The sequence below is a fragment of the Neolamprologus multifasciatus genome, chromosome 9, assembly GCF_963576455.1.
Source record: "Neolamprologus multifasciatus chromosome 9, fNeoMul1.2, whole genome shotgun sequence".
In the NCBI taxonomy this organism is placed as follows: Eukaryota; Metazoa; Chordata; class Actinopteri; order Cichliformes; family Cichlidae; genus Neolamprologus; species Neolamprologus multifasciatus.
Genome location: NC_140447.1, coordinates 13,507,940 through 14,062,285, shown reverse-complemented (window position 1 = coordinate 14,062,285; position 554,346 = coordinate 13,507,940). Strand labels below are relative to the sequence as shown.

Sequence of the window (554,346 nt, the reverse complement as noted above, 5' to 3'; positions counted from 1 at the left end):
GCCCTGGGGCGCACTGACAGAGGCGAGGCTGCCAGACACTGGCCCTCTGACCACCACCAGGTGGCAAACATGGGGTTAGTATCTTGCCCAAGGATATTTGGCAGCCTGGGATCGAACCACCGACCTTCTGATTAGTGGCTGACTACCTGAGCTACAACCACCTCTATAGTCAACATCGTTTCACCAGTAGATACAGCATCCCTCCTCTGCACATGTTCAGACTATCTCATCTCTAAATCTGTCCATTGTTTCGGATGGGTGACCTCAGGTAAACTCATCCACCTTCATTATCATTCCTCTGTTCCTTGCAGCTTTATGGTTCCAAATATCTCCCTCCGGCTCTCACAGTTTCTGTCTTGTTTCTTCTGATTTCCATTCCTCTTATCTCCAGATCACATCTTCTCTCCGTGTCGCTAGGCTCCATCTTGCCTACCACACCTCACCACTGTCGTGCTGTCCTAACAAATGTACGGCACCAGCCTCACATACTTCCCTGCCACTGCTGACTTCCTCATGCAGTGCCACAGTTCCTCTTGGCACCCTCTAAAAAGGGATGAAATTCAGGACTGTGCACAGGTTACATCTAGCAAATATTAAAGTGAGAGCAAAACAAACAAAAAAAGAACCCAAACGTGATATCAAAAGATCTGACTAAATCTCTGCTGAAACATGTATTAATATTTTTATATGCTGTTTTATAATAAGAAATGTAGAATGTAGAATAGTTAATTTGTTAATTGATATGAATATTGATAAAATATATTTTTCAGAGTTTGCAAAAGATGGTCTGCAACATTTCTGGGTCAAAAAAGGTGGAACAATGCAATAAATGTTGGAAAAACTCAGATAACACATTTGCAGCATATTTATTTTCATAATTCTTTAGGTTTATTAGGTTACCAAAAACTATTTCTGATACAAACCTGTGAACCATTCATCCGCCGGGGTTCAGAATAATGGAACTGTTGCTCGTTTATCAGGTAAGTAACAGATTATTTAAACTCACAGAGACAATGACAATTTTGAAACAGCATTGTGCAACCAGTTATACTCAGCTTTGCAAATACATTAATGTGTCTGATGTCTCTGAGCCATTCTTCGTTGTTATTATAGTCTGGAGCTGCCTCTTTTATTTTGAAAGAAACACCGGATTCAACATACATCCGCTGCTCAGGACTGCCAGACTTAATCCCATGCGCATGCGTGACACATCACGAGACGCAAAATCTGCGGGGATGACTGTTAATGTAGTTGAAAAAAAGGAAATCCACTACCCAAAATGCACTAGCATCTAGGATATACCAGGCGGGGAATAAGAAAAGTGACACCATGCGTGAATGCACCCTGCGATAATTGTCAGGTTTAAGAAATAGAAGCAGAGGAACAGATTGTGTAAACATAACAGGTAGCAACTGAATATTTTGGGATTTAGTGAGAGAGCTGATGAGTTCAAGTATGTTTTGGTGAAGACGGGACCGCGGATTCGGCCCTCACGCGGGCGTCTAAGCTAACTGTCGTGTTAGCTGTGATGTTTTCAGAAGTGAGCTAAGCCCACATAACCGATTGGTGTTGACACCGTGCCTTTTAAACGAAAATGTCTAGCTTTAACTTTGGTTCGGGAACTCTTGGGTCCACCAACACAGGTGGAGGATTCGCATTTGGGGCCGCAACCAGGTAACGACAAATTTTAGATAGCCCACTTAGCTAACGCTAGCATAACCAGAGGTATCTTGGCGTTAGCAGATACGGCTTGCGAGTTTCAAAGTCAGTGCTGTGTACGTTGTTTTCCCGAGCTATTCATCAATGTCGGGTTATAGATGAGCATTTTGATTAGATACATTTGTAAACTCTGTTATAATTTGAAACTTTGCACATGCACGGACTGCAGAGTGAACTCTTGCAAATTGCGGGCTGCCAAGAGAAGTGTTTGAAGTGACAAGTAAGCTATAGTAGTTGTAGTTACTTTCTTTTTAAAGAGGGAAATTAGTTCATTACTGGTAATAATGTGATTGGGATTACCATCCATCTGTAAAGCACTTATCACCATTTAGGTTTTCTATATAGAAATTTAAGACCCTGTGTATTTTCTTCGACAAAATCCTAGTTGTTAATCTGTGTGTACTGTAACCATAACACAATGTCAATCTTTTATTAGTTTGAAACTTGGCAGATATTGTAGAAGAATGTATGGGCCTAAACATATTACTTTTTTTCTTTGAAAGTGCTCCTGCGGCCAATACCGGTGGCTTTTCTTTTGGTACACCTTTGGGTACAGCAAGTGCAACCCCCAGTACCAGCACCAGCACCCCGTCTCTTGGCCTAGGAGGCAGTCTTTTTGCTCAGAAACCTGCTGGAGGATTTTCCTTCAACACACCTGCCTCAAGTAAGAATGCAAAATAATAAAGAAATAAAAGTATTTGTGATATTTCTGCCAGCTGCCCATCTTATGTTGGGACCTTGTGTTATTTCAGGTGCTGCTGCGCCCACTACAGGCCTCACATTAGGTATGTTTGGCGTTCTCTGGGGTATTTTTAAGTTGAAGTGCTTTTGAACAACAGGTAATAATTGTGATTTTTTTATTTTTTATTTTTAATAAACAATTACTTTCTCTCAGGTGCCCCAGCCAGTACAGCTGCCACCACTGGCTTTAGCTTGGCTTTCAACAAGCCCACAGCCTCAGCTACGCCGTTCTCCCTCACAGCTACTAGCACCTCTTCGACAGCCGCTGCTGGGACAGGCTTGACGTTTGGCTCTGTCCTGACCTCCACTGCTCCACAGCAGCCTACAGCCACTGGCTTTGCCCTCGGTCTCGGCGGCGCTACAACCACCACCACGGCAGCCTTAACAGGTCCATCACTAGGCAGCAGTCTCTTCTCCAGCACTGGGCCTACAGGTGAGAGGCAAACTGTCAGCTTTACAGAGCTGATGTGTTAAATACATGGCCAAGTGGGAGTACAGTGACTGCTTTGAATTACAGAGTGTTCGTTTTAATTAGTTGTCACAGTTCTATAAACTGTATGATTATTTCTTGCCGCAGGTCTGAGTCAGACTACTCTTGGTGCAGGAGGCGGGTTATCGTTCGGTTCTCTGCTGGCAACCTCGACAGCGGCATCAGCAGCTCCTGCTCCGAGTATTGGCCTGGGTGGAGTCGACTTCAGCACTTCCTCTGAGAATAAGAGCGACACATCGTCTGGAGCCAATGCGCAGTACGTCCTGCTGACCAACATGGTCCTTTACTGTCTTATGGAATATGTCTAACAAAAGAGTCTGCACTGTTATGCAAAGAAGAAAAACTTTACTGAGAGACAATGAGTGTCTCACTCTGCTGTTAATGTTTAGCACCGACTATCCTTTCTGTTCTAATGATGAAAAACACTTTTTCTCACCCTCAGGGACAGCAAAGCTCTAAAAGATGAGAACCTGCCCCCAGTTATTTGTCAGGATGTTGAAAATTTTCAGTAAGTATCATTGTGTGATTTATTTTATTTTATTTTATTTTATTTTTTAAAATCGGGTGTTTAGTAGGTTGAATGCAGCAGTATGACCCAACCCAAATTTTATCTGATGAGGTCTCTAGGAGTTTCCATTCTGTGTAAAATCCCAGATGCATACATATAGTTTGAGTAGTAGCACTTTGAAAGCATATTTTGATAGTTTGCAATATCTATTAGAGAGCTTTTATGTCATCTACAAGTGATTTCCTTCTTTTCTTAATTCTTTTGCAGAAAATTTGTGAAAGAGCAAAAACAAGTTCAGGAGGATATAAGCAGAATGTCATCAAAGGCCATTTCTAAAGTCCAAGATGACATCAAGAGCCTCAAACAGCTTCTGTCCGTCAGCGCCAGCGGTCTGCAGCGCCAAGCTTTGGCCATCGACAAACTGAAACTGGAGACGGCACAGGTAAAAACGGTGTACTTATGTTGACACAGGTGTCTATTTCTGATGCACATTTTTTGTCATTAAAAAGTCAGTAAATCAGAAACTTGCATTCCAAACTCCTAGTGGATACACAATATATAGTGTATGCAGTGTTGCTAAATATATAAGTCAGGAAGTTCAGTATCAGTGCTCATTTCCCAAAGCATCTGTAGATGTACCTAAAATAAACAGAATTATTTTAAATCGGACTTCAGATGAACTTAATATGTGGGTTAACCTTTCCTGTTCCTTATACCTCACAAACTAAAAATATGAAAAAGTTTCCCTTGGAAATCTCAAAGATTTCTTTTTCTAGATGTTTGACTTTCCTCTTTCCTTTGTTGCTAAGGAGTTGAAAAATGCTGACATAGCACTTCGTACACAAAAGACCCCCCCTGGACTTCAGCACGAGAATACAGCTCCATCAGAGTAAGTAAGCTATTGGATGAAAGTCAGAAAGTAAATCCAAGGTCAATGTGTGCTATTGCAGTCCTTTAGTTCTCATAGACTCTGTTTCAAATGACTCTATTTCATTTTAATATCATAGGACAGCAATAAAAAAAAATACACTTGGCCAGTGGATGTTTTTGTCAAAAAGCTTCTCTTAATAGTTGATTCAAAAGGTTAATAATGAGCATTGCTTAATGTACTGAGATTTAAAATATGTGTCCCTTTTGTGTGTAGTTATTTCCATAGCCTGGTAGAGCAATTCGAGGTGCAGCTTCAGCAGTACCGGCAGCAGATAGAGGAGCTGGAGAACCACCTGACAACCCAAAGCAGCGGCTCTCACATCACTCCTCAGGGTGAGAACACATTTGTCTGGCTGTTAACATAATTCTGGTCATGTTAAAGTTCGATTTGATCACAGTGTTACATGTTTCATTAACAAACAGGCTACAGATGTGTTTGCATTCAAGATGAAGAGAAAAGAGACCGTTTCTGGTTCTTTTCTTTTCTGTAACCCACCCCGTTTTATTAAAATACATCAAATATTTATGCAGACATTTTTTATGCTTTTGTTTACAGATCTGACCTTGGCCATGCAGAAGTTGTACCAAACATTTGTCGCACAGGCCGCCCAGCTCCAGTCTGTCCATGAGAATGTCAAGGTCAGTTTATTCCCTCCTGCTTTTAAATATAATAATAATAATAAAAAGATCCTCATTCGCATTGTTTGAAATTTAGTGTAATAATGTATAGGACTGGGTGACGAGGCAGTTGTAGCGTTTTCATTTAACGTGTCTTTCTCTCTGGTGTCTTGTGGTATAGATTTTGAAGCATCAGTACCTCTCCTACCGCAGAGCCTTCCTGGAAGACTCCACGGATGTGTTTGAGTCCAAACGGGTGTCTAACAGGAAATGGCAGAGCACGCCGCGAGTCACTACTGGGCCTGCTCCGTTCTCCAGTGTGCCCAATGCTGCAGCTGTGGCCATGGCAGCCACATTGACCCAGCAACAGCAGCCAACTCCAGGTCTGACTGCCTACAAGTTCTAGCAAGTTTCTCCTTTGTTAGGAGACTGAAGGAGAGGAAGGAGAATCAATAATAAAAGCAAGTTGTGGAGAAGACAGGATCAGTGTGCTTTTAACATATTTTGGTAGCAAATAACTCAAAAGGTGAGAGAGGATGATTAAAAGTACAAAAGTAACAGCAGCCTTATCTGATGTTAAGGTATCTGTGCTTTCTGTAGTGAATGAAAAGAGGCTAGAAAGGAAGAAATGAGAGAAATCTGTTGCTTAACTTTAACAGGAGACATTTGTGCTGCCTTACCGTCTTGTCTCTGACTCTCAGTACAAGGGTTGGAAACAGTTTATTTTATGCACCTTACAATTCAAGAGTGAGGACATTAAATAGATGGCCCCAGTGCAAAATGAAGACCAAATCCCTTCTGTTAATTTCTCTCCTCCTCCGTGTGCCCTCTCTAATGGGATACCAGAGCAGCTTTATGGCTGATATCACTGGGGAAATTGCACAGTGGTGGAAAAAGTCAAGCAATCTCATTTTGAATCTGGAAACTTCTAAACCTCAGTTTTGGGTTTTGTTTTAGAAATGCTAAAAGTGAGCCTAGTACTCAGTTGAGGTCGTTGTGTAATGAAGTTAGGATAATTAATGCACTTGCTGTGAATTTTGTGGTTTCTGAATGATTAGTCCAGGTAGTGGTGCATCTTTAGATTTCTGTCACGTCAGTCTGGGTGTTGAGTTGGTGTACGTCTATGGTAATGTAGCCCCAGCTATCTTAAATCCGAATGATATCTCAGACGTGTGGGAAACACCAGTTAATCTGACACCGAATCAACGTGCTCCTCTCTGAATATACAGGGTAGTAAAATAAGAAGATAATATATTAAAGTTGTCATCCCCACCGTTCCTTCAAGCACACAGCTTCTGTTGCCCAAGGTCTTACAAGTAAAAAGTCTAGTTTAGACACAGATATTCACTTTAGAGAAACCATGCTCTAAATAACCTTAACCTACTGACATTTACAGTTTGACTGTCATGCTGATTGTTAAGTTCTTTCTACTCTTTGGCAGTAACAAAAAAAAATACTATTAAGTATGTTGTATTAGGCATAAATACACAAATTGTGGCAGATGATTTGGCATTTTTGTAGGAGCTTATATCCTAAAATATCTAAATGAGCCTCTTATATTGAGCAGCCAACATAACCTTAAGAATATTTACTGCAACATCTCTGAGATGTTCAACATTTTAGCCATTTGGTTTGAGTTGTAAGCCATTTTTACTGGCACATCAGGGTACCTGCATACAACCAACACACTAAGCTATATATTAGCATGCTTTTGCTGTCTCTTTATTGACGTAACTTCAAAGGTTTTAAAGCAATTGTTTTGAGGTTGGTGGGATGTAAAGGCAGGTTGGTTTAAAAATGTTAGTCTGATCTCTACTCATTTGACAAAGCTCATGAGATGTGCTTTGACTGTTATCAGATCTGCTGCCCACCAGATGTTTGCTAATTTTTCCATTTTTAATGAATATTTCACATAGTTTTGAACACTTATTTGGGTATGCAGATGGAGTTGTATGTTAACACCTAAACTAATTAACTATGTGCCAAGTAGGTATGGGACTATTTAACTAATCCATTCCTTAGCCACTGTTTACTGAAAAAGAAAAAATAACAACTTAACACACAAGCCACAATAGTTATTATTGTGTGGTTGAAGTGCACACCACCTCGGTGCCTGCTTAAGATTTTTTTAAATTAAATTAAAAATCAAATAATTTTTTTTGATCACTTGTTCATTTTATCCATTTGTGCTCTGGGTATGCTAGCTATCCAACAAGGCTGTAGTATACGAGTTTAACATGGGTCGGGTTTGTAAATTATTTTTGGCTAGGGTAATTGATTGCTTTATTTAGCAAAACTCCCACCTTTTCTGCTAAGCCTAATTGCAGGCTAGTGTATTTATTTATATATTTATTTTTTCTGCTTAAAGGTGACCTGTTTAGATTCATTTAGTTGTTGCATATTAAACATGTTGAAAGTTTCAAAATGAGTTTAGTGTACAAGTAATCCCAGCAAACCAAACACTCAGCCTTCAGAACTCTAAATGCAAGTTTTCTAATATTTTTTTTTTCTTGCCTCATGACACTGTTTGGATTGCATTTATATAGCGCTTTTCTAGGCACCCAAAGCGCTTTACAATCCCACTATTCATTCACTCTCACATTCACACACTGAATAACAAAGGATTGTCATTATTATGGTTATAGTAGCCCCACCCACCTGCTTTTCACAGCTTCTTTTTGCAAGGGGCAGCCAATCAGAAGAAAGTTGACTGAAGAGAGAGGAGCTAAAACAGGTTTGTTTCAGTCAGTGGATGAACTGAGGGGACGCGAGTCATGCAAACCTAATAGAACCCAAGGATTAAAAAAGTAGAGCTCGAAATATAATAGGTCAACCTTAAACTTGGGTCATTATTGAAATGGCATGTTGGAGAGTGATCAGTATCACAGCATTTAAAGATGCAGTGGGCTGGAGTGTTTGTTGTTTTTTTGTTTTGTTTTTTTTGGTAGATTCACATCAGACCTGTACACATGCCAGATGAGAATGGGCCTACACTGTTCAGATTTCTGTCTCCATGGATGTTGGGTTAAGGTACCAAAAGACTCAGGACTGAAAATAACTCTGAAATGTACTTTTTTTCTAGTGGAACTAAGGCTGAGAACGGTGAAAAGCCCCGGTCACTTACTGGCCTAAATGAAGCAGTGTTCTCAGTGTGTTTGTGTTGTGAACAAGGAGCTGAGGTTGGTCTTTTATGTGGACAGATCATTTGGATAATGAATTGTCAGCAGTGACAGTAAGTGTGTACATTATCTCACTGTTCAATACTTTGATATATTTGGCTGGTTTGGTTTTAATAAAGGCCATACCACTGTAACTTGATGAAAGTGATTTCACTTAAGGGCTACTGTCAGTGCAACACGGCTGGATCATTTCACATAGAGTTCATTTCAGAGAAAATGTGGAGCTAAAGAGCTGTTCACAAGTTGTGATTTCAGGTATTTTATCCAAGGCGATGGTATGTTGTACAGACATTTGCTTCTCAATTCTGTAAAAAGTCTACTTTTCTTGTTGGTTTAACTGTTTGGTAGTTCAGAAGAGAACAATTTGTTGCTGCTCACACTGGTCCATAAGTACCAGTGAGATACATTAGTGCCAAAAGAAACTGGTCTGTATGGCCACATTGTGTGTCTTGATTGTATAGGGGAGTTTATTTTCCCACCATTTTTCTCATCTGAGGATACAGCGTTGCTTGTTGTAGGTAGCGCTGCGAGCTCAGCAGTATTGGCACTCAGAGGAATAAAGATTGGAAAACTGCCGTTGAACATGTCGCGATACAAACAGGAATTCATTGAGCTCACTTCCAGTAATCATCGGCATAGTGCTGCTGATTACGGTGGTGTATGGGTAAAAATAACAACCTAAATGATTAATTGCTAATGAAAACACTGCTGCTTTTGGACAGTCCAGTCCTCTTATCAAACGCTAGGTTTTTGTTTGTTTTTGTAAGATTTAAAGGAAGTCCTTTAAATGGAAGTCCACACTCATCCAGAATTTGACATTCTGTGCAGTTTTGCTCACACTTTAAAATATCGTCTTCCACCTCTACAGTCTCACTTGGCACAATAAAGACTATTAAATAATGTAATAATTATTGGTCTGTCAAAGTTGTTTTGACTTTGAAGGTAATTGTGGATATTAAGCCACTCTAATACTCTCTAGTAGGTATCTTCTCACTGTCAGTAACGTGTATGCAAATGCTGTATTTTCATGAGTGCTAATATAACAGCTGTTCCCATTTACCTCTTCTTTTTTCCTATTATAAAAGAAGTGAAGGAATTAATGTGACTTTTTATTTATTTATTTTTTAAATGGTAGGTAGATTACCAGTGTCACAATTTGCCTACATGAACCTGAGATGCTCAGTAATGAATCTGAAGTATACCTTTTGGTATCTTTGTTTTTCTGTGTGTTAAGCTTGAGCACAACAGTTCACAATAATGGGCCTGATTAGTTGACTGTTTGAATGTTGCTATTATCTCCAAAACATTTCCATATTCTTTGTCATTTATAGTGTTTAGTATTTTGTTTGTTTTTTTTCCCCTGTTAGTGGCGTTCAGGAGGCATGACTATTACAGGGTGTTTGGAACCAGTAGAATTTACTGTTAGTTATCTGAAATTAGACAAAAAAAATCAATCTCTTACAGGTTTTAGCTTGTCATCTCTCTCTAAAGTCAGACTCAATCCAACAAAGACAGATTTGTAGCTTGTAGTAATTCACAATGAAGCTTTTGTTTTCAAAAATCGGTGTAAAATTATTTAAACGAACGTAACAAAGGTCCTTCAGTTTATGTTGGACGCATGACTCAAAACTTGACCACACTGTCTTTCACAGGCAAACTGTACCAAATCACTGATTTTCTTTGTTTTGACCAGTTTACACTGAAAGGCAGCCATGAATGCCGTTTTCACATTTCTTATTGAATTCTCCAGTGCTTTTACCTGTAACTGTGTGTTTTAATCTTATATATCCAATGCCTGTTGATACAGTATATTTAATCTATGGATATGTTGTGCCTTTTAAAGCTATATTCAGTAATTGTGTGATGCATTTTTAAAAAGTTTTTTTTTTTTTTTAAATTTTAGGTATGCTAGTTCATTCACTCTCAGAAATCTTGAATTTGGAAACTTGTCAAATGCAGTAGCACTTAGCAATTAACAGCCAATTTTTGTTCCAAACTGTTTGTTTGTGTTTTATGTAAGTGGAATTGCATATTTAATTGAAAATAAATTGGTTTTTAAACAAAGAAACGCTTGTCCTTGTTTCTTTTTCACTGAACTTGTTTTAAGAATGGAGACTAATTGAAAACCTCCCAAATTTGATAAGATAAAAGTGAACGCTTAAAGAAAACAAGACAAGTTTCTGAGTGAAAGAACTAGCAGTGCTTCCTTTTCTCCTCCCAGCTTGCCAGCAGTGATAAATGCACTGCTGATTAGCTGGAATATTATAGTTGAAAGCCTTTATAGCAGGATAGTACATATTCATATGTACTTTGTGAAAGCCTGATCCATTGCCTAATTATTGTCATTATATTTCAGCTCATGTGAGGTTGCAGTTAATTAGATGCTGTAGTCTTTTGATGCCCCTGTCGGTGCAGTATTAGATCAGATTATCATATTTTATTTGAATCAACTGCAGGAATTGTTTCTAAAGCTAAAATAAAGCTGTCAGCGTGACAGCAGTGCAGTTTACTTTGTGTTTTTTTTTTGTCTCACACAAAAGAAGAGTAAAAGCCTGTGCTCTCTCTTTGTGCCTTAGGGACCCAGGCACCTCTGGGGGCAGGGTTTGGAAACCCCTTTGCCTCAGCATTGGGCACTAGCTTGGGCTCTTCTACCCTGGGAGGTATTACCTCTGCTTTTTTTTTATTTATTTTTTTATTTTTTAAATGAATATTCCCTGTTTTCTCATGTGTTTCATTTTTGGCTAGACCCCTGCATACTTTGCCATTTCCCCTAATGTTACCTGGTGGTTAAATCAAAGTGGCTTTTTAAAGAAAATGTATTTGAGTTTGGTTGTATGACAGACTAAGCAGCTGGTGTGTATGTGTCTGACAGAGTGGTGCAGTCAGAGCTTAGCTGTTTCTCTTTTCTGCTCTGCCTTTTGCGAGGAGTCAAGTGCGTTCACACCACACACAAAAACTGCAATACTATCGTACAGTTGTTACCTGGTAAACAGTTTCACTCAGCTGTCATGGTGAAACGCTGTGGTGTTAAAATATGGGCATGTCAAATTGCAAATCCACTTGAGAGTGTGGAAGCAAGTGGTCTGAGCGCACTCAAAAGTATTGTGTGTTTTCTCGTAGTTTGGGTATTCGGTGAAATCTGCCGTTTTTCTTCCTTTGGCCTTTGCTTTGCGGTGTAGTGCACTGTGAGTCCTGTTTGATTCTGCAGTATTCGGTCAGAAGTTATGCCAAGTGTGGTGCTCTGTGGATTAGTTTATGGCTTTTTTTTTTTTTTTCCTTTTTGCTTGCTTTTGTCTGCTAATGCCTGCCAGTGTGTAACTCCTGAGGCGCTTGTTGTTTTTGTATCTAGTCTAGGCTGTGTGCTTAGACCAGTCTGACTTCCATGTCACTCTCTCCCGCAGGTTTTGGTGGTGGGCCAGGATTTGGTGGGGTGGGGACTGGGGGGTCTTCTTTTGCCTTCTCTTCCACCAGTAAGCCCACAGGAGGCAGTCTGAGTGCAGGTACAATACATGCTGTATATAGCACCTTAACACCTGGGCCACCAAACATGATGGCAACAAAGAATAAAGGCTCAGCTCGCTAAGTGTATAAAGTTTGGAAAGGGTCTAAGCTGTAACTGTGTCTCATTAGTAATGTAAATGGCACTGCAACAAGTTTAGTATATCCATATTTTAAAGTTATAATGAACGTCCCAGCAGTGGGTAAATACAGTTATATGTGTATGTGTATATATGTTTGTGTGTGTTGGCACTTTAGAATCTTGGGGGTTTTAAGCTAGGATGGCAAAATCCTTATAAAAAACCTCTGAATTTCATTTGAACTTCCTTTTTCTGACACCAGATTTTCTAAATCCTCATGTTATTCATGTTTTTATCTTTTTATTTTTCTCGTATTTGACTGTTTTTTGTTTTTTGTTCCTTGTCTTGCTTTACTAGGTTTTGGTAGCACCAACAGCTCAGGCTTCAACTTCAGCAACCCTGGCATCAACCCCTCTGCCGGCCTGACGTTTGGCGTGTCTAACCCACCTCCTGGAGGCTTTGCCACAGCAGCACCCTTACTTCAGTTGAAGAAGCCCCCAGCTGGTAACAAAAGGGGCAAGAGATAGAAGCGGGAAATGATAAACGCATGTTACTGAGCAGCTGACCAGCTATGGGTTTGTAGCAAGTACAGCTTGATCTCCCAAAAGCATAGAAGACAATGCTAAAATGACCATTATCCAACCAAAACGGAGGAAATACGCTATTCTGCATTGTCCAGTCTTCTACATGCATTTCTTTTTAATTTACCCACATTCACGTTTTCCTGTTGGATCCAACTCTGCAGAGGGATTAGACTACAGAAATTAGAACTAAAGTCCACGAGTGACTCTGTTTTTAGCAGTGATTACTTTTGCCTTTGGTAAAGAAGGGAGGACCCAAATCAATACAGTAGGCAGCGGCATGTAAAGACAGGATAAAATAGCATTTATATCATTTTGAGCATGGATTTAGCTCATTTGCATTGCTTCAGAATGTTTTTCTTTCTGCACACTTTGGTCTGTGGTGCTACAATGCTTTTGGGATTGTTGGCTCACTTGCAAATTGCTCAGTTACTGGTGAGAAATTGCTTAAGCCAGAACATTTTATAAGACAACGTTTTTTCCGTTTGTTTTTTTTAATGCTTTGAAATGGTTCTGCTGTGCTCCACAAACTGTCAATCACAGAAATGCACTCGAGCGCTTCCCAAACGATCACGTGGCCCAAGGTTCGTCCAGGAAACGATCAGATAAGATTTATGGAGCAATGTTTGTGGCAGAGTTCCCGTCTGAAGTATCAAAGGAGTGTAATATTACATCCTAGATAGTTTTATAGGCTCCGGAGCGTCCAGGGTTGTTTTGTTTTGTTTTTTTTGTTTTTTTTGAGAAGCACAGTTTTATTTTTATATCAAGTAGAGAAAGATGTGAGATTTGAGAGGTAAAAGTGGACTAGAACCTTGAGCTGGTCCATTATCTAGCTCATGTAACCTGTGTGTTTTTTGTTTTTGTTTTTGTTTTTCTTTTGCTACTCCATCCTCATTAATTACTTTTAGACACATTATGGTTTTTGGTGTTTTGCCCCCGTGTACTGTTGCAAGAACTTGAGATTCGAAACTCTGTGCTCTTTGTATTACATGACTTCATTAGATGTTAAGTTGGTTGAATTTGAAAGGGATTTCATATGCATATTGTACCTGCTCAGTTTCTACATGTGCTAGAACAAATCTGCACTTTCCAGTGTATGTGACCTGACGGTGATTGTGTGAATGTGCATGTGTTTCTGTCACACAAGTGTGAAATTGTCTCTCTGGTCTGATCATATATTTCCTTTGAGTACTGGGGCTGGTTGGGGGTCAGATATTCTGTTTTTTTTGTTTGTTTGTTTGTTTTTTAAATTGTCCATGTTGTTGTTATTATTTTCTAATCACAGTCTGTGGAATCCTGTATTTTCTAGAAGCTGTTTAATAATAAAATCTCCAATATTAAGTTTTGCCTGTTTGTGGCATCACTTCAATAAATGTGTGTTGACACAGGAAAAACTCTGTCATCAATATGTTGTGTGTCACATGCTTTGCAGCAGCTCTTCCTGCATCTGATATATTTTCAAGTCATCACACGAAGCTAAGTTAACCCAGACTGTTTGTGACAACATAATTGTACTATGAAGCTTTCAAGGCTGTAAGCCATGTAATGCCAAAGTTTGGGAAGTTGCCCTAAAATTAGCATTTTCACACTAACTTCTATTGTTCCTTTAAAAAACAAGCACAGTCTAGGTTACAGATTCCTTATAATGTAGGCAGGACCTAAGAGGCCTTCTGAGGGTACATCAGTCTCTCTAAACTCAAAACTAATGTGTTTGTTCTTTTTCAGTGTTACTTTGGTGTTCCACTTTTCTGTCTAAAGTTAAATTTTATCTTAATAAAAATATTAAAGCCAGTGACCAGTTTCAAAAGAAAGTTTATGTTTAAAGTTTTGAGACTGTAATAAAACCCATAAAGATTCCTCTAAACACATATCTGATTAAATGTATAGTTTATTCAATTTGACCGACAGGTTTTAGCGTTCCTAACATGAGGGAAAAGGTATTTTCCCAATGATCAGTTAGTCTTACTACAATAAACTTAGGTGAGGGACCACAGTATGCTATTTGAACACTGATCTCTGCTGAAAATGCCCTTTTGTATATCTGTGTAAATATTCCATTAAGAGTTCTAAATTATGATGAATGATTCATTTGTTCCTTACAGCAGGGGGGTGTCTAGAAGGGGAGCAAAGGGGCCTGCATCCTGAAATATGATTGGCTGCCCCATCAAAGTCACTGTATTAGAAATATTAGTACTGTACTGTCTTATAGTGCCCCAAACCATTATACAGCATAGAACGGGCCACTAGTGCTACTGATTCTAGCTCTTATTTAAGTAAAAAGTTTTGAAAGTGGTGTTTTGTGCACCAGTCTTTTTTCACTGGAGGAATATTTCTGACTGAGTATTGAGATTTATGTCGGTGTTCTCCATGGGTGTCATGTTATTTTCGTCAGACAGATAATGCTGCCTCCACATGAACAGAATCAACTTTCTGGGATTTCCTTAGCTGGATGATTGAGCATGTACCAGGAACAGTCTATAGTGTTTTCAGCAGAAGGGGCGGTAGTGCTCTTCTGGTGGGGTTTCTAATACCACAGAAGAAGAAGAAGAAGAAGAAGCCGTTGCTATGCGACGACGCTACAACACTCCCATGAACTGCTAGGCATAAATAACCATTACTTAGACTAGCAACTCATATTTCAGGGGCGTCTTCCGGTGATTTTCTGTTCATCAGTCCAGGTAACAGGCTACAGTTTTTAAAGCAAGTACCATAACGTGGATTAATACCAGTGAATATGCTATAATTATGTAGTTGAACAAAGGAGAGGGACAATTGGGAGAAAATGTTTCGTGGACTAGAAATTAGTATTCATTTATTAAGTTGAATCGGTAAAATAACGGTACCAGATGAGAGTGTATATGCAAATTTTAAACTTACTTCTTTGAAACACACTGTGTTCATAATCATATGTCTATATTCCTGTCAAACTCCTATGGAAAAATTTGAAGCACCAGAATGCAGTCTTTATATTAATGATGTTTTTTTGTCAGTGCCGGTGATTTTTAGTGTCGTTTTTAATTTTCTATTGATTTCTATTTCCTTTCAACTAATTGGACATTATTGCATTGTTTATATTACAGCCATGCCTCTTCCAGACACATTCTACTGTGCCCAGCAAATTAACATCCCTCCCGAGCTGCCAGACATCCTTAAAGACTTTACTAAGGCAGCCATCCGAACACAGCCCAAGGATTTGTTGCAGTGGTCTACAGCGTAAGTCTTAATGTCTGTCAATGAAGGTTCAGGTTAAGAGTAGAGATATGTGTGATTGTGTTTTATTCCAGTTTAATTCTCACAAACAGGAGCATAAACCATGTCTCCAGGCTACATCACTGTAGGAAAAGGCAGGCCCCTTTCACCTGTGCGTGTCTTATCTTTGCATTGACTAGCTGTAATTAGATCCCAAGGGCTTTCATGCTAGTGCAGCAGTTAAACTATCTTACTGTCTCGAATAAAGAAAAACCATGCTAAAAGCACTCGATGATATGGAAATATTCAATTTATTTTATTTTACCTTTTATTTCCTACCTCTAAGGACTCTCAGCATCCTCTTATTTTTTATTGACCAATGTAGCTTGGCTTTGTTTATAGCAATAGACAATAAAGTGAGTCATACAGTGAAGCAAAAAAACGAATCGAGTGCCTCCTGGGTGATGAGATGTTTGTGTTATTAAAGTAATACTTGGCTCTGTTCCCTTTCAGAGATCCTGAAAGTCAATAAATGCATGGAAAGTTATAATTTTTCTTTTCTAATAATGAAGTGAAATATACCACAGCATGCCTGGAAAACCTCTCACAAAGAAAAGCAAAAAAAACCCCAAAACAATTTACTCAGCTGATGGTGTCCATGATAAATCGTTTAACATCATTTAACACACTCTTTTTTTTATTGCTTTATTTGAATGGTATACTTAGGAAGCTTGGGGGCAGATGAATTTCAGAGAATGGTGATGCTAAACACAGTGTTTAAGAATTCTTTGCTAATTATTATGACTGTGTCCTCTTCCAGATACTTCAGTGCTCTGTCTAAAGGAGAGTGTCTGCCTGTTAAGGACAGGCTGGAATTAAATGTTGCCACCCAGAAGACGGACACTGGGCTGACTCCAGGTCTTCTGAAGATCCTCCACAAACAGGTAGTTTCTCAACAGCAGGCTCGTAACCTGTAGAAGTTGTCGCACAAATAAAATTTTTATTCTCACTGCATTTACTTTATCACATATTTGCGTTTTGTCATTTACTGTTTTGCTTTTATGGGTATAATTATAACTTCCATTGAGTTTAATGTCCAACTTTGATTACTCTTCTATTCTTTTATGCATGTTTTTATGTGTGTGTCTCCATATTGCAGTGATGTTCCCGTGTGGGTCATTAAAGTTTCATATTGTTTTAAATCCATTTTATCTCACCTGGGCTGTTTGCTGGCATCTCAGTGTGGCGGATTCATTAAAAGAAATGAATAATTAATATTTCCTTAAAAGCTAGCACTTAAGCAGCAGCATTAATCTTGTGAGAGTGCTGCTCTTTTGCTGTCTCGAGTTATTCATTTTGTAACATTTTAAACTGCATCGATAGTAGAAAGTCTGAAAGAAATCCAGAAAATCTGTATGCAAAACAAATGCAGATCTGTGCCATTATTTGAGAGATTATTATTAGTGTTTATATCCTGTTCAAATCGACTTTTTATTTGGATTACTGTGCATCAGTATTTGCGATTATTTATGCCCTGGCTGTCCACATATAAAAGTCTAGAGAAAAAAGGGATTGTAAGTAAATAGAGCCACCAGATTCTCCATATCCAACCTTGTTGTTTATTTGTGGAAATAGGTCTCATTTCAGATTTTATCTAGAAAGTGAATAACTAGATTTTCTTCCACCTAAAGTCTCCTAACCCCCCATTTTTTATCATCAAATCATAGCTATCGCCCAAGAAAACCTGTAGCAAAGAGGAACTGCAGGCGAAGTGGAAGGGCCTGTGTCTACCTGTGGCTCAGCTGGAGACCCTGCTGTCGCTGGGCAGCTTTGGCTCAGATATCGACTGGATGGACTTTTTTGCCCTGGGCTGCAGCGCTCTTGGAGGGGTGAGGTGTTCACAATCCTGGCTATAAATGCAAATACAACTTTATATGCTTCTTCCTTTGAGCCTTAAAAACCTGGTGCGAGGCCAAGCACAGCTGGAGATCCTCCAGCAGCACACTCTAGTCTCCAGGTGTTAATGTTAGATCCAGGAATTTGCAATGCAGTCTCCATCATCGGGGTCCCCTGGCTCCAAAAAAGAGTGACTGGATAAATCCTTTAGCAACTACTTGAATCTTCGCTTCGCTGTTAAGCCAATGATTTTTTTTAGATTCAGATAGAGCAGTAGTGACAGATCAAAGAGAATTTATTTAAGCATGAAGAACTTTACAGAAGATAAGTTGGTGTCTAGGAAAGCAAATGCAGCTAAGCATTAACAGCATTATGTGCTCAGTGTTAGTAATTTGGGTAACATTCTACTCCTGTTTTCAAGGCTCTTGAACACTTTAACCACACGAGGGCACTCTTATGCTACTTAGATTTAGCTGTCTGAGTTACAGTGTGTGCATGCAAGTATATTTGCAGTGTGTCTTGCTTAAATGGGATGCGACAGCAAACTAATTCTTTGTTTTTGTGGCAACACACATCCTCAGACTCTTATCAGTTCACTTAAGTTTGCCTGTGAGATCCTAACAGAGGATGAGACGGGTGGTGCCGCAAAGATCCCGTTCGACACCTTTGTCAGGCTCTACACTTACCTGGCTCAGCTAGACAGGGACGTGCCACAGGAACACATTGACAACTTCCTCAGCAGTCTGCAGTCACAAGTGTAGGTGTCATTTTCTCCTCAGATGTATAGCTGTCAGTCACACCACAAGCATAATGGGTGTAGTAGTGGACAATTTAGCTATTTTGTATGCATAACTATTTTTTTTTTCACACAGCGTAATTAGTTTCCCAGTTTGAATTATTTCTTCAGCCCGAGCTAAAAAAAGAAGAAGTTTTGTTTGTTTAAAAAAAATATTTTACTCTTTTGTATTTCAGTCATAACTCTGGATGTGCTAAGCAGTATTTTAACTCTGTTGGCCCAACATTTCTGCCAGTCAGTGTCAGTTGGCTCAGAAGCACAGACAGTTTAAGCGCTAAGCCATTTCCCACTAGCCTCAGATAATGTTGTGAGATTGTGATGTTCAGTGTTGTGAAAATCCCTATGCTGCTGAGTGGAGCTGTTGCACTGATTTGCTGGTTTCTCTGCCCGACAGCAACAAGCAGAACGGCATGATTCAGGTTTCCAACTTCTACCCCAGCAGGAAGGGAGGGAAGCAGTGGCAGAAAGCAGTGGAAGAAAGAAGTTAGAAATAGGAATAAGGAAATGATGGCACCCAATTAATAAATGGAGCAGCTAACGCTTCGTCAAGCACAGCTGTTTTTCCAAAAAGAAATTGGTCCCATTAATTGTTGGCATCAGCCACTGTGGCCGATTATTCATCAGTGTCCGGCTGAATCAAGCCGCTATTATGAGTCGGGTTGGATTTAATGAGCAGCAATAGAAGCACAAAGCTGCCATGCTCAAACTGTCAGGTAGGGCGTGTGTGTATGCTTTTTATTTCCCATTCCCGTATGACTCGGCTAGTGAAGTTCATTTATCATGCACGCTGCCTATCAGCTTGCAGCCTCGCCACATTTGGCCTCTCTGCTCGCATCTGCATTTCACCCAGCAGACCAAAAAAAAAAGGAAGTCAAATAGATAAGCGCCTACGCCACAAGAGTGTGATTTTCAGCTTGCGTTAGAGACTTGTGTTATATTAACTCCTCTGTGCGGTACTGTAAACAAACACAGGCACATTTCAACACCAGTGACAGTGACAGTGTGAAAGGTCCAGAGGTCCAGAGATACAGTATGACTGTTATTAACATATTTGCCTCTCATACAAACACACACAAAACTGCTACGTTGGAGGTATTTCAACAGACAGCACAACAAACGGGATCAGAGAAAATTCCGTTTTCAGACACTTTTGGCATTTGGTCACAGGGGTGGAGGATACACGCACACACAGATACTGTAGCTTACCCCTTCCAGGATTGCAACTGTGGTCAAGTCAAAGAAGACTGGAAGACAGATAGAGCCCCCGCTAACTCGATAACTGCAGGCTCTCCGCCCATATGACACAGCAGAGAAAGAATTTTGTCAGGGCTTCCAGCAGTGATCTTTTTGTGCAACGCCCACGTTAGAACTGAGTAAATGAGCGCGCTGAAAATAACTCAGTATTAACTGTAATCTGCTCATAATGCTTTTATATTTGGAAAGGTTCCTATTTGTATTGATAGCTTTTATGTCTGGGTGAAGTCTGAAGCAGAGATAACTCTGGTATCAAAGATGCAGGCAGCGCATAATTTGTCTTCATTAAATAACACAACATTCAGAAGCCATGCGTGAGGATGTGGATCGCCCAGCTGGAATTACAAGGTTAAATAGGACGAGATTTTTAGCTGTACTTATATTGTATTAAAAGAGGTATATAAATTGACAAGTAGAAAACATAAACACTGATTTGAACTTGGTTTCCTGTGGATCTTTTTTTTCCAGGAACCGATGAACATCTTTTGATAAGGAAATCAGGAAGTTTTTGATTCTGTGCAGGGTTTTCTCATATACAGGAATTTGCGGCAACCCCACACGTTTTATGCATAGCCAGAGGAAATATAACAGTTCCCTTTTTAACTACTTATTAGGGATTCATTCACCATTACATAGTGGGCATTACTGTGTATCAGTTGCACAGAAATAATTTAAAAAAACCCCAATTATTTTTCAAAATACAGACTAGCCTTGACTGATCATTTTTTATAAAGATTATAAAAACGCCCCATTTTGAAACCGGAAAAACCCTGCGGGGCTATATATGTAGTTTTTTTCTTTTCTCAAAAAAGTACATGTTTGTGAGCTGGTACTTTCCAGTGATCTAGGAATTACCGTTAATGCTGTTACTGCTTACAATAAAACACTATGTTGAAAGCTCAGTTGTGTATTTATTTAGTCTGCAAGCAAGCACTATTGCTTGCATGAGTGTTAGGGGCTTCTATTTGAAAGCCTTTTGATCTAGTGAATTATTATGTCGTTGTTAATTGGATTTAGATACTCTGGTAATGTTGCTACAGTAAAACAGCAAAGCAGTAAAAACATGTCTTTCACCCTGTGCACATAATTCTTCGAGATTTACAAAATCCAAGCCTCGTGACAGCAAATTACAAAGAGCAGCATCCTGTTGACTTAAATCAAACTAAACCTGGCAAAGCTGGCAAACTGCATGTGTTTTGAGACACAACATGTTCTTGTTCTTTAGAAAAATGTCTGTCTTGTCAGTCACACCTGTCTTGGTTGACAGTTCTAGTTAAGTAAAAATACAATCCACCAAGAATGCTGTGGCCTCAACACAGAGAAGCATTACTATCCTCCTCCTTATCATCATTAGTTTATTTATTGAAAACATGTTGAGGGATAGCCATAGAGGTGCTGAGGTACACAGTAAGGTGCAGAAGTAAATCTATGGAGCAGCAAAAGAAGAATAGATTGTAAATCACTGTATATGTAAATACCTACTGTTTAAATGCAACACATTATATGCTCCTCACAAAGCATTCCTTGGATATGCTCAAATTTCTCTCCAATAAAAACTTCTTTTTAGGGGCATCTTGCACTATAATAGTCAGGCTTACAGTTACAGATGCTGTGTGCCCCCTTTGTTTTAGGATGTTAGAACATGGAAAAACATGATGTAATTGCAAAGATGTCAGTGGTTTAGGAATCTCAGCTTTAGGGTGGACCTTGTTGCGCAGCCTTTACTGTTTCTCCAACTTTTGCTCACAACATCACATCTCCAGGGACGTGACAAATGTTGCAGGGCAGTGCGAAGGGGGGAAAAAAGGCAGTAGAAGAGAGAGCAGACACAAAGGCTTCATTCTACAGTGACTCTGTTGTGTAAGAGATTTCAGGGTAAGGATAAGGGAAAACATATTTCTAGCTGTTTTCTGAAGTTGCAGAATTTATCGTTCTGTGAGCTGTATTGTTGAACTGGGTTGAGCTAGACTCCACTTTGGGAGCATGAGAGCATTGTTGGTTTGAAAGATTTATGGGTAGGTTTTATCAGTCGGTTAGAAAATCTAGATAAGTAATCTGTGATGACTGGAGATGTTTGTATAAATTGTTTTGCCGTACATGCATATATATGAATGAAATGAATTTAATTGACATGTAACATATTTAATGTGTGTATATTACAGGGAACTGCAACATGGGATGATAAAGCCACTGGACTTTATCTGCTGGGACGATGTGGCTTCAGCTCCATAACAAACCATGCACACCGAAGCTGGAGGTTTAACAGTGGAGGTGGATTCGAATCCTAAAAGGATTGTGCATCATGTGCTGATATATCAAAAATAAGGAAATGATCTGGAAATACTGTCTACATTGTAAATGCTAAAAACAGAAATATGGCGTATACGACTGGGGTGTATGCTCACCGCCATCTTTAAGATGGGCACCTGTCAATCAAGCAAAGACCCGCAAAGCATTTTCTCTTTGAGCCTCATTATCTTCCTAATGGAACAGTGATCTTAAAATCCCCACTGTGACACATATCAGCAGGTGTGAATTTAATTATTGAGACTTAAACTCATTCAAAAAAAAATACTGTAATTACTTTTTGCATTTTGAGAGAGGACCTCGGGGTGAGGGGTGGGGGTGCTTCATCAGATTCTGGGATTTATTGCAGCCATTATCATGCAGCCGTTGGAGGACCAGCATTTTATACAGCTTGATAAGTCCCTTGTACAGTAGCATTACCTACATGATTATGCACAGTCATTAGTTGCTCTGCAAGACGGCCAAAAAGAAAATACGCCCTTTTCACTTTGAAGATTTTATATATCAGGACTTCTTAAAAATTATCTGATCCTTACCAGATTCTAAAATGATTTAATGAGACGAAGGATGAGCAACATCACGTGAAATATTACAGTTTCATTATTTGATTAATGAAAATCAATGTGTGTGAAAAACTAAGTAAACTGTGTGATTCTGCAGCTGCCTGAAGTGATAGTTTTTTGTGTGACTTTATCAGTCTCTCACATCACTGTGAAGGGATTTTGCTGTTGTACTCCTTCCATTAACTGGGGTTTTCTTGCATTTATTTATGCACAGCTCTATTAAGGTCCCACCACAGTGTTTCAGTCACGTTGAGGTCCAGACTTTGACAGCACCTTGATTCTTTTCTTTTTCAGCCATTCAGTTGTAGATTATTAGCTGGTGTGTTTGGTTTCATTGTTCTGTTGCACGACTCGATTTAGGCAAAGCTTTAGCTGTTGGACAACAGCCTCACATTTGACTCTAGAACACTTTGGTATACAGAAGACTTCACGGTCATCTCAATGACTGGAAGGTGTCCAGGTCCAAGACTGCAAAACAATTCCAAATCATCACCCCTGTGCTTTACAGTTAGTATGAGGTGTTTGTGCTCATATGCTGTGTTTGGTGTCTAAAATTAGATTGCCAAGGATGCCAACACTGTCACTAAAACCTGCCACAAATATTGTCAGACAGAGTCAATCTGTTGGCATACGGTCTGTTAATTGTATGCAGTTCACATATATGTTCCCATCTACATAGACAGAAATTCACATTTAACTATTATAACCTTCCTGTTTTTTGGGATACAGTATAACCAACCTCTTCGAGTTGTTGTTATTGACAAAGACGCATTCAGACTGATGGAAACATGCTGGCAATCTGTCTGCATTTATTAATTAGACAGCATAATCTCAGAGTGGTTGCAGTTCAGGGTCAGACTGGGACTGTTTGCAGAGAGGTTGCCTCCTATCAGGTGAAATGAGTCCTCTGGGGTGAGTTGCCTGCTCTTGGAAAGATTACATCTACCTTGTTTTCCACTTGTGAATAATTTTTCTTACTGCAGAATGATGGACCAGATTATTTGGAGATCACCCCACAACCAATCCCAGATGGCCATCAAGAATTGGTAATCTAAGGTCTTTGCTGATGTCTTTCCTCCTTAACACACACTTAAATGCTACAGACTAGTACTAACAGCTGCTGATGATCAGTTGATCAAGTGCATTGGATTAACAGCACCTTGCTGCTACTTACTGTCTTAATTCCAATATTATGTAAGTTTGCACTTGTTTGTAGTTTTTACACACACTGTTTTTGCCATACTTTTTATTGAATAAATAATAACCCAGTGTAATGCTTCACGTGTTGTTGCCTAGTGGAGGATGTATACTTGAATCCTTAAAACTGAAAGACAATTTTTAAAGATTTTTTTTTAATTAATCTATTTACAAGCCTGATTTTGTCTTTGGTCTGACATCATGCTACCAATACGTAACACTGATTGGTACAGCCTGTATTTGGGAGGGTTTTTTTTAAACACATGAATACACAGCACTTAATTAAGGGCCTCTAGTGATTGATTAAAATTAGCTAATTACCACTTGTAGACTATTGAATTTTTTCCCCCCTACTTAACATTCTACAAAAGCTTTCTCTCACCATGGATTTAAGTGTCGCCCTCAGCTTCTGAGTGCTGGTAGTGTTTTGTGCCCTGGCTTCATTAACTTATTAGGCAAGAATATCAAGAGGTTCTAATCAATCTATTAATATTCACCACGTTAGGGTCAGTGCTATAAAGAGAAAAAAAAAATTTCCAACCTATTCTCAGACAGAAACAATCCTTTAAAAGCCTGTCATAAACACTTAATTTAAGTCACACTTTCAGTTCATTACACACATGCATGCACCTAACAGTTCAGTGCTTGTGCACATACAGGGCTCATAGTAGATCATTGTGAGGGACTCCTGCTATGTGCCAAACAGGGGAGCATCGTGGGTGTTTTGGCTGCTTGAGGTTTTCAGGGGAAAAATGAATGACTGAAAGAGGAAAAGCATACAGGAGCCTGTGTAAACATACAAGCAACAGCAAGGTCATTTTATTTTCTTGCAGAAAAATTCAAGAAAACTGTAAGTTTTCACATACAGTGGGATGCAAAAGTTTGGGCAACAGTCATTATTTTCCTGTATAAATCACTGGTTGTTACAATAAAAAATGTCAGTTAAATATGTCATATAGGAGACACACACAGTGATATTTGAGAAGTGAAATGAAGTTTATTGGATTTACAGAAAGTGTGCAATAATGTTTAAACAAAATCAGGCAGCCGCATAAATTTGGGCACCACAAAAAAAGAAATGAAATTAATATTTAGTAGATCCGCCTTTTGCAGAAATTCCAGCCTCTAAACACTTCCTGTAGGTCGTAGGAGATGGCCATTCCAGAACATTGTACTTGTTCCTCTGCATGAATGCCTTAGTGGATTTTGAGCAGTGTTTCGGGTCGTTGTCTTGTTGAAAGATCCAGCCCCGGCGCAGCTTCAGCTTTGTCACTGATTCCTGGACATTGGTCTCCAGAATCTGCTGATACTGAGTGGAATCCATGTGTCCCTCAACTTTGACAAGATTCCCAGTCCCTGCACTGGCCACACAGCCCCACAGCATGATGGAACCACCACCATATTTTACTGTAGGTAGCAGATGTTTTTCTTGGAATGCTGTGTTCTTTTTCCTCCATGTATAACGCCCCTTGTTATGCCCAAATAACTCAATCGTAGTTTCATCAGTCCACAGCACCTTATTCCAGAATGAAGCTGGCTTGTCCAAATGTGCTTTAGCATACCTCAAGCGGCTCTGTTTGTGCTGTGGGCGGAGAAAGGGCTTCCTCTGCATCACTCTCGCATACAGCATCTCCTTGTGTAGAGTGCGTCGAATGGTTGAATAATGCACAGTGACTCCATCTGCTGTAGATGATGTTGTAGGTCTTTGGTGCTGGTCTGTGGGTTGACTCTGACTGTTCTCACCATTCGTCGCTTCTGTCTATCCGAGATTTTTCTTGGTCTGCCACTTCGAGCCTTAACTTGAACTGAGCCTGTGGTCTTCCATTTTTTTCAATATGTTCCTAACTGTGGAAACAGGCAGCTTAAATCTCTGAGACAGCTTTCTGTATCCTTCCCCTAAACCATGATGGTGAACAGTCTTTGTCTTCAGGTCATTTGAGAGTTGTTTTGAGACCCCCATGTTGCTACTCTTCAGAGAAAATTAAAAGAGGAGGGAAACTTACAATTGACCCCCTTAAATGCTCTTTCTCATTATTGGATTCACCTATGTATGTAGGTCAGGGGTCAATTTGAGTTCCAATAATTAGTTCTAAAGGTTTTGGAATCAATAAAATGGCAACAGTGCCCAAATTTATGCACCTGGCTGATTTTGTTTAAACAATTATTGCACACTTTCTGTAAATCCAATAAACTTTATTTCACTTCTCAAATATCCCTGTGTGTGTGTAAATATGATGTATTTAACTGACACTTTTTAATTTAACAACCAACAATTTATACAGGAAAATAATGACTATTAACAAGGTTGCATCCCACTGTACACGCGTCTTATCGGAAAATGCCTTTTTACATGAAGAATATTCCATGGTAATGCTTTTTTTTAAAAAAGTAATATTACTCTGCTTATAGGTTAAGACATATTTCAAACACATGCCGTGAGGACATTTTGGTTTTATTTTAGAATTACAGCTATTTGTATACACAACTCCCCATTATCAGAGGCTCAAAAGTGACTGTTTGACTGCTTGAAGTCTAGAACCCACAGATACAACCAAATGATGTTTCCTTGCTGTCAGAAACTGCCTGCTTGTGGATCACACTGTCTTCAGTAAGTAAAAAGCCGGCTCTGCAAACCGCAAGTATTTCCACTCATGAAAGCATCTTTTGACTGAAGACTTTGACAGTGATAGTCTTACCTCCTCAACAGTGTTCTCGACTAGATGTGAAAGAAACCAACAAAGTAATTCAGAGTCCGTCCACTTTAATCGTTTTCTGTGGTCTTTCAGGCCACTAAAGATTTTGCTATCTCTCTCATATGTTTATTTGGGTTTTGCAGCCTAATGATGGCCACCCTCACTTGCATCAGCATCTCACCATACCACAAAACTACTTGTCAGTGAACTGTTCAGTTGCTTATAAGCCTCTGAAAATGATGACTGCATAAAAAACGGCTTCATGAATTTGAGCTGAAAGTCAGCACTTCAGTCACATCTTGATTTTTTGATTTAGAAATTGGTTGAGGAGGTGTACGCAGAAAAAACGACAAACATTGTGTCATTATCCAAAAACGTATGGACCCAAATGTATTCAGTGGATCGAGGACTCAGTAAGACACTCACACTTTCATGAAATCCACACATTATCAGAAGTCCTTAGGTCATCTGTTAGAGAAAATGTGATTTGTCTTCTGAGCCAAGGTTGAGCCAAAGCTGTGCATGTGAAGCATGTGATGTGCAATAAACACGACGTGATATAAATATGACTACAAGCAGTGATGAGGCATTGACCTGATTCATACTTAATTCTGTGCTGTATTTAATAAAAGTCGCTTAAATTACACTTGCCACCTTACTGAAGGTGGTTCAACATACATATTTTCATGGCGATTTAATAAGTTCAATCACTTTGTCAATTTTCCATTCCGTGCAATAGTGAACAAAGTCTGATTTGCAACGAGGCTGTTCTCAGTTATCAGGCAGAATCCTGCACCGTGGGATGCTGTAGGACATATACAGAGTGTATGTCTGCAAATGTAAAGTGTCCTTACTGAAACTTAAATTTCCCAACAGCTGTGTTTCTGTCCCAGGCCTTGATGATAAAATGTCCCTTTGAAAGAGATAAAGAGTTTGTATCCTAAATTATCACCCTTGTTAATGTACCCTTCCATTTTGAATGAGAAGAATGAGAAGAGTGTCACTGTGGGGATTTGCATGTCGTAGCAGGTTATTTGATTTTATAATACAGTTTTCTAACCATCATTTATATATCATGATAGAAAACAAACACAGGAAATAAAGCTGAATAATGATAACAACAACAACAACAACAATAATATAAGGCAAACTGTTTCGCATAAGAACTTGTAATATCATGCCATCTATGAATCCCTGCACTTTAATGGGCTCTAGTTATTGAGTTTAATCCCCTGAAAGACCAGTTTAGTGCCAAGCAATACTAGCCAATTTCTTTTTTACTAAAGGAAAATTGTTGCTTTCACGGGAGCTTTATTCTGCTGAACATTGCACTGAATAGCACTACTACAGCTGAGGGATGGATCAAAATGTAAGACTGGAACAGAATCCAACTTGAAGTATTAACACTCAATTGCCTGTTGGTTTGCTCTGCTTAGCTAAAAGGATTGTGGTCCGACACCACAGGCCTGTGATAAAGCCTCCCTTGTGACAGTTATAACTGTTGAGCTGTGGTTATTTCAGCTGTGTCTGGACTTCCCTTTATAGTTAGTTTCTCTCTTTGCATTACACTGCAACTGCATTACAATAAGAGGTAGTTCTAATATTTTGTTCACACCCTTTTTTTATAAATGAGAGTAGACTAGATATTTGGGAATATTGTAGGAGAAGCAGGTGAAAAGAGAAGTAAAAGAGTCTGTTCCTACTATCTGCCCCCCCCCCCCCCCCCCCCCCCCCGTTTTACGTCATGTGCTTTATTCTGTATTCAGTTCAATTTAAAATACTATATAGGGATAAAAATCTGCTAAATTGATAGCTAGGACTATCCACTTTGTGTGCATTTGTGCGTGTGTAACAGGCTGACTGCATGTAGAAGTGATATGTGTTTCAGATTAACAAAGAAACAATTAATAACAATACAATGGAACTGCAGAATAGCAATGACAGCACAGTTGTATCAGTGTTGTCATGCGTTGCACTGGTTGTCTCTTGTCATGCATAAACAAATGTTGCTGATTTTATAGCAATCACACGTTTGTTTCCCAAGGAGATGTTGCACTTTAGTCTTGAAGTTTGAAGGAGGCCGTGGTGCAGATCCATGACACACTGGAGAGATGACATCTCTTGGCTGGCTGCATAAGCTGGTAGAGGTACCTGGAGGGCAGAAGGTCTGGGCTTGCTTGCTTAGGCTGCTGCCTCCAAGACATGGATGGATGGAAGCTTACAGTCGGGAGTGACCAGTTAGCTAGGTTGGTAATTTCAAGCTTTGAAAAGAAGATTCGGCTTAGATTGGCATATAAGACCCACTTATCCCAACACAAACGGAACCAACACACCCTGTCATTGACATAAGCTGTTACCTCCTCCATCCTATAAATCTCTAGCGTAATTTCCCACCATAATGACAAAGTCGGTATATCTTGCAAGGACCATTTCTTAGTTATACCTTTCTTACTTGTCTGTGAAGGTTGCAACAAGTAAAGCTTTTAACAGACATGTATCCTTTTTAGACCAATTCTGCGGTATACATCCAAAAAAGATTGTCTTCATGTCCAAAGGAAATGTACAGTCAAAAATGCCTTGTAGTGTACCATGAATGTCTTTCCAGTAGGTCCGTAGCAAAGAACAATCCCACATAACATGGGTGTGATGTGCTCGTTGGTGTCCACAGTTTCTCCAGCACACAGGAGGATTCGCATCATAATGAGCCTTTTGACACGGAGTAATAAAGAACCTTATCATAGACTTCCATCCAAATTCCCTCCAGCTGCTGGAGGAAGTACTCCTCCATTGCCGTTCCCACATCTGAGACCATTCCTCCCTTGAAACACACACCCCTCCCTCCTTTTCCCATAACATCTTCACATAGTCAGTTGAGTGGGGAAGCTTATTTATAAGAAAATTATACAAAAAGGAAATGAGTCTTGTATCGACATCCCCACTATACGCTTGTCTAAACAGAGTTACCAATTCCACATTAGTGTTTGACATCACACCGATTGTTGTCTTTATATAATGTCTTATTTTCAAGTATCGATAAAAATCCTGATTTTCTAGATTGTATTTCTGTTTCAGTGTGTCAAAACTAATTAAGTTAACTAATTAATTAAACCTTGTCAATACATTCTCGAATGTTCGAATCCATCAAGACAGCTTGTATTGGAGAGGAAAACATGCTCTCCTCAATAGTCTTCCATTGTGCTTGGTAGCTTGTATCACACCAATCGACCACAGTCTTCAGCTGAGCAGCCCGAAAATATTTTTTTAGTGACCTCCCGCCTTCTTATGTAGTTGTAAAGTTTTAAAACAAACCCCCATATAAACCGCAATATTATTTTATCCCATTCGTTGAGCTTACATTTGTTCTAATGTCTTCATAGGTGCTGCTTTGTTGCACAGAGTGTGGCTCTTTCCTAACCTGTCATCTTTAGAGATCCAGTTTTGTCTTTGTTGGCCAGTCTCTATGAACTGCTACTTATATAAACAAACTGGTACATATATATTGGATGTCTTCTCTATTTCAGCATTCAAAGTGTTTTCTTATGCCAAGCCTCATTCACACATGCACACAAGCATTTCTTTCTATGCTGAAGCACTTTTAACGTAAGTTGCTCTCCAATAGACACATCAGGGGAAGCGCAGGGTTCAGTATCTTGCCTTGAAGAGCCGGGGATTAAACCTCTGACCTTCTTACTGGTAGAATATCTGCTCTGTGCTTTATGTGTGTTTTGGTCTTGTATGTCACTGTGCTCAGACAGTCAGATTCCCACCATGCACTGACTGTTTTGAGCCAAAAACCAGTGGGGTTTGTTTTTGTCCAGCAGGTAATGGAATTTTTCTTGTTCTTTTTACATAAGTTTCAGGGAAATTGTGTGAAATTGTTGTTTTTTCCCTTTCTCTTAATATAGCAAGTTTTTGTAATTATAATGTTGCAATGTCACTTTTAGGCCTCTCCCAATAAGTTTCCACAATTGTGAGCTGACTTGGTTTGAAATCTATGAAAATTAGTTGGTGAATCTGTGAAATGACATCAAATAAAAAGGGGAAATAAAAAAGGCTGCAGCTTCACCATAGATCTAAACTAACTCGAAGCTGGAGGTGAGGCATTCGAGTCTGTGATCTATTGCTCTGGTGTCTTTGAGTCCTCTGCTGCCTGAGCAGAAAGTGAAATTTCACAGATATATATCTCTGAAAGTGCTAACAGTGACTGATACCCACACAGCAGCAGAGTGATAGAGATGGATGAGCCATGGGAGAGCAGAGCTCTCAGCTGGGCGTAGATGAAGGTATAATAATAATAGGGACACACTGGGACTGTTATGCACTCGATTCTTTTCCAAAGCAGATGATGTCAGCAAATTGATGTTATTGTTACTGAGAGAAAAAAGGATACTACACTAGAGAGAATATCTTAGAATTTGAGTTTAAGACAAAATTCCCAGAAATCCTGCCTTTGAGTGTAAAGTCGAAGGAAACAGTCATCAGAATCAAGCAGAGGTCAGATGTAGAGAACTAGCGCAGACAGTGTGAGCTGAAATTGCTTCTGCAACATCATCTATGTGAGGTTTTCAGAACTTTTAAATCTTTTTACCCAACCACAATGGTGACACCACATATGTAATGATAGATGGGATTAGTGTTACACTAAGTGATTTTTTTGGTAAGGTTTTGCTTATTTTTACATAAAAGGTTTCTGTGTTGAGCCCACACAGTCAGTAGTTTTGCTTTGCCCAGAGCTGAACGATATGTATTTTCCTTCCAAATTAGTGTGAAGTTTCCATGAGATGAAAGCGGTTACTCAAAAGCGCAGACACAAGCCCGTAGTTTAGTACCGAGTAATGAAGGCCAATCTAAGTCTCTATTATCTAGACTGACTCATGGAAATAAGAAAGAGTGACATATATATATATAGAGAGAGAGGTGGCTGAGGATTTAAAAAAAAAAGAAAAGAAAGAAAGACATTATCTCTGACTTGTAGAAAATATGATCATTAAAATTGTAGCCCTTCTTTTAAATGCAGTCTGCATAACATCAGGGGCTTCTTCAGTGTTTGCTGGATTAACTAGATGCATGTCAGATACAATCTCATATTTACTTCAATCTTTTTAGTATTGCACTTAAAAGTCCAGAATTGAATACTAACTATGCTAATTCCCAAACATAGTCAAAAATCCCTATATTATCCATATTATTATACTATTCTAGGAATATTGTTTCCTATAGGGCTACAACCAGCAGTATAATCCAACACACACACACACACACAGAGTGAGAGAGAGAGAGAGAGAGAGAGGTCCCAGTCACCTCTAATCGGATTAGGCGACTGTAGGTTAACATTGCTGCTGCCTCTCTCCGCCCTAGGTGGGACGTCCCTGTGTGCTGCACTTGTAGTCCGTTTTTTCCCCTTTTTTTTCGCTGTAGCAACACTTTTTGAAAGTACCCAAATTGTATCTGTCTCCGGGTACCCTCGAGCCGGATAACTCATAACGAAAACACAACGTGGTTTCGTTTTGAGGACGCACTCCGTACTTGCTTACTTCGCAGGACTTTTTTATGGCTCACAAATCTCCAAACTGAGAAGTGGGGTAATTATTTAATTAGAATGAGGAAACGAATCAAGTGTTTTATGTGATTTGGGCTCTCGAAGGCGATTTCACGGACTTTCCCCGCGCGTTAGTTTACTTGTTGTCGTGGAAAGACAGCCAGTCTGGATGCTCGCGCGCCCTGTGCCAAGCTGCGCTCCACCCCGCGGACGGTGCCCTAGGCTCGGGGGTTAGATGGTGCTGATCACGGACGACAGGGATGGAGGAGGCGCCTCGTCGGTCCGAGTCAGACAGCTCCAGCTCCAGCAGCAGCAGCAAAAAGTCGGGGGAGACATCCGCCAAGTTCACCCGACCATAACTGAGGAGCCTCTGTCCCACTATGTGGACGAGGAGTCCCTGGGCTCGTGTGAGGAGGACACAGAGGATGGAAGTGAGGACGACCATGACGAGTTCGAAGAAGTTGACTTTGAGGACCTGGATGATTGTCGGAGCATCGCGTCGGACGACTCCTTCTATCCACCGGATGATGTGTTCGCGGACTCGGAGCGCTCCCCGTCTCCGGAAAGCCCGGAGCCGCTGTCTTTTTTCCAGGCGTGCTGCACCAACAACGCGGCCATAGTCCGGATAATGATCCGGCATGGTGTGAAGGAGGAGGACGTCAAGGAGACTGACAGGAATAACAGGGTATGAAGCACACAACAGAAACTCCGAGTAACTTCACACACGTGGCTTTAGATCACCTCCACAGTGACACCAAGAGTTGTTGTATGAAAACGTGCATCTCGAAACAGTTTCACAAGGTTTATGTTTGGAGTTCCCAGTTATATCTAACAGTATCTTAGGTCCATTCTTTGTGCAACACATGCAGTCAAAGATTCTCAGACTGAAATAATTAAATCCGAGCTTTCTGGCTTACTCACCTATTTTCAATGTTTGGGAAAGTTTGACCTCTACAACTTGTAATGTATGTCATATGGAAGTCAGTGTAGCTTACATTAGTGTCTCTGTAGTTCTGTGACTTGGGCCTACATGCAGTTTACTTCTGACAGCTGTTTTTGCACTTTTCCTCTGCTTTGTTTATTTTCATAATGAGCTCACACCTTTATCTGATAGGCCTTTCTGAAAGGCCTCTATGTGTGAGTTTGTGTGTGTGTGCGTGTGTGCGATGACAGATCTCAGTTTATGAGGAGCTAGAATGCTCAGGCGCTTTAAAAAACACTGAAGGCTCTTGTGATTTTTGAGGAAACACACCACTCCTTTCTGTGCGTGTGGTCATGCAGGCGTATTTATGTGTACAGGCCTGTGAAACAGAAAGTGCTTTTAAGGTTTTATGTATCAGGGCTTCATAACAAAAATCATCTGGTCTTTAGCAGTCTTTAAGCAAATATAGCGTCAGATGAAGATGTTATAGATTGTTTATATTTATTTATCAAAAACTTAGCCAAATGCAGAAGCAAAGTGTGAAAAACTAAGTACACCCCAGAGTAACTGGTAATATCAAATTTCCAGCTATGGCTTGAAGAAATAGTTTTTCTGTGTGACCTTATCAGTCTCTCAAATCACTGTAAAGGAGTTTTTCTCCACTCTTCTTTACAACATTGCTTTGGTTCATTGAGGTTTGCAGGCATTCATTTGTGTGCAGCTTTTATAAGTTACACTAGTGTCTCTAGGTCTGGACTGGGCCACTGCAACACCTTGATTCTTTTCTTTTCAGCTGTGCTGTTGCAGATTTGCTGCTGTGCTTGGGATCGTTGCCCCTTGCATGACCCAATTTCCGCCAAGCTTTAGCTGTCGGACACTCGGCCTCAGATTTGAATCTAGAGAACTTTGGTGTACAGAGTTAGCCCTGACTGCTAGATGTCGAGAACCTGTGGCTGCAAAACAAACCCAAATTATCACACCTCCCCCTGTGTGGTTGACAGTTGACATGTGGCGTGACACACTATGTTTGGTCCTCAAATGTAGCACTCTTCATTATGGTCAAACATCTCCACTTTGGTCTTATCCGTCCGAAGTCTTAAATAAGTCCCAAACCTAAGCTGTGCTGGCATTTCTTTTTAGAGTAAAAAGGGGCTTTCTGCTGGCAACCTTTCCAAACAAGTTGTAATTGTTCAGTCTTTTCCTAATTGCATTGCCATTTAACATGCTAATTGTAGCTGTGCTTTTATAGAGGTGTTCACACGTGCTAAGGATCAGTTAATCAAGTGGATTTGATAAGCAGGACCGAGTGTTGACATGTGCTCTGAATTTACATAACAGATGTAAGGATGCACCTAGTTTTTCATGAACTGCTTTTGTATTTTGGCTGACAAAGTGTAATATGTCATATTTTGATGTACTATGGAGGTTATATTTACCTGATTTTACGACCTGCTAAGGACCAGATGATTTTTTTTATTGTGTCCTGAAGGAGGGTGCACTTTCTTTTTCACATGACAGTGAACGACTATTACTTCAAATGTATTAACTTATATTTTATGTGGATACATTTTGTATGAGCCTGTGAGTAAACGTATTATATATATCAATGAGATGAGAGTCTGAACCAGGATGCATTTTAAAACCATAAAGTTCAGAATAGGATTGGATCTATTTCCGTTACAGCTGGCTGCATTTCAAATATGTCTTATAGAATTAAGCGCTAGCATAAACCAAATTATATGTCAGTTAATTATGTGAACCAGATTGTCCTCTTCAGTGGTTTTGATCAATGATCCTAATAAACTAAAATGAATGTTAGTTTTCATCTATTTGCAGTGGAATCAATCTGCATCGCTTCAGTCCTGCCAAACAGCTGCAGCCCAGGGCAAAGAGATAAATCCACAGTGATGGCATGCTATACTTGTATTCATTCATCAGGACATTTCAATAATTGTAATTGAGCTGGCCTTCAGTGTGGGGTAAGGCAGCACATGTCAGTCATCATTGTCTTTGTGGCTTTACTTAGTGAAAGTTGGAGAATCGCTTTAGCCCAGTGCCAAGCAGCACACATGCCTAGATCTTTACACAAGGAAAAAAGCCAAATATATAAGCATAGTTTTCTATTGTTTGCAGCTAGTTTAAGCTGAGAGGATGAAGTTTCACAGCACTGTAGATTCAGAGAAGGAGCGCTTTTGTGGTCTTATATCACAAATCTGCTTCTTTGACCTACAGGCCAACCCCATCTGTCGCTTCTTACATTTCACCTCCCTCTTTTCTAAACATCTGTCTCTCACCATCTCCTACCCCTCCTTATTTCTCTGCATTTACATAGTGCATCCAGTCATGAGAACATGAAAAGGACTCCTTGTGACCTGAACATATGTGTATGTTATAAAGTATATAACAGGGAAAAGGTCAAAGGTCCTCAAGGCACTTTGAAACGGAAGACACATGCTCGCATTTAGTGTGTGTTTGAGTGTAGCTGCAGTGAGATATGTCGGAAAAAAGACTTCCAGATCACTAGGATGTGTGGTTGTGCATGTACCATTAGCTTTGTCGTGCCCTGTGACCTTGGGGATATGCACATACTCAGAGACACAATACAGGTTAGGTAACACATCTACTGGAAACACATCCTGACACAGATGTCAGCGTCTTAATATAGCTTCATCAAGTGGCATGTAAAACAAAGACGGTTGTTACATCCCTGGCCTAGTCTGAGTACAACATACACACCACTTCCTCTGTCACTAATCATCAGTTTAAAAGGAAATTTATTATCGAAAGATTCTTAATCTATACCATCAAAAGGACTGTGGTAAAGTTTACGTCCAAATATGTTAAAAAGATGGTAGATTATAGTTATCTAGCGTCCAGAAGTAGTTTAAGTACAGAGAGCTTAGAACAGGGGTGGGCAATCTCAGTCCACGAGGGCCGGTGTCCCTGCAGGTTTTAGATGTGTCCTCGAACCAACACAGCGGATTTAAATGGCTAAATTAGCTCCTCAACATGTCCTGAAGTTCTCCAGAGGCCTGGTAACGAACTAATCATGTGATTCAGGTGTGTTGACCCAAGGTGAGATCTAAAACCTGCAGGGACACCGGCCCTCGTGGACTGAGATTGCCCTCCCCTGGCTTAGAATCACTGAAGCACAGACACATCAGGCCAATATGAAAAGACCAGGTTTTAGTAATAACCTGAAGACTGTTTTTTTCAAAACTTGATAAGCTCCGTAGACGCATGTATGAGTGTATGTTGCCTAGTTTAGTCACTAGGTCCTAGGTCATCACTAGGTCAGGTCCTTTCCTCTGGTCCCCTCCAAAAGGAAAGCTAAGCTAGAGCAGCGGTCCCCAACCCCCGGACCGGTCCGTGTGTCGTTTGGTACTGGGCCTTGAGAGTTGAGGCTCAGGTGTAAAATTTATGGTTTTTGGGGGGTTTTATGATTAACTCGGTTTCCCTGGGTTTTTTCCCGTGTTGTAGTTGTGTGTCTTATTTTGAAATAAATATTTGCTCGTTACCATAGCGACCAGAGAGTATGAAGGGGCAGAGAGGAGGATGTTACTTTCAATGTTGTTGCCGCATTTCAGGAGGACGCTGCTAAGTTACACAATTACACAATTAATTTGCGTTTATTATTGTCTTGGTCGTATCATTTTATTTTGTTGTATTTATCCACGACACCTTAAAGGGCGGTCTGTGAAAATAAGATTAAGATTAAGATAACCTTTATTTGTCCCACACGTGGAAAATTTGTTACGGGTAAAATATTGTCGGACATTAAACTGGTCCGTGGCGCAAAAAAAGTTGTGGACCACCGAGTACAAAGTCTGCTGCAGACTTGCAGCCCAGAAACTGTGAGAGATTCTGTGTTGTGCAAACAGGTACTTCTGCAGCATGGATGTTTTCCAGTGAAACGATTAAAAACCAGAGTGTAGTTAAAAGAGAAAGAGAACAAAAGTTTCATATGGCCCCTCAGGAATTCAAGGGGAATTTGACAACATTGATTCACTGAACACTTGAAGCCTCCACTTTTAGTCAAATGTTTTGTGGAATTATGAGAATAACTTGTGAAGGTTATGAGAAGGCTTATCCTCTAAAGGATATTTTTCTTCAGAAAAGCTGCTGTCATAAAACAATTAACTTTTGATGCCCGTTTTTCATTTCCCAGCATGTTTAGGAGGCCTTCTTAGTTCTTGTGAAAACTCACATTTGGTGTCAACACAGGTTTTGGAAAGCAATAAAACTGTATTTTCTGCTGCCAAGTGCACATATTGAAACTTAATTAAATGTCTGCATTCTGAATTTAGGAATAAACATAATGACAAGTATGTGTGTTTAATGTGTATCCAGTTTTCCAGTGATATGATTGCCGCACACTATATCAAAATCTCCATGCTCTCATTGCGACTTTGTGGCTGACGTGATGGATTAAATGTCAACAAATTATCGTCATTCTCATGTTAAAAGTAAAAGAATACTAGAAAAATTTGCATTTCCTGCGAAAATGCAGTGTGGATGCTTTAAAGCTGAAGCTGTCTGCAAAAACTAGCTGAAAAAGCTGAAAAGTTGCAGAAATTGTAAAAACTTTGCAGAAGCAAAGGAACTTTGCTAAAAAGTAATAACTTAGCAGAACTGCAATATCTTAGAGGAAACATAATACTTGGCAGAAATACAATAGCATAGCAGAACTTGGCAGAAATATTGTAACTTACCAGAAACACGATAACTTCTCAAATATACAAGAATTTAGGAGAAATAGTATAAGATAACAGAAAGAATATATTTAGCCAAAAATACTTAAACATTACAGAAACACTATGATTTAGAAAAATAGTACAACATAGCAGAAATACTGTGATTTACCAGAGAAACTGTGATCAAATATGAATATTGTAATTTTAAATTAATACTATGTTTTAGCACAAATACTATAATTTGACAGAAATACTATCATTTGGCAGAAATACTATGTTTCAGCACAAATACTCTGGTTTAGCACAAATATTATAACATAGCAGAAATACAATTATATAGCAGAAATGCTATATTTAGAAAGAGAAATATAATATAGTAGAAATAATATGATTTAGCAGAAATACTGTAATCAGCACATATACTGTAACATGACAGAAATTCCTCCACTTAGTAGTAATACTATAACATAACACAAATGTTATGATTTGGCACAAAAACCATGATTTGGCAAAAATACTATGATTTAGCAGAAATACTATGATTGAGCAGTACTACTACCAGTACTAAGTACTAAGATGTAGTAAAAGTACTTTGATTTAACAGAAATACAATTATGGAGGAGTAATACTTTAAAATGGGAGAAATATTGATACACACACACATACACAGAGCCTAAAGGGAACAGTATTTGTGCCATGGAGTGTTAACAAGAATGTGAGGTCCATATTAGAAAAGCTGGTAAAATCATAAAAAAGTTTGCAGAATTGTAATAAATGATGAATATGAATTACTGGTCTGTGATAGTGTATTAATTTGTAGGGAAAAAAACATGTTGACCAATGTGGGATTGAACCCACGACCTTTTGGTTAAAGACCCGTGTCATTACCAACTGCGCCACTGGGAAAGAGAGCGGGCGCCTGGAAGACAGGGTCATGAGCAGTCAGAATTAGATCGCGGTGAGAGGCGCGCTGAGTTACAAAACGTCGTGTAACTCAAAAACTAGGTGGACTAGAAACATAATTCTTGTACTGGGTGAATCAGCGGACTTTGGTGTACTTTGACTGCGATTTTTATTGCTCTTTGTACAACCGTTGCTGAGATATGACGAGAGAAGAAACGGCAGACCTCAGATATGATTGGCTGGCTGGGAAGCCGTGCAGGCCCTGATATGTCAATTTCAGGGCTAAGTGTCTCAGTCCTCACAGAGGATTGGCTGCCTGGGGACCTGGCAGTAATATATAGAAATAGTATGATTAAGCAGAAATACTATAAAAAGCAGAAATACTATAATTTTACAGAAATACTATAATTTAGCACAAATACTATATTGTCACGGGGGTGTGGGGAAGGAGGACCCAGGCGCAGTGCTCTGTGTATAAACAGTGCGTTTATTTACAGTGTGTGGAAATAACAACAAATTCCCGTGCTTTCCCCAGACTCCCGTGTTGTGTCTTCTCCCACTGTTTGTGCTCTCCGCTCCCGTGTCTCAGCTATCCCCGTGCTGGCTGCTGTCTGGCACTCCACCCCTCTCCTCTGGACACAATAGAAGCAGCCGTCAGGACACATACAATCGCGGGCATATACACACACACTAACCAAGCACAACTGGATGACTGACGTGGAGTCTCACGCAATGATCCCGCGTCGGTGGGAGCTCCAAGACTCTCTTAAGTAGCCAGAACCAAAACAAGCAAAAACAACAAACAACAAACCCTCCCAGGTCACAGTCCCAAAGTCAGACCGCGCATCCCGCAGCGGCGCATCCCGCTCGCCGATCTCCCCCGGCTGCGGCGCGGGCTCCTCCCGCTCGCCGAGGTCCCCCGGCTGCGGCGCGGGCTCCACTCGCTCGCCGAGCTCCGGCGCGGGCTCCACCTGCTCGCCGAGCTCCGGCGCGGGCTCCACCTGCTCGCCGAGCAGCGGCGCGGGCTCCTTTGGCAGCGGCGCTGGCTTCTCCTGCTCGCCGGGCAGCGGCGCTGGCTCCACCGGCTCGCTGAGCTCCTCCGGCAGCAGCGCTGGCTCCACCGGCTCGCTGAGCTCCTCCGGCAGCGGCGCTGGCTCCACCGGCTCGCCGAGCAACTGCTCGGGCATGCGAGCTCCACTGGCTCGCCGAGCTTCTGCTCGGGCAGTGCGAGCTCCACCGGCTCGCCGAGCTCCTGCTCGGGCAGTGCGAGCTCCTCCTGCTCGCCGAGCTCCTGCTCGGGCAGTGCGAGCTCCTCCGGCTCGCCAAGCTCCTGCTCGGGCAGGGCAGGTCCGGGTGGCGACGTAGCAGCCGGTGAAGAAGATGGCAGAAGGGTGACTGCAGGCGGTGAGATGACGGCGGTGCCACAGCTGCAGATGTTGAAGCAGCGAGTGGTGTGGAGACCTCTGACCGAGGTGATGTTACCTGCGCTGTCGGCTCGTCCACTGCAGACACAAAACCAGATGGGGAGGGAAATGGAAAATTGTCCGTACTACTCACCACAGCCGACTCTTGAGAAGTTCGTGGATTAGGCTGCGGTGAGGAAAGCCGGTGGAGCGAACGTCGTTTCCGTGTAGACGTCGGGGCCGGCATCTCAGGCTGTGAATCCACCAGCGGTCCGGGCCGGTGAGCAGCCTGAGGAGGAGAGTGGAGGTGGAGGGTGGAAAGCAGGAAGTCCAGGACAACTGGATTGAGGGAGTCCACCAGCCAGGGGAATTTAACAAGTGTCTCCACATATGTACAAGCATAGAGCAAACGGGGAAGCAACACCAAAAATATATAGTAATACATATAACTAGTACATAACTGCTCAGGGATCCTGGGTTGCTCAGACCCAGAACCCTGACATATATTAAGCACAAATCCTATAAAAAGCAGAAATACTATAATTTAGCAGAAATACTATATTAAGCACAAATCGTATAAAAAGCAGAAATACTATAAAAAGCAGAAATACTATAATTTAGCAGAAACACTATAAAAAGCAGAAATAGTATAATGTAGCAGAAATACTATAATTTAGCAGAAATACTATATTAAGCACAAATCCTATATTAAGCACAATTCGTATAAAAAGCAGAAATACTATAAAAAGCAGAAATACTATAATTTAGCAGAAACACTATAAAAAGCAGAAATAGTATAATGTAGCAGAAATACTATAATTTAGCAGAAATACTATATTAACCAGAAATACTATAAAAAGCAGAAATACCTTAAAAAGCAGAAATACTATAATTTAGCAGAAATACTATATTAAGCACAAATCCTATATTAAGCACAATTCGTATAAAAAGCAGAAATACTATAAAAAGCAGAAATACTATAATTTAGCAGAAACACTATAAAAAGCAGAAATAGTATAATGTAGCAGAAATACTATAATTAAGCAGAAATACTATATTAAGCACAAATACTATAAAAAGCAGAACTACTATATTAAGCACAAATCCTATAAAAAGCAGAAATACTATCATTTAGCAGAAATACTATAAAAAGCAGAAATACTATCATTTAGAAATACTATAACACACACAGAAAGAGAGAGAAGCCAGTTTTTAGGTCAGTCAAGCAGCCTGGGAGCTGCTAAATTTGAATCCACCAATCAGAGAGGCTGTGTACTTTTTTCCCGCCAAAACAGGTGCAGCCGTTTTTACACACGCAGCAGAGAGGCAGGATTTTTGCAGTCTATTTCTCATAGTGAGGACTAAACTCAAACAAATGACCATAATTTCCTAACCGTAGGGGCTAGAACGATCATTCTTACACCGTTTTGTTCAGCAGAGATGGGGGAATCTTCAAGTGTTGACAATTTATCATTAAAATATGAATTATTAAAGATATTTGACTTCTAATGCACCATAACTGAGTAGAGGCGAAGCAAAAACTGCCTTGACTTGCCCTCAAACAACGCTTTCTAACTCTAAATCTATTTGGAGTATCGATATCATTCTTTCACCGTAAGAGACAGCAGGCTTTGGTGAACAACCATGGAAATTTTCAGGTCTTTGTGGAAATCTATCAAAAAGATATGACGAGAGAAAAAAGTGGCTCATTTCCAGAGTTTGAAATCTGAAGAAATCTGAGCGAAGGACAAATTTCCTACCCTCAAACAAGTCTAACTCATCTCAGAACGGTAATAGGTGAGAAAATAATTCTTGAATTGTGAGCGTCAGGAGTGTCTGAAGATATACTGGGACAAGCCTCATGTCTTAACGTCGCTTCGTTAGGGAGATATGACGATTCGAATATGCCTCTCATTACAGAAATCAAGCGGTGATTTTGAACAAACTCTCCATTGACTTTCTATGGAGAGTTTTCAGACTTTGTGTTGGTCTGAGGAGATTTGCCAAAATTCTATAAATCCCACAACAATGATAATGACATTTTCTGAAAGCCAGCAAAAATACCTATGTTTTGATGTATAATTTGTGGAAGTTGAGTGAAAATTGAGCAAGTAGCAAGAAGTTGTTCGGACATGAAGAGAAGACTGCGAAACCTTCAGTGCCTCACTTAGAACCAACTGCATAGCAACCATAACAACCCATGTATTTTGTGAAAAATCACAATTTTGCAACTCAAAACTTTAAGAGGGATAAAAATAAAATGGTAAAAGATTTGAAAAAGCTGATTTATAGCTGAATAGCCCAATAATTTGAGAACATTTTAAAGTTTGAATGGTTGTTCTAAGTGAAAGTATGAGGAAGTAGTTAAGTTTCAAAAACAAGCAAGTTTTAGCAGAATTGCGGAAGTTTTCCATTCATTTCAATGGGACAAATTAAAGGAAAAAAGCTTAATATTTTAAAAAGTATAATAGCAAAAAATAGCAAAAGTCATAGCCGGAATTAGCAGAAATAGCAGAATAGTTTAAAATTTGAATGGTGAAAATCGGCTGAAAATTGTGGAAGTAGTTAAGTGCCAAAAAACGTACAAAAATTGGCAACTAGAATAATAAAGTATAAAGAATAAAGAGAAACAGGAAAACAATAGTGTGGATGCCTTAAAGCATCCACACAAATATGGTTATGGTAAACATCAGTGGTAATTCTTCTAGCGTTCAGGTATCAGCTCTGTCCTCAAAGCCCATCTGACCCTGTTTACTACACTGTGTGTTACCCTCGCAATCAATTGGGTAATTTGTCATGCTCATATGTGCACTCAGTAAACACGCACAGAATCCTATCAACCTGATTTATACACAGATCAAATATAATAATTTCAAATTTCCAAATAGATTGCGGTCCGTTGACAAACCAGGACAGATACGGTATGTTTCATCTGCTGAGAGAGCCAGCAAAGTCGCCCAACAGAAAAAACAGCTGACCAACACACGTATCGACCAACAGGCCGGCAGGCAGATAGACTAAATGAAGCATAGTCAGATAGAGACAGAAATGTGGCACTGCAGATGGTAGCGAGCTCGACGCTGCTAGCAAATACTGATGAGTGGAAAAATCAAAGCGACAGTCATACACATCTGATTTGATACAGTTGTGTGAACGCTCAGCTGCAGACAGAAAGACATTTAACAGGGGTGATATTGACAGAAACATGGCCTGGTATGTCTGTGTCCGTGGTGTGTCTGACGGATGTGAATGAGGGTGGTCTTTAGCGTGCGGCTCATGTGTACTGAGGTTTCCTGTAAAATTAAAAATGAATTAAATGTTTTCATTTTGATTTATTCACATGTGGTTTGCACAGGCTGCAGACATGCAGGCTGTCTGCTACAGTTAGGCTTCCGTAAGCGCAGAAAGTAGTCAGAATAGTTCGCTGAAGAAGACGGCATGTGTTTGGACATCCACCTTTACGTCACTCCAGGGTAAAGACCAATACAACCGGAAAGAGCTGTTTTTTAGCAAATTTCTAATTGGAAACATGTTTTCCTATTTATATTGATATGTATTAAGTAAGGCTTTTATTTGAGTGCCAACTTTTCCACCACTGCAGAGTGATCGAAATCACAGGACACAGCGGCCGTTCTTTGGATTATCAACACTTTTTCACTACGTACAAACTATGCAGCTCCAAAATTAATAACTGGCTGCTTACAAAGATGCAGTTTCTCTTTTCTTTGAGGACCAGCATAAATCAAAAAACGTATCCACGGTGACGATAACGTGGTACTACTGCAAACATATTTATTGTGTATCAAGGAATTTTTAAGGTTACACTGGGTATTGCATCGTATTGTGTCATCTTCTTTTGAACCAGTCTTTGGAGTGTTGCCACATTAACTGCAGATACATGGGTATGTTTCTCCCTCCCCCCCTGTCTCCGTGTCTTTCTGACTGATAAGGCTAAGCCTTTCTATTCCTAGCACTGGATATTCCTCAGATTACTTAGTGTGTTAGTGTGTGGTCATCTAAGTCCAGGCAGTCCAGTGTATGTGTGTATGAGTGCCCGCTCATCAGAATACACATTATAGTCTTGATTGCAAGATGCAAGTTTTAAATCGAGTGATGCTAGAATTCTTCAGCCTAATCTTGTTAAGACCTGTGCACGCATTTGATCAACATGGTCTCTGCTGAAAATTCATTTATTTATGTTTTATTATATAAGAGCACCCTGTTTGACCTAATAATTTCAGCAGCTGATGATATTTTTGAAAGATGTTTTTAGCTAGCTTCTATTATTTTCCGAATGGAACATAAACCTGACACCATTCGTGCTCCAACATGTTAATGCTATGAAGTGATGGATGACTTTTATTGACTTTCTACTAAACCTACTTTGGAACATCTTTCAGTTTCGACTGTGCACAGGAGAACATAACAGTAAATAGTAACATTTGGCATTAGTTAAGACATTTTCAATGCATTCAATGCAATTACTTTACTTGAAAAGAAAAGGTCAGTATGAGAATGAGTGATATCACAGGGGACAGTGAGGACACGTGTCGATGTCCATCAGCAACCGGTCTGCAACTTCATTTGCCCTAAAGACAAATACCCAATCCCCCTGAGAATTCTCGTTAATTCTCGTCCGTCACTGGAAGTGATTGATTGAATTATTGATTATAAAGATGCAAACCTATGCTTTTGATCACATTCTTTTTTTTTCTCATGATGGAGATTTTCCCGTTTCCTATCATTATTTGCCCATTTATGACAATCGAGGAGGGGGAGGTTGGTCTGATACTGGTATACAGCCTATATATCTGTATGTTGCTGTGCTCCATCATTGTCAGCAGCTACCATTAACGTGCATTAAATCACTGATTGCAGTAGTGTGTATGACAGGAACGTAACAAGTACGTCGGGCGGTTGGGATAAATAAAGAAGCTTGTATGTGTTTATATCTGTGTGTGACAAAGGTTCGCAAGGAAAACAAAAACAAAGTCAGACGATTTAGATTGCTCGAGACATGCTGCAGGGCGTGCTGCTAAGGTACATCACATCACAACCGGAGGGCTGCCAAGAATGTGTGTTTGCGTATGTGAGAAAGCGTGAGAGACACAGACAAGGTCTACGTGAGAGTGTCTAAGCAGGGGGAACTATTTGAAGCTGTGCCAGTGTAAGTGAACCTCTCTGAGACAGTCCAGTAGTTACTCTGCAGGACCTTTGTCAGCTGTTTTTCTCAGATGTGCCAAAATTAGTGCGACTGTGTCTCCAACTGACTTGTTTTAGTTCACAGTTCAGTGTTTAATACGGCTAAGGTCCATGTCCTGTAAAATCTGAGGGATAATTGAACCTCTCTTCAACCTCAACCAAAAGCTTGTCTCCTATATTTTAATAGGAATCTCAGTGTCCAGTGTGATGGGTCTGATTCACATAAATAAAGCCGATGTTTAAGCAATCCTACCCGCACTGTGACAAAAAGCTATAATTAAATGATTTATCAAAACATTATATTTATTGGGTACAAAGACATACGGTTGAAGCCTATTAATTCAGAGATAATTGAAACACTCCACGACTTAAAAAACAAAACACTGTGATTTTTCTTGAGGTTTTTCTGTTTTGACTATAATTACCAGCCTATGAATATGCATAAATTTGAGAGGTTCATATAAATCTTCGTGCCTTATCCGTACCGATCTTCATTTGTTTTTATATTTAAGATTTCATACTGAGATTACTTTCGATTGCATTCGTGCCAGAGCTGAAAAGATTAATTAGGGGAATAACACCGTGTGCTTGGAAACCAAGATTAAAAACGTATTGTGCCAAAAAGGTGCAAAGCATCAGGCTGGTCTGTCATAAAGAGAACACCACATTTTAAAAGAAATTGAGTGTGAAAGGCAATAGTATAGGGTTGCCTTGACGATGTGTAGTATAAGTTGAGATATACGAGTCTCTGTGGTCAACTTGACCTCATTTTATTTTAGCACAGTTGACAAAGTACTACAGTATTACTCAGTGTATAAACCTGTAGCAGAATACATGTGCAACGTGCAGCTGAACTGCTTGCTTGACAAGGAGTAGGTCTGACTTGTTCTTTTTAGCACTCCTGGCTTTAATACAGCATATTTAGATAGTTTATTTAGATTTAAAGTCTGGGTAGGGTCTGGTAACTTGTTAAGTAATGAACATGTTGTTTGCCTGTCAGCTCCAAATTCAGAATTCAGAGAATGCCCCCTTTGTTTCTTCTCCTTGCTCATCTGGATTGCCTATAATCAGGCTACACGGATTTCTAGTTGCGCACAATTTTTTTTTATTTCTTCTTCTTACTCAACAAACTTGTTGTTAGCTGACAGCTGTGGCACCCAGTGTGGTCTTGTGCTGCTATAGTCCAGCTCCTTCAAGGTTTCATCTGTTGTGCGTTCTGAGATGTGTTTATTTGTGTTACTGTTGCATTCTTATAATTATATTTGTAAGCTGGCTTATGAGAAGAAGTCTTGTCATTTTCCTCTGACCTCTGGCGTCAACAAGGCATTTTGGCCCAGAGAACTGGCTCTCGTGAGATATTTTCTTTTTTTGGATCATTCTTTGTAAGCGCTGAAGGTGGGTGTGCAGGAAAATCCCAGTTTATCAGCAGTTTCTGAAACACTCAGACCAGCCCATCTGGCACCAACAACAACCTTTCTTCCCCATTCTGATGCTTGGTTTGAACTTCAGAATGTCGACTTCACCGTATTCGCATGCCTAAGTGTGCTGAGTTGCTGCCCAGTGATTGCCTGATTAGATATTTGTATGAGAAGTTGAATAAATGTAACTAATGAAGTGTCATATATGTTGTATATAATATTAGTAGATTTATTTATTATTTTATATTCAGCATCTGTCTGTCTGCCTATCTGGCTACATATAAAGTATTGCCTGTATATCTGTGAAGATACATCACCTGAGAACGCAGAGTTCCTGAATTCTGCTCAGTCAACTTGTTTGTCTTGGCTAAGGAAGTGTGCACCTTCCAGAAAGTACACAACTTTTGCTAGAGTTTTCCAGTGTCAAACACTCACCAGGCCTCATAGAGTTTCACCCACAGACTAACCTTTACACATTTGTCCACACACATATAAAAGAGCACCTATTCTGGCAGAAAAATATATCCAACATAAAGTACACAGCAACATCAGACAGGAAGATAGCTTTTTTGAGTTTAAGGTTTCTCTGCGAAAACACAACAGATGTCATGTTTAATCACAGTTATTAGTTTTGGGAACTGCACACAGGTCCACTGGTCTTGTGGATTTTTACCGGCGCTGCCTTGATGGCATTTTTCTGCAGACTGCTGCGTATATGTCAGCACTTTATTGCAGTTTTGCTTCACTTTTTCTTTCACCTTAGCGATTTTGCTGATTCTAACCATATATATCTCTCTCCCTTCTCTTTTTCTTTTAACTGTTCTATCTCTTTTTCCTGCCCTGTCACTTTTTCGTCTCAGATAGGACTACTGGTTGCGTGCTACCAAGGTTACGTGGATGTCGTCATAGCGCTGTCTCAGTGTCCGTACCTAGATGTCAACTGGCAGGACAGCGAGGGAAACACGGCTCTGATCACTGCTGCGCAAGCAGGTAACACATAACCATATAATCACAGCTCGCAGTAGTCAAATACACACACTGACAGGCTGATTCACAGTCTTGCTAGACTCTTACATGAACAGAAACAAATACTGTACACACACACACACACACGATATGCTGATACAGATGAACGCACATATGAGCACCAGAAAAACACAAGTTTGAACTGGCTCTATGCACTGACTATGTTGTTTGACCAGTCGTATGATATCAATGTTTTCCATCCAAAATATTGTTAGCAAGTGTGAATGCATGATGGGAAACTGATTTTCAAGGCATTTTCATATAGTGTTGTAGCAGGACTGCTCATTTTACTCATTTACTTTAAGTAGAGACTGTAAATAGAAGATGGATGAAGCCACCATGACACCCAGTGGTTTTTAAACTATGATTCTGAAGCCTCTAAAGTTTGGCATTTTTGTCAACGCCTATCCTAATTTTTTGGTGCCATGAGTAGCCATATTTGCATGAGAGGTTGTAGTGTTTTCAGCACATTAGTTTTAGTTAATGCTAGCCATCTAGGTAGGAAAGAGGCATCCCTGCACCAAGGCAAGAGGTCAGCAAACTGCGGCTCAGCTCCCAAGCCACGGGTTAGAATTAGGGTTAACCATAACCCTATTAACCCTTTAAAGCCGGTCAGAGTGGGCACGCTCCGTTTTGCATAACTATTTTTAAATCCCGGTAGCACTGCAACCACATAAGCTAGCGCAATAATTATTTTTGCATATGAAACCGGAGGAGTTTTACTTACATCTTATGCCATCAGCTTGTCCTAGGTCACAGTTTCCTTCCACATATAGCTTTGCAAAAACTGCATAAAAAGCACTTGCAGCAACAAAAACATAATATTCCAGAAACACGCTTTGCCGATCCGATCAGCGGTTTGTAACACTTCCTACGTCCATCAGCGCGAACTATCGCATGTCCGCCATGACCTGCCCGAAACTGGAAGTGATGTCATTTTGTGGAAATGTAGTTTTTTACCATCAGGGCCTCATGAGCCTATACTGGTGTTTTTAAAAGTTATGTTTGACTTCATGACTTTCTGTGTCGTTTCTGGGATGCTTAGGACTCATATTGCACTGCTGGAAATAGTTTATTTTCATGCATATGCTGTTTTTTGTTTTTTTGCAAATTTGCATTATAATATTTATTTTCGTTTTTCCTGCAGTATATAAAAATTGGTGTATTTCAAAAATAAAACTATGAAGACACTCGAAATAAATTTCCTGTGGTGGGAAACTATTTTGTGCAACTTTTCTGTATTTACAGTTTTGAGGGTTAAGCCTCTTAAATTTCTCTAACTAGAAATATATGTTAAAAAAACAAAAACGATTTTCAATTTTTTTGTAGTTTATTGCACTTTTTCCAATTTATGTAATTACTATGCACTTAATGCATACATATTATTAAAATTTGGACTATAATGGTTGTATTGATGTATATCAACTTGAAATGCTCCCAAAAATGGCTCCACAGCATGTAAAAGTATAATATAAGCTCTGGCAGACTTGGTTCTATGGTAGGTCTTAAAGGGTTAATACATATACAATATGTATTAATTTGTCCTCTTTCAGTTATATCTGTAATCTGCCCCCCTGTCCCTGTCACCTTCGTTTCCTTCTCTTTTCCTCCCATTGTTGGGTAGGAGGAGCTAAAATGGCTCTTTTGATATTGAAGGCTACCGACCTACTTAGACTGTACCAGATGCAGATACCTGCATCACTAGTAACATACATATTAATACTTGACACATTTAGCAGTTTTACATCAAATGCCCCTCCTAATGCCAAAGGGAGCTGTGTCTCTGGCTGAATCGAACCAGTAAACTTTTACTTGCAGACTGAAATGCCTAGCTAGTGACCAGGTTGTAATTCTGTATCTGCTGTAAAGACATTTTAATGCAGAAGTCTTTAGGAATTGCCTCGGTTTTATAGCCAGCCTCGAGTGGCCATTGCAGGATCTGCAGTATTTAGCACCTCTGTCTGACCAACAGTAACTATTTTCCGTCTCTCTGTTACTCTAGGCCACATAACAATCACCAACTATCTGCTGAACTACTACTCTGGGTTGGATATAGAGAGAAGAAACTGTCACGGCTTCACCGCCCTAATGAAAGCCGCCATGCAGGGCAGGGTGGAGTGCGTGCGCTCGCTCATGTTGGCAGGTAAGAAAATGCGTGTAATTATATTAAATGCACGAAACTCTGTAGCAGTGCAATACTTGGAATGGGTTAGATTATAACTGCAGAAAATGTTATTTTCAGAAATTTGGTGGACAGATGGACAATTTGAATGCGTAGACAGTAATTTATTTATTTATTTTTTAGTCATGACTAGGATTCATGTTGAGGTTTGATGCCAAAGCATAACAGCAGGAGGTTTAAATGTCAGGATGGATTTAATTTCAACGTATTCTTTTCTCCAAATAATGGACTTCTTACGCATTTACACAAATCTGCTAACTGACCCTGTGAGAGTGCTGAGTACACAAGTTGCAGTGAGCATAGCGAGACAGCTTTTAGCCACAAACTCACTCTGTCCCCACCTTGTTGTATTTGAGCTTATATGCTTGTGTATCCACAAATTAAACTTTTTCCTGTCTTCTTTGTGTCTATCAGGAGCTGCCCTGAATGCAAAAGACTTTGGCCGCCAACTGACTGCCAGGGAGTGGGCCTTGTTTACAGGCCGTTATGAAACTGCATGGGTGATGGCGCGCTTAATAGAACGGCCTTGTCCACACCAGTACTGTGATACATACAGGTACAATTCACAGCTAGCTGTCTAAGATGAGCAAGTCCTTGTTTATGACGGCATTTTCTAAACGGATTTCCAAGAGAAGAAAAAATTGCCGACCCTTTGTTGAATTTACTGCCCTGCTCACTTGTTATCTTTACATGGAGTTATGAAAAGACTGTGTGCAATTATGAGGTACCTGCTGTCCTCCTTTTCTTTGCAACCTCTCCACAAAAGCAGCTTTCTGAGCTTTCTGTTTACATCCTCTCGGCCTGATAGCAGGCTATGTAGCAAATAAATAATTGTGACTCTGCTTCAGATTATGTAGCCATCATTAGTGTTTCTAGACAAGCCTTGCTTGAGAAAGGTCAGTGCAAGTTACCACTGACTCATTAAAAAGAACAGAACATACAATATTACACATTCAACACAAAAAACACAACACAAATGCCTTTTCAGCCAAGTTCTGCTGGTCTCGGAGAGTTTTCGTCTCTCGGTGCATGAGCTGATATCAGTATTGCTCTCCCAGTCTAGAGTGGCGCCCGCTGGCATCACTGGTGGCCAAAACCCAGGAGCCACGCGGCTGTTTGAAACGCTTGTCGGACACCATGCGCAACATCTTCAACATCGCAAATGTCACCAACCCGGAGGACGAAGGCGCCATCGACCACATGGTTTCTATTACGACTGGCATTAGGAGCCCTTTCATCGCTGTGGCATGCCGCACAGTGAGTGACTAAGCTCTAGAATTTATTTATTTTATTTATTGATTTATTTGTTAATCCTCTTCAGCCTTCCTCACAACAAGTATTTCTCAATCACAGCCTCAGCTGAGGTATTGAATGAGTATAAACACTCTGTAGTAAGGTTGCTCTCTGTGTTATTCAATGATGTGTGCTTATACTCGGCAAGCTTTGAGATACCAAAACTGTTTTTCTTATCTTCAGATGAAGCCAAATGTTTTTGAACAATATGAAAACAATCTTCCACAGACTTGGCTTTTGAAATCATAAAGTCAAATGGTAAAGTTATTTTGTCACCGTATAGTATAAAACTTGTGCTTATATGTTAATGATCATATTATGGTAATAACACTTAAAATGTAGCACTGATTTATCATTTATTATATCAACCAATTCTGTGATTTCCCTTAGGATTAGTTTATAATAATTAAAGGAAATGATTAACACCAGCCTTATCCGCTAAGAAGGTTATTCGTGTGAGATTAACTGTCTGCAATACCGAAAACAAAGGCATGATTGACATACAGAGTCACCAGTATTGCTGCTGCAATGCTGCTGATATTAGTACCAATCAGACACTGCTGGTTTTGTTTCAGGTGTGTCCTGACAGTCCTCCGGGTGTGGGCAAACGGCGCTATGCGGTCCCAGAGATCATTCGCCAGCAGCGCGCCAAGGAGCTTCGCTCCATCAACCCTGACAGGGTGGACAGCCATCTCAGACTCTTTGAGAACTCTCGCGTGACTCTGGTGACCAAGAACTCAGCAGGTCGCCGGGCCAGCCTTCAGGCTCAGAGCCTGGTGCCTCGGCACAGGAGGTCCAGCTTGGGTTTGGTGTCTTATAACCAAGTCATGGAGCTACGGAGAACCAGCTTGTTGCCCATGCACATGGTGCTGAGGAGGAGCAGTGTGAGGCCAGGCTTCACCATACCCAAGGTGAGAGTGTCCAAGGCCCCACCGTCCACTTATGAGCCGGCACAGGTTCGGAAGAAGAGCAGCTCCAAAGATGGAGGGGGGAACTTTCTGCAGGTTCCAAAGTGGCGATACAAGGAGCTAAAGGAAGAAAGGAAAAAAGCAGAGGAAGCAGAGAGAAAGAGGCTGGAGGCTGCAACGAAGAGACATATTGCTACTGGGAAAAGGAAATAATATCATTACCTCAGAGGATATCGTGTACACTAAATCCCCCACCCCCCTCCAAACAACAAAAAAAACATACGGGCCAAGGTGTCCGACAGATCTGGCGTTTATGGTTTTCAGCTTTACACAGTTAGGTGCACAGGGTGAGCTCAGAATTACCAGCAGTGTTTGGATGCTGACCAACCTCTTTAAAAACGGCTGTCTCTATAGCGACAGCGTTAGAAGTGCACAACGCTGACGTCAAACAGCGAATACCCAGGGGATTTGATACTTGAAATGTTTTTAAGCTAATTTATTTTTCATATTTATTGCTTTTTAACGGATGGCCGGGCCTATATTTTGTTATGCCTTGGGTGCTCATTACGCCGGTGTTTTTGTAGTACGTTGCACTGTGTTGAAGCAGAAGACAATAGCACACACTCTGAAACTGAAACCTACTGCAGAACAAAATGTGTTAATCAAAAGCAGTTTATTAAAAATTATATCTTTTAAGTCATTCGGTGAGGAGTAATAATGATCTCGTCATTACTGGCTGAGAAAGCAAAGCAAGATTTGTAATGAATCTCGTGACGTCTGCCTGACAATATTTTAGATGCTTTCTTCTTTTGCTTTACAGTGACAAACCCTGAATGTATTTAACGTATATATTTTATATATAGAGAGAGAAATTTAAATGCTTTTGATGACATTTTTTTCAATTAAGGGTGAAGACTGAAATGTATAGCTTTTGAATCTGACAGGTTGGGAAGAAATTTTTAGATTACTTCCTGCACATTTACCCTTCATAACCCAATTAACCCTTTAAAGCCAAGTGTATCATGTTTATTATATATCATGTTTATCAGTGCGATATCCATCCATTCGCTTCCGCTTATCCTTTTCAGGGTCGCGGGGGGTGCTGGAGCCTATCCCAGCTGTCATAGGGTGAGAGGCGGGGTACACCCTGGACAGGTCGCCAGTCTGTTGCAGGGCTAACACACAGGGACAGACGACCATTCGCACTCACATTCACACCTATGGGCAATTTAGATTTTTCATTTAAACTATCCCCACAAAGTGCATGTCTTTGGACTGGGGGAGGAAGCCAGAATAAGATAAATCGCAGCAAAAAATTTCTGCACTTCACCTACTTCAAAGGTGCATGGAGAGGATAAAAGAATTTACAAAGCAGGAACTCCAGCAACACTTGAGGAAGAAGAACAACTTCAAGCCAAAATGCGTTGGTCTATTATTAAAGTTGTTCTTCTTCCTCAAGTGTTGCTGGAGTTCCTGCTTTGAGGAAGCCAGAATACCCAGGGAGAACCCACGCAAACTCCACACAGAAAGCCCCTGCTGGCCTGATGGTGGAATTGAACTCATGACCTTCTTGCTGTGAGGCAACAGTGCTAACCACTGTGCCACCCTCAGTGTGGTACCCCCCCCCCCCCCCCCCAAAAAAAACCCGTACATAAATTGCACATTTTTAAAGTAATGTAAATTGCAAAAAAAATAAAAACAATGCCTGATGTAGCAATTATGTGCAAATTAATGTATACATGTATTTTTTATTCAATCAGAAACTAAACAGTCAGTTAAAAAAAATTCTTTTCTGGTAATTATTTCATGGTCCAGGCTTTAAAGGGGTAACACAGATCATAGCTTAACTTCACGTAGTGACTGGGAATGAGTCGTGTGCACAAGGTGTGGATGTTGTGAATGAAATAAAGTTTCCACTAACAGTGACCGTGGACTCAATTAACCTAGCCTTATTGATGATTTATAAATGCCTCAGCCATGTAGTGCTAGAAAAATAATCTCAGTCTTCTTTTTGATCTCCATAGCATTTTTAGGGGCTCCGCTCAAGGGAAGAAAAACAACAAAACACTACATGCAAGTTTTGACATACAAAGGAGAGCCTGAAGTGATGATGTGTAACATGTGGCCACTCTGATCATAAAAACAGCCAACCCATTATAGAGCAGAGAGGTCAGTTTCCTGCTATGGCATTAAAACAGTGAAAATAATGGGGTGAAAAATAACCGTGATTTAAACCCACAGAGCCATGGGGAGCGCAGTGATATAACATTGTCTGGAATTTCAAGAGCACAATTTCACGCTCCTAACTCCTCGTGGCGATTGGGGCTTAAGTGCTATCCAAGAGTGTGTGTCTAATATACATGGTGATGAGTTGCTAAGGGGTTACAAGGGCACTGCACAGCCAAATCGTTTCTTCAAATAAACTTCATTGACTTCAGAGTGGCAATCTGCTTAGATACTGCCCAGAGGAAATAATTTGAACATGACAAAAGAGGAGCGAGCTGCACATTTACTTGAACTCTACACTTCAGAAACTCTAAGTGGCTCCAGGATTAGCATATTTAACATTAACATGTTTTATATGAAAATGGATTTTTGCTGGCAGAGCCGTTTGCAGTTTGTCACAAGTCAACCGAGGTTAACTTTCCATGAATAAAAGCCAAATTCATTTACATTAGACTTTTGTGTTTGTCTTTTGTCAGTCAACTTTTTTAAAGGTTTCTGTGGAATAACAGAATGCAGTTTTTAGAGTCATTACAGGCTTATGTCTCTGTGCCGTTACAGCTTGTTCACAAATCCCATTTTCACACAAACAGAAAGCTCTGTGTGAGTGTGTGGTGAAGGGAAAGGACAAAACCTATTAGCCCTGAATGAATCAGATCATATTTAGGTCATGGTTGTAGTTCAAACAGCTGTTGGCTAAGATTGTAACCTGGGATTATGAAGAGCCACAGGCTTGGTCAGCACCACCCCTACCCCACGACCCAAATCTCTCACAGAAATTTTAGAAGAGTCAAAATAAGCAGCGCACCGTCCACTGGTGGTGTGACAGTTATTATGTCATGCTGCGATGCTATAGGCTGGGATTGAGACAGGGTGACCTGATTCCGCGTTGGCACTGAATGAGAGCTTCTTCCAATCCTGTGAATTTGATGGGGAATCCTCAGCGGGGGCCCTCTGCTGGTTGGTTCTGGTATAACACGTGAGGCTTTTAAGTTGAAAAGACTTAAAAAAAGACCCTTTCTAAAAGGTATAAAAACATTTGAGCTGGTTGGATTTTTTTTTGTTGTCTTTATTAAATCTCAGGAAGTGGTCCTGCTGTGGGCATCCTCCTTAAAATTGATACCAGTGCTTTTATTTTGAATGTGTGCTTGTATGCTTTCCCCACTGCAAGCAATATGAGTGACTTCTGTCAAATAATAACATAAAAAATAAAGAAGAAAGAAAAACATGGTATGCAATAAAACATGTTAATGACATGAATTGAAATGATAAAAGTGTGAACAAGTTTGAAATTTTAATCAGATCTGAGGCCTTATTATAAACAAAAGTTCAAAAAATATTATCATTATATTCACAATTCTTTCAAATTTAGCACAACCACATATAATCAGTGACACAACTGGTAGAGTTAGAGGAATATAGTCATTTCTTTAAAAAAAAAAAAGTATTCTGAAATGACAGCGAGATGCAGTCAGGGGTAAAGTAACGTCTTCTCAAAGAACGCCATTCTGAAAAGCTGAAAAGCGATTAATAAATGATAAAGTCTCACAGTCCAATCAGCATCAGAACTATCGACAATGTGAGATCCTAAAGCGGCCTCACTCTTAAAAGTAAGAAAAACTTTACAGGGAGCAACTTTCTTTCGTAAAAGACAGCCATTTTTCCCCAGGAGTTTTGATAACACCAAACTTGACACAAAGCACTAAGCTACACTTTCTGTCAGACATTTCCAGCAGCGATACTTGAGAAAATGGGTTGGTTTAACAGAAAATCCCACTGATGTACAGTAGGACTCATGGTGTCTCACAAGGCTTAGAATGGAAAGGAAATGGGACAGAGAAGAGCTTGCAGTTTGTTTTTTTTTCTTAAAGTGGAGCCAAAATGTCACCGTAATTTGGCCATTTCAACCATTCTGCCTTATCATTACCAGTGACCGTGCACAAAGTCCAAAAAAACGTTCTGACCAGGCTGATAAATATCTTTTGCTCTCTGTATCACCTGTGGTCTGAGTAAACCATCGTACTAAAGCAAGGTTTTTGAGGCGGCTCTGTCGCAGTAATGACGGGCCTCATCCAGCTCAAGTCTCCTTTAATATTCCTGAGAGCCACATGGCCAGCAGCTGGTAGTGTAAACTTTGGACTGATATCATAAAGTGATTCTAAATGAGAATGAGTTGGTGCTGAGGCCAAACAGTGACTTAACAACAACCTTGTAGCCTGCTGAAGGAGTCAGACAAGACAGGTGACCTATTTTACCTGCTGATACGCAACTACAAGAAGTCATTTTGGATATCTCTCCTAACAGGGAGGCCAGTGGCTTCTTACTGGGCAGCGACAGGAACAGACCTGAAGCAATTAACGAGTGAACAGCTCAACTCTTTCTCCTTAAAAATGGCATTTGACCACCTCCATCGAACCATAGAGATGTGGTTCGATGATTACTAGAATAGTTTCCAACAGCAGCTGCATAGGCAAAGACTAACCCGTCTATTCTCTGATGCAAACCCAGACATGTTGTTCTATAAGCATGCCTGAAATATGACAGAAACTGCTCTTCAGGGGACCTTTCAACAGGGTAAAGAGTTAAGAAAGTACGTCACTCCAAAGACTCTCCACTACATCAGAAAAGGTGATATAGGAAAACCAATTTTGCTTAAAATCAAGACTTTTCCCCTGTGCAGATTTACTGCAGTATATCTCTCACAACAATCTTTAGCCTAACCGTTGACCTATTGTTCACTGGATAGACTAGCAATCAACATTTTTATCCTGGCAAAAACAAGTATTTAAGAATAAATTATCATCTCAGTTTTATCCTCCCACAGACAAAAAATTCAGAGCCTGGTACTATAATACATTTTGAGCAGTGTCTCACTTACGTTCTGTTCTCCCAGTCAGTCTAATAAGGCATGGCAGGGAATGAGAGGCCTGCCACACCGAGAAAACTATATACAACCAAGGAGAGTGGGGGAGACTGTGTCTGCTTTAATGGGGAGTTTCAGCCTGCTGACTGAGACTCGTACCAAGTAAGCCTGCAATGGCTGGTTTATTGGGCTAACATAAGCTGACAGAACACCTGATTGCAGATGCTTGTGTAAAGATGGATTACATGCACTAACACCTGGTGCACAGTGTGTGTGTGTGCTTGTGTGATGAAGGGAAAACAGCAGATAGCTCTTGGAGAGATGCTTCGGTCTCATTTCAAAACACCACCTGAGCCCTAATCCCTCAGCGCATGGTGCTAATTCACCATGGGACGCCCAAATGCTCTAGGTGGGGTACAGCACACAATCCACACAATCCATCAAGTGGGACTAGTCTGAACTTTTTCAGAGTGCAAAATATTAGATCATTTCCCATAAAGAACCACAAAGGTTTATTTTTCCCCCTGTCCCCATCATTCACAAATATGTTTAAATAAAGACAAACTGAAAAGTTGTTTTTCAAGATAGTCTATATCTTTATTTACTATGACAACCATACCTAATGCCTAAGTCCACTCAATTACTTTTTACAATTTGAACAATTCAAGAAAAGAAAAATACTGAGAAGAAAAAAAATTGAATTAAATTAACAGAGGAAATCACTTCTTCTTCTTGGCAACATCATTTTCTTTGTTTCTTTCCTGGAAACCTGAACATTAGTGTTGCAACAAATAACACTAGAGCACAAGTGGGTTTTAAGGAAAAGGGTGTTGTGTGTTTGTGTGTGTCTGTGTGTATTAAAGCATATCACTCTCGGGAAACCCAATCTGGAGTTTCGGGAGGTTGTACACATTTCTGACACGCGTTGAGCCACGTAACGACAAACGCGCTGCATCTTCGTTGTACGCCGATAAACAGTTGCGTGGTGGAAATGTCTTTGCTTCGACGCTTCTTGTATGGAATGTATAAAATGCTCTTTTTTGTTACACCTGTGCTGTTCTCCTTTAATGTTCCCATTTTCACCTTCATCTGACAGTTTAATGCCTCGCTCTTTGCCCGACTGCTTCTCTGTAATGCTTTGTTCACCTTATAATTAAGTCCCTTGTGATATCTGGGCTAATGTTACTGCAGTCACAGAGCATCCCGCAGCCGGTGCTACTCTATAAGTTTCGTTACATATTTCGCTGCACTTTCATTCTGCAACAAATAAACATGAGACCGATGAGCCTGCGCATCTTCAAAATCTCAGCGACGAGGCACCAATGGTAGAGTTTTACTGTGAACAGGTTACGTTTGCGGGAAACGATAAATACCGATACAGCTGAGGCTGATAACAACTGTGAGGGACTCCTTTCTGTTAAATAAAGGTAAGAACGGTCACACTGGGAGGAAACGGTGATAAAAGCTCAACAGATTCGACTGTGGCTCAGAAGCTTCGTCAGCATTTTGACTGATGACATCAAGCATAAACAAAAAGATTGTTGGGTAATGGCATCACTACAGCAAACATTTCTGTAATATTTAAATATATTCAAAAATTTCAAATGAAGGCCAATCAAACATCACATCGCTTATTCTTTTAGACATTTCTACCATTAATATATAATATGGTTGACAAGGTCAAATCGAATGCAATTCAGCACTTATGCGCTAATGATTGGTTATTGCTGTCATGTAATTTGCTAGTCGTACTTTCTCTTGTCAAAGCTGCTGAATTATACACTCAAAAGCTGCTTTCTGTGAGGTTTTTTTTTGGTTTGGAGGGTTGATAAACAGGGATCCACCTCCTGAATTGTTGATTGGTTCTTTTGTGAAGATCAAAGGATCCTATCGTGGGCTTGGTTGGGTTAAAAAGGCTGATTGATAGGTTGCTGTGATTAACTGGATGCTGTTAAAGTTCCCCAAACAGACTCAGATCTGAGATCGGTTTCTCTGTTTATACTTGATTTTTTGTTTTTGAGAAGAGAGAAGAGAAGAGAACAATTCAAGAAGACTTCACCGGTTTACATCACCTTAAGACTTATTCAAGTGGAAAATAATCCTTCAAAAGGAGAGAACCCCAAAGTGCAAAGCTACTAGAGCGGCACCAATGCAGCAGTGGTATTAAAAGTGGGACTTGCACTGAAGCGTTACTGACTTCAGGTGTCTCGTTACTGACTAATTTCTCAAAATGTATGATTACTCTTTTTATTTAGAGGAGATCTGTGCCTGGTGGGGAACTGTCTTCATCCTATCTGTTCCATTTGGAAGGCCGGCTGGTGGAGTTAGTAGCTTGGTGGCTTGGTTGTAGATTGGTGCCTGGCTCACTTGCGGGGTTGATGGATGTGCTGGTTGATGTGCTGGGCAGGGGGAAGCTTGGGGACACCAGGCAGGGGCTTGTTGTGGGCCACCTGGGCAGCAGCTGGGGTGAAGTCCTTATCACCCTAAACGTAAAACAGTAAATAAAAAAAACAGCAAATGAGGACAAAGTTGAACCAAAAAGAAAAGCTAAGCCACAAGGCTAGTAAAGTAAGCAGGATAAAACAACATATACAATCTAAAGAAGACTGAAAAAAATGTGTGTGTATAGAACTCTGTTCATAACCAGGTTTGTGTACTTTATCCCTGTGTGAAATAATACAGTATGTGGACCTTTAAATCCTTTCCCACTGATCCCCCTGAAGATGCATGACAAGTACAGTATGGAGCACTCATCTGCTCTCCAGGTTTAATCTATTATTCCAAGAAAAATGCACATAAATAGCCTTGCTTCCTCTAAATCGGATCAAGTCACGGAATTTTAATCAGCAACTTAGAGGAGAATCACAGTTGGATTTCGTCCTCCTTTTGTTGTTATCCTCACTCCTTACTTCTCTATCTCTGCCAGCGTTTCGTTTCTCGCTCAGTTTGTCCCGTTTCTTCTACCTGCTCCATCTGCTGTTGCCTTCTCTTTGTGCTTTGCTCTCTGAGCAATAAAACTGCACTTGCACACAGGCATGAGTGTGAATAGGAGATTTTATATACTGTACAGTTATATAGGTTGATGGTGGCTGGTGAGCTTGATTAAAGCTGTAAAACTAAGCGCTCAAAGTAAGAATGAAAAGCACATACAGTCCACTGCTGTGTGCGTGACTGACTGGATTACTGGCCATTTGAATTCTTGCATCTGAAATCTTTGAGTTTATATAAGCTGGAAATTTGCTGATGCCTTCTCGTTCATCCAGATGTTACCATATGTGAGTGTTACGCCATCATAAAAATAACAGCATAACACATGGTTCCTTGACAGCCTCATTTCTTAGGATGTCCACATGGATGGACTTATATAACCCTTTTAATCAACCCTCTGCAAACAAACACAGCCTGTCTTTCTGAGCTTCTTGCTGAACTTTACTCACCCACCCCATCCTCGCCTGACCCTAATCCATTCTGCTTAATGTGTTGGGGGGTTTTTTTTCACCGCGCGTGTGGCTGTGCACTGGTTTTCCAGCAAGCTGGTGTTTGTGTGTAGGTGGGGCACACAAACAAAGTGTGCATGTGTGTACTTCTTTTATTTAAAGAAAATTCCAGAGTTGACTCGAGGGGATGTGGATGATATTAACCTCCAATTACCCTTCACTCTCTTCTGAAGCTCAAAGCTTTTCCACGAATACCTCTGTCCTACTGCCGAGGTATAGGAGGGAATATAACAAATTAACTGTCTTATTGCAACACGCTGTGAAAAGAAGTGAGGGCGACTGGCATCTCTTAAAATGACAATGCCAAAAATCAACAACAATGTAGCCTATTTTCAGATATTTAATCGAATTAAACATTAAAATGTCTGTAATAAACATCATCAAGCCCAAAAGGCCTGTTCTCATGTTGGAGGACTTTACTAGGCTGCAGTATGCGAACGGACAAACCATAAGACTTAAGGAACAATGTCCTTTAGACTGAGAGATCAAAGTGGAGATGTTTGGCCATAATGCATGGCACCACATCTCATGATAACCAAACAAAGCATATCAAGCACAGTGATAATTTGGAGGGGTGATGATTTGGGCTTGTTTTGGAGCCATATGACGTGGTCACCTTGCAGTCACTGGGTCACCTATAAACGTCTCTGTATACTAAAGTACACAGAGTATATTCTAGAGTCTGATGTGAGGCCATTTGTCCAAAAGCTGAAGGTCAAAACTGGGTCATGCATAGGGTTGCAAAGGGGCGGAAAATTTCCAGTAAATTTCTGAAAAGTTTCCAGTAAATTTCCATGGTACGTTAAGCTTGGGAATTTTGGAAATATTCCATATTAGAAACTTTCCATGGAAATAATGGGAATTATGGAAATTAATGGGAACTAACTGGAAATATATTATTTCCAAGCATAAATATAAACAGAAATCATAAGAAAACCTCCATGCAAAATGTTTTCAACAGATATTTCAACAGATTTATTTGTAAGTACAGCAGAATAGAACACGTTTCAATAACTTGTTTCATGGATGAATAAAAACAGAAATGTTGAGTTCAATATTACCATCCCTTAACCCCGCTCATTCAAAAATGCCCCCTGTCCAAAAATCTCCACAAAGTCCCATTCAAAAGGTTAAATGAAAAATGCCACTTATCCTCCAAAACATCCCATTAAACATGCAAATCTTCCTTCAAGCAATCCTCTTTTCTCATTTTTGCTCAGTCAATAGACTCTTCCTGGACCTCATCATCATCCAACAACATGTCCACTTCCTCAGCATCCAACTCTGAGTCTTCCTCTTCGGTGTCACTTTCCAGCCTTATTGAGGATGGCTCTGTGTCAGGCTCAAAGAGCCGTAGGCTTGCCCGAATGCCGACCAGCTTTTCCACTCTCACATTTGTGAGCCTGTTGCGAACCTTTGTGTGGGTGTTCCCAAACAGTGACCAGTTGCGCTCGGAGGCGGCTGGTGATAGTGGGATTTGGAGCAGGATGGAGGCTACAGGTGCAAGGGCCTCAGATTCACATAGTCCCTTCCACCAGGTGGCTGCATATATGTGCTGGCATGACTGCCATATTCCATCCCCTTTCCAAAGGCCTTGCTTTGTTCAATACTTTGCCAAACTGCCTAGAACTTTGCCTTTATCGAGACCCAGGTTGTCAGACATGGCTGTAATGACCGCATAGGCACCGTTGATCTCTTCCCCAGAAAGTATGCCCTTATATTTGGGGTCCAGCATGTATGCTGCTGCATGCACTGGCTTCATGCAGAACTCCCGCTGTTCCAATGACTTGACCACAGCCGTTTCCTCTGCTCTGCTAATCCATCAGAGATGACTGAAATACAGTCAGCTTGGTCAATGGTCTGTTTCACCTTTGCTTGAACTCGACTGAACTCTTCATCCAGTAGATGAGTAGACAATGCATGTCTGTTTGGGGGAATGTATGCTGGTCGGAGAACATTCAAAAATCTCTTCCAGTACACATTGGATGTCAGCATCAGGGTGAGCCAGTTGCATAGATTGCACGAGCGAAACACTCATCTGCGTTTTTCTGGCTAGTGTCATCCATAAAATCAAAGAATCCTCTGATGCCAGAGGGACCAGGAGCTGATGAGTGGGTATCTGACTCTGATACAGCTGAAACAGATTCATTTTCCCCTTGAGTGGAACTCCTGGCTGCTGCATGTGTTGGGCCTTGAGGAATTTTTTTGCACTTTGCAATGTGCTGCTGGATTTTTGTGGCATTCTTCACGTACGTCTTATCACAATACTTACACATATATACAGATTTCCCTTGTACATTAGCTGGTGTAAAATGTCTCCACACATCAGATAGCGCACGTGGCATTTTTCTGTAAAATAAAACAAGAGCTTGTAAAAATGCTAATGCAATGCAAGAGATCGTAATAATACAATTGCAATATGATAATAAACAGATATAAATAGTAAGGCTAGCTAAACAACTGGAATGATCTTCAAAACAAAACAGCCAAATGAGGAAGCTAGCATCTTCTTTATGTTATACTAGCTATGGCTTATTTAGCATCTAACAGATGCTAGCATTTTATTTAGCATCTTATCAGATTGCTATCTACCAGATTAATACATTTTATGTGATATTCACAATTTAAACATTTAATGAATATATTTTCCCATAATATCATCAAAACTTACCTCACTTGTTAAGTCCACAGGCTCAAATGTGTGCCTTCAATACTCTTTGTCCTTCAGGCTCAAAAGTGTGGTCCATGTGTACATGTGATGGAGGCATGCACAGTGCCAGTAGGTGGTCTCAATAGCCATGCAGCAAGCATGTGCTCTGTACATGTGATTAAGGAATGGCATGGATATTCAAGTGTATTTGAATTGCATTTGTTTGTTTTTGTTAATATTATGCTAAAATATACTTTGCTCAACTATATTTAAGTTCCCTAACAAGAGCCAACCTTCAATTTTGAAAATTCCCAGTTTATTCCCATAAATTCCCGTTAATTCCTGTTTATTCCCATGGAAAGTTTCCATCTTTGAAAATTCCGGGAATTTTGCAACCCTAGTCATGCACAGGACAAAGCCCAGGTGCAAATCTACAACAGAATGACTGAAAAAGAAAAAATCAAGGTGATGCAATGACCCAAGGAGGTCCAGACCTCATCGTGATCTTAAGAGAGCTGTGCACAACTGAATACCTGCAGATGTCAAAGACCAGAAGCAAAGTTCTTCAACAATGATTTCAGAGGCTGATGGTCAGTCAGAAAACCATTATTTCAAGGTTTTCTTGCTAAAGTTGGTTCTGGAAGCTACTAAATTATTGGTGTAAACCTTATGTTTCAGGACTTTTGAGAGGTTTTTTTTGGGGGGGGGGGGGGGGGGGGGGGGGATGTGTGTACAGAAAAAGACTTTGTGGTGTGATCTGATTACAGGTAAGGAGAAGAAACAAAGTCTGAAAACAAAAAACTTACTCTGGGCGTTTAATAATTGGTATTTCTTCCCTTTTTTCTACTTTCTTCTTCAGCTAGTCTTTCTTTAGATGCTTTACTTCCTGGCAATAGTTCTATTATAAAAAAAATGCATTTTAGAAACACATCAGCTACTGAATGAAAAATTGAAGGTACATAGCCAGGAGGCATATTTTTTTGTAAGCTAAAAAAAAGGGGGGGGGGACTCTCTGGAGACCACACACACACACTGAAGTGTTTCGCTTAACTCTTAAAAGGCTTTTCTGAGGCTTTGTGCACTGCTAGCCTCTGGGCTTGATGGCAGTGATAGGGGCAAATGGGAAGGCTAGAGGAGGATCGGGGGATAAATGGGATGCCTGCCACCTTCTGATATCACTGCAATCTTCCGCAAACAATCTGCCTGGTCTGACACACACACACAAAGCGGGGAACGAAGCCGTCCAGCCAGTCAAGGACACTTTTCACACAGACACACGCACACATACAGTCAAAAAGAATTAAACACAAACAGCTATTCACAGACTTTGACCTGCTTTTCAAAGCAGCAGGTCAAGGCTGTAAAAGCCTAAACAGACTCTGGCACTGATGCAGTTAAAGCCATATGTGGTTAATACCCAGCATTTTGCAGTAAAGTGAACTACTAGTTAATGTGCAGCTTGCAATTTCCAGTTTTGGTTGGTAGTGTGTCAGAGAAACAGCTTCAACTCTGTGGTCTTTTTTGCAGAAGGTTTTGGTGCTGCACGGTGGCACCGCATTTTATTGAACCAGATTCATAAATTACAGATAAGCCACTTTTCCCTCATCTCATTTGGCACCAGTATTTTCTCGATTTTCTTTCCCTCCCCTGCTTTTTCTCCCATCTCTCTGTCTTGTTCTGCTGAGCCTCTATGGTCCCTGTAGAACCCCTGTCCCAGATATAAACCACATTATAATGCTTATTTCAACACCACTGGTGGTCTGTATAAATGTGTGTCTTACCTTTGTAACCACTCCAGACACAATCACAGGGGCCCTCGGTGGACTTTAAAGAAAAAAACAAAGGAGACAGAAAAGAGAAATTAGAAAGGAAAATTACCTTTTCTTTTTTTTAAAAAAAAAACAAAACAGGTCAATAGCACAGCTGTCTGCATATAGTTTATGCCAACATTTACACAAGTTTGCCTACATCAAATAAATAAGGAACATCCCAAAGGTGCCAAAAACCTACAACACCTACCCACCCACTTACCTACCCACACACACACACACACACACACACACACACACACACACACACTACACACCCCGGATGGACCTGCCAGCAGCTTAAATAGCTCCCATTCATTCTGGCCAAACACTGAGGCTCACAGCTTCTAATGGAAAGGAAGAGGGGAAGGGAGGAGGGAGTAAGAAAACTAAACCCCTGAAAGAGAAAGAGAGCTAAAGTGAAGCCTGATGATGAAGATGAAGAAAAAAGATTTAGGGAGGAGGAGAAAAAAGGAGAACAGAGAAACGTGAGGACAGGGAGGAAAGGAAGGCGATGAGGGGTAAAGTACTGTAGAAGGAGGAGGAGAAAGAGGACAGAGAGAAGCAGGGAGTGAAATACCTATATAATAACAAACTGTTAGAGGAGAGTAAAAGAGGATGAAGGAGAGAGTCAGGCGAGCGCTCACTCAGACATGGAGGGAAGGGATGGAGGCAGAGAAAAAGATGAGGAGGAGGAATGCGGAACCCGAGGTAAGTATCGACCTTGACATGACAAACGAGTGCCGTCTAATTTTACGGCATAGTCACCCCTCCGGCTAAAAGTGCAGTCAAGTTAGCCACCTTCAAAACTCCGCTTAAGGACATTAACTATAGCAGCAAGCATGTCCAGCTTACCTCATTACCGGCCTAATTTAGATTGAAACTTCAAACTGCAGTCTCAGCAGTCAAAATACGAACATTTTCGACCCATCTGCTCCTTTCTATTTAAAAAAAAATATATTTTTATGATTCGCGCACAACTTTTCCAATTAACAGTTGCAGAATTCCAACACATCTGTGAAACATCGAATTTACCGATCTACATCTAGGCACTCATCTTAATGAGAAAATTCACACCTTGGTATTACATTAACACCTAGATACGTCGACTATCATTGATTACGCCATGCTAGCCGCTTGTCAAAAAGCGAGGTTCAGAGGTTCTCTATTAGCAATTCAATTAACTGAAAACGTAGCACATTAGCACCGCAAGTGTTCCTTATTCTAATCAACACCAAGTTAGTTAGGTGTTTTTAAGGCTAGCTGGGGAGCAGGTGGAGGGTAAATCAGCAAGTGAAGATGAAAAAGTGCTTTTCAGAAGATCATCTCAAACAGTTTATCCTGGATGTTAACTCTATTTATAGACGTAGAAATAAAAACATGTAACATATGCACAGGAGTTGTTTTAGCCCTTCTGGCTCATCTGAAGCGACGGTCAGATGCTACACTTGGGTTGAAGTGAATAGCAATGCTCAGTTGAATATGTATTCATATACTGACACAGTGTGGACTCATGCTGAGCTGTCTCTATTGTACTGAGTGTCCCTCTCAAATGTGCACTTTGAGGTGAAATCCTGAAATATTATACAACAGACAATAAAGTGAGAGATATTTAAAAAATAGATTTAAGAGAAAGGTCAGTGCATAGAATTAAGGATATTGTTTCAAAGGGTGTCTCTTGCTCCTGGCATCGGGGCATCATAACAACAGAGAGCAGACAGATAAGACATGTCTAGACAAACTGGGAGTGGTGGTGGGGGGTTAAGCTGTAAAAGAGTCAAGCATTTGGCTCCTTCAGGTCTTAAGATTTTGTTTTTGATCGGACTCAAAGAAAAATAAGCTTTTCGCTCAACTGGCTAAACACACAAAACTTTGTTTTTTTTCTCCTTGGGAGTACGCTCACGTCTGGAATGTGGCTTTTTTCCTAGATCCTTGGCCAATATGTGCTACCAGAACAGTTTAAATCCACCTCGGCACTCGTTGTCTGGGGATAGGACATGTTTTACCAAACGATATTCTTTCATTTGATGACGGCGGAGGTCTTCTCCAGTCTGGTTTGAACTGGTGACTGTTAAGGCAACACCGCACACGTCAGATTAATTGCTTTTTTGTTTTGTTTTTTGGACCAACTCAAAGAGGCTTTAATCCATTAAAATTGTTAATATTGGTTTGATTTTCTCATGCACAACGTATATTTTAATCAAATGCTCATAAATAACAGGCAATGTAGACTCATCGCCTTTCCTGTAAGTGCGCCAACTGTGCTTACATCCGAAGTCATGCAACCCACCCAAATGTCAATTCCGAGTCGGGAAAAACCACGATCAAGCCACGCGCTGACCCTTGGTGCCCTGTGAAGGGGAGTGTTGCCATTCTGGAAGAGACTACTCCCTTCCAGATAGACATGTTGCATCAGAGCATAAAGGTGATCACAGGCAACAGCTCTGTATTGATTTTAAGCAACTCTCCCCTCTAATGGAACAAGCAGACCTAAACCGTGCCAACAAATGCCTCTCCCAGCCTCGGATCTCCTCACTGCAGGGCCAAGGGTTCCGATTTTTCCTGTAATTTGCAAGCTGTCCGCAGCCACTGCATAATCACCAGCTGCAGACAAACACTAATGACAGGTTTTAGTCACACTTGATAAACAGATAACACTCATTCAGTTTAAGACTTATTAATCAGAGATTAGTAAAACCACACCATGGCAAGCCCTGAATCCTTGATCTAGATACTGCACAAAAGCATTATCCTTCAGATTAGACTACTGACACCTTTGTAATCTACTCTATCTGCACGGGGAAGAGGAACGACAGGAGGGCAGAGAGAAGGAGAAATCAAAAGTGACAAAGACCTCATTTTTGGTTTTCTGTGCGCAGGAGGAATGCGGCTGCGTTCACAGGCAGAATGAGTCTGCAGGGGGCAGTAGAGAGCTGCGTGGGATCTTGGGGAGGCTGAGTGCCAGGAGAGGGGAAGAGTTAGAGGAAAGAGAGGTAGGTACAGGGGAGGAAAAGAGTGACGAGAGTCAGAAATCTCAACTGTTAAGTCAAATGTGCAATAATCCATCTGCGTGACGTTTTTCTTTAACCTTTTTATTTTTTTAAGCATTAAAGCCACTGCTACTTCTACCCCACCCATTTCTCTCTCTCTGCTTCAGCAGAGCAGGAAGTTTGTTGCCGTGGGCGAGGTGCTGGTTGCCATAGAAACTGATGCCTGTTGCCCATCTTCCCTCCTCTTCCCCCTTATCTCCCTCTCTCTCCGCTCAACTTTTCACCATGAGCTGTCAACCTACTGCACGTCTCACCACAGCTCCTGCATACAGTGTATGTGTGCAGCGACTGAGTCGATCTTTTTCCGAGTCTCTGGAACATATCCCCCCCTCACCACAACCTGTAGTGCAGCCGACGCAAAGCCGATCACCCGGCATGTAGTTTATAGACATTCAGCTGAGAGTCCCATCCAAAAGATGTGCAAGAAGTTCATAACGCACCGAGTGGCACTTTTTCCACCCCTATTAAACTTCTCTGCTTCTCTTACTCTTGTAATGTACATCACACCGTACCTGAATGTTTTACATAGTGGTTCCTGATGGCTTACGAGAACACCTTTCACACGATTATGGAGCAGGAAGCTCCAGCTCGGAGGCCAGCTTTTGCTTCCCCTTTCTGGCCTTTTTCCACTCGTTCCACCTCTTCTCCATCTCTTACCTGTCCTTTTTCCTATCTTCATACTGCCACAGCACCCCTTACCATACAATAATAATCCCCTCCTATCCTAATCCTCTCCTCTCCATAATCCCAGCTACCTATTTCTTTCCTTGCTTCATCTGTCCATCTCAGCTAGATTGGGAGAGGCAGGTGTTCCCCCGACTAAAACGCTCCACTGGCTGCAACTAATACGAAATTTACCCAGTAGCCACCTGCTAGACGTCCATCAGCGTGACACAAAGAGGGACCGACAGAAGTGCGTGTGACCGAGAGCTGCACTGATTGTATTTAGTGAGTGCACTTACTCTACCTCTCTTTTTGTAGATGTGCTGACAGGTAATCTTTAGATCACAACGAAGAACGTGCACCTGCACTTGCGCAGTAAAAGACAAGAGCGGGCAGGGCAGGGTGAAGAAAATGCTCCATTTTCCTAATTAGTGCAAAAAGATGTGATCTTTCTACACTGTAAACTCTGCAGGCAAATATCTGGAATTTGCCTGCAGATTCCAGATATTGTTGCTTGTGTATTTCTAACTGTGCAAGTCCTAAGGTCGTGATGCGATGCAAGGAGATGATGCAAACAGGACTGGATAAAGAATCAAAGGATCCTTTGCACTGCACCGGTGACACGCAGTTTGTTTTTATATACTCTCAAAAAGAATGACAAACTAAGGAAGTACATAGTTGTTAGGCTGGAATAGCGCCGATCACCATCTACAACATGTATAAAGTGCAGTCCGCATGCTTTTTTGTACTTGCGATAAATACTTGGCCTCAATTTTTAAACTTTAATGCCCTCTCTATTATTACCACCCGTCATCTTGGCAGAAAAGGGAAGACGGCAACAGGAAATGACTTACTGGTGCTGACAGGCTTGATGCTAGTCCTGCTTTAAATTACAGGAAAAGACTCAACCAACCAGCTTTGCAGATGAAGACCATGCAATATGTCATTTAGTGTGCGTACGTGTGGAAAGTTGTGCACAGAAAATTTCCTGACAGTTGGCAATGTTCTTGAACCCTGCTCACTGCTGTGCACTGCCTGTCACTTCCCATTTACCACCTCTTATTAACACACACACACACACACACGCGTGCACGCACACACAGATATGTGGTGAGAATATGCCACCTGTGCTGATACGCACACAGCTGACGTACCCTTGTGAATATTGAGGAGATATAGGAACGTGTACAAGCACAGATTCAAAGACAGACACATGCAGCTACCTGGAAAATAAGGAGCAACTTGCAACGACGCCGTTGCAGAGCAGAGAGACCTCAGCACAAGCAATGCAATTCAAGCAACAAAAGACGAACATGCTAATGCGGAGACGGAACAATTATTGTCTCTTGCAAACAGAGCCAGCGTGATGTAAAACATTAAAACCGAGCCTGTTTATGGCAAAACAATAGCGACTGCTGAATAGGCTGTTCGAGTTAATGCTGTAATTATGCAGTAATTATGTTGTTTACTGAATTAGCTGGCGACAACACATGAAAAGTCTGCCGCGGAACTGCCTACAGTACAGCCTTACGGAAAAGCGAAAGCCGCTAAATGCCTTGGTTGGCAATTTGTAGAGCGTGTTTGTGATTAGCAATTTACAAATCACCACAGTTAAAGGCTGCACACAGACTAACAGATATGTGTGTACTTAGGTTTTATTAAAAAAAAACAAAGAAACACATGATATGACAAAGCCTTTCACCACTGAAACACTGCACGTTAGTTTCATCTTGAATCCCCGTGCAGCCCTTTAGTGTCTTATCATGCACTTTCGTCATTCATTTTGCCTGCATAATGCTTCGTTTTCGCATTTCTGTGCAAAAACTTAGCAGTCATTTCATCTCTGTGTTTGTTTTGCCTGCCGCTTTGATAGTTATGCGTCACTGTGGCTACGTTGCACATATCTGCTGCCATTTCCATCTCTTTGTAGGTCTTTTGTGGTGGTTTCGATGGTCCTTTGATTGACTTTCTGTGGTTTACAGTCACCTCAAGAGATCCCGAGCAATGGCTCGACCGCTCGGGTCTTTCTCTAAAGCGAGCGTGTTACCTGCTGCTGATGTACTCCTCGCTGTCATCTTTCTGCGGTGGTTCTGGAGCAGGAGTTGGCTGGTGCTTCTGCACTATCCTCATACCGCCTGCCTTTACTGGAGCACACCCACACACAGAGAGACAGAACACGTATGCAGTGATTTGCCAGATCAGCTGAGAGAATTTGTCCAAAGTCTCACTATCAAAACAGTAAATTTAAATAGATTAAAAAAGCCACTTTAGCTGTGTTTGGAGAGTTAGGAGACTTGGGCCTTTTTACTTTATAGCCAGCGTTTGAAGAAGCAAAAATAAATGAATTTTAAGAATGTTGTTTAATGCTGACATAATCATGTCTGTGACTTGCACAGAGGTCGGTTGTAGCAGTTGCTGGACGACTGTTCTGTGGTTGTCCTTGATCTCGGACAGCCTCACACACTACAAGTTAAGGAGTGTGTTGTGAGCTTCCCGCTGATCACAGGTTGGGTGCGAGGTGCACTGGTTATCTTACTGTGTTATCAGTCCTGCAGCTGCTGTGGCCCACTGCCCTGCCTGCTACTGCTTATGTCCACGTACACCTTTTCCCGTTTCTGTGCAGCCTACATGGCTGAAGCCTCGAGCCCATGGCCTCCACGTCACCGCCCGCCAATGAGCAGCTATTAGCGGCAACATTGAAACTAAAACCTTTCTAAAGGGCCGGCGATCCTCACCAAACGCTACAATGTCAGCAATGTGATTTTGCAAGAGCCCACGCAAATCAGGAAGTAGGGGTATGTGCGAAAGACAATTACGGCAAATTATTCTAAACGCAATCTGGACACCACAGACGATTTATAGTCTAAGGCATCTGCCAGTGTAAGGGTTGCATAAGTATTAATCATCACCATCATGTGATCTTTTCTCTCCTTTTTTTGATCTGAGACATTGCACAAACAAAAGGCCCTAAGATTCATAACAGGCTTAAAAAAAAACACCCCCAGCACCACAGCACAGTGAGCTTTACCTGCAGGGAGATGACCGCCTTTGGTTTCGATTTTCTCCTTCGGCGGCGATGACATGCTGCCTGCTCAGATGTGGGGGTCTGCTGCGGAAAGCGAGCTGAGCCTCAATTTTAAAGCTGTTCCCGCTTTATTCTGCCTGAAAATGTGGACTACACTCAAGTCTGGATCGTCAACGTGGCTTTTTCCTGAGCATTGTTTGGAAGAGATGCGTGGTGACGTCGTGCGGAGCCGTAAAAAGCGCGGTGACGTCAGTCGTAAAAATCTCAACTAAGGTATTCGGGTTGTTAAAAGATGTACCAGATTATTATTATTATTTTTATTATTATTATTATTATTATTATTATTATTTCCGGTAATTATGTCTGATTTATTTGAGCAATCAATCCCAGTTGCGAAAGCAGAGCTATCAGTAAAGTACCGCACATCATCAGGAAGGTCTTTGTGAGTAAACATGACATAGATCTAATTGAGCTCATGATTTAATCTCTGCCCTCATTACTGCGCAAATGTTGTAAAAGCACTAAGCGTCCAGGCTACACAAATAAATTAAACAAAATGAGTATCTATAGTAGATCTCCACCTACACAGCCTCTAATGCAGTGTAAGCAGTCATCGTCTATCATTTCTCACCAATAAACTGTGATGCTGAAGCAACGATCAGCGTGCAACTGCTTCAGCTTGCTTGTATGTCTGCCTGCATGTTTGTTAGCGGCCGAGCGTCCACAGTTTCTAAGATATCAGATTTTTGTGACGGTAGAAACCAAAAACAGCTTGAGCTGTTTGGTCAACGTCAAGTTGAATGTCACACCAAGTGTGAAAAATCAGTAAAAACGTTACATTACCCACAACACTTTATGTCTTAAAACTTCACAACAGTGCCAAGGCTTTTTCCAGTGCAACACCCTACAATGTCACAATGATGCCATAAAATTTACCAAATTCCCACATGGCAGTAATATATCTTAAAATCTTACAGCTTATAGAAATGAAAGATTTCAGCCAGGCCTGCTCCAGTCATATGGGTAAAGATAAAAAAAAAATACACCATTTTATTATGTAAAGCTTCAAGGTCATAGGCCAAAGGTCAGAAATCAGGGTGATGTTATAAAAGGCAGCTGACGTCAGAATGTTGTAATAAAAATGTCATAAAACATCAACGTTTTAGTATAACCCTTGCCCTTTTTGGGGGGTGGGGTGTATGCAGAGTAGAATTAAGGTTTTCATTCAGTTGTCTGTTGTATAACGGAGTAAATACTAAAACATAATAAAATAAAATAAATCAAGGAGGAAAGTTGCAAATATCCATCTGCTTCTGGTTTGTGGTGTTTGGGTGGTTGCCCATCTGTTAATTTACAGTCATCGTGAAATTATAAGCATCAAGGTTAAAATAAAAATAAATAAATACAACATTGTGGATTGTGGGATTTATCTGAGAAGTGATGAGTTCAGTAAATGCAAATCGTATCTGTTATTAATCTCTGTCTCTCTTCCACAGCATGTCTTTTATCCTGTCTTCCTTCTCTCACCCCAACCGGTCGCAGCAGATGGCCGCCCCTCCCTGAGCCTGGTTCTGCCGGAGGTTTCTTCCTGTTAAAAGGGAGTTTTTCCTTCCCACTGTCGCCAAAGTGCTTGCTCATAGGGGGTCATATGATTGTTGGGCTTTTCTCTGTATCTATGAAGCGCCTTGAGGCGACATTTGTTGTGATTTGGCGCTATATAAATAAAATTGAATTGAATTGAATTGAAATGAATTATACATGCAAATTCACATGATTACAGTGTGGGTGTGAGAGGGAGAGAGAGAGGGAGTGGTCACAGTGATGCATGCAGGCCAATCATCAAGCTAATGGCATAATTGCAGTGTCAAGTGGCAGCTGTGTTCTTCATTCAGACCATCAGAAATGTGTTAGTCGTACACTCTTTCCATACATACACTCATGAATTCGAATGAGTCTCAAAAGTGTACACACCCACATATTGAATGCAAATGCAATCATATATATTCACACACCTGTTTTTTCACATATTTTTGATGGCAACTGGTATTGCTGCACGTAGACACACACACACACACACACAGCTGATGAGCAATGGGTGTTGGCAGAGGAGAGATGGTTAGCATCACATTTGTCCTCAAAGTGGGATGCAACTCCTGCCAGGACATTAGTCCCCAAGGAGGCTGTTGACAACCAGTCAACAGGCCAGCAGTTCACTCGCAGGTCAGGACTCACAGGTCTGCTGATAAAATGATGAACTGTGATGTGTAATTTACATGTTTTGGCTGTAAATCAAGAAAACTCATTCTGACTGACAAAAACAGCCAGTGAGACAATTTGTAGGATTTCATTTCCCACATTTGACCAATGGATAGAAATTTGCTTAATTATTTCAGAAATGTTGCACTACAAATATCTGATAATCTTTTAAAGCAAAAATGTTTTAAGTTAGTACAAAACTGTCATACACACCAAAATACTAGTTTCTTTTAAATGTAGTTTTACTTACATGTTAGAAATACACTGCTCAAAAAATAAAGGAACACTTTTAATCACATCAATTAAACTTCTATATTGATCTGCCCAGTTAAGTAGCAGTGGGGGCTTTTAATCAGTTTAGCTACTTTGGTGTCTGATAGTGTTCCACTCATGCGTTTTTCTATTCAGGCATGCCTTTACTGCATTGCAGAATTGTTTGGGGTTGTTGTCACGATGAAAAATGAAGGGATTGTCAATCACATGCTTTCCAGATGGTATTGCATGTTGGAATAAAATCTGGAAGTGCTTTTCTGTGTTCAAAATGCAGCCCCAAACCATGACAGAGCCTTCACCATGTTTTACAAATGTGCATAGAAACTGTTGTACCTCAAAAAAGAATAAACATTTTAGTCCCCATGCAGCTCTTCTCTGTTCATTGGAGCAGATACATCTTCTTCATGCAGATCGAAGATCTAAGAACATCTTCAGACCTAAGATTATTCCATCTGCCATTCACTTTCAGGAAACATTCCCAGATGTAATTGAGGATTTGGTGCTTGCTATTTAAATGCAGCTTACAGTGCTTGCAGTGATAGAAGCAAGTGAAAGTCATCTTTATATCATGCTTTCTTCCAGCTCTAAGTGCAGGCCGGTCCCTTACGTGTGTGTGAGTCTGAGCACATGAGGTTTTGCTTTTCACTGCACACGTGCACAAACGTATGAGTGTGCGTACATATGTGACCACTAGATGGAAGAATGCAGCTTTACATCATCAGAGTAGTGTCTCCAGTGAAGTATGTGGGAGTTTGTGTCCTGCAGGATTTATCATCACTGTCATTCTAACAAAGCTCAGGCTGTGATGCCCCAGAAAAACTGAAGAGTCACCGCACAACTCTAAAGGAAAAGACAAATAGAGAGCTCCACGCCCAGCTAATTTTTTCCTCCCTCTCACACTTGTGTGACACTCTCCCTCCACCCTTCTTTCTGTTCCTTGCCTTTTTCTCTAACTTTACACACAACTGAGAGCAAGGGAGAGCTTTCATTACTTAGGTGAAAATACATGGCATGCATTCAAATTGCCATAGGTGAAATCCTCTTCAGAAGTCAGTGATCTCAAACACCTGCCCGTGGCTGATATCAGTGTGTGTGTGTGTGTGTGTGTGTTTCCTGAGCCTTTGAGAGGAGAACTCTCAGTGACGCCGTACAGAGAGACAGAATGAGGACGTCACAGGTGAGTGAATTTGTTCAACCTGACAGGGGTATACACTCACACACACACACACACACACACACACACACACACACACACACACACACACACACGCAATCATGTCTCTGACATACATATTTTCTCTCTTGCTCTCTCTCTCTCTCACTCTCTCTCACACACACACACACACACACACACACACACACTCACAGTGACGTAGCTCTGTGGAAGCCAGCTGGGTCCTCTGCAGCACCACTATCACACATGAACAACCAAGGGTTCTACTCCGCTCTGCAGCATTGACTATTCAATACCTGACATGGTGCCTTATGTTATATCGTGTGAGTGTGTTTGCGACATAGAACCAACCACGGGAGCTTGTACTTAGTTTCATGAGCCCACGGCAGTCACTGTCAGTCTGAAACAGGGTGAAATGTGAAGCGAGAGAGAGAAGAAGCAGAGCAATAGGCCCATTGATTACCAATAGCATACTGTGAAGCATTATTGGGCATCACTGCTTTGCGCCCTTTGTTCTAAAGGTTAAGCTCAAGTTTACTTAGGAAACAGTGAATCAGTTTTTCTCAGAACAGTCAGCTGCCTCAAGAGTGGTTATGCCCTGAGGTAACTTCATTTTAATGGCAAATGAAACTCCCACATTTCTGTGGTTTGGAGCTATTGATGGAATCTCTTCTGCATGATTAAAATAATTCCAAGCAATTGAAAAATAAACACTTTTGTGTGGAATGGACACGTCTGGGATATTGATTGTTAACCACGCTAACAGCAGTCTGTGGGCTGATCAGTTTAAAAGTTTCAGCTGAAATATATCAACAACCATTGCATTGATTGCTTTTTTGCAGACGTTCCGGGACACTTCCAGAAGATTTTTGCCTGAAGCCTTTCCTGCGCCTGTTGTTCCATCAGTTTCACTTAAAAAAAAAATCAATATCATGCCATAAAATTAGGAACACATCGCTTTGGCTTAATTGTAGTTTCATCATTTTTCCAATAGCCAAATATACAAATGGGCTCTTTTTTTTTTAGCCTCAACCTTATGCTAGTTGATAATTAAGTAGTTACCATAATAACATGTTGATAAAGGTTACTGTCAGTATGCTACCAAGCTGATGGTGTGTCATACTGATTTCAGCATATCATCTGTGACTTTTTACAGACAGTTTAAATGAATATGTCCTGGCTTCACACATCCAGAGGCAATGAGCTCACCTGTTCCCAGTCACCTCCTCTCTGGCCACCACTTAAGGTGGTAGTTTGTCTTGTTTAAGTTCAGTCTTTGCTGGATTGTTGAACTAACAACAGTTACTAAAGCTGGCTCCCTTGCTTGTTGTTGTTTTGGTCTGCTCATCCATCATAAATTACTTACCTTGATGCTCCTTCTGTGCAGATCATCTGGAGGCTTCTTGTTCTGACAGAGATTCTGACGTAGAACTGCCTCTCTGTCTGGAACCTGGACTTTGTTATCAGAAACCCTTAGATGAACTGTTGTTATCCTTTGTGTTAACAATAAACTTGTGGCCATTACAGAATATTCTTTTTTAGACAACTTGTGTGTAAAATAAAACTGCTAGATGTCAGTAGAGTGCAGATTGCAGTATTCTTACACCTTCCAATCTAAGTGCATAAGCCTAGCTATGGTGGCCGCTGTAGGACAAACACATTTTAGATCAAACACATTACATTTAGACTGTACCCCCTAACGGCCATTGTCGGCATATTTCTTTTGCTGTTTGCGTATAAAACATTTTTGTACACACTACATATTAACATTTCACTAGCTGGGACCACATCCTCATTCAGGTCTGACATCATTTCTAGTAGATAAGTGTTAATTGAGGCTGCGGACACAGAGGCAACTGGCAGCAGTTCCCGGGGTGCACAGATCCTCTGTACTAATGAGAGACAATGAATGAATGAAATAAAAAAGGGAGGGAGGGTTGGACACGAATATGTCTGGATCTGTCTTTGGTGTTTCTTGTCTTGTCACTTCCTGTTTTATTTGATAGTTATAGTTTCTTGCTTTAAATTTTACTTCCCCATATCCCCTGATTGCCCTTCTGTGTGGATATATAGTGTCATCTTTCCCCTTTGTCCTTGTCAGTGTCTGTTTCCATGCCCCATATGTTTCTTGTAGTTGCATTTACTTTGAGCTATAATTTGTGATTCCCTGCTAGGTGTTGTGTTTCACTTTAAATGTGTTGTGTTTCATTTTAAATAAATAAATGAATGGCTCACCTTTTGTTAATTTTCTGTCTGTATCCCCCGTCTATATCTTGAATCCTCCAATTCACACTCCACACATTCGGCACAATTTGCAGACTGGGACAAACACGTTTGGATAATGTCAACACTTGGCACTACATCAGGAATAAAAAAATGTATATAAACCAATTAAATATTTTGGGTTTGTATCTCTATAGTCCAAAGTAACCTCAAAAACTCTGGCTGCAGTTCATCTTTAGTGACTGTAGTCTGTCTGTAGGGATGGGTATTGATAAGATTTTCACGATTCCGATTCCATTTTCGATTCTGTTTAACGATTCGATTCTTTATCGATTCTCTTAAAAAAGGAGAACACTAAGGTCTAATAGCTTAGAACTTTCTTTTATATCTTCTCTTTGAACAAGATAGAAATTTAGGAGTAACATGGCCTTACAAACCCAACAGTGAGATCTTAAGAGATCCACAGCCTACGGCTCTTCAATGGGGTGTCACAGGGTCCCCAGGAAAAAAAAATTGTAAATGTAAAATAATAAAATAAATATTCTTCTGTAGCAATAACAAAGTATAACATCAATTATTCAGTAGCAATTACACAAGAATATCCAGTAATGTCCCTGCCTACAATTAAACACATTGACTTACCGAAAATCATCTGCTGTGGCAAATGGGTGCAAACCTTTGACCACAAACTTAAGTCACTGCTCGGTGACATTCGTCTATCCTAGCCTGAAAGGAGACGCTAACGGTAGACTGCAGTGAGAACTGCCAGCATCTGAGCCAGACTCTGTCTGTCTCTCTCATCATGGTCACCTAAACGCACAGTAATGGTAGGTTTTGTAATAAGGCAGATCGCGCTAACATAATATGCACTTTTAGTTGATTATTTACCTGCCGCATTAACGGGAGAGGACGTGCAAACGTTACCGCTGCTGCTGGGTTGAGATTCACGAGTCCGGAGCGGAATTAAAAACACGACATTCATTTAAGGTCATCGTGTGTTTTGTGAGCAAATGCTTTTGCATATTCGTAGTGTTTCCTCCCTTAAATGAAATATCTACTTTGCAAGTATTGCAAGTTGCCCTGTTGTCATCCATTCTCATAAAGCAAAACCAAACTTTTGAGCGTTTGAGCCGCTTAGGCGCCGTGTTTCCTGCCAGGTAAATGACGCTCCGCAACGTGGTGACGTCATTCGGGGCGACTGGAATCGATAAGGGAATCGTTTGCAAAAATGGCAAACAATTCCAAGGAATTGAAACACTGGGAATCGGTTCTCAACAAGAACCGGTTTTCGATACCCATCCCTATCTGTCTGTCTGCTGTTTACCTCAGCTGGTCTCCATGTCCATTTACTCTGGAGTTGGCTGTAAAACCTTGTGAAAGAAGGAACTGATGAGTCAGCGAAACTCATTTCTGTCCAATGACAGCACTACGGAGGTGAGTTGCTGAGGATATCCTGAAATTTTCTGTCGGAAAGCGCTGCTGCTATTGCTGCTGTTAGCCTTTGTTAGCTGCTGTTAGCCGGCATTAGTGAAACTGTCTTTGATGTAGATCTAACATTGTTGGACACTTGGATTGAGGCAAATGTAACCCTAACACTGGCCTAATGTAAATGAGGGAGAAATGAGAGAGCAGAGGTGGAGAAGGATACATGAGAAGGAGATGATTGAAATGTTAAATTATAAATGGTTAATGATAATAGTTTCCAAATGAAAAGTACCATTTAAGGAATAGTATGTATGGTGTGGTCTCTAGCCACATACATAACACACGATTAAAAATGCAACGTCCATCCCACCCACTGTTGTATTCAAGATTCAAGTTTCAGATTTATGAGAACAATATTATGGAAGATGCAGTTACACACCAATCAATGCATATTTATGAGAACAACATTGATTTTTTGTTAAAAAAAAAAAAGACTTACTGTACCTTTTAAATTTTACCAAACTTTTAGATTTTCTGGTAGTTTTTCTATTTTATTCTTATATGCAGCTACTACTCATGCACATTGATTTTCACACAAGCTGGTTTAGTTTTATAATAAATGAACAAGTTTACCTACCAAGTAAAAAAAATCAAAGTGCAAAATGTATGTAAGCTGCATAGGAGTCTCAAGGCTTTTAAGTCTGATGAATGCAAAGAGTCACGGTGGTCTGTATTGAAGAGGAATATGCAGGAATTTTAAATGTATACAGCATCGAATGACCTTTTGTAGATTTGTTCATGAGGCAACCTTGTATATAATAAAGTTAAGAAAGAAACAAAGCAACGCCATTTAACACAGGCACATCAAAGGCACACACGCATATCAATCATGTTTGACCTCTTCATTCACTCTGCACTGCATTTTCTTTACTGTGATGTCTAGTGTAGTTTATCCCCGGAGGTTTGACGTCACTACTGATGTTCCGAGGCTATCTTCAGCTATATTAATAAACACTGCTCAGCGTAAGTGCCCTGAGAAAATAGTTTTTTGGCAAGCATCAAATTGAAGCATCCTGCCTCTTCCCACAGGTGCAAATGAACCATGATAACACCCATGTCAAATGGGAGAGAACATCTTGCTGTGGGGAGGCTTCCTGACATTTCTTATTTCTGTTGCTTAGCTGGTAGATGCAGCAGAATTTACAACAGCAGGGAAAATGAAAAATGAGAGGTACATATTCTTGATTCAAATAAATAGGGATTTCAAAAAGTCCTCTAGAGCCCTGTTTGTCTGCGAAATCCTGTTTGGCTGCTTTTCTCCTCTTCTGGAGTGTACTCATCTGAGTCCTCTCTAATTTTGCCTCCAAAATAACCAGCAACACTGCTTAACCCTTTTTCTCTTCACCACCACAGCAGCTTTTCAGCCTTGTTGCCATAAAAAAGCCTCAGTATTTGCTGCTAAGCACTGAATGCAAATCCAGCAGTTAATGAGTGTGTGGTATTGTTATAATGGATTTAGACTTCTACAGTGAGTCTTTGTAGAGCCAGCATTCCTGATTGTGCACGAGTCCTTATATTGAGGCTATACTGATTATTCCTTATATTGAGAAAATAATAATAAGAAAGTAAAACTCAACTTAAATTATGACAACCATGCAAAATGTGGCTTCATCACTTCTTTGGTTCCTATTGCTCCAAATCCCATGTGCGTGGTGTGCGGGGAGAAGCTAGCAATGAGGTTATGAAGCGTTCAAAGTTACTTGTGCATTTGGAGACTAGACATCGTGCTCTGAATCACATGTTGGTAGACTATTTTGAAAGACAAGACAGTCAGAGGCAGGGGCTAAAGTCTGAAACTTTAGTTAACATCACTGCTTTAAAGGTGTCGTATGTGGCGGCTAATTGTATCGCCGAGCCTTTTGACAGTGGGGAGCAGCTGATTCTTCCACTCGCACGTTCCTCTCTGAGAGCACAGTTAAGAGGAGGCGAGATGAGATAGCAGAAGATGTTGAGAGCCAGCTGTTTGACAGACTCGCTGCATCCCTGTGGTGGATGAGTCTACAGACGTGGAAAACAAAGTGATTTTATTAGTTTATGTTAGTTACATCAATCAAAATGACTTGCGGGAGGAGTCACTGTGTGCTTTAACTCTGCCAAGAAAAACAGGAGAGAAAATCTTGAAGGCCTTGGGTAAATGCATGTCTGGTAAAATCAGCTGGGACAGCTGTGTATGTGTGGGCACTGACGGTGCTGTAGCAACGACACTGTCTGGCTTCATCACTTGTGTGAAACAGGTTGCACTGAAATGCGGGTCTATTCATTGTTGAATCCTACAGTCCTGGCATGTATGAGACTGTCACAGGAGCCCAACCAGGTGATGAGTGATGTCATTCAAATATTAAATTTAGTCAAAACACGTGAACCGAACACACGTTTGTCTGAACGATTTTGCGACAGCATGGATTGACAATGACAGCCACCAGAACAAGGCTCTGTAACAGACTGGATGTTAAAAACACACTGGGCCTGTCACTGACAAACATGGTTTGCATTGATTTTCATGTGGGTTATATACTAGTTAAGGTTGAATTTTGGTTTAACTAAGCTATATATAGCTTAACATATCTGGTCTGTAGCACTCTTCACCCTCACTCTCCCCCTTCTGGCAGCTACAGTCCAGTCCATGGAGTCAAAAGGTTTGTAAACCATGCTTCAATTCAATGCTGATGAATAGGATTGACTGTATTTTATCCTTTAAAAATTTAGCTCTTGAATAATTTCAGATTCACTTCTCACCATTCAGCTTCAGTTCTACAATTCAATTTCAGTTCCAAAATTCAGTTTTTTGGGACTTACATCCGGTTCCGGTTCAAGAGTAGTCGAGCGCAGATTAATAGAACTACGTTTTACTATCAGACCGAAAGTGTTACTGAAGTTAGCTAAAGAGTTGGGATGCTGTGTGAGACATAAATAAAGCTAAAATACAAAGGTTTGGAGACCGTTTTGCATGTTTCCCTACTGTAGGGGTCTCTGCAAGCATACAGGACTCTGAGAGGGTACAAGATGACAACTTTGGAATTCTACTAGAAACAGTCGATCATATTTGTTTGTCAAAGCTGAATCCAGGGCAAACTACGCTAAATTAGCGTTTTTAGCTAACAGCTACAATAAGCATAAAAGTTCATGTACAGCTATCATTTGTTAACATGACGCTTGTTCTTATACATGTAATACATTTATTACCAACCTGAGAGTTTATCAGCTAGCGTCTTAATTCAGTTCAAGATGCTGTAGATTCCCGTCAGTAACACTTTCGGTCCGCTAGTAAAAGGTAGTTCTATTAATCTGCGCTCGACTACTCTTGAACTGGAACCGGATGTAAGTCCCAAAAAACTGAATTTTGGAACTGAAACGGAATGGTGAGAAGTGAATCTGAAATTATTCAAGAGCTAAATTTTTAAAGAATAAAATACAGTTTCAAAGCAAATGAATTCATTTTCAAAATATAAAATTCAATTTCAATTTAGTGATGATCATTTTCAAACCAATAAATTGAATTTCAAATTAGACTAATTCATATTCAGTTTGTAAAAGCATTTATTCAAGTTACAATTCAGTTTCAATCTGAGCAATTCAAATTCGAATTTAACTTATTCAGATTCAGTTTCTGATGGCACAGATTTCTGCCCATAGAAAAGCTAGTGCTGAACCAGTTTTGCTATATAAGCTATGAAAATATGTTCAAAATAACTTTCTTTTATTCTGCTTTTGGTGAAAATGGTTACTTGTAAAAACATTCTCTGTGTCTCCAGTTCACTTTAAGTCTACAGAGCTTTACAGATAGCCTTCCATACAGTCTGTGGAAAGTAGCAGATATAAAGTTACGTCACTCCAAAATAAATGTTCCCTTTTGAACATTAGATTTAACCACTGTTTAATCTGCTGTATTAACATGTTTCCGGGTATTTGACTCTTCTATTTGGATTCAGTGGTGTGGTCGTTGTATTCAGTTGGCATGCCAGAAGGTGTCAGGATATATATAAACCACAGAACCATTTTACTGTGTGACATGTTCATACCTTTAAAGAAAAAAAAGCTGAGCACTTATAGCATGTGAACTTTAGTTCTGAGCTGTCAGACACATTTGACAGACTGCTCAGTGGAACATTAGAGTTATTTTCAAACATATTTCTTATATTTCACAGGTCTGAAGTTTTCAAGTTTTTCAACACCTGCAGGTGCTGCAACGACTCACATTGTTGTCCATTATTTCCTGTCCAATGTCGACTGGTAGGACCTTGTGCTTCTTTCAAGTTCCACCCTTGCTTATCCGTCCCTTACGGATGAGAACGGTGATTTCTCAAGGTTTATCCTTGGCACACAGTGGCACTGTGTACCCACACTTCTCCTTAAACACAAATTGATTTCACACTTAAATCTTCACGGTATAAATCGCAGACCCTCCACCTGCTCCCCACTATAACTGTCTCCTTCTCTTTTTCCTCATCTCATTTAACCTGCTCTCCTCCACCAAATCTTCCATTACATCCTTCCTGGCTCATGTGTAGACACACACCTGTGATCCTGAGGTGTGTCATGAGCAAATGACCAGGGATGCTATAAGGAAGGAACTATAAGGAAAGAATGCTAGGAGACGATGAGTGAAACAGTGAAGGCCGGAGGCATCTGCTGGGTGTTACAGGGCAGTTTCTAGAAAGGCTGTGCGTAGGAAAATTGAGGAGCTATTTTCATGCCACATTAAGTTACACCAGCCTTCCACTACAGGACTATGCTCAGACAGAGGAGGCTTGCCTCTATTGTGAAGGCTAATAATCAGCGCAATGGAGTTATTACCCAGCACTACATTTCACAGGCCTAACCTAGACAGCATCAAAGAAGGGGAAGAGAGGGAACGTGGGAGGAGGAGTAGACATGAATTCCAATGGATTGTAACAAACGCTGCTACCTCCAGCCCAGCGCAGCCTCATTCATTTTATATGCTTCAAGTTCAGCTCAATACAAATTGATATCTGGGTGAATGGGATGAAAGTACTAGGGGTAATGCAAAAATGGCAAAACACAAAACGGGAATTTAATTCCATTACTGCATCTTTGATGTCTGTCCAGTGTCAACAGAGGCTGGTGCTTGTAGGAGCCCCTGCATCTTCATACATCTTTTCATTATTAACACCACTCTAAGCACATTCCACTGCTGTCAGTCTGGGGCAACATCACAGTGAAATATTAAGCCCCCTGCCGTGCCTATCACTGCTCCGCTGTGTAAGTACATTAACTGTACAGCGTTTGAAAGGGGTCGGTCATTATCAGCCAAAGAGTGAAAAGGACTCATATGCAAAGCATTATCATACATGTTCCCACGCAGCAGTAAGTCAAGTTCCCAGTGAATATGTTTGTGTGAGCAGATGACGGTATCACGATTTTAACAGTGTTGTTTGTCAGGGCCAACAGTAGCAAATGGTTGGTGTAAAAGGCAACTTGAATTTATTGACTTTTTGAATTTATTGTGTTTTGTTGCTGTTGTCTATGGACCTCTTCCTAAAATACCATAAATTTATTATGTCACTAAAAGATAAATGAAATACCTCTGAATTAATTTGCACCAACTCGGTAATGTTTGCTCCAGAAGTGGAAATATGCTAATGTTGGTGCTTTGTAAATAAAATTAATACTGAGTTTGTGGCATGCAATGTCACAATCTCAATGTGCACTCTTACTATTTTTTTCTCAGATTCATTTAAAATTATAAGCTTAAAAACACGTCTGTACTATTCAACAAAAAGAATTGTAGCAAAACTTACCATTAATGTCATACTGTTGCTTTATATTCAGAATTTGCGCTATACTGGCAACATAATTACATTTTAAGACCCCTATCAAACTTAAATATTGTCTACAAACCATTTGTAAATAGATTATGAATTAAGCAATATAGTGACTCGAGCTATCAAGCAAACAGAGTAACATACACCATTAAATACCAATAAAGCCTAATTTCAGTTTATTGATATATTTTCTTTATATTTGGCTGTTGTTGGTCTATTTATCAGGCTAAGAGAATCCCACAGTGAAGCAAATCAGTTTGCGCTGAGAAATAATGGCCATTTCAGTGCAAGAAAATATTAATTAAAAAAATCTAATTAAATTGTAAAGCCGTGGGAGGCTTGCAGTACTTATTGTTGCTTTTCATGAGTTTTTATTTCCTCTAACAAACTTAGCACAACCTGGTGTGTTTCCCTTTGTCTTAAGGTGAAATAAACTGATATATTCCTATTCCTCTGAAATAAATCTCTCCTTTTTGCCTTCAGAACTGCCTTAATTCGTCTTGTCAGAGTTTCAACATTGCTGTGAAACATTGCTCACAGATTTTGGTCCATGTTGACATGATGATGATGTGAATCTCCCATTCCACCACATCTCAAAGGTGCTCTGTGGGATTGAGGTCTGGTGACTGTGGAGGCCATTTGAGTACAATGAACTCATTATCATGCTCAAGAAACTAGTTTGAGATTATTTGAGCGTTGTGACATGTTGTCCTGCTAGAAGTGCAACCAGACAATGAATCCACTGTGGTCATCACGGGATCGACACGGTAAGCAGCAATACTCAGAGAGGCTATGGTGCGTAAACAATGCTCAGTTGGTACTAAGTGTTCCCAGGACTTTACCACCAGCAGCAGCTTCGACTGCTGATACAAGGCAGGATGGATGCTTTCATGCTGCTTACACCAAAATCTGAACCTACCATCCAAATGCCACAGCAGACTCAGACCAGGGAATGTTTGTGTGACTTGTACCTTTAGTGTCCTGTTCTCAATGCTACAACCCACCTGGCTCAAGGTTCAGTGCATTGTGTACTCATGTTGTAATGAGTGATTATTGTTGTTACTGTTGCCTTCCAACCAGCTTGAAGCAGTAGGACCTCTTCCATCAGCATCAGCACTTTTGTCCAGAGAACTGCCGCTCACTGGATATTTTCTCTCTCTTTTTTGAAGCCATTCTCTGTAACTCTAGAGATGGTTGTGCAGGAAAATCCCAGCAGACCAGCAGTTTGGGAAACACTCAGACTAGGCTGTCTGGCACCAGCATTCAGGCCATATTCAGTGTCGCTTTAATCGCCTTTCCACTCCATTCTGATGTGCAGTTTTAACTTCAGCAGGTCATCTCGACTGTGTCTACATGCCTGAATGCACTGAGTTGCTGGCATGTGATTGGCCGATTAGATATATGCGTTAGAGAGCATTTGAACAGACGTACCTAACGAAGAGCCTGGTGAGTGCTCATCACTTATAGTACTGCAAATACACAGGAACAATAACTTTGTTAAACTGAATAGTAGAAGTTTTGCTTTGATGTTATTTGTGCATTAGAGCTATTAAAAGCAAATATTGGATAGTCAAATCCAAATAGACATTTAAAATGGCCACAGTGGTAAATATATACATATAATTACAGTTTTAATAATAAACAGATATTAATGTTACTGTACATTTTCCCCTGGCCAATTTATATATTTACAGTATTTAAAATCTCCAAAAAGGTATTTGTTCTGTAATAATCATCCCATCTCTACGGAAGAGGATTAGGGCCACTGGGGAAAAAAAGTGGGCACGTCTTTTTTTCTTCTTCTTTTTCCTGAATTCTGAGAAAAAAGTCAGAATTCTGAGATTAAAGTCAGAATTCTGAGATTAAAGTCAGAATTCTGAGATTAAAGTCAGAATTCTGAAAAAAAAATTTTGATGAAAAAGTCAGAATTCTGAGAAAAAAGTCAGATTTCTGACTTTAATCTCAGAATTCTGACTTTAATCTCAGAATTCCAACTTTAATCTCAGAATTCTGAATTTTTTCTCAGAATTCTGACTTTAATCTTAGAATTCTGACTTTTTTATCAGATTTTTTTTCCAGTGGCCCTAATCCTCTTCCGTACATCTCACTTGACTTAATATATAATGAATTTAAGTACTTGCTGTTTATATTTATTTATTTTATGAGAGCAGATTTTAAAGGCTGCCTCAGATACCACAGAAGGAACACGGGAAGGAAGATATTCCTACATTCTGCTATTATATCTTCAAAGGCACCTGAAGCCCTTTTGAACAAAATACAGACTGAAGAAAATCACACAAGAATGTGAATTAAACAAAAACACATCAAAGTGTGTCAGCTTAACCCACACATGCACCACATGAGCACTTTTGCCTTGTGGGAAAAAAAATATCTAATGCACATTTCTGTGAAAAGAAAAAAAAATCATCAAGAGGATCGGAGACCGTGTTGTTTGATTGCAAAGAGTCTTTATTTTTTCCTTGTGTTCAAGTACGGTCCTCTCTCAGCAGGGTCATCTAAGAAGCATGGACACACAACACACAACTTGCACCAGAGCCTGAGCATCTTCAGGTGGGATTTCTCTTTTTGTCTCGACTGGGGTGGGGGTGGGGGGTCCCGATCAGCAGTTTCCATGTTTAGGTCAAGTGAACAAGAGTCCTGTTGTACACCACATAATTGTTTTCTCTGCGAACATTTGTTGCATTTAGTGACACTGACATCAGCACATAAAAATTATATATATATTTATATATATATATTTATATTCATATTCATATATTTATAGATTTGTCATTCTATATCAACAATTCCTTCTAGTGATTTTTTCCTTGGTTTTTTATGTTGTAAAACTGGACAAACTGTCGGTAGGAATGCCTTGTTTGGACATTGATTTGTACAGGAACGCTCACACACATACACGCAACAGAGGCATACGCACACTACTACACACATGCATGCATAGATACGCTCGCTCAAGTTTACGTGTACACACAAGCCACACATTCTGTCACATACATGCACATGTACACAAACACACGCGTGCTAACACACGTCAACCCCCCACGCCCACACATACATCCGCATACACACCCACATGTGCTCAGCCAACACGGAGAGGCAGGTCTGTACATCTACGGGAGAGAGACATTACCCATGATTCCCAGCAATAAGTACAGCTTCACCTGATCAAAAACACAAGAAAATAAAAGTTACAAACAGCAGAGTGAGTCGGCCAGTCTATGTCGTCTGTAAACGTCGACAAAAATTTCCTTTTAAAGTCCTCTTGGACTGGTCCACTGTGTGTCAAAGTTTGGCACAAGACCTTTCTCTCTCGTCTTCCTTTGTCTCTACTGTACACTGAGATGTACAATACTGGCGGCTTTCACTGATGTGAAAAAAAAAAAACTCGAAACAGTTTGGTTTTTTTTATGCAGAGGTGATGATGACAAACCACTAAAAGTTGACATTGTCAAACATGTCAGATTCCCCAAAGTGAAAAGACAAACCTTTCCAAAGACAGAGAGTGTGCTTTAAACATACACATATAATCTTTAGGCAGTGAAAAAGCACTTTAGTTGACGGGGACTCTGGAACAATGCTGCTCTGCCAAACTGATGCTTTGGCAGCTTTGAACTGCTCTTTACTGTGTCCATGACAAAATTCACTCGATGGAGAGAGAAAAACACAAATATCGCAGTGCTTCCTCTCTTCCTGGGAAAGGAAAGGGGGGCCAAAACAAAAGTGTCTGCTGACACCCATCCTGATGATGTCTGTCAGGTCTGATTCTCGTGTTCACATTTCGCTTATTTTTTGTTGCTTTTGATGTTTCAGTCAGTAGTCAGTCATGGAAAATAAATTATGTTTGTATAAGTGGCCCATCAAAAACGTGTAATATACACACTATATCACCTTTTACTGTACACAGAAAATAAAAAGTTTCTTTTTGTTTTGCTGAAAGTGAAAATTTAGAAAAGTACAAATAAAAAAGATGTAAAAGAATGACAACAAAAAAAAGAAGTGTCTTGAAGATGACATTCCTTGAACACAAATTCAGAAGCCTCTGGAGGCGGCAAGGCCATTGCAACAAAAAAGGGGGATAAAAGCAGTGCTACGTTTGTCACTTGGGTGAAATGGTAAACATCCACTTCTTGCTTGTTGCCTGATGTGCTTTCATCTTTTTCTGTGCTTTTATTCTTCCTGACCTCTTCAAGAACCCTCATGCCATCTTTGTCTCTCATCTCCTCCTTAGGTCAGACAGCTCTTTGCTCCTACAGAGTAAGAACGCTCCCTCAACTTCTGCTTATTTCTTTATCCTAGCGCCCTCTTCTTCTCTCTTGACATCTGCATACTCTATCCGTCTGGTCATTTTCTCTCTTTTTATATTCTGTTTCCTACTCTTAGCTCAAACTGTCAAACACACTTTGTCATATCTACTTCCACTAGCTCCAGTCACTGGTGAAATGGAGCTGACTTTAAAGAAATAAACTGGTCTGGAAAAAAAAGTTCACATGCACATGCAGTCTCTCTTTGTCGCTCGACCTGACTTTACTTCCTATCCCCATCCAGCTCTGCTATTCCACTTATTTTAGAGAACATAAATTTCCTGCCACTGGCTACAAGATCGCTTTCAAAATACCACTTATAATCACTGCTGATGTCTTGCAAAAATAATCCCTTTCACACAAGCACACACAGACTCTTTCTTGCCCCCCAACACTGTAGTCTAACTAGACCCAGGAGTCAGGTGAGGCCGGATAGTGGCTGGTCTCGTAGTTTAGTTCGCTGTATGGCCGAGAGGCCGAGTAGAAGTCTACGTAGTTGCCGGTTGATTTGAGGCCCAGATGCATGCGCAGATCTTCCCGCGGGTCCCTGGGTGGTCCGGTGGAGTTTGGAGGTTGCTGGGGTGGGGCCTGAGGCTGGGCCTGAGCCTGGACCGGTGGCTGTGGCTGGGGTGGCGGAGGTGGCGGTGGTCCTTGGTCCTCGTAGTAGGCCTCGTCAAAGCTCCGGCTCTGGCTGTGAGGTGGAGGCTGCGGTGGCTGAGGCTGGGGGAAGGAGGGAGGGGGAGGGTAGGGGTCGTAGTCTTTTAGCACGGCTGCTGACGGACTGTCCAGCTGGGGCTGAGGGGGCACAACGCAGGGCTGGGGTGGACCCTGGCGGGGAGTGGTTGAAGTGAAAGAGTGGTAGGTGGGGGGTGAGGTGCAGCAAGGAAAAGAATGGAGAGTCAAAGACGTGGGTAACGGGAGGAAAAGTGGGAGTGGAAGAAAAGGGGAGAGAGATAAAGAGGGAGCGATGGAAAGGAGAGTGACAGGTAAGAGTGAACACAAGGGACAAAGGGTTTTGAAAGGCAGGCTGTATGGGTAAAGAGCTCAGAAAGGAATCAGTGGGGTAGGGGCTCATGCTGTGAATTCTCTATTACATGCAGGCGTTGTAGGCGGCAATGCATCTCTAACACTATAACACTACAACTCGCACAGGCCAGTTGTGTGCGTGTGTCTGTGTGTGTGAGCGCGCGCGTGTGCAGCCGCGTGAAGAAAACGTGTTTACATGTTTAACTGCCAATGTTAAAAGTTCGTACCCGTACAAATGAACTTATACTTTAATTAGAAACTTATAAGTGATGAAGAAATCGGGCCAAAATTTCAAAGTCAATGACTCTGATGCCTTTTATTTCGCTTCCCTTGGTACCAGCAGAGTCATTTACCAAGAGCAAATAATTAGTGCAATCAACTGAGGTAATGACTTTAATTGCCAGTCGGGTGTGGTTTCAGGTTGCAGTCGTTTGATACCGCTTGAGCTGAGGGTGTGCCTCCATCGCACACTCTGCCAGCACATCTCTTATCACACTGGGACACCTTTTGTGTGCATATATTTGTGCGTTTTCTATCCTGCTGCTATCTCTGTTAAAAAAAACCCTGAAATGCATGCACTGCTAAAACGCTGTGGTGGTGTATTGCTACATATGCATACAGAAAAGTGGATTCGCAGAGCAGCATTAACTCACCTGGTTTTGCTTGATATCATCGCTGGCGGTCAGGTAAGAGTTTCGGAACAGTGTAGATGTCCCACAGGAAATTTGAACTTGATGGATAAAATAAAAATAAAAATTATACCACTTTTTCAATTAATGACAAAAATAGCTACTAATAATACCTATCAGATATCAGACAATAACTTATGAGAGTTTAAAAGCTTCTTAGTGAGCTACTTGTCACATAAAGAATTTATCATAAGAGAAAGAGATGGAAAAAATAGAGAACATTAAAAAATAGAAAATAAATAAAGAGACATAAAGGGAGCGTGGAAGCTAATAGAGTGAAGAGATAACAAGAAGGCACGGGAAGAAAGAAACTGGAAAGGAAGACAGGAGAAGATTGAGAAGAATCAAAGTGTGTGAGAAGAGAAATGGTGTGAAGCTGAAAAAAGGCAGATAAGTGAAAGAGGAAATAGGGAATGAATATAGAGGAGAAAGAAAGATAAAGAGGGGGATAAAATAGAATCATTTAATTCATCTCCATCACACACACATACACACACCTGCCATGCCGTCTTTCCGGGATGTGTGCTCTCCTTTGTTGCTATGGAAACCGGCGTTGGTTGCCGTGGAATCGTAGTCCATCTTGCGTTCCTTCAGACTCATCATCTCTCTGGGGGAGGCTGGGGCGCTCGCTACACACACACACACACACACACACACACACACACACACACACACACACACACACAGACACGCGCACACACAAAATAATGAGCAATAAACCCAGAACAGCATGAGCCTTCACACTCTGCGTGCTTACACTGCTGTGTCTGTGTGTCTTGGTCTTTTTCAAGGTGCACAGTCATTATTCATCATTTAACTTGTCAGCAGAAAGGGTCACCTCCAGCATGTTAGACGACTTCTGGGAATTCTCACACACAGACACACACAAACATACACATGGACGCTTTGGACAGTTTACTTAATAGTTTTATGTCTTTTCTTCTCTTCTTTATGTGTTTAAAGTTCATGTTAAATATCCAGCTATCTAACAAGCCAAGAAGTCAGATCAACTTTGCTTGTAGTGCATTACAAAAGTGACCACTGATCATTACACCGTCGCACAAACAGGTCTTGTATTTCTTTAATTTTCTTGGTGCCTCAACTTAAACAATCTCCATGACTGGCTGCAAAATCTTGCACATAACGACAAAATAAATGGAGGTGCTAGTACCATCGAATGCATGCACAAGTCCATGCCATGCTAAAAGCATTATATTTAAAAGACAGCAGTGTTTAATCTGACTGATCAAAGATTGCCAAATCATAGTTAAACAAAAAAAGCAGTGCAGTTTTCAGCAGTTTTAATGAGATTAAGTACATCTTTACTGACAGCACTCACCGTGTTCCCTGTATGGTTTTAAACATTTCAATCGCATTTTAAACGGGATGTTATTTAACCCGATTAAATGGACACTGTTCTAACAGTTTTTCATGCAAACCATAACAACAGTTAAATTGTTATTGCCTTTTTGTGCTCGTGTACTAAGTAGTATTAATGAACTCAATTGCAGCAGTGTTAAAATACTGAAACTAAATGGAGGAGTTTAGCTGCTAGTTTATTGGTTATCGTGACAACAAAGACATTTATGAGTGGCCTCATGCCAATATGCAGTCCTATTTGTGTGTTTTCCAACTCTGCTGCACTGCTAACTTCACAGTAGAGCTATGCTTTCGTTGCAGATACTATCAAGTTTCAAACCTATTTAGGATCTCCACACCTCACAATGTTTCTGTTTGTGACTGTGTGGATTTGGACAATTATGCATGTGTACATATCTGTCCAAAGACATGCAGTTTGTGGGGATAGGTTAATTGATTAATCCAAATTGCCCATAGGTGTAAATGCGGGAGTGAATGTGAGCGTGAATGGTTGTCTGTCTCTGTGTTAGCCCTGCGACAGACTGGCGACCTGTCCAGGGTGTACCCCGCTTCTCGCCCTATGACAGCTGGGATAAGCTTCAGCGCCCCCGCGACCCTGAAAAGGATAAGCGGAAGCGAATGGATGGATGGATGCATGTGTGCAGGCGATGACAAACATGGCTCTCATATTGTAGAATGTACTGATAATGTCCCAATTTTATTTTTAAACACACACATGCAAACTTTTAGCCCATCGCAAGGTAATCCCCTTATAGCATACTTTAAGTGCTTACTCACCCCTTCCTATCCTAACACTGGACTGCCATAATCCTGCCCACCTGTTTCAGATTGCCTATATAAAGATTCTTATAACTAACTCAATGTTTACATACCAACCAAGTATCACGGCAAAGCGTGTAATAGACACGCCGTCCCACTCTGTTCATTTCACGCTTTGCTGTGATACTGGGTTGTACACACATACAGTATACTCCAGGAAATGTGAGTACATTCTAAAAATAAGCTTTTTTGACATGCTCACACTAGTTTTGACATTTATTTAATATCTGTTACACATGCAAATATGCAGCACACACAGAGACACACACACACACACACACATGTGGAAGTCACCATTCTCAGTCCAATGAGCCATCGAGTAGAAACACTTTTCATGCTTCTGAATAAAAAGAAAAGCAGATGTAGCCTACTCCAAAAATTAGTGCATAATTGTCTTTGTTCTCTTTGGTTGTTCTATACCATGATTAAAGGTTAGAGAAGAGCAAACTAGGGATGAAAACACTTATGAATATGACTAGCAAATGAAATAAAGGCTTTTAAAGTGATTTTTGGAGAGCCATTGAATTTAAATTCATCTATTTGAATACTAAAGGATGCCCCTTTTTTCATCCCGGCTGTTCAATGTTTGACATAAAAAGCAAAGGCGCATTGTACCCTCTTATCTGTTCCCCAGCCTTTTCTGCATTTTGACAAGACATTGTATTACACACGTACACGTGCAAGCACAGAAACGGCTGTGAAGAAGGCACATAAACATAATCACTTTGGCTGTGCTGAGCCACGCTTTTATAATGTTTTAACACATTTCATTTTTAATTTTATCATCCAATACCTCTGTAGCAGATTCCATTAAGGTAGCAGCTCAAACCTTTTACAGAAACCTCCAGAGACAGTGCCATCGCTACTGGTTACCTAGGGGACCTGGCTTGTAAATGCTCGATATGACAGCCCGGGAGACAAATTCTATCAGTGCAGAACACAGCAGGACCCTGTGGGGGCCATGACACATGCAAAGGTCTCTCTCTCCTTCTCTTGCAGCCTCTAACCGCCCCTTCTCTTTCACAGTCGTACAACTCTCTTCTCACATCAACTCTTTCACTCCTCTTCTCCCAGCGTACTTGCATACCATCATTACTCCTTCTGCTTTGATCCATCTCTAAGGAGTCGGACTGCAGTCTGGAGTGTATGCAGAGGAGAGATATAGGAGCATGTGGGTGTGTGTTAGTGTGTGTCTGTGTGTTTGAGAGCACATTGAGGTGGCCTGTAAAGAGTGAGAGATCAGAGGGAGAGGTGAGAAGAAAGCAGGATTACTGCAAAGAGGAGGAGGAGGAGGAGAGTGAAACGGGTGAATGAGAAGGGGTGGACAAGCTCAAAGGCAAAGGGGGAGGCATTGTGTGTAGACAGAGGAGGAGCAGAAGAGAGAGATGGGAGTCATGGCTCAATTTACCCCTGCTGATCCACTGTACAACAGACATCCACAAATTTCTCTATGCACTATAATCTCAAAACTTCTTATTTTCAATGTCGCTGGCTAAAGTCAAATCCCCAGCCTTCTTCACTTCCTCCTCCCTGCATTAACCATCCCCCAATCCCTAATTCTTCTTGCCTTCTTGCTTTTTCTCTCTCTATCTCCCTCCGTGTTTATCTCATCCCTCCTTCTTTTCCTCCTCACACACAAAAACACACATTTTATTTTTCTCTCTCACTCCCACTGTCTTCCTCTCTTAGCAGGGTCCTTGAAGACCTCTCTAAGCCAGGAGGAAGGAAAAGTACTTTTCTGCCTCATCAGCTTGCTAAGCCCAGTGTGGTGAAAGAACAGCTAAAGGCTCTTGAACCACCAATGCTAACAGCTAATGCTAATGTGCCCTTTGCAAAGCATGAAGGCCAGTGGGCTCAAGCTAAGGGCTAATGATAATCATATTTTGTAGCATAAGCCTGTAATGCTATGAGCTATTTAGCGGTGGTATAATGACTGATCGACTGGCAAATGTTAATGCAGATGGCTAATGTCTAAATTAGATTCTCTGTGTACTGTACCTTGTGGTTATACATATGTCCTGTGTACACAGATGTAACCCTTTATTCAACTGATTTTCTGTAACCACTTGTCAAAAGAGTAAAATTTAGTAAAGCCTTAAATTTTAATATATGCTTGTTTTTACAAACAAAATCCTGCCTTATTTTGATAATCATACCAAGTCTTTAAAGACAATTTAGACCAACTGGAAAAGATGCTGACTGCTTTCTTAAAAATTCAAGTGCAGCTTGCAGGCTTAAAGAAATAAAGAAAATAAAATTATTAATGAAATATTTTTTGCTATAACCTTGGCTTGAATATTGTTTCCCCAATTATTTATCTGACTGCCTGTGATAAAAGAAAGACAAAAAGAAACAAAACAAACTGTATTTCAGTATTTTTTTGTTTCAGAAAACATTTTTCAGTTTGATGATGTGCACCATCACAAGACCCATAGCCTGTTTGGCCATGAGATATTTAACTAACCACACAACTAAGTGAAACATTTTTTAGATATGAGGTCTTAATCTTGGCTGTTAAGAGATACACAAGAATGAATGAAATCACGTATGCATAGCATATGTATAGGGAGTGCCACGAGTTTCTCACCAGAGCGGTTATTTGGAGATGTCCTTACAGGAGAGACCGAGGGAGTTCGCGAGGAAGAATAGGGCCTCTGCCGGTCTCTTTCTATTGTTGAGGCAGAGCCCACAAAGTGATACTGGGAGTAGCCATCCTGTAAAACAAAACAAGGAAGAAGCTTGTTACCACCTGTGATAAGTAACTGCACAAATACATAATCTTACTGTCATCAATTATTATAGTAATTACATATTTTAAAAACGAAAATTTTTTAAGAAACAGTTTTTTAAAATCATCCATCCATCAATCCATTTTCTGCCGCTTGTCTGGGTACAGGTTGCAGGGGCAGCAGCTTAGACTACCAAGGAGGCATCCTAGCCAGATGTTACCTCAACTGGCTCCTTTCAGTAGCACCAGCTCTCTTTTGAGTCTCTAATGATGTCTGAGCTCATATCGTCACCCAAAGTAAGCCGTTTTTGCTTGCTTACATCCACAAACTCCTTCTTTTGGTCATTACCCAGGGCTTGTGGCCTTAGGTGGGAACATAGATTGAGCGATAAAGCTACAGCTTCACTCTTAAACTCAGCTCTCTCTTTATCACAGGAGACCTATAATGTCCGCACCAGTCTGTGAGATATCAGAATTATTTGATTTTTTTTACTGATCAATCATCAAAACCTCCTATTCCACGATACAATGTCACCATGTAAAAGACTGAACTTTTAGGAATATGTATTTTTGTAACGCACCAAAGAATGATGACCCATTAGTCTTAAACTCTGAAAGGCCCAAACAGATTTGCAGCTTCCAGTGGATGAAAGGATATGAACTGTTATTAGAGTTAGCGATACAACAGCGCCAGTTTGATTACCACGCAGCAGGAAGTGGCACTTCAACAACGGCTATATGACACAGCATGTCTGAATTACATTTTTACTGATGTGCTTTAGAAATAAACCCCTCCATGTACTCATACAAGTAACACTTTAAAAGCACAGAGTGGTTTCAGGACTATATTAGGAGCAATGGGTAACAAGCGGAAGAAACACAAACTAATGTGACCATGATCCAGCAATCAAGCAGAAAGAAAAAGGGTCACACTGACTGTGAAATGTTCAAGAGAAAATAAGTTTGTTTTTTTGATATTTTTGACAGGCCAAAAAAAAGAAAAAATCAATAATTTCTGACTTTCTGCAATTGTTCAAATTGATTCACTAAAAGAAAAATCTCTGTAAATACATTTACAGAGCCAACATTTAAATATTGTCCTTATTGAGATTATTATCGTGTAGTAGGTAATTGAAACATTATTCTGGACACTGGTGGACACTGACAAACACACTGCATGTACAAGTGAGCTTACAGCCATGCGCATGCAACAAATTAACACGCTTGCCTCAATTCTGAGCTTAGTAAATAACCCACTCCCTTCGTAGAAAAATTAATACAACTAACAACTCCAAGCATAATTGCTGCCAAGCAAATGACTTTGTATCAGCATTAGTTTAGTAGTCATTGGAGCAAAGCCCTTTTCATAAAAATGGATTATGAGAGTCAACAACAATCACAGAGCTGGAACCAAATTCAATTTAGAATTAAGATAATTGGGTACCTCTAAAAGCAAAGCACAAGCAGATAATAAAAGATATCGGAGGCATGTTCCATCATAGCGTTACTGCCTGGGGGCCTAAGCTGAGCAGTGGGAAACTGGTGAAAGAGTGATGACTGAGAGTACATAGGAGAGGTGAATCACTCCAGTTGCAATGATGCTGGAGAGGAGGACACGGAGGGGAGGAGAATGAGAGACGAAGGAGATGGGGCAGAAAGAGAAGAAGGTGAGATAGACAGAGGACTAGCTGAGGGAGACAAAAGATGGCAAAAAGTAATGAGCGAGGAGGAGGAGGAGGTGGGAGATTGCCAGAGAGAGTAATGACAGCAGAGCAAAGATAGCGTGAGGAGGGGAGAGGTAACACAGAGGAGAGGTACGGATGGAGAAGTACAGACACCAGCCAGAGAGAGCAAGAACTAGACTGGATTGAACGCAGTCCCATGTCCTCCCTTGACTCTCATTTCCTGGCAGAGTGCTGAGAACTAATAGAAAGCTGGATCCTCTGACACACAGCAGTTCAAAGGTAGCTCATTTCTAGTCTCCACCATTCCTCCCACCCTCATATTCACTTCATCTATTTATCCACCATCCCTTCAGTTTTCTCACTCACCTTGTTTCACATTCACGTTGCACCTTCCCACCTCCCCCCATCCCAACAAATCTCATTACATCCAATGTTACCTCCTTATGGTACATTGGAATGCCTGCTGTCAAACTGTCATGCTGCTCAAATGAACAGAGTCACTGAATATTGAACGATAAATGTATTTTACAGAGTGATGTACAACGAGTGCTGCCTGGAGATGTAGCTCAGAAATGGGGCCCAGGAATGATTGGGGCAGGGGGCGGTGGCTTAAGGGCTTCCCCAAGCAAAATGAGCCATAGTCAAACTTTACAACAATGACTGAAATCAGAGATAAAGAATATAACATATACAAAAATGTCTAAGTATGGGTGTATTCACATTTGGTATCTTTCTACATAGACTAATAACTTTATATTTTGCCATAATTTTATTCCACTCATTCCCTTAAGAGTAAAGTTTTAAATTATTGTTTTCTGCACTGACTTTACTTTATATTCTGTATGAACCTCTTCCAGCTTTTTATTGACTTTTGAATATTTATGGTCTGAAATAGTCAGACTTGCAATTCTCCTTATATCAGACAGACAAATTCGATACTTTGTAAGAAGAATTTCATATGTAAATAAATAAATAAATTCTGTGATTTTTTATTATCGATTGGTAGATGATTAGTTTGTGCTGTGTATAACCAATAAATATTACACCCAGATTAAAATTTAACCAAGGACCAAATCACACAGTGTCTGAAGGTCTGGACGGTATTTATTTCTCTGCCCTGTATCAATGGTCCAGCGTTTGTTTCGTGTCAGCGTGTGCTGTGAAACTTCACACTTACATTCACATTTATCATTCCTGGTCTTTCTGGCTCTCACCTATTCTCCTCATCATACCTGTTTTTTCTTCTCTTTTCCACCCACCTTGTCTTTCTCTCTCACAAGCTCTATACTCCAAGCACCCCTTTTCAACTCCTACTGTAAGAATGAGAGGAGAAAAAAGAAGAGGATTGGTTGCCAGGCAACCGGTCTGCCTGTTGCTCTCAGCATCACTGGATGGTTAGTTGAAGGTCGCAGGACTGAGAGGTAAAAAGTGATTATTGCCCCAACAAATGAAGAGAGTGTGCGCGTGGGTATGGCGGCACTTTGTGAAATTGCAAAACGTTACACACGACGAGTGGAGGGGGCCCTCTGGTCACATCAACCACTGAACATTGTAATTTTTCAGTCCTTTAATCCATGCCTCTTTCTCACTCATTTCAAGCTCCAATTTTAATACTTGCAATTATCATCACCTCCCTCTTGAGCCATCTGTCCTCTCAGGAGCAATGTGCCCCTCCACCTTTGCATCCCTAATACTGGTTACTGGTGGTGTTGCTGATTTAGCAGCTGACCTTTATACTATGGTTGCATTGATTGCAAAGAGCCCAGAATGTTGCGAGTGCTGCAACTCTGCCTCTCTATCTTCCCAAAATACTGTTGTTAGCCTTTACCCTCAGACAGCCTATCTTAACATCCCTCCATCTCCTTTCTGTGTTTCCCTCCCTGTCTGTGTCTGACTGTGGGAAAAATCAGACGAAACAGAGTCAGCTTCTGAGGCCTGAGCTTGTTTGATATTCAGTGATGTTTTTAAATATCCACCTCCTTCTCTCTGTCTTTCTCAGTTGTGTAGTTGTTCTTTCCACAAGTATAGCAGTGGATGATTTCATTTTTTCAAAATAAAAGTAGTGGAGTGGAACCCTTAGAGCTCTCTATCAGATTAATTCATTTTATTTGCAGTAACATCCTGAACATTCGGGGCTCACTGATCATGCACAAGACTAGGCTGTGCAATCACTGACCTTACACACACACACACACACACACACACTTCATTTACATCACTTCTCACTTACGTCACATCACATCCACATAGTGAATTACACATCCCCGGAGCATATTGTAAAACTGTCACACGTGTAACAAACACAGCATCTCTCTGACCCTGCCCTCAATCTGTCAAACAGGTGTGCATCTGCCTTGGTGATTTGTGTGTGTTTGCGATATTTATATGTGATATGTGAGCATGCCTGTGTGTGTGTGTGTGTGTGGGAGAGAGAGAGAGAGAACATGTCTGATTAAGTACCCTAGACAGATCATTTATCAAGAAATGAGGCACAGCAACCCAGCAGAAGTTATGCACTGAACAGGGACATAACAAAGTGTAACAGTGTGAATATGAATTTTAGAATTTACCTCGTGTGTCTGTGTGTCTTTGTGCCAGAAACAGAAGGGTGTATATGTTTGTGTAAGTGAGTCAGAATTTGATCTCTCCGGTCCTATTAAGAATGGGTTTATTTACAAAGTGACCATGTTTCAGTTGCTTGCTTTCTCTGGAAATCCCCAGTTGAACAGTGCTGCACATTTGCTGTTTACTTAAAAGATGACCTGTGGCTACACTCCAAGAACTGTAGATGAAACGCTACATGCACAGCAACACAAACACACACACCGAATGAGGACACATCCTGTCAAATAGTCCAAATAAACTCTGGTAAAAGTAGAGTTTTACTGCACTCTGTAGAGTATTATACATGATTTATCCTCAAGTCAGTGCTAGTGTTGGTACAAACAGATTTTGGCTTTGGTTTATTAATGACTGCTGCACAGCAGATCTTTCAAATCATCTCAGATGCTGTATTCATATTGAGTTACTGTTTATTCATAGGCTTGCAGCATTTCGCTTTACTGTGCTCAAACACTGCGGGGCAGCCCTGCACCCCCCCACTCCGTTGCAATTCTCTTTTCTTTCTGTCTCTCTCGTAGCCGAGCCTGCTCCCATGGCACTGCTGTAGGAAGTGATTAACTCTTCTTACCGCGTTTTGACAAAAACACACAATTTCAAAGACACACGCTCGCACAAACATACACGTTTACCCACACCCATAACTTGAACACAGTTTGAAAGTGTGTTTGAAAATGCTCTCATTACTTCAAGACTTCAAAGCAAGAAACTCTTTGGCAACACAGCTCAAACCGACTCATTATTGACCCTACACTTTTCTCTTCTTCCCAGACCCACAAACTCCAGTGTGCTTATTTTTGAACTACAAAAAAAAAAGGTATGAATTCACCTCACTTTTACTCACTCTTTCTTTCGCCTGTGTCTTTCTCAGTACTTTGCTTTTGCTCACAAACACTGTGCAGAGACATCCTACTCCACTCTCATATAAACTATATGCTAATCCATGTTTGGATTGGAGGCTAACAGGATTTCTGCTGCACCTAACACCCATGACCTAATATGTCACGCAGGGATACTAGCAATAAAGTTACTTATTCTGAGTTCTGCACTCTGGTGATAAAGTCAGTAGGCATCGTCTAACACAACAATTTCCACAGTTACAAAATTAGACTGCTTTGTCAGAAGCCAGGCAATTTATGAAGTAAATAGTGAGGTATGGTGTCTATCACTCTTTTAGAGTGACTGTAAACAGAATAATACAGGAGCTTGAATAACCAAACCACCTAAAAGTACAGGTTACAGGTTTGAAACTGGTTTGTTGCATTTAATCAAAGTTGTACTGGGTAACAGCAACATTTTAACTGTATTAGACAACGTTGATCAGTCCCAGATTCGAAGAGTTAAGACAGGACAAAACTGGAGATTATAAATCAGGACAAAGCACAGATGATGCCTTTTTAATATTTTATACTTGCTTTTAAGATTGTTTCCTCGCCCGTTTAATCATCCACATTAATTAAGTTAAGTCTCCTTATTAAATCTGTGTGAAAAAAACAAAACAAAATGAAACAAAAAACTAGAGGAGCCAAGATGGGTGGGGATTAAAAAGAAAAAAAGAACTGTAGCAACCTTTGTTGGATCTGAGCGCTGCGTAAAGCTACTGCCCTTCATTTCTGATCATCGGAGTGTTATGCCATCCAGTCGACTGTAATGATATCCAGTGGCAATGATTACAGAAGTGTGAAGCAGATGAGGCTCCAATGGGCCACATGGGGATACTGCTCTGTGTAATACTGAGGGCTGAGAGGATGACGAATGAAGAGAGCGACACAGTTGTCAGGATGAAGCAAGAACACACTGATGCCATGGGGCAGCCTGTCCTGAAGTTACTTGCGCAACAGCAAGATGTCTTAAGACCCCAACCCTTGGAAAGGGAGTCCATGACAAAACAATCAAAGAAGCGAGTTGCAGGGTTGCATACTGGGTCATGTTCAGCACTGTACAAAAGTCTTGAGCTACACCTTATTTCTTTATATCTTCCTTCCATTAGTACATTTTTAAAAGTGGTTCTGAGCAATAGTTCAATAGGCTGCTTGAAGGTCTGTCAAAGTTTGTCTGTCCTAGAGTAATGTGCGTTGTTTTTTAATTTACTGAACCACTTAACACTGACCTAAGAATCATTCAAGCATAAACTGAAAATCAATAGCAACAGATTTTTGAAATGTTGGTTCAAATCGTCATCATTTTCTACGGAGGAATTAAGGAGTGAGTGAGTGTCTATGGCCGTTTGTAACACATGGTAGAGGGCCTGTCATGGTTTGGGGCTGAATCTCAGACAGTGGTGTTGGAGATCTTATCAAAAGTGATGGAATTATAAACAAACAAAAGTAAGGCCAGATTTTGATCTACCATGCAATACCAGCTGGTAAGCATCTGTTTAGCAGTGGCTTCATTTTTCAGCATGACAGTGATTCCAAACAGTTCCAATGAAGGAAAAGGATTTAAAAAACAGAAAACAAAACAAAACCACACACACAGTGGAACATTATCATTCATGGATTGGCCTCCTAAGAGCCTGAACCACAAGATTACTGAAGCAGCGTGGGAATGTGAAGGCCCTTCAGGAGGTCTGGAGAATATTCTTAAGACTATTTAAAGAAATTACAAGAAAGCTGCCTAAGAGAGTTCATGCTGTGTTGAAGAATTAGGGTAGTCATACAAAATTTCAACTTTAAAGTTCATTAGAACTGTTCAAACTCTGTTGTTACCTTATATGCTGCATCCTACAATGTATCTATCATTGTGGGAGACTATAAATACCTTGGAGTACACATTGACAATAAACTGGACTGGGCTACAAACACCACAGCACGTTACAGAAAGGGCCAGAGTCGTCTCTATTTTTTGAGGCAACTGAGGTCCTTCAACATCTGCCAGAAAATGCTCAGGATTTTCTATGATTCTGTTGTGGCCAGTGCGATCCTCTATGCTGTTGCATGCTGGGGGAGCAGGCTGAGGGTCGCAGACGCCAACAGACTCGATAAACTGATTCGCAAGGCCAGTAATGTTGTGGGGATGGAGCTGGACTCCCTAATGCTGGGCAGACACTGTGCGATTTTCTCAGTCGCGCAATTCAGCAACTCCTGCTCAAACTGCACGATTGACTCGCAGGGGTTAGAAGTTTGTAGGTCACGATGCAGGGTCTCACACTAGGCCCGATGCTCTGATGCGACCTGAGTGCTCAAACTGTGTGTCCATAAAATGAAGGTTATAACAGAAATTCTGTCGCTCGCTCTCCCTCTCTGTCTTTCACTCACACAGACACGCACACCACCACCATCAACTTTGCTAAATTGCTAATGAAAAACATTGATCAGGCCCCTGTGATTGAGCAGCAATGTAAATCCAAATATTTTCACGGTTGTTGTGGTGGTGATAATTTTGTGAGGCCACATCAAAAAGGCTCGGATGAGCTTTCCAAAGTTCTACCATGCCTCCATCGCTTGTGTCCAGATCACACGCTGCACTGCCGTGCTACTCCGTCTTTTTCACCGACATTTATATGTTTGCGCGTGCGCAGTGTGAGAAGCTGCGGTGACACCCTCACGACGCAAGCGATTGATGATCGGGAGCTGGTCGTGAGGTGTTAATCGCTTCTCGTTACCCCACGTATACTACACGATGCACGATGAAGGCCAAAATTGGGCCGATCGCCAAAACGGTCGCACGACTCAAAAATCGGCTCAAAATGGGCCAAAAATCGCACAGTGTGAGCCCAGCATTAAGGTGGTGTCGGAGAGGCAGATGTTGTCCAATATAAAGACAATGTTGGATAACACCTCCCACCCACTCCATGACATGCTGGTCAGTCACAGGAGCACGTTCAGTGACACAGGAAATCATTCCTGCCTGTGGCCATCTCCCTGTACAACTCCTCCACTTAACACACTGTTTACTGCAATAGCTACACCCTTCTTGCACATGTTCTTCCTTGTTCAGCTATTTATTAATAAGTGACTTTTATGTATATATTTGCATGTATATATTGTGCTATTCTTAGTTAGTGTATTGTCTGTCTTTGTTAATGTTTGTTTATAATGGAGCACTGTAATGAAAAATAATTTCCCCCAGGGATCAATAAAGTATTCTGATTCTGAGTCATGTATGTTTGCATGTTTCAGGACTTTTACACATTCTGGTACCTTCATATTCGGTGAGATTTTTAACAGTTTCTAATCCACCGGTAAAATAATTTTTATCATATATATTCATACTTTAGTAAAACATATACAGTGGGGCAAAAAAGTATTTAGTCAGCCACCGATTGTGCAAGTGCCCCCACTTAAAATGATGACAGAGGTCAGTAATTTGCACCAGAGGTACACTTCAACTGTGAGAGACAGAATGTGAAAAAAAAAAAATCCATGAATTCACATGGTAGGATTTGTAAAGAATTTATTCGTAAATCAGGGTGGAAAATAAGTATTTGGTCAATAACAAAAATACAACTCAATACTTTGTAACATAACCTTTGTTGGCAATAACAGAGGTCAAACGTTTACTATAGGTCTTTACCAGGTTTGCACACACAGTAGCTGGTATTTTGGCCCATTCCTCCATGCAGATCTTCTCAAGAGCAGTGATGTTTTGGGGCTGTCGCCGAGCAACACGGACTTTCAACTCCCGCCACAGATTTTCTATGGGGTTGAGGTCTGGAGACTGGCTAGGCCACTCCAGGACTTTCAAATGCTTCTTACGGAGCCACTCCTTTGTTGCCCGGGCGGTGTGTTTTGGATCATTGTCATGTTGGAAGACCCAGCCTCGTTTCATCTTCAAAGTTCTCACTGATGGAAGGAGGTTTTGGCTCAAAATCTCACGATACTTGGCCCCATTCATTCTGTCCTTAACACGGATCAGTCGTCCTGTCCCCTTGGCAGAAAAACAGCCCCATAGCATGATGTTTCCACCCCCATGCTTCACAGTAGGTATGGTGTTCTTGGGATGCAACTCAGTATTCTTCTTCCTCCAAACACGACGAGTTGAGTTTATACCAAAAAGTTCTACTTTGGTTTCATCTGACCACATGACATTCTCCCAATCCTCTGCTGTATCATCCATGTGCTCTCTGGCAAACTTCAGACGGGCCTGGACATGCACTGGCTTCAGCAGCGGAACACGTCTGGCACTGCGGGATTTGATTCCCTGCCGTTGTAGTGTGTTACTGATGGTGACCTTTGTTACTTTGGTCCCAGCTCTCTGCAGGTCATTCACCAGGTCCCCCCGTGTGGTTCTGGGATCTTTGCTCACCGTTCTCATGATCATTTTGACCCCACGGGATGAGATCTTGCGTGGAGCCCCAGATCGAGGGAGATTATCGGTGGTCTTGTATGTCTTCCATTTTCTGATGATTGCTCCCACAGTTGATTTTTTCACACCAAGCTGCTTGCCTATTGTAGATTCACTCTTCCCAGTCTGGTGCAGGTCTACAATTCTTTTCCTGGTGTCCTTCGAAAGCTCTTTGGTCTTGGCCATGGCGGAGTTTGGAGTCTGACTGGTTGAGGCTGTGGACAGGTGCCTTTTATACAGATGATGAGGTCAAACAGGTGCCATTCATACAGGTAACGAGTGGGGGACAGAAAAGCTTCTTACAGAAGACGTTACAGGTCTGTGAGAGCCAGGGATTTTCCTTGTTTGAGGTGACCAAATACTTATTTTCCACCCTGATTTACGAATAAATTCTTTACAAATCCTACCATGTGAATTCATGGATTTTTTTTTCACATTCTGTCTCTCACAGTTGAAGTGTACCTCTGGTGCAAATTACTGACCTCTGTCATCATTTTAAGTGGGGGAACTTGCACAATCGGTGGCTGACTAAATACTTTTTTGCCCCACTGTATGTGGTTAATGCGTAAACACTGAACCCAGAACTATATAAAATCTAACTCCTACTGATGCAAATGATGTGCCGCACTTTAATAACCCTGCCAACCCCCAAAAAAGCCTTTACCATGTAAACATAGGTAAGTATTTACCTATGAAATGGAAGAAAACATACAATTGCTTTCAGCAGCTGAAATACATCATCTGCTTCATTCTTTTCTTTTTGCAAAAGATGAAAAAGACACATTCAAAGCCAAGGACACCTCCGCGGAATGAGTAACTTAAAATTTCTCACAGAGAACTGAAACTCGCTGATTACGCCTCTAAAGCTTTATTGTGCTCAATGGCAGATAACCTTGGTGGCAGATATTCACTCAACAACACTCATTACTGACAAGTGAAAGGAACAGAACATCTGTTATTACTTTTAATCAAGTTTCAAGAGTGTGCTGGACTTTTTCATTTCAAACAAAAAAAGCTTGAGAAGGAGATAGTGGGTTTTAATCGCATTTGTCGCAAACAAAACTCTGTGTCTTCAAGAATTACACAAACACAACAATAATCAAATTTTCCTTTTTCTTCATTTGAGCTGCAAATTAACTGCTGCACTAACGGCATTAACACCATTCAGTCCGCAAGATGATCTAAATGACATTGATGTTGTGTGTGTTTGTGTGTGAGTGTGTAGCTTCAAAGAACACTAACAAAAACACACTAGACTAGAGTCTAACAGAAAATATCCTTTTCTTCTGTAAAGATGCTGTTGCTCAGTTGTGTCGCCCAGCTGAAAATCCTATTATTTTTTGGGATGTATCTACCTGAAAGGGAACTCACACAGACTAACGCACACAGATATGAACACCCCACAAAAAAGCTGACTAATCATGAGCCAACTTCATCTGCAAAAATATTTCCCGAGGGATCCACAGACTTCAGCACTTGGCTACACAAATACATGCACACGTAAAATCTTTACATTTATAAAGAGACACCTACAGCGTCACACTCCTAAAGACAAAAGTGCAAAGACCAAGACAAACATTGCTGAATAAATATGGCAACCTTGAGTCTGTTTAGAAGGAGAGCTACTTTGCTCAATTACCTACAAAATACCTTTAATCTTATCCATGTGCAAGTCCATTATCTGTAAGTCACATTGGTGCACTGACAGAGTCAAGCTGCTGAATACAACCAGCACACAATTAATATAGCCTCCACTTAGACTGAATATTAAACTAAAGAGAAAAACAAAACAATATGAAGTCACGTAGAATTGATTTCTTAAGTCTCTGGGAGTGTATTAGAGAAACAAATTTCAATATATGGTTTTTGGATAACGATCCCGTCATTCCTAATTTAAAACTATGAGCAATTTGGACATACATAACTCACAGCATTAGGACATTAACAGTCCTCGGTATCGACAAAAAAGTAAATAGCCACAATGACTTTTTGCGTGTCAGTTCAGTGGGAATGTTCATTAACATGTTGGCCCAAAACTCCCTGGATAAGGATAAGTATTACCATAGTGGAAAAGACTATTTCCCAAAGCATAACACACACACACACACCACTAGATCTCCTCACTGTAGTGATCAAGGGTTCGGGTTTATTAAAATTTGTTCCCTGTTACGAATAAATCTTTTGCAATTATTAACTAAACAAACCCCTGACTGACAGTGGTCACTTATGGGGAGCGTTGGCAATATATGGTTGGATACAGGACCAGGCTAAGCTTAGAACAGGAGAGCGACACTCTATGTCTGCAAGACAAGTGTTCAAGATGAGCTGAGATGGTGCAGCTGTGCAAGAAGTTAAATGGCTATTATCGGCAAAACTCTGCTTCTGTCTGAAAAGAATTGAGACAGATCACAAGCTGCAACCTTAAAGCCTCACATTCCACTAACAGCTTGCACCCAGCCGAAGACCTGAATGATGGGACGTGCCTGACACGTTCCCCTCTAAACCATCCATCAGCGCTAGCCCACCAGCTCTACCTTTCCCACTAAAACAGGTCATGGGCCTCTCCACAGCTGCCTACCACACAGCAGTCCTCTCCTCCCCTAACACATGGTTGTCTCTTTCCTGGAGAGAAAGAGACAACTTTTCCCAGAGAGAGATGTTAACAGACTCTTCAAGAGACAAACCCCCACAAAGCAGCTGGGCCCGACTCCATGTCTCCATCCAACTTTAAGACGTCTTTGGACCTTACTAGAACAATCCATGTGTCAACCTGTTTCAAGACCTGCACAATTGTTTCCACCCTCACCCCCCAAAAACAAACAAACAAACAAACAAACAAACAAACAAACAAACAAACAAACAAACAAACAAACAAACAAACAAAACAAAAAACACAGACCACATGATGACTACCAACCCATTAAAATACAATGTGACCCTACACTTCACTGTTCAGCACCTTCACCCGGTGAATCGACGCCAGGGTCCTGTCCGTGGAGTTCAGCTCAGTTTTTAATTACCATCATCCTGCTCCACTGCATAACAAGCTGTCCCTGCTGGGTGTGCCTGACACCACAGAGCACATGAAGCTGGGAAAACACAGATCATCACAGGTTCCTCCTAAGGTGGCGTTCTTTCCTCTCTACTAGTGATGTGAGCACCAGGATTAATGTGTGGGTTGGAATCTAAACATTACCATTTTGATTAAAAGCAGATGGGTTGAAGGTGACTGAAATATTACAGCACTAATGAGAAAAATAATAAAGAATAATGATGATAATAATAATGATTCTCTTTATTGTTGTCAGGCACAAATTAGCAGAATAAGTTGTCACTGTGCCAATTCTGGGGTCCATTTGTATTTATTTAAAGCATGCCTGCTTCAGTGTAATGCTACAAAATTGTTTCACATAACTCACATGTAACTGACTAAATTGAAAATAACTAGTTTCCTTGTTTGGCTAGCTGGGAGATGATTAATGGGATGCAGATAATGCATCACTACCCTCTGCTCTACACAGCTGCACCTTTACAACTGCAGGGTCACCAGTCTGCTCCTGAATGCTAAAGCTCGTGAAGTTTGAAGATGACCTGGTGTAGAGCTCAGTGCTAATCATGGACATAGTTGCAGATTTCAAGAACTTCCCAACTGTCCCCATCATTCTGTATGAATACACAGTTGTCCCAAAGCTCCCTGTCACGCTCTCAGATTTAATTTATACAACAACAGAAGAAGTTTAACCTGCTGGGAAAAAAATGTCTACAGAATAAGTCCAAGACCATTTTTCACCTCCTTTGGCACCACAACATTGCCAATACCAAGGACAAAGGCAGACTCCAGTGCATCGTTCTGCTTAGAAGGTAATTAGGTGGAATCTGTCATCGCTTCGGGACCTGCACACTTTCAGGACCGCAAGGCAGATGGGAAAGATCAGGGCTGATCCACCCCACCATGGATGCAAATGTTTCTCCTCTGCCTAAATAACTTGCACCTGGTCCCCCTCCTCCCTCATACACACCTGCACACCTACAATAACACACATTTCTTTTAGACTTTTATCCTTGAACTCTGCACGGTTTCTTACACTTAACACTGTGAACATTTGCACATTTCATTTTTTTTGTGCATCCTATTGCATCCACTGCAATATTTTAAATAAATATTAACAGAATGCTTGAACAATGTCAAATCAGCTAACTCCACAAATACATTATTTTGTCTGTACTTGCTGTACTTCTATGATAACAGAATATAAGGTTATCTAAAGAATATTTTACTTTTCTGTAAATCATGAACACACCACAAAAGCACCTGTACTTAGTTTCAATGACACCTACCTTCTTGTAGAGAGAGCGCAGGTCTCTGTACTGCCACATACTGCTGAGGACTTGAGAAGCTGCCTTTACCACCTTTGCTGAGTGTCTGCATAAAGACGGAGACAGAAGAATTATTTCAAATTGACCTCACGTCATAGTCATGCTGTCCCTTATTTTTTACAAAAAGTGGGCAGGCCAGGAACACTTGTGAAAGTTTTAAGAATAAGAACACCATTGCTCTTTTCAACAGAGAAAAAGTTTCACTGCACGCAAACAGTTTTCAGATGAGTTTCAAATGACCCACTCTACCATGCTAATGGTCCCACCTCTGCCACTCAGATGAAAAATGACTCTAGTCAGAGTCAGTTCATAAGGCCTGCCCCCCTAATGGCTCCAGCGGGAAGCAGAAGGATGTTCATTTTCAGTTTGGCCAAAACAAAAATCATTGTCAAAACAAGCTTCACTCTGAGTTTTACAATTTCACACTAAAAAGAGCAAGAAGAGTTTGGACGACTGAACAATGTAGTAATGGTATCACCAGCAAACCACTGCATTAGCATTAGTTTCACATGACTACAGTGATTCCCAGGAAACAGCTTGCAGAACCTCGATGTTAGATCATGAAAAAATATTTAAATTCCAGTGTTTTTTTTTTTTTTTTTTTTTTTTTTTACAGCAAAGAGTCTTCAGCGAACGCTTGGAGTACTGGTATTTAAACAGCATCGTAAAATGAGTTTGATCATTACCAGATTACGATTACACAGCCGACATTTTGACATGTAAGAGCAGGAAAAGCACAGGTTTATTAAAAGTCGCTGCAAGATGCAACATGCAAATCTTCAGAAAATGAAAATGAAATTTGGGGACTGCAAAAATCATGTTGCTATTTGTTTGACATGCTGGTTTTAACCCAGCGTTTATCGACATGATCGTTTTTGGAATAGTTGGGAGTTGTTTCTGTTTGTAAACAGCCATTAAGTGCTTCTTATAGTTGTAGTGTAAGGAGTATTTTCCCAATCCAGTGTGCAATTGTGTGATTGGTACTGCTGATAATTAACATTTATTCTCAGCTTACCTTCCCCAAGAAAATAAAGATATGTTGGCTATTAGCAGATAACTACACTCACCATGAAATTTGCATTTGAGGAGGTTTCTTTCAGTACCTCAACCCTCTCGGTAATGGTGCCCTTGAGCACAGTTCCCTAAATAGGCCGAGTCCCTTACCATAACAATAAATCATCCTTTGACCTCCGTCTGATAACGTTCTGGTGTCATAGCAACTCCTGACCTACTGGTTGCCATAGCAGCTACGCAGAACACCCTGCCCAGTCTCCCATGAAAATATATATTGGCTGCATCTTGCTTGTTGTTCTCCAGCTGTCTTTTTTGCAGATGAAGGGTGATAGGGAAGGCGGACGCAGTTATGTATGAATGATGGATGTATAGCCACATTAAGGCACTGGTTGTTAATGACAACCTAAATTGAATCATGACTGAATGATGTTGTGACAGGTAACAATAAAATACTGAGGCCTTCTTGGATTTAACCTACTTGTTATTAAGATCTAGTTGTGTTAACCTGAGGAAAAAAATTAATGCAGAGCAATCTAAATCTTTTACTTTTGCATGTTTTGATGACAGTATTCAAATTTTAGATATTAATATTAACATTAGAACAAATCAAACAATGTACCATGTTATAGAAAAAAAAACCTCATGTCTGTGAAGCCAACACATGCCGCGAACGGTACAGGATTTTTTTCTCCTGCTAAAATTCTGAAAACAATATCTCACATATCATTAATATACATAAAGCGTAATATCAGCACCAGTGCCCATAAATTTGCTTTGCAAGGAAGACCATTTAAAAATGAAACCCTGAGGTACTTCTCTGACAAAAACACTGCTAATTACAGTATTGTTTTCTTCCATGTGATAAACCATTTCAAGAAAACTACTGTAATGCATTTTAAATCAAGCATCTACCAAAGGATGAAGTATTAATGGTAGTATTTGTCATATACTGTGTGTTTTTTTTTCTTTGAACAGTCTACCTTGCATAATTCAGTTAGTTTTCACTTTTTGGTTATTCTCCTTTCTTGTGCTTGAAGAAAAACTGTGTTTTGCCAGTGTCTAAATCCTGAGATGTCTAAAGCACAGCATCATCTTCCGCCAAAGGTTCGAAAGATTCACTTCTGCGGTGGAAGAAGCAGAGGCAGAAGAGTCTTTAACCTCCTGAAATCCTTAGTTTTCATATGGGGACTTTACATTTGGGCTTTTCTGCAATTCACATGTCATTCTTCTCAATACAGTCTAATATACTTATGTTACAGCAGGTTTACTGCTATTATAGTTTGTTTCATTTTGTGAAACTCCTGTATTGTTTTGTGATGTTTGTATTGTTAATGGAAAGAAAATGTTAGCCTGTACAGGGACTGGTGTGGCATCGCTACAGCCTCGAGGCCACGTCCTATGTGGGGAGCAAAGATGGGCAGTAACGCGTTACTTGTAAACATGTAACTGATTACTTTTTTCAAGTAACGAGTAAAGTAAGGGATTACTATTGCAAAAACGGTAATTAGATTACCATTACTTTCCCGTAGGAACGCTGCGTTACTGTGTTACTAAAATTGTGATTTTTTTGCTAGAATTTCTCATGACAGTGACGTAAGCGAGTGCGACGTTTGTGACAACAGCTGTGTGCAGATCAACAATGGATAATAAATCGAGTGCGGGAGAGAGTATGAGCGTACAGCGTTTAAAGCGTGGAAGTACTGACCTTACTTTGCGTTTGATTCCATAAAAAGTGACAAAAACATTAGTGTCCGTTGTGCGTGGGAAGAAAACTTCTTTTTACAGTGAAAAAACCCCCCTAAACTTCCAAGCAAGCACCGGGTGCGCTCCGACGTAATGGGAAATTCACAGAGAAACTTGCGGATTCTTCAACTGACCGCTGCGGCACACCTGCACCAGGGCAAACCTCCGCCTACTCCACTCCTGCTTTACAGGTGAAAATAGAGCAACAGGACCGCTAGTCTTTGATTTTATTTATTTTCTGCTGTTTTTTACTTGCATCTATTTGAACGAGTGAGTGTAAACACAAAAAATTATTTTCTTTTATGTGCTGGACTGTGCAGAAAATAGGTTTAAATGTTAAACAAATTTCTTCCAGTCAGAGAATGTTGCATATAATTTAATGTTTGCTTGATGCATAAAGTCTGTGAAGGTTCTCAGTCATCCAGGTCATCGTAGTCAAAGGAGCTGGCAAAGAAAAGCGTCTGGACTTCTTTAAGTTGCTTGAAGACGTTTCACCTCTCATCCGAGAAGCTTCTTCAATTCTAAGGTCAAATGGTGGAGAGCCCCAGATTTAAACCCAGTGGGAGTATCCCCCCACGGAGGGACAAAAGGACCCCCTGATGATCCTCTAATCGCCTGAGCCAAGGTGTGGAACTGGGTGTGGGTCCCAATCAGCCAGAGTTTCGGGTGAGCTCATTGTGAAACCTGGCCCCACCTTATCATGCGAATTCCTGAGGTCAGATGGCCCAGGGTGTGAGTGGGCGTTAAGGCGTCTGGGAAGGGATCTCAAAACTGGATTATAGATGGCAGAGAGTTGGTGTCATAAACCACCACCTCTGTTCAAAGATGGTCGCTCACAGTGGACATAGATGGCTTCTTTCACTCCTCTTTCAAACCATCTGTCCTCTCTGTCCAAAATGTGAACATTGGCATCCTCGAAAGAGTGTCCTTTGTCCTTTAGATGCAGATGGACAGCTGAGTCTTGTCCTGTGGAGGTGGCTCTTCTATGTTGTGCCATGCGCTTGTGAAGTGGCTGTTTGGTCTCTCCAATGTAGAGGTCTGGGCATCCCTCGCTGCACTGTACCACATACACCACATTGTTAAGTTTGTGTTTTGGAGTTTTGTCTTTGGGATGAACCAGTTTCTGTGTGAGTGTGTTGCTGGGTCTGAAGTACACTGGGATGTCATGCTTGGAGAAAACTCTCCTGAGTTTTTCTGATACACCGGCTACATAGGGGATGACAATGTTGTTGCGTCTGTCCTTCTTATCCTCCTTCGCTGGTGTCTGATCTTCTTTTCTGTGCCACTTTGCTGACTTTATGAATGCCCATTTAGGATAGCCGCACGTTTTGAGTGCTTCCTTTAATGTGTGTGTTCCTTCTTTTTTCCTTCAGGCTTAGAGGGAACATGTTCTGCCCGGTGGTGTAGGGTCCTAATTACTCCAAGTTTGTGTTCCAGAGGGTGATGGGAGTCAAACAGGAGGTACTGGTCTGTGTGTGTGGGCTTTCGTTAAACTTCGATGTTGAGGTTGCCATTCTCTTCAATGTGCACAGCGCAGTCCAGGAAAGGCAAACAGTTATCCTTTGTGTCTTCCCTGGTGAACTTGATGTTTTTATCCACAGCGTTAATGTGCGCAGTGAAGGATTCCACTTCTTGTGTCTTCATTTTGACCCAGGTGTCGTCTACATATCTGTACCAGTGGCTGGGTACTCTTCCTTTGAAAGAGCCAAGAGCCTTTCTTTCCACTTCCTCCATGTAAAGGTTGGCTACAATAGGTGACACGGGGGAGCCCATGGCACAGCCATGTTTTTGTCTGTAGAAGCCTTCGTTGTATTTGAAGTGTGTTGTGGTAAGGCAGAGGTGTGCAACAGTGTGCAAATCTGATCGGGTGTGAAGTTTGTGTTGATGCTTAGTTCTGTTTGTTTGTTGTTTTGGCTTTAGTTCATCCTGAGGATTTTATACTCCTGAATTTTTTAATTTGTTGAATAAAAAATACAGTATTGTTTTTTTTCATAGAGAAGTTGTTGCCCCCAGGGTGCTTGGGTCTCAGGGAAATAGATGCCTTTTTCATGTCATGTCCAGGCCTCTTACACGGGACTTCAGTATATCAAAGAATGCTGTAAACTAAACCTATCCCCCGATGTCAGGACATCATTTCTATTCAAGTATTTATCATTTTTATTTATTTATTTATTATTGTTATATGTATTCTGTTTAGAAATCTTTGCTATTTATCAGGTTCAACTAATCCCAAACAGCTAAGAGAAATTTAAACAGGTGCTCAGGTTTTAGATTAAGGACATTTTTATAAAGACATTTTATACAATAAGTCCCATATTGTCCTTTAGATAATAGTGTATCTAAAGTGCTGTAGAAGATGTGGTATTTTAGCATTTCATGATGCAGATCTTATAGTGTAAAATAAACCGATGTTTACTGCTAAGCGGTTTTTGGTAGAAGTACAAATATCAAAATTTTCATTTTTAAAATTTAGTAGTTACTCACTTGTCTCCTTTGCTGCGGGCAATGCCGATGAGTTTTTCGATACCACCGGCATCACGTAGAGCTTTTGCGTTTTCCATGTTTTTGGTGATGACTTCATGCAGTGCGCAACAGATAGCAGTCACTGTGTCATCTGACATGGCCTTGCTGGGAGGGCCTGTGGTTCCAGAGGTCCCACTGCTGGTTGCATTATTGTTGCTGCTGCTGCTGCCTGGTAACCGATGGATCAAATCTCTCATTGCATATTTACCTGGAGAAAATGAAAGAAAGGAACAGGAATCCTTATTAACTTTTAATCTTCACACAGTTTTGTTCGAAGCAAGTCTGAGTGACAGTCACTGGATTTTGTGGACAACATTTTTTTTTAAGTTAATATCACATGCAACCACTTAATAGAAAAAAAAAACTCCATAAAACTTCAGCTTGAGAGGGCACATTGCAAATCCTCTGATGCACACACTAATTTCAGGACTGCTGAAATTCCAATAAAAGGGGCGACTTTTGGTATTTCGGGGAAAAGGCTGGCATATTAAAAAACTGACATTCAAAGAACTGGCGAGATCGAAGCTCCAGAAAGACGGTGTAATTAAGAAGTACAGGAGATGTCAGATAGGAAGCACATGAATTATGAGAAAGTGAAACAGATGGGGATGAAAGTATTTAAAATCTAGGCTGTCAACAATACTTGTAATTTAAGCTCACCCACAGAGGAAGTCAGTAACGTTCTTGTGCAAGTTAGCTCAAAGAGACTTGAGAAGTGATATAGCTACTTTCAGCTGCTTCCTTATTCACAAGGGGTTGCACAGCACATATCTGCCCATGTTTGATTTGGCAGAGTCTTTACACTGGATGCCTTACTTAACACAACCCCAAAGAGATTTGTGTCTCCTACTGGAATCAAACCTTGGATCTTTTATACAACGGAGACACTCGAGAGGTGAATGAATGAAATTCCAGAAAATATCGTTTAAATGAGAAATGTTCGATGACGTGCATTCAAATGTCGACAATAATTCCTGAATCTTCCATTCAGAAAGTCACTACGGAGCGAAATATTAACATGACTGTGGACAAGGGCCAATATCAGCGATCCAAAGTTATCAGAGCAAATATGTGATGAGGACGAGAAGCTGAGGGATTGAATAGATGAGGAGTGATTGTGCTGACTAAGGTGGTGGTAGGCAGTCAAAAAGTAGGAAACGCACTGACCATCACAAAACCCATCAGTAACGCCTGAGTCAGGCTGAACCCCTGAGACATACCCCACAGGTCATGTTTCATGTAAAGAACAATCAACGTGGACACAGGGGTGAATACTGAATAATGAACAAGATGAAATGTGGTTAAATTTTTAACAAAGTCAACCATCAGAAAGGCAAGGATTAGCCTTTGGCTCCACAGCACTCACAAAGAGGTGCACTTCAATCAAGTGACCATCTTCACACGGATGACTCAGTGCGTACCTGCTATATGACGTGTTTTGCTGGAAGTGACAAAGCGCACCACTTTCTTTGTATACAAGGTTCGATAATGAACGGCTCCCTGACGTGACTCATACATCCCTTTAAAATTCATAAAAGTGCATATCTCCCACTGGTGCTGGATCAGATGAAAACAGTAAGTGCTACTGTTAGTGTGTAAATCAACTGTTGAATCATCCTCAAGTGCGCCATTACATCCTCTCTGGCAGCAGAGGAAACTCAGGCCAAAATACTCAATTTGCAATGAAGTGCTTTTGGATTTGACCAAGTGGTTTTTGTTTTGGAAATAAAAGCTTCTAAACAACTCATTTTGAGTAAAGCTACAGTATAAAGCTACTAAATACTCAGTACTTTGTATCAGAGGTCCAGTGTTTTGCAGATCTGTGGTTCTGTTTTGAATTTATTAAATTTCACTGAAAAAAAATTATAATAAAAAATTATAACAGCAAAGAGATTGGTTTCTTCAGTTGTGGAATTAAGTTAGAGCAAAGTCTGAACCGAACATCTTTTTCTCATCTCCCGTCTTTTCTTTATTTGCTATTTATCAAACATTCTTCCACATTACACTGAATGATTTCCCCAGACCAATGCATCACAGTGATATCCACGCAGGCCCTACAGCCTCACGGTAAATCCCTCACTCATATTATGTCTAACAAGGCGTCGAGATCTGGGAAGGATTGAAACACCAAAGCAACACGGACAAAAGAGAGATCCTAGAATAACGTAGCACAGGATATTGTAAGGGAGCAGTCACGTGCAAAAAGAGTAATGATGATTTTACACAACAAGCATTTCCGTCACACACTTCTGATTTCACAAAGGCAGCGAATGACGATGCTTAAAATACACACAGAGCTGGGTGGGTGGGGCTCAGGTGGTAGAGTTGGTTCTCTGCAGTCAGGACGTTGGTGGATTGAATGTCCATGTATCAAAGTATCCTTGAGCAAGACACTGAACCCTGAGATGCATCGATTGAATTGTGAGTGTGTGTCAGCTAAAAGTACTTTACTGTGGATAAAAGCAGTGTATGAATGTGAGATCAAGTGTGTGTCTTTGTTTGGGTGAATGAGACTTGTAGTAGAAGGCACTATATAAGCACCTGTTCATTTAATATTCTCACTCTCTTTCTCTTCACACACACACACACACACACACACAGATCCATCTGTAAGCATAGAGTTGAGAGTTAATTGGCCAAGTGTTATCACAGGCCGGCAGGCTGAACCGAGGTTAAGTGGTCACTGTCTTTTGGCTGTGGAGACACAGTTAAGCTACATTCCAAGATGAAGACTCATTATTTGACTGACTTGAATCACACAGACTAATTCTTGACTGATTTGCTCGCTGATGATTGATTAATTTGCTGGCGAATTGCTTTATTTAATGATCTGACTAAATTCTGAGTGAGTGACTCAATTATTTACTGGCTGACTGCATGACTTATTTACTCACTGTCTGACAGACAGATAATTTACTCCTTGAGTGACTGACTGTATGATAAAGTTAGTGACTAATTTATCAAGTGACTGGCTGCAGGTAATAACAGTAATGACAAAATGAGAGCATATCTGAGTCTATTAATCTAAATATTTTCTGCCTATAGACAGAAGTGCTGATAAGATGCCATCAGCATGTGCCTAAATATGCTTGCATATTGTGACCGTGCACCTGCTTGTGTGCATGTTTGCATACACAGGTGTGTTCTTCTTAGTCTCACCAAAACTGCATTCATGACCAACTGTGAGTGAGCAGATTATAAGGAACGAGAGAGGGAAAGAGGTTGTAAGAGGAAGGGTAGAAGATGGAGGCAATCAGAAGCAATGTCTCAAGGACATAGAAACTCAGGAAAAAAAGCAAATGTTTTTGCTTACATATACATTGCGCTGAGACGGATGCAATGCTGAAGAATCAAACGGATAGGTCCTCGTTATTTTCAACCCTTCTAATAACAGTCTTGTTAGAGGAAGAGGCTGCATCCCGATAATCAGTGAGAGCTGAGACAGAAATCCTCCATACACACAAACACACCCAACAAACCAAGACGACACGTACGCGTACAGCTAAGCATACACACCAATACGCATCTCATCTCAAACGAGACGACGCTCATTATCTGGCTTTCCGTTTGTTTGCTTCGGTTTTTGACTTGTTTATTCTGTTTTTGTAGGATTTTTCCGAGTTACCTGTTTTGATGTGAAATATATAAGACATTATTCACATTATATTTTGAATCCAATTTTTACAAGATAATGTTTTGTCTCTGGGGAGCTTTATTGTGTTTTTATCAGCTCACAGCATTTATCATAAAACAAATATTAATATTGCATGAGGAAATGAATCGCAGAGCCTAAATTAAAGCAAAGCTACGCTCAGACGCCACTTTAGCCAAATACAATCTGGCCTCTTCCCTACACTGAGACATATGATACTGAGAGCCTGCAAGAAGCTTATTGATGAATTATAGATTAATATAAATGAGAGGGAGTTGCTGCACTTTCCTAATGTCAGTACAAAATTCAACACATTTTATAGCTTAATCTTTTGATGTGCTCATTACCCTGCTGGAGATACCGCTTGTTAAAGCGCAGCGCTGGAGTTTACTTACTACTAAGTATACAATCCATCTCTCGTAAGTCTAACGTATTTAAACGAGGGATAATTAGAAATGGTTAGAAAGAGTACAGATACAAATGGGTTTAATAACTCACCATATTGTAGTACAAACAACCAGAAGCCAAACTGAATGTCAAAGCCAGAAACTTTATATAGCAATATTTCATGTAATCTCACAGTGATCATAAGTGCACGCACACGGAAGAAATAATCGAGCTGAGGAGAGGATTAAGACGGATTTTTTTTTTTTTTACGAGTGGGTTGTGACTCATTCTATTTTAAAATCCTAATGTGGCACCTCTACATGCTAGTGTGCAATCTCCCCTCTACTCTTATATCTACTTTCTTTGTCGCTGAAATGTGAGCTAGACCCCGAACATGTCCTCAAGGAGGGAAACAAGCCCTGTGCTGATCACGGCACAGTCTAATAAACCTGTATTACACAACTCCTCCAATATAGCTATCTTCACCTGGGAGGCAGAGCTGGTAATGTATTCCTGTGCTGCATTCCTTCATGTGTCGCTAACTCCCGCTGAGCAGGGCGTGCTTCATCAGGGCCATAATGGCTGATTTGATTTAAAGAGATCCAATTACCCTCAACAATGGAGCGATTTGATTGTTTACTGACAGAGAAGGGGGAGTGTTATTGAAGTAAAATTGGAGGTAATTGTCTCAGGGAGATGTGGGGAAAGATGACACTGCCTGATTGGTTGTGGCGTCCGGCTGTCTGAGAATAAAGGATGGTTAATACACGGTTATCAGTGACTGGGTCGGGGTCCCAAAGGTGGGCTGGTGAATGCTTCCAGGTATCAGAAGCTTCTGGCAACATTTTTTTTTTAACCTCTTCTGTGTTTTCTGAAGTTGTTATAGGCTGAATAAAAGCTAACGACTCTATGAAAGTTTTCCGCTCGAATAAACAAATCAAACATGACTTGTGACGATGATGTTTTCATAAAAGCGTGAATTTGATGATGGAAAATGAATACACGTTGGGAATACAGTTATATGTGCAACTGAAGAGTTTGCTATGGTGCCTCGAATTATTATACAAACAGGCAGTCTAATAAAAACAGGTAACTGCAGTCTAAATAGAAAAAAGTATATAAAGGAAGCCACTATAAAAACATTCTGTGACAGATCTAATTCTTAGGTGCATCTGTGTGATTTGAATCAGTGTCTCAAGGGTGATTTCATCAGCAGTACATCACCTCATTGACAGGGGGTGCCAGATTCAAAGCAACAGGGTGTTGCTTTCTATTTGCAGGGGATATTCCTTTATTGAAAGCATAGAAGTGATGCGGGCAACATCCTTTGATGTCAGACAGTCAGATTTCACACTCAATATGCAGCCATACACCAAGATTACATCAACATATAAACCCTGAAGAGATCTGTAAACATTAATGCTGTCATTCTGAGATGCAAGATAATTATTGGCACAAAATATACTGATTTTCTTACTTAAATCACCAACGGAAACACACACACTCTGGTTAATGGCTTGTTTGGAAAGCACATGAACTGAAGTTTATGTCCACACAGGAGTGGAAACCGCAATCGCACGCACCCTGCAGCCAAACGATCAAAATCTTCCTTAGGCAAAAATAAATATGAATAACCTGAAAAAACTGGCTGATTTCCCCACAGCAATAGGAAGTGTATTCCTTTTAACTTCCAAATAAATAAATAGGCTTCAGACGAGAGTACAGACATGAAACACAGCAGGTTTAAAAGGTCAGAAATGGAGGTAAATTGGAAAGTGGCATGCTGTTGCTTCCCAGTAATAAACTATTCTGGCTTCCTACGCTTGGTTTTTCATACCAGTTATATCTCACCCTTTTGTGTCTGTCTTTGATGTCTGCAGTTGACGAGTTTACAGTTTAAATTGTAGAAGAAGAAGAGCATAAGACACGCAAAGCGTTAGACGAGGATAAAGGGAGGAGAGGCAGGGATGTGTGTTTTCACTTGTGAGGAACCTGTGGCTTTATAACAGGCATTCTGCACACATATAGAAAAATGCTTGCTTGGAGAGACATATAAGACGCACACTCTCAGACATAAACACACTAACACTTATTGAGATAAAGCTCTGCTATAATCTTAGTGATGAACACTGGGAGGTCTCTTCAGAGACATTTTCACAAAGAAAAGCATGAGAGCTTTGAATATGTCTTAAAAAAATACAGAACAAAACTGAAGGTGTTTGTGCACCTCCAAAGATCATCAACCAGATCCTGGAGTAATAAGTTTAAGGCCCTGAAAATATGCTAATGATCAAACAGTATTTCCTTTCCCTCTCTTCTATTTGTTTCTTTCCATTTCTATTTTTCTTCTTGACATGCTCCCAGTCTGGCAGAGGACAAAGAATGCCAGTGTGCTGATAAAAGACATGCCAGACACTCGAACACGAGAGATTCATCCCGAAGGCGACGGAGAAATTTCATAAAGTGCTGCTGCAACAGGGACAGTGTGTGTCAACTTTGTGTGAGTCAGTGTACATGTCCGCACTGTCTTTCAGCCTGCTTTCTTTGCAAAGTTGTTTGTGCTTACCATTGTGCAGTCTGTTGACAGCAGGGATGGAAAAATATGTAAAAATTGGCGTGGGAGAGGAAAACACAAAATGGACATTCTGTGGTGATCTAAAAATATTTTCTTTGGCTGGGAATGCGCAAAGTGGAAGGAAGCATGTAATGTAATTTCCCCTCCCTGCTCAGTGCAATCAGCCAGCCTACAACGACGTCGGTGTCCTGGAACAAAATGTTTAGATTTAAGGCTTAAAACGGGTGAGTTGTCAACACCTTTCCCTTTTTTTTTTTTTTCCTGAAGCTGACCTCGAGCGAATACACACTGACGCCTACACACACACTTGCAATCGTGCAATTAGTGACATCCCTGTGGCGCACTACATTGGTTTCCACAGTAACACTCCCCAGCACTGATGTCATCAACACGAGACACAAAGAGCAGGAGACTGCGATAGAGGGAAGGTGAGGCGTTATGAGCTCATGTCTGAAACGACACTGCGAGAAGACGAGGGAGGAGGAGGAGAAGGTGTGGGAGTGGGATAAATGAACGAGAGGCGAAAAGTGGAGAAGAAGAGAAGGAAAGGAAAAGTGTGAGATGGAGAAAAGGGCGTGTAATATTCATATTAAGTGGGAGGAAAGGCTTAAGCCATCAAGACGTGTGGTTAGAGAAGAGAGGACTAAGAAACAGGAAGAGAAGTGGAGGAAGTAGACTGTTACTCCACTTTTACAATTTCCATCCAGTGTTATCTTTTATGATGGCAAGCTGCTCTCATTTTTATTATAAATTAACAGCGCTGATTTTATTACTGTAATCAGAGTAAATTACAATTTGTCTTCTGTGAACAGTAAGAAGTCAGAAAGATGATCGCTTTATCTCTATTCTGAGGGTGTTTTTATTTGACGTGATTCCAGACATGCTCTCTTTACATTCAACCACAAGGAATATCAGTGGGAAACTGGCCTGTGTCTGCATAATGTTACCACTGCATCAGGCTGATTACAGCCAGGGTGTTGGAAAAGGGTTAAACAAGACAACAAGAGAACATCCTGATAAGCTGAGGTGTGCACCACAACAAGCACCTGCTGATTCATGTGAGAGAGGCGCTTTGGAGCCACTTTCAAGTGGAGAGCTTAGTTTGATGTTACTCTATTACTCAATTACTCTAGACCAAATGCAGAAAGGAAGCCAACAAATCTGGTATTCACACGCTGACTGGATTGATTTTCATGCCTTTTTGTACTCTCTGCTTGGAGCGAGTTTTTTGTGCCGTATGTGGACATCATGTCCATCACTATTAGAGGTGGGAATCACCATACATCCCACGATACGATATTATCACAATACTTAACGCACGATACAATATTATTGCGATTTTTAAAATATTTTGCGATATTCAGATTCTGTACATAAAGGTAAACTTTATCAATATTCATTTTATCTAATATCAAAGTCTCACACTCAGTCTTTGTCTCATTTCAGTTTTATTGTTGACAAACTGAACAGTTTGTATTACAGTCTAGTCCAACTTAACTGAACGCAACCATCTGGTACAATTATAGCTATTCTGAACTATGCAATTTATGAAAACTATGCAGCCCCTTCAGCAACTGAAGAATTTGAAAGTAAATTAAAAGAAAATATAATTTTACATTAAATAAAAACGTTTTAAACTTAATTAAAATAAAACATGTCTTAAATTAAAATAAGTAAACTGTCACATTTGGACAGTGAAGGAATGTCAGGATTCTTGCTCAGAAAAAGGATCAACATGCTCTGAAGTCAGAGCACAAAAACCTTTTTGTAACAAAATATCGATTTCTGCTGTCCCTGTATCGATACATTATTAGCAAACAAAATATCACGATACTACACAGTATCGATTTTTCCCCCCACCCCTAATCACTATAAAGAATTCTTAAAAGTCTCAATGCTTTCACGAAAAACTAAGACAATAATTTGTTTAATAAGTAAAACAGTTTCACAGAAGTCCCATATTTTTTAAAAATCTCACACTGCAGATGGGATTTGTGTTTGGAATCAAATTGAATTGAAACCCTCACGCCGAAACTTGATTACAGGTTGAAGTTGAGGCCGCTCACTTTGTGCAACAGCATTCATTTAAAAATAACATTTCTTAAACACATGTTTGCATTCATTGCATTTACATGAAATGCTAACCTCTGAATGTGGTTACAAGCATCGCCTGTGTGTTTAAATGGTTGGTGTATTTGGAGAAAATACAGTGTCTTTTTGGCATTCAAGAGCTGTTTCCAATTCATGTGTGTCAAATTACCATCTGTAAGTAAATGGGGAGGAATTGCACTGACAGACAGTGTAGCAGTGAATGGGCCTCATTTATTGCTACACAGGCGTACAGTACATTATGCAAATCAAACACTATGAAGGAGGTGAAATCAGGAGAGAGACAAAAACGTTGACAGATGAGAAGAATGATTCTCTGCGACATCAATATGCTACTAAATCACATTATAGGGGGATTGGAATATAAGCATACATATGCAGCTAGGTCTTAGCTATCACTGCTCTCTGCTCTCTTCCCTCTTGTTTCATTTTCCACCGCTCTTTGATCCATCTCTTTAGCCTGACTTGGCCCCTCTTTGCGTTTTTCTTCAAACCTTCTTGATTCTTGCTCCTTCCCTCTCGCTTGTCTTGCTCTTATCCAATCACAGAGCTTTCCAGAGGACTTGACACTGAGGTTATTGTATGCGAAAGATGATTCTCTCTCCGCTGGCACTGTTGAGCTCTCACGCAAACTACCACTCCCCCATGGTGATGCTGCCAAACTTACCGGCACTAACAGGCTATGACACACGAGTTCTATAAGCCGAAGATTTGGCTTTTGCTTTTAGAAAGAGGTGATTTTCTCTAGATTAGCCATGCAAAATGATATTATAATTGGCTGGAACTTTGATCTTACAAAGACAGAACAAACTGCACTGTGAAATCACTTTGTCGCTTCAGGTTAAACTGTTGTTTTACTGAAGTATGTGGTGTAAAGTAGAAAAGGTGTCTGAATCAGAGGTTAGAGTCACTGTAGTGAATAAAGTTTTTGAACACTGGCCAAATGGGGCTTGTCTCAGGAGTGCCTGGCCTCTGCCTCTTCTCTGTCAACATGTATCAACTTACACCTTGCCAAGAGCAAAGGCTCAACCCTCACTATTCCCTCTCCTGTTTCACTTGCTCGCTCTCAATCTTCTCTGCTTTTAGGAAACTTTTTTGTCAGTGGGTGCCACTGACACTGACTATCTTTCTACTTTACTTGTTAAGAATAAGACATTCATCTTTTAACGGCTAACGATTATGAAATGACTTCTGTGATTTAAGATAGCTGACCTGAGTCAGCATACCATCACTCTAAATGTAATAAATGTAGCAATTAATTTAAAAAATCCCTGAGAAGGTGTCTGCTGTGTCTGACAGTCCCACTGAGAATCAGCATCCCTCCCTGCAGCTTAATGTAGTTTGTGGCACAATATTTCCCGTATTTCAAATATTTTCAGTCTATAAACTGCAGCAGCGTCTTCTTAATTCCTCTTTTTTGACTTTATTTTGTATTTTTTTTTGTTCTCATGCATCTGTCAGATGTAGGGATGGGTATCGAAAACCGGTTCTTGTTGAGAACCGGTTCCCACTGTTTCAATTCCTTGGAATTGTTTGCCATTTTTGCAAACGATTCCCTTATCGATTCCAGTCGCCCCGAATGACGTCACCACGTTGCGGAGCGTCATTTACCTGGCAGGAAACACGGCGCGTAAGCGGCTCAAACGCTCAAAACTTTGGTTATACTTTACGAGAACGGATGACAACAGGGCAACTTGCAATACTTGCAAAGTAGATATTTCATTTAAGGGAGGAAACACTACGAATATGCAAAAGCATTTGCTCACAAAACACGCGATAACCTTAAATGAATTTCGTGTTTTTAATTCCGCTCCGGACTCGTGAATCTCAACCCAGCAGCAGCGGTAACGTTTGCATGTCCTCTCCCGTTAATGCGGCAGGTAAATAATCAACTAACAGTGCATATTATGTTAGCGCGATCTGCCTTATTACAAAACCTGCCATTACTGTGCGTTTAGGTGACCATGATGAGAGAGACAGACGGAGTCTGGCTCAGATGCTGGCAGTTCTCACTGCAGTCTACTGTTAGCGTCTCCTTTCAGGCTAGGATAGACGAATGTCACCGAGCAGTGACTAAGTTTGTGGTCAAAGGCTTGCACCCATTTGCCACAGCAGATGATTTTCAGTAAGTGAATGTGTTTAATTGTAGGCAGGGACATTACTGGATATTCTTGTGTAATTGCTACTGAATAATTGATGTTATACTTTGTTATTGCTACAGAAGAATATTTATTTTATTATTTTACATTTACAATTTTTTTTTCCTGGGGACCCAGTGACACCCCATTGAAGAGCCGTAGGCTGTGGATCTCTTAAGATCTCACTGTTGGGTTTGTAAGGCCATGTTACTCCTAAATTTCTATCTTGTTCAAAGAGAAGATATAAAACAAAGTTCTAAGCTAATCGAACTTAATGTTCTCCTTTTTTTAAAAAAAGAATCGATAAGAGAATCGATAAAGAATCGAATCGTTAAACAGAATCGAAAATGGAATCGGAATCGTGAAAATCTTATCAATACCCATCCCTAGTCAGATGCATAAAATTTCTGTTGTCATGGCCGTGGTCTCTGATCCAGAGTGTGTTTGGACTCTAAATTTTGGCTTATCATTATTCTCTGTTTTGGTTGTAATCAGAGTTTTGATGTTTTGAGTCTTTGATTTAGAGCCTCTGGGTCTCTTCTTTTCTTAATATGCCTTCGAGTTTAGTTTAACTTTTGTATCTTTGTATTCTGGGTTATGTGGCGATGGTTTATTTTGATTCCTGGAGTTTTGGTTTGGGCAGCACTGTTATCACTGTTCTCTCACAGCAAGGAGGTACTGGGTTTGAATTCATCATCCACTCAGGTCCTTTCTGTGTGTAATTTTGCATCCGTGTCTGTGTGGGTTCTCTCCGGATACTCTGGCTTCCACAGTCCAAAGACATGCAGTTAGGGGTGGTAGGTCAATTGGTGATTTTAAATTGCCAATGACAGGCTGGCGACTGGTCCAGGGTGTGTACTCCAGCATGCTTGATGCTTAGACCTGCCACTCATTAAAAACATTTTGTTAAAGTATTCAACAAAAAATTAAGGTTTAATTTATTTGCACTCTATTTTATACTTTGTATTTTTAATTGGGTTACAGTGGTGAACTGTTGTCTGAGAGCAAGTGGGTCCTGGATTCAAATTCACTGGCTGGATGTGGCCTTTCTGTTTGCATGTTCTCCCTGCCTGTAGTGGTACCACAGCCTCTTCACACAGTCCAAAACATGCGTGTTACGGTAACTGTTGATCCTAAATTGGAGTGAAGGTGTGAATGTGAGCGTCAGAGGTTGTCCATCCCTCTCTGTTAGCCCTGCAATAAATAGACTGATGACTTGTCCCGGGTGTAACCTGCCTCTTGCCCTATGACAGCTGGGGCAGGCTCCATCCCCCAGCGACGCTGGATAAGCCGATGGAAATGGATAGTTAGTGTCTGGAATTATGCTATAGTTGGAGAGCAACAAAAAAGGCTGAAAAAAGAGCGGCATGCAAAGGCCTTGGATTGTTTTTCACAGGGATACATATTAATGTAGCTGTAAGGTCACTGCTATCCAATTCCCTAATGATACATTTGTAGGTGTATTGAATAAACAACAGCAACAAAATAAAACAAAAATCATTCAAATCCATTCAGATGTCTCAATGCTAAGGCTTCAATTATCTGTAATCCCCCGTTGTGTGCCAGCCAGACTGTCACAGTAGGGGGCGTATTGAGCTTTGCCGGTGGCATTCCCCATTGTTCTAACAACACTCTGCAAAACCACAGAGGCACCAGAGACCCCTCATCTGAAACTGAGGGTAGCGGGGTTGCTATAGGAACCACCGAGCCCATTAGGAAGCTAAGATTACCCAAGATAGTAGAGGAGGAGAAGTGATATCAAACAAATGCATTTATATGCTTTTATGTTCACGTGTGGTGTTTGTTCAGGCACACACACACACACACACACACACACACACACACACACACACACACACACACACACACACACACACACAATAGTGTCTTAATGCCTCAGGTTAAGAAGTGATCTCTACTACCTAGATGTGTTGATGCTACCAGATTGACTGAGGCTCACTCATTACCACTGTGTACTTTTCAAAGCCAAAAGCAAGCCTTTGATCTGCTTGTCTCTTCTGCTCTCTCCATCTCTTCTGCTTTGTTCAGCCCATCTCGTTCAAATACATATCAACTACCCCTTTATTTTACTGCACTTTATTTCTTAGTCTAATTTTCTCACGCCAACAAACACACCTTCGCTTCAGTTAAATAACTATTTTAATCATTTAGAAAAAAACTGCAATTTTGCTCTCCGACTTACATAGCAGAACAAGCCAACCTCTTATATGTTTTATATGATCTCCATAGGCAGGACACTTCCAAACATGATGCACTTATTAAACGACAGTTGAAAAGTTCAAATTTTAGCTTATCATACACACCTAATTGCAAATTTAATTTTCATCATTGACTACCATTTAATTGGTCAAAATTACACAGCTCACCGACATTCTCCACTTGGCTCGCATGACTCATAGCAGGTGAGCCAGAACAGACCAGAATATCCATTTGAGATTAAATTAATGACATGCATCCAACGTTTGTAAGCCAGTGACAAATTCACTGGTGCCTCACCCCACCCCTTGGATAAGTTTTTTATCAGTACTCACCAATGAGCTCCTTGTTCCTGATGTCCAAAGCCATATTTCTGAGAGCAGTGGCGACAGCGCACACGACTTTGTCATTGTCTATCCTCAATAATTCCACTAGGATGGGAAGGCCTTTCTCCTTACGGACAGCAGCACGGATGTACACTGACCACTGACAAGAAAACACAAGTGGAAAGAGTTAGTGTTCACAGTGTTAACGTCCAACGACCATAAAGAAGGAGTATATTTACACTTAATCTTGCACAGGAGGATTTTAAATAAAAGTTAAATAGAAGAACACCAGCAAAATAACAATTAATTAGTACCATGTAAAAAAAACAACAACAACAAAAAAAGAGACTGCAATGTGAAATTAGGATAACAGTGTTTTGCTTAATAAAATTGTCATGGGTGCTTTATATGAAATTGTTTACACCCCATAGATTTTCTTTGAGTAAAGTGGTTAGTGTAAGAAAAAAAGGAAAGAGGCAGAAAGAGCTCAGTGGTCAAATGGGAGATGTTATATTCAGCAACTGACGCATTACGCTGTGTCACAAGTAATATACTGTGAGAGGGAGAATTATATGAACCAACCAGAGGAGTTTTAAGCCTGGAGACCTCTCTATCTTCCCTCAACAACTATCAAGGTACCCTCAAATGGGCCACTCAACCCTGAACAGCTCAAATGCATCTGCCTTATGGGTCAATTGCAGACAATTGGGGAGGTACTGAAACGCCCAAGAATCGGTAGAAGTGGTTGAAGTGTGAGGCTGAAAGTTTCTGTCACTTTTATAATTGATCTTTCCACAACATGTAAAGGTTAAAACACAGTTCTGTTTACAAACTGTGTTTCTTCATATGATCATTTTAGGAAATATTTTACCCTTGGATTGAAATGATCTTTGGTAAGACTTACGTGGGCAGAGTTTAGTGTGCCAACACTAATTCTTCACAAACTGATAGCAGCTCGAATTTAATTATAAGAATACTGACAATTAACTTAAAAACACAACAGGAGAAAACTGAACAATACATGCATGTAAACACACACACACGTTCATACAGTTAGGCTCTTGTAAAATAAACGCAACACAAAAAGTAATAAAAATTTGTGTTTGGTTGAATATTTCTTTGTTCTAAGAGTGCTTCTTGGCAATAAGTCTTACACTGTTGGAAAGCTTGTTTATTCTCCCTTAAATGGTGCCACATTTGTAAGGAAAATGCATTTGTGGGTTGAGCAGTAGAGTTGAGCGTGTGGGTTGCACCCATGAAAAATTTGCAGTCTTTTTCTGCTTAAAACATTTTACTCTGCTATTGACACTTGTTTGGTTTCATTTCCTGGATTAAATGATTAAAGGATGAATAAACACGACACATTGGAAATTTAATAATTTATTCACTTAACAACAGACGAGCATGTGGAAGAACCACACAGAGCCATAACAGCCTTGCACCTCAAACTCATGCTGATCACCAGTTTGGTTACACACTACTGTGGGATGGCCTCCCATTCTTCAAACAGCATTTGTTGCAAGTCATCCAGCGTGGTTGTGTTGGTCACTCTGGCATGAACGGTGAGCAAAAGCTGATCACATGAGTATTCAGTGGGGTTGAGGTCAGGACTGGAGGCAGGCCATTCCTTCATCTCCATAATGCCATATCTCTTATAAACCACGCTCTGTGGGGGCGATCTTCGAGGGCATTGTTGGAAGACTTCAGTCCCAGACTGCAGCGATATCTTCTCTGCACTTTGACCCTACAATCCAACTGCTGTAGGAAGAATCCTGACTGATCACTGAACATAAAATTCACCCACATGTTCAGGTGTTAGCAACATGCACTGATGTCAGCACATGTTCCCTAAACCAGTACAATGAAGGGCAGTCATTGCAGGCCTTCTGGCAGCCCTATGAGACCAGAGATTGGCAGTGTGCAGTCTGTTCCAGATAGTCTGGGTAGAGAGCCGTTGACCAAATGGTCCTGAGAGACAAGACTACAAATCTGTAGAAGACTGCTTATGTGCTGACGGGGTGAGGAAACAGTCTTCTTGTGGTGTTCTTTTCTTGAGACACCAACTTCACGGCCTGTCTCCAAAATTCCCTGTTATATGGAACTTGGCCTTTAACTTGGAGATGGCGCTAGGCCTCACTTGAAGCTGCCCTATGGCACAGGTCCCATCCAGATCAGTCAAATGTGGAGTGCTTAGAGCAGACATCAACTGACCGCTGTAGCAATGTCCTTGTTCACAGGTGCTGACAATCAGGCACCTGTTTGTCAGCACCTGGGGTACCACAAGCTCAAAACAAAGAGTCAATAACATCAACTCACAACCGGATTTTCCTTACAAAGGTGGCACCATTTAAGGGGAAATACACTGGCTTCCCAATAGTATAACATTTATTACCAAGAAGCATTTTTACAACAAAGAAAAATCTACCAAATTCAAGTTTCCTTACTTTTTGTGCTGAATTTCAAACGTGTGATTCCCTTAAGACAACCCACCCCCATCATTTCCTTCTCCTCCTCCACCCTTGATTATTCTAGAGACCCCCTCTTCTATACCTGTCATGCTCTGACTGACTGTCTACTCTACTGTCGATGGAAATACCAATTCAAAATGAGTTACAAACACATCCCATACACATCTACAGGTCCACTGAAGCATACTCTCACAGTGTCTCCCCTGTCTGTCACTCCCCTTTGAGTTCATATTTTCATAAACTGCATTTTTTGGATCAAATAAATACTTCCATTAATTTATGACCAACAATGTCTGGCGCAGTTTTTATTTTTATTTTATTTTATTAAGGTCAAGCTAAGATTATACCCACACACTTTCTGCCTTTTACCCTTATATAAACCTCCCTCAAGGCTACAGCTGCCCCCACCAGTGCTCTCCAATATGACATGACTCATACATTATTATCATCTAGCTGCCTCCGTCGGTTGCCTGTTGTTGAACCCTGGCTCTACTCCCTGTGTGTACAGGTTTGGAGCATTTACATTATTACAGTAATTACATTCCTACTGAGCAACATGCAATACTTCATTACATAGAAGACATAAAAACACGAGACCGAACTCAAAATATTTTAAAGTCAGCAGGATGCTGCAGTGAGCAAAAAGATTATTAATTCAAAAGAAAAGTACCTTTTTTTTAACCTATGTGGTTATGGAGGCAGAAGACTTTTCATAGGTTTTGCTGCATTTGACTGTATACAATGAAGCTCTTAGCACCAGGCATGCATATTCACACAGTTTACTTGCACACATTCAGCTTATACATGCATACTTAAGTATTTTGTCCAACATATAATGTGAATATGCACGTTTATCTATGTTTTTTCAGAGCACAAGACCTGTGTGCAATTAGTAAAGTGTGTCTCTGCATTCACTGCACAGCCACTGTGTGTTAGGACAAGCTAAACACATCTGCACTTGCAGTTGTATACTCATCTGTGGTTGTATAATTCGACAATTTATATTTGACAATATAATATAACAAGGCAAACAATTTTGAAAAGCATCTCAAATCTAGCATTACCTTCCAGCTGCCTGCAGCCAGGTTCTGCAGAGCCCCAGCTGCACCCTCTAGAGTGTCAGGATTGGAGCATTCCGACAGCAGGGTGAGGTAGGGCTTGACGATGGTGGGGTGCCACAGCATCTGAACTCCTTTGGGGGGCTCCGCCGTGTCGGGAAAGGGGCCCACGCCATCCCACTGTGAGAGATGAGACAGAGTGAAATAGATTTTTTATGTTAATTTATATTCATGAAGAAATACTTTAAGGAAACCGTTAACTCCATTCTCACAATCACATTTTGTTTTACCCTTTAGGAAACTGTTTACTTTGTTTAAAACCAAAAACCAGCACCTCTTCAATGTGGTTGAACACTTTAATGACATTTTTCACCAATTCTAGGAGAAATAAGTGACTGTGAAATCGTAGGATGTTCCTTTTTCTGTTCTACCATGCAAAGCTTACAGTGATTCTATAAAAACCTGCATAAGAAATCTGAATAAACTTGCTTTTGGATCTAAACACATTTTTTATGTCAGAGTGACTGAATTCACATGAGAAAAGCGAAATGCACTGCCCCTGGTACACCCTGACCTATTAGAAAAGTTACCGAGACACTGAGTAAATCACTCCTTGTCAGCTTAAGAATAGTGATGGATGGATGAATAGCGATAAAGGTGTTGAAGGGCTTAGATAGAAGGGAGATGCATGATCTGAAACGACAGTGAGAGCTGCAGAAGGAGAAGACACTATGAGAGAATGTTTCACTGCTACATTTGCTTTGAGCAATAAACATAAAGCTTTACAGCTATCTATCACTTCGTCTTTGTCTTTTTTCATTACAGAGGAGCCTTTCTTGATGTCTGAACTTCTTTGTTGGCTGACATACCCACACCTTTTTCATGTAGGCATACACCAGCTCTCTTCCTCTTAATTCTCTCTTGCATGTCATTTATATCTTTCCCTGATTTTTCCTCCTTTTAATTCTTCTCTCTCTCTGCCTCTCTCTCCTGATTTCTCTGTCTCTTTCTTGCATGCTTGACCCTTTTTCCTAATTTCTTATTCTGCTTCCGTCCCGCTCTTTCCAGTTCTCAGTTTTTCCTCTCCCTATCGACCTTCTCGGTTTCGCTCTACTGCATCCTCTCCTCTTCTTGTCTCAAGGTAAACCAAGCTAGTGTATATCTTGAAAGAAGCACTGTGGCATGTGTGTGTTTGTGTGCAACTGAGTGTCACTATCTGTTTTTATCTATGTGCAGATTCGATAAGAAATCATAAAACTCAAAGCGTAGATTAAAGCACTACACAAAGGAGCATCAGATGATTCACAATAGCCATTCTACATATTTAACACACATATATTTTGCTAAACGCCCTAAAATAGCATTTGAAAATACATTTACTTCAGTATGGTGTTATTAACCTTTTCATCTTGGACTTCCTGTTTTGAGTATTTGCTTATTTGCGTCTCTGATGCAAGCTGGATCTCCTCCACTGTGTCAAAATGTTTTATCTTCAACTTAAGTTTTACTTTGGAGAAGAGGAGTGATTTGTGGGGGAATAGAGGGTTCGGTGAATAAGATGAATGAAGAAAAAAGAATGTGTTAGTGCGTCCAAAAACATCTGTGTCAACTTTTCTCCCTGAAATGCGTTTGGATGTTGAAGAAAAACTCCTCGATCACAGCCTTCCCCCTGGGGGAAAAATTCACAGTGCAAAAACCCTGTGAACATCAAGGAATAACAAGCATGCTGGCCCACTGCCTTGTCTACAGGCTTGAACACGTTTGCTTTTTTGAGAAAGTTTGAGGTCCGTGCTAATCCTGCAGTACAAGTGGTCAGACCTGCACCACTACAATATCAATTCAAATACATCAGAAACCCTGAAAGCAGAGCAGCAATACAATAGGAGAAAACCTTCAAAAGAGATTAGCACAATTAAATCAGGTGTGCCTTTTATATATCAGTTATTTAAAATACATTAAAAATGAAGTCATATAGTCAGCTAAATACCTAAAAAAATGCCAATTACACAAAATATCAACAATTCCAGGAATAAACATTTTCCAGTAGTTCATTTTGTTTCGGTCAAGTTCAGGCTCCCCGATCTTACGATCTTAACTTATTTTCTCTATCTCTCTCTCTTGGCTTCAACTCTAGACTTTCTCACTCTGTCAGCCTCCCACTAACTACTATCCCTGCTTCATTTTCATAGGGTTTTATAGTGTATACCTCTGGGGTTTGACCTTTTGCTACTTCCCATTATGTATCCCTCTGTTCATCAGTGTGTATTCCCTCCTGGCAGTACTGACTTCTTTGCTTTGATGGTTGAAATTTGGCCTCAAATTCTTTTCAAATTTAGTTTACTAATATTTTCATTTCATTTAAACACAGCTTTGCCAGAGCATTGAATGGATCATCACTGGTCAGCAACAAATAAAATAGAGACATATTCTTGATATCTAGTTTGGTTTGGGCCTCAAATTCACTTCTGGTCCATCCGGTTAGCTCTGAAAGATGTAAGTAAGGTCTGTGTTTGCATACTTTAGGCCTGTGTCTGTGTTGAGGTATTTAGGAAATTAAAAGAAGCTGAATGTTGAAGCCTTTAAAAGAAAGTTGAGGTCACAAAGACTCAATTATATATAAAGTTAAAGAGCAGAAATAAAACCTAAGCCAGTTAATTTGAAAAGAAACCAATGCTTTTCAGATAACCTTGAAGAGAAACTGATCTGCATTTAACTGCAGATCCCTGCTGAAAGGGATGTGTGGCAGGTTTCAGACATTCAATTTATTTTTTTTTTAAAAACTTGTTTAACTTGCTCACAACATCTGGTTAGCTCCTATTTTCTGTGTCTTTACCTGGTCAGCTCCCTTCTTTTTCTTCTTCTTCTTGCCCCAGCAACCGGAGCTCTCTCCATCGCGACCATTGGCGTCACAAAGCAGGCCATCCAGCTCTTCCAACCCCCCTTGCTGACCATGAGATGTCTCAGCAGCCAGTCGGTATGACAGGTTCCTCAGGATGCAAACACAGTTCTCCACAGTCTGCGAACAGAGCGAGATGGGAGAGATGAAGGCGGAAGAGAAGGTGGAGAGAAATAAGATGAGATCAATAAAGGGAGAGGTTTAAATTAAAAAAAAAAGTTGAGATTGAAGATTTGTGTTTGATGCCATTTAATGAAACGTCTCTGAAAACACCGAGCAAACTCAAATTCAAAGAACAGTAATAAAAACCACCCACTCGCTCACTTTTACACTATCAGCCTTCCACCCGCACTCAGGAGCCAGACAGATGGAGAGGGTGAAAGACAGGGAGGGGGACGACAAGTGAGAGGGAGAGGAAAAGGAAAGAACAACAATAATCTCACAAGTAATATTCTTCTGCATATTGTTAGCTCTGACTTTGAAATGAGATTAGCAGAAACTCAGGTAAATGAGGAAAAATGACAAACCCAATATATTATATCACGCCCCATTAAACATGAAGTTTTGAGGCTCACCCAGTAGCCAGAGAACATGCGTGTACTCTTGAGTCTGAAGGAAAGCCGATTCTCTAATAGTGTATATTGTCTCTTCTTAAGTGTGTGTGTTCTGTTTTGTTTCTTTAACTGATTGTGTGCACTTGCATATGTGTGCGTCGCTGACAAAGGGGAGACATCAAGTCAACAGAGTGGAAATTAACAAAGACAAATCATCAATCTTCACTCAGTCTGACTGTTGGTTTAGACAAAAACAACTAAGGAGTGTAATTGAACACCCTCAAGAGATGCTGCAAACAAAACAATGTCTCACTCCAGTGAGCTGCAGTCATATTTGAAATTCTATTCTCACGTTATTATGGAGCGATGTAGGAGAAGTTACATTTTATTTACAATTTGCTGTGACATTTCGGATTTCGATCTATTATTTCACATTTCTTCCGTACCCTTTTGTTTCTAGGTGCACTGTGCAGGGAAATGAAGTTGCCAGGTAAACGGATTCTGTTATATGTCTTGTCAAAGCAGGAAGGTCAGAGGTCAGGGCCAGTTACAGATCAGCACCTCTACACCTGGGTGGGATTTACGGTTCTCTCAGGAACACAGAAGTTATGCACTCCAAACTGTGACAGGAAACTTTTGTAACACCAAAGCTAGAATTCATTGTTCTTGTATTTATGACCTTTATGCGCTTTCCAGCCTAGAGTCTTAGAAGCTGGAATTCGACACATAACAGGCATCCAGTAAGCTTCCCTATGCAATGAGACACACTAAATGTAGGCTGTTAAATCTCAATATTATATATTAGCATTATATTGGCTGTGTATGTAGAATGATGGGCCTAGTCTATTCAGTCTTGCACCATCAATTTCAATTAGTGTGTCTGCTAAGTTAATTGACTCCTGGCAGTGTGCTATTATATAGTGGGAAACCTGATTAAATGTCCTTAAAACTTAATTGCTTCTGTGCCTTGTGTATAACAGAATGACAGTAATCTAGAGATTTTCTTTAGTGCTTAAGCTATGTCACATTATATATATATAGTGGCCACTCCTCAGATCTAATGTTTCTCTGTCCACAATTATTGAACACGTCACGAGCAGAAGCCCGTGTTGAAACAGTTCAAATAGAATCAACACCTATAGCTTTAACAAAGTGTTGCACAGAGGGCAAAGAAACAGAAAACATATTGTACAGGCACAATATAAAACATTAAAAATGAATTTTTAACCATTCACAGGAGGTCAAAACCTCCAGAAATTTAGTATTCAGTGTTAATGTTTGATGTTAACTAAAGGTAATGTGTTGGCTCTATCCTTGTCCAATTAAGCTTTCTTTAACTATTGTGCTGTACACTGTAGTAATTCAAAGCTAAGTTATAAACACAAGCGCCTGCATTTCAGCAGTGCTGTTGTGACATGGATTATGTGATGGTATATTTATTACACCATCACATCACTGTGAATCCGTAATTAAGATCAGTAAAGGCATATCTACCGAACCACAGAGTTTGTAGTTAAAAACAATAACAAGCACTGCTATTGTAATACAGCAGCTATATTACATTGTGCTCTGATATTCTAGCTTTAGTAACAGAAAGTTGAAATATTAACATTTTAATGGAAGTCAAAAGACATTTGGGGATTCAGCATTATTAGTCATGTTTAAATGATTGGTGATAACAACAGTTTTTTTTTTCTATATGTAAATGGTAAATTGTTTTAAAAGTGAAGAGACAATTGCTTCATTTTATTTAGTCATAGTAACTGTAGATTCTGTCAAGGCCATTGGTTGGACAATTGCTCAATAAGAGAACCCATTCATAGTGTCCAAAGACTTACGTTATGAGATGTTATCAAGCTGCCTAAGATAGCTGACATCGTTCTTGGTCATAAGTTCCGGTCTTACAGAAAAAGACTTACTCTTACAGTGTTGTCGGCACAGTTATTTACCCCGGCAACAGTGTTGCAACAGGGACAGGTTAGGAAAGACACTGTGCACCTTTATTACTTATTTTCATTTCATCCACTTTCATTCATATTATTCTAGTAAATGAGATTACATGCTGTAAACATGCTTTTTAAGGCAATTTGTTTAGAAAACACTGATCACCCATCAATACAAACACAATAACAGAGTCACCTCGAAGCAATACCTTAATCAACAATATGTTTTTTGTATATGTGGGTTCTTCAGTTACATGCATGGTCCTACTGTGCAGCATCGATCATAATTGCATATTATTATCTTTTATATTTGATGAAATTCCTCATTATTAATGGTTTATAAAATGTAATTTTACAGTCCCATACAACCATATCTATATCTGCTTATTCTCACGCCCCCTTTATAATTTACTGTATTTTCTGTGTTTGTCACCAAATATTTGCAGATGTTCAAAAAAGGTTTATTAAAGCACAAGGACATCGTGAGCAAACAGAGCGCATCGTGATTAAATAATTTATACGTTTAAAAATACATACTCTGAAGTAGTAACTTGATTATGGAACTACACTCTTTGGAGAATAAATATGTAAATGAACGTGTAAGGTCACCAGCCTATTATCTGAAGCTCGAGAGAAATTTGGTCAATGTAGCAAGACAATAATCCAAAGCAGAGGTTTTTAAATGGCCTGGTTAAAGTTGAATCTTATTTAAATGCCTTAGCAGGAATTTAACTCTACAGTCCATGCTTGAAAGAAGCTCTGTGTGATGTGCAATTTAAACAATTCTGCAAAGAAAAGTGAACCAAAATTCCTCTACAGCAAGGTCACCCACTGTAGGTACCAGACATGTTTGGTTGTAGCTGCTGCAGATAAAATAGACACAGTCAATTGTGTTTAATGGATAGATACTGTTTTAAAGGGCTTATATTTTCCCTAAGTAAATGTTTGTACTCATGTTGTCTTTTATAGAACTTTATTTTAAGATCTGAAATGTGTGAAAAATGCACAAATACAAAGGACATTTACAACTTTTGCTGCCAGCCACTTTAAAATTTACGAATATGACCCTGTTATGCTACTTGAACAGCTTACATCTCTGAACAGTGCCAGCTGTTGTGTCTTATGGGATCAATTTTACCAAAGTAGTCAAAATAAATAGATATATTTTTTAGTATTTCAATGGCAGGCCAAGACTGTTCCAACTCAACAAGCAGATAGGGAGGAAACCATAGTGTGCACAGAGCAGGTGAGAAAAAACAACAAAGGGAAAAGGCAGACAGTGTACCAAATGAGCACATGGCTAATGTGTACCGCTACTGTAACAGCGACCGCTTGGTGGTTTCTCTGCCAATCAGTCTTTGTTACTGTGGTGGCAGAAGTCCTCCTCTGGTGACTGCAGTTAAACAGTGGAGAAGGGCAGGCAGTTAAACAGTGATTAAGGATAGCTATTTAGAAAAGGCTGGGAGACAGGGAGACCTTGAGAAGTCAGCCATCCACAACACTGTTTATGTACAGTAGTATTGACTGGCCCACATGTACTGCCACATGAACACACATACGTACACTGCACGCCAACATGAACATGGCCTCATACAGAAAAATGCAAAGTGAATCTAAACCTACACAACTTTGACTACAGGCAGAGCTTAACTGGCAGGTAGAAATGTTGCAATACTTTGAATCTGGGCATTTTAATTTGCCCTAAAGAGTTCATATTGATGAGCTGAACACTTGTTGAAAACTACAACTTTTCTTCCTTGTGGCTGCTGGCAGTGAAAAGAGGTGCAGTCATTTGTTTTGTTTCCTCCTGTGTGCTAAAAGGATTTCTGCAGTTTGTGTCTGTCTGTGATAAAAGGAGGATATGAGACACTTTGTAATTTAGCATGAAAATGAACAATTTAAGTTACAAACACAAGCTAAGATTTTCAGAGTCGCACCTTGCTGTCGATCTCATTGCTGCCCAGAGAGGTCTGGATAACGTAGAGCAGAGCATCTGTCAGCCCATCACACTCCCTCATCCTTCGTCTCGCCTCCTCACCTGCTGAGCTTACGTTCCTGCAACACATATATGACAACAACCGGTTGGAGAGTGCGCTCTTCTCTGTATATGCTTATGCGTTTGCCAAATACACGGGGAAAGAAAGAGAGCTGATTGAGGAGGGAAGATGAGACAGGATGACAGATGAAAGAAAAAGAAAGCTGGTAATAAGAGCTGTGTAGAGGCAGAGGGAGAGAGAGAGAAACAGATACTGGGGAACCTGGCACTTCTCCCTAAACTAAACAATTGAAAAAGGAGCATTAAAATTCTGGCTACATCTCAATCTATGCCCTGAAGGCTCACTTCAATTTAAAGCACTTGACTTGAGTCCAAAAAACGGGAAAGGGAAAAAAAAGCCACTTTAGTCAGACAGTTGGTGGCTGAACTTCACAGCCAACAATCACACCAACGCTGCTTTGGTAATTTGACAATATTGTTCAGTATATTATTAGCAGCTTTGCCAATATGATGCACAGAAATAATGAATTGAATTTTGATTGAACTGGAAGTTCAGGTGGGCGTTGGGCTGGATTTGTTTGGGTTTCAACAAGGAACTGCCTGTGGTACAGAAACACTTTGTACGAGACAGTGACTCATTTGTCTGCGTTAATAAAATAGAAAATGAAACTGAGGTGAGCAGCATGAGCTAAAATTAATATTATACTTGCCTGAAATAATCACTTTAATGCTCAGTTCACACTAAAAAAAAACACAGCATATCACAAAACATTGACACAATCTAGCAAATGTCCCACATTTTGGCACTCAAGATAAAATCAGATTTAGAAAAGCAGAAAAACAACATGCAAAAACAACAACAACACAAAGACAGACACAAGAACATAATGAAAAAGAAACTCTGATTTTAGGTGACTCATCATTAGCCACAGACTAAACTGCACAACAATTACATTGCAGTGAGTCACTGCAGTGCAGGCAGATTAATTATGAAGTATAATTTATGTAAATTCAGTATAATAAACTTTACATTAATAACACATATTCCATATCATTTCAGGCCTTCAGCTATACACTAACAGAAAAAAGTTACCAATGCTGACAAATAGTGTTAGAGTCACTATCGGTTTAGCATGTGTGTAGCTGTCTGTCAGTGAGAACGTATGAGACAAACATCGATTTCTACTTCTATTTTTGTCTGTGAAGTTTCTCAGTCATCCAGGCCATAGTAGTCTAAAGAGCTTGGAAAGAAAAGCGTCTGGACTCTTCAGTTCTAAGAGCAACTGGTCCCAAATTTTGAGCCCTATGGGAGTGTCCCCAAGAGGGTCATGGACCCCCTATTGATCCTCTGTCTAATCACACGAGCCAAGGTGTGAAAAAGGTCACAATCAGCCAAAGTTTCAGGTGAACCCACTGTAAAACCTAGCCCCATCATATCACGTGATTTAGGCTACGTCCACACTAGCCTGGTTAGATTTGAAAACGGTCTGAAAATGCTCCGCGTCCACACTAGAGTTTTCAGTTGTTTTCACAGAGTTGCGCGTCCACATTGAAATGTCCGAAAACAGTTACGTTCCACGACTGCGCATGCGTGAAACGCAAGAAGACTCGACCTGCCTAATTTCTGTCTACCGCTTATTTACTTTCCGGCTCTTTCAAAAGTCGCGGCGAGTTTTTTAAATGGACTAACAATGAGGTGGAGTAGTTGCAAAAGCTAGTGAGAGTTAAAGAATTTGAAGAAAAGCTATCTGGAGCATGTGCAGACTGATATTAATCTTTAATAGGGCTGTCAAAATTGAGAGCAAACAAAACAACTGCTGTATAATCAGGGGTGCACATAAGTGGTCCGCAAGTGCGCATGCGCTGTCAAAATAAACAACGCGCACCAGATAAGAAGTTGCAACGCGCGTTTGCTTATTTTCTGGAGGAGAACAGACATTTGTTTAGAACTCTTAAAGATGTCAAAGAAGCTCCTTTAAGCAATTACTTTGGTGTTCCTCCACCTCCAAAGAAATGTCAGAAGGAGCCGCAAAAGAAGCGCGTATTCTCGGAAAAGTGGTTTCAGGAGGTGAGCTGGCTTCAAACAAATGCCAGCTCACTTCCTGCAACCACTCCGCACCTGCGGACCACTTATGTGCACCCCTGTGTATAATGCTCTCTGCTATCTTAGTTTAATTGGTCACATGACATCATATGACTTACATGTGTCATTGTTTTAGAAAGTCGGCGTTTTCGCTGTCCACACTGTGACGCGAAAGCACCGTTCTCAAATGTATGCGTTTTCGAGAGCGTTTTGAAAACGCTGCGTTTTCCATGAGCAAAAACGCCATCTCAGTGTGGACGGGAGGCCAAAACGGAGAGAAAACGATGCGCTTTTAAACGAAAACACATTAGTGTGGACGTAGCCTTACTGAGGTCAGAAGGCCCAGGATGTAAGTGGGGATCTCAAAACTGGATTATAGATGGCAGACAGTTGGTTGTTCATAGTGGACATAGATGTCTTCTTTCACTCCTCTTTCAAACCATCTTTCTTCTCTGTCCAAAATGTCATCATTGGCATCCTTGCAGGAGTGACCCTTGTCCTTAAGATGCAGATGAACAGCTGAGTCTTGTCCAGTGGAGGTGGCTCTTCTATGTTGTACTTCTCTATTTTTTTTACTTAAGTACCTAAACAGGCTGCACTAGATAATGTCTGTTACTGGAGCATAATAGCTCCACATTAAGATGGCAACATCCTCACCCCACTTCATTCTGGTCTTCAGTTACAATGAAACCATTTGAATATTGGCTTCTGTGTTTCTTCACTATATGTATTTGCTGGTTGTTACAAAGCAGCTCAGTTACATGATAAATCAACACATCTACATACATTCAAAGCCACCAAATCTATAGTAGTTTCTAACTTGATATCTGTGTTTGGAAAATGAGTACAACAGATCAAACTAGTGCTTTTAAAACATTTACGGTTTGGTGTTCTCTTTACTATTGACTTTACTATTATTATGTGTTGACCTGCAGAGAAAAAGAGGTGTTTTATTCAAGAAAAGATCTGGCCAAACACATAAATTTAACAAGAGGATGTGCAGCAACCCCTTGTAACCGCTGCTGCTGCAGGTTTATGTTTAAACAGTTATATAGACATAGTACAAAGATGATCAACATGGCAGGTGTCCCAGCAAAAAGCCTTGGCTGTTCAAAATAGAAAAGGAAATAAGTTTTGCGAATGAAGATATATATGCAAAGACCATATCCACTAGAATAACTCACCCTGGTCAAATAAAATAAAGACAAAGTTTTCTGGTCACAGTAAGAGCAGACACACAAGGCCATGATGATCCACTTGGTAAAATAAATCCGCTTGGCATCTTTCTTGGCCTTAAGACAACAATTCTGATGGCTAAAGATCCAAACAGGACACAAAAAAAGAAAAGAAAAAATAAAGAGCAGACACACAATTTAGTGCAGACTAAATTCAAAAATCAAATACTAAATTCAGCTTTTAAGGAGACCATGCTCATTGCCACAGTGGAACATGATTTGGTCTTGATTCAATATCTCAGGGACCAGGCAGCTTGTTGTCATGGATTCAGTTATGAATTCTAGATCAAATATTTAAGTATTTTAAGATAATGCAAGGCCATCTGGAAGTCTAAGTTTCACTGAAATCTAATCTTCACACAAGGAAAGCACACTTGCAAACAGACCCAGAAATGACTCTAAAAGAAAAGCTATGGAATATTTAAGGCACCTTTAATGCACCTGCACAGTTTTCCAGCCACAGCTAATCAACAAAAAGAAGAAGAATGTGCTATTAAGTAAAATGACCTGTATTTGTATAGCGCTTTACTTAGTCCCTAAGGACCCCAAAGTGCTTTACACGTTCAGTCATCCACCCATTCACACACACATTCACACACTGGTGATGGCAAGCTACATTGTAGCCACAGCCGCCCTGGGGCGCACTGACAGAGGTGAGGCTGCCAGACACTGGCGCCACCGGGCCCTCTGACCACCACCAGCAGGCAACGGGTGAAGTGTCTTGCCCAAGGACACAACGACCGAGACTGTCCGAGCCGGGGCTCGAAATGGCAACCTTATGATTACAAGACAAACTCCCAATTCTTGAGCCACGATCGCCCCAAGTACCCAAAGAGTTAGATGCAGATTAGATAGGCAAAGCCAAAAACTACAATAACTGTCAGAAAACCTTTTGTGGAAGTCCTTCAAAGATTAAAGAGTGTGAACCTCACCAGATACATACACTTGTGCAAGGTAACAGGTCACACATTTTCTGTAACTATATAGCACTTTATAAAGGATGTGGGCTCAGACAACTGGTGAAGGAGCAATACGAAAAACAAACAAAACAAATATTAAAGAGTGGTGACACCAGTTTAAATATCATTCTTTTAAATCTGAAATGTCAGAAACGAAATGAGACAACACTTTGGTATAGTTTGAACTTCTTCAAGTTCATCTATCATAGTGCCATAATAAGGGGATCACTAGTCTAGGGGATGAGATCTTTCAAATATTGCACTGATGAGAAAAGGAGAAAAGAAAGGGAAAGACACAAGAACTCAATTAAAACTTCACGTTCACGGCTCCCTGCTTCCAAGAGAAGGTCAAGTCATTTTCACCCTCTTTGAATGCTAATGGGCAAACAAGCACACGATGGAAATGCCGCTTAACGGAGAACTATTCTCTGTCAAGTTGATATAAAACAACATAACAGTGAAAACACTTCACCTTGACTAATGTTTAAGCAGCAAAGACAGGCGGCAGGTGGGTGAGAAAGAGGAAGGGTGAATTATTTACTGCTTTAACACTGGCTTTAGCCTTGAATATGTCGACTTCTACAGAGATTTGCATCATGTTCTTTTAAATGATCCCCCGTCATGAGTGGAAGAGAAGACACTTAGCAATGCAACATGAATCTTTTATTGAGAGCTTTTATAATATTAGGTTTTTAGCCTGTATACATATATAACACGAAGGTAGACGCTTAAGCAAGCAATGATATGTGATCACTCACAGGCACGGCCCTCTTTCTCTAGTCTAAACTTTCTCTCCTGACAACTGTCTCATAGACAGAAGCTTAACTAAAGTTTGCCTTTTCCTCCTTGAGACACGTTTTCATAAGCCCGTCACACTCCCTCATCCTTCAGCCAGTCAGCATCTAATGATGGACTCACAACTATACAATATTTTGGCTTTGCAATTATAAACGACACATTTTCTGATTGGTATTGCTTGCGTATTTTCATGATGTTCAAGAGGTCGTCAGGAAGGAAGCGCTAACTAGCGATTTCCAGGATAATAAAGCAAATGTTACTCTTCACATTTCACAGTTTCTTCTGGCTACACTGCCAACACCATTCCATATTTACCTTGCCATGTTTACAGCTGTGCACAGCTGAGTGAAAAAAGAAGCTCTTAAAGGCTAGACCATAAAAAAGAAGTTTCCCACATTTTTGTAGTTCATGAAATACTAAGATGATCAGACCAGACTGTCATTTTTATAAGTATACGGTTATCTCCTATATACTTTGCTTTGTTTTTTCTGAATGCTTAAACCCTAACTGTGATTCTTATAGCACAATTTCTAAAACTATTAATACTTATAGCAAAACCACTCACTGAGTTTGCAAAACTAAAAGCACAAACACTGCTTTGGACTCAGTTTGCCATTTTGTAACACACACTTTGCAAACCTGTAGCTACAATCCACTGCACAGCACTCTTTTTGCTGAACTGTAAACACAACTCACTGCTTTATACTCAATTTCCAAATGATCAACGCACTCCTAGCAAAACTATACACGTTTAAGGCCATTATTTACACTATTTTGCCAACTGTCTGGCACACTGTCACATGTGAAAACTTTTTTAGGTAATTAGTTCACTTTGCAACCAGCCCAAGCACTATAATACAGGTAAGCTCTGTGTGTGGAGTACAATGGAGGGAGCAGGAAGAGTGAGAAGTAGAGGAGGCCGAGCAAGAGGACGTGGATGTGAAGAAGTAGGAAGAAGAGGACGACAAGGACAAGGAGGAACAAGAGGAGGATGAGGAGGGGGGAGAGGAAGGGTAAGAAGAGTAAGACATAGAATTGCTGATGACATCAGAGCTACAATAGTGGACCATGTAATCAACCGTGGAATGACCCTGAGGGAAGCTGGCCAACGGGTCCAGCCTAACTCAAGCCGCTACACTGTAGCAAGTATCATAAGGACATTTTGAAATGAGAATCGGTTAGTACAGTCACTTTGCACTAAGATTTGTAGCACTGCCATATGCCAATGAGAAACACAACAATACCATAGATGTAAAAATACTGAAATTGTTACTTTACAGAATTGCTAGATGTCCAGATGCTGGGGGCAGAGGTCGAGGGGCCATATAGTCATTATGGCGATTGCAAATAATCCTATACTTGGAAATAAACACTTGTGTTTGTTTTGATGTGTGTGAATAATAGTACTTGAAGTTTGGATCCCTCTATGCTTACAGATCTATGACAAAAGCATGAGCTCAAACTGACATAGCCTACCTTGTGCACAGAGAAAGCAAAAGCCAGATGTGTTTTTTATTCATACCATCAGTGTGTAGTTGGTGCATTATGTGCTTTTTAATATGATGGCTTGTGTTAACTGTTGGATACAAAAATACCATTTTTACAAAGGTGTGGAGAGTTAAGCAAGGGTTATTCGCTTTTACAAGAAAACTACAATGTTTTGCTGATTGGGTGAGTGGAGTTGGAGTTTTCTTATTTGTGTGTAGAGTTTTGCAAAAATAGCCAATAGTTACAAAAAATTTACTCAAGCCATCAGAAAAAACTGTAATAGCTTTTGTATGTCTGCTATTTATAGGCCTTTGCACATGGATGGGTTCAAGTATGTGTGTGTGTGTGTGTGTGTGTGTGTGTGTGTGTGTGTAACTCTCTGCATTTGTGTTAATGGCTCATGTGCACATGTGCCTGTTAATCTAGTGGTAATGAAGCATGACGTATTGCACCATTCTGCAACACACCTATTCTTAGATATAATTTAGTGAGAAAACAGTGAGGTCAGAATTTCTTCAGCAGAAAAAAAACATTTTATTAAATAATATTTTGATAGATTAAATTTAAACCAACTTGTTTGTTTTAACCAGTTTCATAGGTAACATAATAACATAATATAACATAATATACATATATACATACATAATATATATATTATGTATTATATTATGTATAATATAATAGTAACATAATATATGCACATGTGCATCACAAACGGTAAACCCTTTGCCTGACTGCATGGACTTCAGAAAACACTAAAATGAAAGAAAAGGTTTTCTATTACGTGTGTGTGTGTGTGTGTGTGTGTGTGTGTGTGTGTGTGTGTGTGTCTGTGTCTGCTTAAATTTAACTAGTAACCTCTACTATTTAGTGAGTCCATTACAAGTTTACAGTTCATCCTATCTGATGTCACTCCTCATTAATTTAGCCTAACTCATTAGCCTGCATCATTAAATAATTACCTACTGAGCAAAAAGACACAGAACTTGATTAAGCATCCCATTCAAAATGTTAGCCGCAGTGAAGTAACAGCGTAGTTCGTTTAGTGGCAGTGCCAAACAAGCACGACATTTGACTACTGCAGCTTAAAATATTTGGAAAAACTCATTGTTTACTGGTTCTAGTTACGGCAACATTTCCATTAAATGGTAAAGTTCAGTCAGTTCTCTCTTCCTTCCAGTAAACAGTTTTTGTGGGGAGAATCACGCAGAGAAGTTTTGACATATTAATAGGATTTCTGGGAATCAAATTTAGAAAAACAAGAAAAAAAAAGATTGAATGTCAAAATAGTAAAAGCAGAGAAAGGCATGCATATATTTTTATTTTTATCAAATTTCAACAAAAAAAAGGGAATGAATAAACTGAAAAAGAAGACAATGAATTACGTTCACGACAGTTAATTAAAGGGGATCAAACTGAAGAAGAAGTACCAAGCACACCTAATTAACCGTAGATCCCAGATCCCAGAAATCCTTCAAAATCCAAAGAAAACTGTGGCGTGGGTGTGGTCTCTGGCCGGCTGCAGAGGAGGGGTGACGCAGCGAGCTCCCGGGGCAGCGCAGGGGCGGAGTGAACAGGTGGCTGAGATGTGAATGTGATTGTGACTCTTTATATGTTCACAGTGACAGTCAGAGTGAAGGAGAGCGGCCGTGACAGCGGAGCGCGAGTGTCTGTGTCCCATTGTAAAACCACAGTAAAACCGAATGTCAAAATAAAGAAGTGCTGTCACCACGTCCGTGTCTTGTACGTGTGTAAAGGGTCCAACTTCACAAAAACATTTAGGGTATTAGAGCAAAAGACTCGAATTAAATGTTTCTATTACAACTCAAAGAGAAATACATAAGAAATTCATAAACTGTTAAGTTCCTGGTTTCTGCTGTTGGTGTCTAATAAAGGCATAAAAATACAACACATATTTCCACAGCCAACTGGGTAAAACAACTTACAGTTAACTTATGCACACTGTTTACTGGTCGTCATGCAGTTTTTTAACACCCTGTCACACAGCTTTATCTTTAAACTACTAGGCAGTCGATTTTCTACAAAATTAAAATACAGGATTTGAATATAATATTGCTCTAGTTTGTCAGCGTATGCATATAGCCACCATTAAACGTGTTGATTAGCTTATATACAACGCTAAACAATTCATTATTATTTTCTGAAAAAAGTAGCATCCATGTGTACGTGAGAAAAATTTCACTAACAAGCTTCCTGCTGTCTGCAGATGCTGGTTTGACAACTATTAAAATATTGCCAGTTGGACATGTTTTCCACCAATTGCACTGTTTTAAAAACACAAGGACACTTATACATTTTTCATTTGACATTGATTTTCTACTCCAGGGTGCAACAGCGTACCTCGGCAAACAATCTGATAGTCACTGATCTTAACACAAATCCCTTTTATTTTCTTTTATTTTCTTTTTCTAGTTGTTATAAAATTGGTGCAACATTCATGGGATTTACATGGACACAAGTGAATCCGAAGACAGATGGTCTTCTAATGTTGCTCAAGGAACAAATGACTACTGAGTGACTTTGTCTCAAACAGCTGGTGTGTGGTGGCTCTGCATAAATGTCTGGCCATGTGTGTATGTGTGTCATTGAGGGCACAGGCAGCAGAGGGTTCATCACCAGATGGAACACATGCAAACAAACCTATTAATACCCATGAAATAAATATGGAAACAAACTCTTTCGTGACCACGCATTTAATTCTCGATCAACCAAAAATCAGTCCTTTCCTCTACGCACATCTGTGGGTGTCTGAATGGAAACGAGCTGAAAGCATTCATGAATAGAACAAAAACATGCAAACGCATACAAATGGTGTGTGTAAGGCACCAGGTAGTTGTTTTCTTTTCTTGCTTGGCTACAAACCAGCAACCTGCAGGGAGTAAAACAGCCTCTGAACGGAGGAGAAGACCTTGTGTCTGGCTTGATAACACCGTAACAAGATGGAAAACAGTGCTGGGCTGTGAAGGGTTTGCCATAGTGGACAGTCTGATTGATTACAACATGCATACTTTTTCACACACTGATTGCCAAAAATAATAACTGCAAAAAGAGCTTTAAAATAGTGCGTAAAATTCTGGTGTAGGCGACCAAGAATCCTCTCAGCTAGTCTGATTGCACATGCGGTGTCATGCATGGAGCCAAAAACAAATATGCAGAAATGCACACATTCATGCACACCTTTTTCTTTATAGTGGAAACAAATTAGCATTTACATACACATACACACTTGAGCATATACTGTACATGCAAGACCAATAAGTACACATAGAAATATGGACTCTCATGCGCCTACACAGCCACACAAACACACACATCAAGGAGATAATAAGAGGGGTGAGAGGTCTGAAATTGAGCTGCAGGTACACTGAGACCTGAACACTGTGGTCTTATGTCACTTTAACCCTCTGAAAAGATGGTGAGATAGAAAGCTGCCCTGGAGAGAAGCAGAGACACCTTCACTGCTATGTGTTAGTGCCTCTCTCTTATTGTTCTCCATGTCTAAATTCTCTCAGTTCGAATTTTTCCAACTTTTTCCTTTTCTGCCCTCTTGTACTCCCTCTCCTTTAGCACCTTTTACAATTTGATCTGTAACTTTACAATGTGGAACAGCACAGTGACAGCATCATTTGTCTTCTTCCCCCGCATCTTTAGGTACCTACACACACATGCGCTCAAGTTCTATAAATGGTTTAGTGAGTTAGTGAGGAAAAATTGCTGAAAATCTACGTCATGTCATCAATGAAAGCTGACAACTATATCTCAAAGTTTTAAGGAAATCTATCTCTATTGTGGCAAACAAACAGCTAAAAGAACAAACCAAGAACCAGAAAGGATCTGGATCTTGTGTTGGACAAAGCCAAAAACCCACACAAACATATTTCTCTGTAGAACCAAGTTCCTACAATTGACTATAGGAGCAAACATAGAAAGATGTTGAAGATGAAAATGTGTTTGTCTCTGTTTTGGATGAGCTAATGTTTCAGATTCACCACTGTTTTTACTCCTAAAAGTGGCTAAATAGTCAACCGTAGGTGAATAGCGTGCTTAGCATGAAATGAAAACTCCTCAGCTCATTTGGCCTTAAAAGAAGCATTTAAAAAACTCAATTAATACGTCTAATTTAAGTATTGTTCCCAGGATACATAGCCCATTTAGGATATAAAGCTAGTCTGTGGTGCACTGTATAACTGCAAATGATACCAAAATTGACAAATATTACACAGAAGAATAACTTCATGATCACACTTAGGTACCATATAGTCTTTACCCATACAAGTACAGCTATACACACCCATATTATTTAGGTTTCCTATTAAATATATTATATATTTGGTTTTTGTACTGCAGCTGTAAGAACCTAATCGGTGGATAAAAAAGATGGATATGCATACTAGTTAATATTAACATTAATAACATTTAGCCATGCAACATCACCTCTCTGGTGGTGAAAGTGGGCCGAGCTAGTGCTTGAGGTTGAGAGATAAGGGTTAGATAAAGCTGGGGTCAACTCAATGGATAATTTGCATTCCGGAGAGCAGCCTGGCTCTTTTCCAGTCTGGAGTTGCTCCACTGTCTCCAGCGAGGAAATGGAGCAATGGTACAGAAAGTTGGAGGGTGTGTTAACAGAGCACACTGAGGATTTCTGTTACTGGACATTTGTGCAATTCACAGTTTGTCCATACGGAATACCATGAATATAGATGAGGTTGTCTGTAAGTGCACTTGGCTAGGCCACCCTACATCATTTTTCAATCATGTACATATGTCATAGACACGAGTGAAGAAAGGAGCTGAGCTATCAAATGATGACCATAAATGATCAGGCCTGGCATACCTATACATTTAGTGAGGCTGTACTGGAAGTGTCTGACCCCACTTCTTGTGCGGGATCATCAATTTGTACCTCAGTCAGAACTTCAACAGCAATCGACAACCCTGTCACCTCACAGCAAGAAAGTCCTTTTTTCTTGTGGTCTCTGGGCCCTGTGCCTGCATGAGCTACGACTAGGTACCACAGCTTTCGTCCACAGTCCAGATACTTGCATGTTAGGTTAAACGGTGATTCTAAATTGGCAATAGGTGTGAATGTATAGAATTTATACAGTATTTAACTGTATGACTATATGGAAAAAAATAAAGTGGCTTGAAGTGTTGAGAGTCTAAACTGGTAAGTGAGACTAGAAAAGCCATTCCAACCCATTCCAAAGGAGGAGGGGACCTTGAGTGTGAATGGTTCCACACTTCCTTTACTGAGGTTGGTGTGTAAAGCTGTGGCAATGAGGTGGTTGGAGGATCTTTTCGAGCTTGGTTACCTAGTGCATTTTTAAATACATTCAATAGCTGCAATAGTGGAAGATAACCATTTGAAATAGCTTAAGAATCTTCAAAGCTGGTGGGGTGAGGGTTTAATCCACTGGTGGTTCATTGAGCACATAGCTCAAAGAGAGCTGGCCAAGTGGAGACTTTTTTTCAAACATCTCAGGCCTCTGTGGGGTTGGTGTGAGAGTATGTGCACAGATCAACAAATATGATCAGAAACAAGTGACAAACTCTGTGCTAGCAGCACGCAAGTGATCAAATAGTTACACATCAAAATTTCAGTCTCATGACTAAGTTTAAAGATCAGACCAGTATTGACTTTTTTCTTTAACACGTATTCAATATGAATACATATGTGGTCCAAAATAACAAATCTTCTACAGCATTTTACAGCGTTTTACTGTACTACTTACTACGATAACCTGCAGCTCTTTTTCATCATCAGCCTGACTTTTTACTCTTTCATGCCAGGTTAGCAGATCTAAGAAAATAATTATGTGATCAAAAAATATTCACGTCTGCATGCCAGGCTCTTAACAGATGTTTGGATCAAATAGATCAGCGAGGAGAAAATTTCATGTGAGTTAACTTAATGCTTAACTCACCATATTAAATTAAGACTACAGTAACTGCTCTCACACAAGTAGAGCACAAAGTAGAGCATAAAATGTAGGCTTTACTAACACGAGGATGGGCGTTAACGAGTACACACTGAAATAGAATAGAAACCAATTTTCTCATACTGAGATGCACATAAACACAGTAATCATGAAAGCTGTAAGTTGTCCTCCGTGATTTAAAACTGTACAAAGAAACAATTTAGAGGCACAATGCACCAACAAGAAAGACAACACACAAAGGATCCCAGCAAGTGGAGGAGTTGTTTCTATGGTGACCAACACAAATTGGTGCAAATGTGCTTCAGTGAATGAACGTGAAAGGGAGCAACAAAAAAGAACAAAATATGCATATACTGTTTGAAGTTGTGCCTATGATCGCACAGTGGTGAAGATTAAGAAACTTTGATTTTTCTGCAAAAATATTTTCCATTTATCTGACATTTGTCAGTAGATGTATAAACACACACACACACACACACACACACACCTTGAGGTGACTGTTGTGAACTGGTGCAATACAAACAAAACTGAACAGAACTGAATAAAAGTGGTGTGTTACATATAATTCTTCATAAATGATAATGTGAGATATAAAAGAAAAAGAAAATAACACCTGAGACAAGATTTTAAGTGCCTGTTGCTTACCTGAGACAGCCTGTAGCATTGCGCAGCACCTGGGAGGTATGAATGTGGAGCTTGCGGTCATCATGGTGATTTGGGGAGGAGTCCCAGTTAGAGTGGGGTATGATGACACTATTGGTCAGAACGGCCAAGGCATCCTGGATGATTGGCATCTTCAGTGCATCACATGATGACAGGTTCCAAAGCACACCTGCATATGAATGTGTTCAGAAAATAAGAAACGTTATCATATTTATGTTTAGACAGTTCTGTAAGTAACTTTTTCGAAGTAGCTACTATAACTATTATATCCTTAGTTTCTGTCTGCACGTTTCTGCATGTAACTGATCGGGTCAGTTACTGGCTCACCAATCTCCTCAGCGTTTACATTTGTTCTTTCTCAGTGCTTCTCTTTTCATTCTCCATTTTCCTCTCATTCTAATTGGCTGAGGCATGATGGTGCCTACCGCGAGTCTCCTTAAGTCTTGGGTTTTAGTCCAGTTAAAGGGGAACTGTTCTCTGAACTTTAGACATTAGAGGTGCGTGTTAGAAACACAAATGTTAAATGCAGATGAATCAGACATAAACTAGTCTTTAACCTACTAAACTCCCCAGTACAATGTCTGTGTGATGTCTGATTGAGCCAATCTGCCACTAAGTGAAAACAGTGTTGGTAATAGTTCAGTGAATTCACAGCCAGCAAGTGCATGCACCACACAGGCAGCACCGTTGCCTAAACCAAGCAGAACCCTTCTTGTAGCAAGAATGAATCTTAAGCAGACTACCTCCTGCTGTGTGCTACATGTGATTGCAAGCTTTGGATAATGTCCTGACCTAAATCTTCCACCATTATCCATATTTCATGTGCGGTACACACATTGCACCAAAATTTCTTTTGTATAATTTTTAAATGCAAACTGATGCTACTTTTTTAAGGCAGACAATTGGAAATTTCAAAGAATCAGAAGGAACCTTGCCAGGATGCAGATGAATTATGTATGTAAAGACATTTTAAGATTGATTGCCCAAACAATAGGAGGTCAATTTATGAGAGAATCGTCAAAGTATGGCATTGGTATGATCTGGTATGAAGGATTGTGGAAACTGTCATTGCCAATGTAGACTTACACTGACTAGATAATAGTAAGACACTAATATACAAACCACCAAGAACGCTGATTGTTGATTTAGTTTTCTGCAAAGTTTTATCGACTAAATTACATTTACAAACTTTATAAATAAAACCTCATACTTTCATAAATCAAATACATTTTTAGAGCTAAAAATATTTAAGTAACCGTTTCATTTTCATCAAATGAAGTTTTAAGCTCTTCTATAAAAAAAACAAAAAACAAAAACGATTAACAATTATTTGATCTTACATACCTCATTAACTGCTGTGCTACAACTCTCTCCAAAACCTAATAAAAATGTGCTTGGTTCCATTCACTGTTCAGAAATGTACATGTGAAATACATTTAGCTACATTTTGGGAGTCAGGGCAGCAAATTACTTTAAGAAATAAAAACAGCCTAAAACTTTTTTTTAAACCTTGAGCAGAATGACACTGATCTCAGACACACCTTTTCAGAGCATGCGAGGACATATTTCAGGACTGGAAATGCTAACAATATCACCTCCCTATATTTATCACTTTTGAGTAAGCCACCCACACTTTTATTTTTGAATCTGACTCTTAACTGTGAGAAAGCTCCAACTGGCATTATTTATCACATGCTGTGTCGTACAAAACGCACACAAACTTATTACCAAATAAATTTTACAGCAATGCATAAACATAAAGCCAGCAAACACAGCTGCATGGTCATATAAATAACCTGGCTGAAAAACAAGTTTTTATGTTTTTATGTATCTGTGATACACTAAATCGCCTACAAAGACACATGGATATACAACACACACAAATACACTTTTTTTTTTTTGCTTCCTGTCAGATGGGATACCAGATGCCTTTTCACAGACCGGTGACAGCAGTAGCCCTGTTGGTCAGCTGTGACACACTCATACGTATCAAACACACACGTGTGCACATACACACACAGGCTACATTAGCACTGTCACATTCTAGATATGTTAGTTTCATTATGTTAGCTTTCATTGAACTTTCTTACATAGCAAAAAACAATAAGGTAAAAATATGGGAACCAGAGTGACAGGGATAAATAAAATAAGAAAATATAGATATATCAGTAGCACTGGTGGATTAAGGAGCTGAGAGACTGCCGAGAAATTGGAACAGATTGCACCAAGAGGAGACAACCTCCTTTAAAGCTACAAGAAACTATAAAAAGCTGTGGTGCTGTAGGTCATCATCTCTCGTGTATTTCGTGTCAGACTCCAGATGTTGCAGGTCCCAATGACAGATGTCGTTCATTTGCACAGTTAGCAAACAATTAAAATATGGGCACAACTCACAATATGCTGCACCCCACAGTTCATAGAAACTGTCAGTGAGCTTAAAGGTGTCCTGTTCATTCAGTAATTCTGGGTGCAAAATCCAAAGATAAAGACTGCATCTGTTTTCTGAAATGCTAGCAAGTGTGGAAAATCTTAAGTTAAACCTGGCCCTCACTTATTATGTGTTAGGGAGCAAACAATTAATTAATAAAGCATATTTAAAATAAATATACACAATAAAATCCCAAAGTATACAAAATTTGTTCAACTTCTTTCAAGCATGAGAACTGAAAGGAAAAATGCACTAAATATAAAGGTACTGAAAATAAAGATAATAAAGGGCTAGAAAAATAAACTGTCATCTGTGGACTAATGTGAATAAAGCCTCACTTAACTGAAACATTTGTGGAGGCAATGGATGTTAAGTAGCAGCCAGCTTTGCATTGCCCAAAGCAATGCCAGTCTTGAAGCCTTACACTATGCTCTACTACATACGGTCATAATGTCAATCTCAGGGAAAGGGTTTGGAAGAAAATGAGGCCAGAGAATAGACAAGGAAGGGCAGTGAGAAAACAAATGCCAGTGTTACTTAGCCAGTGGGTTAATTCTTAATTACAAATGCACAGCTGCTAAACCCAAATTAATTAATATTTAATAATTTAGACTCAATAGACCACTGCAGAAAGCAAAGGATTAGATGGAATATGCATAAGACATATATAAGTCTATACAAGAAGAAAGCTAAAAGTAGAGACGGGGAGATGTAATTGGGAATTTCAGAGAAGAGTTAGTGTGTGTGTGAGAGAGAGGGCAAGAGAGAATGAGAGGAAGCAAGCTTGAGAGGACAAGAGAAGGAGGGTGATAATAACACAATGACCTTGTATGCTGCTTGGCAGCAATCAAGAGCTTGTACTAAGGCATGTGAGTGTGAGTGTGGTAACATTTGCCTTCACTTTTACTAATCAGCCTCTTGTTTCACATCTCAACTTTCTGTCTTTCCACTTAATCCTGCTATTCACACAGGCTCTTCTCAAATCAAAGTAAAAAAAAAAAAAAAAAAAAATAAGGCAATAAGTTCAAACATATGCAAGCACGCACACACTCTGTTGCCACCTCAGAGTGAAGACACACATTCAGCAAAACACTTGACTTATAAAGCTGAATGCTGTCAAACATCTTCTGTATTTCTCTCTGCTTCTTTTTCCCGCGTCGGTCTGTTTCTCATGTGGTAAGTGTTTTCAGTGTATGATTGCAATCAGGTTAAAACAGTGTTGTCTTTGATGAGCTGACAAGAAGCAGCACTCAGCAAGCCTTTCTTTATCTGCTCCGGCCAATTCATCTAAACAAACACACATTGAGACAATACATGCTCAGGAAGAGACACGTTGATTTTTGTGCAGGCGCGAATGGACAAAAACACTGATTAAAAGGAGACACGTAAAAGGATGCACTGCTCAGTTTTTTTCTGGGGCAAGGACATTGTAAAGGCCACTGTCCAATATTCTGCAAATTTAAGGCTGACACACCCACATCGACACACCAGCAACCACACTTACACAGACTTGTCTGCTCTAGAAACATAGATATGTAATGCTTCACTAAACTCAATGTCCTTATGGGTATAACATCAAGTGACCAACAGACAGTGACATCATACTTCAAGCTTGTGTGCCTGTGAGTGCCTGTGAGTGCCTGTGAGTGCATGTGTCTGCGCTTTTTTTCTTTTCTCTTTCCTTGTCCTTATACCCCATCCCTCTCTGACTAGTTCCCTTTAGACATTTGACAGACAGTTTCCTAGGAGCCTGGTGGTTTGGGGGAGAGAGGAGATGATTGCATGAATTCATGAATAAATGAGAATGTGACTTGTAAGGGAAGAATGAGACCTGTTAGGCCTCAAGTGGTGATGTTTTATTAAACAGCCTTCATTTGTGCAGCTCACTGCGAATTAGTTAGCTGCTGGGTCACAACCTGGTGATGAGCAATGCCAGAGATGACAAATTGCATGGCTGTTGTGTCTATAAAAATCTGTGAATGACAAAAACGGTAAATAAATAAATAAAATAACATAAAATAAAAGTGATTTTGGGTAACGTTTTCAGACAGCAGGCTAGCAATTGCTGACTTAACTCCTGAGTCTTTGAACCTTCATTTCAGTGGTAGGTTTGCTGAAGACCTTTGGCAGCACAAAGTAAAATCATGTATTGTGGGTAAACTGCCACTGCCAATACTGGAGATTTTATTACCACCAGAGAATTTCACAGTGAAAAGGCTGCATTGAAATTTCTTGAATAGCAGCAGCATTTGGAGCTTGGGGTTTAGATGTTGACAATAGAAAATATTTTATGCCTTCAAGTAACAGGGAATGATGAACTGTATTTGTGAGTACAGCAGTATAATTTAACATTGTTGGGCTGTTTTTAACATAACCTTGCAACAGTGGAAAAGTCAGTCAGTCACTTCTGTACACATGCAGTTATTCTCTGCTGCATTTCTCATAGCTTTTATTCTCATTACCAAACTGACTTCTGGAAATGAGCGCTTGCGTATGTAGCGGAATATATGTAAGCATATTGTTTTCATATTCAATGCAATTCACAGAAACGTGCATTGTGATATGCGTCATAGCTGAGAGAAGCAACCATGTGCAGTTTTTTATAGAGAGGAAGCGGATTAGATGGTGGCTAATGGAAGTACTGAGAAGTACTAATTATAATAATCTGAGAAGATTTGTCCAAATGGAAACTTTTTGGATACAGCTGTCTTCAGCAGTTGCTTCTCCCCTCAGCCATTTCAGAGGAGGCAGCAACAGACACTGTAGTCATGGTCCACTGCTTTCAAGGTGAGCCCATGAGTAAGGATAGCATCTCCTATTGACATCCGAAGCCTCTGCATCGACCAGACTTTGACTGACAGGCCCAGAAGCCTTGACTTCATCCTATCTACCTCACGCTCAGACCTAGGAAGCCAATAAAGCTTGTCTAAATTTAAACTTCAGAACCAACAGAGAGATAGGGTAAATAGTTAAGGGAAGGTTTTTCCAATCACCAAAAGTAACAAAAAAACAAAAATTTATGCCTGATTCTGAAGAGATTCTGTAATTACAAATTAGAGGGATGGCTCAACATAGACGTAATAAGCAGAATTGGTACAATACTGGCATTTTTTTGAGTTTGGCTTTTGACAGCCATGTCTACGGGCAGCATAGGGTGACACAATCCTAGATCAATCTCTCCTAGTGACAGTCATTGTTTACTTTCAAATTATTTGGCCGTCAAGTAGAATTACAAGTTAGACTTTGAGTAGAATAAAATTTGACACAGCAAAGCATCAGAGAGCAGAGACACTAACATGTAGTTACAGAGCATTAGCATCATTAGCTCTTCCGTAACATGTTTTAACTGTAAAGTTTTCAGCACTGATCTACCAAAAGAGTTGCTATAGTCACACAATTTCATCTGATAGCCGCTCAACCCAAATACAGTCCAACAACATTAGTTCTGTCCAACAGAACCTGGATTATAAGTCAGTGAATATGGTCCAGATATTACAAGAGTCTCAGCATTAATCCTCCCAGTTCACCATTTTTTGACACGTTCTCTCAAAAAGGGTCACCTGCCTTTAGCCCTTCATTTTTGTTCTTAGCGCTACAGACATACTTCATTTTTACATTTTTATTTCACAAAATTGAGGCTGAAAACGTTTAACTACACAAGCTCTGTAACACAGCTTTTATTAAAAACTGCCTTAAACTGGTAGGATTGTGTCAATGGCCAGGACAGCATAAATCACCACTTACTACATAAACATAATTAACTAACTGTAGTCCTCCTCTGTATTTGTGACAGACAACATTAACCTAACTGAATTACAGAATAATTATGCAACACTTCTTAGACGTGAATTACAGCAACAGCAGGGTGTTACGCGAGGCAAATTAAGACAGACTTCAAAATATGGCTGTACTGTCGTGAAAGCATTTAAAATGTGGAATTTAATGCCAAGTACCAGAGGAAACAGACAACAGGGGAGACTCATGCATGACACTGAATCACAGACAGGGAAGGGCAAAGACAGGAAGAGTCAGGAAACGGGGGAAGCAGAGATAGAATTTCACAGTGCATGTCTGTCTGTGTGAGATGACTATTTATAAAAGTCGGAGCTCAAAACATGATGCGGTATGACTCGCAGTGAATTTTATTCACTGGTTAATCTTCTTACAGACCACAGACATTCTTTCCCCAAGCTGTTTTCTGTATCTTAGTCTCTCCAGCACGTTTTTATCATCACAGACATGTATACCTTGCGATCATCAAAAAAAAGAAGCCTTTTTGTAATGACATTCTTACTTCTTTATCTTGAATATAAACAAACCTTGTTTTTTAGTGCAGCAGAGATTGCCTGCCGCCACACAACCTGTTATGAGGATATCATTAACAGTGAAAAGGTTCCAGACTTCCTTCCTCCTTCTCTACCCACGTCTAGCGAGCTGTTATCGATATCTCAGGGGTTTGTAAAAGGACAGAAAAAAACTGTGCGCTAGCTTGCTAGCTGTCAGTATTATGATCCACCAGGGCCTCTTTCCCCTCAGAGAGCAGGTGACCTAGTGGGATGGACTTTTGAATGTGTGATTAAAGATGAGCTCTGTTGTGCTAAGTAACAACGGAGACAGAGGTCAAATTGAGCATGAGGGGGCCCTACTGACTTTAGTTTAGTATTCTGTGTGAATGCGCTTTATGGGTGTCTTGGAAGGTTTTGTGTATTTTAGTGTTTGAGTCAATGGGTTTGCTTGATCTCTGAAACTGTTAAATCTACTTGTATGAGCTTGCACATGTCTCTGTTATCTCAGGACTAACCAGGTGTAACAAAGAGGCCAAATGTAGAAAAACAATGGTGAGACAAGTGCAGATACCCACAGTCCAGCTCAACATGAAACAAGTGTGAAATCACATAAAAATCCAGCGCACAAACCAACAAAGGGGAAAAAAAGTGTGAAGCGAGCAGACACGAGATAACAAAAGATGCGAGTGAAGGACAACAGATGAAAGAAAGGTCTTGGCTCTCTCATGTTTTATCACAGGAATCGATGTACAAGTTGCTGGTGAGAGCTGCTTATAGGAAATCTTTTAGGCTGCTAACATTCAGATCCCCACTTATGACAATTCACAGTTTGAGCAGCAAGATAATGTAATGTACCTTTTGTGCAGCTGATACCAAAAATATCAGAAAATTCAAAAATAGACATGGTCCTATATAATCATGCATTACAGGACAGTATTTATAATACATATGTCGCCACATGAAGTGATCTAATCTAGTGTATTAACATAATGTATACATCTTACTATAGTGCACTTAAACTCTGCCTGTCCATAAAATCTTCCTACACAATCAGGAGTTCAGCAGACAAAAACAGCACACGGGTAAATCTCAGTGGTTTTGCATATTATATATTAGCATATTTTATTTCTGAAAGTGGAGAACTCAATCAAATTGTGTTGTGGCTGATGTGACTGCATCAAAAAATGTCCCTAGTTAAAGGTTTTAATTTGAATGAGGGATTATAAAAAAATACTGGCAGCTCCCGGTGCTGCCTCTCAGCCTCCTCGTAGAGGCACGTATCATATTAATGTAAAAATCCTAGGTGATTTTTAGAAAAGTTGACCTCTGACCTTGAGGTCAAGGCCACTGGGATTTGAACTCATCTGAGGCTTTCAGTTTCTGTACCTATGGTATGGATTTAAAATTCCTACGTCATCTCATGCTCAAGTTATCACATTCACAAACTTGTGTGTCCATGCTGGCAGGATGACAATACCCCATCAGCCTTTTACGGGTAAGAAACCCCCGTGTGGCATAGCTGTATAAGCATAATTCACAGACACTGTGTTTCATCAATATTGCCAATGTCATACTGGAAAATAACTAGTTGACCACTGAAATTCCATATATCCTAGATGTTTGCCTGTGTGTAAGCACAAGCATCTATGTGTTTCTTTTTCTATTAAGCAGCGAGGGGTGCAGCGTTGTGTTACTATTTGCTACTCTTCTAGTACAATATTAAATTCTCAGTGGGAGGCATATTGGAAAAAAAGATTATATCAGCTCAAATGTGTATTATCTGCGTTATTATCTAACACCTTATGTGGGTGTTTAAATTTAATCTATACATTTTTTTGCCTAAACATATTTGAATGTGTATTTGCATGAACGCTTGTATGCGTGCACGTTATTAAGTTTGTGCGTGTGGGTGTATGCACTGCTGCAATGTGCGTCTCAACTGCACCAGCTAGTTTGTAGTGTTCATTCCCTCAAGGTTAAAACAAGATTGATTCCTGCTACAAGTGTGGGGCTTTAAATTACACTTTAAGCAAGAATTTGAAAGCAAGGTGGGCATATTCACCTTTTTATCATTGCAGACATGCAATAACAATTAATGCAAACAAAAAACAACCCCCCCCCCCCCCCCCCCCCATAAACATGCACTGCATTACATCTTACACGTCTTAATAAAAGATGTCAAAAGGGACACTTAACAAAACACTCCTAAGAATAAATAACATTCACAAAGATTGTTGGCATTCTTTGCAAGAGTCATACAAGTCATGGCTGCTGAGGAGAACTGTGACTGAATGTTATCATTCAAGTGGAATGTGAAATAGTTGTGCACGTAAAGAAGATGAACAGCCTTGGTTTGGTGAATAGTAAAGTTTTCTGACGAACACTAATTCACTAAAACCTGAATGTATGAAGAACTACATTCACCAAGCCAAAACGGTTACAGGCGCTGTCATGGCCAACCGAGACCACTTAAGTCACTAAATATGAAGTAAAACCACAATTAGACGAACGAATGAAAGACACATACAATATCAATACCAAGAAAAGACAGAAAGAAAGTTTTATTTTTTTCCTTTTGCTGGCTGAAAGATTCTTTCCTAAAGCAGCTTTAGTGTAGGTGTGTGGTATGTAGAGCAGCTTGAAAGATCCTTGCATCCTCACATATCAAATTCTATCCACACATTCACATAAACATGGGAATTGCACACACACACACACAAACATATTCCATTAAAATCTCTCCCGAGGCCATAAACAGAGCCATGCTGGAAAATAACTGATATACTGTACATGCTAGGAGCTGAAGTAAAAATTTGTCACAGACAGCGTACCTGTGACTAGCTCTCTGATTTCCACATCTCCGGTCTTCCTCAGCAGGCGGACCAAGGCAGGAATCCCCCCGCAGTTCTTCAGGGTTACTTTGTTCTCATCATTGGCCTTGCCATACACCAGGTTTCTCAAGGCTCCGCAGGCGCTGCGATGGACCTCACTCATCCTGTGGTCCAGTAGATCAACGAGCAGCTGGATGCCTCCCTGTCTACGGATCTGAGTATCAAAGAAATTGAATCAATCAAATCTGTCGTAAATGAATAATATATATTAATAAAAATCAGCAGCAAGAAGTATTGTAGAGAATATTTTTTTCAATGCTGAAATTTTAATATCTTGTACTCCTGATGGCTGGTTATTTATCTATGCGAGTAGCTACTTCGTACACAGTGTTTATAATGTGTGTTTGTGTGCGCATGTGTGTATACAGCCTCCAGTATCTGTCAGTCCTGCCAATCAGATTAACAGCACAATGTGGGCTAATTAAAGATACTAATGACTGGGCTTTAACAAAAAATGACACTTAATTACACTGATTAGGGAGGAATAAGCTTGCTTGTGTGTGCCTGTATGTTATAGAATCTGCACGTTACCCGCCACGTTTTCTGTGTGGTTGCCCTCCCTTCTTAGGTTTTTGTTTCCTTTTATCACTTTTTTGTTGCATATGATAATTTATATGCATGAAAAGTTCACTTATGAATTGGAAAACTAACGTTAAATTTTTTATCTTAATGACTAAAAGATGAAAGGCAATCATGGCAGCCTCCACAGATTCAGTGACTAGTGGTTGTTTATCCTTTTTAAGAAGGCGTGTAACACACACATTCCAAAACCATGCATCTGTTACCTTGATTTATTTTAAATGTGTATTTCAGCCACCAAAAGGCAGGCATAGCGGGGAAAAATTAAATGAATTGAACACTTCTGTAAACTGTACATGAAGACTCACCTAACTGCACAGCAAATCTGTACCCAGCTACACTGCTTGCCTTGTGTCTGCTACTACTTTTGCCTTGTAAATACACATAAATAGAAACATGCTTGGCAGTTCGAGAAATAAACAAAGGCAATCAGTTTAGATTTATGATTATATCTCGATTCTGGAGAGGGCGAGGCAGTCAGGACTGTTAGCCCAGTAGGGATCACAATGAGGGCACTCTGGCGTTACACATAACGCCTTCCCCCCATGGCGCGACACATATTGCTCTCTCTCTATGTTGGTGGTTTTTAAACCTCCCACATCACTTCTCCACTGCAGGGATCTTCATCAGCCTTAGGGGGCCAAAGAGCTTAAATCAGCCTGTGTTTGGTCCAGTCGACAGGGGTGTTGCGCTAATCACTAGAAACAGGCTGGTGAGATCTCCAGGAGACTAGTCGAAACAAGGACGGAGCAACTAGTGTGTGAGACAGAGAGAGAGAAAACAAGAGAGAGAGAGAGAGAGAGTGTCCCTCATGCTTCCACTTTTATTTAATCTCTTGAGCACTGCAACTGACAGACTTACTCAACCAGATAACTCCAGTTTTTCACAGTTAGATGCATATTCAGACTTTTTGAAACCCTTTAATATTTTTCAGCACGTTCTCCTCTAACACGGGACATTAAATATAGAAAATACTTCATTAGTAATGCCTGCTTCATTGTGAAGCACCAGATGGATGGATTTTACTACGCAGACGAGCAATAAGACATGAATGGACTTCCAAGGCTTTTTTTTTGTTTCATTTTTTGGCTCTCGCACACTCGCACTCATACTTTTAGCATGATCAAGTCAAAAATAGGTGTGCATACAAGCGCAAGCAAAAACCAATGATATTAAAGATGCACATAAGAAGAGAGAAAGCGAGAGTGAGGGTGACACAAGAAAGAGAAAGCATGAGAAATGGAGGGCAAAGAGGATGTGGGTGTTTCATGACACAGCAGGAGTTTATCGGGCAAAATGACTTTGCTTATCTATTCAATTAAAATGGATTAAGGAAGGCAGTGAATGGCAAAATAACCTTGCTAGATTGGCCATACAATTTCCTCAACCTGATTTGTTGCCCCTCTTACGCCCTCTAGTCCCCACCTCTGCTCTTCTTCCCCTTCTCCTTTTCCCCTTTTCCTTCCCCATGCTAATTTGTGCACCTCTCCCTGTTTGTGTTTATGTCACACTTAATCTGTTATTCCACTTTGTATTGCCTCAGAGCTACATACAAGGCTTGGCAATACCTCTGTGCCTGCTCCTCATGTAAAGATTAGAAGCGCTGATTGATTTGTCTTTGTCTCACGCTCTTCTGCGGTGGACACTGCTATTGGTAACCCATAGCGACAGTTTTGCCGTGGTAACAGTTAGCGGTGGTGACAGCTGAGATTGTGAGAATCAGAGATGCTGCCAGCATGAAAGCCGGCAGTGGGATACATGGGTGTCACGCACCTGAGATGGTGTCACGTGAAGCTTAACAAGCGTTTATGACTAACCACATATGGAACTTCAGCATTAACCACTAGCTCCAGACAGGGTGCATGTGAGTGTGCAGACAGAGAGGAGATGTGTCACACCTTTTAACCGTTTATGTATTCACACACAGAGGCAAGCATACACACATACAAGGGGTTGTGTTGTCTTCACTTGACACTTAGCCTAGGGCTAACTGCAATTTAGAGCCTTACAACCTTTGGTTAATTGAGTTTTTGGCCCAGGGCTAACATTTCCCTCTTGAGAATTTTAAACTGGGCCAAATAAACCATTAACCTATGGCTACCTAATATTGTTCTGAGGCAGGGACACAGCTAATTCTCATAGAGTTATCAGCATAAAAATTCACAGCTGTGAAAATATACCGTAACAAATATACTGGAGGCTTTGTTGTATGACGAGGTAGCTAACAGAGAAAACAGAGCAAACACTATTCCTCACAGCAGCAATGTATGTGTTATTAATTAGGTTGTGCCCAGGACTTCATAAAACTACCTTAAAGCAGATGTATATTCAATTTGAAGGATACTTTTTGGAAGCGAATAACAGAGGGTGGCTCTGTTAGGTAACTTAATAGAAACCTTATAAAATGTTAACACATTCTTTAAAAATTAGAGTGAATTATAGAGTAAAATATTTTTAATTAAAGTATGTTGCTGGTACTTTTGCAACACTTACAGTTAGGTTCACCATTTTAGGAAAATCAAAATGTGATTAAAGCGTCTTTCAGCTTTACTTCAACGGTTTTAATAAAAGTATTCGATTAACTGCATAGGAACTGCAACCATTTTCAAAAGGAATGCACCAGTCAGTTCAACAACATCAACAGGCTTGGAAGTCCACAGGTGGCAAATACAGTGGTTGATTGCAGAATTCTTTCCTTGGTTAAGAAAAATCCTTCACAACCTCTAACCAAGTCAAGGATGTTTTCATGGACTCTCAAAGTCTTTAAAGTTGGCTCGAAAGACGCCTTTATGAATGTTAACAGATAACAGTTGTGCAAACAACTGGTTACAGTCAGTAACAGAAATGCATTAAACTATGCCAGAAAACATCTAATAGATAATGGCCAAAAGCATGCTCCAAAAGCAACACAAGAGTTTCTTAAGGCAAAGACATGCAGTAGCCTTCAATGATCAGTGCCTGAACTGAACCCACTGAACCTGTACGAAGAAACACTCCCCAACAAGCAGTATTTGAAGGTAGCTGCAGTAAAGGCTTGGCAGTGGCAGAGCATCTCAAAGGAGGAAACACAGCGTTTAGTGATATCCATAGGTTCTTGCTAAATCCCTTGAAGTAAAGCTGCAAGTCTGCACTTTAACTACACGTACATACTGTTTGTTTTAAAACCAACTTATTAACCTAAATGTACATAAGCTAAGTGGAAAATACGCTGTGAAGAGGGACAGAAACATATACTACTTCTGCAGCATCATTAAGAATCATTTGCTGCATTTCTCATCTTCCACATTCATGTCTACTGAACAGATATTTACAGCATTTGTAGAGTTCACAGCCAAAAAATCTAAAGCCTGATTCTTTTGAGGCTGAGAAATGACAAAGAGTCAGGGGTCACATTCGTCCCCCATCAAGCCGCTTGTTGGATAAATGGTTATTGATATGGCTGCAACCCACAATGAATTACTGATGTAACTAACGCTCAGGTTGAAACTGTGAGCCTGTGTTTTGCATACCCAAAGGAAATCTATTAGCTGCCATGTCAATGGTTCTGTTTTAATTCACTATGTGGGAAATATACAGCATATAACTGGTTGTAGGTGTGAATTTAGTTATGCGTGTGGATGATACAGTATTGTACTGTGCATGTGTCTAAAGATGCTATAAATGATGCTGAAGATGAATTTGGCAAGCTGCCTCTGCAGTCTAGGCTGCAGCCAGACCTCCATCTACCTTATCAAACACAGACACACACGAAACACAGCCTCTCTCTCTCTCTTTCACTTTCTGTATATCTGACTTCTCTTTCCTGCTTGCAGTATTTGTGTAGGAAAAAGAAAAATATCCATAGATATAACTGTAAGTTAAAACATGCTCACACTGACACATCTAATCTAAAATGTCCACTCATACCTGTGTTGAAACATGTGTACACAAGCACATATAAATGTCATCAACCAAGAAACAAAACATTGTGTCATCTTATGTACCAGTTCCAAGATATCATAGGGAAATATTTTGTTGTTTTTTCACCAATATTTTTCTTCTTTCTTTTTAAAAACTTCTTTTTTTTCTGGTTTCTGTTTCTATCTTTCCACTTGTATTTGCTGCTACAGATTATGTCTTTAGCAATGAATAGGAGCCATACTGTGGCTGTATTCAGCTGCTCACTGTGACTGAAAATAAGAGAATATAAGCCTCTTAATCCAGGGTCATACCAAATAGCTGCAACAAGCATTTACTTTCACATACATGTCACTGTATGTCTCAAGAACCAAGTTAATACTACAATGCAGGACTTCCTGTACATTATCTTTCTAAAACAATGCTTTAATATATACATATATATGTTTATAAAGTGAGGCAGGAAATCACAACTTAATGCAACAATATTTCAAATGACATAAAAAAAAATCGTAAGGTTCCTTTTCACTATAACCAAAAATAAGAAATCACCTGCTACAACAATACAAAATGAAATCGTTATTATTTTGTTAGAGAAGCTTTTAATTTCCTAAATACCAGTAGTGATTTTGAAATGACACACACATCAGACAATATAAAAAGAATAGACAGTTATAAAAAGCTGTGATTTCAACTTTTTGAATTTAATAGCCAGTATAATTTCTGGGAAAAAAATCCATACAGAGCTTTGAAGTAAATTAGGGAGCACAAAAAAAAATCTGGGAAATGTGACTCGCTAAAACCATTCACAGCTCACTGTCCTTTAGTAGTCTGCCAAATTTGAGCAGCAGAAAATTAAATGTATAAACTGTGTCTTTGTTACACAATCTAACCTTCAACATTGAAAACAAACAAAACCGTGACCTTAATTGTTAACGAAATTTATATTCTACTACTCCTGTCAGGATATTATGGTATCAGATAATCCTACAAACAAACACAATCTGACATGTACATGTGACACACATGTAATATTGCAAACGTAATTGGGTGAGTTCCTATGAAAATGTGACGTACGTGTGAGCTAAAAAAATGATCACAGGAAATGTGAAGTAAAGGCGAAATACAAAAAAAAAGATAGGAATTTTGCCCTTGCACTAAAATCCTGGCACTACTCTGCAAATAAATGTTTCCTCTGATTGTTAATTTGAATTCACCGACACATAAAATTACACTTGTAATCATGCAACGCACTCATCCTAATATAGGCCTGTCTACTTCCCTGCTGGGTGATTGGAGAAGTCAAAATGAACAAATAATGTGGACAAAAATCCAAGAAGTTAGCAGTGCCATTAAGTTTCCTGTGGTTAAAGAGAAGAAGGGACTGTCATGGAAAAAACTCCATCAAATGAAACCTCACCTCTCTTTTGAAATACAGGCACAGACTGGGTCATAAAAAAGCCCATGTGTGTAACTGGATTGAAGTTGTGTGTAACTGGATTGAAGTAATGCTAATCAACGTGCGCCCCTGCTGGTCTTTGTCTTTGCTTCAAAACGTTAATAACACATTTTTCCTTTTGTCTGCTGATAAGCAGGAGAGAATACAATTGACAATTTAATGCCACTTCATGTGTTTGGAAGCCTTTGTAATAAAGCAAAGATAGTCATACAGACATTTTAAACTCTCGCTTGTTTAAAATGAAAGAAAAAAGTCACTTTCTTACAACTCTGAAGATGAGAAAAGATACATAACTGATTTATGCAACAAAAGAGAATGTTATTAAACATCCAAGCTAATCATAATGATACTAATAGTAATTATGAAGCAGTGACAGTTATGATCATTTATTTTAAATTTACCTTTGATTGAAATGAATTGATTTATCATGAAAATTAGTTTTTATAATATTATGAGATAAAAGGAAAAAATATGAGTCATGAAAACCCGGAGAAAGTAAGAATTTTCCTCTGTTTCTATGTAAAACATTATGTAACCAATATGAGTTGAGCTAAAAGTTGTCCATAGTTACCTGACCTTACCATAGTATGCTGCTAATGTGGATGTTAAAAATACTGCTCTGGAGGTTCAGCAGCAAAACATCTCGTAACAACAACAACAACAGCAAAATTTCCGATCAGTTTAACCGTGGGCTGTATTTAAAGCATTTTTAAAGCTCACAGAGCTTCTTTGACAAGGACGACTGTTGTTCTGGTTAAAGCCACTGAACTCTAAAAGGTAATTTTAGCTGGCAGAGGACCACTTTCTGCCTCATGAGTTTATTTTGTGTGTGTGACTGGTATTTTAACACGTTATTTTTGAATCACACTAATATGTTAAACACCAGAGGCACCCAGCAAATCCCAGTTTTTCCAAGGTAAACTTTGTGTCTGTGTGTATGTTTGTAAGTGGAGCCTTTTAGGTTGAATACGACAAAAGTAATGGCTCTGGTAAAATATCAAAAAATGGCTGTATGGTGATGCGGAAAAAAACCTTGAACTAACCAAACTAATACTTTTATGTTCTCCTGAACTAAAAACTTGATGAAATACTAATACAATCGGTCTGTGAAGGTTCTCAGTCATCCAGGTCATTGTAGTTCACATTTTGGACAGAGAGGACAGATGGTTTGAAAGAGGAGTGAAAGAAGCCATCTATGTCCACTGTGAGTGACCATCTTTGAACAGAGGCGGTGGTTTACGACACCAACTGTCTGCCATCTATAGTCCTGTTTTGAGATCCCTTCCCAGACGCCTTAACGCCCACTCACATCCTGGGCCATCTGACCTCAGGAAATCACATGATAGGGTGGGGCCAGGTTTCACAATGAGCTCACTCGAAACCCTGGCTGATTAGGACCCACACCCGCTTTCACACCTTGGCTCATGTGATTATGTAGAGGATCATCAGGGGGTCCTTTGTCCCTCTTTGGGGGGAAACTCCCACTGCGTTTAAATCTGGGACTCCCCACCAATTGGACCCTTAGAACTAAAGAAGCTTCTCGGATGAGAGGTGAAACGTCTTCAAGCAACTCAAGAAGTCCAGACACTTTTCTTTCCAAGCTCCTTAGACAACTAATACAATCTTTCTATTCTTTAAAGGCACTAATGTAATCAGCTCTGGAAAAAAATGTAATGCTAAAAGCTAACTATGAACTATAGAAACTTTAAGACTTAACCGTTTGCTTCTTTCTGACTCTCTACGCACATATTTTATTACAGCCGAATTCACTATAAACACACATCTTTAACTCTATACAGTCTTTGCATGTACATATTGTTATGTCCCTGTTGTCAGACAACAGAACATACAGGGGAAAAAAAATTAACATACTCAACATATTTACCAAGCAGTTACTCTGAACTGAAATCTTGATTCCTGTAATTTCAGTGTTATCTGACAAAATTTCCAGCTGAGTACCTGCTGTTAGTAGTCCCACTACTTCAATTTGTACTGCCACGCGTTTATGGAGTGCTGTTCTTTTTTTTTCGTCCACCAGGTGTAGATCATGCTAAGTCCTGGTGCCGTCCAGCTCTTCATTCCTCCAACAACAACTCATTGAGGAATGTCTGCCTTTGTGATGCTGACTGGCCCTTGCTCTAGGTGCTGGGGTTATGTGCACCTTTTTCTCCCAGATATTCTTCTGGGAGAACATCTTCAGCTCTGGTAGGTCTGTCCTAGTTGTTATCCTAGTCTTTCCTATTATTCTCTTGCAACTAAGAGTACATCCTGGTAGAATCCTTGGAAAAGGCCACTCATATTTTTCCTCCTGCGTCTCTGGTGGTACCTCTTCAGCCAGAGTTGTAACATTCGTTTGGCAGTTTCTAGAACCTCATCTTGTACTTTTCTCATGATGCCTTTCTACACTTCACTTAACCAACTAATATCCTTTGAGCTTTTCTGATTTTAAATTCCAGCCTTCTTCTCCACAAAGGGCTTTCTCTACACGCATTCTTGATCATATACTCAAGTCCTTCTAGGATTACTGAGGCAGGGGTATCTATGAGCTCTGTGATACGAGTAGTGTGGATGGTGAGCAGAGCTGTGGTCACATCTGCAATAATCTCCTCTGATAGGACTTTGTCAGTGAGCCGGGGGAGTTGTGCCCTTGGTTTGGTGGCTAACTTGAGTCTGGCCACAATCAGTAGTTTCCTCTGTTACTGCAGGTATTATCGGGTTCAGTTACACTGCTCTCTTCTATCAGAGTTGGCTTATTATGTTCATACAGCTCACTATTCTTCCCATTGTACTGTAGACTCTGGATCTCCAGCTTTAATGGTAGCTAGCTGTCCTCTACTGATGTTATAACATTGAGCTAACAGGTGTTTCTTGATCAGTGTGGATGCTGGTCATCTACTCATCCATAGTCCTGCATGATATCATATTATATCTATCTATATCTCTGTCTTTCTATCTATATCTACTGTGTGTGCATGTGTGTGTGTACATGCGTGTGTGTTTGTGTGTGTGTGTGTGTGTGTGTGTGTGTGTGTGTGTGTGTGCGTGCGTGTATGTGTACAAAAACACTACACTATTTGGCTTCAATATAGCAAATGAATCTTTAACCAAATTAATGTCCCATATCTGGCTTAGTGATCGTCAATCAACTTTGTTTTTCATTAAAGACTATTTAAGAAATACAGCTTAAGGCACATCTCACTGTGTTTCTTATTGCATCATATTTCACACACTGCATTGCTGTCATGTGCATTGTGCACATGTGGAAAAGTGGAAATGTATCTTGTGTTTGCAGAGAATATAAGTGTGTTTTTGTTTGAGGTGATCCAAAGTACTGGCTGAATTCTCTTTTTGTGTAAACAGTGTTTAGCCACGCCTTGGACCCAAAGCATGACAATGAAACAGACTTGATGAAGCCAGGCCAAAGATTTCGCTGTCAACGTAATGTTTTTCCGCCATTGTTGGACACCTCTATTCAGGCATAATTGGATCCATTATAAAAGACACGAGCACTTAGGTTTCTTGCAGAGCTGCATGGGTGAGGGGAAGGGAGAGGAATCAAGTGTGATGTTTTTGTATGGAAGTGTGATTGCATTTCTGTATCCCTGCATGTGTCTTTGTGTGGGTGGGTAAGTGGGTCGATGTGAATGAAAATTAGCCGCGTGCATGTTTACATGTTTAATTGCCTTTGATTTGCAGAAGGTTAATATTAATTTTTCTGTTTTGTATTGTGTTATGTCTATTTGCATATGTGCACACATTGTGCTGACACACATCACTTTACATTTGTGCATGAATGAGCATTACAGTTATATGGTATCACTTTCCATTAGGCTGCAGTTGCAGCTATTGACTGCTTCCACTGAAATTAATTTCATATAGAAAAAAAATGTCAATGTTCTCAACCGCGTGTACTTGTAAATTGATTCAGAGGTGCTGTAGACTGTGGAGGGGTGTGTGAATTTGTGTCTGTTGAGGGAAGAGATGCAGATTTGAATGCATCTGCATGTGCCAATGCCACTGTTTTAGATTGCCACTAGCTTTATTAAAGGGTTTATTAGAGTGTTTCAAAGGGGCTTCACCGCAAAATTAGTTTTGAGAGGCAAACCTGCTGCTTCGGGACTAATTGAGCTTCATTACCTCAATAAATACAAGTCAGTAGGATGCACATCTTAAGAATGGTGATTGTGGCAAGCTTTATCAAGCAGAACATCAGTGTGAAACTGGTTAGCTATTGCATTATTTCTCAAAAGCTTTTCTCTGAATAGTTTTGACAGCATCTTCTAGTCACAAATTATTCACCTGTTTTTTTAAACACATATTTTGATGGCTTTCATTATAAAAGTTACAATCTTTCCATTCTTTGCAACACTGATTTAATCAAATTCTCACATAATACTAAACTTGCGCAACACACTGATAGACACAGACAAGGACATACATGTACGCACACGTATACACAAACCTCAGCTTTGATCTTGTTGTCTCCAAAACAGAGATGCTGTAGGTAGGCTGCAGCATTGGACTGCACCGATGGGAACTGGTGCTGTAACATCTGGATCACCTCTGGCAACTCTGGATCTCTCCACCCAAACTCTCTGCAGAATGACATATAGGGACACGTTTATTCCTTCAGCAGGTTAACAAAGTTTCTCACTGAAATGAAAATATTACCTAAAAGTAGTTCAATAAAATCAGAGACTTTTTTTCAGCCACAGATATTCAACCATGCATGTCAACGTTAATGCGGGATATAAAGAGAAAGTCAGTTGGATCCAAAGGCAGAGCATAAATGAAAGAGACATTTAAATGTCAAAATCCACTCTGCTCTGTTTTCAGTACAAGAAAACTCACTTCTAATGGGAGAAGGCTTTAGAAACTAAGCAACACAGTGGAACAAAAATGACACGGATCACCTGCTGAATGCCCAATTTGCTGAAATATCGTCATTTCCATCCAACACAAGTGCAGGAAATGAGAGAAAGTAAAGATAAGGCCACAAAGCTAAGCACGTGGCAATCATGAAAACTTTAATAAATGGATCAAAATCTACCACAAATGGTATTAGCATTTTAGCGTAATAAAAGACAAACTGGATTCCCTTAGAATAACAGTAAATCTTTGAAACCTTTTCAGTTATTTCAGATGGATGATTTGGAGCATTGTCATACCATACCATACCACCTTTATTTATAAAGCACTTTAACATAAAACCAGAGTTCACAAAGTGCTGTACATGCTAATAGCATAAGTAAAGAAAAATTAAAATGAGATAAGATAAGATAAAATAAATAACTAAAAAACTAAAATAAATTGAAACATGTTAAAACAAATTGAGTCAACCCCTCTAATCAATGCCAAAGGCTTCAGCGAATAAATATGTTTTAAGAAGACTTTTAAATTCAGAAAGAGAAGAGGCCTGCCTAACATGCAAGGGTAGATCATTCCACAACTTTGGAGCAACTACAGCAAAAGCACGATCACCTTTAAATTTATACTTAGTTTTCGGTACCTTAAGGAGCTGCTGATTGGCGGACCTAAGGGAACGGGCAGGTGTATATGGTTGTAGTAGCTCATGTCATAGCAACCATGTGTGACAATTTTTTGAGAGGTAACCAGCAAATGTGAAGATGCTAGGGATTATCATTTTGAAGGTCAAGCTGAAGGGCAACAGCTTATTTGTACATTTGTATGGATGCGACAAAATGCGAGTTAATACAAATAAAGAGGATTTCGGCAGAAGCATGAAGCGATGCATGCAGAGACATTTTTAGAAAGCTTATAAAAGGAATCAAAAAGTGTTGCTAACTGCACAGGACAGCATTTCTGCTGCCTGCTTGCTGTCTGCAGTTTGAGTTATTTCCTATACTTTCCACCACTGGAAGTTTATACTCTCATGAACACACTAGACAAAGTGAAATAAATGTTTTGTCCCTCGGTAATACACAGGAAATGGTCTCCTTTATTGTATTATCCCCCTCTGATAATTGTTTTGCTATGGCCCCCCAAATGAGGAAATTATGAGTGTGCGTGAAAGTGTGGGCGACTGGATATGTCTACGCTCGTGCACGAGCATGTGCCGCCTCAATCCACCGTAATGTTTTCTCCAATAATCACTTTGTAAACTGTTTCTCTGTTGCTTCTTTCTCTCCGTGCTTTCAGAAAACTGCCAACTCTCAATGCGATCTGACGAAAACCTATGTTGAAATTTTGCGGCTCCCATCGATCATGATGTTTGAGGATTGATTTTGTTGTTTCTGGCTTCATGCTTACTGTTCTGTGGCGAACTGTGTCTCACCGTAATCCCCATCAAGCTATCGTGCAAACTGCTGATTTATTGTGCCTCCTAGCTCGGCCGACCCAAACATGAAAATGTGGTAAATATGGGACAATTGACCTGCCTGGGGAGTTAAACCTGATGGGGTAGAAGATTGTGTGTGCATCCATAGTTTTTGCTGCAGAAAATGAAGCCTCGACACAGCGCTCATCTCTGTCGGATCAAGTGAATGCACTCTATGAAACATCTGTGGAAAGCAGAGCATTCACAGGGAGTAAACATGGCTCTCAAAGATAAAGCAAGCTCCAGCATGGACGGCTGTTTATCTGCCGAATGATAAGTGTTCATTCAGCTGGAAAGCAGGACTGAAGGAGGGAGGTAGAGGACAGATAGAGAGAAGGAGGACGAGGGAGGAAGAGGGAGGGATTCCCAAGGCATTTAGGGGATTTAGGAGGAGAGACCCCCAAACAACGTTCCTTAAATCACACAGTGAGATACCATCAGGGCAGTTTGTTTATGTGTGTAAGGGTGTGTGGCAAGATTAAGATAGCATCATGATGTGTGTTTATGAGGCCCTTGTTGCTTCCATGTCTGTTTGTGCGCATAAGTATAATGGCAAGTGCATATATATTCATTTGTGTCTATACTTCGGTGTACTGACGCCATATATATATGTATCTGACTATATGCTATGTCACTGTATGTGTATGAGAGTGTGTGTCATCCATCCCCCTACAGCCTCCCAGTTCTGTCAGTGTAGTTAATAGAAAGCAGAGTGATCTGCTGATAAGATAAGCATCATGGCTCGACCATTAATTAAAAATCCCTGGTAGGGAGAGACAGTGAGAGGAACAGAGCAGAAGGGAGAAGGATAGAGAAGCGAAACCGCAAGGGAGGATAAGGAGTGAAAGTTAGGGGGGGAAACACTGAGCATTTGGGGGCAACTGTGAGTACAACAAGCGAGAGGAAGCTGACAGGAAAGGAAAAATAGAAAAAAAGAAAAAAGATGGAGAAAGAGGAAAACAACAGATGAAATGCCAGTCATGTCAATACAGGTGCTAATGAGAGCCATAGCCCTGGTAGATGCACCACAAGGCAACGTGCCAATGATGTGAAACAGCAGGATGGAAACAGAGGGGAAAAGTGAAAACGGATCAAAGACGCGGTACCAACAAAACTGCAAAAGCCACATTAAATACCCACACAGCTTTTAAGGAATCTGCACCACGATATGTCACCACTTATGTGCCATATTCTTTATGTTACATTTTTATTATTTTTTTTGCTTTGTGTGGTAATAAATGCCACACAGAACAATTTGTGGACTTTGCTCTTTTATACCCAGGCTGTGTGTTTTTGATATGACACACCAGTGGGTAGGGGAATAAATTAGGTGTCACTGCTGCAGCACAGAGTTTCATGTTCCTGGTTAGAGAGGTTACTTTGCCATTTCTTGAGGCATGCGGGGGTGTGTTGCAGTGAAATATTTTCAATGGAATCACTAGGTATGGCAGGAGAGCAGTATGACATGACTATGAAAAAGGCAGGTGGCAAGGGAAGGAAGGGCGGAGGCAGAGACAGAGTGATATAACTGGGACAAAGGAAAAGACTGCTGTGTGATGGTAGGGCTTTGATGCACACACACATACACGAACATGCACGCACACACACACACACGCACATACATTTGAGGGAGGCAAAGTGTGATAGAAGAGTACAACACATGAAAATACAAGGACTATCAAAGGATTTCTTTCTTTTTTTTAAACCTCTCTTCATCTCTCTTTTCATGTCTAGGTCTCATGAGACAGTTGAACTTCAGTCTGAAATCCCATCATGGCCATTGATAGACAGTATTCACACACACACACACACACACACACACACACACTATAACACAATATGCTTGACAATGTTGAAATTCACACGGATTGGCTATATGAGGGGAAATAAATGAGTTGGAGAAGTTAAGTAATGCAAAGAGATCCACAAATTGACGGTTGCGAAATTGAAACACTTTCAGAGCCCGACACCTGTTCTCAAAAGTGTTGCAAATTCAACTAGGACTAAAATGTTTATGGTTTAAGATCAACAAGCTGTCACATCCTGTCACTTTCATTTATTACCACTTCTATCCCATTTGAGGGCGTTTACAGCACACTGCCGTGGTGTTGTAGTTAATCTTATTCATCTGTCTGCACAACCTAATACGATGCATGATGTTTTACACAATTTTGAAATGATTTGGGTCTCCTAGCCCAAATCACATCCATCAGCGGTGCCCACAGTGCATCTAGAGTGACAGCTCCACACAGGAAGTCTGTCCCTCTGGCCTTAATCTGATTGGACAAGGCCTGTCATGTCTGTTAACTGATTCGAGGGTCAGGAATGGACAAACTGGCAGTGTGCATACTAAAGCAGATGCTAATTAGGACCTGAACATCAATCTTCATCACTGTGTTAAGACAGAGGGAGGGCAGAGGGAGGGGGTAGTGTAGGAGAGAGAAGAGAGAAAAAGCAGTTACTATGAAGGACCTGAATAAGGTTGGCTATTGGTTTGGGGAGCAAATGGTATTCTCTTCAACACTGAAGATCAAATTATTTAGCATTTTAGTAGACCAGACTATCTTCTTCCTGTCTTTTTCATTTTAATATTTTCCTGTTGACTGCCAATGGCTGTCAAAAGCCTAAAAGAGTGGTAAAAAATGTAGATACTTAAGTGTGAGTAAGTATTATTGTCCCCAGAACTGAACTAAGAGAAGTGTTATTTTATTCATTTTGCATCAATCTGTGTGTGTAAAAAAGTGCTCCTCAGCACAGAGTGTACTACCCAAGGTAAATAAAAAAAAGAAAAAAGACTTCAGCAGTTCGATAGACAAACAGATGCCCGAATAAGCTGCATGTGAGAGATGCACAAACAGTGGCTCTTAGTTCAATGGCAGCTCCTTTAATTAAGTGCAACTTAATTAAGATGCTATCCAGGGAAAATAGCCAGCACTGCTGATGTGAAATACTGACAAATGCTGCAAAGTTACATTTATGTTTCTCTTTGGTACATAGCCACAGAGGAAGATTCGCCTCATGTGCAAAAGGTGGCACTGATAAACAGGGACAATAATTTATGGTGAATGTATTGTAAACATACATTCAACGTAGGTTAAATCATCATGGTCAAGTTATATAATATTACAAGATACTTGCATCAGCTTATTTGGATCTAGTTAAGATGACTGACCTAAAATATGTGTCAGCCAAACAAAAAATCAAGTTGTCCAGATTACATTTACTGACCAGGTTTTGTTTTACTACAGTGTGGACTTCAGATGCTCTCCCAGGGTGCTTAGACGGCATTCAGTCAGGTTCATGTCCTACTTCATGTTCTAAGTCAGTTTTCTGTTTGTTTGTTTAACATTAACGAGTTAATTGAATGTGAACAAACCTCAAGTGTCACTTTTTGTTCTGACATTTTTTGTTCCTTATTCCCAGCAGCATGCAGCATTGCCACGCACCTGTGCTGACTCTTGGGCTGAGCATATGGCCCGATTCATAATGAGTGTGACTCTGCGTGGAGTCACCCTGGAAACGTCCCTATATCGAGAGGTAAGCTAGAAATACGTGGGAAAGTTTCGGGATGCCCTTGTCCTCGTCCAACAGAAACAGGAACTTTCAAACAGCATACGTTGTGCTTTATCCCGCTATCAGATGCCCGTATTAGGATCATTAGGATGCACCTATTCCCCTTCAGTTTAAATGAGGAATCAATATATATTACATCCCTGAAATGCTCCAACTCATAATCGATTTCTTCTTTGTTGTTCATTATTATTAGAATACACGACAACAGAAATTGAAAAAAGAAACAACATATGAATCACATCTCATGTACAAACATGTGCAAAGTAACATACAATCGTACAAAATTTCCACATGTCTCGATTGAGACAGCCCTGAGGTAATCACATGAAACTCATATCTGTAAGTGTGTGGATTTTCTAGTTAGCCAATAAAAATCAATAAAAAACATACCGTAAAAGACCACGTGGCCTTAGGAGCAGTTGACATAGACCTTTTAAAACCACAGCACTTTCTACAGAATCAGAACGTTTGTGTTCTCCCCTGGCCTTTAATGGCTCTAGGCAATATAATGTGTTTTGCCCACGTTCTTCTCGCCTGCTAAAAAATTCTCTGTGTAGACCTGGAAGAACCAAACAAAAGCCACAGCTCCAGCAAATGGGATCAATGAAAGGTGGGGGAAGAGAAAGGTTGAAGCCCATAACAGCTGAGCTGACAAATGAATGGATAGAGATAGATGGACTGAGCCTAAAATGGAGCCAATGCAGAAATAAACAGAAGCAAAAAAAAATCTGCCGTGAGTCAGCTACAATAAAAACACCTTATAGTGTGTCACCATCCCCCTACTTCTTGCCTTCTGCTCCGCGGTTACTGATGGGCAAATGGAAATGGCTCTCGTAATCACATTTCACCTCTATTCATGAAAACAGAAAAGTGAGCCATTAATTCCATACAAAGACAGGAAGAAATAGAGATAGGAGCACAAAATAGGAGACCATAAATAAGAGCAGGAAAATCCAATGCAGATAATAATAAGTATGGACATAAGAATGAAAAGATTACTACTTTTCTCCAGCTCATCTCTACAGCTACGTGTGGTTTTTCTCGAGCTCCTTTCCTTCCCTTTGTCTCCACATACCGCCACACCTGTGTATCACTCTCCTTCTCTCTGTCTGGAGTTTTTTTTTTCCTTTCTTTGTTTCATGCAGCAACCATCAGATGACAAGAAAAATCAATATGCTTTCTCTATGGCATCTTCCAGCTGGGAGTCTGGGGCTCAGGAGGTTGAATAGGACCGAGCAAAGAATTAAGTAAGAAGAATGAGCATTGCTGAGTGAGACCAGCTCACCTTGCATGTAGCAGAGAAACAAATAATGATGGGAAAACAGCTAGTGATGAATGTATAGTTTGAAACTACAAAATCACAAATATAATATATTTTTATGTTTTTTATGAAGCTAAAATAGCAAAAATTAAGATTAAGAGTCTGCAGAGACCAAGTAATGTTACAGTAATTAATTAAAGTACGGTGAACAGCAAAATTGTCATCAAAATCCTTAACGATTTTCAGGTTAGACAGTGCGCTTCATCTATAATTCTTATAAAAGAACTGTATCGAAGGAGCATTCAGATACAGTAAGAACGATGGTGTTTATGCTGGTTATTTTCTTTGTTCTTTCAGTGTATCGCTGTCCAATAAATGTTTCTGCTGCATGAGTCGTTTCTTTTTAGAGCTGATTACAATAGCAGAGTGTTTTTACACTTTGCTCTCTTTTTGTAATTTGATCTGGATAAGTATGGCCACTTGAAAATTAAAATGTAGAAAATGTCAACTGGGAGAGACTGTGTGCTTGCAGATATGTGTTTGTGAAGTTTGCATGGGTGAGGTTGTTGAAGGGGAACATTAGTGTGCAGGGCCACAGAGCGATTTGCCAGGGTAAGGAAAACACAAACGCCAGCACAAGTCCTTGCAATTAGCTGAACACACAGAATCGGAGGCATAATCGAATAGGGCATTAGGCTGACAGACAGGTGTTCATTTATTTACACGCCCAGAAAAGGGCGTGCACTCATGCACGTGCACAGCGTATTATACACACACTGTAAGTGAACAAAGGAGAGCGTTCACACGCACGCAAACATCAATGCACGCAAGACATGACCACACAAGTGTGCACACTTGCAGATAGCACATGCATGATTGTGTGTCTTTGAATACACAAATAGACGCTTCCTCATAACTACAAAGAGGAAAAAATACACACATGTTCACACGGCCATTATCCCGCATTTGCTGATCGGTAATTTTCAGCCCGGTGGTACTATTCCCCCGTTGCAGGGTGCAATTACTGGATGTTTACACAGCCAAACAATAGACCAGTGAAACATACTCTCAGTCAAACATTCATTAAATGGGCCAGTAGATGCTGAGGTGACCTAGACCATTACACTGTATCGCACCGCGCTCATTAAGATTGAGCTGTGTATTGTACTGTATCCGAACCAGGAGTCAGCCTTAATCTGATACCCTCATGACACTTTTCCAGTTGGATAATGATATTGTTTTACTGTGATATACAATCTAACCACAGACTGTATGTAAAAGATGGAAGTCGATTAGAACAAACGAAGCATGTTAAATCTGTTTTTTTCTAATGGTCAGCAGAGTATGCCTGCTTTGGTTACGAGCAAACAAACAAAAACAAGTCATTGGTCTCAGTTGATATTTAAAGTCTTATTGGCAAAATCTGGTGTTATTTTTAAATTATGCTTCTAATTACAGTCAAAGGGGACATAAAGCAGGGTATGTTTACAGTAAGGTCATGTAAGCAATTATGAGGTTTACCTTATAACTGGCAAGCTACGACAACATGAGTATGTCTTATTATAATATTGTTATTATTTATTTATTATTCCTCCATCAGATTCACACATTTCACTCATCACAAATTTTTTCAAAAAGCTAGTATGGTGCCAGTCAACATGGTAATACAAGAGTGACTACATTCATCATTAATAAACAGTATATTATTCGAACATAGTGCTATGTTAAGTGTATCTGTGTGTGTGTTTACATAAATAAATGTATGAAAAATGATCACTGATTTTTACTTTTAGTGTTTTTTTTCTCCTGCTTGAACCAACCATCCAATGGCTGATTTGCAATATCACTCTTCGCCATTTGTAATAATTTACCAAGCTCTACAGAAAAATTATCTATTCACTTCCGCCTCTTCAAAGGTCAGTGTACTCCTCTGAACATCTTCATTAAACCCCATTAAAGCTGATTAAAGTTTCTGTGTGATTAGTTTGAGTACCCCGATTTAAGGTGAGTAAACCAAGCCTTTTTTAGACTGTATTGTTGTTTTTCTTTTTCTTTTTTTTTTTTTTACATCTTGATGAAAGGGTTGATATCAGTGACCAACTGTCAACAGACTGCACTGCAATTATGTCTGATAACACTGAGAACTGCCACTCCAACTTCTGCCATGATACAACCAAAAGTGAACAAAATTGACCAATCAAATCCCCATCCACGATACTCAGAGATTCAAAGTGTAGGCACAGGATTAAGCTGGTGGACGAACAAGAGTCTGCTGGAAAAATTGTCTCCTGATTTGCAATCATGCTCTTGCCACTGAATAACAAACAGGATGGGTGGACTATTTTTTTTTGCCATAACGTTAATGAGGATGCTCGTCCGTGCAGATGTGTGAGTGTGTGTCCATGTCCAACAAATGTACCTTCATGCCTCATCGCTAATGAAGGTGTCACAGTGTCAGTTCATATGTCTATGTGTGTTAACCAGCCACAAATTATCCAATATTATTTTGCCATGTAGCTATCACACTAAGGTCAAACAAAATATTAACAATATTAACATTTAAATGTGTGTTGATTTACTTGCGAAACTATCTTTGTCGTGTGTAAGACATAAAAATGTTGTTTGCACAGTCACATTAATGGGCTGACAGTATGTAAATCATTACATTTTAAGGTGAGGTTACATTCACAGTAGGCTGAGGTCAGTCAGGTACTAGGTATTGTTACAGTTACTCTAAGTCTTCAGGATATGAATGCGATTCAATGCAATGCCCTCTAAAGTCATGATACACAACTGTGCTCTGTGAAAGTGTGTGTGAGAGAGAAAAAGGTGGGTGTGTAAATCCATTCTTCCACTACCAGATTCACATTACACAACCAGACACTTACTGTAGAGGTCAGAGACCTGCCCTGACATTAAACGAGTGAGATGACATGGCAGATCCACTCAGATGTACACACACGCACGCACACACACATGCACACACACAAACAAATTCTTCTGTCTGTAATTTCCCCCTGCACTCTCTCTAAGTTACAGAAACACACAAGCATGTGCGTCCTTCAAACCACCCAAACACACTCTACATTTACTTCAGTACTTAAACATCTTATGTTTCTTTCTCTCTGTCCTCTTTCTCTTATCACTCCATTTTTGAATACACTCTCTGCTATCATAGGGAGGGTTGGTTGTGATGGGGATGTTAAACCTGAACTAAAAGCCTAGAGAATGATAAAATATAAATTGGAAATTTGAAGTGCAGCAGTGGCTTCAGACTTCTATCTATATCCGAAGTGTTTGTGCACAATTTTGAGTTACACACAATCATTATAGTCACATGCAAAAACTATGCTGAAAGCTGGGTTGGAAAATGGGAAACAGGCGCAGAGCTTTATTGAAACATATGCAAACTTGCATGGAAATTGATATAAGAAAAAAACAAAGATTGTACAACTTTAACAAGCTTGAAAGTCTTATTTGGTATAACTGCCTTTATTATTCAGTATAGTCTGAACTATTTGTCTGCCAGATTTCTTGTTTTCTTTTAAGTAGTCTTCAGGAATAGTTCTCTAGACTTCTTGAAGGACATCGCGCAGCTTTGGAGCTTTTGTTCATCCGAAAATATTCAGATATGAGGACTAGACTTAAAATAAGTGAAAAAGCAGCCAATGTTCAAAGAAAAACTATTGATCAGGACTACTTAAAAAAATCATTTGATGAGAAATATAAAGAAGTGAAATTTTAGTTTATTTTTAGCTCTTATCCCAGCATTACTGGTTAATTCTTTACTTGCCCTACAGTTCACCCTAAGGTGACTAAATGCTCCTCGGGCACTGTATAAGTTTGGGTGTTTGCATGTTAATATTCCAGTGCTGTTTTGTGTGCAGCCCGTTTGTGTGAGAGGAAAAGAGTGTAATCAGCAGAGAAAAACTAATAAACCAGTGATTAGTTTATCCACCTGCTATTCTCATTAGATCTCAATGGAGCAATAATGCAACACAGAGTGCTATCACTTCAGGATTTGCTAAAAAAAAAAAAAAAAAAAAAAGGGAAAAAAAAGAGAGAAAGATCGGCTCAAAAGCAACAGAGCGAGCGGGCAGATAATGAGGCTGACTGTGGAAATGATAGCATTAGGATAGGAGTAGAAGACATAAATGAAAAAATATGAGTAAAATAGTTTAAAACATGATAAAATAAATAATTCAGACAATGACAAACATGATTTCACTATTGTGAACTCTGCATCTAAAACTGATATAACCAATGACTTCTAACTGGCTTTTCACCACTGTACATTTTGACATGCATGACATCAGATCATATGTAAGAAGATCACGAAGGAGCTGGAGAAGGTGGGAAGCTGAGCCGATGATACGAAGGATTAGAATGATTAGAAACAAATTGTTGCGCTTGTGATAGCGATGTTAGAGTAATGTCTGAAATGAAGATAAAAAGGAAATATGTCTCAAAATTGACATTTTCCTAGTATGTTTGTGCACCATAAAGCAACACAACTCCTTAAGACTTCACTTTCTCTCTCACACACATACACACAAAAAACGGATTAAGTGAGGCTAAAAGCAGTCATCCACTTCAAATAAAATGGGGATGGAGGCAAGAAAGAAATAAGGAACAGAGCTGAGCAATAGAAACATCACCGAACTGAAGCTCCAACATATCTGGGGTCAAACAATATGACAGAGTGGATGCTTTATTCACTCTGGTTCAACTGAACACAGAGTGTGTCGTGTGTTCTATAAAATCAGAAAGGTGCTATAGAGATACAACAAAATAAAAGAGAAAAAACACGAGATTTCACAGCAGCATGCACAAAAACTATAGAAAGTGCGACTCCTTCCATAGAGGAATATAGATGACAGCAGTGATATTTTATTTTCCACCTCTCTCATTCATCTGAGGTATGGGGTTTATTTTCTTCATGATATTCAGTGAGCAACATTTCAATGATGCAGATGACTGAATCCTCTGAAATGGTATAATTTGGTAAGAAAACTTTTATTTTCTGCAAGTTCACCCATCCTTGCAAAACAATTGCTGGCATGAAAGCAAAACCCATGATGGAATAGGTGTGAAATTACGACCTAGCTTGACAGCTCTGAGAGCTTGTTTGACATAAAACAATGAGGCAAAAACCTGTATTTGAAATTGCCAAAATATTGCCTTCTCGTTGATTTTCTTTCTTTTTTTTCCATTTTTATTTTGGACTGACTGAACACTTGGTCATTATTGGTTACTGTTACAAATATTAAAGGTACACAGTAAGTGAACCAATAAATAGTCCTTTACCCTACAATGACATTTATTTCAACAGAATGAACATAGATTGGATTAAATTTATTTGTTTCTAATATTGACTGACATATATACAAAGATACAATTCTGCAAGGTTCAGGCTTTAGCTTTGACAAATGGCATTTCAAGACTGTAAAATCAGTGAAATGATTCAGGGGGATACAGAAAAGGTACAAAATGTACACTTGGGAAAAGCAAACACTATCACGCATGAATTCACATATTACTTATTGATGTAACGAAAACACAAGAATATACTCACACACATCTTCAAGAGGGATAAGACAACACTAACATGTGAAATGACTCATGAGGATGTGCCCTGCAACTTTTTCTTAATTCGCCGTGCTTTCTTTTTATTGCTGTCATTTTACCAAGATTAGCATTGGACTTGAGTCATGATCGAGCATCTGTCTGTCTGATATCAAAGCCAATGTTTATAATATGAAAGCGCATGCACACACACAGAAGCACAAACATGCGCGTATAACTATTGTAAGCGTGGTAAGTAGAGTCTAAGGAATCACTTTTTACCCTGCAGTGGAAAGAAGAAGGAGACAAGATTGATAGGAACAAGGAGAGGGACAGAGAAGTGATTTGCTACTTTAATAGACACAAAGGACAACAGGAAGGAGGACAACTGTGTGTTTACACTGAAAGAACGGGAGAAAACACTTGGTGCTTTGTTCTGGATGGATGTCTATACCTCCCAGCCCATCAGACCTGCAGAGCTGTGATGGAGTGATGGAGAGAGAGATGATGAGAGTGATGGATGCATGACAGATGAGTTTCTGCATTCAGTCGGAGGCCCTCGGATGAATCTGTGTTATTTTATCATAACTTAGTGAAAAAAACAGAACTGACTCTGCAGAGCGAAAGCGAGGAATGCAAGTTTATGATGAGAACAGGAGCATTTCCCTGAATGAAAATAAAGAAACAAACAAACAAACAAACAAACAAAATAATAATAATGGCATAGCCAAACACCTATTTTTATAGGGCAAATAGAACAGTTTTTCCTCCCAGTAAACAACTATTGTGGGGGTTCTTAACAATGGCTACTATCAGTGATGTGTCATCAACAAGTATGTTTTGCTTTATTTGGCAAGAGATGATTCATGGAGCCTGGATGCTTTTTCAAAAGCATCCAGCTGCACACATTCCGGTGGTTACTGAGCAGCCCCACTCGTACTTTTGAGGGGTTATGGGCATTACATCGGCTCTCAAAAGGTGCTACACTGAGCTTTACAGCACCAAATCTATAAGCTGTAGCTGTCTGCTGCCACATGGGGTTGAATTAAAAACATGTGGGACATAGGCTACACTTGAAGCATCAAGCTCTGGCCTGTCGTACAGAAGACAAATTAAAAGGGACGTCTTTGTAGTGGAGTGAAACTAAGTGACAAAAACACCTAAAGCTATCTAGAGCAGCTATTCTGATTTTTGTCACGTGCGTTTCTTTGAACTTCTCTTCCTCTTCAGTTCCCTTTCCCAACTTTTCAATCAGTTAAAATCCAGTCAAAAGCACATCAATCTGACGTCTCTGTAGCATATGTGTTGGCTGAATTCACATAATCTTTCTGTCTGTATAGCTCAGTGTTATGCAAAACAAACACAGATGCAGAATGATTGATTTGCCTTTATTTAAGCACTTTGTTGGTTAAAAAAAAGAGTTTTAAATACCACTAATTCACTTTTTCGCTCAGATTCAGATTCAATCAGCTGAAGGAAGAAATCACAATCCTGTCATAGATCCACCACTGGACATCCAAGCACTAATAGATGTGGAAAAACTGTGTTTAAGGTCATAACTGTAGTGTGTTCTCATGGTTAGACTTAAAGCCAAAAAAAGCCCTTTGTTTTTTTAAATAATACTTTGTCCGGTTCATTCTGCTTTATGCTTGGAAAGTGTTTGGCAACATACCAGTGAGTCAGTACCTTTTAATTAGCATGTCAAATACATATTAGATTAAGCATAATGTTGTTAATATTGGTTTCTGTGTGCATATGTGTGGGTGTGAGCACTTCAGTGGGTGTCTAAGTGCTTTTTATTTCAGTAAGAGCTCTTCCAATGGGATGTATCATGACAGGACTGGAATCCACAGGTGCTTTTGTAAACCTGATGCTGGTAAATACAGATATGAATGCATGACTAAATGTGATCAAAAACAAAAAACGATTGCGTTGCAATTTGAAAGTAATACAACAACCATAACAAAGATCCATTACACATTAAACTCTTCTTCTTCTTTTTTTTCATTTCTCCTGTAAATTTCTCTCACAGATTCAGCCACACACTGCATCTTAGTAGCTCACTGGTCATTGCAGAGCCCCATTCGTTTGATTTTCGGGAGCAACTCAACTAAAAGGTCAAGATGCCTCTCCTGCACGAGAGGTACAACTTACTGACCTTAACATCAACAGCCCCATGAAGAGTACCGATGGCTGCTTGACATTTTTGCCCAGAGTTAATAAAAATAATAATTAAATACAAGAAAAATTTAATCTTATTATTGGTGTCTTAGAAGGAGAGTTAAAAATAATTACATAGTGAAACTGGACTATAGACTGAGCCTAACACACAGCTATCCAGGTGAGATTTTGCCTGCAGCCATACATTTATAGAAACTTCTTATAAATGATTTAAGCACAAATTAACATAAAAAAATAAGTGACTCAGCTCTTGTCTGTGAAAATTATACTGTTTGTTTTTTAAGATTCATAGTAACACATATTAGGGTAAAGATTAGCACTCTAATAAGCTTTTGTAAATTGACATTTAATTTTGTATCAGTGCACTGTTTCTACCAGAGCACCATTAGGCCTGTTGGCTATGATTAGGCTGTGTTCTCCTCAAGTAAAAGCCAGAGAAGAGGTGAAGTGAAGTGAGGCATGGGGAGGAGAGAAGATATACAGTAATTTCGCTGGTGTGACATTTTCCCATAATCCCTCCCAAATGCCACTAGTGTCAGGAGGCAGAGCAGCAGAGAGGTGGCGGAGCGGAGACATATCCCATCCTAACACATTCCCTACCCTATAGATGAATTTGTACGTTTCTGTTCATGTGCACTCATGTATAAGGTTTGATGAATTTCAGTTAAAAAGTGTTAGTGGCAGTAAATAGCATTAAAAAATAAAGCAATTAATGAATCAAAAGTCCATGACAGATTCATTACTGACTGAACATTGCACATACATAGAGTGAGAAAATGTCCTGCAACCACAACCTTACTTTATATTTTGGTTTCCCTCTCCCTGACAGCCAAATATCAGCTGAAGTTTAGCCTTAACCTCTTATGCATAAGACATTTTTTGCCAATATCTAAATGCTTAAGTATAGAATTTTGCATTAGTGCCTCTAGGTGTAAGTATGCAATGGGCAACTCATCTACATTAATAGCCTGTCTCGCTTTGGTCATCCTTTTGTCTCCCAGGCCTCAGATACAGGATGAAGCTCATTGTAGCAGGGAAGAAGGCAGATACACGGGGTTGTTATTATCCCAAGGTCACACACGCACACGCGCACACACACACACACACACACACACACACACACACACACACACACACACACACACACACAGAGGCCACCTCAGAAAAGGGAAAATAACTACAATGGGCAATTTACCCAGAACAGACAGGGATGACGGCCAGGACACAGATGCACACACACACACACAAACACGTTCACATGTGCACGCACATGCACACAGACACACACACACACACAGCTGTGCCTCAGGGCCAAGGTTCTGGCAATGCATCATTACCCTCCCTTGGAGGTGATTCCATATCCCAGCATGCATTTCTCATGTGGAGAGGAAATTACCCCTGGGCCGTGCTGAGAGCCAATAGAGTGTGTCCTCTGTCCTCTGTCGGTTTCTCTCTCTTTCTTTCTCTTTCGTTAAATCCCCTTCTCACCCTGCAACTGTGCTCTCCCACCCTTACCGTCCACCCTCCCTTGCTTTCTCTCCAAGCCACCCAGTTACCACGACATCCTTTCATCTTTCTCTATCTTTCTCTCATTAACACTTTTCCCCAGTCTTCTTTCATTTTCTATGCCTCGAGAAGAATACAGATTAATAACAAAGCATGAAAATGTATTGATGGCTTCTCTTCTTTCTGTCCTTCCCTTATTTTCAGTCAAGCAGCTTTTCATGGTGACATTAAGCATTCAAATTGACAATCAATTATGTCCCAAAAGTGGTAAACAGACAGAAATACAATCAGCTAACGAATAAAGTCTGAATAACTCTGGTGAAAATAACTAATAGTTACATCCTACAGACAAGCGTTTATTTTTTCATTTAATTTAAAAAGATATGTCATGTAAAATGATCATGACCAATGTCAAATCAAGCACTGTTCTTCTATAAAACCTCAAACTACTGAGCAATGATGTCATCTGCGTCTTTTATGATAATCTGAAAGTGAAAAAGCAGAAAAGAGATGTATGGACAGCTCAAAAACATTTTGCATTTGCAAACAGAGGCATTAAAGCTGTATAGGAGAACGCCAAAAGCAAAAGTATAGAGCCTATCAGTGCATTTGTGGTTCTGTTGCATCAGTGCTGAAAACAGCTGTCCAATTTAGCAAACAAGAAAAAAAAGACACAGACACAAAGCAAATGCTAAAAGCAGTAACAGTTCTTTACCTAATTTACTGAAAAAGGAGAACACTGTATCAGAATTAAAATGTGTGTCACACACACAAACATGCACAGGTATCTCATCTCTATAGTTATACTGTACATAAACCATATGTGGGTACATAGATCCAAACAATACACTTGCATAAACTATGGTTACAAGAAGGGGATACAGGCACTTTATTCCCTTTCTTTGTGCTCAACAAGAGCCATCACTGCATAATTACACCCTCCACTGCAGCTTCTCAATGTATACAGACACCCATAAACTCATCCAATGATGTTCCATGCGAGGGTATTTCACTTTCTTTTTGTTTTTTGGAAACTGTTTTGTTTCTCTCTCCGCTTCCTCCAGAGAGGAATGGTCCGCCTCAGGGTGGAGTCTAAGAGTTGGGCGTTTTCCCTCACACCTGATCTGCATCTCTTCATGGAGCGTGCAGTATATATGTAATTAATGCATGTAATTGAGTCATTGCCAGATTGTCTTCACATCTTTGGTGGTAATCGGGCTCACCTACTACACGTAATTTCTTCCCTTGGTCAGATGTAATCTGTTCTCTCTCTGTTCCATCTCGACTGGTCTGTGATCTCCAGCCTTCTTCTGTGGAGATTTCCAAATACTTCTCAGTACCAGTATATCGTGCCTTCCTAACTGGGTGCTGACGTCCCGTCGTTATGACAAGCATCCTTTACACTCACTGTGTAACATGCTGTAATATGCACATCACATATGATTCTCTCACACACACAAACATGTAAATGCACGTCCTGTGTCCAGTCTTTCGCAGCCTTGGGAAAATACATAAAAGCCTACTACACACTCAGTCTGCATGCACTTACAGACATGCCCACCACTGATCAGTCACCACTGATCTCTGTTTCTGGAAACATTCAATAAGGGTGGCCCATGTTCTGTCTTCCTCTTGCTGATATGTGTTCACGTCTTTGGCACTTCTTTTTTCCAGTGTTATCGAATTCGCTACTCTTGCCCGGTTAGTACTAGGATATTCTAATCAGTCAATCTCCATTTCAGGCCGGCTGTTTTTTAACGCTCCTTCTCCCCATCTTCACCTCATCCACACCGGGCACCTCATCCAATCTCATCATCAACTGTCTCAACTACTCTACTTCACCATCATCGGAGTCTGGACTATCTCAGGTCTATATCCTACCTTCATTTGGAATTATGCTCTTCTAAATTCAACTTGTATTTTGGATGTTCACATTTTAGGCACTCTCCTTATTGAAATAAAGTGTTAAGTGTGATACTACTGACAATAAATAGTCACAGTCAATCACTTTGGAAACGTTCTGCAACTTAAGTTTATGTTAGAGGCAGTCGCTCCTAAAAAGAGGCACTGAGGTATTTTTAAAGTTAAGTTACTTTAACTTCAAATAGCGTTGGATATGGATTTTTTTTTATTATATTTTTGGCCTTGTTAGTTATTTCAAACGTACAGATTAACACAAATATACACATTTGAATAATCCGTTATTTAAAAAGAAAAATGTCAAAGCCAACTAGAATTTATATCTAAAGTAAGACGTTATTGGACTTTTACTACTAGATTTACTATTTACATTAGATGTGCAACATCAAAAGAGCTTATTGGCTGCCTTGAAATGTAAGCTTGTTTTTCTAAAAAACACAAAACTACAACACTAAAGGAAAAAAAAACATCTATCATATGAAATAATTAAAATAGTCTTTAACAAACTTTAACATCAAATATTACTATTGCTGCAGCCATCACTGCTGCGTGAATACGTTTGGAGGAGAAAATGTAAATGAGGCGAGTCTGATTAAATGACGAGAGTTTGATTTATCTTGAAGTCTTGTGTCTATGTTTCAGGCTCAGTGTGCGATTAGATAAGTCGAGCATTTCCCCACAGCTGAAACAATGGTGTAGTCTTGTTTTTGATCAAAATAGTCCAACTATTTTCTTTCTTCCTTCCTGTCAATCCCCATTACTGCAGCGCAGTGAATTCCCATTGCATAATCTAACTTACCCTTTATGTTGTTTCTCACCCTATTACATGCTTTCCTAAGCCCCAAGTTTGAGAACAAAAACCACTGGTGCCTGACTCCCATCTTCCCCAAGTTAATGTTTCTCTCTCTCTTCCTGTATGCCCAACATCGTTCCCTCCCTCTGTCTTCTTCTCCTTCAATCTCTCAAGGTACAGTATAGCTTATTCCCTAAACAAATGCAGATGCCATGCTTTCTTCACTCACTTAAGAGTCTCCAAATCCCCTTCATTTGTTAAAGATTTCCCCTTCATTATTGCCTTTCGCTCCTCTTTCTTCTCTTTGTTTATTGGTTATGCAAGTCTGCGCTCAACATTTCTCATCATCTCACTCCCTACACTGTTGTTAATATTCATTTTAAGAAAGAAACCCAGTGGGGGTGACAATCGCTTTACACGCAGAACGCTCAGAGGGAAACGCACAAACTTTCTGAGACGCTGCCTTAGACAAAACAATAATAGCAGACAGTGTATCTATATTTTGCCCTTGCCTTCTCTGCACACTCTATTATTCTCCCCATGCATGTTGATCACCTAAAGACCAACCTTAACTTTTCCTCATTTCCCTCGTCGTTCTGCATTTCCCTCCTTTTCTCTTTGTGTCTATTTTCTTCCCTTCCTCCTGTTTCTCCAGCTTTATTTTGCACTGCTCCCTTTAGCTTTCTCATCAGTAATTCCTTCTTCCCCCCTTCCTTCCACCCCTCATCTATCTTGTCTCCCGCTCTTCCTCCCACCTCTCTGTACTGCTATCCATTGACAGATATTGAGTTTTCCCTTCATGTTGCTGTCATCACCTCTTGCTTATCATGCTCAGTCTTTTGCAGCTATAATAGCAGTATGTCACTGGCTACCATGTATGCACACACACATTATACAGTGACATATACACATTAATCCATAAGATATGCTAATTGATTATATAAAAGACAGTCTTTCGTTTTGTGTGTACACACATGTGCGCACACACACACACACACACACACACACATTAAAACATGCACACATAACCTCTGCCCTCACTCACAGTGTTCTTTGTGTCTAATAGCTGCTAACTCATTTAGCACTTCATGTTAGCTCAACTAGATCCAATTACAGCAAGAGAGAGAGTGGAGTTTGAGTAGGAGGCCATTTAACCTCCTGACAAAGAGAAATCTAACACACTTCAATTCAACAATATTAAGCACAGTAAGATAACTGCATAAAAAATACAGCTAGAAATTACGAATTTAAAGACACCTTTAACTGTGCATAAAGTTAAAAATAGTAATGTTGTAACATAATAGTAATAAATCACTATGCAATTTGCAGGCAGCATTCACCACAAAGGCTCAGATTTGTGAAAAAGATCTTTAGTGTTGAATTTAACCAGTGTACAAAATGCTTGCAATTCTACCATTTCTTGTTACTTTGCTGGGGGGGGGGGGAGTGCAAATGGAGGAAAAATGAGATTTCTGTCTGGATCTGTGCACAGAAATCCATGAAGCCTGAGGCAATAATGGAAGCAAAATGATCTTGACTGTGCATACAAGCAAGTGTGGCAATAACACTAGAGGGCCAACAATAAACACTTTCATTGCAAGTGCATAAAGAGAACAATGTGCGTATGCCTGAGTGTGTTTGTATGTGAAATGTAAGCGCTAAACCTACTCCTACATTGGCTCGGTTTTCGTATTATGAGTATTACAAAACAATCAACTTTTAAAAGTTCTAAAAAGTCCTCTGCTACATATCCACTTACACCCTCTCTCCCTCCATGCACACACACGCACACGCACACGCGCGCGCGCACACACACACACACACACATTTATGTATAGAAATACATTTCAGCGCACAACTTAATATATTAAAACAGAAGTTGATCTCTCCAGTTATACAACGGATTAGCTAATTTAGCCTTTTAGGTATGCAATGCCTCTTTTCATCATCAAGTACTAGATTTAGGATGTGAAATGCAATCGCTCACATTTTCTTATCTTACTGACCTATATTCACTTCTGGCTCTCCAGTATCTCTTTGAACCTTCTGGAAACATATTTCTGTCTACTCTTACAAATATTTTATTATGTTATGTTGTTGCCGTGTGAATAATATGCCTTAATAAAACATATACCTCGCTCAGAATTGATACTACTTTGCTAAAGAAGAAGTGTTTATGAACAAGTCCAGAGTGCAAAGAAAAAGACAATAATCGTTCCTTTTGTGAAGTAAACAGATACAATATTCTAGTGTAAGTCAGAAGTGCTGTGTTTATTTTATAATAACAAAACTCACCAGATATTAGCTTTCACTTGATTGGGTACATTGGCTGTTGTGAAACATGAAGACTGTCTTGAGTCAGTCAGTCTAACTATATCATCAAAAGTAGACACATCCTACAGTAAGACTGCAGGATTTTGTGAAGGACTTTACCTTCATCAGACTGTGCACATGCTAATCATTTCCCCCCTCTTTTTTTACTTTCATTGTCACTGTTCTTAATAATCTCCCACTCTCTCTGTTCACTGTGTTCTTTCTCCCTTTCAGTGACTGACAGCTGCTGCTGAGACTTGATCCACCCGTCTCAGTCCCTCTTGCTCTGTAATTAAAGGAATTATACATCAAGAGCCCTGTGAAATATGTATAAAAAAAGATGGGGAATGAGCTTTGCTTAATTGCAGAGACAAGAGGATGGAAGTGATCACAGCCCAGTAGGATGCTTTTACGCACAGCATGACACTATGGGAGGTGGAAGTCCAAAGCAACTGGTGTGTGACTGGAGTAAAACAGTGTCTTATTAGATAGTTTTTCCTCATACATATGAGGTAGCTGCACTGGACAAAAAAAACAGAAGTTTAATTTGGCAAAAACTTTTTGTATATTTATGAGAGATTTTCCTGTCAAATTAAAGAATAATTGCTGTTTACCTTCATTTTTCAAAGTCTTGAGTGTGGACAAACCAGATATGCAAAAACGTTCTTCAGTGTTTTGGTATCTGAAGTGCCTTCAAATTTTTACACTGGTACCTGACACAACACACTTACTTCAACGTGCCTGTTCTTAACTTTGAGGCATTTTCAGCGTAAATGCATTTTTGGGCATAAACACCTGTTTTTAGAGAGCTTTAGAAAAAAACCTGATGGTCATGGCTGAGTTGAGTGTGTGACTGTTACTAAAGGTCTTAACCACAAAAGACCATGAAATCTACCTGTTTGTGCAAAAAAGGTTTGACTGTGAGTTTATAAGAACACTGCAATTTTAAGCTTTTTAAAGCAACTCCAAAGCACCATTGTGATTTCACTGAAAGTATAATTTGAAACCTTCGGAAACATGATTAGTTATGAATATATAATGAGCGTTGGCAATTCAAACTGAGGTCAGTAATAAGATGTCCCTTTTGGAGCTTGTAATCAGATGACAGATCACAAAGTTTGAATAATGGCCTGATCAGTGGCTGACTATATTAATCTGTGTCTAGAGCTAGGTGTTGGTGTAATTAACAATTGTTTTTGTAAAGTTAGGACAAAGTCTTGAGCAGTCAGTATAACATCCTCTGAAGTGACTCATGTGATGTGTACGTGTGTCTAGGCATTGTATTTTTTATTATGTTGAACATACAAGCTGTGATCCAATAAACCCCTAAAACAATACATGCATACACAGATACTCATGCACACAACACACACTCTACAACTCTCTTTTCATCCTACCTTGGATCTTTTTGAATAGAGTCAATAGAAGGTGAACGCTGCAGGCTGCCTTCGGGCGGCAGAGCTGGTCCTGACTTGCTGTAGGGTGATTCCACCACTGAAGGGCAGTACTGCAGGGTACGGTAGGGGTCAGCCACATAGGGATCTGAACCATATACATCTCCGCTACCGCCACTCGAGGTGTAGCCTGGCCCCACTGTGGCATAGTTGTTGGTACCGCCGCGGTTGTAGTTTCCTGTTCCTGTGCCGTGACTTCCAGTGCGCTGCAAAGGGGCGGAGTCGACACCAGGGGAGGAGGGTGCTATGGCAGGAAAGTAGGGACAGAGGACATAACTTAGGTCACGGACCTGATCATGGATACGCATGGTCAGGTCTACAGAGGAGAGCGAATGAGGGAAGAGGAGGAGAGAAGGGCAAGGACACGAGCACAGGAGAGGAAGGACAGAAAAGCAAACACAGCGATGAACAGTCATTTGGAAAAAACTCCATATAGGTAAAAAGAAACATTGGCCTTATTCCCATGATTAAAAGAGAGAGATTATAATCTAGTAAGATAAAAGGGAAAAAAATACATTTGACAATGAGAGACTACAATCATTGTTAGAGTTGTCACTGAAATGACACACTACTCTGTCAGTCGGCAATAAAAAATTTAAACTTTGCTCTAGTTCATGCGAGGGAAGGGATAAGTCCACACACTTTGAGAGATCATGGTGAGGTCACCCTGGTGATCCAGAAGGACTAAAAACATACATAAAATGTATAAATAAAACAACAACAAGACATCTCTCTTTGGAGTGACTTTGAAATTGAATTGGGATTTGCTGGAGGGTGTAAGCAGCCTTCAGGGGCACAGTAGCTGTCTTCCCTCCGTGATGCACTGAAACGGTGGATTGGTGATATATCAAGGTGTTAATGTGAGTCTGGGGGGCTCGTTTCTTTGGCTGTAAAAACACTGAGACAGACCGTGGAGGGGGGGGGGGGGGGAATCCATCTTATCCATCATTAGGACCAAGGTATATGCAGACTGAAAACAGCACGTGAAAAACACCATAAACACATTCTTCAAGGAGTAAGCAATAAATCACAGAGCCTTGTAATCGATATGTGGCCGTATGATTAACTTAGGCTTTAACATAGGCCAATGAACCTCCAATCACAAACAGAATTAGCCTTTAAACCTGCCTGGATGAGGCAGACTAAAACTCCCCATATAAGCAAATAGAATCCTATGCATTTCATATAAACAGATGACAAGGAGCGTTTACCAGCCAGAGCACAAATTAACAAAAGACTGGAGGTTGTGTGGAAGTGAGAGTGTGCTGAGGCTGAGTGTCTTATCGTTACGTGACCAACAAACCTGCTCTTTAGCACTGTCTCGAGTGCTGGCATTTACCTGACCTTCACAACCCTCTTATCACTCTCTTTTTCACCTCCATCTCTCTCTCTCGCACACACACACAAACACACACCCATGCATCTGATCTGCCCAACCTATTTTGTACACAAGGCTGACGAAACCATTACTTTAACAATCCGATTCCATATTCTTGAACTGAACTTCTTCAAACAATTCTGGAGAACTCTATGAGCGGTACAAGAAACCTTAGGGATGACGTAATCACTTTAACATATTTTTTATCTCCTGACTCTAAAATCAGACTACCAAAAACTTCTCCAGACAAACTGGGTACATTTTCTGACTCTGCCAAGCAATGCCTGTGATAATAAGGCTATATGAGCTAGGGTCCTGGCCAGAGATGGGCAGTAACGCGTTACTTGTAACGCGTTACTGTAATCCGATTACTTTTTTAAAGTAACGAGTAAAGTAAGGGATTACTATTGCAAAACCGGTAATTAGATTACCGTTACTTTCCCGTAGGTACGCTGCGTTACTGTGTTACTAAAACCTTGATTTTCTTGCGAGAATGTCTCATGACAGTGAGGTAAGCGAGTGTGATGTTCGTGACAACAGCTGTGTGCAGATCAACAATGGATAATATATCGAGTGCGGGAGAGTATGAGCGTGCAGCGTTTAAAGCGTGGAAGTACTGACCTTATTTTGAGTTTGATTCCGTAAAAAGTGACAAAAACATTAGTGTCCGCTGTGCGTGGGAAGAAAACTTCTTTTTACAGCAAAAAACCCCCCCCTAAACTTCCAAGCAAGCACCGAGTAGCTACCACGTAAGGAGAAACTCACAGAGAAACTGCGGTATCCTTCCACTGACCGCTGCGGCACACCTGCACCAGGATAAACCTCCGCCTACTCTACTCCTGCTTTACAGGTGAAAATAGAGCAAAAGGACCGCTAGTCTTTGACTTTATTTATTTTCTGCTGTGTTTTACTTGCATCTGAAAGAGTGAGTGTAAACACAAAATAAATATATATATATATATATATATATATATATATATATATATATATATATATATATATATATATATATATATATATATATAATGTGCTGGAATGTGCAGAAAATAGGTTTAAATGTTAAACTAATTTCTTCCAGTCAGAGAATGGTGCATATAATTAAAATTTTGCTTCATGCATAAAGTTAAAAGATTAAAACTAACAAAACAAGTTTTAAAAAGAGACTTTTCCATTTGATTACATTTTGTATGATGGATTATGTAGAAAAAGTAGAATTGGGCTGAAAGATCTATCGCTTTATCACCTATTCAGGTTGTAAATCATGTTTTTAAAAAGTAACTAAGTAACTAAGTAACTAAGTAACTAAGTAACTAAGTAATTAATTACCTTTGAAAATAAGTAATCAGTAAAGTAACAGGATTACTTTTTTGGGGAAGTAATCAGTAATTAATTACTGATTACTTTTTCAAGTAACTTGACCAACACTGGTCCTGGCAATGGACACTAATAGTCAATCGTTGGCCAAGAAAGGCAACAACTGCATTAAAATCAATATTATCATTATTATTAGAGTAATGTGAAATTTTATAGTTTCATGTAGTCATCTTTGCATATAACCATCATGGGTGAGAGAAAACAGAAGAAGGACTTTGGTTTGACTTTCCAGCTTTATTTGTTTTTTGACTTAATATCGTTTCAGCTGCTCAGCTTGGATTTGTCAACTTCTGGTTACCACTCATGCTTTTTTTTTTTGTATTTAGGCCACATAGCATGCATTATGGGGAATGGACAGCACCACCTTAACGAGTGCACACTGACTAAATCCTTTGCCCGCCCCAGCAGCAATTTTGTCAGTTACTGGCAATCCAACTAGGGAAGACAGGGCGATTGGATCACAATCCTAGTGCACACTGATGCCCCAAATTTGACAAACCAAAGAATTAGGCAGGAAAACAGTGGACGAGTCCAGGGGAAAGGAAAGGCTGCAGCTGAGAAAGCCACGTTTTAGAGAACAAAGTCAGTTAATAAAGGGAAAAGAAAAGAAATGTGAGGCAATGGAGGGAGCACATACAACAGAGGGTATAGGAGGGTAATGAAGCAACATTATTCCCATCAGAAGCAAATCCCACACTTTTCTGTACTCTTAAAATTGTGTCTGCGGTGTGTCTGTCTTTCTGTCTCATTAGTGTCCGGGTTTTAGACTAACACCACCAGTGTCAGTGTGCACTCACCGAGAGACTTGACAACCAGACAGGACAAACCTCAGAGCAAAAGAGGGGGTGGAAGAACAGTGAAAAGACGGAAAAAATGTCATGTCAAATTATTTTTATAGCCTGTGCTGTGACCACTAAAAAGGAGTGTCCCTGGTTATAAGCTAAAAAAGTAAAGGAAAAAGGAACAAAATCAAGAATGATAAAGAGAGATGGTTGGGAACAAAGAACAGAAAGAATCCTCCCAAAATGTGCTGCCAAATCACTGTTTTAGCCGCTCCTTTTGTTTTCATACTCTGTTTCAGTATTCTGCTTCCCTGTGCTTCTTTATGCAATTCATTTCCCTACTCACACAATCTTTCCTTCTACACTCTGCGGTCTCTTCTTAAACTACTCTAAGTAAATGGTGTGCTACTGAATTTATGATTTGCTCAGTTAATGGTGTGGTCTGAGTGATGGATTGACCTCTGGGGCCAATACTGCCTGCCAAATCAGGAAGCGGGTGCCTGATTTATGCATGTGTATTTTGTATTTGTACACCTGTGTTTTTTCTCGTGTTCCTTACTTTTGAGAGCAAATTGGGACTTTAAACTGTTGAAGTAATTGCATTTTTGACCAAAAAATTAAGTCATTCGGGACCTGAAAGTAAGAATAAGAATAAGAATAATCTGTTGAGGTTAGATTTAAGCATATAATTGAACGTTAACGTTTATATATGGAATAAACACACAGTGTGAAAGGGTGTGTCTATCATGAGTTTGCTGAAGACCAGCAGAACGCAACTTACAGAGGTGTTTCATGAAATATTAAACAAATCACGAAACATGTGGTGTTGTGTATACCAGATACACACACACACACGTGCACTTTCCACTAACACGTCTCACACCTAACGCTCTGGCAGCGTGAAATTGTGTTTGAAATAAAAAGGCGGGTGTGTCTTTGTATTCCCTTGCATCGGCAAAGAGTAAACAAATTGCGGCTGTGCTCCTGCTGGCAGATTAGCGACGGAAAGGGAAACTCTATTAGTCATTTGACACAGTGATACCTCTGCAATTAGCCAGTCGGCTGAGGGGCTGCCTCGCTTGATTTTATTTTCTTGGGCTGCTGCAACTAGGAAAACCTTTCTGAATGCACAAGAGGTGGAGGAAGGGGGAAGGGGGAGAGGGAAAAAACTAGGGGATAAAACCAGCACTTTAAGCTTTCCATATCCATCTAAACTTCTTATTCTTTCATCTCTGCTTCAGCGTCTTTCAACTGTACTCTGGTCACTATCATGTTTCCTGCATCAATTCTTTGCCCTTTTCTCTTTCTTTGCTTTTTTCCGAATTCTCCGGATCTATCACTCTCTGCCTTTACCTCCATCCCTCTTTTAGCTCGTGGATTTCTTCTGAAACCTCCCTTTTGATTTACCAACCTCTCCCTTTTACCGTAGCTTACTCCTTCTCTCATTCCATTTTTGTCAGTCGTCCTCTCCTCATCATCGTTTCATTTGATGTTTTGTGTTCCTCTTCTTCCCTAACAAGCGTCTGTCTTTCTCTTTCCTTCCCTCCCCTCACTGTCGTTCTAGTAGACTATGTGATCAGAGCTGAGGACATGTCCTTTCTCTCGACACGCTTCACTGCTCAGCACGATTACACAAAGCCCCATCAGTACAGTCTCTATCTCTCTCACATACACACGCTCACACAGACATCGCCGTCATCACACACACATGGATTACTAAATGTGCCCGTGACTGACTTAGACTGAACATGCATGCCTGTAATGCATCTTTTTCTAATGCTTTAAGGTCATTTACCAACATGCACACGCAACCTTGGCTTCAGCAGCCATGGATGAAGCACATTTCCGAAGATAAACACACACACACTCACACGGACACAAACACGCACCCTGCTTGGATGTGAAGGAGAGTAAGGATTAGTTTCTCCCTCTGTTTATCCCTAGGAGAGCCTCCTGGCCAACACACAGCTCTTGATGTTCCTGAGCTCCTAAACACTGGAAGACCGACACCCCCCTACCCTTTCACACACACACTCACAAGTGCTCTCCCTTGCACTTTCAGTATCAAGTATACAGCTTTTTATAGTGTTGAAGCTGTAGGATACTTGTTTCCATGACTAAAGGTGCCATGTCTTTCAAGAATCATGCTGGCTGGACACAGCAGGACTCCAGGATGTTGCTAATTGTTCGTGCTGGGGATGCACAACGGCTAAAATGATAAAATAAGAGAATATTTTGTTTGGATTTATAGGTGATATACACCACTATACATGACACCCTTATAATCATAGTTGCAGAGGTTTGTAATTTCTTGTAACTGCCATAAGAACTCAAATCTGCTCTGATGATAAACGAGTAGCTGCTTTTCATTTAAACAACAGTTAGCATGTTGTGGCAACTGAAAGACTGCTATACTAAAATTAAATATACAGTGATACCTCTGTCTAGGGTATTTGAAATGGCAGTTCATCCAAATTACTGAAGCTTACTAGATGCTGAAAGGCTTCAAATAACAGTTCAAATAACGATTCCCATCCATTGCCCATAGTGATTGTTTGTAAGATAAAATAGCATAAGGCCACGGGCTGGTTTTGTTCTTGTTTCCTGAATCTTTTGAGTCATGAGCCAAGTAATTTTTCAGTCACCTTTCCTTCATGCTTTGGCATCAGCAACTGCTGTGCTTTTAGCCCGTCCTATGGGCCTATTCTAACAACACACATGTTTGTTAAAGATTGCAGATTATTTTGATAATGAGAAAAATCTGACTTTAGACCTCTGTGTGTCTACAATAACTCGTGTTCATGGACGAAAATTATAAAGGAAAAACTGTTGACTAATTGACTTGATGACCACCACAGCTGAGGGTACTAGGATGAGGTGGAAGTGACAAAGTTAAAGATGGTAATGTTTTCAATGGGAGTGACCAAGAGGGACAGGATTAGAAATGAGTCCACCCTTTGACAAAGGATGTTAAAGGTGGAACTACCAGGCAGGAGGAAAAGAGGAAGACATGGAGGAAGTGAAGGCGAACAGAGAGTTGAGAGAGGGTTGGTGTGACAGAAGCGGTTGTAGGAATAGGGTGACATGGAGGGAATCTAACGTGAGCAGTCAAAAGCAGACAAGGCTAAAAGCCAGATAACGAAAAGATAACCCAGACACACTGAACTTGCTTAGTAAAAAGACGAACCAATAAATGTTTGTGACTTCATGCATAAAGAAATGGACTGAGCAAACTTGTATTAAAATTAAACTACAAAATAGCTGGACTTCCAGTTTAACTGATAATGACTTACTTGAATTTGACCAATATTAATAAGGTAGTAAGAGGGGCAAATAAAAAAAGATGTACTAGATCGTTGTCATAAACATTGCAATGATCATTTGTGAGGATATTTAACAAGAACGTGTTATGGTAGGGAAAATACATCAAAGTGCAATGAATACCACTTAAAAACAATAAACAATGGATCAATAAAACATAAAAAAGCATCAAACACATGTGATTTCATGAAGACAATCAGTGTTGTGTGGGCTGTGTTATCGCTGATGACAAAAAATGTTTTTTTACAGTTATGAATAACTGCTGACAAAACTGAGAATATGCTAATCGCTACTGTAAGTGTAAACTGAGTAAGCATGTCACAGAAGCATGTGTGCAGCATTGTGTTCCTGTGCATGCCTTGGGTTTGTGAGGACTGGCATTTTTGTGTTTGTACATACCTAAAAACGAGCACTTTTAACACATGTGTGGAGTGTTTTGTGAGTGGGTCTGTGGGGCAACTACTTTGGGTTATATTTAGGAAATGCCATATGTCTTCCTGAAGGAAAGCATTTTGTGCTGATCTTGTGAGTTATCAGATGCTCTGAGCTTGTAATTAAAACTTTCTGAGACTTCAGCAAAACCTCCCTGTAAATACTGTACAAGTTTAAGCTAGGATAAAAGTCACCTGGATTCCACATATGGACTGAGCTTTTATCAACAGCATGTTCAACAGCGCTGTCATTTCTAGTTAAACGTACTGTAACAAATCAGTTTATCAGTTTGACAGGCATTGCTGCACATAATATTCATATGATAATCCTGAAAAAATAAATCCATTTTCACTTTTCTTTTTTCCTCACCTCCTTTTTTAAGTCCGTTTTTGTTTTCTTGGTTAATTAAACTGAGATTAGACATTGTCTTTCAAAAGAGAGCTGGCTGCAGTATGACAGTCTGGGCATTTAACCAGAACAAATGTTTTCGCAATGGAGTAAACATCACATTATAAGTAAGTGCAAATTCACACATCTTTCTTTACTGGTGTTGAAAAGGCAGTAGGTCCATTAACAATCCCACAGGATCACGGGCCAAGCTGAAATTGATCTTGGCCAAACAGACCTAATCTAACCTGGCGACAGAGAAATCCTGCTGGAGTGACACAATAAAGTGACTGGGGAGAAGCCAGAAAGTTTAACAATACTGCAGCACTTTAATTTTATGCTACAAGGATTTAACAGGCAATAACTATTGTACTGCACATTAGTAGGGGATGCCGTGACCAGATTTTTGATTCAAACCTAGGGACTGTGCATCTTCAATACAGCATCTATTCTGATACTTATTTGAGATATAAATACTGTTGAAGCATTAAGCAGATGATGTAAATGATGTAAACAATCCACTGTTACAGTTGCGGGAACTACAAAGAAACTTATTCTAGTTAAGGCTGTACAGAGGTGATGCTTCTTTTCCCTCATAGAAAATATTTAGGAGAGTCGGACTGCAGGGACCACACAAAGCCAAACATAAGCAAGTTTTATTTTGTCCTGTCATCAACTTGTGGAAAAACTGTTAATTAGTGACAGCTGATATTGACCTTCCACCAGCAAAATGTGTTATTTTTAAAAAAGTGAAAGTGATGATCATGCCTCTTGGATGTTCTGCACAGTTTGTTCAGACACTTTAATTCTCACTCTTAGATGCATGCTTGCAGGGTAGACCCTGGCTATCATTAAAAACGGCAGTGCTGCAATGCTAGCAGACTAAGGTGAATATGGAAGAGTTTAGTAACTCTAATCAAAGCTAAGAGTTTAGCTTTGATCAGCTCTGATGACTTGTTTTAAATCGAAAGTGTTCTTAGTGTTTGTTTGGTTTTTGACTTTTGTGCTAATTATATTTTATTAATAACGACCATCGTGTTTGAGTATAAGGATGTTCATAAGTGCACTTCGGACAGCCTAGTTTGCAAGCTGATCAATGACTTTGTCCTTGTATCATCAGATCTATGGCTGTACATCATGGACACTCAGGTGAAGAGAGGACCTGAGCTGTCAAATGATCACCACCTGGCAGTGAGTTGGATCAGATGGCATGGGAAGACGCAGGACAAGCCTGGCATAACCAAACATATATTGCAAGTGCGTTGGGATTGCATGGCAGAGGCCTGTGTCTGGGAGATTTTCCAGGTATGCTTCCTATCCAAAGACTCCAAGAAGGCAAAGTACTTTGACAGTCAGAACCGTCTCTCTGGCTCGCTATGTAACATAAAAGGAATATATTATGCCCTCCCTTAACAAATTAATGTGAGTCTTCCACATTCCCAGAATGTGTATTTCAAAATTTAGCTCAAAACACCCCATATAATTCTCCCTGTTGTAACTTTATAGTTTGTTTTCTCACTCAAGAAAGATATAAACAAAGCATTGTTAGTTGAATTGACAAAAACCTAAAACCTCAATCACACCTAACAGTTTTCACTAAGGTGGTTATTCGTTTCTGGGTGCGCTTACATAAACGGAGACATCTGATGAACCAACTGTGTTCTGCCTGCCTCATTACATTATCTAGATTGTCAGGTAATGAAGTTCAAAAAGAATATAAAAAAATAAACTGGCAAAAGGAAAAGGTGTTGCTGCAAATAAGGCAAGAGGGCAATGCTGCAGAAAATAGCTGTGCTGTGAATTCATGGGTTAATATATTTATTTTACCACTCAGCAAGGCAATTTATTTCATATATGACAGCTGCACATTAGAGTTATAAAACTTTAAACTTGATCCTCTTAAACATTACTGGCTCTTCAGTGCATTGAGATCTGATGCAGTCCCATAGCCTAATGAAGAATGTATGAAACATACTCCTCCAGCAGAAAATGACTGTTGCACTTTACAGCACGGTGTTGTTAAAAGATTCAGTGATAATGTGGCATATCATAGCAGACTTCAAAACACAAATCGAAACAGAACTTTCTTTGGATGGAGTGTCTATTTAGCATAAGTAGGCCACGTGAAAATGAAGCCACCTTTGTGATGCTTATATTAAAAAAGCTACATAGTGGCAAAGTTAGTTAAGGTTAATAACTGTGATTGTGGTCTTATTAGTAAATATACAGTGTACACTCCTATTCACATTCTTTAAAATACAGGCAGCCGACAGTGCCTCCTGTCAGCTACCTAGTAGATACACCTGTGGGATAAATTTGAAAATCCTAGGTGATTTTCAGAAAACCTAACCTCTGCTCTCTGACCTTGAGGTCAAACTGGCCCCAAGATTAGTATAAATGCACCGATGGCATTGATTTCCAATTTCTTCTCGAGTTATCACATTCACAAACTTGGGTGTTCACGCTGCCCACCTGCCTGCCAGGTGGCACGACGACAAGACCCCATCAGCCTTTGACAGCCGAGGGGTAAAAGGTTAATAAGCTGTTAACAGGTGTTTTTCAGTAAGTGTGTTTATGTTTTTTACACCAACAGTCCTTCCTGTATTACTGCATGTAAATAGTCATCATATAAGGACTTACACATATCTAGTATCTTTTATGAGGACATTATATAAAGTGTTACCCATCATACCAATTTTTGGTGTCTTTTTAAAAGGCCAAAAAATCTTAAATATCCATTAAATAAGTTTGATTAAACACATAAACACACAATTCAAGTGGCCGTGACTACTATAACAAGCTACATTGGGGAACTAAGAAATATGTGCCAGATGAAACTGAGCTTTCCTTTCTCTACTTTCTTTTCACAGATCTGTCAGTTTCTCTGTTAAAGAGAAGCCCTAAACTCCCCTTGCCTTGTGCTCAGGTCAAGATATACTCAGTAACAGTACTCTCTCTTCACTTCTTTGTCTCCCCCCTCCTCTCTTGGGTTTCTTTTCTTTCTCTCCCTCATCTCGCTTCTCCATCACTCTCTTGCTTCTATCCCCCTCATTAGGATGTCAGATCTCATTACAGAAGAAAAACAGCCGATTTAAAGGAGAAAGCAGATTGGTTTAATGGTTTGATGCAAATCCCTTCTCGTATTTTTTTCTTTCCTTTTACTGAGTATGTTTATGTGTGCAAATTCACACTGGAGAAAGGAACCAGTGCCACGGGGCTGCATATTCAAGCAAAAATAATCATGCTTTGCAAAAAACTTCACAACAAGCAAACAAACACACACACACTTGCACTTATGTAACAGACCAGAGTTGATCCCTTGTCCCAGCAACTGAATACATTTCAGTTCTGAAACGTAATGAGGAAAAAAGTTTTGAACACTGCAGTATTTCCAGATAAGACTACAAACAACGACACGAAATTACTGTCTGTCATCCTTAAAAAGAGGAGCTAGAAGTTGTAAGGCACTACAGTCCATTATTAAAATTATGCCAAGAATTGAAAATACATGACATAAAATGGACATAGATATAAAGTGTATTAGAGATATTTAAAATGCATAATGTCTATGTGAATAACACCACAGCGAAATATAGTGTAGAATATCAATAAGAATTATTTGCCAAATGCAGTGCACTGTCCACACTATCTGGTTAACACATGACAAACTTTTATTACATACACTTAAGAAATGGGGAATGTGAGATTACAGTTTTTACACTGACTGAAAGTTTCTGTAAAATGTATTTAAAGTGCAAAAAATAAGTATTCACTTTTACTCATACAGCCTGGCAGCATTCGGTTGTCTGAATCCGCAAGCTGTTCATAAAATATAACTTTGTTTTTACTGTGGCTTAGTGACTACTGATTGTCTGAATTTGTATCTGTCTCTTCTAAAGCTATGTTGGGGATAGATGTTAAAATATAAACCATCTCTTATCAACTGCAATAGATCAACCTTGAGAAATAACAGCTGCACTGAATCCAGCCATTCTCACAGTCACCACCTGAGCTACATGCAGGCCTAATGTTAAGCTATTAAAGAGAAAAACAGCCAGTCATTCAGAGACACTGTTATTCCCAATGGTTAGAGTCATTAATACAAGTCAAGATAGCTTTTATGAGATAAAGAGGGAAAGTACAAAGACAAAAAAGTAAGCGCAAATGCAGAAGGGAAGGACTAAATGGTAGAAAACAAGGAGAGGTCAGAAAAAAGGAAAGAAAAAACAGACAATACGGGCATAAAACAACACGAGGTAAAGATTTACATTCTCCTCTTAATTAGTAGAGATGATAGATGAGACAGAAGAACAAAAAAAAAAGTCAGAATGGTAAACATATTTGTAAAGAGAAAAAGGAAATCATTGCAAGCAGTAGGAGAGATCACAACATCATTAAGATAATGGAGAAAATGAGACTGATGTTACAGAAAAAGGAAGCGATTGTAAATTAAGACAGGAAAGCATAGTGACAAGTGAAGCGTAGGCTGATTTTAGAAGCACAATCTCTTGTGGGAAAATATACCAGCATGTAGGTGTATTCATGTGCGCGCTGGAGAAGATGTGGCCATGCAGGAATAATCGTTTAAAATAGGCCGCATTAACCTGCAGCCCTCTGGGGCACTGGCCTGGTTTAATCCAAGAATGAAACACTACACATCACTGCCTGCACACATGCATCCAAAAACATGCAAATACACACTCATAGTTGCTATACATAGCGTGGTGCTGTGTAGATGTAAAAATAATGAAGAGGCTGAGACAGTAGCAAATCACTGAAGAAGATTGTGTAGATGTGAGAGATGTTTGATCGGGGGGTGACACATGTAGTGGCGGTTTAGTAAAAGCTTTTCTATTTTTCCTTCAGTTGTATTAGCCACAGTGACAGTGCTGTTAATGCAACACTCACAGCAACAATTAATGTAGTGCTGAAATGAACTGAGCTAGAAGACTTGAGAGCTGTGGAAGCCAAGCAGACAGGTTTACCAATTACCAACATTTTAAACTCAACCTGAGTGAACTGTCAAAGTGTGCTGACAAATAGCTGTCTGCCGTGCTGGGAAACAATGGCTTCCTGAGACTACAGGTCTGTTGGTTTACCTCAGTGTTGGACATAAAATAAGCCATCACACTAGCAGAGTATTGTGAAAATCAACATCATTCTGGCAAAAGTTTGCCACAATGTAACTAACTTAGTCACAACTCTAACATTTTACCTTCTAAAATCATTTGAACTATAGATCAGAGGCCACCGTACATCCGCTTTACTCGCTTCTTCTTCATGTCCTGTTTGTTCCTAATTCGCATTTCCTTTCATGTGTCTCTTTGAGATAAAACCGGCCCAGAAAAACAGTAGCTATAAAAACAGCGCACGCAAAATTAGAGTCACTTAGATGGCTTTTGTTGTACCACGTCGCTCCTCTTCATAGTTAAGTGCCCAGTTAAATAATGCTATGCCCCCTGCTCTCAGCGAATATTGTGGGCTTCATTTGACTGCCTTGTTTAAATTGGCCCTAAATTAGACTGACACTGTGCACCACACACTGCAGACCTCTGACTACAACTTTGGAATTTTTGAAGTCAAATACCCACACAAAACTGTCTCTCTTTTCTTTTCAGCAAAGGGATGACTTATAGCATTAATTACATTGATCCATGCCAGCTTAATGAACCAATAATGTGAGCTTGCCATTGCCAAGAAAAGGCACTATGACATAATTAATGACTTACCGCTCACTATGTCAGCACAGCCCTTATCAGTTCATTATGTGCCATCACTCTATGCATTATGAATCCTTATTAGACAACCTCCTTTTCACTGCACATGCTATTCACACAAATTTCAAAATACGCTGTGTAAAGGCCAAGCTTTAATTCAATAGCCCTGAGACTTCAAGGTGCTGTTAATCTTCGATGTGTTGTTCTTGCAGTGTAGTTACAAGTGCCAAAAGCAGCAGGGAAATATTTGTGCATGAGATAAAATATATGCTCTAATGAAGGATTTAGCTCCAACAACATCAGACGATCTATTAAAACACTGTATCATTGGAGAAGTGCATTGTAAACTTCCAGTGTTACAATTAAATGCACACGGTCTAATCCACAGTCTATTGATTTTCGTAGCTGCAGTGCAAATTTCCTTTGTGAGTTTCTCATACCCATCTATTGAAACTACAAATACAAGGCGCAGTAAATTATAGATAACACTGGATTCTCTCTGTGCACTTCTGAAGCATACTTATTTAAATGATTTCTGCTTGCAAAGACAATGATATCACTGTATGAAGCGTTCTGAATTTCACTGATTGTAATCAAAGCAATATCCCACAAGAATATGAGCAAACCCAATGACCCAACTCTGAAATGTGCTTCAAAAGCTATGCTTGGTGCTTATGGAAGATGTTCTTTCCTTTTAAGTGAGTGAAACTGATGAACTCAAACTCTGGTCTAGGGTGGCACATTTACTGTCATAATTCTGACCTGAATGCTAATGATAGCTATTAAGGATCGACTCGTTAAAGACGTCGACGGAGCTGTGAAAGCGGCTTGAGAGACTTGGGTGTTTTTGTGTGGATATGATACGGTAATGGGATTAACATGGTATACCTAAACCCACAATGAGATAAGCTCAATGAGGTCCTATTAAAAATACACTGCTGGCAACAATGGAGAGTAAGTGAGAATGACTGTGTGAGTTCGATAGTAAATGTATCCAACTGCAGTTCATTGCGAATAAAAAAAAGGGAAAAAAAAACATCCACACAGCCTATTGTGCTTCACAAACACAATAGGCTTTGCAATGCCTTTTTCTATGCCACTTACTCTTTATTTTTCATAAAGCATTATCTTCATTTGGCTCTAGACTTGATAGAAATTCTCTGGACCAACTACACAACATACCATTCACTTTGTAGAAAAGAAAACTGGCACTGACGAGGGTTGATATATTCAGTGCAAAGGCATCTCAGTTGTTCCTGACATTGGTTAACAGGTATTATTTTTGCTTGGTGACTGATTAAAAACAACTTTAGATACTAGAGAACACATATATTGTCTCATTACAAAAGTTAATTGCAGCACATTTTTTGCATTTTTATGTTAGACATGATGCACTATTTGCCTAGTGTGTGGCAGAGAAATAATGGATATCATAAACTATTCAAGGACAAATTCTTATATTTTAAACTATGGAAAAGCTGTTGAAGTTACACTTTATATTTAAGACATATATGGGTTGATATTCCTGAGCAGAAACACACCAACGGGCTTAAAAATGCCATCTACAAAATCAAGGACTGTTCTTTGTTGTGAACCATCTTGGCCTTGCTCAAATATGGACATGTATTCTGAGATGTACTAGTATTTAAGGAGAATTTTTAGGTATCTATATGTGTAGTATGTATTTTTCTGAGAGCTTTTTACTTTTGTGGCTACATCTATCTCTACAATATATATTTCTACTTTCAAGTCCTTAGATTTTCAAATTAGGCCAGTTACTTCACATTAAATGACTCTCTCATACAATGACTGCTTCTGCCATCCGTGAACAATTTACCATGGCGTCAAGCAAAGCACAGTGCAGTGTTGGAGTGCAGTCTTTGCATGACCAATAGAAATGAGGAATGACATGAAGTGGGTACATATTATACACATACACATCACTGGGTGCAGAAAGAAAAAAGACATACACAGACTGCACAACACATATTTGGGACCTTCACTTAGCCTACCAGGCAGAGCAGTGAATGTAACTCTCTTTGTGAAAGGGCCTTGATACATTCAATTGATTTGAACCTAAATCAACTGGAACAATAACACATAAAAGACAATCATATTGGCTTATCCATCACCGGAGCCTAATGCTAGTTAAAAACAATGAAAGAGGGAAAAGCCATAATTTATGTATAATTTATAGTCGTATACTCAAGGGTTTAAGTAGGTCAGAACTATCAGAATAGTGTTTTTAGTGAAGATTTTCCACAACTTTTGGTTACATTACTAAAGATAAGAAAAGTGAGAGTGATCATAAAGGAAATAGCATGGAAGGTAATTTTAAATGGAACATTTCTAACAGTCAGAGAATATCAGCAGGAGCTGAGCTCTAAACTGATCACCAACTGGCTGAGTTGGATCAGGTGGAAGGGGAAGTTAGTGGGCAGGGCTGGCACAGCCAAATGTATTATGATGGTGTGGTGGGAACATCTAACAGATCTTAAATTCCTACCTCCGGCAGAAGTTTGACAGCATTCCGAGGGAGACTCGGGAGACTGAGTCTACCACGTGGATCATGTTCTGCACCTTCATTGAGGTGATTGCACGGACCTGTGGCCACAGGGTAGTTGATCTGTTTCATGGTTTTACAGCGTCTGAACCAGATGGTGGATGGTGGCGAAGAAAGCAGTCAAGCTGAAGAATGGGTCCTATTGAGCTTGGTTAGCCTGTGGGACTGTGGGCAGGTAACAAGCGCGGTGTGGCTCTGGCTCCAGCAAAAATTCAGGTGTGGGAGGAGTTTGGTGAGGCCATGTAACAAGATTTTTGGTCTGCCTCAAAACAATTCTCGCAAACCGTCAGATGCCTCAAGAGGAGGAAGCAGTACTCTGCTCACATTAGGTACAGTGGGAGTGGGGTGCTGCTGACTTTAAGTGAGTATATAATCAGGTGGTGGATGGAATACTTAGAGGATCTCGTCAATCCCACTGACACTGTCTGAGTCTGGGAACGAGACGGATAACTCAGATTGAGGCATCTGTTTGTCTACACTTTGGTAGTCTCAGGATCTTGTCTCTGCTTTTAGTGGATGATATAATTCTGTTCAGATTATCAGGTGATGGCTTCCAGGTCGCACTGGAGTGGTTCTTAGTTTAGTGTTAAACAGCGGAATTGAGAATTAGCATCTCCAAGTTTGAGACCGCACGTCTCAGTGGGAGAAGGTGGAAATGCCCACTCTCGGTCAGGGACAAGTTATGATTCTAATATGACATCAGGTTTAGCCAATAAAGAACTATTTTTTTGCTTTGTCCTATAGATATATCTCACAGAAGTTAAATCAGCACTTCAACTCACCTCAACTTCAGCCTGTTTCTTACCTACTGAAAACAAAATTAAGGCCAGAGAGCCACACAAACAAGCCCAATACCTAACCAATAAGAACGAGACCCTCTTTGGATTGGCTAGCTGCTTTTCTGAATCTCCCTCCAAAACATTTCATATAAACAGCTTGCCACTGAAATGCAACGTTGTGCTTTTCCAAAAGCCAGCATCTTGATTTACCTTATACCAGTTGATCTTCAACACTAGACCACTGTGTGGCTGTAACTTTTTCTCTTTCTCCTACTCAGCAGCTATATCAAGGCTATGTGACTATAGCGCACTTCCTTTCTGCTGAACATGTGAATATTGAAAATACAAATGGCTTAAATCTAACACAGTTTTAAAATACACCTCTTACCAGCTGGTTAGGGTTATATCATACACTTTATAGAGAAAGTGGTTGCCCTTGTTTTCCATAACATACTCTTAGTCACTTGTCAAAGATGACTTTTTTGCTACCTGAGTTTATTTACCTTAAACACAGTTTCAGAGTTCAGGGCTTAAACTCTAAAATGTCTAAGCCACACGAAGTAGAAACAAAACAAAACATGAAACTGCATTGATGATACAATTTGATGCAATGACTGCCTTACCTGTGTTGTTGCGGTAGGGCCCTGAGTCTGGGCCCTGGCTCTGGCTAAGGCTTCTCATGGGGCCCTTGTTGTGATAGACACGTTCTTCATAGATCGGATCTATGTGGTGCTCTGGGGACCCCAGAGGCCGAAGGGGCTCTTGACTATGCTGACTACTGTAGGAGCCACGAGAACCTAGAGTGAAGAAAGGAAGTAAAAAGATGTGAGTACAACACAGTGAAAAAGGAATGACAAAGTGAAAGGTAGAAAATGAGGAAAGAAGATGAGCAGGTTAGAAACAAAAAGGATGGAGAGGGTTGAGTAAGAAGTATTTGACATGTGAAAAGAGCGGTAAAATAAAGACATAAATGTGGATATGGTATTTAAACGAAATAAATAAAGAAGCATATGCGGCAACAAGTCTATTTGAGTTTTAGAACTGGCCATTGCCATTCTTCACCTACGCTGATGTAGACTAGTGTTGTGGGATAATTAGGACGCTGTACACAAAGTCGTTCTGAGCAACTAAGGGTTTGTGTTCGTCTGTCTGCGTTTGTACGACTGGTAAGGAAGTGAGAGAGTTATAGTTCAAGCAAATCAAAAGCAGAGAAAAAAATAGAGACATATGCAGCAACAAATGAGATAAGGAGAAATATACAGATTGAGAGAGACAGAAAACAGGGAGTGATGCCTCTGCATTTAATTTTTTTAATCTCCATGGAACAAATTGCTGTTCGGCAGCTATAAAATAATGAGATGCAACCCCCCCCCCCCCCCCCCCCCCCTCTCTCTCTCTCTCCTTTGCTCTGTGTTTGGCAGGAGTCCCACAGAAAAAAACATGGCAAGGAGACATTGACAGCAGGCATTTGTTCATTACACAGCAGAACAAATGTAAGGCAAGGGGCCTCCCAATGAAGACAAGGAGACCCAAAATTAAAATTAGACAAGGGTAGAAAAGTAGTAAAGTGGGGGAATATGAAGACAAGTCAGGAGGGTTTGGGTGACATGGTGCGAGATAAAAAAAGAAAAAAAAAAGACATAAATAGTCATACATACACATAGAAAGCTATGAGTGACTGAGATGGTCCAGTGGAGCTAATGTCATATCATATTACAATAGTTTTCAGTGCACTGGAAGTCGTGTGCCAAGAAAGTTACATGGGATGACGGGCCAGTGCACGAAGATTCAAACCTCCGTGTGAATCCATCATCAATTAAAACAGTCAAATACCTCAATCTGTCAGGTTATATCAGAAATCAATGCATATTAATAGACTTTGCCATCTAAATAGGATTAAATATATGCACACCGAAGAATGAACAACAACCTATTATCCTATTTCTTTACCATTATGGCAGATGATAAACTGCTGTTGCACCTCAACTCTGTCCTTCTTTCAGCTGTGTGGTTATCTGACTGGCCTGTTAACCTCCCAAGCCTATGAAAGGTTGGCTGCATCCCTTCATACTCTACTGGCCAGCTGTAGCCAGATGGTGAACTCAAACAGCAAGAGGACAAGGGTGTCAGCATAAGGGAAGAAAAAAGAATAATAGATACTGGAAGAACAGATATTAGAGCTGCCTTGGACCCCAGGTAAAAATACAGTGAATTTTACAGGACTGAAAGACAATATCAGAATATGCATGAAAGAGTACTAATTAGAGTCATGGACACACCCATTAACAGCATGACTCATCCGAGCTCTTTCGCTTCCTCTAGTGCCTTTCATCTTTGAAGTCTTGGTGAGTTGGTTTTATTTCATTATACATTTACTCTTTGGCTCACGGGGGCCCACTCATGGAAGTACTGACCTCTTTCTTTAAAGAGGAAGAGGAACTTTAAGACAAAAATGACAGGCTGATGTAGAGAGCGAGAGCGATCCCCTCATATGATGTTTTATTCAGTAAAATATTTAAAATGAATAACAACATGCCAAACCCAACTCTGGCTCCTTGGTGAATTACAGTCCTGCCTGTTTAGTAAAAAATAGAGCAAACTACATTTTTACCTACAAAAATATAGCAAAGAGCTGCTCATTCACCTGTATATTGAAATTCCACCAAGAATGGTAGTATAGTTCTCAACGGCAGATTTAATATTAAAGATGACTGTTACAACAATTTTTCTGAGGAGCATAAATTAAAAAATAGAACAAGACTATATATTGAATTTCCACAGCTTTGAGTTTCTAATGTTAACCAGCAACTATTTTCAGTGCCAATAAAGCTCCGCATCAAACCACACATTATATATTGTATGCTGCATATATTATCCTGCATTGCTACCATGGCAATATTTAGACCCAGTGAACTATATCACACCAGCCCTTCATACAAAAAGCACAGACAGTAAACGTCTTTTTTAGGCAATTTCTGTTGTACGCAGCTTAACTCTGGCATAGAGTAGGAGCTGTGAAGCTGCTAAGTACCTCTCCAAACATGCTACTCAGATGAACTCTACTGTGCTTTTCCTAGGAGCACATCATCCACTGCGATAAGCCATTTTCTGAGTAACACTATCTACACACAATTCATGCTTGGTAGGATTTTGAAAATGTGGTAACTATCAGACCTTACAGGTGAAATAAAACATAGTGCATTGCCAGCATGAATTGCCATTAAATTGCCCTCATGCAATCAACGACAATCTGGTAGTCTATGCACATGATAGCAAATTGTGTTAATTTTATTTCCCCAGTCCACTCCTGCTCACGTCTTTCTTTTCTACTCCATTTAAAGCCTTCAGGAGACATGAAACCTGAGGCAATGCGTCAAGATCACAGTTGCACCCTCAGGGTAAACCATGAAGGTCATGTTCCTATCACCGTAGCTCTAAGTTTAAAGAACTGATCAATTAAACTTACTCCGTGTAGCACGGTTCAATCAATATTCATCTATTTTATTTTTTATGTTTCATTTTTTTGATGAAAAAAATCAAAATACACACAGAAAAAAATGGCCATGGCAAAGGATGCTCTAGCAGAGTCACCAAGAACAACCTTTTCCTTACTTCACTCACAGTTACAATTAAACTACAAAATGTCCTTTCTGACAGTAAGAAGAAAAAAACACAGCAGATCAAGAAGAAGATAAATCATTTCCTAGTGTATTGAAAGCAATGTCAATATTTATAGGCCTACATTTGGTCTATAGATATTTGGACACCGGTTTTAGTACATGTAACCCTGGGAAACGCCAAACAGATCGTATCTTAATCTAAATCCATTTAGTACTTTTAAGAACTGGCTGCACTAAGATCAGTGTCCTTCCCTACACCCAGCTATTGGACATGCGTATTGGAAGACATAATTTTAATAATTTTAAGTCATACTTAAAGCAGGTACACAGCTGTGAGTGAAATAGCTCATAATTCTCAAATATAACTGCTGATTGTCACAGTTTGCCGAGGCAAACTGCGCGGAGTGTGAAGAGTGGACCCAGGTGCAGACATTCTAAAACTCAAACTTAACTGATGAGCTGTTTATTAAGGCAGACAGAACAGTACAAAATAAAAGGGCAAAAACAATGCAAACTAAGCAATAACCTAAACTGGGTAAACTAGAAAGGAAGCACAAACTATGAAAAACCCTGGCAGAAAAACAAACAAAACTCTAAACATGGCAATGAAGATGAGCGCATATCTATATATATATATATGAAAACCTGACCGCAGGACTTGACATGGGAACAACACAGACGAGCTGACGAAGACTGAATGAGAACGCACAGACTAAATACACACAGGAGGCTAATGAGAGAAGTGGGAACACATGGGGGACAGCTGACACACATGAACATAACGATGTCACAGTGGAAGAGTAAAACTAAACACGATGAACACAGGAACACAAGATCTCTTCAAAATAAAACAGGAAACATGAGAGGCAGACATGACAACATAAGACACACAGACATGAAACACACGAAGGGCAAGGGAGACTTCACAGGGGTTGAAAACACAAGAGGGAGCTAATAAGCAAATGAACATAAGAAACCTAATAAGCTTAAACAAACACTATAAACATCAAAAGAACTAAAACTCAAAACACTGGGTCATAAGACCCAGGATCGTGACACTGATAGCTTAGTATATTCATTCTAAAGTTTAAACTTTCTAACGGGAGCCTCAGAGACACTGATGCCTCCTTTGAAGTATAGCCTGAGATATCAACCACAGCACAGCGATGTGCTTTTTCATAGAGCGGCTAATTCAATAGATTTAAACATAGCAATTGACATTTCTAAGAACAGCAGTGTGATGCAATGAAATGTAACAATTACACTACAAATGCACCACTGATACGAGATACTACATCTGCAGCACAAACAGACAATCGAAGATACACTGTGAGCGATTTACTTATATCCCCTTAGTATTCATAGTATACTTAGTTTAATACGGATTACATATTTTGGAGGGTTTATGTTTTGTGCAAGCACATGAAACTCCACACGGCAATGCATGAATGTGTCAACCCCCACCTGCCAGACTTCCAGGTCTCTGCAGTGTAGCAGTAGCGTAGAGTTCGTGGGAAATCTTGTACTGGTCAGAAGCGTGATGAGCTGCCAGTCGTTTGGGAGACAGAGTTGCATAGCTCCCTATGCCTGAACTCATCTGCAGAGACGAGAGTTGCTGGATTGAATAGTTAAGAATACCGAGTGTGGCAGCCAAATATGTAACAGCGGGCATGGCTCGTGTTTCAGTTTGATTGGTGTGAATAAAAAGTCTTTGTACTGACATGTTTTTAAGTTTCCATTGCTAAATTAGTTTTGTTCGAATGCAAAACATTTGGAAAAGGGTGTATAAATGCAAATGTCCAATCATTTTAGAGTCAAGGATGTAATTTACACAGAAATCTAAATATCTAACTAAAAATAATTGCCCTGCAGCTGCCCTGTGTTATTATTTCTGTGACCAAACATCTGGTAGAATGTAAATAATATAATAGTAACACCAGCCATGTGGTTTTAATGCACTGTATAACTACACAGTGTCATAAAATTACACTTACAACAAATAACACAACTAACAATTACACATCTGTTCAATCGTTTAGAAAAACATAATCACTACTGTAGAATCAGTTAAACTGTAATGTAAATGTATAACAATAATATAATATGTACAAAATGGATACAATAACTAAATTCCTCCAAGCAATCTGTGATTACAGCCACTGTGAAAGAGGTGAGGAGAAAGCTAACCCAGCTTTAACCTTATGTACATACAAACTGGATATGACACATTCCCACAATTAAAATAATAAGTATTTTTATGCATTAGTGTGAGACACCATTCAGTTATATAGCACTTGTCTAAAGTCCTTTCACTTTGCAGAAGTGAATTTATATTCCACTAAGCGCAGTTGCATTTGCATTTGCATTCATTATAATATTGTATAACCCGTGGTAATTTTAATGGACTTTAAATGTATGCTTCACATAAAAATCTTCTCATTTTATAGTCTATTATCACAAAATACATTTCCTTTCTGCGTGTGTCCACATTGTACAACTGTTGAATGATCTACCTGGTGAAGAGGGGAAGATGTGGAGCTGGCCCCTCCCCCTCCTGCTGTGGAATTAGGTGGAGATGCCACCCTCAGGGGGGAACCGCCCCCTCCTGCTGTTGTCACAGCAACTGTGGTGCTGAAAGACAAATGAACAAAGTAGCATCATTTGTATATATATATTAAAAAAATTCAAACAACTGATTGCTCTTCATGTTTAAGAACAATCATTTGTCATGTGTCATGTACATGATATGTTTTTATATGCTGGCATAAAGAAGCTGACAATCAACTTACAAGACTTAAGTTTAACTTTTATATTCTTTTCTGTTTTTTTATTCTATTGCAAACCATCATGTGTTTAGCTTATTCTCAAGCTATTTTTCAAGCCTTTTCATTATTCTAACACAGACTGTATGTCAGTATTAGCAGCAGTATATGCTCTCTACCTGTATGATTTGGCCAATCGATTAGCAGGAGACTGTTTGGGAGAGGAGGAAGAAGAGGAAGACAGCCGCTGAGTGGTAGCGTATCCTTGTGCATCAGAGGCTGATCCCAGACGTTGAAGTTTACTGGGGGAACCGGACCCTGAGCCTCCCCCTCCTGACAGAGGGGAACCCTGGGCAGGTAAGGTGGCACTGGAGTAGTAGATACCTTGGAAAAAAGTGGAGGGAAAACACTTTAATGAACATGTAAATGTTACAGAATGACAACAATGTGATCAGCTTGATAATAATAATGTGAAATAGATTTAAAGTGGGTTTTAAAAAGCTTTCCTGTGGCTGATAACTTGGTAATATGCAAAAAAAATTAATAAAAGCAAAACACTGGCACAAAGGTCAAAATTTAGATTTTATTTTAAGTGCATCAGTGACACTTTACTTAAAAAAGCTGTTTGCATATATACTGTATAATGCTTAGAATTTTAGATTTATACGCATTCACAGACATTTGTCTGGATATGAGCACACTGGGTATCATTATCAGTGAGTGATCAATTTTAACAATTAAAAAAAGACTAAGTGAGGATTGCAAATAAATAACCCATAACTCTGACCCCAGATCAAGGATGCACTAATAATATAATAAAGCTATTCATACTGCACATTCTAAAAATATTCTCTTAGTATCATATTTTTGGTTTCTTGGTTGTTGGTCAGTGTCTCCATATGTCATTTGACATATCAACTGTATGTCAGGCCTTGTCATATTATTACATGCAAAGAAATTGGAGATGTGATCAGGCTTACCTGACCCCGGCCCAGTCTGTGATTGTTGCTGCTGGGCTGCACGGCTTGATGTCACCTGAGGGGTTGTGAGGGGAGACAGAGCAACTGAAGATTAGCATGACAGGGAGGTGATTAGTTTGGGAGGATAAACTTGAGAAGAGTTGAAGGGAGAGACGGGGTTAAGAAAATAAATGGGATGAAACGGAATAAAGAGTAGTGTTCATGAAAAAAACTTTTATGCACAATGAGTTCAGTCGAGCCTTTGAGGGTTCTTGAATGAACCTAGGGAGCGCTAGTAATGAAATCCCCACAGAACACAGAGGGATGACAAAAAAGACGCACAGAAGCCGACAACGAAGTCCTCTGAGCTCAGCTGACTGAAATCATTTCTTGTAAAGCCTTGTCGCACCATCTATTAAAGGTAGAAAAAGTTATGTAGTCAACTGTATAGTCATATTTTATTATCTACAATCCGTTATATTAAAATCCCGATGTTCACAAACAATTAACACAACTAAATCTATTATTATAAACTAGTTAATGTTTAACATCTATTTATAAGGCAATTTTTAATGAGAACAGTGGACCTACAGCTTGGATGGCAATATGCAGTGAATTCCCAACAGATAAAAAAGGTATGTGAGTCAAAGACAGAATATAAAAAACCTTTTTACTCCACAAAATAGGCTGGTCTATCCATATATATTCCCCTTATTCTCCCGAGACAGTAAAGGGAGCATATGTCAGACCTTGCTGAGCCTTATATAGTCCTGTGTGTAAGTTTGAGCTGTAAAGGTGATTCAGATCCATTATTACTAGACACAGCTTCAGATGTAGAAAGCCATATTATGCAATCATGCAGTTACTGAGTCACCTTGGAGGATTCTCAGTACTGTCTATACAGTAGTTTGGCTCAGACAATCTGAGTAACTGAGTAATATATAGATGCATATCTGAAAAGAGAGATACAAAATGTATATAAATATATATTTACATTTAAATGAAAATGCATTACTTGACATTAATGTAATCTGCTAGTCCTTAGAATATTTACTTTGTCTGTTATATTTTACTGAACAGCAAAAAGACACTAAAATGCATGCAGTTAACACATGTTCTGATCATTTGATAACCAGTAGCTCACAATAGCTGAACACACTCTGGAGCTGTGTTTGTATTGAGTTGTGCTGTTTGTATTTGCAGCTGCAAAATTGTGCAGAGAAACAAAACAAAACAAACAAAAAAAGCCCACTTGCTTTCTCAGCATATCTACCACAAATAAATGTATCAGCAAGCACCAGCATGCAATCTCCCTTTTGTTTCCAGTGGCTGTCTGGGTCTCTGGTTATTTTCCTGCTTTGTGATAAGGGCGTGTATCTATTGAGGACAAGGTTTGAAAAGGGGTTGTGAAATTTACAGTATAATTGGCTGGGGGGGATCTTAGAAAAAAAATACCTGATGTACAGTTTATGGAAGAAAACAGGCAGGAAAGCAAGCAGGTGACACACACAGAGTGAAAGAACGTATAATTGGTAAAATGAGGATTGCACTCTGCAGTAGTTTGTATCAACATGTGTCTTTCTACATATTACTGGATAAATATGGAATGCCATGGGGCTGGCAGGATGGAGCAGTTGTTCCTGCAGCTCCATCCTCTTCCTAAAAATACAATTTTTAGGAGTTGCAGATTTGCTATTTAAACTTAGTAGAAGAGTTGTGCACAGTTGTGCAAGTGGTCAAAATGGGTCTTCCAGTGATTCAAATGTAGAGTGCTGGAGCACTGGAACTCCGACACAGGGAGTCAACCTACAGCACCCGAAGCCAAATCTGATATGAATTCTAATAGATGGGGCTGAAAAATTTTCCCCCACCTAATATATATTATCTCCTTCTAAAACACAGAATATTTGTCCTTCATTATGGAAAGAATGTTTTTTTCTAAAGAAAACTTGATATTGTGGCAGGCAGGAAAGTAAGCAGGTGACACACAGAGTGAAAGAACGTATAATTAACATTTGTAAATAACTTAACAAATGTCTCTAAAATTGAAGATTTCATGGTTTAAATAAATATATGAATAAAATGTTGTGTTTATTTGTACCTCTAAAGCTTTCCAAGGATGAATTACTAAAAGTACTGTGGAGGTCCTTGGTGTTAGTTTAGCAGATTATGAAACCAAGTGAATGACTTAAAGCTTATGCGACGAATGGAAGAGCTCCTGTTAATGGTGGCTAATAGACTGTGTTCAACACTACAGATGTGCTACAATGATCAAGACACAAAGTGAGGCCTAAAGAGTGTAGGAATGAGTAAATAAATCAATGGGTGAATAAATAATGAGTAAAAGATGAATTGTTGGCTGAGGTACCAAACAGACAGAAAGCCTGACACACACTGCGAGGGAGAGCACGGATCTCACTCCGTGTCATCTTGCAGTGCTGTTCTTTTTCTCCTCCAGTAAAACATAGGGATGTTTGAGGTGCCATGTATCCATGAATTATTAAAACCTGGCCTCTCAGGGTTATAAATATCCTACAAAAAGAGCAGCAACATGCTAGACCTTTTACTTTCTCTCCCTCCTTCAGATAGTCACCATGCATCCATGTAAAGGAATGCAGCCCCTGCGTGCACACACACATACCCAAGCGCACACGAATGGAAGAAGATCAACAAAAACATACATGTACTACCCATGCATGCAAGCTGCACCTGCCTATCTAGCAGCACTGGCATGCATACAGCTATTCATGAGCAGCAAGCTCTGTTGACAGCACTAGCCCCATTACACTGACAAGCCAAAAACATCAGAGGGGAGGATACACACACAGAGAGATACACACTCGCTCACATGGACAGAGATGGTGAGCAGAGAGGACAGGGAAGGAAGATGAGAGGAGGGGAAAAGAGGACAAGGAACACTGTAGAAAGAGTAAACATTCCTTTTTTCCTAATCTGTCCATCCATCTATATCCCGGCCTATCAGTGTTTCTCTCTGTCTTTTCCTCCTGTTTCTTATTTATTAAGGCAAGGCATCTAAGCTTTATCTGAAACTAGCTTTGGTGTGACTGCAGGGGATGTGAATAAATATATTTACAAAAAACACTTCCTACATCATTTTCTTTCAAAAGACACATGAACATAAATTAACAAACCACAGAAATGCATGTGCAAACTGACAGAGCAGAAAGCAGATACCAATTTACCTTTAGTACAAAATTCTGCCCAAAGACTCAGAAACATACCAAAAGCCATTCATGAGAAAGTACGACTATTGTCAACTAATTATCTAGTTTAAAATGATTCATTTAAACTATTTGATCTCATTTTGTATTCATAATTATCTGTCATAAATGGAAGATTTATACCAGACGCTGGCTGCTTCACTGATTAAGTAGATCAGTGGGTTTCTGTTTCATACAACATGTGTGTGTGTGTGTTTGCAGTAATACTTAATACTGATATGTTAAGAATATGGAAATTCAAAATAATTGGCAGCTGCAGGCTAGAAAGTAATTTGATAGATTTTCTCTCTATCAGCACACTGCTGTGGTTAATGTCTTTGTATCCATGTAGCTTTATTTTAAGTCTTTATAAACAAGACACTTGCAGAGATTTCTCTGTGTGTATTTAATTGTACCCCAATTTGGGTCTGTGAGCATCTCATAACCTGTGTTCTTCTAAACAACTTGCCTATGTCTATCATCACCTTCACACTAGAGACAAAATGCAATGGGCAGCTTGAAAAGGCAGAACTGGACTAAAGCACTTCAGCGGGGCTAATGAAATAGGATTCTGTACAAATATGCACTTCTACCCTGATCAAATAGAATCAGTTATGGTGTCAAACAAATTCACATTTGCTAAGAGCACTGAGAGCCAGAGTTACATGTAGCTGGATAAGCGCTATGCAACACAGTGCCTAAAAAAAGCCAGTAGAGGAAAATGAAGGGCAATGTTCGCAGAGTCTCTGAAAGAAAAAATCGGAGCGACAAGAAATCCGAAGACCAGCACCTCTCAACACTACAAGTACTTACAAGTTTGCATAAGCAAATGGTTTTAATGCAGCTTTACTGATAAACTGAGGAAAACACACTTCTAATTAGTCACCGTCCGAGCCAAAATCCATACTAAAATGTTGCGACCACCAGCCTCCTAGACAAATGGAAAGTTTCTCACAACACACATTGTAGTTTGCAAAGATAGCCAGTGACAGAATTGCTCTCGGTTTTGTTCTCATCAACACTTATATGCTCAATATTCTCTTTGTTCAGAAGTATTTCCCACCTGGTTGTAGCTGTGCACAGCTCCTCCAACTTGCCCGCTGCGCTGAGGAGTTGCTGCAGAGATGCTGTCGCTTAGGGCGAGGGTCTGGTTGCTATGGTAGCTGGCAGAGTACTGGAGCGAAGCCTCCGGGGTGGAGTTGAGCTGCAAGGAACTCTGGGAAAGAAGAGCCGGTCCTACCAATTGAGACAGAGGTGGCGTATGGTTGTATAGAAAGGGGGTTGAGTTGAGTTTGTGACAGAGCAAGTGAGAGTGTGAGAGAGACAGATGAAGAGTGAGAAAGAGAGGGGGTGTGAAATAGGGAAAAGAGAGAGAGAGAGAGAGAGCAAGCAGCAATTTAGAGCAGATAGTGCAGCAGTGCAGCACTCCGTGAGTTGGAGATAGCATACATAATTTATTAGCAGAAGAAGACCGAAACAGAGGAACAGAAAGAACTGGAGGAGAAGGAGGAGGAGCAGGGAGATAGAGAGGATGAGAGGAGGAGGAGGAGGGCTGAAAAGAAAAAAGTTGTAATAGACGGAACACCTTGTTGGTTTAAAAAAAACTTTACTCAAGGCGGACAATGATGGTCTGGTCTGGAATTAATTAGAAACATTATTTTATTTTTCCAGTAGTTAACTGAGGTTTGAAAAACAATGAAATTTGGCTTCAAACACCTAAAATGCCAAACCATCTTCCAAAGGGTTAAAACAAAAGACTACGTCGACCACAATGACTTTTGTTACACGCACACAAATTCACCGTCTGCTTCAGAGCATCACTACTTCAACCACCCGATGAAGTCGCTGCTGTGTCATCAGATAATAATCCCTTCTCTCTGATTCCGATGCTGTGCACATAAAGCTGATATTGATCCAAGCTAAGAACATCATAAGGCAGTTTTTTAGATGGACTATCTTCTTAAATGTCTATGAAATGATGTGGTGAACCAAAAGGAGTGGTTACAAGCTACAAGCCAGTCGGCGGTGAGTGCGTAGAGGTTAGGTTTTCCATATATGTGTTTAGGTGTGCTCTATTAAGAAGTAATTAGGTTCCTCACATATTCATGATATGGCAAATAAATAATTCATTAAGATGCTTAACATTCATTAAGTTCATAACATGTATGTTGCCACTGTAGGTTAGAGATGCCAGACATTGCTTAGTTGCTGCTTAGTGACCGAGCTGGTAGAGGTAATATTTATTTTTTATTTTTTAATGCAAATAAATATCCAGTATGCACACTAATACTGTATCTTAGTGTATATAAACATATCCAATCTTTTTTAAAAAAAAAACAAAAAACAGCCCCATCGAACCAGCATATACAAATCATCCCATCAACATAGAAGTAAGTAAAGATTCTGATGAACAGGGTTAAAGAATGTGGGGATTTCTTTCTGTTTCTCTCTCCCAATTTCAAAAGTTGAACCATCATGGATATGTCCTAATAAAGCATACAATAAATGTTTTCCCCTGAGCTTACTGACTCGTTAGTTTCTTTTCTCACTTTAAAGAACAATGGCCCGTTACTATTCTTCTCCTATATCTATTTGCTTGCTCACTCCATCTCTCTTGCTCGCTCTCTTCTCCCTGAATCCTTCCCTCCCTGTGAGCCTCTGTGCTGTGAACCAAGATCAACTCCTCTGCTTCTCGCCTTCACAAAAGACTTGCCTTTTCTCATCTTGATTCATCCCTCGCTTTTTATGAATTATTAAACAGCACTTTGTGTTACGCAGTTTGAGTGGGAGCTCCCAAACTCATCATCCCTCAGCCTTGGTGTGTGTTACATCGTGTGTGTTACGTGACAAAAAAATGCATATGGTTGTTTTGATGTTCAAACATGTGTTGAGAAATTTGTTTTTGCTGGATGGTCAGAAAATAGCAAAGTTGACTGATTATGAAGTAGCTAATAAGGGTTTATTAAGGGCGTGGTATGCTTGCACACATGTGACATTAAATGTGCAAATGCCTAATACGAGTGAGTGTATAGTAGCACATGCATGTGTGAGTATAATGAAAAACACTGGTTGTAGGGATCTAAATTCTTTTGTGTCAGTATTGACTCTCGTCTCTGTTTTGTTATGGAAATGTAAGTTCGACTGTGCTGATATAAATATTTCAAAAGCTCAGTCAAATTATGAGCATCGTATTCTTACTGCCGTGTATGAAATACTCACTCATGCACACCTGACATACACACAAAAGGGTCATTAAAGATTTTAGGAATGCTGCAATAAAAACCTGAACATTACTTTTTTTAAAAAAAGAATTAGCGCGTCTGTGTACAGTTACTTATGAGTTGTGCTGCTCTGTGCTGACACTTGTGTTCACCGACAAAAAGCCTGTTTAGTAGAACCTTCTGGTGAAGACAGCGACATTTCACTACAGTACGTATTTACTGCTTAGCTATTTGCAGCACTCTTTTTTGGGAAAAAATCACACACACCTATTGAAAGATATCCACAGCCACATTGTTAAGCTTGTGGTAGAAGCCCATTTGCAAAATGGGAAAAACAGCTGGGTGTGGGACACCCATAACAAGAGTGCTCACAATGAGAGAGCCATCTATTTGGACAGGGACTTGGGCGCTACAGGGTACAAAAACGGTAAGGATCTAATGATCTGGCATGTCTTGTAGCTGTTCGGCATATGCTTAAACAGATAATCCATATCATATTAAAGCAAACCAGCAATTATAGTAAATATACCAAAAACAGCTTATCATGTCCAACTTTTGGTCAGACATGCCTCTTTGTTTGTATGTGTGTGTGTGTGCAAAACATTACATCGTTGTTCCACACTACCTAGCCCACTCTATCAGTTCCAGAAACCACATGGATTGCAAGATGTAACATGTAAGCTGACACACAGAAATTCACTGTGTATCACCCCTCATAGTGTGAGTTCTAAAATGCCATCCATTACTACAATATCAACTATCAAAAAGGTCAGCAGGCAATAAGTGAAATGGGAATGCAGTGTTCCAAAACCAATGACCTGCAAAGAAAATGCCAAGCACATTTAGCATGACCTTATACACGGGCTGCCTCTCAATCATTGTTTGAATTTCTTTATCAGAATCCAAGGTCCACAGGCATTTGGGACAGTTCCTTGTACAAATTAAGAGAGCAATATGCTGTGTGTGTTCCTTAAATCGACTTAAAACGGTTTGCTTTAGAGCAAATAATCAATGAGGATCTTGAATGCCAAACTGCAGATAATTTTAGAAAATGTATTTTTCATTGCATTTCAACTCAAAAATCTGGAATAAAGCTCAAACTGTTTGCTGTGAGCAGAGGTCAGAGCTGTAATCATAGCAAAAATTAAATCTTAACAATAGGATTTGTGGCAATTATTCCACTTATCCAATGGGTGAGGGATAATTTTCCTCCTTTAATAAACAACAGTTAACAAGCATTGGCTACCATTATGCTCACATATTTAAACTAACTACTGCTGCACTCTGTGAAGACTATCACCACTTTTTAAGCACTGACTGTACAAACCAATTAAATGTGTTGTTTGGAAACAGTAACATGAATTTTGGTTTTGTGGCTTGAAGTGCCTGTTCAAATTTTTAAAAATAAATATGTGGGTAATATGAAAAATTTAACCTGAAATGATATTTTGTATGCATTTTTATACTCTTAGACTGAAATATTTTGTTTGAGTGGTATTTCTGCTAGAGTTGACTCTTGACTATAGCATAAAATAGACTAAAATAAGTATAATTTAAACAGACACCAAACATTTGAAACTATTTCCCCCTCACACACACGCACACATACACACACGATGATAGTGGCAAGTATACTTACGTTCTCCACTGTCTAGTATTCCTGATTCCTGAAGGGAGCGAATGCAGGAATCCACCAACTCCAGACCTGTTGTCAACTCATCCTCAATATCTTTCTGTCCATCAGCTGTGGGAGAGAAAAATGATGAGGAGCACATACAGGCGCAAAGACTGTGAGAAAGAGGGAGGTACGGGAAAGAGAGTATGAGGCAGAGAGATGAGATCTTTCTGGGCAGTAACCCCAATCCTTTCCTCTCACAGTGTGTAAAGCCTTACGCATTGTGACTTGGTTATGAGCCGTGGGACATTTTGATTATATGCTGGTAAAGGGCCCTGATAAGTCTGCCCTGGGAGCTGCCAAGCTAGAAATGAAGTTGCTGTTATAAAAGTGAATTTGATGCACTGGTAAGTATGTGTAAGTGCATTTGGGAATATGTATGTTGTTGTGTGTAGTGAAAATGTTTGATTTTATTTATTTATGTTTTTTAAACATATGGGGTAACACTATTCTCCCGGGCTAGCTGTGGGTTAAAAAGGTGATACATGTTTGCAGGTGTGACTTCACTGATCGTCGGGATCCTGCAATAATCTATTTAGCTATCACAACTACCAAATCTCAATGATTTTGACTATGGCATACATGATTCCTCTAAAAACTAACACACAACAAGTTTCATGCATGTCTGAGACGTTAAAGTCAAAGTCACATTTAATTATATAGCACATTTAAAACAACAACTGTTAACCAAAGTGCTGTACATTTAAAATAATCAGTAAATGAGGGTGACAAAATTTAAGAAAAGAAGCATAAAATTAGAAGATTTGAGTAAGAAATAAGAAAAAAATAACGTAATAATGAATTACCTTGAGAGTTCCAGCGAAATTGCTCATCTGAAGAACTGCAAGAGAAAGGATGTGGTTACCATGACGAATAAAAAGGGCAATAGCAAAAAAAGTAAAGTTTTAGTTAAGAGTAGATTCTTAAATTGATGGCACAATAAATCCTCCATATCACTGTGATGAGTGATGACAAGAAAAAAAAAACATGAGATGAGAAGCGCCACAGGTCACTTTAGCTCAACCTTAGACTCACCATTCATTTGCACTGAACAGAGAATCTCTTTATTAAAGATGTGTCCCATTGTCCTAACCTCTTAGTGTATTTATTCTGCGTTCCTATGTTTTACCTCTCTTAAGCCAAAATGATACCAGTGTCAGTTCTGTTTCTGTTCCTTTTGAGAAGAAGCTCACATTTTACCAACTTTTAAAAATGCAACACATAGAGGGAAAGGGAGGAAATTAGAACAGAAAGAGTTTTGGTGGACAAAGTTTATGGGCTGAGAAGCGAATCATCATCTTTTTCTCTCGTTTTTGGTAAATTTTAGTAGGAGAACAAAAACAACTCTAGACAACTAGAAAACGTGTGTGTTGATGTCAAATTGTCTTTGTTTCTTTTTTTATTTTTCATCATAGCCTTGTTTGTCTGGAACCTAGCGTTTGCTTTGCTTTGTTGGATTTATTTGTGTGTTATGGTTTGATCTCATGTGTACTGAAGCTTTTGCTGAAATAATCTACTTTTTAAAACTTATCCTTAAGTCACACTTTGAGTTCTGCACTGATTAGTTCACTCTTTATTTCCAGATGGTGTTTTAGGTAGACATACAATGAAATAATAATTATTGCTATATTTAATTTCAGTTTTGTGTTTGCTTGTGAAGGCAGAGGGCCACCTCCCCCTGCCTCTACTCACTGTTATTGCTTGCTCAAAGGAAATTGTCGGATTTATATTGGAAGGTATTGCGATGTGAAGTGCTGTGAGATGACCGTTGTTGTGAATTGATTGATAAAAACCTAAAATAAAGTTCATGTACACACAAACACACACCAACACACATACATTTGCACATGTACAAACTACAGGCAAGACTTTTTTTCTATACTCCTGATGAATGTCAATGGATGGCTGATTAATGGGAGGCTGAACAGAGGTAAAAACAGAACAGAAGAGCAAAAAAGAAACTTAGAGATGAGTATTGAGCCACCTTTCTTTGTGATCAATACAGAATCAGACAGACTAGCTGATAGCTATAGACGCTTCCATCCAACTTCATCTACACGATTAGGCTGGTTTTCGGGGCTTGCTGTCTTCTATTTATACTATTTCATATTCCACGGTGATGAGTTTGTATGCACAAAAGAACACGATTTTAATGGTTACCCACAAACCACAAAGACTCATTGTAATGCTGTAGTCAAAGCAATTTAAAGCACAGCAGCCTATATCCCTGTACTCTAATACATACAATGTGAAAATATAATGGAGCAATACTGGAACACTTCAGAGAATTTGGAGGTGCCTGGGATTCAACAGCCAACCAGAAACTCCATCTTTAATACAAACATGCAGGTAGGCATCTTAAATAAAGGTTCGTGAAGAAGAGAAATATAAACATGTGCTACTTTGTTACTTTTTGAAACCAGCTGGGCTGTTAAATACAATCTGGCCAGCTGCTACCCCAGCAGCACCTCAGGAAGGGATGCTGGCAAGACAGCTGGTTCTCAAGCGTGGCGACCATTCAAAAGGTCAGTTTTGGCTTGGACTCAACGGCTGGATGCTTCAGTAGACATTATGACCTACTGTCCTCTCAATTCTGGTGTAAATCTTTGAGTTAGACTCTAAAAAGTTTACTTTTATTTCAGTAATATTTGGAAACAAAATGCTGCAATCAAAGCAACATGCTTTGCAGAAGTAGGTCATAGAAGGGCGTGCACACTGAAAGGTCAGTGGCCATACTAATATTTATGTTCCCCTTGTGATAATAAAAAATGTGTGATGAAATTCAGAAGTTCACTTAACTTACTGCTCAATAAATCTCCAGCTAACATTTACTTTGAGTTATTTAAGTAAGGTGGAAAAAAAGACTTCAGGTCATAGGATTAAATAACTGAGTCAGAAGCAGAGATCATAAAAGTCAAATTATACACGAATGACCGTGCATTTAAAGATATATTAAGAATGATTGCATTTTAAAAGAAAATGTAAATCTTATTAATACATTCTATTGAGTTCTATTGTGCTTAGAGCACTCTGCTTTCATATGCATCAGTAACATATGACGAGTAACCACAGCAACACTCAGTTCTCCAGTGGAGTCTGTTACAGAGAAAGAAAGCGATAGAAAAAGAAAACTAGGCATACGAATGTCAGAGAGACCAGGGAGAGAGATGTATTAAGCATAGCATTATTCCACAACATTGCACCCTCTTGCTTGCAATGCCACAACACAACGCCCAGAGATTCACTACGCCACTCTCAGCAGCCACACAGCTTAAATCAACACACAGCATCCTCTGTCCTTCCCAGTGAACTCCAAAGCATGCATGCATGTCACAAGTGCGGTAGCTGAAAAGTGCTGTTTTCACCTAGTGCATCTATGCTACACTATTATGTGAAAATGAAATATTGAAACTCAAACAACTAATGAATTCAAACAATACATGAAAAACTTGTACTAGGACAGAAATACATCTCTGTTGGCAAATCAAAGTTCAAAATCTGAGAATAATCTACTTAATATTGTTCTTTCAAGTGCCCTTTGGAAAGACTGAGGACGATTTGTAAAAAGTGAGATACAAATCTACACTAACAAAAACACGCTATGCATGTTGTAAATGTGTTATGGGACAGGAATCCCACAAACATAATCCCTGATGATGTCTCTAGTCCACGGCTTACATTACTGAACAGCAGCATTACTCTGAAAGAGTTACACTGCCACACAACGTTCTTCACAAATCTTCCAGCTGCCTCCCTTCACAGATAGTAGCACTTAAGAACACTTGTCCATCGTGATAAGGCTGTCAGTGATGATGTATGTATGCGTCCTCAGCAAACACGTTTCTGCATTCACATATTTAACCCCCTAATGCCAAGTTTGTCATATTTGATACATACAGTTTTTGTGTGTTTTTGAGAATTACATGATCAGTGTGATTGTTTTCCACCTGAAAAACCTAAATAAATTGCACAATATATTATTAAGCAATTAAAAAACCCACATGTAGCAATGATCTACAGTTAAAGCATCCCCGTTTCAAATTTTAACACATACACAGTCATTTACATGCATAAACACCAACACACTGATAAAAACAACACCTATACATACACAAGGTGTCAAACTCATACCATCTAGCTTTAGTTGGTATTTAGCTAAAAATGGTGAATGCTGCTGATAATTACTTTCATGTTATGATGGAATAAATGGCAGGGTTGACAAGCTATTTCATTACTGCCAGAGCAGCATCTAATGGACTGTAATGTCCTACCTGATCTTTTCTTGTGCCACAGCAGGATGTAAGCCTAAACACATCCTGCCTTTTTGGAAAATACTGTTTTTACAGGCATAAATCCATATCTCATTATTTTTTGCTTTTCTTAGGGACCCAGGGTGGCCAATTAATGGCTATTTCTAATTATTTCATTTCAAGGATTTGTGAAATATAAAATTCTGGTCTTTTTAGTACAAAGTGGTACTTGGCCTACAACAGCATGCACAGTTGCCCGAAAAATAGTTTTACTTTTAAAACTTTATCATAAATAATAAAATTTAAAAAGCTGATTCAGTTTGAGAGTTTTCACTGTGATCGTCTAATATTGTCACAAGAACGTCCTATACCTTAACGTTGGACAGACTGTCAAGGACTGAGAATAATTAAGAAGTCAGAGAAGAACGGACTGATGAATAACAATGAGTCTTTATGACCTGACCTCCATGAAGATATGCAATGAGGTCAGGAGTCAAGGTCAGCTATAGCATGGCTGGAAACTCTGAGGGAATCATCATGCACAAAGTTAGTTGAGGAAGAATAGTGCATAATTTTTTTTTTTTTAATTTTTAATCACTTTGTTTTTGAATATTTTTTAATATTCAAAAACATTAAAAAATATGTTTTTTTAAGTGGTGTTTTTGAGTGGTGTTTATCAGAGCTGAAATAAATCTGAATGCAGACTCATTCAAGCAAAACAAGGGAGACGATGGTCAATGGAAAACAGCCAAGTCTCGTTAATTTCCTTTTTCTCCCATTATGCTCAAATTCTGATAACAAGCTTGAAATGAGGTTCAGTTATTGGATTTTCCCATAAAACATGTACAGTATATAAGCAGTTATGTATATGAACAAAAACAAAAACTGACATGAGCTAAGCTTGAACGTCTATCTGCCTTTATTTTGAGATTTCGAAATGGATGCTGATTAATGGGTAACAATGTTTTGATTTACAGGACAAACTTATTAATGCAGTTTACTGGTATCTTGCACATATATATGTATGTGTTAAAGGCACTCTAAATTCCACATGCTCAATCAATGAGAGTAAATTTTTATTTTGAGAGACAGCTCAAGGACATTCTAATCGTTTGGATGCGGGGCTATTTGGGAACTGCATGTCATTTAAATAATTTGTCAACTTTCAGCATTTTTATTTTCGGAGATTTTTGTTGAAAATCAGTGATTGCTACATCAAGCCTGAAAGAAATGTAACACTGCTTATAAACAATCACTGCACACTGCACTTCTCATTAACCACACATTCAAACTAGAAATATAGTGGTTAATGGGGTTTTCTGTTTGCAGTTCACTGTGGGCAGTGCAAGAGACTAGGGCTGGGCTATATCATACCGTTCACAGTAATACCGGTGTAATTTTGGGCAACGATAGGAAAATGAAATATCGAGATAGAATATGGGTAAAACGCGCATGCGCAGTGCCTTTGTTTACATACGCACATGGCGGCGACGCAGAATGAGAAGAGCGAAAGTGGATCGTTGAATGAAACGGATGAACCAGAATTGGTTTGTAAAAATGCTGCAACTTCAGTGGTGTGAAACTGGTTTAGCTTTGGTCCGTCAGATACACAACAAAGCACTATTTTTGGTAGAGCATGCTAGCGGGCCATTGGTATTACCGTGTTGTTTGGAAAATACAGCACACTTAAAATCAATCCTTTGATTTTTCTGAAAATCGACAGTGCCCCTGATAATCCCGTGTGCCTTATGTATGAATTCTGGTTGTGTTTACTGACCTCGAAACAATTTTATGTCGTACACGGCGCTGGAAAATCTGTCAAATGTTTTAGTACGACTTTGCTAAGCTACGAAGCGGCACCGCTTGATGGATTGTCAGAGCATTATGGCTATCGTAGGCTGGAGCCTGGCGGAGTGATACGTACTGTGCTTCAACATAATATTACAGTATTTTGTGTGTATAACCTCTTTTTAAGTTTTGTGGATATTAAACATAGTTATGCTGAGGATATGTCGGACACCAGAAATGCCTTTTGGTAAAACTGTCAGCAAGGAATTTGCACTGTTACATTTTTATATAACTTTAATGCACATAAAAAACAGCTGCTTGTTTAAGTGAAAATACATTGATGTTTTTTTTTTCCGCACTAATAAAGCTGTGGAGTTGTAAAGTATTTTGTCTAGTGTCAATTATATTGTCAGTTATATCATTATCGCAAATTTTCAAATGTATATCGTGATAAATATTTTTGGTCATATCGCCCTGCTCTACAAGAGACTGTACATGCATTTTATATCAACTTTCATTTACTATACATAGTATATATCTACAGTACTATAGCACTAAGTATGCAGAATCAATGGCTACTAAAGGAAGAAGGTGGGAAGAAACAAAATACAAATATTTTTCATCGTACTACTTGAGTATTTATTATTTTGATGTTTTACTTTTACTCCCTACATTTTAACCCAAATGTCTTCACTTTGTGCTCTTTACACTTTCAAAACAGGCCCATTACTTTAGGATTAACACATTTGAGGGACGTTTTTATTTTCCACCACTAAACACCTTCAAACATCAAACCAATCTGAGCCTAAATGGAGGGAACAATAGCACATAACACACTACTAAACAGATACGGCGATCCTATTGGTCTATCCATCACCTGGGTTTATCACATACAAAGTGATGATAGGGGTAAATATATATAATTTATGCATCAGTTATACACTATATTCAGGAGATAAAGTGGGCCGGAACGATCTGAAACTGCGTTTTTGTTGCAGATGTCCGTAAGTCATGGTTTCAGTACTTCAGCTTCTTGTTAAGAGAAGCAAGCATGAAAGGAATAATGTTTTTTTAGTGGTAGGTAATTTCAAATGCAACATTTCTAACAGTTCAACAAATATTGTCAAACACACAGTTTGTCAGTTTGTCTGCTAGCTGAAGGTACTGCCTTATTTCCCAGGGAAAGAAAATTGGAGGTGACGGGGAGAAAGGCGAGAAAGATGCAACGTTATATTCAAAGGTAAAGACAGTTTAGTGGCATTTCATAAACTGGAAATTTAAAGTTTACATGCAATGCCCTTCTTTTTAAATGAGACACCAGCTCTGCATATAATGCAAAGTTATGTTTTTTCATAGTCTGATTTGTCATGCAAAACAAACTGAGGTATAGTACAATCAAAGGTTGAATGAAAATATTGAATGGCATGAATGCTGAATGATAAAGTGGTGAGTTGGCCATACTTGGACTGTTGCACGGAGGCTGGGATGTTTACGGTCAGAGGTAGGTTACATTAGGTATAGCAGAGATTCATTTAAATTTAAGCTGTTGATGCTCAGATTCATTCACTGAATTCCACCTTTATACCAGCTTTATACAGTCTAGTATAAAAACACCTTACCGTCAGTGTAGGGGATGGAAATCAGCCAAAACAGTTCATGAAACATCTGCTTACGTTTTGTTGAATTCAGTTGTGTAAATCCACAGAGAAATAATAAACCTGAGAGCAGCAGCCTGTACACAATGAAAATCTACTGGAGCCCACAATAAAAGTTATTGTGAGACTCTTTTCCACATGCTGAGTGACAACAACAGAGCTAACAGTTTAGGTATGGAAGCAAAGAAAAAAAGTTTGGATTTCAATGTTTTAACGTTGAAAATAAAATTAGTATCACTGTTATGTAGGATGAAGTATTTCTTCCTACTCTTTTTTTTAGTATTGCATTTGAGTAGTTATATACAGACTATTAAAATGTGGGGTAATGTCAACTTTTACTCTTTTAAATATTAGTGTCTAAATGTCCTTTCAATTTATTCATGTACATGAAACTGAAAGAGTTCAGAGGCACTTTTTGAAATCAGCTTCTCATCTAATTTGCACTTGCTTAGCAGAATCCTTATTTGTGAAATATTTCCCGTAGGTTTCAGCCAACTGTTCACAAGCAAACAACAAAAAACTGTGTCAAACAGTCACACCTCAGGGCAGTTCGATTACATGTAGGGAATGCATAGGCTTCCACCCACAGACCACACTGCTTACAGTTTGAACAACTTCAAATCTAGACTTAAATCTCAAGATTAATCCCTGACTTACTGGCTAGTGCAAAACCAGAACCCTACATATGGTGTGATAGTTTCACAGGATCGCTGATTCTGCTCACTTTAAATGTGGAACTTGCTTGGAAACCATTTTATTGCGTCTCTAGATCTATTTCTTACATAGATATCATTGCTATCCAGAGGTGGTTGTCATAACAACGTTGTTGTACATCATCATCAGCATGACTATGTGACACCATAAGTGTAATCTGTCAGTCAAGGCAGATGAGTGAGCTTTCATGCTCAGCACTGGATGTGGGGATGAGGAGTCTGTTTGGAGAGATGGTGTGTGTGTGTGTGTGTGTGTGTGTGTGTGTGTGTCAGAAAGGTGAACATATTTTAAAAAAGCCTTTGTGCTGGAGTGGGAGAAATAACATTGTGCAGCAAATAAAATCAACATAAAACTGCACCATATGCAAAACTCTTATACAAAAACATGTCAAAACACTCAAGCTGAAAAGCAGAATAGGTTTTTGTTTATATGGATGCATATATGGCTTGTCTTTTTTCACTATATGCAGGTATCTATACTGTATGCGTGTTTCTGTGCGCGCATGAAAGTACACGTGAAAGTTCTCTGATACTCTATTCAGAAAGCAGTCTATTGTGCTCACAACAAAGATGAAGACAAACTTTTGTGGCTATGACAGCTGAATGACAGTTCAACAGAGGGGCTGGAAGAGAATTGTCTAGTCAAAGTGTTCTGAAATAACTTTTAATGCCTGACTACTGACAGCTGCAACAAAACCCCTATTCCTACCAAAAAACAAAGAAAACAATGCACGATGGAATTGACAACTCCAATAAAGGTTTTTCAACTCTCTGCAGCTTTCTCCTCTCCCACTCACCCACTTTCCAGTCCTACACATTCACATGCGGATATCTAGCCTACAAGCATGCAAGTCTATGTATCTCAGTGTACTGCATCAGTATTTCACGCTTATGTGTTGTCGATGTTCAGTGGTTGTGTTTAAAAAAGCCAATTCCTTCACATTGTGCAATCATAATTCATAACACCCACCTCAAATAATATACGTGTCTCACATGTGTATTTGAGCATCTGTATGCATGTATAGCCACATTTGTGTGTGCATAAGCATCTGAACATAGACAAAATGTGACTTTCCACTATGAGCAACACCTGCTGGTTATACTATTTCAATTCGGGAACATCTGCTGTGTGAGTCTAAATCACCAAGCTATTATAGTTATTATGATAGGTGCACTATCACCATTTTGCACCGGTACAGATAATGACAGAATACCTCTATGCATAATTCACCGGGGATGGGTGGCCTGACATTGGGTGTGCCCTGTATTATTGCACTCCACACAGACAGGAGCTGTGTAATATTTATATTCATCTAACAAGGCTCACTGCAGCAAGACTGTTATGATTTGTTATTGAAGAAGAGGTTAAGAGCTCAACTTCAGACAATATGGAGCAAATTTTGGTTGGCAGTAAATTTAAAAAGAAAGAAAGTTGTGGTATTAATGCATGTCATGTTATCACAGTCAAAAAAATTAAGATCTGATGCATGTTTTTTAAAGAACACTTACTTTAAAATTGCAGTAAAACAAAATACCTTATCTCGGAGTAGGTTTGTGGTATTTGCACAAACTACTTTTTATGCCATGTTTGCAGGCCATATGGAGCCCCAAGAGACCTATAAGAGAAAACTATACATATGCATGCGTACAGCAGACAGTTAAAAATTAAGTATAAAACATAAACTGCACAAAGTACAGCATCAGTTTATGAGCTGAAGAAACATCGACCATATCTGAGATAATCTGAGATAAACTAGTGATTTTCTGAATTCAATAACCCACAGGTGTCGAACTCCAGGCCTCGAGGGCCAGTGTCCTGCAGGTTTTAGATGTGTCCTTGATCCAACACAGCTGATTTAAATGGCTAAATTACCTCTTCAACATGTCTTGAAGTTCTCCAGAGGCCTGGTAATGAACTGATTACTTGAGACAGGTGTGTTGACCCAGGGTGATATCTAAAACCTGCAGGACACCGGCCCTCGAGGCCTGGAGTTCGACACCCCTGCACTAACCAGTCGAAACATGTAGGGGAAAAAAACCAGTTAACCCAGAGATATTTAAGAGAGAGACATAACACTAGAAGTTGAGAAACCTCAAGAGAACATGACAGCAAAAATGAAATGCTTGTGTCATCAATCAGTAGTCAACCCAGGAAGGATGCAAGCCAATAATGTTGTTGCACCCATGCATGTGCATAGCTAAGCAGCTGGTACTCATAGTTACATGTTATTTTAGTACAAATGTAATATTTTTTTCAAATGGTAAATGGCCTGTATTTGTATAGCGCTTTACTTAGTCCCTATGCACCCCAAAGCACTTTACACTACATTCAGTCACACACACATTCACACACTGGTGATAGCCACAGCTCCCTTGGGGCGCACTGACAGAGGCGGGGCTGCCGGACACTGCCGCCACCGGGCCCTCTGACCACCACCAGTAGCAAACAGGTGAAGTGTCTTGCCCCAGAACACAACGACCGAGCTTGTCGGAGCCGAACCGGCAACCTTCCAATTACAAGACAAACTGCCAACTCTTGAGCCACAATCGCCCTTTCAGCTTAACAATACCATAATTTTGAATGATATTTTTTCTGTATATGCAATTCTTAGTGGCAACTATAATTAAAGTAGACGTGTTACAAAAATATCTATAAGTGGTGAGACTTCTAAACAGACTTTGGTTATCCCCAACACTGCTTAGTACAGCCCCAAAATATAATGAGTATGAGGGATATCATTCTACAATCGTTCCACAATTTGTAAATACATATTTTTTTGCAAACTGGTGAACTTGTAGTCTGAGAAACTCTGCCTCTCTCTTTTTATACCGTCATATTACTGACCTGTTGCCAAATAACCTAATGAGTAGCAACCACTTACTTTTCCCAACTTTTGGTGTCCCCATCCCAACTTTTTTGAGACATGCTGCTGCCATCAAATTCAAAATGAACTAATATTTTTCATAAAACAGTAAAATATCTGAGTTTAAACCAACAGTACGTTTTCTGTGTTATGTTGTGAATATACTGAAGTTGTATTTTTTGCACTGTCTGAAGGTTTACTCTGAAAAAAGGAGTCACTCTTATCACAAATAGCATCACCCTTATGCTAACATTTTATATCATTACATTATTTTTCCTTCTAGCCGTCCCCTACAGAAAACCTGACATACAACCTGCTTGGCCAGCTCTTATTAGAACTGTTGTACTAATTAACTTTACAGGAGCTTAGCAACAATGACTCAAACTGTGTAAACTGCAAACACCACAGATGCTTGAACCTGATGAAATACAAGCAGTGACAAGCTTCTTGAGATCTCCTCCACTTAATGCCTCTTAACAACAGGGTGACCTGTCCAGAAACCCAATTGTTGGCATTTAGCTGCAGTGTGTCTACTGCAAGTGATGCACTGGCAGTAGGAGCCTCCCTGACCACACTGGAGGCTCAAATGGTTTTGTGTTGCCACATCAGCTCAGGTCAACAAACACCTAGCAATCAGACAATTATGTAACTTAGCATTACATGAATTAGTAACAAGAATCTAATATTTTTTTTCAGAAATCTTAATCTTATCTCATGTTATTTATTAGAGGGGCGAAAACATTACTGCTCAACACTGTAGACTCTACAACCAGCCGATTCTTTCTCATACGTTTGAATTGCATTATGGTGTAGATGTTCTCTACTTTACATTGTTAAACAGAGGCTGAATTTTCTATCTGAGAAGTTCACAGTATGAACTGTATGCAACAGGTAACAATGTGATATAAAACAAAAAGGACAATTTAACTAAACCATTAGGAATATTAATTGGAAGATATGCACTGTTAGCTCCATTGTGGCTTCATTGATTAAAATATAATCACACGTGGCAAAGTAGCTACAACATTAGCATAACAATACACATTTCTATGAGAATAATCTCAATAAAATGTGCTAAATATTCTAGCAAATTAAAGCAAACTGACAAAGGTGTCTGACCCACAAACTGAAGGCAGAAAACAGTCAGCTCCCAGGCAGCAAGTCAGCAGTACTTTATAGCAGTGTCTGTAGCACAAACACAAGGTTTGAGTGAGCTTTTAAAACAGATGCATTTTTCTACACAAAATGCATTTTCAAATGCTGAAAAACAAATGCTAAACCTCTATGTGATGCCAACCCAAATATAAAATATGATTATTAGGCGATTTATATATATATATATATATATATATATATATATAAAGAAGAAAGTAAATAGTGAGGAAATTGGCCAGAACAGCAGTCACAATTTGTCAGTGTGTGTTGCTGGCTCACAGTCAGAAACATACCTGATCCAGCTGGCATTACTGAGTATTGATTGTACTTGTAAAACGTTCATTGGCACTAATGTAAGTCGATGCACAGTTAAGCACATTAGTTGTGATTTTTTTTTAAATTGGGTATATACTGTCTAAAATGATTTCTGAATTCCTCCCTTCAGGTTTTCTTTGGTGCTACGACCAACATTTCATGTTCTTAGAGGACAGGGTTGGGTTAAGTGAAAAGTGTCATGTATCTGCCACTTCTGTTTGATATGTCATTATCACTGAGTGATGAAACATCCGTTTTGTCATATTTTCCAGCTTTCCAATGAAACAGCTTTCATGCCTTGGCCATTCCACACTTTATTTCTCCCATTCACATCTACACAAATGTGTTCCTTCAGATGAATGAAAGAAGGCACAGCCTGTTCTGGAAGTGTATTCATTTCTGCATGCAGACATCAGATAGACCAAGCAATATTTCTTTTAGGCGATGAATGAAATCACCCCACTGTCTCTATCTTGTCTGCTAAATAAATTGTCATCTCCTGCAGCCCATCAGGCACTGTGAAACCTTTACACACATACTGATTTAACACAGGCACATACAGAGACACTCAAGGGCAGTAATGTGATGTCACAGGACATCTCAGAGCTTTGGGGGATGAAGCACTTGCTGGTCTACATCACTCACCTCCCCCAAAGGATATATTAGAGTGTGTGGGTAGGAAGGTGTTTAAGGTTGGTGTATGTGGAGGTGTGGGGACAGGTGTGTGTGTGTGTGTGCAGAATGTGTGTGACCATGTGAGGGAGAGAGGTTATTCACCTTAAACTGTCTGGCTCTTTGAGAGCCTCACGAGACCAATTACCACTACTCTATGGCTCCATATTCACACACACACACACACACACACACACACACACACACACGTAACGTTACACCATGCAGGAACTATGATTGCAGAATGGCTCACGAGTATCTTCTTGTCAATATTCATGATTCAAGGGAGACCACTTAAAGTTCAGTAGTTATTACAAAAAAAGATTTTAAAAAAACCAATGTAGTCATTTGGTATTACGCACATTCGACATGTTTAATTAGAGGGAACTAAAATCATTGTGAACCAAGATGCTATTTAGTAACACCACTTCCACATATAAAAATAGTAGATCAGCGTATTGAACGTAAAAGCTCACAGCTTCCTCTTGAATTTCCTGTTTCTCTAATTATTTGCACTGTAATACACTAATCTTATTACAGCACAGGCAGTGCTGCATTCTTGTTTAGCACTGAGCTTGATCTTAGCAGTTATTCTGATCATTTAAAACACCTGTAGACTGGGGTCTGTGCAGACTCCGTGTGCAGTATGTTTTTCTTTTTCTAAAATTCTTTATGACTTTGTCAATCAATTTATTCTTAATGATGTCACATTTCTAACAAATCCCAGTCAAAAGCACTCAATTCCCCATAGGCCATTTTGATGAATAAATTAATGTTTACCATGTATCCTAAATTATAGGAACACACACTATCCAGAGGAGATACAGGGATGCTCTTAACCATAAAAAAAGACACTCATGAGAGTGCTCCACCTGTGGAACTCCACCTGTTGATGTGACTGTCCAATACTCAGCTGGAAGAGCCTGTTGCCTTTGCTCCTGAACCACACACAGGAAGGGAGCCACTGTTTGTGTCAGGGCTCTGTGTGCGGGCAGGCGGAGAGGAGGATCCAAACGCAGGACTCAGACATTAACTTGAAACTCAAAAACCTCAGCTTTATTGCTGGTACGAAAACAAAACATGAAGTGAACACTGAATATGGAAACCAGAAACACACAGGCATAATCTGATGGTACGACGCGACACCGAGCATGGGAAAACACAGGGCTTAAATACACAGGGTAGTAATGAGGGAATGGGCAACAGGAGGGAGACACAGCTGGGAGAGATCAGGGCTAACGAGACAGGGGGAACAAAGCTGCACACATTAACCTAAGACAGGAAACATGAAACACTACTCAAAGACACGGACTCGACACAGAGGGGCGGACAGAAAATAATACATGAAACTCAAACAATAAACATCATCATCATCACCACAACAAGAGAATGAGAAAACAATCCAAAACACCAAGATAACTGAAACACAAAGTACCAGAGAAAGATAAAGAATAATCCATGATGCAAAAGTAAACCAAAACATAATGAACTCAAATTACTGGGTCCAATGGACCCAGAACCGTGACAGTTTGCTCCTTCTGTCACATGAAAGGATGTCCTAAGCATAGCATGAGGCAAATTGAGTGCAATAACTGCCTGTTGTGTCTGATTTGCTTAGTTGTTTTTCACTGTACAATCATAATGAGAGCTTGATTTGCCAGGGCTAAGTCGGACTGAGCGAGCAAGTTTCCTTTGCCATAACTTTCTAACCACCTATACATTAAATTACATTTTCTACAAATAACCATTGATATTCAAAAATAAACCACTCACATCCTACCTGTGGGCCTGTGGGTTCAGTGGTCTCGGGATCTTGTTTCTGCTTTTTGCAGATGATGCGGCTCTGTTGGCTTAATGGAACGAGGAGCTTCAGCTTGAACTGGGGAGGGATTTGCAGGTGAGTCTGTAGCGGTTGGGATGAGAAGTAACGTTTCCTAATCTGTGGCCATGGCTCTCATCTGAAAAATGGTCGCGTGGCTACTCTAAGTCAGCGATGACTTGTCGCCCCAAGTGAACAAGTTTAAGTATCTCGAGGTGTTGTTAATGAGTGAGGGGAGAGTGGAGCGGGAGCTTAACAGACACACTGGGACACACTGAGGCTGATAGTGCCTGCAGTGATGAGGACACAGTACTGGTCTGTTGCAGTGAAGGGAGAGCTGACCCCGAAGCTGTTGATTTATAGGTCGATCTCTGTTCCTCCCCTCACCTATGGTCATGAGCTCTGTGTAGTGAACAAAAAAATGGATACAGCCAGCAGAAATGAGCTTGCTCTGAAGCACGTCTGGACAGAGTCATTTGGAGCCAGTACTCCTCCACATCTGTTTTATATGGATGATGGCTTCTTACAGTAAATTGTTCTTGGGGTCTCCAGGAAACCCAGTCCAGGTATGTTATATGTTAGAAGGATGAGGGTTAAAAGTGTGTAACTGGACACTTGTGTGTATTTGATCTTTGAAGTCAAATGAATAATGTCCATGTTCCATTACATAAAGCACAGCATGGTGTAGGTGTGTGTATCTCTATGAGAGGACGAGGTTGTTTACAAAGCCTTCTGTGCAGTAATTCAGAAGGTATGCACGCATCTATATATGTGACTGATGAAAATTATGTAATGTGACGTGCACTGAGGCCTTGGGGATGAGGTTTTAATTGAGAAGCTGGTTTATTTATCACATCCTATCACCATGTGGTAGTCTGCACATGACTCAGCAGCATCTATCTAAGACTTGAGAGTGCACACATATGCACACACAAACACCAAGGCCATCTGGCTATAGCAGAGTGCAGCTAACTTGCAAGTTGTTTTAGTCTCTCTCTTTTTTCCTGCTAAGTCATTAATCTCTTCATTTTGAAGGCTGTTTTCAACAGGTACCAAGTGTGTTTAAGTCAACATTGGCTAACATCGTGAATAAACAGACATTAAAAATTTGTTCAATTAGTAAAATATGACAGTCAGCAATTTATTCAAGTCATCCTTCTCTATGTTCTTTAGTCTTAATCCAGCCTCATCATAAAAAATGGCCTATACTTGATTTTATATTCATTACACAGCCAAGAAGGAATGCTATTGTACTGCCCTTACGATGACTGCCAAAATTTAAGAACAATAAGGAATATACTAGGAAAGAAACCTGAAAACTCTTTTTTTTTTTTTAAATTAAGAGTAAGAGAATGAAAAATAGCCTATTCAACCATAGATCTTGGTCCATATGCATATTAATAAACTTACTGTGCAGAATATGTAAATGCATGTGTCACTTTGGTTTTTTCTGTTTCCCAATGTGAGGCTGTAAGCATTTATTAAAGCCAGTATCACATACTATAGGAGTCAGACACTAATCTAACACACCTCAGAGTTTGACAGCTCCTACTTGCTGCATTTTGAGAGACATTTCACAATGGTATGTAATAGCGGTCATACTAAAAATCAAAAAGAAAAGAAAATGCATGTATTTTAGCGGAGAAAAAATGCAGAGTTCCTCTTTGAGTTATCTATGGGTAGGAATATGACTAAAAACCTGAAACACTGCAAACCCATCGGCAGACTGAAAACATCCCCATATGCATCTTGTTTTGTAACTCATATCTGTGCTCCAACCACTAATGGATAGAGAGAAGAGTGGATGGATGGATGGATGGATGGATGGATGGATGGATGGATGGATGCATGCATGGATGCATGCATGGATGCATGCATGGATGCATGCATGGATGGATAGACATATTAGTAAGGACTACGTGGGTGTAACAGTACAGTTAGGTGTAACATTGCCTAACCCTAAATGCACAGAAAAATGTAAATCTTAAGACAGCAAGTGTCCACATGGATTCATCAGGATTATGTCAGTTTTATCGAATGATTCATCACACCCAGGGTGCTGTCTGACTCATTGGGTTACAATGCAAACAAAAATCAATTTGGGACCATCCAGAAGAGGTGATAAAAGTCACAATGAAAAGTGTAATTACGGCATTCAGTTATGGCTCTTGGGGGGACTTTGTCCTTAAATCGGAGACCCTGACCCAAAGGAAATAAACTTGCTTGCTTTATTGTGTTCATCTAATAAGTCGTTCCTCTGCAGTCTTTGTGGGAATATGATGCTTTGTGAGTCACACCACAGTATAGCATACGGCTACTTTATGTTTGAATGAATGAGCTCAGTCAATCACTTGTTCCTTTTTGTGTACGCTTTCAGATTGCTGAAGGTTTTGGTATTCATCTAGACACCAAAATTGACGATGTCGAATAAAGGCTTAAAGCCTAAACAGACAGGTTTTTAAAAAAAATAAAAAATAAAATTTCTGTCCTTCATATTGTCAATTTATATCAGTGATATTGTTGGTACGGTTCACAAAGTTAAACAGGAGAGGAGACATTTCTGTAAAATTTGTGAAAAGAAGAAACTAGACAAAGATGTGTGCACACAGGCAATGCATACTCACAAAAACACACATCTTTCAGTGCCCACATAGACTCCACAGCACAAGAATAAAATCTTCTCCTTAAACTGCTCCAGGCACTGATTCCTTTGGCCTTAGGGTATGGTGCCTCAAAAGGACAAACTCACTCATACTCCTCTTTTTCTCTTGCCATCTCAGTTTCTATGTCTTTCACTCTCACATGCACAAGTCTGAGTTTCTCAACTAGCACTGACTATTACAAGGATATCGCTAAGCAGATAAAAATTGGAAAGCAGTACAGTACAGCTTCTACATCCTGCATTTTAGTAGTCATGCGTGCAATCAGAGCAGCCAAAATCTTCATCAAAACCTGCGCTTTCATCTTTCACATTATCCCTTTTTCTAAAACAACAAACAAAAAACAGTATTTTCAAATTTTCTCTGAGGCACATGCTTACATCAACCACTTCTCATTCTTTCTTTTAGATTTTACACTCGCTCTTGCTTATTTTCACATGCCTTTCCCAATTTCTGTCTGTCTCTCTCGACATTACACTTTTTTGTCTTACGTGTTACTTTTTATTTAATTGTGGTTACTCCAATTTTGTGAATATTTTCCTTAACATTACCTGCATGCACTGTCAAATCTAATTATATCCAATGAATGTAAATGAGCTTATACTCAGGTTTCTGGAAATCCCAGGGTATCTTTTTTTTTTATCTATAAAACTTCATAAATGTATTTTTAATACTGCAGGAAGAAATGTAATCTGATTTGAATAGTTAAAACTTTTGAATGATTGTTGGTCCCAGCTGACTATAAACTACACATCCATACACCGTGCATCAATGAATTACAAGCGATGATCTATTTTTCTGTAAAGCATCACCACTATGATTATTTTTAACCAAGTGCTGTGAATTACAGTTGTATTGTTTCTTAATCCTGTTAAATGGAACACTTCGCCACACACACAAAACCGCACACCTTACAAGAGAGCAGACAGGTAGGGCATTTTGTACATGTGGACACACACACACACAGAGTTTTCAAGTGTTGTCAACAAGAAATAGAGAGATTATCTCTTTGGTTATTTGCTTATTTTTTCAGTCAAACATTGAGACAATAAATGTATTCAAATGCTTATGAATACCTGCTTTCAATGATACACACTTTCCCTCAGAAGAACAAGTACCGAAGTCAAAAGGGGTATCATCCAGACAACACCAAATGATCCACACGCACAGTGAAAGTTTTATGTAATGAGTTCTGGGTATCTTCTGCACAGAGTGAGGCCCCTTAAGCACCAATCGTGAATAAATGCACCAACACTGAAGATGTGAACAAGCAAGAAAACGCCGTGTCTTTGTCTAACACAGAAAAACATCAGCAAAACAGGAAGGATACTTGTATCTGTCATGGTCAGTCAGCGTCATATCTATCACCTTATTTTCACTTGTACTTACAGGGCTCTCTTTAGTTAAACATTGCGATTTCTAAATTGGCCAAAGCAACAGAAAGAAGCATTGCATTTAGCAATTTTCTTACAATATGGTGAAAGCTATCTAATAAATAATTAATCCCTGAGGGATGAGGATTAACACAAGAAAATACCATGCTGAGGGGCTACTGCGGCTAAGGATCTCAAGACAAAAACAAAAACATGGAAACCACAGTTAAAACATGAGATCAAACAGCCATCAGTTATTCTAACACATAACCTCCATTTGTTAATAAGTATTTTTTTCCCATCTGTCACTTTCTGTTTTTGTGTCCTCTCTATAGTCCTCCTGTGCACTTCCTCCTTCATTTCTCTCTGTCTGTGTTTTGCCTCAATGTTTCACTCTTTTCATAACGCACTGTTTTCCTCTCTCTGTCTGCCTCTTTGGCATGGTTTGGTTGGTTCTTATCTATTCTCTCCACTATCTGGTGTTGAGGGAAGATAAGCATGCATTTGCATGTTTAATGAACCAAACACCCCCAATTCCCCTCACCATGAGGACACACACATGCACAGAGGTAGGCACACACACACACACACTCACACACACAAACCAATGCTCTTGGCCCTACAGGCCTCTGTCGGCCCTACAGGCCTCTGTCTCCTTGCAGCTGACATGGAGTCAACAGCTGCTGACTCCTTCAGGAATAAGTATACATAACATATAGAACAGCAAACAACAGAAGGCCATTATTTGTCCTAACCTCATTAATTTTAACAAAAAAGAGAAATGACATGAAATTACTGACACGATGGGATTTCATTTGAGTTTTAAACTTGAACTGACAAGGATGTTGCAGGAAAATATAGACAACCAGAAAAGCTTCACTCAGGCAAATGTGTCATAAGATTGGATAAATAAGATAATAAAACACAGACATCTGTTTTGCATATTTTGACAATACTGACAGTTTTAAAAAAAACTCATAAAAAGTAAATACATCCCACAGGAGACAAACAAAACTTCTCTGATGACCCTGCCCATTCTGCATGGTCTGGTCTGCTCTTCCTGGCTAGGCAGGATGTGAGGAGCGGGTCTTAAGAGGAACCACACTTGTTGGCACTTAATTGTTTAAAAAAGCTTGATAGTTAACATCATCGCTCTTGTCCCCAAGGACCTCCAAGGCTTTCACACATTTATCACATGACTAACAAAGTCACTCCTCATTTCTTTTTATTTAATTTTTACATTTTGATCCAGTTAAAATCCATTATTGATCTAATCAAATGGTAACTTTTTGATTTCCTTTAAAGAATAAAAACCTAAAAGTTAATACTTTATAACAGCACAAGTGGGAAAAAACAAAGCTTGCAGAGATTTTCAATATGCAGCTAAGAGTTTTTCTATTGTTGTTTTAAGATTTTTCACCCCCTCTTCTCTTGAAGATCACTGAGACATTTTAAGTGTCTTGCGAGCACAGTGTGTTCAAGATCTGCCCACACACTTCAAATGAAGTCAATATCAAAAGTTTTAGTTCGCTCAAAGCTGCTTTACGTATTTAACAGTTTGCTGGTATTTTGTTTCCAAAATGACTCTTGTGTATCCAGGTGCTTAACATCTTTCAGGCGCTGCGTACTGCAATGTGATTGCTGGCAACATTTTCTTTTTATGGCTGTAGGAAACGTGGTCATTTAAGCATGTGGGCTGTGTGGAGGACAGTATGGTTTTATGCAGCTTCTTTATAGTCATTTCTGGCAGTTCTGCCTTGCAGAAGCACAGTATCTGACAGATTTCTTGGTCTATTAGATCTTCTCATGACTTCCGCAATTCCCTTTCAAAGTGACATTTCACACAGTGAATATTCCAAGGGGAATAGAAACTACTTTGATATCTTTTTATAGGATTTGCTAGTAGGCACCAATTAGCCTTAGCCTCAGTGAGTTGTTTACACTAGCCCGAGTATACTCAGTGTTACCACAAGATTTGATTTTACAGAGAATTTATCAAGCTTTGAAATATTCAGCTAATAATTACTAACAGCTGTTTACCTTCCTAACAGGTCCTGAAAGGTCAACTGAAGTCTAATGAGTTACTTCAGGTCTGAATATTTGGTTACACTTTTAATTGAATATTAGCTAATAAGATAAACAAAAAATTTTGGAAAGAAAAGTGGTAATTTTTATTGTGTTTACTGAAGGGTTTGCATTTATTTTTCACTTTAAAAAATGACAAAATATGTAATTTATCCAGACTGGTGATCTGTCCAGGGTGTACCTTTCATCCAGTGGCAGCTGGGATAGGCTCTAAGCCCCCGAAATTGGAATCCTAAATTGGATAAGCAAAAGCAGACGGATAGATAGGTGAATGCAAAACTTGTGTTTTATAAGTTGTTGATTTTGCAATATTGCAATATTACCAATGCATATTACCATATTGCATTGTTGATATGTTGTATATAGATAATTGGAAAGACATTTATTTACTCAGCAAAAACATTTTTTTTTGTCACATACTATTTTGTCATGCTGTTCACTTCTTTTATGCTTGTGGACCTAAAATGGTTTTTAAAAGACTTTTTATGCAACTTTCTTGCAAGATATGTGATAATAGGAAAAACTGACAAAATTATCATCATCCCAAACTAATAAACAAATACCCCAATACAAGTATTATGGTTTCATGTTTTAGCTTCTCAGTTTTTAAAGCTGCTGGCTTTATCAGTGTCAGGGCATCTGTGGCTTCTGGGCAAAACAGACTGAAGCTTCAAGTATACTTTGTACATACACATTTACTGTATACATAAGTGTCCCTGAGCAACAATAACTACCTAATTTTTAACCCCAGAGAAGTTCTTCAGTCCTTTTTGAGTTATTTTTTTTAAATGAAAGTGCATTTTTCAATCAGAAACAACAGCACAATAACTCTCCAATGTTTTTCTAGTCTCAGATGGTTCATCTAAACCAGACCTTCCCAAAGTACGGGGCCCCCTGCGGGGGGGGGGCAGAGCCATGGCAGGGGGGGCGCAGTATGAAAAGGAAAGAAAAAAAACGCTTGGACACTGCTAGCACGGGGCGCCTACAGGAACGCAAAGCAGGAGATGAAGCATCGCTGAATATGTTTCCAAACCAACTTCATTCTAAGCCAAAGACTAGAAAATATGGTGAAGCATATCTTCCCTTTGGTTTCACCTGCACAAGTGCCGAGGTAGGTCTCCCCTGCAGGATTGATTTTCCCTCCGTTGGGAGCAGCGCTGGGCTGTTCAAATCACGGACAAACAGTATCCCACATTCTTGATTTTTAGTTCACAAACACTTGATGTAATGACTAACTACTCCTGACATTTTGGAGATGTTAGCTCTTCATACAGTAAAGTTACAGCGGGATACAAATAACATCAGGCTGATCCTGCCACGATTTGTTCCCTGATCAAATCAGGACAAACAGTATCCCACAGTTGTTTATGTTTTTAAACCCATTTTGCACAGAGAGGCATTTTTTGAAAAATGGATTGATAGCAATGTTGAATATTATTACACAGAAGAAGAAGAAAAAAACAACTACATGTAAAATAATCACACCGTGATGCCTCTGCCTTTGTAAATGGAGGGACGGTAACTGCGTGTAAAACCTGAAGATTAACAGTAATAGTATTTTGTCTCTATCTGCTATTCTGCAATTCATCTCATATAAACAATAACGTGGCGCACAGCCCGACCTGAAAACAGGCACATACCTTTGATGTTGCCAGACGAACTCTGTATTCCTCGTCTGCAAAAAAGGAGTTTTAAAAATTCTCCGTTTTCGGTGATTCGAAACGCCGTTTACGTGTGGATGAAACAGCTGCGTTTTCAAAAAGACCCGTGTAGGTGCGGATGTAGCGTAAAAGAGTTAGTAGTTTATTTTATTACTACTTGTCATTTATTGCAGGTTACTTGTATTTACTGAATTTTTACTAAATGTTTGAGGTGTGAAATAAACCGCAATGGAGCAAAACATGGGTGTGTGTGGTTGGAGGATGTGTTAGTGCGTGTGCGCGATTGGGGGGCGCGAACGTTTTTCGTGTAAAACAAAGGGGGGCCCAGCAAAAAAAGTTTGGGAACCACTGATCTAAACAATTCTTATTTAAAAAGCAGCTTATCTGGATGCTTAGAATGCAAAATGTTATAAGGAGCCACAAAGCCAAAGGTATGGTTTCTCCCTTCCGTGCAAAAGCCAAGATGTTATTTAGAAGCAAACACAGATAGATGAGGGAGAGCTGAAATAACACAGAGAGAGGCCGACAGAAAGATAGACAGCGGGGGTGACAGCACTGTGAGAGATGTCGCCACCTGCCACCATTTTTCTCTTCTGCTCTTGGAAATGCATCATCAGTCATTAGCAGGGAGCATGACTTGCAGTATCATCATCACTCATGCAGACACACATACACACACAAGCTCAAACACAAAGCGTATTTTAAGGTATAATGCAGCAGCCTATAATTTGAGTTCCCTCTATGCAGCATTTTGCTGAGCTTATAAAACCGCCTGCAGCTAATGGTGTGATGGATCCCTCTATTATCACCCAACGAAGGACTAGAGAGTGGGGTATAGTGAGATAAACGAATGTAATTGGATAGTATTTTAGTCATGGCAAAAACACGAGGGTGGTCAGTTACAAAAAGAGACCATGAAAATGATAACCACAGTATGAAATACAAAAGCTGTCCCAACATGATGGATCCATTCAGTAAATTAAATCCCACATTAAAATGAAATAACCCCCAAGTGGACCTACTGTGTGTTTGGAGATTTCAAATGATGTGGTCATTATGTCAAAAACGGACTGAAATACACTGACCAAATACAGTATAACTTCATAACTTCATATTTTAACACACAAAAATAATATTTTCTGTAATTTAATTCTAAAAGTTTAAGTTCATTACAGTTAAAGTGAAATGTTTACTTTTTGGAGTGAATTCGAATATTATTAAAATATGTTATTTCAAGTAAATTACTATTCAAACAGTATAAATTTGACATTTGTCATGCTGTCTGCTGGTGCTTGGATCCCCGTGGTTTTTTCATGTCCAAAGTCAGAGTTCTCTGTCAGCATGTTATATTTCCATCACCATGTTCACTTCCTCTATCAGCAAGGCACCAGCCTAATGTGAGAAAACTACTACCATATGGTTTGATAATCACTGGTATCATGAGCAAGACGAGAAAAACTCTACCCAAAAATACAGACTAGCCTATATCAAAGTAACCTAGGCTTCAATAAGACCTCAGCAGTGCCACAGCTGATCGCCTTCATACCACGCCACATTCATTCTTGGTCATTGTTAGTAAAGGAGCCCCCAAACAAATGCTGAGCGTATAAATGAACATACTTTTCAGAAGCTGTTCTGTATTGTACATCCATTATGTAATAGTTAAATAATTTGAGAAACTGGATTTCTGATTTTAATAAGCTATGTGCCATAATCATCTTTTTTTTAAAAAGATGTTTGTGACCTTTTTCCACTGGCACCTACATGTCTCCATGCCACAACACTGCTTCCACCACATTTGACAGATGATGCGGTATGCTTTGGATCATGAGGTGTTACTTTTCCTCCTTTTCTCTACACATCATTCTGACATAGGTTAGTCTTTGTTTTATCTGACCAAGGGATTTCTTTTAGAACTATAAACATGTTTTCTGGCAAAGTCTAATCTGTCCGTCCTTTTCTTCAGTAAAAGCAGTGGTTTGCACCTTTTATAAACCCTCTATTTTTACATTTGTGAAAGCGTCTCACTGACAAGGACAGGCCGATCTCCTTTAGTGTTCTTGACTCCTCTATTGTAAAGGGTATGTCTTAAACTAGGAGAGAATTCTGGGATTGTCAACTTTTATCGTCTCCCATGGTATTTTGGCTTCGCCAATGTATTCCTGTCTTGTCAACAGTGTGCCAGACTGTTGATTTGACCACTCCTAAATTCTTTTGATGTCTCTCTTTGATAGATTTTTCAGCCTAACGATGGCATCCTTTATTTGGATTGACATAATTTTGCACCTTATACTAAGAGTTATATTGAAAAGGTACAAAATACTTTTCCAATACTTTATATCTACTCCAGATGTTTTATCTGGTTAATTTGTCACAGCGTAATGAGGTAACAGACTTCGCCTGGCTATGAAACTGCTTAGTGAGTCAATCATCCTATTATGTTTAAGCTTCTGAAATGGGAGACTATGCCTGTAATTTCCAAAATGTTAATGCAATGCTTCTGTCACACTCTTTTAATTAAAACCAAACATCTGCACTTCAATCCCATCTTGTTGTTTAATTTGAAATCCACAGATGAGAACTCCAACCAGACTCCATTCAGAGCCAATGAAAAAGGGTGGTCGGGGACTGGTTAGCACCACAACCATCATTCAGGGTGAAATACGGAGCATCCGCAAACTCATTGGGAGGATGACCCACCCTAGATGAGCTGCTAAAAGAGAGCCTCCAGCGCTTGTTCCATCCTGTTTGTAAATATTAGCCTCATTTGAGATTAACTGTGCATCGCCTGGAAAGTAGACAAGAGCAGACGGCAGAGACAAAGAGGAAGCCAACCATTTCCCAACATGCCTTGAGGCTGTACAATCAGTGGAGAGCAAGCCGCAACCTCTGAGGCTGAAAAACGAAGAAAGCTCAGTGATGCCAAAAACTACAGTTCAGGAAACGGCCCTTTCCAACTGGCTCCAAAAATGAGTCAGTGCCAGTTCACTCCCATGTTCCCATCCCCATTTCTACAGCAGATGTAAATGAATTTATGACCATTTCTTTTAAAGTGAAAATATTTTTGCTTTCTGTAACTAATAACTTCCCGTCCCAAGCACCACCATGTTTGCAGTGCTTGGGACTTTTAGAACACTTTGTAATAGTTTGTGCTGATTGGTTAATCGTACTTTTAACCTGATGAGGAAATCTGCTGCTGTTTTGCTGAGTTTGTTTTTACAAATGCAACTGGCTAACAAAGCTTTCTAGCATTTACCATCCAACCTCTTATGTAAATGTGGCCAGGTTATAATCTTTCACATTTCCATGATTCCAGCACAAGTAGGATAAAGTGGGAAAGAAATCTTGTCACAAAAAGGCTGCGTGTAGGCAGGAGAGGACCCAAATGCCAAACTCACCGAGACAGAACATGAACTCAAAAGCACAACTTTATTGCTGAAAAAAAAGCCAAACGATACAAAACTAAACTGGGAAATAATAAATCATACATGAAAACAGGGAAAATCACACTATGAGGGAGGACACGCCAATGAACACAGGAAGACTGAGGACCTAAATACACACATGAGGTGATCAGGAGAAGTGGCAACAAATGGGGGAACAGCTAAAACAAATGAACATAACAATGTCACAGGACCTCTTTCAAAATAAAACAGGAAACATAATGAAACACAGACATGACAACATGAACTTGGCAACAAAAGACATGCAGACATGAAACACATAAAGGACAAGGGAGACTTAACACAGGGGTTGAAAACACAAGGGGAAACTAATAAAGAAATAAACTTAGAAAACCCAATGAATTTAAATGTAAACCATAAACATCAAAATAAACTAAAGCTCAAAACGCTGGGTCAAAAGACCCAGGATCATGGAACATTCCTTACTCCCGAGGCGTAACATGCCGACGTTTTGTCACGTCCCGCGGCGTTCCTGAGGAACGCAAAAGGAGGCCTTCGGCGTTCTTATGGTACGCGGCGGGTTATGGCCGAAATCCAGTGCAATGACGATCCCGCGGTAATAGGCGTTCCAGCCCTGTATTCCAGCCCTAAACCTAACCTTATCCCTAGCCCTAACCATAACCTTTTTCCTGACCTTATCCATGACTGTAATGATGTTAAATAGCGTGTTTCTAAGCGATTTGAAGAAAAAGAGCAAACGTGTAGATAGAGTCCATACGGTTCTCATATTTCCTCATTTTTCCGAGGTCGTCATTTAGGAACGTGGTGGGTAGCCGAAAACGTAATATGTTGACGATTTGTCACCTAGCGTAAAATATTACGGTTTGGGAGTGAGAACGTGTTGGCTACAGAAATAAACCTTTTGTTTTATTTCCCTTCTGTTTTAATGCTACTCCCCAATCTTATATACAGACAGTAGCCCTGGGTTAAGCTGGTTTTAACTTTATGTGTGTGGATATGTAACTTCTATTTTTTTTCTTTGTTTTAACATATGCTATGATCGGGAGAGGTAAGGATTTTATACTATTTTCTTTTGTGTGGTTTAATACTAAGAAGAGAAGAGAAGAGAAGAGAAGAGAAGAGAAGAGAAGAGAAGAGAAGAGAGACAAACATAATTCTGTAGCCAAAAAGCAGGCAATTTTATTTCAAAATGTTTCTAGCACTCCCCGTGTGTCTGGGGTCTATTAGTTGCTGTGATCAAGTCTAAAGTGTGTGAAAACTAAGCCCAAACTGTGTGAATGTCTGCTCCTGAGGGTAGGACAACTTTATAGTCTAGTAAGTGTGTTTATCCCTGAGAAAAGACTTGGGCACAGTGCGAGGAAATGTGTATATGTGTGGGTGTGTTCGTATGTGCAGCAGAAAGAGTGAAGCTGGTCCCTGTTGGTGTGGAACTAAATGTCACAGCTTGATTAGAATAAATAGTCCTATACGGGCTCTGGGACTGGGCACCAATGCACAGCAGGGCAAGTATGTGTAGTGACTCAGTGCTTTTGTTCCATTTCTTTCCCTCCGTTCCTCTTTCTGCCTATATCACTCAGACGCGTGCATAAACACACATGCATGGACATTCTGACTTTACCTTTCTCTGACCTACCCGGTGGGTCTTTGGGCAGATGTGTAAGTCTGAACAACACAATCAGAAAGCTGTTACTGCCTCAGGACATGAACTTTACGCCTCACAATCCCTCACTTTCACACATTCACACACACACACACACACACACACACACACACACACACACACACACACACACACACACACATATTTTGCCACTCACTCTCTGTGTTAGTTTCAAATGTTAACTATGCTTGTTATATTATACTTCAGCAAGAAGCAACAAACTTTTACACATCTGAATACAAGCACCAACAATATTATCTTTAGATGTGCTATTACAGCCTATTATTCAGGAGCCGTTTTAGGAGCATGGCCATTGTGGCTCATGTACCTGCTGATCACTGCTGCAACTCTGATTTGACTCATTTGTAGCTGGTCTGAAATATTACCTTGCCTGTTTCAATCTTTGTTAAGTCTCACAATCAGATTCAGTTTATATGGAAATTCTTTACCATGCAGTGCTTCAGTTATACAGGTAGACATGGCCTATAGGTCAAGAACTGAGAAGGCCTGGTTATTTCTCACATACTATCAGATTAGATATATTACATTTTGTTTCAGTGATCACAGTGATCCCTTTCATGCACAGAATTGTCAATATATATATTCTTCCAAATCCTTTATTTAAAGATGCTCCTTAAAATAACCTAAATGTATCAAAACCAAAAATAATATATCGATAAACCTTTTCTTTGGCTGCCATGGAGTAATGGAACTTGTTAGCAATTTCCTTCCCTCTCTTTCCTCCTCTCCTCCGTCCTTTTTCGCTCTCTCTCACTGAGTTGGGATTACATTCCCCTGCCTCCAGTAGGGATAGTTTCATATCTCTTCACTAAATGCTAACAGTTCCATTAAGCACAACGGAGGACTCATTTAGAGGTCACATTTGTTTCGCTCAACTTCCCTTGTCATCCGCATACCAACCGAGTGGCTGTCTCTTTCAGCTTTGATTCCTGTTATCTGACATGACCTTTCTGCTTTGAACTAATTGGTAAATTGCTATGGACATTTTAATTCTAATTCATCTTCCTCCAATGACATGGCTTTACAAAAATGTCCCTATTTTTTTATTTTCGCACTGTGTATTAGTTGTTCTCAAGCATGCCTGCAAAATCCACAGTGTTTCATTTATGATATCATAGTATGCGCCATAATACTAGCTACAAGGCATCAGGCTAGTGGTATTTTTGCTTGTGGCCAGTTTAAACATGACAACCAAATAATTCAATTTAGCCAGTGAATCCATAAACCTACGTGGCATCTCATTTATGGCCTTGATAATCCACTGCCCCAAGTCACGATTAGCTTAGTAGCCAGCTTCACATTATTTCCGCAACAGTTTATGGTGCAGCGTTTTAATAAACTAATAATATCTTCCAGAATGCCCAACAAGGTCACTGCAAACCAGACAAAGGATGGAGAACCTTTATGTTAGCGAGGTGTACATTTTATTACCGTATGCTGAGGGAGTTTTGAGAATACAGTCAAGGCGCAACAGAAACAATGTGTGCATTTCCAATAGAAAATAACTTTATGAATCAAAACAAAAGGAAAAGGCAAGTCTGGTATGAGCTCCAAGAAGTCAACATACAGGTTTAAAGAAGTTTTTCAATGTTATGTTGTAATAAAATAGAAGCTTTTCCGCCACCAGGAGCACCAACTAGTTTATGGCTTCATCTCCACATAGTAATAGAAGTGCAAAACATGTCTGAGGCCCATGTGCCAAACAATGTCCCCAGCCTGTATTGCAACACCTTATGTGCCCTACTAGAGATGGGAGAACAATGTTCTGGTGCCCATTTGAGTGCACTTGGCCTGCCTGGCATACATCCTGCCAGCTTCTACAACTCACCACCAGGTGGGGATCACTTAACAGCTCAGGTCTTCTATTTACCCAAGTATCCGAGTCATTTGGTTGTAAATCTGATAATATGATTACAAATGAGTCAATCCATAACCACAAAATTCCCTAGTGTAATACCCACTTATGAACATGTTTAGGTTAGAACATGGTGGTAGGAGATATAGTAAATATTTCTTATCAACCAAGTGATATCACCTTATATACTTATATCTATACATGTGCCCCAACTGCTCGCCTTGTCCAAGTGTGTGACCCTAACATTTCTGTCATAGCCAAAACATAGGTTATGGCAGGTTCCATGAGTTCCTATTCTTAACTTTACATCATTTGGTGATTCATCACCATTCATCATATTTATCACATTTATTTATGTCGGCAAAACACATTGATGCTAATTGAAATATATTAACCAAAAATTCAGAGGTATGCTTTTAATAGGGCACTGAAGGTTTAAGCTGCACAGCCAGTCAGACAGAAAAAAATCTGCAGGAGCAAATGCTTCCCACTGGCTGCCACTTACCACTAATGTTAGAAAAATGATAAATTAGTTCCGGCATGCTTTCTGGAGTCTATGTGTTCACGTGGGTGTGTATGTCTGCCAGTGAATGCTTCCTTCCTGTAAAGTGTTGTGTCGCATGCCAGGAGCTCACAGTGTGAACAGATGTTAGTCAGTATTGCCCTGGGTTTCTGCACCACAGTCAGGCATTTTGTAGGGTCCTCGGCTCTGAGGAGGAGTCCATGGAGATGCCTGAATTGCTTTATCGAGTGGAACACAACTAAGGACACGCAGGCTCACAGCAGCTGCCAAGAACACACACAGACATGCGAACACAAACACAGCATTTGCTCCAAGCATGTGCAACACAAACCCACAAACAGCTGGGATACAAAAAATCCACTCATTTGGTATAATAATATAAACAAACACACACAACTCTGTAGAATAAGCACTCTTAAGTTAACTTTCACCCCAGCATATTTCTTACAGAGTAATGGCTTAACTGCTGACTGAATATGGCAGCTGTAGCTTGAACCCCACAGGAAACCCTGCTCCAGACAATATGGACTATCAGAACTGGAATAATCTAAAATTTGAAAGGATAACGAGAAAACACGTTTTAATACAATCTCCTTTTAATACAACTCTCATGACAGTTTCTTTTTTAAAATGTAATACGTTGCTTCATTACAATAACACCTACCAACACTTTCCATATTTAGCTGCTGCTTGTCACTGAGACACAGATGAAGGAAGAGAAAATAACTGATGATGTTGAAGACCATGGGAAAGGTTTAAGCTGTCTCTTTAGATAGCATCATATTCTCTCTGATCATTCACAGTTATACTGCAAAGACTAATATCTATACTTAGGCTTGCATGCACCCAAAGAAACTGGCTCATTTGGAATGAAAGATAATGCCAATCAAAGTGACAGACAAAATAAATAAAAATGGTCAAACTCAGAGGTGTGTTTATACACAAGTACATGTGTTTGTGTTTATACATAAGTACATAAAGGGGGACAAACGCACATCACAGGTCTGATTTGACACACGCTGACACATAAGGATTGATGTGGACTCACTGTCATATAGTGAGCTGTCAGCACACACACACTAGCTAAGCCAATGCTCTATATCTGATGCGATAATCATGACATAACTGTGACATGACAGCAGACAGAGTATTGGTGGCCCAGACACATGCATTTGCAGGCATAAATGCACCAAACAGGTGTTCAGATAAAACAAGAGTAAATGTTGCAGAAAGTAGGATTTTTGCTGAATTTTAATTTGAAGACTCAAGCAAAGAAAATGTAATTCAGTTCAATTCAGTTGTAGTTGTAAAATGCCACAATAGTTGCAAGTATATGTGTGAGAGTGATAGGGCCTATGCTAGTTTTAGTCAGGAGATAAAGATGCTCCAAAAGAAAAAACTCTATTTGCATATATGTAGACATCCAATCCACATGGCTCCATAGTTTCTAAAAAGCATTTGAAACCACATATAATGATGAATAATAGGGTAAATTTTTCTTTAATGGCTTGACATGAATTACCAATCCAAACAAATTATAGTATCAATAGTAACAACAGCAGAGCACTTTAAGGTAATGCAAGTCATCAGATATTAATACAATATGTAATTGTACCATCTTGATATACTGTGCTGATTTCCATCAACCCATTTTCTTAACTGGTTATCTAAGTGAGGGTTGCAGTAGGGCGGGAGCCTATCTCTGATGAGAGGTAGGGTACACCCAGGAAAGGTTCTCAGCCAATCACAGGTCTAACATTCAGCAACAGATATACATGCTCAAATTCAGTTAATTAGCAAATTGATTATTTAATTAACTTAAGAAATTCTCACAAAAGCACATTGAGGTTCCAGAGCTGAAGGTTTGAACCGTGTTGTCTCGTTGTTGCTGTGAGGTGAGACTGTGAAACTCCAATGTAAAAGTCACAAATCTCAGTTTCAGTCTTTGATGATGGCACTGGGGTTATTTTTGAAAGACTGTCAAGTTATATTTACGAGTAACCAAATTCAAACACAACCCTAGATAGGAAGCCTCTGAATTTATCCATAAAAAGAGTTCCATCTTAGTCTCAGCTCAAGTAAATAAAGTTCAAAAGTCTCTTTTTTGCTGCACAGCTTGTCTTCACTCCTCAGGTTTGCGTACTTATGCAATCAGCTGCCTGGGGGAGTCTGATGGATGTTGAATGCATATGAACTTGACTCTCTGACATGACAGCAAATTTCATACAAACTCAACAAAACACAACTAAACAGGCACACAAAAACCCAGAACACACAAAACAACTATTTTCACCACCTTTCCACTAAACTTAACTTTTCAAAAGTGAAAAGTGATGTGAATGCAAAAGAAGCTCGTTCTCTTCGAAGAAAGGTTCAGATACTCTTTATACTCGTTATCTCTTTATGTTAAGCGCTCTCTTTTCTCTTTTTTATCTACAAATAATTACTCAACACAAAGGTCAGACCTACGTGTATGACTGAGGTTGTATTTCAATGGGTTTTGGGACGAATATGTTGATAAATATTATAATAATATAAAAAGCTTTCAATGGAGCATAAACAAAATAAAGTGGTTTTGTGGCCATGTAAATGTGTGGGGGAAGGTGTGTATTGTCATACCTTCATGTAAAGTCAAAGCATTTGTGATGCATAAACACTGATAAACACTTTAGTCTCCCAAAGCTTCCCTCCATGCTTCCATGCAGAAATCATCCTTGATGTGCCTGCTGTACGACGTGTACAGTGTATGTGTATGAAGTGAATGTGGCTAAACTGTGTGTTATGTACTGCATGTGAAAGTCTACGCAGCTGTGTGGTACAGTGTTATTATTTCATACACCCGTCTATAGTATGTGTGCAAACCCCCCATTAACCAAGTGTTAATTACTCCATGCTCAAGTATGTATTTAAAAATAAAAATGAGACAGGTGTGTACTTTTTTTGATTGATTTAACCTTTAAAGTGATTGTCGTCCCAATCTATTACAAATGCACCCAACAGCAGGAGGAATGCTGTCCTTTACTAGCAGCATTATGTTATAAGGCAAAGAAGAAAATGGGCATACTGTAGTGCATTCATGTCATATTTGAAGTTGAAGATGTACAAAGATGACATACTACAAACACACACACACACACACATAAACACAGAGGTTTTCTTGGTACCTAATGCTGCTCATGCTGCCTGCTTCTGATCCCAGCTTGCATCTCTCCAGCTGGGTGGCAACAATCTGACGCTCAGCCTCAAGTTCCCTGGTCAGACGCTCAAACTGAAGCTCCTGATGGAAGACATAAAAAGAAATTGCGTGTTAGGCGGAACATGAGAGAGAATGAGAGAGAGGAAGAAAGAAAGAGACAGAGAGCACTCGTCTGCAGAGGAAGTCAGGTATTATAGGTCATTGAAACAGCTTATGGCTGGAAGACGGCTCTAAAAAAGTTAAAATAATTGTGCTATCAAACTTGACTGACAGGTGAGAAAAATGTGTTAGGCAATGTGTAGGCAGAGTGTTGTGTTGAAAGTGTTCTAAATATGTGAGCAAAGAATCGCTTCAATCCCAGCAACTGTGTGGCGCTCGAGGGTCATGAATGTGAAGATATTTGTGGAATTAATTAAATGTATCACTCCCAAATAAAGTGTGTTCCTATTTGGCAGGTTAGACAGTTAATAATGTCATTTACTGAAAAAAAATATCTACTGGTGGGATTCTGTCTTTTTTAATCAATTTTAGGTATTTGTATTTTGAAACCTTTGTATTTAATGAAAAAAGGCATTACTGCAGATGAAATTCTGTCACAAATCCTGACAGTAAAACAACCTGAGTCCTGACAACTTTTCAATATAATTAAATTTACTCTCATATTATCACAGCCACATAAAAAAAAGAGCTTTATGTGTACTCTGTGGATTTAATGGTTCTTTTGCTACAGATAGAGAAGGCTTTTCAGTGAGTACAGTTTGGTGGGTTGCAGGTTACTGTCAGGATTTTAAGACAGAAATCGATGGGGAGAACTGCTTGTGCCGATTATATATCACTCTTAACCAAAACTTGCCTGCGTGTGCATGTGTGTGTTGATGCATTAGCTATTTAAATTCCCGTTCTGTCAGTCATCATGATCTCCAGTCACTAATTTAAGTGTCTAACACCCAACAACACAATTTAATTTTTCTTTCTCTCCTTTAGCCCTTTTTAATGAATGCACCCAATAACAGCTTACACACTCTCTCTTTCCCTGGCTTGGTGTCTAAAAAAAACTAATATATTTTTTGGAATTAGCTTAAGTGACATGTGTCTCCCAGGGTTGGGTATAACCGATTACAAACAGATTACATTGATCTGTGAAGTAATGCATTTTTGTATTGTAGTTATGTTGTTGCTTGTTTGAAAAAGTTTCTTCAGGTATACGCAAATGTGCCTTGCAACCAAGCATGAAACAACTATCCACTGCTGCCAACACCATTCTTTCAAAGCAGCTGCATTGGCAGCATGCTAACACAAACTGATGCTAAGTGTGATGTTAAAGCGGAGTGTGTCTTTGCTAGCCGACCCTAGCAAAGACAAAAACCTGATCTTTAACAAATGACAAAACAGTGAGTCAGGCTTGTAGCATCGCACCCTGTATCCTCCATTTCCACACATACCTGTTTCTGTGGTAGAATCACTATGGTGATCATTCTGAAGTTTTTTCAGCTTTTCTGACAGCTTTGTGTTAATACTTAAACACTGAAAGACAGATCTATTTGCCTTCACTGGGATAGGGGCTTGTATCCATTTGTGGAACTGTAGCCTAACGTTTGTTTGTTTGTTACACACACACACACACACACACACACACATATATATATATATGTTTCAAAGTATTCTGAAGCCCATTTTAGACCCATTCCATTTTGTTAATAAGTCACTCAGTTTCAGCCACTTCTATGATTTGCAAAGTAAGGTAATGCTGGAAATTTGAGCAGAGTCTATTAAACCCTCTGGGCCTGTAATTCCAATTTACGACTTTGTTTTACAGCAAGGTGCCTCTCTTCAAAGCTCTGCTCTGTTCTGCTCCCCAAAGAGACTGCTTTGTCACCTTGTTTGCCATAGATGCAACTTGTTTAAATCCTCAAGGTGCAAAAATGCAAATCCCTGTACCGAAAGTAGCATTATGCTAATTGATGATGTATTATGCCTCAATGGTAGGGTATCTTAAACACCTTCTGAGGTAACATGGTAATGTCTGAATGCTAAACCCAAAGAGAAACCTGTTAGGCAAGTTACAGTTAAATTATGCATAACCTTTAGTCACAGCTTTATTTCATTCATATCCCTCCGTCTTAGGCACTGCTATGTTAGTGATATATAATAACACTGTTCGAACAACTTTTTTTTATCTTAATTTATTTCATCTGTTTTTTTTAATTTTTTCATCCAATCAATACTGTTCTTCTCATGTTTTCTGTGTTTTATTTATTTCATTTGTATTTCATGTGTATTTTTTTCTTTATTATGTCTTTTATTCATCCTTCTGTAAAACACTTTGGTCCATTGTGGCTGTTTTGAAGCACTTTACAAATAAAGCCAGTATGGTATGGCATCAGAAAGTTTCCCATCAGTGAATTGGCCAAAGGACAGTTTATGTTTACCAGATGACAGAGCTCGGCTGACTTTTCTAAGTACATGTCATTATATATTCTTATTAGCTAGAGCTACAAGGCAGCAAAAAGCATACTTACAGCTTATTACAAAAACATTTAGGAGTTTGCGCTCAACTAAAATTATAAACAGAATGTCTTTCTTTTATACGGTCAGTAAACGCAGAAATGACAAAGCTCTTGGCAATCAGAAATTATCAATTAAAAGGAGAGCTGGCTGCACTCATGCAAAAGTTTGGGCAACTCTAATCAAACCTTTCAATTGGTATGCAGGTATAAGATCAACTAAATTTATAGTTGATCTTATATTAGAAATGATGGAGGTGAAGGTGAGCTTTGGAGTTCTACACCTCGATAAAGTCTCGATAAAGTTAAAATAGAACCTTTTGGCCATAATGAGCAAAGGTGTGTTTTCAGAAAAAAAAAAAAGTATGTTGGAAGTAACACCTTTCGAACCATTAAGCACAGGGGTGTTTCAGGGTTGTGTTGCACTCGGTGACACAGGGAATATTTGACTTGTAATTAAATATTAACAAATCCTGACAGCAAACATCACAGTGGCTGTAAAAAGTTAAAGAGTGTGTCCGAGTGTGTCCTTATTCCAATCCAGTCCTTACACCTTGACATGTGTTAGTCCAAGTGGAGTGGTGGTGAAGGATTTGTTAATTAATCCTTGGAGCAAAAATATAACAAACTTTGGGAAACATGTGTCTTTCTTTCATATATATATATATATCAAATTATATAGTAGGGAATATATATTATTTACAAGCTTCTCTTTACCATCTGTATTTGCTGGAAACATTAAAACTGGCCAACTGGCTCTATGACTACATTTGCTAATTACTATGGATGCAGGGAAAGGATAACTGTTTTGATCCACTGGTAAAGCATTTGTATTTATAGTTATTTGTAGCAATTGCAACAAAACTTAACTCTGAAGCCTGATTCTTGATCACCACATTGTGTTGTGTCACAGGCCTAATTGTAGCCTCATCACCATTCATACCGCTGCTTGAGTGCTAGCTGGATTGGAACCAGAATTACTGTGTGTAGGCAGAGGTCTGCAATCCAGACTGAAATTGAACAGAAATAGTATGTTTTCTACAGTAGTATAATGCTTGAATCCAGCCATGGCCCTCACAGTCTCCCTAACTTTAGTATTGCAGAAAAAATTACATAAGACAACAAGCTGAGATTGTGGCATGAGAAGATCATCATACAGGTTGGCGATGTTACCACTGTTATAACAAGGCTTAAGTCTTAAAACTGTTAAGCAACTTAAAACGAGATGGTCCCTGTAATGTTTTCTAAGAATACATGTTGTATATACTCACTCCTCCCAAAAAAAAACATTTAATGATCCAAATCCATAATATAACAGCTGAGTAAACTGGGCATTTTTCCGCAACAAAAGGAACCCTGCTCTGCTCACAATGTGTAAATGTAACTAGAAAGAAAAAGAAAAGTAGAAAGAAAAATAGAAGAAGGCTAAGTCTTCTAAAAGTAGAATGTAGAGTCTAAAAGTAGAATGAACTACAGTAAGTAAGTACAGTATTATTGTGTTCTAAAACACAAAAACTAAAAGGGTTTTAAAAAATATTGTACATGGTCATTCTCTTTAAAGTGATCTGAATATATCTGAAGACAAAGATTGGTTGTTTTTCTATACATTATTACAACTTTCCTTAAGTTTTGTGTCTGCTGGAGAAAATGTATCCTCTTTAACAAGCTTTAAAATGTTTCTCAAAATAAAGCTAGTTGGGAATCACTGAATAACAAAATTTCGGAAGCTTAATTTATATGATGAACATTCAAACTTCATCATCTGATTTCTCTTGCTTAAGTCCAAAGAAACATACTAAACATTTTATTTTGTATGATGGACATTACCTTGATATACTCCTGGACCCCAGCTCACCAGATCCAAAAATGATCAGATGGTATGTTTTGGTTCTCCTTATGCTTTGTCTGAATATGCCTGTCAAAATGCAAAAGATGTAAAATGACACTATACTGTGTAAGCTTTGTGCATGTGAGCCATCGCATCCCCCTCAAAAACAAAGAGGCGACACAAATCAGCAGCTGCAGTCAGCCACAAAGGTCTCTATGGTAACAGTACAGACCCCTCCACACCTTCGACATTATAAATTAGGCCCTGGCTCCTCCTACATGCAGCTCCTGCCCTTTCGCATACCTGAACTACTCTCAGAGAAATGTCTGCACCTTCATTTAGTCGCCCACACAAAGCAGACGGTGGAAGGGGTGGGCGATAGTCATAAGTGTATTTACAGAAGACTAAAGCATATATACCGTGTATAAATATAGTTTTTAGTGCAGATGCAGATGTTCATCACCAACATCCAGTAAACAGCAGAAGCTTCCTTTTTTATAATAATACTGTGTATGACCTGAATATACTTTGTTTGCAAGTGTTTTATCAAACTTAACTGGATGAAGAGTTTCAGCAACTACACAAACTGTGTGCGGCAAATAAGTTCCTCTCAAGGAACAGCAGGGTCACAGAAAAATATCTTTTCTGGAACTGTTTTGGAGGGTTTTTTTCCCCAGTTGGACAGGTCTGACAGTGTTTTGCAGTGCCCCCTGGGTGCCAAAGTCAAGATCAGAAAGAGGAAACAATTTAGCACCACCTGGAGGTAAACACCCAGTTTTCAAGTTTCTTTTTGAGCAACATTTACTTGGCTTTACTTCTTACTTCATTTAATTTGTATTTATTTACAACATAATTACTTCAAATTGATTCCTGCATGCTAACACGCCAATGGAGAGATAGAAACAGACCAGTATAAACACATTAGCATCCAGTCTCACTAATCCAGGATTAATTTCTCAAATTTGTTGTTGTTTTCGTGGACTTACTGGACATACAAATTCATGTACACACAGATATGCGCTGTGTGTACATGTATGCATATGTTCATATAAAATCCAAGACATGAAACTCTTATACATCGAGAGACAATGTGCAGATGTGTCCCTGACCTCTCTGCGGGGAAGGGTGAGAGAAAAGAACATCCCCCACAGGGGTGTAGACACTGTCACATTATCAAATAGCAGCTCTACGTGCAAGCTTTTTCAAAAACTAAAAATACTAAAAAAAAAACTACAGAGAGGAGAAGAAAAACAGCTAATAAGAAGACCCAACTTCAAATCTTTTAAAAACACTTTTTTTTTAGCACTTAACAGCTTAACAGAAGATCGTCTGCATAAGTGACAAGGACAGAACAATTTGCCTAGAGATGAGACCCAATCATTATAAGTGGCCTGTGGCCAGATATTAACTGCGCTGTTTTTGGATAGGAGACAAAAGGCAATTAAATAGAACTATGACCTTCTACTTGAGCAGTAACTTTCCATCTCTCTCTTGTTCTTTTACTCCTCTTCCTCAATCAGCAAAGAGGTGTGGAAAATCTCAGATGAGCTGAGTGGAATGAAGGAAAGAGAAGGAGTGAAGAGGAGTTTGTAAAAGGTCACTCTCCTCTTTTCTGTCACTCCCATACACATTAAAATTCTCCACACAGTCAAAATCAGGCTTGTTGCTCCTCTCTAAACCAAACCTAGGCTACATAAACTTGAGGCTCACGCAGCCTACATTTGGTTCAGTTTTAGCTGAGATTCATTTCTGCCTCACTCCTTCCTCTGCTTGTCTTGTCTATCACTTTAATGAGTGCGCGTGTGCAAGTCAGGAGAAGGGACGCAAAGAGGAAGCAAGGACTGGAGGAGAGGGAAGAGAGAGAAAGGAGAGAGTAAGGAATAAAGACAGATCTCTGCTGATCAGCTCTACGGGATGAGAGCCACAGGAGAGATACCTGATCCACTCCTACTAATGTACATGTGTCCGCAAGGAGAAGAAAAGTGAAGGCAGGAAAACAGATTACTGGAAAGGGCCTGCTCATGTTAATGACCCTTTCTCAAAAATTTGCTTATTTGGTTTTGTCTTTACAAAAGTATTTATTCTTACCTGGCATGGGGGCGTACTGTGTGTGTATGTGTCTGAGTGTGTGTGTGTGTGTCTGTCTGTGTTTGAGTGAGAACTACTGTCTGTGTAAAAAAAAAGAAAGAAAAAAAAAAGCCAAAAACCTCAATTTCCAATATCAGTACATTGTGTTTATGCCTTTCTAAGTAAGTAACCAGCGAACATTACTACAGTTATACTAAATAACAAAATCTTAGTGGTTATATTTTTGTAAAAAGTTCCTTTTAGGAACAGAAAATTGGTGTAAGTACAAAACCACATAAATAACTATGTAAATAAATACTTATAATGGGCAATGATAATAATAGCTGTGAAATGTAAAATTATCCATAAACAATAATTTCACTACTTTTATTATCTTATTTTTCAATAGAATGTATATAATAAAGAATATTTATTATATAAAGATAACAGCAGTGTTAGGAATATATGGAAAAACACAGAAATCGTGGGGTCTGTGTTGGTGTGTGCGTATCTCAGCGTTGGTGAGCACATGGCCCTAGGGGTAAACACAGGTGAAAACTAGGCAAAAAAAAAAAGGAAGAAATCACACAGCTCAGCCTGGCTTCATTCTGCATCGACTTTACTCATTAACACCTATTATTTTTCCGTAACACATGATTCATCTTTGTTGTACACTGGGGACGCTACATTCTTCCTAACACATTGATGACTGGCCTTTTCGGTATCAGCCTGCTTCAAACTAAATTTAATTCACATTAGCAGCAATACCTCAGGGGTGCTCTGTGATTATGTGATTATGGGTATAACAGTAATGCACTAGACAGCACACAAGTACTGATAACACTAAGCAGTTCCCTAAAAGACAAATAGGCACAATTAAAGGAGGTATCCCTACTGCAGCAGCAGCAGCAACAACAACAATAATGATAATGATGATAAGAATAATAATAGTAGTAGTAGTAGTAGTAACAAATCAAATAGCTGAATACTATTACTACTACTTTTTTGACATTTCCAAAGATCTGATTATCAAGTTAAGATCCAATAATCTGAAAACAGCATGAATGAAAGACCCAAAATCTCTTCGTACTGAAATTACAAAACTACAGATTATAAAGTAAAGGTGTTAGCTGATAAATACATGCAAATCCTGCAAACATATAATTTTTAGAATCAACAAAATGCATGCCACGAATAAATATGTAACAAATATTACCCACACTGATAAGGTAATTAGTGTGAGGTAATCTTTGCATCTGAATAATCTTTCTAGTTTTGTCCTATGCATTGGATTTCAAGTCACACCCTATTCCAAAAGGACATCACAACTTGTACAAATACAAGCGTTACTCTCCAAGACTAAATTGCCGTCTTGTTTCTCCAATGTTCATAGTTGAGCTCACTCGAAAAGAGGCATAATGTCCCAAAAGAACAGGGTATGCTGACGAAAGCCTCAATGACAGTAAGTACCGAAGTTGCTTCACTGGAAACAGGGCAGATCTTACTTTTTGGCTAAAGCAAGATTACCCATGCAAGCAAGTAAAAATGAGTAACACCAGTATCTAATATAACAACAGTAATGAGTGATTTAAAGACATGAAGTGCAGTATTATTTTTAAAACATTTTCAAATTCTTTACACTTCACAAACACAGTACAAGTACTTCTGTTGTTAGTGCAGTGAGTTTGGGGTTTGTCTGATGATATTCTTTGAATTTCCTGTTTTCTAGTTTGGGTTTACAGTCAGCAGTGTCTGGAAATACTGAACTGTCCCTGGTGTGGACAGATTTGGAGCCAATTATTACCATCTGAATTTTATGACTCATTATCATAGCAGTGTTTTCCTAAGGAGGCAGCAGACAGCAACTTTTGGCAAAAAATCCTTTCAGCCTCTAACTATCTATAAGTAGCTTATCACACTGCCAAATGCTTTCTCTATTTTGTCTGTTTTTCTACATCTGTTTGTTTAAATGTGTTAGTTGACGCAACATGACATCAATATGTGGATTAATTATAGTTTGAGTTATTAGTGTGGTATTCACTCACAAAGAACAACGTGACCTTTGCAAAGTGTCACAGAAAACTTCATTACCACCTCACAGCACGTTCTTACTTTCTGATATTTTTAGTTCTCAAACTTTCATTGCGAGCCCTGCAAATCTCAGTTGTGTGGTAAAAATGAGCACAATAATGAAATATCTCCAGCCTAGGCAGAGAGAAAATCAGGAAAACTACTTGAAAGACACTCAAACAAAAAAAGCTGCATTACTAGGGAACGGAAAATATGCCATCCATGAGGCGAGTACCTGGTGAAAAACAGTGAAAATATAATGCAAATCTTCCTCAGAGTACTGATATAGTAAACATACATATGGTGATGATCAGAGGAGAGATCTATAGGTGTTTGGATTTAGAATTCAAATGTTAAAAAAAACTGCACACACCTGAGACGTATGACTGCCAACAGCTGGCCCATAACAGTTTTATATGGATTATAAATATTCAGCACACACACACACACCAACACCCTGACAGATCTCTCTCTCGTTAAATTATTTAAGGGCTCAGTGGGTAAAATGAAATCATCTCTCTCTAAGTCTCCAGTTTTGCTCTCTTGCTTACTGCTACTCTGTTGCACTCTCTCTTATCTGTTCCAGTACGTCTGTCTCTTTTCATTGTATATGCAAACAAGTGCATAGGGTTGTGATATGTGTGCATCAACCCTAAAGAACTTGGATAGCACATCCTGTGCAGACAGACGCACACAAAAATTCAACAAAGCACTGTTCATCTCCATTTTCTTACTTTAACAAAAAAGTTCAAACTGAGGTTTAACTTGTATTTTTATTTTATTGTACTTTTTATTGTGCTTTTCTTTAATATCAGTTTTCACTGCCAGTTCTTAAAACCCAACTCAGTTAGCTGTGCGTACGCATGTGGGGATGGTAACGTCACGTATGTGCAGTGTTGGGGAGTAACGGAATACATGTACCGCCGTTACGTATTTAAAATACAAAATACGTAACGGCGGTACATGTATTGCGGTAAAATACAAAATATGAGTAACTGTATTCCGTTACAGTTACCGTTTAAAAACGTGGTATTTAGAATACAGTTACTTTGTTGAAATAAATGGATTACACAGCGGTACTTCCCTGTTTCATATTGTGGCGGGTCAGGACTGTTTGGGTTTTGTTTGACAGCTACGTTCTGTTGTTCCAGGCGGCAGCGTTGCGGTTGCCATGGTTACAGGGCAACGCTCTCTCTCTCTGCGACTGTGTGTTTCCTGGGTGAGAGAGGCCTTTTTGTTGTTGTTGTGCTAAGCTAATAGGCAGAATGCTACCGGTATAGCTCTAAAGAATGTAGCATCATGGGCAGTGTAGTCCGTGCTGCAGGGAGAATGGACTGCCATGCCCGTTATGTGTCTGTGAGTGAGGGAGGGAGAAAAAGGAAAAGTACAGCAGTCATCGAGCAAAAACGGGAGCTGGAAGCATGTAAATATAATAATAACCACTGCAGCCAAGAAGAGTGCCTGACAAGCCCAGTTGTAAGTACGCTCCCGGTCCCTTTACTACGGTTCAGAGCCGCGGACCTTCAGTAACAGTAATAAATCACAGCAATAGTACATTCATGTAGTTGTAAACAGCATGATAATATATTAAGTAATCCAACGTATTCAGAATACGTTACTCTCATTGAGTAACGTAACGGAATACGTTACAGAATACATTTTGGGGCATGTATTCTGTATTCTGTAATGGAATACATTTTAAAAGTAACCTTCCCAACACTGCGTATGTGTAAGTTTTGGTCTGCTGGCTCAAAGTTAGAAGACAGCACGAGTGGATTCATGCTCGGTGAGTATGGGTTTGGCCACAGACAAAATGTCACTTGGAAAATGTCACTGCCTAAATGCCATTGGAGTGTGTGTGAGTGAGTGCATGTGTTCATAAAGAGCGTGAGAGAGAGAGGGTGTGTGGGTGGGTGCAAACTCACACATACTTACGGCACACCCGGTAAACAGGTGTCTACAAACCCAGGGGTTCCTCATTTGGGAGCATAATATTGTTTCCTAAATGCACTGATGATTCAGCGCTAGCACATTGTCAGAAAAAACATAAAACAAAATCTGGATTCATCATATTCTTATGCTCATATGCTGCAGACTTTCACATAAAAGCTAAATAAGAGCACAGCAATGCTTTGTTGTCCCTCACCATTTTGATATATGATTACTGATATAAATGATAGCATATGTTCTTTGGGACTTTGAGTTAATGTGCAAGCTTAATGTGGGCAAATATGTAAAATGGTTGTATACTATTATATTCCAAAGACAAAATGTATTCACTCATCTATGGTTAGTGGCAGCCTAAAGATTAGAAAAATGGCTTTTGACCAGAAGGCAGCAAATCTGAATTTTACAGACCAGCTGGGGAATTCTGGGCATGTAAAATAAATGTGTAAACACTCTCCATCTCTCAACACTTACTGGCATTGTGCCCTTGAGCAGTGCGCTCTCCCTCTTTTGGCTCCAATGGAGCAGCTCATTGAAATAAAGTATAACAGTAGACTATGGCCGTACTGAGAAGCTGCCAGGTGAGACTGTGCAGATGCATGAATATGAAGCAGGGTGATTCTGAAAAAGAGCAAGCGTGCTCAGCAAAAGTCGTCCATGAACAATGGATTAAAAAAACACAGTTATTCACCCAGCACAAGTCTTCCCTGCCTTCTCTGTCAGCTCTTTCCCCTTGTGTCCTCTATCTCCACCGCATGATGTGACAGGGGACTCGAGGAAGGCCCCAAAGGTCATTCATCCACTGGCAATCACAAACACTTGTTTTGATAGATTAGCTAGTGCAAACCTTTGCATGCTCACTCAGACCTAGCTAGACAAATACCCACATACACACAGAGCTGTTGAACCAACAATGCATGCATTCACTCGGGGAAGCTTTTTAAAACGAGGTCTAAAGGAGTCAAAATTCAGCTAAAATGATAAAAAAAAAACCACATTCCAGGTCCAAGTAAGCAAGAATTATAGAAATGTTTGCTGACAGGCAATGTTGCAGACAAAAGTGTATCTGCAGCCTATAAACTAAAGGCAGCTGACAAGTAATGGATATAGAGAGATGAAAAAGAGAAAGGTGAACTTTAGCCAATGACAAACCTATTAGCATAAAAAGATAACACTGCATATACATTATTTTTACACAGAACTATTAAATTGGTTTGTGCAAGGAGCAAGCAGCAAGCAAACTTTTCAGCTGAGAAGCCAGCATGAAAACAACAAAAGTGCAGTTCCTATAGTACGTGTTTATTATTACATTTTATTATGGTTTGAAGATTGTATTAATAGGGTCAGGGTCTCTTTTAGTGGTAGGTGTGTCTGCAACGCTTCACTTCAGCTAGTTCAAAGTGACGGCAGTAGAACCCTCATCCTCACGCTTGTGGGGCTGGTTCCTTTTGCATTTCTCATGCATTAATATGACAAAGAGTGTGGCTTACTGTGTGGTTACCTGTACTAAAAGCCCATCCAAGAAATCTGTGGTTCAGATTTGGTTAGTGAAACAATTTATTTTATTCTTCTTCTTGGAATTTGGTCTGTGGTCGTAACTAGTTAACCACACTCTCCTGATAATTTAGCACTCTTATCTTTCTTTTGTATACAACCATTTCTGTATACATGTTTAGGAAACACGCATACACAACAAATCTAATGTAGGAACACTTGTATGTTTCACTTACAATTGCTGTTTATTTTTGTATTTACATTCACTTTGGTTATGTTAAGTGTAAAAACTACTTGCTAAGGGTTGTAAAAAACAAACAGTGCTATACCTTTCACAATTTTAAAAAGAAATCACCATTCTCTAGGCTTTCTAGGAGGCTTGCTCTACAACATCTTCACGGGACAGTTTATATTCAATGATGCAATGATACCATGAAATGTAGTAAGACCATGCAGAAACAACCTAGGCCATTTTCTGAAGGAGGGCCTCTTAAAGGAAAACATGTCACTTGATACTGAATAGCGGACAAGGGACTTCAATACTATGTGTATATTTATGTACTAGGTGTTCCCCACTCTGGCAGTCTGCTAAAGACAGTATTCATTTATCAAAAACGACACAAGCATTTGATCAGTAAATGTATGAGCAGGTATATGTGAGTGTTTGTTACACTGTACGTGCATGACAGATATGAAAGTTGTGAAGCCTAAACTGGTGAGACAAGCTTGACAGGCTCTTTGGCACTCCTGTCTATAATGGATAAATGGGCTAAAAAAGCTTCTCTGCCAGTTACTTCACTGACAGTGAATCACATAATGTAACATGTAAAGAGAAATTCAACTTGATGATGGAAAATGGGTACACAACTTCATATTTACTGTTTCTCTTGCCCACCTTGTCTATATATCTCTTCGGACATAGACCATTTCCATTAATCTGACAGCGTCTGAAAGTGCTTGTTCATTTATGGAGCTGCTTACTTTTCCATAAAAGTCCAGACAGCAATGTTATTACTGTATATTGGGTCTTGTAACATTTAAAAAGCATTATCATTATGATACAAGTCTGGATGCATGCAGTTGTGGAAACAGATACAGGCACGTAAAACTGAGCAATGTCTGAATTAGGTCGACTGTTGACTCTATAATTTACATCAATGTTCAGTTTTTTGATGGTAGAAACGATGTAAAATATGGTCATTTCATTGTCCTGAATCAAGAGACTTTATTCATCCTGAGGTTGGCTTTGACCCTCGTTGCCTCTACCATGATGAAGTGAAGAGGAAATCTCATCTGATCGTGGTTTAGTTTGTTGATTTGCAACACTGCTCTAAAATAAATGCTAAAGGTGATGAAAGATTATAATTTATTAGAACATTTACAATATGAATTAGACCACTGTGTGCACTATTAACCCTCATGTCTCCATCTATTGTCATTTCTGTTCTAATAGTGAATATGTCTCTGAATTTAATACACTATATTAATTAGCCAGAAAAATACCTTTTTTTTTCAACCTCACAGTGTTTCCCTGGCTCAGCATCAATATCAGTAATTCCATGAAATTTGGGGCCTTTATAAAAACTGAATGGGGGAATCAGATTAACTGCTTGTTTTCAGTGAATCAAAAGCTGCGATGATTCACTGCTATGAGAGGCGTTATTTTTCTGCGGGGACACAACACTGGAACAGATTGCCATTTGCTACCACGTGAGGAGGCTCTCAAAAAATCTGTAGTTGACTGCCGTAGCCCTCGCACATTTCTAAATCGAACAAATTAAATATCACGATATTTATTCTGGTTTTGAAATAAAATCAGACAAGCTCAACAGCAGGAAGTGACAGTTGTTATTTGAAGTGAGGAGATACTCTCAGAAGATATTTAAGTAGACTTTACTAAATATATTGTTGCAAACTTTTGTTCTGTCTGTGCTGCAAAGCAACACGTCTAACTTATTTAACTGCCTGGAAACAAACGACAAAATACAGTATAATGAATGCATAAAGGCCATAAAAACAATTGTTGCTGAAGTGTATCATCCAACGTCAACTCAGACCTTCACACAGGTGAGCCTGTACAGCACATCCTGTATAGGCTCACAACGATGCACTGAAATCACCAATAAAATTGCATTCAGTCTGAGTCAAAGATAAATGTCCAATAAACACAGTGAGTAATGAAGGCTTCAGAAAAATGGTCAGCACGGTGGACAAAAGGTATGTTATCATCTCGTGCAACTATTTTTCCAAAGCAGCAAAACGTCTGCTGTATGCAAAACATCAGAGGGGAAATAGAGCGAGATCTCAGAGCCGCCGAGTACTTTGCTCTGAGTTTTATTCACATCCACCCTGCAGATACAGCCAATGTGAGAAGGTGAGAGACTTTTGCTTCTAGGAGATTTACCTAGGCCAAGTTAATAAACACCGTATTTGTTTGTGTAGATGTTATAATTAATTTTAATGTAGCACCTTGTACATTTTATATATATCTTAATCACTTTGTGATTCTGTCTAGAAAGGTGCTATATAAATAACATTTTATTTATTTTTTATTTATATATTTTTTCTGTATATACTGTTGTATATAGTGCTGCAGAGCTGTGCACCCCCCACCCCCCACATGTTTGCACTGAGTTAGAGATGCTCTGTATCTCATTGTACAACTGTATAGTGACAATAAAGGCATTCTATTCCATTCTATTCTATTCTATTCTATTCTATCTAAAACAGTACCTCGTTGATTTATTTTTTGCTGAATTTGGGTAATTCTTTTAATTTGTCTTTTGGATTTATCTTTTAAACAATTCACTGAATTTAGGTGAGTTTTCTTTTTTAAATACAGCTTTTATTTTACTACAAAGATTTGTACATTAGGAGGAATGCAGCACATAATGAATGTGAAAGCTGTGTTATGTTTACATGGAAGTGCTATGAAACATTTCTGTCACTGAAATCAATGAATAATTGTAACATATGATCATAATCTCAATATTGCCACAGTTCTGCAGTCCTCTCAGCCCGCTCACATAACTTCTGCTGAAATGGATTTACCACCTAACTGGTCAATTAGACTTAAAAGCATATGCACACATTCTGTGTAATGAAGAGAAAAAATAAACCCCAGGTAATTAAAAAAAAAAAAAAAAGAGGGACGTGAGAAACATTATTAGGGAGCTAAGTATTTTTTGTGCATGTATTATTTATTCAAATACGATCTGAAGTCCTTTTCTTTTTTCCATAATTTCGTATTGGCAGGCTGAAAGGCCCTGCAGGGGTTAAAGTACTTACAGAACACCCAAACGTTGATCACGATAATAACAGTGAGAGATCAGAGGATTTCTCTTTAAATGTGGCTGTAAGCAGGGATACAAGTTAATGTTTAAACATGTCTTCTGGGTCAGAAAATAAATGTTCTCTCATCTTTACACAGTGACGTGGATAGGGCCCTTTTCAGAGGCAGAGGTGAGCTAAACCAAATTAATCTGTGTGACTGTACACTGCTCTTCACTCTGAATGCTGTATCATTTTCCCAAGCAATTTTCTTTGGACTATTTATGTAAAACTTTTCCCCCATCTTCTCATCTGTTAACGCAAACACTTTGATCCAAGTGGAGACACTTCACACAAAAATGACATCTGAGATTTACACTGGAATAAGATTTAATTAACATGAACTGGAGAAGACCTGTAAAGAAATGTTTTCTATACGCAGACGTTTACACGAAGACAAACTAAGTATGGGTCATTCGAACAGCGTCTTCACCATGACCCTTTCAGAATCAACCACTTCATTACGCAACACAGCTCTGTCATAAAAGAAAACGTGGACACCTTTAAATGTAATGCACTCCACAACCATAAATCAGCTTTAGCTTTGTAAAAGTGAACGTATCAAATAGATTAGATGGCTAGTGTATATGTATAAATATGTACACTAAATAAACAAACACACACAAATCACACTTCCCTGTATATTACATTTGTTGACTAGATCTTTGGCCTTTAAGCGAACTGTCTCATTTGTGGGTTGTGCACACAAACAGAGATGTAATCTCTAAAGACAAACAGTGAGCTGGCGACTCTACCACTAATTGGCAACAGAGAGGCTGTCACTGAGTGGAAGACGAACTCTGCAGCCGTGTTGTCTCATTAGAAAGAGAGATGGGGAGAGAAAAATGGAAGAGAGAGTAAAACAACAAGATAGCCAGTGAATGTGGGGGGAAAGGGTGGGGTGGAAGGTTGACTTCAGCTAAATGATAGCTTGGAAAAGCTGCATGCAAATTAAAGACACACAAACAATAACCAGTGGCAAAATGCATTCACCCATAGACATTGAGACAGTGTATATAAATATAGTATAGTATAAGAAACCAGTACTCGAATATGTGCTTTTGTTATTTGTTCTGCTTTTATTCCAAATCAGCTCAGCAACATATTAACATTTTATATTTCCCTACTTTGTTTTTGATGCCTTGGATATACAAATCGTGCCACCTAACAACCATAAAAACTTAGAAACACTAAAACAAAGTACTCGTAAATGTGATTGCTGCTTTTTTCAAAGCAGTGAATATAAAAATTTAAACTTGGGAAAAGGGACTGATTAGGACCTAAATTTTAATGAAGGATTGCTGTTGATATTTTGTTTTAATCTAATCCCACAAATGTACCTGAAACAGGAAAATCACAATCGCCGCAAGCTAAAAATGTAAAACTATATCAATGTGAAAGATGCTGCCACACGAAATGCCAAAAGGATAACATAAACGACTGTCCCAGTGAAGTTCATCTTAACAATACCAGTCTCATTGCAGAGGTATTACTAAGGTCACTGAAGTGAAGCAACAGTCCAAAGACAAGATTCAGACTAACTAGTTCAGAATATATGCATTGTTTAAACTTGAAAGGTGAAATTAGCCGCTTTGAAAATGCATGGTGTTGAGCCAGTCATGACAGAGGGGAAGAGAAAACAGAGTATAATGAAGATGAAAAAAAGAAAGCAACCTAATAGCACAATGTAAGACCTGCAGTTAAGCTTCTAAGTAATATCCCCCCCCCCTTTCAAGATCAAAAATCACTCCTTTGGGATGCATTTAAAGCATCAATGCCCCAATGTTTCCAAATTGGTCAACACAGGCGACAAACCGGTCCCACAAAGTTTAAAAGAATGAAAAAATACATGGTGGGTGACTTTGGGTGACATTTGGGTGACTGCAAGTCAAGAAAACAACCTTCTCATTAGGCATACTGCAGGGCCATGTACTGAGTCAGAGTGGTGCACAAGTTTAATTTCTTATTTTCAGACTGCCAATCTGTAGTTCCATCAGTTGGTAAAATTGAATTAATCAGTGATTTTCTTTCTCTTTAAGCTGATGATAGTTGCTTATTCTGGCTGCATACATATTCTACAGAATATGTAGGTCACGCAAAACTTATTCTTAACCCTTTCTCCCAACTTTCTCTGGTCTTTCCAACTTCTAATTAAGTCCTTATGTAACATGTTTCTTTCTTGGATGCAAATTTGAAAGTGTACTAATGTACAAATCTGTAAATATTTTTATGTGCACTTTAGTCTCAGGAGATCAGTTGAGATAACATAAGTTGGCAGGTTTAAGAAATGACGTATATTAATTAACTTTGCATTACAAATCTGAGTGATCAGTGCCAGATCCAGTGCCTATATCTAACAGATTATGCTTGTGTGCGTGTGTGTGTGTGTGTGTGTGTGAGAGAGAGAGAGAGAGAGAGAGAGAGCGAGAGAGAGAGAGAGAGAGAGAGAAACAGAGAGAGAGAGGGGGGGAGAATAAGAGAGTGAAAAGGTTGTTAACTGTCAAATTTTTTCTCCTCATGGCAATGCATCATTAGGTAGAAACATGGCTCCCGGCCCCCCTCTGAGCAAAATGAAGCCTTGGAAGGACTGATGGGAGGAGGAAAGGAAAACAACAGGGGGGGAAAGACTCAAAAAAGTATAAAAGAGGGAAAGAAAACTGCAGTGGATGACTGCAGGGGGGGTTGTGTACACAGATGAGCTGAAAAAAAAATGGCAGCACAAAGGAGAGTGATACAGACTAAAAGCCATAATGAGACAGCGAGAGGGCAAAGGAATGTAATTCATTTTAGGTTTAAGCCTCTTATTGTTTAATAATGTAACTTGTCAGTTTTCCAAGTTCTGGTTTATGAAAACAAAACCAGTTTTCCAAACTGCGGCACGAAGTAAACAGACAAAAAAGACGACTCTATGTGTGTTTATGCCTCAGCACATTCTAACTCACAGTGTCTCCCTAATAAGCCTTGATCTACGTCTGACTATGATCCATTCTTTATAAAATATCTGTCCACATTTTTTCATCAATGCTTTGTTCTTGATGTCACATCAGTCACAAGACCAAACTCCAAATCTCCGCACGTGTGTGCATGCAATATACACACAGTCACAATTATCAGGTTAATTGTCTTCCTTAAAATTAATTTTTATCAAGAAAGTTAATGGTCTTAGTCAGAGACAAGAAAACTAATATTAACCTCTAACCAGAATATTTTACAAAGCAAAAGTGTGTTTTGTCTTTCTCATGGGAGCATGTGCAGAATTACTGGCACATTAATTAAAAAGAGCATTTCCAGAGACTTACTTGTTTATACTTCATGTTTAGAGCAAGTGTAACAAAGTGTACAGCTGAAGCAGCAACCATCAAATGTTGTTTTGTATGGAATTACAACCACGACTTCCTGTACTAATGTTTGAAGGAGGCACCTTTCAGAAACCGGCAGTAGATTTGGGATCCGAATTTCAGTACATTTTTAACCTGAATAGGTTTGACTTGCTCATCCTTAATGTTACCACTCGGTACCCCTCCTTCACCTTGCTGGCTTGAACTTTTGCCCAGTGTCCATTAGTAAGTCGACTATGAACACATCCTTCTAGACCATAAAGAGACCCTCTCTTTTCATATATCCATAAAAAGTATGGGGAAAAACGTTTTTGGGGGCAGCTCTTGGCCCAATCCTGACACTTGGATTTGTTCACAGCAGCTAAGGTTTCAGCCTCCTTTACTTTGGCAACGTCTGAGCACTTCACTTCTTCTACTGCATTACACTCCAGGTGTCAAACACACAGCACCAGAAAATGATTCAATAAAATAAGTATTTAAGCTGAAATGGCTTGAGTTGGAAAATCTGCATAGAGATAATGATGAGGTCAATAAGTGAGCAGGCAGTGGAAATTATGTGTATGATTATGTGTAGTATGCGAGTGTTCTCGTGGGCACATGCGTGTATTAACTTTTTTAGTTTCCATTTTAATGTGGTCACCCACTGATAAGAGTTTGAGTTTTTGTAAAAGAATGCAATGCTCTCCCAGTAATCATGGGGGGCTGATGACTCACTGCCATTTCTTTGATGCTTCTGTCTGTCTCTATTACTCTCAGAAGAAGCAAAAGGAGAGGTAAGCAAGGACAGAAGAGAAGACAAACAGAGCAGAAGAGTAGCCTGCTACAAAAATGCTTTCCAACAAATTACAGCGACATCAGGGGATTTGAGTGACAAAGAGGAAAGAAGATGGAGAGAAAGCTGGTGGGAGACAGTCGGGGGGGTGGAGTGGGGTGTAGGGCGGACTATAAAGAATGCTGCTTTAGATGCAGTTTGTCCCTTAGATTTGTCATCTGACACCATCCCTCTTACTCAGCACTTTTAGTGGAGAGGGACTGCTGAGTGCTTCAACCAGAGAGGTGGGGAGAACACATACGTACCCACCCACACAGACACACACATTTACAAATGCACAGGTAGCATCTTCGCAGTGCTGAACAAACTTTTCACGTTACAGTAAGCTGTTTAAAAAAAAGACAGAGAGCTGCCTGCGTGCCGACCTATGAAACCAGACTTTTCTCTCCTGACAGTTTTCAAGGAGTAACCTATTTATTAAACACAATGAAATGAAGCCAAAAAACCAAACATTCTGTCAGGTCAGGTGGTAGCGCGGGTCACCTACTAATTGGAAGGTTGGTGGTTCAATCCCCGTATGCTCCAGTCTGCATGCCAAATATCCTTGGGCAAGATACTAACCCCAAGTTGCTTGCCCGTGCATCTATTGGAGTGTGAATGTTAGATAGAAAGACTTACATAGAAAAAAGTGCTTGTGTGAATATGTGTATGAAGCAAGTTGTATGAAGCACTTTGAGTGCTCAGTCAAAGCAGAAAAGCACTAATAAGAACCAGTTTAGGTCTGTTGACTGAATGTTTTTTTGGATATAGAGATGAAAAAGCATACAAACTTGCTATTCTTGGTCAGAAGATGAGTCAAGCCGGCCAAAAAAGGACACGGTCGATCACTACACCAGAGCTGATTCTCCATGTTCAAGACAAAATATCATGCAAATCATAACCATTTCTCTGCTCCTCAGTTAAATGTTAAACATTTCTCTCAGAGAAATCCATAAAATTGGAGAGATGACAGAGGTGCATTGTGTTATTCTTACAATACATTTCATAAACAAAGGCATAAAAGTCTACACTTACAAATAAGCCTAATTAAATGTGTATAAATATCTTTTAAAATAAAATATTTATTCTATACTGTACAATTTTATCGTCTACATCCCTTTTCAAAATGAGATTCAAAGCACAGAGAACGAGTATTACAGTGTCAAACTGCATATGTTTTGTGACTGGGCGGTAGTGCTTATAAGATTATTGACCTCTGCTGTCAAAATCCAAAAGGAAAATGACAGATTCAAAACATCTTCAATAGCCATCCTCTTGTGAGAAAGTAAGCCACAAAACCACTACATACGTTTTGGTTCTTCAGCAGTCTCTTTGCAATCTAATTTGTTCAAACAGTTCAGCCTGTGAGGAGAAGAAATATAATTTCATAAATCCTTTCTAAATTAAAACATGAAGGAGTGGGTATTGACAAAAGCAAGTTAATCCTGCTGTGAATAGGGACAAGGGTGGTTTGTGGGAAATATAAATAATATTTAAAAATTAAGGCACAGCCCACTGCGAAATCTCCAGTGCATACAATTAGACACAGAAAAAAAACAAAACACGCTTACAATTACATACACACGCCCAATAATTACTATAGTGGAAAGGCATATGAAATAACCATTACTGTGTATGGATATTCTTGCAGAGATAAACCCACAGACAAAATGACTTGAAAAGAAACAATACTGTATAGTTGTAATTATAAAAATGAGTGAGTTTAGGTTGGCACCAATTTAAGAAAAATCGGACAATTCTGATGTCACCTGAAGAACGAGAAATTAAAACCACACAGAGTTAGCACCAAAACAATGAAATTAAATACAAGATTAAAAAAAAATGAGTTCACACCCAAACCCAAACACTTAGAGCCTCTTTTGCACAAAAACAAAAGGAGCTTAAGAAACTACAGTGATGTGAACGAGTCCCTGCAAAGTCAGCATCCTCCGCTATCCTTACATCTCCTTTGCACTGCCTCGCCTTGTCAGAAAACGCTTCTGTTCCACCCAGCACGCCAGAGGCAGCAACTGGGAGCGAATGAGTAGATTCCAGTTGCACACACAATCGTTAAAGCAATAGAGTCAATAACCCAAATGAGAGGTTTCATGTTTGCCATGCCCACTAGCTCCACTGTGTCTGGTTTCACAGATGCACTAAATGCCCACTGGGTACATTTTCTTTCTTTCCATGCAAAACACAACGTGGCCTCTGATACTGTGTGTAGCACAAGTTCACGTGGTGAACATGCTGCACATGTTTGCAGGCCAGAGCTAAATGCCTTTGCTGCATGTCAGATAATTCTGATCTCATTGTTGTCCATTAATTCCTGATAAAGGGCACCTTGTCAGGCACAGCCCTTACATGGAAAGGCACAGAGCTTGTGGATGGCAGATAGAGATGACGACCAGTGCACAGGTGCACTAAAGCTAAATGTGTTAGGATCACCCATGATAATTTTTTCCTTTAATTTCACTTCTTTCCTTATTATTCTTTATAAATGTCATTTCTGTAAACACAGTATAACATCCACGAGCCAATAAATGACATTCAGGATCACTACAGCTGAAATGCAAAAATAATAACAAAACAAAAGGCAATGCAATAAATCAGTTTTATTTTGAATGGATGGTTGACTCTGGTGCACCGTGCTGGATTATTGCTTTGCAAACCTATGCAGCTGATATAGGGAATTGGTGAAGATAGTTGGAGTGAAGCTGGTGATAGGTTTATTGAAATGTCACTGTGAGTTGTGTGGAAGTGCAGGCTGTATCCTGAAGTGGGCTGCAAGATGACTCAGCTTTATTGTGTGTGTGCTTGTATGTACTATATACCAATTTGGTGTAAATGTCAGACCTCGGTTAAACAGAATCTGCACATAATTCAAGTCACTCTTATAATACAAGACGAAAGGAGTGCACCTTATAGGAAGTGGCACAATGACACTTCTGGCCTGGTCCACTCAATATGAGTAAGTATATCTAAAAGCAAAACAATATATATATTATCAGCATTTTTAATATCAACATTAATATCAAAATACTTTTATGCATCATACACATGCTTGCTTTGGATAAAATGACATTAAAGTGATATTTAACATCTAAATTGTAATTCAACTTGTATAACTACAGTTGGCCCTTCAATATGTTTTCATGTTAAATTTAAAATTACAGTGGTGGTGGGAACCCATATATAGCACACCTACTGAAGGCCAAAAACTGATTAAGGGATTCACTGATGTGATTATTCACAATCACACGCTTTCTCTTTTCCTGTTATGCTCCTAATTCCATTTTAGGTGGTGTTAGGTGCCAAGAGGACCCTTTTATGGCCCCAGTTATCTAATTGAGGATGGATGGAAAGCACTTTAGCTTTTAGCATTCTGTAGCAGAGTTGAGAGAAAACAATCCCAACTGGGGATGTATCTGAATGTTAGCACAAATGATACAACTATGCCCAGGTAAAATTGTTTCCCACTTCTTTTGTATGAATCTTGTGTTTTGTATCATCATGGTTTGAGAGACCTAATTCCTTTAGTTTCCTATTTTGACTGTAATTATTTATCCATTCAATGATCACTTCAAATATGCCAAGCATGATATTATGAAACTTTTTTTCTTTAATTCATACCTGGCTCTTTTACATTTCATCTACTACTCAAACAGTAATGTTTCTTAACAAATGCAGTTTTGTGTCCTTTCTTTCTACCTCATGTTCTGAGCTCCTTGCTCTGATACTTCCACTTTTCCCTTGTGACCAACCAAATTTCTTTTCATTCATTCATCGAATCCTCCTACTTGTATTACCCATTTAATTTCCTTTTCTTTACTCACCAACAGTAAAAAAAATCCCTTTGGACTGCTATTAGTTCTCTAAACAAAAAGCTCCCACTGTTTTTGTGTAGCCAATTATAGCACAATAAAATATTCTTGGTCCAGATGTTGCTTTCCTGCGGCAGATGAGCTGGAGTCCCTGGAAAGGTTTACCCCCACAGTTTGAGTTGAAGAGTATCCATATGTAAACAATGAGGCTAAGCCTTGTAGACGGTGCAAGAAAGTGTGTGTCTAAATGTGTCTGCCTGCATTACTGTGTGGAAGAAAGAAAGAGGGAATCACCATGTGTGTATCTGCATGTTAGCCAGGGCTCTTGGGAAAGTATGCGAGCCATAAATGTTAGAGGCTTCATCAGAGTGTAACAGAGAAGAGAAGAGAAGAGAAGAAGATGACATGCAACATATTCTTTTTCTTCCACATACAGATACCAGCCTCATCCCTGCTGGACACAAATGTATGCATGCAACATTTTTTCCCAACAAATTCAATAATGAGGATTGAAAGACAAAGAAATGTCAGCAGTGCCTTCTGGGAGATATTGATGTATTTCAACAGGGCATTGTGGGCAGCTGAGTGCTGTGATGCACGCTTTACAAACACACACAGAGACAAAATAAGCCCAAGCCACTAGGGTTGAAGCCCACATCTTCCAGAAATAACTTGCCATGCAGCTGACAAAATGTAGAGTGACACAGTGTGCTGTCTCCTGGCTTACCTTTGGCCAGCGTGGCCCACAGGGCAAACACTCAGCCGGTAAGTCCATCCCATCTTTCTGTCTCTGTTTCTGAGTCACACTCTGTCGTTCTTCTCTTGTTTCCTTCTCCTGATTTTCTTACTCTCTTCTTTCCCCCCCATCTTCTGTGCACTGCCATCTCTCATTGCATCAGACTTCACAACAAGCTTTACAGTGTCCTTCTCTAAGCCTTCTCAAAGCGTCATCCCCCTGACTATTTTACTCCATTCTGTTCTAACTCCCCTGTTGCTTTTTTATCTTTCTCTCCTAGTCTCATAAAGATTTTCCCTTTTTTTCCCATTGCTGTGTCCCTCAAATTATTCCTACGACACTTGTGTCAATGCAATGATCTGATTTTATAAAATCTTTTTTACCCTGTCTGTATGTAACAATATTGCATGCTTATTGATGTAAGAGGAAAACCAACAGAAACAGAGAAGTGTAGAAATATCATGGGATGAGAGACATATCCACTGGAAAAAGACTTTATCTTATTTTAGGATAAACAATATCAATGAAAAGTTGCTAACACAGCTAAAAAATGTCCTGCACACTGCATGCATGAGAGTCTCTCAGTGTGTGCACGTGCATGCACATGTGCATGGGTATAGTATTGATGGCTGTACTCCCTCAATGTGCCATAATTGGCTGTTTCAATGAGCAAATGCCAGTGAAAATTCTAGGTTAGAGTTAATTATCATTAACTGATCAGTGACAGGCCTCTAATTACAGCTGGTTCATCAGTGAAGTATGCCAGCTGGCTAAAAGGCAATGTTATTTTGCATGATATGCAAAATGCCAACTAAATGGGAGAAAATGCTTAGGTTGCAGTCGTACCTGTTAACCAGAACATGGACCTGAGAGTGCTGTGTGGTACTACAGCAGTAGTGTTGATAATTAATTTAAATTCTTAGTGGTGGGCAGCACTGATGACTAATTAACATAATCAGAGCTGCCTGTCCTAACCAGGATGCAGAATTGTGGGAAGACATACTTTAACCCACCTACAGGATGTAAGACAATGTTTTCTTTAATTTAATTTAAATTAGATTTAATTTAAAATGTTGAGATGTGCATTTAAGTATAAACAAATTATCAGCAATACCAACAACCATATTGCCTTTTTTCCAATGTAATTTTTCCTTTCTGGGGTCTTTAATTGTAATATTATTTGCTTGACTTACTTACTTTAAAATGGAACAACTTATTGTAATATGGATTAAATCAGTGGTTCCCAAACTTTTTTTTGCTGCGCCCCCTTTGTTTTACAAGAAAAATGTTGCCCCCCCAACGTGCGCACGCACGCGCACACGCACACACACACCCTCCAACCACACACCCCCATATTTTGCTCCATTGCAGTTTATTTCACACCTCAAACATTTAGTAAACAATTAAGCAAATACAAGTAATCTGCAATAAATTACAGGTAGTAAGAAAATAAACTACTAACTCTTTTACGCTACGTCCGCACCTACACGGGTATTTTTGAAAACGCAGCTGTTTCGTCCACACGTAAACGGCGTTTCGAATCACCGAAAACTGAGATTTTTTTTAAAACTCCTTTTTTTGCGTTTACCTGTGGACAAGTAATACAGAGTTCATCACGCAACGTTAAAGGTATGTGCCCTTTTTTCACGTCACGCTGTGGCCACGTTATTGTTTACATGAGATGAATTACATACACACGCAGTTACTGTCCCTCCACTTACAATGGCAGAGGCGTCACGATGTGATTATTTTACATGTAGTTGTTTTTTTTCATGTGTAATAATATTCAACATTGCTATCAATACATTTTTCAAAAAATGCCTCTCTGTGCAAAATAGGTTTAAAAACAAAAACTGTGGGATCCTGTTTGTCCAGGATTAAAACCGGTGGAACAAATTGTGGCAGGATGAGCCTGCTATTATTTGTATCCCACTGTAACTTTACTGTATAAAGTATAGTATAGTATGTATATCTCCAAAATGTCAGGAGTAGTTAGTCATTACAAGAAGTGATTGTGAACTAAAAATCACGAATATGGGATCCTGTTTGCCCGTGATTTAAACAGCCCAGCGCTGCTCCCGACAAAGGGAAAACCAATTCTGCAGGGGAGACCTACCTCTGCACTTGTGCAGGTGAAACCAAAGGGAAGATAGGCTTCATCATATTTTCTAGTCTTTGGCTTAGAATGAAGTTGGTTTGGAAACATATTCAGCGATGCTTCATCTCCTGCTTTGCGTTTCTGTAGGCGCCCTGTGCTAGCAGTGTCCAAGCGTTTTGTTTTTTTCCCCCCTTGTCATCTGCGCCCCCCCTGCCATGGCTCTGCGCCCCCCCTAGGGGGCGGGCCCCACACTTTGGGAAGGTCTGGATTAAATGAAGATTATTAACCATCCTGTTGTTTTTCAAGGTAAGATTCTGCTCCTTTTTGTAGGTAAACACACGGGAAACTGTAAACAGGTATCACTTGAAAAAAACTGTTCTACTTGCCAAGACTGAAACTAAGCTGTTCTACTTTTGGCAAGTGAGATATAAACAGGCAAAATATTCATCCATACCAAGCAGAAAAGTATTGGCTTGGCCCAGAGCAGCAGCAGAGGGTATTGGCTATACTTTATACACCTCCACCTCCTGTAACTACTTAGTCGTCACCCTCATTGTTTCAAAGAAAATGGCATGAAGAGAATTTCTTCTTCCTCCCTAACACTCTGTCTCTCTCTCTATCAGTGGCTGCCTCACTCTTTCTTGTTCTCTCTTTGCCGCGTCTGCTTCCCTTTGTGGTTTCCATACCCAAGACTGTTCGCTCCATTACTATGCATCAGCTGATCTACAGACCAAGTTTTAAATGTTTAATGCTGAGTTGACAGACTTGGTCTCCAGCCAGCCATCAAGGAAGGCCATAGCAGCCCGGTGCAGGTTGAATGCCTCACCTTTCAGAGGCAGATTACAGATGCACACAGACCCCGATCAAGAGCTCCAAGAGGTGAGGGAATAAATCTCCTGTGACAGGGAGGTTGTCTTAGCCTTTACACCCAGTATCTCAATTGAGGTGAAGGGGTAAAGTTGTTCTAAGTCATGCCACCTGAGAGAGGAAGTGCAAAGGAGGCAGGAGAAGAAGAAAATGACAGAAAAGTACTGTGGTAGGTAGAAGGTGGGAGGGAAAAAAGAATGAGTATGGCACTGAAAATTATAACAAAGGGAGCTATAAAAACATAACACACTAGGACTGATGAAAGGAGAATGGAAAGGATGTGTGTGCCAAATATGAGCGCAGAAATGAAAAAGAAACCCGTGGAGGGTGGTTAGGAACGCAGGGTCTGATAAGGTCATTGAAGCAACAGAAAAGTTTGCAAAACTCCTTCCACAGCATGGGGCAAAATCATGCAAATAAAGCTGAATAAATAAAAATAAGGTTAAGTTAAAAGGAAGAAGGAACAAAACTGACAGATGACTGACAAGTTACTGGCAGCCCACTCAAGCAGAAGTGCACCACAGAGACATAAGACAGATGGAGAGCAGCACAGGGAGGGACAAGAGTGTGGGAGGTAGTCATGGGACACAAAGATAAAAGTAGGGAGGTTTAAAAAGTTAAATAACAGGCTGGGCAGGTGAAGACAGAAGAAAGGACTTATAAAGAGAAAGTCAGGAAAGAGAGGAGAGAGAGAAAGCGGGAACAATAAGTGACAAAGAAAAAACACTCAAGATTGATGGAAGCTGGATGATTATGAGGACTGGCCAGGAAAAAAGGGGTAAAGGAGAACGGATTTAAAGATTCAAAAACTCAAGTATCTGAGAGGGGGGAGAGACAGAAAAGTGTGTTTTTAGTACAAGAGACTAGTGACAGTTACAATTAGGCCAGACAGGGTAGAGCGGCTATCATGGGCATATCCCACTGACAATATGACACTTCCACCCCAAAACTGGAGTAAAAAGAGTAAAAAATAGTAAATGAGGTTTCAACTCTTACCACTACTAAAATATTCACGATCCAGTCATGGGTTCAAAGGGAATTCCCATATGATGACATGACTTGTCAAGACTAGCTGATCCCTCCCAAAAGAGAAAAGCAGAGAAATAAGCCCCGTCTTTGGAGAATGCAAATCTTGGAAACTCTTTTAATCATTGTGCATCTTCTGCTACAGGAGCAATGGAGCTAGTTGTGTTATTGCATTAGAATACATTTACAAGGGAACAATAGCTGACTTTGCCAGCTCACCTCATGCCAACTTACTCAAGTGCACACGCACTGGTTTTACCGGTCTCTTTATGACCAGTGACTTATCTGTTTATATGACAAACATGGATGCTTGTATCTTTAAAATTTGTCCTCCCATTTTGAAAACATAACCATTAGGGGTCCATAAAACATAATTAAAGTTGCAAACAGAAATAACAGAGACACTCCAAACTCACTTTTCTATCTAAATAAAAAAAAGTTTTATCGAACTTATTAATCAAACTTTATTTGCCTTCCAGCCTTTGAGCTACTGGCAATGATAGATTTAAGCACCAAATAATGATGAGCACATTTAGCTGAGAAAATTTCTATGGCAACCACAAATTACTTAAAAAAAAAACAAAACAACGACAGCTAGGAACACAAGCAAGCTCATTAGAGATGGTTAGATGCACATCTCGAGCTACCGCAATGCATTATGGGCATATGTGTGTGTCTGCATGTGTGTGCATGTGTGTGTGTGTGTGTTTGTGTTTGTGTGAGAGACAGCAAGCTAGAAAGAAGCGGTATGATGCATTTGCAACATCAAAATTTCATTTATTCCTTACACACATAATGCAATCAGAAAATGCAACATAGGGATGAATGATGGGTGGAGGTGCAATGGAGCAGTAAGGGTATACAGGAAGGAAGACTGAGACAACAACAGGAAAGACTGATAGAGTGAGAGAGGGGGAGAGAGAGAGAGAGAGAGAGAGATGGAGTGATCTGCCTTATTTCCAACACAACTCCAGTGACAGACCAATTCTTCATTAACCAGTGTCTTTACAGTGTATATGTCAAGCCTGGCGGCCAGACAACTGCAGAAGAGTGTGATCATAATTTATCTATTTAAAATGCCGAAAGGGAGAAGACTACGGTGCCTTGCAAAGCTGTTAGCTGAGCCTTCCTGCTGGGCTGTGTACAGCACTGACATATTATACTTGTGATGGTGGAGATAACTGAACTCACAACTTCACAGAACAGCATATGGAGATGTAACGTTGCATACAGTAAGCACAAAGCCATAACTCACGTGCTGAGATGGAATGTTATATGACATGCCAAGAGTATGGACATATGAATACCTTGCAAAAACAAGGTAAGGGAAGTACTACTGAAGTGAATGCCACTAACAAATTCTACCTTCTTTTAAATAGCAGAAATTGAATAGTGTATTAGTGCAGATGATGCCATGAAATATTTGAAGTATCGGAGTGGCGGTCCACTTTAAATTGTGTTTTTTTTTTATCTGTATTCATATATTAGCTACTGATAATTAGCAAAATACAAATTCTATGGCTGTTGTAAATACATGATTGAAGAATAATACACCACAGATTTCCCTCTATCTGCAAATTTGACGCAATGCAGTCTATCACAGTAGGATACATTACAAATTTATGTAGCATTGAACAAAACAGACCACAACCATTGACTATGCTATTAGCATTCTTCAACCTTAGTCAGGCCTTGAAAATATTCATGAATTGTTATATTTCTTGCAAGGACTTGGCCACCCAGTGGGTTAACCTCTGTACCTGCAGTTTCAGGGGAAGTGACTTGCTGTCTACACTACAGAATCTAAAGTTGAAATGCTTACTTTGGTCCAAAATGCATGCAATAACAATGTGAAAAAGCCATCTGGTTTTACAACTACCACCAAATAGTTTGGTCAAATTTGCTCAAGCATTTGGCGAAACATTAAATGTGCAATGAATCCCTGTAAATACCATTTCAAACATCCTTTTAGTATCTAAAAAATTAATTTTTGGTTGCATTTGAATGAACATGTAGAATCTGGCTTTGCAATAACTGGAAAAAAAGTGCGAGTGACAAACTTTTGCCTTGACCATAGGTTTTTAATCAATGTGCTGAAAAGCTTAATAAATACTTTAAGCAATCATGAAATTTAAAGCATCAACTGAGTCACGACGGCTGATCACGCAAAATAGGTTCTGCCTCCAGGTCTTATGGCTTATGCTGCACAAATTCTTAACATATTAAAATAAAAAGACGAACAAGGCAAACATTAAAATGGGGTTCCTGCAGATTCGCTTCCTGAACTCCTAAAAATTATAAAGTTGGCATGGTGTAGCATAGCGTATAACAGTAATTGACTGGGCAACACATTGACAGCAGCTTTAACAGGCTGCGAGGTGAATTACACAGCAGGGTTACAGAACTCAATTAAAATGGCTAGTCAATAAAATATAACTGCAGATCCACCACACTATCAGGCAGGCCCTCAAATATTAGTCAAGAGTAAATTAAGTCTGTTCCCAGCCAGCACGGCAGTCAATAAAAGGTTAGCAAAAACAGGTTTGACATCAGTGCTGGCTGAACTATGAAAAGCACTTGACACCCATCTACCCACCCGAGCCTTTTAGCGTCTAGCAATACAGGACTGTTTGTAATGTAGTGCTTCCAGGTATGACGCTGTGTCCCAATTCAGAGGTTAGATCCCACTGCCAGAAGGGATGTCGAGCAGAATGCTAACTCAGATTACAAAAGGAGATATGTTTAATGGAAACATATTGGCATGCTTCTATTAAATAGCAAATTAGTGATAAATAGCATTCAGTGGTAAATGTACAGTGTTGGGAAGGTTACTTTTAAAATGTATTCCACTACAGATTACAGAATACACGCCCCAAAATGTATTTTGTAATGTATTCCGTTCCGTAATCAATGAGAGTAACGTATTCTGAATACTTTAGATTACTTAATATATTATCATGCTTTTTACAACTACATGAATGTACGATTGCTGTGTGATTTATTACTATTACTGAAGGTTATTCACCAATACCAACTAGATTTTTAAATCTTAATATAAAATGAGTAACAGTAGGGTGGGCATTAGGTAAGGCTGCACTTTTTGCAGCGATCTCATATAGAAAACTATTCTGCGTGTATATAAAACAGGTCGGGCTCATAGCTGAAAACTAGCTTTACTTTGTTCTCTGGGTCAATTTAGTGAGCAAGAGACAGAGAGAGGCGTTGAAAGGCTGCTCCAAAGGAATTTATTGTTTCGGTGGAAAACACGAACACAGCGTACAGTCGAGTCTTAATAGCTTACTTACAACTGGGCTCGTCAGGCACTCTTCTTGGCTGCAGTGGTTATTATTATATTTACATGCTTCCATCTCCCGTTTCTGATGGGTGACAACTTTTACTTTTTGCCTCTCCTTTTTCTCCCTCCCTCGCGCTCACAGACACATCACGGGTATGGAAGTCCATTCTCCCTGCAGGCAAAGTATTTATCAATTCTCTGTTTTTGAAACCTTTATAATCCAGAAATTCTTGTTCTTTGTGCATGCTTTTTTGAACTGTGCCAGATATACAATTGAGAGGCTCGATCGGTCAGGACTTGCAGTTTTATATCCCTGAGGCTACATTCTTTAGGCCTATGCCTGTAACACTGCCTATTGCCTTCATATTAAATAATTTTTTGAATAATTTTTTAAAAATATTTCTACACGTCATTATGTGGGCTGCAAGTAGAGGTGACATGGGCCGCGAGATTGAGACACATTAAAGCCTCTTAATGCATGTTTTGTTTGGGTTTCCACCGGCGTGGAATTACCAAAAATAGAGAGGGCATAGCCTAACATACGAAACAGGAAAAGACCGCCGTGTAATCCATTTATTTCAACAAAGTAACTGTATTCTGAATACCACCCCTTTAAAAGGTAACTGTAACGGAATACAGTTACTTATATTTTGTATTTTAAATACGTAACGGCGGTACATGTATTCCGTTACTCCCCAACACTGTAAATGTAGCAATGTAAATTTGACTGTACTGCCAAGAAATTAACAGTAAGGACAGGAAGTTAGCAAGAAAAGGGATATTAAGGCCTGGATGGCATTGTTTACTCCCTGCTATTGTCTTTTATTTTATGTCAATCCTCTATAATATTCTTGACTGTACATGTCTGGTAAAAATAATAAAATGACATATTTGTATACACTTCAAATTGAAACTGAAGTAGTGCACAATGGATTGAGACACAGGACAGATCAATTTAATAGGAGTGGCTACATAGTTCGTGGAAAACTAAAAGATGCCCACACCTCTCAAATCTTGTCAGCATATTTGGGATATAAAACTGCAAGCCTTGACCGATCGAGCCTCTTAATTGGACTGTATATCTGGCACAGTTCACAAAAGCATGCACAAAGAGCAAGAATTTCTGGATTATTAAGGTTTAAAAAACAGAGAATTGATAAATACTTTGGTATTTTCTGAGCTCTTCGCCTCCCATGCTCTTTAATGGCTCTTTCCATCACAGAGTAATCTTTCCATTTTCTCATTTTCAGATCGATGGAGACTCAAGGAGAATGAAAGGCCTATTTCCTCTCAAATGGGGATAAAGCTTAACACACGGGGCCGTCTCATGTTTTCTAATCATGTCAGCTAGGCTACAGAACTAGTGGCACCAAGTGTAAAGCACAAGTAAATCTTTGAACAGTAGAATACAGACAAACATTACAAAGATTCCAGTGTGCTATAAAAAGCAGAGCTATAGTTGCTTAAGGGATATAAATAACAGTGTATCATTAGAACAGTGCAGAGTGGGAGAGACAGTCGACAGAGAGAACAGTTTCATGAAAACAATAGAGCGAACAAGTGAAAGCAGTCCAGAGTCTGCATCAGAAAGGTACTCTTCAAGCACCCACGCAACTGCATCTGCTGTGTATGTGGAGGTTTTGTGTAATGGGAGGAGAGGACAATGGAGCAATTGAAGGTCTTAGCAACAACGTTTCTCCACTTCTGTCCAACAGGATCTTCCCTGTTCCCTGACCCCAACACTTAGCTTTGCCTGTAAACAGAGGATCCTCTCACACGCATTCAGTCTGTTAGTGTTTTTCTAGTAAATCAGTGTGTGGTCTCCCAAGTCTGGCTCATTTCCAGACTTGGGAGATTGCTTTACTAAAATATGCAACTGTGCTGCTTTAGACCAGCTGAACCCTTTACAGCTCCCAACACCATATGCAGGAAGAGTGGTAACATACAGACATGTTATCACCATGTTACCATTTTGTTACCACAATGGAAAAAAAGATTTTCTTTTCTTTTAAGTACATCCTTAATGCTTCCATAGCAATTAGGTATATAGAAGCCAGGTGGTGCTAATCAAACACACACAATTACTTGATCATCAACAAGTGAAGCTGCCACAAAAAAGCAGACGATTTGGAGGATTCAGGGATATCAAAGACAAAAGATAATGAGCAATGATGTCAGAAAAGCTATTTTTGATGCTTATAAATCTGGGGAAGGGTTTAAGTCCATCACTGGATCATTGGACCACTTGATCATTCACAAGTGGAGAACACAGCTTCCAATCTTGCCAGGAGTGAACATCCCAGCAAATTCACCCCAATGCCAGACCATGCAACACTTAGAGAACAGTTAAAGAACCCAAGATTTAGTTGTTCTTTAGCAGCAAATTTAGGAGTTCTTCTGACTATGTGTATAAACAAATGACAGCCTGCGTGCCAGACGTCCTCCTTGTGTCTTGCCTTAGAGATGCAGGCTTCTCTCTTACAACACTGTCACTAGTTTCTCTGCTTCACCTGGGTGTAAACATTTTTCCTTATAAAGATAAATCAGGGCGTTGCAGTATGCAGATAGTATGCAAATGGTATGGAGATTGCACAGGGCTGCTAGTTGAATGAATGATTCAAATTTACACTAACATATGCACCGTGGGGAGAACAATATAGGCTGGTATGCATGTTTCATAAATCCAATGGTAATTCTACATGCATTTGTTGCACAGGGTCAAAACCTTTTCATGCAAATATTAGTAAATGATGCCTAGTAGATGCTTGACCCTAGTACGGGACTACTAAAGGCCAAAAAAAGCACATCAGCACACAAACCTCAAGCATAGTGGTGGAGGGCTAAAAATAGTTTTGCAGCCAACCTGCACCTTGCAGTGATTGAGTCATCCATAAACTCCTTTGTGTACCAAAGTATTGTAGAGTCAAACAGGAAGCCATCTGTCCAAAGGATGAAGCTTGGTTGAAACTAGGTCATGCAACAGGACAATGACCCAAAACACAGCAGCGAAGTACAGTCCTCAGCCCCACTGAAATGCTGTGACAGGACCTTAAGACAGCTGTGCAAAAACAAATGCCCCCAAACATCAGTGAACTCATGCAATGTTGTAAAGAACGTCCATAATGATGTGACAGACTGATGAAGTCATACAGAAAATGATGTTCTCTGTAAGACTTTGTTCAGATTCTGTATGATTGAGTTATTGCTGTAAATGACACTTCTGCAAGCTATCGAATCATGGGGTGTACTTAGAGTTAAGAATGAGCATCAGCAAAAGCTATCTGTAAAATTTTAGAATTAACATTACAGTTGGGCGCACCCTGTGTTAATTACTAGAATTTAAAATCCACATTAGGCTTTTGGCTATTCCATTATCATTCAAGATATTGCTAACAAGACTGCTAGCAAGAGTGTTCAATAGCAGGCAAAAGCAAGCGTGAGCAATTTGATGTTCAGGTAGCATTTTGCATGCAAATGGGGTGGCGGGGTTAACGTTATTGTTGGGATTTAAGGTTCAGCTTACAGAAAGACCTCTTACTTCACACATAGGATCAGCACTGGGCTCTGCTGTAGCGTTAAAGGCTAATGAAACAGTGCCCAGTGAGGGAGAGGAAATGACTGGAAGTGAGAAGGGGCTCTGTTATTGTGATCCTTACAGGTGAGGCTTGATCACATGCTTATAATCGATAATTCTGCTCAAAATAAATTCATGCAAAGATACACACATGCAAAAAAATCCAAACAGCTTAATTTTTGTTTCATGCAGGTGCGAGCATATGGACGCTCAGTAAATTAAATTATATAAAAAGTAATCACAGATACATAACCACAGCACACATCTCACAGGGTTGTGGGATTTTGGCAGGAACCAGTCTGTTTATTTGTGGATTTTCCAAGGTCTCTGTGATTAAAATAGCTCCAAAGCACTCCTGACACTCCATTACCCAGCATGCCCCGGGTGAGGCAGGATCGTACATATTGATTTCATGCCTCATTAGACTTCCTGTCTAACAATGCCATTGTTCTTCCTGGTTCTACAGGATTCTGCATCGTTCAAAAATGGCCACATATAAATCTGGGTGGGGAGAGTGGGCACATAACAAATGAATACATTAATACTGAGTTAGGGCTCATTGGGAGCATCATGGAGCAACCCTTCACAGGTTACAGACTTCTGACCCAGTTTTCAGTTAAAGTTGTTACCAAACTGTTTCTCCTGTCACAGTGCAGCCAGATACTGTTTCAAAATAATCTATCAGACAAAGTCCTTTCACTTTGTCTGTAGTTTTATGACCGAAGTCATCATGACCCAGGAAAATGGGCCAAGAATCCACTGTGTTTATTTTTTAACAAATAAATGAGTCTTCTAGCTCATTAAACCTCGTTTAGATACAGCTGCACGGGAGATGCAAAGTGTCATCTTGTCAGACACACACTGCCTTCGTGCTCTGTCAGTTCTGAGCATGACAATTTAAATGTAAATGAGATTACCTGATTGATTGTGAGACGAGATTTTTTTAAAAGTTGGGCTTCATGGTACATTGCTATCACTTTTGTTACGGCTACAGCTTAGCAGTTCTGACTGGGATCATACATGTATGTCGAAAATTAACACTAAGTGCTCTCAGACTTGCGTTGTTGGAGTTTCCAGGTGTGAAATGTCTACATCCTTACTGTTAACAGACGAAGCAAGACAGTACTCAGTCAAAAGTATTTCTTGTCTATTTTATGATCAACATGTTTATTTTTATAAAATATTATTACATTATTATTATATTATTACATTTAGTGTTTATTTTTGTGGCGATGGTAGTCTGTACAGTGTCTTACAATATTTATTTATTTTATTTCCACCAAAAGAAATTGTTCCTTGCGTATTCAATGGCTGCCACTGAAAGGTAGGTCTGTCTATATTCAATCTTTCATATCCTCTCTTCTATTTTTTTCAGACTTTCTCCTTTATCTACCAGCAATAATATTCTCCAAGCCTTTGCATTTTCTCCTGTTGCTGTTTGTCTTTTCTTGTCTCTTTCTTGCAGCCCACATCTTACCTCTTCTCACACCCCTTCTGTTTGCACTCACAAACACACACTCTGCATGGTTTTCATGTTTCATCTGATATTTGTTGCTCATTCGTTTTGTTCTTTCTATCTCTCTGTCTGTCGCTCTCTCTTTGACCCAAAGCAAGGCTGCTGCAGTAGCATGCAGCCTGCCAGCTGCCAGTTACGATGATGGTGACGGTAGTGGGGTTGCTGGCTGAGTGACGTTGAATAAATTTAATATTCTAGCACAACTAGCAGACACAACCTGAACTCATGCACACACACATACAAGAGCCTTCTTGGCCAACTTTTCCTATGGCTACAGTACTTATGAGTTAGTGTCAGGCAGCCGAACATTACCCTTTTTCTGCCCTAGTCTCCCACAAAGGCTCTTTCCATGAGTAAATGGCAAGGGGATACTGCTACTGTGACATACCTCCTACTCAAGCTTGCATCAAAATCTCTTCAAGTCATCTTGGCAGCTTTTAGCTTCATCTAAAAGCCACAAGTCATTGTCAGGAATAGGCCTTTCACATTAAAACTGCAGCTGGCATTTGTGAGTGTGTATTGAAAACACACACACACACACACACACACACACACACACACACACACACACACACACACACACAGTATCTGAGTATATGTGTTTCCCTTTCTTTTTTTGCTAAATATGTTTATTAGCAGAATTGAGACACTTTCCTTTCTACCTCTAACAATCATTTTGAAGACTGAAATATACTTATCAACATGATTTACACCATTTACATGCATGCAGAAGCAGGCAGACACACATACACAGCCACACTGAATGCACCAATGAGCATATGCAATCTATTACGTGCACTTAGTTCAGTCATAGATACAGTATTCACCCACCAAATGTATGCGGGCAAGCTAATGTACTGTTTTCACATGGCACTGTGACAGAGATAATGGTCAAAGTGCAGGACATTAAAGGTACACATTAAAGTGAAACATGCATCAAATCTAATTTTGAGACTGAAAAAAAGAGAGGTTTGACGATCACTTTAAGGCTAACTCTATTTAATTATATTACAGCAGTATACAGCTTTATAGTTTACATGTTTCTGAATTAGTTAAAAGGTTCTATAAGGTTATGATAACTTTATAATCGATATAAACTAGAATATGTTTTTTACCACTGACTTATTACACCTTACAATTTCAGGAGACAGAAGGTTTTAATCAGATGCTGCATTTGATAGTTTTGGGTGTGGAAGAGGAGTCATTCATTTCTTCCCCATCATTCTGCTCCTGAATGAGAGTTAATTTATACCATCTGCAAAATACAGCTGCCAACTTCAGCAGCAGACAGGGCATCGATAAGGGGAGAGAACATGGGGGACAGAGATGGAGGACAAGGAAGAGAAGCAGAGAAGTCTATTAGGATACACAAATGGCACACACCTACAGAAATTTGCTTTCAGAGAAAGTTGTAAAAGGCACACAGACACCTACACAAAATCTCTTTTCAAGGAACTTCTATAAGTGTTGGAGAGTGTCAAAGTGTAAAGAATATGCACAGTCAATATCCAGAGGCCTAGTCAAGCTTAGTGAGCACACACAAGCAAAAGGAAAGTGTTCAGCTCACTCTAAAGGCCAATGAAGTGCACTCAAACTGCAAAGAAAGGGAGTTTGGAGAATAACCATCAGTCTAGAGGATAGAATATATTACCCTCTCGGCTCTGTAAAAGACCTAGTTGTTTTCAAATACCAAACTGCTTCCATCAGTTGTGAACCTTTGATAACCCAAGTAGTTTATGGATACTTTCAGCTCAGATTCAACAAACTCAAAGCAAGATGCGCACGCCGTAGTTCAACAGCATGAGGGAAGAGGTGGTATTGTGTTTTCTAGATGAGAAGGAGGAACAAAAGACAAAATGATAATGATGAGGACTATAACTACAACAAAGACTGGGAATATGCTATATATAGTTAGTCTACTATCTCATGTTTTCCATTCATTTACTGTGTGCTATGGAAGTTCAACCATTTGTCTCCACAAAAATGTCAAAGTAAAAAATAGATCCACATTTCAAATGGATTGCAGCCATATTAAATGCTTCTTGCATGCATTATTACAGTCTATTATTTTAAGTTAAGAAAAGAAAGAAAAGTAGGAGAATATCCAAAAAATGTAATAAGTACTAAAAGCAATCAGAGCTCTCCATAGCAATAATAACTAAAGGGTAATAAAAGCACCAGGATAATTGCAAAATCAAGGTGAAAGATTGATCTAATTTCACTTTATTTAAACAGCATCCAGCAAGCAGCTACAAATCAAAAGTTCTGTTCATTTAAGTCTCGTCTTGACTTAAGTCAACCAGCAGGATCTCGGGAATAGAGCACACTGGAATATTTAAAACATCCTCCCAGCTCCCATGAGATGTTTTTCTGTGACTGCAGAATCACTTAACATCATTTTAGCCTGTGGCTTTTGTTCTCACTCATTTTGTATTGTGTTTTTCTGGCTATAAGGAATATAAACTCCTTGCCAGCTCATTACACAAAAGACCGTAATCTATCACTGATAGAATGTAATTTGAAAAGATTAAATTGGCTAGATTCTAAACAGACGGAATAGTACAAAGCAGAAAAGATTAATTGGCTACTAGTTGTTTAGAACAGCAAATATAATCAAACTCATTATTGGTGGAATCATTAAATCGGGACATCAATCAAGGATAAGGCAAAACATGATAAACCAGATTATAAATTAACCTTGCATTTCCAGGGCTTTTTCCAGAAACAGAACAGGACATTAAATCCAGCTAAATGAAAATATGTGGGAAACTGATTTCAGAGCAACTAAGGAATAGGTGATTTGGTCTCTGTGGAGCCCTCCTGAGGCAAGTTAAGATATGATGCAACTCGGTGCAAAACATTGAGAGAAACTCAAATGGCGTCAACGTCAGCCAGGGAGCCGTCGACTCTAAAAATTTTAACATAAGATAGCCAGCTGACATCCTTCTGAGAATGCATAAGAAATCTGCATGAAGAACATTTCCTGTTGAGTTTCCTCAATGACGTACATTCAGCTTTTTATCAACTTAAAAAGGATGATCCCCCTCAAATACTGAGTGTGGACTTAATTTGAAAAATGTGTGACAGTAATAAAACATCACGAAAAATTGAAAAGAATATTTCAACACTGGACACACATTTTTTAGAGTCAGCTTCATGCTGAAAATATATTAAAACTAATCTGGGGGACTACTGTAAACTTATATGAATGTTCATGGTAAAGGACCCCATGAACAGAAATATGCCTGGGTACTTCACCATTTTTGGACAGAGAAGTAACCTGGGATAAGAGAGAAGGGCATATAATAATAAGATCTTTCATTATATGCAGGTCTCAGGAGGAAAAGTTCACTTGTGCTAAAACAGTATCAGGACTACAGGAATACAAGCTTTAATACTATGTGTCTTGATGAAACCTCAGTGTCTTTAATAAATATTGCAGTGAATCTGCACCCGCAGTGAGTTTGGCTTTTTTAATGTATCTCTGTGGGGAAAGTTGCACCTACTTTTTTCTGTGATCAACACACATGCGCTTCTTGCAGACCCCCGATGTTTTTAAAAAACAAACAAACAAACAAACAAACTTATAATTAGATGTAGAGCAAAAAGTATACTGTATATCCTCTAAGTTGAACTCAAGTTAGGTCATGCTAAATCTTTAACTTAATATGCACTCAAATTGTGACAGGAAGTGCTTTCTGGAAGTCTGTGAGCATGTGGAATAAACCTCAAACCAATACTGTGAAGAAAATGTTTAGATCCACCTTTAAATTTGATTAAAGCTAGTGATGTATTTTGTTAAACTTGTTGGTTTGAGTTAATGTGGACAAGTATTACAATTGTAATAATGATACTGACAGATGTCAAATGGACAGTGGGAATCATTTTTGACTGATACATTTTAGGTCCTATATAATTTCTATGGGAATATAAAATTTGGGTCTTTATAGACACAGGGCAGGACACAGTTAGGTATATACAATGTGAATAAAAAAATCCATAATTGTAATTAATTCTCTCATGTGTTGTTTGTATATTTGCTGTTTCGCAGCGAGTGGTAAATGATCTAATTTTTGCTGCCACTTAAGCATCAAATATTTCATTAAGCTACAGGTATCATGCTATTTAGTGGTATTGTGTTGTGCGTTTAATGCGCTGTTTTGTTTCTTCCGTGTGTAGATAGGTAGCATTATAATTATATCAGCAACAGCTGTTGTTCTGTGAATATATACTTGAGAAAAATCATATGTTCACCCAGTTAGTTTCCTCTGGCAGCTTTCAGAGCATAAAGAGAACCATTAAATGTTCAGAAGCACCATCGGCTACAACTCAGATCATTGTGTTTCACAAATTTCCAATTTGTGGTGAACTAATTGGAACAGATAGCAGCAAGAAGACCTAACTAAGCATTTGAAAGTCTTTACCCTTACTTAATAGCATGTTATTCAACCTTCCAACTCCTTGCTGGTGTCTCCTAAATGAAACCTAAGCCAGAGTGAGAAACGTGAGTGTAAGGCATGAGGGTGGGTGTGCCATAATGGGAGCAGAACTGGTCAGTTACTGGGGCAAATTACAGGGGAAAAAAACTTAGACAAACATAGGCATTGACATAGGCATTTCAACATAAAGCTTCCAAGTTTCCAGTACAGTACATAACTAGTACAGAGCTTTTTATGTAAATGCAACTGAGTAGTTACTGTGAGAACATTCAGCACTATGGAGATACAGTTCACCCCCACAGCTCTGCTAGGAATCAGTGTGAGCAGCTCTGCAGCAGGAGACTGTGTTCCTCTAAGCAGAAAATCTACAGCAAATCCAGCTGCATTAAAAACTGATAGCCAAGTGTTTTGATTATTTTTTGAAGGACTATATTTACTGACAGTCTAATACAAGCACAAAACCTTCTTTTAGCTTTAAAAGACTACTGTTGGGATTTTCTAAACATTTTTTTTTAACTGTACTGCACATGTACTTGCAGAAGTGCAACTTTCAGAGGCACAAAATGTTGGGAGGAGAGTATTTGAATGAATCACATACAAATTTAAGGTTTGCAGCGAGCGATTTATTGGCAACTGTATCAAATTCAACTCTGAAAATTGTCTTATTTTGTGTATGATGAGACGGTGTGATAATTTCTGCTAGAAGTGTCAGCTCATCTGGATTGCCAGAGGGAGATGTTATCAGAACAAGTGTATGATTGGCATCAGCGGATTGCTCAAGCTGTGAGCACACCAAAACTCTAGGCTCTTCAGTGAGTTCTCCACTATTTAGAGCTCAGCCCTGCATGTTTCTGGTCCTCAGTAACGCTGATATGTTTATGAAACAGAGCAGAACTTAACTTCATGTGAAGCATCAGAGGGAGAGGGAGAATCCCAATACAAGATCCACACAGAGCTGTGGGATGTTTTGGGTAACGCAGACAGCCATGTTACTTTTTAAAGTAGTGAATGGGTTTGTAGTGTTTCAGGTTTTTAGTCACAGAGATCCGTCATGGAGTGGTTTCTTTGTGTATTTTGATTTTTCTTCCTCTTATTTCTGATTATTTTAAAGCTCTCTATCTTGCTACTCATGGACCAGATCAGAAGTATGCTGGATTTAAGTCAAAATCTAACAACATGTAAAATTAACTTTAATTAAATAGCTGCAGCCTTGCATGTCATGCAGATAAAAATACCAGTGTGCACACTTATGCATGTAGCAAAGCAGCAGTAACTTTATTAACACATGTACAGCTCAGGATCTGAGGATGAATGAAGTTTTGTGTTGTTTTTTTTGTTTTTTTTTCAAATCCTACAGGACAGCTGTATACTGACAGTTTTCAGTTTTATGCAGTGAGATAGTTTGTTGAAAGCAGCACTCTTCTGGATTAATCGTGCATTCCAACTGAGTTGTCAGATTTATCCAGCGATCACACACACTTATCCGTACAGAGTCCTCAGCTATTCCTAACAGAAGGCTTCGCCTTTATATCAAAACATATCCATTCTCCTTCAGCTGCGTTTCCTTGATCTGAACTGCCATGTTGTTTTTCTGGAGAAAACCTATATTATAATGTATTATTTTGGTAACCAGATTGCCCTCAGCCTTGTTATTTATTATTGAAATGAACTGCCTTTGTCTTTGCTTATTAATCTGGGCCCATGTATGTAAAAGGTCTAGGTAAAGAGTTGGATAGTGTAGGTATTTTTTTTAATCCACTGCACTTTATCAATGGTGCATTAGCATTTGTGCGTATTAGTGTGATTGCTGAGGTTTCTTTCTAATATTGTAGCGTCTTTTTCCGCCTTGAGGCGACTGTTGTTGTGAATTGGCGCTATATAACATTGAATTGAACTGAACTGGATCAGTAAAGATGAATGGATCTGACAAAATCAGGTGTGCTCCAATGAGTCAGCAATGAGAGCACAGAGATAAATGTAGTCAATCCAACTTCTATCTAATGTGCTGCTATGTAGCACTGATTAGAGCTGTTGTCAGATAAAACTTATTGTTTCCTATTCCCTTTCAATGACTGAACAATTCATTTGTAAAACATTTGTTTTCCTAAGGGGAGGAGATTTTAGAAATGTCGCACTGCAGAAATAAGACTTCAACAATGGCTACAAGTCTGTGATTTATCCCTCTTGTGGGTAACTTCTACTACATTTGCTCTCCCAATGGGAGGAGGAAGAGCTGGGTTCAAATCTAGTCTGCTGCAGGAATCTGACTAAACACTGCGCGCTTCACTGATTCAGTAATGTGAAAGCACTGAGAGGGTTGTGGTCTAGGGAAAAACACACACACACACACACACACACAAATGAATGCCATTTGCAAAGGGAAAAAAAGCTTAAATTGCTATCAGCACTTGTCCTTGACTCGGTAAGGGTAAATGGAATATTTTGTGGTATTAAATTAAGGAGAACTTCAGAGTCAATGCAGATTGGCAAAATGATAAATCTATGGTGTATTGCACTTGCTGATGAGCCAAATCCAAAGGAAACAACATTCCATTACACAATGGAGTAAGTACAATTAGTATGAACTTCACTTCACTCAAGAATATCTTTCCATTGCGAAGAGAAACACATATTTTTGTGCCTTATAAGTTGCCTAAAACATAAATAAAGTGCTAAATATATCAATCAAGAGGTGTAAAGATCAATCTGTACAAAGCTACACAACATACGTACATAGCAAATCTCTTGTGTACTTCCTATTCTTGATTTCTCTCACCTCTTCTCAATCTAACATATCAAAGACTAAAATATATTTGCATTGCACTTATTTCCCCTCATCATCACCTAAACCAAACCTGGAGCTGTTTCGTCTACCATCCCCTATGTCACGGCTGGGGCGGCAGTCGTGTGGAGGTGAGGAAGGAGGATCCAAAAGCAGACAGTGGCGGAGGTGCAAGTGGGTTTTATTTACAGTGCACAAATAACCAAGGTGTGGGCAGAACTGAACATAAACCTAAACTGGAAAAGCTAATACAAAAGGAGGACATGGAGCGAGGGGCAGAGAGACGCGGAGCAGATACACAAATGAACACAGACGACGCGACGAGAAACACAGGCAGACACCAACTATAAATACACACACCAGGTAATCAGGAAATGGCACACAGGAGGGCAACACAGCTGGGAGGAATCAGGGCTGACGGGACAGGGGAAATGTAAACTGAACATACTCACATCAGACAGAGACCTTCACAATAAAACAGGAAACTCAGACACGAGGAACCAAACAAGACACAGAACTAAACAGACAGCTTCACAAACAGGCGGGGTGACACGATAGACAGACAGAGACACAGACGCAGACTCAAAGGCAGACCGAATATAACACATAGAACTCAAACAGTAATAATCAACAACCTCATAATAAACTAGAAAATGATAATAAACTGAAAGCGCTGGGTCACCGACCCAGGACCATGACACCCTACTTATATATTATTTTCTTATATATGATTTTCATGGGTTTTTTTAAACAAAACCTGCCTTCCTGCAGGCAATGATGCAGTCACCACTCCAGCCCTCCTTTGTCAAGTAACGGCCATGATTTTAATGATATTTTCCAGCTGTTGCTCCATAATTTCCATTACTTCCATCCATTAAACTCAACCAATCAATTGTTGCTTTCGTTTAAACACTTTATAACAGTGGGGTGCTGCTATATAACAGCAACAACTTTATGAGCTGCCTTATATTAGAGCTGTTTATCAACAACAAAGTTACAATTTGGCCTTTTTAGCAAAGTTTTACATAAAAAAGGCTTATTATAGTTCAGCACATACATTTATGGTATATGGAGGACTTCCTACCTGCTCTTTGACAGAGGCAAGGATAGAGGAGGTTGTCTCTGTCTCAGATCTGTCTCCATTGGAGGATGGCATCACAGGGGGAACCATGGCCCCCTTCTCCTGCTCTGCAGGCTGATCCGGCACTGGCATGGCTAAAATTAACACACATATATAGAAAATGATGTGACAAAACAGTACGAAGAATATGTCTCATTTACATGATTGAAAAATCACTTTAATAAGTAAAAAACTGAAATCACAGGCTGATTCAACTTGTACCCCAGTGTCGATCAGTAGTGTTCGTGGCTCTTCATAGACACTTTGGCAATGAGCCCAAGTGTTGTCCTTCAGGGGGAACCCAGAGCTCACTGCAACCATATAAGACAGTAAGTCTGATGATCTTATCCTGGTACCTAATAGCAGTCAGGACACTGTTGGCTAGCACACGGAAGTGTATTTGACCCTACAAGTGAATGCCTCCCCACACAATCACTGATCCACCGTCAAACCAGCCATGCTTGTTACACCATCCCCAGATTCGTTTACGTCCATCACATGTGCTCAGTGTGAAACTTCTCTCATCTGTGAAGAGAATGTGCACCAGTGCTGGACCTCACAGTTCTGGTGTTCACTGGTGAAAGCCAATCAAGCTGCATGGTGTCCATAGTGAGCACCAATCCCACTAAAGGACATCAGGACCTCTAACCACCTTCATGCAGTGTGTTTCTTGAGATTTTGGTCAGAAAAGTGCACATGAGTAGCTTTCAGGAAGGTAACTTTGCAGGGTTCTGGTAGTGCTTCTGTTCCTCCTCAGACAAAAGAGAAGATACCAGTCCTGCTCTTCCACCCTCTTGAGACTATTCTGGAAGACTCAGCAAACAATCTCCTGGAGCTGAACTATTTGTGCAACCTCAATGGGCTTCAGGTAACCTCTCACCTGCTACCAGTAATCACAAAAACAGTAAAAAAACAAAACATGGGAAAAAACAGTCAGGAGAGATAAGGAGTAGGCAACGGTCTGAGGCCACCACCTACAAAACCAATGCAATTTTGAGGGTTGTCTTGTTGTCTCTTCAATGCAACTGTTACCAGTTTCATCAAAACAAGTGGAATGGATTCGCAATCATCTTTTGTTATATACAGACTTCAACTATCTATAAAATACTGTTGTTTTCTTCTCTTATAAGATGATTGAAGAATCTAATTCAGTTAAAACATTACTTTGAACGTGCCAGACAGTCAATCAGTCAGGGCGCCGATGAGCACAATACTGGAGGACAGACTGGATGTTTGTGGTATGAGAGAATAAATACTAAAAGCAGACTTAATTTACAAAAACAAAACATAAAGCAAATTTATCTCAAACAAGTACAAACACAGTGGGATTTGCCACTTCCACTATATTACTTCACAAACACAGGGTCTTGTAGACTGAGTAATGAATGTATTCAATTGGTAAAAGACATGCATTGTTCATCAAACACCACCTTGACAACTAGCTTGACAAAGTTAGCATGAGTCGTGCATGGGTTTTTTTGTTTGTTTGTTTTCAATCAGCATTCATCTTAATCCCAGGAAGTACTAATAGATGCATCAACATCACTTGACGCTTCTAAATTATGCCATCTATAATATGAAAGCAATATTTTAACAACAACACCTTGCACTATTAACATGCTAATATGTTTTCTGTTCCATGCCCTAATAATTTAGCCTTGTATTTTACCTGAGCAGGGAAATGACAGGTTAAAGACTTCCTGTCATGCATTACTAACACTTTCTGTTACCATTTGTGTGACCACCATTTTCCATGAAAATCAGTGTCACAAAATCCATTTTCATTTTTTTGTGCATGATATGAGAAACTTTTTTTTGGTCTGTTCTGACTAGGCACTAACTGAAAAGAAACAAATTCACTTTCTGCAGGCCAGGGTATACACAATATTGTGCCCAGACACACAAATGTGAAAGAAAATTCAGGGACAGCTCAGTTTCAAGCAATACAAGAAAGCAGTAGAAAATCAATATCAAAAATGAAACGCAATGAAATCACCTTATGTCTAATTAACTGTAAAGGTTTTAAATCATCAATCAAACTTCTGCACATTTTTCCTGTCTGAGCTGAAAGTACATGGCAAGAGAAAGAAAGAGAAAGTGTCTTAGAAATCAGGAAATTGGTTGGCAAGTTTTAGAGTGTTTTAGAGACCATAGGGACAGGATTTTGTCAATACAGAAGCCCAGACTTCAGTAGGAGACTAAATAATGAACTGCCTGAGTGTGGGATTAAATCATGGAGTCTCTTACTTTACAGTTTCCTGCTAGTCTCAGGCATTTAACATTTGATCTGGGGATTTAAATTCATGCCTCTAATTTTAGTTACAGGGTCTGCATGTACATTTCTGCAGCTTGGATTCTGTCATAGATTTTTAAAATGTGTGATATGTTTTTTAGAAGTATTCATCCAAAAGATAGAATGAGACAGACAAAGAGAATTAGAGTCAAGCGCATCAGTTACCTTACAGAGACAGTACCTCAATGAAGATCTAGACAGTGTGCCAAGCAAACTTCCACTCATTCTATTAGCCAGTCAGCTAGCCATCAGACAGACAGCCGGCTAGACAGGGTGGTGTCTGTAAATAAAAGATGCTAGTAAGATGCCCTGCAGATGGTAATTTTCACTCTCACTGACAAATACCACTTCTGTGTCTGGCATCTCCCCTCCTGAGTGGAGATGAGTCACTGGAGTTTGGCTCCTGAGCAACCAGAACCCCAGCAAAGACCATTTTACACGCGCTGGCTGACTGCCGCAATTTCTCTTGAATGCGCCAGCCAAATGTGCAAGTCAGTGGGAAGAGGAAAGCCTCATCTCACCTTCTTTCTGAACTCATATAGATGTTTTTCTGCTAGTAAACACCTCTAGCAATAAATTGGAGCTCCCAAATAACACAAAAGAATGAATATGTGTCCCATCGATAATTTGACATGTGGCTTCTTGGCCAACAGTTTGTGTGTTTGTGGTCAAGTTTTCGTTCCAAAAGCTATCCAGTTGTGTCTGTAGCAATATACTATAGTTTGAAATAGGCACAATACCCCTTTCTCATGGCAGGAAAATCACAGGTGTGACTAATAACATTAATGATGGTTTTATTCCATTTTGCTGTGCCAATAAGCAGCGCCAATGTGCCAACATGTATAATGCCAGAGGCCTGGCAGAGGCATACTGAAAAGAAATGCAGCTGCTATTAATTACACCTGTTTTTTTGCAAGTAATAATGTCTGCACCCACTGGTTTTGTGCTTTATAACACTTAGTACTAAGCCCGAATAAATGTACAGCAATGGCTGATTGATTGTTTTTGCAGACAGAAATGAGTGTTGCCTTGCGGCATTAGCTCATCAGATAATCTCTTTGCAGTTTTTGACATAATATTCACAATATACAAAAAACTAGCATATACAAACAAGCACAATTAAATTAAATAGGCAAACACGCTTCTGAGTGACTTTGATAAGTCGTTTCTCATACAGCTGAATGACTGAAGTAACAAACAAAAAAACCCCAACTCTAAACAGCATACAGCACGACACATAACAAAGACATTGCTGTGAACCTGTTATTGCCAGAGAAAGCCAGTAATCATGTATAGAGGAGGCACAAACTCTTTGTAATTAGTGTCCAGCAGGTGCTGTCTTTAGAAAATTGCAAAGGTGGCTCGCTGTATATTGGCTGCTGCAGAGATAATCCCAGAACACATTTGCCATCAAATGTCACAATACTCCACCATCCTATTCTATTCTTTCCAGGTATTGTCGCCAAGCACAGTCGAGCTGCTACTGAATAGATGTGTGACACCCTGCAGGGTGGAGTGTAACAGGAACCTCAGCTTAGAGGAGGCCTTTGTAGCCCTGGGGATGAATTTAATTGTAGCGCATTCTGACTGGTTTGAGCTGTGAGCTGTTTCGCAAAGAACTCAGAAGGAATGATGGTATGACATTTCATTTGGCTCAGCCCGAGATAAGTAATGGCAAGCTCAGAAAAAGCCTTGTATGGTTGAGAACCCAGCATTTAATAATGATCCTTACAAAACAAAGTGTAAACAAGCTAAAGAAAAACTCAAAAAAAGTGCATCACATTTCATCTCGTCTATAATGTACAGAGCCCCGCAAGGAACATGGGCGGAAAAAGAGATCCCGAGTTAATTTTGCGAAATCTCGCAAAAGTTTGTCTTCATTTTTTTCTCCCATGTCCCTTGCGGGGCTCCGTAATAATGTACGGTGTGCAAAAAAGCAGCTATGGAATTACTCAATGTAAAAACATGATATGCAGCATGCTGGTGCATGCTACTCTCAAATACCCAGGTTACCAAATGCCAATTCACAACTTTTCAACTTTTCACCCTGATTCCAAAGTGTCTACGTGGGTAAATTTCCACTGTTATGTTCATAGACAAAATGTTGGCAAGTGTCTGAAAGTGGTGAATGGGTCCAAAGTGCATGCATCCTTGTTATACCCCTATCTTGTCTCTAAAAGGAGAATTTCATATATCTTCTCTTACTCCTGGGGATTTTTTTCTCTTCCCACTGTTGCCAAGTGTTTGCTCACAGGGGCAATCTAAATGGGTTTCTTTCTTTTTACATTAGAAGATAATGTGCCTTCAGGGATATTTGGTGCTATATTTGGTGCTATATAAATACAACTGAATTGACCTTGGCCTTTACTGTTTGCTCACAATTTAAAAAAAAAAAAAAAAAACTCCATGCACAAGCAAAAAACACACCCATGCATATATAAACACAGAGGTGACTCACATTCTATGCTAGAGGATTTTGCAGTTTAGGCACTTCTGAGTGCTGTTCACACCTGCTCTGACCAAACAAAACACACTTTACATGACCATGCCTACAAAATGACACATAAAGAGACTCACACGTGTACTGCATGAACAAACCTTTCTCTGAGATCCCTCCCTCTATGACTTCACATTAGCTGACTCGCTGATTTCATGATGTGTTGTTACATCCACTCTGCTATGCTCTCACTCTGACCTTATTATGTTTCTTTATCCTATTTTCATCCTTTTTTCTCTTCTACCGTTACATTTAAAATTGTGCAAGTTTATCTGACCTGTAAATTGGATCGAGCAGTGTCAATTGCTCCCTGTACAAAATGAAAATACATTTTTCCTTAACACTAATCTATAATGTTAGGAGACCTACAAACCAATTTTTAATGTTTTCAGTGTATCTGAAGCAAAGTAATCACAGTATTTTTTTTTCAGCTTTTTGGAAATTGCCTTTCGACTTCAATCTTACCATTAGCACTGTAAAAAAAAATACAATGAGATCATTTTTGCTAACAATGATGTTTTTCAAATTTCAGAACAAATTTTTTTATTTATTAACTTTTTTTTTCTTTTTTAGGTTCTATCTCCTGTTAAATCTCCAATTCAGGTCCCAAATAATGCATTTTGAAAAGGAAGCCATTATCCCCCTCCGCATGTTTGAGTGGGTGGCTCCCCTAAGGAGCACAATCAAAAGCGTATCTCCTTCTCACATAAAATTACATTGTTGAAATATTTAAAGGGGCTGAAAAGCAATCTGTGTGTAGAGCTTGAATCCTTCAGCAGATCCAAGCTAAGACATTTAACATCTATATTTCTCAGGGATGACATTGTATATATGCTAATAAAAAGCATTAAAAGTAATAAACTAATGAAGTTAATGAACCATATGGGACTGTGAGAGCTTCAAAATTATATCAGAATATTCCAACAGAATTGGTAACAATGACATTTCTGACCAAAAGGTTCAAAATTTGTAAGCAACGTTTGAACTTTTTTTCAATGCTTGCAGGCAAGAGCATTTATAAATGTAAGTAAAGAGTTTTTTCCATCCTTATTTTTCAATGTCCTCCTTGTTGACGACACACTACCTAGGTCAGGGGTCAGCAACCTTTAACACCCAAAGAGCCACTTGGACCCGGGTTCCACGTAAAAGAAAACACTGGGAGCCGCAAATACTTTTTGACATCTAAAATCAAGATAACACTGTATATATTGTTTTCTACCTTTATGCTTTGCGTGAACAACTAAGGTGTGTTGCTTATGAAATCCATGAAGTGCTACAGAGAAAATTACATTTTATTTATGTAATTAACACATTTTGAACTCTTACAGAAATATAACAAAAGGAAAGACATCCAGCTGAACTAAAATGATCCATATAGCAAACAAAAACTGTTATATCTCCTTTGGGCTTTTGGAGCCTGACTTTTAAAAATAATTGGGAAAAAAAAGCACTATGCTGCTAAAAAATGAAAAATAGATATTTGCAAAATTCTGCCTAAATATGTATTTTACCTGGTTAATGTGTGTGGCGGGGTGCGGTCTGCAGTGCCGCTGCAGGGGAGGCGGATGCACCACAGCAGCACCCGCAATCACGCCTCGCCGCCTTTACGTCTGTGCTATCTATGCTGTTGTGTTGGCGTGTGTCGGGCTGTGAGCTGCAAAGCTACAGCCGGCTGTATGCATACAGCAAGCGTGTGTGAAAAGTGGTCAATAAAGAGATGCTGAAAAGCATGTTCATGCAAACATCGCCGGGTCTGCCTTGATATGTTTACAATGGGACTTCTGGTCCCGAACCTCTGCACACAGCGTCTGCAAATCGGGGCTTTCATCTTTACCCAGGACTGTAAGCTGTCATCTGTCAGGCGTGAGCGGTGTTTGTTTTTAACATAGTTCACGGTGGAGAACAGCTGCTGACATAATGTGGATCCGAAGATCCATAATTGGCCTACCTGGGGTTGAAAGTCTCGATAAATGCACGGCGTTTCAATGGGTATACCGGCTTCCGCGAGTGTGACGCTTATTTTGAGCAATGAAAAAATAATAGAATATAATTTTATTTTTATATTTCAATATCACAATAATCTAACAATTTAGAACTACAAGTTAAAAAAGAACTAACATAAATAAAATACACTTCAGCTAAATACTTCTAATTTATTTTCCAAAACCACGCAGAGCCGCACTATAAGGACTAAAGAGCCGCATGCAGCTCCGGAGCCGCAGGTTGCCGACCCCTGACCTAGGTGCATGCGGCAGCAGCATAATAGTCAAGTTATAGTGACATAATAATATACTCAATGAGACAGCATAAGTCACATGTAAGTACAAAAGTATCCTGGGTAGTTTTTTCCTTTTAAATTTTAAGTAAAAGTATAACATAACTACTTTCATTTAACAATACCACTAAAGTAAGTTAACTGTGTAACTTTTCATCATTCTCTACAGTATTATCATTTGACAGAAATCACCACTATCACACTTTCTCAAGTTTTGCCCTCACTAAGTAACCGGACCCTTGGAATTAAACATTTCCATGGTAACAGAATCTCCACCAATCAGTTTCTTTCAGTTTGTAGGAAGATGGACACATGGCTTTTTAAACTTTTTAAAATCATGGTTATAATCTTATGGCTCATAATCAAAATTCCTATGGAATATGTTTGTGATTGTAACTTCCCTCTTTTACTGTATTATTTTATATTTCAACATGAAAACAAAGTAAAAACTGTAAAACCATATCAACAAAACCATAGATGAGAAATGCAGTATATCTGTTTTACTTATATCTGTTTTTCCCCTCATTTTATATAACAGCAATGAAACAATGTCAGTGAAGTTTCAAATTTGCAGCTGTGCCAAATGTAATGCACCAACAAATCTTACATATGTTTCAGCCAAAGTAGTAGTCATCATTGGTCTCATCAGTGAATGTACCATGTTGCTTGGCAACAACTACAAATGACATCAAATGCACTTTTATAAGAAATACAACCAGAACACAGAATAGGAGGCTCTAGGGAGGAAGAAGTTATGAAGCAAGCCCGATGTTGCCTGTCAAGTAAAAGATTTCCAGTTTCTTCCCCACACTTAGGAATGCAGCGTATTAATTTAACACTCAGTATCAGCAGATACATAAAGCTAATGTATCTTTTTTGTGACAGGAACAGATACACTGTGTCCCAGATACACAAAAAATGTGTTTGATTAAGCAAGATATTTTATAAAAATACATTTATTCATTCCCTGTTAGTGTTCTACTATTATATTTAATGTTCCTCTTATATTTAATCTTGCATTTTATGTGTGTTGCATTTTACTGCTGTAGATGCTGAAAGTTGACCTCATTTTAACTGCTTTATGTGCTATTAGGCAGTACAGCAAGGCCATATATACCATCGCATAACAAGCAATTAAAGCTGCCAGACAAATACAGTTAGGTAAAAAGAAGAAAATGTGCCTCTGTATAAGTGCAGTACGGACATAAGGTTGCAAAAGGGAATACCACAATTAGCCTACCTACAGTTTATGGTTAAGTACAGTACTTGAGAAACATAAAACTAATAAAACTAACTCACTTTAATGCTACCTACAGTAGCACACCTTCACCACTTGCTCAAAGTACTTTCTCCTAACATTCCTAGTGTTTGCACTGTCACACCTGCACACAATCACTAATTAACAACCTGGATATAACCTGAAGACCTGCATAATTATGCTAGCACATATTTCTGCTTCACATAACCGTATTGATAATATCACTAACTAATAACAACTGGAACTTACTTCCACGAGACATCGCAGTAAGACCTGTCATCAACACAACAGCTTCACTATTTAATTTTTGGAAAAATAGCAAAAGCCATTATAGCACAAGAAGCTAGCTATATCTGCTAGCCCTTCCAGGTCGAAACACTTAACAACAAATCATAGGCTACATTCATTTGAGCCCCACGGTGCTCAAATGCAAAACTGACACTACCTCGATCAATAGAACCTGCTGCAGTTCCAGCTAAAGTCAGTAAGTCATTTTTAAGCTTTAAGTTCTTTGGAGCATCTGACTTATGCTAATTACCTACTCAAAACAGCTTGTAAAGCAGATGTATTTAATCAGTAACAATTGTGGCTTTTAATGAAGGCTATATAGGAATTTAGTCAGTAACAGTAGTAACAGACATGCACTCTATAAAAATACCCAATTAAAAAAATCTATATAATGTAATCAATATAGTCTCTATTATAATGAGTCTTTTGCGTAAGTTCAGTAAGCAAGATCTGTATTTACCCATCTGCCTGCTTTCCTAGATGTTCAGGCTATTCAGTCTATTCTTTACATCACCTCCACTTTCCCCTGCTTTCAAACTGACATCATTACTCCAGTCCAGTCATTTTCTTGCACACCTTCTGTGATCCAGTCCAACTTATCTGTTAATCTGTCATTCAGGCATTCATGCAACCCGCCTCCTCCCCATCGTTGCCTCACCATGGAGCCCCATCCAAGCATCCAACTTCATACTCACCCCCACCAGCATCTACACCCTGGTGGGTCCTGTCCTAATTCCTATCATTTCTGGGTTTTCTTTCTGCTGCGATGTTTCATCTGGGTCTAATCACCACATAGTTTTTATTCAAATCTTGCATCTCAATAAATCATTTTCATTTTCAAAATGTCATCTCATTTTTGAACTTCCATTCAAAAAATGGTAACTCCTCTCATGGAATACTAATTAAAAAGTCTTAATGTTTTTTTGTTTTTTTTTTAGGTATAATTATGTAGTAATGCTAGTGGTAAATGATTTCCTAATTAGATATTTGATATTAGTCATTGAGGAGAAGTGTGTATATATAGGTTAAAAATTGAATGCACTATTTAGGCAATTTTATTAATGTACACTAATTATACATTAGCTATTTGCATTCATTATTTTTCAAGTGTCACTTCACCTACTCTGCCTCACCATGCATCCATCCATCCATCCATTTTCTACCGCTTATCCGGGGCCGGGTTGCAGGGGCAGCAGCCCTAGCAGAGAAGCCCAGACCTCCATCTCCCCAGCCACCTCCTCCAGCTTATCCAGGGGAACACCAAGGTCCTCACTCTAACTTTAAATATGGCATTTATTGACAATCCTCCATTAGCCCGGTCGTCATAGTGTGGGCAAAACACTGCTGGCAGTTTGCTAGAGTCTATTTGAGGCTGAGAAGCTAATAACTCATCAGGGATCCAGGTTTAATAAACTGCTACTTTGTTTATCTATGATATAATAGTAACTTAAAAGGCAAGTTAAAGTAGAAAATTAGGTTACTCTAAAACAGTCCATATTCTGCAAATCTAAAGTAAGCTTCAACACAAATGTGAATTTAATTATTTTAAAAGGTTAAAGTTCAGTCTTTTCTAAAGTATGCTTCATAAAATTTCCAATTTTAAATTGAGTGCAATAATTGCATCATGAAATTAGCACAAAAAATCATCTTACAGTATCCCTTGGAACAGTTTTTTTCTTGCAAAGACAAAGACATTACTCAGATACAGTGAACACTGCACACCCTCTCTCTCGCCACGATCTGCCTGTGATCACCTCTGTTCGTTACACGTTTAATCTTGAGTGTAACCATCTGATCCATCGATAATTCATGCATGTTCCTGAGATACACAGATATAAGGGATTCACTAAAGTCAGGCTCACTTCAGTTGTTGTTTTTTGTATTGAATTATTCATGTCTGTACAAAAAATAAAAAGCAGTGCTCAAGATGCTAGAAAATGAGATTTTATTCTTAAGAATAAGTGAGAGTCTGTCTTTTCACGTAAAAGGTAACTCGCCTTGCGGCTGCATTAAACCGTTGAGCAAGGAGGACCTGCCAGCTTTCTGTCTTTTGTCACGGATTACTCCCGAGAGGCTGTCGTCAAAATCAGATCTTTACCGCTGATGGTTCAGATAGCTGACTTTTATTCTGCTCTCAAGCACAAACCTGCTGTGCCGGATTTGAGATGTGCCATTTGAACCAGTCATTGTGAAACAGTGTCTAAAAAGCAACAAATACATCATACGTGTAATTTTTTTAAATAAAGAAAAACAGTATTATTTTCCATCACACCATACTCCTGATAGGTGATTCTAAGCCATTCTTTGGTTGCCTGTCACAGGCATTTATCTACTGTATTTGGGTATGCACGTATTAATGTGAACAAAGAGCAGCTGTCAGAAGTAAGTGAATAATAACAATCCTCTTTTGAACTAATTCTTATTCAAAATGCTTTCTTGAGCCCACCCCCTGGAGGTAATAGCTTTAATAAGGAAAATAAACGTTGAAAAAAATCCTGTTGTGTACTGGATACCATCAGTATTCCGTCAGTATTTCCTTTGACATGCTTAAATTAGCCTGAGAGGAGCTAATACGCTGTGTCACATTTCAAAGACAAATGTTTCTAAAGTGGCTCAGTGTAACACGGCCATTCATGCATATTAGGCACAAAGCCATTCTCTGAATATTATTGTTCCTCTGGGGAGTCTCTTGACCCTGCAAGCAGTCAAGGATTCAAAGAAAGAAACACACATTTAACCCAACGCACGCACACACACACACACACACACACACACACACACACACACACACAAACACAAACAGGCTCATATGGGCACACAGCTGTTAATGACGTATTCCACTGGGTCTGTGTTTCATTGCTGTGAACCATGCACGTTTTATTAAAACTGACTTCTGCCAATCTGTTCATTCTTCTCAGAATTTTTAATACAACTATGGGACCTGTAGTGTGCTCCGAAACTGTTACTCACAGTCTGAATGTCTAATATGTAAGTTAGACTTGACAGAAATGTCTGACTTTGGGTGGTTTGAATATGTTGTAACTCATTAGCTGTGTGCACCTTGCCAGCATCCTCAACCGCTCAAATAATAATCATCTCTAACATATGGCTAATAATGCTAATGTCATCAGAATGAGACAAAGCTTGGAAAATGAAGAAATAATAATTATAATTTCCATACCCAATTTCCCCAGCCAATCACTCTTGACTTCCAAAGGCTGCTTTGCCTTTCAAAAATCATTCTTATAGTCTAGCACATATAAATGTCTTGGATGATTGATAGCTCTAATTTACCTCCATGTATCGTCTAATATGAAACTCTGAATAATGCATAATTCAGTTAGCAGCGCTCAGAGACGGAGGGAGTGCACGTGACGTTGCAGGCATTGGAGGAATGCACATGCACAAGCTCACACACATATATGCACAGCTCATCACAACTGAGCGTAAACAGTTTTACAGGTTTAAATATGCAGACGCTCGTGGCTAAAAATAGGTACAGTATTCTCTTGTAAAGAATATTCTGAACTGAAAACATGCACTTCAAAACAAGACTAACAAATATAAATAGATGGTGTTATACATACTTACTAAGGTTAACGTGAAAAATAAAATATAGAGAAAGAGAGTCTTTCCCGGCTATCACGGGGAAAGGGGCGGGGTACACTGTGGAAATGGTGCCAGTGTAACATAGGCTTGTGCCTTATAAGTAAAACCCCAATTAATAAATCATAAAACATAAATATATACATATTTTATTCACAATGGTATGTAGAAATATCAAATCTTTACACTTAGAAAAATTCATGAATTTCATTTCATGAAAAATATTAGATCATTTTCAAATTGATGGCAGCGAAAAGTTTCAAAAAAGCATCCTCGCTTCTTTTAACAGTAGCCTAAAAACATTTGTGAAACGAGGAGACCAGTTCTTGGACTTTTTGGGAAAGGAATGTTGTCCTAGTCTTGTCTGATATAGGATTATACCTGCTCAACAATCCTGGGTCTTCTTTGTCATGTTTGTTTTCTTTCATTATGCATCAAATTAATTCAGTTGTTAAAAGGTCTGGTCTATAGTCAGGCCGGTTCAACACCTGTACTCTTCCACAATGAGGCCACACTGTTTTAATAGATGCAGTATGAGGGTTAACATTGTCTTGATCTTCTATGCTTGAGTCATCTTAACCTCCTAGGACCTGGTGTCCACATATGTAGACATCGCATTTTGGGTTGTCTAGACCAAAATACAACATTTTGCTCTATAAAGGCCTGATATCTCTTACGAGGACATTATACTGCTGCTTTTCTATCAAACAAATGTCCTCATATGTGGATCTCCAGCCCTTGTAGAGCAAAATCAGGTAAAAACATAATTCTTTGTTTTTACATTCATCATGTCTCAATCAGCCCAAATAGCAAAGAGTAATTAAAAATGCATGCCATGAAATAGTTTGGATCTAAGGAGGTTAAAGGGAATCCTGGTGGCAAAAAACTGACTAATGACTGAAACACTAAGCTATCAACAATGGGTGATTATGGTTCAGCAGATCCTGGTAATTGAAACACTCACATACAGACTGAAAGTGTCCCAGTCTACAGGAAATGGTTGTTATACAAAGTGAAGTAAGGACATGAGTAACTTAAAAAACATTTACTCTGACATTACTGGCTTGGGACTGTTCAAATGTTCATGTACTTGTTTTTCTACGTATAAACAAAAAAAAAGTAATATAGAAGCTCTTCCTTGAAAAATTGTCTAGCTGGGAGTATATGTTGTTTTAAAATCTGTATATTTTGTTCAACATGAATGGTGCCTTTCAGACGTGCAGGCTGCCAATTCCATAGGCACTTACACACCCCCACACCATCAGAAATGCAGGCTTTTGAACAGAGGGCAGATAACGAGCCAATTTTGATTGGCCTGACCACAGAACAGTTTTCCACTTTGCCTCAGACCATTTTAAATGGGCTTTGGCCCAGCAGCGTTTCTGGATCATAGTAGCATATGGCTTGGTCTTTGCATGACAGCCCTTTAGCCTGCATTTGTGGAAGGCATGGCGAACTGTGTTCACAGACAATGATTTCTGGGAGTGTTCCTGAGCCTGTGCAATGATTTTCTTGACACAGTCATGCTTGTTTTTAATGTGGTGTGACCTGAGGGCCCAAAGACCACAGGCTTTGATATCTGCTTGCATACAGAATTTTTTGATGTGACATAATGTATAGTAGATGATGCGATATTTAAATCCTTCATAATTTTAGATGAACATTAGGTAAATAAAGGAACATTATTCAGAAATCGCTCAACAGCAAACAGTGGCTCACTACTTTTGTCAATACAGTATATTTTTTGTATAACCTGTATATTACAGTTCCAGCTTTCCATGCAAAAAAACTGTAATAAACTCAGCAAAGATTAAGGTAAGACTCCCAAGTGTGTTATGAAGACAACAAAGTTGTTAATTAGAAAACATTTATTCAAGTTAAGAATAAATATTAAGAACTCCATTAAACGTATTGAATGAAATACAAGTTTTATCCTGAAGATGGTTTGTCAAAATTATATTCCTCCCAGAGGAGTGGACAAGCGCAGATAACCCTCCAGGAGGCAATACCAAACCACAGAGTGAGACTGCGGTGGGTGTGGCTTATGGCTCCAGAGCCTCAGTGATTCAGGAATCTGGTCACAGACAACTGTGATCTGATGCCTGAGGTCTGTTTTGCTTTCAAAAGCCCCAATGCAAGCAGTCAACAGAGACAGAGCCATTGATTATTTCAATCAATACGTAGAGCTATTGCAACTTTAGCACTTCTGTGACACAGACTAATGTATAACTCTACTGTAAGCACACCTATAACTTTGAAAACCTCTATGGAGGTAGCACAGCATGTATATTTAATGAATTTTTCTGTAAGGCGCAAGATATAAAAATGTATTTTACTTCTTTTTTTTTTTTGTTGTTGTAGCCTGGAGCGCTAAACATGCACACACATATATATGCACACAGTTCAGTCAAGCAGCTGGGAAGCAGCGAGATGGTTGACCTAGATTGGGTGCTGGGTTTGAAGACATGCGGGAGAAACCATCTGCATACAAAGTCAGAAATCTCTAGGCCAACAACCAGGGAAACCAAGAAAGAGGGTTAGAAATAATTACAACTTTTTCCTACTACAGAATACGGTAAAACTTACTCTCTGTAACATGATTTTTTCTATATTTATAGCAGAGACAGGAAAGAGAATGCTTAATAGCCAAGAAGAACACACGCCCTTTGAGGAGAAAATCTTATTTCAAAGTTTGTTTATTGCATAAAATCTTGGAATGTCTACTTTATACACATTATGACTGTTTTATTGTGAAGCATGCCTTTCCCACTAATTTCAGTCAGATATAAATCTGTCTCAAACTTCATCAAATTTAAAAAGGAATAAAATAATTTTACTTTCAATTGTTTTGGCATTCTCATTAGATTGCTGGTAGCGCCCTTGACTTGAAAATCATTTGTATCCAAATCCCAATGATTGGATTACACAGTACACCAGTAAAAAGTCAGGTCAATGTGACACACAGGTAATGAAATAAAAGGTGAATTTGGTCATTAAAAAAGAATCAGCATAGTGCAGGGAAGAATTAAGGCTTATGAGCAGGTTTTATCACCTTGTCTAGCAAGCTTATACATACTTTGTATCATTAACACATCTGAAACAAAGATGTCACCTCACGGAACAGGATCTGTCAGCAGAAAGCAGCAAGTAACAGATTCTACTGTCACCTGTAACACCCGGGATGTGAGACACAAAGGAAGCTACAGTAACTCAACCCTCTTAGCAACAAAGATGGAGATTATGCAGTGTGGAGAAAATAATTCAATATGTGAGCAAGTGAAGGGAAAAAAAGAGCTCAAGAATAGAAGAAGTGAATTAAAAACTGGTTTTAGACCAAAAGAAAGAGACTGAGAGGGAAGATCCAACACAAAGGAACAAATAGGATACAAAGTGAAAGAACCCAGACATATTCTTTCCTGGGCTTCACTTCTGTCTTTGGTCTCACACCTCCCTCTGATTTTCTTCACACCTGTCAGAACAGTGTGATACCTGTTAATCACCAACCAGCATCATGCTAACCGCACACAGCCGCAAAGGACGCAACAAAAAAGACTAATCTGATGTAGAAAGTGGAAACTCTCAAAAGAAGTGAGCCAAAAGCTGTGATAACATGGATAAGTAACCATTTTGTGTGAATTCAAGTTTAAATATGCTACACATCGCTATAGTATAGTATAGTTTTTCAATGATTTGGACGTTTTACACTTCAGTGACTGAAATATGTGTAAGACATGGTTCATTGATGGTGTACAGTGTTTGTGGATTAGCTCTAAGTTCAATATTTTAACATCACACAAGTCACTCAGCCAGTGAACCACTCTGTTTCTTTTAATAAGTCATTTTCTTAAATCTGTCTAATCTTGAGCAGAAACCATATTTACTTTTGCAAAGACATAGTACAGACTTCTCCCACAAAAGCCCATCTATTTCATTTCTGTCACCACTGTAAAGTAAGTACGCATAATAGTAGCCTGGATTCCAAGCCCACTCATTCATATATATACAGTGAAGGAGTCAGAGCATTTGTAATGACATATTGCTTGAGCAAGAACCCAATCCTTCCCTGAAGTATGCAAATGCATGCATATAATGCATATAATGTATGATATCCTAAACCCATTTATAACAAGAAAAATATACTGTAGTCTGCCTTTTAAGAAAAACAGAGATGAAGTCTGATATCTAACAGATGCCTGAGGGAAGGCTACTCGTGGTTCCCGCTGTTTCTCTACAGCCAAAGACAGCTCCCTGTAAATCTCAGAGGCATTGTCCTTCATAAACAATCCTGTATGGACACACAAAGCAATATGCATTTTAAAGTGTTTTTGAATCTCTATACATTTTCCAGTGAATAGAATCTGCCTTAACTGGCTTTAAAAGTTTGGCTTTGCTTTCTGCTTTCTGCTTGACTTTTGTTTGAAGTCTGTTTGACTTTGTGAAAATTGTAGCAGAGCAGCATAATGTATGGTTTTCTTCCAGCCCCTGGGGTGGTATATATTAATACCTATATAATTCATATTGCTATCAAAGTTAGTATTTTTCCCTGCCTCGCCATGGGAAAAATATAACATAACATATTGTTATAAAACACACTGCTGCTCCTCTACGATGTTAAGGATGTTAACAAGCTATAGAAACCACAGCCAAAACAATCCTGGTGGACCTCTCTGTAATAGCCTAATTACACAAAGTTTTTGCTAAAAAATTATTTCATTTTTCTATTTTGTGAAACTACACTTTTGAGCTTTTATTGGTTTTACAGAAACACAACACACACACACAGTTTAAAGTATTGCAGCAGTGTTTTTCAGTCTTCTTTTTATTGATTGGGTCCAGTTTCAGCCACCTGCCTTGATGGGTAACTGAAGCATCACTTGCCCAAAAGCACAGCTGAATGCCATTTGCTCAGGCAGAGGCCACCTTAAAACCTTCATTAATGTAATTGAAAGAAGAGTCTAGTTTTACCGCTGTGGGAACTTGTTCTAAAGACCAACTTGGTAATTTTGCTATTTGGAAAACTGATAGATGTTAATAATGAGCCTGTAGAGGAAATCAGGCTGGTGCTAGGCAATGAAAATAGAAATTAAAAACTGCTATTACCAGCTATTTGCACTGAAAGCAAATCTTGGAGCTGTCCGTGGTGCTTACAAAAAGGCTTCTCCCCCATTTTTTCTCTCCTTTTGCTCACAAAGTAGAGATGTGTGACTATAAGTCATTTTTTGCACTGTACATAGTGTTGCGCACATGAACACTATACACAGCTCAAGGTCATTCATTAACTATTTACTAAGTGAAAGGCATCCATCTTTCTCTTCCGAATAGAGGCAAAGACCAAATAAAAAATGTAAAATGACCTTCTATATAAAGCTACTGTAAAGTCAAATACAGTCTGTGTGTTTGCATGTGTGTGTGTGCATATTATCCACTGAAAATCTTGTAATTTAGGAAAAAATAGCAGCATGGCTCATGGAAGTCATTGTTCACCCAAATCTGAGCCACTGCCTTTCATGATAACTAACCTGCTAATGCTAAAGACAGGTGGAGCAGAAGTGTGACTGACCTGAAAATCATTCTTCTAAAAGCCATACAGACGCAGCAGTTTGAAACACTTAGGGACACTTAGAGGAAGACAGAGGAGAAAATGTGAGGAAAAGTGAAAAAGGGAAGAAGGCGTTTCTCAGACAGAGAGCAATGGCGGTGTGGTGGGTTCAGATGATAACCTTGACCACAGCTGTCATCACACGCTGTCTTGCGTGTGAAGATATGATTGGCATTCAAAGGGGCCAACATTTACCTGGCTGTTATCTCTGAGACAGCAGGCCTGAGTCAGCCTGTGATCTAATGAAACAGTCCATTCCTCTGTGACAAGACCAAAGGGGAAAATGAGATATAGCAGCTGCAAAAGAAAAATGGGTGGCCATTTCATATCTGACTGTTTTCTTTGGTAGTTTTGTTTTACATACTGTCACAAAGTGAGAATGTTCAGAAACAAGCAGGAACTGTGACACACAAACAAAGGGATTCAATAAACCCATCCCTTTTGCTGATGCCTGACTCCTTTTGAGCTGTTGGTGGTGGTTGGGGTTTTTTGTGGTTGTTCTTCTTATTTGCATTACAGTCTTCCACTTCCAATTTACAGTGTGACGTCAGCCTCTCCAACTACTTGGAGAGTGGGAGATCGAAGCTCACAGGTCAGTATTCTAAATTCGCTGGATAGACGGCGAAAAATATAAAAAGATGCAAGACATGAAAAGAACAAAAACACAAAGAAAGGACAGAGTGAGAAACACAGATGAGCAGTCTTATGATCTTGTGAGGTTCTGTTGCTCATAGACTCAAACACACACACACAAAATGCACATTTAAATTGGTTACATAACTAGCTGTTTGACAAACAAAAATAGAGAAATAGAGTATAAACTGCCTCACTGGTTTTAAATCAGCTACAAGTTAAAAAAGTATGGGTTGGAAGCTGAAAAACTATTTTTACTTGCTTTTGAAGCAACGCTTTGTTGACTTTGTAGAGGCTCTGAGTAAAATATGATGTTTCATTGAAAAATAAATAAACCATTAAAGATTCAATTTCGTCATGTGAAATGACTGCCAGGAGAAATGTTGACACATTTAAGGTTACGGTAACAGGCAGAATTTGATTACTCACAATATTTTTTTTTCCTCTCAAGAAAAAACCCCCGCCATCAGTGATATTTTAATACTACATGATTAATTCTCAGATGTCAACAACACGTTAAACTGCTTATATAAAAGATACTGTGTGTGCACTGACTCACAACTTGTATCTTGTGACACTACACTCCATCCATTGTGGTAGTTTCCAGTTTATAATGCGGCTTACCACAAGATAAAGTTTTATTATTTCCATCCATAGCAGAGGCTTCTGCTGGCTGTAGAGCTCACCGCAATATGAAAACTATAAAGCCACAATGCAGAGGCTGCGCTGTGGTGTGACAGGAAGAGTATACCCCTGAGACTGGGATAAGAGAGACGAGGACTGTGGACATCCGCACATCCTATCTCTCAGTCTTGACACTTCGTAGATTTATAATTTACATGAAGCAACAGCGCTTGCAAGGACCCACCACACGGGCTTCCATCCAGATTTTATTTCTTGAACGCTTTTCTGCACTTACAAAACCACTTGTTGAGTAAATATCTGACTGCAGTATGTTCCAGATTCACTGAATGCTTCTGTTAGACTAATAGATTTTTTAAATATAAATTATCCAAAAACAATTAACTTATCCGGGTACTGATTTGAATAGCAGCAAAAAGCTCTGAATGCATGCATGATTAATGGGGAACTGACTGTTTCCCCTCCTTAAAAGTTTCTAATTCTGCCAGTTTGTTACGGAGCCCCACAGGGGACATGGGAGAAAAAAAATTAAGACGGACTTTTGTGAGATCTCGCAGAACTTTTGCGAGATCCCGAGTTTGTTTTCCGAGATCTCGCAAAACCTTGGGTGGCGCAGATCGCGCAAAACTTTTGCGAGATCTCGCAAAACTAACTCGGGATCTCGCAAAACCTTGGGTGGCACAGATTGCGCAAAACTTTTGCGAGATCTCGCAAAAGTTTCATACATCTCCGAAAACATCGGAGCACTTTTGCAAATATGTCATGTCTTGTAAACCGAGCAGATATCTGACGTTTACACAACTACTTTCACGCCTCAAAATATCTTAAAAGTGTATTTTGTGACCCAGAAAGAGTAATATTACAACTAAGTAGCCATTGTTGGAATTCAACTTTTGCAAAATTTCGCAAAACTTTTGTGAGATCTCGCAAAAGTCCGTCTTAATTTTTTTTTCTCCCATGTTCCCTGCGGGGCTCCATAGTTTGTAGTATGGAGCCCCGCAGGGGACATGGGAGAAAAAAAAATCAAGACAAGATCTCGCAAAAATTTGCAAGATCTCACAAAACTTTTGCGAGATCTCGCAAAACTAACTCGGGATCTCGCAAAACTTTTGCGAGATCTCGCAAAACAAACTCGGGATCTCGCAAAACTTTTGCGAGATCTCGCAAACGTTTTAGCCGCATTCTTCGGACACTGGCTCGAAGCCGACCGGGCGGTCGAGGCACGATGTGCCGGGAAAGCGGTGTTCCTCCCGGCTGTAGTAGGTCTCGACCTCCCGTTAGCTTCAAGCTAATGGGAAGAATGCGGCTAAAACTTTTGCGAGATCTCGCAAAAGTTTTGCGAGATTCCGAGTTTGTTTTGCGAGATCCCGAGTTTGTTTTGCGAGATCTCGCAAAACTTTTGCGAGATCCCGAGTTTGTTTTGCGAGATCTCGCAAAAGTTTTGCGAGATCTCGCAAAAGTTTTGCGAGATCTCGCAAAAGTCCGTCTTAATTTTTTTTTCTCCCATGTCCCCTGCGGGGCTCCGTATTGTAGACTGCACAACTTTGAGACTGATATTAAAAAAATACCAAAGTAATACTACCCACTTGCCTGGAGGGTTTCCTGGGAAACTGATATGGCTGAGCATTTGATTCTCATTGTGGCCAAGTCCAATAACAGGTAGAATTTGCAGCATTATTAGAGGTTTGACACTTTTGGAAATCCAATACCTAACAGATTATTCTTTTACGATCACTTATTACAATTATCATTATGTCACTTTATCAAATGCACCCTACCTCTCAGTGCATCATTGATTAGCTTTTTAAATAGACACTCATCAAGTCAAATGTGACTGCCTTTTATACGTGAAATATGAAGAAAAAAAATCATTATCTTTACATTAATTGTTCTGAATGGATTCTGAATTGAGACCTTCTAATGGGTGACGCATCCATCTGAAGAGGTGACACCCATGCACACAAGCAAGGCTTAGATGTTATTTTAATGCTCTTCCAGCTGCTCCAACTCTGAAGGTCTGCCTGTTGGTTGTTTGATCCCACTGAGATGCCGTACATCTGTCACAGGCACGGAGATCCCACTGGGACTCTGCTGCCTCGCTTCTGTCAGTATGATGTCATCCTCTCACTCATTCACCTTGCCTTCTCTCTCACTGTCACTGCCACAATAGGTATTTTGTCCAGTATTCACCAGCCTGCATCTCTCCGCTGCCTTCCCTCTTAGTCCTCATTCTCCCTTTTTCCCTTTTTAAAAACAAATGTTTCCGTGAAGGCAGCTTTTAAACACCTTTCGCCATTTTGTAATGTAAATAAACTGCATTATAATTCTAATTTCTTTTGTGACATGTTTTTCTGTGTGTGTGTGTGTCTTTTGCTGCCACACCCATTATGCAGAGCGTGCTCCATCATTACCAGTAATAGAAAAGCTTGACTATTTAGTCTGACAAGGGAATGTGTGTGAGCATATGTGTGTGAAGTGTTTAAATGTGTGGGGCAAGCGTGAGTGTGAAAGAAATGTTGCTGTGCTGGCATTTCTGTTCTAATGTTGTTGTCATATTCTCCTCCTTATCAGCCACTGAACACATTCCTCCACACCGACAGATGCGTGGTGCATGCACCGCGTTTCGCCGTAATTTCAACTGCTTGTTTGGTAGTGCCTAAATATGTGCGGCTTGTGTGCATGTGTGTCAAAGAGACAGGGAAATAGAAGGAGATAGGGCAAAGAGAGTGAGATAAATGCATTCAGTGCTCATTCTCTCTGGGTCCAAAGCCCTTGGGTGGCACAGAACAGTTTCACTGTGTTAATCTCTGTGTAATAACTGAATCACAGAGAAAACAATAGCGCTCTCTGTCCCTTTTCACCAGCCAAAAGGCCTTGGGGGTGCTGGTTAGTCTGTCTAGTTGTGAATAAAGAAAGTGTCTGCATGGGCATGCGTGCGTGCATACACGTGTTTGGTTCAAAAATTGAAAGCCAGACACAGAGCGCTCTATCTGATCTGAATAAACTGAGCAAGGTTAAAAGATGCTTCCGCAAAAAGAAAGACACGTAAACATAGACAGGACAGAGACAACATTGGATTCGTTATAAATCCATTCCACTGTGGTGCAATGCAAAAAGGGAGAGGAGTGAACTGTGTTCAGGATGACTTTCCGAGATGCTGTGTCACGCCCAATCCATAACATTGTATCTTATTTTAAGGCATTCGGTCGCTCCTCTTTTATATCCACTGTTCCTCCGAGGTGTGATCAGGCACTTGGCATCAGCTGTTACTACAGGAGACATATGGGACGTCGGTGACTTCCCCTCCTGGCCTGATTGTGGCCTCTTACGGTGTATGTGCATGTGTGTGAAGGTAACAAATGGACAGAGAGGGGGTGGGGCTTTACTTTTATTAGAAGTTTTTCTGCTCTTTGGTCTTCTGCCTAAATCCGGGGAAACCAAGTCCTCAAGGTTATCTGAGGGTTGACTGTGTCTAATATATCAGGTCGTCTCAAGCATCTGATAGAAAGACAGCTTGAATTTTTAACAGAAGGACTGATTGCAAAAACACGATACCCTCATCTGAAGACCTCAATAACGCTAAGCACAGTGTATTTTGTTACATTTGATGAACAACCGTTGAAGTGTGTAAAAAATTAAAGAGAAATTAAAGTCCAGATAAAAATGTAAAAGGTCGATAAACTGGATAATGGAATTTAAGCAATGATAATTTAAGTAATGATTAATGATTCAATACCAGGAGCATAAAAAAGAAAATGCACAAACCTCAGTTCAGTCATTTCCACTGCAATCGAAAGCAGAATATGTTCGTCTGCAGTCTTTTGTATCTGACAGACGGCTCAGTTTTAAAACATCCCAGACTTCCCATGGGAAGCCACACAGGAGAGGCATCAGCAAGATCTCTACAGACCGACCATCAGCGGCAACAGACAAGACTCTGATTAGGTCAGACATAACATGAAAAGGAGCAGCTGGGATTGAGGTGGGTTGCGAAACGTCTTGCTGATGCAGCCGTAACTTAGAGATCATCATACATGCTTCTATCTAGATTTGATTACTCAGATTCATTTAAACTTACCTGCTGGTCCAAAACGTCTCTCTATAACAAAAAAAGCAAACACATGACTTTTATTTAAGCTTCTCTGCAATGGCTACCTTAATTTTAGAATTGATTTTAAGATTATTGTTGACTTTTAAGGCCCTCAGTGAGCTCATGCCAAAGTACATTTCAGTTCCCCTGACACCGTATTCCAACCTGGTTGGGACCTGAGCTCCTCAGCCAAACCTCACAATCCCACAATCCCATCTGATCAGGGGTTCTTTCCTGTCAGTGCACCCATTCTCCCTGAGGAGATCAGATTGCTGAGTTATATCTATGATGTTCCATCCATCCATTTTCTCCTGCTTATCCTTTTCAGGGTCGCGGGAGAGCTGGAACCGATCCCAGCTGTCTTCTGGCAAAAGGCAGGGTACACCCTGGACAGGTCACCAGGCTGTCACAGGGCTAACATATAGACACAGACAACCATCCGCACCTATGAGCTATTTAGAGTTTCCAATTAACCTACTATCCCCACTAACTGCATGTCTTTGCACCATGGGAGGAAGCTGGGATACTTGCAGAGAACCCACGCAAACATGGGCAGAACATGCAAAGAAGACCCCGGCCTGATGATGGAATTGAACTCAGGACCTTCTTGCTGTGAGGCAACATGCTGCCCATTTCTGTGTTTTCCTTCAAAATAGTTTTATTACCTTTTCCTATTGTTCATTGTTACATAATTTTCTTCAATCCTCACTTTTAAACTTTTTTTGTTTCATATTAATAACTTTGTAACTTTGTCTTTTAAAGATTCTGTATTATCATTATTATTATTGAGGAAAGTTAAAGTAACTAAGTCCTTTATTGCACGCCATGCAAAGCGTATCAGCTGAGCTAAACGCTGATGTCGCCTGGCACTGAGATCAGCTGCTAGCGGCTAATCTACCACGACTGTGGGCTGAGCTCAACTTCGTAGCCTGTCTGAAATAATGCCGTGCCAAATTTGTTACTATGGCTGCCATCTCGTACTTTCAACCTTGCTGGGTTATAAACAGCATTACTGGGATGTATGAGAAAAGCAGTATGCATGCAATTTCAACAGAAACAGAAATATGTATTTGTCTATACAACTGTATAAAGATTTGATTATTTTCATATGATTGCACTGTTTATTTGTCTAGCTGTTTGCAATAATCCAAGGCAAATATTAATATGGATAATCCCAAACTTTTTTCCATTAATCACTGACCAACAGTAAGGCAATCTGTCAAGTAAACTAAAATAATCAGATTGTAAGAGCTGCCAGGCAAGCATGAGAAAGATGTTTGTCTGATGGGAGAGATTCAAACTAGGGGATGCCGACTGCCAAACCGCTCTTCAGCCATTTGTCTTTGTTTTTGCTTCTTCTTGTCAACAGGACTGAACTGCAGCTGGTAAATATCTCTGCACATTATGAGATCTAGAAGAACCATTTATTTTTAGGAACCATTCTGCAAATGTTTAGAAAGTCACGCTACTTTCGCTTGGCATTCGCAAACACACTGAGGCACACAAGCATGCAACAATGCGCTGACTAAAATATTACCAGCCACTACAGGAAAAAAAAAAGGTAGCAGAGAGGCAGCAGAAATAACCTAGAGCAAAAATTAACAGCGTGATGAATTTTGCACAAACTGTGATGCAATTTTAATAATGTAAGAGTTGTGGATTGACTATGACTGGCTACATGGCGTTTATTAGATTTGTTTAACATCAGGTTAAACTGGATACCTCTGAATTAATGCATTTGCAAGATTTACATCAAGTAGCAGATTTTATGTCAGTCTATACAATATAAATGGCAAACACGGACATTATTGTACTTCAGCGATAAATTAATCAAATTCATATATTGTTTACTGGCCCTGCATCAGAAATTTTAGCAGACTGCATCACAATCGATTATATCTTAAAGCCACCGTTATTCCCACACCAGGATGTTAATGGCAGCTACACACACAAAAAACAGCATTTTAAATTCACATTCCCTTTGAAACAAATGAAAATGATGCCTATAGATACAAAGTTAATGAGTCTGCATATTTGCATAAAAGAATACCTGATAAAAGTAATTTATTGATTAGTGACTACCATGAAAAACAGTTATGAGAAGCTATGAAAATGAGACAAAAGAAAGGAGATTAATAATAAATTCCTATCTTGTTGTTTAGAAGAGCAGCTTGCTCTGCAAATTCTACTCCAAGGCCACTTCACTACACCTGGACTACCACTACATCCAGCATCTGAAGCCTTATTAGTCTATTCTTGATCAAACAGAATTGGTACTTTTTCTCCCCGAACTTTGATGTACACTTCACAAAGTCTAATCCCCTCCCTCTACCATCCCATTATATTACTTCATCCCTGCAGTCAGCCGGTAATATCTGCGCTGTCATAGCAACCAAACCAACAGAGCTAATAGTTACCATGGTTTCTTGACAACTGGACCTTGATGGTGCCATAATTCTTGCCTGTAACCTGCTGACCCTCAATTTACCCTGCAGTGTTTGGGACAAAGGCAGAAAAAATAGAAAATAGGTGTATGTTTTCTTAACTGACTCCTCTGGGAGACTTTTTGTGTGCATGTGTTTGTCTGTGCATGTCTGTATATCATATCTACACCTACAGTAGGTGTATGAGCGAGACACAGCATGGTGCCATCTCCATTCAGCCCCCACCAGCCAGCCAGCCAGCCAACAAAGAGTGTCCGCTGCTGGGCATGAGGCTGAGGGTGGCAAGCCTCCTCTGGGGAAGCTGGTGGAGACCTCTATGCTTCTCTGGCCGCCTGCTGTCTTACTGAATGTGCCATAATGGCAGAAAGAGTAACACTGCCTGACTAACCATGAGAGAATGAAAATTCAATTCGCTGCACAGTGTGAGAGCAGAACATCCCACGCTGTATACAAAACAGGAAAGTGTGCATTTGTGTGTATACACGCATATCCGCGTGTGAGGTCCCGATGTATGACACGACTCCCTCGCAAAATTTCCCATCACTGACCCATCAAAATACCTCTATATGAGGGGAAAAACAGGAATTGACTGCTCTTAAAGCAGGGTTTGTTGCAATACTCTCCTGGAGGAAGACATGGAAGTGATGTAAGACTTTGAAACACTTGACGAGATCTAAAAAACTTCCACTCCTGGCTCCCCCTTTCCCCTCATGTCGCAACAATTTAAGGCTTGGCGCGCTGGCGGGTTAAGAGCCTCCAAAAGATCAAAGTCAGACACCTCACTGCCTGTGGTTTCATTAGACCCTGTGATCCCAGATTATTCAACAGTTCAACTTGTCATGCATCAAGTTGAACTGTTGGTCAAAGCCATTAGTTCGTTAGTTCGTTTTTTTCTCCTTTTTTTTGCAGAATAAAATTAACAAAAACAATTTAAAATAATTCTTTCTACCCTTTGGACAAGAGATGTCATTTCTTTACAAAGACGCCATTGGGTGTGTGGGTTAGAATAAAAAATAAACCAAGCAGTGTGCCTCAGTCTTCTGACATTCTCAAATCATAACCTGTGCAATGGGATTCATAAATGGTGAATGCCATACTGTAAAAATCACAACTATCATTTATATGTGACCTTTCGCGTCTGGAAACAATAACAGTGCCCATCTGCAGAAAGCAGGTGGGCAGGTGAGGTAGCTTTCCTCTAATAAATGTAATTTTGCTCATTGCTTGCCGTGTCTGTGAAATCAATATCATTTTATTTTATCTATTGGAGAGAAATACACAGTCTCCTTTTCGGTATGAAAACCTCTGAGAGCCAAAGGTTCTGCTGAGAAAACATCTTCCATCATCCCATGTCTGCAGTGCAGGTCAAATTATCAGAAGTAATGTCACATAGGCAAACTGGAAGCAGTGCAGCAACTCCTCCACAGTTTCCTGGCAGTGGCTTCCTCTTCACTGCAGCCTGTGTCTGCACACACGTGCGTGTGTTTTTGTATGCGTGTGTGCAGAATTCCCTGGTTGCAAAGTGGAAGTGTGTTGCGAATATAGAGTATATAATCAACTGTTTGTCTTTTGGCTTTCTTGTCTTGCCTATTAGTAGCCCACAGAGAAAAGGGAGGAAAGAAAAGAGAAATGAGAGTGACAGAAACTGCGCGGCTGTGTGTGTGTGTGTGTGTGTGTGTGTGTCACGCGCGCGTGAGTTTACCATTTCTGTGCATTTCTGGAAATCAGCGAGCATTTTTTTTTCTTTCAGTCCTTTTCAAAGCCATCTTTCTGACACATAAAGACTTTCATTCTAAATCCCTGGCACAAGCCCAGAGCCAGCAGATTTTGAGCCTAACTGGCCTAAACAACAGCGAGGGGTATCTTGTCTTTGCAAATGACTTTAGTTTTTCATAAAGAACGTGCGAGTGGAATTTTTCTGGCTTGTTTAAAATGTTCCCCAAAAGCAAGCGAGTCTCAAAACTAGAAGAAAAGGCACATGCTGCACAAGCCAACAAAAGTTAAGCGTTATTACAAAATTGCAGACAGAACAAGTTAAAGACCAGATGGCATTTTAAAATACCAAGTCACCATTACTTTGTTACATTTTATTAAATAATTGTTGTCAGCAACCCACACATTTTCAGTTTCCTTATCTGAGTGCAAAGCTAGCTGTTGGTGAGAACAATCAAACCTCCTCTGCATTTCTGTTCTTCTCTAGATCAATGGAGCTTCTGTCAAGTCTGTACCATCAAACAGACGCACCCAGTGTTTTTTTTGTTTTGTTTTGTGTGTGTGTGTCTGCTACCGAGATACAGTACCTGACAAATCTCTAAACACACCCAGCAGATTCCATCCGTAATTGGTACACTCAACAGTGAGGGGTGGCTCTGCTTCACGAACATTTCACGAATAGCCTGTGGGCCACTTTTAAATCCATTTCATGACTGAGAACATTCCAACACACAAAATGTTTTTCACTCCATTTCTCGCAAGCAAGAGACAGCGGAGCTGATGTACTACTGCGACGCCACTGTGTACATACATCGTTAGAAATTCATGAGCTGCACAATATCTAAGTTAATTTATATGCGGATATCACCAGAGAGTTACTTGATGAATTATACATCGCAGATGCAACCCACAGAAGACAGATGAGTGAAATTAATGTGCACTTGCATTTCCAGAGCCCGGTCATAGCTGCGATCTGCACAGTACAGGAGACATCAGAGAGAATAAAGAAGTAACGACAAACGCTATTTATAAAGCAATTTGATGCCAAATGCGCAACAATAACTTTCCCCTTGCTGTGGTTTTTGGTTTCTTCTCTATACATTTTGAAGAAAATCAAAAACAAGATTTCAGAGTGAATCTGAGTGTGGTCAGGAAGTACGAGCCTCCAGTCAGCCTATGAATATCATTCTCCAGTTTTTCCTAAGGAAGTTTTAGCTGGCTCCACTGGAAATTAAAGAAGCTATTAACGCTATTATAATAGTAAGTTTACCCCTTCAAATCATGTAATTAATAGTAAGGTGTGAATTCCTAAATTTTCTAAGTTACACCCTCTAATTCTTCTTTTTATATATTTATATTTTGCTTTAAATCTGTAACTGCTTTCCACAAAATAACACTGTGAAATCCCCATTATCTCCTGAACAATTTGGCTTTGAACTGCCTTTCATTTATTTTCATCTTGGACTGAGCTGCATGTACATACTTTGGTTGCTAATAGAACAGTGTGTTGTTGTTTTTTGTTGGGTTTTTTTTGCCTGTCCCGTTCTTTTGCCATCAGAATTATTGTCTAAAGGCGAGGAAAGATGCCCAACGGACTTACTTTACCAAATTGACCATCCCAGCCTTGCCGTAATGGTCCATTTGATTCACCTTTTATTGTTTATTTTATTTTATTTTTTTTATTCTCACTTGCTAGATACGGGACAGACTTGAATGAGGAAAAGAAAAGGGAGAAAGGAAGAGGCGGAAAAAACAGCGGAGAAGAGGGATGGGTATAAAGGGCAAAAAAAACAAAAACCAACTAAATAAGCAGACACAAAAAAATACATATATCAATCACCTGGATCACCTGTTGAGAAAAAAAAAAAGAAAACAAGCAGAAGAAAACGAGAGCAATACAATAAACAACATCACGATGATATATGGGAATATAACAGTAAATACTAGATATTAAACATTATTGTGCAGCACATAAGATCGACAGCGCACAGTGTGCTTTGAGGTAGGAGCCAAAAAGGGTGTAGTTTGTGTGTGTGAGCACCCATGTGTACACCTGTGAGCATGGACGCGTTTGTTTTTAAAAGGTTCCTTCATGTAATGATCTGCTAGAGGGTGGGGGGGGGGGGCACTGCCCTGTCCTCCAGGGCATGAAGCAGGTATGGAGGAGATCAAGACTCCAGACATCCAGAGGCCCCCAGAACACAAGAGACCAAGGAAGACCAACAGAGGGGCAGCTGCACCACTGTCCCAGAAAGAGCTGAGGAGAGTCCCAGATGAGGGGTCACTCAGCAGCCGCGGAGCAGAAGCCAGGGGGGGTTGCAGTGACGTGCCCGTGAGCTCCGCCGGCAGCCAGCTGCGCCAGAGTGACCGAGCCCCAGGCCGAGAGGCCCCACCCCCGAAGTGGCCCGAGCAAGCCCCAGGCTCCAGGCTCCGATAAGCAGCCACCAAGGAGTGAGCCAGTGTGTTGTTGAACAAACATTCGGAGAAGGCGTGTTCCTCATCCTTTGGAAGACGGAAGGGGCAAATTAAGGCGCGTGAGAACATAACTCTTTAATCAAAAAATTTTAAATGATTAAACTGACATAATAATTAATAATAATTACGCACCCAGCTCATAATCGCTTAATTTAGAAGTAAAACTGATAATTTGGGACATTTTTTTCAGCACTTTTGCACTGATGCTCTGCACATTTTTGCAGAAGATGTTTGGAGTTCAATCAATCAATCTTTATCCCATTATCCAGCTTGGAAAACTCCAGCTCCTGCTTACTTAAAAACCTGATTAAGAAAAACTCCTCTGTAAGAGTGTGGCTTACAGACCACGTCCAGCAACACAGGAAGACATGCACCTCCATCTTCATCGACGTGCCCTTTGCTGGCAACGAGAGATTCACTCGTGTTTTAATCGAAAAACACCCAACATACATAGCCACTCTGTATACTGTTAATTTAAAAGAGAACATTTTGTTGACAGGGATACTGTATAACAAAGGATGCCCCCAAGAGGAACTGGGCATAAATAAAAATGCTGAATATCAGGATAGAGCACATGCAGCTTATTTGGAACAAGTACAATGTGTAGCTAGACAGAAAACCTGCCTTTGTTAGCTCTGGGACTGTGAAATGAAATCGAATAATGTGGACAGCAGGGGCTAGGGCTCGACTGTGGATGTAGCTCTCCAGTGTCAACACACATCAATAAACAACCTAATAAAACGCCCCATGGTCAAAACATTATTTCAGCTGCTGTTCTACTCTTAGAAATGCTCACAGCTAAATCCTCCATCTTCTTTACAAATCATGCTATGTGGTCTGCGTTGTGCAGGTGGCTGCTGCCTCTGCTGATGATGTCACCGGCCATTTTTGTTTTTCTTCAAAGTACCTCTAACCTTCTTTCTCCTTAATGTCAGCCTCCTCCTTTCACTCTCCTTTTTTTCTCTCCATTGATCCAAGGGGACACAAATGCACACACACATAAGTCCTGTACACCATAGCAATAAACTGAGAAGTCCCAATCTATAAAGGGGTCATATTTTTCTGATTACTATCTCCTTATGTCTCTGTCTTTCTTGTCATTTCAATCACATCCCTTTCTACAGATGTAAGAAAGTGCTTGACGGACGGATGGAAGTAGCCACAGCAATGCAGAGCTGATAAGGATCAGTATAGGCTGCTGATGGGTTTGTTAGCTGATCCCACCACAGGCATCAGGCATGGCATTTATACCACTTGGCCGCCCTCAAGCTTTTAAGAAACACCACTGTGTGTGTGCGTGTGTGTGTGTGTGTGTGTGTGTGTGTGTGTGTGTGTGTGTGTGTGTGTGTGTGTGTGTGGCATCAGGATTACTCAAGACGAGAAAGTAAGAAAAATCTATATGGTTTTTGGAAAGGACAGTATCTAGTTTATTACACAGTTAAATATGATGTTACAGTTGCAGCTGTTATACAGATGTAGGACAGCTGTGAAATAAACAAAAGTGCATTTAAATTAATATCAAATATTATTCTTGCATACTTCAGTAACGCTTTTTCTGCCTTGCTAGTGATTCTAGAAAATCAATATAAAATACTTAACGCTTGATATCTCAAACATCTGCACTGCTGTTAGACTGTCAGTGTTGTGTTTATAGTAAAACTACTGAAGAGCACACAACTGTGAGAAACAGACTTTTTTTACGCTGTATTTGACAAGCAGCTGCCATGAAAAAATGAAAGTGATGTGCAAACTGATTGTGACGTAAGTTCCCGTAACTACAGTAAATATAAAACCCTGACAATAAGCAGCAACATGAACCTTTGATGTTTAGAAAGAACTTACTTACCTTCCCTCATCTGCCCTGCGATCCTCTCTGTACTTGTAAATCTTCTGCAGGCCAGCCAGATGTGTATGCCATTGAGAGTGCCTTAAAGTTACAGTGTGGAATATCTCACCACTAGATGTCAGCAGCCTCTTTTTTTTCTTATCCCTCCCAATTTAAGTGCATAATCCTAAATACAGTGGCTGCTACAGGACAGAATTCTGGCTGCCGTTCATCTGTAGTGAGTATAGGCTGTCAGACTGCTGTTTACCTCAGCTATCAATATGTGTCCAGGACTTTTTATTATGGAGGAGCCTGTTGGACTTTGTGAAAGGATTCTGATGCTATTCAATGACTCAGTGAAGCTTACTTCTGTAAGATGGCAGTGATACTGAGGTCAGTTGTTGAGGATATCCTGAAACTTTCTGTAGATAGTTTTTGCCGCTGTTAGCTCCTGTCAGCCGGCGTTAGGCACTTTCTTTTAAGTGGATCTAACACTGTTGGACTCAGGTAGTTAAACCCTCATACACTATGAGAATGTAATCAAACTGTTTATCAGAGGGAAATTGTGATTTTGCATATGAATATGCCATCTGTAGCCACATACATTAAAATCCAATTACGATGACTGGCGATGTTCATCTCAGTCACTAGATTCAATATTCACAATATCATTTTTTTTCCATTAAATAACTGAAAAATTGACTCACTCTAAATTTAAGTTTACTATGTTTCCAATTTCTTTTGCTAACCTATAAATCTACCAATCCCAAATTAAAGGAAGTTTCATCCCGGAAACAAATAATAAATCAAATTAAAGCAGTAAAGTATTGTCTTTATGTTGATGTATGTTGATGTGTTTCTATTCAGATAATAGTTTGCTGTTTGCTGCACATACACAGACAATTTCACAATTTGCTTAACTTTCCATAGACTAATTTAGAAACCAGGTGATTGCCAGTCCTTGACATTCACAACCAACATTTGCTTAAATGTTGCTTAAAATGAATTTCATGAGATGAAGGTTAAAAGAACAGAGGAGAAAACACACACACACACACACACCTAACTCTTGCATTCAGGCACAGGTGTTCATATCCCATCAAACATGTTATTTCCCACTTGACAAGCAAGAAAGATAATAGTATGTTGCTGTGCAGAGAAACTATAGATGAAGCCAACAACAATACACCTCCCTGCTTCCTGCCACGCAACATGTCATTATCCTAAGTCTTTTTCTCTCCAGTGAGGCGCCACATATGCTCTTAACTGCTGCACTTGTTGCAAAGTGCATCTCTTGATATCAGACCAATATATGTCTCTCATCCTAATTTCACACCATGATTTTACCCACAGGTTCAAAGTGCAGGTCTCTCCAGGAACAAAGCTACAATTCAGTGTTTTAGTCAATAACAAGCCAGCAGAAATGACCAGGCAGGTGGTGAAACTGTAATGCAGGCAACCTCATTAAAAGAATGTCAAGGAGCCGAACAAAACAACAACAACACACACATATGCACCCAAGGACACGCAGCAACAATGAGGCATACACTCTCCACCCTCTGAACAAATACGAATCCTAATGACAAACCCCCATACATGTAATAAAGGTCACAATCACACACGCTGACACACTTGTCATACATGCACAAGCCAGCTCCGGGCTTCATTTTGGCCCAGGGAAATCAGGATGATCTGGGCTCCAGCTTCTCTTTGATGCTCAATTACCTCTGGCAGACCTGGCTAGCTGAGCCAATTAATTATTCAGCCTAGCACAGTAAAGTGTGGTAGGCACAAACACGATGTCACAGCAAGATAACCGCTGACATACGGCTCACTGTAGGGCCCGCGCTAAACACACATCGTTAGGTTTTAATATGCAGCATTTTCATTTTTGACACTAAGAAGTACAGCACGGTGCCGTCATGTGGCTTTCCTTGTCATCCTGTCATTCTGCTGGGCATTTTTTGCTTCACACTATTCTGTCACTTCTTACATTTGATGATTCCCGGTCTCAGCTTCCCTGCTTCTTCCTCATCTCAGCGCTTATAATCCTCTTTCGCTCTTCAAGCTATGCCACCAGCTCTCAATTTTTTTTCCACCACGTCATCTTTTCACCTACCTCACCTATCTTTTTTTTATCTCTTTATCTTTTTGCCACTTCCCTCTTCCCTAACCTGCATGCTTGACCCCCCACGTCTTTGTGCTTTTTTCTTGTCACATCACCCATTTCTTTTATCTTCCCTTTGCCTTTTTGACTTCTTAATTTAATTTCTTTGCTACTCTTTTGTTTTCTCATAGTAAAGAGTAAAGGAAAAAAAGTGAGGATAATGGAGTTGAGGGGAAGAAGGAGGGCAGTGGGCTGACAGAGGGAGTCCCATATGCAGCGGGCTCATTAGAAGATGGGAGGAGAGTCAGCGGCAGAGACACACTAGCAGGTATCCATACCCCCCCACCCCCCCCCCCCCCCCCCTCTGTCTGTCTCCCTCACACATATTGCTGGCTTCCTGGACTCATTCCAACACTGACATATCACTATCTTCTCTCCCTCCCTCTCTCCCTCCCTGTCTCCTTCCTGCTGCGCTTCTGAAAGTCCTGCTCTCATTAATCACCACCGCGTACAATACACAGCAATTGGTGAATGATTTTACCTTTTACCACCTACCTGCACTATGAGGCCATATATTTTTACTATATGTGGCATCAGTGGAAATCGAGCCATAAATCCGAGGCATTGTTAAAATTGGACACGTTTTTTTTCCTCTTCTTTCACAGCAAAAAGAGAAGTGAGGAAAACAAAATAGTCAAGGGCACTTAAGAAGCCTCCATGCCTATCTGATGCATGAGCTTGGCCCAGCTTTCGTTGGTAATTCTCTAGTCTCAACAACCATCTCCCAAAACGGGGAGAAGCCCCTACCCCACCCCACATTCACCTTATTTGTCAAAATGAAACTTTTCCATATGGAGTCAGAGAAATGCAAAGTAGCTATGAGCGGGTTGAAACGGGCAGATTATGCCAGTTACTCGGTCCAGCCAAAGCTGTAGCGGCTTAACCTCCAAACTGCAAATTTTCTCCATCTTTTCCCAGCTTTAATGTGAAGGTCAGCAGATGGTGAGGATACATTAACCGTGCAGGCAGGCATGGAAAAAAAAGGAGGCCGCGTCACACCATCAGAGTCTGGCGATACTATCTCAAAAAGTGCTATTCCCTGGGTAACCATTGATTTCCAGTGTTTAATAGTTGCTTTGTTTTCAACAGAAAATACTGTCAGTACCTTCCTTTCTTTATAAAAAGGCCAACGCCTCAGTGACAAACTGACGTCCTTCGAGCTGTGAGCTTTTTCGCCTAAAAAATAAACCACACTGTGCACACCTACATATAAACACGATTCGCCTCTTGTTTGCTTTTGTTGTACTCAATCGGTTGCAGCCTAAGATCAAAGGTGCATTAATACATTAATTGTATTAATTAACTGCTTCCTTTAGAAATATTCCATCTTTAGAAATAAACTTCCAAGTCCACACTTTGTGTTTAAAAAAAAAACAAGAAACGACTAACTGACCAGCTCAATAACACAGCATTACAGGCAAAGGTGATCCTATTCCTGATGGGGCAAACTGCCAATGTCACGCTGATTGATGATGAAAAAAAAGGCTACTTTATGACTGACTTAAATGTATAAACTTAACTGCAAAGTATCATTTCTAGAACATCCATCAGAAAGCCATGTTGGGTGCACAGCATTGCACCCTTGAGGGAAAGAAGAGTTATGTTTTAAAGAGGAGTGAAAGTTTAATGGTGCGGAACATGTATGTGATCTTGTAACAATCCCACTGTAATGGCGACACAGTAAAATTGTCCATTAGCGGAGGCCCATCGGTGTTTTTTATGTTATCAAACGAGCTCATAAGCATCAAGTCGCCAACACGAGCATCAAGTTATCTGATCGATGAGCACAGTGTGGCTGCCAATTAGCACCGACCCTATTTCCATGAATATGCAAATGAATTGATGCCAAGTGTATATCAACTGTCAGCTAACTGCCTGAGGCCTGAAAGGTTCTGAATTTAAGGGGACATATGGAGGAAAAGGAAAAATGTACAGCAAACATTGCATGTTTTTTCCTTCATGTTCCATATTTATCTGTCTTTTGCGTTTCTTTTCTTTTTTTGCAGAATGTATAGGTGTAAACCACACACACAACACAGCTGCCATTCAGCCTCGGGGCTTTTGTTACACCTTAAAGAGGGGCCACCTTTAGTATGAAGCTATATTTATTCAGTAACAAGCATTTAATCTCACTTTCAGTCATGTATGTAAGCAGTTCCCCGTTGAGGAGACAAACACTGTCTACTACTGTGAGGAAAAAGCTTTTTCATCTTGCCTACTTTAATATGAAGGTCAAAGGTCAGATTTAAGTGTAGAACAGAACCCCTGGACCTCTTACAGATTCATTTTCTTGTGAGTTGACAGGTGCTGTAGGTACTACTGGTGTCAGACAGTGTCTGAGCTCAGTACGCTGTCTCGCTGCCCGAGTCACATGAATTATGAAAGGTTCTGAAGCAGGTGAAGGAAAAAAGATGGAAAGTGTCATCCTACTCAGACACCTCTGTCTCAATATTCATTTTAAAGTAAGAATAGAAAGCAACATTTTATTGCTGACACCAAGATTTTACATTGCAAAGTCAACAGACAACACTTGTTATATCACGTCCTGTTAGACTTGACACACTTGGTCAAATATCAAAGCACATGTCGCTGAGAGTTCCTTTCTGCTTCTCTTGATCCTGGTCTTCACTCATTTCATGTGCACAGAATTGGCCTCGGGCACACCATGTGGGGAAAGAAAACATACCTGATGTGGTTTACAATAGCCTGTTTGCTGTGCTTAGTGAATGCCCAAGTCTGAAAGTCTCAATATGGCACTTGTTCACCTGTTCACCTGTTTATCTGTTGCATTATCGCTGCTTTGCACAACCAACTTGCACTTTCTGATGATAAAAAAAAAATCTAACTCTTAACACATACACTATTTTCCAATCTTCCCCGACCCGGCTCTGCTAAAGAGAGCATAACTATAATTCAAACTCTTCCATTCACATCAGCACTACGTATAAGGCCAGCTCATCGTGGCAGCTTGTTGGACTGTCGTCAGCACTTCATCCTGTGGATGCCTGCCAGACAGAAGCCCTTCCGTCCGATCAATAGGCACCGGCGGCTAGCTTCCCCCCTTTCCTCTCTTTCTCTTTCGCTGTCTTTCCCTCCCTCTCTGGGCGACCACAGTATAAAGACTGTTCTGTTCTGCCAGCGCAGCATAGTGATTAGGCATTAGGCCTGTGCTGCTGTGTGAATTAGCCTAATCTGTGTCCGCGATGAAGGACGAGGCTTTTCATGGCCACTGGAGACATTCACTGGACATAAAAGAAGCTAATCTTTAGAAAACTTAGAGGGGATGGAGCATGTGTCAGTATCTGTGTGTATGTGAAGGATGGAGATTGCGCAGGAACTGTTGAGAGAGTTCCCACAGTGATAGATCGTTTCTAATGCTTCTTATCCTTCAACAGTAAAAATAAATAAATACGTTTAAAAAAATCTACTTCCTGAGGATGTGCAGCTCATGGGCAAGAGAAAGAGAAATGTAATTTCTTAAAGTACTGGAAAAGTGGATAAAGTGCTGGCTGAAACAGATTGAGGCTTCCATCCATGTAGGGCGTGTGTGAAGAAAAAATATATCCCTTTATTCTTCAGTCAGTTTGAGGGGAATTAGAGGAGACTGAATTGTCACAAGGCTGCTTACCTGGCCACAGAGGAAGCTGCCTAAACCTGCAGATCTCAAAAGTTTTTTTGTTTCTTTTTTTTTTTTTTGTACTTTTGCAGCAACAGGGGCTTTGATGCGACAGAGCAAATACTAGCACCTTTTCAATCCTTGTACATCCTTATGTTAGTTGTCCATCATGCACCTGCCCAAGAGTTGACATGTAGCAGCCTGAACATGCACCCACAGCATGCCTACCAGCAGCCCAGCCCTCCTCCTGCTCTCCTCCACATCATCTGCTTGATATATTGTATGCCCTTGACAAACTGCCAGCGCCCAATCCCCCTCCTGCAAATGTCTATTGACCAAAGCACAAGTATGGCTGTGGAAAAGGTATATAGTCTCACCCATACTCTTATCTTTTTATTACCTCTGGTGAGCCAGAAACTTACAGAAAAAAGGGAGTTCCAAAAAAGAGGGGGGGAAAGTCAATTGATTTAGAAGTAAAACGCAGTAAAGTCCAGACAGCATGAAGAATATGAAAACTTTATTTCTGGTTTTGACTTTCAGCAGTCTAGCAAATGAAGAGCACCTCTATCTCTTTTGTTGACACGGTGCCTTTTTGCACCTTTGGAGTACTTTTACGCACAACCAGTGGTGAATTTAGGTCAGCAGCCAGCTGGTGCCAAATATCTGTTATGTGTTGGGTGATCTCTGCACAGCAGGAGTCTTGTTCCTGCGAAGAGCTTCACAGTAAGCTCGCTGTTAAAAGCAGGACATCATATTTAACCCAGCCAACCAGTTTCATAAAAGCATACACAAAGGAAACCAAAAGTCATCTTCACATCCCCTGCGTATTCCTCCAAAATGCAAGTCGTACTAAAATGAAGGACCAGAAAGCACGGGCGTCTGTGGACCCGACAGCTTCCACCTCTCTGCCCGATACTGTAAAGGGGAAAATAACGCGATGACTTACCGAAATGTGATCCTGGCCACTGTCAGGCGTCTCCTCGTTTCCCTACTGTCCCTGGTCCGCCCCTCTTTCAAGTCAATCCGCAGTGTGCTCAAATCAGAACGGAGCTGTGAGCCTTTTCGCTGCGTCCTGCGTCCAGAGTTGCCGGGGATGGAACAACCATTTGCCGGGATGCTGGGGCGGGGGTGCAAGGCTGAGGCATCCGCAGGGAGGAGGATGAGAGGGATGTGGAAGAGACGGGTGAGAAGGAGGAAGAGGCGAGGTACAAAAGCGAGGAAGGAAGAGAGAGAGAGAGAGAGAGAGAGGGCGAGCGAGCAGCAATTCACTGCAGCGACAGGGAGGCAACACCACCGGAGAGGAGAGGAGGCAGACAGCAGCCCTCCGTCTCGGTCTCGCGCTCACTCGCACATGCGCGCGCACGTGCAGTTCTGTGTTAATAGACAGATATAGAGCGCCATCTTCAGGTTGACGTGTGGTAGGAAGGTGTTGGGAATCGAAATCTCGTATTAAAAATCATCTCTTCTGTGTACCATTCAGTTGAAACCTCCTCCATAAAACGCCCTTTATTCCCTCGTGTCTTGTGTCCCACCATCTCCGATCATATGTATGCCCAAAACCAACTCTAAAAGCCCAAAATCTAAATGAGACCCTTAATCCCACTGCTGCTGCACACACACGCTCCATGGCAACCAAGTCCCTTTGGGGGTTATGATGATGATCACCTCGCGTCCCCTTTTCCTTTCCTTCTGTTGCGTCGTATAAGTTTCCCAACGCCAGAAAAAACTGAGTATTTCTCAGATGTGTGGTTGTATCATGAGTTAATTGTCCTGGATTGACTGAGATGAGGACTGAACCTTTTATTTCATCTTCGTTCTTTATCTGGCTTCTAATTAACTTCCACCTTCTTCCTTTCATTCTTTTGATTTTTTTTTCTCTGTCTGTTTAAGAAGTCAGTTGTGAGAAATAGCTCTAATTAGCCGGCGTGATCCTAATTTCTTTTTCAGTGTTGAAATGTCAAAACTGTATTAATAGATGTATACCACCACATCACTATTCATAAGTAAAGGCTTTTGCATTTATTTCCATATGATAAGTTTATTTCAGATCGCATACATTTAATGTGTGGCAGTATCTTAACTCTCCAGTTCGTAATATTTTATATTAAATACTATTTTTTCTTCAACAACAGTTGTGGCATAAGTTCCTTTTTTTTTCAGAAGAAGTGCAAAGAAATTAAACTACCCACATTAGTTTAATGACTTTAATGTTTGGGTCAGGATGCAGTTTGGGTGGTGAGATAAAAATAAAAATGCAGATATAAAACTCACTCTAATGAGCTGTGGGGCTTTAATGCCTGTTTTTGGTCTTTTGAATGGCTTTAGAATAGACAACATTATATATAATGACAATCTGTAGTGCAGTAGTATCATTATGTATTTACTGTGATTATTATTTTTTTAAATGTCTTGTACTTTTACCCTGGAGACAAATAAGCAGTTACAAATTGAACTGAACTCAACAAATAAGAGCTTATCTACCAATACCAGACACATTTACTTCTTTAATTCTTTTATTTGAATTTAATCAGATGGCAGAGCAATAGTCAACATTGCTCAGTCATCCCCATGACAAATGCAGGTAAGCTTGACATCATGTAAGGTGCTCTTTTATTTTATTTTATTTTATTTTTTAAATTAATTGTCAATCAAAGTGAAGGATTTTGGCCAAACAGTGACTCGGGTTATTGATCCCAAATACCTATTTTGTTTTTGTTTATTTACTGTGAGTATGTGTGTGTGTGTGTGTGTGGGGGGGGGGGGGGGGGGGGTTAATAGCATCTGCGCAAGATTTTTTGAAATTATTAACAAGCACAGCCACTGACTCACCTCTCATTAGCTTCATCTCGCAGCTACGTTAGAAAGACAGGGAGGATGGTGTTCTCTCATCACTGCAGACAGCCACATTTCTCCCAGACAGCAGCTGGTGTCATCATAAACAGGCAGAGTTGGGAAATTCAATACTGGAAACTGTTCTGTTCTTTTCAATCCATTTTAATATTTTTAACAACTTTATTTGTTGAACTTCAGTCAAGTCTATGTTTAATTAAAAGCAAAGATCAACGTTCTATTGTAGTTGCTGGTCTGCATATGTGTTCCACTTTTGTCAAGTTACCACAAAATGTTTTAATATTTCACTTCCTACGCCTGTTCGCATGCTTTTCTTTTTTGTGTGTTCTTTATGCGCTCTAACGCCATATGGAATCGTTTTGAATTTGTTGTCTTCATCTTGCACATATGGGCAAAACAAAGTTGCACTATCATCCCATGCTGTAAGCCAAAATGGAATTTAAACGCTAAACACTAAAATCTCTTACATATTGCAAAAGATTTGCCTTTATTCTTCTGAATATCTCTGCCTGCTGCTTACCAGTCTGTTTAAAGACCAGAACCCGATTTTGGTGAAGCTGGAGAAGTTAAAAATATATATATAAAAAAACAAACAAAAACAAGGTGAATAGGGTGAGTTCAGTTTGTCTTCTGCCTCTTACTTCCGCTCCCAGAGGATCACGAATGGAACGCAGAAATGCAGGTTTAAAGATTTACCACTAGGTGGAGCCAGTGAACTTATTTGTCACCCAAATAAGTTAAAAACCATTTATATAAATGTTTGCGTTTCTGATATAGATTTGTGAAAGATAACGACACGTGTTAATGTTGCAGATTTAAACAGATTCATATTTTGGAGGATTAAATTGGCTGATTGAGTGGCAAGCTGTGGATTGAAGGAATGACATTGCGTTAAGCATTACGTTTGCAGCTTAAAGGCCATGCTGGCTCTGTTAACAGAGGCTTAGAAGTAGTTTGTCAATTACATGCAAAATATTTACCACGGTTGTGTCCCTAGAGATGTTTTACATAAAACATTGCATAATTCTTTTTTTTTTTTTTTTTTGGGTGGCGTGCCACAGTGTACAGTCATGTCCCTGGCATGCCCGTGAAGTGTGTTAAAGTCCACTCGTTGCAGGAAGTGCTGATTTGCCCTGTGTTGAAATACATTTCACCTACAGTGGACTCTCACAGTTACCATCAATCATGCATATTTTAAACCATGTATCCAATGCCAGTTATTGCTCATTATTGTTTTTTATTCGGTCAAAAATGTGACCAAAGTAACCCATCAGCAATTGTTGGGAGAGAAAAAACCCCCACAGTGTTTTAACAATGTCTGACTTTATTAATGCACGGGAAGCTCTCAGACAAAGAGGTTTTATTCAAATGGACTATGAGGTACAAGGAAACAGCTTTATTGGAACTAAAACCAAACAGCGTGCCCTCTTCTTGCTGATCTTGGAAAAGAACTCGCATAGTCTGTGCTGAGTTACGAGAAGGACAAGTTTGGCATCACGTTCTTGAAGTTGGCTATGAAAAAACTGTAATGACTTCCTTAAGAAGATGATGACACGGATTGGTCCCTGCCCATCCGCCTCTTGAGAGCTGAAAGAACACGGACCTGAAGGGGATCCTGAAGACCGAGGTGGAGCATGTATTTAGCACACTGCAGAAGTGATGAAAGCAAGATGAGGGGAGTAAAGTGAAGAAATTTAGAGACGAGACTTAAGTTGGAAGTAAACAGGCCGAGATGATGCCAGCGACATGTCTAAAGTAGTGCACAAGCATTAATTGTATTGTTCAGCCCATTTGCTGCTCCCTCTCTAGTGTTTGATGATAGGGGACAAATAAAAGGAAAATCTAAAGCCTGGTGATTCAGTGACTCTGCTATGCAGTTTGGAGGCATGCTTTTATCCTGATGGGTGTTCTCTTGGATGTAAACGCTCCCACTGCCAGTATGAAAATGATGTGACGTCACCGGATTTGTCTGGAACACAACCGAAAACCTGTGAGGGATTTTGGATCGACTCTCCACAATCATCAGGAAATATTCTCATGTGGCATCATTTACATACGAGAAACAAATCTGCACATAAATCATAGAAAAAAAAAGAGAACGTTGACAAAACTACAGACTAAACCACTGTGGATGCAGCTGTGTTGTTAAGCTGAAGTTGTTTATGTGTGTGTGTGTGTTTGCAAGTTTGTGTCTGGGTGTGTGTGGTTTTTCTGGTATTTTTGCTATGACAACAACGATATCAATAACAACTTATTCATAACATATTTGAAAAACTGCAATATAGACAGACAATCCATCTGATCTCTCCATATTACAGGCCTCAGCGAGTGCAGGCCTGGCAGGACCAGGTCAGCTAACCAGAATCCAACTAGCACCCTCTGCATGTTACCTGTACACTGTTTTCCCATGGAGGGCTTTTATTTTCTTCTCTTCCTACTGAGCAAGAAGCAGGATGTCCAGTATTGCTGAAAACTATGACAGAGGTTTCAGGGGACAAGTGGCCACCTCCCACAACCCAGGATGTCGTGCCAAAAATTCTTGCCTGCCTGCTGAGAACATAGGGCGAGTCCAGAAGTAGCAACAGTAGCAGTCCACCTACATTAATACTGATCATAACAGACACAAACAAAGGAGGCTAGAAAAAGGACAGAAAGGAAGAGAGTGCGAGAGGTGAATCAGAACTGAGACATATTTCCCATCTGTATGTCTAAAATGTAGATGGGAGCATTAATAAAATGAAAAAAAGAAAGAAATATGCCAACATGTCTCTATTTACTTCTAACAAAAGACTCTGAGTAATATTCACGGCAATATTTGTGAATAATCTTTTAAAATTAATAAAATAACAACAACAACAAAAACAATAATAATAATAATAATAATAATAATAATAATTTGAGTTTTGTAAAATGAATATAATATGAAATACTGAAAAGTTCCATACATATTACCTTAACCTTGTTCATATGTATAGGGCTACAATAAACCTAAATAATCCTGATACATGCACAGCGAGCTGTTTGATGTGCAGCTAATAGTAAGACACTTTCTATTAATTATGATTTTAATTTATTACCCATGTGAAGGCAGCTGGAACCGGTTTTAACATGCATGTTCATTGTCATGTCACACATTTCTAGCACTCTCTGCACTCTTTACAAGTGACACATAAACTCTACACAAATGCATTACACACTTTCATGTAATCTGTAAAATAATGGCCCTAGAATTCTAACTCGTGTTTTTTCTTGTTACTGTTTTGCTGTAGAGCTGAAGAAGCAAAGAGTTGCCTCGGTTAGTGAGAGTGCTATAATCAAAGAACTTCCCTAAAACTGAGGATGTAAAAATGTAGCATACGGTAACAGAAAACCCCACAAGATGAGTCTTTCAGACAAGTTAAACCAAGTTCCTGTTTTTAATTCTCTCTTCTTTTTTTTCCTTTTCTTTTTTTTTAAAAAAGAAAAAAATCACAACTCTATAGTCTGTATGCACTTTCATTCATAAAATGTGTTGCGACACAGTTTTACGAGAAATGCTGTCAGTAATCGGTTTTCATTTAGGAATATTAAGCAACCGTGTATTCCAGGATGTGTGTGAAAGTCACACCCTCATGTCAGTCTTTCACTGTGAAAACTGGCCACAGTACATGCGGGTATGCATGCAAAAAGAGACTGAGACTGCAAGAAAGAGCAAAATGGAATAAATGACTCTGATGTTTCCATTAAATTTGTTTAATGGTGCAGTAACTACAGCAATTCATCAATAGTTGTCAGAGGGGGATAGACACAGAATGACTAGATAAGATTGCATGCAACAGGTCACGTAATATTCGCATGTACACCTCATGAGAGACAGTCAGCTATTTGACAGCAAAAGCATTAGGTCCAATTAGCGTGCAGCCTTATTGCATTTTTAAAAATATGTGTTACAATTAAAGAGGAAAAACATCCAAAATGATCCCCAAAATCTGACAAGAAAATAATAAAGCAACAATCTAACTACCAGACTCAGAGGTTACCTTAAGCCTAATGTTTGCTAACAATGCTGAATAAAAATTGAAAATTGTATTTACCTAAACATGGAGAATGCAACGTTCCTTACTCCACCTTGGTTTCTGTTTGGTGACTGACAGTGTGTGACACATCCATTCTTTCATCTGGGCATGGCCACACGTGAACTTCAGCAAAAGGATCGCAGTGTTCCCTTAGCTTTCCCACGGACGTTTTCTACTTCAGTGATGTGATGCCAAAAATATGCACATCGTACAATAAAGCAAATCTATCAAGGTCAGCATACAGTGCATGCTGTGAAGTGAGCTAAAACAAGCAAAAACACTGGCGTGGACCTTTGATCAGGTAAACGACAACACAGAGAAAAAGCCACTATCTCCCCGCAGATCTGACAGGTGTGGAAATATTTTTTTAAGCAGAACGTGATTAATTACTTCTAGTGTTTAACCTGCCCCTTTTTACGAGGCAGTTTTCAACAGCACACTTTAAGTACATTAAGTCACATGCAGTATTGTAAGAACAAGATCTTGCATTTGATGCACTTTTTTTGCAAAGGCCTTGAGTGCAACACTTTGAAACTCCCACACTACGCTGGTTGATATTTTTCATTGTACTCTAAGACATCAGCATGAAAATCTAATTGCAAGAAAAAAAATTAAAAAAATTAAAACTTGCTAATCCTGAGGAGTATTTTCTTTTAAATTTATATAACTCTTTTCTTATTCTCACACTATAATTTACTCACAAAGCTGCCACCTTTGCATTTTTCTAAGACAGTTTTATCCTTGCTCCGAGGTCCTTGAAGGCCTGAATCACGCTTAATTAGCTTTTTTCCATTTTACCAGTAAACAATTTCCCGTAAGAAGGAAGTGATTTGGTCTAGTTGGGTGCAGGTGTCTAAAAGGACAGTAAATAAATCCTGTCCAGCATGCGTGAAATACTTGACTGCATTCCTCAAGCAGTAAGAACGTCATTGTAGCCACAACAAACACCCGAAGTCCTTAATGCACTTGCTGCAGTGTTTGATGTGCAACCTTAATGTAAATGAAGGATTCGTAAAATGAAACGCTTTGACTTGCAGCTGACTGCGGGCGACGACTTTAAACAACTTTATTGAGGGAAACGTAATGATTTAGAAACATATGACATTGTGTGTCTCGGTTTATCCCACACATAGTTTGTCAGTGAATCAACAGAAACAAGATGAATCTTGCTGCGGAACATCATCAGCGTCTTTGATTGCTGTCTTGGATGCACTGGTGAGGTCCCACGATGCATTGCTGCCTGGCAACACTGTCAAAATCTGATGGATGTCTTTAATTAGTGTCAACTCCACCACTGTAGCAGACACGTGCACCCACACATATTTTCGTTTACTTAAAAAAAAGCCAGAAAAACACTATTACTGGGGCTAGATAAACTCTTACTGGTAACAGGCAGCGCCACTGTCAAAATAGAGTCAAGTGAAAGAGTTTGCAAGAAATTCAGTCCTTTTTCTTTTAAGAGTTTCTGCAATTCATCCTCAAAAACAGAACAAAACTCAACAAACCAAACCCAACTGGTTAGGAAGTGGAGCATTGGTTAAGGTTGCAGCAATAAAATTTCACCAGACTGAGATTAAAGTAACAAACAAAACAAAACTGTGGGAATCGATTGTGCAAGTAGTTTTTCCCCCACAGTTTTTGCCATGTTTTGTTATATAAAGAGATTTGTTTGCAACAATTCCGAATAAGTTGGGTGTGTGACCTGAAATGCTACATATTACAGAGTTAACCTTTGACCTGGCTGCATTAGAAAAAAAAAAATCATTGCAGAGATCTAATCTTAGACAGAGTGGAAGATGCCTACCCCCCCAACGAGTTTAAACAAGTTCTGTGTTAAAATTGTTTTGTGTGGTAAATCCATTTTGAGCCTCAGCTGTTGCCCCCTCCCACCTGTTTACAATGGAACAAAGCATCTCAGGTGGATTATATATTGTGGTGCGTATGGCAAAATGTGCTTTTGTTTTTTTATTATTTAGCTTATTCAGAACTGCTGTGTATCACGTGGCCTTACCAAATCTTTAATCCTGACAGTATATTTTGGGGGAAATCCATGACAGTACCTTTAATATCTGCTTTTCACAGATCATATTTATAGTCTTCTACTTCTTGGCCATGCAGGCTTGAAGGGTAGGAGAATAATTGTTTGACAATACTATGCCTATCTTCTCTGTCTTTTTGCAAAATCAATCTATTCTCATGCATTATGCGGTATGTCCATATAGGTTATAATGGATTGGACGTGCATTTGAAAGCTCTAAAAGCATATTAAGTTTAAAAAAGAGAGAAAAATGGGAAAAAAGAAAATATAGGGAAATGTTTGTTTCAGAAAGTTCACTTGTAATTGACTACACTGAGAATTATGTAGGTAGCATAACTACTGTAGATACTTTTAATAGATACATTTAAAAAGTAGTCGACCGTGAAAATCAACGCGCATAGCCTCTGGGAACATTTGTGACACGGCAGATTCTTCTCAGTAACATTTTCTGCATACTGCTTTCATAGTACATGAATGAATGAATGAATGGACAAAGTGGAAACGTTTAAAGATGAACACGTGTGACATTTGGGTTGAGAAGGTAATGACTAACATGCTACAGACGCAAGAAATGAGGAGGGCAAATTACTGATAGCGTGCACTACTCGGATTTGCCAGATTAAATATTAGGTCCATCAGCTTGGAGCTATATTTGGCAGTTTCACGAAAACATGAAAGCCTGCCCACAGCATGAGCTAAACAACGTGCACGCATCCTGCACTCTTTACCTCCACTCTGTCACAGCAACCTTTGGCGTCAGCGTACATTTTCCTATTTCGAGGTTGAATCTTTTTCTTTTTTTTTTTACACGTTAATTTATGTTGAAGTAAAGTGAAACCTTAGCGAGGACGGAAGTAATGTCACATGCTGCGTAAGGCAGGACGTGATTCCTGCGTGATTCCTTCGCTCAAAAGCCACAAGAACCGCGGGAATAGAGGGAGGACGAACACGTATAGTTTCAAACTGTAAAGCCATAACTTTGAAGAATTTCAGCAGCAATGAAGACGCACTCGATACTGCCCGCTTCCAACATTAGCCCGAGGTGAATATGAATGAAGAATGACCAATGGTAAGTAATAAAGCATGCCACTTAGGTTCACCCAAATGGCCTACGATGGTGACGCACTGAATTAAACTCACTTAAAACCATTAAATCGGTGACAAGTTAGCGCTGATATCAGGTCAGTGTTAATGCATGAATGAAAATGCAAAGATGCAAAGCCAGTACCAGGTAAAGCAGGGTAGTCTAGCGTATTCGAAACTTACCGGGAGCTGACTACACGCGCATCCGTCTCACTGCCTTCTCCGACGAGCGACTGGCGCATTTACTGTTTAGAGGCTTCACAGAGTTTTCCACATAGGGGAATTCCGTGCTAATAACTTCCCATGTGCCAGTAATAAGGAAACTGAAATAGAATTAGGATTTACGGGAATTAGCTCGTGGTTTACAGGAATTGGTAGATTAATGAAAGATTTCTTGAAATCCCACTCAAGTTAAAGTTCAGTAAGATACCAAATCATGCATTCGTATAAACACGCGCACACATATACATATGTTAATAAACTACAGAAAGAACACATTGACTGCGCTAGATCCCAAGTCAAAAACAAGATTTCAGTTAGAGTACAGGTGACTAAAAAAGTAAAGTGATCCTACTGAATGATCTAGAGTGTGGAGTTCAGTACTTGACTAGTACCTGCTCATTTTAATTGTTTGGTTAGTTAAAAGTGTGTCAATTTCTAACTTCTTAATAGTATGTGGAGCAGTTTAACTGCTCGCTTCGCATTGTATTAAATAGCATTAACATGATTTGTTTTCTTTTTTTTTTTAAAAAGTACATAGACATGTATAGTCAAGTAAAATGTGCAAACCCCTCTCTGAAATCGAGGGAAGTTTAAAGTAGTGTTGAATGAGAACTTTTGAGTACAGTCACAGTAACTCAGAATTGCGCTTGCGTCAATGTACTATCAATATTTCAGTTCGAGGAAAAACTTCTGTGAACCTACTGGAATTACCAGGAGTTTTGCTTTTATGACTTGTAAAATGTAGTTGGATCATTGTCAAAGTCTCTGACCAAATGGGAAATAAAGAAACTTTTTGTGTCCACTCATGGCTGCTTCTAAAGGTACTTCGTCATAGTTATTCCAGTCAAGGAGATAAGATTTGGAGCATAGTTGTGGAGGTGCCCCTCCCTATTAATCGAGGGATACAAAGTCTGTAATGTCAGTGTGGCTCTTCTGAAAAACTATTGTTGTGTCACCATTCACAGGGCCTTTGAGGAACTGCATTGAAAAGATGCAAAAAGATAAAAAATGTCTCAAAGGTTTTTAAAGTCCTGCGTTTCAACAGTAAAAATAAATTACCTGTAAAATACAGAAAATTCCTGATTTGTTACTACTTGAAAGGATCATTTCAAGAGAATGATCTACAATCCTGAACAGGTGAACTAAAACACAAGGGCAATAGTAGAAGACGTGCAGAAATCTCTACAACTTGCTAAAGCATGTGTTCACGTGTGAGAGAAATGCTAGTGCTATTTCCTTACTACTTCTACGGCTCACCTCTGAGGAGAGGTGAAACTGAAGCTAAAACCCCAGCGCTACACTTGGAGCAAAGCCTCATCTGAGTTGTGAAGCACGGTGGAGGGACCATCATGTTTTCGGGTTGCTTTGGTACTTCAGGGTCTCGGTGGCTTGTACTCCCTGAAGAGATCTCAAAATAGTACAAAGAAATTTTACAGATTTTATGACCAGAAGCAATGAATGTTATAATTAAACAGATCAAATTTTAGAAAGATTTCATTCAGTAATGCTGGTAATTCAACAGATTCACAAATCTTTACTTGCAACTCTGTGTAGTAGGTTTATGTGTAACATTATGACAATTATTTGATCGTTGCTTTTGCTTTTTTTTGCAGTGTTTGGCTGTGGTTTAAAAATGTTAGGTGCATTAGTATGAACTGAAAAATGTATATAGTATTTTCTTTGTCTATCATGCAACCAGAGCTGTAAGCAGAATAAGAATGATCTCAGCTTTGGAGACACTAAATCGTGGTACCTGGGAACCAAATTGTCCTAAATGTAATTTATTGTCAAGTGTGACGGAGGTTCCTCATTTGCTGTTAAAATGTCAAGACTGAATGAATATTTCAGCATTTCACTCATTGCTGGAAGGGTTGGCCACAAATTTTGGAACTGAAATCTGTCCGAAAGCAACAGAAACCTGTTTTGAAGTAATACTTAATCCATGACAAAACTTCTGCCACAGAGTGTCAGTGTTCCAAACTCCTCAAGGCTTCATTTAAGACTGTCATTTTAGCTCATTACGTTTAATGTGACACTTTGGTAAATATACTTAAATCTGGAGAGATTAAGATTTGCTCATAAAACACTAACATTCGACTATAAAAGAACTCATTAATCTTTTTAATCATTAATCCTAACAGTAGTAATCGCTTTTCTGTGATCAAAGGGACATTGCCATGCACCCACACATACTTGATTAGAAACCCTATTGCTACACATGTAGTGCAACATATCTGCAACCTCATTTGGAAAAAAAAAATGTAACTCTTCTGTCTCCTACACATAGTCAAGACATATCGGGTTAAGTAATCAGCAGCATGCATTGTTTTGCTTGTGCATAACTCACGATGTGCAGTCTTTCCAGATTTGAAAGTCACCTGTGCATTTCACAGAGGAGGGCACAGCTGGTTGTTTAAACTGCTTTTTATGCAAATATGTTTTAGATTTTTTGGCTGACCGCTATGTTTCTGTCTCACTCTTTCTCGCCCTGTGTCCCCCACACTCTGACCCTAAACCTTAAGCCTCTTTTTTGCATCAGTTTCCTTGTTCTCCTTCTTCTACCTCTCTCTCTGTCCTGTGGTAGTGTACAACTTGATAACATCAAAAGTGATTATATCGCCATCATTCAAACGGAACTGCAGAGGACAGTAAGTAAGACACAGATTCTATTTTTATGCCTAGTTTGTTTTAAATAACTATTTGAACTTACCATGTAGACACGCTGCTTAACCCCAAACATTGTGTGCTCAGTTGTGACTCTGTATGTATACAGATATATATCAGCTGGGCTAAAGGTCTTTGTTGTAATCTAAGAAAAAAGCATTAAAGCTCAGTTACAGCTCAAAGGCTAATTCCCCTCTAATACAGATGGATTGATGTATCCCAGGATTTCAGTATAGATCATATTAACTGTACAAAAATCATATAGGTGTATATATGACATATGATCACCAAGGACGAGATGGAAAAAGTGTAATAGGAAGCAGCCAGGTTACAGCAAAAAAATTTAGACACTGGAGGTGGGAATGGTGCAAAAAGAGCTGCAACCTAATATTTGGCATCAGATGTTGGACTTTCACCTAATACTTTTTCTAAGTACTGGCAAGAAATATCTGGAGGCAGCTGTACAGGGAGAAGGAAACTAAGGCAAAACAAGGAAAAGAAGCTGGTTTGCGTGTTTGGCGTGAAACATGAAGTTAGAAAGAGTCACTCACATGCTATTTTAAGGTCAGCTGTGCAATTGAAAATACACTTTTAAGTCAGCTCACACTTCCTGTCAGTTTAACAAGTGGTCTCTGGAAACTTCTTTTCATACAGTGCAAGGTTATATTACTACAGATATGCACTGTAAATAATTGCCATTTACTGTAACTAGCTACTATTTACAGTATATTACAGTATTTACACCTACATATATATATATATGTATATATATATATATATATATATATATATATACATACATACATACATACATACATACATATATATATATATATATATATATATATATATATATATATATATATATATATATACATACATACATACATACATACATATATATATATATATATATATATATATATATATATATATATATATATATATATATATATATATATATATATATATATACATACATATATATATATATATATATATATATATATATATATATACATACACACAGTGCAAACCCACAACTACAGTCGCCTCTCTGTTACAATAATAGAAAACCCCAACAATCAGACACCCCTTGAAAGCAAGCACTTGGCGACAGTGGGAAGTAAAAAAAATCCCTTTTAGCAGAAAGAAACCTCAGTATTTACAATTAAGCAAAGTTTGGGGGGGGGGGGGTTGCCTTTAGTTGTTGTAAGGTTTTGATTGGAAGAAATATTGCTCAGCATCAACATTTTTCTCTTCTATCTATGGACACCTAACCCTAACCCTATGGACACCACCAAAAATATTAAAATCAATATGTCCTTCCAACATTCTGAAAAATAACAAAAAACACTAGTTGCTTTGTGAATGTTTGAACAATCTTTAGTGATATGACTAACATTGACTACTTCATGTTTTGTTCATTCAAGACAGAAGAAATCACAAGCTTGCTGCAAATCTCAGACTGTTCAGTATTCTCACACAAGCTACGCAACTGCACAACAGGCAACGCAGTGAGTCATAATTATTCTGTGTCTATCAGATAAAATGCATGATGATGATACATTTAGAAGGTAGCCCTTTTTAACATGCACTTGTTCACCACTGCTCTACCCAGTCAGGCATTGCATTACCATAATCATAATGGTAGCTGGACCCAGGTGCATAGAGTTCATTGTTAAGTTTAAAAGGTCTCACCTCTCTTCTGCAGACGTCTGTGCGTACCTTACATAACCTAACCTGCAAAATGCGGAGTTTACCATTTCTCCAGATGACTCTAAAACTGATCACGTCCGTCGAAATTTCGATGAGTTGCCATTGTCGTGAGAAATCAGTAAGTCTTGACTTTTTACACATTATCTGATTATAATGTTAAGAAATTTACCCCAAGCCTAACCCAGCCACACTATTAAAACCACCTGCATGATATTTTGAAGGTCGCCCTCATCTCGCCTCATGTTACAGCTCTTACCATTCAGGGTATGTGCACCTGTCACTGAGGTGCTCTGGGTTGCAAAGTAGGTCCTCTGTGGATCAAGTTTATTCTGTACATGAATGCTCAGTTGGATTGGCCTTAGATAGTCAACGCCTTGGACTATTTGGCCCATTTTTCAAACTCTTTCTGGTGGGGAAGATTACTGCTATGATTTTTGTTTCTATTGCAGTCATATTGCAGTGCTTTGCACTGTATGAGTTATTCACTTCATCTGTCATCAGCCTAAATGTTGTAGCTGATTGGTGGAAATAGCAGTTTAAGTTCACGTTTGTACTTTAAACCTTGGAAGTGACCAGCTTAGGAAAGTATTTCTTTCAGTTTCTCTGACTGAGATGCAACATTTAACGTTGACAACTGACGGAATGGAATGTTGGCTGGCTGAAGCGTTTTATCTCGCCAGACAGTGGATGACTCACTGACAGGTGATGAAGCTGCCCAGCTTTAAGAGTTAATTCAAACAGAAGACTGTTTGTTTCTTAAACTACTTTACCTGGTAACAGGGTATAAGAGTCTCGAAAGGTTGGTCTCTCATTGGTTATGCTCATGGTAATCTCTCCTCACCTTACTGAGGGAGTTAATTCAAAGAATGCTATAGAAGTTTTTTACACAAACTATCATGGAAAAAACAGCCCAAGAAGTTCTGGATCAGTGACGCACCGTGCTGTTCACCCAAACTTCATTTTAAGAGTTGGATCGGAATCAGATTATATGATTCAGACTCATTGCTGAAGTCTGAGTCACACAGCAGAGCAAACCGCAGACTCGCAGAGTGCACCAAGTCTGACCAGATAAGCTCATGCTTAAACATAGTGGCTCACATTGTGACATATTTGATTTCTTTTAAACAAACTTGCATTGTGCAAAGATCAGCCACTTTTCACTCAGTTCTTCATGATGCAGAAGCAGGGAAACAAGCACACACACAGCAGCTCTTGTGGAGTGTTCCCAGCATGCAGTGGTTATATACCTCACAAAATGTGGAAACATTGGGTCCTGACATTTAAGCGGGTGTTACTTAATACTTACCTAAACAGTTTAACATGGTACACACACTCCTCCATGGCAACAAAAATACAGGAATACCACAGTAAATCTTCGAGATGTTGACTTGGGCTCCAAATCCCTTGGATGTGAATCCAACTGAGAATCGTTGGGACGTGCTGAAAGGTTTTCCAAATGAGTGAGCCTGACATTTCAGGACTATCTGGATCTGATGTTATCATCTTGATGTCTGATACTATGAAACGCCTTCAAAGGATTTGTGAAATCATCTCCGTGCGAGAGCTGCCTTAGAAGTGAGGGAGACCTATGTAGGTGTTCCTAATGTTGTGACTGATGTGCTTTGAGTAAACCTCACATACATACTGTGGCATTGTATGGTGATTGTAATCTACGCTTCAGTTTTCTGTGCAAAGAGTTAAGTTGGTGTGTTTCAGTTCACAATACGGGATAAATAGTCATCAATAATGTGCAGGCTACGTTGCTGTGACAGTACATATTTGCTAAGAATGCCTTCATAATTTATCATTGTAATGCTAATTCCTTACCTTTATCCACTTGACTCAACAATAATTAGCATGTGTCTGTGTTTTACTGACTAGATCAAAATGCCCACTGAGAGTTTAAAGAGGAGAAGGGGAGCAACAAGACGAAGGAGGAACGAGGGGACGAAAAACAGAAAGGAGACTAAAAAACTGTGCAAAGCCAAGGCAATTCTTTCCGCCATGACTGAATGCTACGAGATGCTAAACTCTCTATAAATGGATACCTGAATCCAAACTCAATCACAGCATGAAGCTCAAAACTTGCATGCGCTGTCAGTTCCTCTGCAGTATGCATTGCTTTGGTGGATTATGCGAGGAGCTGCTTCCACTTCATTTAAGCTTTCCTGTCAAGTACCAGTATATTTCTGTAGCAGCTGTTTCAGGTGTTGTATGACTACTGACTCTTCAGATAAGTTTCCCAGCCACACAGAAGCAAAAATATTCAGTCAAGCGGAAATGAAATTCCTAAGTCTTCCTAATATCCCGATTTCCCACACACTAAGGACCAGCTGCATATACAACCTTTCATGCAGCATCATGTGGACTACAAACAGTTTAAAGTGCATGTTTTCTTTTTTTATTATCACGGCAAAGCATTTTAATAGCTGAAGTTGTGTTTAGCTATAAAAAGTGGATATGATTAACTTTAAAGGTGCTTAAACTGAACTTTGTTTTTCCAAGCACTTGCTACGACATTAACTTGCACTTAGTAGTGGCTGCTGAAGCATAACTAGGAAATATTAAGGTGCTCAGATATAGTTTTGCTTTCACTTTGGATTGCAATAACTAGCCCTGGCAGATCTTTGTTATCTTGGTTATCTAAAGCTCCTCAATTTTTGTTTTTAATTTTCCTGTCCGGGGAGTTGTTTTAGGCTGCGTGTCAAGGTACGGTCTGAGATGACACTGTGTTGATTACTCATTGACAATGATTTATATATTAAAAGCATGCTTTGCCACAGTTATTTAAGACCACAGACCTTTTTTTCCTATCCTGGGATATAGCTACAGTACGAGCTTTTACTGTCACAGTTGGTGCTCTGATTAATGATATCTACCTAAAAAATTTTTTTCCCTTTTTACACAATTATAGAAAATATAAGCATGCAACCTTTGCTACATTTTGCAGCTATTTTCAGCACAGCACCTATTTGTTTCCCGTCATGTAGCATACATTACTTGTTGTTATGTAGCTAACTTCTGTCTTTAAACTGTATATTTAAGCTGATGACTAACATTGTATATAACACGGCATACTATTCAAAAAATATATTTATATCCCAAACAAAGATAAGGTGTGTGTTACTTATTAGCCAGACTCACAATTGCAGCTGTCTTCAAAGAAGTTTATTGATGGTGGATGTACACAGCATTTGGTGCACAATCATATCCAGTCTAACAGCTGACGTTATCATTACAGGAAAACGCAGCCCTCCATTAGGCTTAAACCTTTCTCGTCACGTAACGCGAATATAGTTTGTTACCGGGAATAAATGCCCTACTTAGATAATTATTCATGCACCTCGAGGAGAGATTTGTCCCCGCTCTTCCGAGTCCCACCATAAAATAACCTATGTGGGGGTCATCAAGCAAAGGTCGACAGCAAAATTACTTTAGTGTCACCGTATCGTTGATTCTAAATACCTTAATGCACTGAACACTGACTCAGTAGAAACACTGTTGAGAAAGAAAAAAAAAAGCAATTTCAACACACTGAGGTGTGTTTTGGTTTCACACAATTCCAAATGAAACCTATTTTAATTCTGTAGAACATAAAAGAACAAACAAAAACCATACAATCACTGTTCAGTCAGTAAAAATGAAAAAGAATAAGAAAATAAATGAATGTATAAACCTAGTGGGAATAAAGGGAATGAGTAAATGCTACATTTGGGTATAACGTAATATGAGACAACAGGTTTTTCCTGTTAAGTGACCTTAAAGGGAGCACTGACCTGTAACAACTCAACCTTTTATGGATTGGTTCCCAAGAAAACAGGGTGATAAGATAAAAATTTGGAGCTATTTTCTTTTTTTTTTAAAAAAAAAAAATCACACTGCTTTCTTCAGTAGTCGTTATTATTGCACATCAATGTGGAGACAGGTGGGATTGAGGAATGCACTTCAAATCAAGGGCTGAAGAACGATAATGATGCAGGGCAGTTAATCTCACCTCTAATCAGCCACCCAACATGTTTCCTTTCTTTTTTTCCAAACCCACTTTTAATTCATCTTTCCTCTACTCTCTTCTAAAGATGCATAATATTTAATAGCTTCCTTCCAATGACCAACCACCTCTCCTTTGCTGGAAATATTTATTTCTCACAAATTCTTAAACCCTCTATGGCCTGTAGTTTCATGGCAGTAATGCTCCTTTTATAAGTTCATGGAAACAGCAGCAATGCTGTGAGCAAACGAAGCAGTGAAAGAGAAGCTACTTACAGGATGTGCTTGTAAAAGCCACATCATGATTTAAACCGATTAATCTGTGTACCAAATCTGTTCGGCACAGAGATCAACCGGCCACTAGTCAATGCAAAACACAGTAGCTAAGTGCACTCCTTATTGTAAGTTATGCAATGAAATTTGGATAAAATTCAGTGTGACTGCACACACCATCTTTACTGCCAGGAAATAAGATCAGTGTGGGAAAATAAAGATGGATTTAATTATTTTTTCACCTTTCCCTCAATTCTTATTACCTAAATCCTAACCCTGCTTTCGTTTTCTTCTGACTGCTATCAAATACACATCCTCCTGACCCCACACTCGCAGCAGAATTTGGCAGATTCAACAGGGTACTTTGTCCCACAAGCGTGACAAAACTTGCTCTTCATTCCGCCGTTCCCAACATCGTTCGCGCCATCTATATCATTCCTGAGAAAACAGAAAAGACAGCAGCAACTTTAGAATTTGTGCAGACAAAGTTGCGACTAGTGAAACGTCAGGGCAAAGCTCTATTTGGATTTTACACGTCTTTATACGAATGTCAATGCCACTTAAGCTCATGTCAAGTAAGCTGTATTATCCCATATTTCCCCTCAGTTTGATTAAATGGGAAATTGTTTTGCTCCAAAGCAATAACGATAATCAAAGCAACCAGAAGCTAGAGACGTATGGGTGGCACGGTCGTTATAACTGTGCATGCAAGTTTCTTTTGTTTAAATGAATGTGCAGGTAAGACTCATCCCTATTTTTTTTTAAACTTTCTTAAAGTAAAATTAAATCTAATTCCAACTAAAATTGAAATTTGCACATTCTTAGGCAAATTAGAGGTAGTATATGTAATACTTCACCAAGCCACCAGAGGTCAGGAGAGGTCACCAATTGATTTTCTCCACTCTTTCTGTGGAGGTTATGACTTAAGAAGTTTATTCACCTAGATATGTAGGAGTCTACTTTCTTCTTGTTGAGTCCAGTCTGAGCGTTCCTCACAGATCCATAGCCAGAACTTGCTACTCGGGATTTACTTCCCACACTGACAGAGATATCAGAGAAAAACAAAAAGAAAACCAGGACAAGGATGTTTCAAAGTTATTCATTGAAATAAATGTTTTCTGTCGAGACACCGCGTAGACATAACGTCTTGGATACCAAGAATAAAAGTGAGAAATGAAACTGTTGTTTTTTGGCAGCCTTGCTTTATTCTCGGTCCTGACGTTACATTTTGTTTTGACTCACATTGTTCGAAATGACACTTCAATCAAAAAAAATCCGGGCTGTAAAAACATGCACAAAGATTGACTGTTCCAACAGATATTTGAATAGACACGGCTGAATGCACAATAAAAGGTAAAAAAAAAAAAAAACAGTACCCACTTGACATCAGTAAATAAAAACCTGTCTGGACTTGTGTACTAACCCTGACGGTGGGCTTGTGAGCCCGGAGGGATTATTCCTCACTGAACCTGTTGAGGAGGCCTTACTAGATGGGATTCCTTAAGTGAGAGAGAGGGTGACACAAATGAGGACAATGTGCATATTAGTTTTGTTTGATGCAATGAAGTCAGTCACAAATTCACAATATTGGGGGGGATGAGGAGTATAGCACTGTGTCTCGTACCAGTGGGCTGTCCAAGGCCTGATCTTTGGGGTAAACGAGAGGAAGCTGAAGGGATGGTTGGCACAACGGGAGTGTTGGCCTTCTTTGCAGCAGCAGGAGGCTTGTACTGAAGACAGAGAGAAGGCAATAAAAATAACTACTTGGTACAAAAGATCAGCTATGGATGGCTGAAAAGTCATTAACATAGTTACATATACAAAAACATATATATCATATCGCTATACGACCACATAAGCAGAACGGCTTGTGGTTGTAGTGTTTGTTTTAAAACTGCGATCTAGAAAAAAAATCTCAAAGCTATAAAATGGGGAGAAAAAGAACTGCAACACATAACAAATCTAAAAACACGACACAGCAGGGAGGCTCAGTGACATAACGATTAACGACTGAAGTCGTTTTATTACAATGGGGAATCAGAGCTCTTAACCAGAAGGGTTTAAACCCTGCTGTTTTTATTGGCTACCAAATTAACTCCCCAGCCATGCACCATAGCTGTTGCTAAGTAACTTGTAATTCTACATCTGCTGCAGAGTGGGAGTCCCTCCATAATCATAAAAGACAATGATTTATAAGCAAAACTACTTAATTATCAGCAATTAGCCATAACACAGAAGTGCCACACACATCAATCATCAGTATAGGTTTTGTAAACCTACCTATGAGCATTTTTTTTTTAACATTTTATGTTTAAAAAACTAACAACAAACTATTTTCTCTTTAGATCCATGCTCAATCATCCAGGTAAGGAAATCCCAAAAGACTGAAGAAGTCACTTGAATGAGTGATGAAATGTTTCTCCCACTTAAAATGCTATGTCCAGATGAACAGAATCAACTTTTTGGGAACTAGTGTCTGTTTAATTTCAAATGCAGTCCCATCTCCTATCCGTGCGTGCGTGTACCTGTGTGCGACCTGGAGGCTTTTTGGCATCTCCTGACTTGCTTTTGTTGGGCATTCGGGCGGCCTGCTCCTGGCAGAATTTGATGTGTCTGTCAGCTGCACTCTCGTTGAACCTCCGCTGACAGTAAGGACACTGGATATAGTCTAAAGGGAGACAAGGTAGTGGGAAAATATACATGTAGCTTTTGTAATTGAATCCTGTATACAGAAAGACTACTATCTGAGGAAGTGGTGACTTGAACTTTTCATTTGCAGCTGTCACCACAATTAGAGCTCGACTTGTATAGGATTTATACGAGCAGTAACCATGCTAATATTTAGTCATTTAAAATTATTTCTTTCCTTTTAGTGACACAAAACATTCTGAACATTTCTACATTAATGTTGTTATTCATGAGTCCTTACTACAATGACAGTATACTTTAAAAGTAATATTGTTTAATGGTCGCAACAAGTTGTGGATTACTCATTTGGACTCTGCCCATGGTATTCCAACAGTGAAGCTGCAGCGTGCCCTCTGGTGGACAAACCATACATCCTCAGCACTCATCAACACTTCAGTCATTGAAGGGTGTTTCTGTATTGTCTTCACGTTTTAAATTTTTACTTACACAATGTTATAAATGCAGATACCGACATGTCAGTCAGCCTCGACATTACATTTCAGCATTTAGTAATAACTGTCTGCAATGTCAAGTCCATTTTGCTAAGAATTTCCTTACAGCAACTCAACATGGTACTCAGTAGTTTCTATGGTCACCATGTGCTTGCATACAATGTTGGGGAATGCTCCTAATGAGATGACAGCTGATGTCCTGAGGGATCTCCTCCCAGATCTGGACAATGGGAGAGCCCCCGGACAGTGTTCGGTCGTCCAGCAACTGCCTCCATACTCTCGCTATGTGAGGCTGGATATTATGATGCACCAGGAGGAACCCAGGGCCCACAGCACCAGTGTAGGATCTGACATTGGGCCCAAAGATTTCATCCTGATATCTAACTGCCAGTTGAGCGCCACAGTGCCTTGCAGTGAACACAGGGCCTACTAAAGGGGCCACAGGCCACACTTATAGAATAACCGCCTGTCTCCTGGAATCTCCACTCTTCAGGCTGTGCTGGGAGCCACAGCCAACTTTCAAGGAATGACGTGTGGACGACCTGTGCAACCTGTGCAGGGTCCAGGTAATCACCTCATGTTATCAGTAGTGACACTGAAATGCAAAACTAGTGAAAAACATTCAAAAAGATGAGGAGGGAGAAAAATGTCTCCTCATTACCCTTCTAGTGCACCTGATGATTCATTAACACAAAGCAGCAGAAATTGATTAAAAAGTGCTAATTTTTTCGAGCAGTGTATGAGACGTTTTCACAATTCTTTTATTAACATACAAAATCTTTTTTTTTTTTATATAGTTTTTCCATTTGCTTCTAGATAACTAGATGTTACCTGGGTCATAAGTAGGAGGAGGAGGTGGGGGCAATGGTCCTCCATCTTTTATGACCTGACCGAGGTTCTTTGCAGCCCGGATAGTGGCGATGAAGTCCTCGTGTTTCTTGCGCCAATTTGACGGCTTCTTCGGGGGTTCTGCCTAACACGACAACAACATGAGAAAAGAGATTCTCTGTTACAGCTGTTTGCTGCTATAGTTTGACAATCTAATATTAAGAAAATACGATTAAGCTACTCTCTTACCGAATGTTTTAACTCGACAGGTTTCACAGCGAAGATGTAAAGATTGCACACGCTTATCTAAGCCTGCACTTCCCACTCTTACCCTAAAAAACCCCCAACAACTATGTTTCCATAACAAAAGTACAAGTCTTATCTAAAGTTGATGATTAGCGACAGAAAGAGTTCAGTGAGTTCAGTTGTCTAAAGTGGATCTGAGGCAACACGACAGCCTCTGTGACTTTCTATTTCTCCTGTGTAGCATTCAGACACATTTGTCTGACAAACACAGGTGACTTGGAGAGAGCTAAAACTACATTTTATTATATTTTCCTCTTTCCTAAACTGCTGCCAAAGAAAAACTAAACAAAACAGAATTTGTCGCATAACTAGACGTTTGTCCTGTTCATATCGCAAAGCTGAAAATTCCAGTGGGAGCACAAAGTGAGTACGCAGGAGTTAGTTGAAGCCAAGACCATCTGAACAACAGCCAGGCAACAGACTGGGCAAGATTACTTAACTGACTGATACTCATGAGACAGTTTCTCACAGAGAAGAAATAAATGAAACAAATACAGTTTTTAGTTGTTAAAGAGTAATCTGAAGGTTCAAAGCAACCGCAGCAGCTGAACTAGAAAATATAGTATTAAGGCTGTCACGTTAAATGAAAGCGAAAAGAACACTGGATACAGAAGGATGTCAGTTAAAGACAAGAGGTATGAAAGGATTTTTAAAATTAATATCACCAACATGACTTGGCACACCCACAGACTATTCAAGCCAATACTTCAAGGCAAACAAAGTATTTGTGTAGCCAGAAAAACAGTGAGGGAAAGCCTCGCGGGCTTCAACAGATTATCTGTGCCGCTAAAAATTATATCTATGGAAAGTAGGGACAATTGAACAAAAAAAAAAAAGATAAAAGCAACTTACTCTTTCAGTAGCAGATGAACTTTGTGACTGAAATACAATTGAAAGTTGTTTACATTGTAAAAATAAACTGTCGACATAAAACACTGAATGTGCTGCATGGAAATGAAAATTCATAGGAGCCACTCAACACTGTAAGCGCCATAACGCCGTGTACATTTCAAAGGCTGATTCTTTTCTCGGTCCTCCCTGGAAAGCCTTCATGTGATCCGGATTATACAAGGTTTATCTGGATAACTTGTTTGCAGAGTAATATAGTTTTCGGATAATTAAGGAATATGAACAGCATTGTTTCCTTTAGGCGTTGTATTATTGGATACAACGCTGAATAAATAGCCTCAGATTAAAAACAGGTCATTTTTTAATAATAAAAGCTGGACGTATTTATGAATGAATAGATTACCTAAAAAATGAACAACAGTGTTTTAAGCAGCATGTGAAATCAAGCTTGTTTTCTGACTTTAGGCATTTTTTTTCCAGTCCTGTCAATAGTCAAAATGAACCACTGCTGACAATTTATGTGGATTTCCATCACTCTGCATAGGTGAAGGCTTACCTTTGGTTTGATGGGTTTCAGTACGGGGATGTCTGTTCCCTCAGCTCTTTGTCTGCTGGAGTCAAAAACCTTCCTCTTTTTAGCTGCTGATTTTTGGCAGATTTTTGAGTGCTTCTCCTGTTGGAGGAGGACAACGTGCACAAAACATGACAAAACATTTTTATTTGTTTTTAACACCACTGGCATCACTTAAGATTTGTATCTGTCTTTTACTATAATTTAAGTTTTCAACTATGTTTTCCTAAATTAATTTCTTGAAAGAGGAGGAAACTTTCTTTCAAGCATTTCAAGCTCAAATTTAAATGAGTAACATTAACAACACCAGTAACCTCCTCAAAGCTGTAGCCAACTCTCTGAAGCACACTAATGTCTTCCTGATGGAGACCCAAACATATATTGCTATACATATCTAGAATAATACACCATGCTTTAATGCAGCCATTATCTACTAATGAGGCAAAGTGCTTGCATAAGAGCACATATTTGGTTGTTTACCAGAAGATTCTCTTCAAATTAAACACCAAAAACCTTTATAGCTTTGATGTATTAACTCTGTAGTATGTTTTAGTCATTTCAACACAATAAGCAAAGGAACAGAGGATTTTTGGGGAGTAAAAATCAACTCATATACACTCATTAGCGACTGTTAGGTACACATTAGTACCAGGTTGAACCCACTCTGCTGGAAGCATAATAACATGCCATGTTATAATCAGAATATCAGAACATGTCATGTTATCAGTAGATGGGTAAACTGTGGTAATAAAGATCAGGAACAACACTCAGGCTGTATCAAAACTATGCTATCCTCCACACCATTACCAGCAACCTGAACTGCTGACACAAGGCAGGATTGATCCATGCTTTCATGCTGTTTACATCAAATTATGAACCTGCCATCCAAATGGTGCATCAAAAACTCGTGAGACCAGACAACACTTTTTTGCAAATTGTAGCCTTAGTTTCCTGTTCTCAGTTGATAAGTGTGGCACCTGGTGTGGTCTTCTGCTGTTGCAGCCCATATCTGAATGTGCTTGTGCTCTGAACACAGAAGAGTATTCAGAGATGGTCTTCTGTGTGCCTTTGTTGTAACAAGCAGCTATTTTAGTTACTGATGCCTTCCTATCCGGTTGAAGCAGCTGGGCCTTTCCCCTTTGATATCTGACATCAACGAGGCATTTTGACCCAGATAACTGCCACTCTGTGAATATTTTCTTTTTTTCTGTCGATTCTCTGTAAGCCCAAGAGATGGTTATATGAGAAAATCCCAGTAGATCAGCAGTTTCCGAAATACACAGATGTGTCTATCTGTCACCCATAACCATGACTCAACACCACAGTCTTTTCGCCTATGATGATGATAATAATAATAATAATGGATTGCATTTATATAGCGCTATGACACCACCCCTACCTGCATGTGCTGCAGACAGTGCTGAGAGTACTGTATTGCTGAACATGTGTGAAGCCATCCTTTCTAAACAATCTCCATTCACTGATTTAGACAATCAAATGAAAGAAAATGCTTCACATGATACAGTCCAGTTGATACTTGTGTTACAATTCATCTATATACAAAAAATGGCCCACTATGAAATTAATTAAATAATTAATTAATGACCAATATTTCCAACTCCACTTTATGGGAGAACAGTACTACTAGAGATGTTTCTTAGTGAATTTTTTGAATCAGAGTCTTGAATATCACAAATTTGTTCAAACAAAAAGCATTTCTGCTTTGATAAAACTTTCAACTCCCCTACAGAGCTCTTCACAGGACCCTGCTAGCTATCTGGATCATAGCCAGGGACACATTATTATTGAACAAACAGCTGATACCCTGTCAGCTGAGAATTAATGTGGTAAATACTGTCAGCCAGGCGGGTTAATCACAGTGCGTGATCAACACACACACAAACACACACTTAAAGTGTCTGCGATTAAAATATTGTCCTCTTAGAACAGTGTTACACATTGTTTTGTTTGTTTGTTTTTTGTATTAAGAAATGTCAGAAATGAGCAAGAGGTGTTTTTTTTATTTGTTTTTTTACCAGGACTTTGGGGAAGAAAGATCTTTTACAGGTATTACACTGAATCCGATCGTCAACCAGAGAAGCTTCGCCATCTGCAAGAATAACAACAAAATCGATGAAGGTTTAAAGAGCAAAAATGGGCCACAACGGGACTAAACAAACATAGGAAGAAAAATAATGACCCAGTTAACATTTGATAGAAGGTAAATACTTTCGCGGTCATAAATTGTGTTCTTCTGCCACAGTAAAGGCAACAATGTTTTATTGTTGCCTTTACTGCTCATTCTACACGGATACTTCAAATTTCCTGAAAATGGCTGGAGGAAAATAGTCAGATTTAGCTAAGTTTAACGTACAGAGTCAAACACTTCGAAGTATTACTGTACACATATAAACGTGTTTAATATTAAAGGTAAGCAGTCTCCGAAGATTCATTGCTATACACGCTTTAAACCATTCATTTAAAAAGTGTTATTTGTTAGGAGTGCTGGTTAGCTGGATAGCTCCTCTAGCTAGGAATCACACCGAGAGGAGGAGCAGCTAGCTTCATCTTTGGCCCTGACGTTACCTAGCATTACTTGGGCTAAAACCCAAACAAAAAGGAGGTCGCTATGCAAAACTGTTCATCTAAAGCAGCCGCGAACCCCAAAGCGTCCACTTGGCAGATAAAACCGAAATGCTGAAATCCCAAATTTGCCATAAAAGGCTGAAGTAAACACACAAACAGCAATATCGCATACCTTCAAATTCTTCCATCCTTAGGTTATCCCTTGTCTGGTCCTGTTGCCGTTGTTAGAAAACGGCCAGACGGAGACGGAAAATACAAGATGAAAACCACTCTTCATTTCCGGCTTTGCTAAAACGGGAGAAATGTTTTGGTTTTACCCATTTATCCTGTAAGGAAAATTACTTTAATTTCCATATAAATTGATTCTGCAGTGTATTGTGAATTACTGATGTCATGTGCAGATCTACATTTTTGGTTTGTCTTTTTTTGTGTGTTTTGTTTGTTTCTCTGTGACTTATGTCGACACTACTGGGACGTTATTATCCTGTTTCAATTCCCAATGGCAGGTAATTATCTTGACACTACTGATCTTTGGCTACCGATAGCAACTGGGTTGTCCGATGCCGCTCGGTGAGCTAACATGCGAGTATTTCATTGGTGAAGTGTTCAAGTATGCACTGTTTATTTTGGACAGCAGGTGGAGCGTGGGAGGGAACTTCTGTCATGTTTCCCAGTATTACTCCTAACCATACATTTTTGGGGGAGTTTGCGTAGCTCAGTTTTCGCTGGGAACTAGCAAATGTTGCTGTTACTGGGACGAAATCTTTTTTTTTTTTTTAATTTTAGCTATAGAAATAAATAAAAAATGAAATGCTATTAGTTATTAGTGCTGTTATTGATACAAAGTTATGTTAATGAATAAATGGGCTGGTAGCTTTACCTTGCATCTCAGCTTTGTTTGGGGATGGTCATTTACAGAAACTCATTATATCAACCAAACAACCAAACTAGTGTGCTCCTTTTCTGCTTTTGTTAGCTCAAACACTTGCGCAGAACAAACAGTCGGAAGTTCCTCATTTGCCATACTGACAACAAGTGTCATCTGAATGGGGGAATTCATGGACAGATGGTAAGAGGGCACAGCAAACATGTGCCTTTATCACAAGAGGGACGTTGTTTCAACACTGACTCCCTTTTGTGTGATCTCTCGCACCACACACACGCCCAAGCGCGATGCCTTTTCACCATTTCAAATTATAGCAATGGGATGATAAACATTCGCTAAGTCCTAATGCAAGCCTATTCAAATGGCGGCCCGCGGGCCAAATGCGGCCCAGAAGCAACCTGCGAGTGGCCCTGCCTGTGGTCCTGGCAGAAACACAGAGAAAACGCAAAAAAATAATTAATTAATTTTTTTTTTAAATTAAAAATTCCTACAGCGTAGTGTAGACTGTGAATGCAACACTCCTAGTAGCCTAGCAATATTTAACCCACAATGCACCGTGATGTAAACATATTAAACAATCATCGTAATATATGATGCGACAACAGCATGTCTTTCTCACTCCAAAAGCGCAAAATTGACAATGAAAACTGTCGGTTTAACCCTGCCTGGACTGACAAATACTTATTCATTTTACCGAGTTTAATAATATTACAACCGGAGTTGTACTACCATGGTGAGGGTCCTGTACAGCCCAAGAGACAGCTGCAGCATCTTCCCTTCGTGTTTGTTTCTTGGCGAAGAAGAAAAGGCCTTTCACAGATTCTGAAGCGGTGAAATACTGCATGCTGGCCGTGGTGGATGCGGTGAGAAGTGATGAAAAAATTAAAGTAAGCGTGACATCTGCTATTAAAAACGTACCCCTGTAGGACAGTTCAAATATTAGTAGAGTTGAAGTTCTGGCGTCAGACGAGTTTGAAATGCTGTTAGATGACCTGAAGAAAACTGATGTAATGTCTATAGCAGGAGATCACAGCTCACGGCTTACTACCGTTAGGGGGACACACAGCTGGCGAAATAATGTTTGAGAAGATTTAAGCTCTTTTTGAGGAAAATGGTCTGGATATGTGTGTCTGTATACTTGTGACGGATGGGGCTCCATCCATGGCAGGAAAAGTGAGTGGTCAGCGAAATATTTATTTTAAGCAAGAAGGTCCTGAGTTCAATTCCACCATCAGGTCTTTCTGTGTGGAGTTTGCATGTTCTCCCCGTGTTTGCGTGGGTTCCCTCCGGGTACTCCGGCTTCCTCCCACCGTCCAAAGATATGCAGCTTGTGGGGATAGGTTAATTGGAAAATCCAAATTGTCACTAGGTGTGAATGTGCAAATGAATGTGAGTGTGAATGGTTGTCTGTCCCTGTGTGTTAGCCCTGCGACAGACGGGCGACCTGTCCAGGGTGTACCCCGCCTCTCGCCCTATGACAGCTGGGATAGGCTCCAGCGCCTCCCGCGACCCTGAAAAAAGGATAAGCGGAAGCGAATGGATGGATGGATGGATTATCAAAATGTTTTTTGTTATTATTATTATTATTTCAAATGTGCAAAAAATAGTTTAGTTATAGCTCCCTTTTTTTAAGTGGACCTTTTGGTGTGCATTTGTGAGAGGTCACCAGATTTACAGGGGAAAAGGAATAAAAATATTACTTGTTTTTCAATACAGTTGTGTGGGTTTGAAATTGATCATGATCTGCTGCTTACTGGCTTCAAAAAAAAAATCTGGCCCAGATAAATTCCTCGGTTTGAAAATCTGGCCCAACTAACTTCGTAGTTGAATAGCCATGTCCTAATGTATCCTAACCTTTAAACAAGTTAATGATTTTACACACACATTCACGGTTAAACAGTGCACTTGGCATTAAAGTTTATGGCTCTCACTTTGTCAGATATTAATTAAGGAATGTGGTGCAAGTATTCCTATTAGTAATCCTATATGTGTATTTATTTGTTTATATGTATATTTATCTATCTAATAAAATAAAGGAGTATAGGTAAAGTAGCTGGTAATGAAAAACCTTTCTGTTAAGCGTCCCTTCAAAGTAATGCGGTTTTATTTTGAAAGTGATACTCGGAAGTAGCTTCGGTGTGCTTGATGTGCTTGACGTTGGTAAATTCTCTTTCATGAGCGCATTGGGGAATACCGAAATGGCAAGATCCGAGCCGATGTGATTGACCCCTGCGAATATTCGGAAGCCATTTATCCCAAACAGGTAGCATACCTTGCTGATCATATTAAGAATAATAACTGCAAGTGCAAAGTGCGCAAAGCTCGTAAATGCATGTGTAATGTTAATATCATGCAGGCTACGTTTACTGACACTGACCTGGCTCTGTGGGGGTCTTTGTCATCAAAGATAGACGTATGGCTCTTGGTTTTAATAATGAATTTAAACATTCAGATTCTCCTGCAACATTAAGCTCGTCTGTATTTAAAGGTTATATGTCTTTAACAAAAAAAAGAAAAGAAAAAAACTAGCGCTTTATTATTTAGGACGCCAATAAGCGTGACTGCATCGCTTCCACTTAGCCTTTAGTAGGTGATAAATTGTCATTTTGGACATAGTCTTTGTGGAGTGACGTCACACTCGTGCAGACTCGCGATGAACTTTTAAATAAATCACTTAGCTAAGATTGCCTTTAATGTGTACGAGCTGTAGAAATAACAGTAAAACATTTGCACGCTCTTACAGTGAGGGTGCTGACAGCTGCGCGTGAATCCGTGGTTAAGGAGAAATGGTTTACTTTTGCGCTTGGCACGGTGATGTTGGAGTATAGCATGTCTGTTTGTGTATGCGAGCATGAGAGAAAAAGTGAGACCACTGGCATCAGTCCCAGGTATGCCCAGGCCACCTAGAATAACTCTGGCATAAGTTTCTGGGACTCGTTCATGTACTGCCTTTATCACTGCTAATATTCTGTTTGGCAGCATAACAAATCAAACAGCTGCAAAGCAGGAGTAGACTTCTCCCCCCCCAAAAAAAATCATAGTGAAAGACAAAGAGGGTTGGCCTGTTGTATTATTCAGCGATTTGATCATTTGTTTGGAGACTGTGCTATATATATTGTTGTCCAGGCCAGCTGAGCTCTGCTTCCCACATGGGAGTACACACACTGTACACACACATACACACACACACACACACAGCTGAGTTGCCGATGTTCTAATTCATGGGTACAACAGTCTGACTAAATTATGTAAACTGGCAATTAATATTTCATAGAATATGAGCATAGGAAAACACATCGCAAAATGTCCTGTCACTACTAACTTCAACTTCTAACTTCAAATAAAAACACAGCTTCAGTGGAAAAATGTCTGCACTTACAGATCTGGCAATGATAATGAATCCCAATTAGATTCACTTATGTTCTATCATAACACAGGTTCTTTATTGAAAGGTGTGGGGAGGAGTTTTATATCTCATTTGGCTCTACTAGTAAAGCCGGGGACATTTACTCATGCAAGTTAAATTAACCTAGCTGTTTACATGATATAACGTTTCAAATGATATTTCTTCTTTATTGCTAATAAACCTGGAGAGTTATACATATGACCACAATCCAGTGCCCCGATTCTCATATTAAGTTGAGAACAGCCGTCTTATCTCTCTTGCTTCCCCACACGTTTGGTCTGTCTTTCGTACACGGACAGCATCTGCCGGGTCTTGCCCATCTTGACACCATTTTGAGAATGACAGCTGAGTGGGAGGGTGTTCAGATGATGACAGAGGAGGCTTCCAAAAATAGCCACAGTCCACCACAACTTTCTCTAGAAATAGCCACAAATGGATGTGAAAGTGAGGCATTTTTAATATATATATATATATAATTTAAAAATCCTGCATTTGACTTGGGGAAAATCAAACCAACCTTTTTTGTGACTGAGGGTTGTGATGTCTTCTGAGGTTTTTTTATTTTCGTTGAAAATTTTAAAGTAGTGGCAGCAAATAAATGCAGATATCCAGACTGATACAGGCAAAGAAATCTCATAATAGCAGATTTTAATTGAAAGAAATGTGACAACAAAGCCTGAATCTGCTCATTGCTGAAGGACAGCCTCAGCCAGACAGATTGCTACAAAGGGCTTGAATATAAGCAGAAGGATTTAACCTAAATCTCCGGGGCAGCACAGCTCCCATCATGCTCCATGTGATATGGCAGTACTTTCCTCATTCTGCTTTAATGACCTCTAAGTGTGCTCTTTGGTTAAAGTAATGCATCAGATTGTCTGTTTATATTTCCCATCGCTCTCCTCGGCATTCCTTCTACTGAATTTGCCTCCTCTCTATCCATGGTGTCGCCCATACCCTAGACTGAGATTAAAATAGATTAAGCAGGGATTAGGTCATAAGATAAGCGGAGGGAGGGATGTATTCAATGAGTGCTTGCATAGCCTGCTGCGTTACATTCTTCTTGTCAACAAAAACTGGTGTTGCCATTGTGTAAAGTTATTTAGGAGAAGCTGCACAAACTCTGTCCATTTCCGCGATCTTTCCATAAAAGCGGTGCAGATTCCATTGTCTGTGGGTCACTGTGCACCTGTGCAACTTGAAAAGGTGTGTCAGTGTGTGCTGCTGTGTGCGGCAGGCCCTGCTATGGTGAGGTGTGTCAGCGATGACGGATGTGGAGGCGACCTATGAGGACTTCATCACCTCTCGACGATCCGGCCGCAGGAATGCCATACATGATATTCCAGACGCTCCTGGAGAACCGGGCACCACTGATCTGTCGGAGAGTCTGGCACAGCTCAACATCAACAAGTCAGGTGAGCAACATGATGAAGAACTAGAACATATATTGATGGCGACATTAATAATTCATCAGGGTGGCAACACAAGGCCTCGTCTCTACTTGTGTTCAGTTGAATTCTCTGGATTTTCCAACAGTGGAGAGGAAAATCAAGACTTCATCGCTTAGTTCTGCAGCGTGTTTGGAAATTGTTAATAGAGCTCAAAATTACAGAGCCACTAATCTTTGGCTCTCTTCCAAAGTGTGTCTTTTGTCCTGTCTCCCTCCCAGATAGCTGCCCCTCCCTTGATCTAGTTTTACCAGAGGCTTCTTCCTGTTAAAGAGAAGTTTTTCCTTCCCACTGTCGCCAAGTACTTCCTCATAGGGGGTCATTTGATTGTTGGTGTTTTGTCTCCATTATTGTGGGGTCTTTACTGTACAAAATAAAATGTCTTAGGATGATTGTTGTTCTGATTTTACACTATATAAATAACATTTAATTGAAGTTCTTCAGTTACATTTAACATATACAGTATGTCTTCCTTGGTGACTTAGTACCAAGGAAGCTGCATCACTGACTTCCCCCGTAGTTAAATATGCATGAAACCGACTGTCCCACCGTCCTCTTTCTTCACTGTTTTCCAGGTGATGAGGGAGAAGATGCTGAGAAAAGCCAGAACTCTCCAACTAAAGAAGAGCAGACTCAAGCTGAGGGAAGCTAAGTGCCACCGGACATTTATGGACTCGAGCAGCCACTTAATTTAGTCTATCTGCTCTAAGCCTCTGACTGGCCAGTTGCATCTAATGACTGTGAACAGCAAAATCCTCTATTGCCACTATCCTGACATCAGGAAGTCATCACTATGGCAACCACAGCACAGTCTCTCTCTCGCTTGTAATTGGGTGTGTTCCATTTTCCTTAAAAACCTTCCTTCCTTTGCTGCCTTTTGTCCAAGGCTGCTGATATCAGATTGGATGTAATTTAAGGTGAACTAAACATGATGTCAACAACCAAAACCAGCCTACTTTTGACTGTGAGTGGTTTTGAGTGGAAAGTGGAGGGAGGAACGGAGGCTAGTAAAGGTTTTTAGAGCAGCCACAGAATTAAAATTTGTCTTCCCCTCTCCTCGTCTCTTTGAATTAATCACAGCTGATGCGACTGAAACACAGACGGCAACTGGACATCCACTCATCTTGCCTCGACGCCTAAACACGTGCTCCCTTCATAAGTACTCGCTATTGACCGTTTCCTATTTCCGTGGATTCGGATCCATCTGTGTATTGGATTGATGGACGTTATCCAGCAACTGCACTCAGCAGCTCAAAGGCCCTGGTGTACTTTGTTGCATGTATCCATGTCAGGTGTAATGTCTAAATGGGTTTTTTTTTTTTTATCATTTCAGACATCCCATTTTAAGTATTCCATTGATGGTCAAACAGGGTCCGGTTCTTTAAAAGAAAGTAAGAGTCAGATCACAAGATATAAAGCTTTTTTTTTCCAAGTTAGGAACAGCAACATGTGCTGCTCGTTCTGTCACAGGCAAAATGAGCGTCTGTTTAGTTTTGGTGGCTGGCTTCACTGCACCTTGCTTTACTCTTGCACACTGACCCATAACTTTGAGTTCACTATAACTATTCACTAGAATTTTGTTGTTTGCACTGCCAGGCCTCACAAATGAAGCTAGGGAGTACAAATGTGTTTCCCCCCCAAAATTGTGGGTTTTTTAAACCATTTTTCTGCCAAGGCAATATTTGTCTTTTGCTTTGCTAATTCAGGACCTGGACTACTTGCCATAATTGATGGAACCACGAATTCAACTCTTTACAAGAAAATACAGAAAGAGAACCTCTGCCCATCGATTTGTGGTCCAAACTTCAAGCACACGTGGGTTATTGAGTTGGACAGTGTTTCAAAACACACCAGCAAGTCCACCTCTGAATAGCTCAAAGCAACAAAATGAAGGTTTTGGACTCCTAATGAGATGTTTTTCATGACCTTAAAAGCACTGTTCATGCTCATAAAACCCTCCAATGTGGCTGAATCAAAACAATTCTGCAGAAAAGAGTCACTCAATGTGAATAACTCTTTGCCAATACTTGCAAAACCTCTTGCCTGCAGTTCTTATTACCAAGGCTAGCACAACCATTTATTAGGCTTAGGGGTCATGTACTGTTTCACACAGGGCCAGGTAGGTTTGGATAGCTTTTTTCAATTAATAAAATAAATTTTTTAAAAAAAGGCATTTTGTTTGCACTCGGGTTATCTTTAGGAAAATACTTTTTAATGGCGCCGTAAACAATGAAATTGATTGGTTGGAAAGTAGGATTTCACCCTCTTATACTTTAATAATTGTAATCACTGTCTGCAAATGTGTCCAGTCTAACTTGTGATGGCCTTGAATGCAGGAGTTCTCTCCTTACATGCAGGGTATCTACACACATTAAGTGGTTATCCCACAGTTTAACATTGCACTGCCATGTATTATACCCAAGTTTGTTATTTGGTTGTGGTGGACATCAAGGAAAAACATTTATTTGCTACTTAAGATTTGGAAATTGCACTACTGATAGCACTGGAGTGTGGTTTATTAGCGTGTGCTGTATGTGTAAATTTTCGTAGATAAGACGACTGTTAGAATGAATATTATGTACTGGCACACTGCCTGTCAGTTTTGCAATTCCCTTTTGTAATCCGTTTTCATGGTTTCCTTTTAACACCATTACTGTACTCTGTCCAATTTAGATCTACTAATGAAATATGTGGGTATGCATTCTAAAAATGCTTTATTACTTTGTTATATCTGACCAGCTGATCATTTTGTTTCTTTGTTTAGTTACCTTCACAAAGGAGGTTATGTTTTTGCTACCGTTTCTAGTTATTTGTCAACAGGATTATGTATCTGCAGCTACCTGGATGATTTTCAGGAAACTTGGAGGTAACGTGGAGTATGGGCATATAGGAAGAAGCTGTAAAAATTGGGCGGGTGGACGGTGGTTGTAGTAAACCTTTAGTTTTAACCTGTTAAAGGGGATTAGTGCCATTTTATAGTGCATCATAGGACTAAGATAACTTGTACTTTGAGTCCAGTGTAATGTGATTTAATGACCGGTACTGTTGCAATTTAGGTGAACTAAAGAACTCAAGCTGTTGTTCCATTTCCCACTGTTATTTTCAGTATTTTATAAAAATTTCCGATTTAGTCACGTTATTGTGTTATCAGAGGGATGTAATATACTCATTTTTGACTTTGTCGATTTGGTTAGTTTTGATGTGCAATTAAATTTTACCAGTGAATTAATCGAAAGCGTCAAGACAAATTAATGCATCCTCAACAGAGAGGGCTGAATAAACAAAGTCTTTGTCTCCCCCTGGTGGTCAACCTAAGCTATTCTATTCAACAACGGAAAGGCCCAATCACTGAGCGCTTCTGTTTTGTAATCGATATCAGACGATGTAGAACGATGCAATAGATAATGCAAGCATTCAAAAGTCACTGAGTAACAAAATTGAGCTGTATCATATGGTAATCAGAACAGTGAGGACTCATTTCACTGATACCAGAGTTGTTAATGTTGAAGATAAATGGTACATGCTGTAATAATGCAACAGAGCTGTATCTGTAATGACAGACCAGCTGAGTGATTATTGTTGTTATAGGCCTTTGAAATGCAACAAGGCAACTTATGGGTGGAGCATTTTCTTCAGTCTTTCTTGATTACTTTCATTCAGTCTTTCTTCCTTGTTCTGATGCTCAGTTTGAACTTCAGCGTGCTGTCTTGACCATCTCTACATATCTAATTGTTTTGAGTTGCCACTGATGTGAAAGGCTGATTTAGATATTTGCATTACTGTGATTATTAGGTACGCCTGCTCCACTGCTAAAGTAGTTGCTAAATGTATGTAGCATGACTTATGTATACATTTCCTTATTTTTTTTTTTCTGATCCATTTAGTTTTATGAGTATTATTTTTGCTTTTCCGCATTTCATCACTTTTGTAAAAAACCTTCACAATTCATTTCTGTTTCAGAAAATATTTTTCTTCTATATTAGGCGTATTTTGCTGATTTTTTTTTCAAAAGTAAGCAAGGTTATGAGAAAAAAACTAAATTTTTTGATGTTTAAGTCTTCAAAGGCTTGTGAAAGTTGTTTATTCGTTCATCACACAGTTAAAGTGACTGACTGTTAATGTTTTGGCAAATGTGAAAAATCCCTTAATTTTTTTGAGAAATACGAGACTAGTGAGAGTGACTTTCCTGCTGTGAGAATGGCACCAGATTGATTGAGAAACAGTATGATGTATGAAAAGATGAATAATAGATGTTGTAAGGTTTTTATCGTGATGATGTTGGAAAAAGTGTCAGCCTAAATTAAAAGTGAAGAATTTCTTTGAAACTTTAGAAAACTGCTGAAATCGAGAAATGCTAAATCATATACGTGAAAGTATAAGCATTAGAAAACAGGAAATGAAAATATATACTATGCGAGAACATTCTGCAACCACTTTTGCATCTGCTCAGCTGCTTGTTAATACAATTATCTAATGAGCCAATCACATTTCAGTAATCCAAAACATTAAGTCACGTAGATGTGATAAAGACATCCTGCTGAAGTTCAAGCTGAATGAATGAGGACGAAAGGTGAGTGAATATGTCTGAGTATGTCCAAAACTACTGATCTACTGGGGTTTTCCCACAAAACGATCTCTATGGAGGGATGATTATACAGAGAATGCTCTGAAATCCCCCCCCACCTCAAAAAAACCTTGCATCTCTGAACGCACAATCTAACTGACTGTGCTGCACATGGTCTGCAGCAGAAGACCACACTAGGCTCCACTCCTGTCATGTAAGAACAACAAACTGAGATTACATCTCGCACTGACTCATCAAAATTGGACAAAAGGTTGAAAAAAATCTCAGAATAATATAATAATAATGCAGCGTGCACAAAAACAACGACAAAGGTGCTATTGTGGGTGGGAAGTGTTAAGAATAGTGAGACTGATAATTCTGATGTGAGAATTGCACCAGAGCGATTGAGAAACGCTGTACCTTGAAACACAACAATCATATTTCACATGGGAACAATTTGACATAAATGTTTACCTAAATCTATAACCCTATGCCTAATTGAATGGACTTTACTCCTTTGATAACTTATCTGAGATTTCTGTATCTTCAGAAACAAGTAACATTGTGTCATGAAGGCTGTATTTGCTCAGAGACCTTGACCTTGTGTAAAACCACACTGTGTTAACATAACTCTTCTCCATAACTCCACAAATATGGAGCATTGGTTGGATTTATTCTTGTAATATCAGTAACATTGTAACATTACAGAACGTGTTTTGTTTAAATGACAAGGTTAACTTTATACCATATACCAGTGATAATACAATGAAATGACTTGCGATACATGCTTGTGCCACATGTACTACTGTGGCACAGTTCCCTTTCTTTATTTTAGACTTTTATTTTCAATGTGGGATGAAAAATCCATGCATGTCCTTGTTCAGCTCAGTATTCACATAGGCTCGTGCTACTTCCTTGAACGTTTTCCCATCGAGAATCAGGATGAAGCTCGACTGGCCTGGATTGGAGTTGATGACGGATGTTAGGACCACACCTGCAAATGGAGAAGGAGGTTATTGTATCACAACTTTGTCAACACAGATTACAGGCACAGATAAGTGGGGGGAGAGCTGGTCTAATCTTTGTAGACCTTCGTATTGACTTGAACTTCAGCTTATCAATAGAAGCAAATACAGAATAAATGTCACGTCTTTGCACACCACATTCACTCGTATTCATACCATCATCTTCCGACTCTCCGTTTGGTCTGGGGATGAACACCGGCTCTGACGGCAAGCACTTGTCTTCACCCCAGTACACCATCTTCTTGGTTTCCGTGTCAAACTTTGCAACCTACAGTGAGCGAACAGATGGAACACACTCAACAAAGACGCCCGTGCAGGTCAGAAGTTATTTACAGACACAGAAATACCAATACACAACACAGCACAACCGGCTTATCAGCCCGTGAAGTACTTTGTTCTGTGTGCAAATATTAGAAAGAGCAGTAAAATTCTCATATCACATGAGACTGCCGGACAATATGATGAGCAGCTGATGCTCTCATGGATGCACTTTGTACTTTATGAGTGAATCAAGTCCTTTTAATGAGCACAGGTACCAGAAAATATTTAGTAAATCCGATGTAGGCCTATTAACCGTTTACTGCTATTAACTAAAACGAATGGGTGACAAATAAAAGGAAAAAAACTGAATGTTTAACCCCTGCAGTGGTGGAGTCAGTTCTGTTATGCTGAGGTTGGCATTTTTGCTGGCATGGCTTTGAGGCGTGTCTCCTATCAGGGGGAAACTTATATGGTAATTAAAAAACATCCTCTGAGGGATCACCTTTATTCTGTTGTGAGATATTTTGTCATCCTCCTTTTTTTTTTCTTTTTTTTTAGGGAGGGAATGCCCTCATTTATAGGACAAAATGATGAAAATCTCCTCCATCATATGCTTTGGCTTCAACAGCCACTAAACCTGACCCAATTTAACCCCCCACAGAAGATAGTGGAGCACTGAAGAATCATTGCAGAGGTACATTCAACCTGTTCTGCCAGCACATGGGGGTTCGACACCTGATTATGACACTTAACATGTTTTTTTTGTCTTTTGTCACCTCTTTATATATGATACGGGATTTTTCATGTCACATCTTGTTTACATCCCTCTTTTTTTAACCTGCTATGCGGCAAATTCCACTTTATTAACCACGTGTTTATAAAATGGATATTCAAAATTATTCATAGTTCAAGCAGAAGCCAGCTCTCTTCCTGTTTGTTTTTAGAATTGATTGTCAAGTGAGGATTAATAAAAAAAATACATAATTGTCTAATACAAAATATTTCCTTTTATGCCTTCCTGACTTTATGCTTCTTGTTGGAGGACTGAGCTTTGAAGTCTTCTTTCCATTGTTTCTGATATCTTGATGTGCACGCGTACCCAAAAGTGCCATGAAGGGGATTGTTGTTTTATGGCGCAATGTGTAATTCACACTTAAACAAAAGTTTTACTGCTACATTTCGCTTCAATGATTATTCTCAGTACTGTAGTTTTTCACCCTAGTTTTGTAAAACAATACGTCCAGGAACAGCCTGCTTCCCCAAAATTTAAATGTCTGTTCTGGAAGTTAAAGGTCTCCATAGGCAAATTATATTTATAAAAATGTAAGAAATCTGAAATGTCGGATGTTCCCACCACTTCTGCAGAATCCCCCACGTAGTTCCCATAGACAAACTGGTGCCTCTTCCCATTGATGTCATAATTGATTCTGGGCAATTCGAAGCCTGGTGGAAATAAAACCACAGTTTTTGCTCCTATCTGGATTAACTTTAAATGACCAACAGCAACTTGAAAAACAAAAACAAACAAACTTAATTTGCCTTAAACCACTCAAACAGACACGTTTGAGCGGCGTTGGTTTTACCTTCACAGAGCACCTCTGCTTGGCACATGAATTTGCCTTCTTTCTCCTTCACGGCGCTGGCTGTCGTGTACTTGAGTTTCACCATGTTCCCTCCAACTGGAACGCTCTGCGAAATCCAGTCGACATGTGAAAGCCTTTAATGTGTGAGCCGTTCGATTGCAGGACCAAATGAATTACATAAAAACAACTCACTTTGTCAGCGTGGATGGGAAGGGCAAATCTCTTGTAATTTGGCTTGGAAAACCTTTTTTCATCAAACTGAGATTTCTCCTTCAAGTTGCTCAAGTAGAACATGTCATAAAGGCTGTTGTCGGTGTAGGCAATGACATCAAAGACCACGTGGCCATCGTCCTCAAAAGCATTCACATGGTGGTAGAGGACCATCGCTCCTGTGTAGTACTTTGTCTCAACTTCTTTGCCGGTCTTTCTGTCTACCAAGTGGATCAGAGTCTGATGGAGAAACAAATATATAGATAAAGGAGTCAATCCCATTTTTTCTGAAGTGTAGAACACTAGTACACCTTTGTCCCCGGTCTATTAATCCACATTCATTAGCCTACTAACTCCTTACGTTTTCTTCAGGGCAGAACTTCAGGCAGCTTGCCCAGCTGACTCCTCTCATATAGGCAGTAGCCATCTTGAGGATGTCCAGCTTGAAAGGCATCTCGACAAAGATGATGTAGTTATCTGTCATGCCAAAGCTGTGGTAGTAGCTCGGCATGAGAAGGGAGCGGCAGGGGACTGAGCAGATCACCTCTACATTTTTCAGTGCAGGGCCTTTCTTGCCTTTGTCTGAAAGGTGACAGTAGACAGCACAAATATGAAAACGCTGTAGGTGTTACTGTTGAGTTTAGAGGTTTAACAGGAAACACTTGAATCACTTATAGACCTTTGTCTGAGACAGCAGGAACTTTGAACAGTACGTATTTAGTTTTGCCCTTTGTCGCTATTGACGTTCCAAAGTTGTAGGCATTGCCCTCCTTGTCATAGTGAGGATGGCACGAAGCTAAGTTTACAGGCAGGTACTTCAAGTAGTCCACCTGTGTGAGATATTTCAGAAACATATCAGGTCTGAAGCAAAGTCTTTCTTGGTTTTGAGTTCACACGTTTCAAGGTTAACCGGCAGCGTTACCTTTTCCAGGGTTTCCAGGGTCACGGGATCAATCTTGCTGATGTAGTTGGTTTCAGAAGTGGCATAATAGTCATTTCCATACTTGATGAAGTTGCTCGCGCCATTGTCGGTGAAGTCAGGCATTGTGTGGTTGAGAAAGGTGATTGCCCTGAAAAGTAAAAAGTTTGGGGGTTTTGAGTGTGATATTGATACAGGAAAGAGAGCATCTCCATAGCGCACTAGTTAATGCATTTGCTTAACATGTAAAAGATCCCCAGTTTAAAAGCAGGAGGAGACACAAATCCTTGGGAGAGCTGTGCGAGGAAGCGCGTCCGGTGTTAAAAATCTGTGCCAACACAAATATGCGGATCCATCTCCTGTAGTTACCCCTTGTGAATAAGAGAACAGATTAGAAAGAAACCTGATTTCCTGTAAATGTTTGCCTTATATGAATCTAAGTGGAAAAATTCACAGCAGTAAGGGAAACAGCCCCGAGGTTGTTCCTACACAAAAATGATTATAACTGTGTCGCAGAGTAGTAGTCCAAGTGACTACCCAGATTTTACAAAAATGACACCGCATGGTGTTATTTAATAGCTGCAGTACCACAAAACTTATAAAAACAAACAAACATGTATAACTTCAAACATACAAGAAACCATAAACATGGATACCTTTGAGAAATATAATAACACCATATATTTTCTACTTTGACCTAGTCAAAGAATCACAGGTATATACACAAAACATTTAAATTATTCACTCTGAAAAAGTTTTGGGAATAACCAGCCAGTGCTCAGCCAGCGTTTATCTTCAGCGTAGTTGTCAAATAATAGAGAACAGCAGCATTTCTGTAGCACAAATCACTTTGTCTCCTATTGCAATCTCCATCGTCTATGGAGATTGCAATAGGAGTAGGGATGGGTATCGTTTAGGTTTTATCCGATACCAGTACCAAACCTGTACTTTTGAAACGGTGCCGGTGCTTAAACGGTGCTCGAAGCCTCGAACCGGTGCTTAAAAAAATGGAGAACACAAAATTGGTCCAAAAACCTCTCATGTTCAGCTGTTTTTTTGGAAAAAGATAACAATGTTAGCCTTTTCTTCAGCTATAGGGGATTTATGGTATCACTCTTGGCTTCCAGCCAAGAGTGATACTTAAACAATGGAAAAAACAAACTTTGTCCAAAAACCTCTCATGTTTAGCTGTTTTCCACTTTTTCTTTGCCTTTTTGGCCAGGGTGAAAGGAGCATCTGCCATCAAACAAGAAGACAGCCGCATGTAACTACGATGATGTTTGCTAGTTCACCTTACATGCATTAATTTAATAACGTGGTTAGCTTACACACGAACAACATGAAGCTATACTCACGCAGAGAAGAACGGCTGCTGCTGCCATCATCATCCGTCATCATTTCTGCTACACTGGCAGGGCTAGGGGCCAGGACTCTACTCTTCGGGTTTTTGGGGGATATTGCTCCGAGTCAGATAACTGGCAACCCACCCGCAGTAGACGTGCCCGGTGTGAGGTCTCGCAGCAAGCTATCAAATACGGTGCATTTCTCGGCTTTTAACAAAATGCTATGCGTCGCCAGGTGTTTCATCAGATTCGAGGTGTTACCTCCTTTGCACAGTATCACCTTAAAGCATTTGTTGCAGGCTGCTGAGTTTGCATCTTTTGCTGTGAAGTACAGCCAGACTCTTCGCTTTGGGCATTTTTAAGCTCTGCTCTAAAAGAACGTACGCACCTAGGCCCGCCTACTACGCTCGCAAAGGTAAAATGATTGGCTGGAATCCAAAGTGTGTGACATCTCAGGGGAAAAAAAGCACAAAAATAAAGCACCGAAATGTGCGCTGCTTTTCGGTCTGGTTACTACCGTTTATGTCAGAACCGATACCGGTACCCATCCCTAAATAGGAGCACTAAATAAAGGTAGACTGGCATCCAAACAGTTTGCAGTATTTACCTGTTAAGTTTATATTCTATAAAGCACACTAACATAGGCTTTATCTTTACAGCAAAAAATATTGCTGTACATTACAATAGACACCAGAAAAAACAGACTAATGCTGGCAAATCTAGATGCCAGGGAAAACTCTTACAGTATATAACGGCACTGTTTGCCAAATAAATACTGCAACTGTTGATAAAGAATTACAAACTAAGACTACTGCAGTTATTTCATGAAAAATATCAAATATGCTGAAATTGTCTGTAACAATAAAATAATAATAAAAATAAAAAGAGTATGCTCACTTGAAGATGAAGTTCTTGCTTGGGTCTGGATAAGCCATCGTCCCCATTTCGGATACAACAATTCTATTTGCTTCCATGTTAGCTTTATAGGTGTCACTTCTGAGGAATCTGCTTCTATGGATTATTTCACCTGCAAGGAAACAAATACTGCGTCTTTTATCTGTGCGCTTTACATTTTTTTTAAAATTTTATTTATGTATTTTTGCGACAACTAACAGATTAGCAGCTGTGCACAGGTAAGAATTGCTGTACCAACCGTCTTTGAAGGTGAAGCTATTCATTAAGGCCATTCCATCAAACCAGTGGTTATAGTTGGTGTCGCCCACGGTGAAGATGCCAGGGCCATTTCGGAGGAGCGTTCCTTGCAGCCAGCTGGGAATATTCCCTATTTGAAATGAAATCACAGTCTTCACAGCAGCAGTTTAAATCTGAACATTTGTTGGCAATGCAATTGTATAAAACCGGACCCACCTTTAATTTCTGCCTTACAAGGCTCGGGCCTCTCTGTTGCGTTCTTAGAAAAGTCTATCGACATGTTCGCTGACAGACCAGTGAGTGCACCAGTGTCAGAGTAGGTTAAATACTGTGGGAGCACAAACCACTCCCATTTGTTTTACTGGGGTGTTATGAAAGGGCAATTTATCTTATCTGTCTGTATAGCAATCCCCTTCCTGTGTGGAGGTTTCACAGAAACATTGAAGCTCAGTACCTTCACCGCAGGAAACTTAATGACCCTGTTCTGTCCCCTTATCGCCTTGATTTTTTTTTTTTTAAACGAAAACAAAAACGATAACTCTTTTTCATCTAGTCCTCAGGCTTGCTCTTTAAGTATTTACGTGGCTATTCTGTGATCAGATTAAAAAATTGGACCCCCCAGTCATGATATAGACATAATAAATCTCAAATAGGATTAATTGTGATTAACCCTTTGATGCACTGCTGCTTTTATTTGCTGTACGTTATTTCCATTTTCTGGTGACCTAGATTGTACCTGAGAAGCATGTTGATTTTATAAACTCTGTATATAAGCATTGAATCAATTCACGTTCAACCAGGAGTTAGAACCTGTCCTAACTGACAGGACTGAACAAACTAACTGAAGCGATGTTATAAAAGAAAGTGGGCCAAGATTACTCCACCCTATGAGATATGAGAGGCCAATAAAGTCATACAGAAACAGTATGTCCAGGTGCTTCAAGTTATTGCTGCTGAAAGTGGATCTATAAGCTACTGAATCATGTAGATTTTTCATACATTATTTATTTTAAATGTTAAAAACAAACAAACAAACATACAAATAAATAATAAAATGGTTTAATGATGTCATGTGTTGTTTATCATCCCAGTAGGTATTTCGTTTATTATAGAACCTGCTAAGGAACAGGTGTTTTTTTTTTTTTATTACATCCTGATACTTAAGATTGAAAGAGGGTGCACTTTTATTCCTATACTGGTGCAAAGACATGAAGCTGTGAACGCAGAGTTCATCACAATACTGAGCAAAATAATTATCACCACGGTCATGATTGTGCAGTCCTTGTCGGTGGCATACGATAATAAACGTGCATTATGTTGAATACGCTTTTCCATGGAAAGCACGTTTGACATATCTTTAACCATATCTGGATTCACCAACCTAAGCAGCCACCTTAAGCAATCGGGCCACTAATTCACACCAAGGTCGTTTACCTGATTATCAGCGCAAGGTTTCCCGGTGTGGCGAACAGCGCATTCACACTAAAGGGGTGGTGTTGACAGCATGAGCAATCACAAACATCGATGGGTCTACGGGCAGCAGACTGTGTTTTTCAACCAAAGAGCAAAATAGGAGTAGATCAAACGCATATAGTAATAGAAGATGGAAGCAACACATTCTGCACTCACTTCACCATCATCAAGGCACTAGATCTGACTGTAATTATAGCCGTGTATCCCACAAATTAATGGGTTGCTTTGTGAGTTAATGTCGGCCTTATTTTTGCATCTGCAAACCCAGTGGTATAAAACAGAGCTACAGTCAAGAGCAAAAATAAAAAGAGAATAAAACCCGCACAGAACTGTTTTTACTGGATGCTTACTTAAAAGGGGAAAACAGTGAACATTTATTATTAAGGCTTGTCAGATTAAAAAAAAAATCTCTAAAATCTACTGGGCCTCTTACTATTTGGGGCAATGACAGCACACACATCCCTGTAGTGAGACCACAGTGAGTAGTAATACAGTATAACACTCATCTCGTGGCTCATCTGACACATTAGCTCTCATGGCCAGAGCTTCTGGACTCTTGATCCTAATCAACCAAAAACAAAATAAGACAGATGTTCAATTTTTCCTGTTTTCACCAGCAGGGGGCAGAAATTACACTGTTGAGGCATAAGTATGTCATTCTATGCTAGACCTTTTGAAACAATACATATTTTGATATTTATTATTATTATTATTATTATTATTATTATTATTATTAAGTATTTGTATTTATCAGGTTGCATATCTGCTTTATCCATATACGCTTTACCATCTTAAGATTTAATGGTATTGTAAGACATGCAGGTTCTTTAGAACCTAACAGGCATTTCTATTGTATCCAAAATAGTTTTCACTTGAAATGGCCACTTAAGGTATGCATGCAAAAAAATCATGAAAAACTATGTCACTGAATATGCCAAGTCTCCATCAGACACTTAAAATGAGTTAATTTGGCATTTATTGTTGAGAAAGAATAATGTAAATGACATATTTCTAATCTCCAGCACATCCACAGAATGTCACCACACACTCCATCTACTCACAACTCCTCCAAACATTGAAAAGAAACGTCAACACATTTTAAAATAACTCGCAGCAGCACCAGGCTCTCTCGGTCACTGCAACGTCTCCTTCGTTCATATTAATAAATTAAAGACAACTGTCCACATACAATTCATGTTGCTCATAAGATTAATGTTTATTTGCACTGCCCAAACTGTTATAAACTGTGAGGATTAGTATTCAAGTATTCCCTTTCCGGCTATTTCTGTGCTGGATATTATCCTAAATATCTGGTTCTGTGAGTTACCTAATGTGGCACAGTACAAGAATAACATTTAAGTAAACATTATGTACATGTACTAACAAAAAAGAAATAAAAAAACAAAAACTTGCAAATGTATATTTGCTTACAGTGCAATCCCCATGCAATTCCACATGCAGTTATAGAAGATGCCTGAAGAAGACCTTATTGATCATGCATGAGCTTGTGGCCTGCCATCCAAATAATAATGTATTATTTCCATCCAATTTCAGTGAAACATCAAATGACAACCCCTCCTCATTTTTATGGTAGTGATATTCACCTACAGAGAAGATGACGTCCGACAATAGTTTGCCAAAAAATATTAGCACATTAAAAGAATCTCATTCCATCACAACAGGACAAACCAAACCGGGCCTTGCCACTCTGCAACCAGCCACAGCATGCAGACATGGTAATGTAAATAGAATCAATCTGAACCATGGTTGCAAATTGGCACAACTGTATACAAAACATTTTGAGCGAAAATGGACAAATAAACATTGTAACCTCATGGTGAACATATGCATTTACCATGGAGTAGCAATGGTTTAAGCACTGGCACAAATAGATCAAAAAAAAAAAAAAAAAAAAAAGCACACAAACAACCAGCCTTAACAAACCTCTCAATCTGTCATTTGACACTATATAACAAATGCCAAAAAACAATCACATTAGACAGGCGTTGGTAAAGGAAAACACAAGTAAAAATCACTGAAAAGCAAAGTTTTTTTTCCAGCGGTGTCAGCTGGGTGTAACAAAGTCTTCACTGTGCAATCATGTTATTTTAAAAAGGCAACAAAATCAAATGCCGAGCATAAAAAGGCAGACTTTAAAACTAACATTCCCTGTTTCTGTGACATAAAACATGACAGAAGTGTTTGATGTATAGCTCATGTAAAAGGTGCAACAAATATTCAAGTAGATACCACAAATCTTCAGTGAACTGCTATGACTTAAACTGAGCAGTTGACCTTTGCCAATTTAACGAAAGATTCCCAAGTTCTGTATTGTATGATTAACATAAACATGTTTAAGTAGAATTATGTTAAAAACAAACAAAACACATTGTTCAAATCTTTCCATGTATGTCCACTTGAGTGAAAAATCCTTGTAGCGATCCAATAAACAGGACCCACAACACCATGTATGGGACCCTTAGGAGTGAATTGAAAGTCATACATGACACAAAAGCTATTACCATTAACACAAAAATTTAGCCACCTGAAATACTGATTGTCATTGACTTTACGTTAAACTACGGCTCTGTTTAAAAAAGAAAAGTAAAAAAAAAAAAGATCTTAAACGTCTCCTATATGTAAAGGATTTGTATCTTCCTGGGTGAATAAAATCTAAACAAAAACGCTGAAACTGAAAATTATTGTGTTATGCTGTTACAAGACTTTTGCTCTTCGTGTCTCAACTTTTGAAGTATTTCGCTGCCATCGATTCAAGATTATTCAGTGTCTATTTTTGATGTTTTGTTTCAACGTGCCAGCTAAAATTGTACACTGCAGGACTGGCAACAGCTAGAAAAGTATAGAATTAAGTTTGCGGCAAAAACAAAAAAGCCAACAAGTAACACTCGGAAGGGCAAACAAACATTAAATGTCAGGTCAACTAAAGCGTTAAAACATTCTGTGAAAATCTGGGTTTTGTTGAATTTGTCATATTTGTCTATGGGCCCTGACTCAGTTGAGTTTCACCTCTCTACATTCATTTCATAATGTAAAACTAAGAAAATGTGGAATAAAACACTTCAGCAACACACTTTTTAAAAGCAAAGTGATCAGTTTGTATACATAACTTGGCTGGATTAACATCTGATGATGCGCTTGAATTTCTTATTGTACAGACACCACCAGTAACATTCACTTTCCCTTTTAGTATTTCTAAGGTACTCTGCACATCTCCTTTTAAATAATACCAGTTAATTAATATCCTATGTATCTTTAAAACCCTATGTACTTCGACTCCAGCAAGACAAAAGTAAGAAAATGCATATATGTACCGATTCGTCTTCAACCCTACGTTTAAAATGAACATATATGACTCCTGTTATTCTGATAGACTTTAAATGCTGGTTTGTATCTGCGCATTTTGGCACTCACAAAAGAACATCTCACTCTCTGGAATTTCACTTCCTGGTTAAATAAAGGTTTAAAAAATTAAATTACAAGGGGTTGAGTGATTAAAAAAATTAATTTAATTAAAAAAAGTAAATCACAAATTCTTCTGAGACTGCACTTGATGGAATTTGATTATTTCTTAATCAAATATCCCTCAAATGGCATCTAACAAGGATTTTACGACACTGACCATCAATGTGGATTCACAAAATGCTTTGGAGGTTTCCTCACATATTTACCTCACCAACACCTTCTATTTCATCATTTTCATTCTGCGACTCAGACAGCAGCATTAATACAAAAGTCTTTTGTTGATCACGAAGTTCGTAAAGAATGGTAAACTTTTTGACAATTTGTTCGTTGGGCTAACAGCCGCTTTGTCCCGGGATGACCTCTTCTGTTAATTGTTCACAAGAAAAATAATTGGCCATGCACACAGTATTGCTAAGAGGTCATTTCATGGCTTTGGGATGGCCATTTTAAATGGTCCATTGGTACATCTCGGGCACTGTGCCTGCTTTCAAGTTCCCTCACTGCGTGTGGTCCTGTAATCTCAAGTCCCAGGTAGGCTGCTAATGAAGCAGCCTTGCATGCCAGGGTCCAACTTGCTACGAGCCACTGCACATAGTGTTGTCAGTGTTTCTGCTGTGGCATGTTCTCACCAGTGACACCTGGTTCCCTTAATCCGTCTTGCCGTTTTCCTGAGGTGTGCCAGCTTTGCTCCGGTGTGCTGATCGTAGGACCTTGTAACATCCACGGGCGATCTTATGCATCCACATTATGTTCATAATGTCCAAGCAGATGCTGGAGCAGATCCAGGCTACACGACCACCCCATGGCACCAGGTAGAAGGCCTCAGTGCCATAGACCGCATACATGCGACTGTAGTAGACTGGCATGACACCGATGCGGACGAGGAAAAACACCACTGCCATGGCAACGCCATTTGCCATGTTGGGCCGGGAGGACTTGGGATAACCCAACACCTCAAAGAACCAGCTGAAACAAAGCACATTTTTTCAGAAAACAATAACAGTATTCAATTTAATCTTAAAAGACAGTAAGTACCTTGCCACATTAAAGTAAATAAAACTCAAAGAACCATCTGAACACAAAACATGTAGACAGGAAATTACCATGAGTTCATTAAACTTTCTAGTAGAGACCTTACGACAGGCAATCCAGACTTAATTTTTTAAAATAAATTAACTAATCCATTAAATTTAAGAACCAGTAATAGTCATTTGGTTTACCAAAGATCTTGGGTAAACCCAGAGATGTTTTATCCTGTGCTGTAGCACGATAAAAATCTGACTTTTTGGAAATATTTAGCAATCAGTAAGTGTGTGCGTGGTAACTATACCTTGGCCAGCAGGGTATAATTTCAATATTAGTCAAGTCTAAGCCATATGTGATCTTCTTTGTGCCAGAACGGGCCTCAGTTACACAGGCCTACAGACTCCCCTCAGAATCTTCAGTCACTGGGGAAAAAACCTTGTTGATTGTTGTGGGGGCCAGTGATTTGTCTAAAAGACACCAGCGCATCTGTGAACACTCCCCATTTATTCTCCAAGCTGTAGTGTAGCTGTGAAACCTGCAACACAAACTGGAGCTCATTCACCTTCAGAGTAAAACTTTTAAATGTGCCAGTTACAGGGGTAAAGCACAACAGCTTATGTTGCTCTTTTTCAGTTCTCACTACAGCTTAGCAAGTAGTTTCCAAGTGTTTGCAGACAAGTAGGTGTCTACCATCCAAACTACTGGCAGCCACAGCAACCTGCTAGCAACTAAAGCAATTGAAAGGTGGTTTTCAGTGCAGCGTCACACATCTCTTGGTGACCAATAACACTTTAGCGACTGCTAGAAACCTCCAGAAACCACTTGAGGAATCTGCATTTTTCTTTGACAACTGGTGGTTGACTTGCATGACTGGGGCCTTAAGCTGAGTTTTCTGTCAACAGGTGGAGATTTGAGGGCCTAAACACACACAGTCATCCATATGATAATCCTAAATATAGGCTGAAGGAAGATGCAAAAGTAGAAAAGGTAGGATATTCTGTGGATGTCACCTGAGATGCATTCCACTTGCTAATGACCAAGGTAAATATATATATAAAAAAAGAAAGACCTAAAGATACCTGAAAAACAGGTCATAAGCAAGCTAGTACATACCGCTGGTTTACACACGGTGTAGAAAACTCAGCTAGCAGGCGGAAGTTAGCAAAATAAGGCAACATTCCTTGACCCTGGAAAAACAAGATGAGGACAGGAAGACAACACGACATGAGAGGAACAACAACAATTCCACTGAAGAATGATGAGCATGATGCTGGTGCACCACCGGGTCAACACAAACACAATTTCTTACCAAGACTGAGACATCAGCAGTTATATGTATGAAAACAAAGATTTAAAGAAACCACAGCCTTAACCATGTGCAACTATGTTTAATATTGTCCTAAGTAGTTCAAGGTGTTGTCCCAACAAGACAGTCTTCTCCTTCAGAGCAGATGGGTATTCCTTTATTTTTGCAGTCCAAAAATTACACTGTCACCTGAGTCCATTTCACAGAGGAGTCCTTGCTTATTGTGAAAAGAAGCTCATCATAAAGAGATAATAAAGAATGTTATTTTGTATAATCAATCTTCTGTTATTTTGCAGCGCAAAAGGATTAAAGTTACAGTGGTCAATTATTTCTTTGGAATTAAATTGAGAAAAAAAAGACTCCCTCAATCTGGGCAGTTACTCTGAGCAAAATCAGATTATATAGATCATACACAAAAAATTAGTTTATTTTCTGTTAAGACAAAAATATTTTAATTTGCAACAATATCATTATTATCAGGTAATCCTTAAAACCCAAAACAATAGGCGATATATAGAAATGCCCACACAAAATGTAGCATTTTTGCATTGTCTGAGTCACCAACACAACAATAATTAAAAAAACAAAACAAAAAAGCATTGTAGCATAAAAGGCCGTTCATCTAAATAACAACAACAATTAAAAAGAGCACATATCAGAAACAGGACTTGATATATATACACTGTACAACTATAAAAACATTCAGCCAGCCACTATTTCAAGGAGCAATCAGAAGCCATGCAGAGTATAAAGCAATACATTTGACTGCCAAACATGTCATTACAGGATTAGGTGCTGAATTCTACTATTTTGTGAAACAGATGATCTGCAGCAGGTTTCAACTGCTACAGTAGTTGAAACCTGCTGCATCAATATAATCATTGGGAAAGTTAGAGGCAATAATAAGGGAAAGATTCAAATAAATGTGATTCATGATTGAGAAAGTGCATTCATTAGAATGAAGTGTAATGATCTCAATCTCAATTTCTGCTGCAATAAGACTGTTTGACTCAGCAGTTTGAAAACCATTTTGTTCCCGACTGCTGGCTACAAACTCAGCACAGAACACAGCTCAAATTAAGGATGCAGAATTCAAAGTTATTTGGCCAGCAGCCTAACTTTTACAGAAAAGACTTACCGTCAGGGCTGTAACAAAAGTTGGTCAAAGAAACATACTTACTGTGTGATACAAACAGTTTACAATTACAAGAAAAGGTTTGTAAACCCTAAGGAATTCAACAATAATTACTCATAAAAATGTGGTTTGATCTTAATCCAAGTCACACTTAACAAAAACAGTTTGACTAAACTAATAACACAACCTATAAACCGATTCTGAATAATAACTCCAGTCCAGTCCAAAAGTAACTAAATTTAGTGTCTCCTAGAACCTCCGTTGGCAGTAGCCATCTTTATCAAATGTTTCCTGTAGCATGATAATGAAGCTTTCTAATCGATTACCAATTTTCTTCCATTTATCCAATTTAGGGCCATGGGGCCTGGAGCCTATTCCAGGTGTCAAAAGGTGAGAGGTGGAGTACAACCTGTACAGGTTGCCAGTCTACCACAAGAATAAACAGAGAGAGGCAACCATTCACATCAATGACCAGTTGCCAATTAACCTAACAAGCATGTCTTAGGCCTGGGAAGAGGTCGGAATACCCAGAGAGAACTCAGGAAGGCACAGGGAGAACATGCAAACTCCAAACCGAAAGGTCTCTGCAGTACAGTGGTTATGAACCCAGCGCCGCCTTTCTGTTAAAAGTCAGTCTGACTTGGTCATTCCAAAGCTTGAACATAATGAACAATGACTGCAATGTGCAGTCACATGGTAAAGAAGCCACAACTGAAAACTAGAGCTTTCAGATAAGCCCTTTTTTCACCATATCCTATGAGTTACTGTTCAATAAAGCTGTGAAAAGCATAGCTGTTTCTTTATTAGTTTAGTCATATTGTGTTTGCCTGCAATTGTGACTTGGATGAATATCACACCACATTTATGAGAAATCAATGTAAAATTCCTAGAAATCCTTCACAGATTCACAAACCTTTTCTTGTAACTGTATATTCCCATCTAGCATTAGCATGCTAGTACCTCTAGGAACTGGTAAGTCCATACTGTGACTGGGCATCATAGCTGCTCAGTACAACACAAGAGCAATAACAGCAGACAAGACAGGAATAAAAAAAAAGTCCCCATCTAGATCAAGACCTGCTCTGGGTTTCTAAATGACAACTTTTTGGTAGTTTTTGCATGAACGGAGATGACACAACCCAACTTCATCTTGGTAGTTTTTGCATGTAAGGTTTGAAGAGGGGCCATTTATGTTAAAGTCAGCAAAGGACAGACAGACAGACAGCTATATTAGAAGGAAACAAACAAAAAAATAAGATGCCACAACACAAAGCAAAGAAGAAGCAACACTTACAACACTGAGAAAAACAAAAGCATGCATCCAATATTTTTGAGAAGCTACACTTAACTTTTAAATAAGCACAAAAGGCTGCCACACAAAATAATTAAATTACTTGAGCAATATTTGTGATTGGCTACTTAATAGAAAAGCATAACAAAAAAATTACATTTTGCATTTTTTTTTTACTAATATTTCTCAGTAGGAGTCAGTTTAGCTAGAGCTATGTGCCTTGTGTAATGTTTTTGTTTCATTGGAGTGCAATGGTTCTGAAAAATCCGCACAATCCACAACCTTGTTGGCCCATGATGCCCTATCCATTGCCCCCACTGTTGAACTTCATTATGTTACAAATGGAGACAGTGATATGATATTTTAATAAAGTTAAGGTTCAAGTAGCAACAGAAAGTTAATGCAATGATATTATTAAGATTACGTGACAGCCATGGCAGATCTGAAGGCATTGCTACACTAGCTTCATCTAACTTTGGGGACATTTCGGGTGCGTTAGCAAAGCTTTCTGGTGAAATAGCTCAACTGTAAAAGAATTTTTGGAGTGCTTATTTAGTGTAAAATGCATGTGTTTGAATGCAGGCTAAGAAATATAGGTTGAGAAAGAGTTTCGGTAATGTGTATGTGCAATGATATGCTAATTAGCCATGTGCTCATGTTGCATAAGCTAGTTAGCATGTGCAGCAGTTATCGCTCAGTCGTCCTACAAAGTATGAACTGTGGAACAGTGGATTTAGAGAGTCATTACACCCCTAGTTTTGACATAAACAGTTCCACATAAACACATTCAACACATTTAACTAATAAGACTTTGACAACATATGACAAATCTGGGTGGGAACAAAACTAAATAAAATGAAAATGACATCAAAGGTTAGCCAACTTTTGGGGGTGATTACAACTAATTTATTGCGGCTACATTCATGCTGCTGTTCCATGTGCATTTCAGATCTAGTCTGAGAAAAAAAGTCATGAGTGTCCAGTAACAGTATGGCCTACTTCATCTCATTTACCGAACTGTTTTAGATACAGGCGCTCCGTTTCTACAGATACGACTGATTTACAGTCAGTGTTAAGTCAGAATTTTAAACCAACCATATGACACCATTTCACTGCCATTACTAACACAATTATTGTTCAGATACAGAAACACGGAAAGGTAATATTTCTCATTAGCAATGCTAAAAGATGGAAAAAGTAAATAAAATGTCTGTCAGATTAACAAGAGAAAAGAATATCTGTAAATCCAGCCACGACTAAAATAGACAAGAGCAGGGAGTGAGACGTAAATATGTAGAGTGTAAGCTTTACACTACATCTATTAGTGCCAAGTAATTAAAAACATCTTTTTAGATTAAAAAAAAAAAAAAAAAAAAAAAAAGCAGCTTGATTAATTGGGGGCTACTATCAGAGTGATGCAAATTCCATGCCTTTCTGCATTTTTGCTCAATATAGAGAACAGAGAGCATTTATTTACTGCAACTGTAAAATAAAGTTCATGTTAGACTTTTTGGAGCATTAATTAATTTTTATCCCCCAGACTCCTAGAGTAGACCCTTGAGAATACATTCAGCATGGTATTTGAAAAACGGGCCTATCTATTATGCAATGGACTTTATCATCTTGGCATGGAGTGTAAGAGAGGAGCCAGGACTAGGCTCTGGCATAAAAGACAGACAAGCAGAAGCCAAGGTACTGTAGATAGGCAGGTAAGTAATTAAGAATGGTAAATACTTTTTGTTTTCATGCACAGTAACAGGACAGAAATCTCTGCCTGTGTAGAGCGCTTCAAAGCTACGAGCATGCACACAGTGGTTACAGTTGAGCATTCAGTTGTGCTAAGCTCAGAAAAGTTTAGCTTACACCAGAGTCACACAACATTTAAAGGGGGGTCAGTAAAACAAAAAGCACAGAAACTGTAAGGGCAAGGTGAGGGGGGAGGGGGGCAGGGAGAGGGTCATCAGCCAGTACCGTCACTGAGCATTCCATGCAAAAAATACCATAGTCATTCATTTCCCGCGATTATGCGACAGATCCTGGCAACCTAGAGGGTTTCAGATTGAACCAAGAGTGAACAGTGCCACCTACAAATGCTGGATAGAGTCACCATTGGCACACCAAAGTGTATGGAAGCAATGCAGCATACACACGTTTTTATCTTTAATTGAATTATTTTTTTAATACAATGAGCACCACTGATACAAGATCCAGCTTGCACAACAAACAGCTGATTTATTGTTTTATAAGGTACATCATGGCCAAACGGAAACGTCAAACTGAACTAAATCCCATCAAGACTATTACTGTTTTTCCTACAATTTTCACAACACTATTCAAGGTGTTAATGTGCCAATCAGCCATTTTTAGGAAAGGCATCAACCACCAAAGAACAGTTATCTTATCACTCGCACACTTGAATAATGCCAAAACTGAATGTTCTGCTATGGAAAAATAAAGAAACTAATACTGCTACTTACTAACTGATAAGAATGCTTTACTTTCTCTAGCAGTTTTTCCCTTGCACTAAAATAAATAAAGACAGAGCTGAAGCTTTAACTATCTGAGAACTTATCTGATGTGTTTGCATGGGATTGATGTATCTCTTACACAGACCACACTGGCTCTCCCTCGTACATATTAAGCTCACCTATGACTATCCATGGCTATGTATCACACCCAGCTGAAAAAGGACATAGCTGTTCACCCTTGGTTGTCTCTTTCCCATCTTGCCTGCACGTTCTGCTATTGGGCAATAGGGCACTCACCAGTACATAGTAGTAAGCATACAACGCTGCCAGATGATGAACTACAAAAAACTTGTCGCCTATTGCCTTCCAATAATAAAATATCAGCAGCAAATCTGGAAAACAGAAGAAGAGGGCAAAGAGGGACAGCATGTCATTGGTGTAATCAAGGCAATCTAAGTGCATACAGAACTATTTGGAAACAGCAGCTGGCACAGTACGGCTGAACTACAAATATGTCATCAAGCATCAAAGTTTATCGCAAATTTATTATGTGCATGTTCTTTTTCACTCACTTTAGCAAAATTATGCAGACAAACTGAAAGCTTTCTCTTACCCGATATGAGGTAGCCTGTTGTAATTGCGACGTTTGTCTTGACCAGTGTAGGATCTCCCCTATTGAAAAAATAAGAAATTAATTTGTACTGTGTGTGACTTACACTTGATAAAATAGATTCTGACACAAGATGCGCAAAAGAATGAGTCTACATTAAAGTGTGTGTACACATGATGGGTGCAGTATTGTGAGGCAGAATTCACACTTTAGCCTCAGTCACATTGAAAAAAAGGAGAGAGGGGGGAAAAAAACAAACAAACAAAAAAAAAAAAAACCCAACATGTCCAGAGGTTAAATGTACAATGCCTTTGAAACCACTGAGCAACAACACGTGATTGCAAGGTTGCATGATAGCAACCTGTCTCCAAATTTGGATTGAGGTTAGCTCTGGTTTAGGCTACTTGTCTAGCTGTTGATTTTAGCATAGCACATGTACATTGTAATACATAACGCTAATAATTCTTTGTCATTTTTTAAATGGTATAATTGACTTTATAAACACATGGAGATTCAGAATTTCTAACTAATTTATGGTATTTAAAAAAAAGAGAACAAAAAAGAACAAGTAGATGTTAGCAACTCAAGCTAGCTAGCAAGTTAATGCTACCAGTAACTTCTATAAAAACAAAAACTGCAAGAAATTAAAAAAAAAAAAAATAAAAAAAAGAGTTCCAGATGAATGTACAGTTATAGTTACAAGTTATCTCAATATACTACAGCTACCAATGTTTCACTTTTACAAGGGAAAAGAAGACTGTCCTTTTACAAACCTAACACTAGCTTAAGCTTAAGTTATACACAGACTTGGCTTCCAACACTAAAGAGTAATTCCAGTCCAATAAAGAGCAGGGCAGGGTTACTAATAGTATAACTGATACAGATAAAGACTCAGATAAATAAATGTTACACATTTAGCACAAAGACTGTAGTAGGTAGGTAATCACCTGATTAGCCAAATATTGTAACCATTATTACTTAAAACAATTATGCTCACTATTTGATATTGACACAAACCAGAAGCTGTCTCCCTTGCACACCTCTTCAGTATTTGGAAATTAAATTTAAAGCCTGAAAGGCATCTTTAACTACGCAAAGGGGACATTAATGCAGAAAAACATAACTTTCATTATGAAATAAACCAAAACTTTTGAGAAAAAAAATGGTTAAAAATATTAACTTCCAAGCCAAAACTCTTACCAAACTGGATCTTCATTGACTGCATCATCAAAAAACAGAATGTAAAGACAGAATATTCCCACCAACAAGGCGTGAAACGTTGATACTGTCCTGAAATAAAAAGAGAGAAAAAACATACAGCCTTGATTATCTGCTCATCCCTGAAAAGGGCAGATGATGACACAGTAATGGATAATATACTTTCTATTCATTAAAAGTGCCTTGAAGCTGGTCTGTACTTCAGACAGAGGAATTTTTAGTACTCACCGTGGATCAACTGATTGCCTGTCACGACTGCACACAGATTCAGACCAATTAAACTAAGAGATTAAACACTGCTGAAGGGTCAGACAGAGCGGCGCAGTCCCATTCAATCACTCAAACAGTGAGACAGTCCACGGCCCTCAGCAGTCACACAGACCCTGACAGCCCCACTGTATAAATACAATACTGTGAAGTCATGGACTTTAAGAGGGATCCCTGAATCCCAGCCTGTATCCCTTTCCAGTAATAATTCATTTTGATTTCCACTTTAAAATCACGTAGCCATTCTGCTTTCACAGGTGCTCTCACGGATAATGAACTCAGCAAAAACAGGACATGTAAGAGCAAGAATCATGGAAGCTGTACCAGGCTAGTTTAGTCTGATCATTGGGAATACCAATCTAGTTAATCATCATCCCCCCCCCCCCCCCCCCACCCGTGTTGCTGGAACCTTACACAATAGCTGTAGAGAAAATATCGCAATGAATCCTACTTGTGAGTCTCCTCTGAATGCCACTGTAAATATGTGGGTTTAATGTTAGTAGACATGTTTGGACCGAGCTAAAACAAATCATCCTCTGTTAAACATAGAACAGTGTCACACTCCATGCAGCCCAGTGGAAGTAAATACTCATGACTAAGTGAGAGTAAGAGTTCGGTCACCTCGAGTTCCATTCCACCTTCTGCTTGTCACTGAGGCCAAGAAAGCCAGGACTGATGCGTACAGACAACCAGGGGCTGACTCTGTGGAAGAGCCACTGGAAGGTGAAGAAGCTGGTCACCGAGATGACGAGAATAAGCTGGCTGAAAGGGTCCATGGCCACCCAACCTTACTGCAAGAGAGAGTGAAGGGTAATGGTTAGACAATAGGAACAGTTAGCAAAGTTTATTTTTTTTAAACAACATTAACCTGAGGAAAAAAAAAAAAAAGGAGAGAGAATGCAATGAAATGTTTCACCAGCATTGACCATGTGAATACACCATCACTTGAAGCACCGAAAACATGCCTACCTGAAAATCCACAACTAAATACATCAACTCAAACCTGTCAGTAAGGCCCACGGGTCTTAAACAGAAAAGGTGTCTTAAACCTTGAGGAACAAGAGAGAAATGACCAAGTAGCCACGTTTTTGACTCCATCTACTTACTAATTCTCAACTGCAAACCTCTTAAGTATAAGTAGTCATCAAATCCGTTTCATCTACCTTTTCAAATCTTCAGAGCTTGCACTGAAATCTGAATGATTAATGCGAATTTCTGACTGGCGGCCCAATGTGTAACGACACAGGAACCGCTTCAGGCGGAAGCAGAAACTTTGGGTAGAAGGCAAAACTATAAAGACTTCCTGTGTGCGCGCTGACATCAGGCTCTGTGGTTTCAGCACATCCCGTTTAAAGCCAAACACACTTTCTTTTCCCTCAAGTTCTACATTACAAATGTGTATCTATTGTAAGGCTTTTAAAATAAGCAGTGACAGAGAATTGGAAATACACAATTTAATTTGCTTTTAACCGATCCCTGACTTAAATTGCCCATATGGAGGGCAGGGATAAGGAGTCATAAAAGCCATTTACATACTATCCAACTTTATGCTGCAATATAGATTACATGCAAAGTGCCATAACCGACACAATCCATTCCATCAAAATTCCCCTCATTATTTCTAGCATCTTTTTCCGCGAGCTGCACATTGCAAAGCAGTTACACTGAAGCATTTGCACAACTGAATGATATGCATGCATTTTCGTCTACACTACCTGCATTTGCTTTCATTTTTCACATTACAACGGATCAATCAAGTACCTGATATATTTGCAGAATCAACAACGCTGTTTGAATTAAAATCCTATCAGTAGTCGTTCCTAGCTAAGACGTTTATGATGAGTATCTAGAACTTACTTTTCTAGACCTGTTTGTCCAGTTTGAACTCTGTAGGTTGGATTGCAAATTATCCTTTGATGTTTTTTGTATTTTAATTTAACCCCCCAGCCTTGACAAATGTCTCTCCACCAGCATCCACAACAGTAGCACAATTTCTGCAACTGGATCTATGAACCCATTAAGGATTTCATAATAGAACATGTGGTAATGGCTGCAACAAAAGTATAACAGTAACTACAGATGGCCTGATGTGAAAGGGAAAGGACTGTGTGCACTGACGAAAAACAGACACAGCCCGTTGTTTATTCACAGATCAGCGGATAAATGACAAGCTTGAAATCAAGTATTCAAAACGCTCTGATAGATATAGTTGCTGCTGAATATTCCTTCCCTAAAGCTGGCCTCATTCTCTGGGAGATGAATCTGTGAATGTCACTGAATCACTCACACTCACATTATGAATAATCACCTCTACACAGGGAGGAAGCGGGACATGTCCAGAGGCAAGTGCTTTGTGTGGGATGTAGGTCTCAGAAGCACTTTCAAATACAGCATATTCATTCTCCAGCAATAACAGTACGTGGCTTAAACGTTACAGCTCTATGGAAGGGTTTCAACAAGCAATGAAATGTTGCACCATATACTTATGTAGCCAGAAAACTAGGATACTGATTGATAATATTTTTTGAAATTATAAAAGAGTTTATCAGCATGCTCACAATTCATCCACAAGGGGACACTGTCGATGAAATATTTCTTAGCAATGTAAAGCCTAGCAGCTCACCAAGGTCAGTGTACCGGGCTGATTGTGTGTCATGCCACTGGATACGTGCAAACTTTGGCCTGCTCGTAGGACTAAAGGGAAATTCAAAGAAGGACCAATAAAACGTATCCATGAACTGTCCGAGGAAGAGTGAGAACAACACATGATGCAAGTGATTCTATAGTTGTCAGACAATTATATCACCAGCACTTCACATCAATATAATTTCCCTGCGCTGTGCAGAAGAAAACTGTAAAGAAAGAAAACTGAAGGGTCACGCTCTAATTAAATCCTACGACACCAATATATATCCATGTTTAAAATACCCACTGTTCTTTTTAAACACATTAGTATAAAACACAAGAAAACCTTAAAATATTATATTTGGTTCCAAGACATTTCAAATCAGACTTAAAGCAAGGCCAAACCTGACAATAAGTCTTCGTTTCAGCAGCTCACTTATTCTACACTGACCATGGCACAGCTCTATAGCGTATGATGCAATTTTCCTCACGGGATCACAGTGTCCTGCAACCTACCACTTTGCAAGTCCAACTGCTACTTCCCCACTTCAGCATACGCTTCAAGGCTCCTTCAGCTCACATAGGTAACTGCCCAAGCAGCCAACTCTTACGCCCTCCACCAGCATGCTCTTGTGATCTTATCAAACCCCACACAGGCTCTGTGTATTCTGGCCATCTCTTTCTCCATGAAAAGTGAAACCCACGTCAACATGTCTGCTTTCTTCAAAAACCTCTGACATCATGTCACCTGCTTTATGGGGGCCAATCAGGAGGGCTTCCTGGAATTAATACTACTTTGACCCACATAGTGCCAATGAAACATTACAACTCACCTACAACTTTTTAAAGGGGAAGTTTACTCCCTTATTTTGGAAAGGAGGTCAGGGAATTCAAAAACAAGAACTTCACAGAAAAATGAAATAAATGTAAGCGAGTCCAGACCACTGAACTGCTTTATGTTAGATTTAAGATATTTGCATAAGGCCTGTGCCAGTCGTTGGTAAGAAGCCAAGTCAGTTACATTTCAAAGGCATATTTACATCCCCCAAGCAACAAAACAGAGCATCTCCCAGTACAAGCACGCAAAACACATATCTCAGTCCCAGGAGCTCTGGCCTTGGTGATTATATACCTGCATTCGTTTCTGTGTCACGTCAAAGAAATGTTTGAGGGCAAATGGTGTGCTTCACTAAAGCACTATAGTAAAAGGGGGGAAAAAAAAAAAAAAAAAAAAAAATCACAAGGGAACTTAAAGGCCAAAACCAGAATTCTCTCCTTTAGGTAGAAGGTAGAAAGACTTTTGTTGCTAAAGGGACGCTTGAAGAGCCAACATAGTGATGATGGCCCCAGAGATATTTAAGTAAAGCTAATCCCTGTACTTCCTACAGGGAGTGAGGATTGATTTTGGTATACACATGCATGTTTGTGCCCTACCCATGTCACACAGGGTCTTGCTGCCAAGGCAAACGGTTACACATATAAATGAGAGTGAAGCAAAAAGAATGCTGTGCAAATTAAGGACCGCACAAAGCACCAATAAAGCTACTATTTTTTAAGCAACAAATGTTTCCTTTGCAATTACAGCACAACAGAAACACTGGTGTATAGATTATGTCAACTTGAGGTGCATATTCATGTTCATCACAAACAGCCTTTTATTGCATTAGCTTAACCGACAAAACCCCAGAGATAACAGCTATCACAGTAGCGCTTATCAACTTTCTCGGTCAAACCGGGTTTTCTGCTTCAGGCTCTGCACACTTAGAGAAGCGCCTTCATGCGTTTCACACCTCATTTGACTGATTCTTATGGGTTTAGCCAATCAAAAATTGTATCAGCTGATAATGATGATGGAAAAGCTACTTTTGGTTGTTCCCTTGCCACAAGGAGTCACAAAAGGGGGTGGCTTTGTTTTGATATGGCCGGATGCCCTTTCTGGAGGAACCTGGAAGGTAATCTGTGTCTCCAGCTGAAACTGGCGATGCTGCCATTAATGCGCTGTTGATAAAAATGGTGATAAAAGATCTACACCGAGTGTTGAAAATATAACGGATATGCAACACTGTTGAAAATAAGATGAGAGATTAGTGCTGCAGAAATTCATTAATCTGGTGCTTTAGCCCACAGGGCGGTAAAATAAATATTTTAATTTGAGTTCATTATTTTAATGCCGAGTGCGCTCTCAGTGCTGCTGTGTATTTCTAACATGACTGATACACATTAAAGCTCTGAAACATATAAACATTAAGTGTTACTGTCCCACAGCCTGACAGGAGACGTGGAGATGGCTTTCGTTTGTTGGGAAATCAAAAGGGAAAATGATTTTACTCAGTGAGATTCTTGGCATGTTTTCTGTTTTCTAGTAGCTGCAATCCCAGAAGAGTGAAAGAGACTCAGCAGCAACAAGTATAGACATTTATACACTTCCTGCACCACCAGATTAAAACACTGGATGTTTACGGATTGGTGGTTTTAGTTACACATATAAAATGCATTCCTCCAGCAGAGAATCTATAATACGCTTCAAAAAGAAGAAGCAGTGAAAACGTGGCGCTCCCGGCGGATTTTAAACAGATTAGTTACCATGGTGACTTAGCCAAGTAAAATGACAGCCACTTTCGTGACAGAGAAAACTCTGACTTTAAGCTCGACATAGCCCGATAACCCACTGATCTCGCTTCACTACGGGAACCTCTAGAAATGTGGCTTGAATCACTTAAGGAAATTAAGCCTTCTGCAGCTCCAGAGCTATTTATTCCTTATTTAATGTTCTGTGCTGTCAGCAGCTTGGACAGAAAACACCAAATCGGGTCCCGCCTTGAAACTGAGTCTTGCCTAGAATTTCTGGGAAATGAAAGACACAAAACCGGAACAGGTTTCTTCCTGGAACACAGCTATGACAGTCCATACGTTGCTATAAGGACTGGCGTATGCGCTTGCGTAACACAGCTGAACCTCTTTTTTTTAAAGAGGAAAAAAAGAAAAAGAAAGCGACGAACCAATGGCACCACGAAAATAACCTGGGTAGTGCTGCATCGCCGCAGGATCGTCTGCTAAACATACAGTGCATGATCAAATGCCCGAAGCAAAGATGCTTTTGACCAGATCTTCATTTCCTTTCAAACAAAGACGCGGGTATAAATAACATCACTCACAAGGCCAGTTTACGCCGCACTGACTGCATGCCTGCTTGCCTGGCCAGCTGCTGTGGCGTATGGAAAAGAAATGGCAGTGGCCTAGCCGTGTCATCGTATTGTAGCCTCGTATTTGACAGCAGACAAAATCATCCCAAACGGACCTACCTTATGACGTTCATTAAGATATCTGGCGTCTCCCCCTCTCTCAGCTCGTTATGGTTTCTGGACTCGCCTCCATAAGCGCTGAGCAAACGGCACAGCCGTGTCGAATCATTTTCTTGATAAACAGGACAGACCGCCTCCTGCTCCGCGCACACACGAGCTATTTGTGGGGGATGTGAAGGGACTGGAGCTCTGTGCCAGTATTTGCTGTGTTTACCGAGAATTCCCACCGACACCAAACGCGCATAATGCAGAGGTGCAGATCGTGCAGCTCGACGCTCGATTACAGAAACGATGGAGGGGGCGGTGTTGGTGAGCGACTTCTCTAACCAGCTCCCTCTCCCCGTCTCTCTCGATATCTCTCCCTCGTTCCTATAGGGCTCAAATTGCAGCTGAATTCTTAAAGAAACACACATGCTCACTAACCACCACAGTAGTCTGTCCAGAAACACTCACTGGATCTATTTATAGCCCGGGTTCGTTGAACTGATACAGACAAGATAACCAGCAAAGCGAAACTGCAGGCATGGCCTGCTGGTCTTTACTGGCAGCAGAGCTTCCGTATCGAATAATCTGAGCGTGCCATGGGAGTATTTGTAATTACTGCAGATTATAATCACAGCAGATAATTAGATAATGCACAACGGCAATTCACCATCTTACTCAAGTCACTCGTGCCTGCAAATGCCAGCTATACGCCCATAAACAGAGGGGCCGATGACAGCTAAAATGGCCCGTGATTGCAAGGGTAAGCTGAACGAGGAAGTCTGGCTGTCTGCAGCCTAGAATCTAGATCGCTGCGAGCTGATTTGCAGATCAAATGGTCTAAGGAGAGATCTCGAGAGCTACTGTCCTGCAGATTTTAGATGCATCCCCAGTCCAACACAGCTGAATCAAGTGGTTGAATTATCTCTTCAGCGTGCCATCAAGTTTGGCAAAGGCCAGGTAACACGCCATTCATTTGATTCAGGTGTTTCGAAACAAGGATGCATCTAAAAGCTGCAGGACAGCTCTCCTCTCGAGTACTGGAGTTGGAGACCCCTGGTCTAAGGTGTCACTGTTATATGCACTGCACCATTACACCAGATAAGAATTGGGCTTTCCACATTTCATCGATTTGAACATACACCTCTTAAACTCATCAGTCCTACCGAAAGGCATTTAAAAGCCGATTAAGCGAAGGTTTACAGAGGTTTCCGGTTACAGCACGTTTAACAGGATCGCCAAGCATCGGTGTGTGGGCAGAGAGTACAAACATCGCTAATGTAAAGGTATTTCTTGGCTCTTGTTTGTCAAGGGCTGCCATGTTGGATCTCTTGGCTATGATAAACCCCCATTTTAATAACCTGATCAGGAACAGTTATTAAAAGACACGTTGTACAATGATTAACCTGCCGAGTTTAGCTCTGTGACAAAGTGGAGGAGCAGTTGCAATGCTCTCCATTTGTCCCATATGTGTTTACCTTTTTTTTGCACATTGTACACATTATTCTGTTTTTATGTATTTCCTATGATTTGCTATTTGTTAAGTAACATTGCTTCACTCACTATCCCGGGTTTGTTTGTGTAAGCGTTCTGTTACCGGCAAATCAAACATTCTGCAAATTAAGACAAATACTAAGTTATGTTTCTTTATATTTTATTATGTTACAGATTAAGTCATTTGTTCATACATACTTTGTGGCTATGTCCCAATTAAGAGAGCGCACGCTTGAAGTACGCGCACTACGCATACTACGTACGGTGCGTACTATAAGTACGAGAAGTGCGGAAGTGAGAGGCTTGTGAAATGGGACGGTCTAGCCCTTCGTTGCGCTGTTCAGGTTGCCTAGCAACCATGATACTAACCGCGAGAAACGTTACATACAGCTTTGTTTGACAGAAATGAAGGAGAAAAATGTTTTGTCATGACATCACTTTGATTAGTTGAGTATCTGAGGCTGAGACCACGGGACTGTAAAACATGATTGTTGGGCTTCATTTCTGTACTGAACAGTCATTTAAGATTAGTTAGTAAATAACAATTAGCTAATGTTGTTCATGAGACTAAAATCATCTCACTGTGGTAATGTAAATATAATATGGCCAATATTATATTATTGTCAGATTATTATGATATATATATATATATATATATATATATATATATATGTATATATATATATATATATATATATATATATATGCTTTAAAACCAAGTTAACGCTGTAAGTACAAACATCACTAATGTCACACAACTTTGCCGTCATGTGGCCAACAGCAATGTTTTAATGTTCTTCGTTATTAAACATTCGCACATAATTAAGTGACGTCATGTTCAGTACTTACTTTTGACAGTTCACTCTTGGCCGCTCCCTTCTGCCGTATTTTGCGGCAAAATTATCCACACCCACCGCCGCGCTATGAATTGTGGGATATATGGGACCACGAAGCGTGCACCGGACCACGCTTGATATTTGGGGAAATCGACGGCGCATTTGGAGTATGCATTTGAAGTACACTTCGGATTGGGACAGCCGTCGTCGCGTGGCGGTGACGTAATCGCACTTGAAATGCGTTGTAGTGGCGGCACTCCGTCTCTATTTCACTCTTCTGTACCACCTTTAGGAGTCAGTCCGGCAACATGCATTTGAAACGCGAGCAAGTCCAGGTACTTTTCTTGCGTAAAAGATGTTTATTGGAACTTTTCATTTACATGGCAAGACTCGGTCAAAAAACTGTGTTGCTTCCAACTTATCCGACTCCCCAACTACGTAATTACAGTGTGCCGGAAGCCCAAAATACTAAAAAGCGCATTAGAATGTCGCACTTCTATATTCTACACCTTTAACAAAACAGTATTTTGAAATTAACCAGAAATTATATTCTTAATATCAAACATGTATATTTCTCCTCTAATCATTTTACAAGTACCAATAAATTAACCTTTAATTGGCTCTTACATGCGTACTTCAAGCGTGCATATTTTGAGTGGATAATTTTAAATATTTTAAAATACGGCAGAAGGGAGCAGCCGAAGAGTGAACTGTCAAAAGTAAGTACTGAACATGACGTCACTTAATTATGTGCGAATGTCTAATAACGAAGAACATTAAAACATTGCTGTCTGCCACATGTGGCAAACTTGTGTGACATTAGTGATGTTTGTACTTACAGTGTTAACTTGGTTTTAAAGCCTATATATCTATATCTATCTATCTATCTATCTATCTATCTATCTATCTATCTATCTATCTATCTATCTATCTATCTATCTATCTATCTATCTATCTATCTATCTATCTATCTATCTATCTATCTATCTATCTATCTATCTATCTATCTATCTATCTATCTATCTATCTATCTATCTATATATATATCATAATAATCTGACAATAATATAATATTGGCCATATTATATTTACATTACCACAGTGAGAGGATTTTAGTCTCATGAACATTAGCTAATTGTTATTTGCTAACTAATCTTAAATGACTGTTCAGTACAGAAATGAAGCCCAACAATCATGTTTTACAGTCCCGTGGTCTCAGCCTCAGATACTCAACTAATCAAAGTGATGTCATGACAAAACATTTTTCTCCTTCATTTCTGTCAAACAAAGCTGTATGTAACGTTTCTCGCAGTTAGTATCATGGTTGCTAGACAACCTGAACAGCGCGACGAAGCATATACCGTCCCATTTCACAAGCCTCTCACTTCCGCACTTCTCGTACTTATAGTACACGCCGTATGTAGTACGCGTAGTGCGCGTACTTCAAGCGTGCAGACCCTGAAATGGGACACAGCCCATGTGTGTCTTTTCAGTAGTCTCACGCTGTGTCCCATTTCAGGGTCTGCACGCTTGAAGTACGCATTTTAAGTGCGGTTACGTCACGGCCACGCGACGACGGCTGTCCCAATCCGAAGTGTACTTCAAATGCATACTCCAAATGCGCCGTCGATTTCCCCAAATATCAAGCGTGGTCCGGTGCACGCTTCGTGGTCCCATATATCCCACAATTCATAACGCGGCGGTGGGTGTGGATAATTTTGCCGCAAAATACGGCAGAAGGGAGCGGCCGAAAAGTGAACTGTCAAAAGTAAGTACTGAATATGACGTCACTTATTCATGTGCGAATGTTTAATAATGAAGAACATTAAAACATTGCTGTTGGCCACATGTCGGCAAAGTTATGTGACACTAGTGATGTTTGTACTTTCAGCATTAACTTGGTTTTAAAGCCTCTACTTCTAAATATACATATAGTCGACCTTAATCTTACAGAGAATCTGATGATTTTATGGGTAATTAAAGTCAGTCATATATCCACAAACACAACAAGCTGAAAGTCAGTGAGATATATATATATATATATATATATATATATATATATATATATATATATATAATCTGACAATACTATAATATTGGCCATATTATATTTACATATTATATTTACATTACCATAGTGAGATGACTTTAGTCTCATGAACAACATTAACTAATTATTATTTACTAGCTAATCTTAAATGACTGTTCAGTACAGAAATGAAGCCCTTGAATCATGTTTTACAGTCCTGTGGTCTCAGCCTCAGATACTCAACTAATCAAAGTGATGTCATGACAAAAATGATTGACCAACAAAACAATTATATCCTTCATTTCTGTCAAACAAAGCTGTATGTAACGTGTCTCGCGGTTAGTATCATGGTTGCTAGGCAACCTGAACAGCGCGACGAAGCATATACCGTCCCATTTCACAAGCCTCTCACTTCCGCACTTCTCTTACTTATAGTACGCACCGTACGTATACGTGTAGTGTGCGTACTTCAAGCGTGCACACCCTGAATTGGGACATAGCCATAAGGGTCAGGTGTGGGGAAATGCACGCCTGGCATTTCCTCAATTTAAAGTCTTGATGATGTCACACATGACATCAGCAGGTCAAACCAAGTGGAGGGGTTTCTTTTTCCATAGAGATGCTTCCTTTTGTTTGTGTTAAGGTTTAAAGGGATTTTTTTGAATGTTTTTCCTTTCGTTAATACTGCCATTTAGTTGTGTAAATGTGCATGTTAGAAGTGTGTAGAGGCTTTGTGTTTTTGGATAATCTGTGTAGAGTTTTAGATCTCTCAGTTGAGTGAGTGGTACTGGCTGGGCAATTGGAGGGAATTTGATGGCCCTATTTAAAGCCAGTCTCTACCAGATGCAGGAGAGAGGAGAGGTGAGCGGTGTCACCAGATCCATGTTATGTTGAGTAGTGTTAATAGAGTTTATTTGGGGAGGAAGTCCTGTTAAGTTACATTAAATTAAGTTCACTGTAAATTGCTCACCTTGGAAACCTGAAATGTCTGCATAGACTGCTTCCCTACCACCTTCCTTGACGTTCGAGTCTGACTACTTCACAAGCTCGTAAAAGTTGGATCTGTACCGACAGCGGAAGCCTTGTCGAGAAGGAGCCTATGACCGGGCTTTGTGTGGTGCACCTGTGCGATGAGGACAGGTGGAACAACGCCTTCGGACCAAACACTCAAAGCTGCTCAGTCAGGAGGAATAAATAGGGCACTGTCTACAGCTAGATACTGCTAGTTAAAAATATTTTACGATTTTAGTGCAGGACTCAAAGAAGTGTGAGACAGACTGACACACTTTTACCATCTACAAGGTGACTCCTTTCACAGCCGCATTGGCTCACGGGTAGGCTGTGCAGTACACCATAACCATTTATTGACCGGCCCTTCAAATTTACCTGTAAAATGGGCCCGCCGGTGGGCCCATGGTCAATAAATAGATAAAAGTACACACTGCATCCAGATTTCATGGGCTGCCTGATCTGAAATCACAAAGATATGATCATAGTCTATATGTGTAACAGTAATGCAGTTTGGTAAGGCCTCGCTTCTTCCCGCAGGTGCACAGGGAAACGTTGTAGTTACGATTAGTTAAGGCAGGGGTCGGCAACCCTAACCGATGGCACTACCATAGCTGAACTGGCCATCGGGTATACCGGGCATCTGCCTTTTTTCTTTTTTTTTTTTGGTAACAGTATAAACAATGAAAGGTGGTGGATTGGCCAGATGCTGGTCGGTGTTTAAAAATAACTCAGTTGTAGCAAGTGGTGGAGGCCAGCAGGTGGATGAGAGAAAGGGGAGGCAGGAGGAGAGCCCCAAGGCAGCCGCTGGTCCGAGTGTCAGGTGAACTGAACTTCAGGTAAGAAGTTATGACCTGCAGTCTATCTGGGTCAGATATAAACCAAGTTTAATTGGAGTTTATTTTCGTTGTGCTGACTTTTTACAGTCAGTTACAATAACTCGTACTGCGTACTAGCTAGCATGACGGAGTTTCTATACAGCTGGGTGGGTGCTATGTTACTGATAGTGAACTTTATTTAATTCACAAGGTTAGTTAGTAGAGTTGCCAACCGTCCCGTTAAAAAGACGGAATCGTCCGGCATTCAGAGAAAATATTATGCGTTTCATGTTGAAGTGAAAAGGAACAGTTTGTCCCGTACTTCAGCTAGGATGGAAAAAGACACAAAGCTGGAGTTATTCTATCATTACGCTGCACAGCTGCCTCTTCTTCTCTCTTTCTCTCCCCCTCCCTCTCCTGTTGCTACTTCAATCATGAAACTGATCAATGATCAGCTGATCGGCTTTTCTTGTTTGTTTATCGCCCACTTTGCGCCAGAAAGAGGAAACCAGCGGATGTCGTGCTAAACAACAGCAGCACGTTTAAGCTTGATCAGCTGTTGTTAGAATTTATTTAATATTACTTTCTAGTAGCTGATGTTTGCTGGAGCCACAGCTGTAAAAGCTGCTGGTCATGATATCGGTTTGTATATCTGGTGAGAGGGAAACATGAAGATGAAACCAGGAGATGTCCTTACTGAATCATCAGAGCTGAACAGGTGATGGAGAAACAGGTTTACCCTTTAGGTGACATGAATGAGTTGAAGGGAAGTTACAGCTGGCTGACAACCTTAACACTTTCTACTGCAGATTTGAAAGACAACCATTCACACCTCCCATCCGCTCACCCACATAAAAAGACTACCTGCAGCCCTCACGCCTTCCCTCTGACCTGGGACAAATTCCAGGACACTGTTTGTCAACTTCAGCTTGCCCTTCAATGCCGTAATCCCAGACATCTTCCTCCGGAAGCACACTCAGCTTACCTCCACCTTTGAGTGGAAGCTTCCTGATGAACAAGCAGCAGTAGGCGGAGGAGCATCACAGCCCACACACCAATGACAGGAGAGTTATTTGAGAAACTCCCAAAGTTTACAGATGACACCACTATTATTCGTTGGTCCTGAACAATGACGAGTCCACGTACAGACAAGAGGCGGTTCAGCTGGTCCACTGCTGCAGTCAGAGCAACCTGGAGCTGAACCCAATCAAGACTGTGGAGATGACGGTGGATTTTGGGCAGAAAACACCTCTGCTGATGCCACACATGCTGGATATAAACTGTTTAAACGGCTGCCTTCAGGCAGATGCTGCAAACCACTGTTTACTAAAACCAGCTGCCACAGAGACAGTTTCTTTCCACAGGCTGTCACTCTGATGAACACTGTGAAATAACCCACTGTCACATCAGCCATATATCCATATGCACATATGGATATTACACTACTCAATTTAGCACTTATAGTTTGTACTGTGTGTGTGTATGTTGTAGAGTTTATCAAGACTTTCTGTAACTTGTTTTTTCTCAAAAAAAAACTTGCATGCAAAGAGTACAATGAATTAAAGTCGGATTTTTTTGTTTGTCTGCACAAACTTGGCTGAATAAAAATTATTCACATCCTGATTATTCTATAAAGTTTCTGCAATCATGTACACAAAATGTCGTTTTTTTGTTTGTTTTTGTTATTGTTTTTTTTCCCTGTGTTGTTAAAGAAAGAAAGAAAGAAAGAAAGGAAGGAAGAAAAAAGGCTGGTCAATACCGAATGTGAACATAGACAGAAAGTGTTCCGTCAAGTTTGTGGCTGGGGCTTTCAGTCTACTAACGTTCACTGTCAATAGAAAATTGTACTTAGTAGTCAGTATAATCTTTTAATAATATAAGTTTACATATGGTAGTGATAGGATGTGCGATCCTTAATAGTCAAAGCAAAGGCTTTGTGTGCATTCCAGAGAGCTCTGGCATTCACACCCACACTCTGGGAGTATGGGAAAGGTCGTACCTTGTCTTATTGTTTTATGGTAGGATAAACGTAGCTATGTCAAGTTTTAGTCTAAGTGCTTAGATGAACTGTTGGACTTCCAGACCAGCAGATTTAGGGAAGTTATGGGGTCACACTCTGACTCCACACCTACACCCACACACACACACACACACATATACACATCCACATTCCAATGTAAGGAACAGACACCCACTGATGTATAAATAAAGACCAGGGCAGTCTCAGAGCTGCGAGTCCCTGAGCCCTCACTCTCGTGCGAGAGCTCAGAGCTGCCCTTGCTAAGCAACAAGTAAAACAGTGTGTTTCTCCTCTCTGATTCTCAGCTGAAGAAGTGTTTTAGAATATATCTCTTAACATTCACTTTCCTCGGACCAGCCTTGCTCTTAATTGTGTAACACGATTTATAAAAAGCGCCCTGCTGACATCTAAGTTTATATGCTGGTGTTTAATAATGACATTTATTTGGCTTTTAATACCGGATTCAAGCCACTTGCACAAACTGCCATCAGAGAGAACATTGTGTAAAACAGTCTTATATCATTTTCTGTTTCTCATTTTATAGCCACATTGAATCATGGGTAAGCTATGCAAAACAGCTAGACCCTTAATGGATCGATAGGCTGGTTATCCATCCATCCATTTCCTCTCGCTTATCCTGCTTATCCCGCTTATGGGAGTGGGGCTGTAGCACACACAACCACACACATATACAGACAAAGACACAAACATTTGTAGGCTACACGTTCATTGAAATATGCAATATGTGTACTGGAACTGCCGGAGTGAGCCACACCTCCTAATACAGGTCATGTCATGTGTGCCAGATAAACAGAAAGTAACTCTTTTCCCTCTTGTCTTATCTTATAGGAGGATTAAGGGAAAGGTGCTTTTGTGTCTATATTGTGTCAATATTGCCAATTATAGATGAAACATATATCTTGAGTTCGGTTCAGGCTGGTGCTGTGAACAAAGAGAGCGAATTGTGTTTTATTATTTCTTGTCTGTATAATTTGTGAACAAACCTAATGCTGAAACATCTTAGCATTTGGCCTGTGACAGATAAATACATCACATACCTCTGACTATGAAAGGGCTGGTCAGTATCAACAGGGAAGGGGTGAGGAGAATTGTACGCATACTGCGCAGGTTAGACTTAAGACACTCTTCATATTAGACTTTTCATACTGGGCTTTAGTGAGACACGGCGTGTTCCTCACTGTCGTCGGACCAACCAGTTTACGTTCTGCGAGTCGCGGGTTATAAATAGGTCTCTGACAACATGTCAGGTTGCATACCGGTGCTTGCGAAATAGTTTCCTCGGGATTTTCATATCAAACTCGAATAAGTTACATATCCCAATATTTAAAAGAACACTGTGTGAAACAACCTTACAAATATCACAATTTACCTGACGCATTTCAGAGCACGGATTGAATTATGGGTAAATATAATGACATTACACTGGCCGCTGCTGGTCACGCCACGCCCACCCTCAGGTGTGTGTAGGCAGATCCCGCCACAGATGTACTTTCGACCTTTTCTTCTTTCTTTCTTTTATTTTTGTTATGCTGTCTGTAAAATGATACAGGTTTCTTTTTGATTTTAAATTCCCATTTTCATAACAACATATGAAATTAAATCAGCGACTGATCACCGATAGCTCGGTAACAAAAGATTCACAATGACAATGACAGTGTTGGCCACGGTACTTGTGTGCTTGGTAGCGCTGGACGAGCAGGTAAACATAAGATGTTTTTGTTTTTTTCTGTTTGTTTGTTTGTTTGTTTTTGGGGGGAGGGTACAAAACAGAATCATCAGACGAAAAGTTAGTCAGGCTTATCCTGCTATAAAAGTTTGCCTACTTAGCCTAAAAATGTTTTTAAAGTCTTTCATAAATACCTGCACCCACCTAACCTTGAAACCAAGTTAACCACCCGAATCCGATCACAAAGCCTTAACCGTACTCGTGATTGTTATTATTTTCCTATTCTGTAAGTCAGTTTTACACTCTTGAGTTGCAGTTGTTTGCCTATCAAGGTGAGTTGGGCGTAAACATCGGGGATAAAAGACTGATTTGCGTCTTCGTTTTTAATGTTTGTAAAAATTTGGCAACAAACTGATATTTTGCAATAAATTTTGCCTCCATGTCTATTATGTTGTGATGTGTAACATCCCCGCCTCCAACACCTGCTTATGAGTTCACCTGGTCAAATGACTATAACAAAAAGCATCTAAGTGTGGCACAGTGACAGCTAAAGACAGCATTTGTTCTCTGAAACCAGCGAAGTCTAGTCTATTATTAAGAAAAGGCTGGTCTATACCAACTGTGGTGTAATCTATATTGATGTACATCATGCGCCACTAGGCGGCAGTACTTACCATCTAGTCAGGAAATGGTGGTATGTAATTAGCACGAGAGTAAGCTAGAATAAAGATGGTTGTTGCTCCACGTTATCGCTTGAGCGGGGAGTTTTATTCAAGAGCCCAACACAACATGGTGTCAGAAGTGCACTCGCTCTAAGCGGTGAACTGAGAAAAATTTAAAAGAAAGTCAGCTTGGCGATCGGCTAGCGACAAACATGACGGAGCAAGCAGCAGCTCTGCCGGCGGCAACTGGCCCGGTTATGGCAGCTCCACCAGCGGCTACTTTCACCATCAAGCCACCGGAACCGTTCGACTTCGCTAAGCCCCAGGAATGGGAGAAGTGGATCAGACGTTTCGAGCGTTTTAGAATGGCAAGTAATCTGAACAGTTCAACGGATGCTAACCAAGTGAACACATTAGTTTACTGCATGGGAGACGAGGCTGACGACGTGCTAAGGGGACTTGACCTAACAGACGGGCAGCGCCAGCAGTACGATGCGGTCAGAAACGCATTTGATAGACATTTTGTCCCCAGAAAGAATGTGATTTATGAAAGAGCAAAGTTTAATAAGCGAGTACAACAGCCATCAGAAACAGTTGACTCCTTCATAACAGCTCTATATGCTCTCGCTGAAAACTGTGAATATGGTGAACTTCACGATGAACTTTTGAGGGATAGGCTCGTTGTGGGTCTTAAAGATTTATCACTGTCAGAGAGAATGCAGCTCAACAAAGATTTGACCCTAACCAAAGCTATCACAATGGCGAGACAATCTGAGGAAATAAAAAGACAGCAAACTGACCTAAGAGGTGAAAGCAGCACTGGCAAAACAGCCGTGGATGCCGTGCATGTCAGAAAATCACAGCCAAATAAATTCAGAAGCAGAGAGCAAAAGCAGTTCAAGCCACAAAAACCACAAATGACAAAACAAGAGAAAAAAACATGTTCTAAATGTGGAAAAGCACCGATGCACCCAGCAGCACAGTGCCCAGCTAAAAATGCAGAATGCCACAACTGTGGGAAACGTGGACACTACGGGAGAGTTTGTAGGTCTACAACTGTGCATGAGGTGGCAGACAGTGCAGATGGACTTTTCCTAGGTGAACTGGATTCAGGAGAAGACCCGTGGCTTGCTAACATCTGCGTGAGAGGCAAAAGTATGACATTTAAATTAGACTCGGGGGCAGATGTCACAGCTATCTCAGAGGAGACATTCAAAGACATTAAGCAGCCAAATGAACATTTGCAAAAAGCTGAAAAGCCACTGTATGGACCAGGAGGTGCAGCACTGACCGTACTTGGGTCCACAAAGGAAGACATTTCCTACAGTGACAGGAGCACTACAGAGACAATCTATGTAGTCAGAAATCTGCGTGTAGCTCTCTTAAGCAGGACAGCTTCTGTGAGACTGAAACTAATTGCCCGAATGGACAATGTTGACCTTGAGACAGTGAAGAAAGTGTACCCCAAACTATGTGATGGGCTTGGGCTTGTTCAAAAACCATACACGATTAAGCTGAAGCCTGACGCTAAACCTTATTCACTGAAAGTGCCAAGGCGTGTTCCACTGCCACTACTGGGCAAAGTCAAAACAGAGCTGGAGAGGATGGAACAGTTGGGAGTAATCAGTCGTGTGGAAGAGCCCACAGACTGGTGTTGCGGCATGGTCGTAGCCCCCAAAAAGGACAAAGAGAAAGTCCGTATCTGTGTGGACATGACACCATTAAATGAGTCAGTGTGTCGTGAAAGATATATTCTTCCCTCTGTAGACCAAACACTAGGCATGCTCACAGGTGCGCAGTATTTCTCCAAGCTCGATGCTAACATGGGCTTTTGGCAAATACCGCTGTCCAAAGAATCTGCTCTCCTCACCACATTTATTACGCCATTTGGTAGGTACCATTTCAATCGTTTGCCATTTGGTATTTCCAGTGCACCAGAGCATTTCCAAAACATGATGGTGACGGAAGTGACAGCCGGCCTCGCGGGAGTCGTGTGCCACATGGACGACATCCTGGTCTGGGGATCCACGAGAGAGGAGCACGACATGAGACTCCACGCTGTCCTCGACCGTGCAGAGAAGGCGGGCGTCACCCTGAACATGTCAAAATGTGAGTTTGGCAAAAGGGCAGTGAAATTCTTAGGATTCATTGTGTCATCTGAAGGCATGAGTCCTGACCCTGACAAAACTAGTGCGGTGCAGAATATGAAAGAGCCAAGCACCGTGAGTGAGCTTAGGAGCTTCTTAGGAATGGTGAATCAGCTGGGGAAATTCATCCCAAACCTCTCCGAAAAAGACAAACCACTGAGAGACTTGCTTTCAACTAAAAACATGTGGTACTGGGGGCATGAGCAACAAAACGCGTTTAGCAGTTTAAAAGAAGAACTGTCATCCGCTCCAGTACTGCAGCTTTACGACCCAAACAAACCACAAAAGATCTCAGCAGATGCCTCTTCATACGGGTTGGGGGCAGTTTTACTACAGAAAGACAATGACATGTGGTCACCAGTCGCGTATGCCTCACGATCATTGACAGCCACAGAGCAGCGCTATGCTCAGCTGGAAAAAGAAGCACTGGCGCTCACCTGGGCCTGTGAAAGATTCAGTGACTTTATTCTAGGGCTACACTTTGAGCTTGAGACTGACCATAAGCCACTTGTGAGCCTACTTGGAGGACAAGCCTTGGATTTGCTTCCACCGCGGATACAGAGATTCCGCATGCGCCTAATGAGGTATTCTTACACTATAAGGCACATTCCAGGCAAAAGCCTCACCACAGCCGACACGCTGTCACGGTTACCGCTGGCAGGCAGCGTGATGCCCAGAGACAATGATCTTATGGAGGACACCGATATTTACGTTGACGCGGTGCTGGAGGGCCTTCCTACTAGCAGCAAATACCTTACAGATCTCCGTGAACAGCTACAGTCTGACAGCGTCTGTTCCCAAGTCATGAAGTTCTGTGCAGAGGGCTGGCCGGACAGGAACCAGCTGCAGGGAGTGGTAAAACACTACTGGTCCGAAAGAGCAGTTCTGAGTGTACACAATGGACTACTACTGCGAGGCACGAGGTTGGTCATACCTGCAAACATGCGAAATGCAGTTTTGGACAAAATACACGAGGGACACCAAGGGGTAGTTAAGTGTAGAGAACGTGCCCGACAAGCAGTGTGGTGGCCAGGCTTAAGTAATCAGATCAGTGAACTTGTCCTTAAGTGCAGGCTGTGCATACAGGAGAGAGTTAACGTGAGGGAACCTCTTATGCCCACACGTTTACCTGAGAGGCCATGGCAGAATTTAGGAGCTGATTTGTTCACACTAAAAGACAAAAACTATCTGTTGGTAATAGATTATTTCTCGAGATATGTCGAGATTGCTCAACTCAGCCCAACTCGTTCAGCCAATGTGATTGTGCATTTAAAGTCAATGTTTGCACGCCATGGAATACCTGAAGCACTGATTACCGATAATGGCCCACAATTTGCATGTCAAGAAATGAGAGACTTTGCAAAGGACTACTGTTTTGAGCATGTCACCAGTAGTCCCAGGTACCCGCAGAGCAACGGCGAGGCGGAGAGGGGCGTCCAGACCATCAAGAATCTCCTCAAAAAAGCTAGCGATCCATACAAGGCATTGCTGGCATACAGAACAACAGCACTGGCGAATGGCTACAGCCCGGCTCAACTTCTCATGGGGCGCAGGCTTCGTACTACCTTGCCAATGCTTCCTGAAACCTTACAGCCCTGTCTGCCTGATTTTCAGCAGATTTGTCGTGCAGAGAGAGAGAAAAGGCTGAGACAAACCGAATGTTTTAACAAAAGACATAGAACAAGAGAACTGGATAAATTGTTGCCAGGGCAACCAGTCTGGATCACGGATGCAAAAGCACAGGGCACAGTGACATCAGTCCACCCAACTCCACGATCATACATCATCAGTGGACCCCAAGGGACAATCAGAAGGAACCGCAGTCATCTTGTGCCGATCCCGCAAACAGAGACTCAAACCGAAGCAAAACAGATCCAGTCCACTCCTACAGAGACTGTTTCTGAGCCAAGCGCACCACATACACCAGGTGTGGTTAGAACCCGGTCTGGTAGGGAAGTGATTAAACCGAAAAGACTTGATCTGTGAAGCTAATTGTTTGGAAAGGGGAAAGTTGTATTTCAAATGCTAAGTTGTGGTTTTGAGAATAGCATGTTTAAAAGGTAAAATGGTTGGACATATGTTACAAGAGAAAAGAAAGTGTTTATGAAAATACCAAGTTTATGTTTCCTGAAATGCTGGGGTATGTCTGTATTGAAAAAAAATATTATGCAGTTATGTTTTGTTTGAAGAGCAAAAGAATGTACCAGCCTAACTTCAGTAAGGGGGATGTGGTGTAATCTATATTGATGTACATCATGCGCCACTAGGCGGCAGTACTTACCATCTAGTCAGGAAATGGTGGTATGTAATTAGCACGAGAGTAAGCTAGAATAAAGATGGTTGTTGCTCCACGTTATCGCTTGAGCGGGGAGTTTTATTCAAGAGCCCAACACAACACCAACAGCGTTGAACGTGAGTCAGACATACGCGAGCAAAGTTTCGTTTATTTCATTGTCAGGTACATCAAAAAGAGCACTGCGTGAAACAGTTTTACAAATATCACAATTTGCCTGACGCATTTCAGGACCCGCACTGAATCATGGGTACATAGAGCTATTCACATTGCACTGGCCGCTGCTATAGGACGATAAACCAAGGAAGCTGCGATGCGGGTCAGGTCAAACCACGCCTACCTAGTACAGGTGTGCAGGAAGGAGATTCAGGAGACTTGTTACCGGTGATCTAGCGGGTAAACAAAAAAGTCTGTTATTTTTGGTTTATGTGCATCAAACAGAATCGGATCAACTATTTGTTGTGCTGTGCCAGGTGAACCTCTGTAGTCTTTGTTACTCAATGATACAATGCACAGCTACCACCTCTGGTACCTTTGTATCAAAGTGAACAGCGTGCTAAACTGACCTACAAATTTTGCTGACTTCTTTTATATCCACATTTAATCACATGGGAAAGCTGCATAAAGCATTGAACCTAATATATAAGAAGAAAACCTGGATTACATAATCTGACATTACAAATGAAATACCATATATATAGTAGATTGTCTACTATATACTTGATAGTGATGAGCTGTCAGGTGAAAAAGTCTTCTGTTATTTCTGGTTAATGTCCATCAGATGAAATGTTGGGGAGGTTTGTTGAACGGTGTCAGGTGAAACTCTTAAGTACCTTTCTAAATTCAACAGCACTGCTCCCTCTAGTGGTGGCAGGTTTCCCCAACTAGATCATACAGTATGACTTTCACATAATTCATGCAAATAGGACCATCGAGCACGAGCAACATACAAAAAAGTTTCTGTAAGTTAATGTCGCTAAATGTTTACAGCTTTGAATTTTTAAACCAAATAAAAATTATTAGGCGTCAATTGGTGATATAATGATACATTATTGTCATGTTCAGAGAAGCTGTTGTATTGCTACTGTTAATACAATAGAAAAAGTTAGTCAATACCGAAAGTAAGGAAAGGGTAAGTTAAGAAGTCTTGGAAGTGTTCCTCACTTTCATTGGATGAACCATTTTGACCAGTAGCGCAGACCTGTTATATCGCGCCTCTTCGACATATAAATCTATATACAAGTAGTTAATTTTTCGTCCATGCTGTTTCTCTTTTTATTATTATCTCTTTTATTGGGACAGCTGTTGAACATAACAGTAGTTTGCCCTTTTACACTTTCTTTGCTGTCACATTTTAACTTATAATTGAAAAATAAATAAGACAGAAAAAGAAGAGAAAAGAAAAGAAGAAAAAAACCCACAAAACAAAACAAAACAAAAACTAGGGTTAGGAGGCAGCAGGGCAGGTAGGTTTACGTAGTACTCAGGGTTGTAACATCATATACAAAATCACACCTCATATGCTTAACATAGTCTGTCCATTTAGACCATATTCCGTAGAAGGTATCCCTCTGAAGTTTAAGAGAAAATGACACTTTTTCCATCGTATAGATCTCTTGTACAGAATGTATCCAGGCAGACCTTTTATATCGCGCCTCTTCGACGTATAAATCTATATATCGGTAGTTAATTTTTTCCCATGCTGTTTCCAGCTGTTAAAGCTAGACTCGAACACTTCCCATATACTAACATGAAAAATAATAATGTATGAATCAAAGTTTACAGTTACTTATGGTAATTTTACACCCGCAATGGCTCATGGAAAACCTGACACCGTCCTGTCTATGACACGGAAGTCAACCTCAATGCGCAATTATTAAATAAAACTCTGAGAAAGAATTGTGAACTGAACTTGTTTTTATCTTTACAGCAACATTTGATTGACAAACCATGATATATGTTTTTACACTCTTTTAAAGTCTGTCCATATGGGTTCACACATTATATCGTTGGAAACTTCCAATACACGAAGGGGTTAATATGTAAATATATATACATATGTAAACAAAAATTGGTCAATATCTGGCGGTATTGGCCGAAACCAATGACTGCACACAACTGCACAGCCACCAATTTTGGTGAAAGAAAGCGAAGTTTTGTTTGTGATTGTAGTACCGCCTTCGGACCAACCACGCAAACCCTGCCAGTAAAGAGTATAAATATGTCGCGTGCCACATACCCGGTTACATGATGGTGTTCAAACCCAAGTCTTCTTTGACTTAAATCTACAGTTAAGTGATTTGGGTAGCGTGATATCGATGACACCATTGGGTTAAAAAGTTTCACAAACTTTGTAATTTCTGAGAGCCATTTCTCACTCGCAATGAACTACGGGTAATCTATGCAGAATAGACGCTCTTGATAGGCTGTGACGATCACATGCATTACTTACACCGACAGGTCTGAGCCAGTGTAAGTGTCGTCTCGGTTTTGTATAAATTCTACCACCCTCACCCCCCACCCCCCCACCCCCCCGTTTAAAATATCGTCATGTGGACTATATAACTCGTAGGTCTTTTTCATTTGGTTTTACTAAGATAGAAAAGCAATCTTGATGGGTATATCAACTCAAACTGCAGATATACGGACAATTTAATAAATAATCCACCAGATTAGCCGCCTTGTTTTAGATTTGAACAGTACTACCGGCAGACTGTGTAACAGTACAGATGGCTGCCACGTGGCGGCACTCGAACTCCTTGCTCCTAAACCCGGAACGTTTGGGAATTCAAATCAGCTTGAAGTCACTTACAGTGAGTCAGTGAAGGTAAACTGAAAGCTGACTACAATAAAATAAAGTTGCCTTAGTAGAAAAAAAATTGTTAAATTTGCGAGACAAATTTTTTAATTGTAGCTGTCATGTCATAAACGTAACTGTTCACTGGCCGGTATATTGAACGTCATCCGTTTCATTGAATCGTCTATCAAATCTTAGTGCAAATCACTATAAAGTTTTACTGACTTTGCCTGAAAGTGTTTAAAATCTTTCAGGCAAAAATATAGGCACAGTGTAAGGAGTAGTGCAGTATAAGGTGCGATGTCAAGTTGAGTAAAGGGTTAGGAATACTATACTGTACTGTTATATAAATAGAGGCAGGAATGCTGGTTGTATTATACTGTAATGAGTACTGTTTATAAATAAGTACAGTGCAAGTGACCATGAGTGTTAACAGCACAGTTAACAGCACGGGGGGGAGTGTCCAGGGTGCGAGGGGTCCTTGGTGATGATACTGGCTTTCCACTGAAGTCTGCCAGTATAAATGTTTCTGAGGAGAATTAGTGAAGTGCCAATTGCCCAAACTGCCGCACTCACCACCCGCTTGCAGTTTTCTTTTGTCCTCCACAGTACAGCACTTAAACCATAGTGTACAGCAGTAGGTTAAAAGGCTCTCAATGGTGGCACGGTAGAAGTTAATCAGCAGGCTTTGGGGTATTTGAACTTGACACAGCTTCCTGAGGAAGTACATCCTTTGTTGTGCCTGGTGGGAAATGTTTGTGGACCAGGTAAGGGCGGTCGAGATGTTCAAATTCAAATCCAAATCACTTTTATTGTCACATCACATGTGCAGGTACACTGGTACAGTACGTGTGAGTGAAATTCTTGTGTGCGAGCTTCACAAGCAACAGAGGTGTGCAAAAATACAATAGCATAAGAACAAGCAAAATATAAGAATGGCTAAATCTGAGAATTATATGAATAAATATATGTACAATATAAGAGTGTATGCATATTACTGAATGTGTATACTAAATATGTATATCTACGTGTCTGTATGTGTGATGTGTGTGTGTGTATGTGTATATATTTTACAAATTAAATAGAGCAAACAATGAAATAAAATATATAAAATATACAGAGGTTGGTAGTTGGATATTGTGCAAAACAAGTGGCATTAATGTACAGTATGGAGTGCATAATGTTGAATGATGTGGACCCTAAGGAACTTAAACCTTTCTATCCTTTCTACTTCCTCTCCATCAATGTAGAGGGTGGAGTGCTCCGATTGCTTTGTTCTCCTGAAGTCGATTACCATCTCCTTGGTCATGGCTGTGTTCAGGTGCAGGTTGTTGTTGCCACACCATTGCTTCATATGCTGAACCTCCTTTCTGTAGGCTGAATATTGTTGTCAATCAGTCCTATGATGGTGGTGTCATCACCAAATTTTATAACGGTGTTACTGGTGTGAATTGGAGAACAGTCATGGGTGAAAAGTGAGTATAAGAGGGGACTGAGGACACACCCCTGTGGGACGCCTATGTTCAGAATGAGGGTGGAGAAGGTGTGCTCTCCCACCATCTTAATTAAAATGACTAAAAATGACTAAAACAAAAAGCATGTAAGTGTGGCTTAGTGAGAGCTAAAGACATCATTTGAAACCAGCTAAGTCAAGTCTATTATTAAGAAAAGGCTGGTCAATACCAACAGCGTTGAACGTGAGTCAGAGATACACAAGTAAAGTTTCGTTCATTTCATTGTCAGAGTTTCAGAGGTAACGGCTGTGTGACTGAACACGTTTCAACGATGATATTCAAGCTGTATTCAAAGTGAGACACGACGTGTTCGTCACTGTATTCGGACCAACCACGAAACAATGGCGATCACCGGTTATTAATAAGTCTCTGTAAACACTTCAGTTTACATACGGGTGTTCACGAACTAGAGTTCCCTGGGTTTTTATATTAAACTCAAACAAGTTACATGCCGCAACATCAAAAAGAACACTGTGTGAAACAGTCTTACAAAAATCCCAATTTACCTGACGAATTTCAGAGAACGCACTGAATCATGGGTAAATATGCACTCCATAGAGCCAATCAAATTGCACTGGCTGCTGCTATAGGACGATAAACCAAAGAAGCTGCGACACTGGTCAGGTCAAGACACGCCTACCTAATACAAGGGTGTAGGCAGGTTATTCAGACTACAGACTATACTATACACTTGGTAGTGGTGATCAGTCAGGTGAACAAGTCTTCTGTTATTTCTGGTTAATGTCCATCAGATGAAATGTTGGGCAGGTTTGTTGAACGGTGTCAGGTGAAACTCTTAAGTACCTGCTTTTTAAATTCCACCGCACTGCTCCCCCTAGTGGTGGCAGGTTTTCCCAACTAGATCATACAGTATGACTTTCACACAATTTATGCATGGAGCAACATACAAAAAAAGTTTCTGTAAATTAATGTCGCTAAATGTTTACAGCTTTGAATTATTAAAGCAAATAAAAATTCTTAGGCGTCAATTGGTGATATAATGATACATTATTGTCATGTTCAGAGAAGCTGTTGTATTGCTACTGTTAATACAACAGAAAAAGTTAGTCAATACCGAAAGTAAGGTAAGGGTAAGTTAAGAAGTCTTGGAAGTGTTCCTCACTTTCATCGGATGAACCATTTTGACCAGTAGCGCAGACCTGTTATATCGCGCCTCTTCGACGTATAAATCTATATGCCGGTAATTTTTCGTCCATGCTGTTTCTAGCTGTTAAAGCTAGACTCGAACACTTTCCATATACTAACATGAAAAATAATAATGTATGAATCAAAGTTTACAGTTACTTATGGTAATTTTACACCCGCAATGGCTCATGGAAAACCTGACACCGTCCTGTCTATGACACGGAAGTCAACCTCAATGCGCAATTATTAAATAAAACTCTGAGAAAGAATTGTGAACTGAACTTGTTTTTATCTTTACAGCAACATTTGATTGACAAACAATGATTGACGTTTTTACACTCTTTTAAAGTCTGTCCATATGGGTTCACACATTATATCGTTGGAAACTTCCAATATGTAAATATATACATACGTAAACAAAAGCTGGTCAATATCTGGCGGTATTGGCCGAAACCAATGACTGCACACAACTGCACAGCCACCAATTTTGGTGAAGGAAAGGGAAGTGGAGTTTCGTTTGTTTGTTTGTTTGATTGTAGTACCGCCTTCGGACCAACCATACACACTCTGCCAGTAAAGAGTATAAATACGTCGTGTGCCACATACCCGGTTACATGATGGTGTTCAAACGCAAGTCTTCTTTGACTTTTAAATCTACAGTTAAGTGATTTGGGTAGCGTGATATCGATGACACCATTGGGTTAAAAAGTTTCACAAACTTTGTAATTTCTGAGAGCCATTTCTCACTCGCAATGAACTACGGGTAATCTATGCAGAATAGACGCTCTTGATAGGTTGTGACGATCACATGCATTACTTACACTGGCAGGTCTGAGCCAGTGTAAGTGTCGTCTCGGTTTTGTATAAATTCTACCACCCTCACCCGCCCGTTTAAAATATCGTCATGTGGACTATATAACTCATAGGTATTTTTCGTTTGGTTTTACTAAAATAGAAAGGCAATCTTGATGGGTATATCAACTCAAACTGCAGATATACGGACAGTTTAATAAATAATCCACCAGATTAGCCGCCTTGTTTCAGATTTGAACAGCACTACCGGCAGACTGTGTAACAGTACAGATGGCTGCCACGTGGCGGCACTCGAACTCCTTGCTCCTAAACCCGGAATGTTTGGGAATTCAAATCAGCTTGAAGTCACTTACAGTGAGTCAGTGAAGGTAAACTGAAAGCTGACTACAATAAAATAAAGTTGCCTTAGTAGAAAAAAAATTGTTAAATTTGCGAGACAAATTTTTTAATTGTAGCTGTCATGTCATAAACGTAACTGTTCACTGGCCGGTATATTGAACGTCATCCGTTTCATTGAATCGTCTATCAAATCTTAGTGCAAATCACTATAAAGTTTTACTGACTTTGCCTGAAAGTGTTTAAAATCTTTCAGGCAAAAATATAGGCACAGTGTAAGGAGTAGTGCAGTATAAGGTGCGATGTCAAGTTGAGTAAAGGGTTAGGAATACTATACTGTACTGTTATATAAATAGAGGCAGGAATGCTGGTTGTATTATACTGTAATGAGTACTGTTTATAAATAAGTACAGTGCAAGTGACCATGAGTGTTAACAGCACAGTTAACAGCACGGGGGGGAGTGTCCAGGGTGCGAGGGGTCCTTGGTGATGATACTGGCTTTCCACTGAAGTCTGCCAGTATAAATGTTTCTGAGGAGAATTAGTGAAGTGCCAATTGCCCAAACTGCCGCACTCACCACCCGCTTGCAGTTTTCTTTTGTCCTCCACAGTACAGCACTTAAACCATAGTGTACAGCAGTAGGTTAAAAGGCTCTCAATGGTGGCACGGTAGAAGTTAATCAGCAGGCTTTGGGGTATTTGAACTTGACACAGCTTCCTGAGGAAGTACATCCTTTGTTGTGCCTGGTGGGAAATGTTTGTGGACCAGGTAAGGGCGGTCGAGATGTTCAAATTCAAATCCAAATCACTTTTATTGTCACATCACATGTGCAGGTACACTGGTACAGTACGTGTGAGTGAAATTCTTGTGTGCGAGCTTCACAAGCAACAGAGGTGTGCAAAAATACAATAGCATAAGAACAAGCAAAATATAAGAATGGCTAAATCTGAGAATTATATGAATAAATATATGTACAATATAAGAGTGTATGCATATTACTGAATGTGTATACTAAATATGTATATCTACGTGTCTGTATGTGTGATGTGTGTGTGTGTATGTGTATATATTTTACAAATTAAATAGAGCAAACAATGAAATAAAATATATAAAATATACAGAGGTTGGTAGTTGGATATTGTGCAAAACAAGTGGCATTAATGTACAGTATGGAGTGCATAATGTTGAATGATGTGGACCCTAAGGAACTTAAACCTTTCTATCCTTTCTACTTCCTCTCCATCAATGTAGAGGGTGGAGTGCTCCGATTGCTTTGTTCTCCTGAAGTCGATTACCATCTCCTTGGTCATGGCTGTGTTCAGGTGCAGGTTGTTGTTGCCACACCATTGCTTCATATGCTGAACCTCCTTTCTGTAGGCTGAATATTGTTGTCAATCAGTCCTATGATGGTGGTGTCATCACCAAATTTTATAACGGTGTTACTGGTGTGAATTGGAGAACAGTCATGGGTGAAAAGTGAGTATAAGAGGGGACTGAGGACACACCCCTGTGGGACGCCTATGTTCAGAATGAGGGTGGAGAAGGTGTGCTCTCCCACCATCTTAATTAAAATGACTAAAAATGACTAAAACAAAAAGCATGTAAGTGTGGCTTAGTGAGAGCTAAAGACATCATTTGAAACCAGCTAAGTCAAGTCTATTATTAAGAAAAGGCTGGTCAATACCAACAGCGTTGAACGTGAGTCAGAGATACACAAGTAAAGTTTCGTTCATTTCATTGTCAGAGTTTCAGAGGTAACGGCTGTGTGACTGAACACGTTTCAACGATGATATTCAAGCTGTATTCAAAGTGAGACACGACGTGTTCGTCACTGTATTCGGACCAACCACGAAACAATGGCGATCACCGGTTATTAATAAGTCTCTGTAAACACTTCAGTTTACATACGGGTGTTCACGAACTAGAGTTCCCTGGGTTTTTATATTAAACTCAAACAAGTTACATGCCGCAACATCAAAAAGAACACTGTGTGAAACAGTCTTACAAAAATCCCAATTTACCTGACGAATTTCAGAGAACGCACTGAATCATGGGTAAATATGCACTCCATAGAGCCAATCAAATTGCACTGGCTGCTGCTATAGGACGATAAACCAAAGAAGCTGCGACACTGGTCAGGTCAAGACACGCCTACCTAATACAAGGGTGTAGGCAGGTTATTCAGACTACAGACTATACTATACACTTGGTAGTGGTGATCAGTCAGGTGAACAAGTCTTCTGTTATTTCTGGTTAATGTCCATCAGATGAAATGTTGGGCAGGTTTGTTGAACGGTGTCAGGTGAAACTCTTAAGTACCTGCTTTTTAAATTCCACCGCACTGCTCCCCCTAGTGGTGGCAGGTTTTCCCAACTAGATCATACAGTATGACTTTCACACAATTTATGCATGGAGCAACATACAAAAAAAGTTTCTGTAAATTAATGTCGCTAAATGTTTACAGCTTTGAATTATTAAAGCAAATAAAAATTCTTAGGCGTCAATTGGTGATATAATGATACATTATTGTCATGTTCAGAGAAGCTGTTGTATTGCTACTGTTAATACAACAGAAAAAGTTAGTCAATACCGAAAGTAAGGTAAGGGTAAGTTAAGAAGTCTTGGAAGTGTTCCTCACTTTCATCGGATGAACCATTTTGACCAGTAGCGCAGACCTGTTATATCGCGCCTCTTCGACGTATAAATCTATATGCCGGTAATTTTTCGTCCATGCTGTTTCTAGCTGTTAAAGCTAGACTCGAACACTTTCCATATACTAACATGAAAAATAATAATGTATGAATCAAAGTTTACAGTTACTTATGGTAATTTTACACCCGCAATGGCTCATGGAAAACCTGACACCGTCCTGTCTATGACACGGAAGTCAACCTCAATGCGCAATTATTAAATAAAACTCTGAGAAAGAATTGTGAACTGAACTTGTTTTTATCTTTACAGCAACATTTGATTGACAAACAATGATTGACGTTTTTACACTCTTTTAAAGTCTGTCCATATGGGTTCACACATTATATCGTTGGAAACTTCCAATATGTAAATATATACATACGTAAACAAAAGCTGGTCAATATCTGGCGGTATTGGCCGAAACCAATGACTGCACACAACTGCACAGCCACCAATTTTGGTGAAGGAAAGGGAAGTGGAGTTTCGTTTGTTTGTTTGTTTGATTGTAGTACCGCCTTCGGACCAACCATACACACTCTGCCAGTAAAGAGTATAAATACGTCGTGTGCCACATACCCGGTTACATGATGGTGTTCAAACGCAAGTCTTCTTTGACTTTTAAATCTACAGTTAAGTGATTTGGGTAGCGTGATATCGATGACACCATTGGGTTAAAAAGTTTCACAAACTTTGTAATTTCTGAGAGCCATTTCTCACTCGCAATGAACTACGGGTAATCTATGCAGAATAGACGCTCTTGATAGGTTGTGACGATCACATGCATTACTTACACTGGCAGGTCTGAGCCAGTGTAAGTGTCGTCTCGGTTTTGTATAAATTCTACCACCCTCACCCGCCCGTTTAAAATATCGTCATGTGGACTATATAACTCATAGGTATTTTTCGTTTGGTTTTACTAAAATAGAAAGGCAATCTTGATGGGTATATCAACTCAAACTGCAGATATACGGACAGTTTAATAAATAATCCACCAGATTAGCCGCCTTGTTTCAGATTTGAACAGCACTACCGGCAGACTGTGTAACAGTACAGATGGCTGCCACGTGGCGGCACTCGAACTCCTTGCTCCTAAACCCGGAATGTTTGGGAATTCAAATCAGCTTGAAGTCACTTACAGTGAGTCAGTGAAGGTAAACTGAAAGCTGACTACAATAAAATAAAGTTGCCTTAGTAGAAAAAAAAAAAAAAGTTAAATTTGCGAGACAAATTTTTTAATTGTAGCTGTCATGTCATAAACGTAACTGTTCACTGGCCGGTATATTGAACGTCATCCGTTTCATTGAATCGTCTATCAAATCTTAGTGCAAATCACTATAAAGTTTTACTGACTTTGCCTGAAAGTGTTTAAAATCTTTCAGGCAAAAATATAGGCACAGTGTAAGGAGTAGTGCAGTATAAGGTGTGATGTCAAGTTGAGTAAAGGGTTAGGAATACTATACTGTACTGTTATATAAATAGAGGCAGGAATGCTGGTTGTATTATACTGTAATGAGTACTGTTTATAAATAAGTACAGTGCAAGTGACCATGAGTGTTAACAGCACAGTTAACTGTCAATCAGGGTGGAGGTGGGGCATGTTTGAGAGCCTGTGGGTAGAAGTTTCTATTGAGTTTGTTTGTCTTTGACCTCATTGACCTGTAGCATTTATCAGAGGGAAGGTTGGGGGGCGGGTGGGAGTGTCCAGGGTGCGAGGGGTCCTTGGTGATGATACTGGCTTTCCACTGAAGTCTGCCAGTATAAATGTTTCTGAGGAGAATTAGTGAAGTGCCAATTGCCCAAACTGCCGCACTCACCACCCGCTTGCAGTTTTCTTTTGTCCTCCACAGTACAGCACTTAAACCATAGTGTACAGCAGTAGGTTAAAAGGCTCTCAATGGTGGCACGGTAGAAGTTAATCAGCAGGCTTTGGGGTATTTGAACTTGACACAGCTTCCTGAGGAAGTACATCCTTTGTTGTGCCTGGTGGGAAATGTTTGTGGACCAGGTAAGGGCGGTCGAGATGTTCAAATTCAAATCCAAATCACTTTTATTGTCACATCACATGTGCAGGTACGCTGGTACAGTACGTGTGAGTGAAATTCTTGTGTGCGAGCTTCACAAGCAACAGAGGTGTGCAAAAATACAATAACATAAGAACAAGCAAAATATAAGGATGGCTAAATCTGAGAATTATATGAATAAATATATGTACAATATAAGAGTGTATGCATATTACTGAATGTGTATACTAAATATGTATATCTACGTGTCTGTATGTGTGATGTGTGTGTGTGTATGTGTATATATTTTACAAATTAAATAGAGTAAACAATGAAATAAAATATACAGAGGTTGGTAGTTGGATATTGTGCAAAACAAGTGGCATTAATGTACAGTATGGAGTGCATAATTTTGAATGATGTGGACCCTAAGGAACTTAAACCTTTCTATCCTTTCTACTTCCTCTGCATCAATGTAGAGGGTGGAGTGCTCCGATTGCTTTGTTCTCCTGAAGTCGATTACCATCTCCTTGGTCTTGGCTGTGTTCAGGTGCAGGTTGTTGTTGCCACACCATTGCTTCATATGCTGAACCTCCTTTCTGTAGGCTGAATATTGTTGTCAATCAGTCCTATGATGGTGGTGTCATCACCAAATTTTATAACGGTGTTACTGGTGTGAATTGGAGAACAGTCATGGGTGAAAAGTGAGTATAAGAGGGGACTGAGGACACACCCCTGTGGGACGCCTATGTTCAGAATGAGGGTGGAGAAGGTGTGCTCTCCCACCATCTTAATTAAAATGACTAAAAATGACTAAAACAAAAAGCATGTATGTGTGGCTTAGTGAGAGCTAAAGACATCATTTGAAACCAGCTAAGTCAAGTCTATTATTAAGAAAAGGCTGGTCAATACCAACAGCGTTGAACGTGAGTCAGAGATACACAAGTAAAGTTTCGTTCATTTCATTGTCAGAGTTTCAGAGGTAACGGCTGTGTGACTGAACACGTTTCAACGATGATATTCAAGCTGTATTCAAAGTGAGACACGACGTGTTCGTCACTGTATTCGGACCAACCACGAAACAATGGCGATCACCGGTTATTAATAAGTCTCTGTAAACACTTCAGTTTACATACGGGTGTTCACGAACTAGAGTTCCCTGGGTTTTTATATTAAACTCAAATAAGTTACATGCCGCAACATCAAAAAGAACACTGTGTGAAACAGTCTTACAAAAATCCCAATTTACCTGACGAATTTCAGAGCACGCACTGAATCATGGGTAAATATGCACTCCATAGAGCCAATCAAATTGCACTGGCTGCTGCTATAGGACGATAAACCAAGGAAGCTGCGACACTGGTCAGGTCAAGACACGCCTACCTAATACAGGGGTGTATTTCAGGAGATTCAGACTACAGACTATACTATACACTTGGTAGTGGTGATCGGTCAGGTGAACAAGTCTTCTGTTATTTCTGGTTAATGTCCATCAGATGAAATGTTGGGCAGGTTTGTTGAACTGTGTCAGGTGAAACTCTTAAGTACCTGCTTTTTAAATTCCACCGCACTGCTCCCCCTAGTGGTGGCAGGTTTCCCCAACTAGATCATACAGTATGACTTTCACACAATTTATGCATGGAGCAACATACAAAAAGGTTTCTACAAGTTAATGTCGCTAAATGTTTACAGTTTTGAATTTTTAAAGCAAATCTAAAGTTATTACGGGTTAATTGGTGCTATAAAGATAACGTTCAGAGAAGCTGTTGTATTACTACTGTTAGAAAAAGTTGGTCAATACCGAATGTGAGGGTAAGTTCAGACGTTTCTAGAGTTTTGTTGAGTTCTCACTTTCATCGGACCAACCACCATAACCTCTGACGCAGACCTGTTATATAGCGCCTGTTCGACGTATAAATCTATATAACGGTAGTTAATTTTTTTCCCATGCTGTTTCTGGCTGTTACTGCTAGACTAAAACACTTCTCATATACTAACATGAAAAATAATAATGTATGAAACAACGTTTACAGTTTACTTGTAGTAATTTACACCCGCAATGACTCATGGGAAACTTGACTGTGCACTGTCCTGTCTGTGACACGGAAATAAACCTCAATACGTCATTATTAAATAAAACTGTGAGAAAGAGGCTGTATCCCAATTCGGGGTCTGCAGCCTTAAAGTACGCAGCCTCAACGATCCTCAGGGGCCGCGTACTTAAAGACCGCTAAGGTCGGAAGTGCGAGGCTTGTGAAATGGGATGGTCTTGCCTCCGTTGCGCTGCCCAGGTTGCCTAGCAACCATGATACTAACAGCTGGAAACGTTTCATACAGCATTGTTTGACAGAAATGAAGGAGAAAATCTTTTGTTCATTTGTTTGTTTGTTTCTACGTGAGCTTTGATCATTCTCTGATTAAGGTCAGCTATTGAACTGGAACAGATGTCCTGAGCTTAGTTTAAGCTGGTGGAGGAAGGTAGGTGCATCCCTGATTCTGGGCTGGCTGTGTGGATTTCACCTGTCTGTACTGTAACTGTAACATAGGACAAATGAGAGTGCAGACACATATGATGTTTATTCCAGGAGTTTCACACAGGTAATAATACATTTTAGCTGATCTTTAAAATTAAAGACTTCTTGTCTTTACTGTCTGTGATTTTTTTTATCCCAGTGATCTGTGGCAGGTTGCACTACAGCACAGTTTGAAACACTGCTGGTGGAAACCGGCAAAATTTTATTATTAATTACTTTTAGAATCTTGTAACTCAGTTACTAACGCAGTTACTTTTTGAAGAAGTAACTAGTAACTATGTAGCGACTTCCACAGTCGCTAGAGGCCGGGGATGGAGCCTGCCTATTTGCCTGACGCGCTGTCAACTTTACGCAATAATGCGAGAGGTGGAATTGTTTGCTTGTTTATTAAAGTGCTTTGAGAGTTTACAGAGTAATGTGGTCATCTCGCGATTTGGACTCTTACAACGTCACAGGCTCTAATGTAACAAAGCGAAACATGTTGTGCAGCGGTCAACAAAAACTACGGCTACCCAGCCCTCCTCTCTGTCAAAATCAAAACCAGTGAATGACAGACTGACAACGCCCTCTTAATGTCACCGGTAGCACCCACGTGACTCCCATTACACATCACCATAGCAACCAAATGAAAACCCAGTGATCATCAAAATTCAATATATTCAATTATGGCTCCTACAAACTATAATTAATTACTTTTTCAAAGTAACTTGCCCAACACTGCTGATACTTTTGTCTTCAAAACCCACAAAGGACTGCAGCATTAAAAAACATGAGGCCCGTACATCTGCTTCACTACACCATGAACTGAGTGTATCCCTCAGCGCCTGTGACGATCACATACATCCAGATCCTCATGGCTTCGGGAGAGGGAGCAACAATGTAGTAGACCCTATCGTGAGTCTTCATGCTGAAGGTCAGGGAGGGGTTTGGGCTCTGAAGGAGGGAGAGAGAATGAATTGTGAATGAAGAAGAAAGAGTTATGATGCACTTTTTGTATCAGTGTTGGAGAATGCATACCTTTGTGTGCATTCTTCAAGTGATCGTAGTATACTTCTTCAATAGCTTGGAAGTAAATGACTCCTTTCAACTTGACTTCGTGCTTGTCTGGAGAGAACATACGAGTACATGGCAAATTATAAGAAATACAAAACTTGAACATTCATGTGTGTGATTCTATCTACACAGACAGGTTTTTTAAATTGTTTTAAATCAGACTTTGCTGTGTGTGGTTGCAAGTGTACGCTGTCCTTACCTGCGTAGTAGGATAGTGTGCGTCTGTTGCGGGCAAAGACGTACCAGCGTTTCTTCCACGTTTTGATTTTGATTTTAAAGCAAATCTAAAAAGTTGGTCAATACCAAAAGTCAGGGTATGTTAAGAAGTCTTGGGAGTTTTCCCCACTTTCATCGGACCAAACATCTTGAACAATGGCGCAGACCTGTTAAAAATACCGCCTCTTCGACATATAAATCTATATACTGTTTGTTTGTTTATTTGTTTGTTTTGTTGCTTTTATGTGGATCAAACAGAATCATCAGACCAAAAGTTTGTCAGGTTTGTCAAAGTGTGTCAGGTGAACCTTGGTTATAAAATGATACAGTGCACTGCTACCTTAAAACCAAGGTCCTGCTATAAAGGTTTGCTTACTTAGCCTGAACATTTTTAAAAACTCGTTTAAACATTTCCAGGCTAAATTAGCTAAAAACTAGTTAATTTTTCGTCAATGCTGTTTTTGGCTGTTAATGCTAGACTGAAACACCTCATATACTATCATGAAAAATAACAATGCATGAAACAGTTTAAGTCACTTGTAGTAATTTTACGCCCGCAATGACTCATGGGAAACCTGAATGTGCACTGTCTTGTCTGTGACACGGAAATCAACCTCAATACGTCATTACTAAATAAAACTGAGAAAGAATTGTGAACTGAATTTTTGTTTTTATCTTTATAGAAACATTTGTTTGACAAAACACAGGTGAAGTTATTACACTCTTTGTCTGACCGTCTGGGTTCACACATTATATCGTTAGAAACGCGGTAAAACGTTCAATACACGAAATTGTTAATCGTGTGACCTAAGAAAAAAAAGCTGGTCAATATCTGGCGGTATTAACTGAACTGAAGAGCTTTGTGTGAAAGGATTTGTTTGTTGTTTTGTACCACCTTCGGACCAGCCATGCAACTACCAGCTGTAAACGGTATAAATAGCTCACGTTGCACATACCTAGTTACATGATGGTTTTTTAAACGTAACTCTTCTTTGACTTTTAAACTTATCGTTAAGTGATTTGCGTAGCGTGGTATCGATGAGACCATTGGGTCAAACAGTTACACAAACTTTAGAGTTTCCGAGAGCCATTTCCCACTCGCAATGAACCACGGGTAATCTATGCAGAATAGACGCTCTTCATAGGCTGTGACGATCACATGCGTAACTTACACCGGCAGGTCAGAGCCAGTGTAAACTGTCCACCAAATATGTGTCGTCTCGGTTTTCTATAAGTTATATCCCCCCATGTTTAAAATTTGGATCCCATGGACGATATAACTCACGGGATTTCCCATTTGATTTGACTAAGATAGAAAAGCAATCTTGATGAGTATATCGAGATTCAAGAAATTCAAGATCCTTTATTTGTCACGTGCATAGTTATACGAGTACAACACGCAGTGAAATGTGTCCTGACAAGCTCTTTGACTCTGCAAAAAGAGAGGACACTACATTAAGTGAATTATACAAAAGACCACATTATATGGAGTAATATGCAGTAAGTAGCATTATATGCAGAAAGTAAGTGAATTATGTACATTAAGTGAATGTTAAATTTAAACTTAAGTTTTAACTTGAAAATCTAAAAATGTACAATGTGCGAGTGGGTGTTAAAGTGTCCAGTGCTGTAGTGAAGCCGAGAAGAATCAGGCTGGAATGTGTTAAGAATAAATCCTGTCTCAGCCATTTATGGATGCGGGAGGTGGCGGGGCATGATCTGGTTTAGGACCAGGGTGGCCTGGGATAGAAGCTCCTCTTGAGTCTGTCTGTTCTTGCCCGAATGATGCGGAACCTTCAGCCTGATTGTAGAAGTTGGACTGTTTGTTGCCGGACAACACCGGGAAGGGAGGGGTCCTTCAGTATCTGAGCTGCTCTAGACCAACATCTCCTGGTGTAGATGTCCTGTAGGGAGAGGAGAGCAGTCCTGCAGCAGCGTTCTGCCATACGGATCAGTCTCTGAAGAGCTTTTTGATCCTCAACACAGCTGTTCCCATACCAGGATGCTTTCCACAGTGCCTGCATAGAAAGTCCCGAGGATCACTTCCTCAGTTGTCGGGGTGGTACAGGCAACTCAAACTGCAGATACATGGACAGTTTAATAAATAATCAACCTAGATTAGCCGCCTTGTTTTAGATTTGACCATGCCAGTACTGCATCTCGGCAGACTGTGTGACAGTAACCTTGGCTGCCACATGGCGGCACTCAAACTCCATGCCCCTAAACCTGGATCCATTTGGGAATTCAAATCAGCTTAAAGTCACATACAGTTGGGCAGTGAAGATAAACTGACAGCTGACTACAATAAAATAAGGCTACCTGCGTATAAAATGTCGTAGGTTTTTGATTGTAGCTGTCATGTCATAAACGTAACTGTTCTCTGGCCGGTATATTATCATTTTAGCCTGACGCTAGTAAAAGGCTGATCAATACTGACAGTGGAGAAACAAACAAGGAGCACAGCCATCGGTCGCTTCGTGAAGCACAAGGTGGCCCGGATGTGAGTCGCAAACACGTTGACGTGGTTGAGCTTCACCTTCTGAACTTCATGGAAATCCACAAGGAGAACCTCAAACGCGTAAACAAGATCGCGATTCACATTTGGCGCCACATGGTGATCCACGGAGCGAACGATAGTTGACCTCTTTGAGAGTCTTCGGGCGGAGGTGCCACGTCGCACTGTCTTCGGACCAACCACGTGCTTCGCTAGTGTCAGACTTATAAATAGGGCGCTGTTGTCACATACAGTTATATACTGGTGTGTGCAAAAAGCGAGGGCAGAGGAGTTTTAATATAGAGGTTGAATAAATCACGTATACTGTATCACAGAGAACTTTCCGCCAGGCACTCTTACAAACCTTGCTATCTGTCTGACTCATTTCATTTCCGCATTGAATCATGGGTAACCTATCCAAATCAGCGAGAGCCTTGCCTCCACTTATATTTCTGTGCCGAGACTACCTGGATGAGCTCATGTGAAAGCCAAACATGTGAGCAAAGTGTGTGTGTAATAGTTTGTAATAGTTTGTAGGCCACAGATATTTTATATACGTTGGACGGTGTAGTTTAATATGGCTCAATGAGGAGCTGAGGTGGAGCCACGCCCCCATCAGCCAGATATGTAGGCAGGTGTATCCACAAAAAAAAAGTCATTTTTAAGCAGTTGTGTCATTATATCAAAAATATTTATTATTAATATTGTGTCAGGCGGATTAGGGGAGTGTGCTTTACTTAGTAAGGCATTGTATCTATGAACTGGAACAGATGTCCTGAGCTTAGTTTAGGCTGGTGGAGTAAGGTAGGTGCATCCCTGATTCTGGGCTGGCTGTGTGGATTTCACCTGTCTGTACTGTAACTGTAACATAGGGCGTAGATTTGGCATGGACGGAAGGGACATGTCCCCACCAATATCCAGCGATTATTGAATTGTCCCCACCAATAATTTGATCTCTTCGAGTAAAGAAAAACAAACCCGATAGAAAGAAAAAACGATATATCAACGTCTCATTCACCTAGCGGTGCAGAAAGAGTTAAATTACATTCTCTACTGGAGTCCGACCTCATGTGACAAATATCGCCAATGTGATTGGCTGTGCCTTTCGGGGAGCTCTGTTTAGTTTTAGCAGCGGCCGGCCTGCACTGCGAGGACCTGCAAGGAGGAGAGGAGGATGGCAGCAAAAAGGAAGAACCTGGATATAAGAAAGTATTTTTCAAAGAAACCTGTAAGTCACTTAAAGTCAAGTTTACTCATAAAATGTGTCCGTCATAATAATGTTAACGGCTATGCTACGCCATACATGCAAACCCTCCCGATTTTTCTGGGAGGAAAACAATGGCCAACAATGGCTACTACTACTGCAGCTACTTAGTTTTACAGTTTTTTCTGATTGCTTAAGCACATTTTTTGTAACTATTGGCTATTTTTGCAAAACTCTACACACAAATAAGAAAACCTGTCACCCAATTATCAAAACATTGTAGTTCTCTTGCAAAAGCGAACACAGCTAGATTAACTCTTCACACCTTCGTAAAAATGGTGTTTTCGTATCAAACAGTACACACAAGCCATCATCTACTAAGCACACAATGCGCCAACTGCACACTGATGGTATGAATACAAAACACATCTGGCTTTTGCTTTCTCTGTGTACAGATGTCAATTGAACATTCTGCCTCTGCCCCCAACATCTGGACGTCTAGCAATTCTGTAAAGTAACAATTTCAGTATTTTTGCATGTATGGTACTGTTGTGTTTCTCATTAGAGTATGGCAGTGCTACAAAGTACTTACCGATTCTCATTTCGAAATGTCCTAATGATGCTTGCCACAGTGTAGCGGCTCAGTTTAGGCTGAACCCGTTGGCCAGCTTCCCTCAGGGTCATCCCATGGTTGATGACATGGTCCACTATTGTAGCCCTGATGTCATCAGTTATTCTGTTTCTTACTCTTCTTACCCTTCCTCTTTCCCCTCCTCGTCCTCTTCTTGCTCCTCTTTGTCCTCTTCATCTAACTTCCTCTAACCCTCTTGCTTCTTCACCTCCACGTCCTCTTCCTCCAACTTCTTCACCTCCACGTCCTCTTCCTCCAACTTCTTCACCTCCACGTCCTCTTCCTCCAACTTCTTCACCTCCACGTCCTCTCCCTCGGCCTCCTCTGATTCTCACTCTTCTCACTCTTACTGCTCCTTCCATTGTACTCCACATAGACAGCTTACCTGTGGCCTGTTTATAGTGCTTAGGCTGATTGCAAAGTGGACTAATTATCTAAAACAGTTTTCACATGTGAAAGTGTGCCAGACAGTTGGCAAAATAATGTTAATGATAGCCATACATGTGTATAATTTTGCTAGGAGTGTGTTGGAAATTTGGTAATTGAGTGTAAGCAGTGAGTTGTGCCTACAGTTTTGCAAAGTGTGTGTTACAAAATTGCAAACTGAGTGCAAAGCAGTGTTTGTGCTTTTAGTTTTGCAAACTCAGTGAGTGGTTTTGCTATAAGTGTTAATAGTTTTAGGAATTGTGCTATAAGAATCACAGTTAGGGTTTAAGCATTCAGAAAAAACTGTAATATTACTCTTATTACTCTTTCTGGGTCGCAAAATAAACTTTAAAAATGTTTTTGGGCGAGAATGTAGCTGTGTAAACGTCAAATAGCTGAGCCGGCGTTGTGCCAAAAAGTGATTTCCAATGTTTCCGTGTGCTTTTTATGTGTAATATCGTTACGTATGATACGAAATAGACTTATGTGAACAGGTATTACAAAGGGGTTATATATAAAATTTAAAAAATGACCTGTTTCTCAAGTATCTTTGTAACTGTGTTATTGTACTTACATTATAATCGATCAGCTCCCTTTTGTCCACTTAAAATATGTTTACAGAATTATTTTTGCATTTGTTGCAATTTCAGCTGTCCTCCTGGCCAGATTACTCTTAAGAGAGACATTTTTAAAGTAAACAAGATTTTTTTTTAACTGCATAAATAAAGGATACATAAAAGTCACTGCCAAAAACTGATTGCGGCTTCTACCTTGTTACAGGAATGTTGTTTGTTGCTCAAGATGACTTGATATCATTCGACTACCTTACCAACAGACCACAGTATGTGAGGCTCCATGACTGTGTGTCCGAGGTGGTAATCTGCAGCACGGGGGCACCACAGGGCACGGTTCTCTCATCTTTCCTGTTCAGCCTTTACACTTCAGACTTCTGTTATAATTCGGACGATTGCCATCTACAGAAGTTCTCAGATGATACAGCCATCATTGGATGCGTATAAGACAGGAATGATCAGGAATACAGGGGGTCATCAGTGACTTTGTTGGCTGGTGTGAGACCAACGTACTCCAAATCAACGCCAGCAAGACAAAGGAGATGATCATAGACTTCAGGAGGAAGTCACCCCCTACAACACCGGTGAACATCCAAGGGAAAGACATTGAGATAGTGGACTCTTATAAGTACCTGGGTGTTCACCTCAACAATAAACTGGACTACAAATACAGACGTCCTGTATAAGAAGGGCCAGAGTCGACTCCACCTGCTGAGGAGACTGAGGTCCTTCGGAGTCTGCAGGACTCTGTTAAGGACATTCTATGACACTGTGGTAGCATCTGCCCTTTTCTATGCAGTGGCCTGCTGGGGGAGTGGATGCACGGACAGGGACAGGAGCAGGATTGACAAACTGGTGCGGAGGTCTAGCTCCGTGCTGGGATGTCCCCTGGAGTCTGTGGAGGTGGTTGGCGAGAGGAGGATGTTAGTAAAGCTGACATCCATCATGAACAACCCACATCACCCACTGCATGAGTATGTGAGTGGGCTGAGCAGCTCCTTTAGTCAGAGACTGAAACACCCTCGCTGCAGGAAGGAGCGCTTTCGCAGATCATTCATCCCAACAGCAGTTAGACTCTATAACTCCTCAATCACGATGTCATAAGTCACTGGACACTGTGAACATCCACGGTCACCACTTCATGCATAATGGACTTTCCATGTGTATGGACATGTGCAGGTATATATGTATGTATATGTATACATATGTATATTTAGTGTGTACATGTGTGTGTGTACATGTCTATAAATAGGACTAGTAGTGGTACAATAGTTATGTCAAGCTATATAGTTTATGTCTTCCATATTTCCAACCATATCCATAATCACATACTGTGTATGCTACCATTGCATATAGTGTATTATCTTACTTTTTTTCACTGATTGTACTTATTTGTATTTTTGTATTTCCTTCTGATATCTGTACCTGAGCTGAGGTGACGCAAAAATGTCCCCGTTGTGGGATCAATAAAGTCTTATCTCTTATCTTATCTTATGAGGGATATATTTGACACATGTTTCACATATTATAGACCAACAAGTTATTTATAGCAGTTTAAATACAAGCAATCAGTTTTTGGCAGACAATCACTTTTTGTCACAACACTTGGTCCTCAGGTGGATGCAGCCTCTGAATTTGGACACCCCTGGCCTGTTTCTGTTTCTAATAATGGTGACATTTAACTTATTTTATCCGATAAATAAACATTGTAAAATTCAAGTTTTTTGTATATATCCCCCAAACAGCCCTTTTGAATGTCTCCCTAATTCTGAGGTCTCAAGTATGGCAGGTATGTGCTAGGCTTTGGCCCACATCTGTCTAAAATTGTATGTAACCATGAATAACGTTTTGCCATGTCCACCAGGAGAGACTGGACAGTATAGATGTAAAACAAATATGCCAGAAGTTCATCTCAGTTAATGAGAGGAGAAAACATGTGTTTGGCTCTTTCACATAATGGACATTGAGTTGTTGTGTGGGACACCAGTAGCTCATGTCTGTTGCTGTAACAGTAGTTCATGTTTAGAATAAAAAATCCCAGCGCACTGACTTGATCGGGGCAATAGTGGCTAAAATGTTGCATAATTTTGCTGAGAGATCTTTTACTTTGTGGTAATTTTAGATGAGTAGTTTTATGGACAAAAACCAGCAGGTCATTCAGTGTTCCCTTGGTGCTAATGTGTAAGAGATGTTGGTGCACTATAACTGAAGTAATGTTGTTAAGTACTTAAAGTCATATTCTTTTATTGTCATGACTGTATTTGAAGCTATTTTTATTTTTGTATGGTACCTGATTTATATGGAATATGGCTGAAGCTCCTCTTGAGTCTGTCTGTTCTTGCCCAAATGATGCGGAACCTTCTGTCTGATTGTAGAAGTTGGACTGTTTGTTGCCGGACAACACTGGGAAGGGAGGGGTCCTTCAGTATCTGAGCTGCTCTAGACCAACATCTCCTGGTGTAGATGTCCTGTAGTGAGCGGAGAGCAGTCCTGCAGCAGCGTTCTACCATACGGATCAGTCTCTGAAGAGCTTTTTGATCCTTAACGCAGCTGTTCCCATACCAGGATGCTCTCCACAGCGCCTGCATAGAAAGTCCTGAGGATCACTTCCTCAGTTGTCGGGGGTGATACAGGCAACTCAAACTGCAGATACATGGACAGTTTAATAAATAATCAACCTAGATTAGCCGCCTTGTTTTAGATTTGACCATGCCAGTACTGCATCTCAGCAGACTGTGTGACAGTACCGATGGCTGCCACATGGCGGCACTCAAACTCCATGCCCCTAAACCTGGATCCGTTTGGAAATTCAAATCAGCTTAAAGTCACATACAGTTGGGCAGTGAAGTTAAACTGACAGCTGACTACAATAAAATAAGGCTACCTGCGTATAAAATGTAAGTTTTTAATTGTAGCTGTCATGTCATAAACGTAACTGTTCACTGTCCGGTATATTATCATTTTAGCCTGTCGCTAGTAAAAGGCTGATCAATACTGACAGTGGGGAGTCCAACAGGGAGAACAGCCATCATGCGCTCCGTGAAGGACAAGGTGGCCCGGATGTGAGTCGCTAATACGTTGACGTGGTTGAGCTTCACCTTCTGAACTTCATGGAAATCCACAAGGAGAACCTCAAACGCGTAAACATGATCGCGATTCACATTTGGCGCCACATGGTGATCCACGGAGCGAACGATGGCTGGCCTGTGGGTCTTCGGGCGGAGGTGCCACGTCGCACTTGTCTTCGGACCAACCATGTGCTTCGCTAGTGTCAGACTTATAAATAGGGAGCTGTTGTCACATACAGTTATATACTGGTGTGTGCAAAAAGCGAGGGCAGAGGTGTTTTAATATAGAGGTTGAATAAACCACGTATACTGTATCACAGAGAACTTTCCGCCAGGCACTCTTACAAACCTTGCTATCTGTCTGACTCATTTCATGTCCGCATTGAATCATGGGTAACCTATTCAAATCAGCGAGAGCCTTGCCTCCACTTATATTTCTGTGCCGAGACTACCTGGATGAGCTAATGTGAAAGCCAAACATGTGAGCAAAGTGTGTGTGTAATAGTTTGTAGGCCACAGATATTTTATACACGTTGGACGGTGTAGTTTAATATGGCTCAGTGAGGAGCTGACGTGGAGCCACGCCCACTTCAGCCAGATATGTAGGCAGGTGTATCCACAAGAAATGTCATTTTTAAGCAGTTGTGTCATTATATCAAAAATATTTATTATTAATATTGTGTCAGGCGGATTAGGGGAGTGTGCTTTACTTAGTAAGGCCTTGTATCTATGAACTGGAACAGATGTCCTGAGCTTAGTTTAGGCTGGTGGAGTAAGGTAGGTGCATCCCTGATTCTGGGCTGGCTGTGTGGATTTCACCTGTCTCGTGAAGGCGAGAATGTAGCTGTGTAAACTTCAAATATCTGAGCTGGTGTTGTGCCAAAAAAGTGATTTCCAATGTTTCCGTGTGCTTTTTATGTGTAATATCGTTACGTATGATACTAAATAGACTTATGTGAACAGGTATTACAAAGGGGTTATATATAAAATTAAAAGAATTACCTGTTTCTCAAGTATCTTTGTAACTGTGTTTTTGTACTTACATTATAATCGATCAGCTCCCTTTTGTCCACTTAAAATATGTTTACAGAACAATTTTTGCATTTGTTGCAATTTCAGCTGTCCTCCTGGCCAGATTACTCTTAAGAGAGACATCTTTAAAGTAAACAAGATTTTTTTTTTAACTGCATAAATAAAGGATACATAAAAGTCACTGCCAAAAACTGATTGCGGCTTCTACCTTGTTACAGGAATGTTGTTTGTTGCTCAAGATGACTTGATATCATTCAACTACCTTACCAACGGACCACAGTATGTGAGGCTCCATGACTGTGTGTCCGAGGTGGTAATCTGCAGCACGGGAGCACTACAGGGCACGGTTCTCTCACCTTTCCTGTTCAGGCTTTACACTTCGGACTTCTGTTATAATTCGGACGATTTCCATCTACAGAAGTTCTCAGATGATACAGCCGTCATTGGATGCGTATAAGACGGGAATGATCAGGAATACAGGGGGTCATCAGTGACTTTGTTGGCTGGTGTGAGACCAACGTACTCCAAATCAACGCCGGCAAGACAAAGGAGATGATCATAGACTTCAGGAGGAAGTCACCCCCTACAACACCGGTGAACATCCAAGGGAAAGACATTGAGATAGTGGACTCTTATAAGTACCTGGGTGTTCACCTCAACAATAAATTGGACTACAAATACAGACGTCCTGTATAAGAAGGGCCAGAGTCGACTCCACCTGCTGAGGAGACTGAGGTCCTTCGGAGTCTGCAGGACTCTGTTAAGGACATTCTATGACACTGTGGTAGCATCTGCCCTTTTCTATGCAGTGGCCTGCTGGGGGAGTGGATGCACGGACAGGGGACAGGAGCAGCACTAGACCTCCGCACAAGCTGGTGCGGAGGTCTAGCTCCGTGCTGGGATGTCCCCTGGAGTCTGTGGAGGTGGTTGGCGAGAGGAGGATGTTAGTAAAGCTGACATCCATCATGAACAACCCACATCACCCACTGCATGAGTATGTGAGTGGGCTGAGCAGCTCCTTTAGTCAGAGACTGAAACACCCTCGCTGCAGGAAGGAGCGCTTTCGCAGATCATTCATCCCAACAGCAGTTAGACTCTATAACTCCTCAATCACGATGTCATAAGTCACTGGACACTGTGAACATCCACGGTCACCACTTCATGCATAACGGACTTTCCATGTGTATGGACATGTGCAGGTATATATGTATGTATATGTATACATATGTATATTTAGTGTGTACATGTGTGTGTGTACATGTCTATAAATAGGACTAGTAGTGGTACAATAGTTATGTCAAGCTATATAGTTTATGTCTTCCATATTTCCAACCATATCCATAATCACATACTGTGTATGCTACCATTGCATATAGTGTATTATCTTACTTTTTTTCACTGATTGTACTTATTTGTATTTTTGTATTTCCTTCTGATATCTGTACCTGAGCTGAGGTGACGCAAAAATGTCCCCGTTGTGGGATCAATAAAGTCTTATCTTATCTCTTATCTTATCTTATGAGGGATATATTTGACACATGTTTCACATATTATAGACCAACAAGTTATTTATAGCAGTTTAAATACAAGCAATCAGTTTTTGGCAGACAATCACTTTTTGTCACAACACCTGGTCCTCAGGTGGATGCAGCCTCTGAATTTGGACACCCCTGGCCTGTTTCTGTTTCTAATAATGGTGACATTTAACTTATTTTATCCGATAAATAAACATTGTAAAATTCAAGTTTTTTGTATATATCCCCCAAACAGCCCTTTTGAATGTCTCCCTAATTCTGAGGTCTCAAGTATGGCAAGTATGTGCTAGGCTTTGGCCCACATCTGTCTAAAATTGTATGTAACCATGAATAACGTTTTGCCATGTCCACCAGGAGAGACTGGACAGTATAGATGTAAAACAAATATGCCAGAAGTTCATCTCAGTTAATGAGAGGAGAAAACATGTGTTTGGCTCCTTCAAATTGTGGACATTGAGTTGTTGTGTGGGACACCAGTAGTTCATGTCTGTTGCTGTAACAGTAGTTCATGTTTAGAATAAAAAATCCCAGCGCACTGACTTGATCGGGGCAATAGTGGCTAAAATGTTGCATAATTTTGCTGAGAGATCTTTTACTTTGTGGTAATTTTAGATGAGTAGTTTTATGGACAAAAACCAGCAGGTCATTCAGTGTTCCCTTAGTGCTAATGTGTAAGAGATGTTGGTGCACTATAAATGAAGTAATGTTGTTAAGTACTTAAAGTCATATTCTTTTATTGTCATGACTGTATTTGAAGCTATTTTAATTTTTGTATGGTACATGATTTATATGGAATATGGCTGAAGCTCCTCTTGAGTCTGTCTGTTCTTGCCCAAATGATGCGGAACCTTCTGTCTGATTGTAGAAGTTGGACTGTTTGTTGCCGGACAACACCGGGAAGGGAGGGGTCCTTCAGTATCTGAGCTGCTCTAGACCAACATCTCCTGGTGTAGATGTCCTGTAGTGAGCGGAGAGCAGTCCTACAGCAGCGTTCTGCCATACGGATCAGTCTCTGAAGAGCTTTTTGATCCTTAACGCAGCTGTTCCCATACCAGGATGCTCTCCACAGCACCTGCATAGAAAGTCCCGAGGATCACTTCCTCAGTTGTTGGGGGCGGTATAGGCAACTCAAACTGCAGATACATGGACAGTTTAATAAATAATCAACCTGGATTAGCCGCCTTGTTTTAGATTTGACCATGCCAGTACTGCATCTCGGCAGACTGTGTGACAGTAACCTTGGCTGCCACATGGCGGCACTCAAACACCATGCCCCTAAACCTGGATCCATTTGGGAATTCAAATCAGCTTAAAGTCACATGCAGTTGGGCAGTGAAGTTAAACTGACAGCTGACTACAATAAAATAAAGTTACCTTAGTAGAAATCATTGTTACATTTGTGCGACAATTTTTTTTCATTGTAGCTGTCATGTCATAAACGTAACTGTTCACTGTCCGGTAATATTATCATTTTAGCAGAGACTAAAAGGCTGATCAATACTGACAGTGGAGAGAACCACAGGGAGCACAGGCATCAGCCGCTCCGTGAAGCACAAGGTGACCCAGATGTGAGTCGCAAACACGTTGACGTGGTTGAGCTTCACCTTCTGAACTTCATGGAAATCCACAAGGAGAACCTCAAACGCGTAAACAAGATCGCGATTCACATTTGGCGCCACATGGTGATCCACGGAGCGAAGGATGACTGTGCTCGTTGTGGGTCTTCGGGCGGAAGTGCCACATCCCACTGTCTTCGGACCAAACCACGTTCGTTATGAGAGACAGACTTATAAATAGGGAGCTGTTGTCACATACAGTTACATACGGGTGTGTAAAAAAAAGTGAGGGCAGAGGAGTTGCATTTTAATACGGAAGTTGAATAAATCACGGATCCTATATCACAGAGAACTTTCCGCCAAGCACTTTAACAACCCTTGTTATCTGTCTGACTAATTTAATGTCCGCATTGAATCATGGGTAACCGATCCAAATCGACTAGACCCTTTCCTACACTTATATTTCTGTGCCGAGAGTACCTGGACGAGCTAATGTGAAAGCCAAACGTGAGCACAGTGTGTGTGTAATAGTTTGTAGGCCACAGATATTTTATACACATTTAATATGGCTCAGTGAGGAGCTGAGGTGGAGCCACGCCCCCTTCAGCCAGGTATTTAGGCAGGTGTATCCACAAAAAACCCCAATTTTTAAGTAGTTTCTTACAAATATCAGACACGTTCTGCGTCATGATACTTGACTATTTTTAGGCAGGTGTATCCACAAAAAAAATGTCATTTTTAAGCAGTTGTGTCATTATATCAAAAATATTTATTATTAATATTGTGTCAGGTGGATTAGGGGAGTGTGCTTTACTTAGTAAGGCCTTGTATCTATGAACTGGAACAGATGTCCTGAGCTTAGTTTAGGCTGGTGGAGTAAGGTAGGTGAATCCCTAATTCTGGGCTGGCTGTGTGGATTTCACCTGTCTGTACTGTAACTGTAACATAGGACAAATGAGAGTGCAGACACATATGATGTTTATTCCAGGAGTTTCACACAGGTAATAATACATTTCAGCTGAACTTAAATAAAGACTTCTTGTCTTTACTGTCTGTGATTCTTTATCCCAGTGATCTGTGGCAGGTTGCACTACAGCACAGTTTGAAATATCTCTGGTGGAAACCTGCAAAATGCTCCAGCTCCACTGTTCTCATAGAAAGGAATTCCTCAAGACATAAACAACACAAACGATTATATTTATTATATATTCTTTTTTATTATTCATATGAAAATACAAAATTAAGATACATGCAATGGTACTGGCATAAATACAGTAAAATCAACATAAAAATCAATTATATAAAAATACTGGATGAATTAAAACACATGAAAGCTTCCTCTGTGAAAACTCCATTAGTTTGGTAAAAATATGCTCGGCACGTTATGTCGAAACAGACAATATTCCACTTAAAAGATATTTCAAAGCAAAGAAACCAAATATACATTGTATCACATATGTATAAAGCTTGGTCAGCACACAAAAACACAGGAGGCAAGATTATAAATGCAGTTATCAGCGGACAGAAATATGCCAATGCAGTGTGGAGTATAATGCACAAAGCAGCATTAGTGATCATAGTGGAATAGTCATTTAAAAAAAATAAAACACATTAAATTAGTGGTAATAAATGCAATGTAATGAGCAGCAGCACAGTAATCAGCCACCTTAGGACAAATAAATGTATGTACCATAGATTTCGTCTGCTTGACATCTAACAATAAAACTTCATCCTGCCGAAGTTCTTCCTTAAAAAACCATCCAGGACCGCAATTCCACACTAGCGTACTTTCTCACCACTTTGGCATTTTGTATGTAGATGCATGTAGTGCTAAAAAAAATGTAGATAAAATGTGATTAAGAGGCACAAACAAACATCTTTAGTTGATAATGGACCATACATGTCATAACCTTTAAGAAATTAGCAGGCAAAATGTACAAATACGTTGGCGTTTTATTAACACGTTACCTATGCTGACACTGTTGTAAACTCGGCATCTGCATCCATTCAGAGAAGGGCTGATTAGTTTGGTTTGTGCGAGTGTGGTTTGGAATATTAGTGTCATTTACCGTGTAAGTACAGCACCTTGGAGCTACACAAAAAGCCCATAGTAAATAGGCAATGTGCACAGAGTGCCTGCGCGCGCACACAGAGCAGGCAATTCATCACATGTGTATATATTCACACATGATCATATGATGCATGCATGCACATCCACGCACAGATTTAAGACCTGAGAATGCCCCATTAATCATACATGAAATTAATTCATTTAAAAAATATACCTTTACTAGATTATGAGGCATTTCATAATCTAGAAATGCTTTTTTCCCCATTTCTTTGGAAATATTGGAAATATGTATACAGTTTGTATAAGATGTTGAAAACTGTAAGGCATAATATAGAGGCCAAAGTCAGCTCTGGTTAACTAATGTTTCTAACTTACATAAAAAAATCAGAACAAAAAAACTTTATTCTTCTCTGAAGACAGTTAAACTGTCCAATATCTGCCCACAATTTCACATGAGAGCTCTGTAACACAACATGAAGTGTTATCTGTGTAACACAAAAGCACACAATCTTCATCCAGGAGAAAAATAAGGAGCTGATACTTTTGTCTTCAAAACCCACAAAGGACTGCAGCATTAAAAAACATGAGGCCCGTACATCTGCTTCACTACACCATGAACTGAGTGTATCCCTCAGCACCTGTGACGATCACATCCATCCAGATCCTCATGGCTTCGGGAGAGGGAGCAACCATGTAGTAGACCCTATCGTGAGTCTTCACGCTGAAGGTCAGGGAGGGGTTTGGGCTCTGAGGGAGGAAGAGAGAATGAATTGTGAATGAAGAAGAAAGAGTTATGATGCACTTTTTGTATCAGTGTTGGAGAATGCATACCTTGTGTGCATTCTTCAAGTGATCGTAGTATACTTCTTCAATAGCTTGGAAGTAAATGACTCCTTTCAACTTGACTTCGTGCTTGTCTGGAGAGAACATACGAGTACAGGACAAATTAGAAGAAATACAAAACTTTAACACATATGTGTCTGTGATTCTATCCACACAGACATGTTTTTTAATTGTTTTAAATCAGACTTTGCTGAGTGTGGTTGCAAGTGTGCGCTGTCCTTACCTGCGTAGTAGGATAGTGTGCGTCTGTTGCGGTCAAAGACGAACCAGCGTTTCTTCCACGTTTTGATTTTGCCTCCCATCTTGACCAAGTAGCCTCGGCAGGTCTTTTCAGAGATGGACAGGTGGAAGCACGTGTCTAGGCTGTGGCCCGCTGACTCAATGTGAGCCCGCAAGTCAAAATCGTCCTTCCTCACAGGCAGATACCGAGTAAGAGGCCGGGACTTGAGGGAGAGGAATCATTTGAGAATGTAATGACAAAGATGTATTTATAATTTCTTATGAATTCTTTTGTTTTTACCAAATTCCTATAAAACACAAAGATTTACAGAAAGTCATACATTAGGAAACATCAGAGTATGGGACTCTTTGTTCTGCTGCCAACATTTGATGGTCTGGGAAAAAGAACTAAAGATGATAAATGAAGCTTACTATGAGAACTGTCAACACAGACATGATTAAAACCATGCAGAAGGAGGTGCTGTAAGTATGTCTGAAATAGAGCTGGGCGATATATCGAGTTTTTAAAAAATATCAATATATCTTCATACGAGATATAAGATGTGACAATATCGTTTATATCGATATGTTATGTTATAATTATACTTGTGGAGCCGCAAGTTTGCCTCTCTTTCGTCCACTTTTGTCTCTACGCAACCTCACTCGGCCTCGCCTCTCCTTCACTGAACACAACTCCCCCTCCCCCATAGCTTCACCTGCAGGCAACGACAAGATGAACACGGCAAATCTCCGTTAACGAGTTACCGCGGATCGCCCCATGCGTGGGGCTGGACGGCGTCAACGTGTTAGCGAGCTAACCGCGCTAACGACATGCAGCCCACAGGGGCTGCATGGCCTAAAATCTGACCGCGAACCGATTTTATGTAATACACGGTGCTCAGCAATCTGTCAAAAAATGTTTTAGTACGACTTTGGTAAGCTACGGAGCTGCACCGCTTGATGGATTGTCGGAGCATTACGGCTACCGTAGTCTGGAGCCTCGCGGAGTGATACGTATGTGCTTTAACGTAATATTACCGTGTTGTGTGTGTATAAGGACCATAAATGGCACCTGTTAAGAGACATGGTTACAAAGAGGATTTCAAACTCCAGGCTGTCAGTCACGCAGTAGAACTTGGGAATACAGCAGCTGTGAAATCTGTCTATCTTTGTTATTATGCTCATCATCTTTTAGTTTACATTTTGACTGCACAATTGTGAGCTTTTGTTACGCACAAAAACAACATTGTTTTCTTTTATTTATGGAGCATTATTATTTAATAAATGCTGATAATTTATTTTTGAGTAATTTCTTCATGTACATCTACGCTGTATGTTAATAAAAGTGCCTGTGTGACATCTGGGACACAGCTTTGACTAAGAACTCTCTTTTTGTTCTTACCTTATGGCTTTAAAAAAAATAAATCGAGATATATATTGTATATCGCCATCCAGCTAAAAAATATCGAGATATGAATTTTGGGTCATATCGCCCAGCCCTAGTCTGAAATGTATAAAAGTAAGCTACAGAAACAAGACAGAGTGCACTGTCAAAAGAAGGTAAAAGGTTAGTTCCTTTGAAGTTCATAAGTATGTTTTGGATAAAGAACCTCTATTATCCACAGCTCTTCCAAGAGCTCTTACCTGCACCCTCTGCTTTTCTCGAAGCTTCACCTCGCGGTCGATCAGTTTCTGGCGTCTGTTGGTCTCCTCTTGTAACCTTTTCTCCAGATCCTCCCGTCTCCTCCTCTCCTCTTCCAAGGCCTGCTTTCGAATTTCCATTTCCCGCTCCTTAAAAACGATTCAGATGCAGTCACAGGTTATTTAATGACACACACATAAAAAACACAACAATTTTGCAGTTTGGGCAAATGAAGTAGCACCTCTATCTTACAAAGATACTCGACTGATCTGCATATTGGCTTTAACGCTACATATCTCTCTAACATTAAATAAAATGTGAAAATATGAATAAATCAAATAGTGACCTTGTGTTCGAGGAGGCGGTTCTTCTCGGCCTGCGCCTCTCTCAGCAGGCGCTCCATCTCCTCCAGCTTGGCTACATTTGACGTACTGGCACTACAGCGCAAAAAGCACATACAGCAACCATTAAAGGAAATAATGTATCCTTTGCTTTACATCAAACTCTTGACACTTATAGAAAAACAAACAAAAGCAGCTCGCGAGTTAATAAAAAAAAACAAACAGTGGGTACACCAACACGCAACATGAGAAAATCAATGAACTTTTCTTTGAAATTGTTTGATAAATGTCGGCATTACTATAATCCAATATAGGGCTCCAGCTATCGATATTGTTTTAGTACTCGAGTTAGTAATCGGATTAGAAATACTTATGTCTTATCACTGAGCAATAGTAAATATTCAGTCAGTGAAGAGAAGCTAGCATGTCAGCATAAAAGTGACATTCTTATTGGTATAACTGTTAATAATTAATAATAACAATTAATGCTAGTAATGATTCAGTGTGCAACTTAGCAGTTTTATTTTTTATATTTTTAAATATTATATACAATACCATTTAATAAATAAAACACTTTAATTAATATAAATCTGCAAAATCATGCTACTAAAGTCTTCAAATAAATATGGCCTAGAACACCCCATGCCCCCCTTTAGACTCACCCCTGCAGTTAACATTGTGCTAAAAAGTGGGATGGCTTTAGTAAGCTGCCTAATTTAAACAGTTCATCTACATCTTCTATTGCAGCTGTATTTGTAGTCTCTAGTGTGGGTGAAACGCTCACATAGTCATGGTGACAACTGAGCCCTAAAGAGTTGCGGATTAAAAAAAACATCAAAGTGACAAAATTGCATCGAGGATTTTTTCATAATGGAGTTTTTCGAGTTGATGAATGGTTGCAGCGTGTGTACATACATGCATACAACACATGTAGATCTACAGCCAAAAAGAAGAACTCTGTTTAACATTCCAAAGTAAACGCTAAACTGTCCTGAGAATACTGATTATTAATTATTATATTATAATAATTATAATATTAATTATATTATAATTAATTAATTATGCTTGTGTGTGTGTGTGTGTGTGCGCGCGCTAAATCAAAGAGGAAATCCATTAAGAAAAGAGGCCGCGTTGCCAAGGCAAACCATCTATATTATCTCTTTAGGTCTTTGAGGCCTTGTCTGATTTAGGGTCTCCCAAACTGCATATGGTCTACACATGACACTCATTCCTGACATCACAACGAAAGGATCTATGTATGTATTTCTCTGTCACGTCAAGCAGTAATTCTTTTTCTCACACTAATTTTCTCACACTAAAGTCTATTTACTCTCACAAATGCACTTCTGGTACTACCACCGTGCTGACTTACATTCATTTTATGAAACCTTACCCAAGCCCTGAACATAACCTGCTTTACCCTAACATTAAACCAAGTCTGAGCACTACATTTTAAATATTTCTGTTATTGGAATTTGCCTTTTTATAGTCGGGGAAGGCCAATTCCCAAAATATGACCGTGTAACCAGATTTAAGCAACATAAGCAATGTACACACACACACACACACACACACACACAGCTTCTTATCTGGATCCAGGAGGAAATGAATACCCGGTGTTGATGTCACAACAGTGCTAAGAAGAATGGTGCACATCAGACTGAAATATAAACAAATCAGGAAGCGAGACAGGGTGGAGAAATGTGGAGCAGCCCGAGTGCAGAGAGGACAAAAAAGGAACGGGAGGGAGGGCATGAAAGAAAAAAAAAAAAAAAACTAGAACATTTGCAAAAGGGAAAAAAACCCTCTTTTTTCCCCACTCTCTGCTATTTTTTCATTGTCTTTTTCATCAGTTTCCAGATGCTTTTTCTCAACAAAACACCAGCAAAGAATCCAAAAACAGTAACAAGTCGAATCATTTTGAAAGAATTTAGAGCGCTTGTTACTATTAAATGAAAAAGTACTTAATTATGAATGAATATCAACATATCACCAAAGTCAAATATGATCTCAGTACCACCGATGGCATTTTTCTTACCTCAATCGACGAGAGGTAACTGCACTCATTGTCAATATACACCCGTGCAGTTCAAAATGTATTTATTCGAGTTCTGGGCTACTTGGGAAAAAAATTGTTCTAACACTTCTATCTCCCAAAACAGGACTCATCACTGCAAATTAACAAAAAAAGTCCAGCTCTGTCATAAAACTGATCCACATTCCCCAACGTGACTTCCAGTGCAATATAACCTCATGCAGCCTAATCTGAGCCAAAGCACACTGAGAAGAAAAACGCGCAAAACAGAGATGTAACTCTGCAAATGGTTTCAAATCTGCTGGAACGAGACCATACCATTCAGAGAAACAAGAGGAGGGGAGACAAAAGATGCAAAAGGATTGAGGGAAAGCAGGCACACATGGTTTTACTCCAGTCGGGGGGCTGAACCCCTAAATGGACCTCCACACTCATGCTGGTTTGCTCAGTTAATCTGAACCTGAGGGGGCTGACTGGAAAGGCACCCGTGCACACACCCCTTTATGTTTTCTGTCTTCCGTAAGCTGATCCCTACAACTCTAATCAACAGAGTCCTCCCCCCTTAACTCATGCTACACGCTCAGTTCTACACATCCTATTCTCCAAGGAGGGAACATGAAAGGCAGGAAACTCTTTTTTTATTTAATTTTTTGCTAGCAAGCCCTCCCCACTTCATCCAACTTTCTGTCCCATTTCAACTTATTCTAAAGACGTCTTTAGCAGTTATTTTCATCAGTGCATACACACTGATGACAGGCCTTTGTGTCACTTACCTGGAGATGTTGTCAGGTGAGCAAGCAGAGATGCTGGTTTCAATAGAGTCACTACTATCCACACTCATTGTGTCAAAGGCCTGGTTTTCACGGTACCCAAAGGCATCGAGGTAGACGTTGGTCTGAGAAGCAGCTCGGGAGCTCGGCTGACCTGGATACACACAAACGCAATGAAGATGAAAAAGGATGAATTCTCCAGTAGCAACCAAGGTTACTTACTCCTCCTGCCCGCGCATCAACCCAAGTCTTCTACCTGTCGGTGTAACTTCTTCTGGGACAGACTGCCCAGACGGGTTCAAATTTTGATTACAATGCCCCGCCACCGTTACACTGTGTACTCACACGTCCCGGGAAAAAATATATCCAGGCCTTAATGCTACGATTAGGTGAAACTGCGGCCTAACAGTAAGACACTCAAGCACACAAAATAAATGGAAAATAAATATTTTTCTGTAAAACAAGCACAGAAACAGGTTTTGAGATTTAAAAATGAATAAAACAGCAGCCTGAAACTGTCCAAAGACTTTTGGAAAGACAAAAAGATATTCTCAAGAAGCTGACGGATGAATGATGACAGATCTACAGTGCGGACACTTTAAAGAGAGACTAACTAAACCTCCTGGTACAGGAAGAAACACACACACACACAAGAACTGATACCATCAGCTCTGTTTACTAGACCCACCCATCAGATGAGCCAGATCAGGAGACTAAAGGGGCCAAGGCATCAGATACACGTGCCAGTTCCCAGAAAACACACTTACAACATGAGACACACAGTACTTCAAAATGATCCCCCAAAATACTGATTTGTTGTCTGAAGGGCAATGAAAAATGTATTTTATGAAAGACTAAACTACTTATTCTTATGTCTAAGTAGGTGCAAATCTAAATTTAATTTATAATAGCGATGCCTATACAAAAGGTTGCTATGGAGAGGAGGCATGGTGTCCTTGAGGTGGCATCCTGTATCTTTCTGGGCCAAACAGCAAACATCCACACAGAGATCAAACGCTTTACACTCTTGTGTGTCATATTTTCTTAACAGTGAAGACGTTACAACAGCTCGTGTAAATCCCCACGAAGTGATGGAACGCTCACATTCCTCCACTATCTCCACTGACAGATAAGCAAATGTGGAATTTATCAAAACACAATGAGGTGCACACCCACAAACAAAGCCTCTTGCTGGGATATTGTCTCCATATAAGTTGCATTTTCAAATCCCAGCTCAGCGATGAGTGTGATTTTGTGTGTTTGTGCGATACACGAGAGAAAAAAAAAAAAGAGTAAGATCAAGTGAAGTTAAGTGTATTTGTGTGTGTGTTTTACCTTTATGCAGACGTCGAGATTCACTTTCCTTATTGGATAAACTGAGGATTCTTGGAAGAATACTGCCACAACTTGTACTCTGTACCAGAGGCTGATGGGACTATAAAGAATCAAGAAGACGGAGAAGAAATGGGTGCTTCATATTTTATTTATAATAAACACTATAACTCAAAGACCAAGTGGTGAAGCCGAAAAGTGATACACAGACCAAGTCTGACATTTAGTGGTAAATTTGTAAACCAATCATTTCCACCATAGTTTTTGTAAAAAACCTGTTTTCTGACGAGAGCGAGACGATAACTAAACAAAAACGAATGCACAAGGACAAAAACTATGATGAAACATACTGACACATTTGTCAATGAATAAAATGAGATCCAATCAGAACTAATTAAGCTGCGCAGAAAGGCGGGACGAGTTTGGAAGTGATCCAGTCACTTGTGCGGTGAGGTTAGACATGCACATCACGAATAGCTCCCATGCTCCCTATTTCTCATGAAAACGTGACAAAATGTCAGCGCTTTGGAGGAAGAGAAGAGCAGACATATGAACACAACTCGCATTTGATGTCAAGGAAAATAAGATGCTCTGTGAACTCCCATGTGTAAAAACACCACACACTTTCACACTAATCAACTTTAGATTTAATCTAATATAATCTAATAATATTTAGTCTGAAGTTGCTCTCAATTTTTTTTTTTTACATACACAATCATCTCTGTTTGTACCTTTGTGGGGAAGCTGCGCCCGAGTGTTGCACACATAAACTGGGGGTTCATGGCGGTCGTGGTTTTCTTCCTAGGTAATGTATCACTTAGATGTGAGCCACTTTCTTTCTCAGACCTCTTCCTCTCCTCCAGAAGACGGAAATGCTGATGAGACACACACACACACACAGAAAACATGAACACAATTACCGAAAATTAAAATTATTCATTTCACTTTCAGTCATAAATCAATGTAAATTCTTGGTGTGCAGGATTTAAAAAGTCTTACTCTGGCGCCATCTGCTGGAGGATCAATAAGTCACAGTGGCAGAAATGCATTCTCCCTTTTCTTAACCCACATTCAATAATTTTACTCTTTAGACAGACGGATCTAGTTTCAATGTAATATGCTTGTGATATAAAAATAAACACACAGTTGTTTACACACCAACACACACACACAGTCATGTTTTCATGTTTGTGGGGACATCTAATTGACATTATGTTTTCCCTTGCCGCTTACCCTAACCTTAACCATCAAAAATGAATGCCTAACCTTAACTCTTACCCTAAACTGAAACATAACCTAATTGTAACCTTGACACTAAAACCACATTTTGAGTGAGGATAGGCATTTTGTCCCCATAAGGGCTGGGAGTCCCCACAAGTATAGGAGCATGCCAATTTTTGGTCCCCACAAAGATATGTAAATATGGTATACATATACACACACACACACATTACCTGCCTGTGTTGCTGATGGCGCTTTTTGACAGGAAGGGGAGGTGGGGGGGAGTCTGGGAGAGGGGAAGGGTCTCGATATGTCACCATGTTCTCTGGCCAGTGCACAGAGGGTGTTTTTGGGAGGGGGCGGGGATTTAGACGGGAGGAAGGAGAGGAGGAAGAGGAGTGACAGTCGGCAGGTGAGGAAGAACGACAGAGCTTCGGAAAAAGAAAGGAACATTGTCAGAAAGCTGAAATGAGCGCAGAAACAGGAAGACAAGCTGGGGGAGAGAACCAGCCGCACACTTTGCACCATCCGCCTCGGCGTACTTATCTACACACGATAAACCCGTCACACCACTACACACACCTCATCCTCCGCTGGTTTGGGGGTGTCCTCATCAGGGGAAAGGGTTGCCTCGGGCTCAGGAGAGGCTTTGGTCAGAGTGGGGGCAGGAGCAGCTTTAGGGTCTTGCCCAAGCTGTGAGTAAAGCTCATTGATTTCACTGACTGTGACATAGCCCTGCAAGGTGTCATGTGGAGAGAGAAGGGGTGAGGCATAGCGGGAAGTGAGTTAGCCATGGAAATTAGTTGTTAGAACAATGCAAAAATTTAGTGGCAATTTCAGAAATAAGTTATTTACACACAACACTGTTAACATGAGACAAAGGACACACTAACAAGATTATGTCAGCATTAATATACAGTACGTGGACGAAAAAAATCAGCTTCATCTCAAATTTCTGGAACTTCTTGCGTTACAAGAGCTAGCAGTTAGAACAAGAGGCTACAATGGCAAACCAAAGAAGACTGGGAATAAAGAGAAAAAATGGAAACCAAAAATAAAGTGGAACACAAAAGGGGAAATATTAGCTCAGAAAGGCAAAGTACCTCTGCGTTCTTGAGAAAAATAGAAGAAAGGAGGGAGCGACACACATCAGCCAAAGAGGCTGAATCCTAGCAAGCGGAAAAGGAAATCATAGCCATTAAAATCAGGATATCGCCCGTTCCAGGACTCGTAAGTAACCACAGCAGCCGCCAATCACACCTACCTCTCTCAGGGTGAAACTCCGTCCACCGGTAAGGCCAGCATATTTTCTTTCCAGCACAGCCAGGCTTTCTTTCTCCTGGCAGACAGATACAGACACAAAAATGAACTTTTCCCGTCATTAATACAGAGCACAGCACGCACATGCGAACATAAAATCTGCCATACTCTCTGCAGCATGGACTCAAGGTTGCTCCTCTCCTTCAAGAAGCTCTCCTTCTCTCGTTGAACCTGCTGCGTAATCTGCACCGACTGCTTCTTCAGAGTTAACAGATGCTCCTGCGAGAGGGAGAGCGGAACAAACTTATCAAGTGCCTCTAGCCTGCTTAGAAAGTATGAAACAAACATTCCTGTTAACCCTTCAAATCTAAACAAATTGACATTTAAAGAGCAAATTCAGCTTCAAACAGCAGATTAAACAGGCTGGATTTTTAAATCAAGAACAACCGAGAAGAGAGCTGATACCTTGCGGGTGACGGTGCTGCGTTGGTAGTCTGCGATCTCCCGGAGAAGCTGCTGGGTGTGGGTCTCCTTCTCCTCGTCCTGCCTGCTTTCTCTCTCGAGCTGCTGAAACTCCAGGTCCTCAAAACGCTTTGTCTCTGCCTCAAGCACTTCGCAGTCCTGATACACACAATGAAATAGATAATACAAGTGTACACTACTGCTCACAAATTTTTCAGTTGTCACTGGGAGTAACTGTATGATTTCTGAAGTCAAAGCAGCACAGTACCCTGTGCAGTACAGCTTAAACCTGCTTGATACAGACTGCTGTGGTGGGCTTTAATTATCTGAAGATCTAGGGCTGGTACCCTAGGATCACATGACCAAGCAGTCAGTCTTCCTTTGCTACTGATGCTTTTATTCTTTTTTATTTATTTTTTGAGTACAGCAATGTACTGTAGCACATCCTGCAGTCTGGCATTGCCCTAATAATGACCTGAAAGTAACACAGGCATAATAGGTGGTAATCTGCATAAATGTAGGCATATGGGTTGTCTTTCATGGCTAAACTTACTTCCAAAGCTGATGCTACGCTCTCCTAAACTTAAAAAAAAAACCCTTTCACTAAACTTGAACTCCGTAAATTGCAATAAAAAACAAGAAAAACTCCACTAATCTAAAACTTTGCATGCTTTTATAGCCACCACATTAGAGAAAGACCATCAAGTATACGTGCAAGTGTCCATAAAAGAAACCTTCTCACATAAAAACCTGCATCTACTAATATTAGCAAAAAAATGCCAACATACTCAAATACGACAAATAATCGTTTATCAAATACGTCTCATTACATAACATATGTAGACACGGGTGCAAACCAGACTGTGAAATCTCTAATGTGTGTGTCATCAACACTAAACATGCAACAACACATCACTACCGTTTGGCTAAACATGCAGCCTTTCACACACCATAAGCATTCGCCCCAAAGAGAAGATGATTTAAATGTGCCGCCTCTTTGATAAGTCGTTTCAAAAAACAGTTGCTCGTCAAACACAAAAGGTGAAGCCTTTAGACATTACACCCAACTGTCAGAGTGAGTCTGTAAGAACCAAACAAGTACCAAAGCCTGACACTTTAGAGATATATAAGATATAAAGAGGGAATGATTGAGAATGAACGTTAGCTCTGAAAGTGTGCCATGCTCACATGCAAGTAGGCAAACATTATATGAACGAGTCTGTCATGTGAACAAATGTTTAGAGTCAGTGCTAGTATTTGCCGATACAGCTGTCACATTTATGTTGAATACTTTCTCGAATATGCATGATTTCCATTGGCTCTTCCACTATATTTTTCTAAATATATGTATGTGCGTGTATTTGTGTGCATATGTGTGTGTGTTTGTGTGTACTGACCCTGGCTAGCTGCTCCTGCAGGGGCTCCTTGGTGGCTTCAGGACAGCTGTCCAGCTGGGAGCGCTGCTCACACACAATCTGAGCCAACCTTTCTACTCTGCCCTTTTCTGCCTGCAGCAGCTTGCACGCCTGGCAGGCAAACGTACGTACACACAGATGCACACACGCATTCCCACACGAGGACGTACACCATGTACACGTTTGTTTATGTGTACATATAGACACAAAAAGACAAACACACACACATACACACACACACACAAAGGACAGAGAGGATGGCAGAGTTAGTGGGGATTGGGGAGCAACAGTTAGTTACTACAGCGACCAGGTCAGTACAGATAGCCTAGTGGGTGGGGAGGGAGGGAAAGCTGGAGGGAGCGCAATGGAAAACTGATTAATGATGTTATGAGACTTCACTTCTGCCGTTTTATTCCTTTTTTTATGAATGCAAATGATTGAAATGATTAAGTAAGAAGAGAGAACAGGCATGTATGGAATGGCGCAGCAGAGGTTAACTATCACACTGATGGCCCCTTCTATAAAATACACAAAACACACATTCACCTAGAATCTGTGCAAGCACTCAACTTCATCTGCTCTTCAACCACAGTTTTTAACACCCGGGGCTACACGCATCTACCCGATCACTCGCTTTTCTTTCCCTAACTTCTTCCGCTGGCAGATGCCGGTGCATGGAAATTTCAGAGTGAGTCACACCAGAAATACCGTCCATTTATCCGCTTACACCTCCCACTCTGTCAATAATATCATATGGTGTTATAAATGTAGAAAAAATATAGGCACACTTGCTTCCCTACACTTGCCAAACAGGATCACTTGATGACCGCTACTCCCCGGACAGTCTTAGCAGATATATATTTGGACCAGAGAGAGCATGAGAAGGATTAACACCTACCGCCTGGGTCTCTCAGTTGCCCATGTATTTTTAATGCCATTCAATGCATGTTGCTAGTAAAAATATAGGCTGTATGAGTGAATGGAGATGGCTTTTCAAACACCTAAAAGAATTTTTCCATATGTTAATGTGTATTTCTCCCCCCTTTTGATGACCATATGTATTCAAAGGCAAAGTTAAGCATATTCAAAGGGACCTCTAACTTTTAACCCAACTGGGTTAAAGATGATAAAGAGGTCTGTAAGCATCCCATTCTGAGTGTATCAACTTGAATACCTTTTCTTTTTCCTGCTGGGATTGGGTCTCTAGGTCAGCCATCTTGTTGTGAAGCGCTTCTAAAGCATCTTTTTCGTGTTGAAGAGCTGCTATCTCGGACTCCTGCTCAGCTTCAACTAGAGCTCGCTCAACCTCGACCTTTAAAAAAAACAGAAACGCGCGCACACACCATACTCAGTTTTAAACCACTACTTTATATCTGTGCTTTTATCAAAACATTCTCATTCATCTTCTATGAATCTTGACAAGAAATCAATCAATAAATAAAGTAAATATCATCATCGTCTACATACCTCTCGGGCAGATTCCTCAATTTGATTGTCCAGCTCTTTGATCTTTTGTTCAAGCTCCTCCATGTTGTTCAGGACCTGGATTCTCTCCTCTTCCACGCGCCTCACTTCCTCCTCTGAAGGGATCATGTCCTGTCCACGATGGCGAGCTGCATCCTCTAGAGCCTGGTAACATCATCATCAATGTAGTCGCTGATTTAACTCCTGCTAACATGCACTTACATTGACATATCTGCGAGACCTGTGATAATAATCACTGATGCCACAAATGGAAAGGAAAGCGTATGGGCTCCATACATACACACAAATGCCTGCTGTCAGTTCCAAATGCTAACACTTAGCCTGCTCTAATCTAATAAATGGACTGTAAATATCTCCCATCTGTGCTTGAGTAGGATGTTTATGTCAATACTTTCTAAGTATTAGGAGGAGGGATCCTTGTCACTGTTATGTTTTCCAGGAGGAATGGGGGGCTAAACACTTCCTGCATAAATCCTGATTAATATTTTGTTAAGATGACCAAGGTCAAAGGTGCACGGAGAAGAAAAAACATACATCTATCATTTTACCAAATCAACAGAGACTAATGTTACAGAATATTCTCTTGCATGAAGTCTTCAGAGTGACTAAAGTCTGTAGACCATCAAGGCATTGCATATTTCACTGTATTTATTTTATACTACCGGAATATTTTTTTAAATTTATGTTTTCTCCTACTTTTTTGAATGAAGGTCAAAAGTTATATGATTCTACTGAACAAACACAGTTCTGTAGACTAGTTCATCTTATACACCAAATAACATTTGTTTTTGCTCTCGATAACACCTCAGTGATACTGCACTCACACATGGAGGGCATTTCTGTGTTAGCATAAAGTTCTAACAGTCACAAAATAAGTGTCCTGTGTCTTATACCTCATTTGTCCTATGTGCACATGGTGAAGGTGTGGGGGCAAAGCTTCGCAGACTGATGGCAGGCGATTCGGCTCTGTTGTCTCGGTGACCGCTGCTACGCCTCCGTCGTACCTGCAGGTCATCATCATAGTAACCGTTCTCCAATCCAGGGGAGGTCGTGTGCCCGTTTCCGACTATTCCACTAACAGCTGAAGAGTCGGAAAAGACAGAAGGCGTGTCATCATCTTCGTCGTTCAGCTGCAGCTTCTCAAGCTCCTGGTTGATCTTCTGCAGGTCTGCAACAGCTGAAGTGGAGCTGGTGGCTGCGGCGCCTCCGTCCCTTTCAGCTCGGCCCAGCTCAGAGCAAAGAGACAAGATGGTCTCGAGCCGCTGTCGCTCCTGCGATAATGGCAAACATAAAAGCACACACGTGTATGGGTTATGTGCATGCAGTGGCAAATACTATTTAAGATCACGTTTTAATGTTGACATGTTACTGACGTTTTACACAAATACAATGCAACCCTATAGTATTGAGCTTAGTCAAGTTTTAAATAATAGTATTACCTCGGGAAGCATCACAGAAGTCAGTCCTTCTAAAACTTTTCCGTTTAGTCCAAAATAAAGAAAAGTAGCATTTACTTAGTATTCAGCATGACCCTCTCCTGTATGTGGATCTAATTTGGTCTAATATTTGCAGATTTTAGAAGAAACATTTCTTCTCACTGGGAATCCCTGGAGTGAGCACTTCTCCCTGCCAGTGCATAGCTATATGTGGGGCACTACGGAGGCTGCAGAGAGTCGAAAATGCCCTCTTGCAGGTTCAGCAGTTACTTCTCTCAAGGGTTACGTATATGAGCCACACAGCCAGCCTATGTTAGTAATATTAGATACAGAGAGGGAGGGGAAATGGACAGAGGCGTGTGTGTGTGAGTGATAGAGAGAAAGAGTGAGCTAATGAGAAGGTGGTCAGCTGTCAACCATGGTCATAAGTGTGCACAAGAACCGGCTTTGACTCCAAAGTAGGAATGTGTCTATGAATGTCACCATGGAAACAAGATGCTTTCCAGGGAATTCTTCACAAGGAGAGAATCGGATCCAGGTGACATTTGGATTGTGAAAATCATGAAATAGTTAACTGTGTGTTTAGGAAAAAGCACAAAACACTCACTTTATAGTGCTTCTTAGTTAAACAGTTATTTCAGAAGCAACATATAACAAAGCATCGAACACATTTTACCAAACGTAATTAGAGTAAGACTTGATCAGGGACAGAATCTTTACACAAGCACACATACAAACCCCAATTATAACACGTAACATGAACCAGGAGCTGGCACAAAACGTGTCCGTGTCAGTTTGTCACCTTGCGCTATTCTAATGGGCATAAGCTTCTGTGGAGCCTCTATAGTAATCAGCTGTCAACTAGAGCAAGAGATAGAAAGAAGAAGAGAGGACAAAGACACGGACAGATGAGAGGAAAGCTGGAGAAAGCACGAAAATGAAAGACAGGGACAGTGAAAGACGGTGAAAGAAGCAAAAGACAGGAAACGAGCTGGGAAATTTTTGGACAACACGCCTTGCTTTAAATTCGTTTGTGTGCCTTTAATTAACACTGACATTAATTTCAGCTTTCTTTTTTAGCAGTCTCTTGTTTCAGTTCTGCTCCTTTGTTTATCCCGGAAGCTCCAAAGTTATTTACATGCATTACACAAGCTACTCTGCTAACTGCACATACATAGGCATATGTAGTCTCTACACTTGGTTTAAACCTTACTTGTGTTTTCACATTTGTTGCTGATAATTAAGATATATTTACTATATTTAATCAACCAAATTAATTTTCAAGAAATATAGAACTCTATTTTCTAAGGATACCACTAGGGGGCAGACAAATACAAGACAATAAGACTAGATTGAAATGCTACACTTGCTGCTACATCTCACCTTTAGTCATCTGATTAAAGTAGTGATGCACGTGATTACAACTCCCTGTATAATGTGGATCATCGATGATATTTAACACCTGGGCACGCACTAAAACAGGGAGTCGAAATAGTTTCAACCCAATTAAGTGCAACACTGCAACACAATTCATTCTCCCATCTTCATACCGGCAAAAGAGAAAATCTTCACATCATGAAAGCTCAAAACCACGCTCATAAGAATTTGGAGGCTTGTCAAAAGCCACCACCAAAACTGTTCTTTAAATCAGAGATACTGAGACACTTTAATTGTGAGAACATGGCTGAGAGAAACAGAGAAATAGAAAGAAAGGGATCACGAGATCGGTTGTCATTATATGTTGATAATATGTGTTTATCCACCTGCTACACTATAACTCTGTAATCTTCTTGGTTTCTCTTACCCACATCTGACTGATGTGTTCTGTGGCTCCTTAGCACAGCAAACCACACTGGGTGGACCTCCAGATGACTGACATAAACATGAACCTCATATGAACACATATATACACACACACACACACAATCCAAGTACAGGGTTAAGAATAGTGCTGTTAGTATGGGCTAACTGCCATGAGCACCTGTCAAGTGGTGAACCTCACTGTGTGCCTGTGTTAAGCTCCCTGGGAGAGTATGTTTGAGAGCGCAAGGAGCAGGGAAGCATTCCTACACTCGTTCCATGTTTGGTGCCTTTGTATGCGTGCACAAAATAACATTAAACCTTAAACACCCTGCTCTCCTGCCTATATTCAGTCTATCTGAATAAGCTTAGCTGTAGGATGCACTCTATGATGATATGTCAAAGAAAAAGCAAATACTAAATGGCACAGTAAAAACAGCAGCTATGGTTTAAATACAGAAGCTAAAAGCAATTAAACTCACCAGTCTCTCCACCTCCTGCTCACGGAGTCTCTCCTCTTTTTGGCGTTGGTGGTAGTCTGTCAGTTCTTCCTTCCCACTTAGGGAGCTGATACTTCCCCTTCTTTCCCTGAACCCCCCTGGCGGGGTCACCCCTGCTTTGCCAAATGACTGCCTCCTCTCCCCCAGACCAATTCCAGTTTCCAGGCCGGCCTTCCCAAATGAAGAACTCCTCTCTCTAAGTCCTAGTCCCGGTGTAACGGTGAGTTCAAGGCCCACCCCTGGTTTTTCTTGCTCCGCCACAGACATTTCTGCTCCTGAGGAGGCGTCATTGCTGCTTAGCCGTTCTTGTTCTGGAGGGCTCGAAGCTATAGAGCTGATGGAGCCTATTGAGCTGGTGGAGGTTAGGCAGAGTTTTTTGGCAACACGAGGAGAAGAGGAGCCCCCTGCCCTGGATGGGATTGTTACATCTGGTGGAGTGGATGTGGATGTGGAAGAGATGGAGTGGGAGGTGGAGCAGGAGGAGGTCCTAGGGGAAGAGAGGGAGATCGACACGACACCTTCACCTTGAGCTGTGGTCTGGCCTTTAATCCTGTTTGCAGCTTGCTGACTGGAGTAACTAGACTTGTGGTTGAGGTCAGCGTTTTGGCCGTTGCTGTAATGCTCTTTGCTAAATTTGTAATCCCCAGCAGTATCAGACCGCCGTGGAGGCAGCGTTGACAAAGTTAGCACTCCATTATTATTGTCACGGGGGGACGGGGAGGGACAGAGGCGTGGCAGTGAGCGGCTGTGTCCTCCTGCTGTCATCCCACTCAGCGAACCTGCTGAGTATTTCCTGGTTCGACTAGTGGGCGTCGGCTCCTGGTTCCCCTGGTTCCCATAGGTGCGGCGTCCTAGACGGGGGCTAGAGGGCATGCTGGCAGCGCCCCCAGAAGATGGAGTGCGGGATGAGGAAGAAGATGGAGGAAGAGAGAGGAGATAGTTCTCACTACTGGCAACAGAAGTGGAAGATCCCCCACCATTCCAGGTGGAGAGTAAAGGAGAGGAGCTCTGACTGTGCAGTCGTCGGCTATCGCTGGTGCTAAAATTGTCCTGACTGCGGCCAACTGAAGAGCGCGAGGCCAAAGAAGAAGAAGGGTCGGAACGTCGCCCGGGGGAAAGAGGGGGAGCAGATTTTAAAGACAAAGAAGGACGATCGGAGCTATAGAAACGCCTTGCCTGTTCCTGATAGGCTGATGAAGATGTGGCAGGACTGGAGACAGGTGTGGTGGGGGGAGACTGGGAGACAGAAAAGAAAAAAATGTATGATTAGAAATATATAAGAATTCAGTTCTCCTGTGGAAGTTATAGACAGAAACAAATGAAGATATGGAATACACAAATATGAACATTTTGAGGCTTTATTAAATTCAAGCGTTTACAGTGTAATATAAATCACAGAAACAATGATATTGATGTATGTGTTGATGAATATGTGCAGCATTGTGTTTGGAGAACACAATGCAGAATGCAACGATGTAACAACTGGTTCGTGTAATGAGTGAATATCAGTTAGAATCATTCACAACCCCTGTTAAAGTGCCCTGAGAGGTAATGTTGCAGCTAAAGGATGACTGACCTGTGTCACACTGAAGTAGGAGGGGTTGGCATTCCCGTTGGCTCTCAGGCTGTTTTCAAGGGCAATTTTCTTACGCTGCAGGGTGTCCATCAAGTCCCGAAGCTCAGATGCTGATCGCATACCCCTAGCACTAGAGGTGCCACCCACAACTGCATGGCTATAGTCACTGCTAAACTTCAGGTAGTCTAGGTGGGAGAGAGATTAAATGGAAAAGAAAATGAATCTATAACATGGGAAAGCTAGGTTAAACATAAACATAAGCTATCGAACGACTAGATAGAAAAGTAGATACAGAAAGGGGAAAGAGAAACAGGAAGAACAAATATGGAAATTATGTGTGAAGAGCCAGGTGAAGACAGAGGAAGGAAAGAGGGAGTGGCGAATGAAAATAAAGAGCGAGAGTGAGAGATTTATGTATAGTTAAACCTGCAGCTATTCATAAATGGGACCCTTGGCAGAACAAACTCAAACCAAACAATCCACAACTAACCCTATCCCTGAGAATAGGAAACAATCCTGTCCCCCACACACACAAACTGCATGCAAATACACATTCACACAAAACCATCCATTAGATCCAAGACAAACAGTTTAACTTGAGTTCAGTTCCTCAGTATAGGATTTTGTAGATGAGATAAACCACAAAATATTCTGGAATACCCTCATGAGGCTCCCCCCGCCCTTCCTTAAGTCTTTTATTTAAAGTAGCTTCAGCAGTGAGGGGGTCTTTTTTTCTCAAAACCTCAGCTGAGTCAATTTTTACTTCCTTCCTGCTGGATTTACAAATAAACTATCATTTGCTTTCAATAGCATAGCTAAGATTGGCAGCAATGCTAAGTATAAGTATGTCTGCCTGATAGCTCCGGTACTATTTTGGTGCGAAATTCCAAAAAGAAAACAGTAAATATCTTCTGAAAAAGGCCAAGCAGGTGAAAACACTTAGGGCAAAGCAATGTGCTCAAACCTTGCCCAGTTTTCAAAATTATCTGTGGCTTTATGTGGAAAAGGAGCTATTACAATGTTCAAGCTTAGACCACCCAGTGTTTAACAACCACATACACCCACACACACATATATACACTTTCCTGCAACTGAGGCTCCGCCTGTATGTTCCATGTGTAAAAGAAAGCGAGAACCTGGAGCACCTAAAAGTGCATAGACAGATTATAGATGAATATAAGCCTGTGTGAGAAAATGTCAAACCCTTACATGGTGGAGTGAACTGAGGCAGAAGGTGAAAGACATCATAAGATCTAGAAACATGCAGGCATGCTCACACACACACACACACACACACACACACACACACACACACACACACACACACACACACACACACACACAGGGTGTTTGTGTCCATACATGGGCAGATTTACACCGGAGGGCTGGTGTGCATCAACTCTCTCCTTTCACGATTGTTCTGCTCCAACATATTCAGTTGTGTTTGTGTGGGAGCCTTGTCTTTAGTTGGACGTCTTTAAAATAAGGGTTGGTGACGGTGAAGAACATCTCTGCCCATAATAATAATCTTTCCTAACACACGTGCGTGAAGCTGTGGAAGAAATGAGCACCTTCTGCCTGTTTAAAGAGCGGGATTTCCACTGTATACAGCAGCCTCGAGCACTCGATAAATCGCCTAAGAGACAGCAGAGTCCAGATGTATCGCCGTGGCAATGGACAGACACCATACAACCAAAACATTCCAATATGCTTTGAATTGTAGGTTTTGGAATGTGCGTGAAAGTGCATTTGGGAAAGACATATGAGAAGACTGAGAGAAATACCTGCCCCCACCCTAACACTGACTCTTTCCTCCCAACACTTTCAGGCAGCAGCCATGGTTAATGTGCACAGAAAAGTTGAGCTCACATGCATTCTCTGCTCCCCCCCCCCCCCCCCCCCCCGCCAGTCAGTTAGATGACATCCAATCTTTGAAATCTGAATTTATTTACATTAATTATGGTTTAACCAGGTCGTTAAATTGGGTCAGTGTGGTCCTCCAATTGGATGTAACCCATCTGGAGTGTGACTATTTGTAACTCCATACTGACATAACAGTGAAGTGACTAGTGAGAAGAGCAGCAGATGTTACATCAGCTGGATCTAATGGAGCACTGAAGATGGCAAAGAAGTGAAAAGCCAGTAAAGTAATCATCAAAAAGGCCTACATGTATATTCTGGAATGGCAAAAGTAAGACACAGAGGAGACAAACCAAAGAGGGATCAAGCACCGCTCAGGGTCAGCCCCTTGTGTGATGTACCTGTGTTGTAGGCTAAAGCCGATACAGGACTCTTTTGGGGAAGCATGCTCTTCATTCTGCTGGCTTCCTCAGGATGGTTGAACCGGAACAAATAGGATTTTCCCAGACACAAAGAATAACCTGAAAGGGAAAACACAAACAGACGTCTCAAATTACTGAGACGAATGATGCAAAATCTACAGGTAACCAGGTAACATGTGAAGCTAGTGTGATACAGAATACACCATTACAACATCCTCATTACAGCGCATATGTGAAGAGGTAAGTCTTAAGTAGATTCATGTGAGCCTGGGTGTTTATTCACAGCTAGACACACTTGCGCACGCGCAGCAGACGACTGTGTTTGCCTGGCCATCAATTAGCCTGAGAGGGCCGGGTATTAAACAAGATCTCAGGGTCACAACCTCTGTAATACACACAGGCAGCCACAGCTGTCCAAATACTTGAGATGGCAACAGAGAGGAAGAGCGGCGCTGACACAGATACAGGAGGTCTTGTGTGGGAAAAACAGAGGAAAAAGAATAAAAGAATAAAAACACTGAACTGATGCACTTTTTGAGCCAAGGAGGAAAGAAATGCTGAGGGCCAGCTTTCTTATATCAACAGGTCAATGCGGGTCTTTCTTCTACTTCCATTGTCGAAAAGCCCTGTTACAGTAAAACTCTTATAATGTTATGTGTAAGAGGCTAAAAAAGCACCTCCTTAATAGCTCCATTTCAGTTACATCAGATTCTTTGGACCTGAAGTCAGACGTAACCACTGAGGCAAGAGGAGGGGGGTGTGGAAAAAGGCTGAATGGAAAAAATCCAGATTGTTTTCATCCTCTATTTTTCTCTCGTTCTCATTTCATTTTTTGTTGCCTTTTCTTTCTCACACTTATGTCAAGTCTCATAAACATCTCAGGCAGTAAAGCTGCATTAATAGCCGAATTGAGCATTACAGTTGAAATGAAAGAGGTCGAGTCAGTCTAGATATTACCTTAGAGCATTTCACAAGCAGTCCCCCCCCTCAATTCACCCAGTTCTCAGCATAGTGGGGAGATCCGATTGCGGCTGAGATGTGAAGTGGGCAACACAGGCACACACACACCCGAAAACAGTGTAAGAAATGTTTAGTCTGCACAGCTGGACTGTGAAACTCTCAAATCCATACTTATATAAACATGAGCTTGCAGGTTTGACCACAACCTGTGAGGAAGTGGGATCATAACCGATAAAAGATGTAGGGCCTCCGTGAAGAGACTGAGAGCAACACACACACACACACACACACAGACAAACGTCACTGTGTCAGCGAGTATGAGTAAGAGCCAATAATAAGCGCTTCTCCTTGCCAGACGTGAGTAAAGGTGTAAATCTTCAAAACGTCTATCTATCTGTGTGTGTTGGAACATGCCTTGTAACAGGGTCTGCCTAATGAATCCCAGTACCTCTCAGTATTTAGCGTAACGGCAAACACAGACATGGGCTCACAAACAAACACACACACACAGCAGTCAGTGCTTGTAAAAATCTAATTTCCTACCCTCAATAGCCACTTTTAAAGTGTATGGTAACATGTGACGTCTTGATTTGTTAACAGGCCCCGACCCTCCTGTCTTTCTAATTTCCTCTCATGTCCTTAGCTAGCAAGTAACTCTTAATTATTCTCTCCTCATTTCGACCCCCAGCATAAACCAATAGCTATGAAGATATGAGTCTACGCAACAAGGGCAAACAAACTCCATGTGAAAAAAAATTCACATCTAAATTTATCTGTGATTCAAGTCTGCTGTCTTTAATAACTTCGATGTTGGGGGGGGTTTCCATTCACGTGTTCACTTGTTTACCAGCAAATTAAGTTTGCCCCCCCCCCAATGCATGCACTCTTCCCCGCGCACACACATATGAGCAGACCCTTTCCAACAACAACAAAAGCTGAAATTAGCCTGTATATACATTTATGGGATAATTTAAAGTTTGCAATCTACAAAGTCAGACCTCAGAGTCTTTGAGGACGCAGATGGAGCCTGAGCTGTACGCCTGGAGCCAATTTCTGTCCCCATGTAGATCTGCGCTCTCTCGCCACAATGTTATGGGAGGAGAAACTTAAATCTGCTTCTCTGTTTGGTTAACATCAGAGGCGGAATTGCCAATTTGAGACCATTAGGCTACAAGGAAAAATAAACCAATTTCAAAGGTGCAAACACATGCCCGGATGAAACCCAGCTTACCTGCTACTTGATCAGGTGTGACATCCGTGGCAATCATACCCAACAATGGTGATGCAAGGTCAACTAAAACTATCCCCAAATTTGAAAGATATTAGAAAAATGCTATCTTGGTTACGATCCCTAGAATATGCACGGTGTTGACATTAAATCTCAGACTAAATGTATTCACTCATGAAATGAATACACACACAAACAGGTCCCAGTGGGAGAGGAAATTGTCCTCAAAACCACAAATTAACCCTCTCCCAAGCACAAGGGCATAGTGGTAACACCATGAAAAGACAGACTGGTGTTTCTCAGGAGAGTCAGAGCAGATTAGTCATTCCATCTCTCACATGCTCACACTCACAGGCCTAATTTGTCTCCTCACAAACTCAGGATTGCCTTCTGTCTGCTCTATCTCAAATCGTATTAACAAATAATCAACTTCCCTCAAGCAAAGAATGCAGACCTGTGAATAACCTCTTAACAGCCCTCTAATTAACTGTATTTCTCACCAAGTATTTAAGGAAAAGAATAAAGCGAACAAAAACAGATACATTTCATCCATTTTACGGTGTAAAACTGGAAAAAGCAAAATCCAAATGTTCTGGGGGTGGGCAGGCAGAAAGATTTGTGAGGATAATAACATCCGTGACAAAGAGGGAGGTTTTATTTTCAGGTGTCAGGTATCCTGACCACTGAGTCTGCCTTTCTATCCATGAACTACATTACATCTGCACTGGCACATGAACTCACCAGCTAACTTATAACCACGAGACAGGCACACAAAGTTCATTTACATTAAAAAGGTGCAGACGAGACGCTGTGATGGAACACTGACAGAATCTGGCTAAAAATAAGAAAACAACCTCCAAGTGAGCAACACGGGTGAATCACACCTCTAACCTGCTGTAATAATGATGCACGTGATTTACTGACCTGTGCAATAATTACAGTGTTTCGCCATTTCCAGCAAGCAACAAGCAAAGATCAGCACATCAGGTAACAGTTCAGTAACAGTGTGAATACTATTGACCTTTAGACTAAAATAATCTAATTGAATTGAATCATTTTAACCAATCAGGAGGACTTTTTACCTTTATATCAGCTGCTGAGCAAATGCTGTTTATCCTGGCTGGCACAAGTGCTCACTAGTGTGCTTTCTGTAAATAAGCCAATACACAGATCGATTGATAACTTTAACGCCGGAATCACTGGTCATTCAGTCCAAAGAGCATGCTGCATATGCTTCAGAGTAAAGAGGTATTTCCCTTACCACATACATAAACAAACAGATGCCCAAGCAGTATGATGATATTATAAGTGAATATAAGCTATGAATTGCGTTTCTCATCCTCACATTAAATAGGCTAGATATACAGAGAAACAGCCTACGTCATAGTTTAAAGCTCAACGTGTGTTTTTCATTCTAAAATATTTCCCAACTCTTACGACAGTTTCTGAAACATTGTGTAACACAAAGTGCTTCAGATGGATAAAGTTCAGTAAAGCAGAGGTTTGCTAACACAAAGGCTGAGTAAATTACGTTACTTTACTTCTAAAGCAAATAAAATCCGTTACAAACCTTTTCGAGCTATTTGTTTTCCTTCAGCGTCTTATCATGACAAGAACTACAAGAACTTCTCCCTCACGGGCAAAACAGATACAGACAGATTATATATCAGCACCACTGTCCGCCTCTGTGCTGCCTCCCTCCTCCGTGATGTTCCGCCTCCTTTTGACTCCGTGTGGAAGAAAGTTGGTTCACTGATTTACCATCCACGAGAACCCGGGACTGTACCAAATGTCGGTAAAAAGGGGGGAGGAGGAGGAGGACAGGTCAATAAATAACCACAGGGAATAAGTTATAACACGGTAAATATAACGAGTGATGGTTTCTTACACCGAAGTGACACTGTAAAGAGCAAACTGATGAGTGCACGTGACTAAAGACCAGCTTAATGTAACAGCATTACCCGCCACGACCCCTGTTTGTAGTCGGTTAGTTCAAAGACAGTTCGGCAATGAGGTCTTTAGTAGACACCCCCCTCCACCCCCACCTCTAAAGCTTTCTTTGTCTACCTACCTCTTCAACAGCTCTTTGCTATGAAAATCACTCCGCTGGTTTATAATTAAAGCAGGTATAGTGTGTAGAGTCGGACTTACTGAGTCTAAAATGAAGAAGTGACTGCTTAGACTTTATGATAAAACAGCATAGAAACGGTATGCAGTATGCAAGTGGAAGGTATTGACTGAGAAAGATAACGTCAAAAAGTAAATAAGAAAAAAATAAAATAAGAGGGAGGACTGTGCCTTCCTGTCTGGGTTAAAGGTTGTTCGTCTGTTTTGCTTAGATGCTTCATTTGCAAGCATTTCTACCATGACACGAACCCGTGGACAGCTACTTTGCCCTTTATCCTGCGATCATCCTGTGCACACAGTAAAATAAGATAAAACAAGAGAGCAGTTATTAGAGCATCCTGCGTTTTGTGCAGCAGCATAGATGTGCCATAGATTTGCATCTGCTCCCTTCCAGTGTAAATGTTGAGAGACTTAGTTTTATGACTACAAATCCTCTGAAATGTGAACTGAAAACTAACAACGTGGAAATCTTGGACAAATGGAAAATAAAAAAACACGGAACAGATCTAAAGCAGCAATGTTCCAGTTAACAGATCTTATGAATAAACTAACAATGTACTTGTGGAGTTTGTTTGTCAGCGGCTTTCTTGCTCAACAATGATTTCCTTTGTCATTTCCACCTCTGTTGAATAAACATATTGCTACTCTACAAGTGTCCTCCTGATGTGATTCCAGATCAAGCTCTGAATTCCAAAATACAGAACAGATCATTTCCTAAACACAGCTAATCATCTCCAGACTAGTGTGCATGAGTGTCTGTGTATGTGGTTCGACCAACTCAACCCAGAGCAACTGAGGCCAGTGGATAAAAGATGCTCTCAATCTTTTTCCTTTTTTACTACTGTTTTCCTACGCATACTCTTCTGACTTTTTAACCCTGTCTTGTGTTTTTTTTAGTCTCTTTTCCCCACCCCTGCTATTTTGCTGTGCCTGAGCCTTGTGTGTGGACCCACCAAGATGATGTCAATATTTGAGTCAGCCAGGCACAGCGGGAAGTTAAATAGGCCTGTCAATGTTTAACTTAAACCGTCCAGGCCTTTTCCAGGGCACAAGAAAAAGGAGAAAACTGTAAACAGAAAGGACAGACAAGTGAATGTGCTGCTTGTCACTTTAAGTAGGACAGGGAAAAGTGAAAGAAGGACAAAGCTGTGGAGAAAATGGGAGAGCATACTGTGAATAAATGACGGAGCAATTCAGAGAAGTGAAAAGAATAGAGGGAAGAAAGGCCAGAGATAGACAGATTAAGATACTCGCAGACAAAATATAGACACGTCTACGTAGCCAGGCATGAAGAGCAAGATAAGAAGAGAGATCCATTTAACTTTGGGTGACTACACTTTTTTTTTTTTTTTGAGAACACTCTGCAGTCTCCAATAACAATCCAAAGGGTTTGCATGCTCTGCAGTTGCTGGAAGCTGTGACTCATTGTAGGAGTTCGCTGTTCCAAACCACTACGAATTACCCAAAGATACACACACAGACACACACACACAAACATACCAAAATGCATCCATACACTCACATGACTACATGCGTGTAGCTGTACATGGACACAAACATATTGCACACCCTGTTGTTTGCATTACGAAACTTAACTGTGCCCATATGAGTCACACAGATAGACTGGAATGTGAGTTAATCAATCCAAAAAAGAAAAAAAAACATATCCCCCCCAGAAAACTAACCACTGTCTCTCTGTTGCACACCAGTTATGAAATGCTAAGTATCTACAGTCAGCAATGAAGTCAACTTTCAATTAACTCCAGTACTACTAAGGGCCAGTAGATGGCAATATCTCAAAGTGTGTGTATGTGAAAAGGCCTGTATCCAGATGTATGCTGATACCAATGTGCAGTATACAGGCTTTTTCTGAGAGCAGGCTGACCTACACTGTGCGCATGTGTGCATGTAGAGTTTACCCTGAGTGAGTGGTGTTGGTACAGTGACCTGGACTCCATCAAGACTGCAGAGGTGGCCACAGGGGTCCAGGGTCACCACCCCTCCTGTTGTTAATGAGGAGATAGTCAGGGGAAATGAGTAACAGTGATACCATTCACTACAACATTACACTCCAACATGAGATAACTGCCTTAATCATCCCGCTCCCACACGGCATCCTCTGAAAGCATGCAATATCCCCTGTTAATAAAAGGTACTCACTATTCAGATTTACTGTAATTAAAACAAAGCTTCACACAAGAATAAAAAACAACAGCGTAATTAATCATCCAGTTCCTCCCTTCTCCTCACAGCTATTCTATCAAAAGCCCAACGGGTATCCAGCTCGATGGCTTTCTCAGTCTTATATTCATTTTGAAACAGTATATTTCTTTTCTTACATTATTAGAATTTTAGGCTTTAGAGGATTGAGAAAGTTTATTATTCTTCCGCTGCTGTTTTGTCAGAATAATCTTCTAAAAACACAATAACAATGATTGCACTTGGGATGGTACTGAGCAGATCTTCTAAATGCCAAATATAATCACAGATTTGATTTCAGTGGATTTTACTCGAAATAATATTTTAGGATTCAAAAACAAAGATTCAAAGCTTGCTAATGAAAGGAGGAGTCATTTTCCCTTTCCCACGACATGATGTAAAGATGTAAGCACTCTTGCCAGTGTGGAAAAGACAATAGAGCTGTGTTTATTCTGGGGCCTGCCAAAATTATGACGTCATTTCAGAGAAAGTGAACCAACACAGACCTTCATTGATGATTAGACAATGCTCTGCCTCGATGCCAGGTCCTTGAATGGTAATATCCTGAGGAATCGGAGCATCTTCTGTGCCTATGCGCGTTACCCCTGAAACATGAAGAAACACATTTTTTTTTGCAATCAGCAGAATATATAAATATAGGGGATAGAATTAGACTTATCATGTCTATATAGGTGGTGTGAGTCATAATTAAAGGGTCTTATATCTAATGCTGTTATCATGCAGACACATTGTGGAGTACAAACTCAGTTTTCTTAAAAGGTCTTATTCACATTCTTAGCATTCTTCAAAGTGTGTGTCAAAGCAGTGGGCAGCGATGATGAAGTGGAAATGTCACAAAGCTGACTCTGACGTCAAGGTCTGCCCTTGTACTGTTTGTAAGTTTATTTCTGCATTAACCCCGACTAAGGGTTAAGTGTCAAATCCATTCATATAAAATGCAGTGTGCACTGTTCTCATTGCAAAGAGAAGACAAGACAAGTAAAAAGACTTCTCTGGCTCACTGGGGTATAATCAGAGCCTTGTAATCTATGCAAGAAGTTTATGAATGAGAGTTATCACTGTAATGCTTGTAAGGGCAGATATTTGCTGTCTTTTAAAGCTTTTAATATAATGCCTGTCAGTTTGTATTAGTATTCAGTGTCCTGTCTTCGGGCTAATAAATAATAATGACTAGTACAAGTGTGCCTCTCACATCACTTTGATTTATAATACTACCTGAATGAGTAATGAAGCTGTGAAATCTGCGGATAGCTGATAGTAGAGGAAGTATAAATAACTATAATACTCCACCCTTACAGTACAGGAAATAATATAATGTGTTTTATTAATTGTAGTCAGTTGTTTGTTATGAAAAAACTATATACTGGCCTGATATAAATAGCAGTGAACATTCCAAATAAAATCTCTGGATTTAATAAAGCAAGTGCGCTCGCTCTGCTGCATGAAACAGAGTCATGAAACCACGCAATGTGTGTCATTTGTGTTACTGTTGTTTGGGTTGTACTCTGTTGCCAAAGCATTCTCTTCATTTTTTCATGGCTAACTGTGGGTTCAGGCTGTGCTTTAACCAACACATGACAATGAATGAATGTTAATAAGCAACAGTAACCATGGAATTGGATTGAATAACTTGTATAAATATGCACTGGCTCAATGTTTGACACAGTATCAGTTTTCCACAGCATCACCCCCCAACTCACTTCTGCAGTAACCACAGAAATGAAGTGACTTGTCCTGGGAAAAGGGCCAATATTTGGGAGAAAAGGAGTGGGAAAAGGTGGGCAAAGGTAGGGATAGAACTGTACTGACCTGGTTTCATTTCAGGTAACAATTTAAAGTAACTAGTGAGAAATAAGCAAGAGTGCTGACAGGGACTAGAAAGAGAGGGCATATTTCTCCCATAGCGGCTTCTCTTCATTAGCTCTCTGCTAAATTCAGAATCAAATTCAAAATCCTTTCACTCACAAGCAGGGTCTCGAATAATCACGACCCATCTCATCTGATAGTGCCATATTGACCCTCATAACAGAGCACTTTGCTCTCAGACTGCAGGTTTACATGCTGTTCCTAGAAGGGAGGCAGACCCTTCAGCTTCCAAATATAGCGCTTTTCTACTCTCCCAGAGTACTCAAAGCTCTCTATACAACATGCCACATTCACCCAGTCACACAAGCCCTTTCTCTATACTTTGTGCTGTGTAACTACATTCACACTGCAATGGATGCATCGGCGAGCAACTTGGGTTAGTATCTTGCCCAAGGATACTTGACATGCAGACTGGAAAAAACAGGGCTACAGCAACCCGAACAGGCCTCTCTTCTATGGAACCAGGTCCCAGTTTGGATTCAGGAGACAGGCACCCGGTCTACTTTTAAGATTAGGCTTAAAACTTTTCTTTGTAAAGCTTAGCATATAGGCTGGATCAGGTGATCCCAAACCTCTCCTTAGTGCTGCAATAGGTCTAAGCTGCTAGGGGCTTCCCATAATTGTACTGAGTGTTTCTTCTTCACTCACTTTTTTTTAAAATCTCTCTTTTACTTCTCTAATGTGTGCCTTTCTCTTATTTTTGTATATACTTCTCTTGGTTTGTATATATCCCTCTTGATTGTATATAATTCTTCTTTTTGCTGTTGATTCCTGCTGTCTACTACTTATATTTTATTCTGGCACAATTGATGTGGAGCACCCACAATTTTGTTGTACATGTATAATGACAATAAAGGGCTTTCCATTTTATTCTCCTACGTAATCATTAGTCAATATTAATCTCTGGCTCTCTTCCACAGTGTGTCCTTGTGTGTCCTTTGTCCTGTCTCCATGCCCTCATCCTCAACCGGTCATGACAGACAGACAGCCCTCCCTGAACGTGGTTCTGCTGGAGGTTTCTTCCTGTTAAAAGGGATTTTTTCTTTCCCACTGTCCACCACGTGCTTGCTTATAGGGACATCTGATACAAAACACCTTGAGATGTCTGTTGCTTTGATTCAAAGCTATATAAATAAAATTAAGTTGAATTAACATTTGAAGCTGTGAGGATGTGCTACATTAGGAATGAATGTGAAAAATTGTGGCTACTGACTTAATAACCTGCCCATGCTGAGTTTGTGTATTTACTGTAAATTGTGTCTGGGTTTTTTTTTTTGTGTGCGTTACCCTCTTTCAGCGGCAGAACAGTAATAGCCACACTCAGTCTCCCACTGCCCAGGCTAACCAGATGAGGAGTTGCTGTCTGGACTTTTAGTCCTTTCCCTGTGTCGATCAGGTCCAGGGGCGGAGACTACAAGCAAGAGTCAGTGCAAAGGTCATTTTAAAAACACAGTTTATAGTCATAAGACTAAAATGAATGTGCCATTGTGCGACAGTGTTCGTGCTGGATTTGTTCAAAAACCACATAAAACTTGTGAATGTGTGCATATGTGTTTTCCTGTGTCTGTGTGTATTCTGACCTTAGGTTCACCTGGAGAGATCTGATCGGACTCTGGTTGAAACATCATCTCCGATTCCTGTGTACACATTAAGGCAGACACATAAATGTAAACACAAACAATGCAGACATGTAGCAGTGTACACAATTATGACAGAACTTGGGAATGACCTGTGTGGAATGACCAAACATAGAAACACTCAAATAAAGAAACCACACAAAAAAAGAAAAGAAAAAAATGAAAAGAAGGGGAAAAAACTGCCCACAGCTTACCCAGCTGCCACGTGAAATGAACTCTGATTCTGAAAATGTTCCAAGTAGAAAATGAGAGGAAAATGTATTTATTTATTTATTTTTTGCAGTGGGGAGAAATGAGAGAAATGTTTCATGAAAGCAGACTTCCCACAAACTGTTAAAGTCTGCCATCACTCTGCTGCAAGAATGTGTCTGGATAAAGAGAGATACAGAGTAACTAATAAGGTAACTGAGTTTCTGTGTGCATGCTATGAGCAGTATACTACTTAAAGTAAATACACAGCAAAGCTCGTGCTTGTGCACGGCCATGGCGGTGACAAAGCAAATGCACATCATTTACCCAGGTTGCATGACTTTAAATCCTGATCATGACTTGGGTGGATATTCATGGCGGCCAGTGAATAATTCTTCTTAATTTTATGTCACATGAAATTTTTATTGTCACCAAAAAATGTTAACATGCAAATAAGCATGCTGATGAGAAATATTCAGAATGTGCTCCATTAAAATATAATATATATCTAATTGAAGCTGCAATGTCTTCCTGCACAGAAAACCCACTTCTTACCATTTTCTAAGTCCTGTTCAGCATTTATCAAACAGTTTGGCACAGTTCAAATTATGTCATAAGCAAGGCATCTCCTAATCTAACAGGCAGATTGAGCTCAGCTATGCTCCAGGGGTGATAAACTTTGTATTTGGGCATATTTCCTCAAGCATCTATCTCACAGCAAAACTGCAGTGACTGTGAGAGTGGTTTAATTTTGACTGTTCTTATTTTGTATGGACTCAATGTTGAAGTCAAAGCATTCCTTAATGGTGGGAATATGTGTGATGCAATGGAAAAAACGAGGTAAAGTACAAAAAAATAAAGGAATGCTATGACAAACTGTGAAGTGGAGATAAAAGAAAACTAAATCAAAAAATGCCCAAAATATGTGAATGTGTATGTTTGAGGAAACACACTCAGATCGTGTGCCAAAAACAGCCCATGGAGTACTCTGTAATTTAACAGAGAAGAAGAAGAAAAAAACAGTCTTGCTACTACTGTATTTGTGTCCACACACACAATCAAAAACACAAACATGCACGCACACACACACACACCAGTGGATGACTTAAATGCTTCTCACCATGCAGAGATGATTACAGCATATAAGAAACTATCACAACCACATGTCATTTTCCTGCTCCTGTCATTTCCTTTTCTCCCTTCCTCTTTCAAATCCTAATGTGTCATTGCTTTAATGATTTCAGTGATTCCTTCCTTTCTCTCGAGTCCCCTTTTGCATTTAATCTGTTTTCCATACTAGGCGGCCTTCTTGGCTTCTCCTCTTCCTGCCTGTCCTTCTTCTTTCCTCCTGTCTTTTCACGTTTTCCTCCAACCACCATGAAGGGAAACACAAATCAAAGTCAGCTCTGCACTTCCTCTAATTCAGCGCTAAGTTTCCGCCCTGAGATCACTTCCTTTACTGCTTGGACACCCTCATTGGTCCCACCACACACACACACACACACACACACATTCTAGCAGTTCAGTCACCCTTACATCCCCTATCCACACACAAAAATCTACAAATAAAGTCACACACCAGCTCTTTTTCCTATCGCACCAAGGTATCGGCCCACATTCTACCGATTTTTGTCACTGCTGTAGACAAAGCAAATACTCAGTGTGTGATGGCAACATCAGCTGAATAAAGGTCACAGAAGCTTGCTGAAAATTAGGCAGAAGTGCATTTCAAAGACCCTTTTATGTATGAAGGCCTCAGTACCTTGCATTCCTACACACGCTCCTTGAAGTCTATTCCCACCTCCTTGAGTCTCCCTTGACTTGTTCTTTCAGAAATGGCTCACTCTATCCCATCATTCCTCTTCTTTGTCTTTCTGTGGTTCTTTTTGTTTTCAAAGCCCCCTTCCGCCTTCACCTTCTTTTACCAGGTGAGCTCTGGCTTAGGCGGGTCAAGACATGTCTGTGGCCCTGTTTACTCTAGTTAAAGCAGAGCAGTGAAGTGTGTCAACCCCCATTCTGAGTATCCAGACTCCACCGCTTTCATCTTCAAGGTGTTTGATTCCAACAGCAGTCACTTTGCTATCAGGGAATTAAGATGTGAAAGCTAAAGTATGGGATTACTGAATGATATACGTATATGTACAGAGACAGAGTCCCGTAAATACTGAACATGGAGGATGAAAACTAATGCAGTGCAAAAAAAAGCATGATGGTTCTTTATCCTTAATTAAACAATCTTAACCAACATTTCCCAAACTGTTCTCAAACAAATCAAGCACTCAGTGTTTAAGTGTCCTCGTTTGTTTCCTAATTCTTTGTTGCATACATGTCTCTGCTCCTAGGTTGTCTTAACAGTACATCACATTTTCACCCATATTTGTATAATGTTTGGTGTCAAGGCAAAGACTTGTTCATTTCAAATATAACTTAAAAAAAATAAATGTTTATCATGTTTATCAAACTACAAAAAAAGTCATGTAAGGATGGATATAAAGTTCTCTACTCAGCCATGTGATGTGCTGTGCTTGAAACCAGATTCATTTTCCAACTTAAAGGACAAATTTTCTGGTGTTTCCAGGAGGTCGTCTGCCAGAATCCAATGTGGGAAATACAGAAATACATACCAAGCTGACTCAAAGAAAGTCTAATACAGTAAATGTATAAGTCGAAGATTTCTACACAATGATATGAAACACTGAGAAAATATTGCCCATAGGAAAAAATTCCAAGCACACATCCTCCCACTTACTTTTTAATAAAAATTTTAATCCCAGATTTAAAATAAACCTTCTATTGGAAAGTGACTGAACTGACCTCACAAATGCACAATATAGCGTGCACAAAATGGAAGAAAAGCACAAGCACACACAATTTGTCTTTGATCCCATCTGTAAAACAGCTGAGTCTCCCCGAAATGCTTTGTTTGCCCTGCATCTGGAAACAGAAAAGGAGATGAGAGGGTAGTGTGGTGTAATGAAAAAGAAGATAGCAGTGGAAGGTAGAAGAGAGAGAGAGTGGACTCATAAAACCAAGAGGAAAGACCCAGCATTCTCAGACTGTTTCAGCTGGGTCATTTTTATTTTTTCCATCCCATCCTTGCTTTCCTCCATCAACTTCTTCCTCTTTTTGTATTTGCTTCAAACGGTTTTTGCATTTCCTTCTCTTTCAGTTACTTTCCTCATCACAGCTGCAGTATGTTACTGCAGACAGCATTCTCAAACCCACATTCACAGGAAAGGTCCTGCTCTTAAAAATATTCCCATGTTAGAACAACTCTTTAGTGCACTAGTTGAAAAAGCTAGTGCACAATATGTCTGTTTGAAAAGGCCAAATCAAATGTTATGGTTTTCATAGTATTGTGAGCATATTGCCATCATGAACTGGCTTGGGCAATTTAGATAGGGAGAACCATAACATTACATTTTTTCTCAGGTCCTTTGGCTCAGTTGATGAATGGCAGTTGGAATATTAAAAAATATATTATTATTTGCATTTTGGGGTAATTCACAGTTTTGCTTTCTAGCTGAAAACTTCAAAAATGGTGGGAGAAGTGTGCCATCAGGATGGTTCTTTCATCATTTTAATGCATATATTTGTTTTTGCCAACTTTTTCTTCTGTGTATAATTTTTTGAAGTGGTAGTGTTAGCCTTAAAGATAGGCAGCTTGTGATGGCTACAATCTGTGGTACAAACTTGACCAAAAAGTGGAGCTGAGGGTGGTCTCAGTCTTACACAAGTTAACATCAGCTATGTTGTATTTGTCTAAAAATGCTGTCTTTCAGTGCTTTGCCTAGTTATATTTCTCTCTTCTGTCTTTCTCCATCCCCTCCCCTTACATTCCAGCATGACCCTCTCCTCCTCCCACCTGACAAAGCCAGCATTGTATCACAGATGCTATTTAATATGGAGTCCCTCTCTCAGTGTCCTTCATATGGGGCAATTCAGGGTTATCTTCCTCCCTTGTCCTTGGTAAACAGTATATTTGCAGTACTGTCTTCAATAACATTTTAAATCAGATTAAAATGTCCCTCATGCATTCATATATACATGGCTTTTCAAAATACTGTATACTTAATAATGTGCCCCCCTTGTCCTTAGTTGTGCATTGCTGTTGTGTGTTTGCATTTGTTTTGGTTAAAACCACTGAAAGCCGATTAAAACGTGTCTGTGAGCCGCTTGTTAAACAGCACAAATATCTGTCACGCTCGAACTCTCTCACATCCTTACTGGCAGTTTTGCAGTCTTTTAGCAAAGTGCTAGATGACAGGAAAAAAGTCCATTGTTTTTGCAGCTGACTCAAAGCTGGAGGAAATGTAAGTTGAATTTCTAGTGAGGGTGTGTGTGTCTGTGGAAAAGCCCAGATTACTTTAACTGCCACATGCAGGGGATCAACTCATGTTTGGTTTCCACAGGGCCGGATATGACAGCGAGACAAGGGGAGACAGTGAGCTGGTGGACGGGTTTACTAAAGCACACATATCTTCTTGTATGGTGAAGTGAGCTGTGACTGCTGGAAAAGGAAAGAAAAGAGGAGATGGAGTTCGAGATAACAAAAGAAACAAACTATGTGTGTGTGTCTGTGTGTGTGCTTGTGTATTGGGGTATGGGAGGGGGGGGGGAGGTAGACACAGATTAAAATGCAGACTAAAGAATTCAGATATGAGGAAAAAAGATTAATGGTGAAAAATCCCCAAGTTGCACCAGTGGCCTCCAAACATAATATGAGCCTATACAGCACATATAATTCAAGCAGTTACCTTCATAAATCAGCATTACATACTGTTTCCAAAAATCTTTGTTTTTCTTAAGCTATTGGCCACTTCTATGCTTTCCACACTGACTTCTGCTTTCCCTTTTCCCACCTGGCAGAAACCCAGTGAAATAAAAAGCAATCATATAAAAGATGTTTTCAGTGTTACAGTTGGCAACAGTATGTCAGAAAAATTGTATCCACCAGTTTTGTTTTGTTTTTTGCATCACGATAGATAGATAGATAGATAGATAGATAGATAGATAGATAGATAGATAGATAGATAGATAGATAGATAGATGGCTTCAATATCACTGCGTACTCTGCGGATTGATATTTGCAAAAAATCTTACAAAACGATATCTTATCATTTCAAATTTCTACAATGTTCCAGTTAGAGCTGCCATCAGCAGCAGCGTTGGATCGTCGGTGGAATCACGAAAAGTACACCTACATTTTCACGTTGTACCTGCACGCTAACAAACAAAAAGGTAATCTGCGTTTGATTTTGCCGAACAAAATCCTCAACTGAAGTCAGATAACGTTACAGCTTACTTTGAAAGTATTACAGCGCTGTGAAGCAAAGCAAAAATAAACCTAATTTACAAGAACACATTTTGATAATTAACATACATTCTTCCACTTTTTAAATCCACAGCCTATAGGTACAAAAACTCACTCACCATTACTGAAGCGGGAATGGCCACTTCTGTCATTGTGCAGGAAAGGACGCAATTGCGAAACTGATCCAAGATCGAGAGGTATGCTGTTTGCACAAAACTCCCCCAAATAGAGTTATTAGCCTATTTCTGCCTTTGCTGTAGCCGCAGCTTCTGTCTGGACGGGAGATACATTCCATGCACAGCACAGGCAACGTGCAGATCTCTAGGAAAGACTTTTGATCCCGGTTGTCACAATCACAAACACAAGCACACACTCCAAACACACACGCGCGCGTAAAAAAGGCCGACGGCTCTCCGACCGCCATAGGAATGCAGCAACAGCTGGAAGCAGAAGTGGATAAGGAACAAGGGGAGGGAGTCTCTCTCTCTCGCTCTCTCTCATTCACTCACACAAGCTGAGTTTAATGTGCAGGTGTTAACAGACTACAGAAAAGTACACTTGACCTTTCATCAAATGGTTCAAGCCTCTGACAAAGAGAGTGGAGTGAAGGATAAAAAGAAAAAGAGAGAGAGCATTATTTCAGCCTTGGCAGCTGATAAGGATATCTAATGATTTTACAACATGCATGCATGCAGTCTCATTTCACTCCTAATACTGAGAGTTTGTCTCTATCAAGAAAAAACAAACTCGGGGGGATGTTAAACGTGGTAAATGGTTCATATATATATATAAAAAAAATTTAGGCTGAACAATAAAGGAATATAATGGTATTTAGTGAATAACAAGCTTATTATATAAAGTCATATAGATATAGGGATTTATGTTAGGGTTGACCATGAATACCTGTCACTCATATAGTGTGACACTGTAAATATCCACACTCAAATCCACTATACAAGCAGATCCATCTTGCATAAAAAAGTGATAAAGAACTCTGAAGGTTTTCTGGAGGTTAAATTGCTGTTGAGGCATATTTCTCAACAAAGTAAAACTATTGTGGCATTTATTTCCATCATTAATTGCAACAATATAGTTGCGTAACCATAAAAAACCCCATGGCATACCTCATGGATGCAGGTGTAGTAAAGAAAGAAATGTGAACGCCTCTTGTGTGCGCTTAATGACAAAGAGTCCTTCTTTCCTCTCTGACAAAATATTGCTCGTAGTTCTCTGTGTAAATCCACTTCTAGATAATCTTTTATTATTTGATCTACACATCTGGAACTGCAAATGTCTTATAGGCTGCTGTTTGCATAAGCTGTGTGCACCACTTGAAAACTCCAGCTACATGTCCAGTCATGCAGCTCTCTGAAGACATCACGAGGCACAAGAAGATGTCATCAGTTCTCGATCACACAAAAACAGTTTTTCTTGGCAGGATTCTCTGCATTTGTTACAATTCATAACAATGATTGCATGAAGCAACAACAGGAATGATCCAGAGCCATAATAAAACCTAAGTCATGCAGAATTTTGCTGAGGACAGAATGCACGAGGTATTCTTTTGGTTAGAAAACGATAAATATAGAAGTGAAAATGGTCCTCTGGTTTAGACTAAGGTCAAGGAAAGTTTGCTGACACACACACGCACCCATGCTGACATAGGATATTCATGGATTTTAGATTATCTTATCTCTCAGGCACTGAGTGGACCCCTTAATGGATAAACAGGAAGAGAACTTGTGCACCCAGCGTGCTCCACTTTCTCCACTGCTTCCTAGCATTCCACAACACCTGGTATGTATGCCACTCTAACTGGCCAAAAGCACACTAAAGAATCTAAAATATCAGGTTTACTTTACATTAAATTAAGTTCATGGACTTTTAAAAACTTTTGTTGGTACCAGCTAATGCATCCATCAGTCCTGAATGAGAAAGAATTTAAAAAGGGAACAGCTAAGACATTATCTGGGTAATACTGCCTGAAAATTGCTATTCCTTTTAGCTTTCTTTCTTCTCAAGTATTTCCAGAAGCTCTTAAGTGATTATGTCTGCATGGTTGCCTAGAAGCAATGAAAGCTTCTAAGCTTTCCCAGTGATATCATCCCAGAGCATGTGGGTTTCAGAAGGCCACCAAATGTTAGACGGCATTCCCGAATGGATTCCACAATTCTCATGTGACCCCAGGAGGTGTAGCAGGAGCACTGGAGCTCTTTGGAAAGTGATCACACTCTCCAAATTTTGACAAAACCTGAATCTGACTTTTGTTAAAAAGTCCGAGCTGTCAGCTGTCATTCAACCCGAACTTCTATAGGCATTAGATACAGTGTCGGATGCATTTTATGTGTGTTTTATCACTCTAGTCCAGGAGTGTCTGGAGGCCTGAATCCACCTGGCAAAGACTCTGATCCGGCTTACTGGATGTCTTTGGAAAACGCAAAAGAGGGCATAAACTTTTGGATTTGTAACTGTATATTTAGGAGTAACACCAACGTAACAGATAAGAAATTAAATGACAGAAAAGTACCAGGTTTTTCACCATTTACTATAGAAATGTCCGTTTGGGGATTTTTTTTTTAACAGTGGTTTCACAATTAAAAAAAATAATAAATCTGTGAATTAATAAGAACTTTCTTTGTTATAATTACAGGACAGGATTACCAATGAAATACCAGAATTTCATTGGTAATATTTCTCATTTATTTCTCACAGTTAAGCCCAAAGACTGATGCTGACAGATTTCTTTATCTTAATCATGTAAAAAAAAAAACTGAGACATGCTGTCTTAATTGAAGCAATTTATGTTATATTAAGATATGTCAGAGATTAAATTTGTAGTTGAACCTCTGTGCACTGACAGAAAGGGGGTGTTTCACTGGTCTGGCCCACTGGAGATCAAAGTTGGCTGTAAGTGTCCTACGATGTGAAATTAGTTTGACATCCCTGCACTAGTCATAGCGGTTTTAAGGAGAAAATTAACAAACTGGAGTGTATAAGGCTGGTTTTGGTTAAAACACTTCACACCACAGATGTATGGAATGATTAATGAATGGAAACCCTGATTACTCATATGTGAAACCACTGCCTTGCACCAGTTTAACACACGTGCCTTGTAGCCAGAGAAAATATTTTGGCAACTGAGGTAGATGAAGGAAGTTCTGAACCTGGTAAGAGAGAAATGACATGAGAACATGTGAAGTGGCAGAAATACCACTGCTTAAAGTGGCACAGTTGTAGAACTATTTCAGCTATGGTGCCCAACAGGAGCCCAACCAGTTTAGGAGAGCTCTGTGTCAGTATTGTCACCATACTGGGTAGAGAGCAGCTTCAGAACAGCAGTCTTTATAAACGGCTGGACAGAAAAAGTTAATACTGCAGGACTTTATTAACATATGAGTGATTACGCTTGGATCGTCTTCTCCTTTGAAACCTGGGAAGCCAACAGGGATACAGTTAAGTGAGAGACTAAGGGGAGAGCAAAAGACAGAACCAATCTAAACAACAGAGGAATGTTCTCAGCTCGAGCTGCTGCTCCCTGCTCTCCCACTTGCCTACAATGGTATGTGTAATTACTCCACAATTAAAGTGCCCTGTCCACACACAGATGAGTGTGGACCTCGCAGTGCCTGGTGACCACACTCAACCTTGTCAACAATGTGGCCTGGACACACCAGGCTATTTGACATAAGTGAGTCGGTGAGTGACAAAATGAGGACAGGGTTAAAAAGTAAAACAACATTTCCCTTTTAGATGATGATGCCACTGCAGGAAAAGGCAACTGTTCTGATCGCTCTCTTGCAACAGGTCCACCTGCTACAATTGTACAACTTCAGCTCTATTTTAACTAAATTCTTCCCTTTTGTTTCAGATCTTTCATGTCATCTACCTTCATTTAAAAGTCTATTTTTGTTACTCCTTCCTTTCTCTTTTTATGACATTTACTCTGCTGTCTCATTTTCTTCTCTTACTCTAGTCTGACCACAAGAACGCAGGGTGACTGTCGCTGCTCTACTGTCCACGCATGCATAGTAATCACTGGCCCTGACAGGCACACACACACAGACTGTAAATCACACTGATGCACATGCACACTATCAAACAAGCAAAAACATTTAAGACCTCAACAGTTGGCATTTGGTTTCATTTTAAGCATAACAGTTTTTAAATGAACCCTCATCCACATGTTTGCATATACTGTACACAACCATATACTCTTCACTTCCTTTCCAACATACATTTATTGGGAGACTAGTTCTATTTCTGCACATTTAAGCACTGTAAGAGGAAACAGACCAAGGGGGGAAAATACGATAAACATAAAGATATATAGCTATTTGTGTGTATCTGTATGTGTTTTGTGGGAAATGCGGCGCAATTTCCACCCATACTGGGCTTTTTCTATGCAGTCCACCTAAAGGTGCCATAATCCGCATCGCTTGTTAAATTCAGTAAGTAATGAGAGAGCAGCTGGCTTCTCTTTCATTAAAAAATGGCATTGCTTAACACATAAATAAAAATACCAAGAAAAAATTTAAGTATGTGTTTTTTTCCCTCGAGTTCATTTAATTACTGGAAAAATACCAAGTCTACATTTAACAAGCCAACCCTAACTCACTGGTCCAGTTTCAACAATCATTAGTATGTTGGAAATACAAATGAGTTCCATTGAAATCATATCAAGAATTTCTTTTCACACAGAGCTTATCTTGTAAAAAACAAAGAAGCTAGCCTAATCCCTTGTGTGCTGTTCATACAATAGTGTCTAAAATGCCTACAGGCAGCATTTTAACATGCAATTCTGTCTCTTATCTTAACTTACAAAGTCAGTAATTTCATAAGACCATTTAAAAATACAAATAAACCAAATTCACATCTGTAATATTGATAAACCATCCAAATAAACTTCCACATAAGCACCTGAGAGGTTAAAAGTCATATAATCATGCAAGGGAAAAATGTACAGCAGCTACCAATCTGGTGACCTGCCTGGCAGTCCCATTTAGTAGCAAATATGAGATGTATTTCTAGCTTTCCCTCAAAAGGGAAAGCAGAAAAAGGAATCTGCAGATGCAGCCAGAACTCCAGCATGACACGACTCCGTCTGCCTTATGAAGATTGTAAAAAAATGCAGCTGGGCATGCCTGGTTTTCTCTCATCTGAGCTCTCACTTCTTTCCCTCTTTTGGACTGTCTTCATAGAACTGAGGCTAAGAAAGTCATCTACAACCAAAACTCAGACTGAAAGTTAGCTGACGAGCTCCTTAAAAATTGAAAGGCTTTATTTTAGAGGACCCAAGCTCATACAGAGTCCATCCCTGCACATCTTAATGCTGAGTGTCCTTAAGCAAATACACTGAAGCTCTACCAGCAGCACCAGAGCCATTTGTGAACAATATAAAAAGAGAGGCAGGGAAAATCTGCCACTAGAATCAAAGCCACCATGTCAGTCTTCCTGGTATGAAAACATGTGTCATCTTGGCTTGCGGTTCTGTTCAGACAACAGCAGGTTATTTAGCTTGATTACAATGTTGGCAAAATCAGTGAGGTCCACAAAGTCCGAGGTGATGATGTTGACTCCGTCCACCCCTGGCCTCTGAGCCTCAACCCAGGACATAATGGTTGGCAGGTTTCTAGAGCCAAAAAAGAAGAAAGTCTATATCAGCAAGCAAAGCATTACGGCAATTATTGTTGCACCGAACATCCTGCTATTTAAATTTGAATCAAAACCAAATTCATGACCTTGCAAATACACACCAAAAATATCCACTGCCAAGGTTTTGTCTTTTAGTTTTATAGTTATGTCTACAACACTGTCAAAAAATCTAATCAGTAGTTCCTTACTTAACTGTTTCTCTTTCTGCCAGATTTCATTAAGAGCTGTTGACTGACTTTTGAGATATGTCACAATGTGGGAGAAAGTGGACATATTGGGGAAAGAAAATTAAAGGGACAGACATTTTTGTCCATCTGCCAGGGAGACAGTGCTTTGCCCACATTCAGAATCAATGCTTTCCATATTTTAATTCCTGGCATAGACACAAACACAGCGACGCTGTAGCCGTATCACTTCTAACACCCTCTGATTCTTCACTATGTTTCAGTCACCAGCAGAACAAAACCAGGAAGTCACATTGTTTATCCAGCAGTGATAAACAATCCCATTTCCTCGGAAGTGCAAAATTAGGCTACCTCCTGTCTCGCCGTAGTGTCTGTTCAGAAGTTTTATACCCTGATATTGGTGCCCGGTGGCAGATGTAAGGGCATAGAGAGTATAATACCCTTACATCAAGACTTCCACTGACGATAAAAAAGCCAGATGACAGCAAAAAAATGGTGAAAATCATATGCCTTTGCTTACGAAGAATACAATCTTTTAAGAGTTATGAAATGTTTTGATTTATGTTTTGTGCACTCTACATTTGACTGGAAATACGATTTATTTTCTCCATTCAGTCAATATAATGATAGATACAAAACATGTTCTTATAACTTACTGTGTTACAGGATGTGCTCTAAGATCTGTAGTGTTTCTTGCAATGTAGTTTTTCAATATTTTTAGAATTTCTTCTTTTTCTGGCCTTTTAAGGCATGTGCAAAGCCAGCGCTTGACTTTGTTCCATGCATTTCATTAGCACCCTTAACTCTACTGACCTCTACTGGCCACAAACTATAATAAATGAATGAAGATAAGCAGTAGAGGAAGCAGTTATTCTTAAGAATTTTTTTCAGAGTTGTTATGTTAAAACTGTCATACAAATATGATCCATGATTCCCTCTACAACAGGGGTGTCAAACTCAAATACACAGTGGGCCAAAATTTTAAAACTGGAACAAAGTCGCGGGCTAACATTAATATTTATTGAAATATATTTATTCCTCCAGATATAAGAATGAATCTTTTCTTATGGACTCAAACATGTTTTTCTGAAAAACTGAATATGGAACAAGCAAAGCTTAATACTAAACAATATATATATTAGCTGTATAATACCAGTAGGCCAGCTCTAATAGTAATTTGGTGTGGCTTCGCGGGCCAAATGTAATTAGGCTGCGGGCCAAATTTGGCCCGCGGGCCAGAGTTTGACACCTATGCTCTACACCATCCAATCGCAGTCACGGACCTCTCCACCAGGTAGCTGCGTAGGCCCCAGAGCAACCCCTTAGCCACAGTGTTGACAGTGGGAGTGAGGATGGCCTGGGATACATGGAAGGAACCCTGCTTGTCTCTTTCCTTCAGCGTAGTTTCCAAGAACTAGAAGGCAGAAATTTGAATGAATAAATCTCATGTGAATAGAATGCATTTAAATATCTTTAGTTAGAATGGAGACCGCAAGAGATAAAACACGATTACAGTATTATTTTCTAACCTCTATGAGCTTGATGGGCTCAGTGGTGTTTGCCCAGGGAGCAGGGATCTTGTTGCCAGGCCACATGACAGGAACACCTTGGGCTGAAGGATGATGGTAGAACACAATCACCTGTCAAGAGAAAAAAGATAAAAGTTGGTGATCAGATGTCTGCAGACAAAAAGGCTTTAGGTGAGTTCTGTGATCCATTTTGCAGTGCAAAACATAAAGTACCCAAAGATATACATCCCCCCCCCCCCCCCCCCCCCCCCCCCCCCCCCCCCCCCCCAAACCAATGACCCTAGCATGGTGAAACACCTGACCTCAAAGTTAGTAAAGGATTACAGATAACTGAGCATTCATGGTGGTATCTGCATGTTTCACCCTTACTGGAGATTTAATATTCAGCAGGAAATCTATGTTGTAGCTACGTCATAACCACAAACCCCTCTGAAGCCCTATGCCACGGCCTACGAGGTAACCTCTGCACCTCCCTAGAAATATAAGTGCACGTTGGGTCGACACAGTCCACAACTACGACCACAACAATGAGCTGGGACTGAGCAGGTAAAAAAGTCCCAGCATTTTGGGGGCTTTGTTTCTATCAGCCGTATTCAAAACACTGGGACGGGACCACAAGGTAACAATTCACTAAACACAAGCACAAACACCAGCAACGAAGTGCGCCACTGATGTGTCTACAAAGAATCCTCGCAGAAGTCTAAATCTGGGCTTATGTGTAACTGGAAAAATATCTGACCAGAACAGTCTTCATCCACAGTGACTTGGCAGAGATGCAATAGAAAAGTCAGAAGAAGTTTGAGTTGTGGGTTTCTCATAATGCCAAAAAAGAGTGAGGAGGAAAGCTGCCCTTTTCACCTACAAACTGTGCACTTTGTGCTCTACTCTCACTGTCTGCCCTGCACTTCATCTCCTTGTTCTTTGCCAACTAAGCCAGTTACAGATTAGGGTCATGGGAACAGGAATGATAGTATCTGAACATAAACATGCACTGACTGTAGCAATGTAATGCAGACGCAGAAGTACTCACACCTTAGCTGGAGGTAAGAATATGAAAGAGTAATATCGGAGACACCAAAAGACAAAGAAAAATTGAAAAGTTTTTAGCTACAAAAATCTGAAAGGATAAATGTAGGTTAGTTTATAGAACAAGCGCTAATAGGATGATACTTGCCACTAATTCTTGCCCTGGAAAATCACAGTTGGAAGGGATTACCTGTGCACAGAGGTCACGCTAACACACCGCTACACGAACACCTGTCTACTCCTTTTACTTGTAGGTGTACACCACACCTAAAAGGTTTGTGGAAGTCACTTAATATGTGCTTTTTATAAATATCAAACTGATTAGAGATAGGGCACCCTGGTGGTTAGCACTGTTGCCTCACACCAAGAAGCTCCTGTTCAAATGCAGCATCTGGTCACAAACTTTGGAGTTTTTATGTTCTCACCATGTCTGAGTGGGTTCTCTCCAGTTAGTGGGTTTAGGTTAATTGGTAACTCTAAATTACACATACCCACCTCTCTGTGATAGTTATGCAACAGTTCCAACCAGGGTGTACCCCTGTTGGAGTCGGAACAACATGTGTGCTTATTACTTGGAGCATCTCACATTGAGTCCAAGTTTTGAGGAAATGGATCAAAAAGATGAAAATCTGTGAAATGTGGTAAAAGTGAAGGTGCTGGAGGACTGCTTGGAGTCACGTGACTTAAGGAGATCATGAAAAAAGAAAAACTATCACTCCATTTTCCAATGCCTTGCCATAGCCTGTGACACCACGTACTTGGAACCACTTTCCTCCTCCAAAAGACCAATGACCCAGACATAACTCCAAATTGCAAGAACTATTTAAGGAATAAGTCAGCTGACTGTCTGCACAGTGAATGAATCTCAGCCCTGCTGAGCTGTCATGGGTGCAGCTTAACACTATAGCCAAAAGAAAAGTACATCAAACCAGTCCAACTAGTGGCAGCACCCTAATAAGGTGTAGGCTGAAATGTTCCCAGATGACTTCTGTGAAGGCCAAAAGCCTGCAAAGATTTCTAAAGATGGGAGATTATTGGAAAAAGCAAAGCTGAGTTTTTTGTTTTTTAAGTTTTTGTGACTTATTCCTGTTCACTCTGCCACTCATATAATAAATACAAGTATGATATTTCATGAAAACATTTGACAGATACATTTACCTGTTGCTACATACAACAAGCACACAAACATTTTTGCAATAAAGGCCGTCAGTACTGATGCAGTCTGATCGCACCTGGTATTTCTTCTCCCAGAGATAGTCCAGAGTGATGTTCTCCACCGCACAGTTATTGCACAGTTTGCTGCCAAATACTTCTTGGAGCATGCTGATGAGGTAAACGTGGTGCTCTGCCTCCATTGCATAGTAATGGTTAAAGTCCAGGAACACCACCTACATAAATTAAACATCAAACATAATCAGTTAGTAGTGTAAATGTAGCTCATTTATTTACATGTTTTATGTTTAGAAATGTTTAAAATGTGCTTCTCACCTCTTTCCTGTGTCTGACCAGGAAGGAGCTGATTTCTAACAGGCCGTCCCTCACCTTTGTGAGAAAACAGGGTGAAGAGCCAGAGATCAGGATACAAATGTACAAATCTTAAAGTCTCTCAGTCATGAACTGATGCAGAAAGGCTACTGCTTTTTTAAAGTCAGCATATTAGAACGCCAAAGAGCAGCTTAAATATTTTAGTGAGTGTGGCACTGCAAAACTCCACCAAAATATTTCACAAAATAAAGGTTAATAGAGTCAAATATCAACTGTATACAGTTACAGCTGCTAATGCCACTGACATCAAAAAATCTTGAATATGCATTTCTTTATTAAATATTCTTCAGTCACATGGTCATGACAGAATCTTTGTAATCAAAGAGTTTCTCGTGTAGGGAAAAGAATCGCCCATCTTTATAGCTAAACGCTACCCTCTGATCCTTGCTTAAGGTCATCTCTGCCCACTATTAGCAACATCAACTGCAACACAGTACTAGAAGAAAACAGTCACTGTTCATACTGGGAGAAAATGAAAGCTTGTATTCAAATGTCATTTTAGCATTCTAGGACTGGAGCTGGCACAAAAGCATTCAGCACAGAAGGAAAATATCAGATTGTGACAGATTAAAATGAAAAATGTAACACATAAAAGTAAATGAGGGAGACCAGCTCAACAGTCACAATAACAACCCAAAACGGCAGTAAAAGTTTACTCCTCCGCTCACCTTGTGTCCAAAGAGGCCATGAATGAAGTAGATTTCATTTCCAGGCTCGCCTGGTTTTGCAGACACCCTGAGGTCAAAGTAGCGAATTCCTGCATCCAGCTGCTCCTTAAAAGTCAGGTTCTGAGGACACAGACCACATCACATTATACATAATAAGAAGCTGAGAAACACAGACACTAGACTGTAAAACACAGATCTCAAAAATTTATCATTTAGGCTATTGTGTGTGTGTGTGTGTGTGTGTATTGCAGTGATTTTGAGTCCAGTACCTGTGTCATGGACCACCTCACCATGACTTTCTTGGCTAAGACACTGAACATGGTAGCCAGATACTTAACATAAACCTTTTGATCGGGGCCCACGGGAGCATGCACATCCACCCAAAAAGTGAAAGAGTCGTGAGAGCCTGGAAAAAAGAGGGAGAGCTGCTGCTGGTGATGGAAAATTAAAAATTGAAATCCAAATCAAACAGGAAATCAAGGTGAAAAAAGAGAAGATTCCGTCTGCATCAGTAGGTGATGAAGGAATCAGCAGTGTTTTCCCCCTGTTATGCTGGGCGTGAGGGTGGGGTTAGGTCTATTTTTAGCCAACATTACCACAGTACATTTTCCTTCTTCCGTTGATTAAATATCTTTACGCTTTGTGGACTCACCTGGCACCGCTAGATGTTTGAGGGGCATGGCACTGAGTTTGGAGGGGAGCGAACCCATCCAGTCGGCATGGACATTGCCGATCCCCGCGGGTCTTGTCTTCATATCGGGAGCCGCCTGTCAGCAATAACTCCCTCAAGAGACTGCTCTCTGGTACTGATGCACTCCCGGTGAAGGATTTCCATGCGCTCCCACCATGTGAAATCTACCATAGGTCATCTTGGACTGTCACGATTGATTTTGCGCTGCTACGATATGCATCATTTCAAGTCCAACCGGTTTCGTTGCCGAGTTTCTGGGAGGAAAACTGTACCTCGTTGTTGTCCGTTGGACTCCAACCGGCAAACCGGCATGCCTTGACAAAGCCAGCGGGCAGCTAACGATCGCCGCAATCCTCTTAGGGTGAAATCCCTCCTCCCCTCCCGGTAGGTTAAACACACTACCGCACTAGGCAAACCATAACATTTAGGACGGGTAGAATGCCAGTAAGGCACTAATTAGCTCACTGATCACGTGACTGACCAGGTGACAAATGACATAAGTACCACTTGTAGTCTACTTCAATATTAAAAACCATTTTATTCATTTTTTTTGTACGGATGACATAGTGATATATTTTGTGTTTAACTTGTTAGTTATGTAATTTGTTTTTTATTATTAGAATATTATTCCCTACACAATAAACACTGAATAAACATTTTTAAACAACCGGTGATATTTTTGTTCCGCTAATGTGAGCTGTAGGCTATGTACATGCCATACGAAGTAGATTTGTACTATGTCACTCTACAGTCATACAGCGTCATCTACTGGTGCAGTCCTCGAATTGCGACCAAGTCGGGGTTTTTTTTCTCCTTATTCGAAAGAACATTCGTGTTTTGAAAAAGTAGAATAAAATAAATAATAAAAATCGTGCGTATAGCTCTCACTTTAGTTATCTATTTGTAATTCAAAATATTTTACATTAAAAAGAGTCCACATTGAACAGGCATCTCTAAGTTACGCTAGAAATGTTAGCCTATTTGAATACAGGCTATTAACGCCATACCACTCAAAGGACAACAAAGCCCATAAAGCATTGCGGGCGCCGTCTCCACGCTTGTCACTTGGCAGCTACAACAAGCGTCGCGGTTGTGTATACGTTTCCATGGGGAGAAATCGCGCTCACACGCGCGCGCTCACCTTGTAAGCGCTACGTTCGTTTTATCTGAAGCTATCAGCAGGACAGCAGCCGAGGAAGGGACTAACGACCCTACATGGTGAGTTTAAAAGTGAGGGAAAAAAAAGAAGAAGGGACACACAAGAAAGAGTCTGCACAAAATGGTCGAGGAACTGTACTGTTAAGTCTGATATGTCAGCAACAAATGCCAACTCACCTTCTTTTCCCGATAAAATAGCCTGCTTAATATTTTTACATTAAGCAGTCTTAGCTTATAGCTTTAGCTTTAGAGTAAAGCTAGTTTATTCGTTTCATGGAAAGACTGCTGGGGTTGAATGCGTGTGATAGCTGTTAGTTAACCAAAAGTTAAGAATTATCTGAGTAGAAGTATTGGTTTCTTTAACACTGCCTGTAGACGTGAGTTTTTAATATCGTCGACCTTGATTAGCTTTCTAATGTCACGTGGCCTGGATACATCTTAATTCCCTTTAAATCCCTTCACAACAGATCGCCATATGCGACTGCCCCCTCCCCTTGTTTTGTTGCTTATTTTTACTCAATGACAAGATGTGACATTGCAGTGTCACATTTTGAAGGTCGTAGTTGTATCATATATTAATATTTTTTGTAATGATTAATACGTTACAGTGGTTGCATAATGACTCCTTGAGGAAAAGTCAAATGGCCAGAGCAATTGTTTTCCAGTGTAATTAATTAGGGAGTCCCTATCGCACTAGCTATATAAAACTCTGTGTGCTTATCTCACAGCTTATTTTAAACATTCAAGCCACATTCTACAGAAAACGTGTGATTATGATCCAGTTGCACAAACTTGCAACCTACAAAAGAAGATAGCTGTGCGTTATTTCCGAGAAGAACAGCAGTTTGTTAGTTTCATTCAAGTACACTGCTTAGCACACCTATTAGACCACCACCCGCTAATTACTAAAATAGTTTTTTATGTTTCTATAATGGTTAATCCACTATTACAGAAACATCATTAAAGCACACACGCTTTAATTAAAATGATCATTTTAATTCTAAATTATAATGATTGTCATTATTCATTCATTTTCAATTTACTGTTTTACAGAAAAACAGGGTGAAATAGCAAAGCACATTATTATTTTTTGAGTAAGATGCCATTTACAATTACAGTTATTTACTTGCATCCATGAAGAGAAAAATGTGTTTTTAGCTTTTGTGTTATGTATGATTAATCTCTAACTTCTCAGAGAAGTCCAGTATGCCAGCTAAAATATGTTATATGTTATTTGCCTAATAAATAACAAATTTATTTTTAGGTTTTGGACAGATTTCTAAAATATTTTTGTGTTTACTTTGTTTTCTTGATGAAATGACAGGTGGTCTAATAAATTTGTTAGGCACTGTATATTAGTTGTAATTGTAAGTTTTTTGGGAGGTCTGTATGGCTGAATGTACATCAGGCCAGTGATTACGATGGCCTGTGGCGTCATTCAAATCCTCTTGCCAGGCAGGGTGCTTGGGCAAGGTAGTGGATACCGGTAAGCATGATGGTGATGTAACATCCTATTTACATCCCTGTTGGCCTAATCTGACTAGGGTTGGCTTTGTCATCTCCCTTGGGTGGTCATGTTGAAGCCTCTAGTGTGACACACACCTAATCCTACCACTGAGGGAAAAACAAGAAGTGGTCTTAGCATGTCTTTGTTTTCGCATAGTTTAAAAATCCTGGTCGACAGAGTTTTTTGGCATGCTATTGGATTTATGTGACCTTTTGTGTTTGCGGTTGTATTTATTGCTGACAATTTTTCATGTTTTTCTGTCTCTTGGCTGTTAGTTCAACTGCGTGACTGAGATCCCTACCTTTTTACATGGATCAGTTACTGCAAAATGAGCTTTAAACTCCCAGGATTGGCTGACAAAGACAAACATTGCCCAAACTACAATCTTTTCTTTTGGGAAAAAAGAAGTGAATTCTGGCTGATGAAACAAAGACTGAACAACACTTGAAGGAAGAAGAAGGATATTTGATTGATGAATCGGCTGTGCTTTTCTACAGCCCATCTCACACAATAACAAAGTTAGCTGATAAAGAGGCTGATGAAACTGTTTTGAGAAATGATGAATCGCTACACCACCCTGAAGCAGCTGGGTGATGGCACCTATGGCAGTGTGATGATGGGAAGAAGCAATGAGTCAGGAGAGCTTGTAGCCATCAAAAGGTGAGGATGTTGCTCATTCTTTAATTTTTTGGTTGTCTCTCCCTATTCAGCCTTTTTAACATATTAATATAATATTAATATTATGAGATCTATTGTTGCGGTGTCATGCCACCCTATATTATGTACATATTTGATCAGCAATGAGTCTTAATAATGTCAAAATAAAATCACAATCTTGTTTGCACTATAGTAGATATATAACTAATGCTAACGTAGATCCTCTATTGCTACCAAAGAGCCTTTATACTCACAAAACATAGTGAAAAATCACATTTATATCAAGTGTTTGTGTATCTGTTAAAGGTTTTACATGTAGATGTTGATTTTTTATTACATTTTTTTTTCAAATTTGTGATGCAGAAAGAAATTGTTCCCTTTGAAATCAAAATATGACTGTTTTCATTTTAAGTCACAGCCTTTTTCTTTGTTATTCTCTTTAATGTTTGTTGTGACACTACGAAACAGATGTGCTGTAAAGCTAGAAACCCCCGACCTGCCATCACCAGGGCAAACAAACTACATTGCTTTGTTTCAGCAACATAGCAGCAGTGTTCAATAATAGATGCGAAACTGGGGACGTGCGTCCACTGGTTGATCATTTGGTTACCATGCAAGACAATACATGTGGTGACGGTGAAAGGGAGTGAAAGTAGAGGGGTGTGTCGGGTTGCTGACATTGTGGATAGATATCGGCTCATTCTGTAACTCTTATGTAATTCCAGAAGAAAGGACAAGTAATGCTGATCAGAGAACCCAAGCGTATAACAGCAGGTGTGTTGTTTTAAACAAACACACATTGGATAACAGTGAAAAAGCCGAGTAGGCCATCAGAATCAGAATAAGTTTTCATTTTAATTTAAGTACAGAAAAATCTTGATTAGAATATTTATCACATTACAGTCATCACTTTTCTAAGTTACTGATGGAGATGCACAGAGGTGTCTTGTAAATGCTGTAATAAGTAATAATAATGTTTATTAATAGATATGGCCTGAAAGGATTACATATGTGATGATCTGATAATAAGATGTATACATTCCTTAATTGTCTTCCATAGAATGAAGAGGAAGTTTTATTCATGGGAGGAATGTATGAACCTAAGAGAAGTAAAGGTAAGCATGGTAATATTAATACACTTGTTTGAAGCCCCTTATAACAGCATTACTCGCAGACCACTGTTACATAGATTGACCAATAGATAGATATGTTCACGCGAATGTAAATTGTCAAAATGTATAAAAGTACAATGGAAAATTAAAAGGTGGCATTCCACTACTACATTGGTAATGCATTAAGAAAATCATTGATTGAATGCACTCACTGGCCACTTGAGGTATAGCGCCTTCAAAAAAGTGCTAGAAGCATTCCTCAGAGATTTTGGTCCATATTGACATGATAGTGTCACAGATCATGCAGTCTGGCTTTTCACCTATGACCAATAATGCCCAGAGAACTGCCAAATATTTCCTCTTTCTGACCTTTCTCTGTAAACTCTGTAGATGGCTATATGGGAAACCCCCTGGAGATGAACACTTTCTGAAATACTCAGATCAATCCATCTGGCACCAACAACCATGCCACGTTCAAAGTCACTCAAATCACCTTTCTTCCCCATTCTGATGCTCAGTCTGAACTTCAGCATTGAGTTCCTGCTATGGGACTGGCTGATTAGGTATTTGTGTTAACTATAGGCTGAGCAAGTTTACCTAATAAAGTGAGCTGTGTTGAGTATAAATCAACATCTAATAGAAGCCAGGCTTACACACTTAAATGAAGCCAAGGAAGAGCAATTCTTGTTATAACCATGCACCAGTGGAAGTTGCTACACTTCATCAATTAGTACATTAACTATTCTGATATCTGTATTAAAAGTGTTCTTGTTATATACGAAAATTTTCGCATTACATGAGACAGTTTTTCTTATCTTTCCAAACATGCGTCACCCCAGTCACTGAAGAAGCTGAACCACGCGAACGTGGTGAAACTAAAAGAGGTTATTAGAGAGAATGACCATCTCTACTTTGTCTTTGAGTACATGAAGGAGAACCTGTACCAGCTTATGAAGGACAGGTAAGAAAAGAAAAATCATGTTTCACAATACAAATGTTTGAAGAATTTGTTTAACACAGTTGTAGGGCTGCTCGATTATGGCAAAAATGATAAACACGATTATTTTCACTGAAATTGAGATCTCGATTATTTGACGATATTTATTTAACAATAACAATGTAATGAATAATGACTTTAAAAAATAATATAAAATAGCGTGCAAATACTGATAACAGTGCAAATGTTTGCAATATAAGAAATAAATGAAAAATGTAAACATCTATGTTTAGTGAACTTTGCAGTGTTGCTCTGTGGTGCAGCTACAACACCGTAGCAAAGTTTACACACTATGTCTACTTGATCCACGTCTGACTCCGCGAACCCATAATGTTTCCACACCACTGAAATTTTTTTTTTTTTACCTCTCTTTTCAACCAACGGCAGTCACTCTCCTCTCCAAATAACTTCTGCTTAGCTTTCCGAGCTTCCCTCGGGTCCTCTTAATTGTTGTGACACGTGTTCGAAATGCAGAGAGGTGCGCTCGATTTGCCACACGGAGAAGCGAGAGTAAAGCACGAGGGAGGTGCTAATAATCGGCTCAGTCATTTTTAATGATCGTTGAAAGCCCAGATCGTAATCGAGATTAAAATTCGATTAATTGAGCAGCCCTACACAGTTGTGTAGTGTCATTGCCAATTGGCCCACACACTGATTAACGCCAGATTGATCTGATAGGCTCTAATGGTTGTTATTTAAGTCTGTCAATATCATCCTCTAAAAGATTTGTAAATCCTCTATATCAGGCTCTCTCTTGCAAACAGCTGCCACTTTCTCTGGGAGATGCCCTGATGTTTTTGCTAGTGTGAAAACCTCCTACAGTGCAAACTTGAGGTTTTTTATTTGCAAAAGCAAATAAGTCAAAAAGACAGTTAATGTTTTAAAGCTGCTTAGATTTGTGGTCAAATATATTTATTTTACCGATTACTGTATAATGTAAGAAAGAATGGTGTTAATGTTATGTTGCTTTCATTAACTGGCTCATGGGAGGTATATCGATTTTATGTTTACAGAAAAAAATTGTTCCCTGAGTCAGTGATAAGAAACATAAGCTTTCAGATTTTGCAAGGCCTGTCGTTTATTCACAAACATGGTAGGTGTACTGTGTTTTCTTCATGACCTGAAAGCGTACGAGAGTGTGGGTTCATACTGCAAGATTCACTGACCATTTCAACTGTCAAAGGCATGTCAATATTTAAGAATCTCACAAGCAAACAAGGTCATCATACATTAAATTATTTCAATCAACGATCAAAAACTCTTGTAGTATGTGAACCCTCCATAAATGTCTTGCTTCAACACTTGTTTCACTTACTGGTCTGTATCACTGCTGTGTAAAGAATGGATGTATGGATGACTTATATCTATGCATGCACACTAAAAAGCACTCTAAACATTTGACTCTGATTTTTTTTAATCAGGCATGGTGTGATCAGCTAAACAAAAGAAAAAGACCCTGGTCATACAAACCTTTGCATGTTTTAATGTGCACATTTGCTTCCATATATCCAAAATGCAGACTTTTCCACTTTTCTTTCTCTTAACACTTTGATTTCTCTTCTCTTCCATCTTTCCTTCCTTTTCTATCTGTTTGCTGTTAGAGAGAATAAAATGTTCTCAGAGAATGAAATTAGAAACATCATGTTTCAAGTGCTGTCTGGGTTGGCTTTTGTACATAAACATGGTAAGAAGCTTTCCTTGGTCATCCTTTTACTCATTCAACAGTAGATTAACCTGTAGTTTGTGAGTTTGGGTGTATGTGATATTTAAAAAGTCTTGTGGCCCTTGGGTAGACCAAAAGTATTATATTGCACATGCATGTGTGTGTGCTATGTTCTCTATTGCTAAAAGGTATGTCCTTGTATTTTCTTAGTTGTTTTCTGTAGCAGCGCAGTCCAAAATGTATTTTATTATGACATCAAACTTTATAACTCCTTCAGCTATACTCGATTAATCAAGAGTCATTTGGTTTTGTTTTACTTAAATGGGTGTCAGTGTAAATCACATTTGGATTATATGCCATTGTTGCTACTGCATTTAAAATCTTCCATCATAGGAAAATATTTTGCATCAGCAGAGTACATTTGTAGTAACGTGACATGGACTGCCTTTTTTTCAACATCTGCACGAGTAATTTTAATATTTAATCTTAATCCAAATTACACTGTTATTGTGTGACAGCTGCAGTACTGAAGCACTGTAGCCCTGGTACTTGTATATTTAAAATGATGATGTTGAAATACATTGAGCTCTGAATACAAATGCCTGTTAATGTTACAGGTGAGGCAAACATTCACCCATTCACAAGTAGTTCTGTCTGAATTATGAATAACATTTTTATGTATTAGATTTAGAATACCAGGAAATAGTGCCAGTCTGTTGTCATGATTTGAGTGGAGTCTATTAATGTAGCTAAAAGTTTGATATAAACCTTTGTACAGGTTTCTTCCATCGAGACATGAAGCCAGAGAATTTGTTGTGCATGGGTCCAGAACTGGTCAAAATAGCAGATTTTGGACTGGCCAGAGAGATCCGCTCCAAACCTCCCTACACAGACTATGTATCAACGAGATGGTGAGAGGAATTTCCACACAGTGGTACACTTTTAAGATAGAAAAGAAAGCACTGGTTAGAGTGAGCTAAGCTAAAGTTAACATGATGGTTTTTATGCTTTCTTCACTGGACCCTATGGCCATGTATTTTTACACTGACTTTTACAAGCTGTTTATCTAACTGCTCTTGACTGTCTGTCAAGGTACCGAGCTCCAGAGGTCCTGCTCAGGTCATCTACCTACAGCTCTCCCATTGACTTGTGGGCTGTGGGCTGCATCATGGCCGAATTGTACACACTCAGACCTCTTTTCCCTGGAAACAGTGAAGTAGACGAGATATTTAAGATCTGCCAAGTCCTAGGCACTGTCAAAAAGGTAAGAACAAGGTGAAAGGAGAGAGGTGAGAATGCTTGAGCTCAGTCGGTGAGCTTATTTCATGTGTTCAATAATTAATACTCTAAACTTATCAAGTGCTGAATTTAACTGAAACATTATTCCTAAAGATGAAAATCTATACTTAGTGTAGTTAAATCACATTAGAATAAATAATATGTAAGCCTACTTAGTTCTCTAAGGTCTAAAGAGTTTTAAGTGTGGTTCATGCTGAACAAATTGACACTTGATTAAAAAGGCTTTCCATCACCATCACTATTAACTCTGCTTGCAACCTGCTATAACCTGGCCAGGAGATTAGTCTGTGACATCAGCCACAATTCACAATACAGTTCAGTTTTATTTACGTGGTGTTGGCTCATAACAGCCGCCACCTCAAGGTATCTGACGAGGTAAAAACCTTGCCTCAGACTTTTGCTATTTTAAACTATTAACATTTAAAAAGACAAAATAAAAATGTCCAGAACAACCTTTACACAGCTGAATAATGATAATATGTAATCAACTGATTGTGTCCTCCATTAGACCGACTGGCCAGAAGGTCACCAGCTAGCAACTGCCATGAACTTTCGATTTCCTCAATGTGTGCCGACCCACCTGAAGACCCTTATTCCAAATGCCAGCAATGAGGCTATTACTCTGATGAAGGACCTGCTGCACTGGGACCCCAAAAAAAGGCCCACTGCTGCACAGGTAGGCACTGAAAGTCTTACTCTAGGCTTAATTTGCCAAAGTTCTCTTTAACAAAGACCCCTTTTAGCCTGTTGTTTAAAATTAATCTGTAACCTGTTCTCAAAGAAGCAGTTTCCATTGCAGTGCAACACTCATCACTTCATGCAGATTATCTGTATTTCCACTGCAGGGATTTCACTGTTAATCCTACACATTTTAAATAGTCTCTAAGCCATACTTCATTCTCAGTTCTGCTGCAAAACATTTTTCCTCTCTGCATATGTGCATACACATTACGAACATTATATGCCCATCATATTGTTGACTGTAATTTACACTCCAGAGAGAAAGTTAGGCCTAACACCTTTAGAGGGAGTGACAAAGCTTTTCCATTTCTACCTAAACTCCCAGGTGGGTGGTTCTGTTCAGATGCACAGATGCACATTTAATTTTAGCTCATTCAGTCTTGTCTGATTCAGAAGGTGGAAAACTGTAAGTGCTGAATAAAATACACCCTATGGTACACAGGGGTGTTTCTAAAATGCCCTGGGATTTAGGTTTGGTGTGCATGTTTGCTGTCTTGTGCATGAAAACCATCCCTGCAAGTTTAAATGACTCAAGTTACACAATGATGTGCTTTATTTTGTTGTTTTTTTAAGTACAGACTGTGTATTATTCTTGTTTCTAGGGATATTCTTTCAGTGTAATTGAATATCCTCAGATTATTCAGAATAATAATCTGTGTTCCTTCCTCTCCTTTGCTAGGCCTTGCGTTATCCTTACTTCCAGGTGGGTCAGGTCTTGGGGCCACGCCCTCAGAGCCAGGAGGTCAAGAAAGTCCAGAACAGGCCGCTTGCTCAAAAACAGGCCTCTGAGTACAAAGTTGAACTGCAGCAGTCTTCCTCTGAGTCTAAAGCCTCCACAACCTCCTCCAGAAACCATCAACAGCCTCTGCAGCAGATCCCCTTACCCCAGGCTGAGAGTAAACCTGGAGGCCTCAGCCATGCAGTGAGTAGCTTTATTAAGTCAGATTAAATAGTTGCAAAAAAAGTTTTTAAAATAAAGTAGTCAGTTTGGATTAAGTGAGTACTCTTAACGAGCAGAAGTTCTGGTGCAGATGCAGTGGTTGAAAGTAGAACTTAATTCAGCAAGACTCATTGCCCAAACGTGACATTACTATGTTGTGCAGAAGGCGCTGGGCAGTGAGAACAATGCTGGTGGCGTCGGGACGGGTGTGCTGAAGAGCGGTCGCCGTCGCTGGGGCCAGACAGTGGCCAAGACCTCAGACAGCTGGGAGGAATCTGATCGTTCAGAAACATCCGCCTCCAACTCCAAGAAACCCAGCCTGGTGAATACAGAGGAGGAGAAGAGCCCCAAGGACCAATGTCCACAGTAAGCTTAAGAAGAGTGGAAACTTTGCTTAGTGAAGCATTTGCTATGCTATGTGCTGCTATACTATGTGCTTCAGTTTATAAATTACAGTATATATGTAAATAAATATGCAATATCGAATACATTTCATATTTATCATACATTCCACAACATCCACATTTATATTCAGAACTTACTGTAATGCCTTGTTTTCAGACACCAGGAGCAGAAACCTCTATACTCCTTCAGTACCGTTACCAAGCTACCAAACAATGTAAAGACTGGCCAAATGGACTCTAATCTTCCAGGATCTGCAGCCCGCCAACACTATCTCAGCCAGTCTAGATACTTGCCTGGTAAGACTAATAGGTGGTCTTATCTGTATTGTTTAAAATAGGTCATTGCTTCCCTGGTTACAAATAAATAAATAAAAGTTTTCTTCTTTTTTTTTTTTTTTATCGTGGTTTGAATTATTATTATAAAATCCAATTGCTTGCATTTTAATCAATTTTGTGAAAATAGCACTTTTTGAGGGCTAAATTTTTAATCTTGTAATTTTGTTGGCTTTAAGGCTTGATCAGCAAGAATGACCGCAGTGGCATGACACTGCGGGACCTGTGGGAGAACTCCTCAAACACTGTAAATAAACCACTTGGTCCTATTGGGGGAGGATTATCTGTCACCAGAGCCAATGCAGGTAAAGACTGATGATGTCTAATGCAGCAGTGTTAAGAAGTTTGGCATAGTGCACAGTGGAGGGGACAAAAGTTTCCAGATTTCAGTAACACATTGAAGCAGCCCGACAGCGTGTAGTTTTTTTTGTAATGTACGAAGGCAGAAAAATACAAAGCACATACAAAAAATATAATATTCAAGCATTGGGTTTGACAACAGACAACAAACCTGCTCACTCAGTAGATTAAATAATGACTACACCATGACTTGCTCTGGAAACCTGGCGGCTGTCAAATTCACCTTGTGTTACATAATACGACGGTGTCCTCTTTCTTATACTAAGGCTCTAAGTGCTGCTGATGAAGCTAATATCACCTGGTCATTAGTTATGATAAAGAGTTAGTGAGCCTAGGCATGTGCGACTTTGGAGACCTAGGACACCATAAATCAATTGTCATGTAGGCAGGCACACAGTATGCGTCCCTCGTCTTCTCTCTCTGCTGCTGTCTCTTCCTGTTACCTCGTCTCTACCTCTCCATTGCTTATTCATGAGATTAAGACTGTAGGTATAAGATCAAGTGTTCCCTAAATTGCCTGCAGCTGTAGACCCCTCCCCCATCCATTCTCCCAGCACTGTTTGTTTTAATGCTGCTCGCCTGTTCTGCATGAAAATGTCTTATTTAGCATGAAAAGTTTTTTTTTCTTTTTTTTTCTTTTGAAAAAGCAAAAATACTTTCAGTTTCCCTTCTTCGCCTTTATTGTTTGTCTTTTCTCCTTTCTCTCTGATCCCATGCATCTCCTCCAACTCTACTTTTTTTGGGCCATGTGATTAGAAGATACTGCTGCAAAGTGTTTGGATAGCCCACCAGACAAAACTGTGGTCAAAGAGAGAATACTGCAGAAAATTGATCTCTCCAAAGGTATTTAAGTGAGACTGGGTTTTTTTGTTGTTGTTTTGTTTTGATTAGATTTTTTTTTTTTTTTTTTTTTTTTTGCTGTGTTTCACAGCCTTGTTAGTTATTTGGAGTGCAACCTTTCTGAAGGCGGTATATAGAATAGCTTGAGGATAAAATCAAATAAACCAACAACCAGGGTGGTGGCTGATGCTGTAGCAAGTTTCGGGTATTCAAACAGCCACTTTGCATGTGAAAGAAACTGGCCTCTTAAAGCTCTGCGTGAAACTAGGGTGTAAACATGCAGGTTAACATGAGAACGAAGAACTCCAGTTGCTTAACAGAAGATAAATGATACTACAACCACAACATCTTAAGGGAACAATGAAGCTTTTGAGTAATTATGGAGATAAAAATCTCTGACTGGTGGTGGAGAGTCTCGATGGTGTTCTTTGAAATGTTGAATGACAATCAATCGACCCTATTCCTCCGCTTGTGCCCCTCGTCGGTATGCGGTGGTTCCAGTATGTCACACGTGTTCACACATACAATTAGTGGTCGTAAAGCCACGTGTGAGAAGATCTGTGTTTTCAAGATCAGTTTGTGTTTTTTAAAAATGTTGCATTTTAGCAAATAAATACATAAACTCAATTGCTGGTTGGACATCTGGGGTGTGCAATAATAAGATATGCAGAAATTTCAGACCTTTGGTTGAATTCTGTATTTATTTTCTTAAAGGGAACTTTGTGAGCACCAAGTACAACCTCTCTGGTGGTTACATCTCTTCATTTCAAAAGAAAGAGGTTGGCTCAGTGGGACAGAGAATCCAGCTTGCCCCCTTGGCTGGCCAGCATGCAAGTAAATAACTCTTTTTTTCTATATAAACCCAACAAAATAACCTGTGAGACTTTTAGCCAGGTACTTTTAATCATTTATGTTGCTCTGAGAGAACAAAAAATCAGCACTCTTTCCCACGTGTCTGAGAGGTTGCTCTGTTTCTCTAATCAGAAACATTAATTCTGGTATTATAGTTGAACTATTCTGTTGTATGATCGTCCTGTACTCTTTTCTAATTTCCTCTGTTTAAACCTGCATCACATTTACTGGGAGTATGTTTCCTTTCTTTCTCCCTTTTCTTCACTTTTAGTAAATCTTTCTTCTTCTCCTGATAATATAAAAGACAACCCAAAATCTGCAAAACTCAAGCCCATATCCAACTCATCATTAAAAGAAACTGGTGAAGGTATTGCCATTTTCAAATAGTTGCTGTTTTTTTTTTTTTTTTAAAGCATCACCTATAAAGATGCTGGTGATTAAGAGAGACATTTGTTTTCTCTAGAATATGAAGCCTGGAAGAGGAGGACAGACAGCTCTCAGATGAAGGGCAGCAGCTATTCATCAGCACTGGGAAAAAACTCCGGAAACCTCCTGACCAGAGCTCCTGCTGTGCAGCCCGTCCATGGGAGGGTCGACTGGACATCCAAATATGGCGGAAACCGGTAGTTTGGGGGAGCACATGCTACAACTACTACCGCTTGTTAGTCTTTGGCGAGAAATTGAATTGCTGCTTAACTATGCTTAGGCTCAGATATCAAGGTCGAGCACATCCCACGTTCTTTGTTATGTTTATACAAGTAGCACCAAACTGTATGTGCATTGAATCTCTGTGTTCTGGAGATGATGGTTGCCATGATGCTTAACCAGGACCGGTATTGTCCTCAAGACAATCCCACTGCATACTTCAGATACAGTGGGAGCCAATTTCATTGTCATTGTTTGGATTCTTTCTTCTTTCTTTTTTTAAAGTAGGACTCCAGCACAGCAATTCAACTTTTATTTTTTAACTTTAGATTTATTTTTCTCTAGTTTCATATAACAAAATGTCTTTAATGAATGGTTCCTGTAATGTTATATCCTCTCTGCTTTTATTCAGCATGTAGTAGGTGACACAAAAAATCCTGAGTGTCATAAAAACACAGCAGACTCTGAAAACTGTAAGGGAACTGCAAACCTCTTTGTAATATATCAATGAGTAAGCTGAAATTTTTTTTAACTTTTTTTTAAACAAATAAACAAGTTCAAAGGTGCATTCACTGAAAAAAGACAACTATTTACTATATAAACAAGAGGGTACATTTATTTCATAAATCTACACTTTTTTAAACAAAAGGACATGATTCTGGACATAAATGGCAAATGCTGAGAGGGTGCTTCTGAAAAGAGCCACAGGAGCTGATGGGAACTGAGATTTCAACATATTAACTTCATCAGGACTGTACAGGTTTCTGGAGCAACGCCAAGCTAAGCTTCCCCACCATCAGAGCACTGAAACAAAAGGATTACATTAGACTTCATTCAAAGAGCCAAAGTATACAGTAAAAAAAAATACAGATTACTGGAAGTGGGGGGAAATAAAATCCTCTGTAAAACGTGGCTTTCTTGGCTACAATGTAGTATATAAATAGAAGTGAGGACAAAATTATTAGTCCCTCAATGATATTAAATGTTTTTGTCATAATAATGTTTTTGTAAATGGAGCAAGGGATTTATTAACAAAGCATTTCTAAATATACTAGCCTTCTTTAGAAACCATAAATTATTTCTATTAGCACACAATAACAGAATTATTTCAGAAAAAAATAAAAGTTACCAGGTCAATATTAATGCTCCCCCTGACAACTGACATGTGCAATGACATGCTTTAACTCTGTAATGCTCAAAGACTGGAAAAATATCAAGTTAAAAGTGAAGGTTGTCTTTTTATTTACACAGTATAAAAACTTCAACGGTTTGAGCTGTCACTTGAGAGAGCATCGTACCAAAAATAAAAGAAATCAGTTAAAATTGCAAAAAAAAAAAAAAAAGTTGTTAATGCTCAAAAAGTAGGCGATGGATACACAAAGTTATCAAATGTCAAGAACTGGCATGAGAAATCTCATCAAGAAATTCAGAAAGAGCCACACAAGGCAGAACAAGCCTGGCAGAGGTAGGAAGCGAACGATTTCAAAGACTCTGGGAAGAAAACTAGCAAGCTGTATCTAAAGACCCCCAGAACAACTGCTGAGACACAAGTGAATGACTCAAATAAGTCTGAAATTATAGTCTCGAAGAGGACAATCGGTAGAACCCTGGTTTCGGACTAAGAAATATTTATAATAATCAAAATATTATAAATAATAATATAAAAATAGAAATAATAATGGTTTGGCCATGGTAGTTTTTGTTTTTTGTGAAATAATTTTGTTTCTGTGTGCAAAGTAAGTAAAATAATATTCCAAAATCAAACTTAAGATATTTGGAATAATACTGTCCTCATCTGTGGTACTTGATAGTAAGTAATGGCTGATTGGACTTATACCAGACCTTGCTACAGCCATCAGACCAGCTGGCATGAACTTCCTCGATCCATAAAACCGCTTCCCCATGATACCAGTCAGTGCTCCTGATGCAGCTGGCAGACAGCAGGAGACGGAAAAGGTTAGTGAAGGCACTTGCAAAGAAGACATTAGATATTCAGAAGTTGTTTACTTACATGCAGAACATACAGCTGCTGTATGCAGTTTAGTATGTGGGTCCACATACTAAACATTTTGAGTGTATTTTTTTTTTTGGTCATAAGGCATAATAGAGCTATTCAATTAACATTCAAGACTGCGGCTTAAATGGCACAGCAGTGTTCAAACTTTGCAGCTTTTTCTGACATGATGTTTTTCATAAGCTGAGGAAAGAGGAAGAAAAAAAAGTTTACTAACCTAGTGACACCCAAACATTTTTAGGATCATTTGAGACCTGGTAAGCTCCAAAACCTGCAAAGCCCCCAAACAGAAGCCCAGCAGCTAGGGAGGGAACACTGCCTGACAGAACAAACATACAGGCGGTCAGAACCTAGGAAAATATAAACCAACGAGGCAACAGCACCAATAGTAACACTTGCTGTTACAGAAAAATGTGATTATTTAACTTAACTATTTTAGGTAACACATACCTGCTTTCACGTAACCAATGACTCCTCCAGATGCTACAAGCGTGGCGTATCCATATCCTACCCAATCCACAGTCATGTTGGACACCTGTCAGGACCACAGCGTGAAGTTATGCGAGTCAACAAACACATTATTAGCGTTGCACATCGATTATTCAATTAAAACCTCCTCCTGATGTGAATCTAATTTGACCTACTGGTGTAAAAATACTTAAGGAGCTGTCCGAGTCCTGCAACACAGAGCTGTTGCTGAGCATTAACGGAACCAACAAAAAAAGTGAAAACATTGTAAGAATGTTCCCGCTGTCACACACCGCAGCCGTGGTTCGTCAGCTCTGGATCAGAAGTCGTTAAAGAAAAAAGGGGCGTGTGTGTGTCTGGCTTAGTAGATAAGCCAGACTGCTTTACTGAGCATTAGCACAAACTAGCATCACTGCTGCACCACACACTCAGAAGTTACACAATATTGCCGAAACCACTGTTAACAGTCACCCCGTAAACTTCGAAAGTAGATTCAATCTTAAGCAGCACTCTGAAACACTGACACTGTCGACTATGGAAGCTGAATTAAAATAACAATCCGACTTACAACCTTAGTCGTTCAGTTTGTCCTCTGTTTGTCACTGACATAAACAGTGTGGTCCCTACCAACAGCAGCTTGTTCTCCACCGAGCACAATTTATTGCTGCACTGTACGTTATGCGCTCTCGGATGCCGCATGCGTAGGCTTACAGTTCTGAGCAGATTTCTTTATGTTGTGAAACACATACGGCAGCGCTTAATAATAATAATAATAATAATAATAATAATAATAATTATTATTATTATTATAATATATATATATATATGTTGGTGCAAACAAACACGACCGATGACACTTAAAAGCTATTAAACTATTTTCTCTGCGGAATCACTACTGACGATTTATTGTCCTGTACTCTCCATAATAAACCGAGTCCTGCTTACTTAACGTCGTCGTATCATGTCAACCACTGAATGCACTCAATTGAGTAACCCCAACGCCACACGGAGCTGTTTTATGATAATTGACGGCCACTAGATGGCGCCACAGGATTATATTAGGTTGTGTTTCAAGTTCAAACTGCACCCCTCACAACAAGAGCTTTTTTTTTTTTCCAAATAGGCATGTACTTTGATTTGCATGCATCCGAAAAAAAATGGTGTCTTCTGTTGGGTGACTAAAATGATCAAGTTTAAGCTTGACAGACTGATTAAGGTTAATGAAGAAACACGGGTGAACACAAGCACTCAGCGTATTGCTTGTTAGAAATGCATTTGTAATATTTGCAAACGTTTGTATTCCTGACAATTCGTGCAATTTCATGTAGCCTTTCCTTTAAAGCACCTGTGTTTATGACTGGCATCGGCTCTGCAGATTTACTTCCTGGAATGCTCCCTGCTCACACATTCTCATTTGGTTTCAATTACCTGCGATATTGACTTCAATCCACCAGCCGCGCTTTCTCGCTCTTATCCAAAAGCAAGGTGGCGCTATAACACAAGTTATCTTGTTTAGAAAGCAGCGTTTCTATCGTTGGGCCCGAAACCGTCTCAACTGAAAAATATAAATAGATAAATAAATCACGAACTTTTATGAATATAACCAAGCTTGGAGATCTTTGCCAGTAGGACACATCCAGCAGGAGCTAGAGCGTGGCTGTGGGAAAAGAATATTTGTTGCAAACTCAGCATTTCTACGAAATTATTTACCAACTTCATAACTTCATAACGTTTGGGGGATAGGAAAAAGTGCTCCCGTCTTTGATCAGCCTTTTTAAAAGAAGAAGAAGACGTAGAAGAAGAAGGAGGAAGTCTTTCTGCCATTTCTAGCAATGAGATAAGGACGCGTAAAATACGCACCAAGATCTGTCTGTGTATTTAGGTACACTTGATAATAACAATAATGATTATAGCAATACTACTACCACTACAACAACTAATAATAATGGTAATAATAATAATGATAATAATAAAATGTACAAGATGCCTAAGGCGCAGTCGTGGCTATCGCCTTTTAAACACAGCTGGCGGTTGGGGAACATTGCCGGAGGCCCGGTGCTGTGTGCTGCTGGTTGAAACTAAGCCCTAGACCGGCTAGATATTCAAAAGGGACCCCGCTGCAGAACAAGAGTAACCTACTCTCAGACAGCTCTGCTTTAAAACTTCACTCCTCCCTTGCGCAGAGCCCCAAACAATATTTCTGATTCCCCCTCCCCACCTTCCTCTCCTTTGTCCAGGCCTGGTAAGGTCTATATAGCTGCAGGTATTGTGTGTGCAGTTAAAATGTGTTCGCCTTTGAAGTCAAACATGAAGGCTCGTTTAAAATATTAACGCCACAAAAATCTATAGTCTCCGTGTGGAATTTTGCAATTTAGAAAAATACAAAAAACAAAAATCGGGTTAAAGCAAAATTAATTGTATTTTCTCTTCCCCCGTTAAAAGTTTGTCCACCAGCACCAGTGTTGCACTTAACGCTTATAACACGCTGTCTTTATGTGTGTGATATGATATAGTGAAAGGTAGATCAATGACGCTATCTGCCAGCGAAGTGCCCCCGCGACTACGTCCATAGCAGCCAGTTTGCCTACGTGTGTGTGTATGTGTGTGTGATGCGTATTACTTCAAAGAGGAGAAAGGGGTTTTGGACAAAAGATTTGGCCATTGTCACCCACGTCAGCGCACGTGTTGCTCTGCTTTCTGTGTGCGTGTGTGCGCGTTTCTCATGTGTGCGTGTGTACCACGGGAAGGAGGGGGGGGGGGGGGGGTTGCTCATTCGCTCTTGGCCCGAGGGGTCTACATAAGTATGTATTAGAAATAAACAGTGGATAAATAAATAATGACTCTCACAATAGTATGGTAGCTTTCTGTGTAATGATGTTGGCAGTTAACCTTCAAGTTTTTTAACTTGACACAGTTTCATTTGCACTGACAATTCATGTTTTCTACCAAGCAAGACAAATCAGAGAAGAAAAGGAACGGAAAGGTTAACAGATATGTCCTTTTTAGTTTTATGCCAGGTGAAGACAAATATAACCTTTATAATTATATATATATTTATATTCGCTTTGTCCCAAGCAGTTTCCCGTATTTTCTCATATGGAACCTTTATTACTATTATTATTTTAAAAAGCACATCTTAGTTAATCACACTGTTTGTACGCACAATAAATCAAATTATTATTTGATGAAAAATCATATAAAATCCTCTTTTTTTTTCAAAACATGAAATGGACATTTTTTATTCAAAACTGATCTTTAAAAATATATTATTACAGATTTTTGTATTTGTTGGGGTGTGTTGTGTCTGCATCAATCACGTTAAATAGCCTAAATAATATCCATACTTTCAGCTCGTCACTTGTGAACGCTGTTGTTTTAAAAACTAATTAACTGTGACAGCTCAGACCTATTCAACACACAGACACAGACAAGCTGTTTCTTTTTTCTTCCCAGGTGCTCGCCACTCTCTGGTCCACACCCGGAGCAGTGCGCATGCGTCGCCAGGTGGCTCCACATATGGCCAGGTGAAGCGATTCCGGCCCAGGTAAAGGTTTACTTTTGCGAACGAAGGCTTAATGAAATAGACGCGTCGTCGGATCGGACCAAAACAAACCGCCAAAGGAAGCAGAGGATAAAGAATGTCAATTATGGGCAAAATGATGGAATGGCAGGTATGTATTGTTTACCTTAAGAAAAAGAAAACGACTGCAAAAAAGGGTGGGAAAAATACATAAAAACAGTAAGTGTCGACTTGTTGGATGAGGCTGCATGGACGCTATGAAATCCTGTAAAGTGAGGCGGCACAGTTCTGTAGAGGCTCCTGGATTTGATCACACTGGAGATATTTTGGAGTCTTTTGCGGAGAGCTATAGCCTGAAATGTGGAATTAACCATATTTTTCTTGTTGTTGTTGTTTTTATTCTGAATGTCTGAAGGTATGGATCGTTTGTTGCAAGGACATCGTGCGCGTTTCAGACACACGGTGAAATCCACATTTGTTTCATCATAAGTTAGACATGTATGGAAACAGACCTGAGGTGCTTTGTTAGAGGTGGAGCGATTAGAAAACACAGCCCGTGCTCGAACCATGTAGTTAGGCTTTCAAGTAGAAAAAACAAAAAGAAAGAATAACAATGATAAACTTTCCATGTGCTTTGCAGCTGTTCCAATTTTGCATGGCGTGAGCATGTCACAGTGGACTTTCTGTACAGTCTCATTTTTAAAAAAAAACGATCTGGGCTTGACTCAAAAGTATGGCCTCGGCTTGTGGATGCGTTGGGGATTTAAGAGAAGACCTGAGATCTTTGGTGGAAGACAAACACTCCAGTTTCAGGCGAGCAGGCCAGGTCTCTTTTGCACGGATGCATTGCTGTCGTTGACAGCCGCTCCACGTTCATTAATAACAACTGTTTGTTACAACAACAAAAAAAAGGTGGTGGTGGTGGTGGTGGTGGTGGTGGTGGGGGGGGGGGGGGTCTCCGTTCCACCAAAAATACCAAACAGGCTTTTAAAGGGGGACAACGCCTTAAAGCGCCGTGGACCTGTCTGCTGACCCACGACCTGGTGAGGTGAAGGCTCAACCGGCGACAGGACAGAGCCAGGCTCCCCCAGCCGCTCATTCAAATGAAACAAAGCCACGTTGTTGTGTTAATTATTGACACCAACCCCACCTCCGTCCCCCTTCCTCAACTCCCTCACAAGCCCTGCCAACCTTACAGGTAGCCAGTGGACCTGTAGAGCAGCTTTGAATAACTCACCCTTTTTAACATCACACTGAAAGAATGGCCTCTCGAGGTCTCAATAGGATTAAAATAACACTTTGGGAGTTTTTTTTTTTTGTTTGTTTTTTTTGCAGAAAAAAATCAGGGTTGGCCCCACGGTGTGTGTGATGGGCTGTTTTTACATCAAATTTAAAGTTATCAAGAGGTGGATAGAAGGGAGTTCAGTTTAGACAAAAAAAGTCACAGAAAAATATATTTGACAATTTGTTAAAAATGTACAATTTCTGGAGGATTCTTTAGGATGTGCACTTTTCCATCCTCCCAAATATGAAATCAAAATGATTGTAGAAAGTGTCCCAGGTGCAAGCAGGTCCCCATGCATGACCGTACCCTCCCTTCCTCTCAATAAAAAAAACCACACACCTCATTGAACAGTAGAAATAATAACCGTGTGTAGCATCTTGTTGCTTTTTTAGTCTTTACCTGTAATGCTGTCCATTGGTGTTGTGTGAGCAGATGGGGGGAATCAAACGGCTGTTGATATGCTAATGAGGCCCGGTGCCAGTGTTATTACAGAGCTGATCCAGCCCTTCACTTCCACCATTAGAGGGAGACCTCAGAGCGCAAGACAGACAACCAACCCACAGCTTCAATAAAAGTAGTTTTTCTGAGCGGGGAGCACAATTCACTGAGTGAAAACAAGACTAAGGCGATACCTATACTCAATATCCACCTCAACAACCCATGAAAATGCTCTGGAAATTAACTGATAACATTAAATATGAAGACTGCGAGGTAAGAGGCTCGTTTTTAATTTACTAAATTTGTTGTTGTTATATTATTATTATTTTTAAACATTCAGTAATTATTTTATGGCTGCTTTTTAAAATTGTTTTGATCCAGCTGTGAGATTCTTTTGACAGCTGTTAGAGAACATATTTAACTGCAAGATGAATAGACTGCATCTTATGGCTTTTGTTAAATAATAATAATAATAATAATAATAATAATAATAATAATAATAATAATAATAATAATAATAATAATAATAATAATAATAATAATAGAAAGCTGTTTTTAATATCGTCTGGCTGCATAAAAATCACAGCATTTTCCAATTTAAAACTTACATTAAAAATAAAATAAATATAACTAAAAAATTCTATTGCACGTGAAAACATTAAAGCATTAATATACACTTACCATGCATTAAATTAAAAAATAATATTGTGAGTGCTGGCACTGCCTGGTTCATTTTGCGCTTCAGTTACAAGCTCTTGGACTCTTCAGGTTTTTCTATCACTGCAGAAGCCGTTAAATTCTGCGTGTGCGTGTATGTGTGAAGTGCATACACTGAGTGATTGTTGTTGTTGTGGACACAGACGAAGTTTGGCAGTAATACCGGTGGCTTGTTTAAGGAGTGGAGGAGCCAGTCGGACGTGTTTTCGCCCGCGTCCTGTGAGGATAGAGAAGGACGGGAGCAAGAAAGCAAAAAAAAACAGAAAGAAAGAAAGTGGCACCTCCGCGGTCGTGTTAAATGGATTCTTTTAATTTACAGACAAACGGTTCGTTTCCTCCGCTGGTATCGAGGCAAAAACAAGAAATACATAAACAGATAAATAACATTTGCAGTCGCGGTCCGGCCGAGGCCCCAGTAAGTGCTGTTTCGTAATTTTAAAGTGCATGATTAGGCAGGAAGGGGAGTGGAGCTATTTCAAGCCGCGCGCAAAAGTTACAGAGCGCAGGATCCAGCGGCCCTGTCTCACACTGTGGGAATTTTATTTTGCTCCATCTTTCCGGGTCAGCGTTAAAGTTAAAGTCGGCGTGACTCTGGGTTTTTTGGAGTCGAGGACGGATCGGTGGATTAATTCGGCGGAGACGGGAGAGGCAGAGAGAGAGAGAGTGAGAGAGAACCATGGAGGACAGCTCGCTGTCGGAGTCTGAGGTGGAAAACAAAGGGACAAGCGGTAGAAATGAGCCGGCTGGAATGCCCATAGCGTCGTCTGCTGGATTTTCACCCAGTTCAGAGGTGCACATTGTTTCCTTCCCTGGCTTCTTCATTCCTGTCTGTGGTCCACCTCCCTTCCCATTCCTGTCTTTCTTTCACTTTTGCGCTTTGGCCTGGGACTCTTTTAAAATGCCCCCCTCCTCCTCCTCCCTCTCTCTCTGATTCGTCAGACGAGGTGAATGTCCCTCTTTTTGTGTGTGCCTCTCTCCGCACACTCTCTCACTCCCTCTTTCTCTCTCACTCCCCCTCTCTCTCTCCCCATCTCTGATTAGATATACTGATTCCTCCTTTCAATGGACGTCATTTAAGCGCAGACTCCTGCCTTGAGTTGCGTCCTCCGCTTCACGCCAGATTTCCGTCTATTCTTTCCTTGTTATTAAGTATTCCTGTGGTATTAATTGTAATGAATGCGTTCTGGTAGGCGTCCGAGAGGGAGACGAAGAAGCGGCTCTTTTTTTGGGGCTAATATGAGCTCGAGCGAAGGGACGGTAGCACTGTGATAGAAGCCCGGAGAACAGTGGGGAAAAGAGGGTTTACCAAGAGAAACTTTTCAACCTCGATCGGCCAGCACCGCCGAATATCTGCATTGTTAGAAGCAAATGAAGGGCAGCTGGGATCTAACCATTTATTTCTGATGGATTATCGTCCTGCTACCGAGGCACATATCTGATCGCCGGGGCCATCGTGATCTTTGCAGGAGAGAAGAGTTTTTTCGGGGGCCTTGTTCTTTTTTTTTCTTTTTTCTTTTTTGGGTTTTGCTGGTTAATTCCTTTTGCTCTTTCCCCCCGCCCCCCAAAGACTCCGTGTTTTTGTGAACTGATTACTATAATAATCATTTTTTATTATTATTGAGTGCCACCAAAAATCCTTACAGATGTTAGTGCACAGTTTTTCCCCGATGGTAAGTTGCTGGAGTCTCCCACTATCAGATACTTTCTTTCTCTGCTTGTCTGCCTACGAGATTTTTTTCTTTTCTTTTTTTTTATACTTTAAGTTTTTTTTCCCCAAAGCGTGCATGCTTGAAATATCAGCTGAGCGTCCTGCAGATAACAATTTAAATTAAAAAAAAAATGTCAGGACTTTCCTATTTAATGCCGTTTCATTTTCTGGATTTTTAAAAATTATTATTTATTTTGCTCATGTGCTGTCAGGTTATTTGCAATTCCCAAAACTTTGCGGATGTGTTGTGGGTGTTGTTGTTTTTTTGTTGTTTTAAAAAAATCCCTTTCCCCAATTAACTGGAATAATTCAACACAGATTCCACACTTGAGCTAATTCGTGTCATCCACTCAGGGGCATATTTGATAATGCCCGCAGAGCATTCACATGTAAAAATATAGACGGACGTTTCGCTGATTTATGACCGCGTCCTTTATTTTTATTTTTATTTTGAACATATTCAGGCTAAAACGCACTTTTCCTTCTTTCCTTACCTGCCAGGATCGTCACGACGGCACCAGCAATGGGACAGCCAGGCTACCTCAGCTGGGCAGCGTGGGCCAGAGTCCCTACACGAGCGCCCCTCCGCTCTCCCACACACCGAACTCGGACTTCCAGCCCCCGTACTTTCCCCCACCCTACCAGCCCATCTACCCGCAGTCTCAGGACCCTTACTCGCACGTCAACGACCCATACTCCCTCAACTCCCTGCACGCCCAACCGCAGCCACAGCACCCGGGCTGGCCGGGCCAGAGGCAGGGTCAGGAGAGCGGCCTGCTGCATCAGCACCGCAGCCTGCCCCACCAGTTGTGCCGGGAGTATCGCAGGGAAGTGCTCCTGCCATCCGGCCACGGCATCGATACCGGACTGTCGGACTCTATCCCTATCCATGGAATACACCAATCTTTAGAAGACGTGCAGGTGAGGCAGCGTTTACCTGGCTTTCTCTTTCTGTGGAATTACTCCATTTAAGTAATGAAAATAGAAAGAAAAAAAATGAAAGAAAGAAAAGGAATAATGCTGTCATTAAGAGTTCGAGCACCACGGGTGCCAACCCGCTATTATCCGTAAGAGTGAGGATGTGTGTGTGTTTTATTTAAATAAATAATGAAATTGGTTCTGTCTGTTAAGAAATCAGGTACTAATCATAGCAGTGCTGTAACTGGATCATGTTTATCGTATTAATATTAGCTGATACAAAACACGACTGACACGCAGTAAATTAGGTTCGGGGAGCTCATTGCAGCTCTTAAAATAGCAAATATACAAAACAAATAAATGCGTGGATTTTTTTTTCTCCCAGTATCGTCAAGGTGGTTTAAGACAAAGCAGCACTCATTTGCAATTTATTTCTGTCATGAAATATATTTTCAAAAAACATTTATAACGATGTTCGTCGACACATGGCTTTTGTTCGACATCTGAAAGTAAAAAGGCATGAAATACATGAAAAAAATTGATGTCTCTATTTTCACGAGTAATTTTTTTTTCGTGTGGTTTGATTTTTATTTATTTTCTCTGTTTAAAATAAAATAAAATAAATGAAGCCGACGCTTATTTGAGAACAATAACATGAGAGTGTACTGCATGCACATTAACAAGAGAATTTTACTTTGCTGCACGGAGCTCAGGCAGACGTTTTACTGAAGGTCTGTGATGGACGAGCTTTTAAATTTATCAATAAACTCCATTTATAATAAGAACATTACACAAAAATTCAGAAACAAACACCAATAATTCGCTAATTAGTTCATAGGCCTTTAATAGGCAGCGCCGCCGTAATTACTATCCAATCTAGATTAGAAGTTTCCTTGTGAGTACAGCCAATCTGAGGGCGAAATTAGGTCAGGATTATGGGGCGACACAGCTTCGTTATTTAAGTCTGCGTTTGTCATCTAATCAGTGTAACCGGTCGAAAACACACATGGACAATAATAACAGGTATGGGGCCTCGGGAGCCTCCATGTTGGGTGATTCTGGCTGCTAATTGTGTCAGGCTTTGTTCCTGCCCCGCATCCTGAGGTGCGTTTACGTACGCAGGACCGAGGCTGACGTTATTAGGTTTTTCCTTCTCTTTCCTGCCTTTGTGCTTAAACGTATACTTTTTTTTTGCATTTGTGTCATAGCCTGTTGAGGATCAAGGAATTCACATCCCCGACCAGACTGTAATTAAAAAAGGTAAGCAATTTCCTCCGAGATACAGTACCATGCATGTTTCTTCAAGCTGCACACCACTAAGCAACACGCACACGCACAAACGCCATTCACTATTCTGCTCGAGAGAGCTCGATGCAATGCGGTAATGCCTGACTGATCCTAATACGCAGTAGCCTATTTTTCATTACATGGTTTCCAAGTGCGTCAAACTGGCTGCACCTTTTTTTCCCCTCGCTGATGGAATTTACTGTCAGCGTTTCAGCGCAGCGGGGAGATGAGTAGAGCTGGTGGGCTTTGTAGGCCCGCGTGCTATTGATGGTCAAAGATACAGGCCTCATAGACGATCCTGGCACTTCAGGAAGCCAATAGCTGCAATCACGTAGCGTGGTCAAATCTAAAATGGGAGTTGGTACCGTTGGATGGAGCACAGGCCTGCTGTGTGTAGGATGATAGTCTGTCATTCAGTGAGGGGAATCAAAACTAGGCTTGGGAAAGAAATAAAATCACTTGGCTGGATGTTTAATATGGTGAAATGCGATTGTTTAAATATATATTTAGGCTACTTTGGTGAAGGTTGTTGGATTGTGCTGCTGCTGCTTCAGTCCGTCGTGTTTATTTGCTGTTAAAATTCAGTGAATTGTATTACTTGACACAACACGAGGAAGTCCCATTCTTTTCGTGGCCATGTTTAAAAACGTTTTGTCAGGTCAAATTAGAACTCGCTGGATAAGATATGGAGTGATTTTGCTTCCCATTTCTTCCCATTTCTTCGTTTTTTACCTCTTTCTTTCTTTCTTTCTTTTTTTAAAAAAAAATAAAAAAATCTTTTTAAACATTCTTTCTTTTTTAGTCTGTCTATCTGCAGATCAACATGATAATTGGCTTCTTATATTAGTAATCTCAAGAGTTCGTTTAACTCCTATTGTCTCTATTAGGCTCCCTTGAGCCATTAATGTCACAAGTGATCTATCCAAAGGCGCACAGTCCCCTTTGTCTCCGGTTACTGCACACCAAAACGGTGTAAAGCCCAGCACTGCTGAGCCCCCCTTCCACATACACACACACCCCTAACCCACTATCCCCCCACCCAGTGTGAAATCACACACGGGGTACGGTGTTTTGCTGGATACCCAGGATATGTCAAAATAGGTAGACTTTACAGGATCTCTCGGTTGGTATGGTTGCTTTGTGCGGAGATGCTGTTTAGGGCGCACACATCCTTTTATTTCTCATTGTCTGCTGCATAGTTGTCTACATAATGTCATTGACTGGTGTTTTTTTAAGTAATAATAATAATAAAAATAATAAAAAAACAAAAGAGCACAGACGAGCGGAAGTACTCTGGCTTTCAGGCAGGTATATTTGAACGGAAATCAGGTCTCATAGTGCTGATTTTTACTGATTCTGCAATATATTATTATTATTATTATTATTATTATTATTATTATTATTATTATTATTATTATTATTTGCCAGTCTTACCGAACATGTACACATGTTGTGCTAAACTCCAATTCCGGGGCCTAACCTCAACCCCCCTTCTCATTTAGTTAAGGCTCTGCATTGCATGAAATTCACTGAGCACGGTCTCTCTCTCTCTCTCTCTCTCTCTCTCACCCCGCAATCCCTCCCTCCTTCCTTCTCTCCATCCCGCCATCCCTCTCTCTCTCTCTCCCTCTCTTCCTCCCTGGCTATAGGTCCAGTGTCTTTATCCAAGAACAACAACGTCTCCGCAATCCCAGTAAATAAGGACGGTCTTTTCGGAGGGGTGGTTAACCCCAACGAGGTGTTCTGCTCAGTTCCGGGTCGCCTGTCCCTTCTCAGCTCCACATCAAAGTACAAGGTCACGGTGGCAGAGGTGCAGAGACGCCTCTCGCCGCCCGAGTGCCTCAACGCCTCTCTGCTGGGCGGGGTGCTGAGGAGGTGAGTTTGACTGGGAGCCTGAAAAAAAAAATCTCCTCTCTCTACTCCCTCTTTACCTGTGGGTTTGTGCGCGTGCGTATGAAACTCGCTCTACTCCAATCATTTCTTTCAGCGAGCGTGCATCTCTCCCTTTCGCTCTTGCTTTCCCATTCTCTCTCTCTCTCTCCTCTGTACCAAGAATAATTAAAATCGACCAACCATGACACCTAGCTCCTGCATTTAAAGCAGGGGGGTCTGTTAAATTCCATATCAACTTCCCAAGCGTACTGGGTATCTCTCTCTCTTTCTCTCTCTCTTTCTCTCTCTCCCAAATTAATGTAGGCCTAGTCTGTTTCAAGCTCCGCTCTATAGGCCCACTGAAGGCATTACACATGAAAACATTGGTCTCCAGTGAACTGTCTACAGAAGTGCTGCAGACACACAGCCAGTAATAGCGCTGCCTATTAAGTAGGACTTTATTTATTCAGTTTGTACAGTATTTGCTGGTAGAAATAAAAGGCGGAGGGGGCTCCTTTAGTATTATTTATTGTTTGTAGCTATCAGATATGTGGAGGAGGGTGAAGCTCACGTCCGACTTTAAATCACATCCACTGTTAAATTAGCCAAAACATATATACAGCTAATCATTAATGGTTATGCATTAATCATTACCTTTATATGTCTGTTTGGATATATATATATATATATATATATATATATATATATATATATATATATATATATATATATATATATATATATATATATATATATATATATATATATATTCAAAGAAAATATTCTTGCTCATATATTAGCCTCCCTTATACAAATTCCTCCACATGAGCAACACTACAATGAGTTTCTGCTTTGTGTTACTGTCACAGGGCCAAGTCTAAGAACGGAGGAAGAAGCTTAAGGGAGAAGCTGGATAAAATCGGTTTGAATCTACCTGCGGGCAGACGCAAGGCAGCCAACGTAACCTTGTTGACGTCACTAGTCGAAGGTAAGTCGGATACCGTAAATCACGTTCCCACTCTTGTTGCTCCCGCGATACCAGGTGCTTGCAAACTAGGTTTTTTCTCTCCTCTTTCTCTTTCTTTCTTTCTCTGTGTTGGAAATCAGCATATGCGCTCATCCGTGTAATGTGGACCGACTTTGCCTCGCAAGTAATAAAGCATGAAGGATGTGTGTGTGTGTATGTCTGCGAGTGTGTGTGAGAAGAGAAACACACACACACACACACACACATATATGTATATATAGTGAGAATGGTGCTGGTAATTCTAGTGGCTTTGCAGCGTTGGCCTTCGCTTTCAGGAGCACACTTGCAGGTCCACGGCTGGCCTAGTTTATACACTGGATTAATTTGTGTTGAAGTCCAGTTAATTATTGAGTGCTGCTTGTTTATTGGGCACCGCTGAGCTGTTTCACCTCATGGATGAGAAGTCGATTGATTTATTAACCCTGCATTGTTTCAAACGTTAATATAGTCTGGATATAACAGTACAGAGCTGATTTTTAATGGTGACTTAATTCTTTCGTTAATAGCTTGCCATGCTTTGGCTTTCGGTGGAATTTTTATTGCATGCAAATGGCGTGGCGCTGACCTATTGGGAGCTATATGTTTTGGGCCTATTACAAAATAAATTAGTCAATTATTGTGCGCAGAAAAGATGCCTTTTGCGCGACTGGATAAATCCATTCTGCTAGCAGAGTTGAACCTTATTATTCAGTGCAGTGGTATTTGGTGTGCTGCTGGTTTCCAAAGGTGAAAGCCTGCGATGCTTCATTGGTCCCCGTTAATCATTATTGCAGAGGAGCACCGAATGCAATATTCATTGTGTTTCGTAGAAATTTGGTGCTGTATTGTAATGAGCCTGGAGAAATGTTTGATTGTGGGTAATAAGAGGGTGGTGGCACGTGGGGGGTTGGGGTGGTGGATGACAGAGAAGGGTGGGGGGGACTGAGACAGCCGGTTATTTATTGAAGGGACGGTGGGTTTTCTGTGCTGTCATTGTTTACGATCCGCTCCATTTTATGGAAAATAGCTTACCGGACTTGAGCTTTGATGCTAATTGGCGCATGCGTTCTTCCGGAGCAGAGGCTTATGGGCAGGAAGCCCCGCAGTAAAAACTCAACTGCTTCAGGAAATTAAAACCAAAGACTTGGAAAGAAAAAAAAATCCACCAACAAGAGAGGCGAGCTTGGGACGGAATTAAAGCAGAAAGTCTCATAAGTGAAGTTTGCAAAGGCAAAGTGAGATTTAGGTGTAGCCTTTTAAAATTGCTGTGATGTGCTGGACTTTCAATAATGCGCAGGCATTGGTAATCAATGACATGGTGTCGAGCATGACGCTCCGTCTATACTTCACAACCACTTAAAGGTTCTCCTCCATCTCTTAAGGGTTCCCACGGTGTGACGGAAAGACGGGGTGCACTGACAGCTCGCAGGGCCAGCTTCATTATCATTATGATTATTATGATTATTAGTATTATTATTATGATGTCATCATCAGCAGCATCATCATCACTGACGCTGTTGGGAACGCACAGGTGCCTTAACCCTGCCGTCTGAACGCACAGATTGGACGCTGTGTTCGGGCAGGGAGTGTGAACTTGTCTATGCTTGATGTAACCATGCTTTATGGGCAAACACATTCAACCTCATTTCTTTTCGTTCTCAGGCGAAGCGGTGCATCTTGCCAGGGATTTCGGTTATGTATGCGAGACCGAGTTTCCAGCCAAGGCAGTAGCTGAATATGTAAACCGTCAGCATTCCGACCCAAACGAACAAGTCCAAAGAAAAAACATGCTATTGGCCACGAAGTAAGTGCTATTATCACATTTCACCATGTCACACCAAATGCATGCCGCTCTGTGCCAGCACAGAATTTGATCGAAGTGCTGCTTTTTTTTACACAGTTTTCACAGGTTGAATATTTTATTTTGCATTATTTTATTTTCTATTTTTTAATTAGAGTACGCTACGTCAGACACGTGACCATGATAAATAAAAAAAATTAATAAACAAAATAAATAAACAACGCGTTTGCCTCATACATATCGGGCTAGTGTTACCGAGTAACAATTAATTAATAATTAATTAATTAATTAACTTCTCACGCTTCTCACCTGTTTTAATTATAGACTTAATTCACTTCCTTGTTTTCCTTTATTATTATTATTATTATTATTATTTAAGCAGGTGCCTCTATATGATATCATAAATTATAATTACAAGGCTTGCTAAATATAGCGCTGTTCAATATGGGCCTTTCGCCTCATCCATTCGCGCAGCAGCATTTTGTTTACTGTGAGATTTCAGTGACACTGACACATAGCTGGTTTTCATCCAGCACACTGTTGGTGTTTATGCATTAACTAAAACATGGGAAGTCCTTACAGGGCAAAGAAAAGCAGAGGCAGCATTTAATATTGATGATAGGCTGCTATAATCAAACAGCTGTTAGCCATAACTGCTTATTATAGGCTTTTTTTTAAATGTTAATATACAAGTGGCATGATATGGTGAGTGTATCTGTGTTAATCCACCCTTAATGCTGGAGCCCCCCTAAAAGGAATATATGTATTTAATAATTTGTCATATATTGCTAAATCGTTGGTTTTAAATGATGAAAATAAAAGGATGAAAGCAGGAATTTCTTTTTTTTTTTCATTTCTTTGTCTTTCCTGTTTGATAATCAGCGACTAAAGTTCAGAGTTGACGCTGCAAAAAAAGAAAAAAGAAGAAAAGAAGAAGTTCATTATATTTGCAGATCTTTCCCTGTGTAGTTGGCTCGTGTATTATGATTTTTAAAAATGATTATTTATATTTTAAAGTAAAATATTGCAGCTAAGAGATTAACTGTCACCTGTTTGTAGCTCCAGGACATTTTCTTTCCCCAAATGTTATTTTTGGAAACGAAGCGAAGGAAACACGGGCTCACACAACAAATTTTTCCACGCAGATATGAGAATGTGATGAAATAAGTTTCTCTTTTAAGCTCCAGCCGGATACTTTTGACTCGCTTTAAGCAAGTTTAGGATTTACAACCCAGCACTCCCGCTGGGGCATTTCGTTTTGCAGTGTGTCCACTTGAATTTAGCCTCTTTTTCTTGTATTATTGGAACATTAAATTTGCATGCAGAGATTTTCTGTCTCGGTCATTGACACCTCCTGTCTCTCTGATTTTAGGCAAGTCTGCAAAGAGTTCACAGACCTGCTGTCCCAGGACCGCTCGCCGTTGGGTAACTCGCGGCCACAGCCCATTCTTGAACCGGGAATTCAAAGCTGTTTGACCCACTTCAGTCTAATTTCGCACGGTTTCGGAACCCCTGCACTGTGCGCGGCCATCACGGCCCTGCAGAACTATTTGACCGAGGCTATCAAAGCCATGGACAAAATGTACCTCAACAACAACCCCAACAGTCACTCAGATAACGGCACTAAAGGCGGAGACAAAGACGAGAAGCACAGAAAGTGATCTTTTTTTCTCTCTCTCTCCATCCCATCTTCACCGAGGGCCAAACCGGCCCCCCCACGCAGGGGCCCTTCTTCTGCACCGACCCCACACCCTTCCGCCCGGCGCACCTCTGGCCCCAACCATCCAATATAAATATTATAAATACCTTATAAATATTATTGATAAAGTTAAACGTGCCACTTCCTGATCTTGCGCGGTTTTACATGTTTTTTTGTTTTTGTTTTGTTTTGTTTTTACATCCCACTTTGGATTCAGGAGCAGGGGGAGGGAAAAAAAAAAAAAAGAAAAGTCGCAAGAATCTTCTTCCATCACCTGAACCATATGAAATGTTATTTAAAAAATAAAAAAAGAAAGAAAAGAGGAGAAAAAAGCTGCAGAGGAACAGCTCCAGGGCGAGGAAAAGCTGTATTGCCTCACCCAGAGGACTTTTTATGTACTCCCCTTATTTTTTATGAGCTGCAACGGATGGACTGAAATCCAGCGACCCCTCTATATCTCAATTTTACGATTGTGACAAAGAAAAAAAGAAGAAGAAGCTAAAAGAGGACGAATTCTTATCAGTATTGTGAATAGTAAACTTGAAAAACAACGAGAAATCCCACAGATCTCCATGCCATGACTTCAGTTGTAGACTCTCTCTCTCTCTCTCTCTCACTCTCTCTCATTCTCTGTCCAAGCGACCAACTTGAACTTTTTTGAATTTCAACACGATTCACGGTTATATAAGGGAATCAGTGTTCATGTATGTATATATTTATTTATGTGTAATTTAATGGGAATTGTAAATATGGTGCGTCTGTTGAAACTTCTTTTTTTTTATTTATCTGGTGCCTCCTGTTTTAGTGGGTTTGAATATTCGGTTAGTTCTTCATGTGATTTTATGGTTCTTAGAAAAACAGAAGTTTGGGGTAATTTTTCATTTCTCTGGGATATTTCAACTCAGCCCTCTTGTAGCATGTTGAGGCGACATTGAAGCAAGTGAACAAATTTAATAGAAATAAACTTCCAATTTTCTCTCTATATATCATCCTTATTCAGTTTTTTTCTTTAAATTTTATTTCAGACAAAGCATAAGTGAGCCCCCCACCCCCACCCCACCCCCGAGGAGAAATGTTCTTGTGTGTGTGTGTGCGCGTGTGTGTTTCTATTTTTCGTTTTTATACGAGCTTTTATGTGTTGTGCCAATCAGAAATACGTTCCCACCTCTTGTTCTCTCCTTGAAGCAGCATAAAAGCAATAAATGGAATATTGTCTTTTTTTCAATGTTCGAAAACATTCAAAAACATTTTTTTTGGGGACCACCTGATATCTTGTTATGTCCGATAATGTCCGAAAATTGGAGGCGGTTTTAGCTGTATTGTATAGACCTGTGCTGGCAATAGTTCCTATGCCTGTCAATGTATTATAGTCCTTTGTTGCCCAGAAAAAAATAAATATTTGATACGCTTCATCTCGATTTTATTAATATCTTTTAATTTTTTATTCACTGCTTGATATACCCGGGTGTTTTTTTTTCTTCTTCACGATTTTTTTGTCTTGGTATTTTCCCCCCTATTCTGAACGGCTACAGTAATTGAGTTTAAGTCTCCCCTGACGATTGCTCCTTGCAATAAGCAGCTGAACTCACTGTTTCCCTCAAGTATAATAAAAAAAATTCTTACTTTAAACTCCCTAGTTCAGAGCACAGGATCTTATGCAGGCCAAATGGCTCACAACAATGGATATATTCGCGTTTGAAGTGTGCAGCGCCACCCCTCCAGCTAAAACCCTCTGAGATGTATATAGGCCTGGTGTGCAATGTTTTGTTGTTATAGGCTATATTTGGCTCTTCTTCGTTGATTCTGTGCCGGATCTTTATTCAAAGACACGCATCAAATATTTGTTATGTTGTTTCGCCTCTCAGTGTAATCAATGAACAATCAGAGAGCTCAGTGTGGTGGATTTGTATTTATTTATTTTCACATGTGTCTATTCCGTGGCATAACCGTAACACTTTTTTTTTTCACTTTTTAACAACGAGTCTCCAGCTCTAAACTACAATTTCGCCTGATTTTGTGGCTGTGGTTCTGAAAATGTGGCCATTTTTAAATTTGTATTTATTTATTTATGTATTTATTTTCGTACTTTGTGATGGCAAATCTGGCGCTAGGCTTTTCCCCCCCTTTTCTTTCTTTTTTTTTTTTGTGTTGCTGTTGCATGAGCTGCGCAGAGCGGCCCATTGCATAACATTTAAGCTGCGTTTGATTGTGTGCTGATGGCCTGGCACCTATAGTTCCGAATCAATCTCGTCTGCGGCGTGAATCAGTCTGGTGATATATGCATTCTCGTATTGTTTCTTGCTTTTCCCCATTTCACTGTCTGGTAACCATGCAGTTTAAAATATTGTAACACTGGGAGATATGGCACCCCACACCCCACCCTTCTCCCACCCCACCCCACCCTTCCCCTCCTTCCCCTCTTTCTCTTCTCCCCGGTCTCCTCGGCAGTCGTATTTATTATCTGCATGATTTTCGGGCCTCAGTTTAATTCTGAGGCAGTTGTTTTGCAGGAGGGTGAATGAAGCCTAACTGTACATGTCCTTGGCATAATTGCGATGCACAGTGCTGGAGCAGGTGAAGCGAGGCATTGTCTGTCAGGCCCTGTTTTTGTTGGCTCAGTCCTCAGATTGTGTGTGGGATCCTGTCCTCAGGCACAATAGCTCACTCATAAAGGAGAGAGACTACCCGGCTGCTCCTGCTATGGTGGATGTGAGGTGGTGGTGGTGAGGAGGGGGACTAGCATAAATAGTCACTTTAAGGGGAAAACAATCGTATTAAAACGGCATTCATTGGCATTAGCGAAAAGGAAGCCCCTCGCGTGTGTCATTAATGCTAATGTTATTTAATAAATTTATCGGGGCCGGGCTGAATGAAAACAGGTTTTTTGACGGTGAGACAAACGCATTAGAAATAGTCATATCGGTGACAATGGTGGAAATTTGTGCTCGTTATTAGCAGGAGATGAGGAGGATCGAAAGGCCTGTAATTAGAGCGTGTTTTAAATAGAATCGGGGTGTTAAAGAAACTCGAAATCCCATTGTTTGCCTTTGTTTACACCGATACCGGGCCTGCAATTGGCATGGATACCTTAAAAATACAAAATTGGAATTTTACCCTAATTTGATCTTAAACAGGTAGAACTAGTTTCTCAAATGCCTCACAGCAAAAGTCATTTACAACACACACACACAAAAAAAAAGGGGGGGGGGAGGGGTGAAATTTGAAGAGCCAGTCAGCAGCTGAATTTGGATAATTCAATCCCTAACTGCTGGTTGTCTCAACTAAACCAATTACAGCTGATTCCCGTATAGTAATTAATAAGTGTGAGGCCTGTTGTTATCAAATATATTCTGGGAGAATATGTGAAACAAAATATATTCCAGGGGTTACACTGATAAATTTGTGTGATAGAGCGTGATGGCGCTCAGGGGCGAGAAACAACAACAACAAAAAATTCATACAGTATGTGTCTATGTGGCTCAGTGCAGGGCTGGTATTTATAGTTTGCAGCAGAGATGTAATGAAGGACAAACACAGACAGAGCCAGTCAAACCGCCTCTGTGTGTGCGCGCGCGCACTTTAGCCACTCAAATCTAAGTTTAAAGGCAAAGCAGCAAAATTTAAACAAATGACACTTATACGGAGGTTTCATTTAGAGGAGAAATTAATGCTTGTGCGCTGATACTCCAAACATATTTATTTTTTCCACGCTAGTCGCCTTCGATTGATCGCCGTCTTTCGGGGTTATAACTTTTCATCTCCAACCAGCTGCACATCACTGCTGCGCTCATCACTCCTGTATAAATGTGTCCCATCCACTCTGCACGCTGGGAGCCTTCTTTATTATTATTATTGCTATTATTTTGTGGTCAGAAAGTATTTAGTTGATAGTGCTGAGATCATTGCGGGATGAAGGGACTGTCTAGATGGCCTAATTACCCCGTAGCGGCATCACTACAGCAGTCTGCACTGTAACGCTTGGAGGCAATGCTTTGGAGCTTGCTTGCCTGCATGGGAAGATATAGGGCAACAGTCTATGAGGCCCAGATTTTCTCTCTGCACTGACAGAAATATTATATTGGTATGACTGGAATTTGATTCAAGTCCAGCTGTGTTCCTGACATTTAACAGGGGGATCTGAGTATTGATGGAGATGGAATACATAGTTTAATGTTTTTATTAATTCATTTATTTATTATTTCGCACTACTTTATATAAAAAACCCAAGATTCTTTTAGTACCCACACAATGCGGGAAGGTTTTTGTTGATTGATGGAGCAGAGGTGTTTTGATAAAGGCTTTTGATGGACTAAACATGTTGATGTTTTAGAAGTAGTAAGAGAGGGCAAAGTCTCAAATAATAGCAAACAGATGGTCATTTTATCCACTGGAGTCTGCTATGTAGAACGACTTGTATCTTATTTTTACTATCGGCGCATTTCAAACTGCCGACTTAATAATAAGTAGAGCGGACAAGGCGCAAAAGGTTCCCCTAAAAGACATTTGATACGGCTATTGGCGCAATTGAATTATGGGATTTTCGAAGTTTGCAATGAAGCGCAAAATGGCTAATTGTCGTCAACTCTGACATCAGCCGTCATTTGCAGCTTATCCCCCCCACCGCCTGGCTCTGACCCCCTTTCGGCCCCCTTGCCCATTCAGCAAGCCAGGGCTCAGAAGCCAAGAAAGGTCAATGACTTCACCAAATCGCCCTTGATTACTTGAGACATTAGGTAATCGATTAGAAAACATTAAGTGACTTTGAATAAACAGAGGTACTCCTGATAGGCATTAGAGCTCAATAGTTCCACCTCAATATGGCTCATTCACAAAAATGAAAATGAGAGGTGTGTGAACATAAACAGCGCCCACACTTTTCTGGAATATATATATATATATATATATATATATATATATATATATATATATATATATATATATATATAGTCTTCTTCTATCAAACACTGAGATGAAACCGAGCTTGTATATCTCCAAATATATGGAAGATGAGCGGATTAAAATTGTGTTAATATTTCCCCATTCGGTTAACGCAGTTTATTTTCTAGTTTTAGTCATTCTCCTTCTCTCCCTCTGCCTCTCTCCGTGTCTCTCCCTGAATCCTCTGCAGTCAGCCGGGGGGGAGTGTCGCCCCGGGCCAAACATATGCTTCTTTCCATTGCACTAATCCAAATGCAGCGTGGAGGAATAATTGCTCGAGTGGCCGTGGCTTCGCAGGGGCTTTGTCCCTCACTGGCTCCCGTCAGCCAGGCACACGCCATTTCAATCAACTCTCTCTCTCCCTCTCTCTCTCTCTCTTTCCCCCTCTCTCTCTCTCTGCATCAACCTCCAGATCTTTTATCAAACCAGACCCTCACGCTTCTCAAGCACAGAGCCACATCCTTTAAAACGCCTTGTTGCCTTGCCTTCATGTTGTTGTTGCTGTCAGGTCATCATATTTGGAGCATCGTCTTCATTAATATTGACAGTGCACCCCGTTGGCAGGCTTTATTGGCAAAAACGGTCGCATGACTACAAATGACGTTTTGGTGAATTCTGTCAGCATCCCAGATGATTTTAGTCATTTATTATCATTATTATTATTTTTTACAGTTTCAACAAGCATTATCCAGTCAACTAGAGGAAATCATCTCGGCCTTTCAACCAGAAAGTTGACAAGGCTGATTATAAGTTAATGTGATTTGTGGATGACTGAAACCAATAAAAAAAGCTTAGCGTAGAAAAAGCGTAGAAATAATAATAATAATAATAATAATAATAATAATAATAATAATAATAATAATAATAATAATAATTTGATATTATTTCAAATAATATCAAATTATTTCAAAATAAATCTAAAAATACTATCCAGGGCAGCAGCAAACCATCCCAGTGTGCCAAGTTTTTCGTTCTGACTTTATTGTGGGGTTAACAGCAAAATATGATTCGATAAGGAAACTTAAATTTATTATTTCCTGTGCTGAAATCACAGACATGCACTTTTTTTTTTTTTACCCCTGTGAGTGGAGAAAGTAAATCAAAATGCACACGGACCTCTGTTATGCCTTGTATACAAACACGCAGAGTTTAAACACCCCATGTCATCGTTTGCCTTTTCTGTTTTCCCCCCAGTGAATCGACGATGAAAAATCACTCTAGTAAAATGGAACATTTGCTAGGAAATCACATATTTCCACGGATAAGAAATGAAATAAGACAGAGGGAGAGGTGGGGTGGGATGGGTAGCGACGGAGAGCCGTGGATGTCTGACTGAATTAATAGACATGATAATTTCACACTATTTCATAGTGAGCTATCTGTTCCATCACAGCAAAATAAAAGGGTCACTGCGCAGCTGTGGCAAACCCCAAGCGTTATTATGAAGTTTGATGATAGACCCCCCCCTCTCCCCTCTTTTTTCTTTTTTTCGCTCTCTCTCTTTTTTCCTTCTCCCTGGTACTTCGCTTCAGGCCAGCAATAGCTCGAGGCCACGCCGGTGCCTCCCCATGATAAAGGACTTATACTGTGTCTGTGCGCAAAGAAAGCTGCAGCAGCTTCTCTCTCTCCCGAACCTAATCAACTCACTGGCTTGGCCCTTTAACGATTGGTATACCCCCCCCCCCCCCCGCCCCCACACACCCTCAATCTCTCTTTTCCCCATTTTCTCTCTGTTTCCTTCTGTGTGTTCTGCACGTATTCATGAACATGTATTAACTACATTTCGCTAATAATAATAATAATAATAATACCAATAATAATAATAATAATAATAATAATAATAATAATAATAATAATAATAATAATAATAATAATAATAATAATAATAATACAGACAGTTATATGCTCTATAAGATAAAGTAGATTTATTTTATAGTTTTTATATAATTTGTTTACACCTGTTCAACAACCACACAGTTGGTTTCTGAAATTTGCCTGAACCCATTACATGAATGAGGCATAATATAGTTTCCTTTCTTTGAATGGTACTGACTTAAAAGTAGGTGATGCTAGGTAAATGGGTCTATTTTCCTCAAATGGGGTTGCAAACAAACAAATAAATTCTGATGCACCGACTACAGTGTTTCTTGATATGAGAAAGCGTGGGAGAAACTCAAATACTGCTACTATTATTATTTTGTATTTTTGGTGTTGTTTCTTTACCTCAACCATCAACATCATCATCATTTTAATTTTTTTGTGTGTTTTAATCACCAATACATTAACAAAAGTATCAAGGGGAAGGAATAAAGAGATGGAGAAAAAAAATGTCTGTGACACGTGACAAAGGTCATGAGCCAGTTCCAAGCCAAGACTCCTTCCAGCAGTGAGATGTGGGAGTTTGAATGTCTCACGAGAGTCTTGTGGGTGTTTTCTATAGCGTTATTTATTTTTATGACAAGAAGTAGCAAATATTTTTGAACCAGGCTTAAATATGCTTAAATTATTACTCTTGCCCTAATAGAATAGCCACTATCTGTAAAAGGCAGTATAAAGGAGAATAAGAAGAAAAAAAGCCACTTTGAGGTAGCCATTTTTTTTCATTTTGACAATTTTTCTGCTAAGCTATACTCATTGCCCTTATTAAACATGACTTAGGTGTTTTTAATACTGCAAAGTTTCACTGTTTAGTTCAGAATACCACACATAGCTGAGAACGACCGGGCATAATAGAACATGTTAGAGTAAAAGTGTGAAACTACTGCCTTGACAGCACCTTAAGGCATGCTGGTCCTTGTGGGTATTCAGTATTTAGTCTCAGAGGACACCATTTAAATTATTTACAACAAATTAGGATTTAAAGATAATCAAATGAATTCACACAGATGTGATGAGGCTATGCTTTATAGAGCTCTGTTACAGTGTATTCTTTGTTTGAGTATTCGTTAAAATCACAGTTGTTTTGTAGGGGAAAAGATTTTTGATGTAGCATCTAACAAAATATAATTCCTTACTAAAAACACTACACTTCAAGTCATCTCAGGGAATTTGTGATCATTTATCATCACTGTGTGAGTAGATTTTCATGCAGTTACAGTTTCATTTTGTTTTGGATTTCATAGATGACACCGGGAAGTGAACATTAAATACTCTGAAATTTAGATGCGACGGTATTTTTTAACAATCTTTAAAAACTTGTGTGCAAAAAATTTGTTTGCTGACTTACTTTACAATCTCCTCCTTTCTAATGTTTTTGAAGGACAAATGCTTTTTATTTCTCGCACTGAGTTCATCTTCGCTGATTGTCTCAATGTTAGTGATCTCATGGACACAAAAATAGATTTATACAAAAATAGCACGTGGCACGTCAGAAGCGCAATTACATTTCTCTGTCATTTTCAGTAGAGCAGCTGATAGTAATGTAATAACTTAGAGATAAACAGCCACGTTATTAGCTTAAAGGAGAGCCTTGTGTGGCTGTGAGTGTAAGAGAGCTTGGTCTGGCCTCTCAGAGCCTGTGAAGAAATGGTTTTGATCTCACCACAGGCTAAACACTGCCAACAGGACTTGACATTGCAGAACAATTTCCCAATTACCTTTTGACATGCATATTGACACAAACGCACAAAACTGTAATTTTCTCTCTGAATTTGTTAGCTTGAGGGGCTCACTTTCATGCCAGTGGATTGTCAGATGTGCTGCTCTCTCTCCCTTTCTCCCACTAAGTATCTCTCTCTCTCTCGCTCTCTCTCCCCTACTCTCCTCCATTATGCTTATATGTCAGTGTCCAGAAAAAGGATTTCCCCCCTGACGCTGTTAAATGTACGAACCAAATGGAAGAAGCATATAAAGAAAATATGGTTGAAAAAATGTTTGGTTTTTTTTAGTTATTTTTCAAGTTTTTTTTTTATCTTCACAGATTTACAGATTTAAATGTGAACTGATAGTTTGCTTACACAAACAAGTTTTATGTAATACTGTTGAACACTTGTGTGCCAAAAACCTCAACCTTTCCCAATAAACTTTGCAAAGCTCACAAACATGTTGTCTCCACACTGTCAATCTCAAGGTTCTGGCCAAACTCAACATGCCAGTTGACACTGAAATGCCATAATCACTGGGATGTTTTCGTGCTTTTGAGATGTCCAGGCAGCAAAGGAGAGGAGAGTGGACGATGGCCGTGTCATCGTGAGCTTGTCATCGTGGTCGGCTTGATTGGCACATGCTAGGCCAGATTACAGGAGCTGGTGCTGATGGAGGGTTACCCTGAGACTCCCGGTCGCCTGCTATCAGGAACCCCTGAAAACTGGGTCATTCTTGGGTTTGGCTCTGCCTCGAGCCCCTTTGCCCCAACGCCGGTCCCAATGAAAGAGTGGAAGAGAAGGATCAAGCCCCAGGCCTCGGATGAAGGCCAAAGCTCAAGCCCTCTCCCAACATAGATTTAAAATCAGAACCATTCTTTCTTCTTATTTGTAACTAAAAATGTATTTATATATTTATGCTTAAATGATCACTAAAAACACTTTGTTTTTGTCATGTCCAGCACGGACCGACTTCACATCTTTCTTCGGCCTTATCAAAGATATATATTTTTAAGCGTTTATCCTTTTTTTTTTCTAACAAGCAGACTAAGAAGCCTTTATGTTTATTGGTTTGACAGCCATGGCTCCAATCTGGTGACAGAACACAAATTAAATTGATTGTGAATGGTAAATATAAAAGGAAAAGAGACAGAAATAATAACAGATGTTCAACTGCTTTGAACCCAATATTCATACATAGTGCAACATATTAAGGCCTCATGGTAACTCGTTTTTGACCTGCCAAAGTGTTATTACACAGCACATGTAAAGCAGAAAGGACTAAAAACATATTTTAATGCTTTAGGATAAACAAATGCTTCAAATACAGAATACAGAGACCAGTTTGTTTGGTGAAGAAATCATATGACATGTATAAAGTTCACACTGGTCTTACTGGCAAACCACTTTAATGACTGTGGTGACAGCTGGTGGAGTTTGACATTAGAGTGACATTCAACCACAAGTCATTTAAAACACTGGGGCTCCACTGCGGTGGCTCAACAGATTAAAATGTGCATATAGTTAAAAGTCAATTCGGAGGTACTTTTACTTCCTTTGATAAAAAAAAAAAAAGTTTAGTTAAGTGTAGATTAGTCCTAACCTCTTAGATGCAACCTGTATAAATGAATCATTTCCTAAAGAAGTGGCAAATCGGATGCAAATGAGAAAATGTTAAAGCAGACCATGTGGACTCACTGTGGGCATCCCCCTTTATCTCCCCTCCATGGCTCTGCCGCACGCTTTCAGTGAGCGTGTAACCCAAATGAGCTCTGTCTTCTTTCACCTAAATTAAAGCAGCCACAACTAAGGGGGCTGGTGCTGAGCGCCAAAGCTTTGCAGTGGCAGCACCGTGTTTAACACAAGTTCCATTAAAAAGAGCCCATTACTACTACTGAAGGAAACGGTGCCCGGGGCCTCTCTAAAGTGTTGCGAAAACCTCATTGATAATTAAATGTTGGTTACCCCTGGTATGCATCGCTCCCGCACTTTGCTTACCAATCAAATCTCCGCCCACCACTGCTGCCATTTGCTCTCTCCCTCCTCTGTTTATCAAGAAATCATACAGCCCTCTAATAGGTGCCAATTAGAACCAATGGGGGCTCTGGGGTTAATTATTCCCAACACATTATTTGATTGAGCATATTTAGAGCACAACACAGTGGTGGGAAGAACGGGGACAGTGGTGGCGGTGGATAGCACCTTAGTCTTTATTGATGAGCACTCCACAGTCACAGGAAGAGAGTGACAGACACGTGCGTGCCGATGTGCACACACATACACACAAAGAGATGCAGACACAGCACTGTTTTCATGCATCGGCTTTCCTAGAGACTTACCCTAACCCAGTTAACCCTGATCTTCATCTAGACCTAGACATAGCCTTAGCTAATGAAATTTATAAGACAGCATTCTTAATTTTAATCTGTCAAGGCTTCCTTGTTTCCTAACTTTTGGCCAGTTGATTTGATTGAGGTCCAAACATCATATAGTAAAAGTCCTTGCTTTGAATACTCACTCACAACTACATTTGTTGATCTCTCAAGGTAATGTGAGAATATTGAGAGTGCCTGATAAAAGAAGCGGCTTGTTAATAATTTCTATTGTTGTATAATCCCGCTCGCACAAAATCAGAAATGCCCCCAAAGTATTCGACGGAGCTCGGTGCCGAAGCAAACAAACAACAACAAAAAACAAAACAAGAGAAAGTGAAAAATCGTTATCTCTTTCGCAGGTTCTTTCAAGCGCAACGTGGAGCGTTTCGCCATCAATAATACAATAATATAAGAAGAGGGAGAAACAAATGTGGATTCAAGCAGCTCTCCTTGAACAGCAAACACTGGCATGAGAAGAAAGTAAAGAAACAGAGAGACAAGAAGAAAAAAGAAAAACATATACACAATGAGCAGTAGGTATCTGATTTATGCCGGGCCGATAATAATCATCACGCCCAAATAGCGCCTCTCCTCAGTCACACAGCAAAAGAAGCAAAGACATAAAAGTAAGTTGAGAATGAAGCCTTTGACAGGTTGCTAATGGATCGCTTTAGGCCCATCTGTTTCACTCCAAATAGAGAAATGGTGGGGTTTTGATTTTGCTGTTGAAACTGTTACCACTGTCACTGTAAACAATAATTGTCAAACATATTTACCCCACAATCGCTTTAGCAGATGTTCCGCTTTTTGTTTCAAGCAGCTTTTCTGTGTGTTGTATCTCCCCTTTGCAGACACACCACATGCCCCACCACCACCGCCGCCGCCGCTGCACCCCCAACTAGAATATTGAGCAGGTATTTGCAAAAAGGTGCTCCGGGGCACAGAGTGCAAGGGATTGGGTGGGGTGGCTGGGAGAGGGGAGGTGAAGTGAGAGGGAAGGGTGGAGGGAAAGGGATAGAAGGAGGGAGGAGGAGATTATCTGGGCCCTTCATCAGTGGTTCAGCCTCCCTCCTCCTCCACCTCCCCCTCACGGTCCTGCCCATGGTGGAGCCCTGAGGGCCCGGGGAGGCGGCCCCCTTGCCTCACAGCCATGCAACCTCTTTATCACTCTAATCTGTTAATTGTAGGCGCTCAATTGGCACATGGTGGCTTTTTATTAGAGCCTCCCAACATTAACTAGACAGAGAATGTAGAAAAGCTGGTGTAACCCTTATCTTTTTTTTTTAACTCCTTCTATTTACAACAAGAGCACACAGGCTTCCATACTTAGAATTCCACATTTCGAAAGACTTATAGTGCACTTAAACTCTTTAAAATAACAATCTGTAATCACTAAAATTAACATTTAAATTAAGTTGAAGCTGTTCATGGAAAACAGTAACTTCTGCAGTTTAGAACTGGCAACAATGTAGTAAAAAAACCAAACATAATTTATGTTTTAAATGAGTGAAACAGCGTATCCTTGTCTCACATCAGAGACTTGGCTCTTTAAAGGAAGAATGTTGAGATGACTCTTTAATGCAGTCAAGTGATCAGGAGATCTGATCTCAGGTGTTCAGCCCTCCTCCCTCTGCTCTTCCTGCTGTCTTTGTACAGCTTGTTACAGTGAGCTGATCCCTTACTCTGAGGCGACTCTGAGGGACGGCTGGTAGAAGGCCAGAGGTCACCCTCCTGTCCCGCACAGACTTGTCTGCAGCAACTGCTCTTTTTTTTTTTTTTGGTTCCCCTCCCCAAGAGCAATTTCTCTGCCTCCTTTTTCTTTTTCTTTTTCTTTTTCTTTTCTTTCCTTTTTTTGTCTGGCAGCTCTATTTTAGAAAAGAGGGCTGTCCAGGTGACGTAAGCGCAGACATGAATGGAATTTTCATACAACTTCAATGTTTTCTGTGGTCCAAACAGCTTGTGTTTGTTGTCAAAAGACCGATTAGGAAAAAGACCCCTCTCAGCTGGCTCTCCCAAGCCCTCCTGAAAAGGTCAACAGCAGCTAAATTATGATAAATTAGTGTGTTTTTCTGCAAACATTAATCTTAATATCAGCATCCCACCAAAAAGCGTCTGCTAAAGGGCCGCGACTAATTTACAATGTAGTTAAATCATATGCCACAAAAGGAGATTTATTTTTTATTCAAATTTGTGAAATGTTTTTTACGCAGATTATTAGAAGGGAGCCGAGTGACTTGGAGAGAAGTCGAAATTCAAAGGGCAGTTTGCGCCACGGTGTATGGTTACGGCTCAGAAGTTCATTTTCCAGTTTCACAGGTTCACAAGGAGTGCCTGGCTGTTTGATGCCATAGCAGAGAAGGAGGTGGGCGGCGGCCCGGTGTTGCGCTCTCAACAAAGTTTTACCTCATGAATCCCGCTGAGAAATCCAGGCCTGCGAGTTGGTGACAGAACAATGGAGTGAGCGATTTATGGCCAGCTATTAACAACTTCTGCTTTCAGGCCCCATACTGCAGACAGGTGTTTTACGAATCCGCCCCCCACGCTGACACCGCTGTTTATTTCGACCAACTTCCAGGGTTTCCATTTCTACCCTCGGCTAAGGGTTAAAGAAATGAAACCACGCAGTAGATGACAGCATCAAATCACATCGTTTATACTTTATTTTCCTGTTTGGTTTTATATTTGCCCGTGTTCCAGAAAAAGCAAGTCCTGAGGAGAAACACTGGGCCCTTGGCAGTTAATTGGTGAACATTTTCTGTATTATGACCGATCACCAGCTAAGCCTCTTTTTAGTGGTTTCTTTCCATGGCAAGGAGAGAACCTAAGAATTAGCCTGCAAGAGCAGCAGTGGAGGTTTAACACTGACTCACTTGTAACACTGCAAACTGATTTATGTGTAAACATGTCAGGGTAAGAATGATCAGTTCCCCAGTTTCACCAGCAACAAAGTCGCCCAATGTCCAAGAGGGCTTTTTCTGTTATCTTATCATTTGTGTTGGAGAAAGAAATAAATGCATCGTAATAACAAATTGAATCTGGACAAACTGAAATTCAATTTGTTTAACATGCTTCATTTTTTTATAGGCAGGAGAGACATGTTGCTGTTGGTTCAATGGAGTCTTTGTGCAGGGACAGCGGTCAAAGAAGAACTTTTGGGGTAATAGACTTTTAGCTGAGCATGAGCAAGCATTTGAACTCCTACGTCTTTTTTTTTTCCTGGCTTGCATTTGCTTTGAGTCTGTGTTCATAAATGCATTAATACAGCATTTAGCAGTTGCTTTATAGATATTTAAAGTATCTATACCGAAACATCTGCCTCACAAAGTGCAAGCTTTTGTCTTTCAGTCATAAAGGTTTTTTTTTTAAATTTTTTTTTAAAATCTAGATTCTGTGGCTTGGTCACAAGGACTGCATGAGGCAGACAACACTGGGTGTGATACAGAACTAAATACGCCGTGAATCTGTCTATTTTGGGGCAATAGCTCCACAGAGTGCAGCTGCAGAAATGTTTTCAAGATTTATATCTTATCCAGTGACCGAATGAAGCAGAGGATGAGAAGAACAAATGTAAGTTTATAGAAAATACGCTAGAGAAATCCCAGCATCCTGAACCTTGTTACGTACTATTAGGTGTAGAAGCTTTGGTAAAGTATCTATTTTTTTAATTCTGTGGGAAAGAAGGAGGGAGGATGTGAAGCATTTCCTGAATGGATACATTTTCACATTATGGCGCAAGACAGAGAGCAACTCTGCCATCCTGCATGAAGTGAAACTAATCTAATTCACTTTGAGGAATGTACGTGGGCCAATGCATACAAGGTGTGAGGCAGCAGCCTGTAAACAAAACTCTTGAAGGCTTTAATTAGAAACTGACACGCAGACAATATAGCTTTTGAAGGCCTAAATATAACCTAAAATTGGTACTTCTGTGACTTTAGCAAATTGCTGAGGTTTTATTGTAATGTCTGTGTAGACAGGTTTTAAGAAGACAATATATCCCCAAATCCCAAACAAGTCCCCTTAAATGCGCTGTGTTAAATTGCTTCAGAAATGTCTGTACTTGTATGTAGTTGTGAGGGTTTACAATGTGGAGAAGGACAAAAGCTGGCTTGAGAGTAGCACCCTGTGTTAGTAGGAAGAAAAAAAAAACCCTTTGAAACTTTGAAAAGAAATTAACTCAACCCTGATTGCAAACAGTTTAGGCATATGTGATTTTCTTTGGGGATTTCTTGTTTATCCGTGTTTGCAGAGGACAAACAGTGTTGTATGTAACGTTATGAAAGTGTAAAGTGGGATTTAACCAGTGTCTATATGTGAGCGACTTGAGCTGTGGCTTAAACTAATTGTCTGTGTAGTGAAGCATTAGCTGTTTCCTGTTCTGCTGACAGCTTTGTCATTGGCGGTCAAACTTTGCAGTGGGCTAAACATGCCACGCTCCAGACCGCACTCCAGTTAAATAGCTTTTATTGGGTGACTTTTCGCCAGGCTAAATGGGGATACATTTTATTCGCGGTGTTTGGGGAGAGCCCGAGGTGTGTACGGCCAACATAAGTGGAAAGGCTTTGCAACTTAAAGGAGCCCTTACCTTCCGGCACTTTTTTATTACAACTACTGTTTACATCTCCCAATACATCCTAAGTATTTCCATTATTAAGTTTGGACAAATCATTTGCCTGGGGTTCAAGGTAGTATGCCATTGAAACATGATCCTACTGTTGATCTTATTACTGCCAAACCAAACAAGCAGAAATCAATTTCAGCAGGAAAGGTAAAGGAAGAAGGAAAAAAAAAGAAGAGGAAATTAGATCAAAACGATTGGGGCCGGTGGTTGCAGCTGTGGATTGTAGGAGAGAGGTGGGGCCAGGAGGTATATATGCCAAGAGTGTTTGCTCATTGCCCAAACAAGTCGACAAACAGCGAGCGGTAATTTTTTAAAAAGCATTAAAATATGAGGCCTTTTTTACAAAGCTGCCCCCCCTCCCAACACACACACACACACACACACACACACACACACACACACACACACACACACACACACACACACACACACCTCTGCCCTGAAGGTGAAATCAGACACCTTGGATTACATTTTTTTTTTCATACTTGTCACATACTGTGCATGGATTTAAAGACTCACTTCGAGCAGTGAGAAAGTATGTTCCAGCTGCTTTGGCACTAATAAGGCTTCAAGTTTGATTGTTTGACAGTTCAAAAAATTTTGTACACCATGTTTAAAAAATCTCATAACGTGGATTAAGATTAATAGAGTGTTAGTGAAAATATAGATCCTGTTGATCATTGGACTGGGCATCCTGTATTCATTATTAACTGTTGGGAAGAAGTTAATGAAAGCATAAATAATAATAATAATTAATAACAGACTCTAAATACATACTGCACACTGGGTTTTTTTGTTTTTTTGGAAATACGGTACAGAAGTGTCCCAACTAAAGCCAAAGACAATGTGCACATTTGAAGAAGAAAGAGTAAGAAATGGGTGTGACAAATTAGTAGTACAAGGAAACAAAACGCAGGGGTTCTGGCAGGAGGCCTCGTGGAGCTCCTATAAAATACTAACTCATAGTATATCTGATATCTCAAAGAGAAAAGGAAAGTGGGACAGTGGGAATACTATTAACAGCAGATGAGTGATGTCGTGGAAAAGGTATCACGTTTGGCATCTTTTACGTCTTCACATCCTACGCCTTCTTGAGAAGGTGACAAATACACCTTTTAACTGTGTGTTTGTGTGCAGCTACAAGCATGCATGTACATATGCATGCAAGGACCCATATGCATGCTAACTGTTAGGTTTTAAGTCTTCTAGTTTAACCAACCTCTCTTTCTGAAAGTACTCACATTGTTCATAAACTAAGAAATCTCATTGTATGTGCGTGTGTGTGTTTGCGCATGTGCATGCAGATTTTGGCAGGATGTTGTTCTGGATATAATTTGCCTACGGTGACAACAAAAAGATAGGTCGGGGTGAGAATTGCATTGCAAACTTATTTCTAAGGTCATTATGCCCCGTATTACAAAACAAACAGGGTCATTGTACTTTCCCATTGGTTAGACCCTAATTTGCATAGTCTGCTAAAATGAAAGATCACACACATTTCGAATGTGTTAATGTACCAACAGAATATATGTAGTGTGGTGTAACTGCAAAGTTGCTTAAATTATCATTTGTAAAACAGCTTGTTGCATTTAAAAAAAAAAAGTAAAGGAAGAAAAATGGTTCCTCTCCAGCTGCATTAGCATTGTGCTAGGCACCGCGGTGTTTCTGGTACCGGTTGCGCAGGCTGTGCAGAATTCTACAGACTTTCCTCTTTTACAGCTTGCAACAGTGACAGCAATCAGTCATCAGGTTGGCCTTTCTCTCTGTGTGTAAATCTTTGGGAATGTGCGGAGGCCCTTTGTTAACACACAGTTGATTTTCTGGCTTTGCTGCTTTATATAGCTTTGCGAGTTTGGCAAGGACCACTAGCAAGCTGCAGAACATGCACATACAGTTCGCAAGCCAGAGTGCATATGCACACAATAAGAGTTACGAGAGACCACGGAAACTGTGGTATTGGGTCGGAGTTACGTAAAGTTTTAGCAGAGGGTATTTGGACATTAGAAAGCAAAGATATATCAAGTAACACACTAATGACTTGAATGACATTTCAATAACTCCAGGCTGTTCTAGACTAACTTTGACTTTAATTGTGTCAATTAAAAGCATATACTGAGTTAAGCCAGTCTTAAATCCACCTTTGATTACATGTTATGTTATGTTCTAGTCTAACTAATAGTACAAGGAATCACGTGTAATTTTTTTCCCTCTATGCTTTAGCGCTTTGGCTAACATTTGCATGTAGACTTAAACACATCCAATCAGGCAACTCAGGGTTCAGTGTCTTTCCCAATGATACTAGAGTAGCTGAGGAGTCAGTCCGCCAGTCTTCCAAATGGTACGCAGCCTTTTCTACCTTCTTAGCCGCCGCCATAATGTGTGCTCTGCTCACAAGTTTTCAATCAAGCTGTCTGCTAGTATCCATTTTTCTTGTTTAGCATTAAAGATAAAGATACCTTCATATTTATGTATGCTAAACAAGTGAAACAAGAAGAAAGTTATCTCACATTCACCTTTCATTTCCGACAGCACACAACTTTCAGGCACAAAAACAGCTTATTACAGGAAAAGCTAAATAAAACATAGCAACAACTTGTCAAGCTAATCTATCTCTCTACACTCAAGTCAAAATATATTTATCTTAAAACTTTAAAGAACAGCTGCATTTCATCAAACAGGAGCTTGGCCTTAAAGCAGTGTTCTTACCACTCCTTTTACGACTCACAAATCTAAGAGAAGACAGCGTTTTCTTTTGATGCCAGACAACCCAAGCAGCAAACATAATACTGTCTGCAAAGTGTGAATATTGTATCGTTTTTTTTTTTCTTTCTCTACTCTTTTTTTCCCTGCCTGCCCTGCTGTCTGCCTGTGTTGTTTTGAAGCGGTGAATAGATTTAAAAGATGCAGGATGACAAGACAAAGAGCCGGGGAATAGCCCCCGGGCACTTGTGCTTTAAGTCATGCCATTTCCTTGCATGGCAGGCAGCCCTAAATAAGTTACTTATAAGCATTTATTGATGCACAAGTGTGGCATCTGTTCCTAGGCTGTGGTTCTGGGTGTAATTAGCTCAGAACCTTACGCACTTCAATCAAGCGACACATTTCGAGACCCCCACCCCCACTACCTCCCTCCTTCAGTGTTGTTTCCTCATTCCCTCTTTCAATCTCGCTCGCTTGGGTGTTTTACTCATTCACACTGTGTAGAATCCTCTGTGCACAGTAATTACTCCACGATAACCTCCATCATCATTATCGTTATCCTCTTCAGCATTCAGCCAACATTGCTTAACTGTAAAGCCGGCGAGGTGCTGCCGTGGTGCGGGGCCATTCTGATGACATCAGTGCCGATAAAGAAATGCCAAACAATCAAATGGACACATGAAACCAGTCGCTGGATCAGGCACGAGCTATTTCACAGAGCCAGATTTGAAACGACCCCTGAAATTCTTTTAATAGGGTTTGTTTCCCTGTGTGCGGGTCGCATTGTTGTCTCACGAGTGCACGCACACAGACACGCTGTGGTGTGTGTTTGTCGCTGTGTGTCCATGTGCATGTACTTAGGCTCAGTGCAAAGAGGAATTAAATTTGATTAATTTCAGACGGATTTTGAAAATATAAACTATTCATTTTGTTATGTAGAACACAAGAGAAGGTTTAAATCTAGCCCAAGGGTAGAGCCTTTGTGTTGAGTCTTCTTTGATATTACTGAGGGCTTTTTTATTGAGCGCTTGACATGATAGATAAACCATACAGTGGATTGAATGGCCTTCTTCTGCAGAACCCAGTAAATGCCATTTGCCATTAACAATGCTGCACTGGGGTACATAAACCATTAATATAACCTTTATGACCATGCGGTCTAACTGAGCATGTCTACTATACACAGCTCTTCTTCTGATGGACGTGCTAGCTGAGGCCTCCTTGCAATACCACTAAAAGAAGAATTTAATTGCACCAAACAGATGAGATGACAGACATTAGCTTTTTAAAGGCTGTCGTAAAATGGAGACGGGATGAAAATCATAAGAACTGGTACACCTATCTCCTGCAATCTCCAAACCAATAAAAACTGTACTTCAACGCGGAGGAGAAAAAACCAAAAAAACCAAATAAAACAATGTTAGCTGCTGTTTCAGGTTGACAAAGCCAGCAACCAGTAGCAAGGAGTCTGTGACCTGCTGTGTGGGTTTAATTGAGGAGACAAGATGAGTGCCTCTTGCAGTCCAGGGGTGTGGAGAGAGTGGAGAGTGACAGGCAATCACTCTCAAGATGAGTGGGCCCAGGACGGAGACCTGTGGGGTGCCGCAGACCCTCGGCCACTCCAGCAGGGCCCAGCCATTGATCATTACTAGCTGACTATCGAGGAAGGATTGTGACTAAAGCAGGCATGCATGGAACAATGGTCCATAGTTTAGTCAACGTGCTTAAGCAGCTGGGTGTCAGTGCCTTTAATAGAAGGGGTAGACTCCCTCTATATGGTCCACAAAGCATTGTCTGTTTCCCCCTCTGACAGAAAAGGTGGTTTTCTGTGAGGGGCCATACCCACAATCATGTGGTGGCTCAACCCCCTACCCCATCACCCACCGCCCGCCCCACCCACAGACAGCCGTCTCCGTCAGCTGAATGGACTTTGTGGGTGACATGGTCTATATGTTTGTGTGTGGATGGAAGAGGTGGGTGGGGGGGGATCTCCAGAGGAAGAAAGCAACCCATTGACTCACATAGCAAGGGGGGGGGGGGGGGGAGGACACACACAGCATATCACAAGGGAGCATCTGGTAGGAGGAATGTGTACATGATGTCAAATGATAGTCCAAAGATAGGCCTCCCTTCATAAAAAACAGAGCGGGTGATAAAGGGCGTCCCTGACAAGAAGAGTCAAGAGGAGAAGAATCTTGTTTGTCTTGCCTTTTAGGAGAGTTTTCTTAAAGGGGTTCGTTTGCAATGCAGAACAAGATGTTAGGAGGTCTCGCGGTCTCGTGACACATGAGTCAGAATGTTTCCAGAACCGAGTAAACTGTCTGACTCAAACTGTGTGGTTAGCTAGAAGAACAGACAACACAATAGTGTCCTCCCCTCCCACATCCTGAAAAGACTACGTCAAACATGCAGTTCTGGAAAGAAAAGAAAACGAGTTTTGAACAGCATGCGTGTAAATCCACCTTGATCCATCCTCTGAATGCACACTTACTGTAAGTGTAGGCCAAGGCATGTTCAGACACATGAGGAGCTATTAAGAATCCTGCAAACACCTGCTGTAATACTCTACAGGTTTAGCGTGGCGTAAATTCACCACCTTCCCATGCACAGGTATTAAGGATGATAAGCCTTATTTCATTAATGTATTTAGGTGTGCTAAGACTGCATTGTGCATACCTGTTAGAAAGCAGGATATCCATTGACAGGCCTTTAGATTCAACGACTAAAATCACAGGGCTTTCTCCAGCACATCTAGCCATGTGTCACAATACAAAAGTTACATGACTGATGCAGTTTTGATGCACTGATGTGCATTTCTGCTTTTTTATACTCTGCGCCTCTGAATCAGTTTTGGGGCAACATCTTGGATTTACTGTGGCGCAGTGCCAAAGCAGGGTTTTTCTAATGCTCAGTTTATAGCATAACAGAGTTGGGGTGGGATGTGTTTGATGGTCTGCAGCACATAATTTAGTTTTAATTTGTTACTACTCTCACCACCTATACTCCGAATCAACTGTTTTAGTTCAGCAACATAGTGCATTTGGAGTAATCAAAATCTTTCTTTAATCATGAACATATTATACTATACTACATGCATGTGTCATAAACACAGACATATTGTATACATTTTCTGAAACACTGACAGTTGGTGGTTAAGAGTGTTGTGTCTCCCAAAACTGGAAAAAATCCTTGGCTAAGTTAATGAAATCTAACTCTACAACCTAATTTTGGGTTAACACAAACCCCAAACAGAAGTAACTACAGAGGAGATTTAACTAGATTGTGCTGTTGTGCTGTCTTAATGTTAGCTGTTAAAAGTTTTCATGGGTCTAAACTCTTTCAGCAACTGGCCGCGATCGTTATTTGGACAAATGGGAAGGATAAAGCTGCAATTTGTCACTAACTTCTCAAATTTTGACCTTTTTACCGCAACCCTAGGATTCCCATTCATGCACCCACATTGCATCCAGAATAATTCAGAACCATCAGTGTGTTTATGGATTGACACACACGCAGCCTGAGGACAGCCATGCCAAACTGAATAGTGGTTGTAGGCAAGTCATGGGCCAACACTGAAACCCCTTGCTGGTTGACCTATCCACCTACCTCTGAGCCTCTGTCTCTCTCTTTCTCTCGCTCCCTTGGGGTCTGGTGGACTGGGATCTTCCCAAGGGGGCTCTCTTTTCAGCCACCTGACTATTACCTGTGGACTGAGCTGTCACAGTTAGCTACCTGCATAGGAGAGATACAGCACATGCACACACTTTAACAAACTCACACACAGTCAACATGCACACTGGTGTTTGACACCCTGAGGGATCTTTGTGGTGGGGGAGAGTGAGACAACCCAGAGACCTGGCAGCTCTGGGGAACGAGAGCATGCCATCAGTCAAGAGTTGGCCATGTGCTGGCTGTGACATGAGCAAAGCTGCTGTATGGGCAGCAAACAAACAAAGTCTAAAGGTGATACACGGGGTGATGCTTTGCCAGGAATGGGAATGAATATGAGCCACAAGAGAATCGAACAATAAGCAAAAGAGTATTTAGGAATCATGAAGCAAAAGTAATTTAGCAAAGTGCAAGAAAAAGCTAAGTCCTTATGGCTTTTATTCAGATAATCTTAAGTCACCGATTTCCATGACACCTGAATGACATCTGTTCACAGTTACACTTTTGTGTAGATAAGATTATTCATCTTAACTAAACTCACAGCAAAAGATGAGAAAAATAAATGAATAAAAGGAAGCATGTGTGGGTGTTTTCATCATCATCACCAATCACCATTAGTGCATCACATATCACTTATTTGTTTTACTTTGTCCTGGAGCTACTGCTTAGTGGCTATTTTTTAAAAAAAAATGCTAAGTATTTGAATAGGCAACCTTGCTTTTTTTTCTTTTCTTTTTAGTACAGGAGGATTTTAGGGTCACAGAAAAGCCCAAGTGAATCATTAGCTTGGTTTGGTGCCAGCCAGGACTAACTCATTAGCCATGTCAGTGATCTGCCCTCCAGACAGACTCTCCTTTATTTTAAATACATCAGAAGTGTGTCATGTTGGTAGGATTTTGAATGATAATTGCATTTCATGGCTTGGTTCAACCTCACTAGGTAGTTTTGTTCTGCTCAGTCTTGCTGCTCTGACTCTGGCAAAGTGGAGGTGGAGGTCTTTTGTCCCAGCTTGTTAAACCCCTAATGTGCTGGCTTTTGCTGCCCAGCGAAGGCAGATGTCTTAGGGCCACTGTAACTTTATTAAGCACAATGCCAACTCTA

At 39.9% G+C, this 554,346-nt stretch overlaps 15 protein-coding genes and 2 long non-coding RNA genes across 55 annotated transcripts; 7 read left to right on the top strand and 10 right to left on the bottom strand.

Moving 5' to 3' along the window:
- Positions 1-1,199: 1,199 nt before the first annotated feature.
- Positions 1,200-13,752, top strand: nup58 (nucleoporin 58). 4 transcript variants are annotated; one of them, XM_085173424.1, is made up of 14 exons: positions 1,200-1,674; positions 2,223-2,383; positions 2,472-2,504; positions 2,615-2,893; positions 3,038-3,206; positions 3,393-3,458; positions 3,726-3,900; positions 4,268-4,347; positions 4,603-4,721; positions 4,945-5,027; positions 5,188-5,389; positions 10,762-10,845; positions 11,587-11,685; positions 12,121-13,752. In XM_085173424.1, exons 1-14 carry the CDS (start codon positions 1,595-1,597, stop codon positions 12,288-12,290), a joined length of 1,800 nt encoding a protein of 599 aa, XP_085029550.1. In that variant the 5' UTR covers positions 1,200-1,594; the 3' UTR covers positions 12,291-13,752. The 4 variants fall into 4 exon arrangements, with proteins under 4 accessions (XP_085029550.1, XP_085029551.1, XP_085029552.1 ...); XM_085173425.1 differs by lacking the exon at positions 10,762-10,845 and having other exon boundaries at positions 1,201-1,674; XM_085173426.1 differs by lacking the exon at positions 11,587-11,685 and having other exon boundaries at positions 1,201-1,674.
- Positions 13,753-14,887: 1,135 nt separating this feature from the next.
- Positions 14,888-24,386, top strand: ropn1l (rhophilin associated tail protein 1-like). Of its 2 annotated transcripts, none has more exons than XM_085173437.1 (6): positions 14,888-15,022; positions 15,425-15,557; positions 16,354-16,477; positions 17,261-17,422; positions 18,011-18,186; positions 21,642-24,386. In XM_085173437.1, the coding sequence occupies exons 2-6, from the start codon at positions 15,427-15,429 to the stop codon at positions 21,709-21,711; spliced, it is 663 nt and encodes a 220-aa protein (XP_085029563.1). In that variant the 5' UTR covers positions 14,888-15,022; positions 15,425-15,426; the 3' UTR covers positions 21,712-24,386. The 2 variants fall into 2 exon arrangements, with proteins under 2 accessions (XP_085029563.1, XP_085029562.1); XM_085173436.1 differs by lacking the exon at positions 21,642-24,386 and adding an exon at positions 18,620-18,799 and having other exon boundaries at positions 14,890-15,022.
- A 7,156-nt stretch (positions 24,387-31,542) lies between these two features.
- On the top strand, positions 31,543-53,335 carry ankrd33ba (ankyrin repeat domain 33ba). Its single transcript, XM_085173429.1, has 7 exons — positions 31,543-31,738; positions 31,781-32,463; positions 47,181-47,310; positions 49,349-49,489; positions 49,943-50,084; positions 50,587-50,785; positions 51,397-53,335. The coding sequence occupies exons 2-7, from the start codon at positions 32,014-32,016 to the stop codon at positions 51,940-51,942; spliced, it is 1,608 nt and encodes a 535-aa protein (XP_085029555.1). The 5' UTR covers positions 31,543-31,738; positions 31,781-32,013; the 3' UTR covers positions 51,943-53,335.
- A 4,052-nt stretch (positions 53,336-57,387) lies between these two features.
- dap (death-associated protein) lies at positions 57,388-71,734 on the bottom strand. Its single transcript, XM_085173443.1, has 4 exons — positions 71,512-71,734; positions 70,531-70,627; positions 64,744-64,786; positions 57,388-59,298 (listed from the first exon to the last, which is right to left on the bottom strand). The coding sequence occupies exons 1-4, from the start codon at positions 71,564-71,566 to the stop codon at positions 59,179-59,181; spliced, it is 315 nt and encodes a 104-aa protein (XP_085029569.1). The 5' UTR covers positions 71,567-71,734; the 3' UTR covers positions 57,388-59,178.
- A 6,038-nt stretch (positions 71,735-77,772) lies between these two features.
- Positions 77,773-78,737, bottom strand: LOC146511244 (uncharacterized). The gene is made up of 2 exons (XR_014876244.1): positions 78,323-78,737; positions 77,773-78,244 (listed from the first exon to the last, which is right to left on the bottom strand). It is a non-coding gene; the product is annotated as an uncharacterized LOC146511244 (long non-coding RNA).
- Positions 78,738-87,272: 8,535 nt separating this feature from the next.
- Positions 87,273-353,097, bottom strand: ctnnd2a (catenin (cadherin-associated protein), delta 2a). 2 transcript variants are annotated; one of them, XM_085173422.1, is made up of 26 exons: positions 353,039-353,097; positions 345,659-345,752; positions 305,373-305,503; positions 260,711-260,823; positions 227,859-227,893; positions 227,017-227,121; positions 223,220-223,392; positions 218,957-219,011; positions 218,156-218,360; positions 217,728-217,845; positions 216,679-216,811; positions 212,218-212,391; positions 194,805-195,177; positions 172,421-172,553; positions 161,964-162,177; positions 152,401-152,587; positions 139,174-139,291; positions 134,677-134,859; positions 131,850-132,023; positions 128,327-128,477; positions 114,875-115,121; positions 109,595-109,679; positions 95,526-95,652; positions 91,237-91,368; positions 90,704-90,780; positions 87,273-89,852 (listed from the first exon to the last, which is right to left on the bottom strand). In XM_085173422.1, exons 2-26 carry the CDS (start codon positions 345,672-345,674, stop codon positions 89,430-89,432), a joined length of 3,882 nt encoding a protein of 1,293 aa, XP_085029548.1. In that variant the 5' UTR covers positions 345,675-345,752; positions 353,039-353,097; the 3' UTR covers positions 87,273-89,429. The 2 variants fall into 2 exon arrangements, with proteins under 2 accessions (XP_085029548.1, XP_085029549.1); XM_085173423.1 differs by lacking the exons at positions 345,659-345,752; positions 353,039-353,097 and adding an exon at positions 343,776-345,560.
- On the bottom strand, positions 144,021-146,408 carry LOC146511243 (uncharacterized). Its single transcript, XR_014876243.1, has 2 exons — positions 146,071-146,408; positions 144,021-144,784 (listed from the first exon to the last, which is right to left on the bottom strand). It is a non-coding gene; the product is annotated as an uncharacterized LOC146511243 (long non-coding RNA).
- On the top strand, positions 352,312-366,584 carry LOC146511241 (uncharacterized). Its single transcript, XM_085173438.1, has 5 exons — positions 352,312-352,841; positions 355,600-355,725; positions 357,175-357,258; positions 357,456-357,578; positions 359,342-366,584. The coding sequence occupies exons 1-5, from the start codon at positions 352,839-352,841 to the stop codon at positions 359,498-359,500; spliced, it is 495 nt and encodes a 164-aa protein (XP_085029564.1). The 5' UTR covers positions 352,312-352,838; the 3' UTR covers positions 359,501-366,584.
- Positions 361,329-370,299, bottom strand: zc2hc1a (zinc finger, C2HC-type containing 1A). Of its 2 annotated transcripts, XM_085173431.1 has the most exons (10): positions 370,173-370,299; positions 369,451-369,524; positions 367,400-367,516; positions 366,847-366,873; positions 365,692-365,833; positions 364,246-364,388; positions 363,345-363,450; positions 363,144-363,219; positions 362,661-362,759; positions 361,329-362,158 (listed from the first exon to the last, which is right to left on the bottom strand). In XM_085173431.1, the coding sequence occupies exons 1-10, from the start codon at positions 370,186-370,188 to the stop codon at positions 362,023-362,025; spliced, it is 936 nt and encodes a 311-aa protein (XP_085029557.1). In that variant the 5' UTR covers positions 370,189-370,299; the 3' UTR covers positions 361,329-362,022. The 2 variants fall into 2 exon arrangements, with proteins under 2 accessions (XP_085029557.1, XP_085029558.1); XM_085173432.1 differs by lacking the exon at positions 366,847-366,873.
- Positions 370,300-373,018: 2,719 nt separating this feature from the next.
- pkia (cAMP-dependent protein kinase inhibitor alpha) lies at positions 373,019-377,896 on the top strand. 2 transcript variants are annotated; one of them, XM_085173439.1, is made up of 3 exons: positions 373,019-373,149; positions 375,527-375,704; positions 376,313-377,896. In XM_085173439.1, the coding sequence occupies exons 2-3, from the start codon at positions 375,554-375,556 to the stop codon at positions 376,387-376,389; spliced, it is 228 nt and encodes a 75-aa protein (XP_085029565.1). In that variant the 5' UTR covers positions 373,019-373,149; positions 375,527-375,553; the 3' UTR covers positions 376,390-377,896. The 2 variants fall into 2 exon arrangements, with proteins under 2 accessions (XP_085029565.1, XP_085029568.1); XM_085173442.1 differs by lacking the exon at positions 373,019-373,149 and having other exon boundaries at positions 375,341-375,704.
- Positions 377,897-379,164: 1,268 nt separating this feature from the next.
- On the bottom strand, positions 379,165-389,341 carry bco1 (beta-carotene oxygenase 1). The gene is made up of 11 exons (XM_085173430.1): positions 387,011-389,341; positions 386,796-386,924; positions 386,540-386,669; positions 384,303-384,450; positions 384,060-384,210; positions 383,742-383,962; positions 383,363-383,620; positions 383,171-383,276; positions 382,942-383,030; positions 381,483-381,594; positions 379,165-381,295 (listed from the first exon to the last, which is right to left on the bottom strand). The coding sequence occupies exons 1-11, from the start codon at positions 387,072-387,074 to the stop codon at positions 381,147-381,149; spliced, it is 1,557 nt and encodes a 518-aa protein (XP_085029556.1). The 5' UTR covers positions 387,075-389,341; the 3' UTR covers positions 379,165-381,146.
- Positions 389,342-389,458: 117 nt separating this feature from the next.
- LOC146511237 (TLC domain-containing protein 4-B-like) lies at positions 389,459-407,905 on the bottom strand. 3 transcript variants are annotated; one of them, XM_085173435.1, is made up of 7 exons: positions 407,659-407,905; positions 401,693-401,862; positions 400,787-400,876; positions 399,590-399,648; positions 399,274-399,368; positions 393,890-393,963; positions 389,459-392,716 (listed from the first exon to the last, which is right to left on the bottom strand). In XM_085173435.1, the coding sequence occupies exons 2-7, from the start codon at positions 401,845-401,847 to the stop codon at positions 392,398-392,400; spliced, it is 792 nt and encodes a 263-aa protein (XP_085029561.1). In that variant the 5' UTR covers positions 401,848-401,862; positions 407,659-407,905; the 3' UTR covers positions 389,459-392,397. The 3 variants fall into 3 exon arrangements, with proteins under 3 accessions (XP_085029561.1, XP_085029559.1, XP_085029560.1); XM_085173433.1 differs by lacking the exon at positions 407,659-407,905 and adding an exon at positions 406,999-407,638; XM_085173434.1 differs by lacking the exon at positions 407,659-407,905 and adding an exon at positions 406,852-406,992.
- Positions 407,906-450,785: 42,880 nt separating this feature from the next.
- On the bottom strand, positions 450,786-488,551 carry phldb2b (pleckstrin homology-like domain, family B, member 2b). 8 transcript variants are annotated; one of them, XM_085172537.1, is made up of 26 exons: positions 487,944-488,551; positions 482,265-482,321; positions 481,972-482,095; positions 479,304-479,402; positions 478,518-478,601; positions 472,263-472,382; positions 470,002-470,186; positions 468,408-469,661; positions 465,583-465,960; positions 464,672-464,833; positions 464,379-464,516; positions 463,187-463,315; positions 461,793-461,948; positions 461,496-461,606; positions 461,332-461,406; positions 461,171-461,236; positions 460,650-460,802; positions 460,301-460,498; positions 459,578-459,721; positions 458,850-458,949; positions 457,518-457,668; positions 454,715-454,805; positions 454,371-454,517; positions 452,731-452,950; positions 452,496-452,581; positions 450,786-452,411 (listed from the first exon to the last, which is right to left on the bottom strand). In XM_085172537.1, the coding sequence occupies exons 1-26, from the start codon at positions 487,974-487,976 to the stop codon at positions 452,271-452,273; spliced, it is 4,602 nt and encodes a 1,533-aa protein (XP_085028663.1). In that variant the 5' UTR covers positions 487,977-488,551; the 3' UTR covers positions 450,786-452,270. The 8 variants fall into 8 exon arrangements, with proteins under 8 accessions (XP_085028663.1, XP_085028664.1, XP_085028657.1 ...); XM_085172538.1 differs by lacking the exon at positions 461,171-461,236 and having other exon boundaries at positions 487,944-488,549; XM_085172531.1 differs by lacking the exon at positions 460,301-460,498 and having other exon boundaries at positions 487,944-488,547.
- Positions 488,552-491,721: 3,170 nt separating this feature from the next.
- plcxd2 (phosphatidylinositol-specific phospholipase C, X domain containing 2) lies at positions 491,722-499,190 on the bottom strand. Of its 2 annotated transcripts, XM_085172563.1 has the most exons (9): positions 499,082-499,190; positions 498,699-498,835; positions 498,430-498,549; positions 497,705-497,758; positions 497,449-497,604; positions 495,191-495,301; positions 494,923-495,075; positions 494,578-494,603; positions 491,722-493,453 (listed from the first exon to the last, which is right to left on the bottom strand). In XM_085172563.1, exons 1-9 carry the CDS (start codon positions 499,182-499,184, stop codon positions 493,294-493,296), a joined length of 1,020 nt encoding a protein of 339 aa, XP_085028689.1. In that variant the 5' UTR covers positions 499,185-499,190; the 3' UTR covers positions 491,722-493,293. The 2 variants fall into 2 exon arrangements, with proteins under 2 accessions (XP_085028689.1, XP_085028690.1); XM_085172564.1 differs by lacking the exon at positions 494,578-494,603 and having other exon boundaries at positions 494,945-495,075.
- A 197-nt stretch (positions 499,191-499,387) lies between these two features.
- On the top strand, positions 499,388-513,194 carry mak (male germ cell-associated kinase). Of its 17 annotated transcripts, XM_085172553.1 has the most exons (17): positions 502,330-502,445; positions 503,168-503,216; positions 503,503-503,557; positions 503,945-504,117; positions 504,394-504,515; positions 506,153-506,235; positions 506,993-507,125; positions 507,307-507,478; positions 508,022-508,189; positions 508,934-509,176; positions 509,358-509,560; positions 509,756-509,895; positions 510,111-510,236; positions 511,048-511,134; positions 511,846-511,965; positions 512,255-512,350; positions 512,447-513,194. In XM_085172553.1, the coding sequence occupies exons 5-17, from the start codon at positions 504,481-504,483 to the stop codon at positions 512,608-512,610; spliced, it is 1,770 nt and encodes a 589-aa protein (XP_085028679.1). In that variant the 5' UTR covers positions 502,330-502,445; positions 503,168-503,216; positions 503,503-503,557; positions 503,945-504,117; positions 504,394-504,480; the 3' UTR covers positions 512,611-513,194. The 17 variants fall into 17 exon arrangements, with proteins under 17 accessions (XP_085028668.1, XP_085028677.1, XP_085028670.1 ...); XM_085172542.1 differs by lacking the exons at positions 503,168-503,216; positions 503,945-504,117 and adding an exon at positions 499,388-499,504 and having other exon boundaries at positions 502,061-502,445; XM_085172544.1 differs by lacking the exons at positions 503,168-503,216; positions 503,945-504,117 and adding an exon at positions 500,168-500,338 and having other exon boundaries at positions 502,061-502,445; positions 509,361-509,560.
- A 23-nt stretch (positions 513,195-513,217) lies between these two features.
- tmem14ca (transmembrane protein 14Ca) lies at positions 513,218-515,807 on the bottom strand. 3 transcript variants are annotated; one of them, XM_085172566.1, is made up of 5 exons: positions 515,679-515,807; positions 515,093-515,177; positions 514,860-514,961; positions 514,471-514,558; positions 513,218-513,432 (listed from the first exon to the last, which is right to left on the bottom strand). In XM_085172566.1, exons 2-5 carry the CDS (start codon positions 515,166-515,168, stop codon positions 513,375-513,377), a joined length of 324 nt encoding a protein of 107 aa, XP_085028692.1. In that variant the 5' UTR covers positions 515,169-515,177; positions 515,679-515,807; the 3' UTR covers positions 513,218-513,374. The 3 variants fall into 3 exon arrangements, with proteins under 3 accessions (XP_085028692.1, XP_085028693.1, XP_085028691.1); XM_085172567.1 differs by having other exon boundaries at positions 515,682-515,799; XM_085172565.1 differs by lacking the exon at positions 515,679-515,807 and adding an exon at positions 515,287-515,666.
- A 2,666-nt stretch (positions 515,808-518,473) lies between these two features.
- tfap2a (transcription factor AP-2 alpha) lies at positions 518,474-532,773 on the top strand. 4 transcript variants are annotated; one of them, XM_085172561.1, is made up of 7 exons: positions 518,474-518,781; positions 523,280-523,699; positions 524,905-524,956; positions 526,633-526,858; positions 527,725-527,843; positions 529,524-529,665; positions 531,035-532,773. In XM_085172561.1, exons 1-7 carry the CDS (start codon positions 518,749-518,751, stop codon positions 531,321-531,323), a joined length of 1,281 nt encoding a protein of 426 aa, XP_085028687.1. In that variant the 5' UTR covers positions 518,474-518,748; the 3' UTR covers positions 531,324-532,773. The 4 variants fall into 4 exon arrangements, with proteins under 4 accessions (XP_085028687.1, XP_085028686.1, XP_085028685.1 ...); XM_085172560.1 differs by lacking the exon at positions 518,474-518,781 and adding an exon at positions 520,005-520,626; XM_085172559.1 differs by lacking the exon at positions 518,474-518,781 and adding an exon at positions 521,032-521,860.
- Positions 532,774-554,346: the final 21,573 nt, after the last annotated feature.

Bases quoted from the DNA above. Each gene is read 5' to 3' on its own strand.
- nup58 (XM_085173424.1), top strand. From the start codon at position 1,595: ATGTCTAGCTTTAACTTTGGTTCGGGAACTCTTGGGTCCACCAACACA. The intron at 3,207-3,392 runs GTACGTCCTGCT...TCTCACCCTCAG, and splicing joins TCGTCTGGAGCCAATGCGCA to GGACAGCAAAGCTCTAAAAG. The intron at 3,901-4,267 runs GTAAAAACGGTG...TTTGTTGCTAAG, and splicing joins TGAAACTGGAGACGGCACAG to GAGTTGAAAAATGCTGACAT.
- zc2hc1a (XM_085173431.1), bottom strand. The intron at 363,220-363,344 runs GTACGAGACACA...CTCTCACTTAAG, and splicing joins AGGCCTTGGACAGCCCACTG to GAATCCCATCTAGTAAGGCC. The intron at 362,760-363,143 runs GTTAGTACACAA...TATCTCTGTCAG, and splicing joins CTCACAAGCCCACCGTCAGG to TGTGGGAAGTAAATCCCGAG.
- dap (XM_085173443.1), bottom strand. From the start codon at position 71,566: ATGTCATCGCCGCCGAAGGAGAAAATCGAAACCAAAGGCGGTCATCTC. The intron at 64,787-70,530 runs GTAACACGCTCG...TTTTCTTTAAAG, and splicing joins GAGGAGTACATCAGCAGCAG to TCCACCGAGGGCCCCTGTGA. The intron at 59,299-64,743 runs GTAAGACACACA...TTTTACGTTTAG, and splicing joins TGTCTGGAGTGGTTACAAAG to GGTGATAAGGACTTCACCCC.
- LOC146511237 (XM_085173435.1), bottom strand. From the start codon at position 401,847: ATGGACCCTTTCAGCCAGCTTATTCTCGTCATCTCGGTGACCAGCTTC. The intron at 400,877-401,692 runs GTGACCGAACTC...TTTTTATTTCAG, and splicing joins AAGGTGGAATGGAACTCGAG to GACAGTATCAACGTTTCACG. The intron at 399,649-400,786 runs GTAAGAGTTTTG...TTTTTTCAATAG, and splicing joins GTCAATGAAGATCCAGTTTG to GGGAGATCCTACACTGGTCA.
- ropn1l (XM_085173436.1), top strand. From the start codon at position 15,427: ATGCCTCTTCCAGACACATTCTACTGTGCCCAGCAAATTAACATCCCT. The intron at 15,558-16,353 runs GTAAGTCTTAAT...GTCCTCTTCCAG, and splicing joins TTGTTGCAGTGGTCTACAGC to ATACTTCAGTGCTCTGTCTA. The intron at 16,478-17,260 runs GTAGTTTCTCAA...ATCAAATCATAG, and splicing joins TGAAGATCCTCCACAAACAG to CTATCGCCCAAGAAAACCTG.
- ctnnd2a (XM_085173422.1), bottom strand. The intron at 216,812-217,727 runs GTAGATCATTCA...TCGTCTCTGCAG, and splicing joins CATCTTCCCCTCTTCACCAG to ATGAGTTCAGGCATAGGGAG. The intron at 95,653-109,594 runs GTAGGTGTCATT...TTTGTTTTACAG, and splicing joins TGCGCTCTCTCTACAAGAAG to GATGGCTACTCCCAGTATCA.
- bco1 (XM_085173430.1), bottom strand. From the start codon at position 387,074: ATGTCGATAGACTTTTCTAAGAACGCAACAGAGAGGCCCGAGCCTTGT. The intron at 386,925-387,010 runs GTGGGTCCGGTT...CATTTCAAATAG, and splicing joins TTGTAAGGCAGAAATTAAAG to GGAATATTCCCAGCTGGCTG. The intron at 381,595-382,941 runs GTGGGAACATCC...CGCTCACTGTAG, and splicing joins TGGGGGATTCTGCAGAAGTG to GTTGCAAAGTTTGACACGGA.
- phldb2b (XM_085172537.1), bottom strand. From the start codon at position 487,976: ATGACAGAAGTGGCCATTCCCGCTTCAGTAATG. The intron at 470,187-472,262 runs GTACATCACACA...TCTCCCACCTAG, and splicing joins GGCTTTAGCCTACAACACAG to ACTACCTGAAGTTTAGCAGT. The intron at 460,499-460,649 runs GTGTGTGTAGTG...CTTTTTCCGAAG, and splicing joins CCAAACCAGCGGAGGATGAG to CTCTGTCGTTCTTCCTCACC.
- mak (XM_085172542.1), top strand. From the start codon at position 502,342: ATGATGAATCGCTACACCACCCTGAAGCAGCTGGGTGATGGCACCTAT. The intron at 509,177-509,357 runs GTGAGTAGCTTT...TATGTTGTGCAG, and splicing joins CTGGAGGCCTCAGCCATGCA to AAGGCGCTGGGCAGTGAGAA. The intron at 512,351-512,446 runs GTATTGCCATTT...TGTTTTCTCTAG, and splicing joins ATTAAAAGAAACTGGTGAAG to AATATGAAGCCTGGAAGAGG.
- ankrd33ba (XM_085173429.1), top strand. From the start codon at position 32,014: ATGGTGCTGATCACGGACGACAGGGATGGAGGAGGCGCCTCGTCGGTC. The intron at 47,311-49,348 runs GTAACACATAAC...CTGTTACTCTAG, and splicing joins GATCACTGCTGCGCAAGCAG to GCCACATAACAATCACCAAC. The intron at 49,490-49,942 runs GTAAGAAAATGC...TGTGTCTATCAG, and splicing joins GCGCTCGCTCATGTTGGCAG to GAGCTGCCCTGAATGCAAAA.
- tfap2a (XM_085172559.1), top strand. From the start codon at position 521,747: ATGGAGGACAGCTCGCTGTCGGAGTCTGAGGTGGAAAACAAAGGGACA. The intron at 521,861-523,279 runs GTGCACATTGTT...CTTACCTGCCAG, and splicing joins GATTTTCACCCAGTTCAGAG to GATCGTCACGACGGCACCAG. The intron at 524,957-526,632 runs GTAAGCAATTTC...CCCTGGCTATAG, and splicing joins CCAGACTGTAATTAAAAAAG to GTCCAGTGTCTTTATCCAAG.
- LOC146511241 (XM_085173438.1), top strand. The intron at 355,726-357,174 runs GTAAGTAAGACA...TGTTCATTCAAG, and splicing joins AAACGGAACTGCAGAGGACA to ACAGAAGAAATCACAAGCTT. The intron at 357,579-359,341 runs GTAAGTCTTGAC...TTTACTGACTAG, and splicing joins GCCATTGTCGTGAGAAATCA to ATCAAAATGCCCACTGAGAG.
- pkia (XM_085173439.1), top strand. From the start codon at position 375,554: ATGACGGATGTGGAGGCGACCTATGAGGACTTCATCACCTCTCGACGA. The intron at 375,705-376,312 runs GTGAGCAACATG...ACTGTTTTCCAG, and splicing joins GCTCAACATCAACAAGTCAG to GTGATGAGGGAGAAGATGCT.
- plcxd2 (XM_085172563.1), bottom strand. From the start codon at position 499,184: ATGAAGACAAGACCCGCGGGGATCGGCAATGTCCATGCCGACTGGATG. The intron at 498,836-499,081 runs GTGAGTCCACAA...TCTTTTTTCCAG, and splicing joins CAAACATCTAGCGGTGCCAG to GCTCTCACGACTCTTTCACT. The intron at 495,302-497,448 runs GTGCGATCAGAC...TTCTCTTGACAG, and splicing joins TCTGGGAGAAGAAATACCAG to GTGATTGTGTTCTACCATCA.
- tmem14ca (XM_085172565.1), bottom strand. From the start codon at position 515,376: ATGTTTTCACTTTTTTTGTTGGTTCCGTTAATGCTCAGCAACAGCTCT. The intron at 514,559-514,859 runs GTTAGTAAACTT...GCTGTCTGCCAG, and splicing joins AAATGTTTGGGTGTCACTAG to CTGCATCAGGAGCACTGACT. The intron at 513,433-514,470 runs GTCTGGTATAAG...CTTTTGTTTCAG, and splicing joins GGTCTGATGGCTGTAGCAAG to TGCTCTGATGGTGGGGAAGC.